Raw genomic sequence first — 562,793 nt, 5'->3', positions numbered from 1 at the left:
CAGGGGTAACTCCTGGCTGTCTGCTCAGAAATAGCTCCTGGCAGGCACAGGGGACCATATGGGACACCGGGATTCGAACCAACCACCTTTGGTCCTGGATCGACTGCTTGCAAGGCAAACACTGCTGTGCTATCTCTCCGGGCCCGCAAAATATAGATATTTTTGAGTCAAAACAGCATATTTATTTCTATTAAAAGATTTCTGACATAAATTTGAAAAGCACTATTGTCACTTTCTATCTAATTGGTTTTATTTGCTTTAAACATGCATGATCATGTAGGATTGAAAAAGGCTGAGAGAATCAGCTATAATGGGATAGACATTCAAGTGAATGAAATATAATTAAGAATCAAGAAAAAAAATCCTCATATTTAGTTCTATCCTTTTACTTTGTTGGTTTTGAACAAATAAGACAGTAGGGAAAATATATCTTTGGAACTGGAAGCTGACACCTTTCCTATGTCAGATATAAGAATTACATCACAGTGAATCAAAAAACTAAATATGAGGGGAAATTCTTTGAAGAAAAATGAAGACAGTTAGAAATAACAAAACTATGAACAAGAGGGAAGTCATTGAACTTCAACTAAAAATTTTAATGTGTACATCAAATACTAGTTTCTTAGTCATTTGGGCTTTATTTTTTTATTGAGGAAACATTGACCTACAATGTGCTTTAATTGATATGTTTGAGGGCGCGATGATACCACACCATCCCCAGCATGACATATTCATATTCTTTAACAAAATCCACTGGACCCTTTAAAACTAACCTACTTCTTCCCTTTGGTGACCTCAATTCTGTAGTCATGTCTAAGGTCTTGTTTTCTTTGGGCATTATCTCTGTAAAGGACATTATATTTTAAAAAAGTGAAAAAGCAATCCACATAATAGGATAAAACATCTGCAAGTCATCTATCTTAGAAGAAAATCTATAGACAATATTATAGGCTTAATGTTTGTCAAATAAAGAACTGCGACAGTACTATACAACAACAATCAAAGGTATAAAAGCAATGCAGTTTAAAATAGGGCCTTGGCATACAGCAATGAGGAAAAAAGTGCCTGACTTGCAAATGTGAATACCAAGGGCCAAGTGCCAGCAGCACAAATGTTTGGGATTCCCATTGCCACATCAGTGAACCTAGAACCAGTCACTACCAAGAACCACAGCAACCCCAGAAAGAATCACAATTAAAAACTGCACAAACACTGCTCTCAGTAATGCAGCCCCTGGCAGCATGAGCACCAGAGTCCCCCATAAGCATTATAGCTCAATGTACAAGAACCACCCAAAAAATTAAGTGCGATTCCACCACCAATCCCTAGCAAATACGTGTGTAAACTCAAGTATGTGACCACTAGCAAGCACCATAAATATGCACATCACAACCAAGAATGGTACAAACTCCAGTCACCCACAATAATAGCAATATGGGGAAGGAAAAGGAGAAAATAATCATAAGCTATAGTTGGGGAAAATATTTGAAAAAAGGTGTTCTTTTCTTTTTTTGTTTTTGTTTTTTTGGGGGGTTGCTCCTGGCTCTGTGCTCAGAAATAGCCCCTGGCAGGCTGGCAGGGACGGGGTGACTTTACGGGATGCCGGGATTCGAACCACCATTGGTGCTGGGTTGGCAAGGCAAACGCCCTACCACTATGCTATCTCTCTGGCCCTTGGAAAGGTGTTCTGTAATAATTTAAAAAAAAAAAAGTTGACAAGAACATATTTCAATTTTTCTATATGCCAATAAAGGATATAAAATTATACAGCCACTGTCAAAATTGCTTAGTGGTTTATGAAAATTTTATCACAGGGGCTGTGATGTGGCTCAGTTGTGAGGCCCTACACTGCCTGCCCCAAACTTCAGCCCATTGAGTGTGCCTCCCACCTTAATTTTTTAAGCTGAGGAGAATTATCTTATAATCCAATAGTTTCACTCTGAGTTAAAATAAAATAAAAAAACCTGAAAAGTATTAAAATTAATAAAATTATTATAAATAAAATAAAAAATAATTAAAAACATTTGCTCACAGTGTTAACTACAACATTATTCATAGTGGAAATACCCAAGTGCTAATAAATTAATGAACAGATTTAATCACCCCCCCAAAAAAAAAAGTTCTAACATGCTACATAATAAATATAAAAAAGCCAGACAAGAGGACAGATACTTTGATTCTACTAACATGAACTATCTAAACAAGCAAGTTCATAGAGATAGAAACTAATGATTGGGAGGGTAAAGTGTAGAGTGACAATCTTCTTGGTAGGATAGTAGTTCTAGAATTTGATTTGATGATGAACAAACACAATTATAAAACTATAAAAGTCAGGGGCCAGAGTGACAGCAAAGCGGTAGGGCCTTTGCCTTGCATGCAGCCGACCTGGGATGGACCAGGGTTCAATCCCAGGAATCCGATACGGTCCCCCAAGCCTGCCAGGAGCGATTTATGAATGCAGAGCCAGGAGTAACTCCTGAGTGCTGCTGGGTGTGGCCTAAAAACAAATCAAACAAACAAAAAAACCCTATAAAAGCCACAGTAGAGCACATAGGGTGCTTGCCTTGCATGCAATCAACCTGTTTAATCCTCAGCATCTCATATAATCCCCCATCTGTTTGGAATCCCCATTTCCAGGAAAATTCTTGAGTGCAGAGCTAGAAGTAACCCCTAAGCACCGCTGGGTGTAGCCCCAAAACCAAAATATTAAAAAAAAAAAATCAAAAGTCATCAAACGTAAACTCTTATTGGATGATTAAATTCATTTAAGTTTTATTTTTATGATTGATTTATTATGAATTTACATTATGGAATTTGCTGGGTATAGATTCAGAGGTCAATGCCATTCTATCACCAAAAAAGTTCTCTATCCATTCTTCCTACACACCCTCTTCTCTCCCTCTAAAAACCACCATATCCCATGAATGAAACGATCCTTAGTTCACTTAGCATAATCACTAATAAATCAATCTATTTTGTCCAAATGGCATTACTTCTTTTTGTGTATGTGGTTGAGTAGTATTCCATTGCATATACATATGCATCTTTATGCATTTATGTCAATGTACATTTAGGCTGGTTTCGAGGTTTGATGATTGTGAATACTTCTATGAATCTGAAGAAAAATGAAAATATTCTTCAAATTATTTTTTCCTTAATCTCTAGGCATATGCCTAAGAATATTAGCTTATATGAAAATAAATTTAAGGCTCTCCATATCATTTTCCATAGAGGCTCATTGTGTTAACTTTTCCACCAACAGTGTACCACCGTACCAGAGTTGTCTTCACTCCTCACCAACATTTATTTCCTCTTTTAGACAGACATGCCTACCAGCATGAGGTGAGGTCACACTGGGGTTTTGATTTGCATTTCCCTAATATGTAATGTCAATACCTCCTTGTGTCTATGGCTGTCTTCTGAAGTCTTTTAACTTAATCAACTGTGTTACTTGATTTATTGTGTTTATATATATTAAGTAATAACTCCTTGACAGGTAGTGTTGGATGAAATTGTTTCTTCCCAAAAGCTATGCTGAATTTTTGGCTTTTTGATAGTTTCTTTAGCTGTGTAAAGGTTTTTATACTTGTATGTACTCCCCCACCCCCTTAGTTCTCCCTTTCGTTTCCCTAGCCAGTGGATTTGCGTATCTAAATACATATCTGGTGTTAAGATCCTGTAGAGTATCATATTTTCTTCTGTGTACTTTATAATTTCATGTTTAGTACCCAAGTATTTAACCCATTTTGTTAATTTTGTATATGGTGTCATTTTTTGAAGCAGCTTTCGCCATTGTATGGTCCTTTATTGTTTTGTTCAGAGCTTTTTATTTTCTACTGACACCCCTTTTTTGGGGGGGTTCAGGATTTACTCCTAGCTGTGCTCAGGAGTGTGCTCAGTCCCCCTGCCAGGCACGAGGGACCATAGGATGATGGGATTCAAACCACCGTCCATCCTGGATTGGCTGCTTGCAAGACAAACGACCTTCTGCTGTGCTATCTCTCCGGCCCTGACACCTTTTTTCACGAGGGACCATAGGATGATGGGATTCGAACCACCATCCATCCTGGATTGGCTGCTTGCAAGACAAACGGCCTTCTGCTGTGCTATCTCTCCGGCCCTGACACCTTTTTTCAATTTTTTTATTTAAAGAAAATTCATCACATAGTTGACATAACTGATTATAATACATTTGTTTCAAGATGACAGAAAGCAAAGTTATTAAAAAAAATAGAAAGAAAAACTAAAAAAATAAAATGGAAAAAAGAAAAAGTTCAGTAGCAAGTATATTTATAAAAATTATTGTATCTCCAATAAAGACAATACAATAGCAAAAGGTTTAGTAAGCTCTTTAAAAAAAAAACCGAGATAAAAAAAAATACAATAAAAAGATGTGTGTGTGTGTGTGTGTGTGTGTGTGTGTGTGTGTGTGTGTGTGTGTCAGTTGTTTGCATAGGCACAGCAAAATAAAGGGAGAATTAGAAAGGAAAAACCTTTGGCCTAAAAACAGGGAGACCTTACTGATACCCCTTTGACTGGCATTTTTAAATGACTCCAATGTATAAAAAAATACCTGAATGAAATTTTAGAAAAAAATTTCCACAGCCCCTATCTATTTATGCAACTCTTGCCCCCCATAAGGAGTCACAACCCCAACTGAAGCAGCTGTGGATTAGATGTCCATGAGTAGATTTGTTTCTAGATTGTTCAAAACCATTAGTCTATATTTGCTTCAATATCATTTAAGTTCTCTTGCTTTGTACTAGTTTCTTTTTTTTTTTTTTTTGGTTTTTGGGCCACACCCGGTGACGCTCAGGGGTTACTCCTGGCTATGTGCTCAGAAGTTGCTCCTGGCTTGGGGGACCATATGGGACGCCCGGGGATCAAAGCGCAGTCCGTAGAGGCTAGCGCAGGCAAGGCAGGCACCTTACCTTTAGCGCCACCACCCGGCCCGCTTTGTACTAGTTTCTGGTGTCAAGTCTAGGAATATGCCTTCATCCCTGCCCCCACCCCACTTCTCTTAGAATTGCTTTGGCTTAAAATCAGGATCTTAGGTGACTCCATACATACTTTAGAATTGTTCTTTTCCTCTGTAATTCTATATTTTTGTCTCATTTTACAAAGAAAAACAGCATTGTAACTTTGATCAGTTACATTGCAGCTATAAATTGTTTTAGCTAATTCAACTACTAAATATTCCTCCACCCCCCCCCCCAAAAGGGATGATTACTTATGTCCTATTTCATGTACTCTAATTTTCAGGGTCTAGGTCCTAGACCTCTTTTGATAACTCAGATATTTAATGAAAAGAATAATTCTCTTAATTTTCCTTTTTTGGGGACACAGTGGTAGGGCATTTGCCTTGAACGTGGCTGACCCAGGACAGACCCGAGTTCGGTCTGGCATCCCACATGATCCCCAGAGCTAGCCAGAAGTGACTTCTGTGCAGAGTAGAGCCAAGAGTAACCCCCAAGCACTACCAGGTGTGGCCCCAAAACCCAAATAAATAAATGTTTAAAATTAAAGAAAAAATTTCCCCTTTTCTATGTACAGAAATCTATTAGGGGCTAGAGAAAAAGTACAAGTGTTTACCTTGCAGAGAATTTGATATCCACTGTCTCATACGGTCCCCCAAGCACCACCAGGAATAATTTCTGAGTGCGGTCAGGATCAAGCACTGCAGAGCTGTGGCCAACCCCCCAGTCCCAACAGAAAAGTAATCAACTTGTGTGTTGATTCTGGAGGGCAGCTATGCTCACCACTATACCACCAAAGCGTCCTCTGCGTTGATTCTGTATTCTGCACAATACTAAGAATATTAATAGTTTTTCTGGAGTAGTCTAAAGATTTTCTATGTCACATAATAGTCTTGTTTTCCAATTCAGATCCCTTTCCTTATAGTTTAATTGCTCTGACTAGAAATGACAAACTATGTTGAAAAGTAGTAGTGAGAGTAGACACTCTTGTCTTTTTACCAGGTGATAGAACTTTTAATGTTACACCATTAATATTATGTTCTGACCCATAAGTGTTGAGCTATTGATGTGTATTTTGATGATTCCCCCTGGATTCAATGGTGACTTTCATCTCAAATAGCTAAAAGAAGAATAAGCATGAACATAATTCCAGAATGCAAGTTCTGTTTCTGTATTTACATGTTTTGCTCTAGAGAAAAAAACAGTTGCCATTGATCTAATTTACCTTGTTTGCACAACCAGCAAGTTTATAAAATGTTACCTGACTCGTTATCCTTCTGGCATCTGAGTAAAGTTTTTTGCTTTCATACTATGAAAACTTTTTAACAGGAATAAGTATTTTCAAGTGTCTTAATTACACCAAAGTGAAATATTAAAATACTGGAATAAAAAATGTTTGATGTATAATTTGTTTTAAAAATAAATATCTGAATTAAATTCTGTTAAAATATGTATTGCATTGAGTCCTTTTATTCTCTCAGAATAGTAAGTTTTCTAAGCTGAGTGTGGTACTTTCAATAAAACTTTTAATAGTTTATACTTACAGTAGTCAACACACTATTTTTTAAATAGTTTTTTAAAAGACTATAGAAATGAATATATAGGCCCAGTCCAGTGGCTAAAGAGCTTGCCTTGTGAGCAGCCAAACCAGGTTTGATTCCCATCATCCCGTAGGATCTCCTAAACACTGCTAGGAGGAGTGATTCCTAAAAACAAAATCAGTAGTAGCGATCCATGAGTATTGGCTGGTATGGCCCCAACACAAACAAAAATGTAAAAAAAAAAAAGGAAAAAGGCCAGAGGAAGAGCCAGCATTTCATATTGTTCCCCAAGCTTGCTAAGAATGCTATGGCGCTATGAGAGCACCACCTGGTGTGCACCCCCCAAATGTATATTTTAAGTTATGTTATAAAATTTAAGGGATGGACTGGAGAGATAGCATGGAGGTAAGGTGTTTGCCTTTCATGCAGAAAGTCAGTGGTTCGAATCCCAGCATCCCATATGGTCCCCTGAACCTTCCAGGAGCAATTTCTGAGCATAGAGCCAGAAGTAACCCCTGAGCGCTGCTGGGTGTGACCCAAAAACTATAAAAAAAAAAAATTTAAGGTTTTTTTATTTGGGGGGTGGCGGGGGGGGGGGGGGAAGTGGGCCACACCTGACAGCACTCAAACCACTCCTGGCAGGCGGGGCGGGCCATATGGGACTACTGGGTGGAACCAGGATCTGGCCTGGGTCTGCCACGGGCAAGGCAGAAGCCCTACCTGCCAACCTATCACTCTAGCCCCCAAATTATAGATTTTTAAGAAGTCTTTTTGTTTTGTTTTGTTTTTTGGGCCACACCCGGTGATGCTCAGGGGTTACTCCTGGCTATGCACTCAAAAATCGCTCCTGGCTTGGGGGACCATATGGGACGCCAGGGGATTGAACCGCAGTCTGTCCTAGGCTAGCGCGGCCAAGCAAACAACAAACCTTACTACTTGCTCCACCACTCCAGCCCCTTAAGAAGTCTTAAAACTAAATATTTCCTTTACAAGAACATCTGTAAAATAAAAGCAGTAATCATAGATTGATAACCCCTTTCTACGAAAACACAACCTTTACAGGTCTTAAAAAGGTATAATTTGTAAACACAATCTGAAACTACATTTTAGCATTTAAAATACTTTCAAATGATTTTCTAGAAGCTATCTGACTTCCTGTCTTCTCATTCCACTCACTCTTCCAATATTATTGTCCCAAAAGAGTAACCAGTTGAATTTAATTCAGTAAGCAATTGCTAACATACCACAGAAGTAGCTTCAACTAACTTCAATGGAAGGTGCAAAATAAAGCACACTAAATTAACTCAGAAGTTTTACTGTTCCAAATATAACCTGTGTCCAAAACTTATGGATCCTACTCCAGATCAAATACATTAAGTAAACCCAAGGTATTTTAAAGATAGAAAATAAGGGCTTCAATTTGGGGGGTGGGCTTTTTTTTTTAAGCAGTCAAATTGAGCAGTGGGGGGGGGGTTTATATACCAACTTTTGTGATACTAACGTTAATAAGTTCTGATAAACCACTGCCATCAGACCAGCGTGGGGGAGGGGGGTTTAAAAGTTTCTAATTCACCGTGCCACTAAATAATTTCTCCCAAAGTAATTAGTGACTTTAAAAATCTAGAAACTGATAAAGTAAAAGCAAAGAGCAGGGAAATACATCTGGAATCACTGTCAAGTATTTTGCTGCTTTACAAGCAAAAAAAAAAAAAAAAAAAAAAAAAAAACAGATCCACACTAGGTAAAAGAAATACACTCTTTTTTTTTTTTTTATTAAGGTGTTTGTTCTTTCCTTGTCTAAGGAGCAAAAATTTCACTAGAAGCCTCATTTACTTCAGAGCTTTACTTTTTTAATCTAAATATTGTTACCACAATTTCCTTTACTTTCATTGTTTCACTATGTGAAAAGCAATTATTCCCAGATTTTTGTCTGTAGGCCCACTCTTTCTCCTGAATTGGTTATAAATACATACAACTTCCCACTAGAGTCCCATTTATGAAATAATCAGCACAGTGTAAATACATCAGTGTCTAAAAATCATTTATCTTTTTTACTATAATTAAAACATTTTAATAAAAATCATTAAATAATAAATACAAAGAAATGAACATTTTAAAGTTTGTAAACAGGAATTTATTTTTGTACATCTTAAAATATTACAATTTTCACAACACTTTAAAAGTTCGTTCTTATAAAAGATGAGCAACTTTTGGTTTAAGAACACATATGTGTTATGTTTTTACTTCAGAAACATAGGGACCAGATAAATATCTCAAAGGACTGAGTTCTATCTCTATGGCATGGCATGGTCCCCAGCACTGTGGGGTGTAATCGCCCTTTGTACCACAGGCCAACCATCACCAAATCTCAGGCCCATGTAATGTGGCTAAGGCCCCAACTCCAATCCCCTCTCCTGCAAAGATAAAAAAGTAAAACAAGAACTATGACATACTATGCTAAACAAATTATTCTTTGCTCATCAATTTGCCCTCCTTCATATACCCACTGTGGAATTTTAGAATAAAGTCCTATAAATTATAATATATATATATATATATATGTATATATAAACACACTCAATTTCTACAAAGTACTAAGATACCAAATAACAGATGACAAACCATACAACAAAAGGCATTGGGAAGCTTGGGGAATAGAGGAGAAGGAAAGAGACAAAGGCATCTAGGATACAGGACACACAAAATAGAAGCTCTTCAGATTAAAGTAATCTGAAAACAATCGCATCTTTTAAATTCAATGCATTAAAAACAAGATTACCTAACACAAACATGCAGAGGTTCAAAATATTAAGGCAGTAATGTTAATAAAATACTTAAACATAAGATATTAAGAAACATTTCTGCAAAAAACTAAGGTTAAAAATCAATAAGATGCATGCACTGTTTTCAGATAGAATCTCACTTTCTAAAATTCATTAACTTTTTTAGAAAACATAACAAAAGTGAAAGGGGAAAAATGTCTATTTGAAAAAAACTACAATCAAGTAAGGCAACCATTTTCCTTTGTCTTTGGGATTCTGATTAAAATGTATTTTAGAGGGCTAGCGCCCCCGCGCGTACTTCGTATATTAAGAGTATTCCTATTGTTATGTTACGTTTTACGTATCCAGAATCTTTATTTTGTATCGTGCCCTTTCCCACATCCCTACAAAGCTCTTTTTTATTCCTTTACTCTCTATCCCCCCCAAACATCTCTAATCTACATTACTCTTTTTAATCAGTAGTGTACAAGCGTTATCACAGACCAAAGCCGTGCATTGTGTGTAACAACCCCAAACTGTTTCAAGATACATAAAATGGACACGTATTTCTTTAGAATATTTTGTTTTTTTTCTCTGACAGCTATAATTCTTACTAAATGTTGTCTTTTATAGTGATGATTCTAACAGCTTTTCTCCTCTTTTTGAGCTGTTTAACAAGGAATCTTAGAGAAAGAGTCCCCCAGATTAATGCTTATGATTGAACCATAATTGTTCTTATCACCCCCTTATGGGCCAAGAACACCACGTGGCATTGCTCCTTTTTTGCATAGGCACATTAAAATGGGAAAATACTATACATATAAATAAGATCCTATCTAATAGAGATTGGTACAGACAAATCTTATAGTGCAAAGGGACCTTACACCCTGAACATTGACATAACGACCTGGCACAGACCTCAGAAGAAAGGCCATTTCCCTGAACCAGGGAAGCCATCCACAAAACATCCAGGCTGGTCTATAGCATCACCTGGAAGCAATCCTCTACCAAGGAAGACTCTACACTGCTCAGACATTGTCCTGCTCAAAAGAGACTTCCATTAACACTGAGAAGACTTAACAACAACAACGATTTGCTTACAGGACAGGGCTCCCTGCATTGCCCTTTGATTGTAAGGTGAAACCAGAGGACGCTCCACATCCTGACTTCAATGTTGGATATACAGATTCCAGGATCTTAAATACAGAAGCTTGATACCAACAACAGAGACTGTGTGAAAAATATAAGTGTGTTGGCACTACAGACAATGTCTTGGATTGGACGATCTAGCTTGCCTGGAGCCTAGAGTTGGTCTTGTGCCAGGAACCTTCAGGGATCGGGTCTTTTTGTATTTAGGCCAAGGTTATTTCTTTCCATGTCCCTCATATTTTGGTGGGCCTATGCAAATAACAATTGCCACTCTAACACCATTTTTGCTGTGCTCCTTTGACTCTAATCCTTAAAAAGAACCCAGTTAAGATTTGAGGTCAACTTAAGCTAATATGCATGAATATGGAAATGTAAAAAAAATGCTATGCCTGTAATGTTTAAGGAGTTATGTAAGTTTTATGGCTTTAGATTGCCTTGTGTGCTGTTAAGAAATATTATAGTGTGTTACAATCTTAATGTTCTTTGGATGAAATTTCAAAGTTGGGATATCAGCAAGGGGACTTCTGAGAATTATGTTATGTATTGTCCTTCCACTGTAACTTTACCTTGTCCTCTTTCTTTGCATCCTTGTTCTCATAATTAAAAATAAAAAAAATTAAAAAAAATGTATTTTAGAAAAACAATCTACAAGCTAAAATCAGGAAGAAAAAAACAGCTTTTAATATTTGTTAACAAACATGTCAACAAACATTTCATAAATGTTATATGACACAGTGCTAGGGATATGGAAGTCAGTAAGGCAAAATTATTGGTTCAAGGTTCATGGAGCTGAACCCAATAAAGGTGACCCTTAAAGTTCCCTCCCTTGGTCAATAAAATAAATGCAAACCCCAAACTTTGCCATTCTTTGGCATTTCCTTCAATAACTAGCACTGTGTGGCATTTTTAATATTAGCTACTAATAAAGTAACTTTCACAAAAAACTCTGAAAGTTTCAAATAGGTGTTATTTAAAGATAAATATTGGCCAACATAAAAAATATTGGCATTCTGCTTTCATAAAAGTGAAGTACACCAAGACTATTTTTATTCTGTGTACACAAACTACTAACAAGAGATTATCCTATAATATGGTGTGTGTGCAAATATCTTGAAGAAGTAAGAATTAGTCCACAGAGAAGTTACTTGTCAGGCTTCAAAGAATCATAGCCTTCTTTCAAGAGGTCCCGCCAGGTTTTAAGGAAACGTGCATTTTCTGTACACTTCAAGGCAAGAGCTTCCACTTGAGCTGATACTGCAGATGTGGCTTCAACAAGCTTGGTCAATGAAAATGCTGCCTGAAAAGAAAAAGGAAAAGGGGAAATCCCATTTGATAAATTTCAAACCATTATTAAACCAGAAATTAAAGAAATTATAACAGATATGTAAAGTTTATATTAAAAATAGACATATTTTTAAACACACCTTACCAATATTGACTTGAGAAATGGAAAATTTTAGTAAACTGATCACATGTCTGAAAGTGAATACATAATCGATCAAAAAACTTCTAAAATGCAAATCGTGAAACAGAAGGCCAGTTATTTTAATTTAAAGAGATAGTCCACATGTGCAGGTAGGGGGATGGTGAGGCCTTTTTGGGTCCAGATCTTGCAGCCCCTACGACCAGGCCCGGTGAGTCTGAAGGTTGCAGAGTGACTACAGAGAAATTCACAAAGCAGTCAGATGAAGTGCCAGGAGTCAGCCAGCTTTATTTCATGGTCCTAAATGCCATATGCATTTCCTCACTGGGCTCTTATGCTAAGCCTTTATAAGCAGCCACTTCTCTGCTTCTTCTCTGGCTTTCTGCCTATCTCCCTTTCAGCTGCTCTCCAAGCTTCCTTGCTGACAGACTCTAGCAGAGTCTAACTCTCCTTATCTTGTCTCCCCCAGGGCAGACTCAGGGCAGACTCCTCAACTTGCCTATTCCAGGTATGGGAGGTTCTGATCATTCAGGTGGGATAAACAAGAATTTGGGGGAGGGGATATCCACAAAGGCCTACCACTGAATTTCATTAAGTCAACTTGCCCTGGATATTAAAAGCAGGCCAGGCCATCAAAGAAAAAGAAAAAAAAAAAAAAAAAAAACCCACTATAGTCCAATATCCCTGATAAAAATAGAAACATCCTCAACAAAATACTTGCAAATCAAATTCAACAATACAGCAAAAAGATCACGCATCATCATCACCAATTCATGATGGGTTTTACTCCAAGTACTCAAGGAAATTCAACACAAATAAATGGTGTATACTTTTATCAATAAAAGGAAAAATCAAAATGCCTTAATATTAGTGAAAGTGCAAAAAGTATTTGATAAGATTCAGCAATCATTAATAATCTATTAAAAATCTATTAAATTAGGGGCTGGAGAGATAGCACAGCCATAGGGCGTTTGCCTTGCACACAGCCTACCCAGGACAGTGGGTGGTTTGAATCTCAGCAACCTATATGGTCCTGTTTCCCACTACCACCACCACCAACCCATGCCTAGCAGGGGCGATTTCTGAGCACAGAGCCAGAAGTAACCCGAGTGCCGCCAAATGTGACCCAAAAACCAAAAAAAAAAAAAAAAAAAATTATATTAAATTGGGAGAAGAAACACATCTCAATACAATCAAACATACACTATAAACACATAGTGAATATGCTCAATGGTGGAAAAACTTTATAATCTTTTCTTTAAAAATAAAGAGTTCACTATCACCACTTCTACTTAATTCAATATTAGAAGTCTGAAAGCAATTAAAATAAAAAATATATTTGACAGAAAAAAAAACAAAATTATCATTATTTGAAGATAATATACATAGGATTCCCTTAGAATTCTATTTAAAAGTTCATAAAAGGGAGCCGGAGAGATAGCATGGAGGTAGGGCATTTGCCTTTCATGCAGAAGGTTGGTGGTTCGAATCCCGGCATCCCATATGGTCCCCCGAGCCTGCCAGGAGCGATTTCTGAGCCAGAAGTGGCCCCTAAGCGCTGCTGGGTGTGATCCAAAAACCAAAAAACAAAAAAAGTTCATAAAAGAAGTTGGAGAAATAGTACAGCAAGCAGGGCACCTGCCTTATGTGCAGTGGAACTGGCACCACATATGGTCCCCCAAGCCTACCTGGAGTAAGCCCTGAGACAGAGCACACTGTACTTGATGTAGGCAAAACTGGAACAACAACAACAACAACCAAAAAAAGAGAAACAAAGAAGATAGCCAAGTGACTGATTTTAAAAATATCAATATACAAAAAAAACTTGCATTCCTATATAAAATAGTAAACCCTGGAACATGAGAGATATTACAACAGGTAAAGTTCTTGCTTTGCATGCAGGCAACCCTGAGTATATCCCAGGCACCATCAAAGGATACTTCTGAACAGAGAGACAGTAATAGTCCATGCTGAACTATTCAAAGAATCAAACACCTAGGCATAAATTTAACAAAGAAGGTAAAAGATATGTGAAACAATAACAAGAAAAGTTATAAAGATATACAAAGTTATAAAAAATGTTATATAAAATATATAAAACATGATATTAAGAGATGGGAAAGAGATACTCCATTCAAATGGATGGGGGAAATTAAGAGTCAAATATTCATTCTACCAAAGCAATGTGCAAATTAATGCAGTCCCAATCAAAATCTTAATGATTTTCATTTTATTGTTTTAGTCCACATCAGCTTTGTGCACTAAATTACTGGGCAAAAGGGAAGGTACAGACGTTAAGACACATGCCTTGCATGCAGGTGATCCCGATTTGGTCCCTGTCCAAGGGCTGGCCCCAAAGCATCACCAGCTATAGTCCTGGAGGTTCCAATGCCTCTGGGAGGCCTGGGTACCATCCTCTAATCCTTGTATTTCAGACAGCAGCCAAGAAAAGGACTACTTGGGAAGCAAGACAAACAAAAAATTAAAGAACTCCAACCAGTACTGCAATCCTGCAGAAGAAACTAAAAATATCATGTTTCTGACATCAAACTGTACTACAGAGCAATAGTAATTAATACTATGGGTCCAGAAACATAGTTCACAGAAACACTTGCCTTGCGAGCATGAAACCTTGGGTTTGTTTATTTCCTAGCATTACACAAACAAGCAAACAAAACACAAAGTATGATACTGAAATAAAAATAAACATGTAAAGTAATTGAAAGGCAATGTAAAATCCAGAAAAAAACCCCACATACTTAACAATGCATATGATATGTGATCTAAGACAGGACAACGTAGAGCCTCTAAGAAAAATGGTGGGAAAAGTGGTCAACCATAAGTAAAAAATGAAACTAGATCACACTGTAATTCCATATACAAAACACAAATTAGAAATGGATCAAAGAACTAGAGGTAAAGCAGAAACCAGAATATAGAGAATAACATCGATAAAATGTCCAATGCCATTACTGTTATGAGATTATCTGGGGGGATTCAACCAAGGGAATGAAGCAACCAACATACATGTTCCTAAGAAATTTTTTAATGTAACTAAGCTGTAAAGAAATATGCCTCCCTGAGAAATAAGAATTATATGTGAAAAGTGACCAATCAAATGGCTATTATTATTATTATTATTATTATTATTATTATTGAAAATACAGGAGTCTCATTTAGGTCAGCTGACTTAGAACACCTTGGCACTAAGTACCAGAAGTATTTGAAGTGCTTCATAACTAACTCTTACTGATACTTGGGTAAGAGGGCTGTTCTGCTTCTTAAAAAACAAAATCTGTGGGGCCAGAGAGATAGAACAGTGGTAGGGGCTTGATCTTGCACACTACAGACCCAGGACGGACCTGGGATCGATCCCAAGCATCCCATATGGTCTCCTGAGCCTGCCAAGAGCGATTTCTGAGTGCAGAGCCAGGAGTAACCCCTTAGCGCCACCGGGTCTGACCCAAAAATCAAAAGAAAAATCTGTGAATACTACGAAAATGCAGACAAAAGCTACTAGCAAATAACATCATCATCAACAACTACTACTACACAACAGTGTGGAGGAAAACACTTAACCAAATGCTTTCTTCACAAGGACCTATTTCTTCATAACGCACTGTTTTTGGATAGCACAGCAGTGTAACAGACTTACTCAGAAAAACAAAGAAACAAGAACAGCACCCCACAGTCATTTTTTAAGGAAAAAGAAAGTTCTAGGGTTAGGAGACAGTGCAAAGTGCTGGAGCAAAGCGGGGGGGTGGGGGGGGTGAAGGCGGGGGGTGGGCACTGAGTGGTCAGGTGCGCACCCCACCCGCAACCCAGGAGCAGGTCCTGAACACTCCTGGGTGTGGGAAAGGAGATTTCAGGAGAAATGAAATCAATGGGTGCACCCCCACTCAGCAAGGGAGGATCTCCTCCCCGTTTCCCTGGAAAAGTGAGCAAGTGATCGAAGGGGGGAGTGAGGAGAGGAGGAGGAGGAGAGATTGAGAAGGGCGAGAGGACAGAGAGCAGAAAGACAAAAATGCGCGTGTATGGTGGAGTTGGGAGAAAGAAGTGTTTAAGTTGGACTTGGGGGAGAAGAGATGGAGAAGAGGGAGGAGGGAGAAAGGAAGAGAAGGAAGGGGAGAAAGAGAGAAGAGGGGAGAAGGAAAGAAAGGAGAAAAGAGAAAGAGGGGGGAAAGAGGGAGAGGAGGGGAGGGGAGAGAGAGAAAAGCGCACTCAGTACCCCACCCTCCCACCCCAAAACCCGAAAAGCAGCACAAACCGCCTGGATCTGGGCTCGGAGACAGCCCCCCCCCCGGACACCCCACCTTCGCCCCGGGCCAGACTAATAGCATTTCCAGCAGCTCGGGGCCGGCGGCCAACTGGTGCAGGGGGACCCCGACGGCAGCTGGGGGCGCAGAGGGCGCTGCGGGCGTCGGGAAGGCGGGAGGAAGGCGAGGCAGGTGCAACACAGCGCGGGCCGAAGGGGTGCAGCCTGACTCGACCCCAAGAAGCCCGGGAGGAGGGAAAGGAAGTCGGGCGGACTCCGTCCCGCGACTCGGGGCCAGGGGCTGGCGGAGGCGCAGAGGCCAGAAGAGCGTGGCCGCCACTCACGTCTCCGAGCCGCAGCTCCACTTCCTCCAGGGGGTCCAGGGGCGGCACCGGCCGGGCCAGACTCGCGGCGACGCCGGGGCACGACTCCGAGGCCGAGTCCCGGCACGCCGGAGAAGACAGCGGCGACGGAGGAAGCGAACCAGTCCGCGCCTGCTCGGGGTCGGCCATGGGGCGAAGTCGGGGCGGCGGACGCGAGACCTTCGCGAGTGAAGACACCCACAGCCAGCCAGCCAGTCAGTCCAGTCAGTCTTTCAACCGCTCGCGCCCAGATTCCAGAGGCCCCGCCTCGTCCTTCTCCTTCCCCAAGTCCCGCCCCGTCTCCTTGCGGCTCTCCGGCCGCGACCTCGCAGAGAAGTACACTCTGTCGCCCGACCCGTCAGACGTCAATCATTTCGATTCGGCCCGGAAGACGCGGGGCTGGACTACAATTCCCAGAATACACCGTTGCCTCCAGCTTCCGCTTCAACCCCAGGTTCACGCGCGCAGCACTCTGGAAGATGAAGTTTTTTTGGGGGGGAAGCGCCGAAGGGGGCACGACCCGGAAGTCCTTCCTGGCCTGACGTCATGCGCGGCGCCGGCGCAGAGCGAGAAAGAGGCGGGAACGCCGTGAAGCCGGAGCGCGGAGTGGAGCCGAGGAGAAAAGTTCGGCGGAGAGTCGGGGCGCCGCGACGGACGCAGATGACGCCCCCCGCCGCCTAGAGGTGCAGCGAGCGCCCTCGGTGTCCTGACTAACTGACGAGGAGACCTGGTTGCAGAGAACATGTCGGTGCCACTAGCCAGGCTGACCAGCCCGGGTGAGAATTCTGCTCCAGACGTGGATGGGGGACCGGCGGAAGGAGGCGGGTATTGGCCCCGGGGACCCCGCCACGGCCTCTGCAAGCCTTTGCTTTCGCCCAGGGTCGCAGAGGTCACGCGTGCGCGCCTGCGTGTGTGTGTGTGTGTGTGTGTGTGTGCGTGTGACCCCTAATTCTCCTCCCGAGGTTGCCCCAGTTGGAAGAGTGAACTAGGGGAGAGGTCACGCGCGGAGCCAAAGCGTCAACACCGGTTCCCCGTGGACTCCCGACCTCGGCCGGGACGGACTCCGACCCGCACCGACTCCCCCCCCCCCACGCCCGCATCTCGCGACCCGGCTGTCGGTCTGTCTGTCTGTCAATCTGTCAATCTGTCAATCGCGCCTCGCTCCTGCCCCTGGCGAGCGTCCTTGCTTGCACCACCCTAGAGTAAAGACTTGGCTCGACGCTGCTTGCTTAACTTGCTGGTGCAGTTCAGAGACCCCCAGATTCGAGCAAGGACCAGAACTTTCTATTCGTGTCTGTGTAAAACCGTGGACGCCAAGGGATGGCCGGGATGTGGGAGCCTCTCCCCCAACCCCCAGACCTCCTAGTGACCTTCTCACTTCCTCTCCTTTCCTTGCTGTTCTTTTTTTATATATATATTTAAATAAAAGATGTGGATGCCGTTGAGTTGTGTTTTTTTTTATTTGTACAAAAACGGTTCCAATGTGATTAGAAAGTTGATGGCAGGACCTTAGCGTTTCGTTTGGCAGCTGGCTTGTTTTTGTTTTTTTTTTTTAATGTTTGTAGTGTTTTACTTGAGTTCCTTGATTTTTGTTAGCACAGAACAGACGTATCTAGCTGTTGCAGAGTCAACTGTGCATGGACTTGTATGGATTTCATGAAAAGAGGATTTTCTGATTTAGCTGCCGTATGGGAAGTCATGAGAGATGTATTCCATGTATACATGTGTGTGTGTGTGTGTGTGTGTGTGTGTGTGTGTGTGTGTGCGCGCGCGCGCGCGCATACCTCCCTGACATTCTTCCCAGCACTGTAATAGGATTCCAGTCTCACTAGAGACTACCTCTAGACCTCTGGAAACTTCTTTGTGATTTGGGTTTGCATTTCCCAGAGAGTGGTGCTCAGCATCTATTCATGGCTCTTATTGGTCACTTGCATGACTTCTTTGGAGAAGTGTTTAGTTTTTGCATGTTAGTTAATTTTTTTATCTTATTTGTGTTCTTTCTACGTTCTTTTGTCTGTTTATTTGTTTGTTTGTTTTGGGGCCACACCCAGCGATGCTCAGGGGTTACTCCTGGCTGTCTGCTCAGAAATAGCTCCTGGTAGGCACGGGGGACCATATGGGACACGGGATTCGAACCAACCACCTTTGGTCCTGGATCGGCTGCTTGCAAGGCAAACGCTGCTGTGCTATCTCTCCAGGCCCTCTTTCTATGTTCTTGTACTTATAAGTGATAGGTGTACAAATACTTGGTTCAGTTCTGTTCCATGAGCTATCATTTTACTTTCTAGACAGCTCAAAACTTTTATTTTGTTTGCTCCTCCAAAACAGTGATCTGGAGTACTTAGTTCCCAAACTGCTCCCAACAGAACTTGAACTAGGGTATTCAGTGTTAGAGCTCTTAGGGAGTTATCTGCAGCCCCACCTGCTGGACTACACCAGTGGTTTTCGGGCACTGCAGGAGTGCTTATTGGGGAGGGAAAACGGGGTGATGCGTGTTTGGAGCATGTAGTTCTAGCTTCAGTGCTTGCACATGCTTTGCATGTTTATGTCTTGACCCATGTGCTATCTTTCAGTCCCAAAAAGGTTTTGGATTTTTGAGCTACTCCGTGATGTTCAGGAGCTACTGCTGCCCAGTGTTTTAATTTTGATGAGCTACACTTGGCCTCTTTGTTTGTTTGGTTTGGGGAGGTCACAATTGGCAGTGCTCAGGAGCTACTTCCTGGCTCTTCTCTGCTCTGTTCAGGGGACCATATGGGATGCTGGGGGTCAAACTGGGGTCAGCTTCGTTCAAGGCAAACACCCTACCCAACACACTTGTCTTTTTTTTTTTTTTTTTTTGGTGCTTGCTAACTAAAATTCAGAGAGATTTACAGGTAACGTTATTAGTTTTATACTTTATTTTTCATTTATAATTTACTATATGACATCAGAACTTGTTATTTTGGAATAATTTTCAAGTAGGGAAGGATTACAAAGTTAACATGGGCCAGGAGCAATAGGACAGGCATGCAATCGGCCCAGGTTCAATCCCTGGCATCCCTTATGGTCCCCAAGCCTTCCAGGAGTGATTTCTGAGCACAGTCAGGATTAACTCCTGAGTGACACTGGGTTTGGCCCAAAAACAAAACAACAAAAAGTTAATGCAAAAAGTCTTAAACTCGGGGCAGGTGAGGTGGTGCTAGAGGTGTCTGCCTTGCAAGCGCTAGCCAAGAAACGGACCGCGGTTCAATCCCCCGGTGTCCCATATGGTCCCCCCAAGCCAGGGGCGATTTCTGAGCTCATAGCCAGGAGTAATCCCTGAGTATCAAATGGGTGTGGCCTAAAAACAAACAAACAAACAAAAAATGTCTTAAACTCTTGGGGGCGGAGGAATATAGCACAACAGTAGGTCATTTGCCTTCATGATTCTGACCCAGGACAAGCCTGGGTTCTGCTGGTTCTATACCCGGCATCCCAAATGGTCCCACAAACCTGCTAGGAGCCTTGCACATGCCCAACATCCTATATGGTCCCCTGAGTCCAACAGGAATAATTCCTGAACATAGAGCCATGAGTAACCCTTGAATACTGCCATGTGTGCCCCTCCCAAAAAATTAAAGATATTAAATATGGTATAAAGTTCGAAAGATATACATGAGGAAAGATGTTTGCCTTATGTGCAGCCATTCCTGATTCAATTTTGACACTACATATGGTCCCCCAAGCAACACAGGAGATCAGTTCAAATCATGGAGCCAATTGGGAGTAACCGCTAACACTGCTGGTGTGGCCCCAAAACCTGAAGGTATCAGGGTCAGAGCTCAAAGGCCGGAATACATACTCTACATGTGGAGGAGGCTTGAATTTAGTCCCTGGCAGAAAATGGTTCCAAGTATCAGGGCAACAAAGTGGACCTGGACCCAAGACACCCCCCCCCCCCAAATTGTCTTGTCTACTTCTAAAGAAAACTAATTGAAAAAAAATAAAAATAAAAAACAATAAACAGAAAATGGTTCCAAGTATCAGGGCAACAAAGTGGACCTGGACCCAAGACACCCTCCCCCAAATTGTCTTGTCTACTTCTAAAGAAAACTAATTGAAAAAAAAACAATAATATTCATAATTTTTGTGCAGCTTATCTGTGCCTTCATGCCTTAAAAATTAAGAAAAATTACCTACCTCTGTGTGCTACAAGATGGTCTTCAACTTCTGTTGTACCTCAAATTACAACCCACTACACTATTTATCCCCGGGATAAGGACAAGAGATGGGAAGGTAAGTAATACTTCATTTGAAATTGTTTAATTTGGGAAATATTTTATACCATTTTATGGAAGAAAATTGTTTTTTTATGTAGTATAAAATATAATACAGTTATATACAATCTATGACATGCTAGATAGACCACGTTTTATCAAATTTTTAATAGTCTCAAAGCTAAAAATTGTTAAAGATACAAAATAAAATAGGCACTGGAATAGAGCAAGCTAAAACAATATACAATTAATGTAGTATACTTAATATGATTATTATACAATCAAGAAGTTAATTTCTATAAGTAACACTCAAATTGAAAGGGTATTTGTTTTTCTTTTCGTTGTTTTTCATTTTTTGAGTCACACCAGCAATCCTAGGGTTATTCCTGGCTGTGTTCAGGGATCACTGCTCAGGGAGAACCATATGGGATATTAGGGATCAAACCAGAATTGGCCATGTACAAGGCTAACTTCCTGTCCCTATACTATCCCTCCAGCCCCGGAAATAGTATTTATAAACCCAAAACTTGATTATATTATATAATATAATATTATATTATATTATATTATATTATATTATGTTATATATATTTTATCCCAGAAATTTTATGTATATATTTTCATTTTTTAAAACTATCATTCTTTGCAGGAGTAAGCATGGAGAGGTTTGCAGAAGAAGCAGATGTCGTCATAGTAGGTGCTGGCCCTGCAGGGCTCTCTGCAGCCATTCACCTAAAGCAGTTGGCTGCCAAGCATGAGAAGGAAATTCGTGTGTGCCTGGTAGAGAAGGCTGCTCAGATTGGAGCTCATACTCTCTCAGGGGCTTGCCTCGATCCACGTGCTTTTGAAGAGTTATTCCCAGACTGGAAGGAGAAGGGAGTATGAAAACTGTTTTTAACAAAAAATTTTAACTGTATTGTATCTGTTTCCAAGTTACTGATATATGGAAACTCTTCACATAATTCTGTTTCTTAAAAGAATTATAAATGTTTCTTTCATTTTAAAAGGACCCCAAAATACTTGATCAGACCAAATATAGTTGCAGTTTTCAAGATGTTGTGAACTTATAGCTTCCACACATAGACTGGGCTTCTAAGCGGGCATTTTCTTGAGAGCGCCTTGAAATATTTGTTCCAAATAAATACAGCATTTTGGAGTTCATTTTCTAATTTATTTTGTTGATGTATTATTGTTTTCAGTAAAGTTATTTAACTTTCCTGGAACATTTGTAATATCTAAAACTGAAGAGAATAATTGATTTTCTAAAGTAATAATTTAATATAACTTCCCATGTTCTAAGTAGAAAAGTCCTTGGGATGATATCCTGAGAACCGATATTAGTTTTAGTAATATTAATTTTAATGATTTAGTTAAATACATAATTAAAACTCATTATTAAAACCCGATACTATAGGTTCCAGGATATAACTCAGAGCTAAAGCACATGCTTGTGTGCCTGAGGCCCAGGTTTGATTTCCACCCCTGAAGGCTCTCCAAGTACTACCAGGAGCCACCTCTGAGCACCAAGCTGGGAGTTAACCCCAAGCATTGCCAGGTATAGGCAAAAAAAAAAATTTTGTTTTTTTTAATCCTAGACTTTCATATCTTTTTTATTCTATAAGATGGGTTCTACCTGTTCTACCTTTAATATAGGGTATTACACATGAATAGATTAATAGGTCAGAAATGTAAGCATTCCTATATTCTTACCCTGTGGAATGAATTGAATACCATAAATTTCACCTGTGTACTATTTTTCTAAAATATAAAACTCCTTTGAATGAGAAATATTTTAATTATGCTTGGTTGATTTTCTCTTTTTTATATTACACAGAAATAGGTTTTATTGAGTCATCGCTGACATAAGTCCTAATAGAAAAGATTTTTACATAAACCCCATATAGGGTTTATGTAAAAAACCCCATAGGCAGATACCCATGACATATATGTTAATTGTCTTTAACTAAAAGAAAAATAAAACTTCTTTTATGTTTTCCTTAAGCAGGAAGTTACAGCTTGGAACAGGCACCTAGGCTAAACTCCCACAGAGACAGGGAGGCAGGAAGCCATCATCCTTGACGGTCACAGTTCAAAGATGTCTCCAAGGCCCTAAGAAAGACATTCCGGGGATGCAGAGCTGCCTTATTTAGCTTTTGTAAAGATTCCCATACATCTGAAAGACAAAAAGGATTTACAATTGCAAGTTTTCTAAAGGAAATGCTGAAAGAAAAGTGAGGAGAGTAGTTCCCTTTCCCTTTTGGCAGTTTTGGTTTGTTTTGGTTTCCTTTTTTTATTTTACTAATTGTTTTTATTGCTTAACATTTATCCTTTAAGAACTAAAAACTTTTCCTTTTTTTCCTCCTTATATCTAGGCTCCACTTAAGACTCTTGTAACAGAAGACAGATTTGGAATCTTAACAGAGAAAGGTAGAATTCCTGTGCCAATTCTTCCAGGTAAGGTATGATAAATATTTGTCAAATTATAAAATTTTGTGACTGGTAGAATTACATCTTAACTAGGAAACATCCTTTACAGATGAGAAAAGTCAGGTCTAGATATTTGAAGGATGCATTCAGAATTATGTTCCAAGACTATAACCTAGTTCTTTAGAGTTACAGGCTAAAAGAATGGTGATAGCTACCTAGGGATTTGGGGGTGTGGGATGTTGGTGTGCTCCACACCCAAAAGTGCTCAGGGCTTACTTCTATCTCTGTGCTAAGAGATCACTCCTGCTAGTGCCGAGGACCATATACAGTGCCAAAGATTGAAATAAAGTTAATGGTGTGCAAAGAAAATGCCTTAACAAACCCTGTACTATCTCTCCAGTACCTAACCAAGATTTTTTAATTCAGTTAATAGAATTCTTTGTAGACTTTTACTACAGAGTTGTAGCAAAAAGTTGAAAAAGATAAATAACTGTAGGCCAGGAATTCTACACTGATTAGACTTTTAAAACTGTGTATTTGTTTTTCAAACCAGAAAAGTCAGATTTATTAACTACGCATTTATTTGTAGGTCTCCCAATGAATAATCATGGTAATTACATTGTACGCCTGGGACATTTAGTGAGTTGGATGGGAGAGCAAGCAGAAGCCCTTGGTGTTGAAGTATACCCCGGGTATGCTGCTGCTGAGGTTTGTATGACATGGGTTACTTTTTTTAGTTTTATTTTCAATGTTTGTTGGAAAATAATCATTTTTTTGGTCCCCCCATTCACAATACAGACCAGGGAAAGGGTCTGGTTTGAGGTGTCATGGGGAGCATTTACTGTACCTCCTCTTTCTATACAGTCAGTGTAAAGAACACAGCCTGTGGTAAGCATTGGGAGGCCTATTTTTTTTTTTTTTACTTTTGGATGTAAACCAAGAATGATATAGAAGTAAAGAAACACATTTTTTTTAAAGACATAGAATTTTAGAATTTTAAGATTAAAAGGCATCTTAAAAAGATCTATTTTAGAATCTTAACTTCCTTTCATTGACAATAAAGTGATGGAGCATCATAAGACAGCTGAGGCAATTGCAGGGCATGTGGTAGTTAGTGGATATCCAAATCCCTGTACCTTTTTCATTTGTAATCTTTTAACAAAAAGGGCATATATCTAGCTAATAGGTTTACAATAGTGTTTAAGGTATTGATGTATAAAGTTACTGCACACCACTGACATCAAGTTGTGCTTTAACCATGTCCCTGTGTCACCTCTGGTTCAGCCTCCCCTCCACTCTCATTCCAGCCCCCTTCCACAATTTGTTGATTGACAGGATTTGGGCACATACTTTTTGCCTCTGTTACCTGGCGCCCATTTACTTAAAATCTTCCACCTATGATCGCATAATTCCAGTCAACCTAATCGTTCCCCTTAATCCTTTCACCCCAACCTGGTATTGAGGTCTGTAATCCAGTGTCCATACCCTTAATTGTGGACATTTTAAAAGCTTTGTCTGTCCCCCCCATTCATTCAGGGTCACTTTCTGTAGATTGCATCTTGTTTACCCTTTCTTGCCAGGGGTTGTGAAACCTATGATGGTAATTAGTATGTTTTCTTTTTAGGTTCTTTTTCATGAAGATGGTAGTGTGAAAGGAATTGCTACTAATGATGTAGGGATACAGAAGGATGGTGCTCCAAAGGTAAACATTTTCAACGATATATGCATAACAAACTGACAAATAGAAGTTCAACTTTAGAAGCCAAAGGGTTAGTACAGTGAGTAGGTGCCTTGCACATGGACAACCTGGGATTGTGCCATGTGCAACATATTATTCCCCAAGTGTCCCCAAAACAAACAAAATCGGGGGCCGGAGTGGTGTCACAAGAGTAAGGTGTTTGCCTTGCATACGGATAACTTAGGATGGACCACAGTTCGATGCCCCGGCGTCCCATATGGTCCCTCAAGCCAGGAGCGATTTCTGAGCGCATAGCCCAGAGTAACCCCTGAGCATCACCGGGTGTGTCCCAAAAAACAAAGCAAAACAAAAAAGTCAATATTGTTTTGGGGCAAAACTGAGGTTCTCAGAGGGCATTTTTTAAAAAATTGTTATTGAGGCCAGAGAGATAGCACAGCAGTAGGTCATTTACCTTGCATGCAGAAGGATGGTGGTTCAAATCCCAGCATAGCATATGGTTCCCTGAGCCTGCCAGGGGCGATTTCTGAGCATAGAGCCAGGAGGAGCCCCTGAGCTCTACCAAGTATGACCCAAAAACCAAAAAAAAAAAAAAAAAAAAAAAATTGTTATTGAGGTTATATTGGCCTGTACTGTTAGTAGTTCAAGATCACACTTCTTTATATTATCACATCTCATCTGCCACCAAAATACCATTAACCTTTCACCAGCCCATTGAATAAAATTAGATATATGATCTAGAACCTCTTCAAGGTACCTCCACTTCCTGCCAAGAAAGCATGTGGAAAAGTTCCTGAATCTTACCCACTTCGGTGATCATTCTAGTGTTTTAACTGCATGCAGTATAATCATGTGGAACTTCTTTTTTTTTTTTTTGGTTTTCGGGTCATACCCAGCAATGCTCAGGGCTTACTCCTGGCTCTAGGCTCAGAAATCGCTCCTGCCAGGCTCAGGGGACCATATAGGATGCCGGGATTCAAACCACCGTCCTTCTACATACAAGGCAAATGCCTTACCTCCAGGTTTTCTTTCCAGCCCCAAGTCATGTCTTCTTAACTCTTTGCTATGAAACATGCTTGGCTTCTTTTTTTTTCCGGCCACACCCGTTTGATGCTCAGGGGTTACTCCTGGCTAAGCGCTCAGAAATTGCCCCTGGCTTGGGGTACCATATGGGACAGTGGGAGAATCGAACTGTCGTCGAGACCTTTCCTTGGCTAGCGCTTGCAAGGCAAGACACCTTACCTCTAGCGCCACCTCGCTGGCCCCAATCATGTGGAACTTCTAAGTCTCAGCATTGGCATAAGAGGGCCCTAGAAGCTAGCTTAATTTTTAAAAGTTCCTTAAGAATTCTGCTGTAGCTCTTTAATACAGAAACATGATACCAACAACAGAGACTGTGTGAAAAATAAAAGTGTGTTGGCACTACAGACAATGACTTGGATTGGGCAAACTAGTTTGCCTGGAGCCTAGAGCTGGTCTTTTTTTGTTGTTGTTGTTTTTTGTTTTTTTTTAGAGCTGGTCTTATGCCAGGAAACTTCAGGGGTAGTCTCTTTGTATTTAGGCCAAGACTTTTCCTTTCCATGTCCCCCATATTTTTGGTGGGCGTATGCAAACAATTATTGCCACTCTAACACCGTTTTTTACTATGCTCCTTTGATGTTTATCCTTAAAAAGAAAAACCCACTTTTGAGGTTAACTTAAACTAATATGCATGTGCATGGAAATGTAAAAAAATACTAGACCTTCAATGTTTAAGGAGTTACATAAGTTTTATGGCTTTAGATTGCTTGATGTGCTGCTAAGAAATATTATGTATTACCATCTGGGGACTTGAGGGACAAAGTAATTGTACATGGGTTCTGTTTTATTTTTCTTAATGTTCTTTGGCTAAAAGTTCAAAGTTAAGATATTAGCAAGGGGACTTCTGAGAATTCTGTTTATGGGTGATTGTCCTTCCACTGTAACTTTACCTTGTCCTCTTTCTTTGCATCTTTGTTCTCATAATTAAAAATAAAAAATTAAAAAAAAAAGAATTCTGCTGTAAATAAGTATTATCCCACATTACCTTTCCTACTGATAAAGGATAGTTTCTCCTATATTCTTATATTGTGATTATCCTGTTTTATTTTGTAGTCATTTAATTATTCTTTTTAAAGGATTTGTTTTTATTTTTGAGGTTATTTTAATAGAGCCAGGTTTTTGTGTTTTTTTTTTTTTGTTTGTTTTTTGGGCTACACCTGTTTGATGCTCAGGGGTTACTCCTGGCTAAGTGCTCAGAAATTGCCCCTGGCTTGGGGGAACCATATAGGACTCCAGGGGATTGAACCACGGTCCTTCCTTGGCTAGCGCTTGCAAGGCAGACACCTTACCTCTAGCGCCACTTCGCAGGCCCCTAGAGCCAGGTATTTTATGTATTTATTTATTTTTAACTTTTGTGCCACACCCAGCATCACTAAAGGGTTTACTCTTGGTAGGCTCAGGGGACCATATGGGATGTGGGGGTTCTACCCAGGTCAGCACATACAAGTCGAATGCCCTCCCACTATGCTATTGCTCTAGCCACCCACACGGTAGTTTTTTAATTGAAACTTACTTAGAAAGATGTAGGGGAGAGAAAGAGAGAACGCTGGCTTCTATGGAGTGGAAATAAGCAACCTTGGAAACATAGAGCTGAACAAATAAATTATATCTTCAAGGAAGAACATACTTGAAGAGTAAATCTCTTTCAAAAGTTTTATATTATATTACAGTAGATTTGAGGCATAAAATGTTTCTATTCTGATACTTCATTTTTTGTTTATTTCCTTAGTTCCGATATTTATTTTTGAGTACATTGTGTCATAGTTGAAAATTTTTAATAATATTTATTTGGTATATATTGCCATTGGCAAGATATTTTGTAATAGAATGCAAAAAATAAACATTTTGTACAAATACATTTTATGTCAATTTACATACATATTGAAATGGATTAATAGGGAAATATTAGAAAAGGTAGATTTTAGGAGACTTTGACTTTTTTTATTTAGCAATATGCAAATTTAAATGCAAAATACAAAGAATAAAACACTGAAATTGAAATTTTTACCATGAAAAGAGTATTTGAATTATACAATATATCAGCAATAGAGAACAAATATAATTAAGTGCAAAAAAATTAAATAGCTCAAAGTATATTTCCTGTGATCCTGTTTGTATTAGAAAAATATAAATTTATTCTCATACCTTGAAGATTTCTGCCATGATTCTCAAGAAAGCTATTAATAGTAATTTTTTGCTTTATAGGATTAGAACTGGATCAGTAAGGAAATGACCTTTAATTTTCCACTTCATAATCATTTATAGAAAAACTTTTAGCATGAGCACAGTTTGGGTGGGACACATCAGCGCATTGCTCAGGGGTTACCTGGCAGGCGTGGGGGACCATATATTATGCCAAGAATCAAACACGGTCTATCCCGGGTTGGCCACATGCAAGACAAATGCCCTACCGCTGTGCTATCTCTTTGGCCTCATGAGCACTGAGTTGTTTCTTTTTCTTTTCTTTTGAATATCTTTAAGTACCTTGATTACAGACATGATTGTAGTTGGATTTTTGTCATATAAAGAATACCCCCTTTCACCAGTCCAACATTCCCATCACCAGTGCCCCCATCTTCCTCCTCCCCTACCACTGCCTATATTCAAGACAGGCTTTCTACTTTCCTCACTCATTGACATTGTTATAATAGTTGTCAGTGTAATTATTTCTTTAACTGCACTCACCACTCTTTGTGGTGAGCTTCATATCGTGAACTGGTCCTTCCAGTCCTCATCTCTATTGTCCCTGAGCCTTATTACAGTAATGTCTTATTTTTCTTAAAACCCATAGATGAGTGAGACTATTCTGTTTATTTCTCTCCCTCTGACTTATTTATTCAATGTAATAGATTCCATGTGCATCCATGTGTAGGATAATTTCATGACTTCAACTCTCCTGACAACTGTATATTATTCCATTCATCTGCTGAAGATGGGTTGTTTCCGGAGTCTGTCTATTGTAAATAGTACTGCAATGAATAAAGGTTTGTGGGAGGCATTTTTGTATTGTATTTTTGTGTTCATAGGGTCTATGCCTAGGAGTGGTATAACTGGATCATATGGGAGCCCAATTTTCAGTTTTTTGAGGAATCTCCATATTGTTTTCCATGAAGGCTGGACTAAATAGCATTCCCACCAGCAGCGAATGAGTTCCTTTCTCTCCACATCCCTGCCAGCACTGCTTGTTCTCATTCTTTGTGATGTGTGCCAATCTCTGTGGTGTGAGATGATTCCTCATTGTTGTTTTGATTTGCATCTTCCTGATGATTAGTGATGTGGAGCATTTTTTTCATGTGCCTGTTAGCCATTTGTATTTCTTCTTTGACAAAGTGTCTGTTCATTTCTTCTCCCTATTTTTTGATGGGGTTAGATTTTTTGTTGTTGTTAAGTTCTGTCAGTACCTTGTATGTCTTAGAATTTAGCCCTTGTCTTGATAGGTGTTGGGTAAATAGTTTCATCCATTCTGTGGGTGGGTTTTGTGTCCTAGGCACTATTTCCTTTGAGGTGCAGAAGCTTCTCAGCTTAATATAGTCCCATTTGTTTATCTCTGCTTCCATTTGTTTGGAGAGTGCTGTTTCCTCCTTGAAGATGCCTTTAGTCTCAATGTCATGGAGTGTTTTACCTAAATGTTCTTCTGTATACTTTATGGTTTTGGGTCTGACATCAAGGTCTTTAATCCATTTGTGCATGGTGTTAGATAGAGGTCTGAGTTCTTTTTTTCCAAGTGGCTGAACAGTTGTCCCAACACTGAAGAGGCTTCCCTTGCTCCATTTTGCATTGATTGCCCCTTTATCAAAAATTAATTGTTTCTCTGAGTACTCAAGTCTACTCAGTTGAGGGAGTAGAGGGTCTGTCTTTATTCCTATGCCATGCTACTTTAATGAATATAGCTTTTTCACCCGTCGGTGCTCAGGGGTTACTCCTGGCTGTCTGCTCAGAAATAGCTCCTGGCAGGCACGGGATTCGAACCAACCACCTTTGGTCCTGGATTGGCTGCTTGCAAGGCAAACGCTGCTGTGCTATCTCTCTGGGCCCATGAATACAGCTTTGTAATGCAATTTAAGGTTGGGGAAAGTGATGCTTCCTATATTCCTTTTCCCAAGGGTTTGAGCACTGTTTTTAATACTTACAAACTTATCAAGTACTTCTGAAATTTGAAAGTATTCAAAAACACAGACACTTTAGAAAGTGTATTCAGTTCTGTGTATATCAGTACTCGTACATGTATTTTAAAGTTCTATTCATTGCAGTGCCTCTTCTATACTAGATCATAGTTTAGTTCAGAACTAACCAAACTAACCAGAATGTGTATATTTTTAAATTTATTAGATGTAGGGGCTGGAGTGGTAGCACAACAATAGGGCATTTGCCTTGCATTTGGCTGACCTAGGATGGACGGACCACAGTTCGATCCCCCAACGTCCCATCTGTTCCCCCAAGCCAGGAGCGATTTCTGAGAGCAGAGCCAGGAGTAACCCCTGGGTCACGAGGTGTGGCCCAAAAAGCAAAACATAAATAAGTTTATCAGATATAATTTAATATGATTTTTTTTTAGACAACATTTGAGAGAGGACTAGAACTACATGCTAAAGTCACAGTGTTTGCAGAGGGGTGCCATGGACATCTAGCAAAGCAGCTATACAAGAGATTTGACTTAAGGGCCAACTGTGAGCCCCAAACCTATGGAATTGGACTGAAGGAGGTATTATTTTATTTTATCTGTATTTTATAATGCTGATAGTATATTTAATAGTAGTTTTTTATTTTAAAAACTTTATTATCACTGAAAATAGTTGGAATATTTTCAAGACTATTTAAATATTGTAATCAAATCCCATTAGTTGTATCTGCACATTGTAATTCATCAGTTATTGTTTGAATTGCCTTAAATATTTTGTAACCTTGTTTTTCATTATAACACAACCTGTTTTAATGATTTAACCTGTTTTCCATAATTGTTATTCATAATTACTCATGAATTAAAGATTTATTCATTACTATAATATGAAGTAATTTAGCTCATGAACTACTCTTAGCATATTTAATTATTTGCAGCCTAAAATGCAGATAATAAAATATCTTAGGTTAAATAGTATAGCTTTTACAGCTATATTCCCAACCTTAGACTTACTAGTATGTAAAATTTGATTATGACCCTTTGTTTAAAGTTTAAAAATATTTAACAATGATTTTTAAATAATAATTTTAAATAATATTAAAAATTGTAAATATTGGGGCCAGATTGCCAGCAGTAGGGCATTTGCTTTCATGCAGCTGGCCCAGAATGGACCTGGATTCGATTCCAGGCATCCCATATGGTTCCCGAGCCAAGAGCAATTTCTGAGCATATAGCCAGGAATAATCCCTGATTATCACCGGCTGTGGCCCAAAAACAAAATAAAATAAAAATTATAAATATTAAAAATATTTTTAAAATTAAATCTCAAGACTCTAATGCTGTGTCTAGATAGATGTATTATGAATAAGAACATAATTATATGGTAGGTTACACATTTAATTTTAGGTGATATTTTACATGGAAATTGTTTAGTTTTAAAATCAGGTAAACAATTTGCTTCATTAGTATATTGTAAATTTGCAGGAAGAGAAATATTTTATTGAAAATAACATTTGTGGATAGGTAGTTATTTTACTTCTAATTATCACAAGCAAGTAACATTGCCGAGTTTGATACATTGACTTATTATTATGAAATAATACTCTTCAGCGATTTTGTTGTTTTAGTTATGGATTATTGATGAAAAGAAGTGGAAACCTGGGCGAGTAGATCATACTGTTGGCTGGCCTCTGGATAGACATACTTATGGAGGTTCGTTCCTCTATCATTTAAATGAAGGTGAACCCTTGGTAGCACTTGGTTTTGTGGTAAGTTGTGTTCCTGTTAATGACAACTTTGACTGTTAGAATTAAAAGATCATCAGTGTGACAAAATGAGTGTTTTATATCTGGAGAGTATAAAGTTCCATTTAAAGCTTGCTTTACAATTTTATCACTAAAATGCTGTGGTGAGAGAGTAAGTACTTAATGCCTGCATGCTGCCAACCCTAGTTCAATTTCCAGCACTATACTTGGTTCTCTGAGCATAGTCAATGTGGCCAAAAAAAACCAACCACCAATAAAGTAGTATTTAAAGTATTTATTCTGTTAGATTCTACTGAGACTACAAAAATAAATCTTATGGTACAGGTATATCCTTATTTTTCTGTTTTGTATTGTTTTTGTTTTTGTTTTTGGTCCGTACCTGGTGGGGCTCAGGGGTTACTCCTGACTCTGCACTCAGATGAGGGACAGTGGTGGTGGGAAGGTTGCACTGGTGAAGGGGGATTGTTTTGCCTATGTTTTCTTCTATAGACCTTATAGTTTCAGTTTTGATATCAAGATCTTTGATCCTTTTTATGTTTTCTTTTGTTGTTGTTGTTGTTCTTTTGGGGCCACATCCAGTGATGCTTAGGAGTTACTCCTGACTGTGCACTCAAAAATCTCTTATAGTTTGGGGGACCATATGGGACATCGGGGAATCAAACCGTAGTTCATTCTAGGTCAGCCAGGTGTAAGTTAAATGCCCTACTGCTACGCCACCATTCTAGCCCCTCTTTAATCTGTTTTGATTTGATCTTTGTGCGTGTTGTTAGATAGAGGTCTGAGTTTGCTTTTTTGCTGACAAGTTGTCTAAACAAATCAATTAATCTTTGATAAAGGGGCAAGAAATGCAAGATGTATGTCTAGGGGTCTAAAATAGTACTTTTAATACATAAATATCAATAAACATGTGATAGAAATATTTTTCTGATTTGGCTCAGTAATACAGTGTTCTAAGTGTTTTAGGTTTTAGCAACTAGAAACACAGTTTTTGTTTACTCGCTTTCGGACATTTAATTGATTTTTATTAAATAATGCTTATCTTACATTAATGTGACTTGAAATAAAGCACTTTAGTGATTTGACATTTCAATGTAAACTTTTTTTTACACCCTCAATGTAAACTTTTAAGGTTGGTCTAGACTATGAGAATCCATACCTGAGCCCATTTAGAGAGTTCCAGAGATGGAAGCACCATCCCAGCATTCAGCCAACATTGGAAGGTGGGAAAAGAATTGCATATGGCGCCAGAGCTCTCAATGAAGGTGGTTTTCAGGTAACTGCCCACTTTTTATTTCTTGTTACTGTTTATAAATTTTACATTGAAAGTATAACAACACATTTAGATAAAAGGAAATACCTCATGGGAGAAAAAATTTAACACATGGAAGCCCCCAGTGTTTATAAAATTATCTTAGCACATTTAATTGCACATAACTTCAATTTGTAGAGTATACTAATTATAGAAATAAAATAAATAGGGGCTGGAGAGATAGCACAGGAGTAAGGCAGACCCAGGACCACTGGTGGTTCGAATCCCAGCATCCCATATGGTCCCCCGGGCTTGCCAGGAGTGACTTCTGAGCACAGGAGCAAGCCCTGAATGCTGCCAAGTGTGGCCAAAAAAAAAAAAAAAAAAAAAATAGAAAAGAAAATAAATAGATTATTATTTTATGGTTTTGTTTTTTGCGAAGGGTCTAACTCAAGGCATCTTACATGTGAAGCGTGCTCTCTACCTCGTTAGTTTGTTTGGTTTTGTGCTGTTGAGAATCTGACCAAGCATATGTACCCATAAGCTACATTACTGGTGTTCCATTGTTTTATTTTTAACTAGAAAATTAAAATTCTGTTACTCCTTACCTGCCAGGAAATAAAGGCAAATTAGTTTTCAGGAAAGATTAAAAATCATTCAAACAATTGAGGCACCTAGAATTCATAACTTTTATGTGGCTTTTTCTCTTTAACTTTCCTATTTTAATACATAGTAAAAATCATCAAATACAGTATATAAGTATATACTATTAAGTCAAAATATTAGTCTTAGAAAGCTATCATAAACATAATTGCTGTGAAAATAATACTAAGCACTAGTAAGATCTAAAATTCTAAAATGAATCAATGATTTTGAGCAAATTACTCAAGTTCTCCTACATTGAAGGATTATTTATAAAAAGAAGATTCCTGTTTTTGTTTCTAGTCTTCTAATTCAAAACTATTTTATAAATTTGACACTTATTTTAAAAATTAAATTTATAGTGATGATCTAAATATTTTATTACTGTAGCAGTAATGTTTAGTCATGTAAAATCAAAGCTTAAATATAAATATAACTTACTAGAATCTTACAAAGTAAATGTATAAGTTATGTTCCTAAATATTTTAACTGTTTTGTTCTAGAGTAGTAGTTTGCAATTGATAATTGCTGAATTATATAACTTTTCAAGTTCATTAAATCTTGAATAATGTTAATAAATACCTACTACCAGTCTAGTCTTTTTTAAAATGCATAAGATGATAATATATGTCATAGTATAAATTTCATATTTGAGAAACATCTACTTTATATTTTTTAACACCCCATATGATTTGGGGTTTCTTTTCTTAGTGGGGAGGGAGGTCATGCCCTGCAAGTATTCAGGGCTTGCTTCTCTTGGCAGAGCTCAGAGGACCATATGTGATGGCAGGGATAATACCCAGTTCAGTCCTGTACAAGACAAGTGCTCTACTCGCAACTTAGCATTTAGACTAAGAGGAATAGGTGGACACACATAATGTTATTTACATTTTCCTACTAAAGATTGTCAATCATTTCTACAGGGAGAGATGTGCACATCAGTATCTTTTTTTTTTTGGTTTTTGGCCCACATCCCATGATGCTCAGGGGTTACTCCTAGCTATGCACTCAGAAATAGCTCCTGGCTTGGGGGACCATATAGGACACGGGGGGGGGGGGGGGGGGGGGGATTGAACCAAGGTCCATCCTAGGTCAGACGCATGCAAGGCAAACACCTTACCGCTGCGCCACTGCTCCGGACCCCAGCATCAGTATCTGAAGATACTGTTCTTTGGGGCCGGAATGATGACACAGCAGTAGGGTATTTGCCTTGCACGCGGCTGACCCAGAACAGACCTCAGTTCAATCCCCCAGCATCCCATATGGTCCCCCAAGCCAGGAGTGTCACCGGGTTTGGCCCCCCAAAAAAACATAATCTTCTTTGGGACATTGAATTTTCTTTATTTTTAGCTAATCAACATGACATGTCATTTTCTCTTTTTTCTTTAGTCTATACCAAAACTCACCTTTCCAGGTGGTTTACTAATTGGTTGTAGCCCTGGTTTCATGAATGTTCCCAAAATCAAAGGGACCCACACAGCAATGAAAAGTGGAATTTTGGCAGCAGAATCTATTTTTACTCAATTGACTACTGAAAATCTCCAATCGAAAACAACAGGTAAGAATTTACCCATATATATTGATAATTTATCAGTTTCTTCTCTGAGAAAGTAAGCCTTTAAAAAGTGTAATTAAAATGGACTTTTTAAAGGTAGTTTTCAATTAACACCAAAAGATTCTTATTGTATCTATCCCTTTAAATAAAGCATTGAAATGTGCACTGTGCAAAAAAATTCCCATGCCTACTTCCAGTTGATTCTTACAGCAATATTCTGCTTTAATATATCGGTATTATCTCACCTGGTTAGAAACAATTTGGCGTTTGATAATATATACATGTACCATAAAGAACATCTTGAACTTAAGCTTTAAAGGCGAATATTTTGAAATCGTAAGTTGGCAGGACGTAGAGGTGTGTCATCTTGTTTACAGCCGACCTATGTAACCAGGTCCAAGTGAAGTTTGAGTTCAAAATATCTTTGGTGGATGACGCAATTTATTCCACAAGTAGAGTGTTTAAGGGATTGATCACAATAGTCTTTTCCTCATTTAGGTAACATAAACTTTGTATATTGACTGAATTTTGAAACTAATTTCCCATAGTACTTACAGTGTAAGAAGTGAAATGTCTTCTGCCTATTAACATGTAACATGTGCAGGGGTCTCAAACTCTCGGGCTGCAAACGGCCCTCCATACAACATTTTGTGGCCCTGCCCTAGAGGAATCTTTTTTGTTTTGTTTTGTTTTAGTTGTTTGGGTCACACACCCCAATGTTCAAGGCTTACTACTGACTTTGCACTCAAAGATCACCCCGACTTTGCCTCCTGCTACCCACAGGTAAATTGAGTTTGAGACCCCTAAGGGGTTGGAGAGATAAACAGTGATAGGGCATTTGCCTTGGACACAGCTGACCTGGGACAGAACTGGGTTTGATTCCTGCCATCCCATATGATCCCCCGAGCCTGCCAGGAGCAATTTCTGAGCACAGAGTCAGGAGTAACTCATGAGCACTGCCGGTGTGACCCAAAAACAAACCAAAAAATGTAACATGTATCTTTAGGGAAGATTTGACATTTAACTTTTATCATTGATTCAGTATGCCATGATAACCTTCATCCTATGTAGTTTGTTTGTTTATTTGTTTGTTTTCTCGTTTTTGGGTCATTCTTATTTGGTGTTTTGTAGAACAGTACTTGACATTGAATTTTGTACTTGAGTGGATGTTTCAATTTCATGTTTTTAATCAAAGGACTCCACATAACTGAGTATGAGGACAATCTGAAGAAATCATGGGTATGGAAAGAATTATATTCTGTAAGAAATATAAGACCATCCTGCCATGGAATACTGGGTGTATATGGAGGAATGATTTATACTGGAATCTTTTACTGGATATTTAGAGGAATGGAACCATGGACTCTAAAACATAAAGGTAATTCAGATATATCTGGGGATAGAAGTGTTCAAAATCATTGAAGTCATGACCATGGGTTGAAGAGATGACTATGGGCTGAAGAGATGAAGACATGCCTTGCTTAAAGGAGGCCTAGATTAGAGGCTCCACATAACCATGATCCCCAGGTCACTGCCTGTAATAACTGAGCATGGACCAAAAACCAAAAATAAAATCATGATAGTACAGTGATAGTATGATAGCCCACCTAGAGTCCTCCCTGGGTATACCACGTGGTCCTTTAGCACAACCAGAAATGATGCCTGACTACCGAGTACTGAACAGAGGCAAAAATAAGCCTTGAGCAACTTTCAGGTGTGGTCCATAAAGCAAGAACAAAAAAATCAAAAATTAAAAAGCAAATATGGAATCCATTAATTAGTAAGGCAAGTTGGTTTTATTAGAGATGGTAACCTTCCAGGTCATTAAGAATACTGCATGGTTACAGTATTTCTTTGGGGTAGTTCCAGTTTTTATTAAAATTCTTAAGGAAAATTCTATAGAGGGGGCTAAGGATTAAGTTCTTGGGCCACACTCAGCAGTATTTTAACTATCAGAGTGGGTGTGTACGAAACTGGTGCCTGCTTTACAGAAAAGCACTTTTTAAAATATATTTCTCGGGGCCAGAGATATAGCACAGCAGTGTTTGTTTGCCCTGCAAGCAGCCGATGCAGGACCTAAGGTAATCCTGGTGTCCCATATGGTCCCCCGTGCCTGCCAGGAGCTATTTCTGAGCAGATAGCCAGGAGTAACCCCTGAGCACAGCCGGGTGTGGCCCAAAAACCAAAAACAAACAAACAATATATATATATATATTTCTCATTAAAAATCTCAACACTTTTAAAGGTCGTGACTCTGATAGACTCAAGCCAGCCAAGGATTGCACACCTATTGAATATCCTAAACCTGATGGACAGATCAGTTTTGACCTCCTGTCATCTGTAGCTCTGAGTGGTACTAATCATGAACATGATCAACCAGCGCATTTAACCTTAAAGGATGATAGTGTACCTGTAAATAGGAATCTGTCCATATATGATGGACCTGAGCAGCGATTTTGCCCTGCAGGTAATGTTATTTCCTTTAATGCCTAAAATGTATTAGAAATTTCAGGAATTTTTCATAGCTCTTTCGTTGCTTGGAAATTGTAAATAAATCCTACATTCAGCTTTTAGTAAGGAATCGTTCTTACAATTGTTAAAGTTGGGAATTTTAAAACCCTAACTCAAAGAGTATTTTTTAAGCTTTTTATAAGCTTTTCCATGTCTACATGTAAAGCAATAAGATTTTCAGATACTTAGAAATTGGTACATTCTGGAGAAGAATTTAAATTCTTTTGATATTAGAAATATTAACTGGCTTTTGAAATTGCTTTATTACTATTTCTATCATCAGTGGATTATACATTCCCTGAGGGTGAAGTCTTTTCGGTACACAAAACATATGTCAATTAATTAGAAAGAGGTAAAATTCCTGTATTTACTCAGCTATACCTTCAGCTTATACTTAATTTATACTTTAGAAAGAAAAACTTTTAAGATTTCTATAGCTACTATTTCTAGAAATTTTACTTTCAGACTTAAAAATGTAAAGGTTAGGTTCTTTATATTATTGTTTGTTTTCTTACAGGAGTTTATGAATTTGTACCTCTGGAACAAGGTGAAGGATTTCGGTTACAAATAAATGCTCAAAACTGTGTCCACTGCAAAACATGTGATATTAAAGACCCAAGTCAGAATATTAACTGGGTGGTACCTGAAGGTGGTGGTGGACCTGCCTACAATGGAATGTAAACTGCAGTTAATTACTTTGCAGGCAAAATGTATGCAAGAAAACTCTAAATGCCTTAAAGAATATTGTTCAGAATGTTCATAAAATTATCATTAAAATAAAAATTTTATACTATAATTGTACCAATTGTTTTGAACCATTATGGTGAAATGGAAAAGGGTCATTGCACAGCCTACTGTAAAAATAGGCAAGATGGGGGGGGAAGGGTAAAAAAAATGTGGCAAGACAATGCTGGCTTAAATTTGATGATCAGAAATGTCTAATTCGTCTGTGAAATCTTCAGCAGCCTATATTCTCTTTTATACTTCAGAGACTACAACAATGGATAAAGCTGTTTAGATTAAGCAAGTGTTCAATTGATTTTTTTTATAGATATCTATAACAATGTTCTAATGTTTTTACCCACAAGAACAGCTGTAGTGTGCTTTGGGAAAACATGACTCCCACTACATTACTCATTATTATAATGTTTTAGCATCTTAATTTCTACTCTATTGTTTATAACCTTTTGATGGTTTTGTTCACAGTAATCCTTGGATATAGTTTGGGCACCTTAGTTTCAAATTACTACAATATATTTTGTTGGACTCCTACTATAGTGCTCATTGTGTTCATTTTTTGTTTTTGAGTCACACCCTTGGCACTGAGGAATTAGTTACTCCCAGTTCTGCACTCAGAAATCGTTCCTGGCAGGCACAGTCCTGCCAGAATTCAAACCTCAGTCCATCTTGGCTTTGCCACATGCAAGGCAAATGCCCTACCAATGTGCTATCTCTCTAGCCCTGTCTTTAATTATTTTAAATTATTCATTTTCTATTTGGTTATGCCTGCTTGTATGATCTAAGGCAGGGGTCTCAAACTCAATTTACCTGGGGGCCGCAGGAGGCAAAGTCAGGATGAGGCTGGGCTGCATAAAGGATTTCACCAAAAAAACTCCTCAAACATCATTAACAGTTTTAATTATTTCTTCTGAACATGAAGAGAACATTGAGTGAAGATCATGAACAGTTCTTCTGAACATGGCATCTTTTGCCTCTTCCTTGCTGCCAGAGACTTGACAGCGCTTCTTACAAATCTGAACCACATTTGGCTTTAGACGGAAGCAGTTGAGACCCTCAATATGCTTGAAGATGATCATCATTAAGTGTAGACCTGTACTTTGACTTATTGAAGCTCAATGTGGAGAATAACTTTTCACACAAATATGTGCTCCCAAAAAGGCACATGGTGTGCTTGAACATTCGGGAAAGCTCAGGGAAGCTGGGGGGCAATTCTCTCAAAAATTGCACATGCATGTCTTCTTTTCCACTAATCCCTGAACTTGGCTTTGAGATCAGAGTTGCATTGCAGGTCGAGTTCCATTTGAAGCACAGGAGAGGCATCTTGCACATCAAAGGAAAAGGGGTCCACAAAAATTTGGAAAGTGGCTCTGTGCTTTTTGAACTCTGCAAATCTGTGATCAAATGCCTTATCTAGCTTAAAAATAGCATCAACATAATTCTCACCACTGAATGGTGTGCCTGCATCCACAAGTTCCTTGCATGCTGGGAAATGGCAAAGGTTTGTCTGAGAGCTGGGATTTCCATAACACAAGTTTTGTGGAGAATGCTCTCACGTTGCCATAGGCAGCACTGATAAGCTGCCCCGGGCCTTGTAACATCTTGTTTAGTACATTCAGCTTATGTGTGATGTCAACAAGAAAAGCTAAGTCCATGAGCCATTTGTGATCACTCAACTCAGAAACAGCATTCCCATCCTCCATGAAGGCTTTTACTTCTCTCAACTCAAAAAATCTTTTCAGGACATTTCCCCTGCTGAGCCAATGTAGCTCGGTGAAATAGAGCACATCTCCATATTCTGACTCTATTTCTAAAAAAGCACGGAACCTCCTGTGCTTTAAGCCCCTGGATCTGATTTGGTTGATGCATTTCACAACAGACATCACATTGTCACATGGCAGGCATTTACTGCAAAGGGCCTGCTGATGGATAATGCAGTGAAGAGCAATGGCCTTCTCTACACCCTACTCTTCAGGTTTTTTTTTGAACAAGTGCCACCAGTTCATTTTTCCTCCCTGTCATCGATGGCGATCCATCGGTTATTATTTCAACAAACCTGCATTCTCAATGGCATCACACAACGCTGAAATATCTCATTAGCGGTGGTCTGGCCATGCATTGGAATTATTGTGAGCAGCTCCTCTGTCAATTCAAAATGGCAATCAACACCACGAACATAAATTGTGAGCTGTGCAGTGTCTGTTATAGCTGTGCCCTCGTCAAGAGCAACTGAGTGCATCAAAACATTTGGCTTTCTCACACAGCTGATAAATGTCACTTAACATGTCAGAAATGCACTCTGCCAGTGTTGGCAGAAAGGCTGATTTTGCTAAACTGACCTTTCTTTTTCCAGGCAGATAATACTTGCAGCCTGTAACATGCATTTTTTTAACAAACTCTCCTGTAAATGGTTTCCCTGCCTTAGAAATCATCTCACTAACCATGTAACTAAGAAGAAATCTTGTTGCCTCATTAGACATGCTTTAAGACTGGCAACCCTCTTGGCTCATTTCCTTGATATTTTGCACATTCCTCAGCATGTTTAGTTGAATAATGGCGTTTTAAGTTGTATTCCTTGTGCACTGCAACTTTCTCTGAGCAAATAAGACATGTGGGGATGCCCCTGTGCTCAACAAAGAAATACTGCGTCTCCCACTTTTCCTGAAATTGTCTGTGCTCGTCATCAAACTTTCTCTTCACTGCAGGCTTTGATGAAGTCATGATGAAGGTATGACAAAATCTAATTCTGTAATAAACTTCCCTCCCTTAGGCCTCCGATAATGCAAGGGACAGCGGGCAGGAGCAGCGGAAATGACGTCTGCACTAGGCGCAAAGTATTCGCGATTATTCGCTTATCAAATATTCACAATAAAAAATCGCACTAATGGGGCCGGCGAGGTGGCGCTAGGTGTTTGCCTTGCAAGCGCTAGCCAAGGAAAGATCGCGACCGAGGTTCGATGCCCCAGCGTCCCATATGGTCCCCCCAAGCCAGGGGCAATTTCTGAGCGCTTAGCCAGGAGTAACCCCTGAGCATCAAAAAGGTGTGGCCTGAAAAATAAAAACAAAATATCGCACTAGTAAGAAAAAAATTCGCAAAAAATCCCATTAAACATTTGCATAACCTGAATGGAACTGCCCGGGGTATGCGAATGTTTAATGCGATTTTTTTCTTACTAATGCGATTTTTATTGCGATTATTTGGTAAGCAATAATCGCGAATACTGCAATATTTGAAGGCCGGCCACGGGCCACAAATTGTACGGAGGGCTACAAATGGCCCGTGGGCCGCGCGTTTGAGACCCCTGATCTAAGGTCTCTCCACAGATGTCCTTGGATAAGGCATCTGAATGGAACTGGCTCATTCAGTTTTTGCGATTTTTTAATTCATGCCTGTTTTCTTCTAAATCATATGGCTTTGTTCTCAGTTTGCCTTCTTGAAAGGAACCTGGATGTTTGAGACATGTGATACCATACTCCAAGGTGTACTTTTTATAGTGCTCATCACCATATTAGTATTCTAGGTTGAATATTATCATTAAGAATGTTCTTGTCAGCGGCGTTTGCCTTGCAAGCAGCCGAACCAGGACCAAAGGTGGTTGGTTCGAATCCCGGTGTCCCATATGGTCCCCCGTGCCTGCCAGGAGCTATTTCTGAGCAGACAGCCAGGAGTAACCCCTGAGCACCGCCGGGTGTGGCCCAAAAAAAAAAAAAAAAAAAAAAAAAAAAAAAAAAAAAAGAATGTTCTTGAGGGCCCGGATAGCACAGCAGCGTTTGCCTTGCAAGCAGCCGATCCAGTACCTAAGGTAGTTGGTTCGAATCCCAGTGTCCCATATGGTCCCCAGTGCCTGCCAGGAGCTATTTCTAAGCAGACAGGCAGGAGTAACAACCCCTGAGCACCGCTGGGTGTGGCCCAAAAACAAAAAACAAACAAAAAGAATGTTCTTGAGGAACCCGCAGGTGGCGCTAGAGGTAAGGTGTCTGCCTTGAAAGCACTAGCCAAGGAAAGGACCATGGTTGGATCCCCCTGGCGTCCCGTATGGTCCCCCCAAGCCAGGGGCAATTTCTGTGCGCTTAGCCAGGAGTAACCCCTGAGCATCAAATGGGTGTGGCCCGAAAAACCAAAAAAAAAAAAAAAAAAGAATGTTCTTGATGTACAAAAAGACTCAAAAGTGAACATAAATCCAAACTCAAAGTCAAAGGCTGAAAAACAATCTTACAGGCGAACACTACCCTAAAAAAGTTCAAGGTGCTAATGCTAAGAAATAAAGTAACAGAATGGTCAACTAGAAACAAGAACTTGATAAACCTTCTGACTATGACTTTATCTCATTGAGATATAATTTTCACAAATTTCTTGTTCCTGTACTTTTTTAGTCTTTATTTTCACTCCCACTTACCTGTATCAACTCTGTGATACATGCTCTTTAAATAAATTTTAAAAAATGTTCTGTGGGGCCAGGCGGTGGCGCTAGAGGTAAGGTGCCTGCCTTGCCTGCGCTAGCCTTGGATGGACTGCGGTTTGATCCCCCAGCGTCCTATATGTTCCCCCAAGCCAGGAGCGACTTCTGAGCGCATAGCCAGGAGTAACCCCTGAGCGTCACTGGGTGTGGCCCAAAAACCAAAAAAAAAAAAAAAAAAAATGTTCTGTGCACATTTTAAAACATGAAGCCTTTTTCAGTGAAGTTCTCCATCAAAGATTACTCCAAGGATGTGGGACTTCTCTACTTGACATACCGGCTTTATATTTTGAAGCACTTTGACCTGTTCCACCTGGGTCAGTTTTACAAATATAATCTATGGATCAATCTTTTTGTGTCTTCTTTAATGTCCACCTGTACTGTACATACTATGTAAACATTACGTACAGCCCTTCTTGTATATAGCTATTTGTTTCTTCTGGGAAAATGATGCCACCATTGCTGCTTCGGCGTTTTTGGTGGCCCCCTTTCCCTTTCACTTTCCTGTAAGTCCATGGTGAAGAAAATCAGGCAACTGGTTTCGGCTTTTGAAAGAGGCTCAGTTCTAGGACCATTTCCTGATCCACGACCACTGCAAGCCATTTATTTAGACTCCACCATATTGGCAGCTAAAGATGTGATCCAAAATTTATTCTCTGCTGAGACTATTTCAAAAAACTTAAAAAGGGATATGAATACCTCCTCTGTATATTTTTAGGTGTATTTCCTCAATATATATAACTCTTTATTGTCTACTTTATTATATAAATGTAGTTTTCCCCCTTCTCTGTATTTGCTAGTAGTAATTCATAGTAGAGGGGTCGGAGAGAGAGCATGGAGGTAGGGTGTTTGCCTTGCATGCAGGATGGAGGTTCAAATCCCGACATCCCATATGGTCCCCCTAGCCTGCCAGGAGTGATTTCTGAGCATAGAGCCAGGAGTAACCTGAGCGCTGTGGGTGTGTGTGATCCAAAACCAAAGAGAAATTCATAGTAGATAGTATCTTTGAGGGGTTTTTCTGTTTGTTTTTGAATCAAACCCAGTGGTGCTCAGGGGTTACTCCTGGCTATGCACTCAGAAATTGCTCCTGGCAGGCCCAGGAACCATATGGAATGCTAGGAATCAAACCATTAGTCTGTACTGTTTTGGCCGCATGCAAGGCAAACACCCTACTGCTGTGCTATCACTCCAGCCCCTTGAGTTTTGTTTTTGATAGAACTAGGTTATATTGTTTGGTTTGTTATTATTTGTCCTTAGGCTCCAATTGTGTCCTGTAGCACTTTTTTTGGCATGGGCGCATTAAAATGGGAAAATATTAGATATAGAGAAGAGTTACTATCATTAGGGATGAGAACTTGGAAACTCCAAAATTTTTTGTTAGGGGCAACAGGGGGGAGGAATGGGAACTTCCATCCTGAGCATTTGCCATAGTGACCGGACTGAGGCTTCAGTCGCTAATACATCAGATCACCCCTGAACCTTGGGTCCCTTATTTGGATCCAGCATAGTTTTCTGCACTTACACCAGGAATTGACCTTCTACCAGGACAGACCCTGGAACCACTTTGGCACTGACTTGCCCCAGGGTGGATACCCTGAAAATAAGCAAGGACTTGCTTTCAAGGCAAATGATTTCGCTTCCTCACCACCCAACAGTGAGATGATACCAGGAGATGCTTCAAGACACCCTGACATAGGATCTGTGGAAACACCAGTATCTCTAATTAGTAAAGCCTGACTGCAACAACTGTGACTGAGAACCTTTCTTGGGACCATAAAGAAAGACTTTGGGGTTAAACAAATTAGTATGCCTGGAGCATGTAGTTGGTCTATGGCAGGTTAGGAACACCGTTTCTAGGCCAAAAGCTTTTTCTTTCTCTTCTTCCCAACTTTTGTGGGCCTTTGCAAAAAAAAAAAAAAAAGTCACCCCTTTTTATCTTTTAGAACCTTAGGGCACAAATTGCTGTTTGACCCTCATAATTCTGGATTTTTCCATAAAGACTGGCTACATGCCTTAAGATAATCACCTTAAACACACCCTGTTTTTTTTTGTTTTGTTTTTTAGGCCACACCCCTTGGACACTCAGGGCTATGAGCTCAGAAATCGCTCCTGGCTCAGGACACCATGAATTGAACCGAGGTCCACCCTGGGTCAGCCATATACAAGGCAAACACCCTGCCACACTGTGCTATCGCTCTGGCCCCAACACACCCTGTTTTAAAATTCAAAGTACACATCCTTGCTTTCCCTAATTCCCTCCCCTATTAACCCAAACACAGAAGCACACATACCTCATGTTGTAATCCTCTCACAACCTTCCCAATTAGATGACAAAATCCACACCGTATTCTCCCTAATATAAATATCCCTTTCCCACCTACAATAAATTGAGTTACTCTCCTGAGGTGGCTTCTTCATGAGTGCCAACCACCTGAGAACTGACCTCATTAGTATCTACATCTTGGAATTTGACCTTACTGCTGGCTTCATCTACACTACAGGGTTTGGGGTTTCTTGGCTCTGCACTTGAGGGTCACTACTAGTGGGTTTGGGACCAAAGAACCTGTGTCAGCTGCCTACAAGGCAAGTGCCCTACCTTATGTACTATAACTCTGGACCATCAGGCTTTTAAGTAATATAGAAATCTACTTGCTGAACAATTCACCAGTAATTCATAACTGACCTTAAATGTATCTGACTTATCAAACTGAAGACCTCAAAGTATATGGGCACGGTAAAATAATTTAAAAGGCTGCACCACACTTGTCAGCCTACCCTGCATGAGCATTGCTAGGGATGGCCCTGAACCATCACATCACATCACATCACATCACCTTACCATCTATGTTGCATCTCACTGGGGATAGTCGTGGGGTCAACACTTTTTGGGATGCTCTTCTCGATACCCATGCACACATATTAGTATCCGTCCACTTATCTTTATAAATGCTTTAATGGAACCTATACCCATTAGTTTACAGATTGTACATGGCTACTTTTGAGCTACAATTACAGAACTGAGCGGCTGTGACAGACCTCAAAACTACAGTCTGTATTTTATCAATCCCCAACATACATATCTAGCTATACTATAATACACCAGCACAAATAAACCAGAGATGCATCAAGAAACTGAGGGAAACAAAATACAAACTTAAATTTTAATCTGTTTATTATTCAGTAAGTGTGTCTTTCAGATTTTAAAACACAGCTAGACACATTCTTTGTGAATAATGCAGATAGCCATTTATACAAAACAATTTCACTGTATTTTGAGAACACTACTAGTAAAGTTTTCCTAAATTGTAAACAATGGAGAACTGACATTAAAGAAAACACATTACAGATCTTATAAGCAAAAATCCTTATTTTCTTATTGCCTTTATACAACCAGTTCACACTAGTTAAAGAAAAGTATTACTTGTTAAGCAAACATTTTTGCATATGCTGCTTTCTCTTTATCTTTTTGTGCCTTTATCTTTTGTTTGACTTTCAGCAACTCAGCCTGGATAGCTGCAAAATAAGTGCATAATGGATTATTTAAAGCATACAAAATACTGTTAACCCACAAACAGACAAACTAAGTGAACCAACAAACTGATGTTTTATTAAGTGAACTCAATAAAACTTTTCCTTAATAACTAAGCCCCAATTAATAGAAAATTTTAATTTAACTAACTGCAGATACAAAAATCATAACTTTAGAAGATTAAGAGAGTTCTAATTGGCTTATAAAAAAAGTACCTCCCATTTTATCAAAGATACAAGAACCCAAAAGTATTTTTTTGGTCCCCAATTCACAATACAGACCAAGGAAAGGGCCTGTGTTGAGGTATATATGGGGTGCATTACTGTACCTCCTCTATACAGTCAGTATAAAGAACTCAGCCTGTGGTAAGAATTGGGAGGCCTTTTCTTTTTTTTTTTATTTTTAATATATATATATATGTATATATATATATATATATACACAAAATAGTGGAGGACTGGCGGGCCCAGCTCCTGACATGAAGCTCACCACAGGGATCATTTAGTGCAGTCACAGAAATAATTACACTGAGAACTAGAACTATCATAACAAAATGTGACTGAATGATGGAAGTAGAAAGCCTGTCTAGAGTACAGGCCAGTATGGAGTTGGGAGGAAGGACACTTGGGATATTGGTCATGGGAATGTTGCACTGGTGAAGGATTTATATATATATATATATATATATATATATATATATATATATATATATATATATATACATACACACACACACACACACACACACACACACACACACACACACACACACATATACCAAAAGTATATTTTACTATTACACATGGTGACACTTTGTAATCAGATTATTGTAAAACAAGTTTATGGAAAACCAGTTTTCCAACAATTTCTTGTAACATATCCAATAAACAGAAGTTAATGGATTCATCAGCCACTTCCAGTTAAGGAAAAGACCTAAACATTAAACTCAAAGTCACTATTTGACCTTTTGGTGCTATTTTAATTAGTCAGAAGCCAGTTCTCAAGTAATGCAACAAATAATATCTATATATGTAAATATTTGGGTTCATACACAGCAAGGGACATTTTTTACAATCTATCTTATCTGCCTGGCCCAAGAGAATGCTTTAGCATCTGCTGAAAAACTAAAGTTTGACAAAATCACCTACATACGTAAACCGCCAACTTACCTTTATCTTCTGGTGCTATCTCCTGGGCTTTCTTAAGATCAGCCTTTTATTGGGGGGGAAAAAAATCATCAAAAGTGAAGATGTATAATTTATAAGGGTGTATTTTTAAATTAAAATTAAGAACAAAATTTTACCAGTGCTTGATCATATTCTTTTAGTCCTTGCCATCCTTGAGCTCTACGGTACAGTGCTTTAGTGTTTGAAGGGTCTATTTCAAGAGCCTATAAGCAAAATAAAATTGAAGATTTTATATATTGAGTGTTTTATATATATGCAACAGCACAATTTGCTGCTGTCATTTACAAACCTTCCCTTTACTACTATAGTGAAGATATGCAAATCTTTCTCTTCAGTCAATTCCATGTTGGCTTCATCTATCTATAAAGGATGTTAAATGGAAATGGAAGATAACGTTGGCTGACTGTACTCATCCACTCACTAGGTTTTTGCAATGAGTTTGGTCAAAGCACTAAAAGTTTCTGTATGCAACAACTTCATAAGTAATACAGGGAGTTCCACAAACATGGTACTCAAGTCTCCATCACACTCAGCAAATTAGTCTGGCCAGCCCTCTCTGCTGAGGTCAGAATCAAGAAGTCGACCACTAAAAGAAAAAAGAGGGGAGTGGTGGCGCAGAGCAGTAAGGCATCTGCCTTCCCCATGCTAGCCTAGGACTGACCGTGGTTCAATACCCCCGTGTCCCAAGCCAGGAGATATTTCTGAGCTCATAGCCAGGAGTAACCCAAGTGTCACGAGGTGTTACCCACACACACACAAAATTACAGCCTTTAAATGTGCCACCTATCTGGAGAACATGCTAACAAAAGCTTTAGTTACTGACATTTTCTAATAAAACTCTTTAATTAAAAAGTCATGTCATGGGGCCAGAGCAGTGGCGCTAGAGGTAAGGCATCTGCCTTGCAAGCGCTAGCCTAAGACAGACCACGGTTCAATCCCCTGGCATCCCATATGGTCCCCCTAAGCCAGGAGCGATTTCTGAGTGCATAGCCAGGAATAACCCCTAGCCCCTGAGCATCACCGGGTATGCCCCCCCCCCCAAAAAAACAAAAAATAAATAAGGAAAAAAGATCATGTTGTTTCCAAAATAAATATATTATCTGCTATTCCACTGATTTTTTATATTTTCTAATAATTATCCAATCATTATAATTCCCTCTTCTATTCTCATATATTCCACTAAACTTTTTCTGCTCAACCCACTATACTATTTCTTTGACTTCTTTGGTCTCTGATGAAAATAATTCCAAATAAAAATCTCTATATTTTTTACATCAAACCTATCTTCTATTTGAATCACAGAGTTAGCTCTTTGAGATAATGAATTTGACCCTCAGTACCTAGTAGCCTTCCCTGCACCCTCACCCCACCGGACTAGGAGTAGACTATCAGCCCTGCTGTACGGTAAGGTCCAAGAACAAAAATGAGCATTCAGAGGAATACAACTTAATAGATTTCCAAAAGAAAAAAATCAATTTAAAATAGTTTTGACATATTTGAAAATATGGGGCCAAGAGAGTAGCTTGGGTGATAGAACTTCACATGGTCTTAAACCCCAAAGGCCAAAAATTTATTGGGAGTTGGGGGTCAACATCTAATCATGTTCAGTGGTACTCAAGAGATTATACAGTGCCCAATGCTTCCTACATGTAGAGTTGCCACCAGGCCACATACCTAGGTACCACACTTCCTCAAGGTCAAAGAGATTTTAAGACTGTTTAAACATTTCCTTTGCTAAGTATTTTCCTCTGTGATATGCTTTTTTTTTTGTTTTGTTTTGTTTGTTTTTTTTTTGGTTTTTGGGGGGCCACACCTAGTGACACTCAGGGGTTACTCCTGGCTATGTGCTCAGAAAAAATGATGACTTCAGGTTCTATTCAAATAAAGACATAAACTGAGTTTTTCCGAGTTGGTAAATCATATTCTGTCTCATTCCTAAAGTTCAACACTAACTAGAAAAAACTCAATGTCAGACTTACCTCCAAACAACTGTCTACTGCTCCCTGCCAATTTGCCATCTTCAGTCTACAAGCCCCAATATTCAGCACACAGCTTAAAGCAACAGACTGCAACTTGTTCCCATCTGCTTTCTCAATGACAGCCTTTGAACATTCCACATATCTAGAGAACACAGGAACAAAACACAGTAACAGAAATACCATTAGTATTCAGCAGTACAAAAACTCTTGTTCAACTACACACAAAAAAGTTCACTTATGCTATAAAATGTTAATCAGTATTCTCAATCTTTCCAATTTATTTTACTTGAAAAAATTTGTTTCTTTTTGTTTGGGGCCAAACCCACACTTAGGGGTTAACTCCTGGATCTGCACTCAGTAATCACTCCTGGTGGAGCTCAGGGCTGGAATTGATCCCAAGTTAGGTAATTCCTAACAAGGAAAGTGCCCTACTACTAAACTATTGCTCTGTCCCCAGAAGAAAATATTTGTTCCAACTTCTCCCCACCCGAAGTATTCAGAGAAGTCAATTTAAGAAAAATACCCATATCTAAAGAGTATGCACTATTAACACTTATTTTTAGGCTAGCACTTCAAGCCCATGTTCTCCCTTATGTATCTTTTTTTTAATATAATTTTTATTTTAATCACAGTGGCTTACATATCGTTCACGGTAATATTCCAGGTACATATTAACATTGAGTCAAGGGAATTCCCACCACCGAATTGTCCTCCCTCCACCTCCGCTCCCATCCTGCCTCCCATATCCTCCACTCTCACCACCCGGGCTGCTAGAATGAGTGGCCTCCTCTGTGTCTAGTTTATTACTTCGTGATCTTATAACTGTTTGGTCTTGGTTACCTTGATTACTTCCCCCTCTAATTGGGAGGCGAGACTAGATAGTTCAAGTTATGTGGTTTTGTTTGAGGAAGAGGAAAGTAATAAGATGGGGTAAAAATCAACTACGCTGACTATGGGCAGAATCCTTCTAGGCTCTCCTCCTTGGTTTCAGAAACGAAGGGGAAAAAAGAAGGTGAAACACCACAACAGTTCAAAAAGAAGTATCAAATAAGATATCCAGTGAGCACTGCAGCAATAAAGATATGCACCACATAATTGCCATGGTCATGAGATAGAAAACATGACAGAGCGCAAAAAGGAAGAGAAAAGAAGAAAAAGTAAATATATAAATAAAAAATGGACAACTACTTCAATATCTACCCCAAAACAAAGAAATCGACAAAAACTAGATAAAAGAACGTGATCTACAGATGACTGGCTGATAGAACCATGACGGGGAGTATGTATTCTGGGACCGGACAAGAAAGTCCTAGTCTAGGGTTTGTTCTACAACCTGCACAACAACCATGACCTTCTAATTCCAGAGACCTGACTGAGGCAATTGCAACTGAATGGGTCTTCTGGAAACATAACAAAAGACAATATCCCTTATGTATCTTTGCTTGCTTTTTTCAAGCTCATGTTCTCTTAAAGAAGTATTCCTTTACTTCTCTTCTATTTATTTCTAAGTCTTATTCAATAAAAGCATCTTGGCTATGCGCATATACACAACAATTTTATCTTTAAAACTCAGGTAAAAATGGGGCCGGAGTGGTGGCACACAGCAGTAGTGTTTGCCTTACACACCACCAACCTAGGACAAGGCATCCCATATGGTTTCCCAAGCCAGGAGCAATTTCTGAGCACATAGCCAGGAGTAGCTCCTGAGTGATACTGGATGTGGCCCCAAAACAAACAAACAAACACACACACACACACACACACACACACACACACACAAAACCCACATCAGGTAAAAACACTATAGTGTCAACTCTTAGCCTTTTGATTTTTGGAGCAGGCTTTTTTCCCCCTTGATTTGAAGACCATATTTGGCTCTGTACTTGGGAATCATTCCTGGCAATGTTCAGGGAACCCAGGTCAACCGTATGCAAGGCAAGCACCTTATCTACTGTATTCTCTCTCCAGCCCCTGAAATTCTATTTTAATATAGCTCCTAGTAGCTCTGACCACTAAAAAGTGCCTGAAAATGAGTACACCTGGGGCCGGCGCAGTGGCACTAGAGGTAATAAGGTGTCTGCCTTGCCAGCGCTAGCCTAGGACGGACCGCGGTTTGATCCCCCAGCGTCCCATATGGTCCCCCCCAAGCCAGGAGCGATTTCTGAGCGCATAGCCAGGAGTAACCCCTGAGCGTCACAGGGTGTGGCCCAAAAACCAAAAAAAAAAAAAAAAAAAAAAGTACACCTGGCTCCAGAAGTCTGGTATTTCATATATATCCTCCAATAAACATGCTCCTAAAGAAATTACTGGTATCTGATCTAGTGGTGGGCTCTTGTTTTGGGTTTTATTTTTTGAGACGAAGGCAAAAAAACAAATAGCACTCAATCACAAAATACTAACATATCAAAAAGATCAAAAGGATTCTACCAATCAAATGTGGAATTTAGCTGAGTATCGAAACTAATATTGACTGAATTGGTTTAGATTGACTTTATACAAAACTCAGGTTTGTAGTGATACCAAATAAGGGGTGTGGAGATCTCAAACAAATATGAAAAACTAATTTTCTCAGATAACACTTGTGAGATTTATGCCAAAATTAGAGATCATAGCAACCATCGATGCAAAATATTATGGCATGGATCTTCAATAATGCTAAAACCATTAGTTGAAAGGTTAACCAGGAACTGGATATTGCACAGGATCAACTTACTGAGTATTTATTTACAAAGGGTGTATTATAGTAATACTTAGTAATTGTCATTTTAACCAAGTGTCAAAAGCTTTCCACTTGTTATATAAAAAGCAAATTAAGCTGTCTTCTGCCAAAATATTTACCTCAAACTAACCTTGAAGAAGCAAACAATTACAAAGGGTATTTTATTCTGCAAAACCACTTACAGTCCACAAATACAAATGACCAAAAAAAAAAAATGCAGGAGGAACTACTAAAGATTAGAGAAGACCTAGACAGAAATAAACAAATGTGTTTAACAATCTTGTGTTTGAACACATAAAACAATTAGTCTGGGAAATCTGATTATGATTTTGATATTAATATAACTTTGATAGTAATATAACTTTAGTAATGTTTAATAATAGTAAGGTTATCTAAAACATATTTTTTTAAAAAACTGCCTAAACTCTTATGAATGATAGTCATGAAATTTGCAACTGTCTTTCAGTATGATTCAACAAGAGCAAATATAACAAGTTAACAAAGCTCACTACTCTTAAAAGTATACTTGCAGACCTTGAAAGTAACATATTAGAAATGTTACCTTAAAACCTTCGTATATTTTTTAATGGCCATCTCCCAGTTCTGAGATTTGAAAAAAGTATTTCCAATATTCTTTAAGTCTTCTGCTATAAGTAAAATTTTATCTACCTGTATGAAAGAACACAAATACATTGAATACATTTAGTAATAAATATACCAGATTCTATCATTAGGACAGATATAAAAAGTTCAGCTTTATCACTAAATATTTTTGTTATAGAAGGAAAAAAGTACTTACATTCTTTAAATCTACATCTGCATCCTCAGGGAAATCTGGATGACAGTCACCAGAACCGTCTTTAGGAATTATTCCCCAATCATCCCCTTCCTTTAATTCTCCACATTCTGCAATAACGCACATCTATAAAGATAATACTCGGTTATATAACTGTATTATCAATTGCATTTAAAAAAATACTTGGCTTAAAAGCTTTTATTAAAAGTCATGTGTAACATTTCTGAAGTCAATATTATGTGACTTATTTCTCTAATTACAACTATGCCTGTCCTTTGTATGATTCCAAGCAACGGTATCACTAATTCATAAAAATATTTCATACCACTCAGCACTTCAGTGTACAGAATAAGGTCAAAATGCCTCAATCTATGTAATTTTCTTTAGCTAGAGCAGGGGTGGCGAACAGGATTTTTACCCTCACTCAAAATGGCAAAATATGTTTAATATATTATTGTTAAATCATATTCTTTTGTGTGTTTGTCTGTTTTAGCAGGTCACTGCGTGGTGTGGCTCTCTGACTCTCAGTTTAAAATTTTGGCTCTTTGTGTCGAAGTTGTTCGCCAACCTGAAGAGCATGTGTTTTCATTTCACCACTCTTCCCTTAATGTACTGAGGACTGTTTTATTTTCTGCAGTATTAAATTTCCAATTCTGACTCAAAATCATGCTAATTATGGCTGGGTCATAGTACAGCCAGTTGATTTGTAATTAGAACAGAAGTATCTAAAAAAAAAAAAAGATGAAATAAAGCTAGCCCATTCCTAATCCATAAGTATGTACATAGGCTAATCCATAAGTATGTACATAGGATGTGAAACTGGTCAAGAAGTTTTTTTGTTTTTTTTTTTTGGTGTGGTTTTTGGTCACACCTGGCAGCACTCAGGGGTTACTCCTGGCTCCATGCTCAGAAATTGCTCCTGGCAGGCATGGGGAACCATATGGGACACCGGAATTTGAAACGATGACCTTCTGCATGAAAGGCAAACGCTTCACCTCCATGCTATCTCTCCGGCTCCAGGTCAAGAAGTTTTACATAAAAAGATCAAGGATGGGAAAATGATTCTTTATCCACTACTGGTGACAATGCCAACTGGTTCAACCTTTTCAGTATATGTGCTGCAGAAGCAAGCACTGGTTCAACCTTTTTGGAAAATTAATTTTCTCAAACTGAGATTTCATGAGTCAGCAATTCCCCTTCTGGGCATCTAGTCCAACCAAAAGTCCAAAATCTGTATTCTGAAAAGTTATATACACTACTTATGTTCACTATACTACTATACTCAATAGCAAAAATCTGGAAAGGACTAAAATATTTAATAGAAGACTAGATAAATTATGGTATATATAAGGGCTGGAGTGGTGGCACAGCTGTAGGTCATTTGCCTTGCACACGGCTGGCCTACGACGGTCCGAGGTTCAATCCCCCAGTGTCCCATATGGTTCCCCAAGCCAGGAGTAACCCCTGAGCATCACTGGGTATGGCCCGAAAATCAAAAAAAAATAAATAAAAGGTACATATAAACAAAAAAATTCTTTTTATTTATTTTTTTGGGTGGGGAGCCACACCCTGTGGTGCAGAGATTATTCCTGGCTCTGCACTCAGAAATCGCCCCTGGCAGGCTTGGAGTACCAGATGGATGCCAGGAATCGAATCCAGGTCCGTCCCAAGCTGGCTGTGTACAAGGTAAAAGCGCTACCACTATTGTTTCGGCCCGAAACTACTGAATTCTACTCATCTATATGAAAAGATGAAATTATGCAATTGGTTGCTATATGAATAAAGATCTAGAAAGTATCATGTTGAGTGAAGTTAGAGAAATTGGGACAGATACATAAGACCTCCCTCATATGTGGGGTGAAAGGAAACACCAAATGCCTAAGGCAACAGAAAACTGGTCTTTCATAGGAAACATCAATGCAGGGAGGAACAGGACAGTGCGTGGTGGTGGTAGTGTTTCATGCATAAAACCTAGTCATATTGTAAATCAGTGCCTAAATTTAAAAAAGACAAAGACCCAGGCTAATCTTTTCTGTCTTCTTTCTACAATGTTATTATTAGTGTACTTACAGGGAGGAACAGGACAGTGAGTGGTGGTGGTAGAGTGTTTCATGCATAAAACCTAGTCATATTATAAATCAGTGCCTAAATTTAAAAAAGACAAAGACCCAGGCTAATCTTTTCTGTCTTCTTTCTACAATGTTATTATTAGTGTACTTACTGGCAAAACACTTTGTAGATACCTAAGACAGCATCCTACTAAAAATTACCAAGATTAAAGCTGAAAAAAAAAGCCTAAATCTTTCTCACTGTAAAGAATGATTTCTAGGGCCCGGAGAGATAGCACAGCGGCCGTTTGCCTTGCAAGCAGCCGATCCAGGACCAAAGGTGGCTGGTTCGAATCCCGGTGTCCCATATGGTCCCCCGTGCCTGCCAGGAGCTATTTCTGAGCAGACAGCCAGGAGGAACCCCTGAGCACTGCCGGGTGTGACCCAAAAACCAAAAAAAAAAAAAAAAAAAAGAATGATTTCTAAGAACAAGTGGCAGGTATATCCTTTACACCTAAAGATAGCCTAACATTTTTGCAGATAACTATCTGATCCTTAAACTTACATTTCTTTAATTTTTACTTACTTTCGCAGGCTTTTCATCTTTCACTTCTACATTTTCCAGAATCTTTGCCACACCCATTCCCTTAAGTACTTGGCCAAAAACCACATGTTTTCCATCCAAATGAGGAGTTGGAACTGTTGTAATAAAGAACTGTGAGCCATTGGTATTGGCACCTGCATTTGCCATGCTCAATAAACCTTCCTGATCATGCTGTAGAAAAAAATAATTACAAGAAAACAAAGATTAGAGCAGTATACTAGTCTAAATCATTTTTTACTGATCATGTACATAAAGCTAAGGAATATAACACCATTTAGATCAAACACGGTTTAAGTTAATTTTGAATCTTCATTATCACTTTTTAAACTTTAAAAACACAAAGAAAATTATATTTGTCAAATTATAATGCTATATATCTGAAATTTATCTTATAACCAAATTACCTCAATAAAAATTCACTAAAAACAAAGAAGTTTAAGAATACAAATGATGTGGGGCCCGGAGAGATAGCACAGCGGCGTTTGCCTTGCAAGCAGCCGATCCAGGAAAAGGTGGTTGGTTCGAATCCCGGTGTCCCATATGGTCCCCCGTGCCTGCCAGGAGCTATTTTTGAGCAGACAGCCAGGAGTAAACCCCTGAGCACCGCTGGGTGTGGCCCAAAAACCAAAAAAAAAAAAAAAAAAAAAATACAAATGATGTGAATACAAAGAGTGGTGAATGAAGTTAAGAGAAATGACTACACTAAGAACTTCCAGGACAATGTTAATGAGTGAAAGAAGTAGAATGCCTGTCTCGAAGACAGGCAGACGGTGGTGGAAAAGAAAAAAGGGGGAGCATTGGTGGTGGGAATTTGCACTGGTGAAGGGGGGTGTTCTTTCTATGACTGAGGCCCAACTATAAATACATTTGTAATCATGGTGCTTAAATAAAAATACTTAAAAAAAAAGAAAACAAATGATGGTCAGCCCTAAATACCCAAACCAATGTCAACAACAGTAGTCAAGAGAACAAAACTAGAGCAAGGTATATACAAGATGGACCTGTTACACTAGCAGTCTAAGAGGCTAAGACTGGAGGTATGCGGGGGAGGGGGTTGGGGGTGGCCCGGAGAAACAGCATGGAGGTAAGGCATCTGCCTTGCATGCAGAAGGTTGGTGATTCAAATCCCGGTACCCCATATGGTCCCGAGCCTGCCAGGAACGATTCCTGAGCGTAGAAGCAGGAATAACTCCTGAGCACTGCCGGATATGACTCAAAAAACAAAAAGAATGGAGGTATAGGATGCATGCTGGGAACTATGGTGGAGGGAGGTTAACATTAGTGGTGGAAATGGTCCTAATTCACTGTCACTATGTAACTGAAACACAACTGTGAAAGACTTGTAATTCACTTTGGTCTCAATAAAAAATTAAAAAGAAAAAAATTAAATACAAAATTGAGTATAGATGTGATTGTTTCTAAATAAGACCTAGAGTATATTTAACCTTCATCTTACATTAAGAAAATGTAGATTATACAGTCCTTATTTTTTTTTTTTTGGTTTTGGGCCACACCCAGTGATATTCAGGGATTACTCCTGGCTATGCACTCAGAAATTGATCCTGGCTTGGGGAACCATATGGGACGCCTGGGGATCAAACCTCGGTCTGTCCTAGGTCAGCCTAGTGCCCTATTACTGCGCCACCACTCTGGCCCCTGCAGTCTGTTTTTTTAACAGCCTTTCCATTTTTATGAATCTGTTAAGATTCTTCCTTTACACATCCATAATTCTCAGTGTAAACAGGATATCCAGTAAGATGCCTTTATAATCTCAAAAAGCCCAAATATACCTTTCATCTAGATTTGTGAATCACATCCCTCAGAACATACATCTTGATTGCAAATGTCTGCTTGGCTTCAACTTGTTCCAAGGTTTTATCTACCCACCTGATTCTAATTATCTACTCACCAAAACTCACAGGGAGTCTTTCCATTTATTTATTCCTTCCATCTAAGTCTAAGTCACCTTTCAAGGCCACCCAATTTGTAGAAAGCAAGTACTTTTTTAATAGGCACTTTTTTTATTAACATGGTAATCACATAAATTAGTTTCCATTCTTCTTCTATGTTCCCTTCCCGAAGAATATGGCGCCTTTCCAACAAAACTAAATAGAATGTTAGCTTAATGTAAGTACCTATCTCTCCCTTAAATTTATCCCAAATAATTTGAGCCATATAAATCTATCTTCCTCCAACATATACAAAAGTCTTAAATTATTTTACTCTTCAGTTATCCAATGTTTTCTAATCTTATCTGAGATTAAAAATTTGTCATTCATGAAGACTTATTTTTAAAAATATTTTTGGTGCCAGTGATATTACCATATATATATAGTAGTAGTCAATAAAAACTTCTTAAAAGACTGATGGCATTCTCCTAATCTAATTACCTTGTTCAAATTCCTCATTTCCAAATACAGCACTTTACTTTTGTACTTACATGTCAATTCTTACAACTTGAATGATGCAATATACCCCGATTACATCTTGGACAATGAAGATAAGGCACAGGCACCATTAATGTCCTTTAGGAGCTTGGACATTAACCATATCCGCTAGTTTGCAAATCCCCTGACATCCTGGATATTAGCGATGGTTTTGTTGCTCTTCAAATTCAAGCATAAACATGCACAAGTTACCATCCTTCACATTATGAGAACATTTTTCCTGGAAACAATTTTGCCATGTGGTGGAAACTTTTTAAAATCCACTGGCTTTAGTGAAGAATATCATCATACTGAAATAACTATGCTATTTTTGCTAAATAAAATCATTAACTGGATAAAAACTCTTCCATGACAAAGCATATATACAAAATGGCATCTTTCACAAGGAGCATCTAAGCTCATCCAGGCACATAGCAGCCATTATTATTAGCAAGAACATGCATTTTTGTCTACTTTACCTTGTAATGGAAATTTTCATCTTCAAATTTTTCACCATAAATACTTTCTCCACCTGTCCCATTCTGATTCGAGAAGTCTCCACCCTGAATCATAAATTTCTTAATAACTACAAAAAAGAAAATTGTTATGAGAAACAAATAATCATATCAACACTGTTAAGTTAATGAAAGTTTAGTAGATGCTAAAGACAAAATAATATCAAGTTCCTGAACAGAATAATTTAATAAACTTCCTCAAACAAGAATGTCATGAGTCTAGTCCTAATTTTCACCACACTCTTCCTCGTACTCCAAACTCTTTAAGTCTGCCTTCCTTCCTTCCTTCCTTCCTTTCCTCCCCCCCCCCCCACCTTCCTTCCATCCTTTCTGGGCCACACCCGGTGATGCTCAGGGGTTACTCCTGACTCTGAGCTCAGAAATCGCTCCTGGCAAACTCAGAGGACCATATGGGACGTGGGTCTGTCCCAGGTTGGTTGCATACAAGGCAAATGCCCTGCCTCTAGTTACTCTCCAGCCCAAAACTCTTAAGTCTTTTCAATGAATCCAAACTAAATCAACTGTCTAATTCCCCCCTCAATAATACCCAGAATTCACATAATCCCCTCTGCTATAAAACTATTATCAAGATCCTAAAGTTAGATCTCATTATTTTTCAAGTATCTTAACCTTACACCCACATATTACAACAGAATTCGTTCTCTTTAGGCAAACAAATTCTTCGATGTATGGTTTCTCATTTTTTTTGTTTTGAGAAGAACATTTATTCAAGGTCCTAATAAGTAAAAGCAGTTAACTTAAAGTGTCAAAGAATGTAAGTGCTTCATATCACAACACGGTGAGAAAACAAGTTAACAACTAAATGAAATATTTTGCTAAAATTAACATTGATATATATCCAGGGCATGAACCAAGCAAGAGCATAGACCAAAAGCAATGCTGGGATGAACAAGGAATTGCTCTACCCCTGGCTGCTCTGAGATGGGCACCACTAGCCACATGCCCCTCTATCAAGCACAGGGACCAGTATCTCATTTTTATCCTTGTATCTATATTCATGCATTACTCAATACCTACTGAATCAAGACAAGTTATTCCCAATATATCTGTTATACTCTAATGGAATTCAACAATTATGATTACCTGATGTTGGGTTTCCCAAGATGACCCTAGTGAGATTGCCTAAGCCAGTGGTCTCAAACTCGCGGCAGCCCTCTGTACAACATTTTGTGGACTGCGGCCGGCCTTCAAATATCGCAGTACTCGCGATTATTCGCTTACCCAATAATCGCAATAAAAATCGCATTAAACATTCGCATATCCCGAGCAGTTCCGTTCGGGATATGCAAATCTTTAATGCGATATTTTGCGATTTTTTTTTCTTACTAATGCGATTTTTTTGTTTTTGTTTTTGTTTTTTTTTATTTTTGGGCCACACCCGTTGACGCTCAGGGGTTACTCCTGGCTATGTGCTCAGAAGTTGCTCCTGGCTTGGGGGACCATATGGGACACCGGGGGATCGAACCGCGGTCCGTCCAAGGCTAGCGCAGGCAAGGCAGGCACCTTACCTTTAGCGCCACCGCCCGGCCCCACTAATGCGATTTTTTATTGCAAATATCCAGTAAGCAAAATCCCTTATGTGGCCCTGCCTCACCCCCAGGTAAATTGAGTTTGAGACCCCTGGCCTAAACATCACTTGGTTCGATTAAAGCAATGCAGAACATGACTAAGTATTAATGGAAAGAGACTGGAATATGCAGGAGATTAAGTAGAGAGAGAGAAATGTGGGTACTGTAACTAGCATGTATTTAGCAAAATTCCAGTCTCCCAAAAGCAGATCCTCAGTGTGTGTAAGTGATCTTGTGGGCTCTCTTGTTTAGTATTTACCAGAATTCCAGGTTCCCAAAAAGAAAGCAGACGCTCAGACAAATCAAATTGTGAAAAATAATTTCGCCACAGTAAACCACCCTTATGATTTAGTGATCGGATCAAGTGCCAAGTTCCCAGGCTACACCCAAGGACCCCCCCCCCAAGTCAGTCTTTGGTCTACGAGGTTGGCTCTTTCCTGATTATATTTTATCAGATCACTTTAGTATTTTATTAAACTAAAGGTATACAGTTCAAATACATATCTGCCAACTTCTTTTCTAAATGAATACTTGTTAAAAAAAAATAACCACTCATATACTCAATTTATTCACGATTATTTACTGAGTTCACTCAAAAAGTTTAGTAGATGCTAAAGACAAAAAGCTAGTATCAAGTTCCTTAACAGGAGTCATCTACAACCTTTTAGAAGAATCAAATCACCACTAAACTCAGTTATAACCAAAGGTTATATAAAGTGCAAAATAGCACCTTAAACTAATCACAAACCAGGGACCAGAGCAAGAGTACCATGGGTAGGGTGTTTGCCTTGCACGTGGCCAAACCGGGTTCAATCTCCAGCATCCCATATGGTCCCCCAAGCTTGCCAGGGGTAATTTCTTAGCAGAGAACCTAACAGGGGTCCTCAAACTTTTAAAACAGGGGACCAGTTCGCCGTCCCTCAGACCATTGGAGGGTCTGACTATAGTAAAAACAAAACTTATGAACGAATTCTTATGCACACTGCATATATCTTATTTTGCAATGAAGAAACAAAACAGATACAAATACAATATGTGGCCTGCTGGCCATAGTTTGAGGACCACTGAAGAATAACCAGAGCATTGCTGAGAACTAGGACTGATCCCTGACCCACCAGAAATGATCCTTGAGCATAGAGCCAGAATAAGTCCTTGAGATCTCCAGTAATGACCCAACACACACACACACACACACACACAAAACATGGGTGTGTCCAAAACACAGAGCCAGTGTAACTTTTCACATCACAGTTAAGTTACCTTAGATATACTTATAAATCATAATCACTCTCAACCTAATTATATTGGAGTAAATAGAACTGTTAAGTTAAAGAAGTTCATGTCTCAAACTTTACTATCCTCACATAATTAACTTCACCTTTCACAATCCAGTCTTTATGATACTTAGCTACAGCTTCAAATGTCAAAGCATTCTTCCTCTTGGGAAGTGGTAGTAATTTGTTTTATTTGTTTGAGGATAATTGACAAGTGTTTAAGTCATGCTGCTAATTTACCTCCAAAGGTTATTAGTTAGCACAGCAGAAATGTCTTCTTTTTCTTCACATAAAGAAACCATTAGTAATTTTTTAAAATTTTTTTCCATTAGTAATTCTAAACTTCCACCCAATGGTAATATTTAACTTTATTCCCAAATCAGTTAACTCTTCTAAAACAGGATTTAATTTTCTCTAAGAATCAAACAAGAAACTGGGCACATACTTCGATGGAAAGGGCATCCTTTGAAATGGAGCGGTTTCCCAGTGGTAGCACCAATGCCTTTTTCTCCAGTACACAAAGCACGAAAATTTTCCGCAGTTTTGGGTACAATGTCTGCAAATAATTCTAAAACAATTCGGCCAACTGAAAGAAGAAATGAAACCATGTCAGTAGATGAAACAAAGCTAGTAAAATTGTGGTGACAGTTAAGTTCTGCTTTGGGGCTAAAGTAGCCTGGCACTCCAACTTAATTATACCTGCAGGAGAGATAAATGCAAGCGTTAAGGTGCTTGTGTGCAAGTAGCTCACCAGTTCCAGTTCCATCCTCAAGGCTGCCAGCAAATGCTCCACCCCAGGCACGTACAGGAGTAGCAGCAGGTAGGTATGAAGCAAAAATGCATTCTACCTAAAATAGGCTATACCTAAATGAATTGGATTGAAGAAATTCCCCCCCCTAAACAATATTTTATAAAGGACCAGCCGTTTCATTACAGTTCGATGCTGAGTCATGCCTTCTACCTAGGCCCAGAATCCCCAATCCCGGAGTCACCAAGGTGTAAGAAAACGTGAGCATCTTCCATGGGTGGGGGGTGGGGGCCTGATCGTATTTTACTGCTGCAGCCTTTGGGCTGTTGAACCCGCAACGGGTAAGCGTAAGGCCAAAAGCTGAACAAAGTCATCTAGACAAATCGTGTGGGTGTGGGTGTGGGAGTGTTGTGGGGCTGGGCGGGCAGCATCCTTGGAATCGCGAGGTCTCGAGGCGTCCGTTCCATTCCGGCCAGATCCGAATGGGGCGACCGCCCTGCAGCGGGCCTCTCCTTTTACCTCCCTGGAGCCCACACCTGAGGGGGGGACGTGCCTCGACGGCCCGGCCCGGCGCTCGCGCTCTGCAGCCTTGGTCGGGAGGCGCGCGCGCAGCTGCAAGAAGGGGCCTGGGACCACGTGGCCTGGCTCTCCGGGCCGGGCCTACGCAGGGGCGCGACGGGGGATTCGCGGGGCCGGGGGGTGCGGCGCGGGCGAAGCGCGGCCTCCATTTCCAGAAACTTCCGCGGCACCAACGCCCTCCGCGCCGCGGGGAGCTCCCGAGGGGGCCGATCTGGGTCTCGGGTCGCCCCAAAGCCGCCCCCGCCCCCGCCCTCGGCCTCCCGCCGCCTCACACGCGGAGATCCCCGGGGAGCCGCGTACCTCGCTCGCCCCCGATGTCCACGTCCAGGAAGACTCGGGGATTCGCGGGGTTGGACGGCTTCGCCTCGGGGGAAGGGTGCGACATTGCGGCCGCAAACGTCGGCGCTGCCGGCCCGCGGGACCTCGTGCGACGGCGAGAAGCTCTTCGCGGCCTCCCTCCACGCAGAGCTCAGGCTGTACTGCCGCCCACTTCCGGCGCTCCTCCCACTTCCGGGCCAAGGCCCGGCCCCGCCCTGCTTCCGGGCTCCTGGGGCGGGACTTCCGGTGCCGCCCCTGCGGCGCTGCTTAGTGGGTGTTGCGGACGAGGCGTTGCGTTCCTTGCGAGGTCTCTTTGCCCGCTTTTACTTAAACTGCAGTCCAGGACGCCCCGCCCCCCGGTTTTATATTTCCTTTTTGTTTTTTTGGTTTTGGCGGGGGTGGAGGGGGCACACCCGGTGACGCTCAAGGGTTACTCCTGACTCTACGCTCACAAATCGCTCTTGGCTTTGAGGGACCCTGTGGGACGCCCGGGAATCGAACCGCCGTCCGTCGTAGGCTAGCGCGCGCCAGGCAGACGCTTTACCGCTTGCGCCACCGATCCGGCACCCAAAGTTTTTTTTTTTAACAACACAGTTTTAATACAACACACTTGTATTATAATTGTTAATTTTATATTAAAATTTAATACAAGTTTGTCTCAAAAGCCAGTTTTGTATCTATTATATATATATATATACTTTGAAATATGTGTGCATTAAGTTATGTTAAAACTATACAACACAATATTTTTTACCAATTATTTCTCATTAAAATAAAATTTCATTAAATTCATTCCAATCAATGACCTTTTTATACATCAATAATGATAGGGAAGAAATATATATATATATATAATAAGAAAACATGGTTTTCTTCTTATTATATATATCTGGCATTGCTTTCCCCTATCCAAACGACGATATGAGTGGGATGAATCATGTTCTGCTTACTGCTCTGTCTTAGAAAATAGATTATTTCTACTCTTCGATACCAACCTAAAGTCTCCTGATATACTACACACTGTACTTAAGTTCAAGTTCCGACTGATATATCCTAGGTATATGATCAAAGAATAGACTTAATTTCTCTGAACCTGATTCCTTTTCAGTAAAATGGGAATGGAATAAAAGAATGGAACGAGATTCTAATGTCTTTGGATTTGCTTTGTAAAAGCTAAAAGCATTATTATGCATACTATTTAAAAGCTTCCTGACAATGTTGTCAGGTATGTTGTTCCTGTTTTATGTTAATGAAATACAGGAGGAGAAATAGCTCAATGTTGTGGAGTATATCCCAGATATCAGGGGCTCTGAGTTTGACTTTTGGAATTGCATGGCACCTTGAGCACCACTGGCATTGGATCGGGTGACATAGAAAACACTGCCAAACAAGTAATACTAAAGTGGCTGTAGGTAAGATCACCTGAGCACTTTCTGAGAAAGCTACCCTCCTTCAACTGTTTTCTCTTGTGGCCACACCCGGTAATGCTCAGGGATTACTCGTGGCAGTGCTCAGTAGACCTTATAGGATGCCAGGGATTGAAGCCACGTCAACCACTTTTGTTTGGGGGGGGGGGGAGTTTGGGCCACACTCGGCGGTGCTCAGGGGTTACTCCTGGCTGTCTGCTCAGAAATAGCTCCTGGCAGGCACGAGGGACCATATGGGACACCAGGATTCGAACCAACCACCTTTGGTCCTGGATCAGCTGCTTGCAAGGCAAACGCGGCTGTGCTATCTCTCCGGGCCCCACGTCAACCACTTCTAAGGAAAGGTCCTATCCACTGTAGCTCCTCCCTTAGCATTTTTAAATTTAAAAAGTTTAGTAAATTTTTAAAAGAGTCTAAAAAAAATTTTTTTAAGAGTCTAGAATCAAGAAAGTGAGTAAAGTCGTGAATAAAACAGAATTGCTTAAGATTGAAATAGTTGAAAGTAACCGAGTGGCTACATGTGGATATATTGTGCACTTTACTTTTTCGCTGTTTCTAATTTTTCATACTAAAAATGGATTGGGGTCAGAGTGATATAATAGTAAAGTGGGTAGGGTATTTGCCTTGCACAAAGCTGATCTGTTGGTACTCAGTGTGTTGCCCATAATGCCCAGAAGCCTACCAAGCATAATGCTGTCATCAGGTGTGAACACAATAATAGATATAAATTAATTTTTTGATATAAATTAATTTAATTTTTTTCTAACTTTATTTTGTTTGGGAGCCACACCATTAGTTCTGTGTGCTCACTCCTGGTTCAGTTCTTGGGGGATCATATGTAGTTCCTAGGATCATACCAAAGTCAACTGTATGCAAGGCAGTCGCCTGCACCTTAAACACTGCTGTATTTCTGGACTGAGTTTGCTTAGAAATTTTATGGTATAGCTTATGAGGTGCGTCAATATGCCTTTATTTATTTCTTATTTTTGGGTCACACCCAGCTGCACTCATCCACTTATCCAAGCTCAGTGTTCAGAAATCAGTGCTGTCAGGCACTTGGGACCATATGGGATACCAGGAACTGAACCGGGTTAGTCCATATTGGATATGTGAAAGGCAAACATGGCCTACTGCTGTGTTGTCGCTCTGGCCTCATGAAATTCATTTGTAATGTAGATAATTAAAAAAGCAACATTCTTTTTGCAAAAAAAAAATCAGTAAAAATTCAGGATAATGTAACCAGAGTCCTATTAATACCAAAATGCATACCTACTTAGCAAAAGAGTATTCATTTATGTGGCAAAAGTTTACTGAGCTCTTATCTCCACCAGTTTACTAGTTTGAGTGCAGATCATACAATGATGAAAAAGGACTAGATCCTTATATATACAAACTTGAGAGTCCTAGAAAGAGAACTATATGTCTACGATGTAGCATGACTAAGGCTCTAATATTAGGGAAAATGCAACTTACATTCAGCATACAGCAGAGGTCCTTCTAAGATTCAGAAATCTGAGTAAGGTCAGTCGTGGAGTATATGTGGCATGAAGAGGGATAAAAGGAAGACATTTTGAAATGTTTGAACTATGGAGTTGAAAATATATGGAGTTGAAAACTCACAACAAAACAGAAAGGATTTGCGAGGCCTCTGGCTTTCAGTCTTTACCCTGTGACTTTCCATGAGAAGCCAGTTTTTCAAGTACCTCTCTTATTCCAGCATGGTGTGCATCAATTGTCTAGTACTTGTATCAGGAGCCATATTGTTGTATTTTATTTTTGGGTCACACACTGCAGCACTCAGGGATTACTATTGACTGTGCTCAGAAATAGCTTCTGGCAGGCACGAGGGACCATATCAGATGCCGGGAATTGAACCTGGGTCCCTCTTGTGTGGGCTGCATGCAAGGCAAATGTCCTACCAGTGGAGGTTGGAACTGTGCTATAGCTCCAGCCCCTGGTACTGTTTTAATTATATTTTTTCTGAGACACGAACTTTCATTACATTAAAAAAGCTACATTAGGCACTAGTTCTTGCAAAATAGGTGCTGACCAACTTGGTTAACTATGCGAAATTAAAAATGCATAACAGGGACCAAAGAGATAGCATAGCAGTAGGGTGTTTGCCTTGCAAGCAGCAGAGCCAAGAATGATGGTGATTCCAATCCCTGCATCCCATATCCCGAGCCTGCCAGGAGCCATTTCTGAGCATAGAGCCAGGAGTAATCTCTGAGCACAACCGGGTTGACCCCAAAACAAAAACAAAACAAAACAAAACAAAAAAGCATAACCATATCTGTAATATTCTCAATGAATAACCCCCAAATAAAGAGTTAAATTCAAATGTTCATATGCAAAATAGATTATTGTAGAATTGGCAACTACAAGTTGCAGTGGGGCAGCATGGTGGAGGAAGGGTAAAAGTCTGATAAACAAAAAACTTAATTTTGGCTATATATATGTATATATTTTTATTTATTTTTGGTTTTTGGCTCACATCCAGCAGCACTCAGGGGTTACTTAAGCTCTATAATCAGAAATCACCGCTTTCAGGCACAGAGGACAATATGCTATACCAGGAACTGAACTAGGGATTAGTCCATGGCATGCAAGACAAATGCCCTACCGCTGTGCTATCACTCCTGCCACATGAAATTTATTTGTAATGTAGTTAAGTAAAATATCAGCATCTCTTTTGCAAAGAAATTCAGACAACAATTCAATAAAAGTTCAGGACAATGTAACCAGAGTCCTATTATTACCAAAATGCATACCTACTTAGTAAAAATGTATTAATTTATGTGGCAAAAGTTTACTGATCTTACTCACCACTAGTTAGTCTGCAGATGGTACAATGATGAAAAAAGCTATATATACTTGTTCCATATATATACAAACCTGGGAGTTCTAGAAAGAGGACTATACAATGTGGAATGACTAAGGCTCTAATAATAGGGAAAATGCCTGATCACACCCGGGTTACCGAAAACAAAAACAAAACAAAACAAAAAATGCATAACCATATCTGCAAGATTTTCCATGAAAACCTTACAAAGTAGGTGCTGACTAACATTTAAAATTTGGAAAATTAAAATGCCTAACAGGGGCCAGAGAGATAGCACAGCAGTAGGGTGTTTACTTTGCAAGCAGCCATACTGACACTGATGGTGGTTCGAATCCCGGCTTCCCGTATGACCTCCAGCCTGCCAGGAGCCATTCCTGACCACAGAGCCAGGAAGAATGCCTGAACAAACCCGGGTTGACACCAAAGCAAAAAGAAAACAAAACAAAAAATGCATAACCATATCTGCAATATTTTCCATGAAAATCTTACAAAATAAATGCTGACCAACTTTTTAAACTTTGCTAAATTAAAAATCCATAACAGGGGCCTGAGAGCTAGCACAGCAGTAGGGCGTTTGCCTTGCAAGCAGCCATAATTGGACTGATGGTGGTTCGAATCCCGGCATCCCATACGTTCCTGAGCCTGCCAGGAGCCATTTCTGAGTATAGAGCCAAGAGTAACCTCTGAGCACAGCCTGGTTGACCTCAAAACAAAAACAAAACAAAACAAAAAATGCATAACCATATCTGTAATATTCTCAATGAACACCCTTCCCAAAAAAAAGAGTAAATTTCAAACTTTCTTTTTTTTTATTTCAAACTTTCATATGCAAAATAGATTATTGTAGAACTGGCCACTGCAAATTGCAGTGGGGCATTACAGAGGATGGCAGGTAAAAGTCTAACCATATCTGTAAGTCTAATGAACAAAAACCTTAATTCTCTCTTATTCCAGCATGGTGTGCATCAATTGTCTAGTACTTGAATCAGGAGCCATTTTATTGTATTTTATTTTGGGGTCACACCCGGCAGCAGTCAGGGGTTCCTCCTGACTCTGAGCTCAGAAATGGCTCCTGGCAGGCTTGGGACCATATGGAATGCCAGGATTCGAACCACCATCTGTCCTGGTTTGGCTGTTTGCAAAGCAAACGCCCTACTGCTGTACTATATCTCTGGCCTCTGTCATTAATTTCGCAAGATCTAGTGCTCGTGTTGCTTTTCCAATACACAAAAAGGCTGTGTCTCAAAAATAAAAAAATGAAAATGACTCCAGGGGCCAGAGCTATAGCACAGCTCCTACCTCCACTGGTAGGGCATTTGCCTTGCATGCAGCCAACATGGGAGGGAGGTTTAATTCCTAGCATCGCATATAGTCCCGAGCCTACCAGGAGCCATATCAGAGCATAGAATGAGGAGTAACTTCTGATCACACCTGGGTTGACTGAAAAACAAAAACAAAACAAAAAAAGTAAAAAAAAAAAAAAAAAAGTATAACCATATCTGTAAGTTTTTCAATAAAAACCTTACAAAATAGGTGCTGACCAACTTTATAAACTTTGCTAAATTAAAAATGCATAACAGGGGCTGGAGAGCTAGCACAGCAGTAGGGTGTTTGCCTTGCAAGCAGCCAAACTAGGACTGATTGTGGTTTGAATCCTGGGATCCCATATGGTCCCAAGCCTGCCAGAGTGATTTGTGAGCTTAGAGCCAGGACTAATGCCTAATCACACCCGAGTTGACCAAAAAACAAAAACAAAACAATACAAAATATGCATAACCATATCTGCAAGATTTCCAATGAAAACCTTACAAAATAGGTGCTGATCAACTTTTAAAAGTTTGGGAAATTGGGGCCGGCGAGGTGGCGCTAGAGGTAAGATGTCTGCTTTGCAAGCGCTAGCCAAGGAAGGACCACCGTTCGATCCCCCCGCGTCCCATATGGTCCCCCCAAGCCAGGGGCAATTTCTGAGTGCTTAGCCAGGAGTAACCCCTGAGCATCAAACGGGTGTGGTCCGAAAAACCAAAAAAAAAAAGTTTGGGAAAGTAAAAATGCATAACAGGGGCCAGAGAGATAGCACAGCAGTAGGGCATTTACCTTGCAAGCAGCCAAACCAACACTGATGGTGGTTCGAATCTCGGCATCCCATATGGTCCTGAGCTTGCCAGGTGTGATTTCTGAGCATAGAGCCTGGAGTAATGTCTGATCACACCCGGATTGACTGAAAAACAAAAGCAAAAGAAAACAAAAAATGCATAACCATATCTGCAAGGTTTTCAATGAAAACTTTACAAAATAGGTACTGGTGAAATTTAAAAGCATAACAGGGACCAAAGAGATAGCATAGCAATAGGGTGTTTACCTTGCCTTGCAAGCAGCCAAACCAGAATTGATGGTGGTTCGAATCCCGGCATCCCATATGGTCCTGAGCCTGCCAGGAGCCATTTCTGAGCATAGAGCCAGGAGTAACCCCTAATCACTCCAGGGTTGACCCCAAAACAAAAACAAAACAAAACATAATTGCATAACCATATCTGTCATGTTTTCAATGAAAATAGGTGCTTAAACTTTATAGACTTTGAGAAGTTAAAAATGCATAACAGGGGGCCAGAGAGATAGCACAGTAGTAGGGTGTTTGCCTTGCAAGCAGCTGAACCAGGACTGATTTTGGTTCAAATCCCAGCATTCTTATGGTCCCAAGCCTGCCAGGAGCCAAATCTAAGCATAGCACCAAAAGTAATCTGTGAGCACAGCTGGGTTTGATCCCAAAACAATACAAAGCATAAGCGTATCTTTTTTTTTTATTAATTTTTATTTTGAATTATGAGAACAAAAGATGCAAAGAAAGAGGACAAGGTAAAGTTACAGTGGAAGGACAATCACCCATAACATAATTCTCAGAAGAAGTCCCCTTGCTGATATCTTAACTTTGAACTTTCAGCCAAAGAACGTTAAGATAAAATAAAACAGAATCCATGTGCGATTATTTTGTCCCTCGAGTCCCCAGATTGTAGCACATTATAATATTTCTTAACAGCACACAAGGCAATCTAAAGCCATCAAACTTACGTAACTCCTTTAACATTAGAGGCATAGTATTTTTTACATTTCCATGTACATGAATATTAGCTTAAGTTAACCTCAAATTTTAAGTGGGTGCGTTTTAAGGATTAGAGTCAAAGGAGCACAGTAAAAACGTTGTTAGAGTGGCAATTGTTGTTTGCATAGGCCCACCAAAATATGAGAGGCATGGAAAGGAATAACCTTGGCCTAAATACAAAGAGATCCTACCCCTGAAGTTTCCTGGCACAAGACCAGCTCTAGGCCTCAGGCAAGTTATCGTCCGATCCAAGACATTGTCCGTAGTGCCAACACACTTTTCACACAGTCTCTGTTGTTGGTATCATGTTTCTGTATTAAAGATTCTGGAATTTGTATGTCCTACATTGAAGTCATGATGTGGAGTGTCTTCTCGTTTCGCCTCACCATGAAAGGGCAATGCAGGAAGCCCTTTCCTGTAAGCAGGTTGTTGTTGTTAAGTCTTCTCAGTGATAAGCATATCTTTAAGGTTTTCAATAAAATAAAAAAAAATTAAATTAAAACTTTTATATGCAAAATTCAATTTTGTGGAACTGGCAACTACAAATTGTAGTGAGGCAGCATAGAAGATGGAAGGTAAAAGTCTGATGAACAAAAAAGTTAATTTTGGCTTTATATATATGCATATATATTTGTGTGTATACATATATATTTGGTTTTGGGGTCACATCTGGCAGCACTCAGGTGTTACTCTGGCTCTACACTCAGAAATCAGTGCTATCAGGCATAGGGGACCATATGCAATATCAGGAACTGAACCAGGGGCTAGTCCATGTTGGTGGTGTGCAAGCCAAATGCCCTACTGCTATGCTATCGTTCCGGCCCCTGAAATCAATTTATTATGTAGTTAATTTAAAAAGCAGCATCCCCTGGGGTCAGTGAGGTGGTGCTAAAGGTAAGTTGTCTGCCTTGCAAGGGCTAGCCAAGGAAGGACCGTGGTTCGATTCCCTGGGGTCCCATATGGTCCCCCCAAGCCAGGGGCAATTTCTGAACGCTTAGCCATGACTAACCCCTGAGCATCAAATGGGTGTGGCCCAAAAATCAAAAACCAAAAAAAAAAAAAGCAGCATCTCTTTTGCAAAGAAATTCAGACAACAATTCAGTAAAAATTCAGGACAATGTAACCAGAGTCCTGTTATTACCAAAATGTGTACCTACTTAGCAAAAGTGTGTTCATTTATGTGACAAAAGTTTACTGAGCTCTTACTCACCATCAGATTACTAGTTTGTGTGCAGATGTTATAATGATGAAAAAAGCACTTGATCCTTGTATACACAAACCTGAGAGTCTTAGAAAGAGGACTATATGTCTATGATGTAGCATGATGAAGGCTCTACTGTTAGAGAAAATGCAACTTACATTCAGCCTACAGCAGAGGACCTTCCTAAGATTCAGGAATCTGTGTAAGCTCAGTGGTGGAGTATATGTGGCATGAAGAGGGGTAAACGGGGGACAGCTTGAAGTGCTTGCTCCATGGTGTTGGCTGCATGCAAAGCAAATGTTCTACCAGTGGAGGTATGAGCTGTGCTATAACTCTGCCCCCCTTAAACACTGCCCATGATGTTTTTCAAATAGTTGAGCATATAAATATATGTAAAAAGAAAAAAAAACACACACAGAACTAACCACAGAATAAATCATGCATTTCCCACATTCATGGGAATAAAATCTAAAAGATAAAGTATTAATTAGCGTTTGTTGTCATTTGGGAATAACAGTCCAAGGCTCTGAGTAGTCATAGCCTGATTTATGGTTGCTAGCAGCCCTCATGTACATTGAGTGAGATGGCCCTTTTATCCCATTGATTCCATATATTTAATAAGACACTTTTTTAGGCCTATCACCACTGAAAACTGATGACTTCATCATTTAGTGATAGTTCTTCAAGGTCCAGATAACTCCTTGAGTTATTAGTTGCATGAAAGCACTACTTACGAACTCATCCTGAGCTTCATGATCTAGTGCCTTACTTATTTTCTATTCTCTGTCTTTTATAAGTTCAAGATAATCCGTTTTTGTATCACTTTCTTTGCCTGAGCAAAGTTTTTATTTTGTCTCAAGTATTGATTTTTTTTTAAAGTATTAATCAGTGTTCTTTTGGGAGCAAAACGGTCCAAAGCTCTGAGCAGGCATAGTCTGATAAACAGGGTTGCTAGCTACCCTCATGATCTTGACAGTTCAGTATTTGGCAGAACAGAAGTGAGGCGAGGACTTCTTCATCCACAGTGCATAATTATATGGAAACATCTGTCCATGAAAGAACCACCAGTAGTACTTTGAGGGACCAAAAGACATTCTCACAGCAACTGTTGGTGAAGGATTTCCAGTACCATTTTCTTCCGGAAGAGAGGCATCTGGTGCTGAGTGAATGTGATTGGTTTGTCCCTAGAGATATAATCTGCAAATTTACAAGTAAATACTCCACAGTCATTTCCATTCCACTGTTGGGGAATCTCATGTGGTTTCATGCTAAAGTGTGTCCACTCCAGAAGATTCAGATCAGTATTCCTTTTGGTCTTACTTTCATTCTGTAAATACTGAAGGAGAATCTCACAGACCTTGTGGCCCTTTTGTCCCATTGAATCCAGATATTTAAGACACTTTTTCCTCAAGTCTATCACCACTAGGCTCCAATGTGCCTTTTGATGAATAGGCACCAAGATTATTTCCTGATCAAAGAGATTGACTTCTTTGGTCCATTTCTTCACTGCTTGGTAACCACCAGACTTTAATTTGGGGTAGAAAAAAGTACTGAAAGCATGAAGTGCTGGATAGTCTTGTTTTTTGTTTCTTTCCACTAGCAGATTCATATAAAAATTGATGACTCCATCATTGAGCCAATGGCCATTCTTCAAGGTCTGGATATCTCCTCGAGTGATACTCTGATTGAAAGCACAACTTAGGATCTGATCCCGAGGACCAGGACCTAGTGCATTACTGATTTCCTTTTCCAGGTCTGCCGTAAAGTCAAGATCATCATCCATCCTTTTATCTCTTAATTTTCCTGAGCAAAGTTTTTCTTTTCTCTCAAGTATTGGTAATTTTCTCCTAAGTGCACCTTTGCTTCCATCAGTCAGGTGAAGTGGGGGTGACAATTTTTCAGACAAATCCAGTTCTAGCCAGTGTCCTGTCCTACTCTCATTTTCTAGTATGACTCCAATGGTCTTCTCTCTATCGGAAATCTTTCCCTGTGAACAACTCTTCTCATTGATCACTGAATAGACAGGTTGACTTGTTTTAACAACTCTAGGTTGTTTTGGAACAAACTGTGTTGTTTTGAATTCACTTGGGATTCCATGTAAGCTGGTAGCATTGTAGAGACCACTTTTCACTTGATGAGTAAAGCAGTCTACTCTTTGTCTTTTACCAGGTGTTTCATCAGTGTCCACTGTAGAAAACAGTGTGTTTTTCTGCTCCATCAAGCGACCCACTGATCGCTTCAAGCTGGAGAGTGAACAAGCATCCGAAGAGGGGCATTTCAAGTCTTTTCCATAAAGTTTTTGGCAATGGGGACCGCGTTTCACTTGATGTGTAAGGCAGTCTACTCTTTGTTTTTTACCAGATGTTTCATCAGTGTCCACTGTAGAAAACAGAGTGTCTTTCTGCTCCATCAAGCGACCCTCTGATCGCTTCAAGCTGGAGAGCGGACAAGCATCCGAAGAGGGGCATTTCAAGTCTTTTCCATAAAGTCTTTGGCAATGGGGACCGCGTTTCACTTGATGTGTAAAGCAGTCTACTCTTTGTTTTTTACCAGATGTTTCATCAGTGTCCACTGTAGAAAACAGAGTGTCTTTCTGCTCCATCAAGCGACCCTCTGATCGCTTCAAGCTGGAGAGCGGACAAGCATCCGAAGAGGGGCATTTCAAGTCTTTTCCATAAAGTCTTTGGCAATGGGGACCGCGTTTCACTTGATGTGTAAAGCAGTCTACTCTTTGTTTTTTACCAGGTGTTTCATCAGTGTCCACTGTAGAAAACAGAGTGTCTTTCTGCTCCATCAAGCGACCCTCTGATCGCTTCATGCTGGATTGTGAACAAGCATCCGAAGAGGGACTTTTCAAGTCTCTTCCGTAAAATCTTTGGCAATGGGGACTGCATTTCACTTGATGAGTAAGGCAGTCTACTCTTGGTGTTTTATCAGTGTCCACTGTAGAAAATAGAGTGTCTTTCTGCTCCATCAAGCGACCCTCTGATCGCTTCAAGCTGGAAAGTGAACAAGCATCCGAAGAGGAGCATTTCAAGTCTCTTCCGTAAAGTCTTTGGCAATGGGGACTGCGTTTCACTTGATAAGTAAAGCAGTCTACTCTTGGTCTTTTATTGGGTGTTTTATCTGATCGCTTCAAGCTGGAGAGTGAACAAGCATCCGAAGAGGGACTTTTTAAGTCTCTTCCGTGAAGTCTTTGGCAATGGGGACCACTTTTCAATTGATGAGTAAGGCAGTCTACTCTTGGTGTTTTATCAGTGTCTACTGTAGAAAACAGAGTGTCTTTCTCCTCCATCAAGCGACTTTCTGTTCGCTTCATGCTGGATTGTGAAGAGGCTTCCCGATAGGCACTTCTCAAGTCTCTTCGGTAAACTCTTTGGGCTGAGGGCCGGGGTCCCTATGCCAAGTGAAGTGGGGCAGACCCAAAGGCAAGATGCTACAGCAAGGAGCACTTTCAAGCCTCCCCTTGCAACTTTAGCAACCAAGTGCTCATCAGTGAGTGGCCTTGAGCTCTCAAAGGAGGTTGTATCGATCAGTCTTTCTCCTTTGCGATTAATTCCTCTCTATCTGATCCCCTCCTTCTGTCCGCCCTAACCCCCCACCCCTCCAAAGTTAAGTCACCACCACACTCCCCTTCTCGCCTGACAGCTGTCACCTCCCGACTCGGCTCTGAAGGGCACTTGCAGCGCAGAAAGTACTCCGCTGCAACGAAGCGACGTCCACAGAGCACTAGAGGTGCGAGCACCGCGGGCTCCCCGTCCGGTCGCGTCCGCCATCGCCGTCGCCACGAACCCCGGGACGTTACAGGCGCTCTCGCGACCCGCACGTCGCACGTCGGCCCGGCCACCGTATTCTCGCTCCACCGCAGGACCTGCCCGGCTGGGTGCGCGAGGAGACATGTCTCTTCGTTCCTAGAATTTCGAGGTCAGGCTGCTCGCAGGATAGGGTGGTCTGTGGACTGGACTTAGGGTAAGGTGGTAATTTTTGAAGTCTTTTCTTTTTCTAAGTGTGTGTTTGATGAATTTGCAGAGCACCTTCTGCTTCAAACCAGAGTCTTGCTAGTGTTCGGGGTCGGAACCAAAGTGCTTAGATTTTTAAAAATGGCTCCCGTTGGGGCCGGAGAGATAGCATGAGGGCATTTGCCTTGCATGCAGAAGGACTGTGGTTTGAATCCTAGCATCCCATATGGTCCCCCGAGCCTGCCAGGAGCGATTTCTGAGCGTGGAGCCAGGAGTAACCCCTGAGCACTGCTAAGAGTGAAAATAAATTAAATAATTAAAAAAAAAGAAAGAAAGAAAAAGAAAATGGCGCCCGTAACGTGGACTCATCTGGATCTTCCTGAGCCAATTGCAGGCTTTTCTGGATGGGTTCCGTCCTGTTGGATTTGTGAGTTGGTCTCTTGTTGGTGTGCATATAAGATAGGACTAGGAACATGGTCAATAAGGATATTGTCATTTGTTGGATGGGAATGTCAATGTTGGTTTTCTTAGTTGTGTCAAGGGGTCGAGATAATATGTGGGCAGAAAACAGACTTAGCACAGAAAATGTTGGATGTTCTTTTTTTTTTTGTTTGTTTTTGTTTTTGTTTTTGGGCCACACCCAGCGGTGCTCAGGGGTTACTCCTGGCTGTCTGCTCAGAAATAGCTCCTGGCAGGCACGGGAGACCATATGGGATACCGGGATTCGAACCAACCACCTTTGGTCCTGGATCGGCTGCTTGCAAGGCAAACGCCGCTGTGCTATCTCTCCGGGCCCTGGATGTTCTTTTAAAATATTCTGATTTATCTCAGAAAATGTCTGAGGTAGTTGCAGTTTTTTCTGAATGTCAGAAAAGACTGAATACACCATTTTTTCCTTTACAAGTGGTTAAAATCGAAAGAATGAACCTGGTCCCACATCACCACCTACTGGTGTGGTAAAGGGACAGAAAACCACTTCGTTCCACTTTCCACCAGCTAGCCTGGGTCAGGCAGGACCTATGAAAAATATGGAGAACCAACCGAATTTAGCCCAATCGGCTGGGAAGAGGGCAGATCGGTACCATATCAGTCACACTTCCTTCACCACACTTACAGCCAGTGTGGAACAGATCCTATGCCTGCCCCACAGACTTCCAGGGGAAGTGGGGCAAAACCACTAAGTACCCCAAAACAGCGTGTCAAAAGAGAGATTGGTATAAATATATATTTGGAAGTAATTGTTCCTCACCAGGAAAACAATTCACCTAAGTGACTAGTTCTGAGGTTGGAATAAATATAGATTCTGAAACATACCATTGAAAAATGTCCAACCTTAGGGACCAGTTCTGCAAGGAACTGGTAATGAGATAGACTCAGGAATAAATTTTCCCAACCAAGAGGATGAAATGGCCTCAACCTAGGAAGGTTTACGTATACACAATCTCGCCAGTTTAAGAAAGCATGCACTCAGTATGGTCCTCTTGCTCTTTCTTTTATTAAACATCTTGGTATCTGGAGTAATGGTGCAATTAGACTCACAGACACTATAAATGTGTGGCGAAGATCTGTCTCGACTCATCTCGATATTTACAATGGAAAATGTATTTCCATAAGCTGCATCGAGACAAACTTAAAAAAACTAGATCACTCTGGAAAGATGGTTGCAGGAATTCAATTGAATTATGATGTACTTGTAGAAGGGTAATTCAGAGATGTGGATAAACCGGCTAGATTACCATGTACTATTTTAAGAATTATTAGGGATCTCGCTTTAGAGGCTTGGAAAAAGGTTGGCTATGAAGCTGAGTATATCGACAGTTATGCAAAGATTGTTCAGACGGCTTACAGAGCCATATGCAGATTTTCTAGGCAGATTACAAAATGCAGTTGAGAGGCAGGTGGAAAATAAAAGATGCCAGATAACGTTTAATAAAAACTTTAGCAGTTGATAATGCTAATGGTCAGTGTCAGGCAATATTACACCCTATAAGAGAAGAGGAGGATTTAATGGGATACCTACATGCTTGCAGAAATGTCAGTTATTATAATAACCCTACAACATATCCTCCACCACATCCCACTGGTTTTAATAATTATCCTTCTGGACATTCTGCCACCATACCTTAACTTCAACTTACATTTCCTCATTCTGCATAGCTGCACCTTTAACACCATATCCTATACATCTCAGGGATCTGCCCCTTGGAGACCAGAACTAATTCAACTTGTGTCGGGAAGCTGGGTAAGGGGGGCAACCTCTGGCCTCTAAAACTCTGGACTTTATCAATAATTCAGCTTCTCAGTCCAAACCAAGTGAACTCCGCAGCTTAAACATATTAAAGCCTGCCACTGCCGGAAGCTGTGGTTTTAGACATTCCATGTCCTGAAGAATTGATCATATGTCCATCTCAATGCCCTTAGAAGATTAGGTCTTAACCTAATTACTGAAGAGGCATAACAGGGCCTCTTTAGTGGGTATACCTCTTACAGTGGGTATTATTGTAGGAAGAAGCAGTTTAATGCTTAAATGAATAGTAATTTACTTGGGGATTATAGATTCTGACCATGTTGGGGAAATAATAGTTATTGTCGCAGTACCCACAATCTGGACATTTAAGAAAGGTGAAAACATAACTCAGATATTATTGCTTCCTTATGTTATGCTGGAAATCAGACTGCATTAGGGAAGGAGGTTTTGGAAGTACTAACCCTGAGGCTTCTGCTAATTCATTTATAACCTTTGCAGCTTGAAACTGAAAATTGAAAGAGGAAAATCCAATGTTAACTCTTGAAATTCAGGGCAAAAAAATTCTACAGTTAATTTGATAGCAAAGCAGTAGTATCTGTAATTTCTTTAAGAGATCGGCCTAAAAATTGGGACCTATAAGAAACCCAATACAGTTTAGAAGGGATAGGAGGTGTCTGGCCTAGAAATTTTGTTCGCCAGAGTGCTAGATACCTGAAGTGCATTGAACTGGAAACTCAACAAGCAGTTATTTTGCCATTTCTAGCTTCAGTTTTCTTGAACCTATGGGGACGTGATTTGCATAAGCAATGGGGAGCAAAATATCACATTCCTCTTCAAAACTCCCAGGATGTTAATCCAGAGGTTTCGCCTTTTGATTTAAGTGCCCAGAACCCATTCCTATTGAATGGAGATAAGCTGTTCCAAACTGGATTCCCCAGTGGTCCATTTATAGCACAAAATTAGAGGTGCTTAGAAATTTAGCTGATGAGCAGTTGAGAAAGGGACATATTGAAATCTCATTTTCTGTTGGAATTTCGCAATATTTGTCATAAAAATGTCATCAGGTAGCTGGAGACTTAACTGATTTAAGGTCTGTTAATTCTCAAATGGTTTTAATGGGCAAAATCCAAAATGGCTTACCTTCCCCAGCAGCCATTCCAAGAGATTGGCCTCTGATAGTAATTGATTTAAAAGATTTTTTATATCATTTCTATATACCCTAAAGACAGAAAAAGATTTGCCTTTTCTGTTCCTTCTCTTAATAACAATGCCCCTATGGACAGTTTTGCCTCAGGACATGGCAAATTCACCTACCATGTGTCGATATTTTATTGATGTGGTTTTACGTCCAGCTTGCAATAGCTTGCCCCAGGTACCCTATTTTTCGGCGTATAAGATGACCCCTAATTTTAGATTTCCTCTCTGATTCTGCCAATCTGCGCAGGCTTTTTATAGTGTGGATTTGGGTACAGAACATTGTATAATTTGCATGCATAAAAAGCCTTCTTGGATTGCCTGAGTTAGAGAGGTGGTCCGAGCAGCCTTGCAGTGATTGGTACAGGATCGAGTTGGAAAATTAGTTTCCTGGCAATATCCAGATGTTTTTTGTTTAGCGGCATACAGAAACGTTTTTTGGAATATACTCAGTGTATAGGACAACCCCTAATTTTTGGTTGACTTTTTGTTTCAAAAGTGGTCTTTTTTTTCGGGCCACACCCATTTGATGCTCAGGGGTTACTCCTGGCTAAGCACTTGCTCAGAAATTGCCCCTGGCTTAGGGGGACCATATGGGATGCCGGGGGATCGAACCATGGTCCTTTCTTGGCTAGCACTTGCAAGGCAGACACCTTACCTCTAGCGCCACCTCGCCGGCCCCACAAAAGTCATCTTATACTCCAGAAATAGTGGTATATTTGATCTATATACCTGGATAACATCTTAGTCTTGGCTGAGACTCACAAAGAATTGCAAGGTGTATATGAATTTGTTATTAACTGCTTGCAGAGTGCTAGGCTAACTACAGCTACAGACTCTGCCTCCCTTCCAATACTTGGGATTTGTACAGGAGCATACTTCAGTGTGCCCCAAATTGATTTCTTTTTATCAGAAAAATCCAAGGACCCTTAATGACTTTCAAAAACTTTTAGGTGATATAAATTGGGTCTGTCCATCTCTAGGGATGCCAAACTCTGAACTTAGTAACTTGTTTGGTATTTTGGAAGGTGAACCAGTCTTAAATAGTCTCAGGTGTTTAACTCAAAAGGCAGAACAGGAATTAAAATTTTTATAGACTGGCTTAAGGAGTCTTTCTTACCAGGTTTATACCCGGAGAAAAAGTATGATTTTTTTGGTTTTGTTTGTTTGTTTGTTTAGTACACACTGTGACGTTTAGGGATTACTCTTGGCTATGCTCTCAGAAATTACTCCTGGCATGGAGGACAATTTGGGATGCTGGGGGATCTAACCGTGGTCTGTCCTAGATCAGACGCGTGCAAGGCAAAAAGCCTTACCACTGAGGAAAGTATGGTTTTTAATTTTTGCTGCTATTCTTTCTCCAACAGATGCTATTGCTCAAATGTCAGGGCCTGTAGAATGGGTTTATTTGCATAACAAATAGCTTCACACATGTGTGTCTTATTTGGAGTTGATAGCTGCTCTTATAATCAAGGCTAGATGCAGAACAGTTTTCCTGTTAAGGTATGATCCAAATATAATAAATGTTGCCTATTCTTAAAAAAAGAAATAGGGTATTTAATACCTCTTAGTGAGCCTCTTTAATGGGCCTTATCTGATTTTTCAGGGGTAATTCCCACTATCCTGCTGGAAAAGTCAGGGACTTCTTTAAAAGGACTAACTTTGGGATATCATCAATTATTCGGTCCTCTCCTAGACCTGATGCCCCTGTGTTTTATGCTGATGGGTCAGCATCAGGTAAAGGGAGTATAACTGGTCCTTCTCTAACCAAAATAGTTCATACTACCATATTTTCCAGCATATAAAACAACTGGGCTATGAGACGACCCCCTAATTTTTCAGTTAAAACATAGGTTTAGGCCTATATTCGCTGTATCAGACAGAACGTTCCTGTGCTGCAACTGTATGTACCACATTGAGCCAATCACAACAAGCAAAGGTTCAAAGGTTATACTGTAATAGACTTCCTCTCTGACTCTGGCCAATCTGAGCAGGCTTTTTACAGTGTAGATTTGGGTCCAGAACATTGTCTAATTTGCATGCATAAAAAGCCTTCTTGGATTGGCTGAGTTAGAGAGGCGGTCCGAGCAGCCTGGCAGTGATTGGTGCAGGATCGAGTTGGAAAATTCGTTTTGTGGCAATATTCAGACAATTTTTGTTTAGTGGCATATTGAAACATTTTTTGGAATATACTCGGTGTTTAAGACAACCCCAATTTTCAGTTGACTTTTTTTGTTTCAAAAGTTGTCTTATATGCCGGAAAATACAGTACTTATAAATCTGCTCAGCATGTGGAGCTTGCTTTAAATCACTTAATATCATGTGTTTTGGAGTCATGTAACATAGTAAGTGATTCAGCTTACATCAGGCCCTCTGTACAATATTTTGTGGCCCGCAGTCAGCCTTCAAATATCGCAGTATTCACGATTATTTGCAATAAAAATCGCATTAGTAAGAAAAAAATCGCATTAAACATTCACATACCCCGAGCAGTTCCATTCGGGGTATGCAAATGTTTAATGCAATTTTTATTGTGAATATTCGGTAAGCTAAATCCCTTATGCGGCCCTGCCTCACCCCGACTTTGCCTCTTGCAGCCCCCAGGTAAATTGAGCTTGAGACCCCTGGCTTACATGGTAGGTTTATTCCCAGGCATAGTAATAGTGTCCTTAAATGATCATAATTAGATTGTTCAATATTTGCTGCAGCAATTAGAAGTACTTTTACAAAAATCAAAAGCCTATATTTATTGCTCACATTAGAGCTCATTCTGGTCTTCCAGGGCCAATGACTAAAGGGAATGAAATTGCTGATCGCCTAGTTATGCCAACATTTATGTCACCCAAATTCAGCATTACATACAAATGACTATCGACTGCATGTCAATTATCATATTCCATGGAAGCAGGCCATAAAAAACATGGAACCTCTGTACATGAATAAAGAACATGAATAAAGAACATGAATAAAAGAACATATGTGGCTGGGGCCAACCCCCGAGGGTTACAGACTAATTAATTGTGGCAAATGAATATCACACAAGTTGACTTTTTCCCTAAAAACACCCTATCTTCATGGGGTGGTGGATACCTACTCCCATTTTATATAGGGAGTCCAATGACTTCTGAAAGACCTAAAACAGTTTGTACCTTCAATGCTTTTCTGTTATTGGGGTTCTCCAAATCATTAAGACAAACAATGGTCCCACCTATGCAAGCAAAACTTTTCAATCATTTTGCAAGGAATGGCAAATCAAACACATTACAGGTTTACTATATAATTAGACCAGACAAGCCATAGTTGAAAGAGCTCACAGGACTATCAAAACTCAATTATTAAAATACAGAAAAGGGGCCGGAGTGATGGTGCAAGCAGTAGGGTGTCTACCTTGCATGTGCTAACCTAGGATGGGCCTAGGTTCGATCTCCGGTGTCCCATATTGTCCCCCAATCCAGGAGCAATTTCTGAGCCCATAGCCAGGAGTAAACCCCTGAGTGTCATCTGTGCCCCCCCCAAAAAAAAACAAAAAATAAAAATAGAATAAGGTAAAATAAGAAAAGGTGGCATGCCACCCACTGACATTTTGTCTTTAAAATTATTATCTTATTAATTTTTTTTTGGTTTTTGAGTCACACCAGGTGTGCTCAGGGGTTACTCCTGGCTCTACATTCAGAAATCACTCCTGGCAGGCTCAGGGGACCTTATGGGATGCTGGAATTTGAACCACCGTCATTCTGCATGCAAGGCAAATGCCCTACCTCCATGCTATCTCTCCAGCCTCTATTATTATTATTATTATTTGTATTTAACATTATTTTTACTAAACTTTTTTGTTTGTTGTTGTTGTTGTTTTCAACCTCAGAAATCACTCCTAGATTGGGGAACCATATGGTCACTGGGGGGATCGAACCACAGTCTATCCTAGGCTATTGCACACAATGCAGATGCTTATCATTTGCGCCAACTCTCTGGCCCCATTCACTAAACTTATTAAATTTACCTCAAGGAGAGACCTGTAGCGCAGCAGAAAGACACTTTAAAGAGGATGCTCATGTACAAAAAAAAAGTTGATTCACCAATATGGGAAAAAATAGACAATGAATGGTTTTCTGGTAATCTCATTCGAGGCAGAGAGTATGCTTATGTTTCAACATATGACAACTCAGGCAAGAAAATCTGGGTTCCACTTTGCCTTTTCAGAAAGATTCCCACAAATGAAAAACTTCAGACACAAATGCAAGATAAGATGGTAAATGACCCCTCAGAACCGACATCTATCACTCAAATGAACGAGAACAGAAAACAAGCTGACACTTCAACAGGTAACTGGGACAATAAATTAACGCAGGGGGCCCTTGTAACAAGCAGAGAACTTGGCTAAAAGTAGGGAGCCCTGAGAAATAATTGTAACTATTTAAAGCTTAAATAGAGATAAAGAGAGCATAGAATTTTAACCCTGGGAAACTTGAGTCTAACTTACCTGAAGTTCCCATTATTAGTGCGTTCCAGCCTGCCCGAGATGGGTCCCATTATAGTACACTCTGGCCTGCCCAAGATGGGTCCCATTATCTGTACATTTCGGCCCACTTGCCATAACCCCCGTTATCTAGGTATTTTTGTCTTCTCAATGTATCTATGCCATATCTGTATGTGTGTGTGCGCAGAATCCTGCCCTCATAAAGTATTTAAGCTAAGCCTTGTGCTTCAATGAAATGAATTCTCTCCCATTCTTGTCTGTCTCTCTGTTATTTGTTCTATGTGCACACGCTCCCTCCGAGAAAGTAACCCATATTGGATGGTGTCCTCTGTAGTTTGGGACCCTTACACTTTGGTGTGCAACGTCGGTCCTTGAGACAGGAGATGACTGCAACGAGCCCCCACAGAAGGTGACAGTGGCCACAAACAGCTGAGGAGTCGGCGCTTACGTCACTCCAGTATTGGTAAGTTGTGAATTAATCAGGACTCCCCTGCCATTAGGGAGGTGGGGAAATAGAGCCTGTATGAGTGGCTGATGTAAATAGAGCCAGTATAGGTGGCTGGTGTAATATAGCCCGTATAAGTGACTAGTGAAAAAGAAAAAATAGCCTGTAAAAATAAGGCTGGTGAAAAATCGCCTGTAGAAAAGGCTGGTGAAAAAAAGCCTGTGAATAAGGCCAGTGAATAAGCCAATAAAGCTGGCAGTATTTTAGTTGTTGAAAAGGGTCTTGAGAGACCTCCTGTTAAAAGATACGGATGAATTTTCTCCCACAAGGGTCTCAGGACACCTCCTGTTGAATGATAGGGAGGAATTCTTAGGACACCCCCTGTTGAAAGATATGGATGACTTCTCTCCCTCAGGTCCTGAATTCCACCCCCTGCTGAAAGCAGCATATAATATTCTTTGTTAATTTTACTGTCATGTCTTACAGTGTTTCTCTCTTTCTCCTTCATGTTGAAATATCTCTCTGGCTTTTTCTTCTTTTCATTCATCTTGAAACTGACTTTTCTTTTACTTTTTTCATATGGAACAAGAATTAAAAGTATGCGTATTATGGGCCTAAAATGAAGGAGTCTAATATATTGCTTTGTAACATGAAATGTTCAAGAGTATTGTCTGGATGTGTTTTGTTACTTGAGTGTATTGGTTTCTTTTTCTTGTAATTTGGGCCCTTGTGTGTCTGTCCATCTGTCTGTCTGTGGTTTTGTGTTCTATGTAGTCAAAACAGAGAAATTTTGGAGAGAATGTCACCTCTTCCTTAAAGTTGGTGAAATTTGGCTTGAGTTCAACAGAAATTGTACTAGCCTGTGTGCCTTTGTAGGTGCAAGTTTGATTGCAGAGAGCGGCATGGGTGGAGGTCATAGATTCTGACGTCTCAATGGCCATCAGGAACTAAATTTGTCCCAGAGAGAGTCTAGATTTTGTGGCTGACCACCTCAGCCAAAGGTCAGAATTAAAAAGATTTAACAACTCAGTGTTCATGAGGAATTTATGAGAATTACTGGGGCCGGCGAGATAGCATGGAGGTAAGGTGTTTGCCTTCCATGTAGAAGGACGGTGGTTCGAATCCCGGCATCCCATATGGTCCCCCGTGCCTGCCAGGGGTGATTTCTGAGCGTAGAGCCAGAAGTAACCCTTGAGTGCTGGTGGGTGTGACCCCAAAACCAAAAAAAATTAATAATAATAATAATAATAATGTCAAGTTTTTGGTGTGCGTGGTAAGAGGCCTCAGATGATTGTGAAGTTTCTGAAGTGAAGTATGTGGCATGAGTGTGCCTTTTTTGAAGGCATTTGTGCAATTTCAGGCATTTTGCTGCTTAAACTTGTGCATTGGGTGGTATAAAGTAATTATTAAGACATTAGGAATTAGGAAACTCTCTAATTTCAGGTCTGTAAGGGTTAAAGGATTATCCAGCGAGAGAACTGGCTGGAAGGGAGAGAAGAGCAATTAATTAATTTTGTCCATGTCTCTCAGGAATTTTAAAGCAAGGTCATAATTCTATTCAGTGTCCGTGTAAGAACAGACTATCAGTAAAAGAATAACTTTTGTCAGTTTAAATTCAAAAGGGCAAAAAATGTAAATTTGAGTCTTTAATATTTCCATTAGGCAATTTATTTTGATTTTAAAGGTATTTGAAAATAAAAAAATTGTTGGATGTTGTGGTTAGCCGTTTTAAAAAATAATGTTAATTTTATGAGTACTTAATATTATGATAACTAAATTCTATGTTTATTGTCAACATGTATCAAATTTAATTTTCGTCTTAACTGTGGAAATGCATTAAATGTTTTTAAATATATTTTATAATCTAAAAATTTTGTTAATCTGGGATATAAAATTTTAACATGGAATTCCTGGTAATTTACACATTATTATCTTGAGATCTTCAATATAGGAACATTTGTTTGTTTTTGAAAGTCAATTTTTTATACCTTTAATAGTCATAACATGTTCTTGAGTTTAATAATTGAAATTTTAACAATTTATCACAGCTGTATTACTGTTCTACTGTGAAAATATTTCAAAAGTGTATGTGGTAAACAGAGATGAAAAGGTGAAAAAGGAACCTGGTTATTTGAAGTGGATGATATCATACTTCAAGGTGAAAAGTCCTACAGTGCTAATTAACCATTTTACTTAATATTTAACTTCAAAATTAGCATTGTTTTGGAAATGTTTTGTTCTCAATATAAACCTTGAAGCTTTTATTTTCAGCAAAGCTCCACTCTACATTTACTTTTAGAAGCTGGAAAAGTTTTCCTACAAACAAAATTTTTCCTACAAACATGCCAGCTCTATATTGAAAAGTGTTTGTCCTGTTTTACCCGGGTCATTTTTTTCAAGGTAAGTTTTGTCTGTTTATGTGTATTTCAATATAAATGTGGTAGCCACCTAAGTGGCTTTAATTCCAGTAGTGCTGAGAGGTTTTCTCAGTCCTGTTTGGTTTTGTGTGAAATGTGTGTGTATTTGGTATCTCTACCTTTCATGATGAAATACAATTTTCAAACCCTTATTCATTTTTGGCATTTCAGTTTTAAACTCAATTAAAATGTTCTAATTTAAAAACCTTACATGATCAAGATACAACTCACCAAAATATGTGCTGGCTTATGCCTTGTTTGTCAATAAATTTTTACAACTTGATCAGTCTGGTCACTCAGCAGCTGACAGATTGTGGCATCCTTCAACTAAAAATCAGTACACTTTGACACTGTGAAAAGATTCATTAATTTGACCAATGGCAAGGCCCACACCCAGTACTTATTTGGAGCTGTGGATTTGTATGCATTTTTAACATAAAATAAGGAACTACACACTGGCTCCCAGAAATGCTGGTAAAGCAAACTAACCAAACTCTCTCCTGGGCCACAACAAACCCTGCGAGTTCCCCTTCTGCTCCTCCCACAAAATACAAAGAGACCGCCTACGCCCAAAAGAGACTTCCAGAGGATGGGTCTGCATGCAAACCATTCTAGATGACAGCACTAAGGAGTAAACATCCCCAGAGAGCACAGAATGAAGGACTACCTGGAAAGAGACTGTAAAGGACACTCTGGCCCTGAAGAGGAAAACATCAATTGTGTATTTGTCCATGATTCTGTCTATTGTAATGCTGTGAAAAAGTGAAAGGCATGTGTTGCTTTAACATTTCTGATAATGTCCAGAAAATTCAGGATAAGATTGATAAATTATATCACCTGGCTATGAATATTAAACAAGATGGAGGACAACAAAACCTGTTTAGTTGGTTAACCACCCTTTTGCCCTCCTTCCTTGGCCCCCCTCATTGACTTCTTTTGGTTATTTCGTTTGGGCATTGGGCTTTTAAAAAATTAACTGATTTTCGGCAAAAGCTGGCTCCCTGTGTGTGACACCAGGCGGGGAAAATCCGCGAAAGTACACCGGCCCAGTGGGGCTCAGCTGTGAAAGACTGTGAGTGTGACCTGTCTATGTCTGTCTACTGTCCTCTTGCGTGAAACTCTTGCGAGTGGGGCAAAAAGAGCCTCCAGAAACCTCGCTCGCTCAGACGCCATTTTCAGGGAGGGACTTCAGAGCATAAAAACCGGCTAACCTTTGCAAAAGCTGGCTCCCTGTGTGTGACACCAGGCGGGAAAATCCGCGAAAGTACACCGGCCCAGTGGGGCTCAGCTGTGAAAGACTGTGAGTGTGACCTGTCTATGTCTGTCTACTGTCCTCTTGCGTGAAACTCTTGCGAGTGGGGCAAAAAGAGGCTCAGAGGAGCACAGCCGCTCCGCTTCGCTACGCGGCCGTGCACTCTTTCTAAGGAAAGAACTCCATTGCAACAAGAAGGAAAAATCACACTAAGAACGGCGCTATATCACAGAAGCAAACATTTCTCTCTGGACTGTCTTCTCTGTTGCATGCTCGGGCCTAAGATTTGACCCAGTGTGAGGCTTCATCCACGGAGGACTCCCCTCCCTTAGAGGCAAGTCAGCCCATCCAGAAAGGGAGGAGCCAGAGGAGTGTGCTGCCTACATCATATAGACAATGAATACCACTACAACACGTAGAAAAACCCACAATACAAGTGTGACAATGGGGAAACAACGCAGGCCAGCATCAGACATAGAAAATGAAGATGACAATTCTGAGGACCAGATAATGACTGAACAACTAATCAACCTCTCAGATAAGGACTTTAGACTAGCAATATGGAAGGTGCTCAACAGACTCCAAGAAACCATGGATCGAGTTGAACAGAACACTAATAAGAACCAAGAAAATATGAAGGCAGAAATGACAAAACTCCAAACTGAAATAACATGTCAACTAACAGGACTGAAAAAGTCAGTAAACGAAGTGAATGACAAAATGGATAAGCTCTGGGACAGGGTATCAGAAGCTGAGAATAGACTTGGTGCTGTGGAAGATCAGATACATAACAATTCCATACAGCAGGAGAGATTGGACAAAAAACTTAAAGCAAATGAGCAGACAATGGAAAAATTAGTCAAAGAATGGGAACAGACGAAAATAGAAGTCTATGATAAGATCAACAGAAACAACTTAAGAATCATTGGAGTCCCAGAGACCCAGGAAGAAAATTTCCAGGAAGAATCAATGGTCAAGAACATCATTAAAGAGAAACTCCCAGAGCTAAAGAATATATGTGATCAAATCCTGCATGCCCGAAGAGTACCAACCAAAAGAGACCCCAGAAAAACCACCCCAAGACACATCCTAGTCACAATGACAAATCCCACAGATAGAGACAGAATTCTGAAAACAGCAAGATCAAAAGGGGAAATCATGTTCAAGCAAGCTTCCCTGAGATTTACAGCAGACCTGTCACCAGAAACGCTCAATGCCAGAAAGCAGTGGTGGGATATTGTGACAAGACTGAATGAAATGAATGCTTCACCCAGAATACTATACCCAGCAAAACTCACTTTCCGGTTTGATGGAAGAATACATGGTTTCACAGACAAAAAACAGCTCAGAAACTTCACAGACACAAAACCAGTCTTAAGAGAAAAACTGAAAGACCTAATCTAAGACAAGACTACCCAAAAGACACACCAAATTTTGAAATAAAGATGGCGTTAAATCCCAGGACAATTCTTTCTCTCAACGTCAATGGACTAAATGCACCAGTTAAGAGACACAGAGTGGCTAAATGGATCAAAAAACTCAATCCAACCTTCTGCTGCCTACAAGAAACGCACCTGAATAGTCAGAACAAACATAGACTCAAAATAAAAGGCTGGAGAAAAGTTATCCAAGCAAACAACACCCATAAAAAAGCTGGAGTGGCCATACTAATATCAGATAATGCAAACTTTATACTCAGGAAGGTTGTAAGGGACAAAGACGGACATTTTATATTAATCAAGGGGTACGTAGAGCAGGAAGAATTCACTCTCCTAAACATATATGCACCGAATGAGGGGCCAGCAAAATATTTAATACAACTGTTGACAAATCTGAAAAATAATATCAACAACAACACAATAATTGTGGGGGACCTTAACACGGCTTTGTCAACACTGGACAGGTCAACCAGACTGAAACCCAACAAGAATATACTAGACCTGAGGAGAGAAATGGAAGAAAGAGGCCTAGTGGATATATATAGGACACTCCATCCCCAGAAACCTGGATACACATTCTTCTCCAATGTACATGGGACATTATCCAGGATAGACTACATGCTGGCACATAAAACATACCTCCATAAGATCAAGAGGATAGAAATTTTGCAGACTACCTTCGCTGACCACAAGGCTCTGAAATTATTTGTGAACTCCAAAGGGACTCAGAAGAAACACTTTAACACCTGGAAGTTAAACAGCCTCATGCTCAATAACCAGTGGGTCCGAGATGAAATCAAGGAGGAAATAAAAAGGTTCCTGGAAACAAATGACAATAAAGACACAAACTCTCAGAACTTATGGGACACAGCAAAAGCAGTACTGAGAGGAAAATTTATAGCTTTGCAAGCACACATCAGGAAGGAAGAAGGAGCTTACCTGAGTAGCTTAATGACACAGCTAATAGAACTAGAAAATGCTCAACAAAAGGACCCAAGAATAGGAAGACAGAAGGAAATAACAAAGCTGAGAGCAGAAATCAACGAAGTGGAAACTCAAAAAACAATCCGAAAGATCAACGAAAGCAGAAGTTGGTTCTTTGAAAAAATAAACAAGATTGATAGACCACTGGCAAACCTAACAAAGAAAGAGAGAGAGAGAAACTTGATAACTCGTATCAGGAATGAAAAAGGAGAGATCACTACTGATATGACAGAGATTCAAAGGGTAATCAGAAACTACTTTGAAAAACTCTACGCCACTAAAAATGAGAACCTGGAAGAAATGGATAAATTCTTGGACTCTTATAATCTTCCACGGTTGAAGGAAGAGGATGTAGCATATCTAAACACCCCCATCACCATTGATGAAATTAAAACAGTAATCAAATGTCTGCCGAAAAACAAAAGCCCAGGTCCAGATGGATTCACTAATGAATTCTATCAAACTTTCCAAGAGGAACTACTGCCAATCTTGGCAAGACTCTTTCATGAAATTGAACAAACAGAAACACTTCCAAATAGCTTTTATGAAGCCAACATCACCTTGATACCTAAACCAGACAGAGACGCTACCAAAAAAGAAAATTACAGACCAATATCACTGATGAATGCAGATGCAAAGATCCTCAACAAAATCCTGGCAAATAGGATTCAATGCCTCGTTAAGAAGATCATCCACTACGATCAAGTAGGTTTCATCCCAGGAATGCAAGGCTGGTTTAACATCCGTAAATCTATCAACATAATACACAACATCAATAACAAGAAAAATAAAAACCACATGATCATATCAATAGATGCAGAGAAAGCATTTGATAAGGTCCAACACCCATTCTTGATCAAAACTCTCAGCAAGATGGGAATGGAGGGAACCTTTCTCAATATAGTGAAGGCCATCTACCACAAGCCAGTGGCAAATATTATCCTCAATGGAGAAAAACTGAAAGCCTTCCCTCTAAATTCTGGCACAAGACAAGGCTGTCCTCTCTCACCACTCCTATTCAACATAGCACTGGAAGTACTTGCTATAGCGATTAGGCAAGAAAAGGATATCAAGGGAATCCAGATAGGAAAGGAAGAAGTCAAGCTCTCACTGTTTGCAGATGACATGATACTCTACTTAGAAAACCCTAAAGACTCTATCAAAAAGCTTCTAGAAACAATAGACTCATATAGCAAGGTGGCAGGCTACAAAATTAACACACAAAAATCAATGGCCTTTCTATATACCAATAGTAATAAGGATGAAATGGACATTAAGAAAACAACCCCATTCACAATAGTACCACACAAACTCAAATATCTTGGAATCAACTTGACTAAATATGTGAAGGACCTATACAAAGAAAACTATAAAACTCTGCTCCAAGAAATAAGAGAGGACACACGGAAATGGAAACACATACCCTGCTCATGGATTGGCAGGATTAACATCATCAAAATGTCAATACTCCCCAAGGCATTATACAGATTTAATGCCATCCCTCTAAAGATACCCATGACATTCTTCAAAGAAGTGGATCAGACACTTTTGAAATTCATTTGGAACAATAAACACCCTCGAATAGCTAAAGCAATCATTGGGAAAAAGAATATGGGAGGAATTACTTTTCCCAACTTTAAACTGTACTACAAAGCAACAGTTATCAAAACAGCATGGTATTGGAATAAGGATAGGTCCTCAGATCAGTGGAATAGGCTTGAATACTCAGAAAATGTTCCCCAGAGATACAACCATCTAATTTTTGATAAAGGAGCAGGAAATCCTAAATGGAGCAGGGAAAGCCTCTTCAACAAGTGGTGTTGGCACAATTGGATAGCCACTTGCAAAAAATTAAACTTAGACCCCCAGCTAACATCATGTACAAAGGTAAAATCCAAATGGATTAAAGACCTCGATATCAGCCCCAAAACCATAAGATATATAGAACAGCACATAGGCAAAACACTCCAGGACATTACAGGCATCTTCAAGGAGGAAACTGCACTCTCCAAGCAAGTGAAAGCAGAGATTAACAGATGGGAATATATTAAGCTGAGAAGCTTCTGCACCTCAAAGGAAATAGTGCCCAGGATACAAGAGCCACCCACTGAGTGGGAGAAACTATTCACCCAATACCCATCAGATAAGGGGCTAATCTCCAAAATATACAAGGCACTGACAGAACTTTACAAGAAAAAAACATCTAACCCCATCAAAAAATGGGGAGAAGAAATGAACAGACACTTTGACAAAGAAGAAATACGCATGGCCAAAAGACACATGAAAAAATGTTCCACATCACTAATCATCAGGGAGATGCAAATCAAAACAACGATGAGATACCACCTCACACCCCAGAGAATGGCACACATCACAAAGAATGAGAATAAACAGTGTTGGCGGGGATGTGGAGAGAAAGGAACTCTTATCCACTGCTGGTGGGAATGCTGTCTAGTTCAACCTTTATGGAAAGCGATATGGAGATTCCTCCAAAAACTGGAAATCGAGCTCCCATACGATCCAGCTATACCACTCCTAGGAATATACCCTAGGAACACAAAAATACAATACAAAAACCCCTTCCTTACACCTATATTCATTGCAGCTCTATTTACCATAGCAAGACTCTGGAAACAACCAAGATGCCCTTCAACAGACGAATGGCTAAAGAAACTGTGGTACATATACACAATGGAATATTATGCAGCTGTCAGGAGAGATGAAGTCATGAAATTTTCCTATACATGGATGTACATGGAATCTATTATGCTGAGTGAAATAAGTCAGAGAGAGAGAGAAAAACGCAGAATGGTCTCACTCATCTATGGGTTTTAAGAAAAATGAAAGACACCCTTGTAATAATAATTTTCAGACACAAAAGAGAAAAGAGCTGGAAGTTCCAGCTCACCTCAGGAAGCTCACCACAAAGAGTGATGAGTTTAGTTAGAGAAATAACTACATTTTGAACTGTCCTAATATTGAGAATGTATGAGGGAAATGTAGAGCCTGTTTAGGGTACAGGCGGGGGTTGGGTGGGGAGGAGGGAGATTTGGGACTTGGGTGATGGGAATGTTGCACTGGTGATGGGTGGTGTTCCTTTTATGACTGAAACCCAAACACAATCATGTATGTAATCAAGGTGTTTAAATAAAAAAAATTATTCATAAAAAAAGAATAAAAAATATTTTAGTTTCCATTAAAAAAATGTATTTGTACTTACTTTATCAGCAGTTCTTTGCTTTGGGGAAAAAGACAGAGGGAAATAAAGATTGCTGTCTCATTTCTATTTGTAGTGTATATATACTTTATAGTTTTAGTGTGCGTGTGTGCTCGTGTGTGTGTGTGTGTGAGAGAGAGAGAGAGTAAGAGAGAAGCAGAAAGAGAGAGAGAGAGATGGGTGTGTGTGTGTGCAAAAAAAAAATTAACTGATTTTCTTAAGCAACAAATTTATGATTTGTGGGCAAAAGCAATTCAGGTACATTATCATCATTTAGACTTACAGGACAGAGGCTTCCCTGTGCACTCTTGTGAGACTGAACATCACTGTGTATTTTACCATAATCCTGGCATGGTATATCTTACCCCAGCTTGGGTCCTTAAAACTGCATGCCAAGGAATACTGCACGGCCTGCGGGCCAAGATTAGCAAGGGCAAGTCAGTGAGAAAGGCAATATGGAAAAATCCAAAAAACAAGATTTCTCTTTTACATTTTGCTTAACAGAGTTGTCCATCCCATCCTGAGATCTTCTGGTGGGGCCACACACTGGTTCCACTAAAATCTCAGAGCTAGAAGGCCCAACTAACTTTGGGAAGGCACAGTCAGGCCCAGAGCATTCAGGATTAGAGCACTAAACATTCATGCTTGTTAAGCCTACGCATTGGCGTGAAGTTCAGTGACATATAAGGAGACACAGGAATACAACCCCTTTGGGCTCCTTCACTGGGGACTGTCGATCACCAATGGGATTCTGTAGGCAATAAAACTTGGTGAAACTCCTTATAAACTACAAACATAGCCTGTGCACTGCCAGTGTGGTGCTATAACTAATCCAAACAGGTTAAATGGGATGATCTGGTGCTTGCCATGCAAACTGGGCTGCCCTTAAATGTTTGTTAAACAACTTATTGGCTATATTCCAATGTTTGGAAAACTTTTCCTAGTATTGCCATGGGAACATTGACTTCCTTTCTGCTCTTGTCATATACAGGTGACACCGGATTTGGGAAGCTGAGGCCTGATAGTCTTTCAGAATACTTGGACGAGATGCAGCCTGTCAATCTAGACCTCACAGATCAAAGGAAAACATTGAACCCTAAGAACATAAAATGCTCATGATCAGAATGATGACCAACTAAATAGAACTATAGAATTGGGATAGCTACTAAACAGTATAGCCTGACAATTATGGTAGGGAAATTTATATATATATATATTTGGTTTTTGGGTCACACCTGGCAGCGCTGGGGTTACTTCTGCCTCTGTGCTCAGAAATCACTCCTGGCAGGCTTGGGGAACCATATGGGATACCAGGATTCAAACCACTGACCTGCATGCAAGGCAAATGCCTCCATGCTATCTCTCCAGCCCCGGGAAATTATATTTTTTAATATTGCTTCATATTAGAAGATGGGGGAGATGCTGAGGGCTATTTAAGAAGCAGAGAACTTTGCTAAAATCAGGGAGCCCTGAGAAGTAAATATAACCATTTAAGGCTTGAATAGAGATAATGAGAGCATAGATTTTTAACCCTGGGAAACTGAGACAAACTTATATGAGGTTCCCATTATAAATACATTCCAACCTGCCCGAGATGTGGTCCCATTATCTGTACGTTCCAAACCACTTGCAGTGGGCCCTTGTTATCTAGGTATTTCTGTCTGTTCATTGTATCTATGCCGTAACTGTATGAGTACCTGCAAAATCCTGCCCACAAAAAGTAACCTAAGCCTTACGCTTCAATAAATAGGTCAAGGCAACACACCTAAACCTGATTGATGCTTAAATGTATCAATCACATCTTCATTCTCCAACCCTAGCATTTTGGGAGGGTCAAACTCATTGATAGGATGCCCATCAAAGCAGAAACAGACGTGGCATGCTAAAGTCCTCATGATCACAGTTGCGACCACCCAAACCTGCCCACAGGGATGGGTGTCGCCAGTTATTCATGGGTCACCAAGAGGACTTACTACTTAACCTGTAAAAGAATTGGGAGGGGAACAGACAGGACTCAAGACAAGATTCTGATCAAGAGCCATTTATTACAAAGTTCACAGAGCTTATATAGTACCAAGCCACAAAGAGGAAGGGGGGTGGGCCTGTGGAAAGAAATGTGTATGTGCCAGATAACATGGAGGCATTTACCGTTAAAACATTTACAATTACCCAATGTTCTTACTAAACATAAAGTTAAACCTAGATCTTAACTCATGCTTGAAAGGTCAACAGGAACAAGGCTGGCAACATAGTTTAGCAAACCTCCTCAGGCATCCTGTATGGTAGCACAATTTGTGTTAACTTTGTCTTGTTTTACTCATTTCCTAAGCCCCAGGGCGGGGGGCCTCGAGGGCAGCTATACCAGGAAGTTCTGCAAAGCAGCAGCAGAAGCAGACCAAGGGTGTGGGGCTGTCCGGTCCCTGACACACAGTAGGCTTACATGAGCTTGCCCATCTGGGTATTCATCTTCAGCTTGAAGAGCAGCACAGAGCCATCCTGACCTAACACCTTCACCGTGATGTGGATGCTGATCTTTCTGTATTCTACTAAACCACGTGGGCAAGGCAACTTCCCCCCTTTTCCTGACGCTGAAACAAATCAATCACATCCTTATACTCCATCCCAAGCTTTTCGGGGTGTCATACTTATTGATAGGATGCCCATCGAGGCACAAATAGAGGTGATATATGCTAAAGCCCTGGTGTGCCTAGTAGGCATTCATGAGCTTGCGCAGCTGGGTATTCATTTTCAGCTTGAAGAGCAACACGGAACAATCCTGTCCTTAAACATTCACATTGATGTGGATGCTGATGTTTCTGTATTCTTTTAAACCACGAGGGCACAGCTACTTAGCCCCTCCTCCCAGGTTGATGCTGAAAATTTATCATATCTTCATTGTCCATCTCTAGCTTTTTGGGGATATCAAGCTCATTAATAGGATGTCCATTGAGGCAGAAACAGAGGTGACATGCAAAAACTTTGCACTCAAAGTAGGCTTTCAAGAGCATGCCCAGCCGAATATACATCTTCAGCATGAAGAGCAGCATGTAGCCATCTTGATCTGACACCTTTATGGTAATGTGGGTGCTGATGTTTATGTATTCTATTAAACCATGAGGTCACGGCTACTTCCCCCGCCACTCCTGACTGATGCTGAAACACATTGATCACATCCTCATTCTCCATCCCTAATTTTTCAGATGTGTCTAACTCATTAATAGAATGCCCATGAAGGCTGAAACGGAGGAGACATATGCATAAGCCCTGGCACTCACAGTAGGCTTTCAGGAGCTTTCCCAGCCAGATATTCATCTTCAGCTTGAAAACAGCACGGAGCCATTCTGACCATATACATTCATGTTGATGTGGAGGTTGATATTTCTGTATTCTATTAAACCACGAGGTCATGGCTACTTCCCCCGCAACTCCTGACTGATGCTGAAACACATCGATCACATCCTCATTCTCCATCCCTAGCTTTTCAGGTGTGTCAAACTCATTGATATGAGGACCGTCAAGGCATAAACGAAGGTGACGTATGCTAAAGCCCTGGTGCTCGCAGTAGGCTTTCATGAGCTTGCCCAGCCGGGTATTCATCTTCAGCTTGAACAAAACCATCCTGACTTGACACCTTCCAGGTGATGTGGATGCTGATGTTTGTGTATTCTTTTAAACCCCGAGGGAGGGCAAGGCAATTTTCCTCCCCCCACCCCCAGACTGATGCTGAAACACATCAATCACATCCTTATTCTCAGTCCAAGCTTTTTGAGGGTGTCAAACTCATTGATAAGATGCCCATCAAGGCAGAAACGGAAGTGAAGTACTGCCAACTATTTTTTCAGGCTCCACATGACTATGTAACTGACTGAAATTATGACCCAGAATTTATTTACTTGTCGGTCATTATTTTAACATTTAGAAGAGATATATGCATATTCTTTGTATAATTATATGTCTAAATGTAATTTTTAACATGTATCTTATTGTATATTTTACTAAGTTATAGCTTTCTCCTTTTTATTTAGATTAGATAATAATAATTTAGAATTTAGTATAGTTAGTACCCTTGGAGTTGTTACATTATTTGTGTATTATCTTATGTATCCTTTATTATTTTTTATAATGTAAAATAGGGGGAGATGTGGAATTACTGGATTTGTCTCTATGTCAGTCAACTCCCATATGGTTTCTCATTGGATGTTATTTTATGAATGCAGCACCTCTAATTGGTAGGGAAACCGGATGATACCACCTTCTACGTGGGACATCTTTCCATAGATAAAAGACAAGGATTAAAAAGGAGGCATGGCCTTTTGTTCCTGGAACTTCTTGCTAGTGGGGTGGTCTGTGGACTGGAGTTAGGGTAATTTGGGAATTTTTGAAGTCTTTTCTTTCTTTAAATGTGTGCTGATTATTTTGCAGAGCGCTTTCTGGTTCAAACCCATCTCGATATTGTTCGGGGTCAGAACAGGAGTGTTTAGATTTTAGAATGTAGTAGCTGCACAAATATTTTATAATGAATGCATTATATAATAAGCTGTTGACTTTAAAAAATGTTAAATTTTACAGGAATTGAGTTTCCATATAATCCAGTAACTCCACTTATCAGTGTCTATCCCAAGAGTTCAAATAGAGTATTTTGAAAAGACAGTTGTATGTTCTTTGAAGCACTTTTCACAATAAACAAAAGATAAAATCATGCAATTGACTGCTATGTAGAGGGTTGAATGCTGAGTGACATCTGTCAGAAGAGGGACAGATTAATAATCATCTCTTGCATATGTGAGGTATAAAGAAATACTGAGGGAATGGCCGATGTCAAAGGCAAGAGAGCTGCAAAGCTGGTCTGTATAACTGAGCTCACTTAATAGGGTGATGAGAGGTTTTTATGACATTAGTAGAGTATATTGGGCACTCTGATATATATGATGTATATATATATGTATATATTCATGTATATGATACATGAAACTATAATTGACAGTATTGTAAATCATAATACCTCAATAAAAATAAGATTATTTTAAAAAGGTTAAAATTTATTTCCATGTTTTCTTTTTTTTTTTTTTTTTTTTTTTGGTTTTTGGGCCACACCCGGTAACACTCAGGGGTTACTCCTGGCTATGCGCTCAGAAGTTGCTCCTGGCTTGGGGGACCATATGGGACACCGGGGGATCGAACTGCGGTCCGTCCAAGGCTAGCGCAGGCAAGCAGGCACCTTACCTTTAGCGCCACCACCCAGCTCCATGTTTTCTTATGAATGAGCATGTGTAGGTTCTCTATCACATGTCCATACTTGTCTTTTTAAAATTCCAGTATAAAAATTAATGCACAATATTAATTTCTCATGAGCTAATTTCTTTCAATTTTACAATTCCACACTCATTGTGGTGCCCTGAAGATCTAGGACAACATAACCTTTTTATCATATAATTTTTTTAGTTAAATTACTGTGAGATACAAAATTGTTTATGGTTGAGTTTTTAGTCATACAATGTCCTGCACTCATCTCTTCACCAGTGCATATTTCCTGCCACCAATGTCCCCAGATCCCTTCTCCCAGTCCACTTCCCCCTTACTCTATGGTGGACATTTTTCTTAACTCTTACACACTCACACTCTCTCTTCTCTCTCTTTTTAGGCCCTGGTTTGCAATATTGTTATTGAAATGTATCATGCATATCACCTTACCTCCTTTCAGTACCCAATTCTGGTTCAAAGTGATTATCTCACTAAGAACTTAACCTTTATGTCCCTTGCTAAACAAGAGAAAACAAACTGTCCTTAATCTCACTCTCATGTCCTGACTGCAAAGTGGTGTTACCATGTGTCGCATATACTGAATGAGAACTTGTTCAATTTTTATTCTGATTTATTAGCTTAAAACAATAATTAGCTTCTTATTTCAGAAATTGCCTATTTTAATTCATCTGTTTTAGGGCACACCCATTGGTATTCAGGGTTAACTCCTAATTATGAACAAGGAATTGCTCTTAGTAGGCTCAGAAGACAATATGGGTTATCAGCAATAGAAAGCAGTTAGGTCTTGTGCATGGCTAGTACCGTTCCCACTGGCCAGTGATTGGCATTTTATTTTATTATTTGTTGATAGAGCCATATCTGGAAGGGCTCAGTGGTTATTTATGGCTTTACACTCAGAAAATATTCCTAGCAGGCTCAGGGAACCATATCGGATGCAGGGATTGAACCTAAGTCAGCCAGCTGCATGTAAGACCAATGCCCTGCCCACTGTGCTATTGCTCTGGTCCCTGAATTGCCATCACCTCCTAATTAATATTATGATGAATGGGATTAACTAAAAAGAATTGTTAAATTCTACTCAGTCCCAACCACAATCATTTTTGTAATCAAGGTCTTTAAGTAAAATATTATTTAAAAAATATAAACATTTTATCCCTGTAGCAGAAAAAAAAATTCTTCTCAGTCATCAGACTACTGAGCTTCAATTTCTAGTAAATACTAACTTGAGACTGTGGATTAAAAAAAAAACTTCTGTTTTACTATATTTGCAAAGCTGCTAATAATATTGTTTCAGGTATATATTGTTCTAACTCCAACTACCTTTCCCAAACCCCCAGTATCAGTTGTACATCCGGTGTTTCAAGGATCTTCTCCCATCTATTTCTTGAACAACTTTGTTAACCTTTCCTCTATTTTTCTATTTGATAATTAGGATATATATATATATATATATATATATATATATATATATATCTTAAGGTTCCTATTTTTAATTTTTAAAATTTGCTTAATTTTAACATTTATTTCTTTTTTATTTTTGGACCACATCCGGTGATACTCAGGGGTTACTCCTGACTATGCACTCAGAAATTGCTCCTAGTTTGGGGGACCATACTGGATACCATGGGATCGAACCACAGTTTGTTCTAGGCTAGTGAGGGCAAGGCAGATGCCTTACCACTTGCACCACCACTCTGCCCCCTATTTTTATATCTTTATTTAAGCACCATGATTACAAACAGTTTGTAGTTGGACCTCAATCATAGAATACTCCCCCTTCACCAGTGCAAATTCTCACCACCAATGCCCCCTAACACTTCTTCCCCCACCCTCTGCCTGTAATTAAACAGACATTCTACTTCTTTCAGTCATCAGCATTGTCATGGTAGTTCTTAGTGTAGTCATTTCTCTAACTGCATTCACCACTCTTTGTGGTGAGCTTCATATTGTGAGTCAGTCCTTTCTTTCCCATCTCTATTGTCACTGGGCATTATTACAATATTATCTTTTTTTTTTTCTTTTCTTTACTTTTTTACACCCCCCCCCCATTTCTTCCAGGATATCATGTTTCGTGGTTTTGAGTTTCTCAAAGTTGTCTGATTATCCTTTGGATCTCTGTATTATCTGTAGTGATCTCCCCCTTTTCATTTCTAATCTGGTATATTAAATTTCTCTCCCTTTGTGAGTTTTGCTAGTGGTTTATCAATTTTTTTTATTTTTTCAAAGAACCAACTTTTACTTTTGTTGATCTTCCAGAATGTTTTTTTGGGTTCCACTTTATTAACCACTGCCCTAAGATTTGTTCTTTCCTTCAACCTACTTATTTTTGGGTTCATTTTGTTGATCATTTTCTAATTTCATAAGTTGTGTCATTAAGCTATTTATGTAGGCCCCTTCTTCCTGATGTGTGCTTGCAACTTTGATTTTGAGTCTGTGTTCTGACTAAAAATTCTGATGTGTTTTTTGTGGGTAGCAGAATGTTGGATTTAGCTTTTGGATCTATTTTGACACTCTGTGTCCCTTAACTGGGCATTTAGCCCATTGTCAGGGAATTTTGAGCCTTATTTGTGTAGAAGTTTGGTGTGTCTTTTGGCCTGTCTTGTCTTACAGTAGACCTTAGAGTTTATCTTTTAAGGCTGGTTTGGAGTCTGTAAAGTTTGTGAGCTGCTGTTATACATACCGTGAAGCTATGTATATTTCCTTCAAACCTGAAAGTAATTTGCGTGAGTGCAGTATTTTAGGTGAAGCATTCATTTTTTTGACTTTTATCACTATATCCCACCTCTGCCTTCTTGTCTTGAGGGTTTCTTGGGATAGGTCTGTTATAAATCTTTTTTTAAATTATCTTTATTTAAACACTGTGATTACAAGTATGATTGTAGTTGTATGATTTCAGTCATGAACACCCCCCTTTACCAGTGCAACATTCCCACCACCAATGTCCCAGATCTCCCTCCTCCCCACCCTACCCACATCCATACTCGAGACAGGCTTTCTACTTCCCTCATTCATTCACATTGTTAGGATAGTTCTCAGTGTAGTTATTTTTCTAACTGTACTCATTACTCTTTGTGGTGAGCTTCATGTCTTGAGCTGCACCTCCCAGCCCTCATCTCTTTTGTCTCTGAGAATTATTATAAGAGAAATTAAAAATAAATCTTCAATCTATTTTCTTCTTTTTTTCCCTTCTTTTTCTTCTTCCTCTTTCTGAGATCAGACAAGATCGGACACATTCAGGGTGGTATGGCTGTAGACTCTTCTTCCTCTTTCTCTTTCTCTTACTCTTCTTCCTCCTCCTCTCCTTTCTTTTCTTCCTCCTCTTCTTTTTCCTCTTCTTTTTCTTTCTCCTCTTCTTCCTCTTATTCTTTCCCTTCTTCCTTTTTCTTGTCTTTTTTCTTCTCTTATTTTCCTTCTTCCCTTTCTCCTCTTCTTTTTCTTCTTCCTCCTACTCTTCTTCCTCTTCTTCCTCCTCTTCTTTTTTTCTTTTATTACTATTCTTTGCCCTCTTCTTACTGTCCTTCCTCCTCTTTTTCAGAAGAAAAGGATGAATCCTTTTCATCTTTCCCCTCTTCTTACTATTTTTCACAATAATCTTCTTACTCCTCTTCGCCTTATTCTTACTCTTCTTTGCCTTATTTTTCTTACTCTTCTTCTTTGCCTTCTTCTTAAAATTTTTCTTCCTCTTTTTCCTGTTCTCATTCTTCCTCCAACTCGTTTCTGGGACTTCATTGATTCCTATATTGTTTCTGTTGAGTTTCTCAAAGACTTCTATTTTCATCGGTTCATATTCGTTTAGTAGTTTAGACATTGCCTGATCATTTGCTTTAAAGTTTTCTTCCAATCTTTTCTGTTGCATGGAGTTGTTTTCCATTTCACCCTCTGGCCCACTGACCCTGTTTGCAGCTGCTGTTACTCCAGTGGAGAGGTTTTCCATAGCCGTTTTAAATTCATAAACCGAGTTTTTAGACCTGTTATTTCAGTGTGAAAATTTCTAATTTCAGTCGTCAAATCCTCTCAATGCTTATTTATGCTCCATTCAAGTCTATTGATGCTTTTTTTGAGCTCCCTGAACATCATCCATAATTCTACGCTAAACATCTTAATTGAGAGGCTACCTAACTGTTTGGTACTTTTGGATTATCAGAGCAGCCATCTTGATTCTTTAAACACGGGGATGTACTGCAAAATTTCACCATTGTTAAGGTTGTAGATTGCCTTTTACAATGTGGAGAAATGGGGTTCAGGGTTTAAAAGATAAGTGCGGCTGTGGAGTGAAGCAGAGCTGCCACGCTCTTCTGGTGTGGGTCCTGGAGAGATTATGATCCTTGATGTCTCTGGGCTGGCTTCTGCAGAAAGAAGGTAGAGAGCAGGGCCGCAGTCCTGTATAATGTCTCTGGGTGCCGAATCACATGGCAGGAATTGGCCCCACACTAGTTGAGTGGGGACATCTTATTGGGGGTGGGTCCTGGAGAGATTATGATCCTTGGTGTCTCTGGGCTGGCTCCTGCAGAAAGAAGCAGGTCTGCTATAAATCTTAAGGATGCTCCTTTGAATGTAATTTCCCTTTTTGATCTTGCTGCTCTTAGTATTCTATCCCTATCTGTGGCATTTGTCATAGTGATTAGGATGTGTCTTGGGGAGGAGCTTTTCTTTGGCTCTCTTTTAGCTGGTATTCTTCATTCATGCAAAATTTGGTTGCATGTAGTCTTTATTTAGCTCTGAGAGTTTCTCTGTAATGACGTCCTTGATTGTTAATTCTTCCTGAGGATATTCTTCCTGGGTCTCTGAGACTCTAATGATTCATATGTTGTTTCTGTTGAGTTTATCAAAGACTTCTGTTTTTATCTGTTCACATTTTTTGAGGATTTTTCTATTGTCTGATCCTATGCTTTAAGGTTTTTTTGCTGTATGAATTTGTTCTGCATCTCATCTTCTAGCTCACTGGTTCTGTCCTCAGCTTCTGTTACTCTGTTGGAGAGGCTTTCTATTGAGGTTTTCATTTCGTCTACTGAGTTTTTCAGTCTTGTTATTTCTTTTTCTTTTTTTTTTTTTTTTTTTTTTTTTTTGGTTTTTGGGCCCCACCCGTTTGATGCTCAGGGGTTACTCCTGGCTAAGCGCTCAGAAATGGCCCCTGGCTTGGGGGACCATATGGGACGCTGGGGAATCGAACCGCAGTCCGTCCTACTCAAGCGCTTGCAAGGCAGACACCTTACCTCTAGCGCCACCTTCCCGGCCCCCAGTCTTGTTATTTCAATTTGGAGTTTTCTGATTTCTATCTTTGTGGTCTGTTCAGCTTGATCTGTGCTTTCTTTGAGTTCTCTGAACATCCTCCATATTTCACTTTAAACTCCTTATCTGAGGGGTTAACAAGATGGTTGGTACTTTTTGAGTCATCAGAGCTGCCATCTTCATTCTCTATGCAAGGTGTTGTCCTGCATTGTTTTCCATTGCCATGATTGTAGTGTGGTTTTTACTACATGTTGTGGTGGGATTCATGGGCTTGAAGATGTGTGCAGTATAAAGCAGAGCAGTCTTGCTCCTTTGGCTGTGCTGGGCCCTGAGGAGATTAGTTTCATTGTGGTCTTCTTGGCTATCTCACACAGGAAAGCACAGAGCCTAAGGCCTGCATGTGCTGGTATGTCTCCAGCATCAAATCTCTGTATAACTTCCTCTAAGGGCATCCAGGCACATCTACAGCCACTCCTCCATAGAGTTTAGGGCCACTTCACTAAGGTCACCATGTCCTGGCCGAGACCCTGGAGCTCCGGGACTGTCAGAGCAGCTTCTCAGTGGATGAAGAGAAAATCATCCCTCCAGATCCCCCTAAACCAGCAAGAACCCTCTCACCAGCTCTCAGGTCAGCAGCTAAGGTGGCTGAAGGGACAAAATCATAAAATAAACCAAGGAAAAAAGAGCCTTTATTTTAAAAAATTACCAATCTTTCATTTATCTTTAAGGTACATAGTGACAGTGAATTGGGGCAATTCCCACCAGTAGTGTTGAACTCCTTTCACCACTGCTCCCAGCATGCATCCCATACTTCCACCCATAGAGCCCTAGACTGCTAGTGTAACAGATGCCTTTTGTGTTTAGCTTGTTGTAGTTTGGGTCTTTTTATTCTGTTGTCATCCCTTAATGTTATTAAACTTAAGTGAATTGTTTCCATGTTTTATTCTCTGACATAGTAAGTATTCGACAAGTTTAAGTGACTTTTGATCATCAATATATTAGATATTTCATATTTCAAAATAAAAGTTAAAATTGTAAAGGTGCCTTGAGGATACATCTGCAGTTAAAGAAAAAAAAATGAGATTTCTCCTTCTAGGCATAGACAGGCTTGTGGGTGTAAAAGAATAACTCAATGTTCCTCTCACTGTGTCGAGATATTTCACAGTAAAGTAACAGCTTTATATAAACTGTCATGTTCTTACAACCAACCTGAATAATAGAATCATACCTTTCAAAATATCTGCCAAACTGATCTCAATAAGAAATAAGTCCTTCTAGAACATCTGTCCTACTGTCTGGCCCCTTACTTAAACTGAGCTTCTGAGTTTTAAAGCCTTCTTGTCCCAATTTAGCAAGGAATGTAGCAACATTGGTGTTACATGCAGTGTTCCTGGAGGCAAAGAACACAAAATTCATCAGGGTGGAGGAAGGAATATTTATGCTAGAGCCCTTATCATCATGCTTATTATTGTCATCACTACTGTTATTTCTGTCTGCTCCTATTAAGTACTATGATATTAACAGTTCACACTCCTACCCAACATTTTCTTCACTGAAACTCTTTGGCATGGTGTAACTCCCAAACAAGAAATGAGGATTTCTCATTGCTTTAATGAAAGATGTGACAGCAAATAAAGCAGAGGGACAAGGAAAAAAAAAAGCTTCTTCCTAACCTTAGTGTTGTAATAGGTTTGGCTTTAAAGAAATAAAAAACTACTGACATATAAAAATATTTGGACAAAACATCTTTTGTAAGAGCATAAATTTCCACTTGCAGAAAAGAAAAAACCAAACCATAAGCAAACAAACATATCTCATCTCAGGGAATGAGGAAGCTGTGGAAGCCCTTGCTGAATTAAAGAGAAAACAATGGTGGGACAAATTTTGATTGTCCCAGGGACTGGAAATCTATTCCCAAGTTTCCCAGTCAAATCCGGCAGTAAGAAAATGTCCATAAATTAAAAAAAAATGAAAGTATACCATTATGATGAGAAAGTTGCACTGGTGAAGGGGGGTGTTCTTTACATGACTGAAACCTAACTACAATCATATTTGTAACCAAGGTGTTTAAATAAAGATATTAATAAAAAAAGAAAGTATACCATTGGCAATTATTCATCTCACAAAGGCAGAGTCTCCAAGTGAGTGTATAAATTTATGGTGTGAATATGTAGATGGAAAGTAGACCAATGCCCAAAGATTTGCTAGGCCTTAACTTGGATTGATAGCAAAATGATATCCTTATATATACACAATTGTTTGGTAAAAAAGGAAAAGACAGGCGCCAGCCTCATAGGAGTTTGTTGAATGGCACACTGAATTCAGTAGACACATCTGAGGATGGATAACTATCAGTTTCTAAGGAGAAGCCTGTGAAGACAGATGATATAGAAACTCAAAACTTGCCTCCATGCCCAATTATCTCAATGTTTTGTTTTGTTTGTTTGTTTTTTGGCCACACTCCAGCGGTGCCCATGGGTTTACTCCTGGCTTGGTGGCAGGCTTGGTGGACCATATGGGATGCTGGGGATTGAACCAGGTCCATCCCTTGTCAGCAGCATGCAAGGCAAATACCCTACCACTGTGTTATCGCTCTGGCCCCTGATTATCTCAAATTTAGATCTAACCCTAAAGATAGGGAATGACAGGCTGGGAGGGGGGAATCCACAAATTGCCTGAAATTATACAACCATTTGGAATGGCTCTGTCAGGATTGAATTTACAGTTGTAGAAAAATTAACTTGTGATGTGGACATAATTTGCATTTGTACTGAACACATTGGTAAGAGTTGTGGGCCATTGAAACCATCATAGGACATAGACAAGTTTGAAGTAGCAAGCAACTTCTTCGTCCAGAGCATGAAGCCAAGAAGCATACCAAATTGGAGGAGAGAATTTTAAGATCCTGTTTTTAGGGAGTCAGGCTGAGACAATATAATGGAGGTCCTAAGGGGAGCATGTAGGGAAGAAGGCTTAGGGAAATAAGGTTTCTAGTGCTTTTTTCCAAGGACTGTAGATCCTTGGCCCCTGACCCTTGAGGGTGAGATGGGGTGGTGAGAGTCACATTATTTAGAGACCAGAAGACTTATGAGGAGTCAGGAGAACATGATTCAAGATTCTGAGTCACTTCATATTAGATGTTCTATATTCAATCCCAGCACCAGAAAGGGGAGAAATGGATGAGAACTGTGGAAATTGAATCTCTACATTCTTTTTTTTTTTGGTTTTTGGGCCACACCCTGTGATGCTCAGGGGTTACTCCTGGCTATGCGCTCAGAAGTTGCTCCTGGCTTCTTGGGGGACCATATGGGACGCCGGGGGATCGAACCGCGGTCCGTCCTAGGCTAGCGCAGGCAAGGCAGGAACCTTACCTCCAGCGCCACCACCCGGCCCCGAATCTCTACATTCTTAATTTCATTGATATTGACTGGGTTTACATTTTGTTGGGTTTTGGGGGGAGGGGATATACCCTACACCCTACCTGTTCAGCAGCTACTCCAGGTTCTGTGCTCAGGGGACCATTTGTGGTTTCGAAATTCAAACCAGGGTTGTGGCTGCAGTCATGTACTATACAAACTCCTTAACCCATGTAATAGCTCCCCAGCCTTGAATATTTCATGTTTATTTGTTGTCGTTGTTTTGGTTTTTGGGCTACACCTGGCCATGCTCAGGGGTTTCTCCTGGCTCTGAGGTCAGAAACTACTTCTGGCAGTCTGAAGTAGATTGGGATGAATTTAAGTCAGCTGCATGCAAGGCAAACACCCTCTCACAGTGCTATCTCTTCAGCCCCTCAGGTTTATTATGTTAAGAGTTATCTCAAAAGCAAATTGGGTCTTGGGAAGATAGCCCAAAGGTTGGAGATTCCATCTTTATTATTGGGAAGCTACAGGTTTGACCCCCAGGGGCTGATGCTCGGGGGTGCTCACTCAAGCTCTCTGAAGGGACCCAAAGCATCAAGCTTGGCACAACCTGTTATAACCTGTGAGTGTCCCAGGTATCATCCAAAACTCCCTCTCTCCAACATACTCACACACCACACACACACACACACACACACACACACACAACCTGTTATAACCTGTGAGTGTCCCAGGTATCATCCAAAACTCCCTCTCTTCAACATACTCACACCACACACACACACACACACACACACACACACACACACACATTACATGGAATCCTGCCATAAAAGACTTGCTTTGTGCCCTGAGAGATAGTACAGCAGGTAGGATACTTGCCTGCATGTACTTTACCATAATTCAACCCTCTGCACAGAATATAATCTGAGCCGTGCCAGCCCTGTGATCCTTAAGGTGAGCCAGGAGAAAGCCCATAGCACCGCGGGGTGTGGCTCAAAAAAACAAAAGCAGGAAAACAAAAATAGAACAAAAATAAAGTCTTACTGAGTAGTCTGTCGCTCTGCTGTGTCTGTCTTTACTGGAGTGTAAACTTGCCCTTCATGTGTCACCAGGTATAGCATAATGTCTGGCACAGCAAAAAAACAAAACAAAACAAAAACTAAACTTTAATATGTGCATATCAAGGAGGCTGGCAGGGGAGGAAGGGAACAGGGTGAACATGAGGACATTGGTAGAGGGAAGTTGTCTCTGGTGGTGGAATCAGGACTGGAACATTGTCTGCCTGAAATTCAACTCTGAATAACTTTGTAAATCACAGTGACAATAGAAAAAAATTTAACAACCAAATATGTCATTGAGAAGATCAAATGATGAGATAGGAAAAGGGAGGAGGTAGGAATGGGGTGTCCACACTAAGGTCCCCGCAGAAGTGTTGCTCCTACAAATGAGTCATAACTAGAGATGAGAACAGAAAAGCAACTCACAAATTCTGTCTGCTGAAAGTGTAACTAAAGAAAATCGCCAGTTTTCTGTGCTTAATACTCAGCAGAGAAAAAGCTCAGATGCCACCAGGGGACAGCAGAGTGCCTGCCACACAGAAATCATCCCAAAGGAAGAAAGAAATGGTCTTAGGAGTTCTGTGTGAGCAGACTCTCCTAGAAGTTGGAAGTTGTGCAACTAGAAATCAAAACTCTTTACAGAACTCCAGGTAGGAGAGGGCTGATGGATATTTTTTTTCTGGCAGAGGGAGTCATGAGATTATTGTTAATTACCATAGAAGCAAAATGTACTTATCTTCTTCCATGGAGAAAACTAATGATACAAATAAATCAGCAAATCTTTGATTATGTAAGTACTCAGTTTTGAATATTTTATTTAATCCTCAAAATAACTAGCTCATTGGTTCAATATCATCTTATTTTATTTATCAGACAAATAAGTGTGTAAGAGATTAAGGAAATTGCCTAATAAGATTCCAAAAAGACTAAGCTATGTATTAAAAAGATAGAACCTAACAATGTATCTTTAGATCTATAAGGCTTAAATATTCTGTAAGAAATATAGTAATGTATAATATATAATAGATGTAATAAGTATAAAGGGCCCTGGGAGTCCTGGTGACATTAGCTCTTTACTTTTCTTAATCCTTATAATTAACTTTGATCATTAAATGGGTCTTTTTAAAGATGTTCTGTATCTATAGAACTGAAGCAAATGAACATTTTTCTTTAAAAAGAAAAAAAGAAAAAGAAACAGATTCGTAACAATAGTACAGCGGATAGGACAGACACTTGCCTTGCTTGCAGGTGACCTGAGTTTGATCCCTGGCACCCAAAGCCTACCAGAAATTATTCCTAGTGCAGAGGCAAGAGTAAGCCCTGAACATTGCTGGATGTATCCTAAACAAAGGAAAATTAAGAGAGCAGAGGCTACGGTATAGAGTAGAGTACATGACTCAAGACTGGAGCACATGCTTTCATCTGTGAGGCTCTGAGTTGGAAGACCACAAAAAGGAAGGAAGGAAGTTAGGAATGAAGGAAGGGAAGGAGGGACGAAGGAAGGAAGGAGAGGGAGGAAGGAAGGAAGGAGAGGGAGGGAGGGAGGAAAGAAAGGGAAGAATATAGGAGAAGGAAAGGAAGGAAGGATGTGAGGAGGAAAGGAGGGAGGAGGGGGTGATGGATACAGCCAGGATGCAGCATAGAGCCAAGTCAGGTGTGTGCAAGAACCAAACTTAAAATGTTAGAGCATTGTGGTTAGGAGCAAGCACATGTGTGTTCATCACAGGATCACTATAAACTAGAGTATACAACTCTGTGAGGGATGATCAAGCACCACTGGGTGAGACATTAATCCCAACACCACCCCAAAGTAATCTGAGCTCTTTTCCTGTCAACAGACCTCCAAAGTAGATATGCCTAAAATCAATTCTTGTCTACAACAACTCACACTCAGATTACATCCCTTTCTTGCTTTCTCCATGTCTGCAGAAGCTATGATGGAATTGGAGAGAATATTTAAGATTTTGTTCCACAAAAGCTAAGAGAGAATGCAGCTGGCATGGAGTAACATCTATGGAATGTTTATTAGTGCATGGTAGAACAATGCTCGTTTTTCCTGTAGAGTGTCTTTCAGTTTTTCTGCATTGAAGTGTAAAGTCTGCCATAGGTCTGCCATCTCCAGATTCTTCTTTTCTTTACAAGAGGAATTAGAAGAGTTTGGGTATTAATCTCAGTAGTACAGCAACACTTCAAGCCCTGAGTTTGACCCTTGACATCCTGCCTAAACTAAACAAAGCATGAAAAAAATATATAAAAGAACACTAAATAGCATGGTTGATGGCCTTCCTGAGAATACTTACCAAAGGCAGCTTGTACTACTCCTCAAGATCTTTTCTCATATAGACCTTCAAAAGCAAACTGCTGGGGCCCCAGAAAGAGTACAATGGGTAACATCTATTCTTCCCTAGCCTGCAGCCCACCTGGGATTGATCCCTGGCCTCCCTATACAGTCCCCTGTCAGAAGTGAGTCCTGAGTGCAGAATCAGGAGTAATCAACCCCTGAGCACTGCTGGGTATGGTCCCCAAACAAAAACAGAAGAACAAAGAGTTTAACATCTTGTCAAACCATTTTTACAAGTAACCACAATAGTATTCTCTATTTAACTGAATAGAATTCTAAAATTCAAATTTGAAGAATGGGATGTTAATGGAATCAAAGGGATTATGTCTACTATAATTTTTATGAATTTTCTGCAGATTTTAAGTGTTAATATGTTAGCATTTATCAGTCTTTATACTGTAGATCTACTGCACTCACTAGCAAAAAGTGAAGACCTGTGTTTTGGGTTGAAGTAATTTCAGCTCCCTCCATAACGAACAGTGGGCAGCAAATGAGTTTGCAGTTTTTGCTTGCAGAAAAGAAATATCTTACTTCAGTGAGTGCTCTGACTTCTCAAATTGCAACAACGAATCTATTTAAATTGAAACCCTGTTGTACCTCCAAGAATTTTTTTTTTTTACTACAAAACATTTGTCCCAAAACAGTCCACTGTGGTTATAAAAATGGATGCCAATATTATGATCCCATTTCACAGGGAAGGAATGAATATCTGGCTTTAAAAGGCTAAAAAATATACACCCTAAAAGCAAACTATAAAAGTTGTTCTTCCATTGCAGATCAACGAGCATGTTCCCTATGTCACCAGTAGTGTTCATCTATAGTAGACCTATAGCAGAGAGTATCTGCCAATCACACATTTTTTTTTTTTTTGTTTTTGGGCCACACCCAGCGTTTCTCAAGGGTTACTCCTGGCTGTCTGCTCAGAAATAGCTCCTGGCAGGCACGGGGGACCATATGAGACACTGGGATTCGAACCAACCACCTTTGGCCCTGGATCGGCTGCTTGCAAGACAAACCGCTGTGCTATCTCTCCGGGCCCAACAATTTTGTTTTTAATGATGTATGATGCAAATTATTGCTTCTAAGAAATATTCAGCAGCATATTCTATTACTCCTCAATCACATCCTTGAAATTAATCATTGGGACCCAATAGATAACCCAGTGGGCTGGAGCAGATGGCTTGCTTTCAGAAGGTCCAGGTTCAAATCCCAGCACTGCATAGTTCTTTGAGCACCACTGAGTGTTTCTACCTGAAAATAAAACAAATTCGGGGACGGAGAGATAGCATAGAGGTAAGGTGTTTGCCTTTCATGCTGAAGAATGGTGGTTCGAATCCCGGATGTGCCAGATTGGTGGAGGGGGATATAGATAAAGGGAACATTTATGTATACATCGTTTGCAAAGGAACTGGGCTGTCATAGCTCTTAACACTGAGATCCAATTAAATTAAATATATAATCTTTGAATATTGGCGGCCTCCGTGGGAAATAACAGTGTGGATTTGGACTTGTGTTGAATGTCTGTATAATCTAAGTGGATTTGTGCTTTGGAATCCTTGACTGAAGCTGCTGTGCCAGATGTAAGTCTCAGACCCTTCAGCTAGCTAAGAAATAAACTGCTTCTGCGGTTGCCTTCTCATGTTCTTATCCATGCTTACTGTTCTCTCTCGAACCCGTACCCAACAAAAGCTCTCTTATTTTTTCCCTTAAGATAGACGGAGCCTACAAGACTTATATGTCGGGGCCAGAGAGATAGCATGGAGGTAAGGCATTTGCCTTTCATGCAGAAGGACAGTGGTTCTAATCCCGGCATCCTGTATGGTTCCTTGTGCCTGCCAGGGGCAATTTCTGAGCATAGAGCCAGGAGTAACTCCTGAACGCTGCCGGGTGTGACCCCAAAACCAAAAATAAATAAAACAAACCCAAACAAGGCAACATTGCATCTAAGGCAGAAGGAACTGTGTATTTCGGTAATAAATAAAATAGGAAAATTTAGGTCACAAGTATCATGCAATTAAATTGGAATTTGATCTCAGCAAACAACTCCTCTGTAGTTGGATTTTTGCGACATGCTGAATAAGAACTCTCTGTTACATTTTTTTTAAAAAGAATTTGTATCATAAGACCATGATTTACCAAGTTATTCATAATACAGTTGTTTTCAGGCATTGAGGCATTCAGTGTTCCAGCCATCAGTGGGACCAGCTTGACCTTCCCTCCACCAATGTCCCTAGTTTCCCACCCAAACCCTAAATTTATTCTCTTAACAGGCACAAAAAAATTTACTCCACACAACGGGAAATGAAATTACAAAAAAGAAACAAACCATGGTGCAGGAATAATAGCACAGCAGTAGTGTGTTTGCTTTGCATGGTAGCTGACCAGGGATGACCTGGGTTTGATCCCTGGCATCCATATGGTTCTCTGAGCCTGTTAGGAGTAACCCCTGAGTGCCACCAGTGTGGCCCAAAAACCAAAAAATCAAACAAAAAACCACCCCATCAAAACACAAAAACAATAAAAGTCAATTTGTGATCGTTGTTATTAATAATAATAATAATAATTATTAAATCATACATTGGCCAACGTGTACTATCTCACCAGCCTCTATTAACAGTGTTGTTTTGTTGTTGGTTTTTTAATTCTGTAGAGAAGACTCAGTCAATCTAAATCTACCTTTTGTTTTTGGAGCCACACCCAGGAGCTCCCAAGGATTATTTCTGGCAGGCTCAGGGGTTTACATGGGATGTTCAGATCAAACCCAGATCAGCCACATGAAATGCAAATGTCCTATCTGCTGTGCTATAGTTCTGGACCAATCTGTCAATCTAAACCTACTTTATTGTCCAAAAATGCTTCACCAGACTAGGGATTAGTGTCTGGTGAAGGACACATATTAATACATTACAGTGTGTAACCTCTGTGGAGTTTAGCAGTTGCCACTGGGACTAGTGTGTAAATTGCCCTCCTATTATAGTAAATAAGTTAAGAAGAGTCCTTGATGGTGGTGGATGATGGTGGACGGATGGTGAGGCCTTTCTCGGCCAGATCAGGCACTTGCACCTCTTTTGGCCTGGCAGGTCTGAGGGTTCAGAATAATGGTGAGGAAATGATCCACAAGTAGTTAGTAGAAGTTAAGAGACATGAAGCTTTATTATAAGGTTCTAACCACCATATGTGGCTTCTAAGCTAACCACCCTCTGCATCCAAGGGAAGAGAAGGTGCAAGTAATAACTTGATCTTAAAAATTAAAATAAAAAATATGTTAAGATCTGGGGAGACAAAGCTCAGAACTAGCTTTGTAGGTACAGGGACCCAAGTTCAACTTGAGATTCTCCAAGCTGCAGCAGTAATGTAGCAGGGATGGTGCTTGTTTTGCATGGAGACAATACCTGGCAAGACATGCTTTCCCAAGTACTGTCAGGAGTAATTCTTGGGTGCAGAGCCAGTAGTAGGCCTTGAGCATCACTGGGCATGACCTAAAAACAAAACAAAAAACAGACACTGCATGTTTCCATCATTGTCAGGCTTAACTCTAGAGGTCTGGGATTTGAGCTGCTCAATATTTCCAGGCCCAAGTACCAAACCTTCTGACCAGTAGGTCAACTTTACCCCAGACTCTCTGAGAACTGCTTGGGATTGTCCTCTCTTCAAATTGAGCAAATATATTACAGATATCTTTATTTTATAATATCTTATGAAATATATCAGCATATAGAGTAAAGAATATATTATAGCAAATAAAATGCCATATAAAGTATGGAGAAGAGAATGCAGTAGATAAGGGATTTGTCTTGCATATTTATTGGTCCTGGATTTGATCACCACATCCTATATGTTCCCTAAAGCCCAGGAGTTAGCCCTGAACAGAGGCAGGAGTAAGTCCTGAGTATGGCCCAAAAGATAAATAAGAGCATAAAAATTCATGTTAGTAAATGTTAAGGCTTAAACCAATTTCTGTCTGCTAAATTAAAAATCAGAGCAAGCATTAAGGAAAGCCAGAGGAACAGTGATAGACTGCTTGACAAAAAGGGAAAAAGTCATTACGACCGGGAATTTAGTACAGTTGCAGAGCATCTGCCTTGTATGCCCGAGGCCCAGCATTCAGTCCCAGCATGACCTCCATATTGGTGAGAGCAATGCTAAGCAAGACAAGTGGGATTCTCCAGCACCACAATGTGAGAAAGAAATCTCCACTCTGACAGTCCAACAACAACAACAAAAAAGTGTGGAAGATGCAGATACCCAGTTTGAGAAAGTGTAACTTGACAGTCAAATAGAAAAAAAAAAGTTTCCATTTATTCTCAGTTCATTCCAATTTGATCAAAATGAGCAGCAGAATTTGACTGTGAATAAATATAAAGTATGCTCCATATTTTTATTACTTCCAAGTCTGGTCATGTTAGAAGTTTAAAAGGCTCCTATTATTAAGCCAGATAGGTGTAAATAAATTTACAAACTGTAATCCCATGGGGAAGGTGAAAGGGGGGTCAGAAGCTGGGTTGCTGCATGAATTAATAAACCAAGACAGTAATAAAGGATAAAAATGTGGAGTGAGGTAGTTTATAGCCTCATGGTCTCCAGCCAGTCAAACTTATATCTTTCTTTATTCACCAGTTCAAATCCCAGCCAGGAGGGGAAGGGTCAAGTGAGAGACAAATAGTCTCAGTGGACCTTTACATGTCATAAGGGATGGGTGAAAAGAAAAGAGGAAGCTGGGGAATGCTTTTGTTTTGGGTAAAAGCAGGCTGTCCCAATAGTAGGATATGGTGTTGGGCTGCTGGAGTTGATGCAGAAAGGGGAATCTCCATCCTCACCCATCTTCATCCCCAATCCCCTACTCTGCTTTCTGAGACTACCCAGAGGTATCAGCCTGGATATGGTTACCTTGGAAATATAGGCAGCTGTTATTCAGAACTTGGTGTAAGTAAGAGTTGAGTGAATTTTTCTACCAAGAAGATGGTCCATGAGACTTTTATCTCTCTTATGGAATTTGGTTTTACAGACTCATCAGACTCATAAATGAGACAGATTTGATAAGCAATGATAAGCTCTGGCTAGAGGAATTGTTTGTTTGGGTACACATATTCCTGCATTTTATGAGATAAAATAAGTTTTTCTTTTTGCTAAAAAATAATAGAAGGAAAGATGGTAAAAGATAATGGGAAAGAAAGGGGGTAAAGGTAAAAGAGAGAGAAAATATAGGGGAAGGAAAAGAAGGGAAAGGAAGGAAGGGAAACAAAGGAAAGGAGAGGGAAGAGAAGAAGAGAGGGAAGAAGGGCAGGGGAGGGAAGGGCACGGGATGGGAGGAGAAAGGGAATTTTTCTGTTGACCGAATATGTAGAAATTTGAAAAGAATAGACTAGAGGACTCTCTTATCTGGTTATTTTCAAAGTATAGTTTTCCATAATAAAATAATAATTCAGAGATATTAAGCTAATAAAGGAAACAGCCTAATCATCAATGCTTTAATTAAATTTCTTATAACTTTTGATAATTCAGGACTTCAAAAAGATACACCAATTCTGAACAATTTTCTCTCATGACACCAGGCAAGTGCCCTTGTCAAACCACACCTGGCTTTGCTGCCTGATAGCATAGATGGATGTTCAATGAGTTTAGACTCATTGAATTAAAATTTTCACTGAATTTGGAATTCTGATGTTGCAATAATATAGTTGAAATCTAAAAAGATATGACAATTTTTTTTCATAGTTCACATGAGTGATAAATATTCATAAGCGCATTCTTCACGGGGTAACTGCAAAGCAAATAGTGAAGCACTCCATGACTCTACCACATGTTATTGAACACAGAGTTTGAGTGGGGTTGAGTGGAGGAACTAACTAAATGGGAATCATGTGCTCCCAACATTTCCAGCTACAATTTGGAGACATGGTTTATGCATTTACTGGGTGTGGGTGTTCTGCCTGTTATATACAGGTTTGACATTTTTGCTCTTCTCAGTGGCTTGTCTGAGAGAAGGCTCTGTCAGCTTCCAAGAGAGGCCTGACAAAGGGAAGATACTCTTCCCTTAACCTAAACTTACTCCTCTAAAGCCTGTTTCAGAATTCTTCGGGTGGAATTGCATGTCTGTGATGATATCATAGAGTATTCCATAAATGCTGAACTGACAGGTGGCATGTAAAAAGCAATAAAATGGAAAGGTTAGGGGCCAGTGAGGTGGCGCTAGAGGTAAGGTGCCTGTCTTGCAAGCGCTAGCCAAGGAAGGACCGCAGTTCAATCCCCCGGTGTCTCATATGGTTCCCCCCAAGCCAGGGTCAATTTCTGAGCTCCTAGCCAGGAGTAACCCCTGAGCATCAAACGGGTTGTGGCCCAAAAAACCAAAAAGAAAAAATATTTGAAAGGATAACTCAACCCTTCTCAAATGAATTTTAGATGAACAAATAATTTAAATACTTAAAAATGTAAATAAAGTATTTTCTCAGAATAACACAGTACTTAGAACCTATAAAGAAATGATCTCAATATGACACAGTCAATATTTCACAATATGACACAGTCCTTAGAATCTATAAACAACAGTATTCAGGTCACAGAGTACAGGGGTTAAGGCACTTATCTTAAAAATGCTGACATTGGCTCAATTCCAGGCACTGTATTGATGCCAAGCATGGATCCGAGACTAGCCCTGAACACTGCTGAGTATAGCATCAAAACAATATTTTTGCAGAGAAAATCCTACCATAAAGTTAAAGACAAGCTGAGAAATTTTATTCAACTTCATATCACAGACCAAATATTTATCTCCATAGAGTGTAAAGCACTTCAACAAGTCAGTACTGAAATATGAACATCCTGAGAAAAGCAGGAGATGAAAATGTGGTTTTGAGAAATCGAAATATAAATGGCTCTTGTACTGATAATAAAATTCTCTAATCAGAAGAGCCAAGGACATAGTTCAGAAGGTGACACTTGCCTTGATTATGAACCGATTCTTGTTTGATCCTCACTACTTCATTGGTTCCCTTTGCATTGCCAGATGTCACTCCTGAGTATTACTGAAAATGACCCAAAATGAAAGCAAACAAAGGTCCCTCACAAAGAAAGAAACACAAAGAAATGGCACGTTGACTCTGGTTCAATGGTAGAGTGCATGTGTAAAGTTCTGGGTCCAATTCCTGGCACCACAGAAAAGAAAAAAAGAGAGCTTAAAGGAATAATGCCAAGGTTCAGAGAGTCAACTGTGCAAGTGTATGGTCATGTGGTAATGATTACTTGGTGTCATGTGCACCCAGTACAACCCTGGCACTTCTGTGAGAGCCTGACAGCTCTGTGGTTTATGATCCAGGTTCTCTCCATCTGTATGTAACTCTCTCTCTCTCTCTCTCTCTCTCTCTCTCTCTCTCTCTCTCTCTCACACACACACACACACACACACACACACACACATACAACACACACAAATACACAAAATAAAAGAAAAAATAAAGTGAATTAGATAGTAAAAAATGTGATATAGAAAAAGTTGGAATATTGTTCTCAACAATTGGCCAGAATATGAGAGAAACTTGCTGCTTATATTTTAGTAGCGAAAGTCATTTGCTAATATTTATCAAAATATCAGTGTTTATACTTTTTGGTACAGCAGTTCCAATTCTAAAGGAATGTAATTTGTGTGTGACATGTTTGTGGTTTGGAGGACACACTCAGCAGTGTTTAGGGTGGACTACTACTAAGTTTGTGCTAAAGGAACCATGCAGTACTGAGGACTACACTGCTGCCATGTCTGCACTCCAGCCTGCTGAGCTCTCCCTAACTCAGGTATGTGATTTCCAAGGGGGTTCTCAGCACAAGACTCACTGAAGAGGAAAAGTTGCTAGAAGGAGGGAGGAAAGGAGTGAGAGAGGGAGGGAAGCATGATGGTATGAGTGGGAAGACACCAAATATCAAGACAAGATGAAAGGATGGAGGTGTGTGTGACTGAAACATCAGGAGGGTTGTGAATGAAATTAAATAAGTGGAGGACAGAATATTGGGAAACAAGCAAGTAGGATCTTGTTCATTGTTTTAAGGTCTTCAGCATTGACTCTAAGGAAATAGGAAATTTATTGATATTCTGAGCAGAGGAGTAAGCTCTTGTGACCTGCATTTTTAAAGATCTCTCTGGCTGAATGGAAAGATACCTCAGCAACACATAGTCTCTTAGACACCACAGGGTGTGGCCCTTGTGGTCCTCAAGTAACAATGGAAGGGATAATATGAAAAAAGATAAAGGGGACCACTAAAATAGCTAAAGAACTGAAGAGTATGTTTTGCATGTAGGATCTATGAGTTTGATCCCCAGCACCTATCTGGGACTTTGAGTTATTTCAAGCACTGAACCATGAGTAGTCTCATAACACCAGTAAGAGCAGCTACTAAAACAAGTAGATATATCTATGTCTGTATCAACTATATATCATCTATATATCATTTATATCAATATTTATATATTAGCTATACATCTCTATATCTATATTTCTAGATATATCACAAGTGTATATATATAGTCATATCACAAGCATATAACAAGAACGATGTAACTCAGTGGTAAGGTGCTTGCCTTGCATGTCTAATCCTCAACCCCAATAAATAAATTGATGAAGCTAAACCCTCTGGAATCTAGCAGTCAAGGATTTACACTGACAGCAATGAGCAAGTAGTTTCTTTTGGCCAGATTTCATGATTGAGCAGGTGAGAAAGATATGGCTCTCCAGGTTGTCATTATCTCAGGTGAGTATCAGGAAAGGAGAGAGCACAGTGAGTGGAGAATTGTTCTCTTTAGAATGGAGCTAGGTCACCACAACAAAGCAATACTGCTTCTGGGACTTAAAGTGGGTTTTATTGATATTCAAATTACAGAACTGGGGGCCTGAAAAGATGATACAGTGAGTAGGGTGTTTGCCTTGCACAGATATGGCTCAGGTTTGATTCCTGGCATCTCATTTGGTCCCCTGAGCACCACCAGGAGTGATTCCCGAGCACAGTTAGGAGTAAGCCCTGAACACAGCTTGGTGTATTTAAAACAAAACAAAACAAAACAAAACAAAACAAAATAAGGTGGATATTTGGGGATCAAGTCTGGGTCATCTGAGTGAAAGGCCAGGTCCCTACCTGCTATCCTGACTCTGTAGCCTCCACCAGACATCTTTTACCAGTTAGAAGGAGGTAGAAAGTAAATAAAGCATGAGGAAAAAGCATTTGCACTGCTTTGAGAGCTTAGCCCTAGACTTGAGGGGTAGCACAGGGGTTAAGAAATGTGCCTAGGGCCCGGAGAGATAGCACAGCGGTGTTTGCTTTGCAAGCAGCCGATCCAGGACCAAAGGTGGTTGGTTCGAATCCTGGTGTCCCATATGGTCCCCCGTGCCTGCCAGGAGCTATTTCTGAGCAGACAGCCAGGAGTAACCCCTGAGCACCGCCGGATGTGGCCCAAAAACCAAAAGAAAAAAGAAAAAAAAAGAAAAGAAAAGAAATGTGCTTAGCAGAGAGTGAGCCCTATTCAATCCTCAACACCACATTTGGTCTTCAGAGTACCACCAAGAGTCATTCCTATGTACAGAGCCAGGAGTAAGTCCAGGTGTGTCCAACTCTCCCCACTCTAAAATTGAACCTATCCTTGGGACCATGGTTTCAGGGTAGAGTCCCTTATAGGTATGAGATCATGACTAATAAACATTATGCACAACTAAGTTTGTGTTTCAATTGCACTGCAACCAAGTGTGTGTATAAACCGCAACTGAAAAAAAAACAAGTGGGAGGGCCCGGAGAGATAGCACAGCGGCGTTTGCCTTGCAAGCAGCCGATCCAGGACCAAAGGTGGTTGGTTTGAATCCCAGTGTCCCATATGGTCCTCCGTGCCTGCCAGGAGCTATTTCTGAGCAGACAGCCAGGAGTAACCCCTGAGCACCGCCGGGTGTGGCCCAAAAAACAAACAAACAAACAAACAAACAAAACAAGTGGGAATCTCAAAGTCATCACAACAGCAAACAAAAATGGCAAAAAAAAAAAAAAGGGGGGGTTAACAACAGCAGCAATGAGGGGGAAGTAAGCCATACAGTACCTAGGTTTCCCTTCATCAAAAATGTCTCCCCAGCATTGCATTTTAGTGCAGGGAGCCCAAATATATTTATGGGTGCTCAGCAAGGTGCCTTGCCACAATATTTTCATTTTATAAGGAAAGTGGATGAATTTAAGTAGAGCATTATAACTGCAACAAAATTATTGTAAGAATGGATGGCAGCATTTGTATTCAGCATGAAGGATGGAAAGGATTAAGAACGGGGAGGCTGAATTGAAGGGTGCTGTAGGTGTCAGTGGGCTAGAACTTTTGGAGAAGTTTCCAGAAGGAGGAGTGTTGACATTAGAAGAATGTTTGGGATAGAGAATATAGAGTTACTATTAAAAATAATATCAAGATGTTCAGGACACCTTGCTCAACCTGGCTCAACCTTTGGAAGAAAAATATGGATACATCTCAAAAAAGCATGGAAATCTAATGGGCTTCTTTATGATCCAGCAATTCTACTTCTTGGCATATATCCCATGGGTATGAAATCTCTAGTCAGAAAAAAACAAAACAAAACAAAACCCCAGAAAAACTCAGTAGCATTGCTATGCTCATTGCACAATAGCCAAAATAAGGAAACAACCCATGTGTTCAAAACATATTTCTAGACAAAGAAACTATAATACATAGATGCAGTAGAATACTCCTCAGTCATAAGAAAACATGAAATCGGGGCCGGAGAGGTGGCGCTAGAGGTAAGGTGTCTGTCTTGCAAGTGCTAGCCAAGGAAGGACTGCGTTTCCATTCCCGGCGTCCCATATGGTCCCCCCAAGCCAGGGGCAATTTCTGAGCACTTAGCCAGGAGTAACCCCTGAGCATCAAATGGGTGTGCCTCCCCCCCCAGAAAAAAAATCATGAAACCATGCAATTTACCTCTACAGGATGGAAAGTATTTTGTGAGTAAAGTCAGTAAGAAGGAGAGGGACAGATAAAGAAAGTTCTTTCACATGTGAGATATATAAAAGTATAGGAAGGGAGTAAAAAATAGCCAAAGCAACAGAACCTATGAATGTGTCTACAGAACCAAGCTTACTATGGTGGGGAGACAGGATATAGGTTGGGCATTTGGGAAAAGGTAAGGAAAGTACCCTAAAACAATGGTGGAGGAAAAGGGATAATTTGGGTAAGATTGTTGTTGGAATGCTGTTTGCATAAAATAACTTCTTTTGAAAAATTAACATTTTTTAAAAAATGTAAAAGGAGATCGAAGAATTAACAGAATATTTGAAGGCAAAGCTAACTGATGCTGATGTTATTTAGAATCATCATCAGAAGCAGTTGGAGAGAGTGATTCCTGGCCAGCTGCCAAGACCTTTGAGAAATGAGGGCAGGTCACAATGTGGGAAGGATGGTGGGAGAATTGATGGCACCAGATGCAGAGTTAAGACTTTGTGAAAAGGAGGAGGAAGTTGAAAGTCGGAATAAGCAGGGAAGCCCTTCACTCTAGACTGAATGCCCTGCAGGGTGTGACATAGATCAAGTGACCCCTAGAGAAGGACTAAGAAAGTGGCCTGGTGACCTTCAAGGAAATCCATTTCAGCTGCAGGATTGTAAAGAGAACCAGAAACACAACAAGCATGCCCCAGGATTTGGCTGCTAAAAGACTAGAAATTAAAGTGAATTTGGGGGAAGAATTGTGAGCATAAGCAGGGGTGCAAAAAGGGAGGAGAATTAGACTAAGAGTCTCTGGAGGTTGGAGAGGAGAGGAGAGGTCTGGAGACCTGAAAGTGCACTGATTTCCTGTGGTCTGGATGTTAACAAGGATAAAGGGAAAATGTGATTAATCGTCCTGGTTTCAGGGTAGGGAACAAGGCAGTGAGTGTTGGATGTGGGATAGCATGGGGGAGGAAGAAATTTCCTTTCTATGGAAAGAAAGTCTTTCCAGAAATTCTGAGCCCACATATTAACTCTCGGCTCTGCACGTAAAAGAGCAAGGAGCAGCCTGAATGTTAGCCAAAGGAAGAAAATTTGAGGTCATTTCTCAGGATGTCTGTCTCTTGAGAAAGGGCAGGGCTCTCCTTGGACTTCTGCTATTTTTGGAGACTTCTCCCCAGCCAAGTCTCCCTTTGAAATCACACAGCAGTTCAATTCTTGTCCCACAAGCTCCAGAAGATTCTTGTCACAGTGCAAGTTCCTATAGTCTTAGAAGTCGTCTTTTACTCTCAGACTTCAGAAATAAGGGCAGCTAATAGTTCCAGAGGGTGCAAAAAATGCAACCCATGCACATAAATGCTCTCTCAGACATATACACAGACATACGCGCACTCACAAAGATACACTCCTACACACATTTATATCCTTACACACACAAACACCCACCCACCCAAAATCACACTCACACACAGAAAGGGCCCCTAGCCTTTTCCCTAGTCTTCAGTAGGATCTGTTGACCACCTTGGCTCTATCTATAGGGAGTGTGGAAAGAATAGTGGGGTGATTGTCCTCATGATACTTATCCTGATCACAGACTAAACAGGAGAGTGAAGTGATACTAAAAATGTGTGAGAGACTGACTCCATTCCAACCCCCCCCCCATCTTTTTACAAATTATGTTTTGGATTTGACACACTTATTTGGGAGGAGGGCTAAAGGATGAGAAGCACCCTGAGGTGCTCAGGAGCTTTTCAGGCTCAGTGCTCAAGAGTGATCCATGCTGGTGCAGGTGCAGGGGAGACCAGCTGAGGTGCTGGGAATTGTCTCCTGTCCTATTTCTAGCTCCAACACACATATTATTTTATTATTTTGGGGGGAGGTCACACCCGTGAATGCTCAGGAGTTACTCCTGATGCTTTTAGAAATCATTTCTGGCTTGGGGACCAGATGGGCTTCGGGAGATCAAACCGCGGTTTCTCCTAGGTCAGCTGCATGCAAAGCAAACACCCTATTGCTGCACTACTGCTCAGGCCCCTTATTAATTAATTAATTAATATATCTTTTCCCACTTTTTTTTTTAGTTTAGAGGCCACTCAACTGTACTGATAATTGTTCCTACCAGTCAGTACTCAGGGGCCATTCAATGCCATGGACAGAGTTCAGGCTTTTAGCACGCAACAGGTATTCTAGTCCTTTGAGCCATTTCTCTGTTCCCTTATGTCCTTTTTAAGGCAAAGTTTATGTCAACTTGATGTTCAGTGAAAATAATAATTCTGGAAACTTCACAGGTAAGAAAAACTGTGTTTTAAAAAAATGAGGTAATTTTAAATACATATGATTCTCCTCTGGATCTCTGATTGAATTGACAGTAATAAGAATCTGTTTAATTTTTAGTCATATTTCTCTCTTCACAGAAGAAAAGCAGCATGTCATATCTTCCCATATGATATAAACAAGCCACAATTTGTTACCCATTTTAAAGGAATTTTAAATCTTTTGAGGCTTTTCCTGGCACAGCCCTAAAATTATTCATTCCCATTTTAATTATAGTTTATGAATCAAGCCTTTCATTCATTTATTGATTCAACAAGTATTTATCTCCTTAGCAACTATTCTAGCATGGTTTTATCCTAGGCATTTACGGGGTTGTATGGGCAATTCATTCCCAACACTGCAGAGTTTATGATCTGGTAAGAAACAAAGAGGAAAGAAAGGGGAGGAGAGGAAAAAGGGGAGGAGAGGAACCAAATGGTCAAAAGATGTATTCTCTTCAATTTAAAAGAAAATATATGAAACCCACAAGAAATATATATAAAGCCATGCTTTTTTTGGTATTAATTTCGTAGCCTGTCACTTTGCTATCAAACTTAATGTTTCTAGAAACTTTTTGGGTAGTCTTTAGGATTTTCTAGTGACTGTCAACTTCTAACAGAGTTTTTCATATATCAGACAGCACTCTAATTTTCTATAATAGAACATTGTGATTTTTAAACTTCAACTTGCAAGGGAAAATATATAATTTTGGTGACAAAACTTCCATTTCCATCTATTTTCACATAAAAAGCCTTTCAACATTTGTGCTGTAAAAACAAAGCAATGATATAAATGAATGCTAAACTGTTATTAGTTATTTTTGCAATAACTAATCTTTATTGATAGGAATAGTAAATTGAGTCTAATTTCACCTGTATTTGAGAAATACACTTACATAATAATTTATATGTATATTCAATAATGACAAGCATAGGCTATCCTGATAAATTTTATACTTCTAATAATTTAGATATTTAGAACTTTATTAATGTAGGATATACATCAATTAAAAATAACATACATATGAGACCGGAGAGATAGCATGGAGGTAAGGCATTTGCCTTGCATGCAGAAGATTGGTGGTTTGAATCCCAGCATCCCATTGGTCTCTCAAGCCTGCCAGGAGCAATTTCTGAGCATAGAGCCAGGAGTGACCCCTGAGCGCTGCTGGGTGTGACCCAAAGACTAAAAAAACAACAACAACAAAAAAACAAAACAAAAACATACATGTATTTTTAGTATATAATAATTAGCTAATAAAATTTCAAGTATAAAGATTTTTCTACATAAAGATAAAATTACATGGGAGAAGTGAAGTAGAAACATTAATTTAAAATATAAAAAGCTGATATAAAATTTTTTAGTATTAAGCAAGACATATCAAATTGCTGCACAACAAGAGTTCATTTGAGAGTTGGAGAGATAGCATTGAGGTAAGGCATTTGCCTTGCATGCAGGACAGTGCAAATCTCAGCATCCCATATGGTCCCCTGAGCCTGCCAAGGGCGATTTCTGAGTGGAGAGCCAGGAGTAACTCCTGAGCACTGCTGGATCTAAACCTCCCCCCCCCCAAAAAAAAAAGTTAATTTGACATATCTTTTTGCAGTAATGCAATTCAGCTTAACAGTTGGCTTATTAAAATATAAAATATACAGAGGCTGGAAAATAGTGCAGAGAGTAGGCCACTAGGTGTTGCACAAGACCTACCTGGGTTCAAGCCCCTTCATCATACTTATTCTCCCTAATCTCACCAGGAGTAAGCCCTGAACACAGTTTGATGTGGACCTCAAACAAGAAAATTTATTCAAAAAATAAATTAAATGCATATCAGTGATGTTTATGTACACTTGGCACCATGATTATTAAGTTATTCATTAATTTGGTTCAAATAATAGCATTTGGTTGGGGCTAAGAAGGAAGAAGCACAGATTTATGAAGGAAGCCTATTGATGGCCAGGAAAATTGCTAAAAGTTGTTTCCTTAATGAATCTAGAAAGAAGCTCAAGGGAGGCAAATAAAGTAAGTAACTGTAAATAGTTCAGAAGTAACAATTCTGTGACAGTTTAGAAGTTAACTATAAAAGGAGCCATAACCAAATATTTGATAGCATTTTCTAGTAGTGATTCCTTTTTTATGAAAATATCCTTATGAGAAATTGCCATTTCTTAGGCTGCAATTGTCTGTGTGATTATTCAACACTATTTCTCTGATGAAAGTATATTATAATATAGTTTAATGTACTAGAGAAAAGGGTCCCAGACTAATGGGTTAATGGGTTGAAAGCATGACTTAGTGCCCAGCTGTTCATTAGCTTCACAGATTAGTGGACAATACAATTACCTCAGCTTCTTGTAGACCTAAATGGTGATAATATAAGAGGAATTGAAAATAAGGTATCTTGGTATGTGAATAAGGAATATTATATATGCAAATTAATAGCTTAAATAATAATAATAAATTGTGTTATATGTTATTGTTCATTTAACAAAACTTATTTTGCTAGTTACTGAATTGGCCCTTTTGGTTTTGAATTAATTTATATTCACTAAAATTAGGTAAATGATATCTGTAACTTCTAAGTGTTTCTTGTTCAACAAACATGAATCTGGATGCCAGAGAGGATGTATAGTGGGTAGAGAACTTGGCTTGCATGTGGTTGACTAAGATTCGATTCCAAACACCCCATAAAGTCCACTGAGCCCACCAGGCATTATCTCTGAGTACAGAGACAGGACCAAGCCATGAACACCACTGGACATGGCCCCCCCAAAACAGAAAATACTCCCCCAAGCAAAAGAAATATGAACAAAATATAATTCCTTTTAGCAATTAATCTGAAATAGCAGTTACTTTATCGTTTAATCCAATACTTTTTTTATGAACTCCTGAAATGCTTTATTAAGATAAACACAACATTTAAAAGTTAAAAATTGAATATATTTGGAAAGTGCTGGATTGTACCATAAAATTAATAAAATATTGAATAAAGGTATAAGATCATCAAAGTACCCTTGCTTTATTTTCTAGTTGGACTCTTGAAGTATTTAAGTGGCACTACCATGTCATTAAAGATACTGTTGAGTTGAGTTAGCACATATAAATGGTTATCTAATGGAAGGAAATCTAACTCTGGGCTTAGTCAACATTACTGGTAGGTGCCAACAGATCTACATTAACATTTTTTACATTAATATTTATAAGCCACTAGATTTGTTGTGGGTACATTGCAATAGTAAAGCATTGGTATTTTTGGTAAATTCTAAGCAATGGATTGAAAATTTAACTAGTGTTTTCTAGCTGTTGATTGATTAATTTTAGAAAATATTTAACTTACTATAAGAATAATTAGCTCTATATTTGACTTAAACAATTAACAGAATCTTAATTATGCTTGTAAGGAAGGAAGAAGCACAGACTGGTATTTTTGGTAAATTCTAAGCAATGGATTGAAAATTTAACTAGTGTTTTCTAGCTGTTGATTGATTAATTTTAGAAAATATTTAACTTACTATAAGAATAATTAGCTCTATATTTGACTTAAACAATTAACAGAATCTTAATTATGCTTGTAAGGAAGGAAGAAGCACAGACAAGGGACAGAATTTTCAAATATATAGGAGTTGGATAATAAATAGAATATGAAAATTATGGACTCTTTGTACTTCAGAGACACATTATTATTAAATTATTCTGGATATAATTTCACAGCATCTTGAATGACCCTAATCAAAGAGTCATTCATAAAGCATCTGAATTCACATTGCTATGTTTCTAGGTAAAAAATCAGATTCCTGAATTCCACTGAAGACTAAAATGAAATCACACAAGATTAAGTCTAGAAATAGATTTTAACCAGGCCCCAAAGTAAGACTATTTTATAGTAGGCTCTAATTTTCAAGCATACACATAAGTACACATAAAAACACAGTTATGTATATTCTTTAAAAATTAATCGTATTTAAATACAATAAAAACCAAGCTTCCTACCCCTGAGACAGTCTCCATCCAGGTAACGGTTTTTGGTTTGTTTGAGTTTTGTGTGTGTGTGTGTGTGTGTGTGTGTGTGTGTGTGTGTGTGTGTGTGTGTGTGTGTGTGTGTGTGTGAAAATTCTTTTCTGTGTTAGAAAGTTAAAAAAGAAGTCACGGGGCCGGGCGGTGGCGCTGGAGCTAAGGTGCCTGCCTTGCCTGCGCACGGACCGCGGTTCGATCCCCCGGCGTCCCATATGGTCCCCCAAGAAGCCAGGAGCAACTTCTGAGCGCATAGCCAGGAGTAACCCCTGAGCGTCACAGGGTGTGGCCCAAAAACCAAAAAAAAAAAAAAAAAAAAAAAAAAGAAGTCACAACGGGGCCGGAGTGGTGGTGCTAGAGGTAAGGCATCTCTGCCTTGCAAGCACTAGCCTAGGACAGACCATGGTTTGATCCCATATGGTCCCGCCAAGCCAGGAGCGATTTCTGAGCGCATAGCCAGGAGTAACCCCTGAGCGTCACCAGATGTGGCTCTAAAGAAACAAAAAACAAACAAACAAAGAAGCCACAAGGGGCAAGAGAAATAGCACAGCGGTAGGTCATTTGCCTTGCATGCAGGATGTTGGTTGGAATCCCGGCATCCCATATGGTCCCCAAGCTGCATGGGGGAGGGGGAGGAGATTTCTGAGCATAGAGCCAGAGCGCTTCCCGGTGTGACACCTCCCCCCCCCAAAGGAAGCCACAACCTCCTGAGACAGTCTCCTTCCAGGTAACAGTTTTTGGTTTCTTTGTTTTTGCATAAAATTCTTTTCTGTGTTACAAAATTAAAAAAAAAAAGCCCCAAAGAGAGGTAGGAACAAAAAAGGAGTCAGACAATGAGAAACAGATACTTATTTGAGTTTCTTTGAGATGTCATCATTTTCAAATAAAAGGTTCTTAAAATACTATCCCCTAAAGATTATCGCCTCAATTTAATGCAAGGCCTTTGTGAGCAATACTTATTCTATTTCTCACAGTTTATTTCTTTGTTTGTTTGTTTTGTTTTGGAGTCACTTAGCAGTGCTCAGGGCTTATGCCTGACTCTGCACTCAGGTCTTTGGCAAGGCTCATAGTTTAGGATGCCACGGATTGAACCTGGGCTGACTGTCTACAAAGCAGGCTCCCTACTCACTATACTATCTGCCCCTCCTCACATATATATTTTAAATATTTTGGGCCCGGAGAGATAGCACAGCGGCGTTTGCCTTGCAAGCAGCCCATCCAGGACCAAAGGTGGTTGGTTCGAATCCCGGTGTCCCATATGGTCCCCCATGCCTGCCAGGAGCTATTTCTGAGCAGACAGCCAGGAGTAACCCCTGAGCACCGCCGGGTGTGGCCCAAAACAAACAAAAAAAATTTATACCTATTTCCAGGTTTCATTTTATCCTTCAGTCTTTCCTTTCATAGTTTATATCTAGGTCTTTCTCCCTCTCCTTCTTAATATTAACATTCTTTTCACTTTAATAATATGTATATTTATTAAAAAAAAAAAAAAAAGGCCAGATCATGGGGCTGGAGAGATAGCATAGAGGTAAGGCGTTTGCCTTGCAATAAAAGGTCGGTGGTTCAAATCCCAGCATCCCATATAGTCCCCTGAGCCTGCCAGGAGCGATTTCTGAGCATAGAGCCGGGAGTAACCCCCCTGAGCGCTGCCGGGTGTGACCCCAAAAACCAAAAAAAAAAGTCAGATCATTAACTTTGGTTATTTTTTTTAAATATATCTTTCTTTAAGCCAGTGTTTCTCAATAATTTTCTGTCATGCCCCCCTAGGAAGAAGAAAATATTTTTGTGCCAGCCCCGCACGACTGTAAATAGTATTTTTATTAAAATAAACTTTAACCTGAAAAGCAAAAATATATAAAACAATTTGAGCTGATTTTTTAATCAGAGGTGATGTCTGGATTAATGGCTACAATGAGCACATTTTGCAATGCATAGCTTTTCTAAGTGGGGTTTGAAGCAGGGCACAGCAACTCTCAGCTCCAGAGACATACAGAGACATAAACATGGGGCTTAGCTTGTGATGACAGTGTTTGCCGAGGTCAAACAAGCCCCCCCCCCCTTTATGGAGCCTTGCACCCTTCCTGGGGGGCGCGCCCCACTATTTGAGAACCACTGCTTTAAGCACCATGATTACAAACATGTTTGTATGTTTGTAGTTGGGCCTCAGTCATAGAAAGAACATCCCACTTCAGCAGTGCAAATTCCCACCACCAATGCCCCCATTCTCCTACTTCCCCCACCCACAGCCTGTATTCAAGACAGGCATTCTACTTCTCTCACTCATCAACATTGTCATGGTAGTTAATTCTCAGTGTAGTCGTTTCTCTAACTGCATTCATGACTCTTTGTTGGTAAACTTCATATCGTGAGCTGGTCCTTCCGGCCCCCATCTCTATTGTCTCTGGGCATTAGTACAATAATGTGTTTTTATTTTATTTTATTTTATTTTATTTTATTTTATTTTATTTTATTATTTTCACCCCATTTCTTCCAGGATCTCATGTTTCATGGCATTGAGTTTCTCAAAGTAGTCTCTGATTATCCTTTGGATCTCTGTATTATCTGTAGTGAATCTCCCCTTTTCATTTCTAATTTTGTTCATTAAGTTTCTCTCTCTCCCTTTGTGAGTTTTGCTAGTGATTTATCAATCTGATTTTTTTTAAAGAACCAACTTTTGCTATTCAGATGTGTTTCTTCTAGGCAGCAGAATATTGGATTTACCTTGTTGTTGTTTATTTGGTTTTTGGGTCACACCAGCAGGTCTCAGGGGTTACTCCTGGATCTGCACTCAAAAATCGCTCTTGGCAGGCACAGAGGACCATATGGGATGCTGGGATTAGAACCACCGTCTGTCCGCAAGGAAAATGACCTATCGCTGTACTCTCCAGCCCCCTGGAATCAGATTTTTCATCCGTTTGCCACTCTGTGTCTCTTAACTGGTGCATTTGACCCATTGACGTTCAGAGAGATAACTGTCAGAGAATTTTGAGCCATCTTTGTGTAGAAGTTTGGTGTGTCTTTAGGCCTGTCTTGCTTACAGTAGACCTTTTCAGTTTATCTTTTAAGGCTGGTTTGGAGTCTGTAAAGTTTTTGAGCTGCTGTTTATCCATGAAGCTATATATATATTTCCTTCAAACCTGAAAGTAAGTCTGCCTGGGTGCAGTATTCTAGGTGAAGTATTCATTTGTTGCTTTTTTCTCCCCACCACTGCCTTCTGGCCATGATGGTTTTTTGTGACAGGTCTGCTGTCAATCTTTTCATTTCTTTTTTTGGTTTTTGGGTCACACCCGGTGACGCTCAGGGGTCGCTCCTGGCTATGCGCTCAGAAGTCGCTCCTGGCTTGGGGGAACCATATGGGACACCAGGGAATCGAACCACTTCTGTCCTAGTCTAGCCCTGGCAAGGCAGACACCTTACCTCTAGCGCCACCACACTGGCCCCTTCTGCTGTAAATCTTAAGGATGCTCCTTTGAATGTAATTTCTCTTTTTGATCTTGCCACTCTCAGTATTCTATCCCTATCTGTTGGATTTGTCATTGTGACTAGGATGTGTATTGGAATAGTGCTGTTCTTCAGGTCTCTTTTAGCTGGCATTCTTTGGGCATGTTGGATTTGGTTGCATTCGGTCTTTAGCTCTGAGAGTTTCTCTGTAATGATATCCTTGACTGTTGATTCTTCCTGGGGATATTCTTCCTCGGTCTCTGGGACTTCAATGATTCTTATGTTGCTTTTTGTTGAGTTTATCAAAAACTTCTGTTTTCATATGTTCACATTCTTTGAGGAATTTTCCATTGTCTGATCATTTTTGCTTTAAGGTTCTTTTCCAATCTCTTCTGCTGAATGGAGTTGTTCTGCATCCCATCTTCCAGCTCACTGATTCTGTCCTCAGCTGCTGTTACTCTGTGGGAGAGGCTTTCCACTGAGGTTTTCATTTCATCTACTGACTTTTTCAGTCCTGTTATTTCAGTTTGGAGTTTTCTGATTTCTATCTTTGTGGTCTGTTTGGTTTGATTTATGCTTTCTTTGAGTTCTCTGAACATCCTCTATATTTCTACTTCAAACTCCTTATCTGAGGGGTTAACTAGGTGGTTGGTACTTTTTAAGTAATCAGAGCTGCCATCTTCATTCTCTATGCCTGGTGTTGTCCTGCATTACTTCTCCATTGCCATGTTTCTAGTGTGGTTTTTACTACGTGTTGTGGTGGGTTTCATTTGCTGAAAGATGTGTGCAGCCAAGAGGCAAAGCAGAGCTGCTGAACTCCTCTGGCTCTACCCTTACTTGGCAGAGACTACTTACCTTGTGCTGAACCCTAAAGAGATTATGTTTGCTGTCATCTTCTTGGCTGCCTCACGCAGGAAAGCAGGAAAGCAGGCAGGGAGTGAGGCAGCAGCCTTCTTAAAATGGCTTTCTTGTGCTCAAACACATGGCAGAAATTAGCCTCCATTCTTACTGGGTGGGGACTGCTTACCCTGTGCTGGACCCTGAAGAGATTATTTTCACTCTCGTCTTTTCAGCTCATGCAGGAAAAAAAAGGAAAGCAGGCAGGGAGCGAGGGAGGCAGGGATCCTTTTTAAAATGCCCAGGTACCAGTATTTTCATCACTAGTTTTTGATTTGTTCATATTTATCCTTGACTATTGACTTTAGACTAACGTTGCAAAGAATTAGAATATTTCTGTTCATCCCAAACCCACTTTTCCCATCCATCCCTTCAGAGTTTTCAATAATTTTTATTACATCATTAGGCTATATATTGTTCATTGAACCAATAACAATCTGGTTTCCTTACAAACTTTTCTTTTTCTTGATTATGATAATTGTTTCACTTTATTATTTATTTGTTTCTATGGATAAAATTTCTTGATGTTCAATCACCTCTGCCATATATTTATTTGTTTTATTTGCTTAACGTTCACACAGATTTCATTTTCCTAAAATTCACTGCCATCTCTTTCTCTTTGACCTGATTGTTTTCTCGGTTCCCAGGGACACCCCTTCCTGCAACCTTAGGACTCTTTTTGCTTTGTGTTTTTGGGTCTTCTCTTCCTCCCTCCTTCCCTCCCTCCCTTCCTCCCTCCCTCCCTCCCTCCATCCCTCCCTCCCTCCCTCCCTCCCTCTCTCTACCTCCTTTCCTTCCTTTCGTTTTTTCTTTCTTCCTTTTTTTTCCCACTGGATTGAGGGACTATTCCCAGTTTAGAGGAAATCAGGGACCATTTGGTGCTAGGGATCAAACCCAGGATTCCTGCATGCAAATTATCTACTCCAGCACTCTGAGATAGCTCATTGTTGTCTTTTTATTTCTTTGCTGTTCTTTTAGTAGATTTTAAAGAAGTCCACTCATGAGCAATTCTCTAACTGTGCAGAGTGAATCTGGAAGAGAACCTAAGATCTAACTCTAATATGCAGAGTTACCTAGCCCTAGTGTTGTGTCTTTAAAGAATCCCTGAAAGGCACATGCTCTAATCTTACATTTAGGGTTTGAGTTATTTCTTTCAGCCTTTCATTACAATTCCTTCATTAAATAATCTCTGACTACTGAAAGATCTAATTCTTTTGCCTTTTCTCTTTGTATTTATACTTTTAAGCTAAACTTCTTTCTTTCCTTCCTTTCTTTCCTTTCTCCCTCTCTTCCTTCCTTCCTTCCTTCCTTCCTTCCTTCCTTCCTTCCTTCCTTCCTTCCTTCCTTCCTTCCTTCCTTCCTTCCTTCCTTCCTTCCTCCCTCCCTCCCTCCCTCCCTCCCTCCCTCCCTTCCTCCCTCCCTCCTTCCCTCCCTCACTGGACTGAGGGATTATTCCCAGTTTAGAGGGAATCTGGGACCAATTGGTGCTAGGGTTTCTGCATCCGGCATTCTGAGCTAGCTCATTGTTGTCTTTTTTAGTAGACTTTAAAGATGTAAGTGATAGGGAAGAACACTTGGAAGAAAAATCACAGTTTTAAGTGGAATTTCAATGTAATGATTGTACAGGCAACGCTTCAGATACTGGTTTGAATAGAATTTGTACTGAAAGACCAGATGATTAGAGATTAAACACATAAACTAGGGCTGAGGACTTAAATCAGTAGAAGATTATATAATTTACATGTATAGGTCCTTCCTAGGTTAAACCGTCCACTACACACAAGAATAAATATGTAAATAAATGATTCTATATAGAACAACTGATTTAGGAAGAACAAACTATGAACTTGCAAGTGCTGAATAATCAGAACCTAAAATGAAAATCTTTGTAAAACAAAAGGAAGCAAGATGAAAATAGTGGAAGAAAAAAAGAAAGATTACCAACACTTTAACTGTAGCTATTTTTATCAATCTCAGTTGCAGGATAGACTCATTATTATAGAAATTTTGTACTTTTCTGAATTTTCTAACCCTTAGGCACTGCGGATCATTGCTGTTTTATTGTCACAGAGTATATGGGAGAGAGTTTCTGTAACTCTCCCAACACCCCATATATAATGGTAAAATAAAGTCCATAAGGTACAAATGCATAGGTTAATTGAACAATTTCCAAAGTTATAGATGTCAAATAATTAATATGTATGCAATATTCCCTAAATGATTGCAATATTTCCTAAATGATTATATTAAAAAAAATTTTTTTGTGCACCATTCCCAGAGGTACTGCAATACCAGGTCGATGTGCGGAGTGGACGAAGCAAGCTCCTCTTCTGACTCCCAGCTCCAAAAATCCATTTAATATATTGTCCTTGGATAGAGGATGTATCAGATATTAAACTGATAAGAACAGATACTACACTTGATCTTAGCCAAAGGCCGAGAAGCGATGATTATATTAAATTCTTAAATATTATAGGGGCACCCAGCAGTACTTGTTCTGGCTCTTGGTTCAGAAATCCTCTTGGTGGGATACAAGGGAACTCTATGTGGTGCTGGAGATCAAGCTGGGGTTGATCCCAGGTACTATCTTTCAGGATTTCTAAAATTATTTTTTAATATTAAAAGAAGGAAGTATCTTGTGTCTAATTTCTTGTACTGAGATGAAGCATCTCATAAACATCTTATATTAATTTTTCATAAATGTTTATCATAATATATATATATTTTTATATATAAATTCCTATACTGCCTATCGTCTTCCAGAATCCTTGTATAGAGTTGGTGATACAAAAGGTTTATCATCCTTGTCACATTAGTCCAAGAAAGAATTCATAGTCATAGAATTTTAAGTTCTTGAAAAACACTCAGGGAAACATGGCTGCCTGCATTTACAAATGAAGACAAGTGCTTGTTTACCCAATCATCATTTTTCCCACTTCCCTGCTAACTTCCCCTCAACTTTGTTTTGGTGACTATTTCTTCTCCAAGTGATTCAGCAATATCCTCATTTGTCAAAGATGCTAGTAAAATGAATACAAGTTATTCTATTGCCTTTTTTTATTAATTTTTTTATTTTTAATTATGAGAACAAAGATGCAAAGAAAGAGGACAAGGTAAAGTTACAGTGGAAGGACAATTACCCATAAACAGAATTCTCAGTAGTCCCATTGCTGATATCTTAACTTTGAACTTTCAGCCAAAGAACATTAAGAAAAATAAAACAGAAAAAAACCCATGTACAATTACTTTGTTCCTCAAGTCCCCAGATTGTAGTACATAATATTTCTTAGCAGCACACAAAGAAATCTAAAGACATAAAACTTATGTAACTCCTTAAACATTGAAGGCAAAGTACTTTTTTACATTTCTATGCACATGCATATTAGTTTAAGTTAACCTCAAAAGTTTAACTGGGTTGTTTTTCTTAAGAATTAGAGTCAAAGGAGCACAGTTAGAGCACAGTGTTAGAGTGGCAATTATTGTTTGCATAGGCCCACCAAATATGAGGGACATGGAAAGGAAAAGCCTTGGCCTAAATACAAGAAGACCCTACCCCTGAAGTTTCCTGGCATAAGATCAACCCTAGGCTCCAGGAAAACTAGTTTGTCCAATCCAGGTCATTGTCTGTAGTGCCAATACACTTATTTTTCACACAGTCTCTGTTGTTGGTATCATGTTTCTGTATTAAAGATCCTGGAATCTGCATATCCTATATTGCAGTCAGGATGGTGCAGAGCGTCCTCTCGTTTCACCTCACAATTAAAGGGCAATGCAGAGAACACTGTCCTGTAAGCAGGTCATTGTTGTTGTCAAGTCTTCTTAGTGTTAAGGGAAGTCTCTTTTGAGCAGGTTGATGTCAAAGTCTTGGTAGGGTCTTCCCTGGTAGAGGATTGCTTCCAGATGTTGTTTTAAAAAACCTTGGATGTTTCATAGATAGCTTTCCTGGTTCAGGGGTGAATGGAGGATGCCCATTCTTCTGAGGCCTATGCCAGGTCATTATATCAATGTTCAGGGTGTAAGGCCCCATTGCACTACAAGATTTGTGTGTTTCAATCTCTATTAGCTAAGAACTTATTTGTATGTATAGTATTTTCTCATTTTAATGTGCCTGTGCAAACAAGGAACAATGCCACATGGCGTTATCAGTGCATATGAGGGCCATAAGAACAAGTCCAACCTGAACACTTGGTCCAGGAAACTGAGACCCCCCCCACATCAGACTGGTCTTCATGGCTGGCCCTGGCAACTCAGGCTCTGGGGGACAGGCGGAGGAGGGAAACCTCTCCCCTTTCAATTTTCAAACTGGAGAGGAAGCCTGCAGTTGGACCCAGCAGAGCGCACGTCCCTCTTTTTTCTGGTATGTCAGGGTCTCTGGGCAGACAGCAGGCCATAGGCCTCCTGGACTGAACACTTGGTCCAGGAGACTGAGACCCCCCACGCCAGACTGGTCTTCATGGCCAGCCCTGGCAATTCAGGCCCTGGGGGGGCGGGCGGAGGAGGAAAACCCCTCCCCTACGCATACTGGACCCCCTGTATTGTTTGTTACTAATACTAATTTTTAAATTTGCACGGGTGCAAATATACTTTTTAAGCATTATCCCAAAACGTTCCCTATCCTAGACTGTTATTAGGAATGGAATCAGGATGCCCAAGATTTGGATAAAACACTCAAATAGACCTTATTCTCTAGGCTTTTTGTGGATGTGACTTTTCATATTGACTCCAAGACTAAACCATAAACAGTCCATCTATATATTGTATATAGTCTCTATCATATATTGCTTCTCCCCTCACCCCTGTGTCTCTCCTACCCCCTCATCTCCCAACCCTGAATCATTATCTTCCCCTTATTTAACCCTCTTTATTCTCAGTTACTAACTGGGTAAACACCAAGGCTGACCTTCTGCCCCAGCAGACCACCATCCAGCTCCTCATTGAAAGATACCCTCTCGGTCCCCATCTCATGCCTCGACGAAGAACTACAACCAACACGCCCGCTGACCCATGCTTGGTGGCCCCTCTCACCCCCATCAAACTATGGACTGTTGCATGATACCGGAATCAGCTTCAGCAAAACCCCTAGTTCAAGGACAATATAGGGTTTTGTAATGCCGCAAAACATGTCTCAAACTCAACTATCACCTGTTGTCTTCAAATACCTTTGTTTTCTTTCTTTCTTTTATTTTTCTTTTCTTTTTTTTCTTTTTAAACACAGGTTTATTTATCTGTTCTATTTTAATGTATACATATTTTTGCTATCCTTACCATTTTTGGTGCTGCTTGGTACTAAAGCCTTGCCTGGGATAAAATGCAGATCAAAAATGGACCACAGAAATTGTGAGTATAACCAGTCATCCTTATCCAGAATAGCACCAGCAATCCTATATGAAACCATAAGTTTTTGTATGGGCACAGTAAATAAGGGGAAACAATAGACACAGAAATAAGATCTTATCTTCTAGGGATAAGACCTCACACTTTTTTATAACATTAGGGTGCCTCCCATCCTGGACATGTGTCATGTGGATACAACCCAGTCTTCAGGAGATTGGACAGTGGCAGTTCAACTCCAAACCCCAGATCCCAGATGTGGAACTTATACAGCTCTGGGCAACAACTCCAGGAACCAACTCCATTGGGAAAATTATAGCACAGCTCTGGCACTAACTTGTACCAGTTATGATATGACAATGAGGAAATGACAACTTGATCCAAGACCAAGTTGTCTTATCACCTCACCTAACACTGGATGGAAACCAGAAGATGTACTGTTTTTTGAACAGCGAAAAATAAGAGCACCATGTACAGAAACTGACTTTGACAGCTGCGACTGGGCAGAACTATCCTGGGGACTGATAAGGAAAACCCTGTCCTAGACTGTAGACCAGAACTCTTATTAAATAAAAAAAAGAAAAGAAAAGAAAAGAATTTCCTATTGCAGAGGCCCAACTTGGACAACAGAGACTGAGCAAAACCCTTAGATCCATAATATCCCATACTTCAGTTTGGGGACTGAATGAAAACAGGGAGCATCTGATACAGAAAACTGTACACAACAATGGTGGAACAGAACCTTTAGAACCATAAAGACTCTAATCTAGACCCTGTCCTAGGACCTTAAAAATGCCAAAACCACTGGATACAGTGGCCTCATTGTCTCACTCACAACTGAGAGAAAAGTTTCCTGGCACCACATACAAAGCCCTTGGGATGAGGTAATGAACACCTATGGAGCCAGGGGTTGATCCCATGATGGTATGCTTCAAGGATGGAGAAGCCCTGAATCTCCTAGGCCACGGGAATTCCCATTCTCCCCCAATGCTTACTGTGTCTATACAAAAAAAAAAAAAAAAGTGGAGGGAATGCCAAACCCTACCACTGCAGCACCCCTTCTTTTTCTTGTTTTGTTTTAATTTGTTAGTTTTTGACTTTATTTTCCTTCTTTCCTCCACTTTTCTCTTCCCTTTTCACTCCTGTGATTATTATTTGGTGATTTTTTTTTCTTTTCTCATTAGCCGGTGCATTTTTCTTCTTCTTCTTTTTTTGGGGGGGCCACACCCGGCGGTGCTCAGGGGTTACTCCTGGCTGTCTGCTTAGAAATAGCTCCTGGCAGGCACGGGGGACCATATGGGACACCGGGATTCGAGCCAACCACCTTTGGTCCTGGATCAGCTACTTGCAAGGCAAATGCCGCTGTGCTATCTCTCCAGGCCCCCCCCCTTTTTTTCTCCCCCCCCCCCAGGCCCCTTTTTCTCTCTCTCTCTTTTTTTTTTTGGTAGTTGCGGCCAATTTTTTTCTCTCTTCCTTTTTTTTTTCTTTTTTTCTTTCTTTTTTCTTCTTATCCTTTTTATCGCAAACGACAACAGAATAGACAGTCTACAACAAGCTATAAAGTGGAGACCAGTTGCACTAGTATTCTGGAGGGAAAGGGAGGGAGATATGAGATGCATGCTGGAAAGAGGGGTGGAGGGAGGACAGCACTGGGGTGGGAATGCCCCTCATTTGTTGTCATATGTACCATAAATAATGCTGTGAAAAATAAAAAAAATAAAAATAAAAGAACAAGTCCAACAATCCCCATGACATGGTTCAATTTTAAGCATTAAACTGAGGGACTTTTCCACCAAATTCCTTATTTAACAGCTCACAAAGAGAAGACAAGATAAAAAGTGGGTAGAATCATCATGGTAAAAGAATATTTAGGAAGATTTATAGCTGTTAAAGAAAATACACATAAAATATTCAAAAGACATATGTGTCCATTTTATGTCTTTTGAAATATTTGGGGGTTGTTAAATCCAATGCATGACTTTGGTCTGTGATTAGAACTGTGTAGTACTGAAGTTTAAAAGGGTAAATGTGAGGTACTGATGGTTGGGGGTGAGAGAGGTAAGGAGTAATAATGTGCTTTGTGGGGGTGTGCGAAAGGGCAAAATCTGTTGGGGCAGGAGGTTGGTCTTGGTGCCTAACAAATTAAAGAACTGAGGGTAAAGAGGGTTAATTAAGGGGAAGATAATGAATCTGGATTGGGAGATGAGGGAGTAGAAGGGGCTCTGGTGTGGAGGAGGGGAAATATATCAGAGGGGTTATATACAGTGTATAGATGAATTGTTTATGGATTGGCTTGGCAGTCAAAAAGGACCACTGTATAGGAAGTCATGTCTGCATATACACTGATTTTAGAGACCTATTTGAATATTACCCTCCAAATCTAGGGAATTCCATTTTTTTCCCTAGAAACAGCCGAGAATTAAGAATATTTTTGGGTGTGGTTAAAAAATATATAAGCACCCACACGCTTTTAAAAATGAATGGGCTCTAGTCTGTCGTGGGAAGATCTCAGTCCCCTGGACTAAGTGGTCAGCCCAGGGGGCCTATGGCGAGCTGTCCTACCCAGAGCCCCCAGCATACTAGCTGATGAGAAACAGAAGAACTGTCATGTGGAGTCTTCTGGGTGCAGCCCCTGCCTCTGTCATTTTATTGCCTTTGATAAAAAGCTACAGTGACTGTAGAGAGGGAATAGGATACATGGAATGAGACCATTCTCATCTTCTCTTGTACATTGTTACATTTGCATATAATCCCAGGAACTATGAGAAATGTCTAACAATAACCAGAAGACAAGTTCAACTCATGCAGGAAAGCAGATTCAGAAGGACAGAAGACTAATTGAAACCTAGAGAGGCAGAATCTGAGTTCTGATCTGTCATGCTTGGACCCTCTTTCTCCTCTGGATCTTTCATTTATAAGGGAAACATTTATTTATTATTTAAGTCAGTTGGATTTGGAATTTCTGTCACTTGTAGTAAAGGACATTTTAATTGACACAGAAAGAATACTACAGGTATGAGATTGAGAAGAGAAAATGCAGACTGAGCTATTAAATATCATGTGATTCAGAAAGAGGAAATTCATACAAGGACTCTAGTCTTAGCAGAACCAGTTTGGTGATGCTCCAGTAAAAGAACTTCAAGGCTAAGCTAGGTAGATTGAAAGGAAAAATATGAGGTCCATAAACAACCAGTTTTTCATGAGGACTTATCTATCACTAGCTAGCAGTGACCTCCTCTTTTCCCAGAGAAAACAAGCTGGTACCAGTTTTCATTTACCTGTTACTTTGGAGAATTCTTTTACAAAGATCTAGAGATTACATGTAGTAAAAATGGTATGACTCATTCATTTATTGATTTACTTATTCATTCATTCAGTCAACAAATATACATTAAATAGGACACCAGGCATATACTAGTCAACAAGACACAGTTCCCTTTTAAGATTTATCTTGCTAACTTACAATTTATTTATTGTAAATGGTGACAACTGTCTTAAGGGCCAGAAAGGGGATGGGATAGGTGTAGTTAAATAAGAATGGAGGGACCAGGAATCAGAAAGATAATATAATAAGTAAGGTTCTTGCCAAGTGTGCAACCAAATTGATTCTTAACTCTCTGTCTCTGTCTCTCTGTCTCTGTCTCTGTCTGTGTGTCTCTCTCTGTCTCTCTGTCTCTGTCTCTCTCTGTCTCTGTCTGTGTCTCTCTCTGTCTCTCTCTGTCTCTTCTCTGTCTCTCTGTCTGTCTCTCTGTCTCTGTCTCTCTCTGTCTCTGTCTCTGTCTCTCTGTCTCTCTGTCTCTGTCTCTCTGTCTCTGTCTCTGTCTCTGTCTCTCTCTCTCTCTCTCTCTCTCACCACTAGGGGTCATTCCTGAGCTCCATTAGGTATGTCCCCAAGTCATTTTCTGTCCTCCCCACCCCCAAAATGAAGGGGTTGGAGATAGCACAGGGGTATTCCTGACACTCCAGATGGTCCTTCTTGACATCCTGCCCCAGGTCTCTTGAGAGGCTTCTCCGCTTGGGAGATGGTCCACCCTGCCTTTCTGCCAGTATCCTGACCTCATGGAGATTGATGCCTGGATGCAACTTCATGGTAGAGTGCATTTTCCTGTATGAGGACTTGAGTTTTATCCTTGTCTCCTCCCAAAAGAAGATAAGGGCCAGGGATATAACTAGCAGAAAAATACTAGCTTTGCATATGTGAAGTCTTGGGTTTGATGCCTAGAACCTCTACAAAAACAACAAAGATAAAATATAAAAGGATTGGAGACAGAAAGGGTCAGGTGGTGAATAAATGACATTATAATAAACTGACAAATGAAAACTAATTAGAAGTTAATCAGAATTGTCATTGGGCGAGAATAGAATTATCCTGACAGAGAAGGCCTGACAGAAGAGATGAAAGCACATTAATATGACCAGAAGATAATCAATGAGTGGGAGGGCAATTTGAAATGGTTTTGGAGAGTGTAACCTGATTGTACAGAACTTTGCAGGCCTTGTTAAGAATTTGATTTTAGGGAGTCAGAGAACTTAGAATAGGGGTTATGGTGTTGGCTTGCAAGCAGTAAGACTGGGTTGTTACCCAGTACCACATAAGGTTCCATGAGCTCCACCAGGAGTGATCCCTAAGCACAGAGCCAGGATTAAACCCTGAACACCTTGGGGTATGCCCGCACCCCCCTAAAAAAACATCAAAACAAAACCCAGAAGAGAATGAGGGAGTAGCTGGTAATGACACCATGTAAGACATCAGTTGCTGCAATAAATTTACCATCAGGTTCACTGATTATTATTATTATTATTATTTTGTGTGATTTTGGGCCACACCCGATGATACTCAGGAGTTATTCCTGGCTATGTGCTCATAAATTGCCCCTGGCTTCGGAGACCATATGAGATGCCAGGGAAACGAACCGCAGTCCGTCCTAGGTTAGCACATGCAAGGCAAACACCCTACCACCTGCGCCACTGCTCCGGCCCCTGTGGATCTTTTTTTTTCTTTTTTTATCCTGCTCCCCCTGGATCTTATTTTTTTTTTTAAATTAATGTCTTTATTCAAACACCTTGATTACAAATGATTGTAGTTGGGTTTCAGTCATGTAAAGAACACCCCCCACCCCCATTCACCGGTGCAACATTCCCATCACCAATGTCCCAAATCTCCCTCCTCCCCACCCCACCCCCACCTGGACTTTAGACAGACTTTCTACTTCCCTAATTCATTCACATTGTTATGATAGTTCCCAATGTAGTTATTTCTATAACAGCACTCATCACTCTTTGTGGTGAGCTTCATGTCATGAGCTGGATCTCCCAGCCCTCTTCTCTTTTGTCTCTGGGAATTATTGTTAAAATGTCTCTTAGTTTTTTTAAAAACCTTAGATGAGGGGCTGGAGAGATAGCATGGAGGTAGGGTGTTTGCCTTACATGCCGAAGGACGGTGGTTCGAATCCTGGCATCCCATATTACCCCCCCCCACCCCGAGCCTGCCGGGGGCAATTTCTGAGTGTAGAACCAGGAGTAACCCTGAGTGCTGCCAGGTGTGACCCAAAAACCAAAAAAAAAAAAAAGAAAGAGGTGCTGGGGAATTGAACAAGGGTCACAGTCACTGTGGCTGTAAGCAAGGAAAGAGCCTTATCTTATCTCCCTAATTTAATAAAGCTTTTATAGTTTAGGTTACTATATTATTAATATTTATGGTTTTGATATACAAAAAAAAGTCACCGCACTTTATCCCCATGAAAATGACCAAGACTTCTCCACTGTTCTGTCACCTCTCGTCTGTTTCTTCTTTTCCCCATTCATCCTTTCACTTCTTCATAACTTTACTTTCTTGAGTTCTTATTTCAAGGGACACAAAAGTAAATGTACTCTTTAAAACATAATAGAGCTCGTGTTATCTCGCAGTTAGCACATAAGTCCACTGGACATTTTCCAATTTATGAAGTTTACTACTTTAATTTCCTCTGACTTTAAATATTTTGTTGTGTCAGCATCCTAGGAATTATTTCAACACCACTCAAAAATTATTACCAACTATGCTTGAAAAGACAAAAATAAGAAAATAGAGGAAGTGAAAAGTTTCTAGACTGAGTCCTAGATTTCTTCTGAGTAAATTCTCACTATATTACATCATCCTATATTCTTACTGTATTCTTGCCATGATAAATGGAATTAAAAATTGAGTTATTATTGCTGTAGTTTTTAAACTCAAGCTTTAGCAAATCATGGATGAGAACTCACTTGATGAGAAAATTACTTTTCTTCCAAAATGACAATGGAAATTGATAAAAACTGTTCGAACTTATCTGAAAAATCAAAAAATAAAAGCAAAATGACAAACAAAGCTGACAATAAATCTTTAGTGATGATAATCTCAGTATAAATCTTCAAACTCAAGAACTGATGATCCAAAAACACATTTTAGAAATATAAACAGAATCATGTTCTTATCCTATGAACCATTCAACAGGAAAGACTTTTCAATATTTTACAAGACAATCAATATTTTATAAGATCTTGAGCCATTCTTAGAAAACATGTGATATGTTCTGATCTCTTTTATGATGTTTTGCATAAAAATACTTGCTTTAAATTAAATGAATGCTAAAGTGAATATTCTTATAAATGTGAATGAGAGAAAATGCATGGGGGTTGAGATGAAAGACTTATTATATTGAATTTTTCAATTACTGTTCAGAACTCTGAAATGAATATATTTTGCAGTAATCAGTAAAAGTAAAGAAGATGACTATAATAATTTCAACAAAAATCTTTTGAGTTTTCAGAAGTATTGTTTTCATTGACTTCAAGGGCATGAAGCAAAAAGCAATGCTGAGTTACAGCCATCAGAGATGTTTTTGAAAACTGGAGTAAATATTTACAAGATGATTGTATTCCTGGTACTTTTATGTTGAGCAATAATCGTATCCAAAGGACATAACCCAGTTAGGCTAACAATTCTTCAAATGCAGGAAAACACATACTGAAAATCAGGTTTTCTATGTTAAAGTTTTATTACAATTGAAGATTACTTTTCATTACTTCTTTTATCTTTCCCTCCCTCTTGTCTACCTTTCCTCTCCTCATTTTCTTTCCTTTTTGTTTTTGGGCTGCACGATGCTGTGCTCAGAGCATATGCCTGGTCCTGTGCTCAGGAATCACTCCTGGTGATTTCAGGGACCATATGTGATGCAGGGATTGAACAGAAGTTAAATACATGCATGAAAAATGCCTTAATTTCTGTACCATCTCTCAGGTCCTATATATATTTATTTTTTTAAACTTCATTTATTTATTGATAGATTTTTGGGTCACACCCAGTGATGCTTAGGGGTTACTCCTGGCTGTGTACTGAGAAAATCCTGGCAGTCTGGGAGACCATATGGGGTGCTGGGAATGGAACCGGGTCCATCCTGTGTTGGCTGCATGCAAGGCAGATGCCTAACCGCTGTGCTATCTCTCTCTATATTTATATATGCTATATATTATAGTTATATATAATATATAATATGTGTTATATACTACATATAGACCCCTATATATTTATATTTATATACATATATATGTTTTGGGGCCACACCTGTTGGCACTCAGGGGTTACTTCTGGCTCTGTACTCAGAAATCACTCTTGGCAGGATTGGGGGACCATATGAGATGCTGAGGATTGAACTTGATCCACTGTGTTCCAAGTAAATGACCTATCTCCTGTGCTATTGCTCTGGCCCAAGGCCTTATTTTTTTTTTTAATTCTTGTTTCTTGTAATTGATTTATAAAACTAAGAACATGGGGGGGGGGCTGTTTTATTGGTAATGGGTTTCCCTTGGCATTCTTTTTTTGTTTGTTTGTTTCTTTTTGGTTTTTGGTAACTCTTAGGATTTGAATTAGGGTCCGTCCTGTGTTGTCCAGGTGCAAGGCAACTGCCTTACCGCTGTGCTATTGCTCTGGCCCCTTCCTTGGCATTCTAAGGGTTAAAGAAACAGGGTTGTTTATCTAACATAGGAGCAAAAGAGAAAAAAAAAACAGGACCCTTGCTTAGAAACTCACTGGGTTCAATATTGAGGATATTATCTCACTTATGGGAAGGAAAGGACATTTTAGGGGAAAGAGATTGGGACTCAGTCGTGCTATCTGGGTCACACACAGCTGGATTCTGCTTCTCTTTTCTGTCACATTCAGACCCTGCTTTCAGACCCTGGCCAGTAGCAAGAGAGCTAATTGTAGCTCTGCCTGTGGATAGACAACATTCAGGAAAGGGGGAAAAGCCCACATCTCACTTTATAAATGACACTTAGGAGAAGAAATTCCCACTATCGTTCCTTTTCCTCTAGTTCTTTTTCATATTTGTCAGGAATTGGCTCTTGTGCTCAGTCCTGAAATAAAACCTTGCCAACCAAAAGGAAGCATTGCCTTTAGACTATTAAGACTCAAAGTAGGAGATAATGCCAGAGTATTTGAGACCGTCTGATGTGGGAGGCAATAAATTCAAGACGTGGGCTCTTGTAGAAAGAAAAGGAGGGCAACTGGCTACAGTTTTACAGCCTAACTGTAAAAGCAAAACTTTAATCAATACATAGAACATAGAACATATTAAATTACTAGAATATGTACTAACCAATGGAAGAAAACTATCCAAATTCGAGTGGAACAATCGGGCCATTTCATAAGTCCCCCTTTCCCATATTAGCACTAATCGACGCCTCCGAGCATTTTATTCTCTCTTCCTCTTGACAGCTATATATAGGGATAGCCAGCTGGCATATTTCCTTTTTCCATTTTTGGGATCCCAGTGGAGGTGGGGGAACCATGTGGTCTTGGGGATAAAGTGGGGTCAACTGCATGGGAGGCAAATGGATTAGCCCCCATACTAGCTCTCTAGTTCCTGGCATATTCTTTTTTAAAGCAGTATTAGTTGAAGGAGGTGAAGGAGAGGGATGGAGCTTGGAGACCAGTATGGGGCACAGGGGACAGTAACAAGCCCCAGGGATGAGGCACTGACAGTGGATATCAGGAGGAAACAGTCTTTTTTTTTTTACCCCACAACTGGTAATACTTCTGATTCTGTACTCAGGAGTGGCATGTGGCAGTGCTTGGGCGTGAAGGGGGTGTGTGTGGGATGGAGATCATGTGTTGCCAGGGATAGAACTGTATTTGTTTGTATTGCAAGGCAAATGCTTTAATTTATTACTATCTCTCTAGCTCCTAAAGTGTTTGTTTGAAAAGACTTTGAACACCTAGAAAGTACTGTGACTGAACCATATGGAGAGTCTACCAAAAATGAAGTTAGGATTTTGACACACTATTTAAATTCTAAGTAAAAGGAGTGAGCAGATCAGTACAGGAATAATGTTTTGAGGAACCAAAGGGAAAATGGGAGTGAGGGGAGCCCTTTCAGTTCCCTTTACCTCCCTGAACAGAAATAGTGATTTTAAATGCTCACTCTCCTTTTATAGTCGTCCAGTCAGGAACTAATTTTTTGGGCTTAGTTTTGTATTTCTGGTTTCTGTATTTCATACTTGTTGGTTCTAAGCAGACCAAATGGAGTGCAGAATCTAACCTGGTCTCCCACTGCATGAATTTCTTTCTTGTCTTCTCCCCTCTCCCTCTTTCCCCATCTCTCCCTTTTTCCAGAAATTGAGTAGTGTGAGAGAAAAGAGGAAGAGTGCTTAAGAGAGAATATGGATGACTCTGATTTCTTGGCTGACTCTGGCTGGGCTGAATGATCCTGCAGACTAGGCTGGGTCTGAAAAGTCTCTGAAGGTGAGGGACAAGGGACAACACCCCAGAATTCTCTTCAGTTATAAAAACCAGACATATGGAGAGTACATACTTGTTAAATGGGAGAATAAAGGATGTTTTTCTGACCCAGGATGAGGTATTGGAGGGAAGAAGGTTGCGGCATAGTTTTTTGATTTCAGACTTGGTTTTAAAGTCCTGTCAGCAAAGATCAGTTCTATCTGCTCTCTAGTTCTATTTGCTCTATAGTTCTCTCTCTCTCTCTCTCTCTCTCTCTCTCTCTCTCTCTCTCTCTCTCTCTCTCTCTCTCTCTCTCTCTCTCTCTCTCTCTCTCTCTCTCTCTCTCTCTCTCTCTCTCTCTCACCATCATGGCCATCTTTGTCCAACATGTTCCCGGGAAGGCATAGAAAGAGCCAAGCTGCAAATCAGGGCTCTAGGTAGGATCCCTTTTGCAAGAGGGATGATGGCTAGCTGTACCATGCAGACTTAATGCACCTGTCAGCATTGAAAACAGGAAGGAAACAAGTACAGGGTTGCAGTTGCTGGCATCTTTCCCTTAGTTTTGTGAAATTTCGTCATTTCCAGTTTCCTAGGCCTGAAATCCACACACTGAAATTGGTAGGGTAAATTAAAATGACCTAGAACAGATATTTTTAATACTTGAATTTATGGAAATATATTTGTTTTTTAATCTCCCAAAGTCCTTCTTTCAGACGCCAAATGATTCCTTCTTTGTTGCACCCCCCCCCTCTCTTTTCATTGTGGGAGGAGAAATAGTTAACTCGGGTCTTACATATAAAAGGCAATTAATGGCTCTGCCGCTGAGCCACATCCCCCTGCACCAGGAGATACTTTTTAATTATTTATATGTTTAGAAATTCATTGGCTTTTGTTCCTTGGAACACACCTAAGAGAAGCTAGCTAAGTCGCTGTCCACTGCTCTTAAAGGAATTAAAAGAGGCAGGATAGGGGCTTAACGCTTCCTAATTTTACTTCTATGCAACATCCGAAAAAACAAAGCAAAACAAAACAAACAAACAAAAAAAATAACAAACAAACCGGGAGTGCTAACATGCTAAAACAAACCCCAAAGCTGCGTTGACTCGGGAAAGAGCTTCCAAAGGGTGTTTGGAAAATTCTGCACCAGAGACTAAAGTCCTGAGCCGGGCAGCGCATGGAGTTGTAAAGTGAACCCAAATAATATGACTGATTCCATCCCTTCCTAGAGCAATATAAAGGCCCTTGATAACACACGACGTGTCTCGGTTGCTCGAAATTTATACCGGGCACGTAACTCTTGCTTCCAAAGGAATCAAAACTCGAAGTCTCGGTAGTGATCCCTTCCCCTGTGTTGTGCCATTTCAGGTGCAACTTTTCACCTAACTCTGGTCTGCCGACCCGAAACCCCAGGCCTCCCCGATCCTTTCCCACACCGTTCGCGTGACCTCCCAAAACCAACCCAGGCGGGCTCCCCCGAAATCGAGCCCGCTTCTCTTAGGACGATCGAGTCCCCCCAGCCCCGCGGAACAGCCGGCTCGCGGCTCCCCCTGCGCGCACGCTTTGCTCCGAGCGAGCCTTCGCACCCGCGCAGAGCGCAGCCCGGGTTGGGGGCTTTTGTCTAGCTCGCAGAACAGAGATCGGGGCGGCCGCTCTCCCCGTCCCCCGCTCCGAGAGCACCAGCCCAGCCCTGCCCAGCCGAGCCGAGCCCCGCTGCCGCCCGCAGGGCCCTTTAAGCGCCGCGCCGCCCGCTCGGGCCGCGCCTCCCGCCAGGCTACGTGCGCTCGGGGCGGGCGGCCGCCGGGCCAATGGCCTCCGCCGCGCCGTGGGGTGCGGGCTCCTCCCGCAGGAGGCAACTGTCAGCGCGCGCGGGCGGGCGGGCGGGCGGCTCCGTCCTCGGCCCGCGGCCCCGGCAGCGATCCCGGCGGCACCGGCCGGCTCCGCGCTCCCGCCAGGCTGGCCGCAAGGCCGCGCCGCCCCCGCGATGGCCCCGCCGCCCCGGGCTGCGCGCTGAGCTGCGGGCGGCCTCCCGGAGAGCCCGGGCCGGAGCGGCGGCGGCAGCATCATGGCCCCGACGCTGCTCCAGAAGCTCTTCCACAAGAAGGGGAGCGGCGGCGGCGGCGGCGGCGGCGAGGGCCCCGCGGCGGCCACTGCCCAGAGCCGGGCGCCCCGGGAAGGACCCGCGCTTAGGTGAGGGGGCGCCGAGGGGCGATCTGGCGCGGGGCCGCCGAGAAGGGGAGTGGGCTCCCCACGTCTCGTGCTCCGGGACCGGGCTGCACCCCGCGGAGGGACCCCGGGCGCCTCCGTCGGGCCGATCCGCTGCAACCCCGGGGGGTCCCCTTCCTCCGCCTCGCCTCCCTCGCTGTCCCCCGCAAGGCCGGGCTCCGTTCCCCCTTGCCAAGAGTTCCCTCGCGGCGCTGTCGCTGGCTGGCGAGGCTGATGCATGTGAAGCGGGCGGGGGGTTCGGAACCCCTGCCCGGCCGGGCCGCCTCTGGGGCGCGGCAGAGCTGGGCAGAGCTGTCATTTTTCTTTTTTCCTGGGCTGATGCGACCTATTGTGGACGTGACCGTGCTGGGAAGTTGGGGAGGCGCAACAGCCCGGGGAGGGAAGAGAAGGGAAGGGAAGGAAAAGGAAGGAAATAGGAAGGGAAGGGAAGGGAAGGGAAGGGAAGGGAAGAAGGCATCTTTCTTTCTGCTTCTGGCTGCAACACCCAGCTCTCACCCACATGGGCCATGCGAGTCAGTGGTTTTCACATCAGTGGCAAGGTGGATGCCGCATGATGCATGGTGTGTGTGTGTGTGTGTGTGTGTGTGTGTGTGTGTGTGTGTGTGTGTGTGTGTCTGTCTGTCTGTCTGTCTGTGCGTGTGTGTGTCCCTGCGCAGCAAAATGCCTTTATGAAATGGCTGGAATTTCAATTTAATCACGGTAACAGATCCCACTGGAATCCTTACCTTTGCAGAGGAAGAGTGTTTATTGCGCGTGTGTGATCTTCTGAACTGCTTTTACGTTGATGTCTCCTGTTTGCGACGGCGTGCTGCTATAATTCCCATTTTACAGACTGGGAAACAAAACCACCTCACACTTGGGCGGTTTGAGTGATCTCCCCAACTCTGCCAGGCACTGCTTATTTGGACCCAAGCGGTTTGACCGCAGAATCCAGTCTTTAAACTATGCCATCCTGCTTCCCGGCGCTGACTTTTAAAAGATGCTTTAAAATGTCATATATTGACTTTCAGCACACTTATGTTGTAGAATTCATATATTTATCTTTAAGTAGGCTCCTTCCCCCTTGTCATTAAGAACAAATCTACCCCTAATATTTTTTCCTTTTGGCTAAAATGTCTTGAAAAAAAAAAAAACGGTTTATTATGAACCAAGTTGAGACCCAGTATAATAAACTTTTTAAAACTTTGGGTGAAACTTTGAATGAATTGTGGCTCAAAGGTTTTATGTTCTAGATTTTACTTTTCTTGAAATCTATTCATTTATTTATTTAATTTTTTATTTTCTTGGGTCAACACCTTTAGGGGTTACTCCTGGCTCTACCATCAGAAATGACTCCTGGCAGGCTCGGGGAACCATATGGGACCCCGGGATTTGAATAATCTGCATGCAAGGCAAACGCCCTACCGCCATGCTGTCTCTCTGGCCTGAAATCTGTTCATTTAACACAAACACACACACACACACACACACACACACACACACACACACAAATCCCCTCATTGAGCATGTGAATTACCAGTAACTTGTGTTTAGGGGCTTGAGGATATTTGTGTAGGGTTTGGCTGTGCTTGGAAGGTAAGTTCTGAGGACTTTCAACTACCACTGTTAAATTCTTAGGTTTCCTAAGTTTAGACTCTTGGAATCCACATAGTTTTTGTAGAGAATTCTCTTCCTCTCACAACTTTGAGGCCCAGAGTATGCAGTTTCTTCTCTTTCATCTCAGACTGGAGGAGGGGAACTGAACCTGGAGAAAAAAGAAAAGGCACATGGGTTATAGGTGTTTTACCTATGGCCCTTCTTGTCAATTGTATTGAAAGCTATGCTATTGTTGGTGAAGATAGTGGAGTCACACTATTGCTGTTTCTGCTTCTGTCTGCCCAGTTGCCCACCACCATTTTCCTCATCTGCAAATTTAATTGAGTGCCTGTTGAACAACAGGAAAAAAATAGTAGCTATATTTAGGGTCTGGCCATATTAGGACAATTCCTTCCGACTTGGAACATTTTCAGGATAGTGTTCTGACTTCCCATTGGTGTGCAATGATGAGCCACATGCCAAAGACTATTTTTTTGGTTTGGTTTTGTTTTCCTTGATGGTGTTTTTAAAGATCATCATTAGGATTTTTTGACATGTTTTCTAGGCACTGTAGATGCCCTCAGACTGATTGGAGATCAGTTGAACATCTTACCTAAGGGAATCCTTCAGAAGCTTGCCAGCTAGGGATAGCTCTGGAAAAAGAGAAACATTAGATGTTACAAAGAGCTAAGCAGATGGGGCAAAAGCCAGGACACAGCTGCCAGAGCTGAAGTACCTACAAATCTTCCCTTTGGTCCTCTTTACCTGGCCTGAAACTAAGATGTTTTGTCGCCCTCCTGAAAAGCTTATTGGGAAAATGCTTTTCTAGTGGCCTTGGGCCTTTTTATCCACATTTTACTAAACAGGAGGATAGAAGGATACTTCATACAAGAAGCCCACTCTAGCTGAATAGTTTCTGAGAAGTTAAGGTACAAACTTTAGGTTAAAAACCGAGTCTGCTAAAAAAAAAAAAAAAACAAAACCGAGTCTGCTTGCCATAAATTTTTACTATTTTGCACATTTCAATACAGGATATAATTTGTAGGTTGAAAGCTCCTCTGAGATTTCAGGTATAGTGAATTGGGGGTATTTTGACGCTGCAGGGGTGGGGGACACTAAGTGGTAACAGTAAAAATAAGACCCAAGTTTTATTTGTGTCTATTTTGGGGCCACATCAAGTGGTGCTCAGAGCTTCTGACTTGGCTCAGGGATCACTCCTTTTGGCCTGAGAGGACCATAAGAGGTTCTGGGGATCAAAATCAGGTCTGTCATGTGCAAGGAAAGTACCCTCCCCTCTGTAGTAATATACTAATATCTTCAGTCCCCAGTATCCTATCTTTTATTTGTTTATATTGATAAATGTATATATGTAATCATTTGTGTTTGAGTTTGTAGGTGCTTTTTTGTATCTTTTCTCTTTCCAAGATGGACTTAACTAGTTATTTGAAACTTCTCTGAAGTTTTGCCTTTCTTCATAAAGCCCTGGATCTTATTTATTTATATATATTTTTTTGGTTTTTCGGACCACACCCATTTGATGCTCAGGGGTTACTCCTGGCTAAGTGCTCAGAAATTGCCCGTGGCTTGGGGGGACCATATGGGACGCCGGGGGATCAAACCGCGGTCCTTCCTTGGCTAGCGCTTGCAAGGCAGACACCTTACCTCTAGCTCCACCTCGCCAGCCCCTGGATCTTATTCTTTCTACTGTGCTTTCTTAATCCTCTGTTTTCACATACTATAATTGATAGAGAAAATCTAGCTAATTTAAGTAGTTTGTAACACAGGTTGTTTTTAGATCTTCCTGTTTTCTGACATCCAGTCTTAAAAAGAGTGGATTATTATGGCCAGAGAAGTAGTGCAGGGGTTAAGATGTTTGCCTTCCATGCAGTTGACCCAGGTTCAATCCCTGGCAGCACATAGGGTTCCCAGAGCACTGCCAGGAGTGTTCCCTGAGCACAGGGCCAGGAATAAGTCCTGAGCACAACTGGTTGAGCACTCCCTAGACCCTCACCCCTCACTGTTCTCATTGTGATGAGACTGAGGACAAGACTCTGACTTAATTCCTCCTTCACACAGAGAAATGACACTGCCTTCTCCCATCCCACCGCCAGCTCCCAGAACACTAGCTCTTTTAAGTAGATTTTTTTTCTAAAGGAGGATGAGACATTGTTGCACTACACGCAGGTTTTTAATTTATGTAACACAACACATGTGCCTATATGCAAATAGTAGCTTTGATTTTCTTTAACTACTTGGCAAAAAAAAAAAAAAAAAAAGCCTCTATTTCCCTTCCTTCCCTCCACTTGTTCCTTCTTTTGGATGAATTGGTCCACTCCTGACATACTATCTTCTTATCCTGAAACATGGAGTAATTAAATATCTTTGACAGAGGTAAAGAAGGGCCTTTACCATTTAGGTCAGCAGAGTCTGTTAAATGCCAGTGGGGGAGGGAGGCGTGAAGCAATAGCACAGTGGGGTGTTGGCCTTGCACATGACCAACCCAAAGCATCCCATATGGTGCCCAGAGCCTGCCAGGAGTAATTTCTGAGCACAGAGCCAAGAGTAACCTCTGAACACTATGGGTGTACACCCCCCAGAAAAATAAAAAAAAGAAAAAATACCAGAGGGGCAGGATGTAGCTTAGGGGTTGAACTACGCCTAACATCTATCATGCCCTGGGTTTGATCCGGAGCACTGAAAAACAAAACAAAACAAAAATCAATTGGAAGACAAACATAGGAAACTCTTGATGTAGTCTTGCCTAATGCACTATGGCACTGTGTTACCATGTTAACATGACACTGAACCAGTTTCTTTATCTCTACTTCTCAGCAACCAGTTGGATAGGATAGACTTGTAAGGAGGCGGTAATAGGGGTTTGAAGAGCCTTTGAGATGTCACAAATGCAGTACAAAATGATTTCAAATACTATTGAGAGCTTGGAGGTTATGGACTTAATCTCCATATGTGAGCCATTTTTTCAGAGGGGACCCCTTTCCTACCTTCTGGACCCCCCCATCCCCCACTCTCAGCAGTGCTGCTGGCCGTGCTGGGCTTTGGCTCCATGGTGCTAGAATGGAACCCAGGAAGGGATGTGGGCCTCGTTTAGGTCACTTGAGCCACATTCTCTGCCATCTGATTAGGGTTTTCTTCCTGTAGAGGAGGAGGCATAACTGTGTGTGTGTGTGTGTGTGTGTGTGTGTGTGTGTGTGTGTGTAGACCATGTGGTTCTGGGGGCTGGAACTTGGCCCTTTTCTGTGCTAGTTCTGTGTTCCAGCCTTGTCTCCCAGCCCATGTTCTGCTATTTTCACTTGGATAGTGTTGGCAATGAAACAGACCCTATATTTCAGAGGAATGTAGATGTGCTCAGCAGATCTAGCCCAGGCCTAGAGGGAGGTTAGCCTATGGAGCAGTGCTGCCTGGAAATCATTGTTGAGTTTTTCTTATCAAGTTATAGAATCATTTAAGCAGGGCCAGAATGATAGTATAGAAAATAGGACACTTGCCTTGCACATGGCGACCCAGGTTTGATCCCTGGTGTCTCGTAAACCTCCAGAAGGGATTCCCGAGTGCTAAGCTAGAAATAAACCTTGAGCATTACTAAACCTAAAACCTAAACAAACAAAAAACCAAAGTTGTCTCCCCAAAATTGCATATAAACAAAGGGGGTAATTGTTAAAATCATTCAGCCATGTGATGAATGATATTTTATAGTCTGAAATCTTTTTATGTGTAGGTATAAAAGTGTGAATGTATATTAAACATGTGTAGACACATCTAGGTATATTCACACAGATGTATGTGTATACACCAAATCTCAATAGGAAGTGTGGAAACAAAATATAAGCTTATATGGCTAATTTTAAAAATGGATTTGTGCTTGATAATATGTTTGTGGGAGAGAGTAGACTGAGAGTTAATAGCACCTCATGCCTGTGTATTTGCTGCGGTTGCCAGGGGCTAGGTGAATATTTTACAAGGGGAATTTTGCTTTTTGTTGATATGTTGGATTTTGCTCTAGTGATGTTTGCTGCTTTGCTGATTTATTTTAAATAGTAGACAGACTTTGAAGCATTTTATAGGATGAGGGAGGTGGTAAGGCTGACACTTGAATAGCAACTTGAACTTTTTCTCTTTGTTTTTATAACTGGTAATTTTGATGATTAAATTTAGTATGTTGTGCATTTTAATGTACTTCAAGCCTAAGCTCATTACAAGCCCCAGCAGGTCTATTTAACTGAAAATTTTGATAATTGTAGGCAGTATATATGGTCAAGAATTTTTACATGTCACTGCTCACCTTGTACCCCATTTGTACCCCCCCCCATAATTCAGTATACTCTTTGCCCTGCCATTTAGGGGACATATATACTGTTTCCTACATGCACCTTGGAGCGATCTAATTCAGATTTATTTGAAATATGTGTAGAAAAAGCAACATAATCTTTAGATTTGGGTCTGCTTGGATAAGTTCAGGAGCTTGGTTGGACTGGGTGGATTTAAACTAAGTTTGGGAATGTTAATTGGTCACACTGCTTATTGTCCTTTGGCTTAAGAGATGGTCTGGAGAGATGGGTCAGGGTTTGCAGACTTTTAATGCACAGAATACAGGCGGAAAGAGATCACTGGCTTTTGTTGTTAGGTTTCAGGTTTTATTTCTTGGGGCTTACTTGTGAGGTCAGTTGAAGGAAGCCACTTACCCGTTGTATTTCTTTGGCAAAGGAAGTTGTAAACGTCCTGGTACTTATGAAATCCACTGCCTGCCAGCGTGAAGTCCTGGTGGGCGAATCTGATTAGGGAGCCGTAGTGTGCTTATTTCTTCAGCCACTGTTTTTCTTGGTGTGGGCGCCAAGGAGCCAGTGTTTTACTCTGATTATACAAGTCTCCTGCCTTAGTGTGAACTGTCAGGCCTGCCCTGTGAGATTATGTCCTCGGAGATAAAAAGGCAGTTTTGCCCTGTGCATGTGAGTGTGCTGAAATACTCAGCGAGTCCCTCCTTACCGAGTGTTCTTTATCTCAGGTTGATGAAAAAATGGTTATTATGTTAAAGAGGAAAAAACAGGATGGACTTTTCCAGTTAACTGGGCATGTAATAGTGATTTCCCTCCACCCCACCCTGCCTGTAAATGGAACATCCATGACTCACTTCACAGGGTACACAGGCACTTTTGTAACCATGCTTGAATGGGGAGGGTGGGATGTGATGGAAGGAGATGGGCTGGCATGCCCCTTGTGTTTAGCCCAGTCTGTCCAGCTGCCTTTATAATGGACTTCTGAGAAGCACAATACTCCTTTTCAGGCTTCGTGCTACATGTAATTTTTTTTCTTATTGCACTTTCTGTTTGTGCCCAAAGAATACATGATATTAAAACCAATAAATGCAGCCATTAATACTGAAAAGTTGTGGGTAAGTGTTGGAGGGCAGTGTGCTCATTCTCTTACATAAGATTTGAATATTAGCTTGAGTCCAGATCCCTGGCTCTTGGATTCTTCTCTCTGGCTGTGTGCCTTTCATTTCTGTATATGTTTAATTTTCTAGCTTTTTATCCCTTTAAGCTTGTCCAGCTTATAAATGAATTTGCAGATTCCTCTAGCATGTGTGCTCTTAGCCTGTTGCCCAGAAAAGATAGCTGCATGTTGGAAGTTAATAGTTGCACAGCGTAGGTGAACAGTCTCAATTCTGCACTTATGGAAGTACTTTGCTAAGAAAATAAAGGCTGAAGAGAAAGTACATCAGGAAAGGCACTTGACTTGTCTTTGGCTAACTGCTTTTGATCCTTGGCATTGCATGTGGTCTCCTATCTCTGCTGATCGTGATACTTGAGTGATAGTGGGTATGGATCCATACAGTGTGTGCACACAGAGAGAAAGTCTAGAGTTCTCTTATTTAAAATATCCTAGGTAACAGTGTATGGTAAGGACTAGTAGAAATTCAACATTTAACATGACTTAAGAAATTATGCTACTTTTAAATATTTTATTTGATTTAATTATGCTTGGGACTTTTTACTACTAAATGCAGCAATGTCAGGATTTAATGGTTCATTTCTGCTCGATGTTATTTATGGTTTTATCTATCAAAATAGTGTGTATGTGTGTGTTTTAAAAAGTATTTTACCCGGGCCCGGAGAGATAGCACAGCAGCGTTTGCCTTGCAAGCAGCCGATCCAGGACCAAAGGTGGTTGGTTCGAATCCCGGTGTCCCATATGGTCCCCCGCGCCTGCCAGGAGCTATTTCTGAGCAGACAGCCAGGAGTAACCCCTGAGCATCGCCGGGTGTGGCCCAAAAACCAAAAACCAAAAAAAAAAATATTTTACCCAGGATCACAAAAAACACAATGTGCACTCCTATGTTCATAGCAACACTATTTACAATAGCCAAAATCTGGAAACAACCCAGATGCCTGACAGCAGATGAATGGTTAAAGAAACTGTGGTATATCTACAAATTGAATACTATACAGCTGCTAGAAAAAATGAAGTCATGAAATTTGCCTATATGTGTATGGATATGGAAATTATTATGCTGAGTGAAATAGGTCAGAGGGAGAGAGATAAGCATATGTGGGATTTAAGAAAAATAAAAGACAGTATAGTAATAATACCCAGAGACAATAAAGATGAGGGCTGGAAGGACCAGCCCATGATATGAAGCTTACCATTAAGAGTGATAAGTGCAGTTAGAGAAATAACTACACTAACAACTACCATGACAATGATAGAGAGAGAAATGTAATGTCTGTCTTAAAGATTGGCAGGGGATGAGGGAGGAGGAAAATGGGGGACATTGGTGGTGGGAAAGTTACACTGGTGAAGAGGGGTAGGCATTTTACAATTGAAACCCAATTACGAACAAGTTTGTAATCGAGTGCTTAGAGAAATTACTTTCATCAAAATAAACAAAAAGTATTTTATCCACAAAAGTTTTTACAGGACAAATTAACATTTGACAGTGTAACAAACAAGAATCTGCTTAGCAGCTGACATGTCAGTCAGTTAAACAGTGTTGAGTGGATTTTTGCCTTATTAGATAAATTCTGCTACCTAAACTTTTTAGTCAGTTGTCATGGCAACTTGCACTTCTTCACAAGTGAGACAGTTAGATGTTAACCTGTATATTCCTCAAAAGATGAAGCAGATTCTGATTTAGGATGTGTGAGGACGAAGAAACAAAATCTAATCTGTTCTGCTTTTAACTCTTTATAAATACACTTTAAGCTGCCAACTCTCTGTTGTGCCCAGAAAATTAAATTACACATTTTCTTTCTTAGAGTTGATACCTTTGTAGTTATGTGGTGGTGGGGGATGGGGAGGTGATTAGTACATTTATTATTATTTAGCTTTTGATTGATTGTCCTTGCTTCAAGTTTTTTTGTTGTTTTTGTTTGTTTTGGGCCATACCCAGTGGTGTCCAGGGGGACCATATGAAATGCCGGGGAATCAAATCTAGGTAGGCAGCCTGCAAGGCAAACACCCTACTTGCTGTACTATTGCTCAATTCTCACTTTAAGCTCTTTTTTTAAAATAATACATTATTGAGAAATGTTAACTGGAATATATTTTATATTTATACCTCTTTAATGCAGTTGAATGATACAAATATATCTGGTTATGGGCCAGAGAGAGATAACAAGGCACTTGTCTTCCACAGGACCAACCTAGATTCTCTTCCTAATACTACATAAGGTCCCACAAACACCACCAGTAGTGCTTCCTGAGCACAGAACCAGGAGTATACCCTGTTCACCTCAAGGTGTACCTCCAAACCCAAAAACCATGGAAGAATATACAGTTATGATTAGAAGACAGATCTTTGAGTTCTTCTGAACCTTCATGCTGTCATTTTATATGTAAATCTTTCATTTTTTTTGTAGTGTCAAAGGTTGAACCCAGGACCCCACACATGCAGCACATGTGCTTTCCTGCTGAGTGACACCCCAGCCCATGTATGTGCTTGGCAGCAAGCTACATTTAATGCATTCCCATTCAAGGAATGAATTTTACATTTTTAAAAACTAACGATCTTTAAAGATATTTCTGGTATTTAGTGTTTCTGAATCTAATCTGTTTGTTTGTTTTTTTTTAAATAGGGAATTTCTTTAGGGGGCACATCCAGCTCAGGTGCTCAGGGGTTACTCCTGGCTCTGTACTCAGAAATCATTCTGGGGGGTGGGGCACGAGTGGTGGCGCAGCAGAAGGACATTTGCCTTGCACGCAGCTGACCCAGGATGGACCTCGGTTCAAGCCCTTGGCGTTCCATATGGTCCCCCAAGCCATTTCTGATTTCTGATTTCTGAGTGGATAGCCAGGAGTAACTGCTGAGTGTCAATGGGTGTGGCCCAATTTCCCCCCCAAAATAAAAAAATCACTCTAGGGAGGCTTGGGGGAACACATGGGATGCTGGGAATAGAACCTGGGTTGCTTCCAGGTCAGCAGCATGCAAGGCAAATGCCTTACCCTCTGTGCTATTGCTCTAGCCCCTAAATAGGGATTTTTAAAAAATTTTTGTTGGGGGCCATACTTAGAGGTGCTGGAACCTGGGGACCCCTCTCAGTATTTCTGTGGGGAGCATACAGGGCTAAATGGGGAGGGCGCCCAGTGTTGGTTGGTGAGGGGGTGTTATACAATACTGGGGCACAACCTTGGAAATTGTTTTATCCACATTTTAAAAAAGGAACTTGGTTATAATTTCAAAGAACCTTTTTTCATTAACATTAATGAATAAATTTTTCTGGCACCAAGATCAGAGGGCAAATACTCGAATGCCCCCTCCAAAAGTAAACTCTTCAAAACAGCACTAAGGGTCTGAGATCAGTTACAAAGTCTCACAGCTATTGAAAGCAACTTATTGAGATGGTGATTCATTTATTTATTTATTTATTTTACTTCTTTTACTTACAGAATGGAATGAATGGGTTGGTTCTTGCAAATGTAAGATATTGCACATTTAATTATAGAAAGAATCTTAGGTATTCTGAGACTTGCGAGATCCTATTGGTTCATTCCAAGAAAGAAGTGCTTTAGGGAAAAGATGAAATCATCTTCACTCTCCAGCTCTGATTTTTTTTCATTTGAAACACTAGTTTAAGATGGAATTTGTGGAACTGAGTTCTTTAGGCGTGTTCCCCAGGCCAGCATATACTTTATGAGGGTTTGCACTGTGTGAGGAAGTGAACTCTGAGTAAACATTTCCCCCAGCATATCAGGCGGCAACTGTTTGTTTTAGAATGGTACATTGATTAATAAGCCTGTTGCTAGGGCAGAAACAGGTAGCTAAATTATTAGCTCTGCCCAAAGAGGGAACATGAACCCCTAGTAGCTGTTTGACTCTTTCTCAGTATGTAGGACCCCATACAAACCCCATAAACTTGGATATTTGACTCCTTCTCTGGGATATACATTGCCTTGTGTTATATGTTCCTGAAATATTGTTTACAGATTAGAATTTGATTTGGCTTTTTATCAAGATCGCTGATTTAAAAAAAGTTCCTTATTCAAAACCAAATGAGATCAAGCGATACATGAACTATATAGTCACATCCCTCATTGTCTCATTTCCCAAAGGTTACCTTATTTATACCGGGTTCTTTTTATAATTTTTTTCAGAAATAGTCTGTGTGATTCGAGGGGGAAAAATAACCCAAAAGCAACCAAACTCTTTTGCTTCACCCAAAAAAAATTTACCATTCTCTGTGTTTTGCTAATAGTTGCCTGATGTTCTTTTGATTAAATGCATAATATACCAGGTTGCTCTCAAGTCTGGCTGGACATTAAGGTGATGAGATTTACCTGCCCGGCTGCCTTCTCAGAGATCCTGACTGACTTCACCCAGGCTGGGCCTCTACCTTCTTTCTGCCTTGTGGCTATACAAATTCAGGAGACCATTAAAAAAAAAAAAAGCACAGCCCTTTTATTTGGGATCAGAGAATTTGATGCAGTTTGGGGCATGGACTCTTCAGGTTAGCATCTCAAACTTCCAAAGAAGGACAAAGTTTGGTTGGAGGATTGTTCAAGGGAGGTAAAGCAGGATGGGGTCATGGAGGCTTAGGTAATGGTGATCAAGGGAAGGAGTCACAAGGCAGAGTTGCTCAGAGAAAGGTGCCTCGATGTAAAAGTAGGTAAAAGTTTTCTTTCTCAATCTTTTTAGACAGGATATTCTTCCTGTTGCTGTCATCTTGGAATGTTGGTGGTTTGGCCTCTTCTGTAAAAGCATTCTAAAATAGTTGTTCTTGCTTCACTGAAAATGACTGAGCTTTTCACAGTCTGTTTGAAAATCTAGGAAATTCAGAGCACAATCAATCCAGTGATTCTCACCAGACCCCCTGAAGATTTGGATGATTTGTAAACTTTCTTTGTTATAGATGGGGAACTTTTGGTTAGAAACTTCTAGATAAAGATCCAGAGTAGAATTATTTTTTCCCAAATAGCCCTTCAGAGACCTCAGAGGTGCTTATATTCTGTTTCTTATTTCTCCTTTCCTTTCCTTTCCTTTTCTTTCTCCTTCTCTCCCAACCTCTCTCTCCATTCAGTGCCCAGGCATACACCCGAGGCTGCTAGTTTTTTGAACTCTATCCCAGCCCTGATGTTTTTACTCCTCTAATGCTTCTGCCACTTGGATATGACTGTGTTGGCTTAGTGGAGCTGCTTTAAAACTCCTTCAAAGAAACTTGTCTTTGTAGCTATGATTGAACTTAGAACATAGGTCACTCTTGGTAGTTGAGGCTCACTTATCTGCAGAATGTGACTTAAAGAAAAAGCATTTCTATATCCATGGTGTTGGGGGGCAGACACACAAACTTTGATGTGTAAGGGTGTTCCCTCTCACTCATCCTTGGGGTTCAGCTTGCCTCAGCAGTACAACTGTTAAGATTGCCTTGACGTGAGCAGGAATACCTGGGTTTGGACTCCCAGCCAGACTTCTGAGCAAGCTTTTTTTGAGTGACAGAACCATCTTCCGGGTCCTGTGAAACTACTCTTTAGGAATTATCTGAAAAATAGGGTGATGGGTTAAATACGTGAAAAGAATCTTACTGGTTTCCTAACAGTTGGAGAGGCTAGACTGTGGTGCTGACTTCACAGGATAGTGTGTGCTGGTTAAAGGTTTGTAAAAATGTTTGCTAGAGAATGTTATTTCATATGTCAGATGGATGTAAAATTGCTTTTCTGGCAAGGTTGCTGTGAAGGCCGGAGAGAATACATGTCAGTTGCACTGCTTGATGCTTGGTGCTCGATGCTAATAGGTGTTTATAACTGATGGCCATTCTCTTTCAGAGGCTTGGTTATTATTATCCATCTTTTCCTCTCATTCCTCCAGTCCCTTTGCTATATTAACCCCATCTCTGTAGTCTCGAGATTATAGGTGAATGGCAAGCAGTTCACCTTTATCTAAAGGTTGCGTTCCTTCCTGCAGGTTCTGGGGACCACTGTGGTATAGCATCACGGACTGGTGGAGTGGCCAGCTCAGCACAGACACTTGACTTGGCTCTTGGCACTAAAATTCAAGTGGAGGCAGTTTTACTATGTGTGGTTATCAGCAAGTAGGAAAATGCCTGTGTTTCTTCTTCTTCTTCCCTCTCTCCCCTTCCTAGACCTCTCACCTAAGGGAGAAAATAAAATTGATGCAGGCCTGTAGCATCACCACTGCCTCCCTTCAAACTACCTCCCCCACTCCTGTTTGTGTTAAAAACCCATACTTATTATGCCTTACAGAGCGTTTTCTTTCTTTCTTTCTTTCTTTCTTTCTTTCTTTCTTTCTTTCTTTCTTTCTTTCTTTCTTTCTTTCTTTCTTTCTTTCTTTCTTTCTTTCTTTCTTTCTTTCTTTCTTTCTTTCTTTCTTTCTTTCTTTCTTTCTTTCTCTCTTTCTTTCTCTCTTTCTTTCTCTCTCTCTCTCTCTCTCTCTCTCTCTCTCCCTCCCTCCCTCCCTCCCTCCCTCCCTCCCTCTTTCTTTTCTTTTCTTTTCTTTTCTTTTCTTTTCTTTTCTTTTCTTTTCTTTTTTTTTCTTTTCTTTTCTTTTCTTTATTCTTTCTCATTTCAAATGACTTTGGGGTCAGGGAGAGCACTCAGAGTCCTGGAGCACATACTTAGCATGCTGCTGGCCCAGTCTGATTCTGCACATTCTGTGGTGTCCCAAGTGTTTCCAGGAATGACTGCTGAGCTCTTCCAGGTGTGACCCAAAAACAAGAACAACAGCCCCCATGATACTCTTCCCTGCCAAATACATAAAAATACTTTATTTACAGCAATTTTAGGTTTATCAAAAATTGTACAGGAAGGTACAGAGATTTCCTCTATTCCATCTGCTCTCATACACACATAGCTTCTCCATTATAGTATCACTTGCTCGAATAGTAATTTTTTCTTTTTGGGGGAGACCATCAGTACTCAGGGGTTACTCCTGGTTCTGTGCTCAGAATCACTCCTGGCAGACTCAGGGGCTATATGGGATACTGGAGATTGAACCTAGTCAGCTGCATGCAACGCAAATGTTCTAACCATTATGCTATTGCTCCAGCCTCAGAATGCTCATTCTTTTTTAAATTAGGGAATAACTGACAGTGGCACCTCATAATTTTGGGGTTCACACTCATGGTATTATATATTCTATGAGTTTGGACCAATGTATAATGATATGGCCATCATTATATAAAGAATATTTTCACTGTCCTGAAAATCCTTTCCGCTTGACTGATCTGTCTCTCTCCACTCCCAGATAATCTCTTTTTTATTTTTAATATATAAATATATTTCTTAGCTCTCCACACTGTGTTTTGACAGCTCCATTTCTAAGAATTTCAGAAAATGTAAAAGCTTGGAAAATATCACTTCTCTGCTAATTGCATGGATTTGGGTGCTGCCCAGATAACATACCAACCTCTGCCTTCTTGGAAGCCACAAAAAGGCAGCTCAATTCCTCTACATGCGTCTCCCTTGCTTTATCATCTGTTCATCATCACATCTTACTTTATTTAACTTTTCTTCCTATTATTGAGATGTATTGTTACTATCCAGTACCATGCTGTGATGTTCTTCAGGTCTTTAAAGTGAGCATTGTACTTTACAGGTTTCACCGTCAAAGTTAATATAATGCTTAATACAGCGAACATTGGTGTGTTTATATATACACATACATGCATTTTTGAACATGTATCTTGAAAATAATGTTTTTATGTTTGGGGGCTAGATACCTAGGAATGGGATGGCAGGTGAAATGGGAGGTCCGCTCTGCCACAGAGGCTGGATCAAACAACGTTCCCACAAGCAGTGAGTAAGGGTTCCTTTTTCATCACCTTCCCACCAATATGGTTTTTTGTAGGATTTTAAATATCTGCCATTCTTTTTTTTTTTTTTTGGTTTTTGGGCCACACCCGGCGGTGCTCAGGGATTACTCCTGGCTGTCTGCTCAGAAATAGCTCCTGGCAGGCACGGGGGACCATATGGGACTCCGGGATTTAAACCAACCACCTTTGGTCCTGGATTGGCTGCTTGCAAGGCAAACGTCACTGTGCTATCTCTCCGGGCCCCAAATATCTGCCATTCTTACTCATGTGAGGTGATACCTAGTTGTCCTTTTGACTTGTGTTTCTTTGATACTAAGTGATATTGAGCACTTTTTCACTTGCTTACCAACCATCTGTATGTCTTTATGTAAGTGCCTATTCCTCTTCACCCCATTTTCTGGTTGGGTTATTGGTTTTTTGGTTGCTCATCTTATTGTGTGCTTTATAGATTTTTGGATGTTAGTCTTTTATCTGAAGTAGTATGAGCAGATATCTTCTCTCAGTCAGTGGGGTGTCTTTTCATTTCAGTGCAGTATATGAAACCGACCCCAGTGTCCAACAACAGATGAAGCGATAAGGAAGTTGTGGTACATATACACAATGGGATACTCTGCAGCCACTAGAAAAAAATCAAGTTATGCAGTTTATGGCAATTTGACATTTTTGTTTGTTTCTTTGGTGTTTGGGTTACATCCAGAGGTTCTCAGGGATTACTCCTGGTTGTGTACTCAGAAATCTTTCATGACAGTGCTTGAAGGACTAGCTGGCATAGTGAGGATGGAATCCAGGTCAGCCATGTGCTAGACAAGTGCCTTACCAACTGTATTATTGCTCAGGCCAAAGTTCATGGCAACTAGGATGGAATTGGAGGCTGTCAGGTGAAAGAAATAAGCCAGAGCAGAAGCACAAATGCAGATGAGCTCATTATGATATTATATAGAAAACAAGAGTTTGGGGCCAGAGCAGTGGTACAAGTGGTAAGGTGTCTGTCTTGCGTGCGCTAGCCTAGGATGGACCATGGTTCGATCCCTCAGCATCCCATATGGTCTCCCAAGCCAGGAGCGAATTCTGAGCACATAGCTCAGGAGTAACTCCTGAGTGTCAAAAAACAAAACAAAACAACCCAAATAACAAGAGTATGAACAGTGTCGATTAGTAATAAACTCTGAGAGTGTTAAGTTTGTGGGGGAGAGAAGAGGGGAATAAATAGGCTTTCAGGAAGGACCCCAGGAACAGAATTAGAACATCTTGAACAGATGGTTGGTGCTACAGGAGGTAACATTTAGCACCAAAGCCATAAGTTTATTGACAAGGCATGGGGTAGGACTGGAAGGGAAGGTACATTGAGTTGGAGTGGGCTGAGGGATGGGTTGTAAGGTCCTGGACAATTTTTCTGGTGGGGTAGGCCAGTATTGTTGTACATCAATACCAGAAACTTGAACATTAGTAGAACCCTATTACCTAAACTATAATTAGAATTAAAATTTAATTAAAAATTTATAATTATAATTAACATATTGCTAGCACAGTGGTAACAGTGAGAATAGTCTTGAGTTAGGTTGATCTGCTAGTGTGTTAAGTAGCAGTTGAAAAGGAAGATTCTGTTATAGGGGTCTCAAACTCATGGCCCGCGGGCCATTTGCAGTCCTCCGTACAACATTTTGTGGCCCTGCCCAGAGGAATCTTATTTTGTTTTGTTTTGTTTTAGTTGTTTGGGTCACACCCCCCAATGTTCACGGCTTACTACTGACTTTGCACTCAAGGATCACCCTGACTTTGCCCCCAGGTAAATTGAGTTTGAGACCTTTAGAATGATGTTAAAATCCATTAGCTCTGGGTTGTCAAAATTGTGATCTCCATTAGTGCACCTCTCTCTTATCTCTCTATCTCTCTCCTCTCTCTCAGGCTTTTTCCTCCTAATAAAAATGTAGGACTAGAGATAGATACTGTAGGGCTCTTGTCTTGCATGCTGCAGCAGATCCTGATTCGATCCCTGCTATTACCCAGAGCACCAGCAGGAGTCATTCAAGAGCACAAAGTTGAGTAAGCCCTGATCACTGCTGGGTGTGGCTCAAACACTAACAAAGGCAAAAATCATAAAACAAAACTGATTCACCCCCTGTATAGACTTTGGTATAGAGCAGGCAGTCAATTGACCTCATTGGTTCAGGCTCTATCTAAAATCTCAGGCTATCTAAAATCTCACAGCTGGAATTATTTATCTGGTCTGTTCAGTTGCCGTGTTTAGTCTACTTAACAAGGTAGGATTCGAGGTTGGAATTTGGCATTGGAGCTTCGATGATAATTAAGGGGATAAATGTCTTTGATTACTTACTCTACATTTTCTTGGACCATGGCCTGCATGGGGAAATGGATATGAGGCATAACTGAAAGGAAATACAGGACGAGATGTGAAAGCGAGGAAGGAGAAATTATTGTAGCCAAAAAGATTTTTTCAAAAAGTAAAATAATTCGCAAAAAGTGATAGTGTATAATATAACTTCTAGGTTTTCAGCATGAAACAACCTAGGGGAGTGGCACAAGCATGGAAATAGGGAAGCTTTAAGAAGAAATCATTTTCAAAAAGGGTCAGATAAAAGAGCCCAAGAGATAGTGTAGAGGCTAAAGATGGTTTTCTTGCAGTGTCCAACCCTGGTTTTGGTAGCCCCCACGAATCAGTGGGGGTGTCCCTTAGAGATCCCTAATCACTTGGCAGAGCGGCCCTGGCCACGCCTGGCACTGCCATGTCTGGCACTGCAGGGCCTGAGCAGCACTCAGGTCTTTGCATTTAACCACTGGTTTGATTGGGACTGATCAGAAGGGACACACAATTCCCCCCCCCCCATCAATGCTTGTAAGACTCCCCCCACCAATGGAAATGTAAATTCATTTGATCTTGCACATGCCAGATTCAGGTGCACTTGAACACACTCTTGTGGTTCAGGAGACATTAATTGCCAGTATTTGTCAGAAGGCCTAGGAAATCCAGAGTTTGCCCAGATGGCTTCTGTTTTGGTCCCTGCCCCAACATTACTTTTGTCAGGATCCGCACTGGGCTCAGAAGCCACCTCTTATTATCTTTGCTGATTGGTCCTTGTGGGCATGTTGGCCTGTTTGAACTCCCAAACTTAGTTATTTATCTTCATTTGTAGCACTTAACACTTTCTGCCTGCTGGTTTTCTAATCCTTCAAACACTTGCAAGTTATATTTTGAGTGCCAGGAACATTGGCTCTCTGTTGCCCAGCACAGCATTTAGTATATTAATAGGAGTTCAGTAAATCTTGGAATACATTTGATTTCAGCTAGTATCATGACTTAGGGAAATCTACATTTACTAGCCATTGTGTAAAGTTCTGTATTCCTCCTTTTCTTAAACTTTGTACATCATATGGCCTAATGCTCTTAAGAACATCTCCATACTGTTTATTTCAGAACTTTATAAATAAGTGTAATTTTATTCATGCCTCTATGTTTTTATTTCATTTTGGTTCCTTCCAGTTACAGGGTTATCCAAACTTATTTTTAACCCCAGAAAAGCTTTTCTGTAGTTCATTTTATTATTTACCAGTTCCATAGTAGGTTTCTGAAGTTCAATATCAAGAAATGGATGATAGACTTCATTTTTATTTTTTGGTAAGAGCTTTGGTTTGTCTTAGAAAAGGTTGTGCACTAGCTCAGCTGAAACTGATCAGCTCTTTACCCAAATGGGCATCAGCTGGCTGCTCTCCTGTTTGCTCACAGACTAAGCTCTATTACAGGTAGCCCCTTCAGTTGGGCCTTTTTCTGATCAATGTTCAGCTCTGGCCCTGACTGGCATCAGTCCTCACACACATTCTTTCTAAGCCTCTGTGTTTATGCTTCTCCTCGCAGGGAAGATTTGCTTAGCCCTTCTTTTTTTCCTTGTCCCTAATCTAGTCTAAGAGAAGTAATCCACTGGAATTGATATCACGAGGCGTTTATCTTCATAAGAACAAGAGATCAGAAACTTGTACTAATGGGTTTTAATCTAGTGAAGGTGTTAATAGCATTGAGATTAGGTGAATAAAAGTCCACTTGTTTTGGTTCTCATGGTTGAGAAAAAAACAAAACAAAACAAAACAACATCCTGGGGACAAGCCTGCCAGGAGTAATTTTTGAGTGCAGAGCCAGGAGTAACCTCTGAGTGCTGCGAGGTGTGGCCCCCAAACCAGCCAATCAACCAACCAAACAAAACCAAACCCGAGTCTGTGATTTATATTTTGCACAGAAGCAACCTCGACTCCAGATGCTGACTGCTGCTGTGTCCCAGCTGTCCAGGACAGGGGACATTGTGCTTATATCTTAAGAAATTCCTTCCCTGGGCCGGGCGGTGGCGCTAGAGGTAAGGTGTCTGCCTTGCCAGCGCTACCCTAGGACGGACCGCGGTTCGATCCCCCGGTGTCCCATATGGTCCCCCAAGCCAGGAGCGACTTCTGAGCACATAGCCAGGAGTAACCCCTGAGCGTCACCGGGTGTGGCCCAAAAACCAAAAAAAAAAAAAAAAAAAAAAAAAAGAAATTCCTTCCCATCCCCTTCGAGAGTGCAGTTACCCAGTGGGCCTCATGGATAGTATCATTCATTCAATCTTAGATAATTTCAGATTTCTTTAATCTTGGTGGTGTCTAAACCAAAGCAAGCCAACCTAGAGGTTTAGGATGCTGAAGTCAGGAATTATGAATTGACTCAGTTCCTCCCCATACCCCATCCTGGCATTGTGAGAAAGAGGAACATATGGTTAAATGTGCTGCTGGATGTCAAAAACTAGCTAGATTTCAGAGACCCCCCTCCAGTTGATAAATGCCTTTTAAAGTGTGAAGCACTCATATTTGTATGGCTTTTCATTTTCAAGGCAGTTATGTTCTAGAATAGGAGGCCGTCTCTCTGGCTGAGAACACATGTTGACCCAGGCACACGTGTTCCCCTGAGCACTAGGCTTGGAGTAGCCCCTAAGCATCACTGTGTGGTTCAGATCAACCTTTGAAAACTTCCACCATTAACAGAGCAGGTCACAGGTGCGGACCTGCTCAGTTCCAGAAGGGGGGGGCCTCTTGATCACTCTGTCATACTTCAGCCATTTTTTAGTTCTAAAACAAGAATTCCTAGTTCCCTTGGTTTGCATCTGTTAAAAAACTATTGTGAACTTGTAACTAAAATAAATTTTCTTGTTTCTTAATGCCTGCAAATCTGTTCTGTTGTTGTTGAACCTGTGTGTGGTTTTCATTGGCTATGTGCTTTTTTCTTTTGTACAAATAACTTTTTTTGTTTATTGTGTTGGGCTATATCTGGTGGTAGTGCTCTTCCTCTTGGCTCTGAGCTTAGTGGTCGTCGACAGCAGGTTTGTGGGACTAGTAGCACCTGGAACTGACCCCAAGCTCCTAGCATGCAAAAATCTCTGTGCAGCCCATTCAAGCTCTCTCTCTAGACCTAATCTCTTTGCTAAAATCCTAGATTTATATACTTTATTCCTCCCCTGCAAGGGCTATGGATCATTTCCGTCACCTCATGGTTGCAATGCATGTGCCCTAGCACTGAACACCCTGCCCCTAGCATGTAACTTTTTCCCTCTTCTTCCTCTTCCTTCTTTTGACATCATGATGTCTGGGGGCTTGCATACTTGCTTGCTTATATGCTCGCTCCACTTTCTAGTTGCAGAACTGAATCAGGTTTGCACCCTTTAGTTGCAGTGCTTGAACTCCTTAACTGCAGTGGGGCCAGGAATCCTATTCTGCTCTTGGGATCTTAGATCTGCTTACTCCCAGAACATGCAGTGGCACCACACTTGTACCTCGAAGCCACACACTTGCAAGGTGGGTGCTATCTCGGGTCCACACCAACACGTCACTCCGAAAAGATTGAGCCAAGCACCTCGGGTGTAGCTCCGTGCAGAGTGCTGGCCTGGCCTATGCGAGGTCACGAGTTTAATCGCTGGCCCTGCTCCCACACTGTTGAGTAAGGTTCCTGGCACTGCCTTTGTGACCTCAGGTGCCACACAAACGTGCTGCCCTTTCCCACTGCAGTCAGGCATGCTGTCCTGGGTGAGCACGTGTGTTTTTGCACACTGCACAGCAGTGACCTCGGAAGGGAAGCGGGGCCACCTGGCGTCTTTACTCTTTGACATGGCTGAACCTCATTCCCTAGCCTCGTTCCTCTTTGTTCTTCTTACACTCCTCACATGAAAGGGAACTTATTAGAGTTCCTCAGCGTTGAGTTTTCCCCATATAAAAATTTATGGAGGGAACTGGCCCTCTCCATCCTTCCACATCTAACCCACCAATTCCTACTTGTTCAGGAACTGAGGATGTCCTAAGACTCTGGGTCCAGACTGCAGATTTCACACCTTGACAGTTGCACCTGATATTTGTGCGATCTACACCAGGTGGGCTGAGCTGCTCCCTGCTGCATCCTTGCTGGTAGTTCCATTGTGGTATGATTATGAGCTTGTTCTTGCAAAGCTCATGCTTCTGGGCTTGTTCTTGCAAACATCCATGTAGGCTGCTTATAAGTCTCTCTTCCACACCCCTGCTGTTCTGGCTAGACCTGCTCTTCTCAGTGGCATCAATTATACTTAGCCACCTGCCCTGCCAGGTTATTCTTGCCTGTTTGTGACTTGACCTCTTCTCGGCTAGGACAGGGGTCAGCAGACATGTGCGTATTCTTCACTGTAGGGTACAGTACCTGGAACATCTAAGCACCCGCCTTAGCTCACTTTATGTGTTTAATATTTTTGATCTTGCCTTCTTTTTCATTAATAAAGATCTTTGCTTTGCAGATTTTACCTGAGACTTTTGATGTAGGCAGTTTTATAAGGCAGGAGTTGATCAGGATCATCTTGTTCCCTCAGTTTCTTTGCAGAATCTCTTGGCATTGCAACAGACTCTTGCCTCCAGGACAGCTCATTGCCTGAAGGAAGAGCTGGTACATCCAGGCTTCTTAACAAGCTGCTGTGTTCTTTAAGAAAAGGCTACAGCAGGTTGCTTCCATACACTCTCTGGACTCAGAGGGCACACCCGTTGCTATTGACCACAGTTTGCATTTAACCTAGTAACTCTCTCAGCCTCCCACCCCCAACTCTCTAAACACACACTCACAGGATTTCCCGGAATTCATCTTTTGTTAGCAGTCAGGTGTACCATGGTCGTCATGCAGCAGTAGAGAAGCCTCTGGACTCTTTCCCTTTGTATCCACTGCCATCTTTAGTCAAGAGCAAAAATAATGTGAAAGGAAAAACTTCTGTTGAGAGCAGAGGGGTAGTTTTTTTCCCCCTCATTTCTTGGGAAAGCATTGATCTGGCTGAGTTCTGAGTGGTGGGACTGTTTTGGCAGGGGTGCCATGCCTTAATTTGAGGGCAAGGGAAGGGGGCAGGAATTTCTGTACTGTTGTGATTCCTTTGTTGAAAGCCACTCAAGATCGTGTGAACATCTTGGACAGAAGCAATTCAGTGCTGTAGAATCTTTTGAATTTTCAAGCAGAGAAACACCAAGGTGAATTGAAACTAGACTTTAGAACATGATCCCTTTCAAAATAAGTTTCAATTCTTGGTCTTGCTTGCTCCAACCTTACTATATCAAATCTGATCTAATAAGACAATGATAATAGTACAGTTTAGTGAGCATTAACACTGTTCTAATTACATCCCATCTAGAGACATTGTACATACGTTCATACTTATACTTATGTATAGAGTCTTGTTTGTTTAACTGTTTGTCTGGGGCCACACCCAGTGGTGCTCAAAGGGCTTACTCCTGGCTTTGCACTCAGTTATCACTTCTTGTGGTGCTTGCAGGCCACTATGGGGTGCTGGGGATTTGAACTGGGATCACGGGATGCTAAACAAAAGCACCTTAACCTGCTTACTATCTATCCAGGCCCAGCCATTATTTTCTTCCCAAGAAAACAAGGAAGGATTCATACCAGCAAAGAATAAATATGGACACCAGGGATTAGGGGCATGCTTTGCACATAAGAGGCCCAGTTCTGTGATCCCCTAGCTCCTGAGTTCCAGTAGGTATGACCCCAAGCAAATGAAAATATGCGTTTTTTCCTCATATCATTTCATTCAATGTCATTTCATCCTAATGTTGATGAAAAAACTCCAGCTGTTCTCTGATGGTCCTTTCTGTGTGTCATTTGCCCAGCTTCCCATGAGCTTGCTTTAGGTGTTCGGGTCTCCCAAGATGCTCTGTATTCATTGGTGGAGCCCATTCTAAGGCTGAGTGTGCCCTGTCCAGGCTTAAACTTCGAATAGGCTAGTTGGAGAACAAATGAATAGCTATAGGAAAGTAGATGATTGTTTAATACTCAAAGTACCAGGGACTTTACTTAGTAGTGGGATGATGCATTAGATACCAGAGATGCACAGTAGGAACAGAGCTCTTGGTCCTCTCAATTAGCCTAAAGTCTACTTGATTTTGTTTATTTGTTGTTGGATTTGCAAGAAGCTGTCAACTGAAGGGATGATTTACTGTACCTGAGGGATTTGAGCTTCACCTCACGTTAGCTGAATTATTTCAGGCAAAATTCCTGTCCATCTCAGCTTGCCTATTTGTTGTGGAGATAGAGTCTGTTAGAAGAGATTATGGAGGTGTATCCTAAGCTGCTTGCACGTAATTAGTTGAGCCAGCAGATTAACCATTGGTTTTGTGTCTTCTACACGTGTGACCTTTTGATTGTGTTACCAATCACAGTTGGGAATTTGGGAAAAATTTCAGAACTTTACCACTGTTATTCTTCAGTTTTCAGAACTACCCTGACAAGGGAAGTTAGTTAGGCACGTCCTAAGAACTTAAGTTTTGACAGATGAGATGTTAGACGAGGGCTCTCTAACTTCTGCCTTTCCTGAGTTCCACCTACATACTCCTGGCCATCAATTATGTATATTTTTTAAAGACAGAAAAATGGAAGTGGTGTTTTTCACCCTCACCATAGGGTGAGGGTGTCTCGTTGAACTATTTTTATTTACCAATGCCAAAGGGGGTCTGCTGTGTCCATGCTATGATATCTTAACTACTTCCTGTCTTCTGAAAGCTATGCTTTCCCCTAGCACCTGCACTTCATCCCCTTAGCTTTTGAGAAGTTTCTTATGATGCTCTCAGCAGGAACAATGTATTTATCAGAGTAATAAATAAATCTTACAGATTTGCCTGCTTTTTATTTTTTTAATTGTATAGCCAGGATCTCTTGACTGGCCTTTATAACAATGTCTCTGATGTGTGTTTTGAATTTGAAATTCTCGAGTAAACTAACGGTGTGGGGATGTGGCTCACTAGTAGATCACCTGCTGGGGGGCATAAGGCTTTGAGTTGGATTCCATGCACTGGCCCACATGCCCAGCGCCATCTGGCAGCTCTGTTGTTTGGGATCTCCAGCAACCTCTGTCATTTTGAGAACAACAGCAAAAGGAAGAAAAGTGTGTTGTGTGTGTGTGTGTGTGTGTGTGGGTAATAATAATAAAGTGAATAAACATAAATTACAGAATTTATGAATTACAGAACATCTGTTAAATGCCTTCAGTATTCTGGGTTTGATAAATTGGTATAATACAAAAATGAATCAGATGCATCTTGCCTTGGAGGAGTTTGATTTTACTTCTTTTTTTTTTTTTTTTTTTGGTTTTTGGGTTTTTTGCTCAGGGGTTACATCTGGCTCTCGGCTCAGAAATCGCCCCTGGCAGGCACAGGGGACTATATGGGATACCGGGATTCGAACCACCCACCATCCTTCTGCATGAAAGGCAAACGCTTTACCTCCATGCTATCTCTCCGGCCCCTAATTTTATTTCTTATGGGAAGCTGAGAGGAGGTCCATAGCCAGTGGTATTTGAGAATCTAGGAACTATTCTCAGAGGTGCTAAGGGATCAAATTGTGGGTCAGCATTGTACTCTACACATGAACTATTGCTCTATCTTTCATTTTTAGTTTTTTCCCCGTTTGTTTTCTTTTTCTTTTGGACCCACCCTGCTCAGGGATCACTCCTGGCAGGGCTTGGGGAACCATATGCTGTCCTGGGGATTGAACCCAGGTTGGCCATTTTGCAGGCAAATGCCTTACAAAATGTACTGTCATTCCCCTCATCTTTTTAACTTTTAATGCCAGAAAATATTGTAGGCTTTAGGCTTTAGATGTTTCTTCTGCATTCAGATTACTTACGGCCTTTTCATGTGCTTGCTTGTGATTCTACAAAGTTAACAGTTCCATGTAGCCACTATTCAAATGTGGATGTTCTTGCTTCCTTACACTTGCAGAGTGGCAAGCTTCCTTACTCATTGTAAATGTGACCCCTAATACCTGCCTTTTTCATTTTCTACACAGCAGCATGAAAAATTGAGGGTTCTATAGAGCTCTCTTCTTGGTGACACTATAATGAATGATGCTCATTGTTTCACTGAGTGGAATGTTCCATCTCCCATAAATTATTTATTTCATGTCCCGGGGTCCCAGAGAGTAGACCTGTCTAGTGTATTCTTTGGACATGAAGTACAACTTTTTCCCTTAGAAGGATGCAAATGTGAGTGTAGTAAATGTACATAAAATGCTGGGTGGTGTACATTGATATACTTAGCTTTGTTTTAGTTTCTGGGAACAAATGGAGGACCAAGACTTGACCTACTTCTGGGGCGATCACTGTTTCACAGGGGAAATAGACACATACACACACACTCATACAGCAGATACTACTGTTTGTGGATTCTGAATTTTAGATTTGCTTGCACACTGAAACTTATTTTCGACCGTGAGATGCTTTTATGCCCACTCAGGGGCATGCACAGAACTTCAAGATATTAGTGACCAATACCAAGATACCAGATGAGGTCAGCAAGATAGCTGGCTATCTCTTAGATCTGCTCTCATACCACAAAACTGTCTTATTTACTGTCTGTTTAGTTTGAGGCTTTTTCTTCCTTACTTTTTTTTTTTTTGGTTTTATTTTATTTTTGGGTCACATCTGGCTGTGCTAGGGCTTGCTTCTGGCTCTGTGCTTGGGGTAACATCTATGATCCTGGTTGGCTGTGTTCAGGGCAAATACCCTACCCTCTGTACTACCACTCTTGTCCCTAGTAAATTATTTTTATTTCTGTGCTCTTTGTTGGTGATTTTGCTATTTAAAAATGGCTTCCTTAGTAGGACACCTTGAAGATCAAGTCTCATATGTTAAAAGAGGAAAAGTGATGGATGGAAAGAGGAAGGGACCACCACATGAAATGTATATAAATAAAAATTATTAACTTTAAATAATATAGCCTATTATACACAATAAGGGTCAGGGCACTTGTCTTACATAAAGCCAAACTTAGATTCAGTCTCCTGCATCCCATATGGTTCCAGAGTACCTCCAGGAGTGATCCCTGAGCAGAGAACTAAGAGTTGGCCCTGAGCACCACTGACTATGGCCCCTAAACAAAACAAAACAAAATTAAAATAAAACCAAAAATTCCTTAAGCTTTAACAAAAATAAGCAAGTAAATACATAAATAAAATGGCTTCCAACCAGAGCTTGAAATGTTGCAAATAGAGAATTGCTGTGGAGGAAGAGTCACATTGGTGGTAGAACATTGCAAGCCTGAAACACCTCTGTTATTGACAACTTTCTTTTTTTGGAGGGGCCACACCCATTTAACACTCAGGGGTTACTCCTGGCTATACGCTCAGAAATCGCCCCTGGCTTGGGGGGGACCATATGGGATGCCGGGGGATCAAACCGAAGTCCGTCATATGCTAGCGCTTGCAAGGCAGACACCTTACCTCTAGTGCCACCTTCCTGGCCCCTATTGACAACTTTCTAAACCATCCTGTCTTAATAAAAATAAAAAATAGAAAAAGAATGCTGTGATGTACATTATAGAAAAAATGTGTATTAGGTAAGCTTGTCCAGGCACGAGTTAAGATGCAGTTGATCTTGCTTGTAATAATAAGGAAGAGACACTGTATATTAAATACAGTGTCCTAAAATAGAAATGTACTTTCTGTTTTAGTAAGGTTAAGAGTTAATTTAGAAATTAATAAAATTAATAGAAAGGTTAAGGATTAATATTTTCTGTTTTAGTAAGGTTAAGGTTCAATCATTTGATCCCAGTTATTATAGCCACAGACTTACAGGAAACTAGCACTGCATTTCCCCTAAAAGGAATGGTTCATTATTCACTAATTCAGTTTTTACAGACCATGTAGAGTGCTAATGTGAATAAGAAGTATCAATTGTACAGTGGTAGTACTGAACCGCACTCAGCAGACTAAGAGTGGAAAATATAATTGGGCAGCTGAACCTGGAGTGAATTCTGGAGCTGTTCCAACTACGGAACCAATGGGTCAGAGAATCAAAGACTTTCAGGCTTGTCTTGCCTGAAGGATCTGGTAGTCAGGGCTGGGAGAGAGTGCAAAGGGCTGGAGTGCATTCAGGAGACCAGGTTTAGTTCTTGTCACCTCATGACCCCCCTCCCCAGGCATCCAAAACAGAAAGTAGGTGGGGGCCAGAGTGATAGAACAGTGGTAGGGAATTTGCCTTGCACGAGGCCCACCCTGGACAGACTCAGGTTCCATCTCTGGTATCCCATATGGTCCCTCAAGTCTGCCAGGAGTGATTTCTGAGCATAGAGCCAGGAGTAACCCCTGAGCGCTGCTGGGTATGGCCTAAAAAAAAAAACAAAAACAAAATGGATAGTAGGAAAGAAAGATAATGGAGTAAAAAAAATTGATACTGGGAGGAACCAAAAGAGCATGTCATTAGGTTCGGAGTAAAGAGTGAAGATACTCATCTAGGATAGGAAATTGTAGTTGTTCTGGAAAACGAGTAGGCATAGAAATGGAGGTTATTCAGAAGGCAGGACATGGCGCAGTGGTTGTTGGATGGACCTTTCACAGATACCTTGAAGACTGGGGAAATGGGGCCTGAGTGATGCTCAGATCCCAGGTCCAGAGAGCTAACTGAAACCATCTGAGTGCCCACTGATTGTGGTCGTGTGCCTGCTTCCAGAAGCTGCAAAATTCCAGGAATCTTAACCTAGCAATCTTGGATGTTCGGGGGGGGGGGGCATGGTTAAAAAGTCTACACAATATCTAAAGGGTGACAAAGTTCATTACCACACGGAATATATTTTACAGGGGTCTTCAAACTATGGCCCGCAGGCCACATATTGTATTTATTCCCATTTTGTTTCTTCACTTCTAAATAAGATATATGCAGTGTGCATAGAAATTTGTTTATAATTTTTGTTTTTACTATAATCTGGTCCTCCAACAGTCTGAAGAACAGTGAACTGGCCCCCTGTTTAAAAAGTTTGAGGACCCCTTTAGGAGCTTACAAGTCCCACCCACTTTGTCCCTGGTGGAGGACTCTGAGGAAGATTCCAAAGTCCGGTTTAGGAAGAGGAGGGCAGGAGGAGATAGATGGGTCAAAGTGTTGATTAATTCCATGCAAACCTTTTCCTTCTATAGTTAGTTACTTACAGAGTTTTGCTTTTTCTCAGTGCCCATAGTTCTTTGGTTTTCAGTTCCCCTGTCATGGGATTTTCATTTTTAATTGGTGAATCTGCACACATAGGGCTGGGTAAATAGAGGTAATGGTTCCTCTCACTTCCGTTTGCCTTAGGCTGGAGAGAGCAGACCACTTCCTCCTGCCTGTCTGTATGTTTTCTGGACAACTCTAAGCACTGATTGATTCTTACCCCCCCCCCCCCCACCAACACCCTGCTGCCCCTTGACCTCCCACCATCTTCCCCACAGACTCCAGTTAGTTTCTTTTCTTTCCTTACTGGCTTTTGAGATGAGGTTTGAAAATAGAGGCAAGACAAATTCATTTGCTGTGTCTCTTTCATTCTTTTTTTTGGGGGGGTGGGGGGAGGGAAGGCACAGAGACCACAGAGGATGCCAGAGATTGAGCCTAGATTGACCATATGCAAGGCAAATGCCCTACCTTCTCTTCCATCGCTCCAGCCCCCACTTTTGCCATTTTTACAAGCTTTCCCGAGTTGTGTTACTCAGTTAGTTTGCTGACAGCCATGTGTAGCTGGGGGCTCTGGAAATGTGGCTAGTGTAAATTGGTATGTTCTCAAAATATAAAGATTTCAAAGATGCAGTGGAGAAAAAAGTGTAAAATCTTTAAATTTCCTTTTGATTGCCTGTTGAAATGAGATTTTGTATATGTTGGGCTAAGTAAAATACATTGTTAAAATTCATCTTACTTTTTTTAAATAATGTATTAGTAAGTTTCTCCCTGTGACTCACAATAGGTTTCAATTGCTGTATTGAATTTCCAGGGAGTAAATAAAAATGATACGATTAGAGAGTTCTACGTCTGATGATCAGTTATTAATAATTTGGTTTGGAGGTCATAGCTGGCAGTATTGACCTAGTTCGGGTGGGTGTTAGGCCAGGAAGTTATTCCTGGGCCCTCCATCCCTTTGAGCTATCTGCCTGGCCCCTAAAGACCAGCAGCTGTGCTTTGTCTGCCTCCTCTTCCTCTACCCCTCCTCCAGGGACAGCCTATGTCACTCCTGGACATTTGCAACCAGTCAGGCCTGCTGTTGAGTACCAGTGCCCAAGATGCAATGTGGCGTAGACTCTGCGGTACCAGAGAGTTTACTTGTGGTATACTCAAGTACCCTCTGGTACTGGAGGGACCATGTGATGCTGGGGATCTCAAGTCGGTCTTAATTTCTTTACTTTCTCTTACCTTTAGACCAAATTCTTAATCCCACTTGTGTTTGGTTGTGTTCAAATTTGGGGCATCACACATGACTATGCACAGGGTTTACTCCTGGCCCTGTGCTCAAAGATTACTCCTTGTGTTGCTTGTGGGACCCTATGTAGTGCTGGGGACCGAACTTCAGTCAGCTGTGTGCAAGGCAAGTGCCCTCCCCACTCTCAGAGCTATTGTTCGGGCCTTGCCCACTTGTATTTGTAATGCTTTTGAAATTGCTGGTGGACCTGAATGTAGTCAATGCTCATGACAGTATTACTGGATGGGTAATGACCTTTAAGAATTGATACTGGGGGTCAGAGAGACGGTGCAGGAGGCTGGAACTCAGGAGGCCAGTGCATGCAGGTCTGGGTTTGGTCCTTTGTATTGCATGGCCCCCACTGAGCATAGCTGAGATGATCCCTGAGCACTGAGCTGGGGGTAGCCCCAGAGTACTTCTGGGTGTGCCTCCTTCCTTCCCAAAATAGAATAGATATCAGGATTAGCATTAACCTGTGTTAATACACACACACACACACACACACACACTAGCCACACACACACACACACACACACACACACACACACACACCAAGATACAGTATCTGGTATTTGATTCCTCAAGGGAGAGGGTTGTCACTGAGTTTGTCAGTGAGCTCCTAACAGTCATGCAAACATTCAGATGTATATGATGATGTGTGAAGAGAGGGTGTTATCTTACAGTGGTTGGTAATGCATTCAAATAAGAAAATTATTTACTATAGAAATGTAGACTCAGTGTCACCTCCAGTGTGAACCACTTCTACACATATTCCTTTGTGGGAACTGTGTGTGGTCTGCAGCAGTTCTGCCTGGCACTGGGACACCAGGGCCATCTGTCTGACCCAGAATAGTGCTCTGAAGGGTATGTTTAACTATGCTTGTTGGAGAAATGTTGCCCTTTTTAAGAAACAGGTGGAATGTTCTTCAGAGGAACTGTGTGTAGAAGTCTATTCCTGTTTACCTGTCAAAGGCACCAAAGCATCTTTAGAAAAGGGGGAAGATATCATGACATCTGTCTTGGGTTTGGCTCTTGAAAGGGGAGAATTTAGTTTGGAGAGGTATTTTATGAGGAGAAATTGATATGATTGAAGTAATGGGGTACAAAAGGACTTTGTCAGGGAAGGGAGAATGCTTATATTAATTGGAAAGTTAATTATTTCATAGACAAAACTGTCTAGCTTTTGTACTAACTTGTTCTGGTTTATTGTTCCCAAAGGGCATTGCAATGCGTTTATTTTAGAGAACTTAATTGCTTGATCCAGAAAATTGACTATATTTTAGGATGAGGAGTGGGGGGAGGTGATTGACTTTATATAAAATTACAGTTTGCCAGATGACATTGTGGCCCCATGATATTTATCTTGCCTTTATGTCATATATAAATTGAGTGCTGTTATTTGAATTTAGGACTCAAATAGAACAATGAATACTTTGGGGCTTAAATATGTAAAAAAAAAAACCCACATTTGTCTTGATGTATATAGTTTTTAGCAGAACTCTCCTATTTTTCTTGTGTGTGTGTGGTGCTGGGGATTGAACCATATGCATGCAAGGAATGAGACTTACCATTGAGCCACATCCCCACCCTCACATTTATCATTTTTAGTAACTTGCTTTGTAAGCAAGTGTCATCATCACCCACTTATTTCCAGCAAGGAAACTGAGGCCCTGAGACCCTAGGCAGGTGCTTCCCCAGTCCTGTGGCTGGAGCTCAGAGGAGCCCTTGCCTCCAGTCTTGAGACTCTCTTTCTCAGCAGAGGCTATTGGGGTTACGCTGGCCCCGTGGCTTCTATGGTCCAAATTCCTGGTACTAGGCTCCGTCATGAGGAACTGACTCAGAAGCAAGTCTGCTGATTCAGAGCCCAGGAGCCCTTTTCCACTCTCTCATTTCCCAGCTTTCTCTTCTCATAAAAGCATTTCTATCATCTCCCAAGTAGCTCTCTTGGTCTTTATAACCAGCTATTAAAACTCTTAAAACACTTTTAAGAGTCTTTCTCATTTAATTTTCCCATGATAAACTTACTATATAAGAAGCCTTTAATTTTAGTTCTATTTGGACACTATCAGTCGTTGCCGTTTAATTTTAGTAATATTTTGACATTATAAGTTGTTGCCTTTTAGCCCAAATGAAGAGAGGAGAGAGCATCTCTCATTTATCTCTTTTAGGGGGTGGCTGTGGAATTTCCCAGAGGTGTTTGGGGGGTTCTGTAAGCGGAGAGGAGGGAACCCAGTGCATTCCAGGCACATGCTCTACTTACTCCTTTGATCTATCTTCCCAGCTAATTTCTCTTTCTCTCTTCTTCTTCTTCTTCTTCTTCTTCTTCTTCTTCTTCTTCTTCTTCTTCTTCTTCTTCTTCTTCTTCTTCTTCTTCTTCTTCTTCTTCTTCTTCCTTCTTCTTCTTCTTCTTCTTCTTCTTCTTCTTCTTCTTCTTCTTCTTCTTCTTCTTCTTCTTCTTCTTCTTCTTCTTCTTCTTCTTCTTCTTCAGAAAATGGTTTTTGTACACTGGGTGACACTCAGGACTTACCATAGTTATGTGCTCAGAGATTACTTTGGGTGGGGCTCAGGGGGCCATGTGTGGTGCTGAGGATTGTACAGACACCTTTTCCTGCTAGTCTCTTTCTCTGGTCCTAATTCATCTCTTTCTTTCTTTTTTCCTTTTAAAAATAACTAATTTTGTTCATAGTAGTGCCAATATAATTGTTTTATACTTGCAGAACTTTTACCCCAGGGCCACCTCTAGAGTGCCAGGGTCCCTCCACCACCATCTTCCCTTCTATCCCCACTTTGCACCCTGAGATTGCAATTCTATTTACAGTATTTCAGGGTTTAACTTATTTTTTTCTATCCTAACTTCTGCATAAAATTCCTTGAATAATTGTCACTAACTTTATTATTCTGTGTATCCTGACTGTTTCACCACATGGATTTGTAGCAGACTAGGAAGAAGACTGTTAAAACCATCTGATGGATTAAAAGCCTTGAATTTGGGTGGTTACTCATGGAGGTTATGGCATTGCCCATCATATTTTTATGAGTGGGATGAAATGTTTTCCCATTTTTCCTATCGGTGGTGAGAGAGCTTAGTGCCTTGGGTTCTTCTAGCAAGATCCTCTTCCAGCCCTACAACACTGACAGCCCCACACTGTCACCACATCTGCCCTGACACTTTCACACTGTTGGACATTGAACCCAGAGGCTCACATGTTTATGGCAAGTGCATGACCACTGAGCTACAGCCCCAGCTTTTTAAAGGTAGTTTCATAAGTTGCCTGGCAAATGTGACAAGATTTCCTCAGAAACAGGAGAAAAAGTGTCAGTTTCTTTTTATTTTTGTTTAATCCCATTGGAACTTATTTATTTGCACTGCGGATGAGTGACCCCATATCCTAGTAGTTCTAGAATTACCCAATGGCTGTCCAAGTTATAGTAATGTTGTAGGTATGATATCATTGCAGTAGGCTTGATGGTCTTCCCTACACAGTAATTGTATCCCCATGTCATAAAGGTGGGCAAAAAAGGACAACTCCTCAACTTTATATGTCTACACTTGTTTCCAAAAGTTATAAACAAGGTGGTGGCCTTTTTCTAGAACTCTCTTCTTAAGGGGAAGATCAGTCTAGTGAGAGACTGCAGTGTGAAGAGTGATGGGACAAGAGCTATGAGGAGGGCTGGAACAATGCTGTGTTTTGCTGCAGAGAAGGCCTGTTGCTCGGGAAGGGAACTAGAGATACCTACAGCATCCTAAGACTTGACTTAGCTGGTATAGCTCCATTTTTCACTCTAGAATCACCTAGGCAGCTTGTGGCTCAGAGGCCACAACAGGAAGGTGTGAACATGAACATCCAAATGGAAAGGAGAGCAGTGACTGCGGGCACACACTTGTCATTTCATTTAGGCGTACTTCGCCTGAATTCAACAATAGGGTAAGAACAATGGTGGTTTTCACTGGGGAGCCCTGGAAACTAACTGTATCACAAAGCACTTTTCATTGAACTCGGGGTGGCAGGCACATGTGGTAACTTGGAGCATCTTCAAGGCAAGCTCTGGGTTGCATGTAACCACTGTACCTGGATCATAGGCTTTTCAGAGAATGAGAATGAGTATGAATGAGTTGCACTCACCAAGAATTGATGACCTGAACCCAGCACTGTTCATTTTCCAGATCTGGACTTCTGATATTTTCTTTGTCAATTAAAAAAATGTTTCCCAGGGACCAGAGCAATGGTGCGGTAGTAGGGCATTTGCCTTGCATACAGCTGATCTAGGATGGACCGCAGTTCAACCCCCCAGCATCCCATATGGTCCCCCAAGTCAGGGCAATTTTTAGCGCATAGCCAGGAGTAGCCCTTGAGTGTCACCGGGTGTGCCCAAAAAACAAAAACAAAAACAAAACACAAAAAACCTCAAAAATGTTTTCTATTATAATAAGGTAATACTTTTACTGTGGCTGTTGATATTTAACCATGTCTTAGTGTACACAATTTCCACCACAGTGCCCAAGATTGACTTCTGATACTTTTGCTAAGGTCCAAAAGCTAGTGACAGCCAGATTGTCTCAAAGTAGCTGTTAAACTTTAAAAGTTGTGTAATATGTTGTCCCTCATTCATTCCCAGCTTGTGGAAGTTTTAAGAATGTTCTTATAGTTTTAATTTTAATGAAACATGAGAACGACTTGTAAAAATCATACATAGGGAAAAAGAAGGGTAGATTGAGGTTTAATATGGGACATTAAAGTGGCAAAGTCTTTATCTAAATTGTTGGCTTAACTGGCTGATTCCAGAATGATGAATCATTTTACAGAGACAAAAAAATAAAATGAAAATTAAACAGTGCCCCTTCTCATGGGGGGAGAGTTACAGGGCAGAGCTTGGCAACCTTAAATTAGACCTGACTTGGCAGTCTCCTTTTCATGTTAAATTTTAGATATGAACTACAATTTAATACTAACTCTTTTTCTCAGACCATTATTTCATTTATTAGGTTGCTGATCTCACGGAGTCCCATCTTTCTTTTTCTTATTTGCCTCACTAGAGAGCTAGTATCTGCTCAGATAACCTTTGAATAACATTATAAAACAAAACTAAGAACATGCCCTTTTAATTTTTCATTTAATTGACATTTGTGGGTTTTTGTCATACTCAGGCATGCTCAGGTATCACTTCTGGTGGGGCTTGGGTAACCATATACAGTCCCAGGGATCAATCATGGATCGGCTTCATCTGAAGCAAGTTCTTACCTGCTGTACTGTCTCTCTAGCCCAAGAATAATACTTTTTTCCTTTGGGCTACATCCAACTGTTCTTAGGGATCTCTCTTCCTAGGATTTGGGGGACTATATGTGGTGCCAACAATCAAACCTGGGTTGCCCACTGTACTATCTCCCTGGCACATGCTTTTCTTATCTTTTACAAATTCTCATTTTTAGATAACTTGCTTTGCTGCCAGGTATTAAACAGTTTAGTTAAAGGGATCTTGTGAAGTTTTGTTTATAGTGAGATGTTTTATAGCTGCCACTTTATACTTTATCTGGCTTCTATTAATATTAATGATATCAATTGTGTTGAAGGAAAAATAGCAATAGAAAGATTGCAAGGGAGGATTTTGCTTTTTCTTTCAGCTGTCTGAAAATGTTTTGACTCTGAAAATGATCCTAAAATAAAGTTCTCAGAATTGTTGTAAAATAAAGAAATCAATTGAGCATTATTGATTTGTAAGGAAGAATTTTTTAAATATTAGGCAGTCTTACCCATATCTATTAGTGGAAATTGGAAAATGAATGAGGCAAAGCACAGTGCATTCTTAGCCTCACTACTTAGAGATAATACAGTATTTTTTTCTAGTTCTGTTTTCTATCTTTGGCTTTAAGATGATGTGCTTTTTGGGCCCAAACAGATAGCATAGTAGATAGGGCTCTTGCCTTGACCAACCTGTGTTCAATCTCTGATATCCTATATGTTCCTGAGCGAGGAATAGCCCCTGAGCTCTGCCATATATGGTTCCAGGATGGAAAAAATAAAGGGGGAAATACAGTTTTCTATTTTTTCACTGATTCATAATTCATCGATTTATTGTTTCATTATTGAGTGCCTTCTCTGTATTAGGTATTGAGTACTTTGTTCCTCAGCATGTAGGAATCTGGTAGGACAGTTGTCTGGATTATAATTAGGAGTAAATGATCATCCTGATTATTCTGTTTTGAGGCCACACCTGGCACAACTGGGGCACAGGGGAACAACTGTACTTGGAATGCAGGGGCCTTCCTGGCAGTTCCAAGGGGTATCATGCAGTGCTGAGAATTAAACCTAGGTTCCCCACAGGCTAAGTACATGCTCCAGCCTGTTGAATTGGCTCCTTGGCCTGTAACTTGCAGTCACTTACAGATGAATCTGAAAATCAAATCTTCGGGGGGAGTTCTTCACTTGCAGTTAAAGCAGGAATTCAGGTTAATTTCTTTGTGTGGGTTTTTTTTTTCCAGATTTAGAAACAAAAACAAAAACAAAAAAACAACCCTCTGTTTAGGAGTCAGGGCCACACCAGGGCAGGGTCAAGAGAGAAGGGCAGAGCGGGCATCCTGTGCAGTGTGCATGTGGCTCACGCCACATGAGCTGTTTACCAGAGAGTGGAGCAGGGTTCATGGCAAGGTGTCCGACAAGACTGAGTCACTCACAGGGCACATGACTGGAGCCCTGTCAGTGCAGAGGCCCGAGCTGGTGTGGATCTAAACACCGCAAGAAGGCTTGGAGCTGGAGACGCTGGTGAAGGAATGTGACTTAGTTTATCAGGCAGTGATAGCCTACCACCTCTGCCTTTGCTCTTCTCCACCTCTGTCCTCAGATGGCCAGGCACAGAGGTGTGTGTCTGGGCAGAACCAAGTAACAAGAGTTTCTGGGCTCACTTATGAGTAATAATGCCTGGCCTTAAGTCCTGCTTCTGCCGCAGAAAAGCTGCATGACTTGGCGCTAATTCATGAAGCTTTTCTCTGCTGCAGTTTCCTCCCTTATTAAAACAAGGGATCAGGGCTGGAGTGATGGCGCAAGCAGTAGGGCATCTGCCTTGCATGTGCTAGCCTCAGATGGACCACAGTTTGATCCCATAGCATCCCATATAATCCCCCGAACCAGGAGCGATTTCTGAACGCATAGCCACATGTAACGTCAGTCATCGGGTGTGGCCCACAAAGAAACAAACAAAAAAAAAGAACAACATTTCCTCTGTGAGGAAATGAACCTCGGGCAGAACAGGGCCTGGCACGCAGAGCAAGTGCCTGACCAAACTGGCCAGTGATTCTCTGCTGGGAGGCCCAAGTTTGTACATGTTCTACACTTTCTGAGCGCTAAGCTCAGCAGACCGTCTCAGATGGCATTAGGGAGGGTGTGTTGGTTTCTAGCTGAACCCTGAACTGGTCCTGGGAGGGTAGCCACTGCTCATGCTTTACGAGCTATTTGTGAGCATGTTTTTGTACAGAGTCAGGTTATTGGGAAGCACCTGCTTCATCCTGACTCAGACATGTTCCCCAAGACCCACTGCTCCTAGATGGCTTTCTTGTTCCCATCCCTTAGTTCCCTTGTTCTAGTCTAGCATGAGGCCCTTTATCTCCACCAACTCCTTACTGAACTATAACAGGTGGAGAGAAAAGTGTCTGCACTCTGCTTACTACCCGTTCATGGTGTCATCAAGGAGCATGAGCAGCAGCCTGTAACCTTTGTGTCCCAGTGGCAACATGGCTTGAAAACCACCGATTGGCAGGCTTGCGGTCTATTGTTGATGGAGGGGAAAAGGCACGTGGAGCAGAAGCACTTTCCTTGTAAGAAGAGAGTCAGTCTGTCATAGTGGCTGTGGCCCGTGACCCTCTCTGAACTCTCCCTCTGTTCTTTATTCTTGTGAAGATAACAGGAACAGGCAGGGGAAGTTTCTCTGTAGTAAGACTAGGTAATGGTTGGGGTGTAACACAGTGGCAGTGTGCATGATTAGCTTGTATGAGCTCTTGGTTTGGTCACAGCACCGCAAAAAAAAAAAAAAAAAAAAAAGAATGATTAAACTTAAGGGGTAACTAGTCTGTTTCATTGCTGCCTCTCTCAGTTGAATTAAATTTTTAAATGTATTGCCAAGTATTTTTCAAAATAACTTTTTAAAATGGAATCACAATGAAATGAACAATGACAAAGTTGTTCATGATTGAGTTTCAGTTATATAATGTTCGAACACCCTTCACCAGTGTACATTTCCTGTCACCCATGTCCCCAGTTTTCCTCCCGCCCTGCCCCATACCTGCCTCCAGGGCAGACATTTTTCTTCCTGCTCTGTTTTTCACTTTTAGGCATTATGGTCTGCTGTATTGTTACTGGAGGGGAATCATGCATATCAGTTTGCCTCCTTTCAGTACCCAGTTCTTGTCCAGAGTGAGCATTTGCAACTATCATTGTCTTAGTGATCCTTCTCTAGCCTAAATGCACTTCCTCGCTATTTGTGCTAAGCTTACTACCATGAGCTGGTCTTCCCAGCTTTTATCTCTATTGTCTTTGGGTATTATTACCATACTATGATAGACAGTGATGGAAGCTATTGTTCTTTGTTTTTACCCTAAAGAGTGGTAAGGGAGTAAAGTATAAGGATGTCAAGGAAATATGGAGGTATTCACCTTGAACTTTCTTGACTTATACTCTCCCAGCTCAGAACAAGTGATGGGAATGAAGTCTTCTTCAAGTGCTAGCTCTCGCAGTACTGAGGGCGAGTCCCTGAGACAGTACATTGGAAGGTTAGGGAGAGAAGTTGGGCTCAGTAGAGACCAAGTTCTGATCGCTTGGAGAGAATGGACTAGTGTTGTGCGTAAAGGTATTTGCTGTATATGATCCACATGTTTTTTTTTTTTTTTTCCAAATCACTCAATTCCTATGCTTCTTTATCATTTTAAAACCTGGTGATGGAGGTCTGGGGCCACATCCAGCATTGCTGGAGATTAGACTCATTCATGTATGCCAGGCCTGTACTCTACTATTTGGACCATCTCCTTGGACCCCTTATGCCACATTTTGGCGGAAGGGGACACACCGAGTGGCGCTTAGGGGTTATTCCTGGCACTGCATTCAGAAATTGCCCCTGGCAGGCTCAAGGGAACATATGGGATGCCAGGAGTTGAACCTGGGTCTGTCCTGGGTTGGCCTCGTGCAAGGCAAATGCCCTACTGCTGTACTATCACTCTGGCCCCTATGCCACTTCTTTTTAATTTTTTTTTAAAAATTGAATCACTCTGAGATAATTGTTCATGATTGTTTCAGTTATACATTGTTCCAACACCCATCTCTTCACTAGCTTGTGCCACTTTTTGACTTTTCAGTTTAGCACTCTGTTGGAGGAATGCGAGATTAGCAAGAGCACAGCTTCTTCCCCTTCCCGTACTGTGAAAGCATCAGTCAACTTGTACTATAGGCCTAATGGGTGGTGCTGCCTCTCCAGTCATATGCATGAAGGTGACAGAACTGAGACGGAGCACTGGGAGAACTTGGCCATGACTGGGGTCACAAATTCCGCTCATGATCAATGTTAGTATTTGTTATTTCATATGCAAACAGAGGGAACTAGGCACTCAGCATGATACCAAGTGACCAGAGGGAGCTGGGCACCTCTGCAAGGAGGAGTATTCCATTTCCAGAAAGAGAAGGTTTGGGGTGAAAGAGGAGATTGGCTTGAAGGAGAGAACAGACTTTTGGGCGTTAAAGGTCTAAACATGGTTTTCTCTTATCTACTCTGCAAACTGATTTAAAGTTTTCAAAGAGTACTTTGTTAGAGAATATAATTGTGACTTGTTTTTGTCCCTCTACTGGAAAATTTTATTTAGATCCCATATAATTATAAGGAAATGTGAAGCTCTAGGGGCATTCATTGCCTTTAAGTATGAAGAGTGCGGTTTTGAGTTGTGTGTCTCTGTGTTATCAATACTTTTGTGGATTTCAAGCTGCAAAATTGTGGGTTTTAAGGTCAGGCAATAGGAAACAGCATTTTTAATTTTCAAAGCCATAAAGTCCTTTCTCTTGAGATACCGCAGTAGGGGCCAGGAATGTGTGTACCTTACTAGTGGGGTACAAGGATTGTCCAGCAGGAGACCCAGGTTTGATGCCCAGAACAAAGAATTAATAAAATAGATACCACATCAGTACCATATTTCTTGGAGAAAATGCAGCATGTAAGCTTCTGTAGGAACTCTGCTTGTAGTAAAACCTGAGCATGAGAATGAGTTTAGTTGTATTTGAACACTAGCACCTACATCAGACTGCTAAGCACACTTCTTGTTGGTATGTTGACATTATCATTTTAATGTAAGTATTTGGTATAAATGTATTTATAATTTATATAATATGTCATTGAATACATTATTTTTATAAGTCATATGAATTTATATTTATATTAAATATAAATCCATCATAAGGTTATGGGCATCTGCCATGTTGTAAGACCTGGATGAAGTTTGAAATGGTCATCAGGATCCAGTTTTCACAAATAGCAAGCATAGTGATCTACAATGTGCCCTCTAACTCACTGAGAAGCAGTGACATAAGTGTTCAAAATATGATTTAAGAAAAATGCAGAGGAATTTGACAAAGGTAAAGATCTGTCCTCTAGCTGAGACGCCTTCATAGGGAAGATGGAATTTATATGAAGGAAGTGACTCTTAAGACATCTGGTTCCCAAACCGCTAAGGAGCAGCAGAGGCAGCAGTCAACGGTAGCCTTTAGGGAACTTGTCAGAAATGTAAATTCTCAAACTCCTCCCAGAATTGTCAAATCCAAAACTTTGGGGTTGACACAGAAATCTGTGAATGCAAACATGGTGAACTCCGCGTTGACACTGAATCAAGGAAATGGCAGAAAATTGCGTTGACTGAATTTAAGGAAAAACAATGAATGCCTAGTGCATAAGGGTTAGCTATTGGCAAATGACACCATATGGAGGAGACAGGAAGGAGGACTTGGACTGAAGTGTTCTGTTCTTTTTGCTGGTTTCTGTTTAAAAGGAATCCTCACCAGTGTTGTTTGGTCAGTTCACCCAAATTTCCAAATTGTTCTTTTCATCTCTTCTCATTCTTATCATTTAAAACGTTTGATTCAGGATTGAGAGAGTTTGCTTTTGCTCCATGGGTGGCCTGGGTTTGATCCCTGGCATGTTGTATGGTCCCCTAAGCCTGCCAGGAATGATCCCTAAGCACAGAGTCAGGAGTAATTCTTAAGCACTGCCAGGTGTGGCCCCCAAACAAATATTGCCCCACCCCCCACCAGTAGGGAGGATAAAGATCTTTGTTTTGATTTTTGGTGCCAGGGTTCAACCCAGGTCTCATGATTTAAGGTGTGTGCTTTGCAGTAGAACCACACCCTTGGTTCATATTTTTTATTTTTGTAAGTATTTGAATCTGTTCTTTGGAGTAAGTGCTCAGGGCCTCTGGTGATACTCAGGGGCCATATCTGGCATTGCTCATGGGACCATATTCAGTAGTGGGGTTGACTAGGGATTGACCATGTGCAAAGCAAATACCTAATCTTCTGTACTATCTCTTCATCCCCTTTCTCAGTGTTTGAAACCTTAGGTAAATGTAGAGTATCAGAATGATTGAACACCTTTTCTTTAAAACTTTATTTATTTATTTATTGGTTGGTTTTTGGGCCACACTCAGCAGTGCTTAGGGTTACTCCTGGCTCTGCACTCAGAAATCATCCCTGGCAAGTTGGGGGACCATATGAAATACCCAGAATCGAACCAGGTTCCCCCACTGGCTGGCCACATTCTAGGCAAATGCCCTACCACTCCAGTCCCCGGAGACACTGATTTTTAAATGTTCTTTTTGACATAACATGATGTGGTTCAGAGAGACTATGACTAAGAATCATACTTGAGCTTGGAATAATTGAAAGTTAGATTTAACTCTCTGCCAGAGAGCTGAGCCTCAATGGACAACTAGTCAGGTGAATGGCAAAAAAGAGAATTAGCTCAGCTGCTTTTGATGTCCCTCAATTATTCTCTCTCTTTTTTTATTGTGATGTCAAAATCATGTCTCACGGCCACACAGGTTCAGCAAAACATGTCCATTCTTTTTTTTTTATATATTTTATTTAAACACCTTGATTACATACATGATTGTGTTTGGGTTTCAGTCATGTAAAGAACACCACCCATCACCAGTGCAACATTCCCATCACCAATGTCCCAAATCTCCCTCCTCCCCACCCGACCCCCGCCTGTACTCTAGACAGGCTTTCCATTTCCCTCATACTTCTCATTATTAGGACAGTTCAAAATGTAGTTATTTCTCTAACTAAACATCACTCTTTGTGGTGAGCTTCCTGAGGTGAGCTGTAACTTCCAGCTCTTTTCTCTTTTGTGTCTGAAACTTTTTATTGCAAGAATGTCTTTCATTTTTCTTAAAACATATAGATGAGTGAGACCATTCTGCATTTTTCTCTCTCTCTCTCTGACTTATTTCACTCAGCATAATAGATTCCGTGTACATCCATGTATAGGAAAATTTTATGACTTCATCTCTCTTGACAGCTGCATAATATTCCATTGTGTATATATACCACAGTTTCTTTAGCCATTCGTCTGTTGAAGGGCATCTTGGTTGTTTCCAGAGTCTTGCTATGGTAAATAGTGCTGCAATGAATATAGGTGTAAGGAAGGGGTTTTTGTATTGTATTCTTGTGTTCTTAGGGTATATTCCTAGGAGTGGTATAGCTGGATCGTATGGGAGCTCGATTTCCAGTTTTTGGAGGAATCTCCATATCACTTTCCATAAAGGTTGAACTAGATGGCATTCCCACCAGCAGTGGATAAGAGTTCCTTTCTCTCCACATCCCCGCCAACACTGTTTATTCTCATTCTTTGTGATGTGTGCCATTCTCTGTGGTGTGAGGTGGTACCTCATAATTATTCTCTTAACACTCTTCAGACAAAGCATTAAATTACCTGTGCATCTCTTGAGTTAATTTAGTGATCACTTTATTTTGGAAATATGGCATTTTTTATCCTTATTTTACATGATAAAAACATGTAGATAAATGTATTTGTCTTGTTAATGTTTTTATTGTGGTGGTGGTGGTTAAGGTAATTTATTTAAGATAATGTCGACATTATTGGTCTTGGTAGACAGTTAACTGAACCATCACAGTGCCCAAAATGGTCCACCACTGTCCAAATGTTATATCGAGTCAACTACTTCATTCCTCTTGGTAAAGTTAGGTTTTGAAGTCAGGACCAATAATTTGTCAGGTTGTATTATTTTCTATTTCCTAGTTTTGCTTCTCAACAGATGACAGAGTGAGATCATACTGCAATGACCCCAAAAGAGCCTTTCCTTCTTTCTTTTCTTTCATGCTTTCGTTCTTTCTTTTTCTTTCTTTCCTTCCTTCCTTTTTTTCTTTTTCTTTTTTTTCAAGTGATAAAAATGCTTTCTTCTGTTTTTTTTTTTTTTTTTTTTTTTTTTTTTTTTTGTGGTTTTTGGGTCACACCTGGCAGTGCTCAGGGGTTTCTCCTGGCTCCGTGCTCAGAAATTGCTCCTGGCAGGCACAGGGGACCATATGGGACACCGGGATTCAAACCGATGACCTTCTGCATGAAAGGTAAATGCCTTACCTCCATGCTATCTCTCCGGCCCTCTTCTGTTTTTTTTTTAATATAATTTTTATTTTAATCATAGTGGCCTACATATCATTGACAATAATATTTTAGGTACATATTAACATAAAATACGGGGAATTCCCATCCCAAATTGTCCTCCCTCTACCTCTGCTCCCGTCCTACCTCTTATATCCTCCTCCCTCACCCCTGGGGCTGCCAGAATAAGTGGTCCCCTTTGTGCCTAGCTAACTACTTAGTGGTCCTACACCTGTTTGGTCTTGGTACCTCCCTTATTTCCCGCTCTAGTTGGGACGTGGGACTAGATAGTTCCAGTTATGTGGTTTTGTTCGAAGAAGAGAAAAGTAATAAACTGGGGAAAAAATCAAATACACCGAAAATGGGCGGAGTCCTTCTGGAAGCTCTCATCCTAGTTTTGAGAGACGAAGGGGAAAAAGGAGGTGGAACACCACAACAGTATAAAAAGAAGTGCCAAATAAAACATCTAGTGAGCACTCCAACAATAAAGATAAGCACCACGAACACCTTTGTGTTTTACTACCAGGTAAATGCATTTGTTGGATTTATGTTTAAAAATGGGGTTTAGGGGCCAGGCAGGAGTGATAGCACAGCTGGTAGGGCACTTGCCTTGCATGCAACTGGTCTGGGTATGATTCCTTGCATCCCATATGCTCCCCTGAACCCACTAGGAGTGATTTTCTGAATGCAGAGCCAAGAGTAATCCCTGAGAATTGTCCAAACCCCTCACCCCTAGTGGTGGGAGGTTATGACCCTTTATTGATTGGCTCCTGGATGAAGACCTTTCCTAGGTGAGAGATTGAAATTTTAAAACTAATTTTTCTAACAATAAAGGTAGAATTTGTATGTTTCCCAATGTTACTACTGTATATTTTGTAAAATTCAGGCTTTTTGACATCTTACCAGGCCCCACCCTCTTGACAACGAACACTTTTAAGTCTTGAATGAATCTGCCTCACCTGGGTCACTAGTGTTCAGTGAATCTGATTATATCTAAAGAGTGATTTTTTGTTGTTGTTTATGTTTGTTTTTTGGCCACACCCAGTGATGCTCAGGGGTTACTCCTGGCTCTTCTCAGAAATCGCTCCTGGCTTGGGGACCATATGGGGCTCCAGAGGATCAAACCGTGGTCTATCCTATGTCAGCTGTGTGCATAGCAAACGCTTTATCACTGTGCCACCGCTCCAGGCCCTAAAGAGTGATTTTTGATTTGAAGCCTCTGGGAGGGAGGAAAGAGGAAAGAAAGGGAGGGAAGGGGGGAAAGAAGGGACAAAGGAAGGGAGGGAAGAGAGACAGAGACAAAGAGAAGAATAAGGGAAGAGGGGGGAGAGAAGATAGGAGAGAGAGAGAAAGAGAGAGAGAGGAGTTTTTTTTTATAAGATTGTTTAAATTAAAAAAGAATCTAAGATTGGGGCTTTGAATCATAGCGTAGTGGGTAGGGCCTTTGCCTTGCATGCACCTGACCGAGGTTCAATCCCTGGCATCCCTTATGGCCCCCTAAGCCTGCCTGGAGTAATTTCTGAGCACAGGCCAGGAGTAACTCCTGAGTGCCTCAGGGTGTGGCCTAAAAACAAAACAAAGTAAAATTTTCTGTGATCATACTATGGTTATGCTTTGACCTCAAAATATGTTCTCTTTCTGGAAACATGAATTCTTTCCTATTTGGCTTTGTCTCTGCAACATCAATGTAGCATGTGCTACAAGGGAGTAATGATGGTAGGAGTTGTATTGTGATTTGTGTTTTAGGGTAGGCGTATATAAGGTATTTGGAGGGTCTGTTATAGAGGAACTTTAAGGCTATATGTATAATAATGTTTTTCTTAAAGATATATTGAAACCATCCCAAAACTAAATAAACAGGAAAGAAGCATTCACTAGGTTTCAGGGATCTATTAATATTTCCGTGTGCCAGATTTACAGATGAGGAAGAAGAAAAGAAATTGGGATAGGTGTGTGTGTGTGTGTGTGTGTGTGTGTGTGTGTGTGTGTGTGTGTAGACTTGACCTGTCTCTAGAGACCTGTGTTTTTATTTCTTCCAAGTGAAAAATTAATTTTTTCATGAATTCGTACTATAGAAAATAAGATTCTACAGCATTGTTTCTTTTTACAGATGAAGTATGTTAGTGACAGAAATTTAATTGAACTTTCCTTGTCTTAGATTCTGACAGTTCAGGATTTTCTCTGCTCAACTATGCTCAGAAATTCAGTGCAAGAGTTTGAAGGGTTTTTGGCTTCTTTCATTTATTGCTATTATACATACATAGGTGGGTGTGTTGTATGTGAATACTCAAGCAAATATGCATCCCTGTTCTTCCTCTCCTGCCTCACCTCCTAGACTTTAAGTCCTGCATATGCTTGTCTGGAGTAACTATCTCACTTACTCAGTAGAATTTTGCAAGGTTGCAGAGTAAAGACCAGTCAGCTGACATTTGCTCACATGAGAGCCATTAACAGGGTGATGTGGCCAATGTCAGAGCAACCTTGCAGCTGAAGGCAAGTCACCGCATTTGCCCAGAGCCATATGAATAAGTCTTGTGACCAATTACATGACAACTGCACAGCCTCCAACAGAGGAGCACAGATGGAGTGAGTCGGTTCAAGCTGTTCAACCTGAGGAGTGTTTGTCTTTTGCTAACTGGAGCACAAGTTTAGGAACGAAAGTAGGAAGTAGTATTTGGACTGGGCTGTGTTTATAATGGACTTGCTGAGAGCATGTTTTATCACCTGATGGATGCATTTGACTTCCTAAATTATTGATGGGCTTAATCAGCCTAACAAATCAGTGTTCCTTTTTTTTTTTTTCTTTTCTTTTCCCTTTTAAACCTTTGAAAGAGGAACTCAGTAGGCTGTTGCCAAATGGCTTTCTCACCTAGGAGAGAAGTGATCATTGAGGACAGTTTGCTGTGAAAGATTTTTTTTTTTAGCAACAGAGGATCATCAGCATTTGTTGTCCAAGTCCATGTTGGTAAGAGAAGCGAGGAGAAGGTTAAATCACTTAGAAGATGTGTGGCGGCTCAGCGAAGACCACGACCACGACCAACCCATCGGGGGGCTGGCAGGATTCTGTCCAATGCACGAGTGATGCTGCTTGCAGAGTTCGGAGGACTTATAAGAAACTTTTATTATGCACAAAGATTCGCAAGCGTGTCAGGGTAGGAAGGGTCACAGACCACGTGGAGCTGGACCACAGGTTTGAAACTTTACTTGTATTATATAAAATCTCAGTTTGAGGTTGCTGTATGCCAAGCAGGTGAAATTGTATGGCTTTGAAAGTTATTTTTTTTCCCCAGAGTGCTTCCAAGTGCAAGATGTGGGGTGGCTGGGGTGAGGTGGGGGTGCCATTCTCTTATGGGAAAAGTGTAGCACAAGTGTGTTTTTATTGATTGTTCTGATCCTGCTTCCTTCTGCTTGCTTATCGATCTAACCTGAGCCAGCCTGCAAAGCTGTGGAAGTGTCTGCTTCTGGTGGAGCTTGACCAGTGCCGAGCATTATGAGGTTGGGGCAGGAGTCAGGGTCCTGCAGTCCCCACACAGTGCATAGAGCGGCCAGGACTTCTCACTTCTTGGTTGGATGGTGGAACAAAGTGGAGGTGGGGGTTCTGTGCTTGTCAGCTAGAGGCGGGTTGGTAGCACTCTAATCTTATGGAAAGTGTGATATTATGACTAGAAGTTTTAAAATGGGACTTACCTAAAACAAATAATTTGGTAGACTTGTTACATTCCCCTTAGGTGGGATGTTTAGTTCATTTTGGAAGAACTCAAGACCTGAGAGATAGTACAGCAATAAGGAATTTGCCTTGCCTGTGGCTGACTTAGATTCTTTCTCTTGCACTGAATATGATGCCCTGAGTCTGCCAGGAGTGATTTCTGAACACAGAACCAGGTAGGTCCGGAGAACACTGGGAAAATTAGCGGGGGGAAAGATATTTTTGGAATAACTCACTCTCATCAACAGTAATTTATCTTAACAGAAAATTAAATTAAAATTTAATTAAAATTAAAATTCTTTGTAAAGAATTTTACTGCATAGCAATGAAAAGGAAAAAGCTAGTGAAAATTGCCTCTTCTAAAATCTTATATATATAGATGCATAGTTGTGGGCAGTCAAAAGGTTCAACTAGTATAAAATTAAATTTCAAAGTTTGCTTAAAATGTGTTCTTTTTATTTGTTTGTTTGGGGGCCACACCCAACAGCGCTCACGGGGTTACTCCTGGCTCTGCGCTCAGAAATCACTCCTGGCAGGCTTGGGGGACCATATGGGATGCCAGGGATTGAAGCAGGGTCCGTCCCAGTTCAGCCGCATGAAAGGCAATGCCCTAACGCTGAGCTATCAGTGCAGCCTCTGCTTAAAATGTTTTAATTCACCTTGCAAATACTAGTTAATTGCAAATTTCAAAATTTGCTTAAACGGTTTTAATTTATCTTGCAAATACTATTATGCTGTTTACTATATTATATATATATGTGTGTGTGTTTGTATATATATGTAATCTTGGAGAGGCACACCTGGTGGTGCTCAGGGGTTACTTCTGTCTCTGTGCTCAGGAATCACTCCTGGCAGAGCTTGGGGAACAGGTGAGGTACTAGACATGGACTGTTGTATGACGTAAGCCCTATCCGCTATAATACTGCTCCAGCCCCTAAATATTTTTATTGAGTAGTTAAAAGTCACTACTATGTAGTTTCTGATAATATATATATACATATATATACATACACACACATATATATTTTTGTTTTTGACTTTTAAGCTTCTACTACAGAAATATATATATTTATATAATATATATAATATATATAATATATATATAATATATATAATATATATAATATATATATATTTCTGTAGTAGAAGCTTAAAAGTCAAAAACAAAAATAGAGCTGTCTAGTCCACTTCAGTGGCAGAACCCAATAGACTAGAGAGTTAGGAAGAAGTATAAAGTCTTTTGTTTTAGGACCACACCTGACTATGCTCAAGTGTTACTCCCAGTAGGAATCCCTCCTGGTGGGGTCTGGGGGACCAGATAGATGGCAGGGATCACACTCAGATTGGCCAAACTTTAGGCAAGCTCCCTATACGCTGCACTATCTCTGGCCCTGTGAAAACTGCTTTATGAGTATTTGATTACATGCTGTCCATTCACTTAGCATGGGAGTAGTAATAAATGATGTAACTTGGAAGAGCACACATGAGCGCTCAGATAAGAACTTCACTTTTATAATACCTGTTTTTATCTGTTTCTTATCAAGAAGAGGGCAGAAGAGCGATAGTAGAAGGTAACGGGTAACGGGTTAGCAGTGTGGAGCCCAAGCCTGGCCCTCTGTTATAGGAGAGCCTGTGGCCTAGGTGCGTTTCCTGGCACGCTGGTCTCACTGTCAGCGCTTCAATTATGTAGTTGGTTCAAATTATCTAAAAGATTCCTCTCTCCTTTTAGACTCTCTGTTATGCACCAGGAACTTCTGTATTCCCTGTTTATGTTATTTAGGGAGATCTAGATTCTTAAAACAGGTTTTGGAGGTGAGGAGAAAGAGCGTGTTCTAATATTAAAAAAAAAAAAAACGCTATAGGACCATAGCAGTTAACTTTTTTTAAAATTTTAAAATTACCTTTTTTAAAAAATGTTGTACAAGTTGGGAGGGGACTTGCCTTGCCTGCAGTGGATCTGGATTCATTCCCCCCCATTCCATATTCAGGGGCCATTTCTGTCATTGATCATGGGACCATATTCAGTAGCGGGGGTTAACTAGGGGTTGGCCATGTGCAAAGCAAATACCTAATTTCCTGTACTGTCTCTTCAACCCCTTTCTCAGTGTTTGAAACCTTAGGTAAATGTAGAGTGTCAGAATGATTGAATGCCTTTGTGTTTTATTACCAATAAATGCCTTTCTGAATATATGTTTAAAATAAAAATAAAAATAGGGCACTTGCTTGCATGCGACTGGCTTGGGTATGATTCCTTGCATCCCACCTGGTTCCCTGAGCCCACCATGAATGACTCCTGAGTGCAGAGCCAGGAGGAACTCTGAGTACTACCAGGTATGCCCATAAAACAAAAAAATAAAAAGAACAAAAAAGATTTTTTAGTAGGATCTTCTCTTTCAGAGAATTTACTATTTGTTGAGGGAATTTCAGAATGTAGACTTTATTTCATGTAAACATTTGAAAGCAAACAAGTGATTTTCATAGCTGAGATCTCCTGATTATTGCCTCTTCAAGGATGACTTTTCTATGAGACTGATGTTTTTTTATTAGTTTTTTTTCAGAACTCTTCACAGTGTTGATATTCAGACTTGTTCATTCACTGGTATTCACCTCCAATGTGAACCTGTTGTCTTAGTAAATTTTGCTCACCTACTCTTCCCCTTTTTATTTGAAAGCTTATTTGTTGCTTGCTGTGTTGTGCTTAGTTTCCTGAGTTTCTTTGGGATCTAGGCCAGGCTCGTAGGTGAAGTAAATTATTGACAGGTGCTCTTTCTGTCTGGGATCTGGCTCCAGCACGCTCACGAGTTGTCTGTGCAAGTCAGGTGGCCATGATCAGTTTGCGCTTGGGTATCTTAAATACAAGGTAAAAAGAAATATTCCACAAATACATTGGAGTCATGGAGGCCATTTAATAGAGATCACCATGTAAAGTGGCACTGTCAGTGCAGAAGGAAATGGCTTAATCTTCTTGTCACAGATATAGAATGGCCCATTTTTAAGGTAGACATTTGTTCTCCGTGTCTTCTCTTCCATTTTCTTTATATCTTTGACAGTGGTGCATTTTATCTATTTATTGACCATACCTGGTTATATTCAGTTCTTACTCCTATCTCTCTGCTCAGATTGTTCCTGGTGGGCTTGGAGACCATATGGAATGCTGGGATCCAATGTGGGTCAGCTGTACGCACTTTACTATCACACTAGCCTCCGTTCAGTGACACATTTTAGGGTTCAGTTTATTTAATAGCAAAAGCCAGGGGAGGGAATGCAGCTCAGTGGGAGAGCTCAAACCTTAAAAATAACTCAGGGTTTGAACTTTAAAAAATTGGGGAGAGACTGCTCCCATCAGTTTTTGGGGGGGTCATTAGTGCTAACCCTAGCAATACTCAGAAGGGCTGTGTGGTGCCAGGGATGACACCCAGGACTTCTACATGTGACATGTATGCAACTGTTTGAATTACATCCTAGCCCCTCAGAAAATATATATATTTTAACATTAAAATCAACGAGAGCTTAAGAGTTTTGATGAGGCCTATTTAACAGATTGTTTAGGTTAAATCTCTTAACTCTAAAGTATGATGATGGATGCGTGCTGTGATCTTCAAATTATTGCTTTCCACCTTTCTTAAAATAGCAACCAGAGCAAAGCCATAGTAGCTTAATCTTTTAGACTTTCTCAGCACTTTAGGTGAGTCCATACAGCGATTTCAAGAAGGAATCTGACTGTATTTGCCAAACTTCTTCATGCGTTTTTGTATCTCTGATGGCAAAAGAAAATTTGAGAGTATGCTCTGTGCCCCCTAAAGAGGAATGGAAACAAAGCACTTCAGAATCAATTGTGCTTTAAGTTTCATATCTTGAAATTTGAATTGAGAAGAGATTCTTTGTCCTGCTCTAGTATCACCTGGGTAAGAAAAGAACTGTTGAAAATAGATTGTTGACATGACAATGTGTATACCCTACTTCCATTAAGAAAGAAAGAGCAGGGGCCTGAGCAATAATGCTCAGTAGGGTGCTTGTCTTGCACACAGCTAATCCAGGATGGATCACGGTTCGATCCCCCAGAGTCCCATATGGTCCCCCAAGCCAGGAGTGATTTGTGAGTACATAGCCAGGACTAACCCCTGAGTGTCACCAGGTGTGGCCCCCAAACCAAAAACAAACAAATAAACAAAAAGAAAGAGCAGTAGTAGATTGTTGGTGTAACTTCCCCACAAAATAAGAACAGAGGCCAGGGTGCATTTTCCCCAGTGAGCTGTTTCACACAGACAGGCTGACCAGGCTTTTACTACCAGGCATTATTTATAGTAGCTAGGATTACTGACTAGGAAACACAAAAATAGTCGCAGATTTAGAGAAAGAGTGAGATACTAAGGTAACAGACCAAAGAATGCTGAAGATTTTATAGTAATGTGCTATTAAAAGAAAGTCAGGGCAGATTGTAGGGGTGTGGAGAGTGTTTCATAGAAACCCTGTGAAAATCATGTTGCTTTGATACTAAGAAAATGTGGCTGAATGAAGTGGATAGAGAAAAACAAAACCAAACCCAAACCCTAGTCAGATGATAGTCTTGTGCTTTGTGACAAGTTTCACAGGGAGCTTGTAAATTGCTGGGTGTGCCTCTTGCAGAAGCATTGGGTATTACTGCTGTCACAAGTTCCTCTGCCCTTCCCGCATTCCTTCCCTTTTCACTGATTTCATGTGCAGTCAGGTATTTCTCTGACTCTAGAGACTTTTTTGTCTGATTCACTGGTGGTTGGGATTCAGAGCTGTGTCTAGGGAATGAGTGACTGAAGGAAGGAACTCAGTGGTCACTGCTGCAAAATCAGATCAGATTTTGTGAATATTCATCTTTGTGCTTAGACCATCTTTGGGGATAAGTCAGAGTCTAGAGAGCCCAAAGGGTTTATGAACTCACTTCAGAGTAGCTGACAATTGGCAGAAACTATCATCAGGTTTGATTTGTCAGTATTGATGACCTAAGAAAGAAAAACCCTTGTCAGTTACTTGAACTTTCAATCCAGTGGTTTAGGGCTTTTCCCTCTGCAGTGAGTGGACACTCACCCACTGGCCCAAGATTCCTGGAACCCTGTTCTAACTCCTGCAGTGAGTCAGGCACTGGTGTAGCCTCATCTTTATGTGGTTGCAATAACACATGCTGACTAACTGCTGAATAACGATATCACAAGCTCTGGTGGGAATTGGTGAGACCTTTGACATATCTATGATTATGATGTTGAACTCACCGAAGGGAACCCAACTTGTGTACTCTAGATACACTGAAGTTCTTGGCTGTTCTCTCTTCCTTCTAAATGAGGTCACAAGTCTGTACTTGGTATCTGGAACTAAGCACTCAGTCAGCTTTTAGATGATACTGAAGGATGGACTCTCCTACCAGTTCAGAAAGAGCACTGGAAAAATCTTGCTTCTGTGCAAAAGATGTCTACTAAAATTTTGTTGTTTTACCCCTTTACTATATCATATATTTTACTGTACTTTTAAATAAACAAAAAAAAACATAAAACAACAACAAAGCAACCAATAACCAAAAATAAATTACTCCAAATAGAACAACAACAAAAACCCAGGCCAAAAATGAACCAAAAAATAACCACAATTTAGTCTAGTCAAGCTAGTTTTTCCACTTACTTTTTAATTAAGCTCAAATGTGTACAAGGGCCTAGATTGCAGTCTCAGATAGAGAGAAAGCTGATTGGATCTGTGGCCTCGGTTCTTCTCTCATCTCTTACCCTGAGGACTTATATCTATTCCCTATGTCTGTGCACACCTTTGGGAGTGTTCTCTCATCTCAGCCCCTGAACCAGATTTCTAGAAATGGAGCCCAAGAAACTTTGGTTTTATTTTTTCAGACCAAGTATAAGAGCTTGGAGAGGGGAGTGAAACATGGAATGCCCCCAAATTGTTGCTGTAGGAAGTTCCTTTTTTCTTACTTTATTTTTTTTAGGTATTTAATCACCATGAGATATAACATTGCTCCAGCACCACTTCCTTCACCTTCACCAGTGTCCACTCCTTTCCATCAGTGTATCCAGTTTCTCTGTCATCTCTGCCTGCCCCTATGGCATATACTTTTCTTTTTCCCTGTGTTTTGCAAGGTTCCTTTTAGCTCTGCTCTTCTGAGTGTGCTGTCAGTGACTGACGAGGCTCAGAGATATTAGAGAATGCAAAGAACTGGGGCTCAGGAGAGGGGATTTAGAACTGTTGCAAGGACGATCTCTTTGGAGGGAACAAGTCACGAGTCTATTTGAGGAAGTATAGTGCTCCACAAAGGGAATAGCAAATCTGGAGACCTCAAGGCCAGTGCATGCCTAATGTGCATGCTAGCAAAAAATGTGTAGCCTAGAGGTAAAGGATTAATATAGATTCTGAGACAAAAATCGCTCCTTCTTGAAACATGAAGAAGGTGGAGATGCGGTCTGAGTGGCGGCCACACATCTGAAGGATGAAGAGTTGTCCACCCCCTATCTCTCTAGTTGCTGCCCCCCTCACCCCCAAGTCCTGGTTTTAGAGCCCTATTTCTTAACATTTCAGCATAGTTCTTTAGAATAGCAGTTGATACAACAGTGTGAATTACTTTCATGAGTACTGTTCTCTCCATCTAGAGCACAGACATAGAAGAGAACTAGGGAAGATCTTGGAGATCTGGGGAATAGTGAATGACCAACACAATCTGCCTTTTTGGTGATATAAAAGCAAAGCAACAGGGACTTTCACTATTATTTCCATCAAGAGATTTATATTTGGCTGCCAAGAACAGTGCCTACAAAATCTGCAATATAGAGCATATGTGGCCTGTTTGGTTGCATATGTGGCCATGTGACAATTCCAGATATTTTTCAATAATGTCATGCCAGTTGGAATACACCAATTTAAACATCAATGTGGATTCAAAACCAATATTCAGAAACAAACAATTAACAGAAAATCAACTTGTAACAAATCCCTTAGCAAACCTTCTGACAATGACTTAATGACCTCATTGTGAAATATAGTACTTTTCACTACTTTTCTTATCACTGTACTTTAAAAAAAATAATTTCATTTTCAGTTACCTGCAAACAAGCAATATAGATTATTTTGTTTCTGCCAAGTGGATAGACTTAAGAATGGGTGGGAATTGGGGTGTGGACAGTGGTAAAAGGAATTTTATATTGGTGGTAGGATTGGTCTTGGAACAAATGTATTATAAGCAACTATGAAATAAAATAATTTATTAAAAAAAAAGAAATGTGTTTTGTGGTTGTACTGTCACTAGGAATTCTCCAACATATGGCAATAAATCAAAATGATTGACTAGGGGCCAGAGAGATAATACAGTAGGAAGGATGTTTGCATTGCACAGAGCAGACCCAGGTTCAATTCCTTGCACCCCAGACCCCTAAGCACCACCAGGACGTAAGTAAGCCCTGTGCACTGCTGAGTATAGCCCCCAAACAAAAAGTGATAGAAATATAAGCTTATCACTACTAATTCACTGTTATAGAAAGTACCTCTGTTTCAAACATCGCCCTTGGTGAGTTAAAGTATTTAAATTTTAGATAGACATCCTTTTGGGGGTTGAGGGGACACTCTTGGAAGATTAAACAAAAGGTCTGTGAGGTAAGACATGTATTGAGCCATATCCCTGGCTTGGATATTTTTTTTATTCTTTTAAACAGACTTTTCTTTTTTTAAATTAAAGTACCATGACTTGCAAAGTTATTTATAGTTGAGCTTTAGCTATACATTGTTCTAACACCAATCCTACTACCTTTTCTCCACCAATGTTCCCAGGTTCCTTCCCATACCTCCCCCTCTCACCCTGCCATCTTGACAGGCACATTTTTAGATTTAGTTATTAAAGCCTTGGTCTCATGATTTCAGTATTGTTGACTGTGGCTTGGATTTTTAGTTATGTCCTTTCTTAGTGCCACTATTACTCTCTTCTCCTGTCCCTGTAATTTTGCATCTGTCTTCTTCCCCCTCTTCCACTCTTTCTTTCCTTCTCATCCCCATTCTCTGGGGTTTAGGATGTTCTAGGCATCTCTCCTTTCAAACCATTGCATCATTCTCTCATACAGTTATTCTAAATACCACACATAGAGATATCACCAGGTATTTATTCTTGTGACTAATTTCATTTATACATATATTTTTGGGGGTTTTTGGGTCGCAACCGGCAGCGCTCAGTCATTTATATATTTAAATAATATATATTTTCATTTATATAAAATTTCATAATATATTTCAGTTTCATCCATGTCACAGCAAATTGCATTACTTTCTTAGAGTTGTATAGTACTCTCCATTCACATATACATATATATATACATATATATATGTAATATCTTCATGATTCACTCACCTGCCATTAGATGTCTAGATTATTTTCAAATCTTAGCTGTTGTATAGAATGTTGCAGTGATATAATGGTATGCATATGTCCTTCTTGAATTAATGATATTTTTATCCTGGAGATAGATACCCAGAAGTGGAATTTCTGGGTCATTACAGTAGCTCAATTCTGAGTTTACTGAGAACCCTCCATACTGTTTTCCATAAGGGGTTGATCAGAGTACATTCCCGACTAGCAGTATAATGAGAGTCCTTTCTCATCATTATCCCATGCCAACACAGATTATTTCCTGTATTTCTCAGTGGTGTAGAATGATCTTTCATCGTCTTCTTAATTTGGATTTTCCCTAATGATAAGTGTTGATGAACATCTTTTTCTTGAGTTTGCTGGCCATCTGTTTGGTTTACTCAGACAAATGTCTGTTCATCAAACAGACAAAGAAAAGAATTTTTTTTTTCATTTTGGGCACACCTGGCAGCACTCAGGGGTTATTCCTGACTCTGTGCTCAGAAATTGTTTCTAGCAGGCTTGGGAGACCATATGAGATGCCAGGGATCTAAGGTGGGTTCTTCCTTAGGCCAGCTGCGTGCAACGGCCAAATGCCTTACTGATGTGCTGTCTACTCCAGGACTCCTCATCAAACATTTTTTACAATGTTTAAAGAACAGTTTCAGGTTTATAGTTTTAGGTTCTATGGAGCAGGAAGTGGAAAAGTTCCATCTCCTGAACCCTTGCACCCCCAAACAGGGCCTTCTCCCCTGCTGCCAGCATTTAGCATCTAAAATAGTCTCTGAGTTTTCAGCCCCAACCCTACACTGACAGCATAGGGTCAAGGCTGGGTCATAACCTAAAATTCTCACACCACACTCGGTAGTGTATGATTGCGCTCATTTCGTGGGTGTTTGTAGCTTGCTGCTTTTACTGTTTTATTGTTTCTAAAGTGTTATCATCATTACTTATCATCAAAGAAATCCAAAATTCAGGCTGACAGTGAGATACTCCATCACATCGGTGAGAATGGCATATGTCCAAAGGGATAAGAACAGTCTGTGAGCATCATTCTTGGTGGTGTACAGTTGATGGGTTCAGGCAGATACATAATGAAATGTTCTATCACTATTGTTATCACACATTTGGTTTCACCTGCCCTGTAATCTGTCTGTGCTCTGCTGCTTATTCATTTCTCATGAACTCCTGATAACTCGTTGGTCTCTATGCTGTCTCCAGGGTTTTGTCTTCTCTGGTGTTTCTTTGGTTGGCATTGTATCATGTGTGGGCCTTTTGAGATTGACTTTTTTTTAAATTTAGAATCACATTCCATGGTCTAGATAGCACACCTTATCCTCTTTGCCAGCTGAAGGGACAATCTTGGTTTTTAGTTTTGAAGTAAGTGGCTAGAAAAATTGTTATGTGCAGGCCTTTGGGTGGTCTTAAGTCTTTAAGGTCTTTGGGTAGTGATCAAAAAAGTGATTACTGGGTTGAAGGTAAGTATTTACTTAATTATGTAAGAAAATGCTAATTATAAATGGTGTATCATGGCACATCCTCCCTAGTACTGAATGTGAGTTCATATCACTTCACATCCTTGGCAGGTTTTGGTCTGATCAGGTATTTTGGATTTTAACCATTCTCCCAGTGCTACAGTGCAGGGAGTTAAACTCAAGGATTTTGACTACTTTAAGAGATGAATAGTAGAATTTCCTTGTCTGAATTTATCTTTCTCCATGAGAAATGTTAGGAAAGTACATTCTTGTTTTTTTTTTTCTTTTTGGTTACAGTATTTTATGATGCTCAGGGCTTGCTCCTGACTCCCTGTGTTCAGGGATCATTCCTAGTAGACTTAGGCAGTGCTGAGGATTAAACCCCATTGTTGTGTACAATGCAAGAGTCTTGCCCACTGTTCTTTCTCTCCATCTCACCATTAGAGCATCTTTAATGTATCTGCATGTCATGAAATTTATTTATCACTGAGTTATGTTCCCAAACAGTAGTTTCTGAGCTCAGGGATCATCCCACTTGGTTTCAGGAGTCATATGTGCTGCTGGAAATTTTACCTTGGTCAGCTGCATGTAAAACAAGCATCTTAACCCCTGCACTGTTATATACTCTCTCCACTCTCATTCTTAGCTGCTGTGTGCTGCTCAGATTCTATAGAGTTCCCTAAAGATCTTGTAGCAGAAGGGCTGTGATTCCCTTTTTATGTATTTTTTGTTCCAGATGTGGTACATTTGGATATGGAGGGTTGTGATTATAATACTTTTGCCAACACCCCTTTCTATTGGAGGGCAAGTCATACTGTTTTGTGCTTCAGCTTCTATTTCTCTTCAGAGGGCCTTTTCTTTCCTTTCCTTTTCTTTCTTTCTTTCTTTCTTTCTTTCTTTCTTTCTTTCTTTCTTTCTTTCTTTCTTTCTTTCTTTCTTTCTTTCTTTCTTTCTTTCTTTCTTTGTTTCTTTTTCTCTTTCTTTTCTTCCTTCCTTCTCCTTCCTTCCTTCCTTCCTTTCCTTCCTTCTTCTTCCTTCCTTCCTTCCTTCCTTCCTTCCTTCCCTCCTCTCTCTCTTCCCTCCCTCCCTCCCTCCTCTCTCTCTCTCTCTCTCTCTCCTCTCTTCTCTCTCCCTCCCTCCCTCCCTTCCTTCCTTCCTCTTCCTTCCTTCCTTCTTCCTTCCTTCCTTCCTTCCTTCCTTCCTTCCTTCCTTCCTTCCTTCCTTCCTTCCTTCCTTCCTTCCTTCCTTCCTTCCTTCCTTCCTTTCTTTCTTTCTTTTTTCTGGGCCACACCAGTGACACTCAGGAATTACTCCTGGCTCTGCGCTCAGAAATCGCTCCTGGTTTGGGGGACCATATGGGATGCCGGGGATCAAATCGCAGTCTGTCCGAGATTAGTGCATACAAGGCAAACACCCTACCGCTTGCACCACAGCTCCGTCCCCCAAAGGACCGTTCATAACTTCTGCATTTTACCAGTTTATTAGGAGCATGATTTCAATTTGTATCTCTAAGAGTGAGGTTTATGTCTTTGTTTGGAGAGACTCAGTGTTTTCAACTTCTAACTGCCTATACCTAGAACCCTACTTTTTTTTTTTAAGAGATATTTTACGGGCCCGGAGAGATAGCACAGCGGCGTTTGCCTTGCAAGCAGCCGATCCAGGACCAAAGGTGGTTGGTTCGAATCCCGGTGTCCCATATGGTCCCCCGTGCCTGCCAGGAGCTATTTCTGAGCAGACAGCCAGGAGTAACCCCTGAGCACTGCCGGGTGTGACCCAAAAACCAAAAAAAAAAAAAAAAAAAAAAAGAGATATTTTACTTTAAAGACAATTTTTTTTTGGTGGTTTTTGGGTCACACCTGGCAGTGCTCAGGGGTTATTCCTGGCTCCAGGCTCAGAAATTGCTCCTGGCAGGCACGGGAGACCATATGGGACGCCGGGATTTGAACCGATGACCTCCTGCATGAAAGGCAAACGCCTTACCTCCATGCTATCTCTCCGGCCCCTAGAACCCTACTTTTAAAAAAAAATTATTTCTAAGTTCTTTATTTATTTTTGATTTTTGGACCACACCCAGTGACTCTCAGGGGTTACTCCTAGATCTATGCACTCAGAAATTGCTCCTGACTTGGGGACCATTTGGGATGCTGGGGAATCGAACCACGGTCCATCCTAGGCTAGCGTGGGCTAGGTCTTACCACGTGTGCCACCACTTTGGCCCCTCCAAGTCCTTTTTCTTATCAATTTGGAACTGTTCCTAGTTTTCATGGGATGAGTGGCTGCTTGTGAACTTTGTTAAAGAAAAAGCCCTGGATAACCATTATATGAAATCTGTGAGCTCATTTCACACAGAGCTGTGTTTTGCCTTCAGTCTTAAAACCACATCAGCTTTTGTGAGTTTTCCAATGTAGCCTGTTTCTAGGCCCCAGAGAGGAATGAAGAAGGGAACCCTGATGGTGGAGGACAGAAGACTCTCCCTTCACTTGTTTGCTGCAGTCCAAGTGGCAGTGGCAGTGGGAGAGCATGTAGCCTGGAGTCAGGAGACAGAGGAGCTAATCTTTATAGAGCTACTTTGCTCAAGCCCTCTAACCTCTCTATAAAACAGATTATATAATCGTAGGTGCTCACCTGGCATTTGGGAAAGCCAGCTCAGGTGAATGCTTGAAAGGGTTTGGCATACTTGGAACTATTAGGTAATCATTTATGTGAATGTGTAGAGGCTGTGATCACCTGTCTTCTTCTACCTTCGACTTGGGACTTGGAATCATGTCTTCTAGGCTCTTTGGAGTTATGCAGTTAAAAAAAAAAGTTAATGTGATGATAAAATCAACGTGGTAGGGTATGAGAGCAGCAATAATATTTAGCACCATGAATACATTTAATACATGAGAAATGTGATTGCTTTTTCAAGAGAGAAACCTTGTCTGATCCTTTGGGAAAGCAGGGAATGAAGAACAGGAAAAAGTGGTATATTACTTCTGAGAAGCAAGTTCAAAAAATCTCATTATCTAAGGCCAATTGTCATATTTATAACACAATCTGAATGTCTTGAATTCATTAAGGTGATTTCCCTGTCGGAGCTCACCCATTGCTTCATACCACAGCTACCAAGAAGTCTCTTAAAGCAAAGAGTTATTAAGATGTGTTATCTTAAGGCAACAATAGAGTCTGTATGGATTTTTTTTTTGACAAGAGGGGTGTTCCTGTCGTATTCATCAGATTTCATCATTTATTTTTATTTTTTCGAGAGGGTCACAGGGTTTAATACTCACGAGGCACAAAGTTTTTCTTATGAACATACAGTACGCTTACTACCACCTACTTTACTCAGTACAGGGTCAGTACTGTTGCAGGTCAGGGTACTGTGGGCCAAGCAGGTCAAGGTAGCTTGCCTAGCTCACATAGTAGAGAGGGACTGGATACAATTCCAGATACTTGACTGGGATTGACTTTCCTTGCAGTGTTTTTGTTTTTTATTTTTTTTTTGCTTTCTGCAATGCTAGAAATTGAACCCAGAACCTCATACATGCAAGGCAAGCACTCCACTTACAGAGGCACTTTTCTTTCCTTCCCTCCCTCCCTCCCTCTCTCCCCTCCCTTCTCTCCCTCTCCTTCTTTCCCTCCCTGCCTCCTTTCCCCTTTCCCTTCCCTCCATTCCTCTCCTCCATCCCTCCATCCCTTCCTTCCTTACCTCCCCCTCCCTTTTATCCTTCCTTCCTTTTTCTTTCGCCCTCCCTCCCTTCCTCCTTCACTTTCTTCCTCCCTCCCTCTCTCCCTCCTTCCGTCCCTTCCTTCGTTCCTTCCTTCCCTTCCTCCTCCCTCCCATCCTCTCTCCTTTCTTTTCTTTCTTTCTTTTTTTAGATTTTTATTGTGGTAAAGGTGAATTACAAATTTTTCACAGCAATATTTAAGGCACATAGTGACAATGAATAAGGGTCTCCTTCCTTTTCTTTCTTCTTCCCTCCCTCTCCCTCCTTCCTTTGTTTTCTCCTTTCCTCCCTTCCTTTTCCTCCCTTCCCTTTCCTCTGCTGGGCAATTGCTCCATCACATTTAGACAGATTTGTATTAAATAGCAGAAGGAAGGTCTTTTCTTGTACTTTCAAGAGAGTATGTGTCACTTCACATAATTTTATGTTTTAAGAAATGGGCCATCAAGGAATTTTGTCCTTGTGCAGACACAGTGTCTATAATTACTAAAACCTATATGTGTAGGCTGTAAGGTATTTAGGTCATATGCTGTGGCCATTTGGAACCAGCAATGTGGATAGTCTATTAGCGAGAGAAATCTAATGTGAGTCCTTTTCGCAGATGAAAGATCTTACATAAATATGGCCATGCTTTTGACTTTTAAAAACTTGTAGGAAAAGAGAAAAATTATTTCATTTGTGTATAACTTAAGTAGGTCTCAAGTTAATATATAATGCATTTCCTTGAATATTTACCTCAAAATTCATCCATTTATCTCTTAAGTTGTATCTCTCTCCTCCCTGGGGAAGAGGATGAGGAAATCTTGTCTTCTGGTAAAGATCTGAAATATTACTGCTGCAAGCTAACTTTGATCAAAGTGAACACATCTTGATAACCCTAGCCTAGGACATATTAATATGTGTGTGTGCTATCCAGTTATATTGGCAATAATATAAGCTCAGTGAATAGTAAATTAAAGCATGAATGGGAATTAACACTGAAGCTCCTTTTTGTTCTTATATATACAGGTAGTTTCTAGTTTATAGATATAGGAAAATAAAAAATAGTGCTTTTATAATAATTAAAAGAAGCATCTTTGCTACTAGCAATATTTTGAAACTCAAAAAAATTTTCAGACAAAAGGAAGAAACTATTAATAACAAAAATCTGAGAATCCTAGATAGGGGTAGAATCTTGTTTGTCACAGTAGTATCCTTTTTTGCCTCAAAAGAATTTGCTCTTTTTTCTTCAGACTATGTTAGATATTTAGAAAGTTCTACTAAGGAGAAATCTGCATGACTGGCAAAGCCAGCCCCTGTTTGAGCAGCGGTGGTGGAGAAGCAGTGATGGCAGGGACCACTGAGAAGGGCAAAGGAATGGAGGCAGTTCTGAAGTCATTCATTCATATTTCTTGCCTCATGGTTCCCGAGGTTATCTAGTCTGACATTTCCTGCACATCTAAGATCTCATTTGGGATTGTAGTGTGCTACAGTTGGAAGGGTGAAAGCCTGAGAGATCATTCTCTAGAATCCACCATTCTCAGAAGAGTACCTGTTGCACTCTGGAGTGCAGGAATTTGACTTGATCAGATCAGTTCTTGCTGGGAAACCTTTAGCCCTCGGACACAAGGCAGTTGGCCTGGATGGTATGGAGTGACTGTCAGACACTTTGCCTCTTAGAGTTTTACCTGACCTGACCCCGGACACATGAAAAAAGGAATTCCTGTTTTCCTCCTTTTTTCCATGTTGTACAGTGACTCAGTCTGTTACCCTGGCTGTGATTATATTGTCTAAAGATGTAGGTGGTTTCAGCGTGTAGTCCCAGAAGCCTTTTATAACATGGTTCTTGTGGCTGCAGAAACAAGCTGTGAGATAGGCACTTCCTGACATCAAACCTTAGGGTCATCTGGGTGGAAATTGGTTCTATTCAGAAAACTGGGGAGATGGACTTGAATGTTCATCAGTCCAGGCCTTTGACCTTCCTGTGTTTGATATGGGAAACATTGCAAATCGTTCAGTAACCTCTCACCCTAAATCCCCTAAATCTTATCCCAAATAAATCCCCTAAATTTTATCCCAAATCCCCAAGTCTCTGAAAACATTTCAGAATGGAACTGAGCTGATGTGAAGCTATTTATAGTTTTTGTCTAACCAACTTAGTGTAAATATTAATAACTGGGGCCGGAGAAAAATTAGTTTGTTTGATATGGGGGTTGATTATATCTCATAATGCCCGGAAGAGGTATTTATAATGTAATGTGAGCTTTGTTCTACTGGAAAATTCAGAGCTTTAGAACTTCTGGTGTTCTGAATTTCAGTTCAAGGTGTGGGTAACTTGACTTTCTCTTAGATTTCTCTTTAGTTTAAAAAGTACTTTTATTCGTGCCCTGTTCCTCTTGACCTTCTTGTGCAATAAGGCAGGCACACTCTGGAAGCTAGACCCTGGAATCAGTGCTTTCCTGATGCGTGTCTGGATTGCAAATGGCAGCGCTGGCTTGAGCATCTCTGTCTGCCCTGGTAAATACTCATCTGTGTTCCCAGTGTCACGCCTCCATAGTCACTCACCCCAGCTCTGTGTGCACTTGACCTTTTCAGGCTTTAAGTTTTTCCTAAGTCATGTAGACATTTATCTCAGAGCCTATAATAACAGGAGAGTTCCCTATTTGGCCTTTGTTGGCTTCCTTTCTCTGATGGTGAACATTTAAAGCTAGAGCTGAATCTAATTCCCTTCGTGTTATTAGGTCAGGCAAGATGCGAGCGAACATGTGGCAGGAATAAAGAAGAGTCCGGTTTTGTTTTCTTGTTTTGTTTAGTTTTGGGGCCAAACTCTGCAGTACTCAGGGCTTACTGCTCAGCACACAGTGATCAGTCCTGGTGGGACTTTGGGGAATATATGGGATATTGGAGATCGAATCCAGCTGGATTGTGTGTAAAGCAAATGCCTTACTGTTCTACCTCTCTGGCCTTGGGAGTGTATTTTTTGGATTACAATACTTTTTACCACCATGTTTATGATTATAGGAACTTACTTTTTTATTACATATGTTTTTTAATAAAAGGAATAACTGACTTAAATTACATAGTACCTTTCCTAAAAAAAATGTCACTTGCATCCAAGGTTTGATCCTTTAATTATATTCTTGAGTTGGAATCATTTAAAACTTATTATTTTAGCTTAGTATAAAAGCTTTTGATGAGAATTAATATTCTTATGTACTATTTTAAAACTATACCCTTGAGCCTAGCATAGCAGTTCATGAATTATGTACTATGAGGCAAAACCTGGCAGTTTGTGTAGTTAAGGCTATATCATGAAATACAGGAAGAAAGAAAAGTCCACTAATTAGCAATTACATTTCCTGCAAGGTTTGCTAGGTCAGTAAATCTAGCAAAAAAGTAAGTGAATGCAAAATCTGTCACTGGCACCTATTTACATAATCCTTTTCTTGGAATAAGTAACTGTTGCTGGTGGGAACTTAGATTTTTGTTGACAGCGTGAACTCTGATTGCCATCTAAGGCATATTTTTCCCTTTCCCTCCACCCCCGGTTTTCTTTTATTTTTCAGGCTATAGTCAAAAAGGCCTCCTCACTTACTGAGCAAATCTTTTGAGAGGAATTTAGTCTTTGGAAACGTTTTTGAGACAGGGAAGAGAAGTGGTTGGAGTTGGCAGAAAACAGAATAGAGCTGAAGAGCAGCTGGGAAAAACATAATAAATACAGTAAATCTCATAGAAGCAGAAATTATAATTTGTTCATTGCTTCATCCTAGTATCTGGAAGAATGCTTAACATGGGGAAGTATGCAAGAGCTACTTGCAAAATGAATAGTTTGATGAATAGAGCAGATCAGTTATTTCATGTTACCTTTTCTGGGGCCATGAAAGTTCTAAATCATACCTGACTTCAGCACTCATATTCCTGGATCACAGACAAGTCTTTTTTTTTTTTTTTTTTTTGGTTTTGGTTTTTGGGTTACACCCAGCAGCACTCAGAGGTTACTCCTGGCTCAACGCTCAAAAATCGCTCCTGGCAGGCTCGGGGGACCATATGGGATGCTGGAATCTGAACCACTGTCCTTCTGCATGCAAAGCAAACACCCTACCTCCATACTATCTTTCTGGCTCTTCATGTGAGCTAACTTTTTTTGTTTGAATAGGGCCACACCCAACTATTACTCCTGCCTCTGCACTCAGGAATCACTCCTGGCATGCTACTATGTGGTACCAGGGATTAAACACAGGTGGGCCTGCATGCAAGAAAAACGATTTCACTATTGTACTATTGATCTGACCCCAGTGAGCTTACTTTTCAACTGAAGTTTACTTTTCAACTGTGTAAGAATAAGAGGTCAAACATTTTTGAAGTGTCCCTCTCACAGATGCTGCTTAACACAGGCATCATTAGCCCACTTTTAGCTGATGCCTCTACAAGTTCAAGGAAGGAGTTAAACACCAGAAACTTGAGCAGGTCTTTGAGGACCAAGTGACATCACCCAGACACCAAATTAAACACTACCTGCTCTCTTCCTTGTTGGCCAGGACTACGGAAACCCTGGGTGTACAAGTCACTTCCACCACTTTATCCTGAAAATGTTTTTCTCAAACCACTTTATTTCTGAAGCATAGGTCAGTCATGCCATTTCCTTTCTCAGAAAGTGAGGATTGACACCACTGCTCATTAAAGAACAAACATGTCTTACTTGGCACATCAGGCAAGGTCCCCTTCCAGCTATTCCAGCCTCATTACCTCTGGAATTCCTCTGTAGTCAATATACTCCAAGCATTCAAGACTGAGAATCTGTCACTTGACATTTGTGTTTGGAGAATGACTCTCTCTCTACCATTCCTCATCACATGCTTATTAAACCTCACTGTTCTTCATATTCATAGCTTCATTAGTTCAAATATTACCTCTTTCAGGAATGTATGATCGCTCTCTATATTCTGCCTCATCCTTTTGTTTCCTTGTTATTACCTATTAACAGAGAATAGGCATTCATAGTTTTCTTATTTATTGTATCTCCCTAAGTGCAGGCAATTCTTGACTTCGTGTAGTTTGTAGCAACATAACTCATATCTCCATCATCACTATCTTTTCTGTGTGTGTCCACAGATTTCTTCCTTTTATAACAATACCAGCTTTTGAAGTCTATTATGACTTTATTTTTTTTTTTTTTTTGGTTTTTGGGTCACACCTGGCAGCGCTCAGGGGTTATTCCTGGCTCTATGCTCAGAAATCGCCCCTGAAAGGTAAATGTCTTGCCTCCATGCTATCTCTCTGGCCCCAAAACAGTCATTCTTTTTTTTTTTTTTTAGCATGACTTTATTTTAACTTGATTATATCTGTAAAGTCCATTTCCAAATAAGTTTGTATTTCTCTTTATTGACAGGTACTGGAAGTTTACTACTAGAGCATAAATTGGGGGCTGGGAAATGTGATTCAGCCCACAGACATTCTTATGCACGCTTTAAAGCAAATTCTGTATTGTGCACTTAAGACCACTTGAACTACTGCTTGTCAGTCTTTCAGATAATTTTGACATTGTTACTTGTTTCCCACAATTGCTGAGTACTTTAAGAAATGAGATCCAACTTTAATTCCAATCACACAAATCTAGGCAGTATAAGATGTGAAAACTAAAAAGGAAGGCCGCAGATATGGAACGCAGTGTACAGCAGTTGTCTTGCTTGTGTAGTTCCTGGGTTCCATCCCTGGCACAAAACAGATCAAACAGGCACAAAACACACTAAAAAGAGCTCATGTAAGTGATTTGGTTTACATCCATAATGAGAAAAGATGAACCAATTGTATTTTCTTCTACTTCAGCTGTAGCCATAAAGGGCACAAATGAGATCGTGTCTTTTGATGTCCCCTTGCAACTGAAGCAATGAAATGAATGATCATCATACATTTCTCTAAGGAGTCAGACATCTTTTTTTTTTTTTTTGGTTTTTCGGGTCACACTAGTTTGATGCTCAGAGGTTACTCCTGGCTAAGCGCTCAGAAATCGCCCCTGGCTTGGAGGGACCATATGGGACACCAGGGGATCGAACCGCAGTCCTTCCTTGGCTAGTACTTGCAAGGCAGACACCTTACCTCTAGTGCCACCTCGCCGGCCCCTGAGAGTCAGACATCTTAAGGTCAAACTCCAAGGCTTATTTTTCATATGTCTTTGAATCATTGTAGTTGAAGCAAGTAGCAGGAACTGTTATAAAAGCACCACAGTAATTGTGAATTAAATATCAAAGTGTATGTGAACATGAAGAAAATATCTGGGTTGAGAGTAGGAAGTGGAGAAAAAGAGTTAATAGTGTCCTGGAAGATTTCCACAAATCATCTTTAATCTTTTTTTGTTTTTTGTTTTTTGTTCTTTGGGCCACACCCGGTGGTGCTCAGGGGTTACTCCTGGCTGTCTGCTCAGAAATAGCTCCTGGCAGGCACGGGGGACCATATGGGACACCGGGGTTCGAACCAACCACCTTAGGTCCTGGATCGGTTGCTTGTAAGGCAAACACCACCGTGCTATCTCTCCGGGCCCTCATCTTTAATCTTTATAATGGGCCCTACCAGTGCTCTGCTGGGGACATTTCCCAGGACTGTAAAATCGCTGGGAGGCAGAGCTGAGATGTGATCTCACTTTTGCCTCATTCTGAAGCACTCATTTAATCTTTGTCCTGCCCACATTAACTTTGCTAAACTTTTACACTGTAATTTCCTTTAATATTAGTGACGACAAGTGTCAAACATATTCATATGAAAGGAGAATAGCATTTTGTCATATTTCATAAAATATGTCAAGTGTTTGGGTAAAAATAATTAGACAATCTGACATATATATCCTCCCTCTGTCTTTTTGTTCTTGTTAGTTATTGGGGGCTCATGCTTCTGGTACATGGGGATTAGGTGATGTCAAGGCTTCTCACATACAAGGCATGTGAGGCAAAAGATTGAGCATGAACACAGGGGATGAAAAATTTGTTGCCTTTTGACTTTTAGTAACATCAGACTATACTAGCTTTTTGGGTCATTCAGAGGACTTTCAATGGGCTCTGTGTGGTGTACTCCTCATGCTTCAGGGGTTGCTTCTGGTGTGATCAGCAGAAAACTGAATTTCAGAGCTAGTGCTCATGTAGAACTGCTGGCTTTGCTGGCCCTCGGAAATTGGTCTTATTCAGTTTCCTGCCTCAGCCTTCCTCCACATTGATTTTCTTTTCACGCTGGCTCTCAAAAAAAAAAATAAATAAAATAAAATAAATAAAAGTCACCAGGGTTCTTCTGGCCAGCCATTAAGAAAACCTGGCTCTCAGCATTGTTGTGGGTCATGTACTGTGTCTGTGACCTGGCATGGAGCGTGGACGAGTCCTATGGCTAAGAGGAGAGGAAACATGATCTCCAAAATAAACTCAACTCGTCGTTATCAAAATCGGAGGGACGGATGCGGGTCCTGATGGCTTAGAACAGTTTGTTAAGAGAAAGTACAATGAGAACTTTTTTATGTTCTGGCACTGGAATTGAAGAAAACAAATCTGTTACCCTAAAAGAGCATGTTCATTATTAACTACCACTTCCTGAAAAGGGAAAGAGCCCATATTCCATGTTTGGTTGTTGGATATCAGCGGTAGGTAAAAAAAAGTTTCATAAATAGTTTTCTCTAAAATATCATGTTGGAAGTGTAACAACCTCTGTGTAAGTCACTGGATGTATTTAAACTCTATGTTGTTGTTGTTGTTGTTGTTGTGTGTGTGTGTCTTTGGTGGGGTTTGCATTAACATTTTTATTGTGTGGGTTAAATAAAGGGAAAAGAAAACTTAAGAGACTTTGGATTTGAATCCTGAAGTGTCTGATTTCACTTTGGTTATATTGTCACTATTAGTCTGACTTGCCATCCCTTCAGCCCCATATTTCCCCAAATGTTCTTGGAGTTATTGGTTCCCCTTTTGCTTCAAGTTATGCCTGAAGTCTGTGTCCTCAAAGTCTCATGAATTCTGTCTCTGGAATGAACCTCCAACCTCTGCCTTTCCTCCATCCTACGTCTACCCAGTCTGCCTCTATTGCTGTCACTTTACCTTCATTGTGGACTTTGAAATCACACTGGGTTGGTTTGAGGGTCGTATCCTGTAGTGCTCTGGATGCTAGTTTAGTATTTGCTCAGTGTGATATTGGAGTCAGGAGGGGGCATATTGGGGCGGTGCCTGTATGAGGTGGTGGTACAGGGACCTTACCTGATGCTCTTGTCTATGGGTTTCCATGTTCTGTGCCATCTCGAGGGTTGAACTTTTATAATAAACTTATTAGGTCTTTCTGCCATCAGATGCCATGTGTTTCATTCTGATTTTCCTTACAGGGCAGCCAGAGGTTTGTTTTTTTAATGTTATTTTTTAAAATCTGTTTTTGTTTTCATTCTGTCTCTGTGTTGCTCTTCTCCAAGTAGGGGTGGAGACACTCATTCTCTGTTGTACTGTGCTAGAGGTCAAAGCTGGCAATGCCAGTTGATGGCACTCAAGTTTGGGGGTCCTTGGCAGAGATCAGACTCCTTCTTTCAGGAGTTACTCTGGCACTGAGCTGCCCTAGGGTCCCATCTACCTTCCCTGCCTGCCACACGCTCTCTGCCTCACACTCTGTAGTCTCACTTTTGGATATAATTATTGGCTTAAAAATCCCTATTAAATTACATAGTCACAAGGGTAGAGATCAAGTCCCCTTGATGGATTAACTGCTGAACCTCTGGCCTTCACTTTGGAGCCTGGAACTTAGTGGGCTCTCAAAATAAGGACTGAATGAATTCAAATGCTAATAACTGCCTGTGCCCAAGACAGTGTGTTGGAAGGAAGGGATGCCTTTCTGCTCCTTCTGAGAGCCAGGTTTCATTTCCTATTTAGGAACAAATTTCTCCTCTCTTTTAGTGAGCATTTTATTGGCTTCTTGGTTTGCAATACACTAAATTTAGGGAGTCCCTTTTCCCTCATCCCTGTACTCACATCCCTTTCCTCACTGCACCCTCCATCTAGTGCTATTCCTGTTACCTTTATGCCCTTTCCAGACCCTCTTCTGAGACTTTAGTTTAGTGGCAATTTTTTTTTGGTAGTCTTAAGCTTGATTTTTGTTGTGATCTTAGTTTATTAAGAACAGATCTGGGGCTGGGGAGATAGTACCATGGATAGGGCATTTTCCTTGAATGCAGCCAGGAGTGATCCCTGAGCTCAGAGTCAGAAGTAAGCTCCGAGTACCACTAGGTGATACCCCTTAACTCCCCAGAAAAGAATAGATCTATGTTTATAACCATTTGATCCCAATAGCTTTTGGTTTGCTGAGGAATAAGATCCTTTGTCTTAGATATCTTAAGCAAATGCATAGACATCTTAAGCATCAACGACTTAGATGTCTTACTTAGATGTCTTAAGCAGTTGGTTGTCAAAAGCTTCTCTGTCAGAGGAAAGAAGTGAGGCAAATAGAGTCATTGGACTCAGATGTCTTATCTTTGGCTGTGGGCAAGTAGATGAGGAGAGAGGGTGCTGACTGACTTCTAGATTCTTCTCTGCTCTAGAGGCTCAAACCCTGGGCACTTCTGCTTATCTTTGCTCTTTCTGTGGCTGCCTTTGCCCACTGACTTTGCAAGGAGGAACATTCTCACCAGTGACACACTGTTGAAAGCAGCCACCCCAGCTGTGCTCTCAGACCCTGGCCTTGCTTCCTGAACATCAACACCACAAACCAACTGTTGTTACCAGCCCTGAGTCTAAGAGGCCTTGTCTCTGCACAGCCATGGCTTTCTCCCCACCATCAGGCACACTGGCTGGGAAACCACTTCCTAGCACCGCTGAAGTCATCACACCTTCTTTCTCCTTTTCTGGCCCACAGTTGGTCCTGTTCGGAGTTTGACCTGGATGAGATTCGCCTGATCATTTACCAGGACTGTGAAAGGAGAGGAAGACAAGTCTTGTTTGATTCCAAAGCTGTACACAAGCTCGAAGAGGTGGTAACTCAGGTATGAAATGCAGCTTATACTTTTGTCTGTGCTTTTCACCACCTCTCTCATCAGTGAATCATCAGTTCTCCAGAATCTTCATCTTGGACTATTTCATACAGTGCTATGAATAGTTCAGAAGAAACGTAAGCAAAGGCTGTCCCCTGGCTTCCACCATTCATTTGTATTTTTACTAATATATTTCACACACACACACACATATATATATATATATATATATATATATATATATATATATATATATATATATTTCACATAGGTGAAACTGTAGCGAGTAGTAATGCCAGGTACTAAGCAGTCTATTTTGACAAGAGGTGAGTGCATGTGGGCCAGTTTTGAAGCTCTGGATTTTTTTTTATTTGTTTGTTTTTGTTTTGGGGCCACTCCTAGTAGCACATGGATTGTGTACTCAGAAATTACCCTGGTAGGCCCTGCTGACCATATGGGATGCCAGGATTGAACCCAAGTTGGCCTCATGAAAGGTAAATGCCCTGACTACTGTGCTATTTATTCAGACTCCTGATGTTCTGGATTTTGATGCCACATAGTGGGAGAATTGAGGACCATAAAATTTATAAAGTAAGACTTGTAAAAATTTATAAAATTTATTAATATGAAGAGAGGTTAATAGATTATTCTGCCCTGTGTTCCTCAGGAACAGTAAAAAAATAATGATGTAACACCCGGTTACGCAGGTGTTAAATAGCTTTTTTTATTTATAGATAGAATTTTTATATGTTATCACAATTTGTTATCTTCAAAGGGAGTGTTTCTCAGGCTGGACAGATAATACAGGGTCAGGTGCTTGCCGTGACCTTATTTTTTATTATAAATAAAATATTTTTATTAATAAGGGGACAGTCTGTTGTCCTCATTTTGAATCCCTGGCACTACATATGGTTTCTCCAACAACTACCATGGGTCACCGCCAAGCTCAGAGCCATGAATAGACCCTGTGTGCTGTAGGGTGTGGCCCAAAAGGGTTTTTTCTCAAACACTGTCAGATCAAGGAAGCGGCTATTTTTGTTCTTGGTGGAAGGTAAAAACTACTGGTGGGTTGTGGGCATGGGGACTGAAAAGGATAGAGCTGATGGGATGAATAAGGAGGCCAGAATGGGAAAGACCAGAGGACATGGCCAGGTAAGGTGTTGGGTCTGATCCTTCCATAGTCTTCTGGGCATCCACCAATCCAGGTACTTCTATATTGTAGCCTCTACTTTTCAGACTTTTGTTAGTAATTTAGCTGTCTCCAAATCAGAGAGTACCAATCATATTCATTTTCCTATTTGATAACTTGCTGCCTCCATTGACTAAATCTTGGCAGTTAATGTCATATGCAGCTGTGTGAGTGAATTCTTTATATGGTCTTTGTCTTGAAGGACCAAGGAGTTCTTTCCCTTTATTTGATAAGGATAATCTCTGCAGGAAGGAACCGTTCGGTTAAAGGCAGTTTAGCTGGGTGGATTTCCCAGGGCCTAGACTGGAATTCTGCCAAGTAGCTAATTATTACAATAGTTGTTGGGCTTGTATAGTGTGAGGGGGGAAATGGGTGGATTTCTCAGGTACTTCATCTGTGGAGTTTTATCATAGATTTATAGCAGACCTTAGGTGAGCCTGTGTTTGACCCTTTGCTCATTGGACAGGAAGTGGCTCTTCCTTGATCCCCAACATCATTTTCTGTTTCTTTCCAAGCCTGTACATATGGTTGCATTGAGCTCTCACAATCTAGCCCTGGGCTTTTCAGGGTAGCAACAGGTGGAGGGGAGGAAAATTCTCCTAGGTTTTTCAGAAGAAAGGAACAGGAATGGGATTCTTCAGAGTCTTAGAGTAGTGGTGATGCTGGCGGTGGCCAGGACATGATCATCTGCTAAAGCCTTTTGTTCAACAGAAAGGCCATCCAGATGCTGGGAGTTTGGGAACTTGTCAAGACTCTGTCTGTTTCCAGGTCCTGTCCCAGGACCTGGGAACACAATTCACATCATTACCTAGTACAACCCTGCTTGCCATCTTGGGTGTGGTGACCTTGTGTGCCAGCATGCTTGTCTTAAATGTTTGGGTTCGTACCCTGCAATGTTCAGGGGTTACTCCTGGCTCTTCAATCAGGGATCACTCTTGATAGGGCTACAGGAACTACAAGGGATGCCAGGGATTGAACTCAGATTGGCCACATGCAAGGCAAGTACCCTTCCTGCTGTACTTTCACTTTAGTCCTTTCCTGTGTTTTTGAAAACATTTTTAATCCTTTCCCCTCTTAGCAAAAAGGGAACATGGGGCACCATCTTCACCTGCAGATTCATATCTCTAGGTCTGAGCACTAAACCCACAATCCCACATGTACCATGGGACCTGCTTTGCTCTATGATCTGCCACATCCTACCCCTTGCCAGAGAAAGGGCAAATTCATTTCTTCCAAATTAATAGTTTTGCATTTTTAGTTCAAATTACTAGGTAAAAAATATTTGAATTTTAGGGCTAGGGAGAAAACTCAAAGGCTAGAGAACATATTCTGTGTGTAGGAGCCCTAGAACCACATAGTCAGCTGAGCACAGAGCTGAGAATTACACCTGAGCACTGCCTGGTATGCTCCACCTTAATAGCTTGAACTTAATAGCTTGAACATCCACTTGAACCTTAATAGCAACACATTTAAACTTGGTGCTCTGTTTTTATTTATTTTATTATTTTATTTATTTACTTATTTTATTTATTATAAAGCTCTTATTGCTTTTATAGATTATTAAAAATTATGTAATAATCCAGAAGCTCACCACAAAGAGTGATGAGTTTAGTTAGAGAAATAACTACATTTTGAACTGTCCTAATAATGAGAATGTATGAGGGAAATGGAGAGCCTGTCTAGAGTACAGGCGGGGGTCGGGTGGGGAGGAGGGAGACTTGGGACATTGGTGATGGGAATGTTGCACTGGTGATGGGTGGTGTTCTTTCATGACTGAAACCCAAACACAATCATGTATGTAATCAAGGTGTTTAAATAAAAAAAAAGACATAAAAATTATGTAATAATCCTAACAGAATAGATCTCACTGAAGATAATGTAACATGAAGTGAAAATTAAATGGGAAGAATAAAATCTAGAATAGAAACTACCAACTTCTGTCTAATCTCTTTGTCTAATGTTATAGAATCTCAGAGACCACATTTTTGGTGACCTTTGAAAAGTGTGAGAGCCATAGCACAACAAGTAGGGCATTTGCCTTGCATGTTACTTTTCCGGGTTTGATCACTGGTATCCCATATGGTCCCCTAAACCTTCCAGGAATGATTCTTTTTTGTTTGTTTGTTTGTTTGTTTTGGGACACACCCGTTGACACTCAGAAGTTACTCCTGGCTATGCACTCAGAAATTATTCCTGGCTTGAAGGACTATATTGGACACCAGGGATCGAACCCTGGTCTGTCCTGGGTTAGCCGAATACAAGGTAAACGCCCTAGTGCTGCACCATCACTCCAGCTCTCAGGAATGATTCTTGAGCACAGAGCCAAGAATAATCCCTAAAACACTCCTAGTGTAGCCCCAAGACTCACACACACACACACACACACACACACACACACACACACACACACACACACACACACACACACAATGCAGAGGTAGCAAAGGAGGAATCTTTGGGTGAGGATGCAGTGTAGGCACAATCCATCAAGAAATTCTCAAAGAAAGAAGTGTGTCGCGAGATTTACTGCCTTCACCTGGCTGTCGTCCTTTCAGAAAACAGAGGATGTCCCCATCAAGGTGTCAGCCACATGCTGTCCAGGTGGCAGCGGCAGCCTCGGGAGCAGCAGCAGCCTTTCCTCCCATGGGTCCTCTGGGGGCTCTTTACCGCACACTCAGGAGCAGCTTCCCAAGTACCAGGTAAGGCGCCTCTTGAAGCTGACTGATTGTAGGGGTGACCCTGTTCCCCAGGAAGATTGCCCACCAGAGACTGTGATGCTCCAGGCTAAGAGGATTAGCATTAGCCTGCAGGTCCCCCAGGCAGAACACATGCCTGCAGGGACAGAGTTTGCTCTGCAGCACTACAAGAGCCCAGTATCATAGAGTATGGCCCTGCTCTGGTGGCCTTCGAGCATTGTTGAATGTGGCTCAGGTGGCAACCCCCAATTCTCCTTCCTCTTCCTCTGTCATCACTAGCAGTGAACCCAGGTCTCAGTGCCACTGGGTTCATCTATTTGGAAAAGAAAAACAAAACACGTGCTTTTAAGTGTTTTCACACTTTGGGTCACTTATATACAGGAGTTAAGGTGGTCACTTAGTGTCCTGCCAATAGTGGTTCAAATCCTCAGCTCCAGATATGGTCCCCTGACCATTGCCAGGGATCAGCCCTGAGCACAGAGCCAGGAATAACCCTTGAGCATCTCTGGGTTGTACCCCATTCATCATCAGCTTTTACATCTTGATCTTTATCTCTTAATAAAAACTGCAGTCAAATAGCAATAATCTAATTGTGGAAATACTGCGATGAGGTAAATTATCATGTCTTGTTTCTTTTGTTGTCAGAACCAAATGAATAAACATGTATTTTCCAGGTTTGCTTTACAAGCACTGAGGACTTGGGGAAGGTGAAGATGTGTATGGGCATTCTAGGAAAATTAAAAATAGAAGGAAGAAAATATTGTCTAGGAGAGGAAAGAAATAGCATGACCTAATTGAGTGTGTGATGGGGAGAAAACTTCCGTGTGTGTGTGTGTGTGTGTGTGTGTGTGTGTGTGTGTGTGTGTGTGTGTCTAAAAGGTACAGAGAGGGTGTGGATGTGGATTAGGGTTATTGAGAAATATTGGCTATTTAAATAATAAGGGAAGAAAGGCTTCACAGGTTTGTAATAGAAGAATTTTAATATAGGGAGGTCATCTCAATTTTCTGGGCCCATCTATAATTTCCTATAGTGTGTTGCTACAAATGGAAATAGAGGAAACAACCAGCAGACACTGATTTATAGCAATGGGTTAATTCAGTCAAAATTTGTACGAGGATGGTGCCAGAAAAAATAGCACCAGAGTAAGGCACTTGTGCATGTGACCAACCTGGATACAATCCCTGACACCGCATATGTTCTCTAGAGCCTTGCCAAAAGTGATCTCTAAACAAAGAACCATGAGGAAGCTCTGAACAATGAATAGTACAAAAAAAACAAAACAAAACAAACAAACAAAAAAAACCCACACACAAAACAAAAAACAAAACAAAATAAATAAACAAAATATTTGTTCCATGAGTTTACCCCTATTTTATAGTATTTCTGAGTCTCAAACAAGCTTATAGTTAAAGTATGAAATGGAATTTTCGCCACTTGGAAATCACAGTTGGTGTGTGGACCTTGTGCTCCCAAAGAAAAGCAAAACCAGATGCCAGAGTGGAGGTGGTGGGTGGGAGCTGTTGATAAATGTGAGAGTCACACGGTTTCCGTCTTCCTGGACTGAGGATCGTGTGAGCCTGAATCACAGAGGAACCTTGTAAAGCATGGCGAAGAGTTTCAGGTATCTCTTTCCACCACTCAAACATGGCTGTGCTTGTTCTACATGAAAATGTGCACGTGTGTTAGCGTGTCCTTGCATGTATGTATTTGCAATTGAAACAATTGAGAAAAGAATGTGGAGGACAAGTCCCATGATTTGCTTGTGTGGAAAGCAGGCGGGCTCAGTCAGAGAGGATTGTTGTTTTGATCAGGCCCTGCTGAGGGGCTGGACATACTGGTTGACTGGATATTCACATCTGTTCTGCTCTTCCTCAGTGTGTCATCAGCATGTAGAGTGGGTACTGAGTATTCTATAGTCGGGGGTGGGGATGGGACGACTCAGAGATGGAGCACTTGGCTTGTATGTGTGAGACCCTGAGGTCTGTTTCTGGTATGGCAAAAATATTAAAACCCCCCCCAAACAAAATCACAAACCCTATACTTAAATGCATTCATTCACTTAGAATATTTGAAAGTTATGAACATGCTTTGGTGAGTGCATGGATTCCAGAGCTTAAGTAGATAGATATGACCTAGAGGTGAAATGTGCTTGTGACTTTTACTCTAGTGTAAAGAAGAGCCAGAGTGTGGGAGGAACTTGGACTTCATTCTCCTACCACTTAAGTCCTGAACATCATTTAGAGTGACCCCTCAAGCACTAAGCTGCAAAAAGTCCCTGAACAACCCCAGTGTGGCCCAACCTCTCTCCTTGTCCCATAGGATCATCATAACTAAGAAGAAAGTAAAAAAAAAAAATAAAGGCTGAGGGCCAGGGGCCAAGTGGTCCAGGTGCATTGATGGAAAAAAAACAACAACACAGAATTAAATATTTAAGCCAAAGTCAACAACAGTAGAATCAAGAGACCTAAATTTTAACAATCTAAACTTAAATGGGCCTGTTATACTGGCAGAACAGAGGATAAAGGGTGGTGGTATAGGATACACACTGGATTCATTGGTGGAGTGAGGTTGACACTGGTGGTGGGAATGGCCCTGATTCACTATACATCTGAAATTCAACTATGAAGGATTTTGTAGAAAACAGTGGTTTCAATAAAATTAAAATTAAAAAAAGAAGAACGAGTGGTTGAGAATAGAGCTGAGGTTCCTTCTAAGGGACAGCCAAGCTCTATGGATGATCTGGACTAGAAGAATCTTTGAACAAGAAAGTAGGTAGGGCTGGAGCTATAATATAGTGGGAAATATGTTAGCTGTGGACACTGCTAGTCTAGGTCAATCCTCAGCACCCCATATGCCTATCAAGTGTGATCCCTCAGCTTATGACCTAGAGTGAGCTCTAAGCACCACCGGGCCTGTAAGAGAAAGAGAAGAAAGTGAAAGTAAGAAAGAAAGAAAGAGAAAGACAACAAGAGACAGCCTAGGGCCTGGAGTGAGCTCTGAGCACTACTGGATGGGGGGACAGAGAGAGAAAGAAAGAGAGAGAGAGAAGAGAGAAGAGAGAGGGGAGGGGAGTGAAGGGGAAAGGAGGGGAGAGAAAGAGGAGAGAGAGAGCCAGAGAGAGCCAGAGACAGAGTGAGATGGAGAATCAGCCACCATTCCCAGAAGTGAGAAATGTATAATAAAGCAAACTGTACAGTGTCTTTTCTCAGATTTGCCTGTTCAGTTCAAAGTGGCTGCAGAAATTAACATACAAGTGGAAGTTGCAGGAAGTGGAGCCCATGCAGTCCACCTGTCTGCATGACCGAAGGAATATTAAAGACAAGTAGGAAGCTAGAGAATATTTGAGGGGCAAATGTGGAGGTCTGGGTATGGAATCCGGGCTGCATACAGGCAAAGGACATATATATAGGTATTCAGGCCTCACACAGGCAAATCAGATCTCTCTTCCTAGCTCTGGAAATATGGTTGCAAAGCTTTCAAAGTATCAGACCATCTGTTATCTTTTGGATATTCACTGAATCTTGCCCACAACAACGAGCATTTCTGTCCAACAAAATTATCTGGTTGATTGTCTGCTTGGATAATTCAGAACCAGATTTCTTCCTGGGTATATTCATAGTATAAGAGAAAAGTCACCTTATTTCTCCCATAACCTAATCTGTAGAGTTTATAAATGGAGCTATTGAGAATCTGTACATTAAAAATGAACTCTGCTAACACTTGGCTCCTGTGTATTATACATGAGGATGGATCCATTAGTAATAATTTGGTTAAAAAGGCCATTATCATAGTTGATTAAGATTATAATAAGATTAATCACTACTTTGAGAAATGGTTTTAATTCTCTGCTCACATAAATCTGATATATGTGAGCAGGGAATTAAATACATTTGATTTACTATAAGTCAAATAAATCTCTGGGGCCAGAGTGAATAAATGGGATTGTTCTGTTGCATCATTGCTTGGGGTAGGGAACACACTCATTTTGATTTTGGTTTCTCTCATACGGCCAGTACACAAGACCAGCCTCAGATGTCAACATGCTCGGAGAAATGATGTTCGGTTCTGTCGCTATGAGTTACAAAGGCTCTACGTTAAAGATACATTATATACGGTGAGTGTGATTTTTTTTCTGCTATTTGTGGGAAGTCAAATGGGATATAGACGTCTTGATCCAAAAATGCATCTCTTCCTTTTTTTTCTTTCCCAGTTCTCCTCCACAGCTGATGATTAGTAAAGTCTTCTCTGCTAGAATGGGCAGCTTCTGTGGGAGTACAAATAAGTAAGTGTGGGATTTGGTTTCTGTGGGGACCCCCCCTCAATTTTTAAAGTGGCTATTACTGAATAAAGTAATGCTTTCGGGGTGGGGCATAAGAGTTTGCTGAATTAAGACAGGATCAGTCCATTAAATGGATTTTTAAAGTGGCCATTTTTCCCATCTAGAATAAGCTTATGGGCTGGATCTGATAGTACAGCAGAAAGGGCATTTGCCTTGCATGCGTCTGACCTGAATTCAATCCCGGCATTCCATATGGTTCCTCAAGCAGTAATTCCTGAGTTCAGAGCCAGGTAACCCCTGAGCATTGCATTGGTGTGGCCCCTAAAATAAACAAAAAAACAAATAAACAAAACAAATATAATGGGCATGAGAGAGAATTTTGACTTTGTCATGTGACCTCAAGACTACTTTATGGATTTTCATAGTTCCCCTCATTTTCCTATGACCAGTCACCAAATTTTCATTCTCTAGTAAATTAAAAATAAAGGGGTTGATAAGAAGGGACCACACTTGATGAATTTATAGTATTTACCAGCATTATTTTATCTTTTTTGTTATAAAAGAAACTTCTTGGCATTTGTGCTTATTTCTAAAGAAACAATGTAGCGTGATTTTGCAGGCTAGTCTGGCAGATGGGTTATCAATGCTTTTTTTTTTTTCGGCCCCCCCTTCAATGCTTTTTAACTCTTGAATTTTTAAATAGTTTCTATAGTTGGTTGATACTTGGACCATTGGGCATGGAATACTTTTATTTTTCACACCTGAGCTTTCTCTCCTGATTTTACATTTCTTTGTAGATTAAGAATACTGATGTGGGCCCGGAGAGATAGCACAGCGGTGCTTGCCTTGCAAGCAGCCGATCCAGAACCTAAGGTGGTTGGTTCGAATCCCGGTCCCCCGTGCCTGCCAAGAGTTATTTCTGAGCAGATAGCCAGAAGTAACCCCTGAGCACCACCGGGTATGACCCCAAAACAAACAAACAAACAAACAAAAAAGAATACTGATGTATTTACCTTTAAATCTCATTCTACCATATTTATATATTTTGATTCTTTTATTTATTTGGGGGGGGCGTATACCAGCAGTGCTCAGTAACCATATATCAGGAGTCTCAAACGTGTGGCCCACAGGCTGTTTGCGGCCCTCCGTACATTTTGTGGCCCGCGGCCAGCCTTCAAATATCGCAGTATTCGCGATTATTTGCTTACCAAATAATCACAGTAAAAATTGCATTAGTAAGAAAAAAATCACATTAAACATTCACATACCCTGAGCAGTTCCGTTCGGGGTATGCAAATGTTTAATGCGATTTTTTGCGATTTTTTTCTTACTAATGCGATTTTTATTGCAAATATTCGGTAAGTGAATCATTGCGAATACTTTGCTCCTTGTGCAGACGTCATTTCCGCTGCTCCTGCCCACTGTCCCTTGTATTATCGGAGGCCTAAGGGAGAGAAGGGAGAAAAGTTTATTAAAGAGTTAGATTTTGTCATACCTTCATCATGACTTCATCAAAGCCTGCAGTGAAGAGAAAGATTGATGATGAGCACAGACAATTTCAGGAAAAGTGGGAGACGCAGTATTTCTTTGTTGAGCACAGGGGCATCCCCACATGTCTTATTTGCTCAGAGAAAGTTGCAGTGCACAAGGAATACAACTTGAAACGCCATTATTCAACTAAACATGCTGAGGAATGTGCAAAATATCAAGGAAATGAGAGAGCCAAGCGGGTTGCCAGTCTTAAAGCATGTCTAATGAGGCAACAAGATTTCTTCAAGAAAGCAACCAAAGAGAATGTTACATCAGTCAAAGCTAGTTACATGGTTAGTGAGATGATTGCTAAGGCAAGGAAACCATTCATAGGAGAGTTTGTTTAAAAAAATGCATTTTACAGGCTGCAAGTATTATTTGTCCAGAAAAGAAAGGTCAGTTTAGCAAAATCAGCCTTTCTGCCAACACTGTGGCAGAGCGCATTTCTGACACATCAAGTGACATTTATCATTAACTGTGTGAGAAAGCCAAATATTTTGATGCATACTCAGTTGCTCTTGACGAGGGCACAGATATAACAGACACTACATAGCTCACAATTTATGTCCGTGGTGTTAATTGCAATTTAGAATTGACAGAGGGGCTGCTCACAATAATTCTAATGCATGGCCAGACCACCGCTAATGAGATATTTCGGCATCTGTGTGATGCCATTGAGAATGCAGGTTTGCCATGGAAGAGGTTTGTTGGAATAATAACCGATGGAGCGCCATCGATGACAGGCAGGAAAAATGGACTGGTGGCACTTGTTCAAAAAAAAACTTTAAGAGTAGGGTGTAGAGAAGGCCATTGCTCTTCACTGCATTATCCATCAGCAGGCAGTAAATGCCTGCCATGTGACAATGTGATGTCTGTTGTTGTGAAATGCATCAACCAAATCAGATCCAGGGGCTTAAAGCACAGGAGGTTCTGTGCTTTTTTTAGAGGAAATGGAGTCAGAATATGGAGATGTGCTCTATTTCAGTGAGGTACATTGGCTCAGCAGAGGAAATGTCCTGAAAAGATTTTTTGAGTTGAGAGAAGAAGTGAAAGGCTTCATGGAGAAGGATGGGAATGCTGTTTCTGAGTTGAGTGATCACAAATGGCTCAGGGACTTAGCTTTTCTTGTTGACATCACACATAAGCTGAATGTACTAAACAAGATGTTACAAGGCCCGGGGCAACTTATCAGTGCTGCGTATGACAACGTGAGAGCATTCTCCACAAAACTTGTGTGATGAAAATCCCAGCTCTCTCAGACAAACCTTTGCCATTTCCCAGCATGCAAGGAACTTGTGGATGCAGGCATACCATTCAGTGGTGAGAAATATGTTGATGCTATTTTTAAGCTAGAGAAGGAATTTGATCACAGATTTTTAGATTTCAAAAAGCACAGAGCCACTTTCCAAATTTTTGTGGACCCCTTTTCCTTTAATGTGCAAGATGCCCCTCCTGTGCTTCAAATGGAGCTCATTGACCTGCAATGCAACTCTGATCTCAAAGCCAAGTTCAGGGAGATTAGTGGAAAAGCAAACATGCATGGGCAATTTTTGAGGGAATTGCCCCCCAGCTTCCCTGAGCTATCCCGAATGTTCAAGCACACCATGTGCCTTTTTGGGAGCACATATTTGTGTGAAAAGTAAGTCAAAGTACAGGTCTAGACTTAATGATGATCATCTTCAAGCCATACCGAGGGTCTCAACTGCTTCCTCTCTAAGGCCAAATGTGGTTCAGATTTGTGAGAAAAAGCACTGTCAAGTCTCTGTCAGCAAGGAATAGGCAAAAGATGCCATGTTCAGAAGAACTGTTCATGATCTTCACTCAATGTTCTATTCATGTTCAGAAGAAATAATTAAAACTGTTAATAATGACGTTTGAGGACTTTTTTTTTGTGAAATCCCTTATGCGGCCCTGCATCACCCCGACTTTGCCTCCTGTGGCCCCCAGGTAAATTGAGTTTGAGACCCCTGCCATATATAGTGTAAAGGATCAAATCAGGGGGCCAGAGAGATAGCACAGCAGAAGGGAGTTTGCCTTGTATGCAGCTGATCCAGGACAGAAGGTGGTTTGAGTCTCTGGATTCCATATGGTCCCCCATGCCTGCCAGGAGAGATTTTTGAGCACAGAGCCAGAGCACAGAGCCAGGAGTAACCCCTAAGCGCTGGCAGGTGTGATCCAAAAACAAACAAATGAAAAGCAAAACAAAAAAGGATCAACCAGGATTGACCTCATACAAGGAAAGCACCTTAACCCCTATACTATCTTCGCAGTTTGTGTGCTTTAAATTTTACTTCTTATGTGGAGGGGGACACTCCTGGCAGTGCTTCAGGGTTAATCCTGGCTCTGCACTCAAGATCATTCCTGATGTGCTGGGGTAACCTTATGGAATGCTGGGGATCACACCCAGCCATATGCGAGGCAAGAGCCCTAACCTCTGTATAATTATTTCAGGCCTGTATTTTCCTGATTACATGCTGTATTATCCTCAAAGTCTTGGCATTTAATTTTCATGTTGTTAAGCAAAAAATGCGTAAGATTTGATTTCCTGCCATTTGTGTTTGACATTTGCGCTTGCCTACTTTATTTGAAATTGTGAAATCAAGAGTCCTATAGGGATGATCATTTGTTGTTCTTTCTTCTGAAAAAAGTATGCTGAATTTTTTTACAGATGTTAATTGAGAGCTAATTTCATTTTGAAAAGTTCTGTAAAATTCCCCTCAAAATGAATAGAAGCATCATGTCTATGACATTTGCCTAAGCAAAATTTATAGTGTGGTGTTCCATTATGTAATGTGAAACTGTTAGGGAATAGTTGTTTAAAGATTGTTTTATTTTTTATTTTATTTTTTTCCACTGGAGTCAGCTCAGTTTATTCCATGGCCCTATACACCATGTGCAGACTTTGTGCCTTGTCTAACTCTTCTCTTTCTCCCCGGGGCTTTCTCTCTTTCCTTTCCTGCTCTTCCCTCTTCTAAAAATTGTTTTAAAATACCCACAAGAGTGAAAAAGAAAGAAAAAAGTGGAAGAAAAAAGAGAAGGAAAATAATGTCAAAAAAACATACAAAAAACAAAACAAAACAAAACAAAAGTAGAAAAAGTGCTGGAGTGGCAGGGTTTGGTGTTACCCCACCTTCTTTCTTTTTTTTTTTGTATAGGCACAGTAAGTATAGGGGAAGGAAGAAAATTCCCATGGCCTAAGAGATTCAGGGTTTCTCTATTCTTGAAGTATATTGTCATGGGAACAACTACTGGCTCCATACCTTCTCATTGCCATATCCCAGGTTTTTTTTTTTTTGTTGTTGTTGTTGTTGTTTTGTGGTGTCAGGAACCTTTCCTCTCAGTTGTGGATGAGAAAATCAGGCCACTGTAGCAAGCAATCTTGGTATTTGTAAAGGTCCTAGGACAAGGCCTAGGATAGAGTCTTTAAGGTTCTAGAGGTTCTGTTCCAACATTGTTCATATGTTCAGTTTTCTGTATCATGTGCTCCATGTTTTTGCTTGTTCCCTAAGTCTAGGAAATTATGGTTCCAAAGGTTCTCCTCAGTCTCTGTTGTCAGAATTGGGATTCTGTACTAAGAAATCTTGATTTTTGTAAGAGACCTGGGCTATAGCCTAGGATAGGGTTATGGCTTCAAGGTATGTTCTACCCAGTCATGGTTGTCAAAGTCAGTTTTCTGTAGTTAGTGCTCTTACTTTTTATAAAGGTTATATAACCTCCCTGAAACTTTGCTTGTCTTTTCCAGTGCCCAGTTTCCTTAAAGTCCTTTAGGCAGGTGTGGTTTTAGTCACAGTATTTATTTATTCACATTTATTTATTTGGTTTATTTATTACAAACCAAAATTAAGTCAATTTACTGATGAATTGGGCATATATTGGCATGAATATATGATATATATTATATATATAATTTATGATGAATATATGATAAATAGGGGCACCTATTGGCAAACAGCTTTATTCACTTCTTGACCTTTTTTTTGTCCTCTTCCTTCCTACCCTTTCTGAATTTAGCTTGCAAGACAGCTTTGAGTACATTAACCAAGAACCTAATGCTGGAAAACCAAGCTCAACTCAGAATAATTTGGGTCCTTACCGGACTGGAAGTAACCTAGGTAACAATCAGTCACCCAAAAGTGGCTTCTTTCTTTCTGAAGACCATGTTTCATTGGGTGTGTGTTTGGCTGTATTTGAGTTTGTGCAGTGTTTTGGTTTTTTTGTTTTGCATTCTCTTTAATCGATATTTATTTTTGTGTGTGTACTTTTGTCTGCCCCCCTGTGTGTCTGTCTCTAGGTCTGCTGCAGGCTTGCAGTAGCAAACTGCTGCAGGGGGTGGCTGAAGGAGGATCTCTCCGGCTCACCCGGAGCGCTTCTTTCTTTGCAGGTTTGTGTGGAATGCCGTGCACAGTGTGACCCACACACTTTTTCAAACATCCCACACTGATTCTTAGGGGGGAAAAATCCGATTTGTGCCTTTTTAGAAATCCAAGGGGCTCTTGTGATATTGGTTACAAATGCAGCCAAGTACATGGTATTTTGAAAATTCCACCAGTAAAACCTCTATTGTAAATGTCTTGGATAATAATAACCCAGGCTAAGCTGATTTTGATCTCAAATGAGCCCCTAGTGTTTCTAAGAGGCTTTTCTTTTCTTTTCCTGGGCCTTTTCTGCTGCTGTAAACTGCATGACTTTGCTCTGGAACCTTTCATCCTTTTGTGCACCCATATGTTTCCTTCAGAAGTCACCCTAATAAAAGCATGGAAGCTCTCACTCCTCCTCTCTCTCCCCTTTCCCCCATCACCCCTCGCATGTAAGTTCTTGAAGCGTACTTTTTTGGTCCCACTGGGCAGGTACATTCTGAGATCTTCTTGGTCTTGCCAGACTGCTACATGTGGTAGTCTTGGCATGATTAACAAGAATGGGGAAATTCCTTTGCTAACATTAAAGGTCGTATCTATGATAAATGGTTTTCTTCAGTCCATTGTCTATGGACTCAGCATATGTGCTGAGCACTCGAGTTAACTGAAACACTCATGACATCAATACCCTCCTCCCTATTTGAAAAAGGAGAGCATGTTTAGAGATGCTGTGAAATTGTGAAAAGAAACCTCATTCTTTAGGAGAGAGCTGGAGGCAAGGTATTGGGTCTTTTGCAGATTATAAAGCCTTTATAGTGATACTTGTCTTCTTATTTGGTCCGAGTATACTTTAGACCGATCTAAAGTATTCCTAGAAGTCTATTTTACTTCAGAGTACTTTCTAAAATTTATTTCACCCTGGAAATTTTCTCATTAACTTTACAATTTACAATGAAATTGCACATTGATATATTTGGAGAAGAAGCAGAGAAAGAATTATTTGGCAATGAATATAATAGGCTTATAAGCGGAGAAACTTTGCTTATGAAGTTTTCAAGTATTTCTCTTCCCTAAGTCACCTGTAGTTTCTACTGAAAGTGATTCCAACACATTTTGAAAATACAGTGCAATTTAAGTACAAAGTATTACTGAAATACCTTCCTGTGATTATTTTGTTAGCATGATTGCTTATTATTCATTTTTAAAAGAGGTGAGCAACATTCAAAAACTATTTTTTGATATAATAGACAAATTAAAGGGAGATGTTGGCTTGATTCAGGTTTTTTTTCTTACTGTCACCCACTATCCTTTTATGTTTTTAATTTTGTTTTCTGATTAATTTCTCTGAAAATGTATGAAATCATCACTAGCGGTTACAGATTTCGAAAGCATTTTTAAGCAGCTGCTTTTAACAGTTTCTTCTTGGCATTCTCTCAGCACATAGCACTCCAGTTGACATGCCCAGCAGAGGACAGAACGAAGACAGGGACAGCGGCATCGCTCGATCAGGTACTGGGCCCTTTCCTTGGTGGAGCCACTGGAGTGACCAATCAGAATGATGCAGGGGTTGGAGAGCAGAGAATATATCAGCTTCGTCGCTTGAGTTTTGGGGGTTGTTTCTCCGTGTTTAGTGGCATATCACATGTCTGAGCTGCTTAGCATCCCAGAGTAACTGAGCATAGTGCAGTAAGATCCTTTTTCTGATACCCAGGCTCATGTGAGACTGTCATACCAAGAAAATTTCTATTGAGAAGGAAGGTTCTTTGAGTGGATTCTATTGGGAATGTTTGCTGCGTACTGAGTAGAAAAAAATGGAAAAGAAAGGGAAATAGAGGACGGGGGTGGGGTGTGGTGGGAAAACTCAAGTGACAGAGGCACATATGTCTTTTTGAGGTCCTGCATTTGATTCTGGGGTGATGTGTGCCCCTAACCCCCCAGAACTGCCGGGCCTGGCCGTATTGGCTCCCTGATTGTTGCTAGATGCAAACAGAACATATTGCAGGACCTGAGCACCAACCACACCACACTCCAGAGCTGAGTAGCACCTAGTGAACCCCCACAGCCACCCAGCATCCCTTGCTGTTTGTGGACCTTAGGGGAAAAAACACTTCAGTGAAAGGAGGCAAGAAGTGGATGAGGCACACTCTTAGAGCATGTTTCACAATAATTAGGCCCACAGAAAAGAATCAGAAAACTAACTTCAAACTACACACCAAAGAAAGAGGCTGGAAAGATCATACAGTGGGTAGGTTGCTTTCCTTGCACATAGCCGGCCTGAATTCAACTAGTACCATATATGGTTCCCAAGCACCACCAGGAGTGATACCTGAGCACAGAGCCCGGATTAAGCCCTGAGTACAGCTGGCTGTGGTCCCCAAGCAAGTAAAACATATCAGTGAAAGGAAAGTGTTCATGGAAATAAATCTACCCTTGGCTGCAGGAGGGCCTGCCAGCTGACCTGGTCACCGCTCTTCTTTCCTAGAGACAAGCGAGTCTAGATAGTATCTCAGGCAACCTCTTTTCTTACTGCAGGCCCTACACTTTTAAGCTCTCCCTCTCCGCTTTTGTACCTGACTCTGCTGTGGGTTTTGACTGGTGGTTGTGATCTGAAGAAGATTCTGTGACATAGAAGTAGTGTCCTAAATGGAGAATCTGGAATTTGAGGACCTGAAGGGCTTAAGTAGCCCTGCCTGGTGAACACACTCTGTGCAGGTCACCTCTGCCCTCCTCTGAAGTCTTGCAGCACCTTATCGGTGTTTCCTGTGATAGGTGGCACTTACTCCAAATAGGTCGGCCAGTAGGAGCTCAGATGGGCAAGGACTTGAGCCAGGCCATCGTGCCCTTTCTTCTGGCTCTTTACTCATTTTTCCTCCCAGCTCTTTTACTTGACACAATTGGAAGGGGCCTGTGTTCCTTCTGTATAATACTAGGTCCCCCCACCCCCTTTTATATAATTCCTTTTTAAAAAAAAATTTTTTTTGGGGGGGTCACACCCAGCGGCACTCAGGGTTACTCCTGGTTCTGCGCTCAGAAATCACTGGCAGGCTCGGGGAAACCATATGGATGCCGGGAATCGACCCAGAGCCCATCCAGGGTTGGTGCGTGCAAGACAAACACCCTACCGCTGGGCTATCTCTTTGGCTCCATAATTCCACTTTATTAAAAATGGAATGTAACTTGTATGATTCCACATTTGGCATATACATGTCACACAATGTAAAGTATACAGCATTGTATTTATGGTTAAATAAATTTGGGGCTTCATAATATTTCTGTCAGGTTGGGCACTGAACCCTTAACCTGAATCTTTAACTCCTGTTGCATACATCTGTGTTATTTTCACTTAATAGCAATTGTGGAAAGAAACCTAGAATCTGAGATGGAGACTAGCCATTTATAAAGGAAGGGCCCACCACTGTCACAGCTGTTGGTGCTGATGTTTTTGTTCTGTGGTGCTGAAGATACTTTCCCCTTCCTTCAGAAGCGCCCCTCTATGCTGTCAGCCAGCAGAAGAGGCTGCTGTACTCTTGAGTCAGGTCAGTGCATCAGTTACGTAAAGGTCCTAATCAGCCCCAGAAGTTCAGGCCTGACAAGGGGACTGACTTTATGTGGCTGAATTTCTAGGTCTGGCTAGTAATTCCACAACACTCCATCAGCATTGTAGAAAGCACTACCAGAGCTCGGTCATACTCAGCTATCATTAATGTCTTGAGTGGCTGACAGTGCTTATGTGTGTGTGCCATTGTGTAGTGTGAGCTCTTGACTTCTCAGGAAAGGAAGATTGATGATATTCTACTGGGGCTTATTCTGAGCAAGAGTAGCACATAGTTCCTGCAATTAAATATCTCACATAGGGGCTGGAGCAATAGCACAGTGATACGGCATTTGCCTTGCATGCGGTTGACCTGGCACAGACCCGGGTTTGATTCCCAGCATACCATATGGCCCCCCAAGCTTGCCAGGAGCAATTTCTGAGTGCAGAGCCAAGATAAAACCCTGAGCGCTGCGAGGTGTGACCCAAAGCCAAAAAAAAATCATATAAATGATTATATATATATATATATATATATATATATATGTATTTGATATGTACCCCTTCCAGAAAAAGGTGGAGACAAAGAGTGAATTAATAATACCAACAAAGATATCAGGTGAAAGTGTGTATTTTACTTGTTTGGATCTTCAGTTTATCCTGTAATTGGTATAAATTGTTCACTTGTACATGTGACTCTTTTTTGATTTTTCTGATCCTACAATGCCCCATTAGTTTCCCTGGTCTTTTGAGAATTAGGCATGCTGAGGGGCTAAACTGAATGGAAGGGAGATTACACAGAGCAGCCAGATCAGAATTTTTGTGCAGACCTACATGACAGTGATCTTATTGAACCAAGTTTGACCCCGAGTGTCAGGTAGTTTATCTTTCAGGCAGCCCTCACAGCCAGGATGATGAAGAAGGGAGGGCTGCAAGTATCTTTGAAGAATAATTTGGTCATCCTTTTCCCCGCTGTCACATGCCATCTGTTGATATCTAGGAGCAGTCTTGAAGCTGCTTAGCCCAGTTGAAGACTAGTGGAGCTTAGTGATCTATCTGATCAGGGCTTCGCTGTGCTTGTCCTGCAGTTCACTCTCAAAGATCTTGTCTCTTTATCTCTCACTCTGAAAGGGACTTCATATTTTTAAATGACAGACATTGTTTCATCCTTTTCTTTCTTTCACCTTTAACTTCCTCTATAGAGAGTTAGGAGATGGGGAGCTGCAGTAATAGCATAGTGGGTAGGGCATTTGTCTTGCATGCAGTTGACCTGGGTTCAATCCTCATCATTCCATATGGTCCACCAAGCCTGTCAGGAGCAATTTCTGAGTGCAGCACAAGGATAAACCCTGAGCACTGCTAGGTGTGGGCCACAACCCAAAAATAAAAGCAAAAAAATAGTTAAAAGATGAGGAATTTTTTTGTAAGTATCAAGTTATTAAAGCAGTTTAAGTTTTGCCCAAAAAAAATTTGAGACAATGATTCAATACGGATGGAAAGATAATACAGTGGGTGTATCACCAATCCCAATTTGGTCCTTGGTACAGCAAATGACCCCTGAAGTGATCTTTGAGAATTCAGGGAGTAAGCCCTGAGTACTGCTGGATGTGACCTTAAAACCCACCGCCCAAAAAAGTAATGTTTCCATGTACTTGTACCCAGCTTGTAATATTATTATGTTAGTCTACTGCATTTAATGTTTTTATCTAAATATTCATATGCATTGACACATTTGTTACTGACACATTATTATCTAATGTCTTTAGTCTATTTACTTTCTTAGACATCCTCTTTTTACTCTGGGGCCATATTGCATTCAGTTTTCATGTCTCCTGAGTCTCTTAATCACTCTGGAAGTTTCTCTGACTTTGTGCTCGGGCGATTTGTAGACTTCCCACTATTCAAATCTTTTGTTTTTCACATGATTATGAAAAAGTTCTATGAAATCTAGGGGTTATGGAGTGTGGAAAGGTGCCATTTTCATTATATTATATCAAGAGACCACTATCATGCCAACATGATACATGACCATTGAATTGGACCCTGTGCCGGGATTCAAACCACCATTCTTCTGCCTGGCTAGGATGGTGTCTTCTGGCTTCTGCACCCTGATGTTTCTCTACCTTCACCCCTCCTCTCAACTGTAGCTTGCACAGAAGGCAGAGAGACTTGTGCAGAGTTCCCCAGTAGTGTGTCTATACAAATTACTTGGAATTCTCTGTTCAGGAGATTCTTTCATTCATTCACTCACATCAATTTAGATATTGACTACTTTAGATGTTTTAGGATCTTTTATGATTCTGTGTTTTATATACATATATTTTATATATTTACATAATTTTATATACACGTATTTTATACGTTATATATTTTTGTTTTAAATATAGGGAAGTTATATGCTGTTTCTGCACCAATCTATGTGTGTTCGTGTGCATAGCATTTGTTACTTACTAAAACTGCAAGATGTTCTAGACTAATAGTTTTCAACCTTCTTATATGGCTTAATGTTAATGAGAAATAACTTCTTTTGCCAATTTGCAAAATTTGTGTGTACCACACTGCTTTGGACTCTATCCTGTGTATGTGTATAAATATATTTTTTCCACCCCAATCCCAGGATTGGTTTGGAGATCTGTCTTTTTAATGTCAAATGGTACTAAATTCCACAATCTTAAGGCTTTAGGGCATATTAATGATATAGTGGTGTATGTAACTTCTTTCCAAGATCCTGAGACTAGAGTTGCTTGATATTGGGCTGTTTTTCCTTAGAGACCCTCTTGTTTAATAATTTTTTAGAAAGTGTTTATACTAGCTTTATATATACATAAAAGCATAGGTTTTATAATAGCTACCTCTGAATTCATATTAAGTTATTATGTTAAATAACTAAATCATATTTAATAGCTATTTTTATTTTATTTTTATTTATTTATTTATTTATTTTATTTTTGGTTTTTGGGCCACACCTGGTGACACTCAGAGGTTACTCCCAGTGGCTATGCACTCAAAAATCGCTCCTGGCTTGGGGTGCCATATGGGATGCCAGGGGATCGAACTGTGGTCCATCCTAGGCTAGCACGCACAAGGCAGACACCTTACTGCTTGCGCCACCGCTGCGGCCCCCTAAATAACTATTTTAATATGGTAGTAAATATCCTTGATATTCTGTCTTCCTGGGATCCAAAGGAAGGCTCTCAGGATGATGCTGATCCCTTGGGGACAAATGGAGACAATACAGCCTTTGCCAGTACAGGGAGAGCAGGAAGTCAGTTTATAGGACAGTTATTTAGCCATTTTCTTAGAAATGATTGAGAATAGAAACAGGTAACCAGCTTCAAGGGGCTCATTAGCACTGAATCTGGCCTTTAGAAGCACAGGGACATGAGTAAGGTTTAGAGAGTCATCCTCAATCTATGGCCCATAGGCCATATGCAGCTGACCAAGGACTTTTATCTGGCCTACCAAGAGATTTTGCCACTACTCTTTTGTTTACTTCAAAATAAGATATATGCAGTGTGCATAAGAATTTGTTCATGAATTTTTTTTGTTTGTTTGTTTTTGGGTCATACTCGGCAGCGCTCAGGGGTTACTCCTGGCTCTATGCTCAGAAATCACACGTGGCAGGCTTGAGGGACCATATGAGATGCCAGGATTTGAACCACCAACCTTTTGCATGCAAGGCAAATGCCTTACCTCCATACTATCTCTCTGGCCGCAGGGTTTTATTTTCTAAAGCTGTAGTCTGGCCCTGCAATAGTCTGAAGAACAATGACCCCCTGTTTAAAAAATTTGAGGGAGGCTGGAGCATTGGGTAGGACATTCATTCCCTGGCATGCTTTATGGTCCTCTGAGCTTGCCAGGAGCAATTTCTTAGTGCAGAGCCAGGAGTAACCCCTGAGTACCAACGGATGTAGCCCAAAATTCAAAATAAAAATAAAAGGTTTGAGGACCCCTGGTTTAGAGGAACAGGCCTGAGACCAAGGTCACGGAACTTTGTTGTCACAGTCACACAAGTTTAACATTCACCTTCAGGGAAACATAGAGCTAGGGTAAGGTTCATTTTTCTAGCAGGAAGAATAGACTCCCCTCATGTGTGTCCCTGAGCCCCTTCCCAGCTTGGTAGATATAGTGCTTTGCAGAGAGGTCATGCATCAAGAAGCACACCAGGCAGAGAGAGAGGCTGTGGCAGCCTATTGACCTTGTGTATAGCCCATTGGCAAAGGCTTGGACTGGCTTATCAAACTCTTGGCAGTACAACTTGTGCCTCTGAGAGCCTGTGAGAATGGGAGTCCTGCAGGGAACAAGGCCGAGGTCAGCCCCACTCACTTCTCTGTTACTGCTGGGAAGTTGTCATGAGGGTCGTCCTTGTCACTACCAGCATTTTGCTGAAATACAGAGCTTCCACCCTGATTGCTCAGAGGCAATGCTGGAGAGCAGAAAACTGCTGAACTAGGCAAGCAGCCAGGGCTACCCTCTAACAGGGCTGTATGCAACTTGCCCCATTCATTGAGTCACTGTTGTCTTATTTGGGATGTGGAACAAGGATCAATAGTTGCTGGCACATGTGTGTCTTTTGAGGCCAGACCTATTGGTGATTCCTCCTGTTGGTGTTTAGGGAAGACATGTGGAGCTGGGAATCAAACTGGAGTCAGTAGTATGCAAGGCTTACCTCTGTATTGTCTCTCCAACTACCTTTATTTTCTATGTAAGTAATAGTCTAAATCTAAAAATGCCCTTTATCTTTATGATCAACCCCTTTCCTGGGTCTTTGCCTAGTCTTAAGTAGGTGACCTTGGCAGCCAGTACTAGAAACTGAGCCAGGCTCTGCTTACACTTGCTCTGGCCTTCTCCTGGTTCAGGTTGGGTCTTTGAATTTTCTTGAAATGGAGATTCATTTTCTTCACATTTACTAGTTTTGTTTTGTTTTTTTCTCTAGTGATCACTCTGAGCTGATTTTTGTGTCGTGGTGGCTAGATATTATGCATTTGTTCAACTCCATAGATGATATAGCACCAAGAATGAACCCTGATATGATCTGTGAACTCTGGGTTATAATGGTGATGAACAGTGTAAGTTCTATGACCTAAACCTGCTCTAAAAATTGAGGTCAGTTTGAAGTAGTTTTAAGCGTTTAAAAACCAAAGGAGACCATTTTCTTTGTCTTTCTATTCTTCAGACTTTATTAGGAATTCTATGAAAATGAGAAGTATCTTCAGTGTTTTTGAGGACCCTTTCTGGCTCTAAAAATCACTTGTTTGTGATTTGAGAATTAAAATTTGTAAACAAACATTTGATTTGCCTTTTATCATACTTGACTTGCTAAACATGACCATTTCCTATCAAAAATAGGACTCTACACATTGAGCTTGAAAAAACTTCTCTTGTGATCAGAAATACAACTGCCAAACATTGGGGAGTCTTCTGTAATTTCTAAGCATTTGCATAAGCAGAAGCTGCAAGAGAGAAGGGCTGTCAGGGCGAGAGTGAACAAAGGTCATGATTGTGTTTCAATGTGTCACATATGAGCTGTGTTCACACCACTAGCATGAAACAGCCAAGTGTTTCCAAAGAAAATCCAAATGCCAACTTTGAAACTTGGACGGCAGGAAATTTTATTTATTTATTTATTTTATTTTATTTTATTTTTTGTTTTTTTGTTTTTTTGTTTTTGGGCCACACCCGGTGGTGCTCAGGGGTTACTCCTGGCTGTCTGCTCAGAAATAGCTCCTGGCAGGCACGGGGGACCATATGGGACACCGGGATTCGAACCAACCACCTTTGGTCCTGGATCGGCTGCTTGCAAGGCAAACACCGCTGTGCTATCTCTCCGGGCCCTTATTTATTTATTTTAACAAATGATGGTTTTGATTCTCTCAAGAAAGTTGTTTCTCCAATGCTTTTTGTCTGTCCTAATTATTGAGTGAAATAAGACATCACCATCCTTCACATAATCATTTGCTCATTCTTTGTGCACCCACAGTTCTTGAGCATCTTCAGTACAGGATGTTTTTCTAGGTTTGGAGGAGAGATCAGGAACATATGACATGATTCCTGATCTTCTGGAGTTTATAGTAAACAAAGGAAGGAAACACAGGTAATAGCATCATGTAGGCAAGCATTTGCCACGGGGAAAATGAAAGTGTAGAGGGCTGAGGGAAAGAAGACCTCTCTGAGAAGGTGAAAAGCTAGTGAAATGCCAGTGGCTTCCTGGCGTTTTTTGGTGGAGCTGCTACAGAGTCTGAAGGTGGGAATTGGAAGGCACTCAGAATGTGGTGAGGGGTGAAGGGTGCAAGGTGAGTTTGGAGAGGAAATAAGGAAATAAGGGGCTGCCCCTACTGGTTTTTCATCTTGATGGGAAAGTTTCCAATAGCACCCAGTCCAGTGTCTGCCTGTGCTACCGAAGAGAGAAGAGAAAGGATCACACTGTCCTTCCCCAGGTTGTTCCTGGCAAGTGAGATGCATTTGGCAGAGACTAAGCCTGGTGTTCTGGGCCCAAATGTGAACTTGCTGTAAGCATTGGCCATAGTCCTGCTGCTGATCCAAGGCTACAAGTTTACTAGAATAATCACATTAATTTTTTTTATTGGGGCCAGAGCAATAGCACAGTGGGTAGGGCATTTGCCTTGTGAGGTTGACCTAGGTTCTATCTCTCAGCATCCCATATGGCCCTCTGAGCCTTCCAGGAGTAATTTTTTGTTTTTTTGTTTTTTCCGGCCACACCTGTTTGATGCCTAGGGGTTACTCCTGGCTAAGCGCTCAGAAATTGCCCCTGGCTTGGGGGGACGCAGGGGGGGGGGGGATTGAACTGCCGTCCTTCCTTGGCTAGTGCTTGCAAGGCAGACATCTTATCTCTAGCGCCACCTCACCAGCTCCAATTAATCTTTTTTTTTTTTTTTTTTTTTTTTTTTTTTTTGGTTTTTGGGCACATCTGGTCAGGAGTAATTTTTGAGTACAAAGCCAGGAGTAATTCCTAAAAGCACCACCTCCCATTTTTTTAAAATTTAAAACATGTGATTTACAAAATTATTTATAGTTTGTTTACACATTTTAATTCTCGATGTCTCAGCCACCAATGTCAACCTTCCCCCACCAATATTCCCAGAGTCCATCCCATGCTACCACTACCCACCCCAGCCTGCCATTATAACAGGCCCATATTTAAGCTTGATTGTTAAAGTTTGGGACTGATGATTTCATTGCTATTGACTCTGTGGCTTGAATATTTAGTTCTTTTTTTTTCTTAACATACCAGTGCACCTGAGTTTCCTTGACCCTTGTCTTCTTTTATTTCACATTTGTCTTTCTTCATCTCCACTCAATTGCTTTCATTCTCCTCACTATACTTGGGCCAAGAGTGTTCTTTTTTTTTTTTAGTAGTTTATTGATTGATTGATTGATTGATTGATTGGCTTTTGGGGCACACCCAGTGATGCCCAAGGGTTACTCCTGGCACTGTGCTCAGAATCACTCCTGGCAGGCTCTGGGAACCATATGGGATGTTAGGAATCAAACCCGGGTCTGTCCCAGGTTGGCCATATCCAAGGCAAATGTCCTACTGCTGTGCTATCTCTCTGGCTCCCCAATAGTGTTCTTGTTGACCCCATTTAAACCATTGAACTTCTTCATGCAGTTTAGAATAATCACAGTTTTTAGCAGCCTCAGTAAACCAATCTCAAATCTCTTTCCACTGAAGATATTATTGCTTTCCACTTCTGACTTTTGCTTCCCCCCATTATTTTTCCCCAGCATTCAATTTTGTCCTTGTGCCTGTCAAAACGTTGCAGTTCCTTGAGGGATTAAGGGAACCCCAGGAGGCAGAGACCCAACTATGCTACCATGTTGGTAGTTGTCTTCTCAGTTGCTTGAGTTTTGACTAACACATAGATGATTTATAGTTGGTATCTGAGTGAGGAGAGCAAACGTCTCCCAATTCACGTTCACAAGAACAATTCCCAGTAGATATTAAAACTAATTCTTGATGATCACCTTATCAATTATATTAATAATTAATTATAAACTCACAATTATTAATGACCAGATTACTTTTGATTAATTCTTTTCATGTTGAAGATGACTGTTTTTTGTTGGATTTGACATTTCAGTTGAGATGTTCCATCACTACATGTTTTCTAGTAATCCCAAAAGAGCAAGCCTATTTTTTAAGAAAAAACTAGACATCAGACCAGCAGCAATCAGCATTTTGGTAGCTTTGGATTCTCTCTTTCTTTTGAATATCTGCATAATAAATGGGTATGCCTGAGCCAGGAAGGATGATAAGGGATGAAAGCACAGCCTTTTGTTTTATGTGTTTTGGTGGGGGGGGGGGACATTACCTGGCAGTACCAGCGGTTACTCATGCCTTTACACTCAGGAATCACTTCTGGTGGTGCTTGGGGGACTGTATGGGATGCCAGGAATTGAGCCTAGGTTAGTCACTATACTATTGCTCTAGCCCCACCCCCAAAGCACAGACTTTAAATGGAGGGGGTTAACCATATAGATAAATGTTTGCAGTGATCTAGTAACTTGATTTAGCCAAATTTAATTTCCTTATTAATATTCAAAATTGGAAAAAAAGGCTTTGCAATCTATATATGTTAGCATTTTATTCTCATTGTAAAAGTATTTTTAAAATAAAAATGATGCTAAAAATATTAAGGAGCGTTAGACATAGCAGATTGAAAACAGAAATGGAGCCAATAATAACTACAATAAAGCCTCAGGCTGGAGATGCTGCCCAGTGCATGGAGTGAATTGGAGGCAGAGTTGGAGCTGGGATCCTACCCCACCTCACACCCAGGCAAAAGCTTTTTTTTCCCTCCTTGTCAGCATCCTGTGGGTGCCACCCCTTTGCAGCTATGGTTTTAATCAGGTTCCTCAGGTTACTCGGATGCATCATATTATATGGTGCTGTCTTACAGACTGTGGCCCTAACCAACTGTCAGAAGGACTTGCTGTGACGGATCCAAGGTCTGAATCCCACCCTTTTCTCATAAACTCGACTGAGTTGCAAACCAAAATTAAACTTATTTGAGAGGTGTCCCTGTATTGTTTCCTAATGTAAGAGATTATGTCTACTAAACTTCCCAAGTATTTCTGAGGTAGTACTAGCTAGCAGCAAACCATCACTTTAATATTTTAATTTAATTATGTATCATGTAATACTTTAATTATAAGTCACAAAACCACTATCCAGTATTTTGTGAGGAAAATATGTACTTTCAAAAATTATTTTTATTTTTTACCTTCCCTTTTTCATGCTGCTATTACAAGGCCTATTACTATTAACTGGTCAAAACTAGTTACCATTTAGTATGTTGAAATAGCTTACTTAGGTTTTCTTGGGAATTTTCCAAAGGTATAATAACCATTTATTGTCTAGGCACTGGCTTAAGAGTTTTATGAATCAATTTATTTGATCCTCAGAAACCTTACGAAACAGGCTAGTGTTTTTAAAGTTTTGCTTTTATCTCCAACCCATCATGACCCAATAAGATCCTTATAAAAAATACAAGTTTCATCAATTACAATTGATCCTATAAATACTCTTATTTTTTCCCTTTAAAAATGATAGTTTTTGGGCCCAGAGAGATAGCACAGCAGTGTTTGCCTTGCAAGCAGCCGATCCAGGACCAAAGGTGGTTGGTTCAAATCCCGGTGTCCCATATGGTCCCCCGTGCCTGCCAGGAGCTATTTCTGAGCAGACAGCCAGGAGTAACTCCCGAGCACCGTCGGGTGTGGCCCAAAAACCAAAAAAAAAAAAAAAAAGATAGTTTTTGATACACTAGGTAGTGATCAACTATCAATGTTGTCATGAGACAGACGGAGATGAAGTACCTTCCTGCTCCCATCTCACAGGTGGTGTCACTGGAGGCTTAGTACAATGGCCATGTGACACCAGGTGGGCTGCAGAGCTAGGATTGTAACCAGGAGTCTCTCACTGAACTCCATTTCCTGCACAGAACCATACAGTGATACTGATAGGTCCCAGAATACACTAATGCAAGGTCATCTCTGCCTTGCTTCTGCCCACAAGGGGAAATGTTTCTCTGACACAGCTGCCACCTCCGCACCCTGTCCTCCGCCCCTTATGAAATTGGTTTGTGAGCTTAAGCAGGGAAGGAGATAGGAATCTAGATTTAGAGTTAGGGAATGATGATCTTCCTGACCTTATAAAGAGGCTTCGAGAACTTAAGGTACATTCAATTTTTTTTTTTGGGGGGGGTCACATCCAGCAGTGCTCAGGGACTACTCCTGGCTCTATGCTCAGAAATCGTGGCAGGGTCAGGGGACCATATGGGATGCCGGGATCGGAACCACTGTCCTTCTGCATGCAAGGCAAACGCTTTATCTCTATGCTATCTCTCTGACCCCACATTGAAATTTTCTTAATTTTCATGTGGCTTTGAGGACAAGTTCTTTCGTCTCCCTTCAGAATAGTTAGCAAAGATCAGGGAGATGGCTCAGTGGGGGTGGAACACTGGACTTGCCCTACAGGTTTTCTAGTTTTGGAAAATCTTGATTCGCGATTCGTCTAAATTTTGTCCCATGGGTTATTCCTTGCTGTTCTTGTCGACTGGATCCCCATGAAGACGGACAGGGACTGTTTTGTTCATTTCTGGATTTCAGTTGCTTAGCAGAGTGCCTGGGCTGTTCTCTTGCTTATCAACTACTCACTGATTGCCACATAACTCCTGTGAGGACTTAAAGCACTCAGGTCAGAGTCAGGTTATCTCTGCATATTCAAGTATAAATTAAAAAATAGAATAGTTTGGGCTGGAGAGATTGCATGGAGGGAAGGCGTTTGCCTTGCATGCAGAAGGACGGCAGTTGGAATCCCGGCATCCCATATGGTCCCCCAAGCCTGCCAGGAGCGATTTCTGAGCGGAGAGCCAGAAGTAACTCCTGAGCGCTGCCGGGTATGACCCAAAAACAAACAAACAAACAAACAAAAACAAAACAAAACAAAAAATAGAATAGTTCATGTGGTGAATCTGCCTGACCTGAGGATACCCGGGAGCACAGTGCACTGTTTATTTATTTATTTTTCTTTTTTTGGAAGGGCCACACCAGTGGCCACACCAGGGATTACTCCTATCTCTGTGCTCACAAATCACTCCGGGCAGGTTCAAGAGACATTATGAGATGCCGGGGAGCAAACCTGAGTCACTAGAGTGCAAGGCAAATGCCCAACTGCTGTGCTATTATTCCAGCTCCACAGTGCTTTCTATTAACATTGGTTTCCTTTGTTAAGAGATTTGCTTCTGAAAATGGTAACCAGCCAGCATCACTAACACTCCCTTTCCTTTCCACTATGTGGAGTTCCATGTCAGTGTGAATTGCTTTGGCAAGAGAACAACCCTTTCTCCTTCCATGTTTTGAAAACAAAAAAGACTGATTTGGAGGTTTGGGGGCAGAGGAGCCCTTTACCTATCTCAAGACAGGCTGGTCCTTCTTTTCCTGCCTGCTAGAATTCTGGGCTGATGTGTCAGCTCCCACCAGCACCCACATGCAGGCATCTTGTATTAGGTAGCAGGAAGAAGCCAAGAGAGACTCAGAGGCAAATAAGTAATCCAAGCAGAAAATATATTTAAGACGAAAGGTTGCGCTATAAAAATGACCAAGAGAGTGTGGTGTGGGGCAGGGAGGAAGAATGGGTAAGTGTTGTGTAGTTGGAGATGGGGTTTGGAGGGTCCATATAGTGCAGAGGAAATACTTATTTCTAGATCTTACCGGCAAGGAAGCAATCCAAAGGAGGAAATCTGTGATTAAACCTTGTGTGTGACCTTAGTTACCAGGTAGCAATGTAAACAGAAAGGCCACTTCATCAGAAATCTCTAACATATACTCTGATTAAATAAGCAAGAATTACTTTACCATTGAAACTTGTCTCCCTGTAATCAGTATGTTTGCTATGTCTGAAATGCCAGCTTCTTGTAATGCAGCTCCCTTGGAAGGGATCTTTGCTTTGCCCTGTGAACTGGCATCATCCTTCAGAACAGGGTAGTCCGTCTCCCTCTGCTGGATCGGACTGGTACAGTCTGAGCACTTAGGTTACTTGGTGGGTGTTTTATGGAGCTGTGAGAGAGAACTCCTGGGTCTCATCTTACAACTCTCTTCCCTGCAGCCTCCCTGAGCAGCCTTTTGATTACACCTTTCCCATCTCCAAGCTCCTCCACATCCTCTTCCAGCAGCTACCAGCGCCGCTGGCTTCGAAGTCAGACCACGAGTTTGGAAAATGGCATCTTTCCAAGGAGGTGAGTCTGACTTTTGTCTCATGTGGAAAAAAGTTCTGGTGTGGCAGCTTGATTACACTGCAGGACACTCACTGCTCACCTGCTGTCTATAGAAGCGTAGACTAATGTTTGGGGTTTGCTTTGACCTTGCTTGAAAGATGTAAATTGGAAGTTTTATGGAAAGCACACAGAAACATAAAAAGAAATTCTAGCTTAGACGTGTATGGGGAATTGTGCTGTGCATACATTAGATTTTGGTGCTAATTTAGAATGAAAGCATTCTGTCTGCTTCTTAATGTCTCTTACAAGCAACAAGGTGAGAAGTGGTGTCTTTTCTTTGGCATGTAATGAAAACTGTGTTGACTTTGAAAATATGTTAATTCAAGGTCTGTGGCATACTTTTTTTTGGGTCAAATTTTAATCCTGATATCAGTCTGATCATAGAAACAGATCTGACTAGGTAAATTATATTTTCATGTGTTTTTAGATCTAAACTGTTGTTGGATGCCAGTTGTACATTTTTAACTTCTTATATGTGGTGTATCATTAGTAGCTTCCAGTTTCTCTTGTTAACACACCCCCACTACTCAAAGGGAATTAAGGTTGTTGTTCTTATTAATTGTTGTCCCTTATTAAGGCAATTAAGATTGTCCTTATTAAAAAAATTAGATGTACATTGGTTGATGTAGCCACCTTACCAGTAATTACCTTGTGTGAGAAAGATCTGTGAAGGTATAAAGATGATTCAATAGGACACTTATGGGGCTGGATCAATAGCAGAGTATGTATGGCATTTGCCTTGCATGCAGCCCACCTGGGTTCGATCCCCAGCATCGTATATCATCCCCCAAGCCTGCCAGGAATGATTTCTGAGTGCAGAGACAGGAGTAGCCCCTGAGCACTGTCAGATGTAGCCAAAAAACCAAAAAAAAAATTATTTTCTGAAACACTTGTTTTTAGCAGTTTATGGAGTGGGGGGGGGAGATAATTTGCAGATAACTGATAAAGTAAAACATGGGGCCTGAGAGATAGCACAGTGGTAAGGCATATGCCTTTCATTCGGCTGACCCAGTTAGATTCCTGGCATCCCATATGGTCCTCGAGCTTGCCAAGAGCGGTTTCCCAGCACAGAGCCAGGAGTAACCCCTGAGCATCACTGGGTGTGGCCCCAAAACCAATCAATTAATAAATAATAAACTGCTAAAAATTTTTTTAAAAAGGAAGTAAAACAAAGCCAGTGTGGTGGCTCAGTGGCAGAAAACTTGTCTTACATGTGAGAGGCCCTGAGTTTAGTTCCTGGCACAGGAGAGGGAGAGAGAGATTCATGATATGCCATTAAAGAGGTATAAAGTACTTAGGGACTTGGAGATGGGTGAGCAAGTTGTTGGCAGTAGCGGGTGACTCTGGGGCCTTTTGTGGGAAGAAAGGAGAATAAGCTAAGAAGTGACAGCCCTTGGGGCTGGCGTGATAACATAGTGGTAGGGTATTTACCTTGCTCGCGGCTGATCCAGGACGGACTTTGGTTTGATCCCTGGTATCTCATATGGTCCCCCAAGCCAGGAGCCATTTCTGAGTGCATAGCCAGGAGTAACCCCTGAGTGTCAACGGGTATGGCCCAAAAAGCAAAATAAAGAAAGGAAAAAAAGAAGCGAAGGCCCATGGTATATATGGAGCACATGCCAGCCCTTGCTTCTTCAGTTGTTCTCACCAGCCTAGGGAACTAGACAACAAGGAAAAGGGCAAAGCTGTACCTGACAAGGAGCTGCCCCTGGGAAGTGCTCATTAGTGGTGGAATTCAAGTGGAATGACTAGGGTTTGGGATTTGGAATGAATACTCTCTTAGCTCTGCTGCTTGCTGAGTGTCTATGCAAAAAACTACCTTGGCCAAGTGTTGCCCTCAGATGCTTGAGGTTATGGCTGAGCCAGTAAGTATCCTGCTCCCCCAGAATGATTGGGAGAGCTTCATAAGATGAGTAACTTAAATCAGCACAGAATGAGATACAACTCAAAGCAGGACAAGTGCCACCTTAGCCCCTGTACTATCTCTTTGACCAAAAAAGGAGATTATTTTTTGTTTTGTTTTGTTTGGTTTCTGGGCTACACTTGGTGTCTCTCAGGGAATCCTTCTGGCTCTGCACTTAGAAATTTTTCCTGGAAGGTTCAGGGGACCATATGGGATGCCAGGGATCGAACCAGGGTCGGCTTTGTGCAAAGAAAATGCCCTACCTGCTGTACTATCACTCCAGCCCCCAAAATGAAGATTTCTTAAGGTCAATATAATAGATTCTGTATAAATTCAAAGCTGGTGTAAAAACCTGATATCAGTTATAGATCATTAAGATATTTAAGTAATCATGATCTTGAATGACATATAATCATAACATGTTTATTTCAAACTGGCCACAAAATTCTATTTTTATAATTTAAATATATAGCAGAAGGCCCCCTGACACTTTGAAGTGAGTTCCTTGCTCTCCCCCTCAGCTGATGTGATGGTTCCAGGTGTCATCATGCACTGATGGCAGAAATTCCTGTAGATGGGTCAGGCACAGGGACACACACTCTGCTTATTTTAAATGGAGATTCTTTTAGTTCATTTATTTTAATTTAGTAACCATGGAATGACAAGGTTATTTATGACAATGTTTCAGCACCAATTCCTTCATTAGTGTCCATTTCCCTCTACCAATGTCCTCCACTCACTAGTCTACCTCTTTAATGGTGCTTTTCGTTTGTTTTCAAGTAAGATTCTGCATTATGATTTGCAGTCATATTACCAATAGGGTTTCCACATAACTCTTGACCACTTTTTAGCACCTCCTTCCCTTCCCAATTAAACACTTCTGTTCACAGTCATTGCCCCTCCCTGTCTTACCCTCCAGCACCCCTCCAGCCAAGTAGCCTCTTTCCTATGAAGATCAGATCTCATGTTCTTTGTTCCTCTTGTCTTTGGGCTTTTGTTACTCCACTATTATGTTTCTTTTTATCTTTCATATGAAAACATTTATTTGTTTGTGCAAATAGGGGCCACACCTAGTTATGTTCAGGTGGCTGCTCAGTTCTAGGGCTCAAACTTGGCCTTGCACATGCTAGGCACTTGCACCACTCAGTCATTTCTAATGTCTTAGAAATAAGCTAGACTTGTAGGCAGGAATTCAAAGGACTGGCCACAGTATTGTTACTAGGAACTTTCTGATTCTGAAGCAAGTAGATTAATTAATCACTCTGCTTTTAAGTGCAATTGACAGATCTGTAGGGTGATCTATGACCTGGGGACTGGAGCATGAAGCTAGGACAACAGTACTTAAATGCATAATAATATTTTAACATTCTGAGTCAGCCTTTCAGTGTGTGAAATTTTTTAAAATTACAACTCAAAGATGCCCAGAGAGATAGTACAGTGGGTACTGCACTTGCCTTGCATGCAGTGGACTAGGGTATGATCTTCAGCACTATATATGGTCCTCTAAGCCCCTTCAGGATGAATCCCGGGACCTCAAAATATAAAAAGTCTAATACCACCAGACCAATTTTATTCCAGTTTATATGATTGATTATATGAATAAGGCTCGATTGCTTTAGAATTCTACAGTTGAGAAGAGCTGACACTATGCTATATGGTAGTTGTTCAGAACTTCGGTAGGTGGCGCACTCTGCTATGTTAAAGCAGTGTTGGATATTGTTCATAGGTCATGTATAAGGTCATCCTGCAGATGGTTAATATGTGTTTAATTTGATTATTAAATACTGCATGTGCTGACACAGTTATTTTACATTTTTAAAAATAATGCATATAGAAAGTACCAAACAAAGACAAAAGGATTGTAGGAAAGTCTGTACTTTAGATAGGATATAACTATAGATATGATATAACTCAGAATATCCTGTCCCCGATAGAAATGAACTCATGCAAAGGAACGTCATAGGACAGGTGACTTGGGGGGAAAAGAGAGCATTTCTGAAATTAAGTAAACTAGTAAGAAATGAGCTTTATTCCCAACGGGCAGATGATTAAGATCTGGGTTTTCTTAAAGAAAACCCTGTTGTCTTATTATAGTGCAAATGATGCAGAATGTCTATGGCAGAGCCCAATGCCCTGTCCTGCCAGTGCAACCTAGTAGGTGTTTCCTGGATTTCCTGATTTCTCAGCCATATCCACATCTCTGTCATCTTACTTGCAGCAGAGAGAAACAACATTCCTCTGATCTTAGAACAAGATGTCTGTCTGCCTCCTTGCCTTTAAAAATCTAATTGTTTTTCTGAATTGGAGAGAGAATACCAGAATAAAGGCACTTACTTTGACTGTGCCTATCTCCAGTACCACCCCCAGCAAAGTACATGGTCCCCTAAGCACCACTCTGAGCATAGAGCTGGGAGCAGCTCTCTAATACTCTCCTGTGTGGCCCCAAACCTTCCTTTCCTACCAATTGTTTTTTGTTTTGTTTTGTTTTGTTTTAACGAATAAAATCACTCTAGGGGTCAAAGCAATAGCACAGCGGTAGAACATTTGCCTTGTAAACGACCAATCCAGGATGGACCTAGTTCAGTCCTCAGCATCCCATATGTTCCCGCTAGCCAGGAGCGATTTCTGAGTGTATAGACAGGAGTAACCTCTCAGCATCACCCAAAACCCAAAATAAAATAAAATAAAAATAAAATATAAAATAAAATAAAATAAATAAAATCTCTAGGGCCAGATAGATGTACAATAGGTAGGGTGTTTGCTTTGCATGTGGCTATCCTTGGTTTGATTTTCATCACCCTATATGGCTCCCCAAACATCATAAGGAATGATCATTGAGCACAGAACCAAGAATAAGCGTTGAGCACTGCTGGGTGTGCCCCAAAACAAAAAGAAAAAACTAAACTAGCTTCTCTGGCCATAAATATTTGATGTGTAGGTATTTTGTGGATATGTTTGTAACCACAGGAACAACATCGATGGTGAGAAGAGCAAAAAAAAAAAAATAATTTTAGGAACAAAAATTCTGCCAGGTGTAAGTAATTATGTCTTTGTTTATAATTTTAAAAGATCAAGGAAGTATTGCTCTCCCATATTTGGCAGAGACATGAGGCATCTACATGAAGAGAAAATGGGGGCCATAGAGATAGTACAGGTGTTAAATACTTGCCTAGCATGGACCAACCCGGATTGTTTCATCTCCAAAACCCAATATGGTCCTTCAGGCATTGCCAGAAGTGATCTTTGAGCACAGAGCCAAGCCAAGAATAAACCCTGAGCACAGCCAGGTGTGGCCCAAAAGCCAAAGAAAAAGAAAGGAAAATATTGCATATCTATCTTATACTTTGATTTGCAATATGTTATATCATTTGCTTTTGGGTCATTGAATTAACCCCCCCAAAAAACTTTCTATTACAAGTTTTAAGGTAGTGAGGCTGGCTTTTCAGAATAAATGACATACATGGCTTAGATATACGTGTGAGGTTTACCCCTTAAGACAATTGAAAATTGCGGCCGAAGCAATAGCACACCTAATATATATGTGTGTGTGTGTGTGTGTGTGTGTGTGTACTGGAGGTGATGCCTGGGACTTATACAGGTCCCCTTCTTTTCTTATTCATTGGCACCTGGTAACATTTAAAATTTCTTTTTCTTCTAGGTCAATAGATGAAACATTCAGCTTGGCTGAAGAGACGTGTAGTTCTAATCCAGCCATAGTTCGGAGGAAGAAAATTGCAATTAGCATCATCTTTTCCCTGTGTGAGAAAGAGGAAGCACAAAGGAATTTTCAGGACTTCTTTTTCTCTCATTTCCCCCTGTTTGAATCTCACATGAACAGGCTGAAGAGTGCAATTGAAAAGGTAATTTTAAAAATGTAATTAAGTGCCAGAGAAGCAGGCATGGGACTTTATGAGTAGTAATATCTTGGGGCTGGGGCAATAGGACAGTGGGTACGGTGCTTTTCCTCCATAAAGTTGATTCAGGTTCAATCCCCAGCTCATCATATGGTCCCTCAAGCCTATCAGGAGTGATGCCTGGGCACAGCATCAGGTGTAAGCCCTGATGAGGCCCCAAAACCAAACCAAAATGAATGGCAGTAGTGTCTCTTTATTTTATGTGTTACCCCACTTTCCTAGATAAGGTAAATTGCTCTACATTACTGATTGCTTTTGAGACAGGTGTGTTGGTAGTAAATAGATGGTGGTTTAGGAGAGATTGATTTCTGCTGATTCAAGTTAGAGCTATCTTGAGGGTTTTAGCTTTATAATACTGTTTCTTAAAGATGAAACCTCAGAAGTAGTTATCATGGAATTTCAACGAATGATTTGGCTTGTTTTCTCATTAATGAAGGCCATGATCTCCTGTAGGAAGATAGCAGAATCAAGCCTCCGTGTCCAGTTTTATGTCAGCCGTCTAATGGAAGCTCTGGGAGAATTCAGGTAAATGCAGTTTGGCAAATCCCACCAGGGACATTGATGAGCAGCCATGCCCATGACAGCCACGACTCTGAGCTTTGGAGACCACAGCGTGGAAGAACCAGGAAGCTGGCAGCTGCTCTCTCTTCATGGAAGTTGAGCCCAGACAGATCCAGAAGCTGAAATCACTCTCCACTGCTTTGTGACAATCTTTGCTATGATTATTTTCAGCAGAGTGACTGGAGAAAACCAACCAGAGTCTGGAGTTCTGGAGAGGTGTTTCTATCTCTCTCTCTCTCCTCTCCCCTCTCCTTCCCTCTCCTCTCTCCTCTCCCATCTCCCCTGTCTCCTCTCCTCTCTCCCTTCTCTCCTCTTCTCTCTCCCCTCTCCTCTCCTCCCTCCTTTCCCCTCTCCCATCCTCTCCTCTCTCCCCTCCCTCCTCTCCTCTCTCCCCTCTCTCCTCTCCTCTCTCCTCTTCTCTCTCCCCTCTCCTCTCCTCCCTCCTTTCCCCTCTCTCATCCTCTCCCCTCTCCCCTGTCTCCTCTCCTCTCTCCCCTCTCTCCTCTTCTCTCTCCCCTCTCCTCTCCTCCCTCCTTTCCCCTCTCTCATCCTCTCCCCTCTCCCCTGTCTCCTCTCCCCTCTCCCCTGTCTCCTCTCCTTTCTCCCCTCTCTCCTCTTCTCTCTCCCCTCTCCTCTCCTCTTCTCTCTCCCCTCTCCTCTCCTCCCTCCTTTCCCCTCTCCCATCCTCTCCCCTCTCCCCTCTCTCCTCTCCTCTCTGCCCTCTCCCATCCTCTCCCCTCTCCCCTCTCTCCTCTCCTCTCTCCCCTCTCCCATCCTCTCCCCTCTTCCCTCTCTCCTCTCCTCTCTCCTCTTATCTCTCCCCTCTCCTCTCCTCCCTCCTTTCCCCTCTCCCATCCTCTCCCCTCTCCCCTCTCTCCTCTCCTCTCTCCCCTCTCCTCTCCTCCCTCCTTTCCCCTCTCCCATCCTCTCCCCTCTCCCCTCTCTCCTCTCCTCTCTCCCCTCTCCTCTCCTCCCTCCTTTCCCCTCTCCCATCCTCTCCCCTCTCCCCTCTCTCTTCTCCTCTCTCCCCTCTCTCCTCTCCTCTCTCCCCTCTCCCTCTCCTCTCTCCCCCTCTCCCTCCCTCTCTCCCCTCTCTCCCCTCTCTCCTCTCCTCTCTCCTTTCCCCTCTCTCATCCTCTCCCCTCTCCCCTGTCTCCTCTCCTCTCTCCCCTCTCTCCTCTTCTCTCTCCCCTCTCCTCTCCTCCCTCCTTTCCCCTCTCTCATCCTCTCCCCTCTCCCCTGTCTCCTCTCCTCTCTCCCCTCTCTCCTCTTCTCTCTCCCCTCTCCTCTCCTCCCTCCTTTCCCCTCTCCCATCCTCTCCCCTCTCTCCTCTCCCCCTCCCCTCTCTCTCCTCTCCTTTCTCCCCTCTCCCATCCTCTCCCCCTCTCCCCTCTCCTCTTCTCCTCTCTCCTCCCCCCAACACACACGCACACTGTGAGGTGGTCATGAGGTCCTGAATCAGGTTGAGGCCTTGTTTCTTTTGTTTGTTTTTTGTTTGTTTTTTGGGAGGCCACACCCAGAGGTGCTCAGGGATTGAACTAGTTGACCACATGCAAGTCAGGTACTGTAACTCTTGTGCTCTCTCTCTTACTCCTCTTTTTGTTTGCGTTTTCACAAACTGGGTGTTGGATCCCATTCATTTGAGGCATGCATTTACCATTGAGCCATATCTTCATATCCTTTGCTCCTTTATTTCTTTACTATTAAAGTCAATTTATGTTCTGATACAAGGCATTGTGAAAATTTATGTTAACATACCAGGAGGCCAGAGAGATAGAGTAGCAGATAGGGTGCTAACCTTGGATATAGCCAACCTAGATTTAATCTCCAGCATCCCATATGGTCCCCTGAGGATCTGGAGTAATCTTTGAGCACAGAACCAGCAGTAAGTCCTGAGCACTGCTGAGTATATCCCAAGAACAAGTAAGTAACATCCTTTATTATTTTAAAGGGTCTCTGTCACAATTTTGCCATTGTTATAAAAACTGATATGCACAATGTAAATGAGCTTGGCTCATTTACCAAAAAAGAAAGGTAGCCTTTTCAGATGTGCTTAGGGTGTGAGATCCACTTCTGGCAATATTTGATGGTTCGGTGATTGGGTCACCCCAGATGTACTGAGGGCCACCATTTGGTGTTTGAGGAATTGAATTCAGAGCCTTGAATATGCATGGCATATACTCCAGCCCTTTTGAAGTATCTTCCTGGCTCATTCTGTAAAACTTAATTTACAAAAACTGTGGTAGATTTGACCAAAAAATGATAGTTTGCTATTCTGTGTTTTATATATTGCATGGATCCAAGGACTGCTACATTACTGTTTTTATTATTATTCCTTTGTACAAAGAATATCCAATAATACTTGTCACATTTTGTGAATCCTTATTTTTCTCTTTTGTAGAGGAACTATCTGGAACTTATACTCTGTTCCAAGGATAGCTGAACCAGTGTGGCTTACCATGATGTCTAGCACTTTGGAAAAAACTCAGCTCTGCCAGCGATTCCTCAAGGAGTTTACTCTTCTGATAGAACAGATCAACAAAAACCAGTAAGCTCCAGCTTTCAGGAGCCCTGTAGGCAAATCCTATGATCAGGGGCTGTGTGCAGCTGTCTGGCCTCTTCCTGCATGGACGCCTGTGTTCTTTTCCTTTCCTTCAGGTTTTTTGCTGCCTTACTGACTGCAGTGTTGACCTACCACCTGGCCTGGGTCCCGACTGTCATGCCCGTCGATCATGTGCCTATCAAAGCTTTCTCCGAGAAGCGCACCTCTCACTCGGTCAACACGCTTGCCAAAACACACCCATATAATCCTCTCTGGGCACAGCTGGGTTAGTACCTTATTGGACTGTTCAGAAGCTGTCTTAGGTAGAGCAAGGAAAATGCTAGAATCTTTGGTTGGTGTTAGCCAAACTGTAGGCTGTACAAATGGCTGGAAATGAGAGGTTGACTTGTGGATTCTGGTTGCATGTCTTCCACTTCCTCCAACCTCTGAGTAACAGCTTTCTTCTTTCTGCACTTGAAGCAGTGATACTAGAAGTATTAGAAATGGTACTAGTAATATTAGAAGTAATACTCTCTTCCTATAGTAGCAGTTCTGCATGTGAACTTTTTTTTCTAATATGGAGCATGACCTCTGCTCTTTTGGCGGGGTGTAGGTGGGTAGTTTGGTGTGATACCTGGGTATGGTCTGGAGCTGTTTCTGGCTGTCAGGGACCATAGGGTGTGAGGGATTAAGCTGAGGTCAGTTCCATGATACAATCACTTTAACGCCTGCATATTCTCTCTCCTTTCTCTTTCTCTCTCATCATGTTACATGTCCCAAGTGGGAGAGAAAGAAATACTCCTAACCAAGGACCCAGCAGAATAACTTTGTAATAGAAGAAAATTAAAAAAAAAAAAGAAAGAAAAGAAAAGAAAGGAAAGACTATTATTTCGCCACCTTTTATTTTATTTTTTTGTTTTTTGTTTTTGGGTCACATCCGGCAGCACTCGGGGGTTACTCCTGGCTCTATGCTCAGAAATCGCTCCTGGGATGCCGGGATTTGAACCACCGTCATTCTAGGTCTAAGGCAAACACGCTTTACTGCTGTGCTATTTCTCCAGCCCCATTTTGTCACCTTTTAAAATTAAGTTAATTTAAATCTGAAAACTTTGCCTCTTTTGACACTACTTTCTTGCATTTAGTCGGTGATGTTTATTTCCAAAGCTTGGTGCGTTGGCATAGTCAAAGAATGTGATGTTTTGGCATTGTTGGTTCTAGAGTTTAGGACTGAAGTTGGGTGCTTGTATTTTGGGTTAATATGCAGGAAGGATGAGTCTCAGTCACTAGACATTTAAAGTGACAGTTCATCACTGAGACAGCCTGTGTGTGTGTGTGTGTGTGTGTGTGTGTGTGTGTGTGTGTGTGTGTGTGTGTGTGTGAAAGAGGTGGGGTGGGGGAGAGACAGATACAGAGAGGGAAACAGAGAGAGACAGCATAAGCAACTGGTATCAGGCAGCTTAGTCCTAGGAGCTGCCTACTGGAGGAGGCTGATTTGTCTGTTCATAGTTTGGGGACATCTCTGTTGCTCCTTTGAAGTATATCCAAGACATTGCAGCACAAAGGCCAAGGGCACCAGATCCAGTTCTAATCTCCATAAACAAGTGCCTTTATCTCTCTCTGTCTCTTCTCATAAAAATGAGGGGTGATAAATAGTTCATAGTTGCTATGGGAATTAGATCACTTCTTACGAATACATTTGTTATTTATGTTGCAGATGAAAATACCATTGGGGCAGCCCTGGGAGATAGAGGGAGGGAAAGAGAGGAAATTTCAGGGAATGCTTACATGAGGAAAGGTGAAAATGGTATTTTCCAAGGGGAACAAGTGTTAACCGAGGAAAGCACTCTGATCTTGGGAAGCCCCATTATTAGTCACAGCAGTAAAAGCTGACACTGAGCCAAGTGAGCTGTGCTCTTGAGTGCTTGTCATGCCAAACCGTTCACCTTATGTTGTGGACGATATAGGTGTCTTGCCCTGGCACCCTGGATTGTGACAAGTGTAAGAAAGAGAACCCATATTTAATGGCTAAAGGGATAATAGGTGTGTGTTAATGAATCAACCAAAGAACTTTATGGGTTTTATAAATGGGTTTAATGTAACCAATCAATATTGGATGAGGAAAAATTCAGAGCATACCTAACTCACTTTGGGTCACACTATCCTTCCCAGGGAAAGAGCATTATTGCTCTTGTTATGGAACAGTATCTGATATCTGTGGTTAAGTGGCAAGGGGGACAGATATTGAGGAAATATGCTATAGCGTATTACTGCATTGTTCGCTCACAAACAATGCTAAGTAAGCAATGTGTACTGCATGAGATAAATGTATTCATCTTCAGGCACCTTACTTGAAATCCAGCTAATGTGTCCTGTATAGGGTAACAGGGCAGAGTCCCTCCTGGGGTTGTCAGTTCTGTATCAGAGGTGATCACATGCTGTAGAAAGGCTCCCATCCTCTCCTTCTCCACATAGTCCAGACTGACAGTTGACCAGAGTAGTGAGGAGTCCAAGTATGGGTATTGAGTCGAAAGCTTTGGAAAGCCAAGTATGAAAGATAGTTGTTTTACCATTCTTAGGGAAAAATTATGCAGCTTAAAACATTTGACAGGAGATACAATAGTAGTATTAGCAGTCAGCAGCAGCCATAGAAGGTAAGTATGTTTCAGTCAACAGGAAAATAGAAGTTGACTGGGAATATACTATAATGTGAGCGCATTTTTAATCCAGGCTCGTATGTAATGGAAAAGAGCCTCGAGTTATTTTAAAGACAGTTACTGAGAGCTTGCTAGGACAGAGGCCACTGCCAAAGCCTCTTCTGCTGGCTTCTCAGGATTCCTGGGACAAGAGCAGAGTGGAAGCAGTAGCTTCCCCCATAGGCCCTTCATCCTCTCATACACTAGTCTGGGTTCCTGAAGGGGAAGCACAGAAGAGAGTCATGAGCTCCAGGGCCAATCACTGAAAGCCTGGTCGAGGTTATGGAAGCCACTTAGTGGGTCAGAAGTACAATTGAATGGGAGATATCAGAAGCTACATACCTATTTTTGTCAAATGTTGACCTCAGGGCACAGAGGGTTGAGTAAGAATGTGGGATGTTCACATGAAGTGCGTCTCTCCCATGTATCCTGTGCAAGGGGTTCTCTAGGACTTTTGGCTCTGATGACCTCAAGGATTTGTTTGGTCATGAAACCAGAAAAGACTTTGTTCACGAAAAGTCCAGAGAAAAGCACCTTAACTAAGGTGCTCACAGGCTCTTCCTCCTTCCCTGTGTTTCCTGGCTTGTTTCCTTGACTGAACATAACTTTTTAACCCCTTTTTAGGATTTTTATTTGTATTTTTGGGTTTGGGATTCACACTTGGCAATGCTCAGGGCTTAATTCTTGACTCCATACACAGAAGCACTCCTGACTGTACTCAGGGGACCATATGGGATGCTGGAAATTGAACCTGGATTTGCTGTGTGCAAGACAAACACCTTATTCACTGTCCTATTGCTCCAGCATTCCCCCCTTTTACTCCCATCAAAGTACTTTGTATTTTTTATGAAACATATAACATTACATTTATCTTAACCACCTAAGCCTACTCTTTCTTTTCCTTTTTCCCACGTGTTTAATTATTAAAATGCTTTTCTCAAAAGCTAAAAAGGGAATATTGTTATTTTTGGTGCCAGATTTGGATATATGATGCCTATCTTTATTAACTTGAAATTGGGTTAAAGTCATGAATTTCACCCAATAAATTCCTAAAGTGACCTTGATATCCTGTCACAACAGGCAGATGTAATCACAGCGAAATAACCGTAATAACTTGCGGCCAAGAAACTTTTCTCAAGCAGAAATACTGGTCCTGGCATCAGTAATAACTCAGTTATTCTTTTGCATGTAGATAGTTTCTCAATCAATTGTTAAAGCCTAAAAGATAATGCCCTGTTAGTCCAGGCTCTAGTCTTATTCTAGAGCTGGTGTTTCTGGCCTGTCCTTACATGTTCTAAGGAGTAGAGATTGCCCTAAGGGAATACTGTAGACTAGGAACTTCCTGACAGCTCCCAGGGGAAGGGCGTTGTAATAGTTCTCAGAACCTTTTCCTCAGTCTTGACTCACCACTTTAATTATTCTTTTTTTTTCTTTTTCTTTTCTTTTCTTTTCTTTTCTTTTCTTTTTTTTTTTTTTTTTTGTCTTTGGGTCACACCCAGCATTGTTCAGGGGCTACTCCTGCTCTACACTCAAAAATTGCTTCTGGCCGGCTCCAGAGACCATATGGGATGCCAGGATTTCAACCACTATTCTTCTGCATGAAAGAAAAATGCCCTACTTCCATGCTATCTCTCTGGCCCCAATAATTATTCTTATCTATCTCTGTTGCTTCAGTGTCTCTTCACCTCCCTCTCCCTCCATTCCTAAGTAAGTTCTAACTTTCTGAGTTCTTTATTTTTAAAACTATTGTCATGTACCACCTCTCCTTTCTTGGGTGTTTTTGTAGGTCTTGACTTGTTGCTGCAACATTTTCTTCATTCCCTTAAGGGGACCTGAGGGCCACTCCCCATGATCCAGTTCTATGCGTAAGCTCCAGCGACCTGGTGCTGCTTGGGGAGTGGCTCACACCCTGTAATGTTGGGGAGACTCACAGTATCAGAGGTCAACTTTGCTCCCACAGTGCAGGATGCAGGATGTATACAAACCTTGCTGCTGCCACCACTATCACCACCACAACCAACATCCCACCCCACCTCGTCCCCACTCCTACAGTGTGCTCTCTTCAGCCCTAAATATGGTCATTTTAATAGTTTACCATTTGATAGACACTGTTGATGAAACGCTTCAGACTATGGGATAATTAACACATTTGTCCTTTTTTCACATTGAAACCAAAGGCCCATAGTGTGTTAGCCAGTTTCTTTTCTTTTCTTTCCTTCCTTCCTTCCTTCCTTCCTTCCTTCCTTCCTTCCTTCCTTCCTTCCTTCCTTCCTTCCTTCCTTCCTTCCTTCCTTCCTTCCTTCCTTCCTTCTTTTCTTTTCTTCCTTCCTTCCTTCTTTCCTTCCTTCCTTCCTTCCTTCCTTCTTCCTTCCTTCTTTTCTTTTCTTTCCTTCCTTCCTTCCTTCCTTCCTTCCTTCCTTCCTTCCTTCCTTCCTTCCTTCCTTCCTTCCTTCATTCCTTCCTTCCTTCCTTCCTTTCTACATTCATTCCTTCCTTCCTCCATCCCTCCTTCCTTCCTTCTTTCTTTTCTTTTCTTTTCTTTTCTTTTCTTTTGGTGTGGGGGGGATTTGGGGCCACACCCGGTGATGGTCAGGGGTTACTCCTGGCTTTGTGCTCAGAAATCACTCCTGGCCTGGGGGACCATATAGGATGCCAGGGGATCAAACCGCAGTCTGTCCTTGGTCAGCCACGTGCCAGGCAAATGCCCTACCACTGTGCCATCGTTTCCGGCCCTTTTAGCCAATTTCTAACATTCTTGTCAGGATGTATCTTTTTTTTTTTTTTTTTTTTTTGGTTTTTGGGTCACACCCGGCATTGCTCAGGGGTTACTCCTGGCTGTCTGCTCAGAAATAGCTCCTGGCAGGCACGGGGGACCATATGGGACACCGGGATTCGAACCAACCACCTTTGGTCCTGGATCAGCCGTTTGCAAGGCAAACGCCGCTGTGCTATCTCTCCGGGCCCGTCAGGATGTATCTTAAGGAACGTACATTTCTTTTCTCAGTAGAAATTTCATGTGAAGCCATATAAAGAAGATACTCAGATTCATCATTCATGTGGGTGCTTTTCTTTTTGTTCAGTGAGTCATTGCTTGTTGGTACGTGTATGTGTAGGGAGAATTGCCCTCAAGACTTGTTATTTCAGGATTCTTTTTGAAAAGTCTTAACGATTCTATGTTCCAAGTCACTGCATTTGACTTTGACTGGGTTTGGCATACAGAGTTCTGGCTTTAGTCTGTTCCACATTCAGGGAGGTGGACGCTGGCCAGGCCAGGGAACTCTATTGGGGAGCCTAAGGAGTGCAACACGAAGCAGTGTCCTTTCACCCTGGACCCCAGCATTTGTGGGCTATGGTGTGAAGCATTTCCAGATGGATTTTCTTCTTATAGAGGCAGGTCCAGAGCATAGTTATGGCAGGTGATTCCCTCTTTGTTCTTATAAGGCATGTGAAGAAGTAGCCTTGCATGGGGCCAGGTCCTCTGTTTCTCTCTTGCACCAGCCACACTCACATTGTCTGTGGTGCTCTTCCTTGGCAGGTGATCTTTATGGGGCCATTGGCTCTCCGGTGAGGCTGACACGCACTGTGGTGGTGGGCAAGCAGAAGGACCTGGTGCAGCGCATCCTCTACGTCCTGACCTACTTTCTCCGTTGTTCTGAGCTGCAAGAAAACCAGCTGACCTGGAGTGGGCCTCACAGCGATGGCGACCCTGTGCTGAATGGGAGCAAGATCACAACTGCCCTGGAGAGAGGTGAGGTAGAAGAGTCAGAGTATGTGGTAGTGACGGTCAGAAGCGAGCCTGCTCTCCTACCTCCCATCCTGCCCCACATCGAGGCCCTAGAGAGAAGGAGCCCTGGGCCTGACGGGTCGCCCAGGACCCCAGAAGGCACTGACACTAGAGATCTGTGCCCCAGGCCTGACCTAGAAGAAAACCACAGGCCAGAGCGAGATGCTGAGGCCTGCAGCCCAGGATTTCAAGGGCCAGAACTGGGCCACTCTTGGAAACATGGGGACGTGTTATGTGGAAATGGGGAGAGAACAGAAGATGTATGCCCGGGGTCCTCTGTGGAGTTCCCCAGCTCTGAATCCCCAGGGGCAGGACGGACTGTCCCCCTGCAGTCTGGGAGTGAGATTCTAATAGAAGGCCTGCCCAAGAAAGTCCCAGAGCGCTCAGCAGCCTGGCCTTGCCCAGATAGGCGTCCTCAGGAAATGCTGCCCTCGGAAAAGGTTACCTTTCAGATTGGAAGCTCCATCTCCCCAGAGTCAGACCTGGAAAGTCGCACCAAGAAGATGGAGGCACTGCTGCAGGCCTGGGAACAGGGACCTGCGTCCACCCATCCCGCGGCTGGGTGTGGGACCCTGGGCCAGCAGGAGTCTAGTTGCTCTGTCACATCCAGCATTAGAACACACCACGATTCTCTACAGGACACATCTGCTGATGGGGACCTTGGTGAACCTGAGAGGGCTTTTCCCAAGGACAGGGGCAGTAGAATTGAGGCTGATGCAGGTGCTGTGAAGCCACTCAGTAAGCCAGCCCTTAGGGAGCAAGTGGCAGGAGCAGGCCCCAGGGTCCTGGAGAGTAGAGGTTTGTATGAGCAGGAGGCAGGGGGACCCTCGGTGGGTGCTCTGAGAGGGTGTGCCCAACGGGATATACACATCCCCTGTGGGGACGCCACCAGGACAACTGGCTTCAGAGCTGTCAGAGACATTCCCCGGAATGAGAGTTCGGACAGCGCCCTGGGAGACAGTGACAACGATGAAGCCTCCACCATGCTCAACCGTAGACTCAGCAGTGACCATGCAGATGGGACTACAGAAGTGGAGCTGCCTTTGCCCAGGTAATGCTGGCTAGCCTGGAAGTGAAGCAGTGAGGGCAAACTGAGAAGCAGAGGGTCTGGGTTCCAAGTCTGTTTCCATGATCAAGTCAGGGGCTGCTAGCAGCTTTCTACACCGGTAATTTGCCACTCCCCAGAGTGTCATTAAGCCTAGTTTAGAGGTATCCATCCAACTAAAGGATGAAGGCCTCTCTGTTCAAAAAGACAAGTAGGTGCCTTTGCAGTCCCTGTGTTTTTTGGGGATCTTGATTTTCTGCCATTTCCAGTGTGAATGGTGCCTATCCAGCATCAGCCCCATCTTCAGCAGTGGTGACTTATGCTGCCATGCAACTTCTCTCTAGCCAGTTGGACCATGGGGTTGGTGGAAACAAACAATCTTGTTTAGTAGCCATCAGGTCAATGACTTGTTTGGGTGATGATAGAGAGCAGTAATTTGAGATCTCAGCTCTTCCCACTGGCCTGGCCACCACCCTCTGAAGCTGCATGGAGTCCCAAAGGCCACAAGTTTGGCACAATCTGTATCTTTCTTCCTCCTTAAGACATGGCCTGTCTACTGGATGCTGGAGAGGACACACAAGAACAAGCTTGTTACCCTCCATGAGAATATTTTCCCCTTCGCTGTGTTTCTCTTCTCTCCCTGCAATTGTTCCTATACCCATGGCTCCTTTGCCAGATGATTGCTGAAATAGACCACCCAGAATCTTATTTTCTTAATTCTAATAATTGGAGAATTTTATCCCAGTTTTATATTAATTCTGAATAACTGGATGATTTTGTCCCAGTTTGTCTGCAGGAGAGGTAAACATTTGTCATCTGGCATGCTAAAATATTAATGCTGTTTTAGGTCTCAGAGCATCAGCAACCCAAATGTGAGAAACTTCGGCCGCTCTCTGCTGGCTGGGTACTGCCCCTCCTACATGCCTGACTTGGTGCTTCACGGGACCAGCAGCGACGAGAAGCTGAGGCAATGCTTGGTGGCTGATCTGCTCCACACTGTGCACGTAAGTGATCCCAGTTGGGGCCCTTCTGGCTACTGAGGAAGTGCCAGTCTGCAGAGTTTGGCCTTTGACAGCATGGTGACAGGCATTTCTGCTGAGGAGCATGAGGAAGGGATTGTTGATAGGGAGGCATGGGGAGGGACTGGATCCAACAAGGTCCACTGGGACACCCGTGGATTAGCAAGTGCTGGAAGCCAGGACTGCACCTGGCAGGGCAGGCAGCAGTCGCCCAGGGCTGGAAAAGGTGGACATGGAAGGGCGCACTCTGGCTGAAGGGCAGGGGTAGGTTGAGGGCCTCCCCAATCCCTCTCCTCATCTATGCTCTCATACTTCATATTGGCTGAGCGCAGCTGGAAGCCAGACAGCAAGGTCACAGCTAATGTAGTTAACAGGCCAGTGGCCCACAGGGGTCAACCTCCTGGTGCCCCAATAGTGCAGAGAATGGATGGGGGCAGGTGGGGGCCACACAGAGGGCCTGGGCATGCGGCACCGCACAGATGGTGCGACAGTTCCATGCTGTCACGGGAGGACTGCAGAGATGTTACATATGGTTCACTTTTTAGCCTTCCCTTGCTTGTTCCAAAAAGTGATTTAGGAAACTGATTTGTCATGAGGTTCACTTTGATGGCCTGTGTGAGGACTCCTGAAGAAAGATTTAACAAGTCTTACTGGAAAATTGCCTTGAGGCCGCCCCCAAGTGCTTCCCTGCTATCTGCGTTTGACAGCAACTGAGCAGTTAAGGAAACAGTGTCAATCTCATGAGCCTGTTTTTAATTGAGCTGCTAGGGGCAAGTGAACAACAACAACAAAAAAGAAAATAGATGGTTTGCCTTGGAAAATCGCACATCTTGTGCAGTAGGGAAAGTCTTCTTGACTTTCTGTCTCGCTGCTTATCTCCTCACTCAATGAGTATTTTTAAGGAGGTGGAACAGAAGGCTGTGATGTTGTCTTTGGCCTTGAGCATCCTCTTTGTCAAGACTAAACATTTATACCATGCAGGCTAAACAGTCAGTGGAGGGTGTTTGTGTGAAATGGGAAGAAAGGCTCAGTAGTGTGACAAATGTCTTCGGAAGCTCCCTTCCAGGGGGAGAGAGCAGAGATGAGGAGCAGGGCTTTTCCCCAGCATTCCGGGTTTCACCCTGCTGTGTGGGGAATACCACTGCTCACCAGGATGGTCTGGGAATGAACCTGGGAGGCTGCTTTTGCTGTTAGAAGGATGCCCTCGCAGTGTGTTTGCAGACTTCTGAACTCAGACTGTGTGTTGTGAACACACTGTGCTTGTTTTTCACGGTCCCTACAGCAGTGACCTTAGCCCTAAGAACAATGGCCTCCTTGTCTGAACTATCTTCAGTCCTGCATGTGCCTCAGATTTTCAAGACAGCTGCACACTTAGCCGATATATAGAGTTAAGAATTAAGGAATTAAGAGACCCTCATTTCCTTCTTTGGTTGCACCTCAGGTTTTATACAGATAAGCATAACTCAGGCAACATTTTTCTTCCTCACCTGCTGTCAGTCTGATTTCTTTTTTTAATTCATCGTCTTAATTTGGGGGAATACTTATGCCAAGTCCTACTCCTGGCTCTTTGCTCAGGGATCACTCTTGTTGGGCTCTGGGGACTGTACAGGATCTTGGAATTGAACCAGGGTCTGCTGCATGCAAAGCAAGTGCCTTACATACTTCTATGGGCTCGGAGCTCTTGTTTCTAAGAACATGGTGCTGCTCACTAGATTCATGAAAATTCACTGCTGTGAAGCCCAGTGTTATGCAGCTAACAAGTGGTAGTAGGTCATCTCTCTTACCAGCCAGCCTACTATCCCCAAGTACCCTCCTCTCCCTTGGCTCTGTGTGGAAACGTGGTCTGATTACCTATTTTAATCTGCAAACATGCTCATGATATTTTAAAGAAAGTAACTAATAGGTTGTAATTTTTATATATTTGGTTTTTCACAGTCACCAATTTTTTTTAAATATTATTGATTGATTGATTGGTTTCTGGGCCACACCCAGTGGTTCTTAGGGGCTACTCCTGGCTCTGCACTCAGAAATCACCCCTGGCAGGCTGGGGACCCTAGGGGATGTCAGTAATTAAACCGGGTCCCTCCCAGGTTGGCTGTATGCAAGGCAAATGTCCTACCTCTGTGCTATCTCCAGCCCCGAAAATTTCTATTATTTAAAAAAAAAACCACAATCCTTCTCTTTATACTTGTAAAGAGTTCCTCATACATCATTTAACCTTCCTTTCTAAGTGTTTACTGACTGTAACTCCACCTTTCCTTGCATCCTCCAATCTTCCCAATAGATTCAAAGTTATTAAGCATAATAACCTACATCATGTCAAAATGTGGGTACATCCAAAGTGCAGCCATGCATAGGTGTTAATGTGGAATTAGGAAAGGCTCATAAGAGTATCTTCAGAAGTTTAATACACTCAAAATGTATCCAATTAGCATTATGGATTTCTAATTTCAATTGACACATTCATCATCATGAATTTTGCTTTTGAAGTTCTATTTAAACTGCCTCTCAGCCTGCTACTCTGGTCTGTGGCACTATGTAATCAAAAAATTTTAAAGTCTTACTTTCAGTTGCCATGTACAAATGTTTGTTGAAAAATAAATTAGAAGGTTTTTTTTTTATAAAAAAAAAACACATTGAATTTAGTGTTCCAGAAATAAATTTTTGCGTATATTGCCAGAGAAAAAAGCAAAAATCCAAGAGCCACAGCTAGACCTGAAATAGTAGTTTGTTGAGGAAGAAAAGATGGAGACCAATTATCCTAACTTGCTTTTGAAATACTATTTCTTCGTGTTTGTTCATTTTCAGTGTTCATGGAGAGTCTTCTTTGGGCTTTGATAATTCTAATTGTTTTTAGAGAAGGGCTTTTAATAACTGCTTTAAAGCAACTGATTTAAATTATTGATCTATTTTCTAGTCAATAAAGTATGGTTGTTTTGTAAAATCTGTCTTATGTAAATGTGATTCTTATAGCCCTGGTAACATTTATGGAGTTTATCTTCTCATAGAGTTATTGTATTCTAGAGCTTCCAACACAAGGAATCTCTTTGAGGGGGATAGGGAGTTGGATTTACTTTGTGTGTGTGTGTGTTGGGATTTCTTTTTTTTTTTTTTTTTTTTTTTGGTTTTTGGGCCACACCTGGCGTTGCTCAGGGTTACTCCTGGCTGTCTGCTCAGAAATAGCTCCTGGCAGGCACGGGGGACCATATGGGACACCGGGATTCGAACCAACCACCTTTGGTCCTGGATCGGCTGCTTGCCAGGCAAACACCGCTGTGCTATCTCTCCGGGCCCGTGTTGGGATTTCTTATCTCAGACTCTTAAGGAAAATTGCTATATTAAATTTATCATTTATTTTCATTTTATTATTGCCTTACACATGTCAGTTAAGATATCCATGGCCTTTAAATATTTAAACACGTGTTCTTATTTATTCTATCTACTACCTCTTCTCTGTCATTTAAGCTATTTCTCTGTTTTCTTAATATACAGATTATACAACTGCCTTAAATGAAGCTAAAGTAATATTTAGTTCCACTTTGTTTCAGTCACATCTAAATATTCATTCTTTCCTGTTTTCCTTTTGACTTTAAATGGTAAAAGAAAGTAGGGATGGGGCCAGAGAGATAGCATGGAGATTAAGGTGTTTGCCTTTCATGCAGAAGGTCATCGGTTCGAATCCCAGCGTCCCATATGGTCCCCGGTGCCTGCCAGGAGCAATTTCTGAGCATGGAGCCAGGAGTAACCCCTTAGCACTTCCGGGTCTGACCCAAAAACCACAAAAAAAAAAAAAAAAAAGAAGAAGAAGAAGGGATATGATTTTTCCTGTTTCTTCTCTTCTGTGGGTTTGTTGCTTGTGGATTTTGACCAGGATGATAAAACTGTGGGGGGGGGGGGAGACTTGGGGATGATGGTAATTAAAGCTGGTGGAGGAGAACTGATAATATTGGTGGCTTGAATTTAAGCTTTCACGTTACCTACTCATTTGTTAATAGACTAAAGTGAAACAATTGGCATCACTAAGCCTCAGGGAAAAAGTTGTATTTAGAAGAACCGATGGAATCTGATCCAGTGGTTAACGGTTCATACAAACTTGAATTTTAATCATGGCTCATCCATAGCTTTGTGGCCTTGGGCAAGTTTCTTTAATTCTCTAAGCACTAATTTCCTCTGTGAAATGTGCAGTACTTCTTCTCTAAGTCTGATTTTAAAACTCTGTGATGACAAATAATTCAGAGCCAGTTTTAACACAGTGTTTGGCATGTCATTAAATGCCCAATAATATTAAAATACTGTGTGTAAGACTGAGTGATAGCTGGTAAGGCATTTGCCTTGCATGTATCTGACCCAAGCTCAATCCCTGGCATCCCATATGGTCCACCAAGCACCATCAGTAATGAACCCCAAGTACAGAACCTGGCATAAACCCTGAGTAGCCCCAGATATGACCCCTAAACAAAAACAAATAAATAAAATTGTATGCAGAAGTGCTTTGGAAACACCCATTGGAGATGAGGACAGAAGAGTTTCCCCAAACATTTCAGAGCAGCAAAAGTGAGTGACTATTTGGCTTATTAGATGACAGGAAACAGGCAAGATCTTAAATGTCAAGGAGGGTCATCAAGACTGAAATTAATTTTTCATTTTAGCAATGTATGTTTTTTTTAAACTAATGTTCTAGGCCTTTAGGCAGTTTACAGATTAATCTATAAAAAGAAAAAACAAAAAACAAAACAAACAAAAAAAAAAAACGAAGTTAGCAGTTGGCTGGAACAGCCTCTGTCATTTAATTTTAAGAGTAGCAACAGATTGACTCCAGAAATATCACGCGGAAATCAGTAGCACAGATAAGGAGCTTTGCTAAAAGCTTGGCTGTGATATATGTTCATGAATACCTAATTAAGCCAGGCAGTGTAATCAACCGGGAAGGCTACGAAAGAACAGCAAGTCACATCAAATGGTAACTCATTACTTAGTAATGCAGACAGCATTTAGTACCTCAAGTCAGCACCCTTAAAACCAATGGTGTTGCAAAGGAAACATTTGGAAAGGGCAGATATCCTGCTTGAATATATTTTTTGCCATTTTTATTTCCTTGTGTTTGGGTACTATGGTACTGTGACCACACACACAGAGACACACACACAAACGTGTGTGTGTCTCTGTGTGTGTGCATGTTTGAGGGCCGGTGTACCCAGTAGTGCTGAGGTTTTTGGCTCATTGCTCAAGAGTCAACCCTGGCTTTGTTTGCAAGGCAATCCCCTTACCTCTTATGCTTCTTCAGCCATCTGACACACATGTTCTTATGAACAGACATTTGTTCACACACAAGTGTACATGCTGGGTTTTGATACACACGTGTATTTCTTATTGGGAATTGTTTAAAAAAGGAATTGTTTTATTTCTTGAAAACTACTAACTAGTAGTTAGTAACTAGCTACTAAGTAGCCTGACATCTCCATGATCCTGTCCTCTTGCCCTGTATGCCCTCACCCTCCACCTGGCACAGTACTACACAAGTGGTGCTTTCTGCAACACAGATATGGTCCATCATTTAATATTAGAGCTGAAGAGTAGAAATGCTCTTGTTTCTTTAGCGTGTTATTACCCCCAATTTGCTGCTCTTCGGGGATGTGCCTTTGCTCACACCTGTATTTATTCCCTTTGCCTATGGCACAGAGTTTGAGCAAACATCTTGTTGAAGACCCAGTTCAACTGTTCCTTCTTGTTGGAGACCATTCCAAGTGCCTCCAGCTAGAATCATCTTGCCCCGGCAGACTCCCATCCCACTGTTCTCTCCAGCATCTCCTCCTACGCAGCCTGCAGGCACCTGGGAACCAAGTGGGGACTTTCCTGGGGCTTGGCAGTGAATAAATCCCCAGAGAACGGGATAGAGGCATGTGCATTCATTTCCGCACTAAGACTGATGATTATTTGTCTCTGTATCCTGAAGTAGAAAGAGCAGATGGTCCCCCTCCCCCCAAGTAAAGGGGAAGAGTAATGTGTTTATCCCAGTGTTCATGATGCTGTTCGTTTTTTTTTTTTTCTTTTATAACCCAGAGAACAAAAAATCTTACTGTAGATTTCACACTTGTCTTGCATGTTGTAAGCATCAGGTACATCACATTTTGATTTTTCAACTATTTTCTTTTTTTTTTTTTTTTTTTTTTTTTTTTTTTTTTTTTTTTTGGTTTTTGGGCCACACCCGTTTGACGCTCAGGGGTTACTCCTGGCTATGTGCTCAGAAATCGCCCCTGGCTTGGGGGGACCATATGGGACGCCGGGGGATCGAACCGCGGTCCGTTCCTTGGCTAGCGCTTGCAAGGCAGACACCTTACCTCCAGCGCCACCTACCCGGCCCCTTTTCAACTATTTTCACCCTTTGCAAAATGTTTGACACTCTACCACGCTCTGCAGAGTAATTAAATAAATAAATACAGCCTCCAGCTTGCCCCCACAGTGGTTTATTTTATTTTATTTTTTGAGTCAGACAGACCCTCATATGACTGTATTCGATGTTTTTGCCTGTGAACACCTTTTCGTCCTTTTCTTTGTTTGACTAGAGGCCACTCCCAGCAGTGCTCAAAGCTCAAAGCTTATTCCTGACTCTACATTCCTGGCAAGGTTCAGGGGTCAATATGGGGTCCCAAGAATTGAATCTGGATTGGTGGTTTTCCTCCGCTTCTTTTCCTCATTTTTAAGTCATATCTTTTAGCAGCAAGTGATTGGCCTGCAGAGAAACTATTCCCAGTGTTGTATCCCATGTCTGGTCTGGATTCAGGAGTCAGACCAGAGGACTTGGGGTTCACAGTCCCAGCTCAGGTACCCAGGTCTGACATTTTCTTGGTAATCCCACCTCACCAGACCCTCAGGTTCCTCTGCTTCCTTGATATTTTTGCACTTCTAGGAGGCCCCATCTTGGCATAGCTGCCAGGGTCCTTTCACAGTGTGCATGGTGCAAACTGCATTTCTCCTCTTCTTCACTGGAGTGTTATGCTGAAGCCTGTGTCCTCAAGGAAACATTCCTAAAACATTCTTAAAACTTACAGAGTTGTGATAGGATCATGTTGCTGTTACCCACCCCCTTTGGGGTGGGAGAGCAGGAGCTTACCTTTCCTTCTCATGGCTCCACAGAGGTTTGTCTACAGGAGACAACATGTAATATGATGTTTCCACCTCTTCCCTTTTGTAGAATGAAGCAATAGCACAGTAGTAGGGCGTTTGCCTTGCACATAGATTTCTTTTCTTGATGAGTTTGGAATCTTGGTGGTGGTGGCTTTCCAGGTGGCTGGCTGCTGTTTTTGATCAGTGGTGCAGCTGGAAGGCTGGAGATGACTTTTGCAGAGAAGGAGGAAAGTGAAACCCAGGACATTTCTTTAACTGCTGGAAAATACCTTCTGAATGCCTGTTATATTCTTGGAGCTGTATTAGCAGCTGTGTTCAGATATTGGGTGGAGAGATGGATCTAAAAGACATGATGCTAAGTTCAATAGATCTTGTGAGAAAGACAAATACTATTTGACCTCACCCATTCGTAGACTCAAACCCTCAAATTACTCCATAAAACTCTTAGAGAAAAGCATTGTGGCTACCAGGTGAAGAGAGGTGATCGGAAGAAATAGTTGAATGTACCAACTTGCAATTGCAAATAAGCACAAGGGATGTAACAGAACGAGGAGTAAGTGATGCTTCTGGGTAATAGGAACAGAAGTTAAGAGCCATGCTGAGGTTCTAATCGCAGAAAGAACTTGCTTTCCTTCTCCTCTTTTCTTTTGTTCTAGCTATATGAAAGAATGGATATTGGCTGAAGTAATAATTTCATCGTCTCTATAGAGCAGGCCTTCATGCTCTATATATGTGCAATCTCTCTCTCCATATATACACATATCTCCCGTGTGTGTGTGTGTGTGTGTGTGTGTGTGTGTGCTTTATTTTTTTTTATTTTCTCACTGAAACTGGGGGAAATATAGTTCTGCACTCAGGGATTTTTTTTTTTTATTTTAGGCTCATATCCATTGATGCTCAGGGTTTACTCCTGGCTCTGCACTCAGGAATCACTTCTTGTAGGCTCAAAGAACCATATAGAGTGCTAGGAATTGAACCCGGGTGGCTGTGTGCAAGGCAAGTGCCCTGCCTCTTGTACTGTCGCTCAGGCCTCTGGGGAAAATACTGCTGTTATTGGGTTTTTTCAGTCACATTTGGCCATGCTCAGGGGTTACTCCTGGTTTTATGCTCAGAAATCACTCTGGCAGGCTCAGGGGACCATATGGAATATTGAAGTTACAACCTGGGTCCATCCTGTGTGTCCGTCCTGGGTCGGCTGTGTGCAAGGCAAATGCCCTACTACTGTGCTATTGCTCCAGTCTAAAAAAAGGAAGACGTGGAAACATCGTATTACATGTTGTCTCCTGTAGACACACCTCTGTGGAGCTATGAGAAGGAAAGGTAAGCCCCTGCTCTCCCAACCCAGCCCCATAGTCATTCTGCATCTGTGTGGAAAGCAGTGAATATCTTTTTGTGCCAGAAACAAGCAGACATCAGCACTGGAAATGCAGTGTAGCTGGTGAAGCAGTCCCCCTTCTCCAATTCCCATCCCAGTGTATCTCCTATGAACTGGATGCTGTTTCTGCACAGTAGAGACACTAATTCCCAAGTAGGGTAAATTATCAATAAACCACACTCAGGACAATGAAAGGCAAATTGAAGAAGGCACCCTCTTCTCCAGGGAGAAGACATGGGACCAGTTCTCAAAGAGATAGGAAAGACCAACAAATAAGCAATAAATAAGTCTGGCAGAGACTGTTAAGGTGGAAGGACTTCCTGTAGGATGATGGCTATATGAGGGAGCTAGGAGGAACAGCAAAGGGAAGCGGGAGGAGAGGGCAGCATCCTCCCTCTGGAGGGGGGCATTGAAGAGTCTTCAGGCTTCTTAATTGACTTCTCTTTGTTGTTGTTTTTTTTGTTTTGTTTTAGGGCCACATCCATTTGATGCTCAAATGGGCGTGGCCCTAGTGCTCCCTACCTTACCTCTAGCGCCACCTTGCCAGCCCCCTTAATCGACTTCTTTTTTTTTTTTTTTTTTTTTTTTTTGGTTTTTCAGGCCACATCCAGTTTGATGCTCAGGGGTTACTCCTGGCTAAGCGCTCAGAAATTGCCCCTGGCTTGGGGGGACCTTATGGGATGCTGGGGGATCTAACCGAAGTCACGATCTTTCCTTGGCTAGCACTTGCAAGGTAGACACCTTACCTCTAGCGCCACCTCGCCAGCCCCAATTGACTTCTTAACTCAAGACTTAGCTTTACTGCAGGAGAGGTTCTGTCTGGTTGGTTTTTTGTTTTTGTTTTTGTTTTTTTCTTTTTTTCTTTTTTTCTTTGTTTTGGGGCCACATCTGGTGGCACTCAGGGGTAACTCCTGGTTCTGCACTCAGAAGTCACTCCTGACAGACTCAGGGGACAATATGGAATGCCAGGCATTAAACCTATCTGCATGCAAGGCATGCCCTACTGCTATGTCTGACTCTGCTTTAACTTGCTGTCAGAAAATCTGGATGGTCAGCATTTGAGTTTTCCAGGACAATATTTGGCATAGCGGGTGATAGTTGGGCGTCTTTTCTGAGAATGGTTGTGAGATGAGAGTTTTTACTTTGGGTATATGACCTGCAGGCACTCACCCCAAAATTGGGCAGGGTTGGCCATAAGGCTCTCTTAAGCTGCTTCCTTTGTGCACAAGAATTTTCTCTCTGTGGAGGCAGAAGAGTAAACCCAGCAGGCCTGCTGAGAAGGTGAACTTCACAGCGTGAAGCATCCAATTCTCTTTGTGTGGCTAATGAAGGGTCTTACTTAAAAGCTATGTGAGGGCTGACATTAAGCTTTAACACTTAGTGAGAAATCCTGGTGAGAGACAGCATTCTGTCATGAAGTTTAGCTTCATTGAAGTGATAAAACTTACCAGACACCCTGAATAGCAAATGGACTAATTAGCAAATTGACACTCAAAGCCAAAGAATGAACAATTTTTTTCCCATCCAGAATATTTCAGAGATGAAAGGAGGGGCTTCCAGTCACCTGAGCCTTTAGTCACTGTCCCTTTGTGTGGGGAAGAAGTGCCCAGATAGTTACCTCTGCACTATTTCCATGTAGGCTCCTTGGTTTAAGGGTACATGGTTTCATCACCACTGATGCTCTCTATGCTTCATGTGTGGGTAGCACATCTTTGAAGACAGTGGAGAGAAATGGGTATTCAGCTGTCAATTAACACTGGAGAGAATCTGCAGAAATTTCCCACTGCTCCTTAAAATAGTTACTGCTCCATCTGTGCTGTGAGATGCCAGCAATGAGGTGATGGGAACCTACCAAGGTTGGCTTCTCCTGCCTCTGTTCTGTTGAGACATTTACTGACCCTTCGCCTAGTTTCCCAGGAATTTCCATCATGACAAGGTCCTAGAATTTAAAAGTAGAAGGCTTGGCAGATGTAGTGAGTCCATACCAAAACAGTTGAATGAACACTGACATTCTATTTCTGACATGCCAAGATTCTGTATGTTTTGTCCTCAGTGTTCTTCTCTGGAGAGCAGGAAAAAAAAATGGTAGGTGGGTAGACTAATAAGTACTTATCAGAAGTACATATGTACAAATAGAATTTTCTTGCCCTTTAGTTAAAAATAGATAATCATGTGAACTGTTAGTCATTGTAATGTTGTAGGGGCAAGGAAATATATTAGTAATTGTGCAGATGACTTAATAAGAACTGGATTGAATCCAAAAATGAAGAAACCTGAGTAGAGAATTGTTCAATAGCCAGCATGAATTAGATATTTCAGCGCATACCTAACATTTTGTTATGCGCATGTCAGAGACCACAGAAGAAAAATAAAATGTAATTTCTCTCGAACTTCTTATGCAACTACACAGACATGCACTTGAGAACAGGTTAACATGGCAACAGATCAAATGCGTAATAGGCCAGTAAAGGCTCTAAGAAGTCCGAGCTAGAAGGGTGGATGAAGGAAACCTTGTAGTGGGCTAAGGAGTGGCCCAGGCTGAATCCTTAAAGGTTGGAGCATTTAAGATTGCAAAGCAGGGCAGGAAGAAATCAAGCTCACATTGTTTGCAGATGACATGATACTATATTTAGAAAATCCTAAAGACTACCAAAAAGCTTCTAGAAACAATAGGTTAATATAGCAAAGTTGCAGGCTACAAAATTAACATGCAAAAATCAATGGCTTTTTATACAATAATAATGATAAAGAAGAAATGGACATTTAAAAAAAACATTTATGGGCCCAGAGAGATAGCACAGCGGCGTTTGCCTTGCAAGCAGCAGATCCAGGACCAAAGGTGGTTGGTTCTAATCCCGGTGTCCCATATGGTCCCCCCCCCCCCCCCCGCCTGCCAGGAGCTATTTCTGAGCAGACAGCCAGGAACAACCCCTGAGCATCACCGGATGTGGCCCCAAAAAAAAAAACAAACAAACAAAAAAACCATTTATATTGTATCACACAAACTCAAATACCTTGAGTGAACTTAACCTAAGAAGTGAAGGACCTATACAAAGAAAACTACTAAACCCTGCTTCAAGAAATAAGAGGACACATGAAAATAAAGACACATACCCTGCTCATGGATTGGCGGGATTAGCATCATTAAAATGGCAATACTCCCCAAAACATTATACAGATTTAATGCAATCCCTCTAAGAATACCCATGAAATTCTTCAAAGAAGTGGAACAAACACTCCTAAAATTGATTTGGAACAATAAACACCCGTGAATAGCTAGAGCAATTCTTTTAAAAGAAATATTTGAGACATCACTTTTCCCCAACTTTAAATTGTATTACAAAGCTATAGTCATTAAAATAGCATGGTACTGGAATAAATACAGACCCTCAGATCAGTGGAATAGACTTGAATATTCAGAGAATGTACCCCAATCAATTAATCTTTGATAAAGGGACAATAAATGCAAAATGAAGCAAGGAAAGCCTCTTTAACAAGTGGTGTTGGGACAACTGGTCAACCACCTGCAAAAAAGTGAACTCAGATCTCCATCTATCACCATGCACAAAGGTCAAATCCAAATGGATTAAAGACCTTGATATCAGACCTGAAACTATAAGGTATATAGAACAACATTTAGGTATGACACTCCATGACACTGAGACTAAAGGCATCAACAAGGAGGAAACAGCACTCTCCAAACAAGTGGAAGCAGAGATAAACAGATGGGACTATATTAAGCTAAGAAGCTTCTGCACTGCAAAGGAAATAGTGCCTAGAATACAAAACCCACCCACAGAATGGGAGAAACTATTCATTCAATACCCATCAGATAAGGGGTTAATATCAAAGATATACAAGGTACTGACAGAACTTAAGAAGAAAAAAAATCTAACCTCATCAAAAAATGGGGAGAAGAAATGAACAGACACTTTATCAAAGAAGAATAGCCAAAAGGCACATGAAAAAATGCTTCACATTGCATCAGGAAGATGCAAATCAAAACAACAATGAGGTACCATCTCACACCACAGAGATGGGCACATATCACAAAGAACAAGAACAATTGGTGCTGAAGGGATGTGGAGAGAAAGGAAGTCTCATTCACTGCTGGTGGGAATGCTGTCTAGTCCAGCCTTTTTGGAAAACAATATGGAGATTCCTCAAAAAACTGGAAATTGGGCTTCCATATGATCCAGTTATACCACTCCTAGGGATATGCCCTAGAAATACAAAAATACAATTCAAAAATCTCTTCCTCACATCTATATTCATTGCAGCACTATTTACAATAGCCAGATTCTGGAAACAACCAATATGCCCTTCAACAGATGAATGGCTAAAGAAAATGTGGTACATATACACAGTGGAATATTATGCAGCTGTCAGAAGAGATAAAGTCATGAAATTTTTCTGTACAAGGATGTACATGGAATCTATTATGCTTAGTGAAATAAGTCAAAGGGAGAGAGATAGACACAGAATAGTATCATTCATCTATGGGTTTTAGGAAAAATGAAAGACATTTTTGTAATAATTCTCTGAGACAATAGAGATGAGGGCTAGAAGGTCCAGCATACGATATGAAGCTCACCATAAAGAGTGGTGAGTGCAGTTAGAGAAATACCTACATTGACAACTATCATAACAATATGAATGAATGAGGGAAGTAGAAAGTCTGTCTCAAATACAGGCCAGGGGGGGTTAGGAGGAGGGAGATTTGGGGCATTGGTGATGGGAACATCAGCAATGCACTAGTGAAGATTGGTATTCTTTATATGACTGAAACCCAACTACAATCATGTTTGTAATCAAAGTGTTTAAATAAAGATATATAAAAATTTCAAAAAAAAAGAAAAGAAGGCCTTAACTATTTCATCTCTCTAAACATAATAAGTGAATAAACATTCCTTCCTTTATTATTATTAAAAAAATAAGATTGCAAAGCAGAGGTTCTGAGCAGGGTTTGGTGGAAAGGCAAGAGACCCTTTCCTGAGGTAGGCAGGCTGTGTCTTATAAGACACACCAGGGGTCAGATCTGTATAAATGACAGTGGACCTAGAATATGAGCTCTAATCAGGGAAAGAGGAAAAGGCTGAACCAAAGTGTTGGTGTGATGTGTGCTAATCAACTTTTGAATTTATGAGGCCAGTGATCTTTTACTTTAAAAGTTGGACATTTTATTTTATTTTTTGGGGGGGCCACACCCGTTTGCTGCTCAGGGGTTACTCCTGGCTAAGCGCTCAGAAATTGCCCCTGGCTTGAGGGGACCAAATGGGACGCTGGGGGATTGAACCGCGATCCTTCCTTAGCTAGCGCTTGCAAGGCAGACACCTTACATCTAGTGCCACCTCACCGGCCCCAAAAGTCGGACATTTTAAATGAAGGTCATCAGAACCAGCAATGCCCACCATCTGTCTATCCACTGTCTGAAGGTTGCTGGGATTTAGGTTTGAGATAAGGGTGGACATCTTTGAAACTGAGAGAGGTTGGTGTACAAGAACTTGCCTAATGTTTGAATTCTTAATAAACCTGAATTACTAAACTGCATGATTGGCACATATTTTACACAGAAAGTCTCTGTGAGTTAAATCTTAGAGAAACTCTGCAGATTAAGTGAAACATGTTTTACAGATGTAGAAATTGAGGAGCAGACACATGAGTCGCTAAGTTTGCACAGCTAATAAGTGGCTGCATTTAAGGCAGACTCCATCTGCTTTTAGCGCCAATGTTGCTTGCTCATAGTCCTTTGTTGCAATCTCAGAACCACAGCTCCACTAAGGATACAAACCTTGGATGCATTTCTTGTTCCTGGAGGTGTAAATTAAGTACAAGTCATATCTGTGGGAGTCTATGCAGCCTGGTTTTAACATCCAGCTCTCTCTGGTGTAGAATCTTGAATTGTGCCAAACATGTAAGATTCCCAGGAAACAGACCTTTAGTAGGTCATGAACTTATCAAATTGATAAGTGATATTCTTTTTTTTTTTTTTTTGGTTTTTGAGCCACACCCAGTGGTGCTCAGGGGTTACTCCTGACTGTCTGCTCAGAAATAGCTCCTGGTAGGCACGGGGGACCATATGGGACACCGGGATTTGAACCAACCACCTTTGGTCCTGGATCAGCTGCTTGCAAGGCAAACACCGTTGTGCTATCTCTCCGGGCCTGATAAGTGATACTCTTGATGGTATTCTTTCATCAAGATGTAATAGCCAAAGAATACTGAGGAACCTTTAAAGTTATAAGACAAACAATCTCATGTATTATTAAGAATCTCATGTATGCGTTAAGAAATGTTCTCTGGGGAGGCCTGAGCACAGAAAATGTTTGCCTTGCATGAGGTTGACCCAGGTTCAATCCCTAGCATCCCATAAGGTCCCGTGCCTGCCAGGAGTGGTTCTCTAGGACCAGACAGATCACACAGGATAAGGCAAGGCACTCAGCCCTGCCACAACTGTCCCTGAACAGCACTGTTAAGGTGTGCTGCCTCCTGCCCTCAAAGAGAAATCTGCACTGGACAGTAGTTTGGACAAATCATACATACATAAATGATTCTAACTTCTCATAGAGTAGAGCAAGGCAGAAACTGCTAGCACAGGCTGCTTCTTGGTCCTCTGATGAAAACTGCCCGTACATCTCTCTCTGGTTCTCCAGTGTTGCTTCACCTCTGTCTCTCAGTTGTTTTGAGTTGTCTAACGAAATTTCTTGGGACATCTTGGAAGCAGCAACCTGGAAGAGATGGTGGGAAGATGTGGGGCCTGGGGAATTGTGTTCTGTGGTGCTCCCTGTATTAAAAGCAGGTGCTTCAGGGTGCTGGGTATGAGCAAGAGGCGCAGTACACTAGCACTTTGCATTTCTCCAAATCTACAATTTTCTGTTGCACACAAAGTGGAGACTATATTGCAGGCACATTCTGAGAGGAGAACTCGACCAACTCTACAGATGAGAAACTTACTTTGAAGTCGTTTCCCCTCAGCTCAAGAGAGAGAAGGAACAATGATAAATAGCAGCATCTGTTCAGTTCTAAAATTTTCAGACAAGCATTTAAAGTGAAAATGACAGTTTTAATATTTCAGATTTTTATTCAGAATTTTCACAGCAAGAGGGTATGTGTAGCGGCAACAGTAACATTTGGGAGAAACTTAAGACTAAATATATGGTGTGGTTTATCTTTTACTAATGATATTTTGTCGAAACTTTAAAAGCCTTTGAAAATGTTTAGCTTGGGGGTGAAGGATCCTTCTATGAGCTGAGTACATGGTCTTCCCAGAACCCCAGAGCAACCCCCCAGTCTCAGTCCTGAGCTCTCTATCTCTCCTCTCTTTCTTCTCTCTCTCTCTCTCTCTCCTCCCTCCCTCCCTCTCTCTCTCTCTTCTCTCTCTCCTCCCTCCCTACCTCTCTCTCTCTTTCTCTCTCTCTCTCTCCTCTCTCTTTCCCTCTCTCTCCCTCCCTCCTCCCTTTCTATGAGTGTGTGTGTGTTTCCTAAGAGGAATTTCATGTTGAATACCAAGGACTAGGGTGTGGGTGTGGGTGTGTGTTTCTATGACAAATGCAAACATGGCTTTTGGGATCCTCGAGTTCTTTAAATTCTAAAAGCTCAGAGATTGGCTGATAAAACAAATCATAATATGTTTAATCTGCTCTCTTCAGGGAGGGAGGTTGTGTTTGCTTTGAGAGAAATCTGCAAATCACGGAGAGTTAAAAAGCCTTAGGAAAAATGGAGACCAGATCTGGGACTGTATAAAGCACCCCAGTAGCCCTTGAACTGTAACCAATTATTTGCTGATTGTATTTTTATCCTACCCCCTTTATGCATTTCCTTTCTCTTTCTCCTCCTTTCTCTACTCTTTCCCTCTCTCTTTCAGCTCTCTACCTGTCTCTCTCTGTAAAGCTATTTACATTTCCTTTGTGTCCTCTTTAAAAAATGTTTATTCAATAAATTATTAGCCAACAGTTATTGAGTGATTTGTTAGTGGCCATTGGATGCTCTTCTGAACATTTTCAGGGATTTTGGTTTGAGTTTTTGGTATTTGAGTCTCTTAAAATGTCATTCTTGGGGCCAGAGAGATATCATAGAGGTAAGGCATTTGCCTTGCATGCAGAAGGACGGCAATTAGAATCAAGGCATCCCATATGGTCCCCTGTGCCTGCCAGGGGCGATTTCTGAGTGCAGAGCCAACAGTAACCCCTGAGCGCTGCCAGGTGTGACCCCCCCCCCAAAAAAAAAAAGTTGTTCTTGGAGATTTTTTTTAAAAGTATCATTTGGTGAGAAAATTGGTTTATCCTTGGGGCTAGAGTACAATGAGTAGGGTGATTGTCTTGCACACAGCTGATTAGTTCCTATTGGATCCCGTATTAGATTCCCACTGCCACACATGGTCAGTCTTTTGAGTCTAGGTCAGCTGTGTTTAGAGGAATACCTGTGAGCATTGCTTGAAAGGACCTCTGAGTAATGCCAGAAACAAATACATAAAAGGAAAATAGGTTTGTTCCTGAGGGGTCCTTTGAGTGGTGAATGAAGGATTTGCATCCGAAACTTCAGATACTTATGAAATCATCATTATAACTGTTTTCAGGAGCTTAGGGTTCCCCCATGTTCTCTGGCCAGGCCTCAAGCTAGTTCCCCACTAGTTTTGAGGATTCTGTTCTTGGTCTCTGCCTGGCTCTTTCTACTTCTGGCTCTCAGTCCATACTGGCCTCTCTGATTCTTCCTGACCAACCCACCCCTGTTCCCAGGCCTTTTTGCTGATGCTTTGTAGAGTGTCATGGGCTTGTGTTTACCTCTCAGGCTCATAGCCTTGTCTCCCATCACTTCAGCTTTTCTATGGTCTGTCTCTGACCCCATGCCCTCTGTGGGTGAGAGCTCGCTGTCTCCCTCTATCCACAGGGAAGTTGTCTTGCTGAAGCCTCACACCCCCTTGACACCTCGTCATTTCTTTGTCTGTTTTGATTGGTGGTTTTTTGTTTGTTTGTTTTGTTTTATTTTTTGTTCTTTGGGCCACACCTGATAGTGCCCTGCAGTCAGAAATTATTCCTGAGAGGCTCAAGGGATCATATGGGATGCTGGGGATTGAACTGGGTTGGCTATGTGCAAGGCAAATGCCTTATCTGCTGTGCTCTTGCCCAGGCCCACAGGATGAGATTTTTTTAAAGGATCAATTGAACTAACTAGATTTCCTGGCCACCTCCAAACCCCTTCCCCCCGCACTTTTACCTTTTTACCATGCCAGCACTGTCATTGAGCATATTTTCATCTGTTCCTGGAGCTTAAAATAACATAATCCTGTGTGCTCTTGGGGAATGCGGGATGTTGCTCATGAGCTCTGTCATTGCAGCTTAACCTATTTCATCATAATTTAGCAGCTTTTCCTAGTTGGTTGTAATTTCTGAGTAGTAACATATTTCAGATGCTGGTTTCTGTGCTAGGGGTGAATGCTGGGAGAAGCGATTTTGTCCCAAAGGATGGGCCATGAGGGTCTTGTCTGTCTATACCAGCCCTCGGGTATTTGTCTTGAATTTTCTTCCAGTTTCCATTTTTGTGGAGGGACAGTCAACTTGATCAAGCTTCCTGGGTTTTATTTTCTCCCAGATAGGAGTTTTCCCCTTGGAAAAAATGTTCCTACAAAGTTTTCACACACCTTATCTATCCTTCCATTGCCTCTGTGAGGAACAATGCCAAGCAGTGTGTCAACCCTTTATCCACCAGGCAGTGTTTTTGAGTGTCAGGCTTCTGTCTGCCGCCTTCCTGAGTTGTCTTATTTTTTTCAAACTCTTGGACAGCCATTGCTCCGTGACAAGATAGTGTGTCTGAGCTTTTCCATTGCAGACAGCAAAAACCCATTCTGCTGGTAGGCAGGAGGTGCTTGCAGGGGGTAAGGATATTATTATGAATCTGTCAAGTTGGCACTTAAGACAGAAGACTGGAAACAGTAAAGACAGGCAGCACTACAGATGCAGGGACCAAGGACTTCCTGCAGGTATTGGTATTCTCCAAGGCCACCACCACCATTTTCAGCCTCTTATTCTGTTGCTCCTGGGGAAATCCCAGGAAAGAGCATTGAGTTGGCCTCACTGAGACAAGTCAGTTCATCTGGGTAGAAGTAGGTGTACCTGCCCCAGTGTGGGAGAAAGGATTGAATCAGAGAAGGTGCTTTGTTCTCTTTTTCCTGTGACAATAAAGGATTAGAAAAACATTCTCAGGTACACTGAGTCTCTGTTCTGTTCTGTGTCAGACCCCTCACTGTGAGGTCATGTGTGCAAATGATGGATACCGCATGGGTGGCAGAAATTTCTGGTAAAGTTACACTTCAATTTAAGAAGGAAGTACTGTACTCTAGGGCAAGGATTGAGTCCTATTTGGTTTATTTGGTTTTGAGCTTATACCTTGTGGTCCTCAGGGATTACTTCAGACTCTGTGCTAAGTGATCACTCCTGGCAGTACTCTGGGGAGACTACATAGGGTTCTGGGGATCAGACCCAGATCAGCCATGTGCAAGGCAAAAGTGCCTTTTCCACTATACTATTCTCTGGTTCCAGCTTTTTTGTTTCTTCTTCTTTTGAGGCACTGTTATATAAGGATTTATGCATTTTTAGTATTTTCATCAGTCATCATACTTTTGACTTTTTGAACATTTAGATAAATTATCACCCCCATGTCTGATGACAGTTTTTTTTTTTTTTTTTTTTTTTTTGGTTTTTGGGCCACACCCGGCGGTGCTCAGGGGTTACTCCTGGCTGTCTGCTCAGAAATAGCTCCTGGCAGGCACGGGGGACCATATGGGACACCGGGATTCGAACCAACCAACTTTGGTCCAGGATTGGCTGTTTGCAAGGCAAACGCCGCTGTGCTATCTCTCCGGGCCCTGATGACAGTTTTGAAGTTGATTTATGTATGTGTAGTTGCTAACTAAACATTGCTTGTAATTCCAGCTATAACTAAAATAGTTAATTATTCAACCTAACTTTGTTATAGGAGAAAAGGCAATAGAATTTGACTCCATATTCTAATGCCTGTAGTCTTTTAAAAGACAGTGAAAGGAAGGGGCCAGAGTGATAGCACAGTCATAGGCATTTGCCTTGCATGCGGCTGACCCAGGATAGACCTCGGTTCAATCCCCGGCATCCCATATAGTCCCCCAAGCTAGGAGCAATTTTTGAGCGGATTTCTGAGTTCTCAGGAGTAACCCTTGAGTGTCACTGGGTATGGCACCCCCCCAAAAAAAAAAAGATGGTGAAGGGAAGAGCATGTGTCTTATTTATCTGTGATCATTCACATTTAGAGACCTCTCTTCTCCTCTCCTAAGTGAAAAGGGAAATGGTTCAATGTACTTATCAATCACATTATTTTTTATTATTTTGGTGGGGCCACAGCCAACAATCTTTAGGGGTCTCTGCACTCAGGACTCACTCCTGGCAAGCTAAGAAAACCATATGGGATGCCAGGAATCTAACCCAAGTCAGCAGCATACAAGGCAAAACAAACAAACACATTGTTTTTAAATGATTATTTTGGATTCCCTTATTTTAGTCTATTATTATTTGTTTATTTTGGATTTGGGGTCAGACCTGGTGATGCTATGCCCTGCTCCACACTCTGAAGTATTCCAAGTAGTGTTCAGGGACTTTATGGTGTGCCAGGGATCAAATCCAGTTTGGCTGCCTACAAGACAGTTGACCTACCCTCTGCACTACTGCTCTAGCCTCAGTTTCTCCAGCTCTCACAGTCACCTTCTGAGCTATTCCTCTGATGTTAAGGAGGAAAATTCTGGGTGTGAAGGAAGTTGAGCCATTGTGCTTCTCTTTCAGCATCCAGTGCTGGATGAGCCGATCGCCGAGGCCGTCTGTATCATTGCAGACACAGATAAGTGGAGTGTGCAGGTCGCCACGAGCCAGAGGAAGGTGATGGATACCATGAAACTGGGTCAGGATGTACTGGTCTCTAGTCAGGTGTCCAGTTTACTTCAGTCCATTCTACAACTGTACAAGCTTCACCTCCCTGCTGATTTTGTGAGTATCTGTTCTAAGATCACCAAGCAAATGCAGTTCAAAGGACTACTTTATTTTTTAACAGTATTTCAATGATTAAATCAGATTCCAGGGCTTTATTTGGTTGTAGTATAATTGGGTGTTGGCAGAAGTAGAGAGAAAAATGCAATATGAGACTAGCAGAGTATAGATTTCAGTAGCGGTCACCCTTCCGTGAGACACAGCGTGACTCAAAACAGGATCTGTGAAAAAGCCAAGCCTGTGGAGGGCTCCCACATGAAAGGCTGTTGAAAATCCTCCTTTGAAAAAAATCTGTTCCTCCTTTTATTATTAGATCCTTATCAAGCAAACCAGATTCTGACAGCTGTGCCGTTTCTGGGGTCCAGGGGCCATTGTGTCAGCCTGTTTTCCCCTCTGATCTTCATGAAGGATGGAGAGTGTGCCACATTCCTTATAGGGAGTTGAGGTTTTTATAGCCCAAAAGGGGGCCCTGACTTGCTGTCTGGGTGAGGACCACATAGTGGCAGAGAGAATGATGGGCAGAGCCCTGAGCCACACTGGGTTCAAGTCCAGGCATTGGGGCTGGAGAGAGAGGACATAGTTTAAGGCCCTTGCTTGCAGTGGCAGGTGGCCAACCCTGGTTTGAATCCTCAGCACTTCATATAAGCACCGCCAGGGGTCACTGCAGAGCGCAAAGCCAGGAATGTAGCCCTGAATACCAGTGGGTGCAGCTCAAATATCACCCACCCCCTCACACAAACACACACCACATGTCCAGGTTTTTCCAGTGCTGAGTAGTGTGATGCCCTAAGTATCTCTCTGCACCTCTCGTTCGTAAACTGATGGCGATGAGAAGAAACACTGAGCTAGTCTGAGCCGCAGCTTAGCTCTGGAGTCCATGTTCTGCTATTTTTACTTGCTTCTCAGTCTCTGCTATCCTTAATTGTAAAAACAAGGGAATCCACAGAATCTGTGTCCCAAGGTTATGAAAAACTTTCACTTATTCATGCACACCACTGGCAATAGTGTTAGAAGTTGTGAACACACAGTAAGCAGCTACTGTCAAAATGGGTCTTTTCTGAAACAAGGGTTGTAAAGACTGACAACATTTTCCCAAAAGACTTTATTGGGCTTTAAATGGAAGTACACTTGTTGAATGACTGTTCCAGAGGAAAGAGGAGATGCAGTGGGGGTTAGAAGGATCATTTCTGTTCTGCACGTCAACGCAGTTTTTCTTCTTAGAAAATAGTTGCATCTTACCAGCAGGCCTAAGTTGTCGTTTTTGTAAAAAAAAAAAAAAAGACATATAAAGATTTTATATACTTTTTTCTATTATTCTATATAGACTTATTACAAGTTTTTGTTCCTATGATATGTAGCCCTTACTATATTTGATGTCTTAATTATCCTATCAGTAAATTGTGGCTTAAAACCATTTTTTACTTCATTTGGACAAAAGTACATTTAACCATTTAATATGAATAACTTATTTAACAAAACCAAGTTCAAAGGGGAAATTTTATCTGCAGTTTATAATTTCCTTAAAAATAACTCAACTGGGAAATGGAGAGATAGCATGGAGGTAGGGTGTTTGACTTGCATGCAGAAGGACAGTGGTTTGAATCCTGGCATCCCATATGGTCTTCCAGCTTGCCAAGAGTGAATCCTGAGCACAGAGCCAGGAGTAACCCCTGAGTGCTGCTGGGTGTGACCCCTCCCCTTCCCCCCAAAAAAACAACTGGTGATAGTGAAGTGTGCAGGACTTGGGCCTTGCACTTGGCTAATCTAGGTTTGATCCCTGACACCTCATTATACTCCCCTGAGCCCACTAGAAAAGTAAGTTATATGGGGCTAAATAGATAGTACAGTGGGTATGGAACCTGCTTTGTGTGTGGCAGACCTAGTTTCATTCCCAATACCCCATATGGTCCTGTAAGCTTGCCAGTAGTGATTACAGGGCACAAAAACAAGGATAAACCCTGAGCACCAAGGCCCAAAAATAAAAATAAAATAACTGAATGAACCACATGATTTAATAATTATTGGGGCCTCTGTAGGGAAAAAAAAGTAGCTCTCTAAAATATGAGAAATGAGGTGGGAGTGATAGTGGGTAAGATGCATGCCTTGTATATGACCAATCCAGTTTCAATCCTAGCATTCCATATGGTCGCCAAGCACTACCGGGAGTGATTCTTGAGTACAGAGCCAGGAGTAATGCCTGAGCATTCCTGGGTGTGATCCAACCCATCTTTTTCTCCAATAAAAAAAATATATCATAAGTTAAGTACTTTTTAAATTCATCTTGGGAACAAAACACCATTAAAGGGTAGGGAACCCCAGAGCAATTGAAGAGAAAAATAATTCTTAATGCTTTGATTTTAAGTTTGTGTACATTCCTTAGAGTTCACTGCTTTCTGTTTCTACATTGCAGTAACTACAAAAACCTAAAAGATGAGGAATTTGAGTTAAAAAATATTTTATAGCATTTATTAAAAATATTTGCCTACTCCATAGAACACTGAAACTTGAGATAATTACACCGCTTAACTCTTTATTTGGAGAAATAGTTCATTTAAGATTTGAAGCCAATGAGAAACCAAAAAGATTGTATCTCTAATAGATACTTTTTCCATGTCACTGAGCAACCCATATGGTCAAGATCAACATTTTAAAATGCGTCTGTCAGTCATTTTATCTTGAAAATAACTGGCATAATGGTCTAGAAGAAAATTATGTATGATGGAATCACCCTTGCCAAAGACATCAGGTGTCTTACTGAAGGTGCTTGGAGAATTCTACCTGCCAAAGACAAAAGCATTTGCTTTTGGTGAAAGACACAGATGACTGCTGTTTTCTAAAAATAAAATTAAGTTAGACTTAAGTCCAAGGATAGAGATGTCCTGAAAATAGCTTCTTTCTTTATTGTTGTTAAAGACCTGGTTAAAAAGACATAATTGAGAGCAAAAAAAAAATTTTGTTTTTTGAGGGGGGGTCGCACTCGGTAGCGCTCAGGGGTTACTCCTGGATCTGGCAGGCTCAGGGGACCATATAAGATGCCGGGATTCGAACCACCATTCGTCCTGGGTCGGCTGCCTGCAAGTCAAATGCTCTACTACTGTGCTATCTCTCTGCCCCCCCCCATTTTTTTTGAGATAACCTTTCACAGTATTTCTACTTCTATTATTGTCCAAGATAATCAGATTAAGGGAAAGAATAGTCACAAAAGCTATTTTCTGTATTATTATTTTAGTAATAAAAATGCATATTGAAATGGGCTTCAGAAAACAGTAGGTCAATATCAAAAACTATTTGACCATAAGAATTATAGCGACAAAAAAATGATAATTATAAAAATTTTCAGAAGCAAAAAATACTTGTATTTTAAGAACCATTTGAGGGCCAGAGACATAGTATAGCAGGTCTATTGCTTGCCTTGCACACAGCTGGCCTGAATTTGACCCCTATGTGGTTTCCCCAAGCTCTGCCAGGAGTGATCCTTGAGCACAGAACCAGGAATAAGCTAGATGTGGCTAAAGCAAACAAAAGACAAGCAAAACACGGAACTTGAAACTGTATGAATAACTTCTTTATAACTAGATGATATAGATGAAACACTTAGTCACTAGAAAAGGTAAATTTGTTTTTACCAAAAGCTAGTGTTATAGCTCCAAATGGTAAGATGTGAGTAAATGTGTATTTGAAAGAGCTTAGATGATAACTGTGTATTTAGAAATGTATTCATAGAACTGAAAGTTCCTGCCCTCACTGTGAATGTTGCTGGCTTTGCAGTGCATCATGCATCTTGAAGACAGACTCCAGGAGATGTACCTTAAAAGCAAGATGCTGTCTGAGTATCTCCGAGGACACACACGGGTCCACGTGAAAGAATTAGGTGTCGTGCTGGGGTGAGTTTCATCGAGTGACATTGTTGTTCCCTATGAGCCTACCCCTAGCACTATTATACCCACTGCTCCATTTAGTCTGTGCACCCTAACTTTGGGGTCCATCAGTGGGGGCCTCTGCTACTTCCTTACAGCAGATGGTGTAGCTCAGCATCTACAACTGAAGCAGAACTTTGGTATGACCAAGTCAGTGTGTAACAGTGGCGCTCTCCTTGGCTCTGACTCAGTTAGCACAGATTACAATTGCTGGCAGTGTTATGTTGAGCCCATGAGTGACTCCTTTCCTCCCTTTTGTTAAAAGCCCACAGGAGAGCAGCTGGGCTTCTGTTCCAAAAAATGCAAAGCAGCTGCCTTTGCCTTACTTCTCTCAAGAAGGAAATCTGACTTTTTGTTTTACTACTTAAATTTTGCAAACAGAACTAAAAAAGGTATTCTGTGGAGGGTGGGGGTGGCCGGGCGGGGGGAGGTGAGATAGCCTTATGATGACAATTCCTCTAGTTTGGGGGGCAAGAAAATAAAGTACAAAGGCTGGAGTGATAGTACGGATAGTAGGGAGCTTGCCATAAACTCACCTGACTGGGCTTCGATCCCCAGCACCCTATGTTGTCCCCAAGCCATCCAGGAATGACCTTGGAGTACAGAGCCAGAAGTAAGCTAAGTTCAGCCAGGTGTGGCCTCAAAAATAATAATAAAAACAAACCCCAAAAGAAAATATGTATACAATGTCAACCTTGAAATTTTCTTTTAAGGTTGCTAAGCATGGTATTATCTCCAGATGCAGCATCTCGCATTCTTGACAGACATTTTAACTCTCACATCCAGAATCTGACTTACTGTACTATTTAACCCTTAGCATTTTCTGTCTTATTTGTCTTGCAGACTTCACTTTAGATGGCATTTTTTTCTCCTTTGAGGCATTTTCTCTTGTAGATAACATGCAGCCTGTCTCTCTGTCAGGTTTCTGACTCAGTTTGGTATGGTTCTCTCTATTACCTGTAGGCAGGCCTCACTACTTCTGATTGCCCGAGTGGCCCTTAAATTTCCAGGATGTTTCCCAAGCCCTGACTCTGACAGATGCCTATTTGAAAGAGCCTAAGAAGGAGTTTTCCCCTCGTCAGCTCTGTGCCCTCTTTCTTAGCACATTCTTAGCAGGAATCCAGGCCGCCAGCTCAAGCCCTCCCTGTACTTGGGGCAGCTACAGACTGGCCTCCCAAAAGTGAGCTCCAGCACTCTCGAGTAAAGCCAGCTCCCTTTTCAGCTTTATGCTTCTCATTCTTTTTTTTTTTTTTTTTTTGGTTTTTTGGGCCACACCCGTTTGACGCTCAGGGGTTACTCCTGGCTATGTGCTCAGAAATCGCCCCTGGCTTGGGTGGACCATATGGGACGCCGGGGGATCGAACCGAGGTCCTTCCTTGGCTAGCGCTTGCAAGGCAGACACCTTACCTCCAGCGCCACCTACCCGGCCCCAATGCTTCTCATTCTTAATGTTAAGGGTGTCTTCTTGAAGCTGAAGTAGTCCTGGTTTTTTCTGAACAATTAGCAGCATCTCTGCTGTTCCTTGGCTGAGCCTGCCTAAGGGAGGCAGCCAGTGCAGAGTGTATCAATTTTCTGTTAGCAGCACAGCCCTACGCTGTGTCTCTGGCTACTTGAAAAATGTCCCTGGGGTTCTGAAGAGATCGCCACCAGTGTGATTTTCCTGAAACTGCTTTGCACACAGTTGCAGATTTATTTTGACAGGGGGCATGAGGAGAGACATGGAATACTGAGAAGGGGTGCACTTACAGCCAGGTGTCCCTGTTTTGGGGTGAAGCACTTTGTGTCCACATGCCTACATGGGACACTTCCAGTTTCTGTCCGGGTCCAGCGGGACCAAGCCTGTGGAGAGATGAAAGGATTGAGTTTATTATCTTCCCGTCTCTTTTGCTTTTGTAAAGTGTAAGCACAACTCTAGCAAGCCGAGAACTAAGCAATACTATTTTCTGTAAAAATCACACTATATTTGAAAGTAATATTCTTTCTTCTATTGATTTTTTTTTTCATTTTCAGGATTGAATCGAATGACCTGCCTCTGCTGACAGCTATTGCAAGTACTCATTCTCCTTACGTTGCTCAAATACTCTTATAAGCTAAAGCTCAGGACAGTTCTTGCTTGGAAGAAAAAATAAATAAAATGAGTTCCTCGGCTGAAAGAGAAAAGAATAACCTCTCTGTGACCTGTGACATCAAAAGCATGAAAGGGCAAAGAGTCATTCCACTACTTTGTTTTGCTTTATTGCTTTTTCAACTGGATGCTCCTTTGGAAAGCTTAGATTTACCTGACAATGGCATTTGTGTCTCTCCCCAACCCTGAGGACTTCTGTTACCCGTGAATCCAGAGATTCAGTGATGGAGGAAGAAACATTGGCACTACACAAAACACTAAGGTGTGGGTCTGGGCTGGTGTGGGAGAAAATTGGGTAGAAATCCTCCCAAGTGGCTTTGGAGCAGAGGCTGAGCAATGAACATACCATGCCATTAAGAAAAGATGCCAGTCTTTGAAGCATGAGCTTTTCCAAACCAGAAAATTTGCTTTGCTAATTAGAAGAAAACAGGATAAAGACATGATTCTGGGTCAGACTTTGTTTTTTTATTTTCTTTTTTTCAATAAAAGGTGAATTGAAAGAAGCCCCATTGTGCCATCTCCAGCTCTGGTGGCTTTAGGAGTTGCTCTCTGGCCTGTGACTGGAGAAAAGCCTGAATACTGGGCAGAGAACCCAGGTCTAGGGACCCCTGGTATCCATATCTTTGTAGAGTTTACTTTGTTTCAGATGCAGCCACAGATAAGCTAGAGATGGAATATGAGTGCAATAAATCCAAGAACCATTGTACCTTCTTAACCCACTCAAGATGTAGTTTTCTAGAATGTGCACTCCAATAACCTATGTTTCATCCTTATGCTTTAGAGTTCTCAACAGCCTTTTATTTGAGAGGCCAGTTACCAAAGTTGTTTCTGTTGCTATATTGCTATATTATTCCAACCGAAGCCACTTCCCTTCTGTAGCCACTAATACAAGAAATGATGCTTCAGAAGGCACAACTGTCCTGGTAGCAGATGAAACGTTACAGCAATTTGGGGTGATGAGTGCAGGTTATTCATTTGAATATTGACAAAACAACCCATATGTAACCTAAATTTGTACATATCATCTCTGTGCCTTCAATGTACTTTTGTAAACACCCTTCCAGAACTTTGCTGTTTTCCTGGTATAAAAGCTGCCAAAACAAGGGTTGTTTATTGATGTAGTTCACTTTTAAAAAGCACTTTTAATTTTCTATTAATATAAAAGAAAAACCTAGCTTTCTAACCACAAAACAGATTAGGTATTCACATCCAGGGACAAGGAGCAAGACTTTAAGCAGTTGATCATGAAAAGGCAGGAGCCAGTTGAGTATAAAGCAAAACATTTTGAGCACCTGCCCATTAGTGAACTATTCTAACCTGGCCAATTTCCTTCCACCGTTTCACTCACTTAATTCCAGCCCTTCCCACATATCCTTTGTATCTAAGAATATAAATCAACTTCCCTACTAGGATTGAGAATGACTTCACATTTCCTATTTGATAAAAATTCTGATCCTGAACTGAACACCAAGTCACATAAGTCTGGCTCTTTCTTCTTTAGCAACTACAAGTCAGCTTGAAAGTGAATAGCCGAGTCAGTACCAATGAGGAGAGTGGGTATGATCTGAGAACTTCCCCCGACTCTCTTTTGTTCACCATGTGGAATGTAGAGGGGAGTATCCAAGCTCTTAAGATCTTGAATTTTTAGTTTATGTCTTTCATAAAATGAAAGTTTTGAAGTATTTTATTCTTCCTATTTGCCTAATAAGCCCCACGTTTGGTATTTGAACTGCACTGGTCCCCACCCCAGATGTTGTTCTGTCTCAGAGAATTGACCCAGCCTGCAGCTTAGCTCTCGTCCAGTTCTTCATTCCATGGAAACGAGTGGTCATGGCTGGTGTCACAGTGGCTAAGGTAGCCCCATGTCTTTAGTCCCCTGCTCCTTGTTTACAAGTTTCAGGCACTTTCCCGCATTCGCCGCCTTCCAGGGTTGCACAGACAACGAAAGCCAGAATCACTTCCATGCTAACATGCTGACGGCAAACTGAAAACTAGCCCATTCCGGGGATTCATAGCTTGAAACAACTGATTCTTAACACCCTTCCAGAAAGATGTAGCCCTGCAAAGTGGATGTTGCCTCTTAATCAATCCGATGTTCCAAAAACAGTCTTTTGGAACTACCCGCAGGTGGAGGGCATGTGGAGGTTGTCACAGCAGCCCTCAGGATTCCCGTCACGACCCCAATCTCCCGTCTGTTGCCTACAAAAACAGACCAAGAATGTTGCTGCTCTTTCTAAAGCCCTCCTTGAACTAACAGTCAAGTTTTGCTTGTCTTAAATCCAACCTCTTCCCGAGAGTAGAAAAAAGAGAATTCATGAAATTGCACTGCAAAATTCCCACTCAGTGGCTTCATGCTTGGTTAGCTGGAGAGACAAGAAAGGCTTCTCACCCTCTTCCATGCTCACCTTAAGGGGGAAAAAAAATTAAAATTTAAAAAAAAGAGAACGAGAGAAAACTACCTCAGTTGACAGGAGATTCCACCTTTAGGGTTTCTTCAACTTTTAAGTCTTACCTGTTGCGTGTAACTTTTGTAGCATCTTGCTTTATTGGTTTGGGGGTTTTGTTTGTTTATGTTTTAGTTTTTGTTTTTGAAACCAGCTAGGGAGGCTTGAGAGAGCAGACCATGTGAGGGTTCCTGTGATAGACCTCTTTCTAGCAGGCTGCAGTTTGTATTTGTAATAGATTGATGAGGGATATGAATGTAAAGCTCATTGTGTATGTTTCAACGTGACAATGGAAAAAGTTGAAAACATAGCTTCCATACTTGTGCATAATTCCAAAGTTTTATTTTTATCAGTGTTAAATAGCTTTTTGTACAGGCTTCAGTCCATTTTTCTGAAGTGTGCTGTTTTCTAATGAAACTATAATCTTTTTTCACAGACTCATGGAGCCACCGTTTACATACACATCACAACTTTTAAAAACCTACCATATTTTTCAAAGTTAACTTTTTTGGAGGGAGGAAAATCCTGATTGCTAAATGCTACTAAACTGTTTAAGCTCTTAATAAATTAGGTCCTGAGATTTTATAAAAATTTAGTCTGTAGCTTTTTAGGTTCTTCACTAGTGTTGGTTGTATATAGAAATAAAGACAAAGCGACCCCAAAATTCTTTTAAGTGTTTGGATTTTTCCACTAATATATACTTTAGAGAGAACTTTTGTTCATGCATATTTTCACCATTAAATTGAAAAGGCTTTAGCTTCTCTTGGTAAATGTGAACCATTTGTTTTCTTTTATTATGTTTGGGAAAGGGGGATATGTTAATGTAATATTTGTCTAAATCAGACAGCTCCTTCAGCAACTTTGAAATGTCAAAATTTGGCAAACTACATATCTTGGAAGCAAAATTCAAACATAAGTGGTATTTCAATAAAGGGGAAATGGGATTTTTGTTATGATTGAAGCACCTATTCAAATTGATAGAACTTTGTATTTTTGATCAGTTATATAGGTATCAATGTCAATATGGGAAATTTTCTTAAAACTTGTATTACTTTGATCCATTTTTTTCTGTGGCATTTTGGTGCAATAAACCTTTTGAATTTATCTTAAACATTCCTGGTATTGTGCATGATTTTGTTACATTTAATTAAATTTAGAGGTCTTGGTATCATAATCTATGCTCAAACAAGTTCAATCTGTATGTCATGGAAGGGACTTTGGAAATGGGGCCTCAATCTTGGTTGCCATAAAGGGTGAGAATGCCTGGCACATGTTGATTGGGGCAGAGGATGACAGGAAGAAAGATGTGTGTGAGTGTGTAGTGTGTGCATATGCATTCTATTGGACATTCATGTGGTTAAAAGCCTGTAGATACAGGAATTATCTCAGATTTTATTCTGTCTTAAGTTAAAGCATGGTATATTTTTGACACTTTATGCTAGATTTTTCAGGAATGCCACAGTTGTATAAAGCAGTGAGTGATTTTCAATCATTTTATAACCTATAGACCAGCACTGGTTCACAGTTCAGTGGCCCAAAATTACTGGTCTAAACTAAAGAAAGGGACTGGAGCAATAGTGAGTAGTTGCACATAGCCAACCAAGTTTAATTTCTAGTATCCTATGATGTTCTCTAAGCATTACCAAGTATGATTCCTGAGCACTGAGCCAAAAGTAAGTCCTGAGCACCAACAGGTGCTGCCCAAAAAACAAGGAGAAAAGAAGACAAAAAAAGAACCAAGGGTTTTACTTACTAAGTTATTGCATTTTAATAAGAGTTGTCATAATAAACAACTCTGGTACTTGTACAATTTGAATCACCAATATAGTCTTTATTTGCTTTTGCATTTGTAAAGAATACTTTTTTTGTTGTCAAGCATAGTAATTTTTATTTTTATTTTTTATTATAAATATCTTTTAAGTGCCATGATTGCAAAAGCGTTTGTGGCTGGGTTGTATTTATAAAAAAGAACACCCCCCTTCACCAGTGCAACATTCCCACCACCAATGCCACCCAGCTCCCTCCTCCCTACTTTGTCTGTATTTGAAACTGGCATTCTATTTCTCTCACAAAAATATAAAGCACATCATGAATTTCCGTGTCATTCTTGCATGGGAGCCATGCTAATTTTCTTTGTATCATTCCAATTTTAGTATATGTGCTTCTGAAGCAGCACAAGAATGCTTTTTTTTTTTTTTCTCTATTTAAGCACTATGATTACATACATGATTGTAGTTGGGTTTCAATCATAAAAAGAACACTCCTCTTCACCAGTTCAATCTTCCCACCACCAATGATCCCCATCTCCCTCCTTCCCCCCCCCCCCCGCCTGTATTCGAGACAGGCATTCTACTTCTCTCACTCATTAACATTGTCAATACATTGTTAGTGTAGTTATCTCTCTAACTAAACTCACCACTCTATGTAGTGAGCCAGCTCTTCCAGCCCTCATCTCTGTTGTCTTTGGGCATTATTACAACAATGTCTTTTGTTTTTCTTAAAACCCATAGATGAGTGAAACTATTCTGTGTCTATCTCTCTCCCTCTGACTTACTTCACTCAATATAATAGAGTCGATGCCCATGCATGTATAGGAAAATTTCATGACTTCATCTCTCCTGACAGCTACATAATATTCCATTGTGTCTATGTACCACAGTTTCTTTAGCCATTCATCTGTTGAAGGGCATCTCGGTTGTTTCCAGAGTTTGATTATTGTAAATAGCACTGCAATGAATGTAGGTGTGAAGAAGGCATTTTTGTATTCCTAGGGTATATTCTTAGGAGTGGTATAGCTGGATCATATAGGAGCTCAATTTCCAGTCTTAAGGAATCTCCATATTGTTTTCCATAAAGACTGGATGAGACGTCATTCTCACCTGCAGTGAATGAGTGTTTCTTTCTCTCCACATTTCCACCAGCACATAAGAATACATTTAAGAATACACAAATTTGGTGATGGAAATTACCCTGGTTCAATGTTAATATGTACCTAAAATACTACTGTGAAAGATATGTAAGCCAATATGGTCAAAATAAAATTACAAAAAAAAGAAAAAAAAGAGAAAAAATAATACATTTTTAAAATTTTTTTTTTGCTGTCTTTAGTTTTAACACTGTCTATTTCTTTTTTTTAATTTTATTTAAACACCTTGATTACATACATGATTGTATTTGGGTTTCAGTCATGTAAAGAACACCACCCATCACCAGTGCAACATTCCCATCACCAATGTCCCAAAACTCCCTCCTCCCCACCCGACCTCCGCCTGTACTCTAGACAGGCTTTCCATTTCCCTCATACATTCTCATTATTAGAATACATTTTTTTAATCACATGAAAACTTCATTTGTTTTCCTTTTTTTCTCAAGCTCATTTTGTTTTGTTTGGAGGCTACACTTGTGGTACTCAAGTACACTTGAGTACACTCAGTCACTCCTAGTGGTGTGTGGGAACCTATGGAGGTGCTGCATATTAAATCCAACCAATCCCAGGCAAAACAAATGCCTTTCCTGCTCTACCTTCTCCAGGCATGATAAAAAACTTCAATACACATATATGCCACATTGCTTCCTGTGTCAGACTCTTTTGTCAGTGCTTTATGTAGACTGCTTCATTTATGCCATACAACTGGATGAAGCTGGTGCTATGATAACTGTGTACCACTTAATTAGGTCACAGTACAACAACATACTAATCTGAGTGCTGTTGTAGAGTTACTTTCCTGGTTCTGACATGAGTATCTCTGAGGAAAGCAGGTTACCACCTCCAGCAATGGACTATTCGTGTGTTGGTGGACCTCATCCAGTCATAATTGAAGGATTGGAAAAAAAAATTGCATCTTGGGAAACAGGATCCTAATGTTCTCCTAGATTTGAAAGCCTAGCTGATAAAATTCAATTTGTTTAAATGACACAGTATTTGGTTCATCTCTGGAAAGGAAGTGGTGTGAAAAGTGGTCAATCTTGATTCACTCAATAATGAGTTAAAGCAATATCCTTTGATGAGAGGTGCTGAGGAAAGCATACTATCACTTATCTTTAATTCCTAACTTATAAAAACAAACTCTGAATTTTCTCAGAAAAAAGATATTTATTTAGAAGTATTCCTCAGAACTTGTCCATATCCTTCAAAAATGTATTATAAAAGGCCAAGAGTGAGAAAACTTCATTCCAAACTAAAACTAGAGACTTGAGAACAAAAGTAATTCACCATCCTAGATTGAGTCCTGGATCAGGGATAAAAAATGTAAGCCTTTTTGATTGGTGAGTGGAAAAGTGGGCATCCTGTTCATTGCTCGGAGTATATTAGGGCCACTCCCTGCAATACTTGGCCTATCAGAATGCCACTTGAATATTACAGTCAGTTACCAGGGTTACCCCAGCAATGTTTAGGAGATCACATCTGGTGAAGCTCAGGGGATCATGTGGTATCAAGAATTGAATTTAGGGGTCAGAGAGATAGTATGGAGGTAGGGTGTTTGCCTTGCATGCAGAAGGACAGTGGTTCGAATCCCAGCATTCCGTATGGTCCCCTGAGCCTGCCAGGAGCAATTTCTGAGAGCCAGGAGTAACCCCTGAGTGCTGCTGTGTGTGACCCAAAAACCAAAAACCAGATCAGGCACATGGACCATAACCTCTGTACTATCTCCTAACCTCAGGAATTTAAAAAAACAATTAATTAAAAACCAATTATTTAAAAAAATAAAGACAAATTAGATACTATAGCATTAAAGTTGTCCTAAGATTATGTGAAACAGTATCTTTATTATTATGAAATAGATATTTAAGCACAAATGAACATCATGTCTACAACTAAGAAGAAAATATTAGGGTGAAAAAATGTATACACACTAGTCTCACAAGAGACAACATGTAAACACTAAGTAAATTAACAACAGATAATTCTGGGTGAAAGTTTGTTGTGTACTGTTCTTGAAACTCTTCTATGGTTGAACATTTCCAAATAAATTCAAGATTTTCTTAATGCACAAAAGTATTGCTATTATAAGAGGCTGGTGCACTTGTACTTGCCCTGCAGGCAGCATATCCAGATATGATACTATATGGTCCCTTGAACCTGCCAGGAATGATCTCTAAACACAGAGTCAGGTTTAAGCCCTAAGAACCATGGGGTGTGTTCCTAAAAACTTTAAATAAAGATATAATATGTGCATATATATTGACATTGTTCCTATTAATTACAAACTTTTGGGCTTAAAAAATCCATGATGACTGTACATCCAAGAAAAAATTCATTGAATGATAGACAGTCACTACTCCAGTATTCCTTCATATAAGCAATCATCTCATGATGACCCCAAATATAAAACTCAGCATCAGAATATTAGTAGCTGAATGGCTTCCTTTTTCAGTACAGTGTTTCTGAGATCAAACCAAAAAGGATTCCTCTGACTTCGTTAATAGACTGTTTTATATTGACATAAATAACCATTGATGAATCAAATCTCTGGTGACATAGGCAATATTCTACGAAGTTAGCAAGATTTCTTGAATCTAGGAATGGGTCTCCAATGGAGTAAAGCTTAGAAATCTTTGAGTCTACCCACATGTTCCTATTCTGTCATAGAAATTTGTATCATGCTCATTAGTGAAATCTGGACAACCTCAAAATGCATTTTGCCTAAGTAAATGGTTATAGAATTGAATATATAATTAAGAATTCTTTGCTTGAGTCACAATAGCTACAAAATGTTTAGAATATACACTATTATTTCTATTTTATGAATTAAAAACCCAATGCAGAAATTATGTCACTTTGCTTTAGATAAGACAACAATCGTGAAAAAACTTGAATGTAAACTGATTGGTTCTTCCTCTGTTAAATTGTCTGGCAGGATTTTGAGGGGGTCATAAATTTAACCAGTCCACAGACTGGGAGTTTTCTCAGGTTTAAGATATCTGGTTATTTTCACAGATTAAACAGTACAAAAAGTAACCATTTTCTAATAGGTGAACCCCACAACCTCTTATTATGGTCATTAGAGAGTAACTAACCTACCCACTGTCTGAGCATATCTGTGGAAATCCAATATAAACTACAAAGTGCCCACACAAATGAAAAGAAGATATAAAACATTGTTCTGCTGCTAGTAAGCAACATTCTCAAATTCCTGTTAAAAGAGCTTGATCGTATTTTTGATAATTCAGATACTTATATGATCATACCTTCTTTTTTTTGGACTTGCTTGAGCAGTTTAGGTGGTCTGGAAAGTCTTGGCAAGGTCTCTTTCTCGTTTTTAACGAGGAGTGCATATTTGGAATCTCTTTCATTGTCGTTCTCAATTTCACCCATATGCCAGGCGAAAGAACCACGACTGAATTTTCCTTGCATATCCATAATAGCAGGCTTGGGTTGCCTGCAATAGGAACAAATGGGACCAATTTAGTAACATCCATTTTCAGATACTAGAAATATGTTCGTGTCTCTCGTAATTCAAAATGGTTTCAAGGCAAGTGATTTAAGACCCAAAAAAGGCCGAGAATTTTCCGGATCCTTTCCCTTGCACTGACTAGATCCTTGCTTCAGTCCTTCCCATCCACCCAAGCATGATGCTGGGCAAGTGGCATATGAAGTACTCTGAGTTTTCCTGCAGGACTTGGAGACCAGTTTTGAGTTCTCAGGGAAATTTAGGAAAACATTAGCTTTGTGAATAAAGGTTTTATTTTTGAACAGTGTCCAAAATGGAAGATAGAAGTGGCATTATCTTTTTTTTGAGGAACTTGGTCTAGGTTCCAACAACCTTAAATTCAATTCTTAGGCGTCCTGCATTCCCATTATAAAGGTGGGGGTAAACAGGGATTTTTAGGATAAGTATTTGCCATCTGATTTAAAAAAAACTTGAGCCCCAGAAGATAGTGGTGCCAGGCAAGGTTTGATTCCCAGAACCACACAGCTTGGAGGTCCCTGAATATTGTGGGGTAGCACTGTTGGTCCCCAACACCTCAAGGCCCATCCAGCTGGGCATCTTCAGGCTCTTTCACTGAATTCAGGCCAGTTGATGTTCCATGATATGAGCTGAGAGTCTCTCGAGCACTGCTTGAGAGAACTTCCCACAAGCTGCTCTAGAACCTCGTACCCCTCTCGACCCTCTCCATTTCGACAGCCAGAATCTCTTTGCTATCCCAAGGCCTTTTTCTCAGAATTTTAGATTTATGAGTTCCTAAGTTCTTTAAATAATTTTTTTCTCCTTCCAATCCCATTGCTAGGGATCAAAGGTCCTGGCAAGCAGGTGTACGTTTTATTGCTATGACACATCTTGGCTCAAGGATCAAGTTTCTGTCTCATCTGCATTGTTTTTCATTTGTCTTAGAAAATACATGTGCTTCTCCATGGGCACAGTACAGATACTCCTCGCTTAACGACCTACTGTTTAGTGACCACTCGCACTTACGACCATCTCTCTCTCTTTTTTTTTTATTTTAAATATTCTTTTTCCATCTTGTACACTCTACAGTACAGCACTGTGGTTTTTGGTGTTTTAATGTACTTACTTTACTAACTTTATGTTCTGTAATACATTGCAGTATTGTGTGTAAATTACACAATCGATGCAAATTAAAACAAGTGGAAGTTTTCAGTGTGATCTTTCTCGTTATTTTACTTATTCAGAATATTGTATTGTCAAGTACTATGCATCTATTGTACTACTATATACAGTACATGCAATTCCTCACTTAACGACCAATTCGCTTAATGATCAAATCTTTGAAACGGAATTTGGTCGTTAAGCAAGGAGTATCTGCATAGGGGTCTTGGAAAACAGCATTCATGAGAGTCTCTGGGCCTCGAGAGGGAGGCCTGATATAAGGCTCCTCCTGCCTGGCATGTGATAGCTGTGGCTGCAACCTTGGTTCAAACCCCTTGCACCACATGGTTCTCTGAACACTGCTGAGATGTAGCCACTCCCCACCCTTGCCTTTCTTACACACACACACACACACACACACACACACACACACACAATTCTGGTTCTCAGGGATTTTGTATGCCAGCGAGATATCAAATAAATAAGTTAAATATTTGGAAAATACGCAGAGGAAAAAGGCAAGGACTGAGTGGTGTGTATTATATGAAAGGTGACTTCCTGTCCTTTCAGGCCAGCCACACACCTGCTGCAGTTTCTTATTCTCTCCTGCCCACGGGCAGACCCTACAGTTGGTCTTGTCTCAGTAGTTATTTACAAGTTAAGATTAATAGCTTTTCATTTCAAGGTAGTTTACAAGGTGAGATAACTACTGGAAAGAATATAGGAAATAGGTATTGATTATAACTCATATTAACTTGGTTAATGGTTCAGAGGAAAATCATTTTATGCAAATTTGCCCTCATTTTCTTCCAAATCTATCAGAAATTTAATTATACCAATGGTTTAGAATAAATAAAAAATCCTTCCACCTAGTCTCTGTGTGTTATACCTTTCATAATCTTGTTTTAAATTTAACAGACTGTCTAATATTCCTGATATTCCTGAATCTTTTTTTTTTTTTTTTTTTTGGTTTTTGGGCCACACCCAGCGGTGGTCAGGGGTTACTCCTAGCTATCTGCTCAGAAATAGCTCCTGGTAGGCACGGGGGACCATATGAGATGCTGGGATTCGAACCAACCACCTTAGGTCCTGGATAGGCTGCTTGCAAGGCAAACGCCACTGTGCTATCTCTTCAGCCCTCATATTCCTGAATCTTGAATCACCAAGGGTTACAGAAAGTTAAACACTGGTTATAACGACAAGATTTTCTTTTTCTATTTGTTTTGTTTGTTTGTTTGTTTGTTTGTTTATTTTTGGGCCACACCCGGTAGCACTCAGGAGTTACTCGTGGCTCTGTGCTCAGAAATCACTCCTAGCAGGCTCAGGGGAGACCATATGGGATGCCAGGAACCGATCCTAGGTTCATCCCAGTTTGACGCATACAAGGCAAAAGCCTTACCACTGTGCTATTGCTCCAGCTGCAATGACAAGATTTTCAAGGTCTTGGGGCATACTAGCACAGCAACTTTGAATACTGAGGTGCATAACAGTGAAATTACAAATGAGTTGCAAAAGTGCAAAGAGAGAAAAGAAGGGGCAGAAAGTTAGTTTTAGAATGTTGATGATAGGTGATGGTTTGTAGTAATCAACATCTACAGTAATAGGTATAGACATTCATAACCCCAACTCAGAACACAGCCATATGATTTCAGCATAACATTCTTACAACTAGTTACTATGTTAAGTAGACCCTGAAAGATCAGGTTTTTCTCATTTTGAAATCCAAACTTTTAAAAGCAAATCTGCTTTTCCCAAGTAATTTGGAAATACAAGGCCCATAGAGGTAGTGCAGACCCAACTTAGATTCCCTCAACACATATGGTCTCCCCAAAGCACCACCAGGAATGACCCTTTAAGCACAGAGCCAGGAGTAGAAACCAAGCAAGGTAGCAACAAATGTCCAAAGGCAATATAAAAGGAGAAATGATCCACACAACTGAGTTGGATGTGGGGTGAAAGGAGAGAAGTAAGGGCCCTTGAGAAAGGGGGAGTGGGACATTGGTGCTGGTGTGGTATAATTATGTGCATGAGAAACCATCATTAATAGTATTGTTAACTATAAAATCTCAATCAATAAAAATAATGAATTTCTTTAAAGTAAAGGAGTTGGAAAGATAATCCAGTGAGTATGGCATGTTCCTTGACATGGTCAACCAGGGTTGTTCCCAGAATCCCACAGGGTCCCCCAAGCACAAAGTCAAGAGCAAGCCCTGAGCATCACCAAATATGGCTAATATAAATATAAAAGAGCAGACGTTTTGAACAAAACTGAACTGTATAGAGAGGAAGTCTGAATACTTCTAAAACATTTCCCAATATCTAAGAGTCCTAGTATATATCAACTACTTGAATAAGTGGGGTTTTTTTTCACCACTCTAGATCTTCAGTGCAATAATTAATCTTTATATGATTTTTTAAAGAATATGCACTTCACATTTCATAAAATCCACAGTCAAGGATCAAATGGAGGGTTTTGGAGTCATAATCCCAGCTGTAGAACCACTGCCACCAATTGTAGACACTCTCATCTCTACATAATGGAAGCCGGTGCACAAGCAATCACTCCCAGTTCCCTGTCCTCCAGCTTCCGCCAGTCTGGAACCTACTTCTTATCTCTGTGTAGCTTCCTTTCCATGGTACTTTCTATAAGCAGAATGAAACATTATGTGTCTTTGGTGTGTTATTAGCCTCTTTAGCATATCTTCAAGATGTATCTATTTTATTTTATATTATAGTCAACATTACATTTTATCAGCTTTTTTGTTTATTCATCAGTTAATTGATATTTGGGTTGTGTCTACATTCTGTTTATTATGAATATACTATTGTTATTATACCCATAGATCTGTTTTTGTGTGATCATGAACATCCTTTTTTTTTTTTTTAGTTTTAGGTTTTTGGGTCACACCTGGCAGCGCTCAGGGGTTACTCCTGGCTCTACACTCAGAAATTGCTCCTGGCATGCTTGGGGGACCATATGGTATGCTGGGATTCGAACCACCGACCTTCTGCATTAAAGGCAAACAAATGCTTTACCACCATACTATCTCCATGAACATGAACATTCTTTTATGTAAAATTCGGCACCATGAACATTCTTTTATGTAAAATTCTGGGGTCATATGAGAGCTCTACTAGTTTTGGGGAAAATACTCATAAACATGAGAGCTCTACTAGTTTTGGGGAAAATACTCATAAATTTTCTCCATATTTTAATTGAGTAATTTGTCTTTTATTATTATACTTTTTATCTATTCTAGGCACATGTCTTCTATAAGAAATATGTATATATTGAAAGTATTTTCTCTCTGTATACTGTCTTTTTTATTTTCTTGTGATAACCTTTGAAAGATAAAGATTGAAAGATAAAATGCAACACTATACTTTCATATTTAAATTATTTACTTTTATCTCTATATTTAAAACATGAACTCCAAACTTCTTTATGTGTGTATGTGTCTTTGTGCATGTATATGTGTTTGTGAGTTGCCAGGGATCAAACTCAGGGCATCACAAAGGCAAGACAGGATGTCAACCTTGCAGCCACATCTTCATCCCTAATTTTTTAATTTATTGAAATAGAAACCTTGCCTACAGCTATACCTGATTTGATTCCCCAAGCCATACAAGGAGTGATCCCTGAGCACAGAGCCAGGAGTAAGTCCAGAGCACCCTTTGTGTAACCAAAACAAGTTTTAAAAAAAGAAGAAAGATATAGAGACTGGAACGGTGGTGCAAGTGGTAGAGCATTTGCCTTGCACGTGCTAACCTAGGACAGACCTTGGTTTGATCCCCTGGCATCCCATATGGTCCCCAAGCCAGGGGCTATTTCTGAGCACATAGCCAGGAGTAACCCCTGAGTGTCACCGGTGTGGCCCAAAAAAAAAGGAGTAAGAGGAGGAGGATAAGGAGGAGGAGGTGGAAGAGGAGGAGGAGGAGGAAAAAGAGGAGAAGAAAAGAGAAGAAGAAGAAAAGAAGGAGAAGAAGAAAAGAGAAGAAGAGAAGAAGAAAAGAAGAAACTGAAGAAGAAGGAGGAGAAGGAAGAAGGAGGAGGAGAAGAAGGAAGAAGAAGAAGAAGAAGAAGAAGAAGAAGAAGAAGAAGAAGAAGAAGAAGAAGAAGAAGAAGAAGAAGAAGAAGAAGAAGAAGAAGAAGAAGGAAGAAGAAAGGAAGAAGAAGGAAGAAGAAGAAAGAAGGAAGAAAAAGAAGAAGGAGGAGGAGGAGGAGGAAGAAGGAGGAGGAGGAGGAGGAGGAGGAAGAAGGAGGAGGAGGAGGATATTGTTAAATTTGTATTCTTTGAGATAAGAGTTTGTAGACAATAGAGATGAGTGTCAGGACCAGTCTATACAGTCTATAGTAGAAAGCACGTTACAAATAGTCAGTGGATCAGTGCAGTAAGGGTAGAGAAGGGACCACAACGACAAGGAAAGTTGGAAAAGATCATTCTGAACAAAAACAGAGTTCTAAAAAGGGATAATGTAATATGCATGATTAACAGTAGTACAAATCAGTTTCCATGAGGGGGTACTAAAACGAAAAGAGAGAGAGAGAGTGAGAGAGAGAGAGAGAGAGAGAGAGAGAGAGAGAGAGAGAGAGAGAGAGAGAGAGAGAGAGATGCCTGCCAAGAGGCAGACAATGAGGAGGGGAGGAGGGAAACTGGGGTGAAGGGAAATATGCACTGATGAAGGGTGGTGTACATTGTATGACTGAAACTCAATCATAAAAAATTTGTAAACATAGTGCTTAAATAAGTAATTATTATTTTAAACTTAAATTAAAATTTACATTCTATGTGTATCTGGATTCTTAAAAATATGCTTATATTATTATTTGGAGGGAGGAGGTTGGGACCACATCCAGTAATGCACAGGTTCTACTCCTGGTTCTGTGTTCTGAGGTTACTCCTGGCAGAGCTCAGGAAACAAAAGGCAAAGCTAGAGAACAAACTGGAAGTGGTCCCTGAAGAGCAAAACCTTAGCCCTGTGTTATTCTCTGGTCCCAGCATATCTTATTTTTTTAATTCATTATTTTAGTTTCAAAGCTTTTCATGATTGGTTGAGACATACACTGTTTCAACACCAATCTTTTTACAGTGTCTTCCCTTGCCCTGTTTGCCTTTCACACACCATCTGCCTCTATGAGAGGTGCTTGTTTATAACTTTTGGAAACAAGCTTATACATTTTTCTTTTGAATGATTGTTTGAGAATTGAATGACATTTTCCTAGCAGTTTGCTCAGAAGATAAGTGAGGTGAGAAGGTAAAAGTGATTCCACACCTTTAGGGTATATAGCTGGGCCTTGCTTATATAACTGAAGGGGTTGCACCAACTTGCCTTTCATTCTGACACTCGCACCAGGTGAAATGCTCTGAAGAGGTGACTATGCTGGTGGCTCTTCTGGGTCCCACCTTTTTTGTGACATAGGCAGGGCCAGCAAGAGATTCTGTCTGCCACTTTGCCTCACAACCAAACAAACTCTAATTTTGTTGGTGAAATAACCAGCTCGAACTAATGTGTTTGCTCAAATTGACCAAAGTATTTGGTTATTCTGGAGACTAACTACCCAATACCAGTCTTGCCCAGGCAAGAATTTTTTCTGTTTTTTGACATCTTCTGGGTTCTCTCTGGTTGACTAAAAATAGTCCTAATAAGTGGCACAATTACTGCCTTTTTGAGTCCAAAGTTAAACAAATTGCTAACTGTTGAAGTTCCAGTGAGTCAGTCAGGTTGCCTAATATAGACCCCAGACACAGTTCTTCAATTTAGTAGCAAAGAGAGAAATATATGGAAACTTCCCTTTGGGCTTTCAGCTTTTTCTTATGTCAGTATAAAATGGTTAACTCTATGTACTTCAAGTTTCTGAAGGGCTCCGGTACCTTTTCTATATAGGGTTACAATATACTAATGGCCTGTTGTCCACAACAGTATTCTCTGAAATACTTCTCTTTCTCAGCCTTTGACTTCTGCTCTCTCTATGTCCAGAAGCACTCACAGCCATCTGATGGCACAAGGAAATTTTTGAGAAACATATTTAGAAGCCATTTGGCAGGAACCATACTTTCTGAGAACCCTGTTCTTTTTCTTTTTGGAACATTTGCAAGCAAACGGGGCTCCCTGTTTTGTTGCTTTTCTCCTTGTCTTTTTTATTTTTTTCAATGTCAGCCTTTAGAGTCTACACCTAAAGTTATGTGTGGCCAAAGAAGTACAATAAGAGCTTTGGTCAGATTGTCCCTTTTTGGAAATACTTTCCACATAGATGAGAAGTGGGCATTAGCTGCAGACACAAGTGTCACCCATCTGACAAGGCCCGAGACAACTGCTGCTCAAGAAAATCCTCCCTAAAACCCACAGTGTTGCTTTCCTTTATCCCACAGCTCAATCTCTGGCCTGCAGAGTACAGTAAACCCTCTTCTCCAGCTCCATTTCCCATTCCCTTGGTTGTTGTTTTAGAAAGAACAGGGGTTGCTGGCACTTGGTTGTGGTGCTCTCCAGGGGTCCCAGTTATGGTTCCCCTGCAATCCTCTGTGCTGCAGAGCTTGTGCACTAGGTTGCCAGGAGTGACAGCAGAGCAACAGGGATAGTATGAGGCGCATGCAGGTGTCAGCAAGGATCAAATTCAGGGTGTCAGACTTACAAGGCAAGTACTTTAGCCACAAGGCACTTTTCTACCCTTCCCCCACTTTTTTTTTTTCAAGTGAAAAACATGGGACTGGATAGACAGTACAGAGATTAAGGTACTTGTCTTACACATGGCAAACTCTAGTTTGATCCTCAGCATCACACAGGGTCACCAAAACACCACTAGGTTTTGTTCCTGAGCACAGTGCCAGGAATAACCCCCGAACATGGTTAAGTGTGGCTAAAAACTCAAAAAGGAGAAAGACTGAGAGGAGAAGAAAGAGGGAAGGGAAGGAGGCCTTGAAGAGAAACGTCTTAGAGGACTGGGGAACCTGGCCCCAGGTCAGTGTTGCCTCATCCTCATCTAGCAAGTACAGCCTTGTTTCTTTGTCCTTACACACTGATCTTCCTTTTCCTGAAACTCTTCCAGAATCATCAAGGATCATGCAGTGTCTTGTTTTCAGTATAATCCTAGCACTTTGAGCTAACACTTAATGTTATTCTGGATTAAAAAAAAGTCATGCAGATAATTTTAAGCATTAAATTATCAATTTAAGTTCCTATTGATGCAATAATTTTTATCAACATTTACTAGAGAAAGTGTTCATATTAATGTGATAGAGCCTATTGTCATGCAGGAGATTTTTTGGAATTGAGAAGTGTTTTTTTAATGTGGGAATCCATTCCATTCAGGGCTTAAGGGGCCCAGGGGACAATCCTAGTGATACTTAGCCTAAAGGGAAGGGCAGTTCAATGCTTGGATGCAGAACTGTGACAGGGACCGCTAGGATCGCCTTGATGGAGCTTGGGTGACCAGGGTTTGAATTTGAGTCTCAGTGCATTGTAAAGCACATGACTGCTAGCAATCTCCCCAAACCCTGGCAAGAACTCCTTAAAGAAAACAAGCTGAGGTATTCATATCCATAGCACATATAAATATTTATCTAAGAGGCATGTGCTATGTTTGTTTACTGACTTTCAGGGGCCTAGAGAAATAGCAGAAGGGTTAATCCTGGTACACCTGGTATCAACATTAGTTTGATCCCAAGTGTCACATGTATGCCCCCAAGCAATGCCAAGAGTAATCCCTGAACACAGACATCCTTATCTCTCTTTTTATTTTTTTCAGACCACACCCGTTTGATGCTCAGGGGTTACTCCTGGCTAAGCGCTCAGAAATTGCCCCTGGCTTGGGGGGACCATATGGGATGCCAGGGGATCAAACTGCGGTCCTTTCTTGGCTAGCGCTTGCAAGGCAGACACCTTACCTCTAGCGCCACCTCGCCGGCCCCATCCCTGAGCACAGAACTAGAAGGTACACCCTGAGAATGTGTGTGTGTATGTGTAGTCCAAGAACCTGCTCAAGTAAAAAAGAGACTTCTGGTAAAAATATTGTAATATTATTGTTTGTGCAAACAATTGGTTATTTACTGCTGTGCCTATTAGTGAATGAAATGACTATTTAGGTTCTTTGATTACAATCATCTCCCAAGTTAATCATTCATGACAAAATACAGAAAATATTTTATACTTGCTTGCGTATTTTATTACTTATTAGTTCCCTCTCCCTGCTAACAATGCCTAGGGTCAGTTTTGCATTCTTAACAATTGCAAAGCAGATACATTGAATGGATCTGGCTGTATCTACAGGCACACACTTTTTGCCCAAGTAGATGAGATTATATATATTCATTAAAAAAAATCCTTGTAAGTCCACTTTCATAAGAAACATATACTTTCCTCATGGTCAAAAAAAATTGCTTTCTAAAAAAATGTCTTGGAAAACATAGGCAACGCCCTTGGAAATTTTAAGAGCAACTATCTTAGATAGTAGAACTTTGCTAAGATGCTAGTTCTAAAATCTTTAACTTAATTTGGTTGATGTTATTAACATGTTCTAAGAGCATGCAACCTTCATGGCTTTGATGTGCAAAATGACTGCACCACTCTCCAAAGTGCCTAAGAACCTCCACCATGTTTGTCACTTTCAATATTTCTCCTCTTACCTCCACCATTCTTCTGCTTCTCCCCCAAATGCTTGGTAATATGAGTTCTGTAATCCAAGGCCAATGGCTTGTTATCATTTAATACTGTTTATTCCTGTCTTGTCTCTATCCCACAAACAAGTGAAATCATCTGCTTAAAGGCTGTTTTTATAAAGATACTATACAGAGGTACATTTTTTTTTTCCCTGCAGAAGGCCTACTCTTAGATTTCTTCAAGTAGAGCGACTAAAGTGTGTGTAGGTCTGCAAAATTATTTATACCATATGCTTCAAACCTCAGATTGTTATTATCTTGGTTTGATTTATTGCTTTGACTTCATAGAAAACATAACCACTTTATTGGAAAGGCTTGTTAAATATTCCACCACTATGTTGAAGTAAGAATTAATTGAAACAAGAATGATCTCACTTTACCCTAAGTGAACACTTCTTCAGTACTTGCCAGATTACTGCAGAATGTGAAAAATGCTGTCCTTGCCACAGTGATGTCATCAGCATGTGGCTATTATCCTTATGGGCACCAGTTGGGGCTAAGCAATGTAAGCCCAGCATACTGTCTTTCTGTGCAGAATAGGTCCCTTGGCAAGAGTTTGACTGTGGTATATGTTTATTGACTTTAATTCAACATTGAAGAAAGATTTCTACAAAAGAGCTATTGCTCGTGCTGTTTCCAAATTCTTACCAGAGTTGCAGCATATTGGATTGCCAAAAACCATCTCCTAGGGAAGGTGACTGTAATTCCTGATTTTGCAAGATATATGGTAGTTTTTCTAAGAGACATCCCAAAAGACACCTGGCCAATTTAGCAGTTCAGTGTTCCTGAAATAGCAAGTATAAAGTCCCTAGGATGCTGGGATTCCCTGCTAGGCATTGCTTGTTTGTAAGGTGATTCAAAAACAAGCAAGAGAAAGAAGAGCTGCATTGCTTTCAGGCTGCTTGGAATCCAGGTGAGAAAGCTTCAACAGTTTGGACAAGTTTTTCTATCCAGATGGTGAATCTTGACCATTGAACTAAGTTGATACAATCTATTTTTCATTAGTTTGGAATTTTAAAAACTATACACACACACTAAGTAATGTAATAAAGATCCTCAAAAGTTCCTATTTTGTTTCCTTCTGATGTTCATATCTCATCTTTTGTAATTATTTTAAAAAATACATCACATAGTTGACATAATTGATCATAATACATTTTTTCCAGATAAGTGAAAGCAAAGTTATTGAAAATAAAATAAAGGGGCCAGACCAGTGGCACAAAAAGTAAGGTGTCTGCCTTGCCCCTGCTAGCCTAAGACTGACTGTGTTTCAATCCCCCAACATCCCATATGGTCCCCCAAGCCAGGAGGGATTTCTGAGTGCATAGCCAGGAGTGGCCGCTGAGCATCACTGGGTGTGGCCCAAAAGCCAAAAAAGAAAAGAAAAAGAAAGTGGAAGATAAAAAATAAGAAAGAAAAGGATGAACAAAAGACAAAAGAAAGAGAAAGAACGAAGAAAAAGGAAGAAAGAAAGACAGTAGCAGTACATTTGTGAAAATTATTGTATCTCCAATGAGGTCATTAATACAATGGTAGAAAGTTTAGTAAGCTTTTGTAAGTAAGCTTTTGTTGTTAGCTGTCCATTCTGTTAAAATATGGTGTTTCTTTAAGGATGACAGGTCAAACAAATAAAGTTGTCCAAAATTTGAAGCACTATTCCTGATACTAAAGTTTTTGAAGTATGTACTCAGCTACCAGCCTCCTGGAAGAAACATATGCAGGGAGGGTGCCCATACTTGCTCCAAGAAAACTCTGGCTATATCAGCCCCCAAACTGGCATATCTGAAGTGTGGTCAGATCAGTATTCCCAAAGGGAAATGTAGAGGGTCAATGATGAGGCAGGGCCATTAGGAAATGATGATTCTGGGTATTGGAGGCAGCAAATGTGGCTTTGGCAGTACGAGACTTGGCCCACCCTTTCCTCCTGAAATGGTGTGGGCTGGTGTAGCCATAATCTTTCAAGGCTCAGTTTACACCTCGTTTGAAGAGAGTGAGTCTATGGAGCTGTCCTGGTTCTAACATCCATAACTCATATCTTTAAAATTGGGTTACTAAGACTATCCATTACCCAGTACCAGAGTTCTGGTAGCTTTAGAAACCAAAATGTATTTTCCCACAATTCTAGAGGTTAGAAGTCCAAGATGAAAGTGTTGTCATGTCTGTTTTCTTCTGAGGCTTCTGTCCTTGTTTTGTAGATGAGTATCTTCTCCCTAGGTCTTTAGGAGGGTGTTCCTTTATTTACATATTTAAACAGGTGGAAGAGCCCTCGCTGGTATTTAGGAGGTTTGGGGTCCCACCAGCCATTCTATGCTAATTGGGCATCAGTTTAAAGCAAGGACTGAGGATACATTGCTCACTGGGCCCTGCAGTGCCAGGGATTCCTGGGTCATCTCAGAGGTGCTAGGGACCTCCAGGGTTGTACCTACCATGCTCAAGGGACCATGTGGTTCTCAGAATGGAACCCAAGTAAGGTGCATTATGATCTAATAGCTTTACTAGTGCTCTACACCAAATTTTCTCTTTTTTATTTCATTTTGATAACACCCATTGATGTTCAGAAGTCAGAAATTACTTCTAGAGGTGCACAGGAAACCATATAAGTGGCCAAAAATCAAACAAGCCATGCGTGCTACTACTGTATTATCTCCCCAGCTCCCAAATCGCTTCCAAAACCTCATCATATTGAACTAAGGGCTATCCTAATAACCTCATTTTAATTTAATTACTTCTTTGAAGACCCTATTTTCAAATACAATCACAGCTTGCAGTACTGAGATCAGGATTAGAACATATTGTTGGGAAGGACACATTTCAGCCAGAATAACTGCTTTCTAGGGATAGGGAGCTCTTTCATCAAAGAGGTACAGAATACTGAGTCATTCTCATTTTGTGGCTAGGGTAGCCATCAATGATTTATGCCTAAATTCTAGAATTTATTAGGGTTCCTAAAGTAAAAAAAAAATGTCCTACTTCTGCTCTTCCTTCTTTACTAAGTAATTATTTTGATTTTAAGATCACTTGGTTTACATAGAAAAGAAAAATGTATTAATTTTTTAAATAATATATTTAAGCACCATGATTACAAGAATGTTTGTAGTTGGTTTTCAGTCATAAAAAACACCCCCCTTCACCAGTGCAACATTCTCATCAACAATGCCCCCCAGTCCCTCCTAGCCCACCCCTACCTGTATTCAAGACAAGTAATCTATTTCTCTCACTCACTACCATTGTCATGATAGTTGTTAGTGTAGTTATTTATCTAACTGCACTCACCACTCTTTATGGTGAGCTTCATATTGTGGGCCAGTTCTTCCAGCTCTCATTTCTATTGTTTCTGGGTATTATTGCAATAATGTCTTTTACTTTTCTTAAATCTCATAGACAAGTAAGACAATTTTGTGTCTATCTCTCTCCCTCTGTCTTATTTCATTCAGCATAATAGTTTCCATGTCCATCCATGTATAGGAAAATTTCATGACTTCCTATCTCCTCACAGATGCACAGTATTCCATTGTGTATACGTACCATAGTTTCTTTAGCTATTCATCTGTTGAAGGGCATCTGGATTGTTGAGTCTGGCTATTGTAAATAGCACTGCAATGAATAAAGGTGTGAGAAAGGCATTTCTGTATTGTGTTTTTGTGTTCTTATGGTATATCCCTAGGAGTGGTATAGCTGGATCATATGAGAGTTCAATTTTCAGTTTTTTAAGAAATATCCATATTGTTTTTCATAAAGGCTAGATGAGATGGCATTCCCACCAGCAGTGAATGAGAGTTCCTTTCTTTCCTCATCCCCACCAGCCTGATTGTTCTTGTTCTTTGTGATATGTACCAGTCTCTGTAGCATGAGATGGTACCTCATTATTGTTTTGATTTGCTTCTCCCTGATAATTAGTAATGCGAGCATTGTTTCATGTGCTTTTGGCTATTTGTATTTCTTCTTTGAGGAAGTGTCTGTTCATTTCTTCTCCTTATTTTTTGATGGGGTTAGATGTTTTTTTCTTGTTAAATTCTGTCAGTACCTTGTATATCTTAGATATTAGTCCCTTATCTGATGGGTATCGGTAAATAGTTTCTCCCATTCTGTGGGTGGCTTTTGTATTCTAGACACTATTTTTTAAGGTGCAGAAGCTTCTCAGCTTTAGCTTAATATATGTTTATCTATTTATCTCTGCTTCTACTTATTTGGACAGTGATGTTTCCTCCTTAAAGATGCCTTTAGTCTCAATGTCATGGAGTGTTTTAACTACATGTTGTTCTACATATCTTGTGGTTTTGTGTCTGATACTAAGGTCTTTAATTCATTTGGATTTGACTTTTGTGCATGGTGTTAGATGGAGGTCTGAGTTCACTTTTCTATATGTGGCTGACCAGTTGTCCCAACACCACTTGTTGAAGAGGCTTTCCTTTGCTCCATTTTAGATTTCTTGCCCCTTTATCAAAGCTTAATTGATTGTATGTCTGAGGAACATTCTCTGAATACTCAAATCTATTCCATTGTTCTGAGGGTCTGTCTTTATTCCAGTGCCATGCTGTTTTAATGACTATTTCTTTGTAACGCAATTTGAAGTTGGGGAAAGTGATGCCTCCCATATTATTTTTCCTAAGGGTTGTTCTAACTATTTGTGGGTGTTTATTGTTCCAAATAAATTACAGGAGTTCTTGTTCCACTTCTTTGAAGAATGTCATGGGTATTCTTTGAAGGATTGCATTAAATCTGAACAATGCTTTTGGGAGGATTGCCATTTTAATAATGTTAATTTTCCCAATTCATGAATAAGGTATGTGTTTCCATTTCCTGTGTCCTCTTTTATTTCTTTAAGAAGGATGGCCTGGAGAGATAGCACAGTGGCGTTTGCCTTGCAAGCAGCCGATCCAGGACCTAAGGTGGTTGGTTCAAATCCCGGTGACCCATCTGGTCCCCCGTGCCTGCCAGGAGCTATTTCTGAGCAGACAGCCAGGAGTAACCCCTGAGCATCGCTGGGTGTGGCCCAAAAACCAAAAACCAAAAAAAAATAAATAAATAAAGGATTTTGTAGTTTTCTTTGTATAGGTCCTTCACCTCTTTAGTTAAGTTTACTCCAAAATATTTGAGTTTGTGTGGCACAAATTGTAATGGGATTGGTATTTTGATGTCCATTTCTTATTTGGGTATAAGGCAGCCATTGATTTTTGCGTGTTAATTTTGTAACCTGCCAGTTTGCTATATGAATCTACTATTTCTAGAAGTTTTTTGGTAGAGTCTTTAGGGTATTCTAAATATAGTAGCATGTCATCTGCAAACAGTGAGAGCTTGACTTCTTTCGGAAAAGAAAATTTAATATTTCATTTCTTCTTTCTATTTACTTATCTTCAAAATATGTGACCTTTTATGGTAGCTATTTTAGAGGGCAATAGTAGGGTCTCCCAAATGATGCTCAGGAGAACCAAAACTCCTCATGGCAATTCTCAGGCACCTAGTCAGGGGTTCAATGCAAGAGCCTAATGATATGTTGTTGCTCAAGCCCTGTGGTGCTGTGGTTTTCTCAGATCATGCCACAGTACTTGGGGGTCTCCACAACCATACTCAACAGTGTTCATGGGACCATATATCTCTGCTCCCCTATTTTTAGGATTCTGAACCACATCCAGTGGTATTCAGGGACTATACCTGACTTGGCACTCAGAAACTATTCCTGACAGAGCTCAAGGATGATATGGGATGCCAGGGATCAAACCCAGGTCAGCCCAGGTTGGTTGCATGCAAAGCAAGCACCCTGTACTATCACTTTGGTTCCATTTTTGTGTGTGTTTTAAGTGGCATTATGAATTTATGAATGCAACTATATTTGTATTTACTTGTATATGTATGGAATTTATTAAAGTTGTCCCTTTTGCCTTTTCTTGGACCACACCCAACAGTGATTAGGGGTCACTCCCAACTCAGTGCTTGGGCTTGCTCTCAGCAGTGCTCCAGCCCCTTTAGCTCTTTCCTCTACCTGTTACTCTTCCTTTAAAAAAAATTTTTTTGGGCCAGTGGGAATCTTCTTAAATTGAACTCCTAAGCATCTTGGCTAGGAATATAGTAGTCTTGGAAAGCATCTCTGTCTGTTATGACATGATGTATCAGGCTCATGTTTTCAATTTCCTTCTCCAGATATAGAATCTGCCATTTCTCCATGAAGCCTCAGTTCTTTTTTGTGGTAAAAGCCTCATAGAATTGGAATGAATTGATTCCTATGCCAAGGTCTTTCTAATAACTAGAGCCATGAAGACGATGTATATAAAAATATACAATCACACATATATATTAACACATATCTATCTTCTAATTAAATTCAGGGTCTTCCCACTCTTTAATCTTAACATCTTTATTTCCTGTCTCCCATTCCAAGGACCCTGACACTCAACCAAACCATTTAACTCAGAACATTCATGTTACTCATTTGCTTTTCCCCAACAAGAGCATCTGGGCAAGTCTAATAATGCAACAAGCTTTGAGCAGTTGTTTTGATTTTAGAGTTGCCCTCCCAACTAGAGACTCACATTACTGCACCCTGACATCCTTTGTGCATTACATTTCTCATTGTGAGTTAAAGACACATATTTTTCTCCTCGTATATTTTTATGAATTTATAAGGGGAAGGTATAAGCATATCTAACACATAGTTTAGACAGGTTCCAAAGTCAAACCAAAGGTGGAAGCAGTTTGCTTTTCTATTTCTTTTCTTGTCATTATATATGTGACCATCCACGGCAAAGGGCTAGATGGGGACATGATATTTGAGGAGGAGGTGATGTCTGAATCATGTCTTACTCAACAGCTGCAAAATGACTTCAATTAGGGGAAAAACTGTCTTGAAGGCCTTAGTTCTGCTCAGTGAAGAAAACATTTGTTCTGCCACCCACCATGTAATTCATCTTTGAATTTTAATGAGTTAGCCTTGAGACTGGTAGACAGGAAACAAACCACAGTACTTTCTATAAACCCTACCATCTTTATAAATTGCTTTAGAGACTAAACAAAAACACTTGTCAAATATGTGATCAGGTGTTCCAAGGTAATATATCTTAACATATGTGGGCCTGGAGAGATAGCACAGCGGTGTTTGCCTTGCAAGCAGCCGATCCAGGACCTAAGCTGGTGGTTTGAATCCCGGTGTCCCATATGGTCCCCCGTGCCTGCCAGGAGCTATTTCTGAGCAGACAGCCAGGAGTAACCCCTGAGCACCGCCAGGTGTGGCCCCAAAAAAAAAAAACCCAAAACAACAACAACAACAACAACAACAACAACAACAAAGCAAAAACATCTTAACATGTGTTATGTCCCATGCCTAAAAGTCTAAAAGTAGAAGATAATTGATTCACAGCAGAGGGCCGGAAATAGTACTGGAGCTAAGTCACTTACCTAGCATGCAGCTGGCCCTGATTTGAACCTCAGCATTACATATGCTTCCCAGAGCCCCACCTGGAGTGATACCTGAACAGAGAGCCAGCAGTAAGCCCCATGTATAGCTGGATGTGGCCACTCTCTAAAAAGGTGCCAAAACCAAACCAAACCAAACCAAAAAGCCCTAAATACAGTAGCTCTAGCTCAGAGAGACCTTAAGGATTTTTCCTGATTTACATCTCATTTAGCTGCTGAGGAGGCAGGGAAATCCTCAAAAGGCTGGAGCACATACTTTGCATGCAGAAACCCTGATTCCTATCCCCACCCCTGCATGATCTCCTGAGCAATACTGGGAAAGATGCTAGAATACTGTTTTATATGTCCCCTGAGCAATGCCAGTTGTGTCCTTATGCCTAAAAAGATTTAGATTCTTGGGTATGTTTTCCATTGCACCCCCTGAAATATTCCATATTGTAATAGGCAATTCAGTTACTTGTTTTGCTTAAAAGTTCAACACTGAGTGATGTCAGGCACCAAGAGTGAAGTTTGGTTGATAGGCTATTTTTATCTCTGCAGCCTAACATACACTAGGGAAGTGTTTATCTTCATTTTTCTGATTCCATTTTGGTTTCCTGTCCTTTTAATTGGCTCCCTAATCTCGGCACCATGGTGCCTATTTTATATTAATTTTACCTATGACCCCTTGGAATATCCAGGGGTTCCACCAAGGATCATATGGGCCCCAGTTAAGAAAAGTTCTGCTATATAGTCTGTGTTTATGTGCTTTAATCCCCCGCACCTAGGTGATAGGCTTTTTGAGGGTAGACTTTGGGTATTATTTACCTGGTGTTATGCTAGTAGAATAAGGAATTGAATGTATACTACTGTTAATTGAGTTATAAAGGATCCACACAAGATGGTCTTGAGGATCATTATGTGTACAAAGCAACATTACAAGAGAAAGAAGCTCAACCTTAATCATAGCTTCATGCTACAATTTTACTGCTTTGATCAGAGATGAATATAGAATAATACCAATGTTCCTGGGTATTTTTATTTGTGGAGGGGGACTGGGGGATACTCCTGTTTGTGCTCAAGAGTGACTCTTGATGATGCTGGGGGACCATATCTGGTGTCAAGGATCAAAGTGGGGTCAGCTACATGCAAGGCCATACCTTCTGATATATCTGAGATTGGTGCCTATTTTACTTTTGAAGTGGCTAATTAGTCCATCCAGAATTAATCTTATTGCACATTATGAGGTATAGCTATAATTTTACTTTTTTTTTTTTTCAGAAAGGTTAGTCAGTTGCCTCAGCTACCACATTTTCTGAGATTCTATGTCATATGATCTTATATACTGTATCTCTTCCATAGGACAATTAGATAACCTTGCTGATATAAACCTGTAGATGATATAAACCTTCCACCTTCTATTATAAATAGCCTTTTCACTCTTCCTCACATATATGCCTCCATGGCCTTCAGTGGCTGTCCCAAGTCTTCCTTCTACCTCCAGACTCCTACTCATATTATCTCATTCCAATATTATCAATACTTTATGCAACACAGTATGCATCATTGCACTATCCATTGGCAAATAATTAAAGGAGGGCTGGAAAAAATAGTTCAAAGGGCTGGAACTTGGGCTTTGAAAGCTGGGGGACAAGTCCGATCCCAGGCATTGCTTGGTCTTTGGAACACTGCCAAGAACAGCACCTGTGTAGAAGGCTCTTGCAGGTCCTAAGCACACTAGATGTGGTCAAAAACAAAAAGAGAAGATTAAACCAGGTATGAGAAGCTAACTCAGAATGCCAGAGTGCATGCTTTGGATGTTGAAGCCCCAGGAAAATAGCATACTACTCCATATATCTCTGGAAGTACTACTTGGTCCCTAAATAAATAAAAAGGTAAAAGTGATACATATTATTTTACATATTATGTTTATTATGTTAAGTACCACTATAGCCCACTCTGCCCTCACCCACCACCACATACACACATTCAAAAAAAATCCAACATTTTTTGGAGGCCTTACCTTCTAAGCTCTTTCAGCCATGACCCTCAGTTCCATTGGCTACACATCAAATTCCATTCCACCCACAAATACAAAGCAATCCTACACCTCCTGTAAATCTCCTCTTTTAACCGTTCTCTCCATTTAGTCCTATATGTCTCTCTATGGCCTTGAACCTCCTACCTCAGGACATTGCACTATCAATAGTTAATCCTTCTTTAAAACTTCTTTTTTTATTAATAATTTTTATTTTGACCAAAGTAGATTACAAATCAGTCTCAGTAGTATTTTAGGTACATAGTGACATTGAATCAGGGAAATTCCCACCACCAATGTTGTCCTCCCTCCACCCATATTCCCAGCATGCATCCCATATATCCCTTCCTTTGCTCCCTTGGGCTGCTAGTGTAGGTGGTCCCTTCTGTGTTCAGTTTGTTGTAGATTGGGTATCGATTCTGTTGTAGCTGGTGTTTAAGTCTGATCATTTTTTATTTCTACTCAATGTTCATGCTACTGTTTGTCTTGGTGCCCTCCATTATTTCCCCCCTCAATTTGTGAGACAGAACAAGATGGTTCAAGTTATGTGGTTCTGTTTGAAGGTAAGAAAAAGAAAGAGGGCCTGGAGAGATAGCACAGCGGCGTTTGCCTTGCAAGCACCCGATCCAGGACCAAAGGTGGTTGGTTCAAATCCCGGTGTCCCATATGGTCCCCCATGCCTGCCAGGAGCTATTTTTGAGCAGACAGCCAGGAGTAACCCCTGAGCATTGCCGGGTGTGGTCCAAAAACCAAAAAAAAAAGGGGGGGGGGCAAAAATTTAAACAAGCAAAAAACAGGAGGAGTCCTTCTAGAGACTATAAAAATCAGTTTAAGGCATTACCTTTAAATTTAGCTGCTGTCCAAGAACCCCAAGCAACCCGCCCCAGGGACCTCAACTGAGCGGAGAGCAGACTGGGTGAGTCCCTTCCCCCCACATGGGTGCCCTACCCCGCGGTTGCCTAGGCACCCTAAGCAACCCGCCCCAGGGACCCCAAGCCCAAGCGAAGAGCGGACTGGGTAAGTCCCTTCCCCCCATGTGGGCGCCCTACCCTGCAGCTGCCCCAGGGACCCCAAGCCCCAGCGGAGAGTGCACTGGGTGAATTCCTTCCCCCCACATGGGAGCCCTACCCCACGGCTGCCCTGACACCCCAAGAAACCTGCCCTAGGGACCCCAAGCCCGAGTGGAATGTAGGAGGGGTGAGGAGAACCCTTCACCTGACCCACTCTGCACCGCTGGGACAGGCTAGGACCAATAGACTGGGTGAGATTGGGCTGGCCTCCTGGACTTTTGGGTGACCTAGAGCAGCCTACCCCCCTGAGCCCCGGAGTGGACCTGGGACTGCCCAAGGGCTGAGTGCAGCAGCCGGCAGGGTTTGGCTGAGGGAATTTCTTCTGCTAAAGCTGGGAGGGGGCAGAGCTCCATTGACTTCCAGAGAGAACAGGGAGAATAGAGAGCTAGGCTCAACAGCGCCCGCAACCATTCTGGCCAGGAGCAGAACTGCACCGGCTGACAGGAATAAGGAGAAGGAAATTAACAGGACCCACTGAAGGAAGGCTGACCTCCAGGTAGCAAAGGGGGTGGGGGGGGAGAAAGAGCAAGGCTCAACAGTGTCCTCCACCATTGTGGCCAGAAAAGGACCTGCACTAGACAACAAAAGGGAAAAGCAACTGATTAGGCCACATAAAGAGCACAGGAGGAGCCAAACCTCAGCCAGCTCACCCAACAGCCCCCTCTAGAACCACCCTCAGGGAGGGGACCCATCTCCACGCTACAGGGGACCAAAGCAGGCTGAATATAGAAGGCACAGCACTCAAAAGCACACCAATAACTGCAAAGAAATATGGGTAAATCAAGGAGAACCCTAATATCTGGAGATACGGAGACAAACCCTAGCAAGTTTCCAAATCCACCAAAACGCACAGACAGATGGGAAGAAGACCTAAAAGCAGCCATGAGGAAGAAAATGCAAGAATTGATAAAAGAAATGAAAGAAATGCTAGCTACCAAGTATAAGAAATCTATGGATAAACAAATCAGCCAAATTAAAGAAGAAATATTAAAGAACACGAGAGATTCCATACAAAAAGAATTGAAGGAATTAAAAGACAAAGTAACAAGCCTTATGAATAGAAACACAGAGTTGGAGAAGCACATTGAGGAACTCAAGGGAAAACTGCAAACAAAAAATGATCAAGAAACCAACAACAACAACAAAAAAGGCAAAGCACTGGAAAAAATCCAGTATCTAATGAACAAGGACAAAAGAAACAATCTAAGAATTGTGGGTATACCAAAAGGGGAAGAAATAGGGAAAGGGTATGAACAAGTAGTCAGGGAGATAATAGCAGAGAACTTTCCCACCCTGTGGAAAGAAACATCAGTACAAATCCAGGAAGTGAAGAGAGTCCCTAATAAAATAGACCCTAATATACCAACACCAAGACATATAGTAATCCAAATGGCAAAAATCAAAGAGAAAGAGGAACTCCTTAAAGCAATAAGGGAGGAAAATAAAAACCTCAAGTACAAAGGAAGGGACATAAGAATCAAACCAGATCTCCCATTTGAAATAATTCAAGCAACAAGACAGTGGAATGACATATTTAAACGACTGAATGAAAGAAATTTCCAACCTAGGGTCCAATACCCAGCAAAACTATCATTCATATGGGAGGGCAGACTAAAAACATTCTCAAACAAGAATGAACTAGAACTATTTGTGCAAACAAAGCTGATCCTAAATGTCCTACTCAGAGACGAATTACACAATCCAAACTCCCGATTGTAACAACAACCACTCCACACAACACAACTGCACAACAGTCCTCTCTCTCAATAATCTCCCTAAGTGTTAACAGACTACACTCTCCAATTAAAAGACACATTGTAGATAACTGGATTAGGAAAAATAAACCGGACGTCTGCTGTCTGCAAGAAACACACCTACAACTACAGGATAAGCACAGGCTTAGAATAAAAGGATGGAAAGTAATTATTCAGGCCAATGGAAAAAAAGAACAGGGTCAGCCATTCTTATATCAGACCAAATTGCATTCAAAGTCAAGAAAGTGATCAGAGACAAAGAGGGTCACTACTTACTGATCAGGGGAACATTAGATCAAAAAGTACTAACCCTGGACAATATCTATGCACCTAATGTAGAGCCAGCAAAATATGTGAGGCAACTGCTTGCAAACCTGGAGAAACACATGAAGGGAAATGTGATAATAGTAGGGGACCTCAATACTCCACTATCACCACTGGGCAGATCCACCAAACAGAAAAATAGCAAAGAAATAAGAGCTCTAAATGAAAAATTAGAAGATCTAGGGCTAATAGACTTATATAGAGCCCCCCATCCCCAGAAAGCAGAATACATATTCTTCTCAAGCCCACATGGAACCTTCTCCAGAATAGACCATGTCTTAGGATACAAAGCCAACCTATATAAGACCACAAATGTAAGGATCATTAGAAGTACCCTATTAGATCACTATGCAACAGAGGTTAAAATTGACTTCAAGAAGAAGCAATGGAGAAAAATGAATACCTGGAGATTAAACAACATGCTGCTCAACACCAGCTGGATCAAAGAACAACTCAAGGAAGAAATAAAAAGATCCTTGAGGCAAATGATAATTAAAAGACAACTTGTCAAAATTTGTGGGACACAGCAAAAGCAGTAATTAGGGGGAAACTCATAGCAATACAGGCCTATGTCAAGAAACAGGAAAATGCCAAAATCAACAGTTTAAACGATCACCTCAAGGAATTGGAAAAACAGCAGCAGAGAAATCCAACCACAACCAAAAGACAAGAAATAATAAAAACCAGAGCAGAAATAAACAACATAGAAACTAAGAAAACAATACAAAAAATTCAATGAGACCAGGAGTTGGTTTTTCGAAAAAGAAAACAAGATAGACAAACCACTGGCAAAACTCACCAAAAAAAAAAAAAAAAAAAGAGGGAAAACACCCAAATCAGCAGGATCATAAATGAAAGGGCAGAGATTACAACAGAACCCCAAGAAATACAACATATCATGAGATCATACTATGAACAATAATACTCAGCTAGGATAGAGAACCCAGTAGAAATCGACAGATTCTTGGAAAAATACCATCTTCCGAGACTGGAAAAGGAAGAACTAAAAAGCCTAAACAGACCAATCACCTCAGAGGAAATTGAAGACGTAATTAAGAAAATCCCTAAGAACAAAAGCCCAGCCCAGATGGATTTACAGGTGAATTCTACCAAACATTCCGAGAAGACCTACAACCACTTTTCCATAGGCTCTTCCAAACCATAGAAAAAACAGAAATCCTCCCCAATTTCTTTTATGAGGTTAATATCACACTCATTCCCAAAGATGACAAAGACACCACCAAGAAAGAAAACTACAGACCAATCTCACTAATGAACATAGATGCAAAGATACTCAACAAAATCTTAGCAAGCCGAATCCAGCACTTCATCAAAAAGATCATACATTACGACCAAATGGGTTTTATACCAGGAATGCAAGGTTGGTTCAACATACGCAAATCAATCAACATTATGCATCACATCAACAACAAGAAAGACAAAAACCACATGATCATATCAATCGATGCAGAGAAAGCGTTTGACAAAATCCAACACCTTTTCATGTTAAAGACACTCAGCAAAATAGGACTAGAAGGAACCTTCCTCAAGCTATCTATGAAAAGCCTACAGCCAACATTATACTTAATGGAGAGAAGCTAGAAGCATTCCCACTAAGGTCAGGAACTAGGCAAGGCTGTCCACTCTCTCCACTCTTATTCAATATAACCTTAGAAGTCCTAGCAATAGCTATCCAACAAGAGAAGGGAATCAAAGGAATCCAAATTGGGAAAGAGGAACTCAAACTATATTTGCAGATGATATGATGATATACATTGAAAACCCTAAAGCGTCCACAGTAAAACTCTTAGAAACAATCAACCAATACAGCAATGTGGCTGGATACAAAGTCAATACACAAACAATGAAGTCAAGGAGAGAGATTAAAAATACAATTCCATTCAAAATAGTATCAAAAAATATCAGGTACCTAGGAATCAGCCTTACAAAGGAAGTGAAAGACCTATAACAGGGAAACTTCAAAACACTTCTGAAAGAAATTGAAGAGGATCTAAAGAAATGGAAGAACATCCCATATTCATGGATAGGTAGAATTAACATAGTCAAAATGACTATCCTACCCAAACTACTATATAGATTTAATGCAATCCCTATCCAAATTCAGACATCAATCTTTAAAGAATTAGAACAATCAATCACAAAATTTATCTGGAACCACAAAAGACCTAGGATAGCCAAACACATACTGAAAAACAAAAAGCTGGGTGGCATCTCCTTACCTAACTTGAAACTATGCTATAAAGCCATAGTGATCAAAACAGCATGGTACTGGAACAGAGACAGGACCTCAGACCAGTGGGTCAGAACAGAATTCTCAGACATAAACCCCAAGATATACAGCCAACTAATATTTGATAAAAGAGGCAAGAACTTGAAATGGAACAAAGAAAGTCTATTCAACAAATGGTGTTGGTACAACTGGAAAACCACATGTACGAAAGTGAAAATCGACCCATACCTCACTCCTTATACAAAAGTCAACTCAAAATGGATCAAAGACCTTGAAATCAGACCCGAATATATAAAGTTTATCGAGAATAAAATAGGCAGAACACTCGAAGACCTATATATCAAAAAGATCTTCGAAGATGGAGCACCAATGGCAAGAATTTTAGCGTCAAACATAAACAAATGGGACTACAGTAAATTAAAAAGCTTCTGCATGGCAAAAGAAACCCTACTTAACACAAGAAGACAGTTAACAGAATGGGAAAAAATCTTTTCACTCGACATATCAGATAAAGGGCTGATATCTAAAACATACAAAGCACTCAGAAAGCTGAGCCCCCCAAAATCAAACAAAGCCATAAAAAATGGGGAGATGAAATGAATAGACACTTCTTGGAGGAAGACAGAAGGCTGGCCAACAAACACATGAAAACATGCTCACCTTCACTCATCATCAGGGAGATCCATATCAAGACAACAATGAGATACCACCTTACACCAGTGAGGATGGCTCACATCAAAAATAATGGGAACAACCTCTGTTGGCGGGGATGTGGTATGAAAGGCACTCTCATCCAATGCTGGTGGGAATGCCCCCTAGTCCAACACCTATGGAGAACAGTCTGGAGAGTGCTCAAAGAACTCAGAATTGAGCTGCCATTTGACCCAGCAATCACTCTTCTAGGTATATACCCCCAAGTTGGAAGGACATTAATTTCAAATTATATGTGCACCCCACTATTTACCGCAGCACTCAGTATAATAGCCGAGTCTTGGAAACAACCTAGATGTCCAACAACAGATGAATGGATCATTAAGATGTGGTATTTATACACAATGGAATAATACATGGCAGTCAGAAATGATACAATCACAGACTTTGCAGCAACATGGATGGACCTAGAACATATTATGTTAAATGAAGTAAGTCAGAAAACAAAAGATAAACACAGAATGATAGCACTATTCTGAAGCACCTAGAACTTACACCTTATATACAACTAATACTCAACTATCAAATAACAGGGTATAACAGGGTAGAAACTCCAAACACGGTAATACTCAACGTATACTCCGGAGCAGTGCCCAAAACACATGAAAAAGGAACACAAACTCTTTTTTTTATTTAACCAACTTTATTACATACATGATTGTATTTGGGTTTCAGTCATGTAAAGAACACCACCCATCACCAGTGCAACATTCCTGTCACCAATGTCCAAAATTTTCCTCCTCCTCACCCAACCCCCACCTGTACTCTAGACAGGCTTTCTATTTCCCTCGTACATTCTCATTATTAGGATAGTTCAAAACGTAGTTATTTCTCTAACTAAACTCATCCCTGTTTGCGGTGAGCTTCATGAGGCGAGCTGTAACTTCCAGCTTTTTTTCTCTTTTGTGCCTGAAAATTATTATTGCAAAAATGTCTTTCACTTTTCTTAAAACCCACAGATGAGTGAGACAATTCTGCGTTTTTCTCTCTCTCTCTCTGACTTATTTCACTCAGCATAATAGATTCCATGTACATCCATGTATAGGAAAATTTCATGACTTCATCTCTCCTGACAGCTGCATAATATTCCATTGTGTATATGTACCACAGTTTCTTTAGCCATTCATCTGCTGAAGGGTATCTTGGCTGTTTCCAGATTCTTGCTATGGTAAATAGTGCTGCAATGAATATAAGTGTAAGGAAGGGATTTTTGTATTGTATTTTTGTGTTCCTAGGGTATATTCCTAGGAGTGGTATAGCTGGGTCGTATGGGAGCTCGATTTCCAGTTTTTGGAGGAATCTCCATATTGCTTTCCATAAAGGTTGAACTAGATGGCATTCCCACCAGCAGTGAATAAGACTTCCTTTCTCTCCACATCCCTGACAACACTGCTTGTTCTCATTCTTTGTGATGTGTGCCAATCTCTGGGGTGTGAGATGGTACCTCATAGATGTTTTGATTTGCATCTCCCTGATGATTAGTGATGTGGAGCATTTTTTCATGTGTCTTTTGGCCATATGTATTTCTTCTTTGTCAAAGTGTCTGTCCATTTCTTCTCCCCATTTTTTGTTTTTATATACCTATCTACTTTTTGTCGATTTCTTTGTTTTGCTGTGGTTATTGAAGTTGTTGTCCCCATTTATATTTCTTTTTTTTTTTTTTTTTTTTTTGGTTTTTGGGCCACACCCTGTGACGCTCAGGGGTTACTCCTGGCTATGCGCTCAGAAGTTGCTCCTGGCTTCTTGGGGGACCATATGGGACGCCGGGGGATCGAACCGCGGTCCGTCCTAGGCTAGCGCAGGCAAGGCAGGCACCTTACCTCCAGCGCCACCGCCCGGCCCCAGTCCATTTATATTTCTATTGGGTTTTTTTTTTCTTCTTTTCTTTTCTTTCTTTAGGTGCTCTGCCATGTTTTTAACTCAAGACCATGGCTTTTTTGTGGTGTCTATCATTAACACTGGAGTGCTCACTGGATATTTGACACTTCTTTTTGTACTGTTGGGGGTGTTTCACCTTCTTTTTCTCCTTCATCTCTCAAACCGATGATGAGAGCCTTTAGAAAGATTCCGCCCATTTTCGGCTATTACACTTTTACCCCCAGTTTATTACTTTTCTCTTCTTCAAATAAAACCACATAACTTGAACTATGTAGTCCCTCCTTCCACTTAGAGGGGGAAATAAGGGAGGCACCAAGACCAAGACTACTAAGTAGTAAGCTAGGTACAGAGGGGACCACATATTCTCGCAGCCCCGGGGGTGAGGGAGGAGGATATGGGAGGTAGGACGAACTCGGAGGTGTAGGGAGGACAAATCGGTGATGGGAACCCCCCTGATTTTATGTAACTATGTACCTATAATATTATTGTCAACAATAGGTAAACTACTATGATAAAAATAAAAATTATATTAAAAATTTAATTAAAAATCAGTTTAAGAAAAGAAAGGGAAAAAGGAAGGAAAACGTGAAAATAATACAAAAAATCAACCCCCCCCAAAAAACAAAAACAAACTAACAAAACACCCTAAAAAATCACCACAGCAATAAAGACAACAACCAAACACTAACCACAGTCCTGAAATAAAGACAAATCAAAGCATGGGGGTGGGGGGGAAGCAAAGAAAAGAAAGAAAAAAAAAGCATCAACAGTTACAAAAAAATTAATTTGTGCTTTTTTTTTTTTTTTTGCGTAGACACAGTAAAAATTGGGGAGATTAGAAAGGGAATTCCTCTGACCTAAGAGATACAGGGTTTCTCTGCCCTTGAAGTATACTGTCATGGGTTTAACTACAGGCTCAGTACATGCTCTTTTACTCTCCCCTAGGTCCTTTTGTAATGTCTGGAAGTTTTCTGCTCCATCGTGGATGATAAAATCAGTCCTCTCTAGCTAGTGATCTTAGTATTTGCACATGTCATAGGATGGAGTCTTTCTTTACAGTTCCAGAAATTCTGTTCTATCACTGTTGTTTTCATAAGTCTTCTGTACTTGGTGGTCTTGATTTTTGCACCCATCCTAGGACGAAACCTAGGACAGACTCTTTCATTATGTTTCCAGAAGTTCTGCTCAGTTGCAGTTGTCTCAGTCAGAACTCTGGAATTAGAGATCTTGGTAGTTGTACTTCTTATACCTTAAAAAGTGTCCTATACCTAGCCTTTCACCTATACCTAGTTATTGTTTGTATTCTCTTTCTACTTCAAACTTGTAATTTGAGGGAATAGAAAGGAAGCTTTGGAGGTCATGTTTTGGGGTTACTTCAGGGGTTTCTCATGGCTCTGTGACTGCTAGAAGCTGCTCCAAGAAATAACTACAAGTGGCATCAGAAATTAAATTGTGGGTTGACTTCATGTAAGGCAAGTACATTAGCTCCTATATCTCTCTGATCTCATCATCCAAAATCTTAAAAATTAGCAATAGCACTTATGTACCACAATTTACCTACTATTCAGACCTCAACCTTCTATCTATTTGTATTTCCATCCCTCTTTTCTCAGACCTTTTTTGTTGTCTTTACACCAAGATCTCCAATGACTTCCTGTCTACTTTCTTAAGTGACATTGTTCTCTAAAATACTGAGAAATCACAGAGCAAGGCCAGTGAGTATATGGCACCCTTTTCTTACATACAGTAGGCATCAATCTTCTGTAAACTTACACAAAGCAAATATATATATTGTGGTTTTTGGGTCACACCCGGCAGTGCTCAGAGGTTACTCCTGGCTCCATGCTCAGAAATTGCTCCTGGCAGGCACGGGGGACCATATGGGAAGCCGGGATTCGAACCAATGACCTTCTGCCTGAAAGACAAATGCCTTACCTCCATGCTATCTCTCCAGTCCCGCAAATCTATATATTAAATGAACATGGCCTACAATTAAGTGAATTTTCCCCAACCTGAGCATCAAAGGATCCTTGATTCTTTTCTTATACAGCTCATGAGTACAAGGGGTTAAATGCTTGCCTTGGACACAGTTGGCCTTGGTTCAACTTTTGGTTCCATATATGGTCCCTTTAGTACAGTAAGCCCTGAGCACAAATGAATGTAGCCCTATTTTTTCTCCTCAAGCATCCCAAAAGAATAACAGATTAGAGGTCAGGGGTACAAGTTGTGTATGCACCTGGAATGAGATTAAAGCCTGGCACTACATGGGTCCCTGAGCACCACCAGGTATTGCTGGCCCCAACAATTTGGGGGTGGCTCTGGTGATCCTCAACACTGGAAGGCTGAGCAGTTCTGCTGAATCACCTGAGCAGTTCTGCTGAATCACCTGGTCTGCTAGTCAGATTAGTGCAGAAAGTGACCTCTGAATGCCCTGAGCACTATTTGGACAGAATCCTTCCTCACAGCAACAACAAAATAATAGAATAACAGTTCAACTTTCTTTTCAAAGACATAAGTTTTTTTTGATTTAATTTTATTTTGCTGCTGGCAATAGAACTGAGGTGCTCATAACTAAGGGCAACCTTACAACCTCACAACCAAGCCATGGGACCACATCCTCTGACTCCAAAACAGTGACTTCTCTTGCTCATCCTCTGAATGAGGACTATTCACTCATTTACTAGACCTTCCATTTCTCCCTGTAGTACCTCACTCAATAAAATTATCAATCAGTCTGGTCTTGTCCTGACTCCCCCGAGAACCTACAAGGAAGGCACGCATGATACCTGCCTTGATCTTGGCTCAGTCCCAGAAAGCCTGGCACACAGCAATAAGACATTCACCCAGTGAACATGTGAACCTGGGCTCTCAAGGATCAACTCAACAGCTAAGCCCACTGAGACTCTCCCTGTCTCCTCAGCATTGAGAGCCCAGGGTGGGTGGTGGCTTGAGGAGAAAGTTTAAAGAGCTTCTAGGTGATGAAACTGCAGCCAGTGATGAAATAGAAATGGGAGCTGATGAGCTCGATAATTACAGAACTTAGCCACTTCAGACTCACACAATCCCCTTCAGTGTACCAGGCGCTGACAGCCTTAAAAATAGAAAGCCAATAAGATTTATGGAGGAAAACAACTCCAAGGAAAGAGGCATTCAATAATGTACCAACATATTTTTAAATAGTGGCTGTCATTAAATCTATGCAAGTTTAGCAACTTGTTTTGGCACTATTTCATTATGGAATAAAACAGACAACTTTCAACTTTGAGAAAAGTATTGCTAAATACAGGCCCACCTTATACCTTTCTAAATCAACAGAAAGCTCTGTTGATTTTAGTCAGTTGAATATTTCTTTAGGACTCAAAGTCCTTAGTGTTAGGAAGTTTTTTCAATTTAGGAAGACTAACTGCTTAAACTCATCCTACTGGATGAGGGCAATTTTTTTGATTTTTAACAGTTTGTGGTTTTTATCACTATAGGATGCTTTCACACGTACACCACAAAGTGTTACTTTTCTTTTGTCACCAAGCACACTTAGATACACGTTCACATGTTTACATATAAATAGTCACCAAATACTTATAATAGAAAAACACTCTCATCCTTATTTCAGTTTCCTTGCTTCAAAAGCAGCCACATTTAGTTCATTTGGTTTCTGTGGAACTTGACCTTCTGTCTACACCAGGCTCCCTCTGGACTCCCACTTGTCACTGTCTGAATGGATTTTTCCAGGGATTTTACATAACCTCAGCTGGAACTTTCCTTCAGCAGTGCTTTAGAACCCCTTTTGTCTGTCATCTTTGTTGGGTCTCTAGTTTCTTTTCTTCATTCCTTTCTCTTTTCTTAATTTACCTGTTTATCTTGCCAGAAACTATTTGCCAATTGTTTCTCTGGAGAACATTCTCGAAGGCACATTTCTACTTAGCAAATGCATGCCTGAAGAAATGTCCTTTTTTCTTCCCTTCATCCTCAAATGTTTGGCTCAATGTAGAATACTCATGAACCCAAGGGTCACTCCTGGGGGTTCTTGACCTCCAGATCCTAATGGCTCAAAGTGAAGGCCTGAGGCCAGAGAGATAGCATGGAGGTAGGGCGTTTGCCTTGCATGCAGAAGGATGGTGGTTTAAATCCTGTCATCCCATATGGTCCCCTGAGCCTGCCAGGAGTGACTTCTGAGCGTAGAGCCAGGAGTAACCCCTAAGTGCTGCCAGGTGAGACCCCCAAAAATAAAAAAAATGATTTTATTGATTTGCCATTGGCTTACAGCCTATAAAATTTGGGGGGGGGGCAGCTTCACTGTCTTACATGTTTAAGACTCAGCTCACATCCCCAGTGCTATTGACCTATCACTGTCACTGACACCCTTCCTTGCTCCTTCATCTTCCACAGCACTTTCTGTCACATATGGATGCAATTGGCTTATCTTCTCCAATCCAATAATGCTAGTAGGAGCATGATACAGGATTAATTCGAATTCTTGGTCATATCTAGATGATCTCTGGAGCAGCCAAAAATGGTGTCTGCCCCATTCTAACAATGTTTTATAATGTGTCCCTTGATATGGCTTTTATTTGTTGAAGTTTTTTAGTCTGGAAATAAATGTTCCTTTCTTTAGAAAATTAAACTAGTATTACTAATTTTTTTTCTTTTTTCTTTAGGGGGCACACCCTTTCGGACCATGTACAGTGCCAGGGATCAAACCTGTATTGGCTGCATGCAAAGTAGGTGCCTTACCCCCTGTACTAGCTCTCTGGACCCTTCATTTCTTCTTTTTCGTTTGCTTTCTTTCTGTATCTCTTATTAGTCAGATATTATTAGGCTAATTAAACTTTAACCAATAACTTTAAAAAATTTTTATCCTTTATTTGATGTCTTGTTTCTTAGGGGTGTTACCTCAACTAAATATATGAATTTTTTTAACCTATACTGAAAATATTTTGTGGGGGGTTTGGGTCACACCCGTCAGCGCTCAGGGAGTACTCCTGGCTCTGCACTCAGAAATCACTCCTGGCAAGCATGAGGGACTATATAAGATGCCAGGATTCCAACCACTCTTCCATCTGAGTCATCTGCATGCAAGGCAAATGCCCTACTACTGTGCTATCTCTCCCTCCGGTCCTATACTGAAAATCTTTGTTTAGTTTTTGTTTTGGGGTCACACCTGGTGGCAGTGCTCAGGAGTTACTCCTGGCCCTGTGCTCAGAAGTCGCTCCTGGCAGGCTCCGGGGACCATATGGGATGCTGGAATTTGAATGGGGTCCGTCCTGTGTTGGCTACATGCAAGCCTATCATGAAAACCTTAATGTTCATTTTTAACATATGACTTTTCTGTTTCATCAACATGCTTAATTTTTCAAATTGTTAGGTAACACTTGTTAATAGAATTACCTGGCCTAGTGTCAGTTTAGTCTGTTGTCTTAGTGACACACTTGATTAACTTTTTCTTTTGCTCTCAAAAGTTTACTATTTGAGGTGATAAATGACATGTGGTCACTCTATTTACTGAGCACTTAGAATTGAGAGCTGTTCCAAGAGCTGTATGTAATAACATCTATAAAATAAGCTTGTTGAATAAATTCTGTTCTCTTCACCTGAAATATTGGAGAAGTTAGACAAATTTTAAATAAATAGTGCAGAGAGAGAGAGAGAGAGAGAGAGAGAGAGAGAGAATATGGGGGTTAGCTGACCCTGGTTCCTGACACTACATATGATCTGGGTATCTCCATGAGTAAACCCTAAGCACAGAGTCAAAAGTAAAGCATAAAGTACTGCTGGGTGTCACCCAAAATTCAGAAAAAGAAATCCATTCACTTGAGATATAGTACAGCATGTAAGACACTTGCCTTGCACATGACCAACTCAGATTTGATTCCTGACACATAGTCCCTTGAGCACCACCAAGAGTCATCTATGAGCACAGAGCCAGGAATAGAAAGAAGCCCTGAACACAATTGGATGTGACCTCCTCCAATAAATAAAACTATGCAAGTTGTTAGTTACATAGTGAACTTTAAATACCTTCAGATTGCTACTGCGTCAGAACTGCTTATAGCCCTCATATTTGAGGAATGTTTATTTACTTCTGAACTTGTACTACTTTGAACAATGTTAGACTACAAATCTCTAAGCCTCTCTAAATCTTTATTATCTCCTGGGAAGGGATTAAGTACTAGTGACATCAGTTGTCTGTGTTCTCAGTGTGTCTCTTTCAACCATGCTCTGCAAAGTACCTCATACGGTTCACTTAAGAATCATTTGGCTGAAGGGCAGAGCGATAGCACAGCGGTAGGAAGTTTACCTTGCACAAGGCTGATCCAAGACAGACTGTAGCTCGATCCCCTTGCGTCCCATATGGTCCTCCAAGCCAGGAGCAATTTCTGAGCACATAGCCAGGAGTAATCCCCGAGTGTCATGGGGTGTGACCCCCCCAAACCCCAAGAACAAACAAATAAACAAAAAAGAATCATTTGACTGAGAAGGCAAATGGGAAGGAACCCTGAAGAGGACCAGCACTGACTGTCCCATGATGCACAAAGGTTAAGGAAAAGTGCAGTGAAGTTGCAGTGAATTCTGCTTCTTTAAAACTCATGCCTCTCTGCTCTGCCTGGCTCACATCCAGACTTCATGTCCTTACTTGGAAACTTGCAGTCTCCTAACTCTCCTCCCAAAGGGCTCACAGTGGTGATTTGCAGGAAACGGAAGCATTCCTTAAGATATTATTCCCAAGACAAATCCATAAATCAAAAAAAAAAAAAAAGTAGCTGATATCACTAACCCACAGTTGTCCATGAAGCAATCCTGTAAGGACATTAAATCAGAAACATGCCCCAACTTCCTTTGCAAAATGGTATTTGCTTGGGGTGGGGGAGAAAGAACGGAACTCAATTTCATGATCTCAGCAAATCTTTCATCTGCATGGATAAAGTTATCCGAAGTATTGAGGCAGAGAGATAGCACAGTAGATTTGGAGTTAACCTTGTATGTGGCCAACTGGAGTAGAGTCCCCCAGCATTCTATATGGTCAAGAGTGATTCTGAGAGCAGAGACAATTTTATAATAGCATTATTAGGTGTAGTCTCTAAACAATTAACAAGTACATAAAGATCTCACAGGCAGAGCCAATGGTTTTCCTTAAAAATATTCTTTTGAAAGCCAGTTTAAATTTATCTATATGGGGCTGGAGCAATAGTATAGTGGGTAGGTCATTTGCCTTTCTTGCAGCTAACCCAGGTGTGATTCCAGGCATCCCATATGGTCCTACAAGTCTACCAAGAATGAACTCTGAGCACAAAACCAGAATTAAGCCCTGAGCACCGTAGAGAGTTCAAAAACCATAGAGGCCCCCAAACAATAATTTCATCTCACTTAGAAAGTTCCCATGACTTGAATTCATTTACTTTCTCCAGCCTAAACTATTCTAATTGTGCCTTTCTGAGTACAAAGAGACCTGGGTTTTATCTCACTGCAAACATGTACTGAGTAGTCCTAGAGGTCACTCTAGTGATTCTCGGCTTGCTGGATCCAAGATTCAATGCAAGAGCCTGAGGACACAATGTTGTTCAGGCCCTTCAATGCTGGTGCCACAATTACTCAGGAACACTTAACAGAAGACTTAGAAGCTTTGAGGCTTCCCAAGGCTGTACTCAGCAATGCTGGAACAGCACAAGATGCCCAGAATAGAACCTGGGAGTAGCACCTCCAGAATAGAACCTGGGAGTAGCACCTCCAATGCTGGACCACCTTCCAGCCCTGACACTGTCTTTTTTAAAAAACAATTAAAACACTGAAAGCACAGTGGTTAGGGTGCTTATTTTGGACAAGACAAACCAGATTCAATCTCCATAATCCCATATGGTCCCCCAATTGCAGATCCAGGAGTAACTCCTGAGCACCAAAGGAATGGCACGTACACACACACACACACACACACACACACACACACACACACACTAACAATTCACTTTTTCCATATTTTCTCCTATGACCTCTTCTAACTGATCTGTAAACTCTTTTTCCATTTCCTCTATGTGCTTCTTACACTCCTTATTGAAATTAAAACTATTGTTTATATATAAATTGGAAAATATCCCATTGCAAGCAAACAGAAAAGACCATATGAAAATGAGTTAATCCTTGAGTCACATACAAGAATGCTGCCTTTAATTCAAGAGGAAATAAAGGTCAGTCCACTCCTAGTTACAGCAATTGTTCTTCATCAATCTCCCTCCTGCTAAAATCTTTGCTTCATATTGATGTGTTCTGAATGTCTGTGAGCCACTGGAAAGTTAGACCCTGCTTCAGGGGCATGGAGGGATAGTAGGGGGTTACTACTTATGCTTTGCATATGATCAACCTGGTTTCATCCCCAGCGCCATGTGTCTCCACTGCCTCATCTCTATGCAACTGGGTTCAGCCTTGGAATCCCCCAAGTACCTCCTGGATTTTCTGGTGTCCTGGGATGATTCCTGGAATACTGCTGGACAGTATTCTTGGAAAAATCCAAGCAGTATTTGTCCTTGGGTGCTTGCACTAAATCCCTGGCTGTGTAAATTAAGGGGCCCAGGGCTTCCTGGGTACTACCTTAGGCCTTTCACCACCCCAAAATGAAAAAAGACTCTTGGAAAAAGCAGTTTTCATTTTATATTTGTTGAAGTATTTTTTTTATGAATCTTTAGGATGCAATAAGCTCTTGCATGTTTATACACTGTGTTTGTAAATAACTATTACATCCTGTTGTCAAGAAAACCAAACATTTTAAAGCCTCCTGTAGAATAGAGGAAATCCTGTAATTGTCCTATACTGGATTTCTAGTCTCAGAAACACAGTGGACTTTTGCCTCCATGATGTCAGCAGACAAAAATTCTTCAGTATTGGTTACATTAACTCAAATCGTCTTGTGCCTACAGTGCTTTTTCTGAGATGAGTGATAACTTCCATGTTACAGAAGTTATTTCCCTTAGATTTTCATTTCTTTGTATTAAAACCCTCTTTGAATTTTTTTCCTGGCTTTTAGACAACTTTCTGATGTGGTTACCAAGTTTGCTTTCTTCAGTGGCTCTTCACCATTTTGTTCTTGAGGTGACCCCATGGCTTAGTTCATTTCTTTCCTTCCTTTTCCTAGTGATTTTCAATCCTGACTGCATAGCAGAACCACTTGTAACCACTTTCAAAATGTCCAACCCTAGGGCCAGGAAGAGGTTCAAAGAACTGGAACCCATGTTTTGTATGCAGAAGCCCTGAGTTCAATCCTTGGTATCACAAGGTCCCCTGAGCACCACCACTGGATTCAACTCCAGCACTTCAGGATAGAGTTCAAACACCAGTAAACAAAATACCCAAGCCCAGATCCAGAACCAGACTAAAGAATTTAGTCAACTTGGATTATAATATTTGCTTTGTACTCTTTGACATTGTTATTTTGTCTCTGAAATTTAATGAAATTCTTCACCTGCAAAATAAAGATAATGTTCAAATTACTAAATGCTGCCCCCATACCCACTCCTCAGCATTGCAGCAAATATTGTCTCCTATTCTCCTCCAGTTACTATGGCCTTTCTTCTTTGAAAGCCCAACTAAAAACCCTCCTTCTAACAGGCCCCTAAAACACAATTTATTTTGGCTTCTTTGAAAAGCACACTGAAAACTCAAGACAACCTATTAAATATGAAATGAACTTGGAGCTGATTTCCCAGCAACTATATTTGTCACCTTTCAATTATTTTTCCAAACAGAACTCCAACATTCCAGAGTGATCTTTTGTTTGTTCCTGTTGCCTCTGATTGAACCTAAGGACTTCTTCATGCTGTGTGTGAGCCATCATTGAGCCTTAAAAAAAAATAAAAAAGAAGAGGCCATATCCCACAGCTACTATATAAACAGCCCAGCTTCACAACTTCATGACTAATCACAGAAGACACCAAGCTGACAGCATTCCCAGGTACACTGGTCTTTGGGCTGAAAACTCTGGGCCCTCCTTACAGTAGGAGGGCAAGAATCAGTCCAGTTCTACAGATCCTGAAGCTCCTGGAGTATGCAGCCACATATATGGCTGTATGAGACCTCCAAAATCACAATCCTGACAGCCCAATAGGATCACAGATGGGAAAGTAGCAAAGAAGCTAACTAACCTCAGTAAGCAAAAAAAGAATGCAGATGGCTCAATTAGCACCAATCAACACACTAAATCCTCAGACAGTGACTTTCATAACCATATTGTAAGATACAAGAATTTTCACTATTTTTACTGAACAATTTTTTTTTTACCCTTTTGTTATATTAAGCAATGTAAAATAAAGCATTTACTGCCTGTAAGGGGGCAAAGTTGGACTGGAAAACAGGACAATAGGGGATCAAAGGTCACACTGGTAAAGGAATTGGTGCTACAACATTGAATATCAAAGCAATTGTATCATGAACACATTTGTAAAAACCATGGTGATTTTTTGTTTGTTTGTTGGTTGGTTTTGGTTTTGGTTTTGGTTTTTGGGCCACACCTGGTGACGCTCAGGGTTTACTCCTGGCTATGTGTTCAGAAATCCCTCCTGGCTTGGGGGACCATATGGGGCTCTGGGGGATGGAATTGCAGTCTGTCTTAGGCTAGTGTGTGCCACCACTCCGGCTCCTGTAAAACATGGTGTTTAAATAAAGTATAAAAAATCTTTTAAGGGCCCGGAGAGATAGCACAGTGGTGTTTGCCTTGCAAGCAGCCGATCCAGGATCAAAGGTGGTTGGTTCGAATCCCGGTGTCCCATATGCCAGGAGCTATTTCTGAGCAGACAGCCAGGAGTAACCCCTGAGCACCACTGGGTATGGCCCAAAAACCAAAAAAAAAAAATCTTTTAAGACCATCCTTCTGCCTATTTTAAGTCTTCCAATGACTTACCTTAGTCTTAGATTAAAATCAAAATTTAAATTCTTTCATAAAGTTTAGTGAAATCTGACTAATCTGGTTGTCTATTGCTTTCTGTAGTCTAACTGCACTAGTCCTAACTGGGTCTATTTTGCTCAACTTGTTTCCCCTGCCAAGAATAATCTTATATGTACCTTTTCAAATTCAGATTAATAATGACTTCCTCCAAAAACCTTTCTGACCCTCCCTCTAGGTAGCTTCTAGAGAAACCTCTCTCTCCACAATGCATGAAAGCCCTTTGTCATGAAATGTTTTATCATGATCTGGATAGAATTGGGAAGGATATTAACTTTTTCTTAACATATCTTTATCTTATGTGCTTTGTTGCCACAAGCATGAGTGCATGAATTATACTTGTTTGTGCAGTGTAGGGGATCAAACCCAGAGCCTTTGGCATGTGAGGCGTGTACTTGATTAGTGAGCCATATTTTCAGCCCTATATCTGTCATTTAAATATATATACATATATATGTATATATGTATATATATATGCTAAAAGCTTTTAAAATGAAGGCCGCAGACATATCAGTGGCATAGACGTGTGGTATTTGTATATATCTAAATTAGAGTCAACAGTACTGTGAGTATGAGACCAAACTTTAAAACATGCCTATCAAGAAGGCAGGCTAAGGGATGGGGGAAACCAGGGCATGGAGGGAGGGAAGTGGGCACTGGTGGTGGGACTGTCTGCCTGAAACAACCATGAATAACTTTGTCAATCACCATGCCTTAAAGAAAAAGAATAAAGAATAGAAAAAATCAACAGTGTTTTTTAAAAAGTCACACTTTGCTTATTGTGTCTCCTCCCTTAGAATATTAACTTAAAGGGGGCCGGAACAATGGCACAACAGTAAAGCATTTGCTTTGTACGTGGCCAACACAGGACAGACCCTAGTTCAAATCCCGGAATCTCATATGGTCCTCTGAGCCTGCCAGGAGTGACTTCTAAGTGTAGAGCCAGGAATAACCCCTTAGCACTGAGCTGCAGAGTGTGACCCAAAAAAAACAAACAAAACAAACAAACAAAAGAATAATAATTTAAAGAAGAGAACATTCTGGGTTTGTCTTGATAACTATTGTGGTCACAGAAGCTATGCTTTCAACATAGGGTATGTTGAATTAATTGAGTGAACACCATTGACTGAGAACAGATGTGAAAACAGACTGGGAGTTAAGCATAAATTTTTCTAGGAGCAAGATACAAGCTCTATTTAGCAACCTCTTCAAGAGCATCTTCCCATATCAAATCAAAAGTGATCTAGAAAAGTCTATATACAAAAGAGAAAAGAGCTGGGAGTTACAGCTCACCTCAGGAAGCTCACCACAAAGAGTGATGAGTTTAGTTAGAAAAATAACTACATTTTGAACTGTCCTGATAATGAGAATGTATGAGGAAAATGGAGAGCCTGTCTAGAGTACAGGCGGGGGTCGGGTGAGAGGAGGGAGATTTGGGACATTGGTGATGGGAACGTTGCACTGGTGATGGGTGGTGTTCTTTACATGACTGAAACCCAAACACAATCATGTATGTAATCAAGGTGTTTAAATAAAATATATAAAAAAGAAAAGTCTATAAACTTGGATATGACTAGAATCACGAGAAGAGAAATTTAGGGGATTGTCTTCTCATTAGTTAGAGATAGTACAGGGGTAGCATGCTTGCATGCTTTCAACCCTGGCCTGATCCCAGTTACCATATAAGGTCCCTCAGCACCACCAGGAGTGATGCCCGAGCAAACAGAAGTAAATCCTGAACACATTTGGGTGTAGTCCAGCCCACTTTTTCCATTACAACTCAATAGAACTAGAGGCAGAGGGGCCGGAGAGATAGCATGGAGGTAAGGCGTTTGCCTTGCATGCAGAAGGACAGTAGTTCGAATCCCGGCATCACATATGGTCCCCCGAGCCTTCCAGGAGCGATTTCTGAGCATAAAGCCAGGAGTAACCCCTGAGCGCTGCTGGGTGTGATCAAAAAACCAAAACCCAAAAAAATAGAACTAGAGGCAGAAACTACAGCTAAGGGGTTGGAGAGATATCAGAGCAGGTAGTGTTGCTAATATAGCCTATCCAGATTCGATTCACAGCATCCCATATGCTCCCCAGGAGTGATTTCTGAGACCAAAGCCAGGAGTAACACTGAGTACCAAGGGTGTGGCCCCAAAATAAAAACAACAACAAAAAACAACAACATAGAAACTACAAATACAGGTAAGCTCATAAAATTACCAATAGATTTTTAAATTAAAATTTTGGTTATAATTGCCTTCACTCAGAATTTGTCACTCAATATAGAAAAAATGGTTTTGTTATTTTTCTTCTTATACACATTAAATTAATTTCCATAATCATGTAGGTGAAAGATGATTTTTTTTGTTTTGTTTTTGGGCCACACCCGGCGGTGCTCAGGGGTTACTCCTGGCTGTCTGCTCAGAAATAGCTCCTGGCAGGCACGGGGGACCATATGGGACACCGGGATTCGAACCAACTACCTTTGGTCCTGGATCGGCTGCTTACAAGGCAAACACCGCTGTGCTATTTCTCCGGGCCCGAAAGATGATTTTATATATGTTTTTCATACTCATTTTGTAATACAATTCATATTATATTTCCTAAAACTGAATAACACCAACATTCTTTTATCCAAGAAAATGTTTAAGTGCTGGGGCCGGAGAGATAGCATGGAGGTAAGGCATTTGCCTTGCATGCAGAAGGACGGTGGTTCGGATTCCGGCATCCCATATGGTTCCCCGAGCCTGCCAGGAGCGATTTCTGAGCATAGAGCCAGGAGTAACCCCTGAGCATTGCCGGGTGTGACCCAAAAGCCCAAAAAAAAAAAAAAAAATGTTTAAGTGCCAATGTTTCTCAGATACTTTCTCTATGAACCTTTGTTAATGTTTAAATAAATATAGTAAAATTTCACACTCATCATCCATACTTGTGGGAGATACTTTGATTTTCAGTGGCTCTCAATGTATTTATTTGTCTGGAAGTAATTGAATGGGTATTTGCAGATAGATATCTGCAACATTAGCTTTGAAAAGTAAGTATAATATTCTAATGAGAACATACATTTTTGCATATAGCAAATTATGACTTTTTCTATGATTTAAAATGTAAGGCATGCCTTGTAAATTAATACTATTTCCCAAAGACACCTCTCACTGCCCTTGATTGTTTTGTAGTCACTTGATGCTTTATAGTGTTGGAGGGCTTGTCTCTCTTTGATGCAGTTGACTCTAATGGTGTAGCAGAAAAAGACTAGAATTTGTTAATTTTGTACATATGAATATCTATATCTTTCAACCATTCAGAACAATTTAAAATGATCTTAAGTGGGCATTAGAAAACCTTGCCTCAGATATCTAAGGATAAAAAGGTCATAATTGAATCTGTTGTCTCAAAAGAGCAATGCTGATTGATTTCTGCCTATTAGAAATCAGAAGTACATGAGACCTCTAGATGACAAGCCCAGATTTTGTTTATTTTCCCCATAATTTTGCATACCTTGAGCTAGACAGGTTTAATTTAGGTTTAGATGCCTTCTTAAGATAGCATGGATTCAAACAATTATGTGACTTCAGTTGAACTGCATTTATTAACCAAGATTACTCATTATGAAGGTTTCTAGGCCAACAGCATGAAGTGAGTTATCTTTATAACAACAACAAAAAATTATATTGCATTGTTGGTTATTTTCCACAGAGAGAATTATTTATGTAGTTAAAGCCAACCTACTTGTCCAGTTGTTATTCTTAATAGCAGGCTTGGTTCTATTTTTATGTTAACAGTTGCTTACTCTGTGTACTTTAATTTATTATCCCTTAATTAAAATTTAAAAGATAAAATTTTATATGTTTATTCAGAATAAAAATTATTAATTCTACAGACAAACTATATGAGATTAAAAAGAAAGAGACTGGAGCCAGAGAAATAGTACAGTGGTAAGACATTTGCCTTGCACACAGCTGACCTGGCTTTGATGCTTGGTACCCCGTTTGGACCCATGAGCCCTGACAGGAGTGACCTCTGAGTACAGAGCTATCAGTAAGCCCTAATCACTGCCAGATGTGGGGCCTAAACAAATTAAAAAGGAAAAATTCTGGGAGATAATTCAAGGACTGGAGTACATGCCTGTGCAGAAAGCCCTTGTCTCTCACTCTACAGGACCCTTCCAAGTTCAGTTGTAGCAGCTTTAGTGGGCCAGTATGGCTGGGCCTGAACAATGTTGCTCCACTGGCCTGAGCATTAAACTTACTGGCCCACAAAGCCCAGTATCAATAGTAGTAGCTCCTGATCCCTTGAGAATAATAAAATAAAAGGAATAAAGAAGTGGAGAGGAACACTCGACAACTCAGAAGGTTTGTGAATGTATTTTATATGCTGGAGGTCTGCATAATCTTCAGAGTACTTACAAGAATCAAACTGGGAGAAATAATAAGCCACATGAAATGCTGCCCCCCACTCAGAAAATAAAAAAATAAAGAGGCAATGCCTTAAAGTTTTAAAAGTTGAACCCTGGGGCCAGTGTTTAGGGCACTTGCCTTGCATGTGGTTGACAGGGGATTAATCCCCAGCACCCCATATGGTGCCCTGATCCTATCAAGAATAATCCATAAATGCAGAACCAGGAATAAAGCACTGCTAGGTGGAGTCAAAAAATAAAATAAGGTATATTAGTATATACTTACCATGGATTTTGATATCGATGACTTAATTTCTCAATAGCACCGTGACTTGGTTCTTTATACTGTAAAAGGAAGAAAATTAATGTCTCCAAGGTAAATATGCATTGCCAGGTCTAAGAGTCTGTGTTCCAAATCAAAAAAATTAAAGTTTGGAGTTTAAATAGAAAACATATATTTAGTTAATCCTGGTGGCTTTGGGAGACAGAGAGAGAGCATAGATGTTCAGGCACTTGTCTTGCAAAGGGTCAACTTAATTTGACCTTGAGCATCACAGTATAGTCACCAAAGCCCTTCCAGATCCCTGACCACAGAGCCAGGAGGAAACCCGTAGTATAGTCTAGTGTGACCCAAAAACGCTCAGAATAAAAATACAAAATGTAAAACCAGCACATCCTTACATGCTCAATTGTCCCTCTTCATAAGAAAGCACTTGGATGAGAAAGTGTAATCTGTCATCTCTAAACTCCATTGTGGTTTTTATAGGTTTTTTCCTTTATAATCATGCATTCTCAACTATGATTTATCATTTAAACTTAAATACTTTTATAGATAAACTACATGGAATCAAAAGAAAAACACTGAAACCTCTCCCACCCCTTTACCTGTTCCTTCAGATTCAGAAAATGTGAAAATAACTTGAGAAGCAGTTACATTACAGATGACAGCCCAGAGTACAGAGTAATTTTGAAAACTTCTGTAGGTAGGATAGTACATATAAGAGGCATGGCGCTTGCCTTGCATGACCCTAGTTCTATCTCCTGAATGGCATGTCACTCCCAAAGCATCTCCAGTGACCACTCAAAGAGTAAAAAATAGCTCCTGAGCACCAATCAAGCATAACCCAATCCCCCCTTCTCCCTCCTGTTAAAAGATAAAATAAGTATAATAGAACATAGGAAAAATATAAAATATCTGATAGCTTAAAATAAATTTCATATTAACTTAAAATTTCACTCATTCTCTCATTTGCATTAAAATGGTGTATTATTACTGAATAAATGGTCCTTTCTATATTACTCCTTTACCCCAAAAGATTAATCAGTGAATAGCATGGTGTAAGGATGTCAAATTTATCTTAAAAAGAAATTTAAGTCTATCATCATTTCTCAAAATTTCATACTTGTTTAGACAGTGATGTGGGCTATGGAAAGGGCTTCGCATCACACTTCAGGTTTGAAATACAATTTTTTTTTTTTTGCTGACTTTATCATTAGAAGTTGTATTTAAATATCTCAAAAATCAGCACAATTATATTAAATTTAACATCAGAGGAACTTTTCATTTTTTAGCAGGGGCCTTCTCATTGATACTCTAATCCCCAACACTACACACATTCCCCAGTAATGCTAGCAATAATTTCTGAATACAGAATTAGGAATAACCCTACCATCAAGGTGTGGCCCCAAAACAAACACACAAATTGTTTTTTAACTCCCTCCCTTTTCCTCAAGTTGTGGTTTGGAATCACTTTCCTAATCAGATATTTTAGTGCTAAAATTCACTTATTTGTTTTGAGAAAGCAGATTTATTTAATCAAGTCATTTTTGTCAAGAATAAAGACCGAAAGACCTGGGTCACTACTGGTTCTAGAGTTCCCATATGGAAAAAAAAATAATAAAGGAAAGGTAAAGGATAAAGCAGAGTTAAAGACTAGATTTCCAGTCAATCACTGGAAAAAACTAAAAAGTATTCATCTGTACATAGTGGGAAGGTTGTCGTTCTATGAGCTTTGGTTTTTGATATGTGATGCTCTTGAAATTAATCCTACCAACTGCCATAATTTTAATGGTGAATTGTTTTAGTTTTCTAGCCACATCTGGCAGTGTCCAAGGACCACTCCTGGTGGTGCTTTGAGCATGTGGTGGCAGAGATCAAACCTGGATCAGCCTGATACAAGACAAGTATCTTCCCCTTTCTCTCTCTCCAATATAATGACAGTATTGAACACATTTTCTCCTTGTTGGAAATCTTTCTTGACCCGTGCTCTGATTTTCTAACCAAAAAGTGCATCTTCTCAATCTAAAAAACTATTCTTTGAAACCAAATTGAAAATTCTTTGGTGCCCCTCCCCATTTTCTATAGATCTTTAGTACATAATGTCAAAATTTTGTTCCCTAAAGTTAGCTGCCTATTCTCTATTTTAATTTCTTCATGAAATATATCATGATTTGTTTGGACTTCATTACTATTCTGATGCTAATTTAAATAAAATTCAGAATTAACAAAACTTTTGTTTTACTGGTCATTTGTTCATAAGAGTAAAGAAAAGTATGATTCAAAGCTAATTGAATTCTTTTTTTTTTTTGGGGGGGGGGGTTACACCTGGCAGCACTCAGGGGTTACTCTTGGCTTTATGCTCAGAAATTGCTCTTGGCAGGCTTGAGAAACCACATGATATGCGGGGATTCAAACCACTGTCTTTCTGCATGCAAGGCAAACCCCCTACTTTCATGCTATCTCTCCAGCCCCTAATTTGATTCTTAATAAAAACTGCAATAACTGATTTGTGTCTATTTTTTATACTAGAAAATTTTATACTAGAAAATTAGTGTGAATTCTTTACTGTGTTTTGAATGTTTTCAAATTGGGGAAACAAAGCAAATACACTGTTTTCAAACCATTTTCAACTGGTGAAAGCAGTTGACAATTATTAGAAAACAATAGTAGCTCCAAATTGGATATTTTGTTTTGGGGCCATACCTGGTTGTACTTATGAGTGATTCCTGGCAGTTCTTGGGGGAACATGTGTGGTGCTGGAGATGAAACCATGGTCTACTTCATGCAAGGCCAGTGCCTTACCTCCTGTACATTCTCTCCACCAAATTAGATATTTGGTGTTAATAATTAAGCATTTTAAAAATAATTAAGCATGTTTACTTCTGTTTCTATTTGTGTAGTTTCATGATGCTGGTGATGAATTCATCCCCTGTATTTGGGACATGTACTCTACTACTGAGTCACTTCTTGGGTTCCCAGTTTGTATCTCTAATAATCTGAGGCACTAAGAAAAGGGAAATACTTACTACTTACATTTGACTGAATTAGATACAATTTCTAAAATGAGTTAGAAACTGTTCAATTGGAGATTTTAATCACGACATGTGGGACCTATTCTAGCCTACAATGAAAATCATTGTTTAGTACTTTCCCTTTTAAGCTCAAATCATCTTGTGTCTTGTCCTGATATACTTAGAAAGTCTTTTTGGGATTGATCTCTGGGAAGTCCTTTTATTCTGTCATTAGAGTTGACTCAAGATGCTTTTCTTAAAATCGAACCTCGACTTTTTCTTCCAGAAAGAATCACATGACAGATCTGTTACTATGAGGTCTTACTCACCAGTAGAATGAACAGTGGCATTGCATTTCAAGAATGCAAGGAAACTAGGCTTTCTCTCCTCTTACCTCCTTCTAGCTAAATGAGAGCTTTTAGCATTTGAGTGGAAAATTCCTTAAGGCTCCCTTTTCTTATGCTAATGTACTTTTTTATTCACTTGCCTCAATTTGCAAAATATTATTGTTAACCCCTTAGGTGTCTTTCTTCCCACAGCCACTAAGAAGCAATCTCATTGTAGCTGAATTCCAGAATTCATAATGTTGCCTATTGACTAGAACGATTGAAGGGAGAAAAGGGACATAAAGGCCTTTGTGTGAATGAAGCATTTGAAGTATTCATTATATATTCAGAGCATGAGTAGAAATAAAACAATTCTTTCTGAAAATATGTTTAGGGCATGGATTCTGTGATGCATTTCTCTTATTAAAAAGCAAAAAATGAATAATGCAAAGACTCATACTTTAATTTATGCCACATTCCATAAGGGTTTGATTACCAACATAAATTATATTCTGATATTTTTCCTTAAAACAGTAGTGTTTTTTGATCATTTGAATTAGCAAATCTACTTTCAGCAAATACACTAAATGTGAGTTTATTTATGAACCAGGATCTATATTTTCTGTGGAATATCTAGTAAACAACACATTCCACTATGTTTTGGTTGTGCTTATATTAATAAAGTTCAAAGACTCATGTAAGCAGGAAATATAGTGTATGTGTGTATAGATATTCATATTTTAGATCCCACTTCCTGAAACATTATACTAGATAAAATAATGCTATGTGTTTTATGTGTAAATCTTAATATATTAATAACTTCTGTGAGGAATTGTTATTATTGCTGTAGTAAAAACTCCTGCACCATTCTAATCTCACCTTTAAGATTCTGAAACCTTAGCACACACACCTTTTGTCAGGTATTTTACCAAATGCCTAGGTATTGTGAAGAGATTTGTTTTGTCTAGTTGGTCTTGGGGCCAAACCTGGCAATGCACTGTATTCAGGGATCACTCCTGGCACTATATGTGATACCAAGTATAAAAAGCAAGGCAAGTACCTTAGCCACTGTACTATCTTTTTTATCTCTGTGCTGAAAATACATGTTTTTTTTGTTTGTTTGTTTGTTTTTGTAGACGCCATCAAGGTCAGGGTCAAAGAAATAGTATGTAGGGTAATGTGCTTGCCTTGCATGTGGCTGACCCAATTTACATCCCCAGTGCCACATATGAGCCTTGTTAGGAGTGATCCCTGAGTACGGAACCAATAGTAAGCACTGAGCAATCAGAGTCTGGTTCAAGAAGCAAAAACCAAGAATCCCAAATTCATAGAACTTATAAAAATAATCAGATTGTAGGGTTCCAGAGTAAAAGGACGAGACCACACAACACTTTAATCCATCTGCCAACAAGAGTCCCCTGTCTGGCCAGTCAGGGGCCATCCCCCAAGGAGATGAGCCCCGCCCAAGGTCATGATGAAGATTATATAGGGAAGGGATATAGGGAGGTTCCAGCTTTCTGATGATCCTTAAAATAATTGGCTCTTGTCTAGGGGTTCTATCCTACTGCTCCCTTGTCCTTCCCTGATAGGCTACCTGGTATGGCCAGGTAGATTGGGGGGGGGGTCTATGGAAATAAGCTTGTGAAACCCCAGCAGGTGGCTCAGACCATGTGGTCCTTACAAAATGATGTCTCTCAGTGCTCAGAACCTAAGAAGAAGCCTGCCATGTGACTTAAAAAATGCCGTCCCTCCTTGTTCAGAATTTAGATCCCAACAAGATAAACTCTAAAAGAACTAGGCCCTCTCTAGCAAGGGGAATTAAATAAACAAAAGGAAAAATACCTACCTGGGATCAGTGGAGGAGACCACAGGGAGAGAACATGGAAAGATTCTAAGGGCTGAAAATGATCCCTGACTAGAAGCCAATAAGAAAATCAAACCTCAGTTTAAGTGCGAAAAGAAACTAAAATTTGCCACAAAATGAACTTGGAAGAAAGTTTCATTGATGTCACAATCATAGCGAACATGGTGAACATTGTCAACTGGACTTCTGACATAAAGAAATGTGAATAAGTACCTGGGTGGTTCTTTAAACTCCTTGACTGTGATAATTTTCTGTGTGAAATAGAAATCTAGCTAACTTTTAAAAAAAATGGGATATTACCCATAACATTCTTCAAAAAAGTGGATCAAACACTTCTGAAGTTCATCTGGAACAATAAACAACCTCGAATAGCTAAAGCACTCCTAGGGAAAAGAAAAATGGGAGGCATTATTTTTCCCAACTTTAAACTGTACTACAAAGCAATCGTGATCAAAACAGCATGGTATTGGAATAAAGACAGACTCTCAGATCAGTGGAATAGGCTTGAGTTCTCAGACAATGTTCCCCAGACATCCAATCACCTATCTTTGACAAAGGAGAAAGAAATCCTAAGTGGAGCAGGGAAAACCTCTTCAACAAGTGGTGTTGGCAGAACTGGTTAGCCACTTGCAAAAAAGCGAACATAGACCCCCAGTTAACATCATGTACGAAGGTAAAATTCAAATGAATTGAAGACCTTTATATCAGACCTGATACCATAAGGTATATAGAACAACACATAGGTAAAACACTCCATGACATTGAGACTAAAGGCATCTTCAAGGAGGAAACTGCACTTTCCAAACAAGTGGAAGCAGAGATCAACAGATGGGAATACATTAAGCTGAGAAGCTTCTGCACCTCAAAAGAAATAGTGCCCAGGATATAAGAGCCACCCACCATGTGGGAGAAACTGTTCACCCAATACCCATCAGATAAGGGGCTAATATCCAAAATATACAGGGCACTGACAGAACTTTACAAGAAAAAAACATCTAATCCCATCAAAAAATGGGGAGAAGAAATGGACAGACACTTTGATCAAAAAGAAATACAAATGGCCAAAAGGCACATGAAAAAAATGCTCCTCATCACTGATCATCAGGGCGATGCAAATCAAAATGATGAGATACCATCTCACACCACTGAGATTGGCACACATCACAAAGAATGAGAACAATCAGTGCTTGCGAGGATGTGGAGAGAAAGGAACTCTTATCCACTGCTGATGGGAATGCCGTGTAGTCCAACCTCTATGGAAAGCAATATGGAGATTCCTCCAAAAACTGGAAATTGAGCTCTCATTTAACCCAACTTTTCCACTCCTAAGGATATACCCTAGGAACACATGAATACAACACAAAAACCCCTTCGTCACACCTATATTTATTGCAGCACTATTCACAATAGCCAGGCTCTGGAAACAACCAAGATGCCCTTCAACAGACGAATGGCTGAAGAAACTGTGGTACATATACACAATGGAATATTATGCAGCCGTCAGGAGAGATGAAGTCATGAAATTTTCCTATACATGGATGTACATGGAGTCTATCATGCTGAATGAAATAAGTCAGAGGGAGAGAGAGAGATGCAGAATAGTCTCACTTATCTATGGGTTTTAAGAAAAATAAAAGTCATTTTTGCAACAATCCTTAGAGACAGTGAGAGGAGGGCTGGAACTTCCAGCTCACTTCATGAAGTTCACCACAAAGAGTGGTGAGTGCAGTTATAGAAATAACTACACTGGGCCCGGAGAGATAGCACAGCGGTGTTTGCCTTGCAAGCAGCCGATCCAGGACCAAAGGTGGTTGGTTCGAATCCCGGTGTCCCATATGGTCTCCCGTGCCTGCCAGGAGCTATTTCTGAGCAGATAGCCAGGAGTAACCCCTGAGCATCGCCGGGTGTGTCCCAAAAACCAAAAAAAAAAAAAAAAAAAGAAATAACTACACTGAGAACTACCATAATCATGTGAATGAATGAGGGAATTGGAAAGCCTTTCTAGAGTACAGATGGGGGTGGGGTGGGATGGAGGGAGATTTGAGACATTGGTGGTGGGAATGTTGCACTGGTGAAGGGGGGTGTTCTTTACATGACTGAAACCTAATAACAATCATATTTGTAATCAAGATGTTTAAATAAAGAAAAAAAAGAAAAGGGATATTATTTTACTTTTTAATTAATTAAAAAAAAAAAGAAAATAGGGGCTAAAACAATAGCACAGCAGATAGGGAGTTTGCCTTGCACATGGCCAACCAGGGTTTGATTCCCAGCATCCTACACCCCGAGCCTACCAGGAGTAATTTCTGAGTGCAGAACTAGGAGTAATCCCTGAGCACCATCCTCAAACCAAAAATTAAAAAAAGAATTTTTTAAAATAGATTAACATGCAAAGAAAGAAAATGGATAAAATAAAAACTGTTTTTTTTTTAAAGCCAGTCAAATTGAGCAGTGGAGGGGGTTATATACCAACTTTTGTGATCTAACATTAATAAGTTCTGATAAACCATTGCCATCGGACCAGCCAAAACTGTTTTTTTAAAAAAAATATGAACATATGGGCCGAAGTGATAGCGCAGTGGTAGGCATCTGCCTTGCACGTGGCTGACCCAGGACGGATCTGGGTTTGAACCCCAGCATCCCATATGGTTTCCGAAGCCAGGAGAGATTTCTTGTGTGTGTGTGTGTGTGTGTGTGTGTGTGTGTGTGTGTGTGTGTGTGTGTGTATGTGTGTGTGTGTGTGTGTGTGTGTGTGTGTGTGGTTTTTGGGTCACATCCGGCAGTGCTCAGGGGTTATTCCTGGCTCCAGGGGAATTATATGGGGCATCGGGATTCGAACCGATGACCTCCTGCATGAAAGGCAAACGCCTTACCTCCATGCTATCTCTCCGGCCCCATGGAGAGATTTCTAAGTGCAGAGTCAGGAGTAATCCCTGAGTGTCCCCGGGTGTGCCCCCCCCACTAAAAACAAAAACAAAAACATATAAAACACCTAGAAAAAATAAGCCAACATAAGTAAAGTAGCAGAATACAAAATCAATGCACAAAAACAAGTTGTAAAAACACTAAAGAGAAAGAAATAAAAAGACAATCTCATTAATGTCCCAAACACATCAAATTCCAAGGAATCAATTTAACAAAGGATATGAAAGCCTTTACATTGATAGGCACAAGTTACTATTGAAATAGGACACCAAGAAATGGAAAAATATCTCATTTTTATGCCTTAGAAGAATTCTTATGTCAGAAAGAATATCCTTCCCTAAGCATTATATAGTCAGGGTACACCAATCTTGAAGCTAAAAACTAGGACAATCTCAGGAGGAGGGTTAGTCAAGTCCCTTCAAAGCCTTGGCAGTTACACCACAATCCATAATTGCTGCCATACCAATGGTCCAACGTCACTACTTTACTGCTGACCCAGGTTCAATCTCTGGCACCCTGAACCTGCCAAGAATGATCCCTGAGCACTGCTAAGTGTGACTCAAGGGGGGGGGAGGACAACCAGTATTTGTGGGATTATGATGAGAAAGGAGCTCTCACTAAATGCCCATACTGTTGGAGAAAATGTCACCTGGTTTAGCCTCTGGGGAAAAACAGCATGGAAATTTCTCAAAAAATAATAATAGAACTACCACATGAAATATAGATTCTGCTTCTTGGCAGAATTAATTCAAATCATTTATAAGTATCAGTTATGAAACTTAGAACAATAAGATATGGAGACAACTCAAATACCCAACATTGGACAAACATATATATATATATATATATATATATATATATATATTTTAATGTCTTGATATAGACACACAGTAGACTACTGGGCAGCTGGGAAAAAGGATACTGCAGTTTGCAGCAATTTAGAGAATAAAGTGAAATAAGCCATAGAAAGAAGAACAAATACCAGCTGATTTCCCCAAGCTATGATATATGGTAAAAAAAAAAGGGGGGGGGAACAAACAGTATTTAACTATGACAAAGGCTTGACTTGGATCACAAAAGTCAGATTCCTATACCGAGGCAGGAAAGAAAGAAACGGGGGAATGAAGAGGAGACCCTAGGACCTGTCTGGTCTCTCTGTGGTAGAGGCCGAGGGTTTTGGGCACTTTGGTGCTGGTGGGTGAGTAACTTTTACATCACCATAAATGTCTACACTACTGTTTGTTTACACTTTACCTGAGGTATAATTTTTTTAAAAAAATTAAAAAAATAGGTGCTATATCTGGCAAGATTGGTGAGGGGTGAGGGGCAGGCAGGATCTCATGGATGCAAGGCATGTGCTCTGCCCCTTGAGTCACCCCGCTGACCCCCCAAATGAAGAGATTTTAAATGGCTAACAGTTGCTTGTAAATTACAGTTTTTCATTATGTCACAAACAGATTTGTCCTAGAAAGTATTATGAATGTTAGTTGCCCTCATTTATTCTCAGAGAGAAGGCAATTATTTGCTATTTTCTCCTAAACTTCAAGGGAGAAAAATGTTTTCCTATTGAATCTGTAACTCAAGATGTATTAGGAATTTATTTGAAGCAAGACTAGAATTTATTCTGTTGGGAATTGATAGATTTGTAATGAATAGCCAATCAGTTAGTTAGATATTAGCCTCTTATCCAGAATTGGGTGATAATCACTAATAAGGTCTGAAATCTAAGTTGATTCAACTATTCAAGCTGAAAAAAAAATTAAAAAAAAGGTCTTACATAATACCTTCCCAAGCCTTTCCTGTACAGTTACTTTTTTTTTTCTTAATAATACCTTTATTTAAGCACCTGGATTACAGACATGATTGTAGTTGGGTTTCAGTCATATAAAGAACACCCCCCTTCACCAGTGCAACATTCCCATCATCAATGCCCCCCATTTTCCTCCTCCCTACCCACCCCTGCCTGTATTCGAGACAGGCATTCTACTTCTTTCACTCATTAATGTTGTTATGATAGTTGTCAGTGTAGTTATTTCTCTAACTGCACTCACCACTCTTTGTGTGAGCTTCGTATCATGAGCCGGTCCTTCCAGCCTTCATCTCTATTGTCTCTAGACATTATTATAATAATGTAATTTATTTCCATAAATAAATGTATTTAATTTTTATTTTTCTTTACATCCATAGATGAGTAAGACTATCCTGTGTCTATCTATCTCTCTCCCTTTGACTTATTTCACTCAACATAATAGATTTCATGTACATCTAAGCTTAGGAAAATTTCATGACTTCATCTCTCCTGTTGGCTGCATAAATTTCATTGTGTATATGTACCACAGTTTATTTAGCCAATCAGCTGTTGAAGGGCATTTTGATTGTTTCCAGAGTGTGGCTATTGTAAATAGTGCTTCAATGAATATAGGTGTGAGGAAAGCATATGTATATATGTATTTATGTATGTATATTGGTTTTTGGTGACGCTCAGAGGTTACTCCTGGTTATGTTACTCCTGGCTTGGGGGACTATATGGAATTTCAGGGATTGAACCCAGGTCCGTCCTGGGTCAGCTGCATGCAAAGTAAATGCCCTACCTTTATGCTATCATCCAGCCCCGAAATAGCTCAATTTCTGAAATAAAGTCAAGAGCCTGTTTTGTAACAGTTCTCACCATTGGAGTTTTTGTTTTTTTTTTTTTGTTTTTGGTTTTTCAGGCCACACCCGTTTGACGCTCAGGGGTTACTCCTGGCTAAGCACTCAGAAATTGCCCCTGGCTTGGGGGTACTATATGGAATGCCGGGGGATTGAACCACGGTCCTTTCTTGGCTAGCGCTTGCAAGGCAGAAACCTTACCTCTAGCGCCACCTCACTGGCCCCACCATTGGAGTTTTCTAATGTGTTTGGCACTGCTGTTAATTTGAAGGTTAAAAAATGTGCTTCTCCCAAGTTAATGGTCCAATTAGCTTTACAACACAAAATTACACAAGGGTGGTAACTCAGGCTCTGTAAATAGTGACAATTCAATTAAATTTAAAAATGTTGTTTTGGTTTTTTTTTTAGGTTTATGGGCCACACCTTATTTCTGGCTCTGTGCTTAGGGATCACTCTGGCGGTGCTCGGGAGACCACATGGGGTGGCATGGATTAGAACTTGGGTTGGCAGCATGTGAGGAAAGTACTCTATCTGCTGTAGTATCGCTCCAACCCAAGTTTCTTTAAAATAATTTTAAAGTGATTTTATTGAATAACCTGGAAGTAGAACAATTCTCAATTTAATGCACACTTAATTTCTTTCTATTCTATAGCTTTATTTCTCAACAGAAAGCACGTGAGAAAAGGCAGTGTCAGCCTTCATTGTCCATTCTTTATAGACAACCATCTACCCCATGTTAGGCACTAGGAATAGTGTCACTGCTATTTATATAGTCAGTTAAAACAGGGATCAGGCCTCAAAAATTACTTAAAATAGTTTGGAATGTGGCTGGGGCCAATCAAACTACAGCAAAAGGCCAAAAAAATGTCTCAGAGAGATAGTACATAGTTTAAAGCATTTGCTTTGCACACAGCCAACCTGGTTTGTTCTTCATGTCTCTAATGGTTCTGGGGATATGAAATTATTCAGAAGTAATTTCTGAGTGCAAATCTTGGAGTAGGCTCTGAGCACCACCTCTTGTAGCCCCCCCCAAAACAAAATAAATGGTCAAAAAGTAGTACAGTAGACAGGGTGATTGCCTTGCATGTGGCCTACCCAGGTTTGATCCCTGGTTCCCAAAATGGTTTCCTGAGCTCTTTTCAAGAGTCAACCCAAAGTGCAGAGCCAGGAATAAGCCTTAAATATGGGCAAATGTGGTTCCAAAACAAAGAATAGAAAAGAGATTAAAAAAGAAAAGGGAGAAAAGAGAAGAAGAAAAAAGGAAAAAAGAGAAGGGAAGGGAAAGGGAAGATGGAGCTATAATAGTACAGTGGGTAGGGTGTTTGCCTTGCACACAGTTGACCAGGGTTAAATCTCAGGCATCCCATATGATTCCCCCAAGCCTGCCAGGAGCTTTTCCTAAACACAGAGCCAGGATTAATCCCTGAGTCCTGATGAGTATGCAAAAGAAAAAGAAAGAAAGAAAGAAAGAAAGAAAGAAAGAAAGAAAGAAAGAAAGAAAGAAAGAAAGAAAGAAAGAAAGAAAGAAAGAAAGAAAGAAAGAAAGAAAGAAAGAAAGAAAGAAAGAAAGAAAGAAAGAAAGAAAGAAAGAAAGAAAGAAAGAAAGAAAGAAAGAAAGAAAGAAAGAAAGAAAGAAAGAAAGAAAGAGAGAGAGAGAGAAAGAGAGAGAGAGAGAAAGAGAGAGAGAGAGAAAGAAAGAGAGAGAGAAAGAAAAAGAGAGAGAGAAAGAAAGAGAGAGAGAGAAAGAAAGAGAGAGAGAAAGAAAGGAAGGAAGGAAGGAAGGAAGGAAGAGAAAGAAAGAAAGAAAATGAAAGAAAAGAACAGAAAAAAGAAAAGAAAGCAAAAGAAAAGAAATTGATAGTAATTTAATTATCTGTGCCTGAGATATTAGACTATGAGCAAGTTTTAAAATTTTTTTGACAATACCCTTCACAGAAGTTAAACCTCAGGTTCACGATAACTTAGTCTAATTTATGCAATTATTTCTATTTTGTTTGTTTTTACTTTGGGGGCACATCCAGCAATCCTCAGTGTTTATACATAGTGCTATGTGAGGGACAGACTCCTGCCTCTGTGCTCAAGAATCACTCTTGGCAAGTTTCAGGGGACCATATGGGGTGTGAGGTTAAATCCTGGCCAGCCATATGCAAGGTAAGAGCATTATTGTCTCTTTGATGAAATCTTTTCTTTTTAAAAAAGGTTATATTGAATTTTGCGGGGAGGTTAGTGGGTTTCCTTAGCACTGTTCAAGGTCTGGAGGTCACTGTTGGAGATGCTTGGCCTTGGATGGATGGTCCTGATGGTTCAGTTTTTTGGGTTCATGCCAGCAGCCCAGTAATATGACCAAGAGAGCACATAGCAATGCAAGTTACAAAGCGGGGTTTTATTTGCTTAGGTAGCTAAGGGTCCAAGACTTCCACCTGGGAATGGGCTTCCAGTCAAGGACCTCGAGACTGTAGGAGTGAGAATATATATATAGCCATCACATGCGTCATAGCTGAATGTACAGTCCCAGGAAACAGATAAAAAGGATACACAATTCAAATGCCACAAGATACATAATTCAGACGTTACAAGGCTGATCTGTTAAGGCTTATCCTGAGTGCACGGATGTGGGTGCTGTATTCCGGACATGGGTGTCCGATTCTAGTGTCTCCCTTTGCCTCCAGCTCTTATCTGAAGGCCATCTTAACAAGCTAACAAAGAGAGTATACAGAAGCAGTTTTAGCAAAAGCAAAAACTTTCATGGGGAAAGCAGAAACCTCAGGGTCCTATAAGTTTTAGCGCATAAAAATACAGTGTGCTGGGACCGGAGAGATAGCACGGAGGTGAACCATTTGCCTTGCATGCAGAAGATCGGTGGTTCAAATCCCAGCATCCCATATGGTCCCCTGAGCCTGCCAGGAACAATTTCTGAGCATAGAGCCAGAAGTAACCCCTGAACGCTGCCGGGTGTGACCCAAAAACCAAAAGAAAATATAAAAGAAATACAGTGTGCTTCGGTGCATTGGACTAGGGATCAGCTGGGCTATATCTAGCAGTGCTTGGAGGGGTGTGTATGTATGGTACCATAGGTTAGGCTTGGGGCTGTGTGGACTCCAACTCTTTAAATGATCTCACTGGCACAATACAATTCTTTCCCTTAGTTTTGTATCATCTTATCATCTTATCATGAATAATATTTCTTTAAAACTTGTTGCATAAACCAAATTAGTTTCTGAGAGCCCAAGAAAAGATGTCACCTGCCAGCTTCTTAGGTTCTGGGAAAACAGGATGGGGTTCATCTGAGCTCCCAGGTATCAAGGTCTGTTTTCATGACCATTGCACTGAGAAGTGCAATTGGAACTAGAACTGGCTGTTGTCTTTTTTTTTTTTTTTTTGCTGCGGGAGACCCCCAAGCCTGAAGTGGGCCCTGCCTGTCTGAAGCCTTTAGCTCAGCAAACTCAGAGCTGACACATATTCAGCCAGACCAACACTCAGTCTTGCTCAGTCCATATTTGGATGCTAGCAATCAAACCAGCCCATCCAAAGTGTAAGTCCCTGGTAACTGGTAGCCTATGCAGATATTCAGTGCCCAAAGGCAAGTACAGTGATCTGGACAATAGTAGTCTAGTAAGTCTGGGTCACCATCCAGATTACTATCCAATCACATGCCTGTGCATACAGTTTGCTAGCTCTGGTGATGAGAGCCCGCACCTACCACAGCATCAACCATCCCAATATAAGTGCTCAGGCACTGTGGAACATATGTTACCTGAAGCCTTCCCATCCTCCAGATTTGAACAATCTGGCTCATTCACTGAAATTCTTGAATTCAGGACCATTAAAATTGGCAAAAAAAAAAAAAAGTCGTGGCTGCCAGAAATCAAATATGCTAAGCAGCCCAACAGACCTATTTAAATTGTGGACTTATTACAAGGCAGCAGTGACTACAACTCTGTTCATATTTCCAAACTGCTTAAAAGTAGCACTCTGACACACTCAGTCACACATGAATCAGTTTTTTGGTAGCAGGAAAGGCACCCTCCAACTGAGTGCTATAGGCTGACCCAACAATTGCATCCTCATCCATTAGACAGACTGCTACCAAGGGCTATAATCAATTGGCTCAATAATTATAGGTTGGTGCTGGCAAACTCAAATCCTCTAGTAATGAGTATCAGCTCACTGAAAAGCTGTGATTGGGTCCACGTGACCATGATCCCAGGCATTGCTCATATGGACATTACCTTCATTTCTGCCACTCTGAACCTAGGATTAGAGCCAGACCTCTACATAAAGCTGCTAACAGGCTCTCAATAGGCATCCAGGTTCACCCAAATTCAGAGCCATATATAGATACTGACTCAATTTCATGAGCATAAACCCCTGGCTGTAGTTCACTTCAACTTTTATATGGTACAATCTCACCACTATGCCTCACATAGCACCAGGTATAATGAAGAAATGAAGTTCTTCAGCCTCAAGGTTATAAAGCCTATAACATCTTCAAATACACTAGATTAAAATTATTTTTCCTTTTTTTATTTAAAGAAAATGCATCACATACTTCACATAACTGATCATAATACATTTATTTCAAGATGATGGAAAGCAAAGTTATAAAATAGAAAGAAAAACTAAAAAATAAAATGAAAGAGAATAAAAAAGAAAAAGTCCAGTAGCAAGTATATTTGTGAAAAATTATTGTATCTCCAATAGTCACTAATACAATAGCAGAAGGTTTAGTAAGGCTCTTATTTTTTTAGGATAAAAGATTTTAAAAATACAATTAAAAAAAAAAGGTGTATGTGTATGGCAGTTGTTGTTGTTTACATAGGCACAGCAAAATATAGGATAAGTAGAAAGGAAAAACCTTTGGCCTAAAAACAGGGAAACCTTATTTATGAAGTATTCTGGCATAAAACCAACTCCAGGCTCCAGGCATACTAGGTTGTCCAACCCCAAATTCTTTATCTGTGGTCCTTGTAAAAGTTCTTCACAATCACAGTTGTTGCTGTCAGGTTTCTGTAGTTGGAGATCCTGGTTTCTGTACAGATCATACGTTGAAGTCAGGGTGACATTGGAGCATCTTCTGGTTCCATCTCATCATTAGGTGTAATGCAAAGAACCCTGCTCTGAAAGCAGGTTGCTACTGTTACCAAGTTGTCAGGGTGTCATATGAACTCTCTCTGGAGTAAGTCAATGCCAGGGCAGCAGTAGGGCCTTCCCTCATAGAAGTTCGATTCCTAGTGATGGTTTAGAAAACTGTGGTTGTTTCCATAGATGATATCTAAGGTTCAGGGGTGAATGGTCAATGTCCGATCTTCTGAAGCCTAAGCCAAGTCACTATGATAAGTGTTCAGAGTGTAAGGCCCTGCTGCAGTATAAAATTTATGTGTTCCCATATCTATTAGATAAGAACTTGTATGTACATGTAAGATTTCCCCATTTTTATGTGCCCATGTAAAAAGAAACAATGCTACAAGTTATTACTGGTGTGTATGGGAGCAGAGGTAACAAGCCCAACAATCCCCATAAACTGGTTCTAACATGAACTCTATACACTAGAGAAACTTATCTACTAGAATTCCCTACTACACAGATCCAAAAAAAAATATGGGGGAAATTGCTGCTACATAAGAAGATATTCAATAAGGGTTATACCTATTAAGGAAACACATATAAAGAAATATTCAAAGGAGATATACATGTCCCCCTCAAGTCCTTTGAAACAGTCTGTGGGGAGTTAAAATCCAGAGCAAGCTTCAGCCCATGATTTGGTTTTGTACAGTCAAAAAAGTGGTACCCAGCAGTCTCTTAACAGAAAATGTTCTTGAGCTGGGGGCTTCTCAGAAACCAAATCTGGTAGCAAGCAAAAGTTCACAGTGAAGGGAGATGGGGAGGTGGGATGGAAAGGGGACACCAAGAGCAAATCAGTAGCAGCATAGGACCAGCTTATTCTCAGGCAGAAAAGCTATCTTTTCACTTTGAGAGCTGGTTAACAGCTGGCTGGGGTGGGGGAAATGCTCCACCTCATGGAGTCAAGAACTAAGGGAAAGAAAGGGTCAAATGGGTGCAAACAACTGATGAGGTGTGAGAGAGTGAAGGGCCAGAAAAGAATCTTCAAGGTGGCAAGCAAAGGGGGGCCACATACAACAGGGGGAAGGACAACACACAACATAGACATTATATATATTTCAGATGGACATTAGACATTGAGATGGCCAACACATACACTCATAGCACACATAGACAGACACTGAGGATCGATCCATGGGTTATAGTTGAAAAGCTGACCCAGGTGAAATGGGACAGAACGCTTAAAAAAATATAAAGCCAGCAATTCAGATGGAAAGGTGTTTCATTTTCTAGGCCAATCATGATTGGTGAGGATAAACTTTACTAAAGAAAGTCTTCGTGGAATATTTTAAAATTTCTTAAAGAAAACATTCAAGAAATAGTTATATCATTGTTTAATAAAACAAAAAATCAATAGAAGAGAACATTAAAGAAAGTATAAAAGAAAGTATTGAAACCTTCAAAATAAATGAATGACTTAGAGTGTCTAGTAACTGAACTTAGAAAACACATTAGACTCAACAGCAGAAAAGAAAGTAAAAAATCAAGTAAGGACATTGGGTATAACGGTGTGTGTACACATGTGTATGTGTGAGGGAGTGAGGGGAGAGAGAGACAGAAAGACAAAGAGAAAGAGAAAAGAGACAGAGAGACAGTCAAAGAGAAAAGATCTAAGATATTTATGAGACAGCACTAAGAAGAATAATATTCATTTCTTAGGTATTCCAGGAGAGGGAAGAATAGCTGCTGCAAAAAATGGTAGTCGATAATTTCCCAATCTGAGGAGAGATAAAACTTCTGATACAGGAAGCACAAAGAGTTCAGAACAAAGCAAAAAACAGCAGAAGGACACTAAGACATATTGCAATTAAAATGTCAAGAACCAAATAGAAAGATTCCAAAAGCAACAAGAGAAAAGCAAATATACATATAAAGAAATTTTCCCAACCTCTTCCCCATTTCCCCCATTAAAATAGCAGATTTCTCAATTGAAACTCTACAGGCCACAAAGAAATGGCATATGTCCAAAGTCTTAAATTTAAAAAACAACTTTAATGAAGAATTCTCTATCTTGTCAGTTATTACTCAATTTGAAGGAATGATAAAATCCTTTTCAGACAAACAGTTAAACAATCTTTATCTGTGAGAACTACAAAGTGGTCTTCTATGAGACAAGGAAACCTCTAAGGTATGAAAAAAAATACAGACTTTAAGAAAATAAAAGTAAAAAGAAAAAAACAAAATGTACTAAAATTGCTTTTTATTTAAAAGAGGAAATAAATTTAGAATTAATGTAAACTATGGAACCAGAAAGATAGTATAGCTGGTAAAGGATTTACCATGCAAGTGGCTGACCTGGGTTCAATCCCTGGCACCACATATAGTCTCCCAAGTATGCCAGGTATGATTCCTGAGCACAGAACTGGAAGTAAGCCCTGAGCACAAGTTGGTTTAAAGCCTACCCCACACAAAATACATGTAAAGTACATATAAAATACTTGGTAATGTAACATAATTAAGCTAACATAATTAGAAGAAACTAATATAAAGTGGTGAATGGAAGCTTATAATTATTTATATCAAAATGAAAGCAAAGAAAATAAAGGAAAGCCAAAACAAACAAATACTTAACTGCAAATATACTCATAGAAGGGACTGGAGAGATAGCATGGAGGTAAGGTGTTTGCCTTTCATGCAGGAGGTAATCAGTTCGAATCCCAGCGTCCCATATGGTCCCCCGTGCCTGCCAGGAGCAATTTCTGAGCTGAAGCCAGAAATAACCCCTGAGCACTGCGGGGTGTGACCCAAAAAAAACACACAAAAAAAAAATATATGTATACTCATAGAAAAACAATCTCATACAAAATGACAATACATTCCTATAAGTCAATAACTTTTCTAAATCTGAATATATTAAACTTCCTATTCCAAAGGAAGCTGAAAGGATCAAGAAACAAATTCAACATTTTGCTCCTTACAGGAAGGTGATATATTCAGGGCCAGAGCAATAGTACAGCAATAGTACAGCAAGCATTCACTCTGCATGCAGCCAACCCAGGTTCAATTCTGGGCAGCCTATATAGTCCTCAGAGCATGACCAGGAGTAATTCTTGAGGATAGAGCCAGATATAATCTGATTATCAACAAGTGTGGCCCATAAACCAAAAATGACTTTGAAAGAAAGTGTTATATTCGAAGTATCATAATAAACATAATTTAAATAAAAGGTTGAAAACAGTCATGCAATCAAATAGTAAACTGGAAGATAAACAGAAAGAGTAGAATTGCTATCAAATAAGACAGAATTCAAACTAAAAAGTGCATTAAAAGATAGGATGGGGCATTTACTGTAGATTCAACTAAAAATACATAAAAAGAACTTGATGTTTAATAACATATATGCACTGGGCTGTAGTGGTATAGTGGTAGCACAGTGGTATGGCATTTGCCTTGCATGCAGCTGACCCAGGATAGACCCAGATGTGGCTCCAAAACAAACAAACAAAATAACAAATAAAAATCATATATGCACCAAAACATATATATGGGCAACAAAGTTTGTTTTTTTTCCTTTGGTTTTTAGGCCACACCTGGTGACTCTGAGGGGTTACTCCTGGCTTGGGGGACCATATGGGATGCAGGGGGATTCAACCGCAATCTGCCCTAGGCTAGTGCCACCTCTCCAGCCCCAAAGAAGTTCTTTTATAAATATGTATTTTATTTTATTTGGAGTGGAAGAATTTGCTTCCAAGATAGTGCTCCAGAAACCTAGAATTCCTCCTGAGATTTCAGCCAGTAGGTCCAACAGTTCAAAGTGAGGACCCAAGGATACTTGGTGCTCAGGCCCTACAGTGCTAGGTATACTACTGGATCACTCTGTGTTGCTTGAGAAACTCCAGACCATGCCTAGTATTGCTTAGAGGACTACAGCGCTTCATAGTTCTTAGGATCAAACAAGGACAGATACAAGCAAGGTATGAGCCTTAAGTCCTATACTACCGTATTTGCCAGCGTATAAGACAACTGGGCCTATAAGACGACCCCCTAATTTTGCAGTTAAAACATAGGTTTAGGCCTATATTTGCTGTATCAGACAGAACGTTCCTGTGCTGCATGTGTTCCTGTGCTCATGTACCACAGTGAGCCAATCACAACAAGCAAAGGTTTAAAGGTTATACTGTAATAGACTTCCTCTCTGACTCTGGCCAATCTAAGCAGGCTTTTGACAGTGTAGATTCAGGTCCAGAACACTGTCTAATTTGCATGCATAAAAAGCCTGCTTGGATTGGCTGAGTTAGAGAGGTGGTCCGAGCAGCCTTGCAGGGATTGGTGCAGGATCGAGTTTGAAAATTCATTTTGTGGCAATATTCAGACAATTTTCGTTTAGTGGCATATTGAAACATTTTTCGGGATATACTCGGCGTATAAGACGACCCCCGATTTTCGGTTGACTTTTTTGTTTCAAAAGTCGTCTTATACGCCGGAAAATATGGTACTTCTTTAGTCATAGAAGCAAAGTTCTGAAAGCAACTTCTAATAGACCTGAGAGAGAAAATGACAGTAACCAATAACAGTAGGAGACTTTAACTCCCCACTTCCATCACTGAACAGATAAATCAGGCAGAAAAATCAACAAGGATACAATATGAAAAGTAAAAAGAATTGGGCTTTCCAGATATGTACAAGGCTCTCCACCCCCCAAAATTGAATACATTCTCATCTCTAGTGCAAATGGAACATACTCTAGTATAGACTATATTTTGAGACACAAAACAAATGTCCATGGAGTAATGAAATTAGACATTTATCAAGTTTCTTTTAGAGAAAGATTGGGGAAATCTCCAGCATTTGGAAACAACATTCTATGGGTCAAAAAGAAAACCAAAGAAGACATAAAAAGAGTGTTGGGGAAAAATACTCATGACATTTTGAGTTGAAGAGATAATACAGCAGGAAGAGTGCTAGTCTTGCACATGGCCAACCCAGGTTTGATCCCTGGCATCACATGTGGTGAGTACCACCAGAAGTGAACAGAGCCAGGAGTAAGCAAGCCTAAGCACCTACCTGGGTGTGTGACCCAAAAACAAACAAAAATATTGTTGGAAACAAGTAAGAATAAAAACACAAGCTATCAGATGTAAACTTGCAGGCAAGAAGTAAAAGGAGAATGAAAGTTAATAAAATGGATCAGAAATGGTCTGGAATCAAAGCAAGAGTACAACTAATATAGCACTTACCTTACAAGTGGTCAATCAGAGTTAGATCCCTTACACCACATATGGTCTCTCAACCACAGCCAAGAGTGATCCCTAAATGCAGTCCCAGGAGTAAGCCCTAAGCATCACTGATGTAATTCAAAATAACAAACCGAAAAGAAAAAAAAGGAAGATGTATCATTAATTAGCACCAAAATACAAATGATCAAGAAATTAATATGAATGACCTTAAGCTACGAAATTAAAGACTGGGTTAAACACATTACATTTTAGAATCTTACAAACTTCTAAGATTGAATCAGAAAGAAACATAAAGCATAAATAGGATTGAAATAATAACTAAAATCTCGGGTTCAACAGAATGGGGATAAAGATAGAACTTACTTTAATATAATTAAAACCATATACAACAAAATCACAGCCACACTCAATATTAAGCTCAATGATGAAAAATAAAAAGCCTTTCTCTAAGATCAAACACAAGGCAATGATGTCTACTTTCAACACGATTGATCAGCATAGTATTGGGATCCTTGCTATAGCAATCAAAGAAAAGAAGTTAAAAGGATTCAAGTTAGAAAAATTATCACTATTTTTGAATGACATCATATTAAAAAAAAACTCTAAGACTTCACTAAAAATCTTTTTAGATTTAGTAGAACAATACAGCTTAGTATCTAAAGAAACCAATGCACAAAATCTTTTGTATAATATGTAACAATTAAGTAGAAGAGAAAAACATCTGATACGATTATGTCCAAAAGAATTAAGTACTTAGGAATCAACAACAAAGGGGATGAAACATATATCAAAAGTTGTAAGTCGCTATTAGAAGAAATAAAAAATTTTGAAATGGAAAAATATCCCATGATTGTGGTGTATTGGAAAAATTAAAATTGTTAAAATGATCATTCTACTCAAAGCATTATATGGTTTTTTCCCCCCAGTTTTTGGGCCACAACTGCTGATGCTCAGTGGTTACTCCTGGCTATGTGCTCAGAACTTGCTCCTGACTTGGGGGACATATGGGATGCTGAGGGATCGAACCGTGGTTCGTCCTAGGGTTAGCATGTGCAAGGCAAACACCTTACAGCTTGCACCATTGCTCCGGCCCGATTAAACAGATTTGGTGTAATCCCTATTGAATTCAAATGGCATGCAGGACATTGAAAATACTGCAAAAGTTTGAACAAAATCATAAAACTCCCCAAATATACAAAAAATCTGAGAAAAAATGAATTTGGAAATATTGCATTCTTCTATGCTGCAATATACTATTGTAATAAAATATAAATTAGAGATACTGAAATAAGGCAAGTATCTAACCCTTTGTGCCATCTTTCCCACCCAGAAATTGTGTGGAAATAAAATTGGAATAGAATTGAGAGCCCAAAATAAACCTTCATATGTAAGAATAATTACTGTACAATAAAGGAGTAGATGTATTAAAGAAATCCTTTTCTTTTATTGTTATTTTAATTGTTGTAACATAGTTTACAATAGTATTACAATTATCATTGTATCACAGTAGAGAATTACAAAACTCAGCACCAAAAACAAAAATTAAACAATCTCATAAAAAAAAAAAAAAGACAGGAAGAGTAATGAAGAGACTTGGTAAAAAAAAGACCTTAAAGATGGACAACAGGTATTTAAATGTTTATCTCAGGATAGAATTATAGCATAGCAGATAGGGCATTTACCTTGCATGCAGATGACCCAGATTTGATGCCTGGCATCCCATATGGTCTCCCTAGCCTGCCAGGAGTAATTTCTGAGCACAGAGTCAGAAGTAACCCCTGAGTACCACCAGGTGTGACCCCAAAACCAAAATATGCTCATCTAACTGACTATCAAGAAAATGCAAATAAAAATGACAACAACATATCAGAGAGAATGGTGTATATAAAGAAGTCCCGAAGCATGTGCAAGGGTTGTGGTTTGGTGGTAGAGCTTTGCATGTGCAAAGACCTGATTTGATTTCTGATTCACTGAACACTTTCAAGAGCAACACTCAAGCACTGAACTGGAAGTAACCCTAAGCACTGCCAAAACAACTAAAAAACAAAACAAAACAAAAACAAACACAAAAACTAGAATCTAGAAAAAAACCACTACTGGCAGAGATGTAGTGAGAAATCTTCTCACTCTCACTCAGAGTTGGTGAGAATGTCATTTGGTTCGATTACTATAAGAAACAGAATAGGTGCTTCTCAAAAAATTAAAAAAGAAATTTCACAAGACCCAGTGATTACACTCCTTGTCATTCATGCCAAGACCACAAAAGCTTAATTCAAAGCATATGAACACAGCTAGGTTCATTGCAGCACTATTTATAATAGCCAAGATCTGGAAGCAATCCAACCATCCCATAAATGAGTGGATAAGGAATTTGTGGTATACGGGCCAACAAGATAGCTCAAAGGGCTGAGTACATGCTTTGCATGCAAGAGACCCACACTTGATCCCCAGTATAAAGGGGTCCCTCAAACACCAGCCAGAGCAATCACTGGAGTAGTTTCTGCCAAATATAAACCTCCAAAAAAGAAATTGTAATATACATACCTCAAGGGGAAAATAGTTATAAAAAATCTTGTCTTTTGAAACAGCTTGGATGGGACTTATAGGTGTCAGGGTAAGTTAGGAAGAAAGACAAACTCTGGATGATCTCACTCCTTTGTGGTATACAGAGAAAGCAAGTGAATAGAAAGTGTTCAATAAAAACAAACTCTTAAACTCCACACAGATCTTAGGTTACCAAACAAGGGATGGGAAGTGGCAGTGAGAAGTTACGTAGAATACTGGAAAAGTCAGAGGGATATTAATAAAGAGTTTGGGCATTGGGAAGTGGTTATGTACAGTAACTTTATACTTCAAAAGCATGAATACTAAAGTAAGTCATGTTTCCTCAATAGTAAAAAATAATAAAAGCAATTAATTTTAATAATAAAATATAAATAAGTATATTTATATAAACATTTATAAAAACAATATAATATATAAACTATACATAATAAATTATATATAATTTACATAAATATACATAATGTAAATAAAATAATAATAAAAATATATCTGGAGAAATAGTGCAGTGGGTAGGGCATTTGCCTTGCACACAGTCAACATGAGTTTGATATTTGGTATTTCATAGGGTCTTCTGAGTCCTGCCAGGAGTGATCCCTGAGTACAGATACAAGAGTAATCTCTAAGCACTGTAGGGTGTGGTCTCAAAACAAAAACAAACAAAATATTATAATTTGGGGCTGGACAGGTAGCTCAAGTGCTGAATCATATGACTGAATGTAAAGGCCCAAATTTAATCCCCAGAACACCCTTGGATGTACTTTTGACGCCAGGCATTATTGGGTTCAAGGGCTGAATATACAGGTGACCAAGTCAGGCCTGAGTAGCACAAGGAATGGCTGTAGGTCTCATGAGCACTACTGGGAGACCCCCTCCTCCAAAAAATAAGCAGATGTGGGGTATAGAGTAAGAGTACCCTTGTTTTATCCTGATATTCCATATGAGCTCACCAGGATTAATTCCTTTTTTTTTTTTTTTTTTTTTTTTTTTGGTCTTTGGGTCACACCCAGCGGTGCTCAGGGGTTACTCCTGGCTATCTGCTCAGAAATAGCTCCTGGCAGGCACGGGGGACCATATGGGACACCGGGATTCGAACCAACCACCTTTGGTCCTGGATTAGCTGCTTGCAAGTCAAACGCCGCTGTGCTATCTCTCCGGGCCCCAGGATTAATTCCTAAGCCCAAAGCTAATATGTATGCCCTGTGCATTTCAAGGTCTGGCCCCAAAACAAAACAAACAAAATGTCACACAAAAAAGGTAAGTGTAAAAGTTTTAAGAAATGTTTAAGTTTAGGAACTGTTTGTATTTAGACATATATTCAAGATTAAGTTGAGTTGTATAAATGTTAGTAATTATTATAGAATATTTTTAGTCTTTGGGCCGGAGAGATAGCATGGAGGTAAGGTGTTGGCCTTACATGCAGAAGGTCAGTGGTTTGAATCCCGGCATCCCATATGGTTCCCTGAGCCTGCCAGGAATGATTTCTCAACATAGAGCCAGGAGTAACCCCTGAGCGCTGCCGGATGTGACCCAAAAACAAAAAAAAAAAAAGAATATTTTTTAGTCTTCCCCAATTACACTGAGTCCTTCTCCTTCCCAACATTTTCTTTTTCTAACAAAATGCGAAAACTAAAATGTATCTCCCAGTCCCTACCCACCCTGCCACCTGCCAAAGTTTCCATTATTGTCTTTAAAGTCACCCCATGAGCAAGAACACCCTGTGTTTACTTGGAGACCAGGTCAATGAAAGTATGCAGCATATAGGGATTGGCAGAGTTGCTAGAAATGGAATGAGATGCTCCCATTCCACACACATTACTCTGAATTGTGCTGCTTTCCACACAATTCAGTAAGCAGAAGTCAACGCTATGTGCCTCCTTGCTTATTTTTATGTCAGGAAACATTTAAACAACAAATTGTGTTTTGTAGGGGATACAGAGATAGTACAGAGGGGTAGGGCATTTTTTTTTTTTGCACCTGACCAACCTAGTTTTGATCTCTACTATCCTATATGGTATGCATCACCCTAAATCCTACTAAGAGTGACCCCTGAGTTCTGGTGGATGTGATCTCAAACTAAAAAATTTAAATAGAAACTTTTCTTTTGTAATACGGGAGGTTAAGGCATTTATGCATCACTTTGGCTGATCCTGATTGGCACTTCGGCACATTTGGTTACCTGAGCACCACCACTCCCAAGCACAGAGCCAGAAATAGGCCCTATACACTACCACACATGTAGTGTTATAAATTCTATCAAATGGGGGAAATATGGCATTGTTGTTTGTGGGTGTTAATGGTTCTAATGTTTGATACTGAAGAACAAAAGCGTTTCTTGGCCTCACTTAGCCCACGTCTTGCTTACCTCACAGATGGTCAACATTTGGCTCCTTTTCAGTATCAGAAATACATTGCTTTAGACAGTTCTTACAAATGAAGGGTGTTAATGTAATTACTTTTATATTAAACCAAACTGTTAGGGTGCAAGTATCCTTCAGAAATATAAAGCGAGAACAAAACATGCATCCATCTGGGAGAAAAAAACAACAACACTAAGACGTACCTAATTTTAGAAAAACCGTTTTCTCTTTTGATTTCAGAACTTGGTTGGTAAAAGAAGGTTTATAACTTCAAATCTGTATTAATAGTATCTAGAGATTAAGAGTGTGACATCCTTGAACCTTTTATGAGACCCCAAATTGATAATATAATTTGTCCATATGAATGCAAAGGAACAGGAGAAAATTAGAATAAAAAATAAAAACCAAGAGCAGAGAGATAGGGCAGTTGCTCTGCAGGATTCAATCTATTTTCAGTCATGTAGTTCACATGCCGTCCACATGTAGACCACAGATAGTCTTCTGAACTGCCACGGGGGTGATCCCCGAGCACAGAGACAGGAGTAAGGTGTGAGCACAGCCATGTGTGGTTTAAAGAAAAAAAGAAAAATAGAAAGGTTAGAAAGAATTAGTAGGGCATTTGCCCAGAGTGGTTGCATGCAGTCAACCAGGACCGACCTGGTTTCAATCCTCAACATTCCATATGGTCCCCAGCGCCTGCTAGGAGCGATTTCTGAGCACAGAGACAGGAGTAACCCCTGAGCATCGCCAGATGTGCCCCCTCTTCACCCCCCCCAAAAAAATAACGAAAAAAAGAAAAAGAAAATGGTTTGATATTTGGAGCCAGAGCAATAGCACAGCAGGGAGGGTGTTTGCATTGCATTCTGACTGGGTTTGAGCCTAGCATCCCATATAGTCCCCCAAGCCTGCCAGGAGTGATTCCTGAGTGCTGCTGGGTGTGGCCCCAAACCAAAACAAAAACGAAAAAAGGAAGAACAATAAAAAACAGAAATTCTGAAACATGTTACCGTTGTCGTGGGTATTCCACAATATTTTTTCTCCACGTGGATTTGCAGACAGTTCTCAGACACAGTTGTGAGGGAGCAGACTGTCTAAAAGAATGTGATGTGCAGGGCAGGCCAGGTCAAAAAAGAGCTGCTGCTTGGTGGGACTTTGTTTTGGTCTCTGCTTTTCAACAGAAAGCTAGAGGAAGTCAGACTGGGTTTGCAACATGTTCCATGCTCGTTAAATAAAAATCCCAAAGGGCTATTAAGATTTCTTAGTATGCCATTTATCAAATGTGTGGGTAAGAGCTACAAGTAATTCATTTGAATGTTATTCATTGCTACCCATCTTGTGTGCACATGAAGCAAAATGAGAAGATGAGAGAAAAGCGAGGGGACCACTGAGAGAGGAAGCCTGCTTTTAAAGAGAGCTACTTGACACTGACTTCACAGCCCAGGTAGCAGGCAAGTGAGAGCCCAGACGTGGACTGTCTCCAGTTTGTGTTGGAACTTCATTTCAGAGGCCTTAAGTTTGTATAGCCTGACTTGACAGCCTGACTGCCTCCTATATTGTGTAGTATATATTTGGTTTTCTCATCTGTAAAAGTTAATCACAGTATTCTCTCTATATAGTGTAACAGGTCAGCCCCTGAAGAGGTTGACTGATGGAGGGATGGAGAATGAGGCCCTTTTCTTCCAGCTCGGAGCACGCGTCTGCTGCCCTGTCTAGCCCACGGTTCTGAGGTGAAACGGCGGGTAAACAGCTCGCAGACAATCAGGCTCGTGGAAATATTTGCTTTATTCGGATGGACAAAACTGAAGTCCAAAGACTCAGATTCAGTTCCAGCCAGCCAAAGGCCCTCGCCTTCCACAGACCCTTGCTCTTATAGTCCAGAGTCAGGTCCCACCCAATGGTGGGATCAGATACCAACCAATGATGGAAGCAGAATCAGGTCCTACCCTAGGGTGGGGGCAGAATGCCAGGTCACACCCTAGGGTAGGGCACAGATTAGGGTGAGCAACATAGTAATCCCCCAAAATATTTACATACACAACATATAGTAAATATTTTGGTTCTTTTTATGTTGACATTTTCTAAATAAGTTCATAGTAAGGAAAATGTCTAATAAAGCAATTAACCTTGAATCAGATTTTTCAGTGACCATCAAGAAACTCTGTAACCTGGACTGAAGGAATAATATAGGGGTTGAAGCATAATTCTTGGATGTGGTTCACCCAAGTGTGAGCTTGTCACACTGCTTGGACTTCTGAACCTCACTGGGTGTAGCCCTACAGGCTCTCTGGCACAGCTGGGGTACCCTGGGGGGAAATCCCAGCCTAAGAGAGTTCAAGCAGCAGCACATCCTTGAACTTCACACTGAACCCTGGATGCAGTTTGCTAAGAATCATCTGTAAGGGAACCTGGGCCTCCTGAGCACTGCATGAGAGTCATCTTCCCACCCCAAAAACATAATACAAGAAAAAAGTCTACAAAAGGGGCAGAATGCAGCCTATGTATTTCATGATTGGAATTTATGGCAGTTAAAAATGAGATGAAAATTTCAAAGCATTAAAGATTGTAATTTTACATAGGTTGTATTGCCTAGAAAATATTGCCATGTCACATCATGTTGTTGTTCTACCTTCGATAGTATTTCTGAGTTGCTGGGGCTGGCGAGATAGCATGGAGGTAGGGCATTTGCCTTGCACACACAAGGATGTGGTTCGAATCCCAGCATCCCATATGGTCCTCAAGCCTGCCAGGAGCAATTTCTGAACATAGAGCCAGTAGTAACCCCTGAGCACTGCCAGGAGTGACCCAAAACCCAAATAATAATAATAATAATAATAATAATAATAATAATAAATTAATTTCTGAGTTGCTAATCAGTTGTGATAAGCTATGATTTATCAGCTTATATCTTGCAGTTTAGGCCTTCATAAAGTGTAGTTTAACACAATTGTTGTAGGAAAAAGCAAATATCCTTGGATGATGAGGAAAGAGCAAGAGCAGAAAGTGGCAGCAGGAAGCACCCAATAAGACTGTGACTTGGAGAAAGAATAAAGAGGAGGGCCTTATTAAAAAGTCAGACTATATTTATTGCAGCACTGTTTACCATAGCAAGACTCTGGAAACAACCAATATGTCCTTCAACAGATGAATGGCTAAAGAAACTGTGGTACATATACACAGTGGAATATTATGCAGCCATCAGGAGAGATGAAGTCATAAAATTTTCCTATACATGGATGTACATGGAATCTATTATGCTGAGTGAAATAAGTCAGAGAGAGAGAAAGATCAGAATGGTCTCACTCATCTATGGGTTTTAAGAAAAATAAAAGATATTTCTCAACAATTTTCAGAGACAAAAGAGAGGAGGGCTGGACGTTACAGCCCACATCAAGGACCTCACCACAAAGAGTGATGAGTTTAGTTAGAGAAATAACTACATTGAGAACTACCCTAACAATGAGAATGTATGAGGGAAATAGAAAGCCTGTCTAGAGTACAGGTGGGGGCGGGAAGGGGAGAAGGGATATTTGGGACATTGGTGGTGAGAATGTTGCATCGTTGGTGGTGAGAATGCGTGTCATCTTACATGACTGAAACCCAACCACAATCATGTTTGTAACCAAGGTGTTTAAATAAACAATAGTATTAAAAAAAGTCAGACATCTAAAACCAAAGAGTCAGGGCCTAAGAGAGAATGGAGTAAGGAAGGTGGTTGGTTTCTTGACAACTCAATCCCTGGGACCATATACAGTTCCCAAAGCCCCACCAGGAGTCCTCTCTGAGCATACTCACATGGTTCCATCTTGAGCACATTGGTGTGTGGCTGCAAGCAACAAACACCAAACAAATGGCTGCCACAATGATGCCCCTGTGCTCCTGCTTTTGCTGTTCCTCCTCTCTGTCCTTGCTGTGGTTGACTGGTAGTGACACACACACACACTTGGTAGTTGTGTTCTCAGGGGCCACAAACATCTACTTGCTCACCAGAGTGGAGAGTGGCCAGGTTCCAGGCTGCACTGTAAAGCCTCACCATCTTTTTTTTCAGTTGTGGGACTCACCAGAACTCATGCCCTCTAGTTGGGCACTCCTGCGGTAATACAGAGGGAAATGCCCTCTAGTTGGACACTCCTGCGGTAATACAGAGGGAAATTGCCTGCAGCCCCAGGAGCTTCAAAAGCACAGCTAACAGACCCCAAGAATAGAGCCTCCAGGATCGCACTCAATTTAGGGAGCAATACAAGTGTTCTCCTGTTCTCTCCATAGAGCTTAGCAGAGACTAAATCCCTTAGAAAAGAATGCACAGGGTTGAAATGATAGTAGAAGGATAAGGTGCTTGCCTTGCATATGATCAAGCTGAGTTCAATCCCCAGTACTACATATGAATGACTCTGAGCACACCGCCAGGAGTGTGCCCTGAAAGCTGTTAATGTGGTCCCCCATCCAGAAAGGAATGCCAGGCCTTAAATGTGAAATAATACAAGAGCAGTGATCTTGATTGATTTACATGCATATTGTATTTCACATAAATGTCTATAGGAAATAGTTAAATATCCAAAAACCCAGAAGAGAAAGCTGAAACTGTGAAATTTTTACTGCCATCTATAACGAGGGATACTTTTTCAGGTGTCACCAGCCTGCAAGTTATCATCTTTTAACTAGAATTTGGATGATCCATGGACCCCCTCCTAGTGCCCCAACTGAGAGAGACCATTCACAGCTTCTCCAGGCACGTTCCTAAGAGGTGCCTGTGCTTGCTTTACTGCTTGTCTTAAATAAGTAAGGAAGGAAGAATTATTATGCAGGCTATAAAAATCCAGGAGATAATGATTTGCACTATAAAATCCGGCTGAGTAACTGTAGTGAGAGTAAACAAGGGGTCTCTGAAGTTAGACTAGACAAGAGGTACCATCTTGATTTGAACTCTTATGGACCAGAGATGGGGAGGGGTGCTAAAGAGTCCACTAAAGACAAGAAAGCAGAAAAAGAACAGGACATAGAGGGCAACATTTTTTGAGTCACATCAGACTGAGGAATTTATCAACTCACCAGTGAAGAGGGGCATAAATTTATCCCACAGACACTCATGTTCTTATTTGTCATGAGGATATTGTCTTTATATGTGGGTCCCTGTGTATTCATCAGCTTATAGTTTGAGTCATGCTATGTGTTACTGATCAAAAGTAGCTACTGAAAGCATAGATGATAAGAAATCAAAGTCTGAGACTAGACTCAAAAGCTGATATTCCATCCAGTCTCAAATACAGAGAGAAAGCTGTGACTGAGGGCAGTGAGAAAGATTAGAGGTTCTAATAGTAAAGCTTAGGCTTTATTACAGGGCTACATTATATGTGGTTCTTTACAGTCTGTACAGTCACTCTCATTTAATCTTCTATCCACATTACAAACTTTAAAGTCTAGGACTGTAGAGATAGTTTAAAGAATAAGGAAATTGCCTTGCATGCAACAAACCCCAGTTTGATCTTTGAACCTATCTATAGTCTCCTAAACTCCACTAGGCATCACACCTAAGCACAGCGCAAAGAGTAGTGTCCAAGCACAATTGTATGTGGTCCACTCTGACCTCCTCAAAAGAGAGTTCATTCTAAGTCCAAGAAATCCTTTAAAGTATTGTTTAACATGATTTCTGAGGAGCAGGAGAGATAGTACAATGGGCACTTGCCTTGCATGCCAGGCTAACTTGGGTTGAATCCCAAGTACCCCATATAAGGCTGCAAACCTAACATGAGTGATACCTGAGTTCAGAATCAGAAGTAAGCCATGAATATAGAAAGGTGTGGCCCTAAATCTTAGACATATTGGTCCTTAGAACAATTGCTTTCAAAATGGCAAGACCAAGAAAGTGCACAGATGGTCAACATTTGTCAAACAATAGCAGTATTTGAGTGGACCACAAGATAGGAAAGAAAAGTATTATGTGATATTCAGTGCTGCACTTAGTACAATAGCCAGGAGATGAAAATAACCTAAATGCTCACTGGCAGATGAGTGGATAAAAGAAGCTGTGATTATACACAGTCAATGGAATACAATTCAGTTCTAAGAAAAGATCATTCTTGCAAGTTTGACAGACCTGGAGAGTATTAAGTTAAGCTAAATAAACCAAAGGGAGAAGGACACCTAATATCAGACAATCTCATTTATCTAGGGTATATAGAAAAATAAAACAAGGAAACAATATCAAATGGTGGTAAACTCTTGGCGTTAATTACAAAACTCAGATTGCCAACCAGTCATGGAGGTGGGGACAAGGAGATAATGAAGGGAATGAAGAAGTGAATGACAAGAAAATTCAAAGAAGAGAATGACAAAAAGACAATGGTGGGGGACTTGGGTGTTAGTGAGGTACAGTAACTATATGCATCAGTAATTTTTCAACTCTACGTATCTCACACTCAATACCACAGAAGTCAGGAGAACAGTGCTGTGAAACAGAGTAGCAATTCTGACTTAATTGAATTATGAACAAAAGAAACAGAACAAATACTTTCTTGGAAGGCCAACTTGCAATTGGCACATCTTGTAGACTCACAGCTTCCTGTTCCAAAAATCAAGAAATGCCTGAATGTACTTCATCTGAGCAAGACAAATGTGTTGTTGAGTTAAAGATGAAGAAGAGAAAGTGTTACACACTCAAGATGGGCAGACAGATTGAGGTTATGTACGAGGACAGACAGATTGGGTCTATCTACAAAAGCAAAGTGAACCCCCAAAGAGAAGCAAAATGGCAACATAAGTGTTGGACTTGATTCAGATCAGCTGATTTTGAGGCTGTGTTTATCTTGCTGGTAGCTAGTATTGATATTTTATCAAATTTATTATCATTTTATTGTCTATATGGATGAGATTCTGAGTAGTCATTGTACTCATAGTTTCAGATCCTGAGTAGTCATTGTACTTAACAAAAATCAAATTACATTCAATGCTACCACCACAGAACTAAGAGCTAAAACTTGAAAGTCAGCCATGGGCCAGGCATGATGCTTACTTTATTCTTCATATCCTCATATTTAATCCTCACAGCCCGATAATAATACTACTATTAAGCACACAAAGAACTTGACCTGTATCAGTCACTATTCCTAAAATCTGAGAAACAATCATTGTTAATATTTACAACAGCCCAACAAGGTAAATACAAATATGCACAATGAAGAAGTGAATTGCAAAGACAGTAATACATGCTCATGAGCATCCACAGCTACTAGCAACAGAGCTCTTATAGAGTTCAGGGAGTTATGAAGTGTGCACTGGGGGCCAGAGAGATAGGCAAAAGAATGGAGCATGTGCTTGGCATTACTTGTCCTTGAGCATTGCACAGCCTCCTGATTAACTGTATAACCCTGCATATCCTCTTCTGTATAACCTCCCAGAATTGAAATACAGAGAGAAAAAGCCAGAATGAAAAAGAAAGAAGGGGAGAAGAAAGAAGATGGCAAAAAAAAAGAGGATGGAAGGCAAGATGAAGGGAGGGAGGAAGGGATCGAGGAAAAGATGAAGGAAGGAAGGGAGGAAGGAGCAGGCACTGGAAATACTGTGAGTCAGAAATACTATAGCTAGTAGGGCATTTGCTTTACATGCACCTAACCTGAAATTGGTGTTCTTTTTTAATAATTTCTTTATTTAAACACCGTGATTACAAACATAATTGTAGTTGGGTTATATCATAACAAGAACACCCTCCTTCACTGTGCAATCTTCTCATCACCAATGCCCCCATCTCTTCCCTCCTCAACCTCCGAATGTATTTGAGACAGGCTTTCTACATCCCTCACTCACTGACATTGTTATTATATTTCTCAGTGTAGTTATTTCTCTAACTGCACTCACCATTCTTTGTGATGAGCTTCATATCTTGAGCTGGTCCTTCCAGCCCTCAACTCTGGGAATTCTTTCAATGTCTTTAATTTTTCTTAAAATGTATAGATGAGTAAGACTATTCTGTGTGTCTCTCTCCCTCTGACTAATTTTACTACGCATAATAGATTCCATGTGCATCCATGTATAGAAAAATTTCATGACTTCATCTCTCCTGATGGCTGCATAATATTCCATTGTGTATATGTACCACAGTTTCTTTAGCCATTCATCTGTTGAAGGGCATCTTGCTAACCTGAGTGTGAACCCGAGGACACCATATAATCTCCCAAGCACTGACAGGAGTGGTCCCTGACAGATCCAGGAGTAAGCCCTGAGCATTGTTGGTTTGACCCCAAACCCAAAATAATTTGGAGGAGGTATTGGGCCATACCTAGCAGCACAGTAGGGATTACTTCCACTCTACACTCAGAAATTACTCCTAGAAGGTTCTAGAATGCTGGTATTGATCCCAGGTCAGCCAAGTGATCAAAGAATTTTTAATTAAAAAAAAGAAAGGAAAAGAAAAATAGGGGCTGAAGCGATAGCACAGAGAATAGGGCATTTGCCTCGCATGTGGCTGATCCAGGTTTTTGATCCAAGCATCTCATATGATCCCCTGAGTCTTGAAGTACACACAGACTTTTATGTCCCTTGGTCAGCCATAAGAAGGGTCTCCCCATTAGGAGTGTCCCTTATAACGGTCATTTAGGGGAAGTTGCCTGCCAGGTATATAAGCCCCAAGCTCTGTATATAAGCCCCAGGCTCAAAGTTGGTGGTGGTAGTGCTGGCTGCCTCTCCTGGACTGCTCTATTGGATGTTCTGGAAAAGTCTGGACTGCTCTGTTGGATCTTCTGTTCTGGAAAAGTCTCTCTTGCTCTTTGTTTTCTCTGTTCCTCTCCCTGGCTAACCTTTTACCTTGGTTCCAACCTTAGACCTCTCTTGGCTTATAGAGGGTTAGCTGTAAGCCCCTGGATTCCCTTCCTTACCTATCCCCCAATTAAACCTATTTCCAAAATATTTCTTGTTGGGGTCATAACTTGACCCTGACACCTGAGTACTGCCAGGAGTAATTCATGAGTGCTGAGCCAGGAGCACCACCGGGTATTCCCAACTGAACCCCCCCCCCCAAAAAAAAAGAAAAAGAAATCTTATGTGAAAAAGAAGAGCAGAGGATTCTGATGAATGGGTAATTGACTTAAGTTTGAAGGCTTTCTCACCATTTGGTTAAGAATAAGATTTGTTAAAACCGGCTAAGCTTTGCAAAAGCCAGCTCCCTGTGTGTGACACCAGGCGGGGAAAATCTGCGAAAGTACACCGGCCCAGTGGGGCCCAACTGTGAAAGACTGTGAGTGTGACCTGTATATGTCTGTCTACTGTCCTCTTGCGTGAAATTCTTGCGAGTGGGGCAAAAAGAGGCTCCAGAAACCTCGCTCGCCCAGACGCCATTTTCAGGGAGGGACTACAGAGCATGAAAACCGGCTAAGCTTTGCAAAAGCCAGCTCCCTGTGTGTGACACCAGGCGGGGAAAATCCGCGAAAGTACACCGGCCCAGTGGGGCCCAACTGTGAAAGACTATGAGTGTGACCTGTCTATGTCTGTCTACTGTCCTCTTGCGTGAAACTCTTGTGAGTGGGGCAAAAAGAGGCTCCAGCGGAACTATATCACAGAAGCAAACATTTCTCTCCGGACTGTCTTCTCTGTTGCATGCTCGGGCCTAAGATTTGACCCAGTGTGAGGCTTCATCCACAGAGGACTCCCCTCCCTTAGAGGCAAGTCAGCCCATCCAGAAAGGGAGGAGCCAGAGGAGTGTGCTGCCTGCATCATATAGACAATGAATACCACCACAACACGTAGAAAAAACCCACAATACAAGTGTGACAATGGGGAAACAACGCAGGCCAGCATCAGACATAGAGAATGAAGATGACAATTCTGAGGACCAGATAATGACCAACCAACTAATTAACCTCTCAGATAAGGACTTTAGACTAGCAATATGGAAGATGCTCAACGGACTCCAAGAAACCATGGATCGAGTTGAACAGAACACTAATAAGAACCAAGAAAATATGAAGACAGAAATCACAAAACTCCAAACTGAAATAACATGTCAACTAACAGGACTGAAAAAGTCAGTAAACGAAGTGAATGACAAAATGGATAAGCTCTGGGACAGGGTATCAGAAGCTGAGAATAGACTTGGTGCTGTGGAAGATGAGATACATAACAATTCCATACAGCAGGAGAGATTGGACAAAAAACTTAAAGCAAATGAGCAGACAATGGAAAAATTAGTCAAAGAATGGGAACAGATGAAAATAGAAGTCTATGATAAGATCAACAGAAACAACTTAAGAATCATTGGAGTCCCAGAGACCCAGGAAGAAAATTTCCAGGAAGAATCAACGGTCAAGAACATCATTAAAGAGAAACTTCCAGAGCTAAAGAATATATGTGATCAAATCCTGCATGCCCGAAGAGTACCAACCAAAAGAGACCCCAGAAAAAACACCCCAAGACACATCCTAGTCACAATGACAAATCCCACAGATAGGGACAGAATTCTGAAAACAGCAAGATCAAAAGGGGAAATCACGTTCAAGCAAGCTTCCCTGAGATTTACAGCAGACCTCTCACCAGAAACACTCAATGCCAGAAAGCAGTGGTGGGATATTGTGACAAGACTGAATGAAATGAATGCTTCACCCAGAATACTATACCCAGAAAAACTCACTTTCCGGTTTGACAGAAGAATACATGGCTTCACAGACAAAAAAACAGCTCAGAAACTTCACAGACACAAAACCAGTCTTAAGAGAAAAACTGAAAGACCTAATCTAAGACAAGACTACCCAAAAGACACACCAAATTTTGAAATAAAGATGGCGTTAAATCCCAGGACAATTCTTTCTCTCAATGTCAATGGACTAAATGCACCAGTTAAGAGACACAGAGTGGCTAAATGGATCAAAAAACTCAATCCAACCTTCTGCTGCCTACAAGAAACGCACCTGAATAGTCAGAACAAACATAGACTCAAAATAAAAGGCTGGAGAAAAATTATCCAAGCAAACAACACCCATAAAAAAGCTGGAGTGGCCATACTAATATCAGATAATGCAAACTTTATACTCAGGAAGGTTGTAAGGGACAAAGATGGACATTTTATATTAATCAAGGGGTACATAGAGCAGGAAGAATTCACTCTCCTAAACATATATGCACCGAATGAGGGGCCAGCAAAATATTTAATACAACTGTTGACAAATCTGAAAAATAATATCAACAACAACACAATAATTGTGGGGGACCTTAACACGGCTTTGTCAACACTGAATAGGTCAACCAGACTGAAACCCAACAAGAATAAACAAGACCTGAGGAGAGAAATGGAAGAAAGAGGCCTAGCGGATATATATAGGACACTCCATCCCCAGAAACCTGGATACACATTCTTCTCCAATGTACATGGGACATTCTCCAGGATAGACTACATGCTGGCACATAAAACATACCTCCATAATATCAAGAGGATAGAAATTTTGCAGACTACCTTCGCTGACCACAAGGGTCTGAAATTATTTGTGAACTCCAAAGGGACTCAGAAGAAACACTTTAACACCTGGAAGTTAAACAGCCTCATGCTCAATAACCAGTGGGTCCGAGATGAAATCAAGGAGGAAATCAAAAGGTTCCTGGAAACAAATGACAATAAAGACACAAACTATCAGACCTTATGGGACACAGCAAAAGCAGTACTGAGAGGAAAATTTATAGCTTTGCAAGCACACATCAGGAAGGAAGAAGGAGCTTACCTGAGTAGCTTAATGACACAGCTAATAGAACTAGAAAATGCTCAACAAAAGGACCCAAGAATAGGAAGACAGAAGGAAATAACAAAGCTGAGAGCAGAAATCAATGAAGTGGAAACTCAAAAAACAATCCGAAAGATCAATGAAAGCAGAAGTTGGTTCTTTGAAAAAATAAACAAGATTGATAGACCACTGGCAAACCTAACAAAGAAAGAGAGAGAGAGAGAAACTTGATAACTCGTATCAGGAATGAAAAAGGAGAGATCACTACTGATATGACAGAGATTCAAAGGGTAATCAGAAACTACTTTGAAAAACTCTACGCCACTAAAAATGAGAACCTGGAAGAAATGGATAAATTCTTGGACTCTTATAATCTTCCACGGTTGAAGGAAGAGGATGTAGCATATCTAAACACCCCCCATCACCATTGATGAAATTAAAACAGTAATCAAATGTCTGCCGAAAAACAAAAGCCCAGGTCCAGATGGATTCACTAATGAATTCTATCAAACTTTCCAAGAGGAACTACTGCCAATCTTGGCAAGACTCTTTCATGAAATTGAACAAACAGAAACACTTCCAAATAGCTTTTATGAAGCCAACATCACCTTGATACCTAAACCAGACAGAGATGCTACCAAAAAAGAAAATTACAGACCAATATCACTGATGAATGCAGATGCAAAGATCCTCAACAAAATCCTGGCAAATAGGATTCAATGCCTCGTTAAAAAGATCATCCACTACGATCAAGTAGGTTTCATCCCAGGAATGCAAGGCTGGTTTAACATCCGTAAATCTATCAACATAATACACAACATCAATAACAAGAAAAATAAAAACCACATGATCATATCAATAGATGCAGAGAAAGCATTTGATAAGGTCCAACACCCATTCTTGATCAAAACTCTCAGCAAGATGGGAATGGAGGGAACCTTTCTCAATATAGTGAAGGCCATCTACCACAAGCCAGTGGCAAATATTATCCTCAATGGAGAAAAACTGAAAGCCTTCCCTCTAAATTCTGGCACAAGACAAGGCTGTCCTCTCTCACCACTCCTATTCAACATAGCACTGGAAGTACTTGCTATAGCAATTAGGCAAGAAAAGGATATCAAGGGAATCCAGATAGGAAAGGAAGAAGTCAAGCTCTCACTGTTTGCAGATGACATGATACTCTACTTAGAAAACCCTAAAGACTCTATCAAAAAGCTTCTAGAAACAATAGACTCATATAGCAAGGTGGCAGGCTACAAAATTAACACACAAAAATCAATGGCCTTTCTATACACCAATAGTAATAAGGATGAAATGGACATTAAGAAAACAACCCCATTCACAATAGTGCCACACAAACTCAAATACCTTGGAATCAACTTGACTAAATATGTGAAGGACCTATACAAAGAAAACTATAAAACTCTGCTCCAAGAAATAAGAGAGGACACACGGAAATGGAAACGCATACCCTGCTCATGGATTGGCAGGATTAACATCATCAAAATGGCAATACTCCCCAAGGCATTATACAGATTTAATGCCATCCCTCTAAAGATACCCATGACATTCTTCAAAGAAGTGGATCAGACACTTTTGAAATTCATTTGGAACAATAAACACCCTCGAATAGCTAAAGCAATCATTGGGAAAAAGAATATGGGAGGAATTACTTTCCCCAACTTTAAACTGTACTACAAAGCAACAGTTATCAAAACAGCATGGTATTGGAATAAGGATAGGTCCTCAGATCAGTGGAATAGGCTTGAATACTCAGAAAATGTTCCCCAGGCATACAACCACCTAATTTTTGATAAAGGAGCAGGAAATCCTAAATGGAGCAGGGAAAGCCTCTTCAACAAGTGGTGTTGGCACAATTGGATAGCCACTTGCAAAAAATTGAACTTAGACCCCCAGCTAACATCATGTACGAAGGTAAAATCCAAATGGATTAAAGACCTCGATATCAGCCCCAAAACCATAAGATATATAGAACAGCACATAGGCAAAACACTCCAGGACATTACAGGCATCTTCCAGGAGGAAACTGCACTCTCCAAGCAAGTGAATGCAGAGATTAACAGATGGGAATATATTAAGCTGAGAAGCTTCTGCACCTCAAAGGAAATAGTGCCCAGGATACAAGAGCCACCCACTGAGTGGGAGAAACTATTCACCCAATACCCATCAGATAAGGGGCTAATCTCCAAAATATACAAGGCACTGACAGAACTTTACAAGAAAAAAACATCTAACCCCATCAAAAAACGGGGAGAAGAAATGAACAGACACTTTGACAAAGAAGAAATACGCATGGCCAAAAGACACATGAAAAAATGTTCCACATCACTAATCATCAGGGAGATGCAAATCAAAACAACGATGAGATACCACCTCACACCCCAGAGAATGGCACATATCACAAAGAATGAGAATAAACAGTGTTGGCGGGGATGTGGAGAGAAAGGAACTCTTATCCACTGCTGGTGGGAATGCCGTCTAGTTCAACCTTTATGGAAAGCGATATGGAGATTCCTCCAAAAACTGGAAATCGAGCTCCCATACGATCCAGCTATACCACTCCTAGGAATATACCCTAGGAACACAAAAATACAATACAAAAACCCCTTCCTTACACCTATATTCATTGCAGCTCTATTTACCATAGCAAGACTCTGGAAACAACCAAGATGCCCTTCAACAGACAAATGGCTAAAGAAACTGTGGTACATATACACAATGGAATATTATGCAGCTGTCAGGAGAGATGAAGTCATGAAATTTTCCTATACATGGATGTACACGGAATCTATTATGCTGAGTGAAATAAGTCAGAGACAGAGAGAAAAACGCAGAATGGTCTCACTCATCTATGGGTTTTAAGAAAATTGAAAGACACCCTTGTAATAATAATTTTCAGACACAAAAGAGAAAAGAGCTGGAAGTTCCAGCTCACCTCAGGAAGCTCACCACAAAAAGTGATGAGTTTAGTTAGGGAAATAACTACATTTTGAACTGTCCTAATAATGAGAATGTATGAGGAAAATGGAGAGCCTGTCTAGAGTACAGGCGGGGGTCGGGTGGGGCGAAGGGAGACTTGGGACATTGGTGATGGGAATGTTGCACTGGTGATGGGTGGTGTTCTTTACATGACTGAAACCCAAACACAATCATGTATGTAATTAAGGTGTTTAAATAAATTAAAAAAAAAAGAAAAAGAAGAGCAGAAATACAAGAGGTAAAGTACCTATCTTAGAGTCAACTCTAACTTAGAATTGGGATTTGAAGCCTGGTGGATCTATCTTCAAACATTAAGCTACCTGTTTATACATAAAGGAATACTATACAAATCTTTCATCTCACTGCAGTATAGATGGAACTAGGTAGTATCTGTCATGTTAAATGAAGTAAGTCAGAGAAGAAAAAATATTGGATGATCTCATTCATCTGTGAGTATAAAGAGAAGCAAACCAAAGAGATAAACAGTATTGAATAAGGACAAGCTCTTGGTCCAAGATTATTAAACTGAGTTTACCAACTGGGCGAGATGGTTGAGGAATGAAGACATTGTGACGTAAGGGTGACATAAGGCCAACAGAGGAAGTGGACACTTTGATGGTGGTGAAGGTTTAGTATATCAGGTACCATAAATGTTAGCACTGTTGCAAATGCATTACCTTAAGTATAACTGAATTTAAAACAAAGGCACATCTAAGTTGCCAGTCACTTTTCCTAGGTTTGGATCAGAAAAAAGTAGTTGGTATTTTTGTTTTTGTTTTTAACTTTGCTAAATAAACCTGAACAATACTGCTTTAGGGGGTCGGAGAGATAGCACAGCAGTGTGGCGTTTGCCTTGCAAGCAGCCAATCCAGGACGAATAGTGGTTCAAACCCTGTGCCTGCAAGGAGAGATTTCTGAGTGCAGATCCAAAAGTAACCCCTGAGCACCACCAGGTATGACTCACCCCCCAAAAAATACTGCTTTAGGATTTAACAAAATTGGACTGTTGCATAAATAATATGTTGAATTTTTATATAATGAAAATTAGTCTAAATTTTGAGATTTATTTCTACTATTTGCAGTGTTTTTTCTTATACTGAACACTATACGGGCCCATTCATGCCTGCAGTCACATCCCTGAGAAGAGTTAAAACCAAGCTTTTAAGAAGCCTCTGACTATAATAACTTGGATGACTTTATTCAATGGTAACGTCACAAAAGTGGATTTTAATGCTCTGAGAGTCATTTGCTAATGCGGTGGATTATGTCTTGCACACGTTGGTTCTTCTACATCTTGTGCTCATCAGGAGAGCTAACCTGATATATAAGATGGGGACCTTGGAACACAGATAATTTTGGATTATCATTTTGGGTCTCATTTCCACCACATCACTCCTCTCAGATTAAAGGGACTAAAAGGGAGTGAAGTAGCATTAGTGTACAACAATGTAGCAAATATGTTTATTCACACATTTATCTTTCTGTAAAATGGAAATCCTACTATCTCTCAATGACACAAACAGAACACAGTGTTCTGCGGATGAAATTCGGAGTTTCAAGGCAGACATCCATCTACTATGAAGAGCATAGAGGGAAGCACTTAGACCAATTTGGCTACAGAATACAGAGACAGAAATTAAATGGAACATACTCAGAAACATTAAAGGTGCCAGGAAATTATTTTCAAGTTCAATACCTTGATGTGAAAACCATTTTGCAGCCTTGTTTTGTTGATAAAATTGTACTTTGGTATTCCCCAGCCAATTTCACCAACATATTCATGCTTATATTTGGCTGGCAAGCTTTGTTTGGAGGACGGTCTCCATAAATATTTGACATCTCTAGTTTTCTCCAATGCTGGACGCTTTTCTCCTATGTAGGAAGTGTATTGGCAGACTTTAGGTAGATGATCTGTTATGTAATTTGGTCCTTAAGAGAAAGAAAAAAATACTTAGAATTAAAAACTACATAATTTAATGCCTTTATTATTTTAAATGATAGAGATGAAAATCACTAGTGTTTCAGTTTATATTGCATTAACTATGCCCAATGTAGTATTTCAAGACTTTAGATATGTTAATTCAACTAATTCTTACAATAACCAAATGGGATAGGAAACATAATTTCTCCCTCTTAAAAGATGGCAAAAGAAACTAGCATTCACTGCTGGTGGGAATGTCACCTGTTCCAGCTTTGACAGCAAATAATATGAAGATTTCTTCAGAAAAAGTAGGAATGAAGCTCCCATTTGACTCAGCTATTCCATCTCTAGGTATCTCTTTCCCAAACACAAAAATATTAATGCAAGGAGATAATGCATAACTATGTTCATTATAGTTCTTAGTCCAATAATGGGGATATGGAAGCAACCCAAATATCTAACAACAGATGGTCAGATAAAGTTGTGGTACATTTACACAATGGGATAGTAGCCATTAGGAAAAACAAAATCTTGCAGTAGCAGCAACTTGGATGGAATTGGAGGGTATCACTGGAGTGAAATAAGCCAGAGGCAAAAGGACAAATACAGGGTGACATCACTCACCTATGGTACACAGAGATAATCAAGGATATGGGCAATATCAATAACAAATCTCAGAGACAGGAATACAGACCTAGAGTGATAGGTTAGAGGCATGCAGGAAGGGAAACAAATAGATTTTGAAGAAATAACACAGGAACATAAGAGAAAGGTTTACAAGTGCTGATAAGGGAGGTGATCATCTGTTCTAAAACCCTGTCAATTAACAAATTGTGAAGGCAGGGATGGAAAACAAAAACAATTGGAGCAGAGAGGACAAAGGGATGAGAAAAGAGTCTTGGGCACTTCAGTGGCAGGGGTGTGCATTAATTTCAGGCACCAATACCTCAATATTGTAATTCCAAACTATAAAAATATTAAATCAGGGACCAGAGAGATAGTACAGTGGTAGGGCATTTGCCTTGCATGTGGCCAATGCAAGATGGACCCTGATTTGATTCCCGGCATCCCATATGGTTTCCCAAGGCTGCCGGAGTAACTCCTGAGCACCACCGGTGTAACCCAAAAACCAATATAGATATATTGGTATATAATATATATATTAAAGTAAAAATAGGGAGAAAACCCAGGAATAACTCAGCAGTATAAAACCTGCCTTGCGAGCCTGAGACCATGAATTTGATCCCTGGCACTACCCAACATCTCTGAGTTGGGTCCCAAGAAGCTATATAATTCAAGATTTCCATCTGTAGGGTACCACAACCAAGTACGTGAGCACAGAGGAAAGTGCATTTTCTAAGCAAACCAGCTAGGGATTCATGGTTTAATTCTAGTCCCTGGACTTGACTAAGGCTGTCTCCTCTGTGCTTTGTAAATAGCATGACTGGGTGTATGTAGTACAGAAGAGGCCTGGAAAGATCCTGTCCTGAATCCACAGCTGTCTCAGGCACCTGCCCAAGAGAATGCCACAGACAGAGCTGCGTTCCACAGTAACCCGAGCTCTCTTTAGCCAGACCCATATTCCCACCACAAGCAACTTCATATCCCTCCCATCAAAACTCACGGACCAGGTTTCCTCTTGAGAAGACATGCTCTCAAGCATATTTGGCATCTGATGATCCATTTTATCCCCCTCTCCCTAGCCTCAGCCTCCACAGCTCTGCTGGACTATTCCCTGCTGCTAAGTCTTGCATTTTCCTCTTTGCTCAATACTGTTGTTATCGCCCTTATATGTTTTTAGTTTGACTTTCTTTGTTTTGTTGTTTCCTTTCTGGTTTCCCCCTGAACATCAGCCCGTTTGCCAGAAATGAAGTTGGCAGCTCCAGGTTAATAAAATCCTCACTTGCTTACATGCTTGAAAAGAGTTTCCAGCACCTTGAGACCAATTCTAAGTCTCTGGGTGTGGTACCCTAGGGAAGGAGATATCTTTCTAATAAAATCTGTTCATATTTCTCTCTCCCCCTGCTCTGGAAAAATTGGGAATTTAAGTGATGTCACTTCCTATCTCATCTCCTTTTTCTCAACATGGCTGGCTCACTGTGTCTGAAATTCTCAAGTCACAATGAAGGGTGTATGACTTTTTTGTTGGTTGGTTGGTTTTGGTTTTCAGCTCACCTCTAGCACTGCTGAAGGAGGAGGGTACCCCTGACTTGGTGGTCAAGGGTCACTCCTGGTGGTACTCTGGGACCATGAAGTGCCAGCCTCACACATGCAAGGCAAGTGCTCTATCACCAAAGTACATCCTGGTCCAAGAATAGAGTTGTTTTTCTGCTGTTATGTTTTCAGGCACAATAGTTTACAATACGGCTATGGCAGGGTTTGATGCAGACAATGCTCCAACACTACACTCTCCAGTGAATGTTTCCTCATCTGCCTTAAATCCCCTACTCCAGTAAAGGTCAATTCTGTAGACCAGTTCTCCAGTTCTGTTGCCTATGAATACTTCTGATTCCTTTACTATATTTTTTTTATCTCACATAAGAGAAAGGCCATCCTGTATCTGACTGACTTTATTCAGGATGATCACATTTAATTCCATCCACAAAGCAGAAAACTACATAATTTCATCTTTTCTTAGAGCCAAGTAGTATTTCACTGCATATACATACATATATATGTTACTGCATATATTTATTATATATACACATATATTACATACAACACATGTATCCACACACGCACATTTATATACATATATGTACACTCATGTGTACACATGTGTGTATATATACCACCATTTATGCAGACACCTTCTTTTTTTATAATTTTTATTTTGACCAAAGTGGCTTACATATCTTTCATAGTAATATTTTAGGTACATATTAACATTAAATCAGGGGCATTCCCATCACCAAAGTTGTCCTTCCTCCACCCCTGTTCCTATCTTGCATTCTATATCCCCCACCTACACCTCCCGGGCTACTAGTATAGGTGTCTCCTCTGTGTCTAGCTTGCTACTTAGTGATCATACAACTGTTTGGTCTTGGTACTCTCCATTATTTCCCCCTCTATTTGAGAGGCGGAACTAGATAGTTCAAGTTGTGTGGTTTTGTTTGAAGAAAAGAAAACCAATAAAATGGGGTAAAAATCAAGTAAGCCGAATATGAACGAAGTCCTTCTAGAGACTCTCAGCCTCAGTTTGAGAGCAGAAAGAGAAAAAGAAAGTGAAACACCACAGCAATACTAAAGGAAGTATAAAAAAAGTCCAGTGAGCACTACAGTAATAAAGACAAGCACCACTTAATAACCACGGCCATGAAATAAAAACATAACAAAGTGCAAAAAGGAGAAAAAAAATTGGAGACAACTTCAATATTCAAACCAAAACAAAGAAATGAAAAAAAATAGATAAATAAATAAAAAAAGATTATTTTGTGCTTTTTTTTTCTGCATAGGCACAGTAAATATTGGGGACATTAGAAAGGAAATTCCTCGGGGTTGGAAAGATAGCATGGAGGTAAGGCGTTTGGCTTTCATGCAGAAGATCATTTGGTTCAAATCCCGGCATCCCGTATGGTCCCCTGAGCCTGCCAGGAGCAATTTCTGAGTGTAGAGCCAGGAGTAAACCCTGAGCACTGCTGGGTATGACCCAAAACCAAAAAAAAAAAAAAAAAGAGAAAGGAAATTCCCTTGGCCTTAGAGACACAGGGTTTCTCCACCTTGAAGTATACTGTCATGGGAATAACTATAGACTCCTTACATATTCATTTACTCTCCCCTCGGTGCCTTTGTGGTATATGGAAGACTTCTGCTCCATCATGGGTGATAAAATCAGACCTCTGCATCTAGAGATCTTGGTATCTAATGCAGACACTTTTTTAAAAAAAGACAACATATACAAAAGGTCATATAAAGGTATATGAAAATGTATATAAGAAAATGTTCTCCATCACTTATCATCAGGGAAATGTATAACAAAACAATGAGATACCACTATACAAAACCAGTGCTGACATGCATTACTAGTGAAAATATCTACTTGTTCAGCTTCTTTAAAAATGATATAAACACTTATCAAAAAGAATTTCTATGTGACCTAACTGTTTACTCCTCAGCATCTACTCCAAGATCCCAAAAACTATTCCAAAAAGATACTTGGGCTCTTAAATTCATTGCAACACTATTCACAACAACCAAAATCTGAAAACCTCCTGAATGTCCAGAAAAAATTGCCTACACTATTCTAGGTTCAAATCCTGTCTTTATGTTGTGCTGACTCTGTTAACTTATAGTGACTCAGCATCTGAGATTTGAGTTTGTCAGGTGTAACATGTGGAAAGAGATGCCTGTCTTACAACTTAGTTGAGAGAAGACAATCTTTTTTTCTGGTAAAGAAGTGCTTAACTTAGAACCTGGCACATAATATAATTTTCATATTGATTTCCCCACTATTCAAAAATAAAGTGTCCTTATGAAAACTTTTAAAGTGTGGAATATTGTGAAGAAAACAATTGCCATCTTTATAAAAAACTTTTTTAGTATATCCAAACCCAAACATTAGCCTACTACATCACACTAAATAAAACATAAAACCTAAAATAACACTCCCATCTAGGAAAAACAGGAACACCTTGACAAATACACAGCTGGGGGAGGCGTATAGAGGTGCCTCTCCCACTGCGCACAGGGCTGAACAGCTGCTGCAAAATCTGTGCTGAAGGTCACGCTTTTCACCTTTGGTTGCAAAGATTCTCTTTGGCTTTTTTCCCTTAGCAAATACAGGTATTAAGGCAGGTCCTTTGTAAAAGAGAAGTGGTGGACTGTGAACTTTCAAAATGCAAGAATATTAATCTTTTTTTCTTTCAGATATTTGCTTTTTGTTCTGTTTTGAAGCTTTATCTTCTCTACTGTATTAAGAAATATTTTAGGAGAGCTGAAAGAGAATATAGGGGTTAGAACTTACTCTTATTTCTATGCTCAGAGATTCATCTTGGTACACTAAACTCAGAGTGGATCCCTGAATGCAGAATCAGACATAGCCTCTGAGCACTGACAAGTGTGACCCCACACCCCCTCCTTCACCAAAAAGGAAGGGGCTGAAGGTAAAGTACTTGCTTTGCACAAGGCCAACCCCAGTTCGATCCTTGGCATCCCATATGATCCTCCAAATCTGCCAAGAGTGATTCCTGAGCACAGAGCCACCAATGGGTGTTGCCCCAAAATAAATAAATAAAACAAAGAAAGAGAACAAAAAAAATTCTATTGCTGAGGAAAAGGTCTCTTTCTCTACCTTCTTGTCAGCATTTATATTGACAATAGATGAGTGGCTTAAAAAATTGTGGTACATATACACAATGGAATACAACAGCTATTAGAAAAAATGAAGTCTCCCCTCTGTCCACCCCCAAATACACCGACAATATAATGTAGCACCATTTCTCCCTGCAAAGGCACACTAAATAAAGGGGAAATCTTACATATAGAAAAGAGCTCTTATCTAATAGAGATAGGAACTCACAGTTGTTAATAATCCAGGGTATCTCCTGGAAAATATGTCATGTGGAATCAACTTAGACCTCAGGTGATTAGATACCATTCATCCAGCCTTGAACCCTGGATCCCAGACATAGAAACGGCACAGCTCTTCACACAGCTGCAGGAAACAAATCCCATCCAGGACAGCCTTAATACTGCGGGGTCAACAACAAGGGCCAGCTCTAACATGATATCCTGACAACGAGGAAAATGTGAACAACTTGACCTTAGAGCTGATTAGCCTACCTTACCAGCTAACGACAAGACAAAACCAGAAGACTTGGCACCCTTTGGTAGGTCCAAAAGCCAAGATCGCGATTTACAGATGACTGGCTGATAGAACCACGGCCAGACTGTACACATCTTGGGACCAATAAAAAAGCCCTAGTTTAGGGTTTGAACTATGACCTGCACAATAAGCATGATCCCCAGTCCCAAAGGTCCTGCAGAGACAATTGTAACGGAATGGAGCTTCTGGAAGCACAAAGAAAGACGCTAACCTAGGTGCCATCCTAGGCTCAGTGCAAAGCCCAAGACCACCAACCACAGAAGGTGGATTAAAATGACACTGAGGTAACAGAACCTCTAGAATCACGAAGACTGACTTCATCATAAATCCCATCTCAGGATCTGTGCAGATACTGAGACCTCTAAACACAGAGCTCTGATTGTATCACCCTGGACAGAGCAGAAGTCTATCAACCACAAAAACGCCACCGGGAGAGTAAATGATCCTGAGCAAAATCTAGAGTTGATCCCCATGACAGTATACTCCAAGGACGGAGAAACCCCATATTTTTTTAGGCCAAGTGAATTTCTTTTCAAATGACCCCAATATTTACTGTGCCAGGGCAGGAGGGAAAAAACAAAAACACAAAAAGCACAAAACCTTGGTTATTTATATATATATTTTTTTACCTTCATTTGTTATTATTATTATTTTCATTTACCTATCTATTTTGGTCGATTTCTCTCCTTGGGTGTGATTATTGAAATTGTTGTCCCCAGTTATACTTATTTTTTCTCTTCCTCTCTTTTCTTTCGTTATGTGCTATGCCATGTTTTTTATTTCAAGACCATGGTGTGTTTTTTTGTTTGTGTGCTTGTTTTTGTTGTGTTTTTGTTTGTGTTGTTTTGTTTTTTTGTTTGTTTTTTGTGGTGCTTATCGATAAAGCTGGAGTCCTCAATGGATATTTAACACTTCTTTTGGTACTGGTGGAGTGTTTCACCTTCTCTTTCTTTTCACCTCCCAAATCGATGATGAGAGCCACTAGAAGGATTCCGCCCATTTTCGGGGTATTAGACTCTTACCCCAATTTATTACTTTTTTCTTTTTCAGGCAAAACCACATAACTTGAAATAGCTGGTCTTGCCTCCAGTTAGAGGGGTAAATAAGGGAGGCCTCAAGACCAAACAGGTGCAAGACTACTAAGTAATAGGTTAGATACAGAGGGGACCACATATTCTAGCCACCCGGGGGGTGAGGGAAGAAGAAATGGGAGGGAAGACAAAAATGGATGGGTAGGGAGAACAATTTGGTGATGGATGGGAATCCCTCCTGATTTTATGTGAATATGTACCTAAAATATTATTGTCACCAATATGTAAGCCACTATGATCAAAATAAAATTATATTATAATAAAAAAAAAAAGAAAAAATGAAGTCATGAAATTTGCCTATATATGGATGGACATGGACTATCATGCTGAGCAAAATGAGTCAGAAGGAGAGAGATAGACATTAAATAGTCTCACTTGGGGCCGAAGAGATAGCATGGAGATAGGGCGTTTGCCTTGCATGCAGAGGACAGTGGTTCTAATCCTGGCATCCCATATGGTCCCCCGAGCCTGCCAGGAGCGATTTCTGAGTGTAAAGCCAGGAGTAACCCCTGATGTCTGCCAGGTGTGACGCAAAAACCAATTTATAAATATATATAACACCCAATTTCTGTATTTACTTTGAGTTTGGTTCCCAAGACTTAGACCACCAGGTGTGACCCAAAAATCAAAACATAAATAAAAATGAAAAAAATAGTCTCACTCATCTGTGGGATTTAAGAAAGATAATATGATATTATCCAGAGACAATAGAGATGAAGGCCGGAAAGACCAGCACATGATATGCTTATCACAAAAAGTAATAAATTAGAGAAATAACTGCACTAACAACTATCATGACAATAATAGAATAGAAATAGAATGCCTGTCCTGAAGACAGGTATGGGTTGAGGAGCAGGAAAATTGGAAACATTCTTAGCTGCAATTTGCACTGGTGAAGGGTGGTGTACATTCAGTGACTGAAAACCAACTATGAACATTTTTGTAACCATAATGCTTACATAAAGAAATTATTATAAAAAAGAAAATACATTTGCAGTTGAAAATATTAAAATTTAATAAAAAATTAACATTTTAAATAAAAAAGTACAAGTCCCATTCCCTTAAGCTGTCTCCCTGTTTCCTGAAAAAAATTAAATGATTCTTGGAGCCAGAAAGGTGGCATAAGTGGCAGAGCATTTGCCTTGCACGTGCTAACCTAAGACGGACATACATATGACTATACACACAATATAACCTCTCTATGCCCATGCCTCTGTAAAATATATTGAACTACACAGAGACACAGACACACACAGGGGAACAAATATTATCAACTGAGGTAGATCACTAGAAATTCCTTCAGACCCTAAAAGATGAAGTGTTTGTGCCTACACAAAACAAAGACCATTGGTCTTTGGAGTTTCCTATAAACCCAATCTTGAAAATTCTAGAGTAATCAGGGGCCAGAGTGATGGCGCTGAGCGGTAAGGAGTCTGCCTAGTGTATGCTAGCCTTGGACAGACCGCGGTTCAATCCCCTGGAGTCCCAAGCCAGGAGCCATTTCAGAGTGCATAGCCAGGAGTAACCCCTGAGTGTCACTGGGTATAGCCCAACCCCCCCAAAATCAAATGATTCTTAAATTGTTTACTGACTAAATGAGAGAATCTAATCTAGTTTGATTAAACTAGAAATATATATGCCATATTTACCTTTCTCTAAAAAGAAATCAAGAGCAGAGCTACCTATTTCAGACTTTGACTCAGGGGTAAAGTCAGAGAAAGAAGTGCTCTGCACATTTAGCTTTCACAGAGGCAAAGAGAAAGACCTCATGATAACACTAGTCCATTACATAAGTCTCCCAAGGCCAATTCTTCACTTCAGTGGTCAAACTGAAATATACCAAAGAAATAAATCAAATGGAACAGAGAAATGAATGTTTTAATAAGTATATTTGAAAATCTGTTGACAATATGGGCAAAATATGGCTATTGGAAGATGTACCATGTGGAAAAGCTGGGCTTGTTGGGAAAAATCAAGTGAAGGCCAAAGTCCGAGGCTGATGCTGGGAATGTGAAAGTAGGAAATCAACTCTCATGGACACATCTGACATCTGCCTATGCAGGGAGCAGAGAGGATTGTTAGGATGTTACAGATGAGTCACTACAACTACTAATGTGAGTAGGACTCTGCACTTCTGAAAGAGGCCACCGAACTGACTCATGAACTGGAAAAATTTTTAAATGCCACATTTTAATCCAGTTGGCACAATTTTTATAATGGGTTCAACTACTGAACCAACAGAAAGGCTGGTTGTCAAGTGTCTAAAGAGCTAAATAAGAGCCAGACAGCCATTTCTGCAATATGCATTTATTCTTTCTCTAGCAATTAACCTCCAATAGACAGTCTGTAGACATCAAAGTTTACTCCAATTATCTCATGGGATTAGTATGTTATTAAGATAACTTATATAATTATGCATAGAATTATAAAGTAGAATTCAGAGCTATGACACATTAGAGAATTCACTTGATCTTTAGACACAGTTTGGCCATTAACTCAACTAACAGAGATGGCGCTTTCCCTGCATGCTGGGTATTAGGTCAGTGTGAGCAAGAATGAATGGCCTCTGCTTTCTGATTTCTCATCTGCTATAGATTGTCTGTGTCCTCTCTAATTCATCTTAATTCCTACAACTCAATATAAGGGCTATAGAAAGTATAGCCATTTAGAGGTGATTAGGCCATGTGGATGGAATTCATATGAATGAGATTAGTGTCCTTATAAAATAAAAAATCTGCCCTGTGATGTTATATGGAAAAACTTTCACCTGTCTATCCAAGCCAGAGTCAACAATACTAAAATCATGAGACTCAAACTTAGCATCTGTACTTAAAAAGGTGCTTGTCAAGATGGCAGGCTAGAGAAAGGGGGAATAGGAGGGAACCTGAGAACACTGGTGATGGGAAGCTGACACTGGTGGCAGAATCAGTGCTGAAACACTGTATATTTAAAACTCAACTATGAATAATTTTGTTCTTAAAAAGAGAAGAGGGGAGTTGGGAAGAGGGAAAGAAAAAGGGAAGAAAAGAAAAAGAGAGTGGAGGTAAGTGGGGGGAGGAAAGACATTTTATCTGTGACTAGGAAGTGGGCTTTTACTAGACACTGAATCTGCCTCTACAGAGTTCTTGGTTATGGACACATTCCTGTCTCCAGAACTGTGAGAAATAAATTTCTGTTGTTTCTAGGTCACCTCACACAATTCAAATAGGCCAGGTTCACTTTCTTCGGAAAACTTGGCTACTCACAATGAAGTGGGGTCACTTACTGACACTTTCAAGCACAGTTTGATTCATGTTTCAAGTGTGTGCTTTAACTTCCTGACTACTTCATGACTGTCTTGTCTCTGCTTGTCAACAACAACTCTGTGAGTTCACTTTAGAGATTTGAACTGTCTTCTATTTGTTTTCCTAACATGCTGGGTGGTTTAATATACTAAGGAAGTGCTTTGAAATATTTGTCAGAAAATGATGATTGAATCATAAAAACTGCTGATGTGATAAAGATATAGAGGAATAATCTTTTTCTGGTGAGCACAAATAGAGACTAGATGAAAGTTTAGTAAACTGCTTGGCATTGTTACTTGGAACATAAAACTGACAGCCTCATCTTGACAAAACTGCAGGACACCTTCTCAGAAATGACAGGAGATATATTCCCTTAAGGGAACCAGAAATAAGCTCATTTCACAAAAAAATAAAAACCTCACTCACTCACAACCCAATTCGCCTGAAAAGAATATGCATCCAGATATTTAAAAAGATTTATCTTAGATAACTTCTCAATTACTCCATTCTCACTGCAGATCAGACAATAACTAAAATAATGTCTGCAAATTACAAACTATCTTCAAGTTAGTTTGCTCCTCTGCCACCAAAAATCAAAGATCATATTTATAACCAAGCTATTCCTTATTGAATCATCTCTCTTGCAACACAACTCTAAGTAGATAAGCATAAATAAATTTCTATGAGGCTTGAATTTTTCCCAGATAAATTTGCATGAAACCATCAATTGTATATTAAGGAACTCCTGACTAGATATGGAAACAGATTCTACAGATAATGAGGAGATATAGAACCAATAAAATAAATCAATAGAGTTGTACAAATAGCAAGAAATTCTTCTTGCTGAATTAAATAGTGAGGACAATGATGGTACACAAATTCTTTCCATCAATGTACTCTGTATTCTTTAAGAACCAGGGGGTCTACAGGCTAGAGCACAATTACAGTTCCAGATTTCATATGAAAACACCATAGTTCCCAGGAGGAAGCTCTGTGCACATTTCTTCACTGGAGAAACCTTTCCTGGAAAACCACAGGTGAATTCCTCTCTTGTTTTATAGCCAGGACTGAGTCATTCATCTCTCCTGACTCCAAGCACTGCCATTTGGGTTGGGATTTCAGTGACCAGCCTGGATGAATCAAGGCTTAATTATGAGTCATGTAGGGCCAGGGTAGACACCCAAATAAAACGGAGGACTTCAGAAAAAAAGGAGGAGTAGTCAGGCCTCTGACGTAGCTGCTGGAACTTGAAGAAAATCATTCATCACAGAAAAAAACAAACATCACACGTCAACATTTACAGCTTTTAGGATATTTTTAAGGCCACGTGAAATGATATAAAGCCACTGTTATTCATCTAACTCACAGATAAGTCATGAATGACAATGTGCTTTGTGTTTATGCTGCCACACTTGAGGACATGACTTGGCAGCCAAACAGTCCAAGCAATAGAGATCAACCAGGCCTCCAACAGAATTCACCTTTGCAAAATACCAGGGAGAGGGCAAGCAGTGGTTAGGATTTCTCTTTATTCATAGATTTCGGTGGAGAGAAAAGATAGGCAGACTTTTCTGGGAAAATGCAGAGCAAATGTTTCACAGGCTTACCACAATATTGTACTCTTTAACCATGTCAGAGAAATTGCAAAAGCAGCCATAGATGACATAAATGATTGCGTGGTTACAATTGAAGGCTCTAAGAATTTTTAAGAAGAAATTTCGCAGTCACTAAACATAATTCTTTGAATTTTCTTTCAATCACTGCAAATTTAAAGATATGTTTTAGCTGCACAAAACCAGCAGAATCAGATTTGACCCCTGGGCAACCATGAAAAAGCCTCTGACCTAGAGATCTTGCACAATGCCTTAGGAGGAAGGGCAAGAGGACAGGTCATTCTTGGCAATGCTAATGGATTATCCCTAGCTTTGTGCTCAGGCGTGATACTTGGCAGTGCTTGGGGACCATATGTGGTATTAGAAATTCAAACTGAGGGGCTGGAGAGATAGCATAAAAGTAGTGCGTTTGCCTTGCATGGAAAAGTATGGTGGTTCGAATCCCGGCATCCCATATGGTTCCCCGAGCCTGCCAGGAGCGATTTCTGAGCATGGAGCCAGGAGTAACCCCTGAGCGCTGCTGGGTGTAACCCAAAAACCAAAAAAGAAAAAGAAATTTAAACTGGGCTCAGCAGCATGCAAGCCAAGCACCTTACCTCTCATACTACCTCTCTGGCTTTGTTTCTGTTCTTTTGTTTTGGGGAGCTCACATCCTGTGATACACATCCTAGCTCTGCACTCAAGGATCATTCACCATGGGTTTGGAGGACCATTGGAGTTTCCAAGGATTGAATCTGTGTAGGCTACATGTAAGGTACGGGCACTCACTATAATATCACTGTCTCCACACAATGGCTTTTTAATCTTACACCACCTCCACGTATAGTTTAAATTCTCTTTTTATTAGAGGCAAGCCATTGAATATAACAAAGCAAGAATACTTAAATTTAACTTCACTTAAATGCACTATTTTGCATCTTCAGAGAAGAGTAATTTTTTATTGGAACAATAATTTTGCGGGAAGAGTATTTTGCTAGATTGATGCTAAATCACCCCTATCCTATTCCTGGCATAGTGAAAATTTGTTTTCTTCTGATAGATGCCTCAAATGGGGGAGTACAAGGATGCACATATGTTAACCTGAGGGTGAAAATATAAAAAAATAAAAACTAGTGTGGGCAGAGAAGTAAATGCACAGATTAGAAATAATAACATGCAGTGAGATTGCACTAGTTGTAGCCACACTGGAGGGAGCCGAGAGGAAGCTTTGCTCCATTAGTGCTCTGAGTAATGATGGTAATTACCATCTAATCCTGAAAGAAGAGCACAGCGAACATTGGACTGGAGCAAATAGCTACTCCAGCTACAGTGCAATGGGTTGTCAAATGTCCCATCGACTTCATTTCAGCATTGCTTCAAAAAGAGAAAATACATTTACAGTCTAAATGTAGATATTGTTAGCCAAGGCTTATCACAATTATAAGAGAAAATGTAATTTATTAAAATAATACTTTATAATGTATGTAAAATAGAGCAATTTTCCTCTCTACTCCTTCGGTAAACCATGGATTGAGAAAGGATTATTGGTGGCATGTAGGGCATAGGAGAGGGCGTCCACTGGGACAGTGGTGGAAGACGCACACTCTGATAGAAGGTGCTGGAATGTTTTATGCATGAGACCCTGCCACTAGCAGTATTGTAAATCATAGTGCCTAAAATAAAAAAAAAAAATTAGGGGCCGGAGAGATAGCATGGAGGTAAGGTGTTTGCCTTTCATGCAGAAGGTCATCGGTTTGAATCCCGGCATCCCATATGGTCCCCTGTGCCTGCCAGGAGCAATTTCTGAGCATGGAGCCAGGAGTAACCCCTGAGCACTGCCGGGTGTGACCCAAAAACCACAAAAAAAAAAAAATTAAAGAAAAGTAGGGGAAAAATACAAGATTCTGCTCCAATTTAAAATGATTGAAGACTAAATTCAGATTCCAAACACCAAGCACATCATTTGTTACTGAAAGTCAAGACTATGCAATTCTAATTATCATTAGTGGTGAATATTTCAAAAATAGATTCAATACAGGAGAAACAAATGATAGCTTTACTTACTAGAATGAATATGAGTTTGGGTTAAGTGTTTTTATTATTTCCTGATAAGAGGTAATGTTGACAAGAATTAAATTTTATTTATTCAAATACAGAAGTTCTGAATTATTTTTTTAAAGAAAGAGGGTGACTTTTTCCACTCTGAAGAAACCTGTATTCTCTCTTGAATGTGTATTCATTTTTATTTTTCTCACATTTTTCTAATTTCTTTTAATAAAAACTTTTACTTCACTAAAAAGAATAAAAGACTTGGGGGGCACACCGGTGACTCTCAGGGGTTACTCCTGGCTCTGAGCTCAGAAATCGCTCCTGGCTTGGGGGGACCATATGGGATGCTGGGGGTCAAAGTGAGGTTTGTCCTGGGTCAGCCGCATGCAAGGCAAGGGACCTACTGCTCCACTATCGCTCTGGCCCAAATCACCAAGTATGGCTCAAAAACAAAACAAAACAAAAAAGAAAACAAAAAAAAAAAAAAAAAGAAAGAATTATTTACTTCTAAGTGACAGAAAGTGACTTCAATCTAAACCAAAGCAAATTAGGTCAATAGGTGGTATTTTCAAACTTGTTAGTTAAGTCATAGACAAAACTGGCTAAAAGAAAGAAAATATGTTAATAAACACCAACACACTTATTTTCTTAAGTGGGCCAATGTTTTGATATTGAATCTAAAAGGTGTTGGAACTGAACCTAAAAATCTTTGCATAATCCAAGGTAATAAAGTTTTTTTGTTTGTTTGTTTAGTTTGAAGTGTTACTATTGTGGGTTTTGCATTTAGGTTTTTTTTGTTTTTGTTTTTTTGCATTTAGGTTTGTGGTAATTCCAAATCAATTTTTATATATGAGTAATGATAGTGTTTCAAGTTCTGTTTTTGTGAAAAAGAACACTTTTTCTTTGTAGAGTTGCATGTGCCCTTTCTTCTTGGGATATATGCGTGTATTCATACATGCAAACACACATGGGCTTAGTTAACAGGGTCATGTGGAAAAGGCTTTTCTAACTGTAGGCTATAGGCAGAAAACTTTGAAAGTCACCGATAGAGTTAATGGTAGCAGAATTCCTTTCTTCTCTCCAGCTGTTCTCTAAATTATACTTATCAATTTACATTCAGTCCTTCCTACTTCTACAATTTCCACTGATCCTCTCAAACTTTATTTTCTGTGCGAGTGTATATATGATCACCTCAGGAAAACATGTTTTCACTGCCACTTCCATCTTCCCTCTCTCTTCAGTACCAGGAAATGATGAAATGCTGTTTGTCTCCCCACCAAGTTTATTGCAATCTCTCTGTGTAATTTACACTCTGCCCTGTCATTCAATATTTCTTGTGGCTTGCAATTACTTTACAGCAAACCATTTCCTTTTTCATTTGTTTTTCTTTATTGAGAGGCATTGTGGTATGGGTGGAAAAGAGAATGAACCCTACTTCATAACTATTTCATCAGAGGTTTATAACCTTATCCCAAATAATTTTTCTCAGGTTCAGTTTATCTGAAAAATAAAATTACATCTAACCACCTTATACAGTTGTTGGAATTTTAGAGCTGTTGTCTGTAGCATATGTGTGTCATATCTAGGCATGACCCTAGCACACAACAGACTGAAGGGAACTATTACCTTAGTTTAAAGCTTCTTATCATTGCTATGACGTGTGTCACCTTCCACCAGTTACCTTTTTCTATGCTAATGATATTGTGGCTGATACAAGATTAGGCCTTTCATGATTAAATTCAATGCCTGTAATGATTTTAGTAGAACATGTTTAATGACATTACACAGGCAGTGTCATGGTACCAAACAGATAGAAACCAAATTTTATTTTATTATATTTTATTCTAAAGGAGATCCTTCTTCCACAACGAAGAACTAAAAATCTCCCTATCATTGTCGAGGTGGATGGGAAAAGAAATGCTTCTCTATAATAAGGAGACCACAGTCGCTAGAAATGCTAATTGATCAGTTAATTGTACTTTTAGGTAAACTGGAGTTTTAGGTTCAATTCCTTAGAACTTAAAAGCCAAAAATATATACATTTGTAGCTACTTCGGAGAGGGGAAAGGCAATAACTTGTTTATTTTTATCAGATTTTTTTTTAAAATGTTGTATCTCGTCCTACATTAATCCAGCAGAAGTCTAGTACCAGCCATAAAAGGGATCCGCCCTTTTAAGAAATACCTTTCTCAGGAACTATCATTCACTGCTGATGGGAATGCTGTCTAGTCCAGCCTTTATGAAAAAAAATATGGAGATCCCTCAAAAAACTAGAAATTGACTGGGCCAGAGCCCCGAGGCTGATATAGGACAGACACAGGTTCGATCCCCTGCGTCCCATATGGTCCCCAGAGCCAGGAGCGATTTCTGAGTGCTTATACAGGAGTAACCCCTGAGCGTCACTGAGGTGGCCCCCCAAAACAAACAAACAGACAAACTGGAAATTGAGCTCCCATATAATCCAGCTATACTACTCCTAGGGATATACCCTAGGGAAACACAAAACACAATACAAAAATGCCTTCTTGGGGCCTGAACAGTGGTGCGGAGCGCTAAAGTGTCTGTCTTGTCAGCACTAGCATAGGATGAACCGCAGTTTGATCCCCGGTATCCCATATCCCCCAAGACAGAAGCAATTTCTGAGCGCATAGCCAGGAGTAACCGCTGAGCGTCACCAAGTGTGCCCTCCCCCCAAAAGAAAACACCAAAGAAAGAAAAATGCCTTCCTCATACCTGTATTTATTGCAGCACTATTTACAATAGCCAGACTCTGGAAACAACCAAGATACCCTTCAACAAATGAATGTCTAAAGAAACTGTGGTACATAGACACAATGCAGCGGTCAGGAGAGATAAAGTCATGAAATTTTCTTATACAGGGATGTACGTGGAGACTATTACGCTCAGTGAAATAAGTCAGAGGGAAAGAGAGACACAAAATATTATTGTAATAATGCCCACAGACAATAGAAATGAGAGCTGGAAGGACCGGCCATGATATGAAGCTCACCACAAAGAGTGGTGAGTGCATTTAGAGAAATAACTAAATTAACTATCATGACAATGTTAATGAGTGAAAGAAGTAGAATGCCTGTCTTGAATGCAGGTGAGGGTGGGGGAGGAGATTGGGGCATTGGTAGTGAGAATGATACACTGGTGAAGGAGGTGTTCTGTTATGACTGAAATCCACTACAGTCATGTTTATAATCACAGTACTGAAATTAAGATACCATTAAAAAATTAAAAAACGATTTAAAAGATTTTAAAAATAAATAAAAGAAAGACCTTTCTCGATTATTGGCTGGATGGGACTATAAAAGCTCCCTCTCCCCATTGAGGTGGAGTGAAGAGTCAGTGTAGCAAGTCCCTGGCAGTTTGAAGAGGCAGCTAGAGCAGCAATCTGACCAAACTATTTCTACTCTGGCTATGGCTTTTCTCTCTGATCTTGAACCTTGAACACCCTTTTGAACACTTGTTTCCCCTTTACCTTGCCTTCAATCTGATCTTACCCTGGTCCCAAGCCCAGCTTTCCCTCTCTTTCTTTCTCTTTCCCTTTCCCAACCTATAGGCCGCTGGCTTCTCCACTAAAAAACAAAACAAAACAAAACAAAAAACCTTGGGGCTGGAGTGGTGGTCAGTATGTAGCTGACCTAGGACAGACCTCGGTTCAAGACTCCTCCAAGCCAGGAGCGATTTCTGAGCGCATAGCCAGGAGTAACCCCTGGGCATCAGCAGGTATGGCCCAAAAACCAAAAATAAATAAAATAAATAAGTAAATAAAAAACTTGAAGTATTTTGTCAGACTCCCAGCAGCATGGGTCCATCTCTGGTAGTTGTGGGCTAAAGAGATAGTACAGTGAACCTGAGAGATAGCACAGCGATAGGGCATTTGCCTTACAAGGGGACAACCTAGTGGTTTGATTTTAGGCATCTCATATGGTGTCCCTAGCCTGCCAGGGGAGATTTCTGAGCCCAGAACCAGGAGTAACCCTTGAGTGCTGCCGGGTGTGACACCCCCCCCAAAAAATATAGTACAGGAGTTAAAATGCTTGACTTGCATGCTGCTACCCAGTTAGATCCCCAAAACTGCATGTAATCCCCACCTCTGAACAGAGCCAAGAATAAGCTGTGAACAGGATGAGTGTAAACTAAAACCCCAAAATAAAATAAAATGCAAAATAAATTTGAAAATATTTGGCTACATAAAAAAGAGATTCAGACTGGAACACTCTACTTAAAAGTTAATAACTGTTTGGAACCATGGAACTAGGTCAAAGAGCAGAAGAATGGACTTCGCTAGATCCCCCAGTTAGGTCTGTGGTACCTCAGGCTCCCTCCAGGCATGGTCTGAGTTAGGGAGTAGCTCCTAAGCATCACTGAGCTGGGACCAAAAAGTCAAAACAGCACACACACACACACACACACACACACACACACACACACACACACACACAAGTATTATCTGTTGAGTCTATCAGGTACCAGAAAACTGTCTAAACTTATTCTATATATTTTTGTCTATATATTTTAACAATAAGTGTTAAAAATAGAACAGAGGGACCGGAGAGATAGCATGGAGGTAAGACATTTGCTTTTATGCAGAAGGTCATTGGTTTGAATCCTGGCATCCCATATGGTCCCCTGAGCCTGCCAGGAGCAATTTCTGAGCGTCGAGCCAGGAGTAACCCATTAGTGCTGCTGGATGTGACCCAAAAACAACAACAACAACAATAAATTAGAACAAAGACATGGTGCAGAATTTAGGGTACTTGACTTGCATGCTACTGGCTTCGGTTCAGTCCTCAGCCCTGCATGTTCCCTGAGCATCTTCAGGAGCAACCCCCAAGCATAGAGCTGGAAGTAGCCTCCAAGCATCACCAGGTGTAACTCAAAAACTAAATAGTGAAATAGTGAAAATAATCAAGAAGTTAATCTGTGAATGTTCAGATTCCTCCACTCAGATTCCTCCCTACCCAATTATACATAATTGATATTTTGGCCTCAAGTATGGTGGTTCTATTTGTGAATGGAGACTCCCAAGTGGTTAGGTGACTGGGACGCCTCCTGATAATTTTTAGCCAACTACGCTGGTGGTTCAATGCAAAGACATGGGGGTAAAATACAGCACAAATCCTGCAGTGCCAGGAATAGTACCTGCGATGTTGGGAGCATTCAGAGCCATATTTAGTACTGCTCTAGGCATCTCTGGCACTGCACCCTCTAATGCCCAGGCTATAAATAATGCCAGGGAATGAGCCATAGTCAGCTGTGTGCAAGCAATGGACCCTAACCATTTTACTATTTCCCAGGCCTTCCTTCCGTTCTACCTTTGTACTATATCACAACTTAAATACGTGTCCTCATCAATATTTATGCACAGTAACTTTTTAGCCGTTCTACACTAGACAATCATTATTTTTTTCTACTTATCAGCAAAGACCTGGTCAGAGTTCCCATGCCATGTGGTCACCAGAACTCTCAGCATGCCATCCCCATCACTATTTGCTTTCCTGATTTATCCTCACAGTACCCCCAAATGAAGGCTTGTCAAAAATTTCCATAATTATTACTTCTGACAGCCTTCAAGAAAGTGGGCCTAAGTGGTCATGGGACATTCAGTTTGTGACAGAGGAAATGACTAAATCACAGGACCCTCCCAGGAGGAATAAGCATTCTTCAGGCATCAGTATCACTCAAGGATGATGCTGAAGTTCAGAGAGATGACTCAACGGGCTGAGCTGAGCACATGCTGTGCATGCAAGAGGTCTGGGTTTGATCCTCAGCACCACCAGAGTGACATCCCCTTTCCTGCATAAAGCACTAAGCCAGAAATAGTCCCTCAGTACTGAAGCATGTGTGACTGAAACAAAAATCAAGGACACGACTGTGGAGTTCACCCAAGATGACTGGTCTTATGTGTTTCTCAGAGTCTCTATACAGAGATGCAATGCTGTGAAACTATGGTACTTTGTTTTTTGTTTTGTTTTGAGAGGGGTGTCACACCCAGCAGTGCTGAAGGGTACTCCTGCTCTACACTCAGAAATTGCCCCTGGCAGGCTCGGGGGACCATATGGGATGTCAGGATTTGAACCACCGTCCTTCTGCATGCAAGGCAAACGCCCTACCACTGTGCTATCTCTCCGGCCCCTTCTTTTCCCTCTTCATGTGCTCTGCCATGGTGCCTATCTCAAGACCACGGCGTTTTTTTGGTTGGTTGTTTGTTTGTTTTGTTCTGTTTTTATGGTGCTTAGCGTTATTGTTGGAACTCTTAATAGATATCTGACACTTCATTTCGTAGGGGTGGAGTGTTTCACCTTCTTTTTCTCCTTCGTCTCTCAAACCGATGACGAGAGCCTCTAGAAGAATTCTGCTTATTTCCGGCGTATTAGACTTTTACCCCAATTTATTACTTTTCTCCTCTTCAAACAAAACCACATAACTTGAACTACCTACTCCTGCCTCCCAATTAGAGGGGGAAATAAAGGAGGCATCAGGACCAAACAGGTGTAAGACTACGAAGTAATAGGATAGGTACAGAGGGGACCACATATTCTAGCAGCCCTGGGGATGAGGGAAGAGGATATGGGAGGGAGGACAAAAACGGAAGAGTAGGGAAGACAAACCGGTGATGGGAATCCCCTCTGATTTTATGTAAATATGTACCTAAAATATTATTGTCAACAATATGTAAGCCACTATGATCAAAATAAAAATTATGTTAAAAAAAAGAAATTTAACTGCATAGAACTAGCAGTGATGTTGAAGTTGGAGCAAGAGAAAAGTCCATACTTAATTGAAGAAGAATTTCACAACAGGATTTATCCAAACATTCACACGAGGAGCATTACTTTGAATTTTAGGAAAATTAGATGGATTAATTTCCATTATCTTAATTCAACTTCAGAGAATTGACCCAGGAGAAGGAACTGAGGGTATCAAAAAGCTCTCACAAGAATGGAACTTCCTGGGTTTGGGCAAACCCTTGGGGACAATCTAAGGCAGCATTTATGGGGTCAGAGAACTAGCTCAGTGGATTGAGTGCATGATTTGCATGCAGGAGACCTGGGTTCAGTATCTGGCTCTGCATGGTCCCAGAGACTGAGCTGGTCCCAGCACTATTGAGTATGACCCCAAAAGCTGCCCCCAAAAGTTTTTAAAATACAATGAAGAATGTAAATGGAAAATGCAGGACTTAAGGCACTTGCTTTATCCTAGCAGACTCCTATTTGATCTCCAGTGCAAGATATAGTCCCCCAAACTCTGCCAGCAGTGATCCCTGAGTACAGAGCCTAGAAGAGTAAGCCCTAAGTACTACTGGGTGTGGCCTCAAAACAAAACAAAATTACAGGACAGAATGTTTTACTGATACTTCATTCCAACCCCTTAGTTAAAAACCATCAATTGGGCTGTTTGAATATTTGGATGTTTCAAGCTGTTATTAGTCTGCATTTTAGCAAGTCGAGAGCTGCTTTTGCAATAGCCTCTCACTCATCACAAGAGGTTATTGTTCAAGGCCTCTACCAGCTTGAACACTGCAATAAAACACACTACATTTCAAAGAAATAGGACAAAAAAGAGAATGAAAACCACTTCACCAATAGCTTTTGATACTATTTCCATAATAAAATTGTAGCAACCTTGATACACTCTAGTAAATAAAATATCAACCTGATTTTAAGTTTTTTTTAATGTGACCAATAAAAAATTTTAATTATATCTAGGGTTTCTATTATCTTCCTATTGAACCATGCTGATCTAGAGTTGAGAAACCTGTGAAAGTCTAACATGCTTAATTGCTGCTTAATTATAATGATGGCTCATTAAAATTAGTAAAAACTTGCTACTATATTTGCTAGGGAGGGTGAGGTCTCTAGGTACATAACTCACCAAAAACTCAAACAGAAGCACCCTAGAAGGAGCCATTCAAAAACCCCAGATGAAACTAATTTGAGCACCTGCCTTTGTGCAGGGGTAAAGTAGAGACCTGAGCATGTGACTAAGTGCTCCCGCCCAGTCAATACAATACCATATTCAGCTTGTTACTCACCCCTGAAACCTACCCCCCAGGTTTCTGTAGTTAATTGCTCACAGTTGGTTCCCTTTCAAAGTGAGATCACACTCTCCAAAGGATATGTGGCACAAACTGACATCTTGAGCATTTCTAAGCTTTTACTCTACATAATACTCATTTTAGGCTATATTATGGCTTTCTGTGAAACACTGGGCATGAAAAATGAATTATTGACAATGCTAAGTGGTGGCATATCGAACCCCCCACACCGGCTCAATCTATACTAGAATCTATGATCTCATAGATACAGAAGAAATCATTAAAAGGCAGAAGATTTTGAATCAGAATAAGCACAGACCAATAATAATCTAATAATATATCAATAGAAAAATGTCAATCATGGGTGCATCTACCTCATGAAAGCACTTTAACTGGGAGGTCAAAATAGAAATAAAAGTCTCTTTTTGGGAAGTATAGCATGGAAGAGGACCAATTCGAGTTTTAGGTCATTGAACAAAGTTTAACATTGCTTTTCCCTAGAAAGCTGGTGTTCTAGTATTTAGTTTGTAAAAAAAAATTAATGCTAGTACTATTTCTTCTAATAGTAAAACATTGACTTTTATTTTTTACACATATACTATCTTCCTAGGTTCTGATCTTTATCTGAAAATGCAGATAACAATATCTCTGTGACAAATTTTTAAAATAATTTTAAATAATTGCATTATTTCATGTGTGCATAATTATAAATCAACATGATATACTAACAAAAAAGATCAGGTCCTTGATTTATTGATTGATTTTTTTATTTGGGGGCCATACAGGCTGTGCTCAGGGTTTACATTCTGTCTTTGAGTTTTAGAATCACTCTCAGTGGTTTTCAGGGAACCATATGAAGATTGACTTCAGGCTAGTTATATGCAAACAAGTGGGTAAGAACACTTTACTTTTTCTTAGGATAAGATATCTATTTTTTTTTTCCTTGAGGCACACCCAGCAATGCTTAGGGGTTATTGCTGATTCTTTGCTCAGGAATTACTTTTAGTAGTTTCAGGAAACCATATGTAATGCCATGATTGGCTGTGTGTAAGACAAGAACCACTTCCCTGTACTATCTTTTTAAGCCTTTCAATTATTATTTTTAATTGGTAAAGTCAAACAATATATTTTTCTATATTAACACACAAAAAACAAGATTTTATTTTAAATTAAAATCTCACCGTAAATAATTCTGTGAAAGATTTGTAATGCACGTTGGTCACAATAAAAATTTATTTAAAAAAATAATCTCTACTGGCTGGGCAGGAAAGATAGTACAGCAGGTAAGGCACTTAAGACACTTAACCTGCTATATGGCTCAATGTGGGTTTGATCCCCAGAACCACATATGGCTCCCCAAATATAGCCAGGAATGACCCCCTTAAAATAGCCAGGAGTAATCTCTGAGCACACCTGGGTGTGACTCCAAACGCAAAAATAAAATAAAACAAAATTGTATTTGGATTTTTTCTAGAGCTATATCTAGAGCAACAATAATAAAAATATAATTTATCAAAAGCATGACAGCAGACATATCACAGCAAGAACGATGTGGATATTAGTCATTTTTCTAATAGGGTGGTGATATTTAAAATTTTTGCATACTATATGGCACCATTTTTTTGTTGTTGTTTTTTGGGTCACACCCAGCAGCGTTCAGGGTTTACTCCTGGCTCTACACTCAGTAATCGCTCCTGGCAGGCTCGGGGGACCATATGGGATGCCAGGATTCAAACCATCGTCCTTCAGCATGCTATCACCTGCCTCCATGCTATCTCTCCAGCCATATGACACCGATTTTTATAAGAATTAAATGAGATGGCTGGAAAGATAACCCAAAAGGCTACAGTGCATACTCTGTGTGTAGGAGCCCTGTACTGATCCCCACACTGCCTGGACCCCAAGCATCATTCATTAGTAATGACCCCCAAGCAACACACTGAGAGTAACCCATAAATAAGTGTAACCCAAAACAACCATTTTGTTGTTGATTTTGGGCCACACTCGGTGGCACTCAGAGGTTATTCCTGGCTCTGCTCTCAGAAATTGCTCCTGGCAGACTTAGGGGACCATATGGGATGTCAGGAATTGAACCTGGATTTGTTCCGAGTCAGCTGCATGCAAGGCAAATGCCTTACCATTGTGCTATCACTACGGTCCAAAACAATTATTTTTAGCAGAGTTAAATTATTTTGCAGAGTTAAATTAGACCATTTATCTGAAAAACTGAGGACAATGCCTGCATTTTTTAAGCAGTCACAGAATGATGATGATGAATTAATACATACATTCATTTGACGATCACAGTCTATGTTCCTTGTCACATTTTAATTTCAATATACATATATAAACTGGAGCAAATGTTTACTATTTCCTAGAGCAAATAATGTGTAAGATGTATTTATGGTCTGCTTTAATCCAAAAGTACGCTTAATTCATGAAATAGCATGAACTTCATTCTTGTTAAATTCTCCCAGCACAATATAATTCAAAAAGAAATAGTTATTAAATCTATGAATTTAAGTAATGCTGCTTTAGAATTGATCATCCAATATTTTTATTTTGGCTGTAAGTTTACAGCACTGCTTTCCTGGTAAATGATTAACAACTGACTCTCAGAGGAGAATGTTATGTTTGTAGAATTTACTGTTTTCTGTAGATTAAGTCTTCTGGCTCTGTCTAATTTCAATGTCATTGAAAGGAGAGAGATAGTACAGCAGTTAGGATGCTTGCCTTGCATGCAGCTGAGCAAGGTTCAATCCCTTGCATCCCATAATATTCCCTGAGCCCCTCCAAGGATGATCCCTGAATTCAGAACCAGGAATAACCCCCTGATTACAGCCAGGTGTAGCTTCCTCTTCCACCCTTCATTCTCTTCTTATTCCTCTTCCTTCTCATCCTCTATCTTCTTCCTGTTCCCACACCCCACAGTGCTTAGGGAACCATATGTGGTGCCTGAGATTTGAACTAGAGTCAACTGCATATAAAGCAAGCACATTAAATTTTGTACTATATCTCTGGCCTCAGGATTTTCTTCAAATAAAGTCTAAGTATGGCTTTTCAAACAATTAAAAAAAAACTCATATAATAGTGAAGGAGGAGCCAGAAAGACTTGTGCCAAGCCCAAATTTAGAGGCCTAGAATGACATGGTCATTCCATTACATTACACCCCTCACCTCCAGCACTGCTGAGTGTGAACTTCACTACCAGGCCAAATATCACAGAAATAGAAAAGAAAATCTGTGATAGTTGTTGTGTCGTATCATCACATCCCTAAGACATAATAAATATGTACATTCTTGGAAACCAATGCTAACTAAATTTTTTTAATTTAAAAACTCTAAAGATGGGCCCGGAGAGATAGCACAGCAGCATTTGCCTTGCAAGCAGCCGATCCAGGACCAAAGGTGGTTGGTTCGAATCCCGGTGTCCCATATGGTCCCCCATGCCTGCCAGGAGTAACCCCTGAGCACCGCCGGGTGTGACCCAAAAACCAAAAAAAAAAAAAAAAAAAAAAAACTCTAAAGATACCAAGTTGCTATCTCCTGGGGTGGTGGTATTGCAGAAAGATAGAAAGAGTGCCCTGGGCAATGTAATTTTTTTTAAATAATAACAATTGTTATTTATCATTTTATTATGCCAAGCCTGAACACTCTGCGCTCTTTGGAGAGAAGAAACTGAGGAACCACTCTGATATAAAAATCTAAACCTTGCTGCCCCCAGAAAAGGTTGAACCCCTCAAAAGAAGTTACAATAGGTGTTGGAGCTATAGCACAGTACATGAGACATTTGCCTTGCACACAGCTGACTCAATTCAATCCCAGGCATCCCATATGGTCCTCTAAGCCTTCCAGAAGTAATTTCTGAGTACAGATCCAGGAGTAACCCAAGTTCCTCTTGGTGTGGTCCAAAATACCAAAAGAAATGTGAAAGAAAAAAACCTAAGATTATGAATAGACCATAAAAAGTTCAAGGGATGAAAATCTGATACCATCAGCAGTGCAAGGCTGATGTGCTATGTCAACATTTGGAAATACAAAAATTTTACATATGCAGAAAACTCCAGGAAAAAAATAAACAGAAAATCCTTGGAAGAATTATATAACCTTCCAATAGCCATTCACAATTTTCAAACCCATTTTCACTTGAACATGTATCTTTTATTAATATCTTTAAAGCTCAATAGTTACAAACATGTTTGTAGTAGGGTGTGTCATAAAGAGTACACCCTTTCTCCAATGCAACCTTCCCACCACCAATGCCTCCCATCTTTCTCCCTCATTCCTTCCTGTCTTTGAGACAGCCATTCTATTTCTCTCACTACCATAATCATGATAGTTGTGGGTGTAGATATTTCTCTAACTGCACACACCAACCTTTGTGCTAAGCTTTATATTATGGGCTGGTCCTTTCAAACTTCATCTCTATTGTCTCCGTGTATTATTACCAAACTATCTTTTATTTTTCTTAAATCCAGAGATGAGTGAGACTATTCTGTGTCTCTCTCACTCCCCCTGACTCTGCACAATAGTTTCCATGACCATCCTTGTGTAGGAAAATTTCACGACTTCATTTTTCCTGACAGCTGCATAGTATTCCATTGTGAATATGTACTACAGTTTTTTTAGCCACTCATAAGTTGTTGGGCATCTGGGTTGTTTCCAGATTCTGGCTATTGTAAACAGAGCTGCAATGACATAGGTGCCCAGAGGGCATTTTCTCAGGTGGTCTAGCAGAGAGATTGACACACTCTTTCCTCAAGTCTTCCTCTCTCATTTCCCAATTTTCTGAATCACAGTCAATAGTAGTTAAGTCATTTAATCATCTAATATTTCCACATTTCAGCAGTTATTCAGAAGCTTTGAATATGGGGTAAGTGCTGCCACTGTGATCTCTGATGAATTCTGCAGTAGACAACATGTGGAAAATTCCTACACTAAAATAAATCGATGTCTTGTATTACTGGACAAATTAAGACACTTGGGTTGCCAGTTGGTTGTTTGAAAATCATGTTAATGCAACACTTAATGCATTTATACTAGCCACAATACTGGCAGAGAAGACATACATGCTTTCAGAATATTCTGAGGGACTTCAATGAGTTCCTCTAGAAGGCAGAAAGTATTACCTCATGTCTTGGGTAAGATTCCCATTCCATAGATGATATTTGTCCAACTCTCAAATTGTTTCCAGAAATAGAAGCCCATTTTATTTTTGGACAAGTCTAGTTATTCTTCCATATATTGAACTGAAATCTGCATTTCAGTTATATATGAGAACTTGGAATTTGAATCCAAATTAATAATGTGGCAGAGTGCTGTCTCCATTGAGTCAAAAAATTATGCAGCATTTTTCATTTTCTCAACAAAGAATTGACGATGAGTACTATATTGATACTTTAGTGGTAGGTGTGAAATAGTAACATTGATGCCTAAAAGATAAACATGAACAGTATCATAAACCATGTCACCTCAACAATTTTCAGATACATTTTAAAAGATTTAAAATCCCTCTCTCATTGAACAGCTGCCTTTTTTACTGGGGAAAACTACACAAGGACTTTTTGGAAATACTGCTTTCCCACTTCCTTCTGAAGTTTTTCTTGTAAGACGATTCTTGGACTTTCAATACCCTGCATCTTAATGCTCTTTAATGTGTCAACAGCTCCTTTAAACACTGGTATGCACAACCTAAAGTAATGTCATGATATGGTTTAAATAAGGGCAGAATCATGATTTGAACAGGAAACTTTGATCATGTTGGCTTGTTGGTAAACTAAGGTTTACCTTAAATATACAGATTCTAGTCCAGTTACACATGTCTGACTATCCCTGACTGAGTACTGTTTTCCAACCAATATGCAAGATTCATATCAAACTAGACTCTTGTTTCATATTTTAATCTTTTCTGTTGTTTGTTTGGGGCCATGCCTAGAGATGTACTCAGGGATTCCTCTTGGCAATGCTCAGGGAATTAACTATATAGAGTAGCAAGGATTGAACTGGGGTGGCCTTGTGTTAGAAAAGTGCCTTAACTCCTCAGTTATTTCTTCAAATCTTTAGACTCTACTGTGAATATACTGTATTTTAAATAAAAATTGCCATGTAATGTTTATTCTTTCTCCTTGGTTTATTCCTCCTGTTGACTGATAGCAAGTTTTCCATGTAGCTATTCAGATACTAGAAAACCTTGAATCAAAAAGAACCATTATGACAATGGTAGTTGGAAATTTCACTCTGGACAAGAATTGGATGCTGAAAGGAGGTAAAGTATATGCATGGTATTCTTTTAGTAAGAGTATTACAAACGGCTGGTCCGATGGCAGTGGTTTATCAGAAGTTATTAATGTTGGGGCCGGGTAGGTGGCGCTGGAGGTAAGGTGTCTGCCTTGCAAGCGCTAGCCAAGGAAGGACCGCGGTTCGATCCCCCAGCGTCCCATATGGTCCCCCCAAGCCAGGGGCGATTTCTGAGCACATAGCCAGGAGTAACCCCTGAGCGTCAAACGGGTGTGACCCAAAAACCAAAAAAAAAAAAAAAAAAGAAGTTATTAATGTTAGTATCACAATAGTTGGTATGTAACCGCTCCCACTGCTCAATTAGACTGGCTTAAAAAAAAAAAAGAGTATTGCAAACCACAGTGCCTAAAAGGAAATGGGGGAACTGTGTGTGTGTGTGTGTGTGTGTGTGTGTGTGTGTGTGTGTGTGTGTGTATGAGAAACAGAGAGAGAGAGAGAGAGAGAGAGAGAGAGAGAGAGAGAGAGAGAGAGAGAGAGAGAGAGAGAGAGAGAGGTTTTTGTTTTAAATATCTACCATAGAGTCAGGCTTGGGGGAGGAAGCTGGGGACATTGGTAGCAGGAAATGTAAATGGTGAAAAGATGGATGTTTTACATTGTATGACTGGAACCCAACCATTCATAACTTTATAACTGTTTATTTCACAAGGATTCAGTTTTCCTAAAAAAGCATTAAGAAAAAAAGACTTGCTCTCCTGTAATTATTAACCTTGAAACTTTGATACTAGAATAAAATGCCCAAATGAAGTAGCAGTTAAATACTGGCTTTCACTTTATTCTTTTTTTTTTTTTTTTTTTTTTTTTTTTTTGGTTTTTGGGCCACACCTGGCGGTGCTCAGGAGTTACTCCTGGCTGTCTGCTCAGAAATAGCTCCTGGCAGGTATGGGGGACCATATGGGACACCGGGATTCGAACCAACCACCTTTGGTCCTGGATCGGCTGCTTGCAAGGCAAACACCGCTGTGCTATTTCTCCGGCCCTTTTTTTTTTTTTTTTTGTCTTTTTTTAACCACACCCTGCGATGCTCAGTGGCTACTCCTAGCTTTGCTCAGGACGCCTTCCTGGCATGCTCAGGAGGCCATGTGGGATGCTGGTGACCGAACTCAGGTCAAGAGCGTGCAAGGCAAGCGCCCTGCCCGCTGTTCTATTGCTCTGCCCCCCCCCCCCACTTTTCTTGTCTTTTTTGTTTTTCATCTAAAATATCTAAAAAAATTTATTGTTTTTTGGGGGGATTTTGGGGCCACACCGGGTGATGTTCAGGGGTTACTTCTGGCTATGCGCTCAGAAATCGCTCCTGGCTTGGGGACCATATGGGACACCAGGGGTTTGAACCAAGGTCCATCCTAGGTCAGCCATGTGCAAGGCAAATGCCCTACCACTGTGCCACTACTCTGGCCCCCTAAAATTTTTTTAAATGTTATAATCAGGGAAGAAGTGGTGGTGCATGTGGTAAGGCATCTGTTTTGCTGGTGCTAGCCTAGGACGGACCCCCCCCCAAAAAAAGTTATAATCACTGTAAAGGGAGGAAGAAAAGAAAGGAAAGAGGGAAAGAAGGAAGGCAAAGAAGAAAAGAAAGGGAGAAAGGGAGGAAGGAAGGAATGAAGAAAAGAAGGAAAGAATGATTTTTGGCTTTAGTTTGCAGCCCCAAGCAACATTCGCTTTTGGGGACCATTTCTCCTGAAACAGTTAAACACATATATGTAGTCCCCATATGGCCATAATGAGCCTTCAATTCATCATTCAGGGTCTACTTCTGTTTAGTTTTTCTTTTTTACTTTTTTTTTTTCAAATATACCAGATGGAATTTTATCATTTTCATCTATATCTCCATAGATAAATCATCCCTTATTTTTTTCTCATGTATTCTCATTACTGTAATAGTAATCAAATTATTTATGGAATTATAGGGAAATCAGCTTGGGAAACTCCAAGTCCTGAAGGATGATCATAAACTAAACAATTTTGTTTGATGACTGTTGACTCTAAATGAGCAGAATTGGAACATCCCGGGCTTATTTGGCCTTTGGTATCTTTCCTCTTCTCAACTAAGATACAAAGACATAGAGTTCTGAATTTTAATACACTATAAGGTTCTATCTGTACAAAAAAAGCTAAATAATTGTTATCTTTAGTTTATGGAAAGAATTTTCTTACATCAGCTAGAGAGATAGTACAGTGGGTAGTGTGCTTACTTCAGTGGGTAGGCTGACCTGTTTTTGATTCCCAGTTCCCAATATGACTTGCAAAGTCATACTAAGAGAAAAATCTGAGCACCACTAGATGTGTCTACAAAGTTTTAAAAAATAATTTCTTACCAAAGAAAGTAAGAAAAATCTAGTAGCTTATACAAACCAGTAAGGTATTGATCTCTAAAAGACACTTCAAAAAATGATCACACTATTACAGAAACAATTGTTTTTAAAAAGATAATTTTCTTGGGGCCTGAGAGATAGCATAGCAATGGGGCGTTTGCCTTGCAAGCAGCTGTCCAACGGTGGTTCAAATCCTGACATTCCATATGGTCCCCCTTGCCTGCCAGGAGCGATTCTGAACAGAGAGCCAGGAGTAACCCTTGAGCGCCACTGGGTGTGACCCAAAAACCAACATATATAATTGTCCACTTAAAAAATATTTGAAAAGACTGGGTTTGCTCTCCAATATTATATGATCCCCCAAGCATTGTCAGGGAACCATTGTCCTGAGCATCACCAAGTGTGACCCAAAACCCAACCAAAGCAAAACTATTTTCAAGTTTATCAAATAATTCAGAAAGAAAAATTTAATTCCTGGCAAATAGTTTCTTTTACATAGCAAATGCTATGTAATGATACAATTTTTGGATATCCTAATGCTTTTGCAAATATTTAATTTAATATAAGATATTTACATATATAAATATATATTTATATGTTATAAATTATATTATTTAATTTAACATTTAACTATTAATATTTAATATTTAATTAAGCTTTAATATTTTTTTGTAGTTTTTGGGTCATACCCGGCAATACTCAGGGGTTATTCCTTGCTCCAGGCTCAGAAATTGCTCCTGCAGGCACGGGAGACCATATGGGACGCCGGGATTCGAACTGATGACCTCCGCATGAAAGGCAAATGCCTTACCTCCATGCTATCTCTCCGGCCCCAGCTTTAATATTTTCTATTTGAAGGAAAAAATAGTTTCAAAAGAAGAAAGTTGGACCAAGAAATTTTAATCTCACCTAGTTTCTTTTATAAAACAAAAGCTAGGAACATTGGTGCAATTTCTGGGTATCTTAATGTTTTTTGCAAATATTGTAATACAGAATTTTTGGTTTTCTAGAAGAGGGGAAAGAATTGGAACAAAGATGTTCAGTTTTCTGACATTTCTCTTTGTAATTTATGGATAAATATAAATGATGCACTAAAATGCTGACAGTGAATAAAACCAGGAAGTTAGTGCAGTTAGACTGATTGATTATAGCTGCTTAAAAATATATTAAGTGCTTACATGTGCAATGTTATGTTGATAGATGAGGAGGAGCAAAAGGATAAAGCTGGGCTCAGCCCACAAAGGATTTATAATCTAGCTTAGAAACTAGTCTAATAAAATAAACACATAAAGAAGGTTGAGTGATATAATTGTTCAGAGAAAAGAAATGAAGAGAAAGGCATGTTTAGTGAGAAGTCAAGGAAAGGCTGAGTCTGAACAGGATTTGAATAAATAGATCAAACAAGCATACAGGTTTGAAAATTTAGAATATGTGACTTAAAAGAAATATACTGGAGCAGTAGGAGAGAGTATAGGAGGTAAGGCACTTGCCTTGCCTGTGACTGAGCCTGGTTCTATCCCTGTGTAAGGCCCGAACTCTGCCTGAAATAAGGCCTGAACATTTCCAGAAGTGGCCCAAACCTCCTCTTCCCATACAAATGTATATAATAAAAGTATATAATAAAAGACACAGGAAATGTTCATATGGGGATGTTAAATCTCCACTGTTTAAGAGAGATGGAATGTAAAACAGATTCCCAAAGCACTGCCAGTTTTTATTAAAGAAACCATCATGACGTGCTTTGAATTTATATGAAAAACTCTCACTGGAACTACCAGTAGATAGGTGGTAGCGCCTGTCTTGCAAGCATGAGGCCGTACACCACACTCATAAACCCAAGTGCAATCCTGGCACCACAGTCAAGTGTGTTCAAACACCATCACTGGAAAGTGTATGACTTCTATGACCAGTTAACGTTAAGCTTCAGATATAAGTTTTGATGTAAGCTCCAAAACCATCAATATGACTTAGTTGTGGTGTTATATCTTCTCCTTTTCACAACTGAAAGGAGAAAAAATAAAAGTAAACAAAATCCTGGATTTTCTACCCTCTTCAAACGATGACTATTCTTTTCGGGGTATTGGGGGACCCACATCCAGCAATGCCCGGAGTTACTTCCAGTTCATTGCGTGGGGTCACTCAGAGCAGTGCTCAGGAGACCAGGTGATGTCAAATATGGAACCCAGGCTTCTACATACCAAGTGCGCCCTCCAGCCTATTGCATTGTCTCCTCGGCCCCACAATACTGTCTATTCATCTTTTTAAATCTTTTATTTAATTCAAGAATGGTGACTTACAAAGTATTGATAGTTGAGTTTTAAGCATATACTATTTCAACACCAACCCTTTGTCAACTTCCATCCACTTGAGTACCCATCGCCCATCTTCCCTCAGCCTCCTGCCAGACCCACTGCCTGCCACCTTGATCCGCATGTTACAAACTTCAGTTATTACAGCTTAGCTCTCATGTTTTGTTGTTGTTGTTGTTGTTTTGGTTTTTGGGTCACACCCAGCAGCACTCAGGAGTTACTCCTGGCTTTACGCTCAGAAATCGCTCCTGGCAGGCTCAGGGGACCATATGGGATGCCGGGATTCGAACCACCATCCTATGGATGCAAGGCAAACGCCCTGCCTCCATCCTATCTCTCCGGCCCCAACTCTCATGTTTTTAGTGTTGTTGAGTCTGTGTTTTTGGTGTACTGCTCTACCACTTTCCCACCTCACCAATGTAAACCCAAGATCCAAGCCCTTGTTCCCCCATTACTTCCCTTTCTCATTTTCTTCCTTCCTCCCTTGATTTATTTTCTTCACTATCCTCCTTCCTAAACACTGGGGTCACAAATGATCTAGGCATTTCTCCCTTACATTTCCTTATCTAGTTATTTTATATAACACTGATGATTCTTTAGAGCAGATGTAGAAATTAAAATGATTAACATAGGGGCTAAGGATGTGGTTCAGTGGTCAAGCACATGCCTGTTATATGTGAGATTCCATGTTTGATCCCCAGAACAACAAAATTTTCTGAAATAACTAAACGAATGAGCCTACATTGTTGAATTGAACTCTTTTTAGCCCATTTATTTGCAGTGCTCCCGAATTTTAAAATACTATTGTTTTTTGTTTTGTTTTGTTTTGAGTGCTACTTAAAATATTTTATTGGAAAAAAGAAAACCATCAAAAACAATAGATTTGAAAGGGCCAGAGCAGTTAGGTACAGCGGATTAGGCATTTCTTCTGTAGATGACCTGCAGCAGTACTTCATGACCGTCAGACTGTCAGAGCAGTGAAATCCTACCTAATTGGGGCTAGAGAACTTGTACAGAGTTAAGCTCTTGCCCTGCATGATACCATCCCCAGTTCAACTGCTGACACCGTGTATGATCCCCTGAACATCATCATAAGTTATTCCTGAGCACAGTGCTTCCTGTTTGCTATTTACATAATTCATTTGACTCTGAGGCAATATGTATCACTTTATAATAGAAATTGAGATGGTTCGTAGATAGATAATCATTGACTAATATAAAATAAAAACAAAAAAGCTATACAAAGCATGAAAAGGTAAAGAGGTGGGGCCGGCAAGATAGTATGGAGGTAAGGCATTTGCCTTTCACACAGAAGGACAGTGGTTTGAATCCCGGCATCCTAAATGGTCCCCCGAGCCTGCCAGGTGTGATTTCTGAGCGTGGAGCCAGGAGTAACCCCTGAGCACTGCTGGGTGTGACCCAAAAACCAAAAAAAAAAAAAAAAAAAGAAAAGAAAAGAAAAAAAGAAAAAGAAAAGAAAAGAAAAGGAAAGAAAAAAGAAAAGGTAAAGAGGATTTTAGTGGTCATCCCTAAGTAAGTATGATGGTATAGAATGCTAGTCCCTCCCCTGCCCTCATTCATTTGCAAAATATGAAAAAACTTAAGTTATGAAAAGTTTTAGAGTCTACTTCTGTTCCAACAAACTCAACAAATGGACTGATACCAATGATATTTTTGTGTGGGGGAAAATGAGGGTGTCGAAAAGAAACCAGTGATACTCAGGAGTTGCTCCTGACTCAGAGTGGTTCTGGAGATTGAACCAGGCTCAACTGCATACAAGGTAAATGTTTTAATTCTGTACAATCACTCTAGTCCTGTGGCCTAATTATCTTTAGTCAAAGAGGGAGTGGTCCCAAATCTGACAGATACTAAATATCACCTACCTATAACTTAACAACATTTAAATCAAGGTAAACATATACTAATGATATATGTGGGATAGACAGAACCTTTTAAACTTCCTTTGATTTCAAGACAGATGTTAGTCATATTCCACATGTGAGAACTCTTGGAACTAAGTGACCTGACATCACTTACATTCCCCCATTGAATTAGGGTCATTCTGCTTGTACTCAAGTGAATGTCTTGGGAGAGGTTGGCCTGGCTCGGCAGAAACTAGGTTCAGAATTTTACTCTAGTTTTAGAAATGAAAAAAAAAAAGGCATTATTCCAGGAAAATGGCTCACCCTGAATAAACTCTGAGAATTGTTTTTTTCTAAGAAAATGTGTGTAGTTGGAACAAGATGGTCTCGGTCTTGGGCCAGAGCAATAGCATAGTAGTAGGGCATTTGCCTTGCAAGAGGCCAACCCAAGTTCGATCGAAGGCATCCTGTATGGTCCCCTGAGCCTGCCAGGAGTGATTCTGAATGCAGAGCCAGGAGTAACCTTTGAGCTTCACCGGGTGTGACCCAAAAACAAAACAAACAAAACAAAACAAAAAGACAAAAAGGATGGCTTAGGGGCCAGAGCAGTGGTGCAAGTGGGTAGGGCATTTGCCTTGCACACGCTAACCTAGGACAGACCACGGTTCAATCTCTCAGTGTCCATTGTCATTCCCCCAACCCAGGAGCAATTTCTGAGCACATAGCTAGAAGTAACCGCTGAGTGAATAGCCAGGAGTAACCCCTGTGCATCACTAGGTGTGGCCCCAAAACCAACCCAAACAAGCAAACAAACAAACAAAAATATGGTCTTGCATTGGTGGTATAGTGGTGAGCATAACTGCCTTCCAAAAATATGGCTTAGTCTGAACAACAAAAAAAATTAAGTCAGAAGAAAAAGCCAAAGCCAGCCTTTAAGAACTGGATTACATTGGGCCGGAGTGATAGCACAGTGGTAGGGCATTTGCCTTCCAGGCATCTAACCCAGGACAAATCTGGGATCTATCCCAGTGTCCAAAGCCAGGAGTAACTACTGAGAATCACTGAGTTTGGCAAAAACAAACAAACAAACAAACAAATAAACAAAAAAGAACTGGGTTACCAGCCTTTTCTTTGTGAGATCTGCTTGCTGAATGTAGAACTATAGTAAATGAGCTCTGTGTTAACACCTGAATTTCAAAGTTTCAATAAAAATGCTCTAAATGTCCTTTGACAGCAGCTTTTGAAACTGTAAATAGAAATGGTCTGACTTTTTAAGATTATCTCATGCAGATTTTTATTATTGTTTTTCATTCTTCTTCTATCTAATATACCAGATAAGAGATTATAGAGTGAAGGTGGGGAATAGACACAGAGCTGAAGGGTAGGACAGTGATATGGTAGAGGTCTGAGATAGAGGACCCAAATTCTTATGATTCCTTGGATAACAGATCAGTGGAATTACCATGATGGGAGATTTGTCAGGGAAGCTGCCTCTTAACAATGTTCCTCCCTCTAAATTTCACCTAGTCAGTTTGTGTCAAGAATAGATGGGAGGAAGAGAATGCCAGCAAATTAAAGGATCTCTTACCTACATTTAGACTAGGAAAGGTGGGCGGGCAGTCGCTGTCTTTTCATTTATCTGGGGCAGTGGAGTGATTCCATCCTGAGTTCTGGGAACTCTCTACTTAAAGCAAACACAAACAAAATATGCTAGCTTTTGGAATAATGCATATTCTTCCTTTGCAGAGATGACCCCAGATGTATGTATCAGTTTCAAAGCCTTTTAAACCAAGATATTCTGTCACTATCACAGCTGATTCACAGTGGTGGACAAATGTTTCTCTACAAAGTTTTTACTACTGTGTAGAAAATACCACTTCCGTCACCACACAAAAATGGCTGAAAAATTCCTAAACAAATCTGAAAATGATGTTTAGGGACAGTTTGACTTAAATGAAAGGATGCCAGTTGTGCTCTCCCCCTTCAAAAAAAGCTGCACTTTTTGGAAAACTATATGAATGTTCCTCACAAAACTAGAAATTGAACTTCCATATAACCCAGTAATACCATTCCTAGGAATATACCCTAGGAACACAAAAATACAACGTAGAAAAGCCCTCTGCACTTCTATGCTAATCAAAACACTATTTACCATAGCCAGAATCTGGGAACAACACAAGTGCCCAAGAACAGAGGAGTGGCTAAAGAAACTGTGGTACATCTATATAATGGATATTATAAAAAATGAAGTCATAAAATTTGCTTATACATGGATGTATATGAAGTGCATTATGCTGAATGAAATGAGTCAGAAGGAGATGGATAGGTAAAGAATAATCACACTCATTTGTGAAATATATAAAAATAATAGTATGAAAATATCAAAAGACAATAGAGAAAAGGTCCAGGAAAACCAGTCCATGGTAGGAAGCTTGCCACAAATAAGTGAAAATGAAGGAGTACATTAAAGCAGAGAAGGGACCATTATGACAATGATAGTTGGAAATGAGCACTCTAACAAGACTTGGGTACTAAAAGGACATAAAGGGATAGGCATGATATATCTTCAATAATAATATTATAAATCAATGTTTAAAAAGGGAAAGAGAGAGGGGCAGCAGGGGAAGGGATGGAGGGAAACTGGGGATATGGTCGCAAAAAAAATGTGCACTTATGAAGGGTGTTTTACTTTATATGACTAAAACCCAATCATGAACATCTTTGTATCTGTAAAACACACACACACACACACAAACAACAATATTATGATCAACCTTATAATCATTGTGCTTAAATAAAGAAAAAAGAAAGTCTGGAGATACCACATTTTGCCATCTTACCCCAGACAGATTTTTTTCCTTTTCTAAAGGAAAAAAGTTTGAACAAATATATATACATCTGCAATGAGAATAGGTTATATGGTCACTGTAATATTTAGTACATGGCCAGGATATGGAAATACTCCAAATGACCCAACACAGATAAATAGATATGCTATGTTCACACAATGAATACTATGCAGATATAAGAAAAGATGAGGGGCCGGGCGGTGGCGCTGGAGGTAAGGTGCCTGCCTTACCTGCGCTAGCCTAGGAGACGGACCGCGGTTCGATCCCCCGGCGTCCCATATGGTCCCCCAAGCCAGGAGCGACTTCTGAGCACATAGCCAGGAGTAACCCCTGAGCGTTACCGGGTGTGGCCCAAAAAACCAAAAAAAAAAAAAAAAAAAAAAAGAAAAGATGAAATCATGCACTGCTACATGTATAAAACTAGGGGGTATCATACTTGGTAAAGTTAGAGGAAGAGGATCAGATGCAGAATAACCTCTCACATGTGTGATACAGAGGAGAAAGGAGTCTGAGTCATTGGCAGAAGGAAAAAGGTACTATGGGGCTGTGTATGGTATTAGAACACTACAGGCATGAATAATGTGTGTATGAAGCTATCATTAACAGTATATTATAAGTCAGAGTAACCTCAATACAAATGGGGAAAATTTTTTGTGCACTTTTTTCTTGGGGGTGAATGGTTTGGACCACACCTGGTGGTGCTCAGGTCATACTTCTGGTTCTGTGCTCAGGGATCACTCCTGGAAGAGTTCAAGGGATTGTATGTTATCAGGGATGAAACCCATGTAGGTCACATGCAAGGCAAGAGCCCTACCCACTGTGCATCTCTATGTCCCAGGGAAAAAAAATTTTTTTAAGGATGAATGTTGGGGGCCAGAATGATAACACATAAAGTAGGGCACTTGCCTGGCACTTAGCAGTCCCAGATTCAATCCCCATATGGTCCCCTGAGCCCCTCTGGGAGTGAATCTGAGCATAGAGCCAGGAGTGAGCCTGAGCACTACTAGGTGTGGCCCAAAAATGCCAAAATAAATAATTCTTTAAAGACAGTATGTTGAATGTAAATACCTTTCTGGCAAGGTCATCCTCCAAGGCCATAAAACCAATGTACAATACAAGTGGATAAATGACTGAAAATGCTGCGGGCATGATGATCATAGACCTTAAACCCAAGTCACAAAGGTAGAGTTAGAGACGCCCTTGCTGATGGCTCAGCCTATGCTGCTCAGTTTCTGGGAAAGAAGCAACAGGAAACTGCTTATTCCTCACAACGAGCCCGGGAAGAGGGATGTGTAAAACTCTCTACTTTGTGCCACTTACACCAGAGCAGCTTCACTTACAGCGTTTCCCACAGTGCTTCATTTTCCTCTGGGAAGCAAGGCTGAGAGCTGAGGCTTTCCTGCAAACTCTTTTCCCTGTCTCATTTCTGAGTAATTATAGACTGAGGTCAATGAGAAACTACTTTTTATTTTCTCTTGGAGCCATTTTGAAGTAGTCTGGCCTGTTTAGTTTTAAAAACAAAACAACAAGAAAAGTCTCTGCAAAGTGATAGGATAGGTGCTTGGTAGTTAATGTGTGTGAGCTGGTTCATTGCTTTTTGTCTTTTGTATCCCCGCTCAGAGGGTGTTTGGGAAACCTATGTGTGCATCCACCTGGAGGACTGAGATGGGAAAGGGGTGTGTGCTTTGTCTGGATCTGGGGATCTAAGTGGAGACACTACCCCCAAAAAATAAATGAGTGAGCTCTCCATGGTAGTTCCTACCACTGGAATACTGGGGCTTTCTTTGCTGATTTTATTTTATTTTTTTATTTAGCTCACATGTTTACATTGTTCTGTTTCCGTTTTGTGAAATGGGTGGTAATGATGACTTAGCTTGCAAATTGAAATTTGAAAGAGTCTGGAAATCCCTCAAAGAAAAAGATGTGGGAGGTTTGATTTCCTTGCTAGGAACAAAAGAATGTATCTAACCTGATTGCTCTGAGCATGTCTTCACTAATCTCCCCTCAACTTCAGATAGCTTTGTTTGCTTAAGTTTTGACTACATAGATTCCTAATTATCCTGTCATCAGCCCATAATTCATTGAGCTGGAAAACATATTTTTATATAATCATCTACAAGATGATATAGTTCTTTGAATTACACAACTGTTTCCATCTCCAGCCCTCACTCCCCCCCTTTTTTTTTCAAAGTGTGGACTTTTAAAATTACTTGAAAGGGGCCTGGAGAGATAGTTCAGGGGTTAAGGCCTTTGCATGGCTTTGACTCCAGTTCCATCTTCAGCATTACATATGAGGAGAAAAATGGAACACAACATCAGGAGTAAGCTAGCTTTGAGCACTCAGATGTGGCCCAAACCCCCCAACAAATTTTCAAATAATGGGCCCGGAGAGCTAGCACAGCGGCGTTTGCCTTGCAAGCAACCAATCCAGGACCAAAGGTGGTTGGTTTGAATCCCGGTGTCCCATATGGTCCCCTGTGCCTGCCAGGAGCTATTTCTGAGCAGACAGCCAGGAGTAACCCCTGAGCACCGCTGAGTGTGGCCCAAAAAAAAAAAAAAAAAAAAAAGTTCAAATAATTACTTTTAAAAAAAGGAGATGAAGTCCACAGATAAAGACATTTGTCTTGTATCACTGTTATCCAGCTTCAAATCTCTAAGGCCTCTCCTGAGAATAGAGGCAGGCTGGCTCCTAAGCAACATAAAATAGGCCTCAAAGCAAATAAAAGAATCAGGAGGGAAGAGCTGAAAGCCAGAAATATAATTAGTGAATAAGGCACTAGTCTTACTCCCAAACCACCAGAATTCAATCCCCAAAATCATATATGGTCCCCAGAGCACAGAACCAAGAGCAAACTGAGAATACCACGGGGTGTGCCCCTGCTACCACACCAACAGAAAAGGAGTGGTATGCTAAGACTCTGACTTGAGTAAAGGAAGTTTGAAAAGAAAGAATGGGGTGAGAGTGTGCCACTGTGCCATGTAAAGGACCTGGGTAGCAATCTCCCAGAGCACCTGTTTTCATGCAGGTTGGTTCCAAGAAAACTAACTCAGAATTTGAGGAATTTATCACTCTTAAAGAAATTCTTGGGCTGGAGAGAGAGCACAGCAGGTCAAACTCTTGCCATGCACACAACAAACCTGGGTTCAATTCCTGGTAGCGTACACAGTTCCTCAGCAAGGCCAGGAATAGACCCTGAGCACAGAGCCAAAGTAAAGCACTAGACACTGACCAGTGTAACTCCGTAACACAAACAAACAAAACACAACCCTAAAAATCACTGAATACTTCTGATGTGGATAGAATTTTGAGAATCAATGCCTTAGCTTTGAGGGTGTGGTTAGCTCAACATCTTCCTTCAGTGAAGTTTAGTTTTACTGACAGTAGAATTTTGTTTGTTTGTGGGCCACACCCAGCACTGCTCTGCCCTCAGAAATTGCTCCTGGTGGGCTCAGGGGACCATATGGGATGCTGGAAACCCAATCCGGGTCTGTCCCAGGTCAGCCAAGTGCAAGGCAAATGCCCTGAGTTGTGCTGTTGCTAGGCCCTTGACAATGGAATCTGACAAAGCTTAACTGGCTTTTCCTCAGACTTCACAGCAAACTTTCTCCTCTATATCTGCCTCTCAGCTAAATTATGTGATGGGTTGATAATTGTGGAGTCAATTTGAGAGCTGTTATTAACACACACAAACACACACACACACACACACACACTTACTTTAATCATAGGGGTTTTACTTATAATTTTCTTTTACAAAAGTATTCCACTCATCTATTCAATAAAGCAATGTTCAAGAGACTCCAGGGCCAATCTTAGAGATACTCAGTCTATCTGACTGATAATGCAAATTCAACCCTGCAGTGCTGCTCCGGGGGGGGGGGGGGGGTGTCACCAAAGCTAGCCTAGTCATGATGAAGAGGCAGAAGGTATGTGGCAAAGGGAATAAATTTGGAACCTCAAGTATGCAAAGCATGTGCTCTCCTGCCCTTTGAGTTATATCCCACCCTCTAATCTCATTCTTTTTGGGTTTTTTTTGTTTGTTTGTTTGTTTTGGGGCCAAACTGGGCAGTGCTCCAGGCTTGTTCCTGCTTCAGTTCAGGGAACAATCTTGCAGAGCTATGGGGTGCTGGGAATTGAACCTGGGTTGGCAACCTGCAAGGCAAGCACCTAACCCACTATACTAGCTCACCTACTCCTCTGATTCTCTTCAAATATTCACAAATATAAGACAGGCATGAGGAATTTTCCTACTTATTCTAAGTCCTGGCTCTGCTCTCAAATCCTGCCACTTTTATATCCTGGGCAGTTCATGCTGCCCAGAACAAAGCTTAGAAATAAACCAGGTGGTCTCCTCTTCTTTTTGTTTTGGTTTTGTTTGTTTGCTGTTTGTTCTGTTTGTTTTTTATTTCTGGCTTTTGGGTCACAGCCAGCTGTGTTCAAGGATCACACCTGGCAGATTTGGGGAGCATATGTGTTTCGAGGATTAAACCTATGTCAGCCGCTTGCTAGGCAAACACCATGCCCACTTTGCTATTGCCCCTGGGAAGATTTCCTATGTCTGTTCTAGGTCCTGTCAGAGAAACATAGGTTTCTTTGCATAGCTCCTGCCTGAAAATGACTAGTGGGACCCATTGTGATATCTGTTGAATTCAGTCATTAAAACAAAAAAGCTGTGAATCAGTCTGTGGCTTTCTTTCCCTCAAATCACCTCTACGTCTGCTATACTTGTTTCTGAAAATAATTTCCTGCCATTTAGTGTGCAACACTAAATAAATGTTCCGACCATTGAAATGACTCAAGGCCTCTTTCCGTGCTATTATTCTTAGAGGCGTGGATAATCTTCTATCCTGCTCAGACTTTTCCCTCGAGTGTATTTTTCTAAAGAAAGTTATCAGTGGTCAAAGGGGCCTTTTAATAGGCACTGTGAAAGATTCTACCTTTTCTGAGATAATTGCTGGCAACTGGGGTTAGCAAGACACTGAGGCATTTTATCCTTTAGCACTTGCTGTGAATGAAATTGACTCGGATCACACACAGCGGGAGTCCAGGTAAGTGCTCCCTTGCTTGGAGTTCAGAAGGCTGGGGAGGAGGAAAGGGAAGGAAAACAGACCTCAGGTAAAGAAACAAAGATGATACCGATAGGGAAGGACTTCTCACCCAGAGAACCCTATGGGAACTTTTTCTATTCATATGACATTGACACATCGTTTTCATCAACCCAGATTATGAAATTTAAGAGGTTAGTAGATGGTATTCCAGCATCTGCCATTCTATCCTAACATCCTTTTAATGAACGAAACTTGATTACTCTAGAACTTTTTTCTTTTTCATTTTTTATTGGGTCACATCCAGTGATGCTCAGGGGTTACTCCTGGCTATGCACTCAGAAATTGCTCCTGGCTTGGGAGACTATATGGGACACAGGGGGATTGAACCTCTGTCTGTCCTAGGCTAACACACACAAGGCAGACTCCTTACCACTTAACTCCACCGCTCTGGCCCCTGCTTACTCTAGAATTTTAAAGCTCGGGTTTATAGGAAACTCCAAAGACCAATGGTCTTTGTTTTTTCATCTTTTAGGGTCTGAAAGAGGTTCTAGTGATCTACCTCAGTTGATAATATTTGTTCCCCTGTGTGTGTGTGTCTGTGTCTCTGTGTAGTTCAATATATTTTACAGAGGCATGGAAAAAGAGAGGTTATATTGTGTGTATAGTCATATGTACACAAAATCTACATTTTAGCAAGACCCCCAGGTGATTGATCTGCACATTAAAATTTTAAAAACCATGATTTAGATAATCGGATTTTTTTCACTTTGTGCCCCTATAAAATCCTGCATACAAGAATCAGAAAGATTGGTAATGAGCTTCTGACACAACATGGTGTCTCCCGAGTCTTCCAGGAGTGATCCCTGAACACAGAACTAGCAATAAGCACTGAGCAGAGCTAGGTGTGGCCCCAAACAAAAACAAAATACAAAATAAGAAATAAAATCAGTTCAGAGAATCTAACTATGGGAAATAAAAGCTACTTGTTTAGCTTATTATTTAATTTTTTGGCCACACTCATCAGTACTCAAGGGGCCCACCTGGCTATGTACTGGGAGGAATCATTCCTGGTGGTCCTCAAGATCACATTTGGCGCCAGGATTTGAATTATTGTGGCAGCTACGCCACATACAAGGCAAGTACATTAATCTCTGTACTCTCACTCCAGCCCTTTCTATATGGGCTTTTTGGGTCACACCTGGTGACGTTCAAGGGTTACTCCTGGCTATGTGCTCAGAAGTCGCTCCTAGCTTGGGGAACCATATGGGAAGCCAGAGGATTGACCCACAGTCCATCCTAGGTTAGCGCATGCAAGGCAAACTCCCTACCACTTGCACCACTGCTCCGGCCACGAAAGAAAAAATTTTAGGATGTTTTTATGTACTGTCCCCAGCATCTCCCTCTAAATAATCAGCTTCTCAAGACATAAAATGGCATGGTTCCTCCTTTATTTTCCCTGCAGTGCTGAGTTGAGACAGGAGGTATAGCCAGGTCTTGGGCACACAAAACATGTGCTTTATCACTTACACATATTCCTGGTCCCTACTATTGCTTCTTAATGGAAAAGAGCCTTAAAATTCATATTATGTCATAGGCACCTTCAACCATGAAATCATGATAGAAAACCACACAACACAAGCTCTATTATCCTTAAATTATAGAAGCTAAAACTGAGATCAGCAAGGCTAAGTAGGAAAGGTATGATGTCTAACTTTAAGCAAAGAGTTCTGGGAGTCTCAGATCCATTTTGCTTGGCTAACCAGGTGGGTGGTTTGATGCTCCACCCTGAGTCTGAGGTGCTGTGTAGGGCCATGAAAGCCACTAGCAGTGACCAATGATCATTTCTTTTTGGGTGTAGGAGCATGGAATCCACTGGAATCCACTCCTAACAGTACTTGGATTAGGTGCTTGGCCTGGTGATGAAATGCTGTTCAGTTCCATTGATGCTGGGGACCACCAGACCTGTGCATGGTGGTAGGTGGGTGGCCAGGTAGTGCTGGGTTTGAACTTAGGACTTACTGTATGTGCTTCAACTCTTTGAGCTATTGCCACAACCTGTTCTTGATTCATTTTATTTCTTCCTTCCTTCCTCCCTTCCTTCCTTTCTTTTTTCTTTTTCCTTCCTTTCTTTCACTGTTACTTTGTTTGGTTGTTTTCTTTCTTTCTTTCTTTCTTTCTTTCTTTCTTTCTTTCTTTCTTCCTTTTCTAACTTTTTATCTTCCTTCCTTCCTTCCTTTCTTTCTTTCTTTCTTTCTTTCTTTCTTTCTTTCTTTCTTTCTTTCCTTCTTCCTTCCTACCTTCCTTCCTTCCTTCCTTTCTTTCTTTTTCTTTCTTTCTTTCTTTCTTTCTTTCTTTCTTTCTTTCTTTCTTTCTTTCTTTCTTTCTTTTTCTTTCTTTCTTTCTTTCTTTTTCTTTCTTTATTTCATTTTATTTTTCTTTCTTTTTTTTCCACACCCAGAAGTTTTCAAGACTTACTCCTGAATCTACACCAGGTATCACTCATGGAGGAACTCAGGGGACCATATGGAATTCCGGAAATTCTGTCTGCTGTGTGCAAAACAAGTGCTTTACATGTTCCTGCCCCTACTTAAAAAAAAAAACTGTACATTTCTTTTATTTAATTTTGGGAGGTTTGAGGCCACACATGGCAATATTCAGGGGTTACGCCTGGCTCTGCACTCAGGAATTGCTCCTGCAGTGCTCAGGGACCATGTGAGTTACTGGGAATTGAATCTAAGTTGGCGATGTACAAGGAAAATGCTGTACTATCCATACTATCTCTCTAGCACTATTTTTGTTTCATAAAGGTTGACCCTCATGCTTATGTCTAATCCTTAGGCGGCTACACAATGCCTGACATAGAATTAAAAAAATAACATTATTTTGGCAAAAGAATGTAGGCTTTCAAATGCTGTTTCAATGAAAAAAACTAGACTTTAGGGGCTGGAGATATAGCACAGCGGCGTTTGCCTTGCAAGCAGCCGATCCAGGACCTAAGGTGGTTGGTTCGAATCCTGGCCTCCCATATGGTCCCCCGTGCCTGCCAGGAGCTATTTCTGAGCAGACAGCCAGGAGTAACCCCTGATCACAGCTGGGTGTGACTCAACAAACAAACAAACAAAAAACAAAACAAAACAAAACAAACTAGACTTTATAAAAGAATTAATTTTCCCACCACTACTCTGACAGGTTAATATCAAAGATATAAGGCATTGATAGGACATTCTAAGTAGAGAGATCCTACCCCATCAAAAACTGGTGAGAAAAAATGAACAGAAACTTTATCAAAGAAGAAATACAAATGACCAAAAGGCACATGAAAACAGGTTCTGCATCATTAACCATCAGAGAGATACAAATCAAAACCACAATGAGCTATCATCTTACACCATAATGACTGGCACACATAAAAATGAACAGGAGCAATCAATTCTGCTGTGTATGCTGGAAGAAATGCTCATTCATTAAGAAATGTTCATTCATGAAGAATGCCTGGTAGGAATATTGACTACTCCAGCCTTTCTGGAAAACAATATGGACATTCTTTTAAAAAAAAAATCTAGAAATTGACCCAACAATTCCACTTCTAAGAATATAATCCGAGCCCAAAACCAAAATGGAAAAAAGACATTTTCACTGCTATTTTCCTCACAGCACTATTCCTAATAGCCCGAATCTGGAAAGAACTCAAGTAAATATTCAAGAATAGATTACTGGATAAAGAAACTATGCTACATCTACACAATGGAATGTCACTTGGCCATAAAAAAAAAAAAGATAAAGTCATGCAGTTTGTCACTACATGAAGGATACTGGACAGTATGTTGGGTGAAGCTAGTCAGAGGAAAAGGGACAGACACACATGATTGCTCATATGTGGAATACAAAGAAACATAATGGTGGAATAACGAAGGCCCAAAGACAATGGGAACAAAGAGGATGAGAACTGGGATTCAGCAGGAAACATGTCACTTGAGTGGATTGTAAAATAGGAGAGGGAGGGGACAATGTTTATGGTAGAGAGAAGTGTTCAACTGGGAGGAGGAAATGATGATGAAGAGTATGTAATTTCACAGTGACCAAATAATAAAAATGAAAAGATCCAAACTGAAGATTTTGTCTACAGAACAGAGCTTTCATGGGAGGGCAGAGACTCCTAGGACATGGAGGGAGGGAGGCAGGCAGGCACTCTGGTGATGGTCACTGGAATGATGTATGCATGAACAGGATAATGAGCTGTGTTGTACATTCTCAAAAAATGGCAAAGCAAAAGTTATAGAAATATTTTGATAAGCTATGCTATATCAACATGTAAAGTTACTACATATTAAAATGTTAAGCTCTCCATCTTAAAAATCAGAGCAGGGAACATAAGGTGGGAAGTTGAGAAAGGAACACAGGTGGCAGGTATAGTGTTGGGGCATTGTATGCATGTAACCCTGTAATGAGCAGTATTGTAAATCACAGCATCTACAAGTTTTTAAATTGATTTTAAAATGCTGTTTAATGCTAAACATTTCAGCAATTAAAAATGTATGCATTTTTTATAGATAATAGAAATCATACAGGGGTTAAGACACTTGCCTTGAGTAATATTTATAATATCTATGAAGGATCAAAATTTGAAAAATTAAATCAACACTTTAGAAACAAATCTTATTCTCACCCACTAACTACTATAACAACAACAACAACAACAAATCAGAAATGAGATCAAGTTTATCCTTTGAAGCCCTTTTTATATTACCTGGCTTGTGCGGGATGGGGGGGGGGGTTGTGTTTGGGGCACACTGGGAGGTATTCAGAAGCTATTCCTGACTGTGTTCAGGTGTGATTTGAACCAGCATTCGTGGATGCCAGGCAAATGCCTCCTCCCATACAATTTCACCAGCTGCTTCAGAAGCCCTTTTGAAGTGCTCAAGTTTTTGTTTGTTTTTGTTTTTTGAGTGACACTCAATAATGCTCAGGAGTTACTCCTAGCTCTGCACTCAGAATCACTCCTGATAGTGCTCATGGGACTATGTAGGACAGGGGTCTCAAACTCACTGCCCACGGGCCGTTTGCGGCCCTCCATACAACATTTTGTGGCCCGCGGCTGGCCTTCAAATATCGCAGTATTCGCGATTATTCGCTTACCGAATAATCGCAATAAAAATCGCATTAAACATTCGCATACCCCGAGCAGTTCCATTCGGGGTATGCAAATGTTTAATGCGATTTTTTGCGATTTTTTCTTACTAATGTGATTTTTTTATTGCAAATATACGGTAAGCGAAATCCCTTATGCGGCCCTGCTTCACCTCGACTTTGCCTCCTGCGGCCCCCAGGTAAATTGAGTTTGAGACCCCTGATGTAGGATGTTGTAGATCAAATGCTGTGTTATCTCTTTGACCTGTGAAGGGCCTGATTTAGATGCTTTCCAACTGAAGACAGTCATGAATTCATTTTACATGCAAATCACACTAGTGATTTAGCGTCCCAAGATATTCCAAGGATATTTACATAATATTCCAACCATGTAAATGGTGCCCTGACACAAGACTTAAGGGACCAACTAGGAGGGGAAGAAGGATGGCACACAGAGAGGAAACAAGTTTGGACAAGGGCCATGGTTGGAAGAAGGTTGAGAAACTGTTTTAAATGACCAACAATTGAAAGCAAGATTGATTTGGAACTGCTGTCACTTGTAGATAAATTGTGACAGAGTAAATCACTTGCTAGAATTACAGAATAAAATGCAGATTCATCACCCAAATGTGTCCCTGTCATCTAAACAGCTAAGCTCTTAGCTTGAATCATTTTTTTAAATCTAAAATATTTGCTTCATGAATTACTGTGATGAGACTTAGCTGGATTTGCAGTTGGACTATTTCATTCTTCAAATGGAAAACTGCTGGCAGTTCAGTATGAAGTCATTTTCTATTTTTAAAATAATTGAGTTTGAGACATAACTATTAGTGTGACAGTTTCACAGGGCAAAAAGGAGGGGGGGAGAAAGATGAATAAATGGGCCTGAAATCCAAGCTAATGGAGCCACACTTTCCAAAATTACATATACATTATGTACTTCCCCTGCCACTTAGAGTTTCATTCATATTTGTTTTTGATCATTTCTTATAGCAGATTCCTAATTCTAAAGAATTTTTCTAATGGCGACTCCATTATATGGGCACTACTTTCTAAGGAAGAATCTACAATATTTCTGGCTTGTATGACAATATTTCTGATTTATATATCTAGTCAATGAATGACAGATAATGAAATAAAAATTTTAAGTCAGTTATAATCTATATAATGCACATAAGTATGTATATTCTAAATTAAATAAATGAAGTGGGCAAAGGCTTTTCATTATCCTGAGCATGCTGAGTAACGCTGAATATTCTTTTGACACTCTGAACCTCAATATTCCATCCAAAAAAAGTCAGTGAAATGATCTGCTAAGGTAGCTAAACTCAGATACTTTTTCTTTTTTTTTTAATTTTATTTTGTGTTTTGGGGGGGCCATACCTGGTGACTCTCAGGGGTTACTCCTGGCTCTTCTCTTAGAAATTGCTTCTAGCTCCGGGGACCATAAGGGATGCAGGGGATGGGACCCAGGTCCGTCCTGGGTCAGCCACATGCAAGGCAAATGCACTACCACTGTGCTATCACTCCGGCCCCTAAATTCAGATACTTTTTAATTTTAGGAACCCAAGGTCTAGAGAGAATTCAAGTGGTAAGGTGCTTGCCTTACACAAAGATAACCCTCTTTTGAATCCCTAGCATCACATCGTCTCCCAAACGTCTTCAAGAATGAGCCCTGAGTGCAGAGCCAGGAGGAAACCCTGAGCACCCACCAAAGTGGCCCATATGACCCACACCCAAAAATAATAAAATTAACAACCTACACTAATTTTTACACAAATAACTCTGCAACTCAAAACAAATGGAAATTCATAAAAAGATCTAAATAAGGATTGTATTATTATTATTATTATTATTATTATTATTATTATTATTAGTTTTGGGAACACAGTATTACTAAGAGTTTATTTTTGGGTCTGTGCTCTAGGATCACTCCAGGTGGGGCTCAAGGGACTATATGGAATGCTGTGGATCAAACACAGGTCAGCCACATGCAAGGTAAACACTTTACTCCTTGTACTATCTCACTAGCCCTGGAATGTATTAATATGCATTTTAATAATGCTTTCTTTCCGAAAGAAACAAGATTTGCAAAGTTATTGATAGGCATATTCTCTGTGAACACCAAACCCACCACCAAGATCCACTCCCACAACCAGTGTTTCCATGTTCCATCACTCCCTATCCGCTCCCCAACTTCCACTTGCTGTCTGCCACTTTGACAGGCACATTGCATAGTTCCATGGTTACAACTTAGATTTCACGTTTTCAATGGTGTAAGTCTGTACTTTGGCTATATAGCTAGACAACTTCTCCACATCAGTATAACCAAAGTCCTGACCCCTGTTTTTCATTACTTTCCTTTCTCTTCATCTTCTTTTTCACCTAGGAATACGTTTTTGAATAAATATATTTTTGTAACTCTAAAATTGGCAGAGAGCCTGGAGCTGGGTTAAAAAAATGTTATAATTTATATGTAAAGAGGTTTTTAAATACCCAGGAATGAAGAGATAGTCCGAGGATTAAGATTTGCCTTGCACGGGGCCAATTCTGGCTCAGTCCCTGGCATTAGAAGTTTCCCCAAGTACAAACAGGGACAACTTCTGAGTACAGAACCTAGAACAGTCTCCAGCACCACCGGGTATGGTCTCTGTTTTATACAACCATGTTCTAGAATATTTTAAAACCATTTTTTAATTTGGTTTACAATATTCATTTTTCTAGGAAAATCTTTGCAAAGCAAAAATACCTATCGCTGTCTCGGGATGCAGCTGTGTGTTCCAGCATGTTCCTTGCATGTGTAAGGCCCTACACTCAATCCTAGTAGCACTGAAAAACAAATGAAAACAAAACTCCAGAAAACAAAACAATGACTGTTCATAAAATTGCCTCACTGGAGATAAGGTAGGTAGTTCAAAGGGCTGGATGTGCTTGGTATCCCTGGTATTTCAAAGCCCTCAAGGAATCCCAGATGTAACCCTGGTGACGCCATTCCTGAAATGCCTGAGACTAAACCTTTCAGATCTATAGGACCCGGACAAATATAAACAAGTATGGAGCCAAGTGCCTGAGCACTGCTTAGGAGTCCCCCACCAATTTTTTTTTTTTTTTTTTTTTTTTTTTTTTGGTTTTTGGGCCACACCCAGTGACGCTCAGGGGTTACTCCTGGCTATGCGCTCAGAAGTCGCTCCTGGCTTGGGGGACCATATGGGATGCCGGGGGATCGAACCGCGGTCCGTCCTAGGCTAGCGCAGGTAAGGCAGGCACCTTACCTTTAGCGCCACCGCCCGGCCCCTCCCCACCAATTTTCTAACTGTGTAACAATCAGGAAACTGTCATCAAAGCTTATGTGGAAGATTAAGTCTTCAAGTAAACTATGTTCAATATAGAAACAATTACCTACCATAACATATCTGAGAGTTAAATAAATTTACAAATTGGGGACGAAAGAGAGAGCTCAATTAGAAGAGAAGCCTAACATTTACTAGATGTCTTAAGTTTGATCCTGGGTTCCCACTGCCCACTCCCCTCTCTTTCGAACCCAGTACTGCCTGGTACAGCCTTGGTGGCCCCCAAAGCACCACAGCCTGAACATGACTGCTCTGCAATGGGCTGAGCAGCCTCAAAGAATTACTGGGCATGGTCATGATGATGAAAATACAAGGTCTGGGCCGGAAAGATAGCATGGAGATAGGGCGTTTGCCTTGCATGCAGAACGGTGGTTCGAATCCCAGCATCCCATATGGTTCCCCCGAGCCTGCCAGAAGCAATTTCTGAGCATAGAGCAAGGAGGAACCCCTGAGTGTTGCTGGGTGTGATCCAAAAACCAAAAAATAAAAAAAATAAAAATAAACATTAAGAAGAAAATTTTTTATCACATCCGGCAGCGCTCAGGGGTTCCTCCTGGCTCCACACTCAGAAATCGCTCCTGGCAGGCTCAGGGGACCATATGGGATGTCGGGATTCAAACCACAGTCCTCTGCATGCAAGGCGAACGTCCTACCCCCATGCTATCTTTCCGGCCCCCATTAAGAAACTTTTTAAGGGCTGGAGCTATAGCACAGCGGTTAGGGCGTTTGACTTGTGTGCTGCCAATCCAGGACTGACCTTGATTCGATCCCGGCGTCACATATGGTCCCCGAATCAGGAACGATTTCTGAGCGCATAGCAGGAGTAACCCCTGAGCGTCACAGTGATTGGCCCCAAAAGAAAAAAATAAATAAATTAAAGCAAAAAGAAAAAGAAAAGAAAAGAATTTTAAGGTGATGAACACGTTCCGTTTCTTGATCTATCTTGATGCCTAGATGTCTTTACTTTTTTTGGGGAAGGAGGGGAATTGGACCACACCAGGTGGCTCTTAGGAGTTAATCCTGTCTGCATGAGGAACCATATGGGATGCCAAGACTGAACCCGGTCAGCCATGTACAAGGCTGTACATGTGCATGTACAATGCCCAACCCTCTGTCCCTCTGTGCTCTTGCTTCAGCCCCAAGATGGGTTCACTTATATGTTGGCAAATTGAACTCTAGATTATGTCCTTAATAAAGTTTTATTACACATCAATCTTGTTAGTTTTATTTCTCTCTCTCTCTCTCTCTCTCTCTCTCTCTCTCTCTCTCTCTTTTCTTTCTTCTTTTCAGGAGTGGAGCACACATCTCTCTGTGCTCAGGGTTTATTACTGGTACCATCTCTAGGATCACTCCTTGTGGCGCTCAGGGAACTAACTATATGAGGTGCTGAGGATCAAACCTAGTTGGCTGAGGGCAAGCCAAGTGCTCTGCTGCTGTTCTATCTCTCCAGCTCCCCTTTTGCTTTTGTTTCTTTTTAGTGTTTGGAGCCACAGTGGGTGGTCCTCAGGGCTTACACAGCAAGCACCATGGAGGTAAGTCGTTTGCCTTGCATGCAGAAGGACGGTGGTTCAAATCCCGGCGGTTCGAATCCCGGCATCCCATATAGTCCACCGAACCCGCCAGGATCTATTTCTGAGCATAGAGGCAGGAGTAACCCCTGAGCACTGCCAGGTGTGACCCCCCCCCAAAAAAAAAAAAACGAAAAACAAAACAAAAACCTATTCTATTTGACCCTCAGTTTTTAAAGTTGGATTCACTGATACTTCAAAAGAAATCTCTACCCTTTATTAATTGTAAAGTAAATGAATTATATGTCAATGTATAATTTAGGACATCACTTCTAACATACTCTACTCCTCATATTCAAGAAGAAATGAGAAGAAAAATAATAAGACCAAAACCATACGACTTTGTTTTGTGCTCTGTGAGGAACTGTCCTCTTTTTCCATTTCTTTTTTTTAATATATTTTTTAAACACCTTGATTACATACATGATCGTGTTGTTTGGGTTTCAGTCATATAAAGAACACCAACCATCACCAGTGCAACATTCCCATCACCAATGTCCCAAGTCTCCCTGCTCCCTAATCAACCCCCACCTGTACTCTAGACAGGCTTTCTATTTCCTTCATACATTCTCATTATTAGGATAGCTCAAAATGTAGTTATTTCTCTAACTAAACTCATCACTCTTTGTGGTGAGCTTCATGAAGTGAGCTGTAACTTCCAGCCCTTCTCTATTTGTGTCTGAAAATTGTTATTGCAAGAAAGTCTTTCATTTTTCCTAAAACCCATAGATGAGTGAGACCATTCTGTGTCTCTTTCTCTCTCTCTCTCTCTCTCTCTCTCTCTCTCTCTCTCTCTCTCTCTCTCTCTCTGTCTCTCTCTCTCTCTCTCTGTCTCTCTGTCTCTCTCTGACTTATTTCACTCAGCATAATAGATTTCATGTACATCCATGTATAGGAAAATTTCATGACTTCATCTCTCCTGACAGCTGCATAATATTCCATTCTGTATATGTACCACAGTTTCTTTAGCCATTCGTCTGTTGAAGGGCATCTTGGTTGTTTCCAGAGTCTTGCTATGGTAAATAGTGCTGCAATGAATATAGGTGTAAGGAAGGGATTTTTGTATCGTATTTTTGTGTTCCTAGGGTATATTCCTAGGAGTGGTATAGCTGGATCATATAGAAGCTCGATTTCCAGTTTTTGGAGGAATCTCCATATCGCTTTCTATAAAGGTTGAACTAGACGGCATTCCCACCAGCAGTGGATAAGAGTTCCTTTCACTCCACATCTCCGCCAACACTGCTTGTTCTCATTCTTTGTGATGTGTGCCAATCTCTATGGTGTGTGGTGGTACCTCATAGTTGTTTTGATTTGCATCTCCCTGAGGATTAGTGATGTGGAGCACTTTTTCATGTGTCTTTTGGCCATTTGTATTTCTTCATTGTTAAAGTGTCCATTTATTCTCTCCATTTTTTGATGGGATTAGATTTTTTTTTTCTTGTAAAGTTCTGTCTGTGCCTTGTATATTTTGGAGATTAGCCCCTTATCTGATGGGTATTGGGTGGTGAATAGTTTCTCCCAGTCAGTGGGTGGCTCTTGTATCCTGGGCGTTATTTCCTTTGAGGAGCAGAAGCTTCTCAGCGTAATATATTCCCATCTGTTAATCTCTGCATTCACTTGTTTGGAGAGTGCAGTTTACTCCTTGAAGATGCCTGTAGTCTCAATGTCCTGGAGTGTTTTGCCTACATGTTGTTCTATATATCTTATGGTATGGGGTCTGATATCAAGGTCTTTAATCCAACTGGATTTTATATGAGGTTAACTGGGGGTCTAAGTTCAATTTTTTGCAAGTGGCTAGCCAGTTATGCCAACACCACTTGTTGAAGAGGCTTTCTTTGCTCCATTTAGCAAAGAAATGTCTGGGGAACATTCTCAGAGTATTCAAGCCTATGCCACTGATCTGAGGTCCTGTCTTTATTCCAATACCATGCTGTTTTGATAACTATCACTTTGTAGTAAAGTTTAAAGTTGGGGAAAGTAATTCCTCTCATATTCTTTTTCTCAATGATTGCTTTAGCTATTATAGGGCGTTTATTGTTCCTGATCCACTTCTTTGAAGAATGTCATGGGTATCGTTAGAGGAATCGCATTAAATCTGTACAATGCTTTGGGGAGTATTGCCATTTTAATGATGTTAATCCTGCCAATCCATGAGCAGGGTGTGTGTTTCCATTTCCGCATGTCCTCTCTTATTTCTTGGAGCAGAGTTTTATAGTTTTCTTTGTATAGGTCCTTCACATTTTTAGTCAAGTTGATTCCAAGATATTTGAGTTTGTGTGGCACTATTGTGAATGGGGTTGTTTTCTTAATGTCCATTTCTTCCTTATTACTATTGGTATATAGAAAGGCCATTGATTTTTGTGTGTTAATTTTGTAGCCTGCCACCTTGCTATATGAGTCTATTGTTTCTAGAAGCTTTTTGGTAGAGTCTTTAGGGTTTTCTAAGTAGAGTATCATGTCATCTGCAAACAGTGAGAGCTTGACTTCTTCCTTTCCTATCTGGATTCCCTCGATATCTTTTTCTTGCCTAATCGCTATAGCAAGTACTTCCAGTACTATGTTGACTAGGAGTGGTGAGAGAGGAATCCTTGTCTTGTGCCAGAATTTAGAGGGAAAGCTTTTAGTTTTTCTCCATTCAAGATGATATTTGCCACTGGCTTGTCATAGATGGCCTTAACTATATTCAGAAAGGTTCCTTTCATTCCCATCTTGTGAGAGTTTTGCTCAAGAATGGGTGTTGGACCTTATCAAATGCTTTCTCTGCATCTACTGATATGATCATGTGATTTTTATTTTTCTTGTTGTTGATGTTGTGTATTATGTTGATAGATTTATGGATGTTAAACCATCCTTGCATTCCTGGGATGAAACCTACTTGGTCATAGTGGATGATCTTCTTAATGAGGCATTGAATCCTATTTGCCAGGATTTTATTGAGTATCTTTGCATCTGTGTTCATCAGCGATATTGGTCTGTAATTTTCTTTTTTGGTAGCATCTCTGTCTGGTTTAGGTATCAAGGTGATGTTGGCTTCATAAAAGCTATTTGGAAGTGTTCCCGTTTCTTCGATTTCATGAAAGAGTCTTGCCAGAGTGGTAGTAGTTCCTCTTAAAATGTTTGAAAGAATTCATTAGTGAATCCACCTGGGCCTGGGCTTTTGTTTTTGGGCAGACATTTGATTACTGTCTTAATTTCCTCAATAGTGATGGGGGTGTTTAGATATGGTACATCCTCTTCCTTCAATCGTGGAAGATTATAAGAGTCCAAGTATTTATCCATTTCTTCCAGGTTCTCATTTTTAGTGGCATAGAGTTTCTCAAAGTAGTTTCTAATTACCCTTTGAATTTCTGCCATATCAGTAGTGATCTCTCCTTTTTTATTCCTGATACGAGTTATCAAGTTTCTCTCTCTCTCTTTCTTTGTTATTTTTGCCAGTTGTCTATCAATCTTGTTTATTTTTTCAAAGAACCAACTTCTGCTTTATATTGATCTTTCAGATTGTTTTTTGGGTTTCCACCTCATTGATTTCTGCTCTCAGCTTTGTTATTTCCTTCTGTCTCACTATTTTTGGTTCCTTTTGTTGAGCACTTTCCAATTCTATGAGTTGCGTCATTAAGCTATGATGTGTTCTTGCAAAGCTATAAATTTTCCTCTCAGTACCGCTTTTGCTGTGTCCCATAAGTTCTGATAGTTTGTGTCTCTATTGTCATTTGTTTCCAGGAAGGTTTTGATTTTCTCTTTGATTTCATCTTGGACCCATTGTATTCAGTATTAGGCTGTTTAACTTCCAGGTATTAAAGTTTTTCTTCGGTGTCTCTTTGTAGTTCACATATAATTTCAGGGCCTTGTGGTCAGCGAAGGTAGCCTGCAAAATTTCTATCCTCTTGATATTATGGAGGTATGTTTATGTGCTAGCATGTAGTCTATTCTGGAGAATGTCCCATGTACATTAGAGAAGAATGTGTATCCAGGTTTCTGGGGGTGGAGTGTCCTATATATATCTACTAGGCCTCTTTCTTCCATTTCTCTTTTCAGGTCTAGTACATTCTTGTTGGGTTTCAGTCTGATTGACCTATCAAGTGTTGACAATGCCGTGTTAAGGTCTCCCACAATTATTGTGTTGTTATTGATACTATTTTTCAAATTTGTCAATAATTGTATTAAATATTTTGCTGGCCCATTATTTGGTGCATATATGTTTAGGAGAGTGATTTCTTCCTGCTGTACAAATCCCTTGATTAATACAAAATGTCCATCTTTGTCCTTTATAACTTTCCTGAGTATAAAGTTTGCATCATCTGATATTAGTATGGCCACTCCAGCTTTTTTATGGGTGTTGTTTGCTTGGATGATTTTTCTCTAGCGTTTTATTTTGAGTCTATGCTTGTTCTGACTATTCAAGTGTGTTTCTTGTAGGCAGCAGAAGGTTGGGTTGAGTTTTTTGATCTATTTAGCCACTCTGTGTCTCTTAACTGGTGCATTTAGTCCAGTGACATTGAGAGAAAGAATTGTCCTGGGATTTAGTGTCATTTTTCTATCGAAGTTTGGTGTCTCTGTTGGTCAGTCTTGTCTTAAAGTAGGTCTTTCAGTTTTTCTTTTAAGACTGGTTTTGAGTCTGTAAAGTTTCTGAGCTGTTGTTTGTCTGTGAAACCATGTATCGTTCCTTCAAACCTGAAAGTGAGTTTTGCTGGATGCAGTATTCTAGGCAAAGCATTTATTTCATTGAGTTTTGTCACTATGTCCCACCACTGCCTTCTGGTCTTGAGTGTTTCTTGTGACAGGTCTGCGGTAAATCTCAAGGATGTTCCCTTGAATGTAATTTCTTTTTTCAATCTTGCTGCTTTCAGAATTCTGTCTCTATCTGTGGGGTTCGTCATTGTGACTAGGATGTGTCTTGGGGTGTTTTTCTGGGGTCTCTTTTAGTTGGTACTCTTTGGGCATGCAGGATTTGATCACATGTATTCTTTAGCTCTGGTAGTTTCTCTTTAACGTTGTTCTTGACCATTGATTCTTCCTGGAGATGTTCTTCCTGGGTCTCTGGGACTCCAATGATTCTTAAGTTGTTTCTGTTGAGCTTATCATAGACTTCTATTTTTATCTGTTCCCATTCTTTGACTAATTTTTCCATTGTTTGATCATTTGCTTTAAGGCTTTTTTCTAATCTCTTCTGCTGTATGGAGTTGTTATTCATCTCATCTTCCAGTGTACTAATTCTATCCTCAGCTGCTGTTAATTTGTGGGAAAACTCACCCATTTTTTTCTTCAATTCATCTACTGGGTTTTTCAGACTTGTTATTTGACCTGAAATTTCAGTTTGGAGTTTTCTGATTTCTATCTTCATATTCTCTTGATTCTTATTAGTGTTCTCTTCTATACTTTTTGAGTTCTGTGAATGTCTTCCATATTGCATCTCTAAACACCTTATCTGAGAGACTGACTAGTTGGTTGGTCATGTTCTGGTCATCTGAGTTGCCGTTTTCATTCTCTATGTCTGGTGCTGGCCTGCTCTTTTTCCATTTCTTTTCCATTATATCTCAATTCCTTTTTAATTGGATTAGTGTTTCCTTTCAATGCCAAGCTTCTCTGTGATAATTAGTTGAATTAAACAAATGAAACCATGGAATAACCTATAATGTCCTAATCAGCACAATAGAATATAAAGTCTAGAACCAAAATAACATCTTATTCAGACTCATTTTTATGTTTCCCCAAACATGTGGCTGATTTTTTACTATTATATAGGAATTGAATGCATATTTGTGAAATGGGTTTCAAACATATAGGATAAAAATTTAATATAAAAATATTTTAAAAGAAAAAGTAATAAAATTTGATTGAGAATGAGTCTAATTAACTAAGTAGTAAAATACACTAACTATATACTGCATCATCCTATAGACTAATTATCAATTCAAAAATGAAAATTTTAAAACCATAGTTTTTATATTACCAGCATAACATTACATCTAAAGCAATATTTTATGATAAAACTGGGGCAAAGGAATCCCAAGGTTTGGAGCCAGAAAGATAGCAGTGTGGGTAAGGTACTTATTGACCTAGCACACAGCTGACTTCAGTTCAATCCACAGAACTGTATATGAACCTCTGAGCATCACCAAGAATGACACCTGAGCACAGAGACAGGATTAAGTCCTGGCCATCATGAGATGTAGCCCTAACAACCCCCCCAAATAAAATAGACAATTTCCAAAAATTATTTTCTATGACACTTGATTGTTTTTACATTACTGTCAAATCTCTTGTTTTATATTGCTATATATTTGATATGCATATGGATTAAATCAGCTTTTATTTTTTTGCCTAACATATAGCCATTACTTTTAACATTTTAATGAGAACATAGATTTTTCTTTTAAAGCAGTCCCACATTTGGAAGGAAGGTGTTCAAATTAAGTTAGAAAGAACTATGTGCCTACAAGAAGTGACATCATTATGTTTGAATTACTTAAATGTCAGAATGGTGTGTGTTGACCACTACAGCATCTGAGGCATGAGCTTTCCTGTAGAGCTGAACACAACTGTAAGGAAAATTCTATAAGTCACATTTACTTATAGAAGAAAATAGAAAGAATTGAGGGCCAAGGAACAGATTAAATTACATGACAAAGTAAGCAATAGTTGGTTCAGAACATTGGGCATTCTGTTAAATAAGCAAAGCAAGTAAGTAGCAAAATGAAAAGGAAGAAAATCATACCATCTCCAAAGAAACCTAAAGGCACAGTTCAGCCAAGCACAATTTGTGGAACTTGTTTGGTGTCATATTCTAACAATTACCCATAAAAATATATCTTATATCATTATGAACTAGACAGGCACCATACCATTGAGCTTTATCCCTACTCTAAAATTATATCTCATATTAGTATCAAATTATTTCACCTTTTTTTTTTTTTTTTTTTTTTTTGGTTTTTGGGCCACACCCGGTAACGCTCAGGGGTTACTCCTGGCTATGTGCTCAGAAGTTGCTCCTGGCTTGGGGGACCATATGGGACACCGGGGGATCGAACCGAGGTCCGTCCAAGGCTAGCGCAGGCAAGGCAGGCACCTTACCTTTAGCGCCACCGCCCGGCCCCAAATTATTTCACCTTAATAACAATATACTCCTATGTGAAAGTTAGCTCAGATCACATGAGAACTGTTTCTAGTATCAAAGGGTCAAGGGCCAACTGAAGGTTCATAATACAATTAGCCAGGTCCTATAGAATTGACGTAGATGATGGGAATATTGTGATATGTCCATAATGAGTATTACATAGGTGAAGGAAAAAGAAAGTTCATGTCCCCTTGTGAAAATAAACACAGAAACTCTACCTGTAAAATCCATGTGTTTTCCCACTGTCTCTGAGATTGATTCTCGATATGCTACACATGCCATGGTAGCTTTTCTTCTACTGTGCTACTGGATTTTCTTCCTCAGCTTCCCAAGAAAACCAGTTTTTTGGTACGAGAGTCAGAGACTGTCTGGCCTTTACTCCACACCGTGACCTGAAGCAGGCTGTTGCTAAGGGTTCTTTATAACAGAGAGCCAGAGTTTTTGTGTTCTAGAATACCAGTATTCTAGCATCTAACAGGATATGAGCATAGTGTTCCCAGGATGTGCATCCAACCCTATCTTATCCTTCTGTGTTTATATATAGTCTAAACAGACCTATTTGTTACTGCATCTTGAACAGGTTTATGCCACAGATGATGGGAAACATTCATTCATCTGTATCTCAACAGTTCCCAAGGAACTGACACCTAGATGGGTTGTCATTGAAAATAATAAAGCCACAGAAAGATAGCCCAGGAATTAGGGAGCTTGTCTTACATGTCTGATCCCACTTCAATTCTCAGCCCTGTATGCTCCCCTGAGTACCACCAGAAGTGATTCTCAAGCATATATTTCTTTTGGGCTCTAATCCTCAAACATAAACTATATTTTGGTCAAATCAATCTAACTCGGTTCCCATAAGGTAACATGACCTTTCATTCTTCTAAACCCTTCACATGTAATGCACTATCCCAGTGTACATAGATCTTGCCCTCTGAAGAGACAAGTCACTTCTCTCCCAGGAAGATGCTGCATACAAAGCTTCTTTCCTTCCTTTCCTCCTTCATGCCCCTCCAACTGCTATCACTCATTCCCAACTCCCTTCTAATACCTATCACTTTTGTTCCCACTAGAGTCTACATCTCAGGAGTTTATGGGGAAAGCATTTTGATTCATATTTCTATTCCCAGAAACTGTCATGCAGTAGATACATAAAAGATGTTTGTAGTTTGAATTAATGAATGAAAGGTTTATTTCAGACAGCCTAGAAATACATTATTGACCATACTATCAGCCATGGAACATAAATCCTAATAGTAATTTCAAGTTACAAGCTGAATGTATGGAATTATTTACTGACAATGTAATACCTTTTGTTTGCTGAGAGAATAATAAATAAAATAAAATAAAATAAAAGCATTCTATATTAAGCATAGTAAGGGAGCAACAAATGGCCAAAGGTGACAGAACCAGGGAGTTGGTCTGTAAGTTGAGCTCACCTGGGGGAGGCAGTGGGAAGGGTCCTTGGGGACATTGGTACTGGAAAGCAGGCTTTCTGAGAGTGAGTTTGGTGTTGAAGTTTTGATGCATACATTAAACTATCATCCATTGTTAAAATAAAATAAAAATAAAAATGAAAAGAAAAAATTTTCTGTATTACCTAGGAAGCATTTTGCAGAGAAAGGCCAGCAGAGAGAGATACTAACTATGACTTCCCTTTCAGAAATGGCTGTGTGGGCCTGGGGGATTACTTATCAGGCCTTGCATGGAAAAGAAAATTCTGGTATGGCAACTATGGAGGCTCCAGTTGGTACATGATTTTCATGGTGGGCTCCTTCACAGAATACATTGGCCTACATTTGGGTTCACATAACTCTGCTTCAGTGGCAGAGAGCCATTTCCACTCACAAGTTCCCAGGGCAGCCAGGCTCTGGTGACAGGTTGGATGGGGTGTCAAGCCAATTTTTCTGCTGGCCACAGGACAACTTTTTACCTGATGACCAAGGCTGTGTTGTGCCTCATGACAATGTCTTCCTTTGCCTCATTCCTTTTAAAGGTGTAGAGTCTAAATTACTATTTTGTAAGCCCCCCAATGTCCATGGCTCCTGACTTGTGACAACGAGAGAGGCTATTGGGGAACTTAAATGTATTCTCCAGGGAAGTGCCTCATTTCACCAACCACCGGATCCATCTTTGTTTTGTTATTGGTCTTCAGCGCCATTTTTTCTTGCCTTGCCCTGCCTGGACTCTTCTCGTGGCAAAAGGTTTGAGGGAGAAGAAAACTAGGCTTCTTTATATGATGTATTTTTCTAACTAAATACATATTTTGACTATTTTGTTTTGCTTTACCCACTTTGGTGGGTTTTGTTATTTATTAATTTTTGTTTGGGGGCCACATTTAACAGTGCTCAGGGGACCAGATGAAATGCCAAGGATTAAACCAAGATCAAGTGTTGTCAAAGTAAACACCATACTCTCTGTACTATCCCCTTTTGGTTATTTGGGGGGAGAGGACACACTAGCTATGCTCAGGTTTTACTCCTGGCTCTGTGCTCAGAAATTACTCCTGGCAGGCTCAGAGGACCATGAGGGATGCTGAGGATCGAACCCAGGTTGGCCAGGTAGTACAAGGCAAATGCCCTCCCTGCTGTGCTTTCTTTTTGGCCCTTTTTGGTTTTTGGATCACACCTGGCAGCGCTCAGGGGTTACTGCTGGCTCTGCGCTCAGAAATTGCTCCTGGCAGGCATGAGGGACCATGTGGGATGCTGGGATTTGAACCACTGTCAATCCTGGATCTGTTATGTGCAAGCAAATACCCTACCACAGTGCTACCTCTCTGGCCCATCTTTTAGGTAATTTTTAAAGTTACTTTCTAGAGCTAGGAATAGAGCCAAAGTGGTAAATACATGCCCAATATGTATGAATCTGGGGGTTAAATTCCAAGTATTATTGAGACCCCTAAGCACTGCTGGTTGTGACTACCAGAAAAACTAAAAATCTTTACTTTAGGTTAGAAAGATAATACTAGAAGTAACACATTAATTGGCTTTGCATCCTGCAGAGCTTGGCTTAAATATATGTCACCACATTAGGTTCCTCCAAACACCCTTAAAAGTTGGTCCTGAGCATCAGTTACTGTGATTCAAACATTCCCTCAAGTCTCCCCCCAAAATAATTTCCAATTATTTTATTATTTAATAAAATATATACAACATTTTAAAGTAAAATAAGGCCAGAGAAATTTACAGTGGGTAGGATGCTTGCCTTGCATGTGGCGAAACTGGAGTTTGATCCTCAGTACAACATATGGTATCCCAAGCACCACAAGGAGTAATCCTTAAGTGCAGAGTCAGGAGTAAGCCCTGGCACAGCTGGGTATGACTCCCAAAGTGTATATTTTATTCTTTTTTTTTCTTTTATGGGGGGTAACCCCCATAACCCCCATAACCCCGGCAGCGCTCAGGGGTTACTCCTGACTCTATGCTCAGAATTCACTCCTGGTAGGCTCGAGGGTCCATATGGGATGCCAGGATTTAAACCATCATCCTTCTGTATGCAAAGTAAATGCCCTCCCTCCATGCTGTTTCTCCGGACCCCATTTTTTTTATTCTTAAAATATAAAAATTTGAGTGCTGGAGTGATAACACAGTGGGTGGGGTCTTGTACGTGTTGACCTGGTTTGATCCCTGGCATACCATATGATCCCCCAAACACTGCCAGGAGTGACCTCTGAGCACAAAATAAGGATTAACCACTGGGTACCACCAAGTATGGCCACCCAAACCAAAAATTGATTGATTAATTAATCATGAAAATTGAGAGTTATTTAACTTGGGGGTAGTGGAGGTAGGCCACCTATTGTGGTACTGCTGGCTCTGTGCTCAGAGATATTCCTAGTGGGGCAAGGGGATCAGTTGGGGTGCCAAAGATGGGATCTGGGTTAGCTATGTGAAAGGTAAGTGCCCTACCAGTTAGTTGTACTATCACTCCAGTTCCAAAATATCAAACTTTTGGGCCCGGAGAGATAGCACAGCGGCGTTTGCCTTGCAAGCAGCCAATCCAGGACCAAAGGTGCTTGGTTCAAATCCTGGTGTCCTATATGGTCCCCCGTGCCTGCCAGGAGCTATTTCTGAGCAGACTGCCAGGAGTAACCCCTGAGCACCACCGGGTGTGACCCAAAAACCAAAATATCAAACTTTTATCCATATTTTTATCCTACTCCTCTTTTTTCTTTTTTTAATTAAAATTTTTTGTTGTTAGGGCCATTCCTAGCAATTCTGGGGGTTACAACTGACTCTGCACTCAGGAATTACTCCCAGAAGTGTTTGGGGATCATATTGGGATTCTAGGGATCAAACCCAGGACATTGTCATGCAAGGCAAATACCCTACCTGCTGTACTATATCTTCAGACCCTTCTCCTTTTTCTTATAGAAAAAATTATAAAATTTGTATATAATTACAAGCTCACTATGTTTTAGAAAAACAGTAACAAAGTACACATATCTTTTTATCTTTTTATCACTTAACAATAGCATTATACTATGGAATTATATAAAAAATATTTCTCATTTATTGAAATATTTCAAAATATCTATATGTGTACTTACTATAATTTATTCTGTATGTCCTCTACCAATGCACATATGATTTATGTCCAGTTTTTTTGCTGTTTCAAAGACTTGTAAAATTTAACATTCTGCACACAAGTTGTTATACAGGTAAACATGCTTGATGCTGAGTTTTCACCCCCAAAATGTTGCACCACTTTGAGATGCAGTTAGCAATGTCTGAGAATGCCTACTTTCTTTCTTTCTTTCTTTCTTTCTTTCTTTCTTTCTTTCTTTCTTCCTTCCTTTCTTCCTTTCTTTCTTTCTTTCTTTCTTTCTTTCTTTCTTTCTTTTCTTTCTATTTTCCTTCCTTTCTTCTTTTCTTTCCTTTCTTTCTTTCTTATCTTCTTTCTTTCTTTCTTTCTTTCTTCTTCTTTCTTTCTTTCTTTCCTTTCTTTTCTTTCTTTCCTTTCTTTCTTTCTTTCTTTTTTCTTTCTTTCTTTTCTTTTCTTTCTTTCTTTCTTTTTTTTTTTGGTTTTTGGGCCACACCCGGCAGTGCTCAGGGGTCACTCCTGGCTGTCTGCTCAGAAATAGCTCCTGGCAGGCACGGGGAACCATATGGGACGCCGGGATTCGAACCAACCACCTTTGGTCCTGGATCGGCTGCTTGCAAGGCAAACGCCGCTGTGCTATCTCTCTGGGCCCGAATGCCTACTTTCATACAACCTTATCCACAGACTATATTGTTTTATATTTGGGTTTACATCAATTTGACAAATAGAAGTTTTAATTTAATAACTTACATTCCTGTTATTATTAGCAGTTAAAGATATTTTTAATATATCTCAGGATCATCTGTTTTATTTTTATGATCCTCTTAGTTATACTCATATATTCTTCCACCATGTGTTAATCATTTTTCTATCCTAATTTCTAAAGAATGCAGGGCCAGAGAGATATAGTACAGCAAACAGGGCACTTGTCTTGCATGCAACTGGACCATGCTTTGATCCCCAGAATCGCATATGCTCTCTTGAACCCCACCAAGAGTGATCCCCTAGAACAGAATAATCCCTGAGCACAGCCAGTTGTGTCCCCAAAACAAAACAAAAAGAATAAGATAACAGCATTTTAAGAAACAACAAACATAACAGAGATCTATAATAAAACTTAGTAAGGGGCATGATGCTACAAGTGATACATTTAATAATTTGCTCCTGGAGAAATGAGGACAGACAGGAGGATCACCTGGAACAGAAAGTAAAAGCACATAATGCTGTGAATCAAAGGTTTCTGGAGAAAATCATTTGTGAACTGTATCTTAAAGAATGATCAAGGTAGAGGCACGAAATGAAGAGTTGAAGATAGAGTTGTCAGAAAGATTTTATGTAGCAAGACCTAGGGTTGAAAGAAAAAGTCAACAGAACTGTGCTGAGAAAATTATAAGAAAATTATGGACCAGAGAGATAAAATGACTTGCATGTAAATGACCCCACTTCGAGGAATGATGCTTGAGCTCAGTCAGAAGTAATCAATCCCTGAGCACAGTAAGTCTTTTTCTTCTTTCTTTTCTTTCTTTCTTCTTTCTTTCTTTCTTTCTTTCTTTCTTCTTTCTTTTTTCTTTCTTTCTTTCTTTCTTTCTTTCTTTCTTTCTTTCTTTCTTTCTTTCTTTCTTTCTTTCTTTCTTTCTTCTTTCTTTCTTTCTTTCTTTCTTTCTTTCTTCTTTCTTTCTTTCTTTCTTTCTTTCTCTTTCTTTCTTTCTCTCTTTCTTTCTTTCTTTCTTTCTTTCTTTCTTTCTTTCTTTCTTTCTTTCTCTCTCTCTCTCTTTCTTTTTTTTTTTTTTTTTTTTTTGGTTTTTGGGTCACACCCGGCAGTGCTCAGGGGTTTTTCCTGGCTCCATGCTCAGAAATTGCTCCTGGCATGCACAGGGGACCATATGGGACGCCGGGATTCGAACCGATGACCTTCTGCATGAAAGGTAAATGCCTTACCTCCATGCTATCTCTCCAGCCCCTCTCTCTCTCTCTCTCTCTCTTTCTTTCTCTCTTTCTCTTTCTTTCTTCTTTCTTTCTTTCTTTCTCTTTCTTTCTTTCTTCTTTCTTTGTTTCTTTCTTCTTTCTTTCTTCCTTCTTTCTTCTTTCTTTCTTTCTTCTTTCTTCCTTCTTTCTTTCTTCTTTCTTTTCTTCCTTCCTTTCTTCCTTTCTTTTTTCTTTCTTTCTTTCTTTCTTTCTTTTCTCTTTCTTTTTCTTTATTTCTTCTTTCTCTTTTTTCTTTTCTTTCTCTTTTTTCTTTCTTTCTCTTTTTTCTCTCTTTCTTTTATTTCTTTCTTCTCTTTCTTTCGTTTGAAAAAGAAAAAAAGAAAAAATGACCCCAGTTCAAGCCATATGAGCATCATAGAGTGTAGTGACATTGAGTTGGTGTAAAAGGCAGACCAGGAATAGCCATCAGACCTTCTGAGAACCAAACAAGAGACCGTCCTCAAAAACAATACAAGAAGTTTAGTATTTCAGGATCATGGCTAAGAAAGTAGAATGGGAGGTAGGGCTGAAAATGTTCTGAAAATTATGCCAGAACCTTGGACTTTATTCTTTATGCAATGAAGATCCCAAAGTTTATGAGATTGGTCAATCCTAGGGTTAAACATACTTGGCTGGATGAAAAATAGGCTTGTAGAGAAAAGTCAGGGGTAAGTTTTCCTGTTGCATTGAGGAAGTGGTCCAGAGAAGTGAGGTGGGTTCTGAACTAAATCAGAGGCAACGAGAATCAAAAAGAGATGCATTCAGGATATGTGTGGAGTAGAATCAAATAACCCCAATTTTCAAGCTTGGCTAACTTATGAATTAAAATACTCACAACAATTAACATTTTTAAAAGCAAACTAAAGAAAGGAAACCAGAGACATAGTATGAGGATTAAGTGATATTATGGGGTTTATGCCTTTCATAAAGCACACCACATACTTGGATCTCAGCACTGCATATGGCACATCACTGGGAGTGACTCCTGAGTAAGGAGCGAGAAATAAGCACTGAGCACTGTGAACTATGGCTCAAACCAAGAAAAAGAGAAAAAAAGATATGTAGAGATAAAATGATAAAGAGAAAGAGAAAAAGAAAAAAGAGAGAAAGAAAGACAAAGAAAGACAGATGATGGAAGGAAGGAAGGAAGGAAGGAAGGAAGGAAGGAAGGAAGGAAGGAAGGAAGGAAGGAAGGAAGGAAGGAAGGAAGGAAGGAAGGAAGACAGACCCCAAGACAATAAATAAGTGGTGGTACAATTAACCCTTGAATAATATAGATCTGATTTGCGAAATTCCACTTTCACTTGGATTTTTGTTTGTTTTTTTTGGGCCAGTGATGCTCAGGGATTACTCCTGGCTATGTGATCAGAAATCGTTCCTGGCTTAGGGGACCATATGGGACACCAAGGGATAGAAACACAGTCTGTCTGGGTCAGCCATGTGCAAGACTAACACCCTATGGCTGTGCTATCCCTCCGACCCCTTACTTGGATTTTATTTTTCTATCCAAGTATTCCATAATCACTGATACAACAATGGATTCAATTCATGGATTCAAATTGGTTGACTGCGTACACAAAATGCATCGCTATCTGGCGCTAACTATAATTTATATTTTCTTCTGCATGATGGCCTGCATTCCTAACTCCCAGGTTGTACAAAGCACTAAATTAACTATATGTGGGCTTGTATATGCTGTGCATTAGGCTAGCATTGTCATTAAAATTGAAACCAAGTTGTCATAAAATGTTGTGACAGGTACTGGACTCATTATACGGATTAAAGATGACCTCCCATGGTGACCAGCTGCATTCCTATTTCAGAAAATCCTTATTGTTTATGAATTAGTAGCAGCCTCCTTTGATAAAACTCAAAGTTTACTGCATGGCACAAACAAAATTTGGGTTATTGTCTTGTTCCACTAATTTAACAGTGATTTTTTTTAAGCTGAAAACCACTTCAACATACAACTGGGAGGCCAAGGCATTGACCCTTCAAAAATGTCTCATTTTAACACTTGAGGAAAGGTCAAATCTTACATTTTAATAACATAAAGTAATATGAACTAGAAATGTTTAAAATTTAGAGTAGTAATAGTAATTGTTAGAATTACGTGAAATCCAATTCAAATCTTCTTTAAGAAGCATATTTTTCAATGTGAGGAGGTTGGCAACTTGTACCACTTTATCTTTATACTTTTAAGTTTGGGGGGTAGGTTGTGGGACCACACTTGCTATGCTCCTGACTTACTCCAGGGTCTGTGCTCAGGGACCACTCCTAGCAAGGCACAGAGGAGCATATAGATTGAATGCTAAGGATCAAATCCTGATCAGCTACAAGCAAGGCAAATATCTACTATACTATCTCTCCAGTCCCTCTTTATCCTTTTAAACATGAAATGTTTGGGCTCCTTCCCTCTAGTCCTGTTATTCAGAAGTAATTTGTAAGCACATTGTATGGACTTGGTTTCAAATCACCACAAGTCTTTTGTGTAAAAATATAAATTTGACTTTCTGTATAATGAGAACTACTGTGCCTTGCTACAGGGCAGAGGGGGTAATGTATTACAGTTTGAGTCATAGTACATGGCATATTAGAATATTCTTTTTTTTTTTTTTTTTTTTTTTGGTTTTTGGGCCACACCCGGTGACGCTCAGGGGTTACTTCTGGCTATGCGCTCAGAAGTCGCTCCTGGCTTGGGGGACCATATGGGACGCCGGGGGATCGAACCGCGGTCCGTCCTAGGCTAGCACAGGTAAGGCAGGCACCTTACCTCCAGCGCCACCGCCCGGCCCCTAGAATATTCTTAATAAATATCCTTATCAACTCCCATTCTTCCCTTGGAAAATGCACACAAGCAGGTTAGATGTAAAATATGGTCAACATAATCTTAGATTTTTATATTTGTTTTGACAAAGTCAACTCATGAAAGGTCTCTATTTTTATTCCTACTCAGTTAGAATTCAGTTAAGTTCGAATTAAGAATACAGAGTGCCTTTTCCCTGTGCATCCAATAAACTCAATTTCCCAGAGTTGCAGTTCATTTAATTGGGGATTAGAATGCATCCTGACTTTTTATCTAACAGTTGTGAAAAATTAAATTCACAAAGATTATAAATGTTACACCCTAATTGCTATGCTATACATTAAGAAACAATAAACAATTAAAGCATTTATTTTAGGCACATTAATAGTTATATCTTACAAATGTGTGAATTATTATTAAAAGGAATCTCGGCCAAGACTGAGTTCAAGCCCCCATAAGCTGTAACCTAAGGTAAGGAAAACTGGAAGCAGAAGCAGGAAAAAGACCCAACCTCCAAGGTCTCACTCAGTTCAGGGATCTTTTCTTCCTAACAAAAGAATCTGTGATCTCCTTTTCTCCTGCATGGTGCAGAGGATGTTAAAGCCCTTGGGATTTGCTCTAATGGTCTGTGTGGTCTTTCTTTCACCACCAGCTTAATTTTCTGATGCAGCCTTCTTTATCGAGCAATAAGCACATATAATTGAATTTTCTCTATGTGCCAGACACTACACTAAATACTTTCCTCAAAGTTTTCTCATTACCTACACGGTAATACCACAACACAGAATTATTATCTCTGATTTGTTGAAAACGGTAAATTCTAGCAAGTTTAATGTCAGGATTTTGTCCTCTGTTCTATGACAAAGGATGTAGGTCCTCAAATTGAGCAAATGAAATCTGAATTGTTAAAACTGATAGCCAAACTTGATCTTCAACAAATGTATTTGTAAAAATGCTTTCTTAAGATGAATGAATATCTCCCTCATGCAGAAAACAATCATGGGTAGACAACCATTCTTTCTATTGCAAAGCCCTAGCCTATACATAAATGCAAAGGACATGAGAATAATATTCAGTCTTAAATGTTCCTTGTACACTATCCCTTGGTAATCAAAGTCACCCCCCTTCCAAACCTCTTTTCTCCTTCCACAAATATAAATTTTTGAAGGTCCCAAATATCCATACTTCATTCTCTTGCCAATAGTCTCTTTCCAATTTAGTTCCCATTTGGCTCTTGTTCAAACACATTTTGTTTAAACCAGTAGAGTGTCTCTCTATACTGGCCACTGGCCAAAGTGAGGTTCTATTCATCTCTGCTCCCCAGCTCAGCTCCCAGCCATCTTTCCATCATCTCTACTACTATTCCTTCCTCTAGGACATATTTTCCCATAGTGTGTGTGCAGAGAGGATTTCAGGGAAGGGGATAATAGATTCAGATAAAATTAGGGAGTGCTTTCTTTTTTTTTTTTTTTTTTTTGATTTTTGGGTCGCACCTGGCGGTGCTCAGAGGTTACTCCTGGCTGTCTGCTCAGAAATAGCTCCTGGCAGGCACGGGGGACCATATGGGACACCGGGATTCGAACCAACCACCTTTGGTCCTGGATTGGCTGCTTGCAAGGCAAACGCCACTGTGCTATCTCTCCGGGCCCAGGGAGTGCTTTCTTCTTGCTTAAGAAGAAGGTGGTGGTTAGGTTCAGAGAGATAGTACAGTGAGTAGGGTGTGCATGCCTTGCATGCACCTGGTCTGGATTTGATCCTGGGCATCCTATATGGTCCCTCAAGCCTACCAGGAGTAATTTCTGAGCTCAGAACCAGAAGTAACCTCTGAGCACTACTGGATGTGGCCCAAAAGCCAAAAAGAAAAAAGAATGGTGGACTTCCAGAAGGCAGCTGAGTGACACCTTTGTCAGAAAAGAAGACCATAGGGGCCAGAGAAATAGCGTGGAGGTAGGGAGTTTGCCTTGCATGCAGAAGGACAGTGGTTCGAATCCCAGCATTCCATATAGTCCCCCGAGCCTGCCGAGAGCATTTTCTGAGAGTAGAGCCAGAAGTAACCCATGAGCACTGCTAGGTGTGACCTAGAAAGAAAGAAAGAAAGAAAGAAAGAAAGAAAGAAAGAAAGAAAGAAAGAAAGAAAGAAAGAAAGAAAGAAAGAAAGAAAGAAAGAAAGAAAGAAAAAGAAAAGAAGAGATGAAAAGAAAAAAAGGAAGGGAGAAAAAGAAAGAGAAAGAAAAAAAGAAAGAAAGAAAGAAAGAAAAGAAAGAAAGAAAGAAAGAAAGAAAAGAAAGAAAAGAAAGAAAGAAAGAAAGAAAGAAAGAAAGAAAAGAAAGAGAAAGAAAGAAAGAAAGAAAGAAGAAAAAAAGAAAGAAAGAAAGAAAGAAAGAGAAAGAAGAAAGAAAGAAAGAAAGAAAGAGAAAGAAAGAAAGAAAAGAAAGAAAGAAAGAAAGAAAAAGAAAGAAAGAAAGAAAGAAAGAAAAAAGAAAGAAAAGAAAGAAAGAAAGAAGAAAGGAAGAAGAAGAAGAAGAAAGAAAGAAAGAAAGAAAGAAAGAAAGAAAAAGAAGAAAAGAAAGAAAGAAAGAAAGAAAGAAAGAAAGAAAGAAAGAAAGAAAGAAAGAAAGAAAGAAAGAAAAGAAAGAAAAAAGAAAGAAGAAAGAAGAAAAAAGAAAGAAAGAAAGAAGAAAGAAAGAAAGAAAGAAAGAAAGAAAGAAAGAAAGAAAGTAAGAAAGAAAGAAAGAAAGAAAGAAAGAAAGAAAGAAAGAAAGAAAGAAAGAAAGAAAGAAAGAAAGAAAGAAAGAAAGAAGAGAAGGAAAGAAGGAAAGAAAGAAGAGAAGAAAAGAAGGAAAGAAAGAAAGAAAGAAAAAGAAAAGAAGGCCATAGATCACAGTGTTTGGAACCTCTACTTTAGATTATCCTATGAAAAACTAGGCAAAAGTGAGACTCAAAAAGTCTGAGGGAAGAGATGGCACAGGGCATTTGCTTAATATTTTTTCATCTAAGACAAGATTTATTTATTTATTTATTTATTTATTTATTTATTTATTTATTGGTTTTTGGGTCACACCCAGCAGCTCTCAGGAGTTCTTCCTAGATCTGTGCTCAGAAATTGCCCTTGAAAGGCTCAGGGGACCATATGGGATGCCAGGATTCAAACAACTGTCCGTCCTGGATTGGTTGCATACAAGGCAAATGCCCTACCACTGTTCTATCTCTCCTACCCAAGATTTCTTTTTTTTTAAAAAACAATTATGTATTTATGTATTTATTTATTTATTTAGGTTTTTGGGCCATACCCAGTCAGGAGTCACTCCTGGCTTTGTGCTCAGAAATTGCTCCTGGCAGACTCGGAACAATGTAGGATGCCAGGAACCAAACCCTGGTCTGTCCCAGGTCAGCCACATGCAAGGCAAAGACCCTACCACTATGCTATCACTCTGGCTCCTAAGACAAGATTTCTAAAGCATGCAAACTCAGAGCAAATTCAGCAGTCCTGGGGACCCCAGGTGGGAGATTAAACTTGAGGCCTCATCAAAGCAAGTGGTCTACCACTTGCAGTATCTCCCTGACACTGGTGTAGATTATTTTACACTAACAACAGGCAATATGCAAATCACATGGTTGGACATAAATAATCAAAACACTTGAAAACCATTTGTTTTCTTATTATAAAAAGTTGATCTGGGGGCCGGGCGGTGGCGCTAAAGGTAAGGTGCCTGCCTTGCCTGCGCTAGCCTTGGACGGACCGTGGTTCTATCCCCCGGTGTCCCATATGGTCCCCCAAGCCAGGAGCAACTTCTGAGCACATAGCCAGGAATAACCCCTGAGCGTTACCGGGTGTGGCCCAAAAACCAAAAACCCAAAAAAAAAAAAAAAAAAAAAAAAGTTGATCTGGGACTGGAGACAGCATAGAGGTTAAGATTTGCATATGGTTGATCCATGTTTAGTCCTACACATTCATATGGTTCCTTGAGCCCTGTCAGCACAGAGCCAGGATCCAAGCCTGAGTATAGTCAATGTTGATGTCCACCATCCCACCAAAGGAAACAAGATGTTTAAGGTATCAGAATTTGTGGCTGGAGTGATAATACAAACTGGTAGGGTGCTTGCCTTTCACAAGGCTGACTGGATTCAATCCCTAACATTCCATATGATCCTTTGAAGAAGTAATCCCTGAACACAGAGTTGGGTGTGACTCTAAAGCATACCCAAATAAAAAGATATTGAAATAAGCTCCATGATTTTGTGTCCAAAGGCTATTTCTTTTTTTAATAATATCTTTATTTATACACCTTGATTACAAACATGATTGTGATTAGGTTTCAGTCGTGTAAAGAACACCCCCTTTACCAGTGCAACATTCCCACCACCAATGTCCCAAATCTCCCTCCATCCCACCCCACCCCCACCTGTACTCCATACAGGCCCTCCAGTTCCCTCATTCATTCACATACTTATGATAGTTCTCAGTGTAGTTATCTCTCCAACTGCACTCACCACTCTTTGTGGTGAACTTCATGGAGTAAGCTGGAAGTTCCAGCTCTCCTACCTTTGTCTCTGAGGATTGTTGCAAAAATGTCTTTCATTTTTCTTAAAACCCATAGATGAGTGAGACTGTGCTGCATCTATCTCTCTCCCTCTGACTTATTTCACTCAGCACGATAGATTCCATGAACATCCATGTATAGGAAGATTTCATGACTTCATCTCTCCTGACAGCTGCATAATATTCCATTGTGTATATGTACCACAGTCTCTCTAGCCATTCATCTGTTGAAGGACATCTTGGTTGTTTCCAGAGTCTGGCTATTGTGAATAGTGCTGCAATAAATATAGGTGTGAGATGGGCCCGGAGAGATAGCACAGCGGTGTTTGCCTTGCAAGGACCAAAGGTGATTGGTTCGAATCCCGGTGTCCCATATGGTCCCCCGTGCCTGCCAGGAGCTATTTCTGAGCAGACAGCCAGGAGTAACCCCTGAGCACCGCCGGGTGTGACCCAAAAACCAAAAGAAAAAAAAATATAGGTGTGAGGAAGGGATTTTTGTATTGTATTCTTGTGTTCCCAGGGTATATCCCTAGGAGTGGTATAGCTGGTCGAATGGGAGCTCAATTTTCAGTTTTGGAGGAATCTCCATATCACTTTCCATAAAGGTTGGGCTAGATGGCATTCCCACCAGCAGTGGATAAGAATTCCTTTCTCGGGCCCGGAGAGATAGCACAGTGGTATTTGCCTTGCAAGCAGCCGATCCAGGACCAAAGGTGGTTGGTTCGAATCCCGGTGTCCCATATGGTCCCCCGTGCCTGCCAGGAGCTATTTCTGAGCAGACAGCCAGGAGTAACCCCTGAGCAACACTGGGTGTGGCCCAAAAACAAAAAAAAAAAAAAAAAAAAGAATTCCTTTCTCTCCACATCCCCGCCAGCACTGATTGATCTCATTCTTTGTGATATGTGCCAATCTCTGTGGTTGAGATGGTATCTCATAGTTGTTTTGATTTGCATCTCCCTGATGATGATTAGTGATGAAGAGCATTTTTTCATGTGCCTTTTGGCCATTTTTTTTCTTTTTTATCAAATTGTCTGTCCATTTCTTCTCCCCATTTTTTGATGGGATTAGATTTTTTTTCTTGTAAAGTTCTGTCAGTGCCCTGTATATTTTGGATATTAGCCCCTTATCTGATGGGTATAGGGAGAATAATTTCTCCCACACGATGGGTGGCTCTTTTATCCTGGGCACTATTTCCTTTGAGGCGTAGAAGCTTCTCAGCTTAATGTATTTCCATCTGATTATTTCTGCTTCCACTTGTTTGGAAAGTGTAGTTTCCTCCTTGAAGATGCCTTTAGTCTCAATGTCATAGAGTGTTTTATCTACATGTTGTTCTATATACCTTATGGTATCAGGTCTGATATCAAGGTCTTTTTGCTCAATCTATGGGGGGGAGGGTCAATCCTAGTTTGGGGTGGGAAATGGTCAATCCTGACTATGCTGAGTTCTCCATAAGGTGCCCACGACTAATCCCAGCCTCATGTAAGCAAATTATACAATGCAACCCATTGAGATCTGCAACAGAATTATCTAAAATCAGTATTTTACATCAACTTTATAAATTATACCAAAACTCTGAGTATTTCTAAGCTAATGAAATTATAGGCACATTATATTTATTCTAGATGACCGACATTTTCTCAGAGTTTAAGTGAAATATTGTTCTCATACTAGAGTTTCTCTTGGATTGAGAACTTGCTTTACTGAAGAAGCCCAGAAGGTATGACCTTAAGGGACCTAGGAAGTGATGACAGTTTTAAATTGTGTCTTGAAAGACATGGAAGGAATGTGGGGTTGAGGGGTGGGAGTGGCCATGATAGAAAAAGACAGGAAGTAGGAAGTGAGAAGCTGACAGAAGACAGGAGGAAAGAACTGGACCTAGAAGGTACGTTAGTTATTCTAGCACCAAGTAACAAAGTATCCCAAAGCTCAGAACTTAAGGCAAATATGTATTACTTTACAGACTGTCAGGAATGTAGGTGCTGCTTTGCCTGTATTTCAAGATTTCTGAGAGGCTGCTATAGTGCTGTCAATGATAGCTCATGGACAACCCTGATGGGACAAGATTCTAGTCCATGTTCTTTCACACCATTGACTGGAGACACTGGTGTGCTGGATGCTTCTCCACAGGCAGCTCCCAGTAGGCTGCAAACTTCTTTCTAAAATGGAGCAACCCCTCAGCATAGACTTGCAGTCATTTTGTAATTGTCTAAGTGACTGCCCATCACACTGCTTTTACTAGAAGAAGTCACTAAACCTTGTTACAAAAGGAAAACTGCATCACAGCATGTGCATACACCAGGAGATAGTGGACACGGTGGCATTGAGGGAATGTGGTAGCCAATGAGAAATTCTCAGAGGCATCGTGGTGGCACCTGTTCCAAGAGCCGGCTAATTGACTATTGACCATTCAGTTGCTTCAGCTGTAGTTGCAAAACTACATCAGCTTCTTAAACGTCAAAGTGGACTCTTTCACCATACATCAAATATTGGGTCTAGAGATACCTGTGGGGCCTGGAGAGTAAGTAGCACAGCGGTGTTTGCCTTGCAAGCAGCCGATCCAGGACCTAAGGTTCAAATCCTGGTGTCCCATATGGTCCCCCGTGCCTGCCAAGAGCTATTTCTGAACAATAGCCAGGAGTAACCCCTGAGCACTGCCGGGTGTGCCCCCCCCCCAAAAATAGAGATACCTGTGAAGAAAAGAATATCATAGCCAGAGCTATGATATAGTAGGTAAGGATTTTTTCTCTGCATACCACCAACCTAGCTCAATTTTCAGTACCACATATAATCCCTCAAACCTACCAGGAATGATTGATTTCTAAGTACAGAGACAGGAGCAAGCCCTGAATACTGCCAGGAGTGCTCACTCTGCACCCCAAAAAGAGGTAAGGTTTAGGAGGTTGGAGTCAGAGTACAGTTGGTTGTTTTGTTTTGGGGGTACTTGGTTGTGCTTATGGCTTACTCCTGGGTCTATGCTCAAGGATCATTCCTGAGGACCATTTGCCATGCTGGGTATTGACTCTGAGCAGCTGTAGTGTCAAGCAAGTGTCTTGACTGATGTGCTATCTCTCCAGCCCAGTGTACAGAATTGTAAGTTAGCCAGATGCTGATTTTTTTCCCCCTTATATCTTCATTCCTGTTTTCTCCAAGGCCTTTGGCACATTCTGCTTTAATGATTCTTCTGGTTCTATCAGTTCCTGTAGGCCACTAGTGTCTGCAACTGTAGCACTTAGAAAAGATAAAAACATACTCAATGATATTTTTTATTAAAGATCTCTCTCTCTTTTTTTTTTTATAGATGTTTAAAAGACCTTATATAAAAAGGGGCTTTTCCAGGGAGACAGCTCAAAAGCTGGGGCACCAGCCTTGCTGACACAAACTAGGCCACAGGCCTTATTACCCTTTCCCAGATTTAGGGCTTTCATGATTCCCCCCCTCCCTTGCACTGCTAGATCTGAGCACTAAAGCACCTCAAACACCAGGAGAGTGTTGCCAGGAAGAGCCCTGAGGCCCCCAAAGAACTCTATGAAGTACTTCGTTATTGACAAATCTAATAACCAACTCCTAAATGCATTTATTCAGTAAAGTTACTTAATCCTAACAAAGAACAATCCTAAACATTCATATAATCATTTATTTATGTCTAAAACCATTTACTTACCAGTGTAAGCAATACTAAAGTAATTTTCTTTAAAAGTTATACTGCGTGTGTGTGTGTGTGTGTGTGTGTGTGTGTGTGTGTATGTGTGTGTGTGTGTGTGTGTGTGTGTGTGTGTGTGTGTAATTCCCTGACATCCTTTACATTTTCTCTGATTTGTGTTAAGGGAAATTCATACTAAATTATAAACTAGAAACATTCCTCCCATTCCTGCTCATTTCATTACTTGATTGATTACATTTTTTATGTACTAATGCTTATCATCCATTCTCAGAGAATACTGAGTCTGTCACAGCAGTCTGTGTCTGTCTTGATCTCTTTATCTGCTGTCACATTACAACAGATTCTTGGTAAGAATGTTCTGAGATAACTATCCCACCTAAAATAACAACAGCAGCAACAACCCACTGTGTAGCGTTTCCTGCTGGCTACCAAACAAGCACTGCACCAAAGTAACCAAAAGACAAGAAACTCATTGGCAAGGTGGCGGTCAGCACAGAGCACTACTACCTGGGCCTTCTGGGACCTTGTCCTTGGTTTTCTGACTTTCTGTATTATCTGAAATAAAGTTTAAATAAATAAATAAATAAATAAATAAATAAATAAATAAATAAATAAATGCTTAGGAAAGCAGTGTTTCCAACTGCTTGGAATGGCATTTGGAGTGGCTGTTGGAGAACAGCGATGGAATGGCAAGGAACAGAATAATAAACGTCCCAAAGAGAAAAACACACAAAGAAAAGTAACCCAGAGCTGATACAAAGTGTAGAGCGGGTGAGACTCCCCCTCACCAAACCCCCACACTCCCTGCCAACCACTGATCGTGGCTCAGTGCAGATCAGGACTTGTGCCCTGGACCCCTGCGCAAAGGTACTGTTCTGCCTATCTCAGGGCCCTGCTAGCGTAGCTCAAGAAATTAATCCTCGAGTCATCTATGCCTGCTGGGAAGATGATGCTCGAGAAGCACACCTTGGTACTTGGTACTTGGAACTTGGTACTAGCCCATCCGGGAAGCCACACAGGGAACAGAGAAGGAAAGCTGTCTTTAATCAGCAGGCCCCAGCTCCTGCAGAATTTGTTTTCTAGCCCTGAGTGCCAGGCCGCCAGCGAGCCCAACAGTGAAGTCTGCAGCAGCACAGGGTTCCCATGCTGACCAGTCTCGAGGTTCAGTTCCCTGGAAAGTTCCGAAGAACTTTCACCCTATTGGGCTTTGTCTTTGCATCTTTCAGCCAGGCAGTCTAGTCTGCCTCGTTCGGAGCGAGCCTTTCCATAGCATTTCTGCTGGCACGCAGCCACAAGGAGCCTGTGAATGGCTGCGCGGAGCCATTGAGGAGGCGAGAGGTGGGGAGGGGGTTCCCTTTGGGGAGGGGTCCCCCTCCCTCTGCACACAGGCTCACACAGGCAGAAGGACGCTGCCTTGTAGATGCCTCAGAATGCTGCCTCGCTTTGCTTTAGACATTTTGTAACAACCATTCCTTTTTTTTTTTTAAATGAGATGTATCAAGGATTACAGTGCCTAAATTACTAAATGATGTTAAATCAGAAAGCAAAGCCTGAACCCTTAGGTTGAAAGAGGCGATTTGAAGGACTTAAACTACTACGGAAATCAAATGTTTAACATTTAAAATGTTCTTGTTACTTAACCCCCAAATCACCGCATTACAGAAAGAAAGTTTTTTCTGACTATTGCAAGTTTTCACAAGTGTCAGGAATTTCTGAGAAATCAGTGTTCAGGAAGAAAACACAGTACCATTTGGTCACATTTCACTGGAGTCTACATTAAACACAGAGTAGCTTGTAGCTTTTTAGGTTTTTATTTCATCAAATAAGGAGGAACAACCAGACCAATTAAGCTTTTTGGAGTTGGGTTTTACTACACCTGAATGTCCAAAAAATCATTAAACACCACAACAAATACGTTTGTAAATTGTTGAGCAGAAAGAAGCTTGAAATACATAAATGAACTTTAAGGTTCACAGATTCTGATTAAAAGATGAAATGCAAACCAAGTATTTTAAAGAGTCACTTGTTTGATCTCTCTTAGAAGATTTTCAATCAAAATTTCTTGAAGCTATTTATACTCTATGTCCTGGATTTTTGTGATTCCTTGGGAATATTGATCATCTGTTTTAAATTTTTTTATATTAGGTAAAGATCTACTTTAAAATGAACTAAAAAGTAGTGAATTTCATGTGTGTCTACAACAGGGTTCTATTTCTGCAGAAGTCTGGTGTTTACATGCATTACATCACTAATAATTCTAGCTATTACAAAAAAGACAGAAAGCAAATTTGATGTTGAAGCCTTGGTAGGAAATAAATCTGGAGGTGAAAGTTCCTTTGGTTTCCCAGAATCAGGAGCTACTGATAGCCAGGAGGCAATCTTTTGATAGAAGCAAGCTACCTAAACATCATTTAAAATTCTGTGGGTATTGGAGCTGCCCTACAGTGTCAACACATTACTCTGGTCCTGTACTGCCTTTTCTATACCCCAGGGAAACAAGGAAAGAAAGTTAACAATGGCATTAATCACGCCTCTCAACTTTGACAGCATTTATATTTAGTCTTCTCACTGGGTGAAACAACCACTCTGGTTGTTATTATTATTATTACTATTATTATTATTATTATTATTGTATTTGGGTTGACTAATAGCCCTGTCAAGTCTGAAAAAGCAGAAAGACAGGTGAGAGCACCTATTTTGAGGTTAACAGGCTATATTGAAGCATTAGCATTTTTCATAAATATGCATAAAATCTATGGTAATGTAATGGTCAAAAGAAAGGAAATTAGAAGAAAGGATCACTGAATACAGACTTGATCTCCACAGAAATGAAAAACATAAAAAGGTGGGGACATTGCAAACCATAGTACCTAAAGGGAAAAGGGGGAGGGGGAAGAAAAAACACATCACCCCTGGAGACAAACTGAGGGGGAGGAGAGGGAAACTGGGGACATTGGTAGCAGGGAATGTGAACTGAATGGATGAAGGGGTCGTTATTGGATGAACACAGCACAACTGAAACTCAATCATGAACAACTTTTAAACTGTATTCCTGATGGTGATTCAATTAAAAACAATGTTTTAAAGGTGGGGACAGAGAGATAGCACAGCAAATAAGGTAAGGCTTCTTTGCACGTAGCCAACCTAAATTTAATTCCTGCCACCAGGAGTGGTCCATATATCTATATATATATCTTATATATATATATATATATATATATATATATATATATATATATATATATATAAGATACCCATATATCTTTAGCACAGAGCCAAAGGTAAACCCCGAGTACCACTAGGTGTGGGCCCAAAATAATAAAACAAACATAAACCAAAATTGAACCTCCAGCCTGGATACAGATATGCTTAAAAGTAAAATAGATAAACTGCTTTGTTGCTTAAAATTGCCATCCTAAAAAACAGAAATAGAAAGTGACTATATAGCAGGGTAACAGTTTTTGTAAATATGGTTTGAATTATGTGCAGATGAATTGAAAGTGGTGTTTTCTTGGTGAAATGTCTAGTACATGGATTTATTTTTATTGTTTGAAACTGTTGAAGAATTGGTATAGGGTTGTGGGGAGAGGGGGGCTCTGTGTTTCTTCCACATCTAATACCACTGGACTGTAAGTGGCTTAGAAGAAAGGATTATATCACCATCTCTCCCACCCTCATCCTCCCCACAGAGCCAGCAACTTCCTACACAATAGGAGCTGAGACAGATTGTTGCCTGAATTACTAACATACCACATTCAAAAGCACTTTCCTTAGCAAGGCAAAGCAAAGACCATTTATACTGCTATTGTTCCCAAAACATTTGAGCTAATTAATGAAATCTTATCTGCCACAAATTGGAACATCTATAGGAAAGGATAGAAAAGGAAATACTTTCTTTTGGGCTGTCATTTTTGTTCCTTCATCTACTTGTTTCCATAATGGCAACAAAATAAAAACACAAAACACATTGGCCTTGTAATGATACTCAGATTTTTTGCTCGCAGCAGAATAGAACTGTCTGTGATGTCAGAAGAGATGGGTTAAGTTCTAGTACCCAGCTGTGTGCAGAAATGCCGCGACCTATTGGCATGCTTAGAGCATTTCTTTGTGGACTCTTACCATTTCATTACTGTTTAATATTTACTAAGTCGTGGTCAGTTCCCAGCCTTTCATTTCCTCTCCTTCCCAGAAGGGGCCTGTGCATGGCATTTTCCCATCCTTCCTGTTCTTGCCTTCCCTGCCCCCACACCCTCCAGCTACCTGCAGTCTAGCTCACTCTAGCTCAGGATGCTAAAACAAACAAACAAACAAAAAAGCTTTCTTTGCAGACGTTTGATTTCCACAAATCGTACAGAAAAACAAACAAAAAAGACTCAGGAGGGAAATAGAAAAGATCACAAGGGAATTGAGAGTCAGTGATCAGACCAGGTGAGAGTCCAGGAAAAGTAGGAGCATGAGAAGGCCTCACCTTTCTGGGAAGGCATCACCTTAATTCCTGCCCTGGGACTGACCTCGGAGGAGAACTGCCTTAAAACAGATTTCAAGTCTACATTGTCTTCCCAGGTTTGTGCCTTCATTTCACCCAAAGTGTTGATCTTTTGTTCCATTCCTCTTCAAAGGAAACAACATTCCAATATCAGACTTTGTAGCCAAGAATCAAGTGCAGCTTCTCTTAAAAAAAAAAAAAAAATTGGAGTTCTGGAACCCCACATTCCTGCATGATAATCATTAGCTCCAGCAGAGCCCCTCTTGCAGCACCTCATGATTTAAGGAAACCCTGAAAAACAGAAAAACCACACATCTTTTCACACACACAAAGACTCCCAGATGTCACAGATGCATCTACCCAATTCTACCCAATTCAGGATAAAGCAGACAGAAAATGGTGCACAGTTTGGGTTAAATCAAATTCAATTTTCCAATGATCTGTGGATTAGGGGACTGAGACCCCAGGAAAGAGGTGGAAGGCCTTGGATGCTTTGGTGGTGGTGTGGTGTGTGGTACTTCAAAGCATGAATACAAAAATCTACAATAATTAATAATTCATAAACTATAAGAGGAAATTGAGTAATCCCCAATATGCTACACGTTTCTATGTAAGGAAAATATCTAATAAAATAGTATGACAAAAAATCACACAAAATTCAGCTTTCCTCTAATGGCAGCCTTAATCCTCTCTTCTGTAGATGGGGCATGCATTATTATCAGTCCTCAGAAGGCTGTCATGAGATTTTTTTTTGTAAATGATTTGATTCAGCAGCCAGGGGATGTAGCACAGTGGTAAAGCACATATTTTGCATGCATGAGACCTGAACTCAATCGTCAGTTCTGCAGAAACAAACAAATCCAAAGAAAACAAAGACAAATAAGTAATTGGAGTGAAAGTACCAAGTACACACTGAACTGCAGTGTACCAATTTTTGTGAGGTTATCTCCTTTCTGCTGCCTCTTTTAAAATCAAGCCAACTACAACAACAAAAAATCAAGTCAATAGAGGTGGTTGCTATGCTAATTTAGAAATGATAAGCACTTCTGGGAGAACAGGAGGATGACATTTAACATGTGAGGGACTCTTAGGCTGGGCCCCAGCATCTGACATTCAGAGTTCATGCCCATTCTTCCTCTCTCAGGTTTCTCCCAGTGATCTTGCTTGGCTCCTACAAGTTGGACGTGTGTTTGGTTCTGAGGTGTCCCTCATCACTCAGTCATTTCTGGAAGACACAGACCCCATTGCTCCCTCCCCCAACATTTACTTTCAGCAGCTTAAGGCCAGGGCTGCATAGGAATATGTCATCAAAGATCTTTCCTTCTTCAGTTCTTTCCTTCCCCCTCCTTTCTTTCTTTTTTCTAGTTTTTCTATCTTCTTTTCTCCTATTAGAAATTAAGTCTTGGGTCCGGAGTAGTAGCACAATAGTAAGGCGTTTGCCTTGCACACTGCTAATCCAGGATGAACCTGGGTTTGGTTCCTGGCATCCCATATGGTCCCCCAAGCCTGCCAGGAGTGATTTCTGAGAGCAGAGCCAGGAGTAACCCGTGAGCACCGCTGGGTGTGCCCCCCCCCCCCAGAAAACAAAACAAAGAAAACTAACTTATACTTGAGTCATATTTATTCCAATTTATCATCATCCATCCCAACTCTCCCTTTATTTTATTTTATTTTTCAGTGTGGGGGGCTACACTCAGTAGTTATGGTTTGAAGCATACTATACTATACTCAGTAGGCCTCCTCCTGGCTCTTGGTTTGGGGAATCACTCCTGGTGGTGTTCAAGAGGACATATGTGGTGCCTGAGATCTCACCTGTCTTGACTCTAAGCAAGGCAAGCAACCCCACTGAACTATCTCTCCAGCACCTCACTTTCTCCTTTACAATTCATATACTAATCATCTCTTCTGCCATTGCTATCCATGTAACCTTCATTCAGGATTTCAGGAGTGAGAAATTGCAGATATTTATTTATTTATTTATTTATTTATTTATTTTGAATTTAGGAGGGCACATCCGGAGGTGGTCGGGGCTTACTCCTGTCTCTGTGCTCAGGGATTACTCTTGGTGCTGCTCAGGAACCACATGAGGTGCCAGGGGATCAAATCTGGGCCTGTTGCTTGCAAGTGAAGCACCCTACCCACTGTACTTGGCCCCAGCAGCTCTAACTTTGGATCATTCCAGAGACTAGAGATAACAATTTGTCCCTGTTCCACCAGCATTCTTGTCCTTTTCACTCCAGAGTATCCCAGATTTTTTCGGTCACTTCTTAAGCTACCCCTACACACACTCCCTCCAAAACACACACATTCTTTCTCCTCATGTTTTTCAGTGCATTGTTAACAGAAAACTATTGTTTCACATTCTTTTTATGGGAGGAAGTGAAAAGTGGGTGAGGGATGGTGAGGTTGTTTTGGGTTTCCGTGCAGGGGTTTCCGTGCAGGTGCCTGGGATAACTTCAGATGCCAGGGGATCAAACTGGAGTCAGCTTTATACAAGGCAAGTGCCTTCGCCCCTGAACTAAAGACTCTGGTCCACAGAATGGGAAGCAGATTGAGACTTAATCTTGCTTATAGCAGACAGTGTTCACCTCCTTTCCAGCCCCCAAAGTCTGCCTGTCTGTCCTGCTCATTTGAGCTGGGCTTCCTGGCTTGCTGACTTCCTCCCTAGGAGCTGACATCTCTGGATCTTCCTCCTTCCTCCTCCCAACCTGTCTTCACCACTCAGACAAAAAATGCTTCAAACCATAATAACCTCTACAGCCCAGGCTCTGCTCCCACTGGGGTCAGCAGTTTTAATTATCAGAGAGGATATTGAACACTCCAGGCTGAGGTCTATCTGCTTTAACTTATTCCCAGGTGCAAGGCTGGCCTACGGAATGTGCATGACTAAAAAGGCTTATCAGTGACTCCTCCCAGCCCACCCTCCCAATAGAGTTGGTGTTTGATAAAGGAGCCCACCAGCCATCAGATAGCACAGAGTCTGTGTGCAAGCACTTCATGACTTTTTAATTTCTAGGATCTTAGAGGAGAAGCCTCCCTAGGAAGGGCATATTTTTAGGAAGAAGGAAGGAAGGAAGGAAGGAAGGAAGGAAGGAAGGAAGGAAGGAAGGAAGGAAGGAAGGAAGGAAGGAAGGAAGGAAGGAAGGAAGGAAGGAAGGAAGGAAGGAAGGAAGGAAGGAAGGAAGGAAGGAAGGAAGGAAGGAAGGAAGGAAGGAAGGAAGGGAAGAAGGGAGGAAGGAAGGAAGAAAGAAAGATGCTATTGACACCTATATGTATCAATGGCATTATCTATTATCCTTTTGATGATTTACAAACACGATAGGAAATTGAACCATCTGAATGAAATTCCAAACTCAGAAGCTTTATCATTTGAAGTCTTGCCATTCCTTGCCATAAGGAATCCAGAAAGAACAAATTCTTACAGAGTGAAGTTTATATGGTGAGCATCAAGATCAATTGATGTAGAAAAATGTTCAGGCCTGAATTCTGGGTAGCTAGCAGAGGAGAGGGTCCTCTTCACTGAAAACTGTGTGCTTCCTAGAAGCTTTTATTTCCTTGCAGAGGTGACTTCTATCTCCCAGTGTGAGCTTAAGCTGCTGCTATGGGACATTATTTTACTCACACCTGTGTCAGACGAGGGAGGACCCTGCCACCTTAGACCTCCCCATCCTCATCCTCCCAGTGATAACTGGCAGCCAGCACCGCCCCCTCCTCCCGTCCTCATTTCCTTTTCCACTCCCAGAGGTATGTTGTATTTCATTTTAAAGTGCTTAGAGACTACAGCAATATGCACTATATAAATAATAAATGGAATGCAATCAAATTGGAATCATCTTGCACCCCTGACATTGGCTTACATCCCCAAACAGACAGATTTAGACATGCAAAAGCTGCTTCTTTGACAGCCTAGAGGGTGGAGAGATTTTTTTTCCCCTCTCTTTCTTAAAATTGTCATTTTCTTTACATATTGGGATTTTTGTGTGCCTGTTTGGAGGTTAGGGGAAGTTCACAGCCTTCTACCTCTTTTGTTCTCTATGGATAAGAAAAAGAAAGAATGAAAGAGAACTAGAGAAAAGCTGCTCAGAGCCTAATAGGCTAGAATTAAATAAACCAACAATATACAGGTGCTTATTTTATGTAGGCATTGTGCCAAGTTGCTACACAATGACAAAGAACTTTAGGGAAAAGGTTTCATTTTCCAAAGACAAGGGGCTCCCCACTCTTTCTTACAGAAAGCTATAGTGAGTGCTGGTAGGAAGGTGAGGGCACAGGAAAGTAAGTGCGTTTCAGTGGAGAAGAGCAATCTAGAATGACTTTGTATCTGGTTTTAGATGGGATTTGTAGATTTGATTGAGAAAATAAAAGAGCAGAGACATGGGGGCCAAAGAGACAGCATGGAGGTAAGGTGTTTGCCTTGCATGCAAAAGGTCTGTGGTTCGAATCCCGGCATCCCATATGGTCCCCCAAGCCTACCAGGAGCGATTTCTAAGCATAGAGCCAGGGGTAACCCCTGAGTGATGCCAGGTGTGACCCAAAAAACAAAACAAAAAAAAAAAAAAAAGAAAAGAAAAAAAGAAAAAAAAAGAGCAGAGACATGGAAACAGAAAGGTAACTGGTGGCTATGTGGCTTCATGGTTGGTGTGGTAAAGAAGGTAGAACCCGGATTTGAGAGAAAAGAAAGAGGAATGAATGTACCTCAGACGTGCTTATTTTTAGGCTCTTTCAACAATGTTTACTGGTCGAAACTGTCTGCAAAACAGAATTCTCACTGTGCAGATAACCAAAGCGGAGGCTAAGCACGGACGCAGGTAAGAAGGTGAACTTGGCTAGACTGGATCGGTGCTCCTTTTATGGTATTGCTCTTCATCTATCTTTACAAAGGCCTGGGAATCTAGATTGGGGATTTTGGAATTTATGTCTGGATAGTTTTTTCATTGAAGAATCTATCACCACGGGAGAAATCTTATGGGATCATTAAAGAAAACCATCTGTACACTTAATCTTCAGTTTAGTTCTTACATTTTATCCAGGTTCAGATGAAGTTGTTAGCCAGCAAGAAATAGTAACTTTCATTCTCAAATCATGCTTTGACAACACTTGATAACTGATTATCTGAAATAAAATTTTAGATCTTTTTCTAATAACCTGAAATTAATTGAAGTACTTTTATTATATATCTGTTCAGCAGCTGAACTTTTCCCTCTTTCACTTAGTTCCCAGAAGATAAGGAGGTCCTAGCCTTGCATGAAACCTATCCAGGCTCAGGCCCTGGTACCACATCTGGTCTTCCAAACCCTATCTGAAGTGATCCCTGAGCGCAGAGCTAGGAGTAAGTCCTGAGTACTATGGGGATGGCTCTCAAACAAACAAACAAAAGAACAAATCCTTAAAATTACTAGAGCACTCATGCAAGATAGAGAAATTAGAAGAATCTCTAACAGACGCAATTTAAAATTATAAATTGTGAAAATTATTAAGCTTTAGAAATTTAGATTAAAACAGTACTTCAAGTGCCAGAGAAACTGCTCAGAGGGTAGGGTGCTTGCCTTACATACAGCCAACCTGGCTTGAATCCACAGCACCACATATGGTCCCACAAATTCTCCCGGAGTGATTCCTAAACTTAGTGGCAGAAGCAAGCCCTGAAGACTAACAGATTTGGCACCCCAAACAAAAAAATACAGAAAAAAATTACAGTACTTCAATGGAAGAAAACTGTAACAAAAAACAATGTACTATTTTACTATCTAAGAAAATAATGTATTTAAATGTAATGCATTTATGAAAGTGAAAGTTGTCAGTCCCATATCGTTACATTAATATTCATAACATAAAGTTATGTGGGAAGAGCTGAGAAAAGAATTATAATTGGAGGTTGATGCTATGACTGGCACTATGAGCAATATCTATTACTACCAAGAAAAGTCACCCCTGGCTCTTTTCTTAGAAGTGATTACTGGTGATGCTTAGGGGACCATATGCATTGCCAGGAATCAAACTGAGGTGAACTGCATGCAAAGCAAGTGTCTCACCTCCTCTATAACTTCCTTAGCTCACAATTATAATTCTTTTTTTTTTTCCAGCTTTTGAGTCACACCTAGCTGCACTCAGGGCTTATGACTGGCTCTCAGTTCAGAGATCACACCTGGCAGACTAAGGGAACCATAAGGGATGCCAGGGATTGAACCCGATTGGCCGCAAACAAGGTAAATGCCCTACCTGCTGTGCTATTGCTTTGGCCCCTTGTGATTATAATTCTTTTAAGTCAGTACATGGGGACTGAGTACAAGGGTTAAGATGCTTGCCTTGCACCCAGCAGACCCTGTTTGAGTCCCCAACATTGCCAAGAGAAAGCCCTGAGCAGTACCCCTCTCATAGCCAAAAATCAGTTTATGCATTGAAAAACTACAGAAGAGTTATTTGGGAAATAGTCATTTTAAAATACTTGGGATATGTTTTTAATACTTTGCATTTTATTTATTTATTTATTACAAGGACCAAATTTAGAAAAATTAGCATGCCAGAGCCACTCCCTATCGTACTCGGGCCCAACAGACCTCAGGGACCATCAGGATCTCAGTGTGTGGGGCAAGGGTGGGAGGTGTGGTGGTTCTAGGGATTAAGTTCAGGGTCTCATACAAACTAGACATGTGCTCAATCCCTTGCAAAATGTCTTGGCCCTAGTTTTGCTGCTTAAGTGATTTTCTAGTGGTTCTATTTTCTAAGTGTCATGACTCTAGACAGAAAGATCCAAAGTCAAAGGAGTCTCCCTCCAAATAAAAACATCTCTAAGAACACAGGAATATCAAATCGTGAATGACACTTTATATGCTGAGTACTAGGAAAGGAAATAGAGTTTTTGTTTGTTTTGTTTTGCCCTTGATCACTGTGTGCTAAATGAGAAGTATTTGATATTGAATAAAGGGAAGATATAGACTCTCTTTTTAAAAATGTATGACTTAGATTTTCAATCAGGAAAACATTCACTTGATATTTTTTCCATTGTGTTTGTCTTCATCTAGGAGAACAAGTTTAAAGGCAAAGAAATGGATAAGCACTTTAAGGTTCTTTTAGGTATACAATTCTATGACTATCATTCTAGAAATTCACTGCTATTATAGAATAAAGAAAATAAATAGTTATAAAAGAAATAATGGATACATGTTAAGAGTAGCTTATTTCTAGTTGAAAGCATAATTATGATACAGAGAACAATATACCTTTTCATTGTATAAGGCATATTCATGAAATGTAATCATACAGATAACTGAAACACCTGAATAGTAATTTTAAAATCAGTTTTATATGCATTATCTTTACATTTTTATAGAAAGTAACAATCCAATTCACAGATAGCCAATAATAGCATCAATTTTCCTTCCCACATTAATTTAGGATAATAATTATAACAAAAACGCTCTAGCTAAGAAAATATCTAAGTGCAAATGTCATTATGATAGATCCTGTACAAAATAATACATCTTGAACATGAACCTTCATCTGTGAGATTTTTATGTTCTCTGTAGGATATCAGGAAAGCAGCTATAGATGAAGGAACAACTGAGTAAAATGAACAAAGAGAAAAGACAAATACAGGCATTGAAAATAGCTTTCAGGAGGCACAAATATGTTCCAGTCACACCAGTGACTCTTCATTGGGGGTTATGTTTTATTCCACAAAAGTCAGGGGTCTCCTCTGTCACAAGTCCCAGAGACAAGACATCCTAAGCTCCAGATATTGAACTATAAATGTGACTCTAGGCACATAAAATAGGGAGCCAGGGGCCAGAGAGACAAAACAGAAGTTAAGATGCTTGTGCTACATGAAGCTGACTGCAGTTCAGTCTCCAGCATCACCTGGTACCCAGAACAATGCCAGGAGCAGCCCCAGCACAGAGCCAGGAGTAACCCCCCTGAACACCACTGAATGCAGTCACCCCCTCCAAACAGATATCTATCTATCTATCTATCTATCTATCTATCTATCTATCTATCTATCTATCTATCTATCTATCTATCTGTAGAGTGTTGCAGCATTTATAGGAATTTCTATATTTCTATTAGGGGGACTGACAGAAGGCCCACTAGAATGTCATATTCTTAGCATAAATGGCTATTCACATTATCCCCAAGGAATTTTTTTATTTTTGTTGGGGGGGGTTCACACCCAGCAGTGCTCAGGGCTCTGTGCCCAGGAATTTTTCCTGGTGGTGTTAGGAGCCATAGGAGATATACCAGGGATCCATCCAAGGTCAGTTGCAGGCAAGATAAAAGCCTGACCCCTGTACTTCTATCCTGTGACCTTAAAGTTCTTAATCTATGCTAATCTTAAAGCTTCAGCTATGTTAGTTATTGTAATAGGACAGGGTACTTCCACAAATCAGAGTTATTTAATGATCCCTTTTGAGGCAAGGAAACTGACACTCAGTTGCACCTCAAACTTAGGTCTGGTGTCTAGTCTCTAAACTCCGGCTTTCCTCATATTTTTCTACCCTTTCTTTTTCCTCTTTTTCTTTCTTTCTTTTTTTTTTTTTAATTACTCCTGGTTCTGCATTCAGAAACCACTTCTGTCAGGTTGGGGGGCTTATGGAATGATGAGGATTGAACCTAGGTTGGCCGCATGCAAGGCAAATGTCCAACCTGCTGTGCTATCGCTCCCAGACCGTTTTTGTAATGTAAATACCCTTTATTTACATTCCAGTTATAACAAACTACAGTCATATTCAAGTGTCCATACAGCATGTATTTTAAAAACACTACATTTAAATGAGAACTTTAAGATAGACACCAGCGGGGCCAGAGAGATAGCATGGAGGTAAGGCATTTGCCTTTCATGCAGAAGGTCATCGGTTGGAATCCCGGCATCCCATATGGTCCCCGAGCCTGCCAGGAGCAATTTCTGAGCGTGGAGCCAGGAGTAACCCCTGAGTGCTGCCGGGTGTGACCCAAAAAACAAAAAACAAACAAACAAAAAATAGACACCAGCCTGTTGCATTGGCTGAGGATGCTGGGGTATGGGAATGTGTGTGGAGAAGTGGGGTGTGGGAGGGGTGAGGGGTGGGAATGATTCAATTAATGCCCTGAAACTTAACATCAAAAAAATTTTTTTATAAATACGTAAGGAGGGACCAGAACGGTTGCGCAAGTGGTAGGGCATTAGCCTTGCATGCAGCTGACCTAGGACAGACTGTGGTTTGATCCCCCGCGTCCCATATGGTTCCCCAAGCCAGGCGCGATTTCTGAGCGCATAGCAAGAGTAACCCCTGAGAGTCACTGGGTGTGGCCCAAAAAGCAGGAAAAACAATACGAAAGGAAAGTGTAAATTACTCCAAAAAAAACCAAGGGGAACATTTTTAATGGAAACTAAGGAGATACAGTAACGAATGAAATGAGTGAGTTTTGATTAAATTTTGTTTCTAAAACATCTAAACACATTAGCACTATATATGTATATATATACATATATATGCATATATATACATATATATGTGTAAATATATATATATATATATATATATATAGCCTCATGGAAGTGCTATTAACAATTAGGATTATAACTTAATTTGACTTGGATTCTTTTAAGAAAAAATTATTGCAACGATTTAAGTTTCAACTTGAACTTGAGCTCTAGAAATGATCCAGCTATGGTTGTATATGTTCATTTTAGAAGTAATGGTTCATTTCTGGATGCCTTTGAAAACTGACTTCATGTGTATTTGGGGGTGGGGGGCAGGCATTTTCTCTGACAGTTTTATCTAACTGAGACAGTGAAGGAAAGGAAAGAACGATGACATTGCAACAGGCAGAGTATAAATTTCTGTCCTTTGTATGACAGCAGACTCCTCCAGAGCTCTGTTCACTTGCAGGTATTTTTTTCCCTTGGTAAAGTGGAGTCTTGACTCGTATCACCTCACTTGACTCTCTGGACTAGTCTTAATAAGTGCCTGTGATTCATTGTCGACTTGGTTGCTGATCCATTTATCTTAATTTGTTCAGGCTGATTGCATTTTTAAATGGTCTATCTCCCAAATGAGTTGATAAGAGTCTGAAGGCATTACCATTTCGGTTTAGGTTCATCTATGACTCAGCCCCACAAAGATAGCTGCAGAATAATATGGGTTACAGTGGCTATGCAAAGTAGTTTCAATGCTTTTGTCTTAAAGATCAAAAAACGTGAAGACTGAGCAAAATTAGATTTTACAATGTGTACTGAAAGCTGGACTGACTCAGTAGGTTATTTCACGTCATTGTTTCTAAAAATAAATAAACTTGTCTTTAAAGAGGGTGATATTTTCCTTGTCTTTTTCTTTGAACTTTTATTCCTTCAGCTTTCATCTTTATTTGTTTAAATACTTGCAGCAGTAATGTTGAAATAGACAGCTTTAAGAGTATTATCTTTGATATTTGTAATTCTGACTATATATATATTATTCATAAGAGTGATGAATAAACCATGACTAGAAAGCTAAACTATGAACATTTTTTAATCAATAAAATTGGTTTAAGTAGTAGGTGGGACAGAGAATTAAAACTAAGTGTCTATAGGTTTTCATTTTTCAAATTTTTGGTCATTTCTATTTATTTTTTTTCTTTTAAAAATTGATTTGTGGCTGGAAAGAGTATGATTAATAAAGAATTTACCTTGCATGTAGCTGACCGGGTTCAATCCCATGTACTACTTATGGTCCCCCAAGCTGAAAGTGATCCCTGAGCACCAACTCTTGGTAAGCTCTGAACACAGCTGAATGTGGCCAAACAAAACAACCTAAAAATTGATTTGTTATTGATTCATAATGGTAATATAAGGGACTCTCATGAGAAAGAGGAGCACCATTTTGAGAGCTGAATTTTGAGAGCTGAATTAGGAGTCTTCATTACAGAAACCAGTGACAATGAGCAGACTAGCATCCAAAGAACTAGGGCTCCTAAGAACAGTCAGATGAGTTTATGAAGGCAAAAAAATCACACCCTAGTCAGACAATGTATACAATGAGTAAGGGACTGCAGAATTTGTGATTAGCAGAGCAAATTACAGAAGAAAAAATAAGCTAGTTAATGGTTAAATTGACTTACAGTTTTGGAGAACAATTGGTTTGGGGTTAATAGGGACAATCACCATTTGGGGTGGGGGTAATTCTTGGAGCTGAATAGTTTGTTTATGAGCTATATTTGTTACTGGGTGACATCTAACCCTTGGAACAACAGAGAAGAGTTCCCTTCCTGCTGACAGGCTAGGAGGCAATAAAGATGGAGTCCTTATGTCAGGAGCTCCTTAGCTCAAGAGAGTTCCAGGGACTATTAATGGCTCAACAGTGTAGGATTCAAGGCACTTAGCACCACAGTTCCCTTGCCTGTTGGTGAGTTCCCCTCAACAAATTTTGGATAATTTGATTCATATGTGCCAAGTTTAAATTTTTTTATATTGGGGGCTTAAGCAATAGTACAGCAAGTAGGTTGTTTGCCTTGCATGCGGCTGACATGGGTCCGATCCTTGGCCTCCCCAAACACTCCCAGTAGTATTGTCAAAAAGCAAAACAAAAAATGTTGGTACAATAATAATGACTATTATTTATTTTGATGTTTGAAATAGAATCCAGAGTCTCATACATCAGGGCATACATCCTACCACTAAGTTATATTCCTGTCTTGGCATTTTTTCAGATTTAATCAAAACAAAATGATTATGCAGAGCCAGAAGAATAGATTAGGAAAAATTTGGGGAAGGAGTTTGACCCACACCTGTCAGTGCTCTGGGATTTCTCCTGACAGTGCTCAAGACACCACATGTGGTATGAGTGACTGAACTGTTTGGATCACCTGTAATTAAGGTCTTACCTTACTTATCTCTTTGACCCTGAATTAAGACATTTTAAATACTTTTTTAAAAAATTGTTTTATTTTATTTTATTTTATTTATACCATTGTGATTTACGGGATTCTTTATAAATGGATTTCAGACATATAATGAATCAAGAACAATACCACCACCAGTGTTGACCTCCCTCCACCAAGATCCCAGAGTGCATCCTATACCACCACCCTTTGCCCCTAGTCTGCCAGTATAACAGGCCAATTTTAAGTTTAAATGGATAAAGTTTAAGTCTCTTGATTTCATTGTTGTTGACTTTGGCTTGGGTATTTGGTTTTGTCTTTTTTTCATCTCCACCAATGCATCTAAGACCACTTGGCACAAGACATTTTAAATACTTAAATACTCACTTCAAAAATCTTTCTAAAAAATAAAATTATGGGGGACCAAAACTTTCCTATTGGGAACTTTGCTGTTATTTCTTCACTGCTCCTTTTTGTTTCTATTTATCTACTTATTTATTTGTTATTTTTGGGTTTTGGACCACATCTGGCAACTTTCAGAGTTCCACACTCTTGGTGATGCTTGGGAGACCAATGTGGTGGCAGGATCAAACCCAGTGTGGGTCATGTGTAAGACAAGTGCCCTGGGCATATACAATCTCACTGGTCCTCATTTCAGTGTTTAAAATTATTTTTTCCATGCAGCTTTCATATTTTTGGGCTTTTTTTATTTTTATTTTTATTGATGGGGGTGGTGTGTCATAGCTCTTGGTGCTCAGGGGCTAATTCCTTGCTTTATGGTCAGAGATCGCTCTTGGTGGTACTCACAGGTTTATATGTAGTGTTAGGGATTCAAACCTGAGTCAGCTTTGCACAAGAAAGGAACTTTTTTTGGTTTGGGTGAAGTGGGGATTTGGGGCACACCAGAGGTATTCAGGGCTTACTCCTGGCTCTGCACTCAGCTCTCTAGCAAATTTTGTTTTTAGAACTATCTTTCAAATTATTTTTCCTGACAGCCTGGAGTACAGTAGTGCATCCTATATGTCTTCCACATGACTTAACCAGATTCAATCCCCAGATCACAAATGGTCTCCTGAGTCCCACCGGGAGTGATTCCTGAGCATCAACAAATGTGGTGCTACAAACCAAAACAAGAAATAACCAGAAAACCTGTTAAGTGTGAACATTACTATAAACATGTAAATCAGATTATAATAATTAATCAAAACAATGAGTTTGCTAAGCCTGTGGGGGGAATGGTAGAAGGTAACTGGGGATATTGATAGAGAAACCTGACATTGGTGGTGGTTTAGTTAAAATTAAACATGTTTTTTGGTTTTTGAGCCATACTCAGTGGTGCTCAGGGGTTTCTCCTGGCTCTACTTTCAGAAATTACTCCTGGCAGCTCAGGGGAGCACATGGGATGCCAAAGATCAAACCTGGGTCAGTTGCATGCAATATTCTAGTCCTAAGATCTTTTTTTAATATGTCCCAAATACAAAGCAGCTCTGGCTACCAACCCCAGCATCAAGCCAGGAGCTTTGCCCTTTATTGTTTTAAGATCAACTCCTTAGTGAGGATCTCTTTATCCATTGCCAGGGTGCTAGTCCCATTCATGAGACTTATTTTTTATGACTTATTTTATGACATAGTCATCTTCCAAAAGAATGTATACAATAATCTTTGGGTAATTTTATTTAAATATATAATTAAATACATAATTTTTGAATGGCAAAACACAAACATTCAGCCTATAAAAAAAATGACAACTAATTTTAGAGAACTTCAGGGCCAGAGAAATAGTAGAACGGGGAAGGAATTTGGCTTGCATGAGGCCAATCTCTGCATAGCTAATGGTTCCCCAACCACTGTCAGGAGTGATCCCTAGCAGAGTCAAGAATAGTTCTGAGTACAACCGAGTGAAGCCCCAAAATAAAAACAAAGCAATTTTCGGGGAAAATTTAGTTATGAATAAAAATGGCAGCACATATTTTGGTGGAATAAAATCTATCTTCCACATTTTGAAAAAAAAAATCCTAAATTATCTAGTTACAGTCATCATAATGTAGGTTCCCTACCCTGAGAAAGAATGTCTTTTAATCAGTTTTTTAAATGTAAATAGAGCAGACATTTTTTATAATTATCTTTATTTAAACACTGTGATTACAAATATGATTATAGTTGTATGATTACAGTCATGTAAAGAACACCCCCTTCACCAGTGCAACGTTCCCACCACGAATTTCCCAGATCTCCCTCCTCCCCACCTCCCCATACCGGTACTCAAGACAGGCTTTCTACTTCCCTCATTCATTCACATTGTTATGATAGTTTTCAGTGTAGTCATCTCTCCAACTGCACTCATCACTCTATGTGATGAGCTTCATGTCATGAGCTGCACCTACCAGCTTTCATCTCTCTTGTCTCTGAGATACTGTTAAAAAATGTCTTTCATTTTTCTTAAAGCCCATAGATGAGTGAAGCCATTCTGCGTCTTTCTCTCTCCTCTGACTTACTTCACTCAGCATAATAAATTCCATGTACATCCATGTATAGGAAAATTTCATGACTTCATCTCTCCTGACGACTGCATAGTATTCCATTGTGTATATGTACCACAGTTTCTTTAGCCACTCATCTGTTGAAGGGCATCTTGGTTATTTCCAGAGTCTGGCTATTGTAAATAGCGCTGCAGTGAATATAGGTGTAAGGAAGGGATTTTTGTATTGTATTTTTGTGTTCCTCAGGTGTATTCCTAGGAGTGGTATAGCTGGATCATATGGAAGCTCAATTTCCAGTTTGTGAAGGAATCTCCATATTGCTTTCCCTAAAGGTTGTACTAGATGGCATTCCCACCAGCAGTGAAAAAGAATTCCTTTCTCTCCACATCCCCACCAGCACTGCTTGTTTTTCTTTTTTGTGATGTGTGCCAATCTCAGTAGTAGTTTTGATTTGCAGCTCCCTGACGATTAGTGATGTTGGGCATCTTTTCATGTGCCTTTTGGCCATTTGCCTTTCTTCTTTTTCAAAGTGTCTAGAACAGATATTTTTATGTGTATATTAAAGTTAATGTTTTCTTCACAGATTATAAATTTCACAATGATTGAGAGTATTTGTATTTTAAAGACTTAAAGTATTCAAGCACTATTTTTCTTTCTCTGTGGCATGGTTGGAAGCAAAATTAATTTTAATTAATTTTAATTAATGTAGAAATGTTAATTGTATTTAAAAATTATATAAAATAGATAACTAAGGGAGATTTGTCTGTCTATTCATTAGAATTAAATAGGTCTCAAATTGTAAGGAATAAAACTGTTAACTAAATTGTTGATTAAAACACAATAAGATACAGAAAATTTATTTGAGAAATTGATTTGTATTATTGTCTATGAGTTCCCTCAGACAGTGAAAAATCATATAAGATTGCTTGCGAATGAAACTGATCAAAAGAATTTGCGAGAGAAATGAGTTGCTGCTATTCTCCGTGTGAAACAATGCTACTTCTGCATAAATCACTGCATCCTGCAGTGAATGATCAGAATAACATTAAGTTTTATTATTCCCTAACAGTTTTTCTCTCCACCCACTTCCAGCAATGTGGCTAATGTCTGGCCACATTTCCAGGACCCACACTCAGAACCAACCTCCTGACTACTTTTTCAAACCTGACTGTTTTCGTGTTCCTTTTTTCCCTTGTTACTGTCTACTTAATGAGTACAATCTTACAAATTACTCATACCAATTTAATAACCTTCTAGTACAGTGGTTTAAAATGAGGCCAGATTATTAAGCAATGAAAAATGGCTCCAAAATAGTTTCTCAAGGGAAACAGTTGATCACTACTTTGAGTTTTTATGACCACATGTTTGTGACAACTCCTTCCCTCATAACCTTGAGAGTTATGAAGATCATTCCAAATAAGTGACTATAAATCTTTTATAGCATCTTTACGTGTTATGCCCTTCTTCACAGAGTAAGGTAGTTGCCTTGGAAACAATGACAATGGCTAAATACAGGCAGAAATACTTGCCGTTCTATATGCCACATGTTAAATACAGCTCTTGGCTTCCTTTAGAGCAGAAAAGAGGAAAGTTGAGGAACCCCATGCTAAAAATAATGCTGAAAAATACTCAGATTACCTGAGCATGATTGTGGGTTAGGTCTATACATCTCCTCCTCCCACCCCAGCATCTCTGAAATGGCCTTTATTTACTTATTTCTTAAGAACACCTTTTTTAAAAAAATTATCTTTATTTAAAACACCGTGATTACAAATATGATTGTAGTTGTATGATTACAGTCATGTAAAGAACACCCCCCTTCACCAGTGCAAGATTCCCACCACCAATTGCTCGGCTCTCCCTCCTCCCCACCCCACCCCACCCACACCTGTACTTGAGACAGGCTTTCTATTTCCCTCATTCATTCACATTGTTATGATAGTTTTCAGTGTAGTTATTTCTCTAACTGCACTCATCACTCTATGTGGTTAGCTTCATGTCATGACCTGCACCTACATGGGGAAATGGGGGGAAATAATGGTTGGGACTGAGGCAGTAAAAGATTAGAAATGAGCTTTGTAGGGCAGTATCAAGGTCACAATACAAGATGAATATTATGCATATATAAGCTATATGCATATAATACTATCAATATATATTGTACACATTGGAGCACTAGCCCTAGCATTAAGAACATCTTCTATGTGAGTGTTCCTTCTTGAAATTTTGCCTTATTATCTCTATTTGAAAAAGGTGCTATTGCAGCAATAAAAAAAAGAAGTTTTTCCAGATTTAGTTATGGATTCAAATGCCTCCTAGATTATGAGACCTTGGGTTCTGGCCTCCTATAACAGAGAGATTTAGAATTCATGTATCTGCATGGATTCAGAACCCCCCAAAATCAATGTCCTTAATACAAAAGATATAACTCATTGACTCAAGCACGATTTACATGTATGGAACCAGGTTGCAATTTTGAAGGAGTGAACCAAAGCACTTCTAGTGTGGCCTCAAAAAACAAAATCAAAGCCAAACTAACAAACAAAACCAAACAAAAAAGCTATGAATTTAGAGAATGTTGAATCATGAAAATAAAAAGTAGGGGCCGGAGCGATAGCACAGCGGTAGGGCATTTGCCTTGCACACGGCTGACCCAGGACAGACCTGGGTTTGATCCCCGGCATCCTATATGGTCCCCCGAGCCAGGAGTGATTTCTGAGGGCAGAGTCAGGAGTAACCCCTGAGCATCACTGGGTGTGCAGAAAGAAAGAAAGCAAGAAAGAAAGAAAGAAAGAAAGAAAGAAAGAAAGGAAGGAAGGAAGGAAGGAAGGAAGGAAGGAAGGAAGGAAGGAAGGAAGGAAGGAAGGAAGGAAGGAAGGAAGGAAGGAAGGAAGGAAGGAAGGAAGGAAGGAAGGAAGGAAGGAAGGAAGGAAGGACGGAAAGAAAGAAAGGAATGAAAAGAAAGAAAAGAAAGAAAGAAAGAAAGAAAGAAAGAAAGAAAGAAAGAAAGAAAGAAAGAAAGAAAGAAAGAAAGAAAGAAACTACAGAACAGACGGAATGAAGAATAGAAAGAAAGAAAGAAAGAAAGAGAGAAAGAGAGAAAGAGAGAGAGAAAGAGAGAAAGAGAGAAAGAGAGAGAGAAAGAGAGAAAGAGAGAAAGAGAGAAAGAGAGAGAGAGAGAAAGAGAGAGAGAGAGAAAGAGAGAAAGAGAGAAGAAAGAAAGAAAGAAAGAAAGAAAGAAAGAAAGAAAGAAAGAAAGAAAGAAAGAAAGAAAGAAAGAAAGAAAGAAAGAAAGAAAGAAAGAAAGAAAGAAAGAAAGAAAGAAAGAAAGAAAGAAAGAAAGAAAGAAAGAAAGAAAGAAAGAAAGAAAGAAAGAGAGAGAAAGAAAAGGTGGAGCCTGGAGATAATATAGGACTTAGGTCATGTGTCTAGCATGCATCGAACCTTGGTTCTTTTCTCAACATCAATGGAATTCTTGAGACCATGTGGTATTACCCGGTGCGACTTTGGAGGCCTCCAGCATCACTGGAGTGGCCCAGGATACTCCTATATGGCAAGACCTTAGTAGCACCACTCTAAGCTCCTAAGCTCAACTGTCTAAGAATCACCAATGAGGCCCCAGGTACTAACCTTCCCTTCCCCTAAATAAAGAAAAAAAAGAAAAAGAAACTTCCCTCTAGTATGGGGAGTCAACAAAGGAAACTTGTCAGTTTGCTCTGAGTGAAGGACATAGGGCCACTCTTGATCATCTATTACCAGCTTCCTGGTTTGAGATTTGGATGTATACTGAACTTGGTAAACATCACCCACTAAGGAATAGATAGCAAATGTTATCAGGTCTGTGAAAACAATCCTTCTGTCTTATAGAACAAAAGCAGTTGCAACGGAAACAAATAAGCTTGTGTTTCAATAAAACTTTATTTACAAAACTCATTCCTGAATACAAAGGATCCTAGGGCACACTTTTCAAGTTCTACTGATAACATTTAATAGGATTCCTTCTCCTTAGATCCCTTATAAGATAAAAATTATTAGATAGGAACTAAAAAATGATGTGATTCAAGCAGTAAAGAGTGATTTTGGAAAAGAAGAAAATAAGAGAGACCAGTGTATAGATTTGAAGAAATTAAATGATTTCTATAAATAAAAACTAAAAGTAACTAAAATAAAATGTCAGTGAAAATTATATAATAAGAAAATAACATATAAGTTATCATTAAAATGATGTATTAGTAGAAAAGTTAAAGAACAGGAACAAGAGCTGAGAAATTGTTTATTAGGTCTTAATAAATTACCCAGGGGCCGGGCGGTGGCGCTGGAGGTAAGGTGCCTGCCTTGCCTGCGCTAACCTAGGACGGACCGCGGTTCGATCCCCCGGCGTCCCATATGGTCCCCCAAGAAGCCAGGAGCAACTTCTGAGCGCATAGCCAGGAGTAACCCCTGAGCCTCACAGGGTGTGGCCCAAAAACCAAAAAAAAATAAAAAATAAAAAAAAAATAAATTACCCAGACTCAAGTATTGCTTATGAGGGCTAATGTAGAAAAACCTTTATAATTTATATTGTGGAAATAAATGTACATATCTGATTAAAAAAACAAAGTCACCCAGTCCTGGTTCAGAAGGCAATAGAAAAATAAATCCAGAAACTGAATAACTAAATGTGTTTAAGGTAATATTTATCAGTTTCCCTCTCTGTCCATGCTGCCATCACTAGTATAATAATGTCTTTTCTCTCATACTTTCAAAGCCATCACCAATTTCCTGATGCCTAACATTAAAACTTGGGCATTGTCACCCTCTTTTTCCTCAACACTCAGAACCAGTTTATTGTGATTGTTTATATATTTTCAAAAAAATGTATTCTTTTGGGGGGTAGAAGAGCATTGGGGGCCACACCTGGTGGTGTTCAGGTGCTAGTTCTGACAGCATTATTATATTAGCATTGAAGTACACCTACATAATGAAGCTGTAGTTTTTACTCATTAGTCTCATAAATTTCCTTATATAATTCTGGGTCCTCTTAATAGAGATATAAATATATACATTTATTTCTTTTTTTATTTTTATTTTTTTACATTTATTTCTTTAGATAGTTTTAGATAGTAAGGTTTCTTGGTGGATGTGGGTGTGACTAAGAAGAAAAGCCTTGAGGCCCTCAGGCATGCAGGGCCCAATATATGTCAGGGATCAGGGATCTATTTGACTCCACAGATATATGAGATTGTCATATTGTATATTGTTAGCTAGCATGTTTCAAATTCATCGGCATGAAACTCGGTGAAGCCCCAGTTCTTGGAGATATATGTCTTCAAATGGCCAGGGATCATGAACTTGAGCCTGTGTAGTGATCCAATCACACGCAATTTTGTGTGAATAGCCACAAGAGCTGACGGTTTTGGACACTGGCCACTATGTCTTGAGTGAAGCCTAAGCTAGGAATGAGGGCATGAGATAATAATTTCCACCAGGCAGGGACCAAGGTCCCTTAGAGCATGCATACAAGCATCAGGCTGCATATAATGACGTTTTCAGCCATTGCCCCCCAGCTCCCATGGGAGGTGAAGAGCACAGGCAGCTTAATTGGCTGCAGAATTTTTTCATGTCTTATGCTTCATTACAGCAGAACCTAGTCTGACATTATGCTAAGACTGAGATGTTATTTCATAGCAACACGAGCCTCCTAAAAGACATTTATATCACAACAGGGATTTTACAGGGAGGGAGGGAGGGAGAGAGAGAGAGAGAGAGAGAGAGAGAGAGAGAGAGAGAGAGAGAGAGAGAGAGAGAGAGAGAGAGAGAGAGAGAGAGAGAGAGAATTATAGCCTTACCTAGAGAGAAAGCCTGAATTTGTAGAAAAATTAAATAAGGACTACAGACAAAAACTTGACAGACTAAGGTTAAAATTTAAAAGAAAAAGGCAGAATAATTCCTATCATTTGAGATAGGATATTCTGAGAGCAAGAGAGCTCTTGAGGACCCTTAAATCACATCCCTAGAGACTATTCCTCTATTGTTTTGGTCTTCTCTGTTTAACTAGATTCAAGAACCTTGATTGAAAGATATGAGCATAGATATCCTCCATTACTTTTGGGTCTTTGTCCTGCCTTTTAGAGCCCATTCTGGATTCACAAAAGGTGTCAAATCCATGCTGGTTAATGACATAATTGGGCAAATATGTCTATATAGTAGCATGACTCTTGAACTGAAGCACATCATGGTACAATGCTACTTCCATCTTCCAGGTTACTTCCCATAGAGCCCCCTCCTGTAAAACATTTCCTCCCAAGAAAAAAGTCATAGTCTGTGCTGGGAATGTAGCTCAGTATATAGCCTGGTCAGTCTAAATGAGGCCATGGAGTCAATTCCTAGCACTTAATTAGTTAACTAATTAAAATTAAATCCTAGGGCAATAGTAAAGGTATTGGGGCACTTGTCTTGCAGACAGTTGACCTTGGTTCGATCCCTGGCACTGCTTTGGTTCCCTGAACTCTGCTAGAAGTGAACGCTGAGCACAGAAACAAGAGTAAATTCTGAGCACCACTGGATTTGGCTCAAACCACTTCCCCTGGCCAAAAAAAAAAAAAAAAAAAAAACACCAAAAATCTGGTTTTGGGGATGTTTTTGAATATAAGCAAATCAAAAGTATTTAGTCAATATAAATGGGTGGATTTTATTTCCTTTGAAATATTGACCTGTCTTGATGCATATCAGAATGTGGCAGAGACTCAAACCAAGGCTTCACCTCTTTCAGATAAACACTCTAACATTGAGCTCCTGTACTGGCCTATAAGCTCATTTTCATCATTGTAAACAGGACAAGCATTTGTTTCTTTCCATAATTTTTTTTGGCTTTTTGAGCCACACCCATTTGATGCTCAGGGGTTACTCCTGGCTAAGCGCTCAGAAATTGCCCCTGGCTCGGGGGGACCGTAGGGGACGCCGGGGGGATCTAACGGCAGTCCTTTCTTGTCTAGTGCTTGCAAAGCAGACAGACACCTTACCTCTAGCACCACCTCACAGGCCCCTCTTTCCATATTTTTCATTTTCTATAATGGTTACACCTAAGATGTGTGGTACAAAAAGAATCAAGCTTGACTACTCATTTAAATTTTGTCTCCAATATTTAGACTCTGACTTTTACACAGGAGGTTTCCATTTGTTTCTGGCAGGTTGTTGGAAGGTTTTGGAATCATAATAGTAGAGATTGTGCATGAAGTGCCACAGAGAACAAAGCAGGTAGTATTTTAAGCCAAATTACTTTAAAAGAAAGCCATGATGGCTAACTTCTTTCAAAGCAGCAACAAAAATGGGTACACTTTAAAAAGCATAACCAGTAATCCTTACAGAATTGTTGCTATAATCAGACGAGGCAAAAGTACAGATAGTTCTTATAACCTCACCCAACCTGAATCACCATGAACTGCCATAAGTAGAGAGTGCCAAACTGTGAGATCAATAGAGATTAAAAACAAACAGAAAGCAGAAACTATGATATCACATAGTTTAAAAATCACCAGGTGATCACCCAGTCAGAAGAGACCCCTTAGTGCAAGTCTAGGAGTGAACCATGAGCACCACTGGGTATGGCCCCCCCAAAGGAAAACAAAAAACAAAAATACTTGGGGCACCAGAGATTGTGCCTCAATAAAATACTTACCTTTTTTAAAAATGCTTATCTTGAATATGTCGGGTCCTTCTTCAATTGCCAAGACTACAGGAAAGAAAAATCTTTAGAAATCACAATCAAGGGTCATTAAATAGAGACTTAGTAGGATAGTACAGTGGGGTAGATGCTTCCATTGTTTGCAACTGACCAAGATTTAATATTCATCCTCATAAATTGTCCCCAGAACATTGTCAGGAGTGATCTTGAGCTCAGAGCCAGAAGTAAGCCATGAGAACAGTCATGGCTCCAAAATAAAACAAAAAATTTATCAAGTGTATAATTGACTTTAAGGTAATGTAAGACACTATAAATGATAACACTAAAATATGATTTACAAAGCCAGAGAGATGGTATAAAGGTTAAGGTACTTGTCTTGTATGCAGCTGCCTCTGATTGGACTAAATGACCTATGTATGCTCTACATATGGTCAGGGAACCACACATGATCTCCAGTACTTCCATAAGGGATCCCTGAGTACAGGTGTTCCTGAACACCACCAGGCCTGGCCCCCAAGATCCCTAAAATAAAAAGTAAGTAAATAATAAATCACAAAATTAAAAATATGCCTTAAGAGTTTCATTTATTTTTACAGTGCCAGGAATGTAATTATAGTCTTACAAAAGCAAAACACGAGCTCCTCCACTGAGTCGTACCTCTGAGGCAGCATGTTTTTTATTATTTTATTTAATTGGTTTTGTGGCCACACCCAACAGTGCTCTGGACTTTATATCTAGCTCTATCCTCCAGGATCATTTCTGGCAAACCATATTTGAGATGCCAGAGATCGAGCCAAGCTTTGCTTCATGCAAGGCAAATACCTTATTCATTGTACTGTCTCTCCAAACTTCTTTTAGTCATTTTGATTAAAGGTTCACTTTAATATCACCATCACATCATCTGATATAATCTTGACAATTTCATTCTCAATCTGTGTTGCTTTCTAAGTTCACGAAGTGTTGATTTACATATAGAAAACTCATCTGAATGTTAAGTTTGAATGCTGATGATCTTGCACCTTCTAAAAATCTGAACGCATGCATGATTTGGAAGAACCTTAAAATATCAGCTTCAACCAAGTGATAACCTCTGTGAATATTTTGCTAACTTTGTAGATCTTTCTTAGCTTCCTTAAACATGTTTTATTAGAGAATCTTCCATTTGGCAATCTGTGATGGAAAAACTGGATAGGATTCTCTAAAATGGAGAGACGTTTTATCACTTAAATATGTATTTACCCCAGAATCAGAACTTCAGTGTTCTAAAAGTTAAGAGTTATAGTTCTGTGTGTCAAAGGGGTGTGTGTCATTTAGGCTCGCCAGTGATGGCTAACCTTTTTGAGCCCGAGTGCCCAAACTGCCGCACAATGCCCGGTCCTCCCAATGGCCAGTCCGGCCCTATTGCCAGGTGAGCTGCAAAGCAGACACAGGCACACTCGCCTACCGCCGCGCTACATATCTTAATTGCGGACTTTCCCGCGTGCCAGCTGCAAGGCCTTCGCGTGCCACTGCTGGCTCACGTGCCATAGTTCACCATCGAGGATAGGAAGTGATTGCTTTTGTTTTGTATGGATTTGGGTTTGGGGGTCACACCTGGCTGTGCTCAGGCTTACTCCTGGCTCTATGCTCAGGGATCATTGCAGTGCCAAGGATGGAACTAAGGTTAGCTGTGTACAAGGCAAATGCTTTATCTGCTATACTATTGCTTTAGCCCCCGTTGACTGTTTTCATGAATGTTTTAGGAGGAAGTGTTGCCAAATGAGGTCTCATAGTCTAAGAACACTTTAGGGTGCACTGGAACCATTTGTTCTGGATCAGGGCCAAGTCTTAGTGGTCAGTGATGTTGATGAGCAACTCCTGGCAACAGAGTTTTCAGAAAGAACAATCCAAATAGACTGTTGGCTGCCCTGTGGATTCGTTCCAAGGCACATTTTTGTCTCTGGATGATCAAAGCCTGGTCTGATAGGCTCCAAAAGCAATAATTGGCATAATTAGCCAATAATTTTGCAGCAGAGTTATTAGCAACTGCTAGCTAACTCGTTTGCATGCTAATGTTTGGGTGGGGAGATAAAAGGTTTTTTGAGACTGACATTTTTTTAGAAATGGACTTGAGGTCTTGCTAGCATTGGCTGTTGGAATCATGTATAGGAAATGGTGCTTAGATTGTGTCCCTGGAGAAACCTTTGAAGGAGCTGGTGCAAGATGGAGATGGTTTCTAAGTCTTCGTGGTCCACAGTGACCTTCCCTACATAATGCTGTAAGGAGGACAAAGAACAAAGAGAAGTGAATTAGCTGAGGTTTACAGTTCTAGTATTTGGCCACAAGAAAGAAGAGCCAAATCACCTGCCACCTCTCAAGATAGAAAAGCAACACAGCTACTGCAGAGAGAGTCAGGTAAACAAAAGGCCACAGTGCCACACTCAGCTGTGAAAGAAAATATAGCCAATGTCTGGTCCAGGCCCTTCCCAAGCATAGAAACAAAATTAGGAGCATCCCTAAATGGGAAGCGTCACATCCTTCAGGCTCACATTGGCTACCTAAGGATTCTTTTGTTTTGTTTTGTTTTGGTTTTGGTTTTTTTTTTTTTTTTACCCTTAAGGAAAGCATTCTTTCTCTTTTGGAAGGAAGCTGGACACACCCTTTGGTACTCAGGGACAATTCCTGGCCCTATGAAAGGATTTGGCAGTGCTCAGATGGGCATACATAGTGCTAAGATTGTGTCTGGGTGACAGACACTTCTGCCATTTGTAAGGTACGTTATCTTACCTCCTAAAACCCACGTCTCTGGGCTGAAGGCTAGAAAATTTTCCTCTTTGTTTTTTGTTTGTTTTATCTTTATTTTGAATTTTGGCTTTTGAACACACTTGGCGATACAAGGCATACTCCTAGTGGTGCTCTGGTGATTATATGGAAGTGCCCAGGATTGAACTAAAGTCAGCCGCTTGCAAGGCAAGGCCTAAACCCCTGCATTATCTCACTGGTCCCATGAATTCTTTCTCTCTGTTGACTAGCAGCAGAGAAACCAGACACTTTTACTCCTACTTTCCAAATTGTGGAGTTGTAGATGGTGATGTGGGAGATAGTCCAATTCCTGGGAGCAGGATAAATATATTATCTCTATTTTTTCTTAGGAACAATAGAGAATTAAGGATTGTTTGCTGCAGCAACCTGGGGTCTGTTTAAAACCTAACTGCCTTTTGGAATATTCTTTTCCTAGGACTCATTTCTGAGAGTAAAAGTGGCAGTTGGTAGGTGGGGAATGTCCTTTAATGTTCTACAACCCTCCTTGGTGATTATTTCTTTGTCTCTTGAATATTTTAATAGTGTTCACTATAAATCTTATAAATTAGAATTTTAGTGTTCTAAGATTTATGAAAATTACTAAACCAGAAATAATTGAAATGCTCTAAAACTAAACTTAGAATTTTAGTGAAAAGTTGTGTTTTAATCAATACCCAAAAAAATGGTAAACTGTAATAACTTATAATTTCTGAATATACAAAGGCAAACTCTTACTATATATATATATATATATATATATATATATATATATATATATATATATATATCATGGTATTGCCAGGAAAGTGGGTGATACATACTGTTAATAAGTACACAATGGAGTAAAATTACTTCATTATTGCAACGAAGTAAAAGATCCATTTGTTTGGTGTTCTGCCTTTGTTCTTTCTTTGAATTTACACAATGCCATACCTATGGAGGGAGGGTGTTCTATTTAGAAAATACTTTGGGGCTGGAGAGATAGCACAGCAGTGTTTGCCTTGCAAGCAGCTGATCCGGTACCTAAGGTGGTTATTTCGAATCCCGGCATCCCATATGGTCCCCAGTGCCTGCCAGGAGCTATTTCTGAGCAGATAGCCAGGATAACCCCTGAGCACCACCGGGTATGGCCCAAAAATAAACAAAAAAAAAAGGAAAATAAAATATTTTTCTCTATTCTTCTACCTAATATTCATTTAACCTTTCTTCATGACAATAGTAAAAATATGTACTATTACAAAGTGAATAGTAAAATCAAAACACTTCTCTCAGTGATTGATGCCTATGCATCTTGTAATTTTAAAATGAGATAACAGTTCTCTTCTCTTTACATATCCCACTCTCACCCTTCTTCAAAGCTGAATATTTCCTCTCTGCCTCCTCACCCTCCACCTGGGAAGTTACTTGGACTAGGAATATGTCCAAAAATATGTCCAGAAACAAATTTAATATCAGTAGAGACTTTCTGAAGTCTCCTGGTAATAAAAAGTCCCATTGATTTAAATACATTGATCAATCAAGAATTTTCTAAGTGCATTTCTGAACACTGAATTTAAAAAAAACAAACAATTGTATTTAAATATTAAAAATCACATCTGCCTGCAAAGCTTTTGCCATTGTTTAGATTAGAAATTTTATTTTGTTGCATGTGACAGAAACATCAATTTGTTCAAGTGAGAAGATAAGGCAATGCATTTGGTCACACAATGGTGAAAGCAAATGGTCAGAGAGCTGCAGGGGCCTGAAGCCTGGGTCTGGAACAGGGCTCTGGTCTCCAGGAAACTATTTCTATGACTATCTGTCTGTTTTTACTGAGCTCTGGTCTTCTGAAAGTTCCACTGGAGAGTAAAGACGGTGACCAAAGAAACCCAAAGTTTGATCTGAAGAAGGCAGCTCTCACCTCTCACTTGAGAAGTTCTGGGTAAAGAATTTCTGCCATGTTTCTTCACCATAGGAATGCCTGAGGAGGGTGGACTAATGAAGTCCTTCCAGTCCTGGCCCAATCCTGGGGGGTGATGACTGTAGTGAAGCAGTGTGGAATGGGCATGTTTCCCAGCAGAAGGAAAAGTACTAAACCAAACCAGAAAGATGATATTAGAACTGGGAGACATTAAAATTTTTACTATAAAGTATGACTCTATCATTTTTATTAAGAATTTGTATTCAGCAGAAGATAAACTGAGGCATCTATGTTGAGTAATCTGAAGCAAACTTAACATAGGTAAAAAGTGTGAAAACTACAATGATTTCACTGAAAATCAAGAGGTTACCACTCTGAGGTCTGGTGAAGGGTGCAGACTATTTCCTGCATAGGAAGGGAAATGGGGAATAATTACTCCAATCTCCTGCTAGCTCTTCTCTTCTATATTGGACTCATGCTCTATTGGTTGGATCTGTATAGAAGACAGTGGACAAGGGCACCCACTGATACAGCCCATCAGTGGACCATAATGGAGAAGTAAGAGTGGAAAAAGGTGGGGCCGGAGAGATAGCACAGCGGTGTTTGCCTTGCAAGCAACGCATCCAGGACCCAAGATCGTTGGTTTGAATTCCGGCGTCCCATATGGTCCCCCTCGCCTGCCAGGAGCTATTTCTGAGCAGATAGCCAGAAGTAGCCTCTGAGCACCGCCGGGTGTGCCCCCCTGCCCCCCCCAAAAAAAGAGTGAAAAAGGCAGAGATCTTGGAGCACTTGTGTTTTCAAAACAAGTTTTTGTTTGTTTGTTTTGTGCAATTCCCTCAGTTGGTGCTCAGAAAGCCTAAGATCCCTCCCAAAGATTCTCAGACAACTGGGCCAGTGGTTCAAGGCAAGAGCCTAAGGACGTAGTGCTGCTCAGGCCTGCAGTGCTGAGGATCGATCACTCAGACCATCCCAGGGATGATGGGGGGCCTCCAGATCCACACCCAGAAATGCTCATGAGACCTGTGGTGCTGGCAAGTGCCTGTACTGTGCCTCAACACAGTCTTAGATACAAAAACATGTAAGTATATACATTTAATGTGATGGGAAAGGCCATGCAATTAAATAGCCAATATATTTTATATTGTATGGGTACCACATGTTTATCATTATAGTTTATTATAAAATATTCAGTCTATATCATTATAAAGATATTTATACAAGCATGGAAGAAATTCAAAGCAATAGAGTGGTTTAATAAAAAGCTTTTAGAGACTAACTTGGATTTGATACTATGCTCCAATATTGATCACTTCAACTTCATATGTGCCAATATTGGGTAGAGTAGATAAATTCTCTCTCTAGACTAATTGCATCACAAATGAAGATTTGTGAAGAGCTCAAATATTCAAATAGTTAACTCCAATTTGAAGTGATGTAATTACTGACCATTGATCATAGCATAATTGGTTTTTTACTGGTTTCTTGTTTGGGGGCCACACCTGGAAATACCCAGGGCAGATTTCTAGCTCTGTACTCAGGATCACTCCTGGCAGAGCTTGGGGACCCATATGGGGTGCCAGCAATCAAACCCCAAGTTGGTCAATCTTAGTAAGGCAAGATCTCCTGCTTGCTATACACTCTCTCTCCATCCCTTTACATATTTTAAACATTCTATATGCTTTTTGGTATTTTGTAGTGTATGCTTTGAGTTTGCTGTTAAGGACATCTATGAGCATTGGATAATGCTACAATTTCTGTTTTAACAGCTGGTAGTAGGGTGAAAAAACACCACCATCTGGTCAGGGAGACTTTTTTTTTTATGTCACTCAGAATTTTTCCACTAAGTTGACCAACATTTAGCTCTCTAGGGCAGGCAGGATGATGATGCTGATTGTGCAAGTGATGCTGCATTTACAGAACACTGTTCTACAGGCTTCACATAGATGGATTTTCTCAATAACTATGACTATTATCTTCATCACACAGGTGAATGAACTGTCATTTAATGTGTATTATAAAAATAAAATCACTGGCCTGGAATGACAGTCCTGTATGGGATCAAGCCCTATTCCGTGCACACCACCACAGTTGGACACCTGAGCACTTCGAGGAGTGACTGTTGAGCAAAGAGCTAGGAGTAGTCACAATACAGGATTGGGTTTGGCTCTAAAACCTCAAATAAAATAAAAAATAAGGTCACACCACTAATTAAGTGTTTAGAACCCTATCTGAGTTTGAGTGATATAGCACAATGGATTAGGTGTTGCTTTGCATGAAGCTGACCTGGGTTTGATCCGTGGCATTCCATTCTGAGTTTGCCAGGAGTAATTCTTGAGCACCACCAGTAATGGTCCAAATCCACCCCTTCCAAAAAAAATCCCTATTTATATTCTAGTATGTCTGGTTCTCAATCCTGCCCTCATAATTATGAAATAATGACTTTAATAGACATTTTTCTCACCTATTATTTTAATTTTGTTTAAATGTGCTTATTTTATTTATTATTTGCAATATTCAATAGGCATAATTAATTTCATAGTCATTTCTCATTATTTTGTAATTGTCCAAAATTCTATTAGTTGAAATAATACATGCACAAATATCATGGGCTTTTTTTGAGGGGGGGGTCATACCTGGAGATACTCGGAGGTTACTCCTGGCTCTGCACTCAGAAATTGTTCCTGGCAGGCATGGGGACCATATGGGATGCCAGGATTTGAACCACCATCTGTCATGGATCTGCTGCATGCAAGGCAAACCCCCTACCGCTGTTCTATCTCTCCAGCCCCACAAATATCATGATTAATTATTATCAATGAATATTTAAAAAAAAGTTCCTGTTTAGACTGGGGAGAAGGTTCAAAGACTGGAGTGTGAGCTTTGCATGCAAGAGTCCTGGGTTCAGTGACCAATACAGCCTGGTCCTAGAGCACCTCTGAGTCACCCCTTAGCACAGCACTAGGAATAGCTATCCCCTGAACACCTGAGCATGGCCCAAAAATAAATCTCAACAGGGGAAGCTAAGTGGCTGGAGAGAGAGTACAATGGGTAAAGCTCTTTCCTGGCTTCAACACAGCTGGCCTGAGTTCTATCTACCGCACCACATATGGTTCTCTTATCCCTGCCAGGAGTGATCCCTAAGCACAGAAACAGGAGTAAGCTCTGAGCACCACAGGATGCGACCCCCAAACAAAAATAAATAAATAAACCATAATAAACAGAATTTGCTCTCTCTCTCTCTCTCTCTCGCTCTCTCTCTCTCTCGCTCTCGCTCTCTCTCTCTCTCTCTTTCACATTTTGTTTTTGGGACAAAGCCTAAGCATTTTTTGTGGACTTTGCCCTGCATTCACGAACAAGCTGGCTGGCCCTTTAAACAAGTTCCCTGACCCCAATATTTTTATTTAATGACCTCTCTTAGGAGAATATGTTTATATTTGTTAGTGGCAGAATAGGGTTTCTTTTTTGTTTTTAATCAAAAGTTTGAGCTTGGGGCCCCCAAACAATAGCACAGCGGGAGGGCGTTTGCCTTGCATGCAGCTGACCCAGGACAGACATGGGTTAGATTCCCCGTGCCCCATATAGGTAGTTCCCTGAGCCAGAAGTGATTTCTGAGCACAGAGCCAGGAGTAATCCCTGACCATCACTGTGTGCCCTCCCCAAACAAACAAAAACAAAAAACAGTTTGAGCTTTGTAATCATTTCTATAAATTATTATGGTATAATAATCTTTCTCTAAATAAAATGTAAATAGACTGTTTAAATCCAGTTGTATCTGAAATTGAATATAAACTTTTTCTCTACAATTTAAAAATCTTACAAAAATAATTTCCTTTACTAAGGCAGACTACATTATAAGCAGAAGATCAAAGTGTACTGCATGATTCATGTAAGACTTTATAGTCAAGCATGATATGAAGAGCTCTTTAATTACCTAGATGAAAAACTCTTAAGTAACAGAAATGATGGTGATTAACAGTTGGGGGGAGGACAACCAGAGGCTGCAACGAAATGAAACAGAGCAGCATCCTCTCCAGCTACTGAAACATATATGCAAAATAGTGCTAGTGTAGCAAGCAGGTGGCACTTTCGTTATCTTGTTCCATTGCCAAAGGAGTCTATGATCAATGCATAAAGGACAAAGAGTCAAACAATCAAGGTATCCGAAAACTAGTATTTGAATAGTAAAGAAAAGTGGAGGCCTCGGAAGAAGTTAAAGTTAAATCTCACTTTTTGTTTTGCCTTTGCTTTAAAATTTAAGAACATAATATACTTGGATTTTTAATACCTATTCTCTTATAATTGTATAAGATGAGATACCTCTGGGGAGAAGTACTTTATGAAGATGGTCAGTGGTTTGTTTGTTTGTTTGGGGGCCACACACAGCTGTGCTCAAGGGTTACTCCTGGCTCTGTACTTAGGAATTACAGTACTCCTGGCAGGTCGAGGACCTTATGGGATGGCAGGGATTGAACCTGGGTTGGCTGCATGTAAGGCAAATGCCCTATGAACTGTACTATCACTCCAGCCCCTATGACTTTTCGTTTTTTTTGGGTATTTTTGTTTTTCTGGGGTCACACCTGGCAACGCTCAGGGGTTACTCCTGGCTCTATGCTCAGAAATCTCTCCTGGCAGGCTCAAGGGACCATATGGGATGCCGGGATTTGAACCATCGACCTTCTGCATGAAAGGCAAACGCCTTACCTCCATGCTATTTCTCCGGTCCCCACCCTATGACTTTTCACAGGATCTTTTAGAAGTTTTGAGAAGCTATCCTAAGCCTGGTATTATTTAGTGGGAATGAAGAGGAAAGATAAAGAAAACTTGAGGATTTATGTACGTGAAATAAAGAAAAATAAAGGGTGGAAGTAAAATGACAACTTTGCCGGCCCTATGAAGACAAGCTGGTCAGAACACCCTCAAACATGACTTAGTTGCTGGAACCATGCTGCAATTGATAAAGCTATTTGTCAAGAAAATCCACCTAGACACATTAGACCATACATATTGATCTTTTAGTTTGTTTTATTTTTCTGCCACACCCAGCAGTGCTCAGGGCTTATTCCTGGCTCTGTGTGTAGGCATCAATCACTCCTGGTGGTGCTCAGGGAATTGTATGGGATGCCAGGGATCTGAACTGCAGTCAACTATAAGCAAGGTAAGGGACTTAGCAACCTTATGTGATCTCAAATAGTTACTCAAATAGTTACTTTTTGTTATATTGTGGTATTTTTTTTATTTTGTGGTATTCAAGATTTACTCCTGACCATGCTTAGGGATCACTCCTGGCTTAGCTCAGGGAACCTAATAGAGTATTGAGGAATAAGCCCACGTCAACTGCATGGAAACAAATTCTAGCCATTGTATTATGTCTCCAGCCCCGAACATATTGATTTTTATCTAGAATTTTTATGATTTATTTGGGATTTTTGTGATTGCTATCTGATGGGAAATTGTTTTAAACCATGCATGTAAAACACAATTTAGGAATACTAAATTTTATTATAACTTCTGCTTGAAATTGTATTCTATGAAGATGAGAAAATCACCACAGGGTACAAGTTTGCTCCTTTAATTTAAATTATTTTATTCTATTTTGGCTTGGGGATCACATCCGGCAGTACTCGGGTTCTGTTTCAGGCTTATTGTTCAAGGATGTGAACTGGTAGTATGATCTGGTAGTGTGCCCTAGCAATGCGAAGTGGACTGTAAGTTATGTTTTTTTGTTTTTTGTTTTTGGGTCACACCGGCAGCGCTCGGGGTTACTCCTAGCTCTACGCTCAGAAATCACTCCTGGCAGGCTCGGGGGACTATATGGGATGCCGGGATTTGAACCACCGTCTTTCTGCATGCAAGGCAAACACCCTACCTTCATGCTATCTCTCCGGCCCCGTAAGTTATGTTTTATCTCTGAATCTATTTCATTTTTAGTTTGATTTTTGATAATAGAATAAAAATAGGTTTCAAAGGAGTGTTTTCTTTTCCTTTTTCTTCTTCTTTTTTTTTTTTTTTTTTTTTTGGTTTTTGGGCCACACATGGCGATGCTCAGGGGTTACTCCTGGCTGTCTGCTCAGAAATAGCTCCTGGCAGGCACGGGGGACCATATGGGACATTCGAACCAACCACCTTTGGTCCTGGATTGGCTGCTTGCAAGGCAAACACCGCTGTGCTATCTCTCCGGGTCCTTATTTATTCAATAATATAGCAGTACCTTTTATTTCTACTAATTCTCTTCAAGAAACCCTCCTATAGTATCTAAGTCAGTACAGGGATTACAACACTTGTTTGGTATTTGTGGAGCCTGGGTTCAGTTCACAGGACTGCAGAGGATACCATGAGCACCACCTGGAGTGATCCCTAAACACAGAGCTATGAGTAAATCCTGAGGACCTTCAGGTGAGGCTCAAACCCTCCACTACTTCCAAAGAAACTTTTTCTGTAATATTTAAACCCACTTAACAGTTTAACAACTTGAGTTCACTTAGTTCCATCATATCCCATCATATTGCAGGCAATCACCTTCTGTCATTTTAACACATCTTGAGCCTGTAAACTAGTTCAACTGCTGGAGCACATGTCCAGCATGCATGTTTCTCCAGCACTGCACAACTGAGAAGAATCACTAAGTTTAGTCCCTTCACATAGAAAAAATAGTGTTCATATTCGCAAATTGATATATAAGGACTCTATAATTTTACAATATAGACCAGCTATATCTGTCTATTTTAACCATTGACAACATCTAATTGAGCTTTCAACTAGTTCCTAAGGGAAAGCAAATTCTTTTGGCATATCTAATAACCATAATAGATTAGAGTTGAAAGACAATAGCTGTAAAAGCAACAGGGCAATTTCACCTGACTTGTAAGTTTTTTTTTCAGGTGGGTTTGAGATAGGGTTCAATTAATATCTGACTGAAAAGCTGTAGACACATATTTACATATGCACATAGAATTTTATGGTCTTTTCTTTGTATTTGTTTTTTTTTGGGTTTTTTTTTTTTTTTTTTTTTTTTTGGTTTTTTTGGGTGCTCAGAAATCACTCCTGGCTTGGGGGACCATATGGGACCTGGGGGATTGAACCGAAGTCCATCCTAGGTTAGCCAGGTGCGAGGCAAATGCCCTACCATTGCACTACCGCCCCAGCCCAAACTTTTGTGTTTTTATAAATCCATTTTTCCCTATTTATAAAACTAATTTTGTTTTGTTTTGTTTTTGCGTCACACCCAGCAGTGATCAGGGGTTCCTCCTGGCTCAGAAATCGCTCCTGGCAGGCTCGGGGGACCATAGGGGATGCCAAGATTTGAACCAATGACCTTCTACATGAAAAGCAAACGCCTTACCTCCATGCTATCTTTCCGGCCCCTTATAAAGCTAATTTGCCTTTAAAATACTGAAAAGGAGCTGGGACAGTGCTCCAAATATTAGTCTATATGGCTTGTTTGAGAGACCTTGGTTTCAATCTCTGAGCTACCTGGGTGACTCCTGAGTATCTCTCTGAGCACTGTTGGGTGTGGCCCCAAAACAAGTACATTAATAATAAATAAATAAAATTGCAGTTAATCAAAGAATGATCCCCCACCAGCCTCATCCATGCCCTTCAAAAAGAAAAGTTTTTGTTTTTTTAATGGGAGAAATCAGGCAGAATTAGTTTTTACCATTTTGGATAGTGTCTTCATGTTTGCTCTAATCCCTGTCTATTCACAATTCCTTATCTGTAACTGTATTCCAAAAATTGAAATATCATTATAAATTCAGGTTTGGGATCTACTTTTTTTCATAAATATGTGGGCACACGCAAGTTACCAAATAATATTGAAATGTGATTTTACTTTACAACCAGACTACTCAGAATGTGCTGATCTCATCTGAAAATGTGATTTTACAATAATAGCACAGTATTTTGTTCTATTGCATTATCTATTTAATGCATGCTTTATCATTTGATATATATATATATTTTTTTTGGTTTTTGGTTTTTGGGTCACACCCGGCAATGTTCAGGGGTTACTCCTGGCTCTATGCTCAGAAATCACTCCTGGCAGGTACGGGGGACCAAATGGGATGCCGGGGTTCAACCCATCGACCTTCTGCAAGCAAGGCAAACACCTTACCTCCATGCTCTCTCTCCGGTCCCATCATTGGATATTTAAGTTATTTTATACACTTTTTAAGTTATTATATACATTAATGCAAATAACTTGATTATTTACCTATAACAAATTCTGGAAATAAAATGAGTTAAAAAAGTTCTAGATGGCTTGAGCAATGGAGGTGCTTGCCTTGCATACATCTAACCTGAGCCCCACTAGGGGTATTCCTAAAAATAATAATAATAATAATAAAAATAAAAAGAGTAGTCCTGAGTGCAGAGCTAGGTGTAACACCTGATTATCACCTGTGTGGTCTCAAAAATAATTATAATAATAATAAACAGAAAGCTTCCAGTATTCTAAGTGTATGTTGTACCCTTGAGACTCAACACTGTCACCTAATGCATTATTTTTAAAAGTTGTTCTTTGGGGCTGGAGCAGTGGTGCAGAGCGGTAAAGTGTCTACCTTGCTGGCACTAGCCTAGGACAGACTGCTGTTGGATCCCCCAGCGACCCATATGGTCCCTCAAGCCAGGAGTGATTTCTTTTTCTTTCTTTTTCTCTCTTTCTTTCTTTCTTTCTCTCTTTCTTTCTTTCTTTCTTTCTTTCTTTCTTTCTTTCTTTCTTTCTTTCTTTCTTTCTTTCTTTCTTTCTTTCTTTCTTCCTTTCTTCCTTCCTTCCTTCCTTCCTTCCTTCCTTCCTTCCTTCCTTCCTTCCTTCCTTCCTTCCTTCCTTCCTTCCTTCCTTCCTTCCTTCCTTCCTTCCTTCTTTCTTTCTTTCTTTCTTTCTTTCTTTCTTTCTTTCTTTCTTTCTTTCTTTCTTTCTTTCTTTCTTTCTTTCTTCCTTTCTTCTTTCTTTTTTATCAAAATGGATTACATATCTTTCATAGTAATATTTTAGGTACATATTAACATCGAATCAGGGGAATTCCCACCACTGAAGTTGACCTCCTTCCCCTCCCCATACCCAGCATGCATCTCATACCCCCTTCCCTTACCCCCCCGGGCTGCTAGTATAAGCAATCCCCTCTGTATCTAGCTTGTTGTAGATTGGGTATTGATTCAGAAATCGCCAGGAGCGATTTCTGAGTGCATAGCCTGGAGTAACTCCTGACTGTCACGGGTTGTGGCCGAAACCCCTCACCCAAAAGAGTTGTTCTTTGGGAGCAGTGAGTGCAGATAAAGTAGAGAAAGATCTACTATGAAAGTGATACTTGGGGGGCTGGAGAGATAGCATGGAAGTAAGGTGTTTGCCTTTCATGCAGAAGGTCATCGGTTCGAATCCCGGCACCCATATGGTCCCCCGAGCCTGCCAGGAGTGATTTCTGAGTGTAGAGCCAGGAGTAACCCCTGAGTGCTGCCGGGTGTGACACAAAAACAAAACAAAACAAAAAAAAAGTGATACTTGGAACTGATCACTCTGGACAAGAACTGGGTACTGAAAGGTGATAAAGTGACATGCATGATACCCTTTCATTAACAATAGTAAAAACCAAAGTGTCAAGAAAGGAGAGAGAGAAAGGGAGAGAGAGATAAGATTCCTGCTTAAGGGAGGGTGAGAGGGAAACTGGGGACCTTGGTGGTGGGAAATGCACACTGGTGAAGGTTGTTATATATTGTATGACTAACTCAATCATGAACAACTTTATCTGTAGGGAAAATAAACTATTATGAACAACCTAGTAACCACGTGTTCAAATAAAAAGTTAAATAAAAATAAAAGTTAAAAAGGTTAATAAAGGGGGCCGGAGAGATAGCATGGAGGTAAGGTGTTTGCCTTTCATGCAGGAGGTCATCGGTTTGAATCCCAGAGTCCCATATGGTCCCCTGTGCCTGCCAGGAGCAATTTCTGAGCCTGGAGCCAGGAATAACCCCTGAGCACTGCCAGGTGTGACCCAAAAACCACAAAAAAAAAAAAAAAAAAAAAAAAAAAAAAAAAGGTTAATAAAGGGCCCGGAGTGATAGCACAGCCACGTTTGCCTTGCAAGCAGCCGATCCAGGACCAAAGGTGGTTGGTTCAAATCCCCGTGTCCCATATGGTCCCCCATGCCTGCCAGGAGCTATTTCTGAGCAGACAGCCAGGAGTAACCCCTGAGCACCGCCGGGTGTGGCCAAAAAAAAAAAAGTTAATAAAAATAGTTAAATAGTTGTACTTTGGAGGTAGGAGTGATAGTACAGTGGCTAGGGTGTGGGTTCAATCCATGAGCCCCATATGGTTCCCTAGCCTGCAGAACTCATCCGTGAGTGCAGAGCCAGGGGTAAGCTCTGAACACCCCACCCTCCCCAAATAAAGTGTGATTTTACAAAGACAAGACTAAGTAGAGTATACCAGACTCTCCAAATTATAAAACAAAAACAAGGGGCCAGAGAGATAGCATGGAGGTAGGGTGTTTGCCTTGCGTGCAGAAGGACGGTGGTTCGAATCCTGGCATCCCATATGGTCCCCCGAGCCTACCAGGAGTGATTTCTGAGCGTAGAACCAGGAGTAACCCCTGAGCGCTGCCGGGTGTGACCCAAAAAACAAAAACAAAAACGAACCTCTAAAAGATAAAAGTTGTGGTTCTACCCTGATGAAAGAGAAAAGTATCTTTTTGGGGAAAGGAGGCTCACCCCATAGTGTTTCAGGCTGATTCCTATGGGTTTGTTTTACTGTTAATTTTTAAAATTAATTTATTAAATCACCTTAAATAACAATGTTTCAAAGTTATTCATGATGAGTTGAAGTTTCAGAGGGGAAAAATTACAGAGCAAACATCCCTTCACCAGTGTCCCTTTTCTTCCTCCAAAGTCCCTAGTTTCTTCACTATCTCCTGGCCTTTTTTCCCCTAGTGAAGCAAGATTTCAATTGAATAAAATTTATTTGTATGACATGAAGGGAGAGAAATACAAACATTTTCATGTGAACATGCACTTCTCTAGAGTGGAAACAAGCAGAAGAGAAATAAATGTTCAAAGGAGAACATGGGCTTGAAAGAGCAAAAGTGTGTTACTGTTCTCTTCTCTGTCATTGGTGCCAGAGAAATAGTACAGAGAGAGGATAAGGTGTTGGCCTTGCAAGCAGCTGGTCTAGTTCCATCCCAGCACCCTAATAGTCCCCAGAGCCCTGAGCAAAGAACTAAGAGCTCTGAGCACCTTGGGTGTAGCCCCAAATAAGACAAAACACACATGAATACTCACAGATAAACAGAAGGGAAAATTTGGGAGGAGGGAGGGAGGAAGTAAGAAAAGAGGAAGGAAGGGTAGAAGGAGAGAGGGAGGGAGAAATATCAAAAAAAAGGACTGACTTTTTTAGATCTTGCTATTTTATTTGTTTTTGGTTGGGAGTGTCACACCTGGCAATGCTGGATTTACTCCTAATTCTGCACTCAGGAATTACTTCTGGTGAGCTGCCTGGGATCAGGCAAGGCAAGTGCCCTACCTGCTGTACTATCTCTCCAGGCCTAAGAACCTGGCATTTTAAATAAGATTTATATCTCTATTTAAATATAATTTGGGTGCATTTATTAATCATTTAGGAGATAGACTCAAAATGGTTCAATTTTCTCTTTTAAATTGTGTGCACAATTCTTGTCAATATTAAATGTGTTATGTATGCACAACAAAATAAAAGTATGAATAGGCCATACCTTGGGAGATAAAAAGCTACAAATTTCTTAGATGCTGTCAGAAATTGCCTTATTTCTTTTAGATTTCATTAATTCAGCAGACAGCCTCATGTATCTTAAGTATAAATTATTGTGTAAATTTTGAGGTTAAAAATGTTACTTTCTGTGAGAAATCATCTTTTCTGAAGATTGATTAGACTTTGTTTAAATCCAGAGCATTGAAGAGCAGTCATATTTTGAAAACATGTCAGTTTGTCATCCTTGTCATCCATATCAATTCTAGGGAAACTATAAAAACTAGGACAAGTTGACTTTAATTAATATTCTCATAAATCTCTCTGGAGTGCATTGTAATTTCCATTACTTTTAAAGTGCTTCTGGAACCACAGGGGACCACAACATTCTCTCACTTTAACACAGAGTTACAAGTATGTGTAGTATACTATGGTTTTTGTATTTTAGAAAATGGCTCAAGTTACTCAAAGATGCTTGGTTGAAAAACAAAGGATTAAGCTCTTTGGTATATGTTTTATTATTTGGTAAACTAATGACATATTTTAGAATACAAATGATGAATGAATTATTCTTTTGTATGATGTTTTTTTTTTGTTTGTTTGTTTGTTTTGTGGTTTTTGGGTCACACCCGGCAGTGCTCAGGGGTTTTTCCTGGCTCCGTGCTCAGAAATTGCTCCTGGCAGGCATGGGGGACCATATGGGACGCCGGGATTCCAACCAATGACCTTCTGCATGAAAGGTAAACGCCTTACCTCCATGCTATCTCTCCGGTGAAGGGGGCATATTTAGAAGAGACAATTACAAAAGTTGATGAACCATATATTTCTAGAGATTGCAAAAAAGCCATTTAGGTTGCATCTATGTAGAGCAAGTCTATCAAATATATTTTGTGTTATAGAAATACCTCATAGAGGAGCCGGAGAGATAGCATGGAGGTAAGGCATTTGCCTTGCATGCAGAAGGATGGTGGTTTGAATCCTGGCATCCCATATGGTCCCCCGAACCTTCCAGGAGTGATTTCTGAGCGTAGAGCCAGGAGTAACCCCTAAGCACTGCTGGGTGTGACTTGCTGTCAAAAAAACAAAACAAACAAAAAAATTTCTCATAGAAACTAGAACAATGACTAGCTCTCAAATGTGAAATAAACTTATGATCACTTAGCCTTGACAAAAAGACTATCCACCATCCATGTTGTTATGTAAAAGTCACTACCATATGTGTAGTCAGGGCTTGAAACAGGGTTTGTGTCATGAAAGACAAGTACCTTCCCTTCTCATTGTAATATCCCCACCCCTACCCCCCATTCCCACCCCCCCACCCCCCACCCCCTATCCACCCTCCATACTATCTTTCAACTTTTCCATAGCAGAAAAACTACATAAACACTAAAGCTAAAATGCCAGTTTTGAGAGAAAAAGCTGAGTATATGGAGTACACTTTAAATTTTTGATATTTGCTTCACTAAAGTATTGGTATATTAGATTCATCAACAAAATAGAAGTTTCAGTAGATTGTTTTAATCACATATTTTTGATGAATGGAGTTCCAGACACACATAAACACAAAGGGCTGAATTTAGGCATTGCCAGAAATATTGGCCAAATGCTGATTGCTTTCTTAGGAAGTCCGGCTCTTTAAAACCAACTCTCTGGGTTCTTTTGATAAATTTCTTCCATGACATCAGCTTCCTAGCTCAGAAATTGTTTGGAAACAATAAAGTGATATTTTATATACTATCTTAATCAATAAAGCTCTTCCTTTATTGTGCTCAGAAAGATATCTCAGAGGTTAAGGTGATTGCCTAGGGTGTAACTGACCTTGGTTCAATCTGCTTAGAGTCCTCTGGGCATCAGCAGAAGTGATCCCGAGCACAAAGCCAGAAATAAATTCTGAATACTGCTAGGTGTGGCCAAGCCCTTACCCTCCAAAAAGAATTCTATCTTTATTCATCTAATTACAAAAAGGAAAAAAATGTAGTGACTATATACACTGAACCAGGGCCAGTGTTAGGTTTGGAATGTGCACAAACAAAAATACATGGGCTTGGCCCTTGATGAGTACAGAGTCAATTGGAAAGGCATGAATAGAGTGCAATGTAAAAAGTGTTATAATAACAGTCCAGAGAAGCTTCAATACAAGCATGGAGCAAGAAGCTTTAATTGACTTGCTAGAGGAAGGAGGAGGTAAGGAATCAAAAATAATACTTAATATTTTAATGATAACAACAATATCAATAATGATCACATATCAAGCACGTGTTAAATAGTCACTATATTTATAGAAGGGTGGAAAAGGATAGGCCTTTGATAGAGCCTAACAGATTAACTGAAGGTGAGCTACCCAAGAATATCAATACAATAATTGTTTCAAAACGTTTCTGCAGATATGCCTAGCTAGTTTTTGCCATCTCCAAAAACGATTGCAACTATGTCTCCATTTTAAAAGGCACCAATAGGGGCCAGAAAGATAACACAGCAGTAGGACGTTTGCGTTGCAAGCAGCTGATTCAGGACAGAAGGTGGTTCAAATCTGGGCATCCCATATGGTCCCCCATGCCTGCCAGGACCAATTTCTGAGTGCAGAGCCAGAGTGCTGAGCCAGACCCTGAGTGCTGCTGGGTGTGGCCCAAAAATCAAATAAATAAATAAATAAATAAATAAATAAATAAATGGCACCAAGACTCATAGAAAGTAGGTGAGTTACTTGAGAACAAAAGGCTTGTGTGTGGCAAGGCAGAATCTAGGTTAGAACTCAGTTAGTTGTCTTGGACTCTTGTTTCATCTTGTATATAGTATCACTTGTCTACAGAATTTGTTTATGAAGGCCTTAAAGGAAGAGAGGGAATTTCACAGGTGAACCTGTGAGAAAAGAGAGTTTGAAGCATGAGGTATGTCTGCAAAACATTAAGAAATTCAAGTGCTTGGCAAATTCTCACAGGCCCAGCTGTTAGGCAAGATTGGAGTAGAAAATATATAAGTGGAAATTGGTGGGAGAGAAAGCTAAACAGGCAAACCAAGTCAGAATATTTAGGGTTTTTGAATATTTTGCAATTGAGCTTGGACTTCATGAAGTGAGTTTTTAAAAGCACAAAGAGAACTTTAAACTTTGGAATGACATGATAGATTTGTTTAAAAGACAATTCTGAAGGTCAGAGATATAATATAGCAGGTAAAGGGCATATATTTGCATGCAGTCAACCAGGGTTAGATCCCTGGGACCATCAAGAGTGATTCTTGAGCATAAAGCCAGGAGTAAGCTCTCAGCACATTTGGGTTGTCTCAGACTAGCTTTTCGGGTCCAGTTGAGTTTGAGAACTTCTTTGAGTTTCCTTGAGGAGTGTGGATGCATGGGAGGCAAAATATGAAGAAATGAGGCCACACAATGTATATGTGGAAGAAACAGCATTCTAAAATGTCTGGGACATGTATATATGAGGTAAATTGTCAGTCACACAGATTAACAATAAAATAATACACCTGGGGCCCGGAGAGATAGCACAGCGGTGTTTGCCTTGCAAGCAGCCGATCCAGGACCAAAGGTGGTTGGTTCGAATCCCGGTGTCCCATATGGTCCCCCGTGCCTGCCAGGAGCTATTTCTGAGCAGACAGCCAGGAGGAACCCCTGAGCACCGCCGGGTGTGGCCCAAAAAAAAACCAAAAACAAACAGATGTAGTCCCCCTTCAAAAAAAAAAAATAACAATACACCTGGCTAGAGTGGTATGCAGACCTGAATAAACCTAATATTAAGTAAAGGTCTTAAGGAAAAGTTTAATTTAAACATCTCAAAGCAGTTCCTGGCAAGTTAGCCTCAGATATAAAATAAGGAATTATTGAGAAGCTGGAATTATGTGTCAAGTTCCTGTTGTCAAGGGGAGAGGTTCAATTGTTTAAAGGTCAAAGTGAAGGAGAGAGCTATATCTAAAAAGATGGAATTCTTATTTCTGGGAAAAGTTCAACAGCCCAAATCTGCATCCTGGCCAAATCCCTTTTGATTCTCAGAAGAAGAAGCTGCGAGGGTAATTTGAAGACAAAGAGAGAAAAATATATTGTTTGAGTGTCTTTAATTTGGTGCTGAAATTATCCAGGGATAAAAAGGGAATTTTATTAAGGCTATATTTGCTTGTAATACACACAGCAAAAGGGAGATTAATTATAGGTCAATTAGATGTGAAGGAAATATAATGTCAGTACCATAACACAAATCTCAAAAATATTTCCAGTGATTGGCACAAGGAAGAAACATCCCAGTGGGACTGCTGGTAAAATATTTTTTGGGAATATTCAAGACAATGATCCACGCAGGGGGAAACATCCCAGCAGGCCTTCTGGTGAAATATTCCTTGGGAAATATTAAAATTTCTTTTGTCATGATGCAATACTGGGTGTGATCTAAAAACAAAATAAAACAAAACAAAAATAACAGCATCAACAATAAAAATAACAATAAAAGATCGTTCTGTTCAAAATTCCAAGCAGTTTCTAACAAAAAGGGATTCAACAGAACAAAGAGCCTTTTTACAGAAAATACCTGTAGAATAAAGCATAGTCCTTGAACCAGCCTGACTAAATAGGACATCTTTTCAGCAAAAGTATAAAAACATCATGTTCTTTTTTTTTGCCTTTTTTTTTTTTTTTTTTTTTTTTTTGGTTTTTTGGGCCACACCCGGTGACGCTCAGGAGTTACTCCTGGCTATGCACTCAGAAGTCACTCCTGGCTTGGGGGACCATATGGGATACCGGGGATCGAACCGCGGTCCATCCTAGGCTAGCGCAGGCAAGGCAGGCACCTTACCTCTAGCGCCACCGCCCGGCCCCAAAAGATCTTTTTTTTTTTGATTTTTGGGCCACACCCGGTAATGCTCAGGGGTTACTCCTGGCTATGTGCTCAGAAGTTGCTCCTGGCTTGGGGGACCATATGGGACACCGGGGGATCGAACCGCGGTCCGTCCAAGGCTAGCGCAGGCAAGGCAGGCACCTTACCTTTAGCGCCACCGCCCGGCCCCTTTTTTTTTGCCTTTTTTTGGTCACACTCCACAGTTCTTAAATTCTGCACTATACTCAAGCCCCCAACATGCTCTTTTTATTTTTTTTTTATTTTTTATTTTATTTATTTATTTATTTTTGGTGGATCATAGGAGCTATTTTTGAGCAGATGGCCAGGAGTAACCCCTGAGCGCCACCGGGTGTGTCTCAAAATACAAAAAAAAGAAAAAATATTTCTTTTGAAAGGGTCTATGGAGATTGGAGACCCTCAACAGTTTAAGGAGAAGAATGTTGGGACTAGGTCAATGTGTTAAGGGGATGGAAGGATTGGATATGTAAACTGTTGGTATTTAATAAGTAAGCAAATTCAGGTTGGAAGAGAAAGTGAATTAAAGATCACTCCTGCTTGTGCCAAGCAACCAGGTAGACAGTGTTGTTATCTTCTAAGATACAGGGACACTTGGCCAGAAGATTTTGGAAGAATAATTTTGAGTTAAATTTGATAATGTAGGGGTCAGAGAGATAGCATAATAGTAGGGTGTTTGCCTTGCACGTAGCCGATCCAGGACAGATGGTGGTTCGAATTCTGGCACCCATATAGTCCTCCATGCCTGCCAAGAACAATGTCTGAGTGCAGAGTCAGGAGTAACTCTTGAGTGCCGCCGGGTGTGACCCCCCCCCAAATTTTTTTGATAATGTTCATTTTACATTTAAATGTCAAATTATTCCAATACCTTTTGTTTAAAAGACTACTTTACTCGTTAACTCACCTTTGTCCCTTCATAAAAATCAGTTGATTGTTTTTGTTAGTCTGTTTTTTGGCCTTTCCATTCTATGTGTCTATGTGTCTATGTGTCCAGAAAATTGATTTACCATTGGTGGGTGGAGCATACTGTCAATAAATTGAACAGTATGTAAATCTTGAAGTGGGATTATGCGAGTGCTTTTGCTTTTATTTCTTTTCTTTTTCCTTTTTCTTTTTTTTTTTTTTTTTGGTGGGGGCACATCCAGTGGTGCTCAGGGTTTTTTTTTCTGGCTCTCTGCTCTGGCTCTCTGGTAGTACTCAGGGACTACATGGGGGATGATGGAGAGCAAACTTGGGTCAGCTGCACTCAAGGCAAGTGCCCTGCTTGCTGTGCTATAACTCTGTCTCTCTCTCTCTCTCTTTTTTTTTATTTTCTTTAATCTCAAGTGCTTTCTTTTTTCATACAGATTTTAAAATCAGATTCTCAGTAACTCTAAAAACTTTGCTAGTTTTTTTAATTGGGATTTTTTTAATTCAGTAAATGAAATTGGGGAAAAATGATATTGTAATAATATCATCTTCTGATTTATAAAAGCTGATTCTTGTTTTACTTAAAAACTTTAATTTCTGGGGGCTGGAGCAGTGGCACAAGTGGTAAGGCATCTGCCTTGCCCGCACTAACCTAGGACGGACCTTGTATGGTCTACCAAGCCAGAAGCGATCTCTGAGTACATAACCAGGAGTAACCCTTGAGCATCACAGAATGTGGCCCAAGAACCAAAAAAACCCAAAACAAAACAAACAAAAAACCTTTTAATTTCTGGCTGGAGAGATAAAACATGGGTTTAGGAGCTTAGTGACTGACTGGTACAACTTACATCATCACATATAGGGCCCTGAACATCACCAGAAATGATCCCTGAGTACACCTGGATGTGGCCCCTAAACAACAACAAAAGAAACTTTCGGGACCAGAGAGATAGCGTGGAGATAAGGCGTTTGCCTTTCATGCAGAAGGACGATGGTTTGAATCCCGGCATCCCATGTGGTCCCACTGTGCCTGCCAGGGGCGATTTCTGAAAATAGAGCCAGGAGGAACTCCTGAGCGCTGCCAGGTGTGACCCAAAAACCAAAAAGCAAAAAAAAAAAAAAAAAGAAATTTTCAAAAATTTCTTTTGGAGGATCAATATATATATGCATTTATATAAATATGTACATGTATATATATATTTATATAATACAGTGGGTAGAGAACTTCAAGAGCTTAATTCCCAAGTTCAATCCCCTGCATCCCATATGGTCACTCGATCCCCATCAGAGTGATTCCTGAGTAGAGAGCTAGGAAAAGTACTGCAGAGTATAGTCCCCCTAAAAAACAAAAATCAAACCTTTTCTTCTTTTTTTGGCCTCCTAAATGGTCATCAGAAGTTCCAGGGCCCGGAGAGATAGCACAGCGGCGTTTGCCTTGCAAGCAGCCCATCCAGGACCAGAGGTGGTTGGTTCGAATCCCGGTGTCCCATATGGTCCCCCGTGCCTGCCAGGAGCTATTTCTGAGCAGACAACTAGGAGTAACCCCTGAGCACCTCCGGGTGTGACCCAAAAACAAAAAAAAAAAAAAAAAGTTCCAGAAAATTCCCTCTTAAGTAATTCTCAGTCAACCAGGCTGATGGTTTAATACGATAACCAAACAATGTGGTGCTGATTAAAAAATATATATATATATATTATTTTTTGTATTAGGGGATAAATCCATAATAAAGCAGAGGCCTAATATGCACAAAGAACTAAGTTTGATCCCTGGCACTGTATGGCCTCCTAAGCACTGATGCCAGGAGTCACCCTGGAGACCCTGAGCTCCTCTGGGAATGGTGCATCTCTTGGAAGCGAATGTCAAAGTAGTCTGCAAAAAGCTCATTCACATATTCTTTCAGATGAGCCATGCTGAATTGGCCGTATCTGTGTATAGCTATGAGCAGGTAGAGTTTGGTCTATACTAATATTTAATATAATACTACTACTACTACTAATAAATACTAATATTTAATATAGTCACATTTCTTAGGGAGGAAATAGCAGAAAAATATGGCTGTAAATGAAAAGTTATTTAATTACCAACAGATAGTTATTTATAATCTTTTACGGTGTAAGTCACAGTGATGGGCAACCTTTTTTTTCAACTGAGCCAAATCTCACCAAAACCATGTTTGAAATTTATTTTGAGAGCCACATTTTTAAAACCGAAAATACATAGGATAGTACAGAGGAAAGTCATACAGAAAGTCACGCCCCCCCCCCCATACCACATGACCCAACTGGAGCTGTGTGCAGCCAGCAGGGCGTGCACTGACAGAGGCTAGGAGCAGAGTCCTGACTCTTGGATGGGCCACCCAGGAACACAGAAGAGCCGCATTAAAAAGTGTAAAGAGCCGCATGTGGCTCGAGAACTGAGGCTTGCCGACCACTGGATTAAAAGTCAAGGAAAATCTGAGAACTTCTGTGATTGTATTTCCTTATTTTTTGTTGGGGAGTAGTGGCCTGGGGTCATACTTATTGGTGCTAATGGGCTACTCTTGGCTCTGTTCTTAGAGATGGCTTCCAAATAAAATCCACGAAGTGTAGGGATCAAATGCAGGCCTACTGAGAGCAAAGTATGAATGAGAGCTGATGACATGTATTTTGGCCACAAAGAGCATGTTTATATGTTGGAAACTCTAATCTCCTAATTGTAAGATATAGCTAGTAACAGCACCTACTGTATTTTCCGGCGTATAAGACGACTTTTGAAACAAAAAAAAGTCAACCGAAAATCGGGGGTCATCTTATACGCTGAGTATATCCCGAAAATGTTTCAATATGCCGCTAAACGAAAATTGTCTGAATATTGCCACAAAACGAATTTTCCAACTCGATCCTGCACCAATCACTGCAAGGCTGCTCGGACCGCCTCTCTAACTCAGCCAATCCAAGCAGGCTTTGTGTGTGTGTGTGTGTGTGTGTGTGTGTGTGTGTGTGTGTGTGTGTGTGTGTGTGTGTGTGTGTGTGTGTGTGTGTGTGTGTGTGGTTTTTGGGATGCTGGGATTCGAACCGATGACCTCCTGCATGAAAGGCAAACGCCTTACCTCCATGCTATCTCTCCGGCCCCTCAAGCAGGCTTTTTATGCATGCAAATTAGACAATGTTCTGGACCCGAATCTACACTGTAAAAAGCCTGCTCAGATTGGCCAGAATCAGAGAGAAAGTCTATTACAGTATAACCTTTGAACCTTTGCTTGTTGTGATTGGCTCACTGTGGTACATACAGTTGCAGCACAGGAACGTTCTGTGATACAGCGAATATAGGCCTAAAACTATATTTTAACTGCAAAATTAGGGGGTCATCTTATATGCCCAGTCATCTTATATGCCGCAAATACGGTACCTCAAAAGTAGATGTAATTGGAAGGTAATATGACAATGTACTCAGAGGACAGAGCCCTGTGAGTGACATAAAGTGAGCACCCAATAGGAGTACCTATCTCCAACTATTACAGAAATAAATGGTTTTTGTTTTTGTTATTGTTGTTTGTTTCTAAAAGTTCTGGTATTGATTTGCTTCAGAAAAGAAGAGCTTCAACAACTGTGATACAATTTCTTGCAAACATTCTCCTCAGTGCTCCCCTTTATGATTTTAAATTGTACTTTGGGGGCCCTCTCCAATGGTGATAGGGACTACCCTGAATATACCCATCAGTGCTTAGAAGGGTCTGCATGAGGCAGCTGCCCTAGTCTTTTGAGCTTTCTCCCTGTGTGTTCACCCTTCTTTTTAAAGATAAACTGCATGAGACCATAGAAATAGTACAGGGTGCTTGTCTTGCATACTGCCAACTCCAATTTGATCCCCAGCATTGACTATGGTCCCCTGAGCTCTACCGAAAATAACTCATGAGCACAAAGCCTAGAATAATCCCTGAGCATAGCCAGGTATGATCCAAACACCAAAATAAGAACGAGAATAGAAAAGAAAAACTTCATGTCAGAAAGAATATGTTTGAAGAGGTGTGAAACTACTTCTAAAATAAATACAACTTTATAAACCAACATTGCAATAAAAAAAATAAAGCAACAAGCAACAGACGAGATTCCCTGCTGGAGGGTTTCATTTTGGAACCTGGCCTGCTTGCCATTTTTTCCTATGTGTCTTAAACATCTTCCTAATAAGACATAAAAGCTGTGACTTGATGTCACCATGGACTCACAATTTTCCGAAGGGAAAAAAAGAGAAGTGGTAAGAACTCACAGGCTTCTTCCCCATCATATCCTGCTGCTGATGGATGGTCTTCTGCATCTCTGAACATAGAAATCGCTCCCTGAATTTAGTTGCCTCCAACTCTCCATGAACAGGCCCAGAGTCCTTCAGAAGAAAAGCACTGAGGGACAGAGACAGAAACCATGCAATGACAGCTGAAGGTTCTAGACATTGTTTGGAACTTTGATGGGAAACATGGGGTGGGGTGAGGGGTTAAAACCCTTCAGAGTCTTTATTTTCTTCAGTTCTCAATATGTAACCAGGTTAAGGCTCTTACTCTAGCATGCAGCTGACCTGACTCAACCCCTGGTCCCACATGGTCCCTGAACACCACTATGAATGATCCCTAAGAACAGAGCTATAAGAACCCCACCCCCCAAAGGTACCTTCAAAACACAAATAAAAAGAAAAGTAAAATGAGAGCACAGTTTTGCGAAAAAGAGAAGTGTGCTCTAATATTCACAAAATACCAGGGAATAGACCTTCAACTAACTTTTTTTTTTTTTTTTTACACAGTAACATGAACTGCAGATACCTAAACAGGTAAAGTGACTTCTTGGTGATCTTATTATGTTAGGGATCCTTTAAAATCTCTGATAATGGGGGGGGGGGTAGAGTGGGGGAGACAGGGAGGAAAAAAATAAAAATAAAACCTCTGATAAGATAATGGAGGAAGGCAGCAAATGGATCCATTGCTAATGTTGCAATTATTTATTCTGGAATTTCTGTGTTAATAAATTTTGTTATTTTTCTTATTGTTATTGGCTATTTTAAAAATCAGGGAACAGAGCAAGACATAGTATAGCAGATAAGGTGTTCATCTTGTACATAGACCACCAAGGTTCAATTTCTGGTAACCCATGTATTCCCCAGGGCCCTAAGCACAAACCTGGAGAAAGTCTTTAGCATCCCCAGATGCACCTATCCTCCTCCAAATAGATAAAGAGGGACCTTAAAGACCATACCTGATAGCAATGGGTAGAGAGGCTTGTAGTGCTGGGGACCAAACTCACAGCCTCCTATATACCAGGCATATGCTCTACTGTTTGAGCTCTCTCCTTGGCTCAAGTTTCCAGTTTTATTTATTTTTTAATTGAAATTTTGTGATTGAAGTTCTTCATAGTTGGGTTTCAGACATCCAATGAATCAGGGTCTATGCCAACACCAGTGTCCACCTCCCTCCACCAACGTTCCCCAAATGTATCCCATATCACCCCCCTTCTCCCCCAGACTGCAAGTATGTCAGGCCCATTTTAAGTTTGGATTGTTAAATTTTGAATCTCTTGATTCCACTGTCATTACCTTTGATTTGAATATTTAGTTCTGCCCTTTTTGACATCACCAATGCATCTGAGACCACTTGGTCCCTAACCCAAATCTTTTCATATTTGTGTTTCTTCTCTTCCACTCAGTTGTGTTCCTTCTCCTCACTATATTCTGAGACCAAGGCAACGACCATTTGTGTTTCTTCATGCAGTTATTCTAAATACCACATATAAGTGATATTCTGTATTTATCCTTCTTCTGGCTTACTTTATTTAACATAATATCTTCCAATTCCATCTTTGTAGCTACAAATTGCATGATTGTATCATTTCTTATAGTTATGTAATATTCCATTGGATATATGTACCGCATCTTCATAATCCACTCATCTGTTATTAGACATATAGGTTTATTCCAAGTCTTGACTACTACACTGAATACTGCAATAAATAGCCGTGTACATACATCCTTTTTGTCCATTAGTCTCTTCCCTTTGCTGCTGTTGCATTGACTGGATGTTACACAAGCTTAGCAATAGTGCTGCCACACTTGGTCACGGTGCTCCTTGGAGAATTTTAGTTGTTGTGCTTGCATAGTATTCACCAGGGGCAGCACAAGTCATTCTAGTGATCAAATTGTCACCACTGGGGATTGCAGATTGTGCTCTGTGGTGATAGGGAACCTAGGCAGCAGAGCTGCCAGGATAATGCTCAGTATGTAACATGAATGATTTTGGGGGGGGGGGTTTGAGTTACACCCAGCAGCACTCACGAGTTACTCCTGGCTCTATGCTCAGAAATCGCTCCTGGCAGGCCCAGGGGACCATATGGGATGCCGGGACTGGAACCACCATCCTTCTGTATGCAAGGCAAACACCTTACCTCCATGCTAACTCTCTGGCTCATAACATGGATTTATTAAAACTATTTTTGTCTTGGGACCATACTCAGTGGTGGTCAGGTTCTACCCCGGCTCTGTATCCAAGATAATTTCTTAGTGAGCTCAGGGGACCCTATGCAGTGTCAAGGATCTAACTGGGATGGGGCATATTAAAGACAAACACCTAACACCTTGTATTATCTCTCTAATGTTAGGTTTGTTTGTTTTGATTTGGGGTCATACCTGGTAGTGTTCAGGATGTTCTCCTGGCTCCTTGCTCAGGGATCTCTCTTGGCAGGGCCCAGGGGACAGAGTATAACCAGAGTCAGCTGTATGCAAGGCAAGCACCTTCCCTGCTATGCTATCTCTTCAACCCACATAATGTATTTAACCTAAACTCTTTCTCTCCTAGAAAGTCAAATGAGCCCATAAAGACTATTTGACTAAATGCAATAATTTTAAGTGGAATAAGAAATAAATGAAAAAGTTTATTTTTATTCATATAGCCATTTGATGAGAGGGAATTGTTATTCAGAAGTGCTCAGAGATTACTTTTGGCTCTGCACTTGAAGATCACTCCTGGTGGGCCTCAGGAGTCCATCTGTATTGCTAGCAATAGAGTCCTGATTAGACATGAGCAAGGCAAGCATTTTATTTGCTGTACTATGTCCCAGGCTCCATACACTCAATTTTGAGGCACTATTATCAAGCAAGGAAAGTATTAATGGCTAACTGTAATTTACAACTGTGGAAACTAAGAGTCAGGGAAGCTGGGTTCCTTCCTCAAAGTCAGAATTTAAAATTCAGGGTTGTTTTATATGTGATTTAAAGTTTTTTCCATTATAATTCTTAAATTCCACTGTGTCTTTAGAAGCTACATTTGCCAATTTCATTGAAAAGGCATAGTATCTATTGTGTGTGTGTGTGTGTGTGTGTGTGTGTGTGTGCGCGCGCGCGCGCCTGTGCTGCTTAAATGTGATAATATTCTATCAATCCAAATCACCCACACTGCTTCTGTTGTGTTGATTGATCTGTTTGTGTAGTGCCTGGCCAAGTTGGGGTGGAGTCTTGTGGGCTCATGTTGCTCTTTACCTTGATTTAATTATCTCTGGATTTTCACAGACACCTATGATAACACAGGTGAGATAAGCATAGGTGGAAATGAAATGTGGTTTCCATGTCTTACCAGCATTTATCACTGGTCATATTTACATTGTGTGGTAAGTAAAAGGCTGATGCAAGAAAAGCACAACAGATGGACAAATCTTCCCCTCAAGACCACCTGGATGGTTCCAATTTCTTTTGAGCTATAGCTCATATTAACCGTACCTGGCTTTGGATCGCACTGCATACAATGTTCAGCATGTCTCTCTTTCTGCCTTCTCTTGAGGCTTGTTTCCATAAGGACTTTCATTCAACACATTTCACCATTTTCTATTTCCTGCTTCAATTTCCATACAGGCAATGCCTTTTCTTTGACTCCCCTCCTTTCTATTTTTGTGTTGAAACATAATGAACCTTCTGAAAGTTAAAACTAGCATAACAATACAACCAAATAGCCTCATTTTCTTAACAGGCCCTTAGTGTGAGTTTCCCACGCCCTTGTTTGCCCTTCACTTCCTTTGACTAATTTAGATCTGTAAGCTGAACACACAAGCACTTTTGTCTTTGTTTATGTACATATGGTGCCTAGCACTAGTCTTGAATTTAACAAATATTAAATAATCATGACTTCAGAGTGATTATCAGTGCTGGCATTTGAAAGTCACAGCTGGCCAAGAGGACAGCTTTTTATTTTTTTTCCACAAATGACCTTGTCTTATTATGACACTCCATTCAGAGACAACTACCACCACACTTGTGTTTACCCTTGGATGCCCTGGGAGACCAGAGCTGGCAATAATTGTAGCTCTTTTCTCCTTTGGAACAGTTTACAATTTCTGCACTGCCCACTAGCTTGTTTGTGGATATAATTTTATTTGTGTGTTCATCTTTACATAATTAAAATAGCTCAGACACAATTTTATACAATGCTTCATTATAACAGAGCTAGCTTCCTGGGTTAATTTTGCATGTTTGAAATGGAAGGGTTGGTTGCTATTAACATGAGTATTTGATATTCTATGCAGGTTGTATGTTTTATAGTGGCCTTTACATGGTGAGACTTTATTTTTATTTACTTACTTATTTTTGTTTTTTGGGCCATGCCTGGGGTGCTCAGGAACTACTGATGGCTGGTTTCTGACTGACTTCCTGACAGTGTTGCTCAGGACAGCGTTCATGATTCCAGAAATTAAACCAGGTCTTCAGCATGCAAAGCTTGTGCTTTAAACTACTGAGCTATCTCTCTCTAATTCTATTACTAAGTTTGAAAATGAAATCTTTAATTTTAATTACATTAAGGCATATTAAGCCCCCCATTAATCTGTATATCTTAATCTTTTTTTTGTTTTGTTTTTTGTTTGTTTTTATGGGGGGTCACACCCAGCAGCGCTCAGGGATTACTCCGGCTCTATGCTCAGAATCGCTCCTGGCAGGCTCAGGGGACCATATGGGATGCAGGGATTCGAACCACTTGTCCTTCTGCATGCAAGGCAAATACCTTACCTCCATGCTATCTCTCCAGCCCCTTAATTAATCTTTATATCTGTATAATTCTGTATATCTGTCTGTATAACTATATCTCTATCTGTATGTCTGTCTAATCTGTATATTTGTATAACTAAGTCTCTCTAGAGGTTTCTTTAAAATCAGGGACTGGAGAGATAGTACAAGGGTTAAGGTGCTTGTATTGAATATCGTCAGCCCCAGTTCCATTTCTGGCATTGCAATGATTCCCTGAGCACAAAGTAAGGAGTAAGTAAACACTGAATACTGTCACATATGACCTCCAAAGTAAAAAATAAACAAAATGAGCAGAACGTACTTCATTCTGGAATTGCTTGTCTCCTGACTGGCGACTTTATTTTATGAGCTTTTCTGGCTCTCCTCTTTTATACTTTCCAAATAAAATGATTTATTTCATTAAAATAAGAGAAAAATCAGCATTCTGATTTTGAATGACAGTTCCAGAGGGCAATTCATAAAAATAAATACCAAGATACTAGGTAACAATAAAAGAAATTGATGACCAATCAAAAGTTAAACAGCACACTTCCTTGCAGAAAGGTCAGCATTAGCATCTCACAATCAGGAAACAAGAAGGTGGTTCTCTCACACTAGCAATATTTCAGTGCAAACAAATCGGTGGTCAACAATAGTTCTGTCCATAGAAAGAGAGCATAGCATACCTGGAGAGGAGCATTTTATTATGTTGACTTTTTGTTTTGTTTTGCTTTGGCTCTGCACTCAGGAATTGTGCCTGGCTGTGCTTGGGGGACCCTATAGAATGCTGGGGATCGAATCTGGATAGGCTGTGTGCAAAACAAATGCTTTACCCCCGCGCCCCCCCCCCCGCCCCCCGTACTATTTCCTTGCCCCAGGTTGACCATTTTTTATTTGCAGATTTATTTGTTGTCCAAGGCAGAATTCAGGTAGTAAATATTATTGATAAATTGGAGGGGAGAGAATGGATTTCTTGATTTAGAATCAGTTCAACATGCCTGACTATGTCTATGACGTCTGCTTTAGTATGTTTCACCCATGGGGCAGCATCCTCAAAGCTGCATTTAACGATGCCTGTAACATCAAACCTCAGTCTGATTCTAATCGTGCTTTTGATACACTTCAATAACTTGTCTCTAGAGCTTTGGCCTGTGAACACGCTGTCTCTCTTCTTGGCTAGCTGTACCCATATTCTCCACCAGGGATTCTCTGGTATGCTATTTTCAGGTGAATACATTATTTCCTTGCAGAGTGTGCTTGCTGAGAATGATATGGTGTCTAAACTACAGCCTTGCGCTCCCTCGAGATTCAAGTAAACTTGACTACAGGGTAAAAATAACTGCAAAACAATGTGCAAAAAATGCTGGGGGAGGGGAAGTATATGAAGAATGGCTTAAACTGAATTCAACCTCTCTTTGCTCTAAACCTTACCTTCAGAGGGTTGTGAGAACCAGAGGAAATGATAACCAGAAGAATCCTTTAAACCTCTTGTCTTTACCAGCCAAGACTGCTTTCAGGATCCTTTCTATTATTCTCATCTTTTCTTTGTGAGGTGAATAAACTGAGCACTTTCCTAGCATATGATGAAACTCCACTGGCCAGATGTAGGACAAATCTTTCCTATTTCCCATTGGGACTCCAGGTATTGAGTCCTGTTGCTAACACAGAGCACACAATAAATATTTGTTGACTGATTGAACAACAGGAATGCAAAGTACTTTAAAAAAAGTGTAATATTGTTTACTTATTTTGGCTTTGGGGCCATACTAGGCAGTGCTCAGGGGTTACTCTGTACTCAGAAATTACTCCTGGTAGGCTCTGAGGATCATATGGGATGCTTAGGATCAAACCTGGGTCTGTGTGTGCAAGGCAAAAGTCCTACTCATGGTGCCATCACTCTGGCCTTCTTTTATTATTTTGTTGGGTTGTTTTTTGCAATATCACAACAGGGTGTGCGATATCACAGCACACCTTGTGATATTGAGGGGTTATTACTGGCTCTGTGTCAGGAATCACTTTGGGCAGGGCTTGGTGGAACATAGAGGCATAGGGGCTGCTTGGAATCTAACCAGGGTTGGTCATGTGCAAGGCAAGTGCCCTCCCTGCTATTTTATTATTCTGGCCCCTTCCTGTACATTTGAGAAAAAGAACTTTTCTCTATCTTTCTATCAATTTAGTCGCTCTGAATCCCTAAGTAAGACTTCTAGGAATTTTTTTTTTTGAGCCACAGCCTGTGACAATCAGGGGTTACTCCTGGCTATGCGCTCAGAAATCGCTCCTGGCTTGGGGACCATATGAGATGCCAGGGATCCGTCCTGGGTCAGCTGCATGCAAAGCAAACACCCTACTGCTGTGCTATCGCTCTGGCCCCTAGTAATTTCTTTTTAATTTTTAATTTTATTTATTTGTTTATTTTGAGGGGGAATTTTTATTTTTTTTGGACCACATTCACTGCTGCTCAGAGGTTACTCTTGGCTCTGCACTCAGGAATCACCCCTGGTAGGCTTGGGTAATAAATGGGATGTTGGAGTTCAAACCTGGATTGTCTGTGTGCAAACAATCTCCTTACCCCACTGTACTATCTCTCTGACACATGAATTTGTTTATAAGTGATTTAACACACTTAAAAATAAACAACTTTAAACACTTAACCTACACAATATATTTATGAATGTTTTAGAATTTATAATAGGAAATATCACAGCTTTTCAATTACTAGTGGAATGACATTAAAAGGTCAGAAGCGGAAATATATTTCTCTACTTAAAACAGAACATTCTCACTATTTATCCTGTGTTTTATTTTTTTAAGGTAATATGATGGTAGTAGAGTCAGAACAAATAACTTTTCTTTTTTTAACTTTATGAGGCAGCATAATGATGGTTTACTTTGACTATGGCTTGTTGATACAGTTTGGTTTAGGATCACTGAAAAATTGGCAAAACTGTGGAGAATTCTGTCATTTGTTTGTACCTAGCAAACCATTAGTGCTTAAATGTTAATACTACAGCAAGCCATGCCAAATATCAGATGTCCTAGATGTTAAATGGTGATAAGAATTATTGGCATACATAGATAAGTAGACTATTAATAGTGAGAACATTAACTTTAATTGAGGTTAAATGATAGTTTAGAAGTTGTCGTTGAGTTAGTCATTTTGTTGTTGGTTAAGACATACTATTATGCTTTACCTGAGGTCACTGATGCAATTCAGTATCACAGTAGAGTGCTTAGAGGAAAAAATAAAACAAGCTGGGTTTGTACTTAGAATTTAAGACTTTCTGGAGATCTATCTGGAGTTACCATTGCTCACTGCCCATGTTTTGAAGATCTTTTACATGGTATAAACAATTCCTGGCTTGTTGAGTAGCCAGAATCATCAAATTACTGTCTCACTGTTTCCAATCTAGTTTTCCAAGGCTTTACAATGGCTCCAGGAATTGCCCAGAGGTGGCTTGTGTGAGGTGCATGTCGCATGATGCAGTTTGTATGTGCAGGCTAGTGGGAGGGGGGGTGTCTCCTATGTGTGATGGAATTGAGATGGGAAGGAAAAGAGTTGCATGTTTCAGACAGGAAGCTAGTTGTCCCCATGACAACACATTCCAGTTAATTTATAGCTTTAAGTATTTATGTTATGCTACCTAGATCACTTGTTAGCTAGTCCAAAGCCCTCTGAAAGTTAAAGGCAGGTCTGGAACTAGGGCAAGTATTTATGCCTTAGTTTCCTCATCTGTAAACAGTATGGTAATAATCATCTACAATTCTCAAAGGAATAGGATGAAGAGAATGACTTTAAAAAAATAATGTTTTGTTAGTGCATGGCTTAAGTACTATTTAAGGAACTATGCACTGGTGCATAATTGGTCATTTATTTAGTTTTTTTTTTTGGGGCCACACCTTGTAATACTCAGGGACTTTGGGGGTTGTGCCCTGAGGTTGCTTCTGGAGATGCTCAGAAGACCATGAAGTGCTGGAGATAAAATTGGATTTGGCTGCATGGAATCTCTGTCGTTTAATGGATAATTTAATGTTATTTTATGTTTTGGGGCCAGAGTGATAGCACAGTGAGGGTGTTTGCCTTGCTGACCTAAGTTCGATCTCAGGAATCTCATATGATCCCTCAGCCTTCCAGAGGGATTTCTGAGCACAGAACCAGGAGTAACCCCTGAGTACCACTGGGTGTGTCCCCACAACAAACAAAACAAAACAAAAAAACCCCAATGAAAAACCAAAACTGTTATTTTGTATTTCTGGCAACACTTAGTTGTGCTCAAGAGCTATTCCTAGTTCTGTGCTCAGGAGTAATTGCTGATTGTGCTCCGAGGACCATATGTAGGGCATGGATATGAATCTGGGTGAACAGGATGCAAGGCAAGCAAGTTCTTGCGATCCCTGTGCTGTCCCTTTGGCCCCTCTGCAGGGGAATCACTTGAGCGGAAGTGAAAAGATTTACTGTGGTTGCTACATTCAGAGCTGACTGCTGGAGACAGGCAAATAGGGGAAGACAGGGTAAGAGATTATTACAAAGGTCAACAGCAAAAGTTGCTGCTGATGCAGCTTAGGGTGAGAGCAGGGGAGGCCATGGTACAAGCTAAAGTCCAGATCTGGTTCTCTGAAAGGTAAACGGACAGATTTACTGTTATTTGAAGAAGAAAGGAGTATAGGAAGATTCCAAAGCTTTTTTACCCTGGGAGCTGGAAGGTGTTGATGGCATTCTCTGGAAAGGGGAATATAGCAGAAAGGACACATTTAAGAGCTGGAGTCTTCTTTGCACATGCTAATTTTGAAATGTCTATTAGACACCAGATGGAGGTGTCAGGTATATTTTTTCACTTCATTGAATGTGATTTCCACCCCCTCCCCTTTCTTTCCCCTCTTCCTTTACTGTAGAGCTGAAGTGGCATTATTTGTGTTCCTTTGCATAGGAGGTGGTGGTATATGACACAAGAAAGGATGCTGGGGTTTCAGAATGGGCCAATGGGAAATAAGAGGAGTTTCAGCAGGAATATAAGAAAGGGTCCAGTATCACAAGGGTAGGTCGAGCTCCATCTCTAGGCTAACTACATCATTTAATGCCACACTAGGGACTTAAGGAACCCAGAATGATTGCTCACCACCTACTACAAACACTTAAAATAAAGTAGGTGTGAAAAGGCATGTGTGAATGTTGGGAAAAGTTCAGTGTAGTAGGTCATACAAGGACCTTTTCCTATTCTAAGTATAGTCTCCATCTAGACATCAAAACATGAATTTGTTGGGAAGGGGTAAAAATGCGGAGGCAGATAAAAATAAAATCTTAGGAGCAGAATGGCAGAGTTCTGCTCAGTGCTGGGCTGACCTTCCACAGATATCTCCTCCAGCTTCGGAGTGGGGGAGGGAGACAAATCTGCAGGAGCACTGACATCTTAAAGGGCCACATCCTCTGCGGTACATCCTCTGCACCAAATACGCCGAGGCTTGGAAATGTGGGGTTGGGAGAAGGTTTGCTTCGCATACCGCAGTCAGCCCTGCCACTGTTTCTAATTACGTCGCAGAACTTTCTGTCTGGGTCTCTAAAGGCCCATCACCTTTAAATCTGGCATGTTGGGGCAAGCGCTGCAGCTCAGTGGTTGAGCACTAGTCTTGGAGGTTAGAGGCCCAGGTTAGATCCTTTGGGCAGCTCAAAAGGGGGGAAAAAAAAGTCTGGCGTGTTTGTCAATCTAGGGGTGGTCTTGGACTGTTGCAATGGACACATTTCAATGTCGCTGGCAGGTAAGTGGTGGAAAGCAGGTGTGTGTGAGTGTGTGTGTGTGTGTGTGTGTGTGTGCAAGGCAGGTAAGTGCAAAGCAGCAGTGTGTGTGTGTGCATGCAAGGCAGGTAAATAGTGGAAAGCAGCAGAGTGTATATGTGTGCATGCAAGACAGGTAAGTGGTGGAAAGCATGTGTGTGTGTGGGTATGCAAGGCACGTCAGGTAAGTGGTGGAAAACAAGTGTGTGTGTGTGTGTGTGTGTGTGTGTGTGTGTGTGTGCGTGTGTGCGTGTGCATGCAAGGTAGGTCACCGGAGCTGGGTTTCCAACTGCATGCAGCACGTTACAAAACAGGACCCGTCTGCGCTCCGAGAAGAACGCGGGGTTCAGCAGGAATGTCCGGGGATGCCGGCCAGACTTCTGCGGCGGGTCAACTTCACTTCCAGGAGCCCCTAGGGCCTCGGAGCGGCGCCAGGCGGAGTCGCGACTGCCTGGGAGCAGACGACGATCCGACGCGGCTGGGTCTCCGGGTCGTCTAGGAGCCGGGTGGGCTGGGTGGGGGGGGGGGAAGTCGCGGGTGGGTCGCGCGCCGAGACGGGAGGGAGGGGCGGGGCGGGGAGCCTGGGGCGGGCAGAGAGCCCGCGCCTCCTCGCCGGGGCTCCGCGATCGGCGCAGGCGCGTCTCCGGGCCGCGTCGAGGTGCGCGAGGTACCTGAGGGGTGGGTGCCTCGGGGGAGGGAGGGAGGGAGGCAGGGAAAGAGGGAGGGCGCGGCCGGCGGGGCGGGGCGGGCAAAAGGGGCGGGACCCGGCGCCCCGAGAAGCCCCGCCCCCGACGACGAGGCGCTCGCTGATTCGCCCGGGCCCCGTCACTCACTCTTCACCATGGTTGCAGCACAAAGCAACAAGCCCGGGAGGCCGCTTCCTCCCTGAGGAGCGGCGGTGGCGGCCGGAGAAGGCGCAGGAGGAGGAAGAGGCGGAGGAAGAGGAGGGGAATCGCCGCTTCCCAAACACACTGCGGGGGGGCCGCGCGCGGCTCTGTCTCGGCTCTCGCCTCTCGGAAGCCCGCCCGTCCGCCCGCCCGCCCGCCGGGAGTCCCGGCCTGAGGTGCCCGCGGCCCTCCACTTCCCGCTCCCGCCCGGCGCGCGCGGAGAACAAAGTTGCCGAGAGCGCCCGGGCCGAGCGAGGAAGCCGCGCCAGCCCGGCGGATCGGGGCGCGCCGATGGGGGGAGGCGGCGGCGGCGGCGGCGGCCCGAGCGCTAGCTACTGCGGCGGCGGCGGCGGCGGCGGGGCGGCCCGTGGGGATGCAGCAGCAGTCGGGAGGCTGAGGCTCGGCCGAGCGCAGTAGACGGACGCCAGGCGCAGCCGCGACGGCCCCGGGGCTCCGCAGCGCCCGGACCTGAGCCCGGCGCGACAGCCCGATCACCCCCAGGCACGACCCTCTCTCTCTGCGCCGCGGGTGGAGAGCCGAGGCCCGGCCCGCCTGACGCTTCTCCCCTCGCGGCACCTCCCTCCTTGAACTCAGGCCCGCCCAGGGCCAGGACCAGGACCGGGAGCCGAGCCCGCCGGCGTCTCCGGAGCGCAGCCTCCCCGGGGGAGGCGTGTCGAGTCCCGGCCCGCGGGGAAAGCCAGCGCGGCGGAGTTGCGGGGCGCCCAGCGCGCCGCGGGGACCCTCCCGGACGCCCATCTTGCCGCGGATCCTTGCAGCGGCGGCCTCTCGCGCGCGCCCAGCCCGGCCCAGCCCAGCCCGCCCTTGGGGGCCCCCGCGCCTCCGCGGCTTGGCATCTGAGCCCCGGGCGGGCGGGCGGCGGAGCGCGCGGGGCGGTGGCAGTGGCCGTGGCCGTGGCCGCGGCAGCCGCGGCGCTGGGCCGGGAGGAGGCCGACCAGGGTGCGGAGCGGCCCCGACCGGGCCCGCGGGGGGAGATGGCGTCCTACGTGGATAACAGTTTCCGCCAGGCGGTGATGAAGAACCCCGCCGAGAGGACCCCCCAGGTGAGACCCGCCAGGGCTCGGGGACCCCGACTCTGCTGGGCAGGCTTGGAAGCCTGCCTCGCAGGCTGCGTCCTCCCTCGCTCGCTTGCTCGCCCTCCCCTCCTTCCCTGTTGACCGCGCACACCCCCCGATGGATGGCCTTCGACCCCTGTCGTCCCCCCAGCCCGCCCCAACTTGCACTGGCATCACTCCTGGGAGACTGACTTCTCACCGTGGCCACCTTGGTTTGGATCCCACTACCGACCCTCTTTATTTTGGCTGCCCTCTGCACACTGACCTTCTTTCCTTCTCCCTTTGGCCCGCGGGGGAGGGAATTCTGTCTCTTTCAACCCCTCTTCCCAGCTGTACCCCGAGTCCCCCCCCCACGTCCGAAGAGGCTCCCTAAGTTGTTCGCCCCACTCTTGGTTGTGCCCACCCCCCCCCCCCCCAGCAATGCGCGTGGCCCTTGGACCTTTAGAATACCGTGGTGTCGGTCAAGCAGAGGAAACTTCTGGACTCTGCGGAAGACAGATTCGCTTAACTGTGGGCCTCTTGAGATTCTGCTAGGACTCCTAAGCGATTGTTTTATCTTTGTAAAGTGGGGTGCTGCTTTTCCCATGGAGGGGCGGGGGGTTTTTGAATAACTTGGCTAGTGGCTTTTTCGTTGACCCAACTGCAGAGCGGGCCCATTCAGATCCAACCCCGGGCCGGGCTCCCCTGCGGATTCTTGGGGTGTTATTTTGCACTATCTTGTCCACACGACATAAGTTCACCTTCCTCTTCTTACCTTCTTTACCGTCAGGCGTATTGTTTTCCCTCTCTCAAAGTGGAGAGCGTTGATGTATTGGAGCTGGTTCTTTCAAGTTGGAACAGAAAAGGGACATTTTTATAAAAATGTGGCCGTTTGGTTTTTCGGGTTTGTTTTAAAGGTGGGTTCGCTGACTTGGTAACGACTCATATTTGTATGTGTTGGGGTGATGATCACCGGAGAATCTTATGCTCAGCCCTTTTAAGATAAACTCTTCCTGATTCTTGGGTCTCCTTAGCCAGTTAGGATCTACAGCTTGAAAAACGTGGCTTTTCATGTCAGGTGTTGGAGACCATCTGTTCAGGACCAAATGCTCTCTTTTCTCCGACGTTTATTATTTAATGTGCAGAGGGGCAGGATAAACTAGAATCTTCCATTGGCTGCTTTGTTGGACAACGCACCAGTGAAGCGCGCCTGATACCATTTTTGATTTTTTAAAATTTTTCTTCTAGGAGCCTTTTTTCCTGGGGATTCATAGATTCATAGAGTTTGAATATTTCCCAAAAGGCACGGAAGATGGGTTTTATAAGAAAAACCATTTCACAGTGTCTTCAGAAAGTTCCTACTGTGAAGAGTTTCTCATTTCTTTCTCAGAAACACGGAATAGCCTACTTTCCTGCTTTGATATCTTCCCTGGGCATTGCCATGCCTCTTCATCTGAGTTGTTTGAAATTGTCAACTGAGCTTTTCTGAAAATGCTGTTACCTCTGCAGAGTGGTGATAGAACAAATGTCTGATATATTTCAGTTCCTTTCAGTGTTTGAAGTGTCAAGTGAAATCACACATGCTGAGAGTATTAGAGCCTCGCAGACAGGTCAGAAAATGATGTCAGCTATTTAGTGGAAATCAGAGAAGGGAAAAGTAGTAGTACCTTCGGTTGATTAATTAAAATAGCAATGACCTGAAACCTATACTATCAGGCTGCGTGTGTTGTGTTGTGTTGTGTGTATATGAGTGCGTTCGCCACTAAACTAGACTGTGAGAAACAAAAGTGTGTGTGTGTGAGTGCATGCGCCACCAAACTAGACTGTGAGAAACAAAACCTCCACTGTGACAGAGTGTGGATTGTGTCAAATAAATGAACTGTTAAACTTGCCTGTTCCTGGGCCAGCATTGTACAATAGAATAAAACACTGACCCAGCATAGAATTTAGCCTGAGGCAGAAGTGGGCCAGTTTCCCCCCTTCTTTTGTGGGCCAGTTTTTAAGGGCCATGATATGCAACTTTATTAACAAGAGCCCACCTCCAAACCTTATAGAAAAAGGAAACAGAGAATGCCACCAAGGATTTTTCATCTTTTTTTTTTTTTTTTTTGGTTTTTGGGTCACACCCGGCATTGCTCAGGGGTTACTCCTGGCTGTCTGCTCAGAAATAGCTCCTGGCAGGCACGGGGGACCATATGGGACACCGGGATTCGAACCAACCACCTTTGGTCCTGGATCAGCCGTTTGCAAGGCAAATGCCGCTGTGCTATCTCTCCGGGCCCGGATTTTTCATCTTTTAAGGTGTGAACCCTGTCAACTTTGATGTTCATTTAGTTGTAACTAATTCAACCACTCACATTTATTTGTCATTTTAAAGATAAAGTGGCTTCAGGTGAATATTTTCCAATTTTACTTATTTTATGTAGCAAAAAATGATCTAAAATTTGAGGAGGATAGTTTTATTCAGTGTTAAATCTTTCCATAGATTGTGCTTGCTCGCCTTTTTTTTTTTTTTTCGGGCCACACCCGTTTGATGCTCAGGGGTTACTCCTGGCTGCCACACCCCACTCAGTAAGTGCCCAGAAATTGCCCCTGGCTTGGAGGGACCATATGGGACGCCAGGGATCGAACCTTGGCTAGCACTTGCAAGGCAGACACCTTACCTCTAGCGCCACCTCGCCGGCCCCATGCTTGCTTGCCTTTTTAAATTTTTTTAATTTCAATGCTTTGTGAATGAACTGGTGGGCAAAACCCCCCCCCCCCCCTTATTTTTTTCTACTTTGGTGGTCCTGGACCTTGATCCCAGGGCCCTCCAATGCAAGGCAAGTGCGATCTCTGCCTCCAGACTACATTGCTTCTTTATGTATTCTTTTTTTCCCATGAAAGAATGTGAATTTTGTTACAGAACAACAAAATTATTAAATAAGCTTGATATCACAAACAGGAGGATATGAATTAGGAAAGTTTTGCTGTCATGCTTCCTTCTGTTTTACAGAATAGACTTACTAAATAAGTTTGCATGAGTCTTATTACAGGCTAAGGAAGGTGCTTCGAAGGAAAAAACTAGATGAAAATACACACAGGCCCAGGATGTGACTCAGTGGTAAAGCTTTGCATGTCTGAGACTGGTTTCATCTGTAACACTGAAAACATTAACAAAAAAAGTACTTTTTGTGTGTATTATATCTGTTTTTGGGCTATATGTATACGAGCTGTGCACAAGTACATTTAGTTCTATGCTCAAGCATCATTTCTGGAAGTAGTTGGGAGGAACCATATGGGATGCCGGGATGGAAGCAGGTGAGCTGCGTGCAAGTAAGGGCCCCAACTAACCCCTGTATTATCTCTCCAGTTTGCAGAAAAGGGTACTTTTTAATTAAACTCAATAGTATTTTTGTTTTTAGGCCACACCTGGATAGGTTCAGAGGTGTTACTCCTTGCTCTGTTCTCAGAAATTAACTCCTGTTAGGCTGGGGGACCATATGGAATGGCAGGGATTGAACCTGGGTCTGTTGTATGCAAGGCAAATGTTCTACCTGCTATGCTATCTCTCAGGCCTCAGAATTCATGAGTGTTTTTTAGGTCTTCTGGCACAATTTCTCATCCAAATTCTATGGAAACAGTTTTCTTTTTAGGGCAACCTTTTACTTCAAAGTAATGTTAGTAGTGTAACTTAAGAAATCATCTAAAAAAGAATTAACCAGGGGGTGGGGAGGGCCCCTATGTAAATACCGAAGCTTTGAACATTAGGGAGATTTTCTTGTCCATCTGAGAAATGAAACCTCATATACTTAGGTATGTAGCGTTATAGAATGGAAATGGTAAGGCGAAGCAAAAGGTTTTTCACCTGTATTGTAGACCAGGTCACACATAAACCGGTGGAAAACTCTGTCATTGTTTCACCTGAGATTCCTAGAGTAGGAACAGAATATCATTTTTAATCTTGTATGTTCATTGTGTCTATAAACCTGGCAAAGTCTTGTCAATGGGAGTATTGTGTTCTGAAGAATATACTCCCTTGAAAATAATAAATGCTAAACATTCTATTGGTATTTTTCAGTACACCTCTGTTGAAAACAGGACTCTTAATGTAATTGCTTTATTAAACTATTTGAGTTTATGTCTTTAATCACAAAAGCGGGGAGTTTGGTCACCAAAGCAATTTAGTGAAGTAAAACACGTAAATAAATTACAAACAGCTTTATCCCTCAAGGCTTGAAACTATAAAATGATTTTTCTAAGCCATTTTATTAACTTGTTGAGTTCAGATCCTCTGAAATTGCTTTAGTGGAGTGTTTAAATGCAGTTTGTTTTTTTTTTTTTTTTTTTTTAGTGTTCAGGTGATACATGCCAGAATTGCTTAAAGACTTACCTAATTTGATGTTTTCAACTGTAAACTTACTTAGTATTTCATTCCCTCCTAGGTAAAGATGTCTTTTATTAGTGAGCGTTTGTTTGGGCAATTGGATCTTTTGAATTACTGGCTAATTCTTGAATTTGTCAACTGAGAGTTGGTAGCAGTATACAACTTAATTCTTTGCAAAGTTCCCCAATAGTTCACTTATGCTTTGAGTCCATTAGAAGGCTGGAAAAAATACCTTTATTCTTTAGCTCAAGAACTGTCTGCCCAAAAGACTATCTCTGGTAAATATTTAACTTCTAAATATGATGGAAGAAATGTGTCTATTAAAGTTAAAAATAATTTTAAATGGAAATTTTATCAGTTCATAAGCAGTCTCATTTCCATTTGACAAATTATGCTTTGATTATATTTTAGCTTTTCTTGGGCTCTAGTAATAAACACTTGTTCTTAAGTAATTCTTGTTTATAGAACACAGCTAAGTAAGTAAGTACTTGTCTCACTGAATAATGCTGGTTTGTCAACAAGCCTTTTAGCATTTATAATATTGGTGCTTGGACTTGTAGATAAAAAAATCATATTTGGAGTATGGGAGCGTCCAATGGTTACAGTCTTGGCACCCCTAGTACGCCCAGTACTGCTGCAGTGGTTGGCTTCGGTGCTGCAGGGCTGGATCAAGATGGCATCTTGGGGCCCTGATGTTGAATTCTGGTCTGTTTGGCCAAGGATAGCTGATAAGGTCCTTGGATATTCTGAATACCACTTGGGAGGCAGATGCACAAAATCATTTGTAACCGAAGTGCTAATTTCATGGGTTAGAGAGATAGTACAGTGGATAGGCTCTGGCCTTGCATGTGGCTGACCAGGTTCCATCCTCCAAGCCCACTAGGAGTGGAGTTATCTGGAGCACAGAACCAGAAGTAAGCCCTGGGCACTTGTCAGGTGTGCTCTGATCTTCAAATGGTGCTTATTTCACAATATGTTAGTTTGTGACTTTGAACAGAAAAGACTTAACTTTATAGTAAAAGTTAATAACCTTTTGCAATATTGGTGGAAACAGTTGCCTTCAAATGACCTCTTAAACATTTAGTAATTAACAATTCTGTAATTAGTTTTGAATATTTTGGCTGCGCTTCACAGTGAGTCTTTCCAACTATATTGCTGTTGCGGTTGAATGTAAAAAGTCAAATTTTCTTTTTCCATCCCAGCCTGATACATTTTTTAAATGAAAGGGGACAAGGTTCCGGAGAGGTAGTATAGCAGGTAGGGTGCTTGCTTTGCATGTGGCTGACCTGGGTTTGAACTCGGACATTCTGGGCACCCCATAAGGTCCTATTCCCTGGCACAGAACCAAGAGTACCTTAGCACAGCAGGTGGCACCCCTACTCCCAAAGAAAGATAGTAGATACTAACTGTTAATACTAACTTGTCTTGTTCCTTCAGGGAGGACATAAATTTATCACTGCTATAATCCCTTATCATTACCATGTTATTAATGGTCGTGCCATTTAATAAGGGAGAATACATTATCACACCAAAACTCTGTCCTTGAAGTAATTTTTTGCTTTGTAAGAAATCTCGGGCCAGAGAGATAATACAGTGGTTAAGGTGCCTGTCTTATATCCTTCCCACGCTGGTTCAAATCCTCCATACCCACTTAGAGTTTCCTGAGCCCCTTCAGGTCCAGTCTGCTGGGTATGACCCAAATCTCCCTAAAAACAAACAAAAAACCCCAGAGAAAATCTTTTTTCCTCTCTACCCTCACTGTCTTAAAATTTTTTATTTTGGTGGAAAGAGGGTCACTCCTGGTGATGCTGTGGGTGAACAGTGGAGTGCGGGGATTGAACCTGCGCCTCCTGCATGCACACAGACAATTGGACTAATACTCTGGCACCGTAAAAATGTTTCTTTAATGAATCATATGGCTCTAAAAATCAGACCACTTTTGATGGTGAAATTTGGGAGGAAATTAAATGATTAGAAGTCTGTCTTTGTTGATATTTGAAATTCAAGTTATACTAAATATACTTGAAAGTAATGCCTCTACTACAAATGGTCTGAAGTAAAGATATAATAATTAAAAAAAACTTTAGGAAGACTTAAGTTTTTTAACTCAAGGGAACTTTTGTTTTGCTACTTTAGAGGTTTCATAGTATAGGTATTCAAAAGGATGCTTGCAATAATTTGGAAAAAAATATGTAAGTATGGGTCCTGGTAATAATCGTATCATGATCTCTGTGTGTTATGTACTATTACCTCTCTTTAGCCCCTTTTTAAATAAATTTCCTTATCTGTAAAGTGAAGATAATAGCTTTCTGATGTTGTTTGCATATTAAGGAAACTTTTGTGAGCTGTCTGATGTTAGCTCTTTTTTTTGGGGGGGGGGGTAACACCAGGTGGGGTTTAGCTGTTACTCCTGGCTCTGCACTCAGAAATTGCTCCACAGGCTTTGGGGAGCATGTGGGATGCTGGGGATTGAACCTGGGTTAGTACTATTACTCCAGCCCAGCCCCTAATGTTAGTTTCTTTCTTTTTTTTTTTTTTGTTTTTTGTTTTTGGTTACACCTGACTTTATGTTCAGAAATCACTCCTGGCAGGCTCGGGGGACCATATGGGATGCCGGGATTTGAACCATAGTCTTCTGCACACAGGCAAACACCCTACCTCCATGCTATCTCTCCGACTCCCCTAATGTTCTTAATGTATCGCATTTAATGAAGTAACTATTTACCTTGCTGTGGGAATTCAGAGATGAAATGAATTATCTACTCTTAAGTAACTCACCAATTTGTTTCATCCATTGGATGTGATTAATTTGTTCTATAAGTGCTGTCCTGTGGTAACAGTGAGAGGATGTGGACTTGCTTAGAAGATTGTGCATTCAGTTTCATTGAAGGAGAAATTCACCTACTGGTGGACTAGGGGGACAGGAAGAAATTCCAGAGTGACTCACTGTCATTTATGTATAGCACACGTGGTTGTCAGAAAATACATGTAGACCTTTGTTCAGTGTACTGGGAGGCCAGGGTGTGAGTCAGGGACAGGGAGGGACTGTTAGAGTACAGAAGCTTGTCTTGGGGAGGGGAGAATGACAGGAGACCAAGAATTCTGTTAGGTGCTGATGCCTGTTCTTTAGGCTGGAGATGGATCCAGGGACAAATTACACTGGGATGGACTAGCAGAGTAGAAACTGTTGGAAAGTTTCACTGGATATGCTGATGTTTAAATTAGCAACTTGTGTCAAACTGTGCTCTTGTGCCAGTGAGTCTATGATGGATTGTTTCACAGGGATGCAAGGTGGTGCATGCCATTTTTTTCTTTAGTTTTAAGATATTTTTATTTTTTTAAACTTGGATTGGCACTATAGAATCTAATATAAATTATCTAGTGTATCTTATTATCATGCAAAGTAGGGGCGGGGCCAATAGCATAGCAGTATGGCATTTGCCTTGCACTGTGGAGCCCAGGTGACCCATATAGTCTCCGGAGCCAGGAGCAATTTTTGAGTGCATAGCCCGGAGTAACTCCTGCGCATCAGGGGGTGTGGCCCCCAAACCAACAACAGCAACAACAACAACAACAACAACAACAACAAAAGCATGCAAAATATATTAGTATTTCTTAAATTATAATGATAATGTGATTTGCAAGTTTTTTTGTTTTTTGTTTTTTTGGTTTTTGGGTCACATCTGGCTGCGCTCAGGGGTTACTCCTGGCTCCACGCTCAGAAATCACTCCTGGCTCCACGTTCAGAAATCACTCTTGGCAGGCTTGGGGGACCACATGGGATGCCGGGATTCAAACCAATGACCTTCTGCATGAAAGGCAAACGCCTTACTTCAATGCTATCTCTCCGGCCCGTGATTTGCAAGTTTTAATTCTGTTGAACAAGTTGAATATCTAAATTTAAGGTGACAAGACCAATGGGACCACACACAATGGTACTAAAGGCTATTCCTGACATTATGCTTGTTGAGAATGTCTCTCCTGGTATGCCTCAGGGAACATAGGTGCTAGGGATTGAATCTTGCTGTGTCTCCTGCATGCAAAACAAATGCTCTAGCCCCCCAAACTGTTTTCTGTGACCCCAAAATAATTAAAAAAAACATGGAGTGATCAGTACAGCAGGGAAGGCATTTATTTCCCTTGCACAAGGCCAACCTGGATTCAATCCCCCTGTTCAATGGTCCCCTCAGTGTGCGAGGAGTGATTTCTGAACACACAGCCATGTGTATCCCCTGAGCACAGATGGGTCTGGCCTCAAAACTAACCAACCAACCAACCAATCAACCACCAGTCAGCCAGCGAACTAGCCAACCAGCCAACCAGCCAGCCAGCCAGCCAGCCAGCCAGCCAACCAACCAACCAACCAACCAACCAACCAACCAACCAACCAACCAACCAACCAACCAAACAAACAAACAAACAAAAGAAAAACACTGTTGGAACTAGTGAGATAATATAGGTTTAGTTAAGGAAATAAATTGCCTTGCATGTGGCTTGCCCTGGGTTAATACCTGGTTAATACAGGTTTTGAGCACTGCCAGGAGTTGCTCCTGAGCATTGAGTCAGGAGTAGTTCCTTAGCACTGCTGGAGTATCTCCTCACCCTCCAAAATACTCACCCCAAACCCTACACTTGACCTTAATTGTGGCATAATGTAATGATTGTAATGAGTCTGAGACAGTTCCTTATTCCCTTAGATTATTTTCTTGTTTAGATAATTAATGTTGATTAATTAGGAAGGAGAAACAATTTGTAGTACATATAATTTTTTTTTTGTAGCATTGTCAGAATTTGAATACTTCAGTAAGAGTAAAATATTTTCTGTGTTGCAGTGTCAGCCTTTTGTGGGGAGAAAATCAGCTGATTGCCACGTTATTTTAACTGTTAGGATTTTATCTTTTCAGGAAAAAATCCTGTAGTTTTACATGCTAATTAACCACGGCATTCTAATCTGTATGAAGTAGATTTACTGTTCTTCCTCATCTGTTAAAGTAGTGGTCTTTGATGTGGTGGAGTGGTTACTTTCTTTGGAGCAAAACTTTAGTTCTTAAATTTTAAATTCTCTTGGCCTCATCATTTTTTGTACTTTTTTAATCCATTAAATGTAAAAAATATTTTAGAAGAATTGGTGTCAGTGACTTAACAGGTAATTGGCATAAGACCTCTTAATTCTTCCTATAATTTATAATTTGCGTGACTGCTACAAATTGAAAATCAGTTTATGGAAATGAAAATTTCAAATATTTAAGATGAGGAAAATTACTTTACATCTCAAGCTGTTAATTATTGTTGATTTAATTGACAAACCAACTTTCCCCTTGACCCCTTACAAGCTTTGTTTTCAGCTCATGGTATTTATTCCACCGTAGCTACCTAGCTCCCATAAAAAAATTAGCCAGTAGCTGATTATTCCAGAGAAACCTGATAGTAACTTTTTCAGGCCCTTGCTTTTCAGAGCCTGGGAGATGGTGCAGAGGGCTTGAGGGAGGGCTTGAGTTATGCTTTGTGCGGGGAAGCCCTGGCTTAGTCCCCAGCACTCAGAAGTACTAAAGATCACTGGGTATGACCTCTGAGCATCAAGAGGAAAGTACCCTCTCCCCCCACTCCCATTCTCCAAGCACTTCTATACTAATTGGGGATGGGGTGGGCTTGAGCGATAGTACAGTGGATAGGTCATTTGTCTTGCACATGGCCCACCTGGGTTCCATCCCTTACATTCCATATGGTCCCCTGAGCCTGTCTGAAGTAATTTCTGAGCCAGAAGCAACCCCTGAGCACTGCAAGGTATGGCCCCAAAACCAATTTATCTTTTATATACTAATCAAGTAGGAAAATAGAATGAAGATTCAAAAGAAGAAAGGGAAAGAAAAAAAGCTGGAAGCAGTTAATGAGGCATTGTGGTGATCACTAATCACTTTTGAGCATTCCTGGTAGCATTTTTTTTTTTTTTTTTGGTTTTTGGGCCACACCCGGTGACGCTCAGGGGTTACTCCTGGCTATGCGCTCAGAAGTCGCTCCTGGCTTGGGGGACCATATGGGACGCCGGGGGATCGAACCGCGGTCCGTCTCCTAGGCTAGCGCAGGTAAGGCTTACCTTACCTCCAGCGCCACCGCCCGGCCCCGTGGTAGCATTCTTTTGGAGTCCTATTTCAGTGGTGCTTGAGGGTGCAGTCTGCTTCTGGCTCATGCTTAGAAGACTGTGCTGGGGATAGATTAGAGTTAGCTACATGCAAGACAAGCTGTACTTTCCATCTGGCACCCGAATTCATTGTTTTATCAAAATTCATTGTTTTTTCTACCTCACTTGTTGAAGGAGCTATATCTGGTGGTACAGGACTACTTCAGGCAACAAATACCCCAATCCTGGGGTTCCTCAGGGGCCATGTGGGACAGGATCCAAACCAGTGTCTCGTATGTGGAAGGCATGTCTGGGCTTTACTACTTGAGCCTCATTCCTGGTCATGTTTTAATTTTTATTAAGAAAAAGTAACTGGACTTGGTTCTATACCAAGTTTCTCCACATGGAGCATTCCTTTTCCTTTCTCCTCTACTTTCTAATAAATATTTCTACCTTCTTAAACAACCAACAACTTTTTAATTTGAGATAGTTAATATATTCAGTTGTAAAAAGTGAAACATGAAACTAGGTCCATTCCAGGTTGGCTGCTTAAGGCAAACACCCTACTGCTGGGCTATCTCTCCGGCCCCAAGTTCAGTTCTTTTTAACTAGATATTTGGTAGGTATTGAACCAATTGTTCCATGGTTGAAGGAACATTAGGTGGAAAAAAATTTCACATTTATATATAGGAGTGGTTAAAAGCTCCTGCCTTGCTAGCTTGTGGCTACAAGTTCTCTCCTTTTGGTGCTCTCATGTACCAGCTAGTGGCACAATAGTGCACCCCCTCCCCCCAAACGACATTTACTCCATGACTAGGTAAGAATTGAAGTAATAATAACTGGGTTTTTTATTCATCTTTATTTCTACCCTCTTTTTTCTAGGTATTCACAAGATGCAGTGCAGTTTATCAGTTTGGAATGTTTCTTGACCCTGAATTTTAGCAAATTAAAGTACTTGGCATACGAATCTGGATAGTTGGGCCCGGAGAGATAGCACAGTGGCGTTTGCCTTGCAAGCAGCCGATCCAGGACCAAACGTGGTTGGTTCGAATCCTGGTGTCCCATATGGTTCCCTGTGCCTGCCAGGAGCTATTTCTGAGCAGACAGCCAGGAGTAATCCCTGAGCACTGCCGGGTGTGGCCCAAAAACCAAAAACCAAAAAAAAAAAAAAAAAAAAAGAATCTGGATATGGGCCGGAGAGGTGGCGCTAGAGGTAAGGTGTCTGCCTTGCAAGCGCTAGCATTGTATGGATTGCTGTTCGATCCCCCGGCGTCCCAAATGGTCCCCCCAAGCCAGGAGCGATTTCTGAGTGCATAGCCAGGAGTAACCCCTGAGCGTCAAACTGGTGTGGCCCAAAAAAACCAAAAAAAAAAAAAAAGAATATGGATATATGCTGGGAGTTTGAGCTGGTGGTAGAGTATTTCCCTTGTGTGTGTGAGTTCTTGGATTTGATTTGCAGCATTGCCTGGGGTTTCTTGCATTCTTTTGAACCACACCTACCTATGCTCAGTCTCTGACAAGGCAGGCGTGGTCAATCCCTGTGTGAGGTGGGTGTGGTCCACCCTTAAGCACAGATGGATGTGGTCAATCCCTGAGTGCATGTAGGTATGGTAAGTTCCTGAGCATAAGTGAGTGTTCAAAAGCAAAAATAAGAGAATATTAGAAAAGGGATATTTTACTTAACACCAAGCATTATAAAATAACTTGTAGTAACTAAATGAAATCAGTACAGGTGAAATTAAGGTTGTTGGTTTTTTACAATTTCTCTTGCGGATTTAAAGAATTGTGGGTTTAAACAGTCCAAGAATCATTAACTGGCAGAAGGAGCTCCTAAAAGGAGGAAAGGGGCTGCAGGGGTGTGTGTGTTTACAGTGTCTATTAAGAGGCTCTGTTCTAAAGATGATAACATTTAAGATGATTAGATTCAGTTTTTTTCAGGACATTTTCTATTATTATTATTATTATTATTATTATTATTATTATCTACAAAGGAAAGTAAAGAACTTTCTTTTAAAATTAGTTCAAAGTGGACATTATTCTATAAATTTCCTGTGTATATATACCCATTCATTCTTTTTGGCAGATATTTTTCATGGAGACCATTTCACCATCAGTGCATACTGTTTTCACAGACTGTGCTTAAATTCTATAACTGTAATTGGTGGTGGGAAATTAAAATAAAATGTTCAAACTTAATATGTGAAATTAAGTACAAATAAAATATAAGCCAGCAAAGTTTACACATCATTTTCAGTAATAAAGATGTTTCTCTCACTATGCATTGCTGTTTTCTTTAGTTTGTTTTGATCCACATCTGACTATTCGGGGGCTACTCACTGTTCTGCTTGGGGATGATTAGGGGACCTTGCAGTTATGAGGGTTATACCCAGGTAGAGTCTACCACATGAAAAAGCATGTACTTAGTTTGAGGTATCTCCACCATTTCTTAAATTTCACATTGATTTTGTTCGATGTCTTCATAGCTTTTTGCATTTTGGGAAAATATACTGGACAGCTTTGAAGTAATAAACCTTATAAACTAAAAAGTACAAATATGATGTTCATTCACTGCTGGTGGGAATGACACTGGCCCATCCTTTCTGAAAAACAAAATGGACCTTCCTAAAATATCTAGGGATTGAGCATCCATTTGACCTAGCAACTCCACTTCTTGGTATATAATCTAGAGAGCCAAAAATAAGTGGGAGAAAAGACATTTGACCCCCCCACCCCATGTTTCTTTCAACACTATCCACAACAGCCATAATCTGGAAACAACCCAAGTTGCATACAACTCAAGAAAAAATGATGGATAAAGAAAGAAACTATGACACATACACACAGTGGAATATTACTCAGCCATAAGAGAAGATAAAGTCATGCTACATGGAGGGTACTGGAGATTATCATGCTGAGTGAAATTAGTCAGAGGAAGAGGGACAGACATAGCATGATTGAATATCCAAAGGTGTGGAAGCAAAGAGCATGAGAACTGGCATTAAATAGGAAACATGTCACTTGAGTGGGGCTGGGAGATAGGAAAGGAAGGAATGTCTGGAGGAGGAGAAAGCATTCAATCCAGAAGAGGAGGAGATGCTGAAAATTGTTAAGGTATTATGTATTAAATTCTTTCAGCAACAGTACTGTAATTACAGTGCAAAAATATATATGCAATATATAATGTATATTATATATAGAGAGAGAGGAGGGAGGGAGAGAAGGAAAGAAAGAAAGAGTATTAGGTCCCAGCACTACTGGGTGCTTTGGATTGGGGTGCCCTCCCAATCCAAAGTGGTGCTTATTGAGGGAATCACACCTATGCTTAAATATATCTGACTATGGTTGGGTCGAAATAATTTTTTTGGGGAGGTGGGGAATCCCTACAATGCTCAGGGTTCACTCCTTACTCTGCTCAGGGATCGCTCTGGCAGGCTTTGAGATCATGTATGGTGCTGGGGATTGAACTCATGTGGGCAGCCTGCCTGGTAAGTGCTTTTTCCTTTGTATTCTTTCTAGCCCTAGTCCAGAATTGGTCAGTGGTGGTGTACAGCTGTCATGGCCATATGCTTAGCAGGTGTTCTAAGTCTCTCTGCTGCTTCTGGGTTCTGGCTGTTACATGTTTTAGTTACTGTATTAAGTGACTGATGAAATTTCTTTGCAAAGAATTAATGAAGAGGTAGAAATTTACAAGAAATACAGTGGCCCATGGAAAGCTCAGTGGCAGCTTGCTCAACATGCCTTGCAAACTTGAGATGGAGAGTTTGAACACTGGCACTCCTTTGCTTGTTCCAAATGTGATGCTGGTGGCGTTGTTTTGGGGAATCTCCAGTTGCTGGCACTTCACATCCCTAGTGAATAGTGCAACTAAAAAAGTATTATTAGTACTGCAACTAAAGACCCTGATGCCTGGTGAAAATACTTGTAAGTACCATGAGCAGGAGTAGGGATACTGCAGCCGAGCCTGTCACTGCAAAAACTGCAAAAAGAGGTGGGAAAGACGGGGCTGGAGCGATAGCACAGTGGTAGGGTGTTTGCCTTGCACACAGCTGACCCAGGAGGGACCTTGGTTCCATCCCCGGAGTCCCATATGGTCCCCCAAGCCAGGAGCAATTTCTGAGCGCATAGCTAGGAGTAACACCCTGAGAGCTGTCGGTTGTGACCCAAAAACCAAAAAAAAAAAAAAAGTTAAAGAGAATAAATAACATAGAAAATTGATATGGTGGTATGAATATGGTAGTATGAAACTTCCAAATAGAAGTTCCCTCTTTGTATAGAACCAGAGAAACCAAGAACCTGAGGTTATCTTTGTGCTTGTTTTTTGTTTGTTTGTTTGTTTTAATTTGGGAACTCCTAAACTTTTTTACACACAGAAAAATGAATCCTCTTTTTTGATACTTCCTTTGGAATAGTGGGAATTCTTTGATTTCCTTTTCTCTGGTGTGGCTTAAATATCAACATCACACTGATAACCTCTGGGAGAGATAGCAAGGTAAAATCATTTTGTTTGAAAATATCTTGTTCCCATTTTATCATACTGAGTTGCCTCTTCACTTTTGTAGTTATATCTGTATAGACTTATTCACAGTTTTTTTGATTTTTTTTTTTCCATCTAAAACCTACCGAATAGGATCCTGGGCTTTGGTATTTAACAGCTGCTTTGTGGTTCTGAAAATTACATTGTTTTGTTTTGCTGATCCTTTGAGATTTCATGAACTGTTAAAATTTTATAAAACATTGGGGCACAGATATTGACTTCTTAAATAATTGTTTTTGAGGCTGAGGATTTTGGCCCACAGTGGTGGGAACACCTACCTTGCCTGTATGAAGCCCTGGGTTTCAGCCCTTGACTTACAAAAATTGTTATTCTAGGGGCCGGAGCAGTGGTGCATGGTAGGATGTTTTCCTTGCACGCAGCTGACCTAGGGGGGACAGTGCTATTCACCCCTCCCCCCAGTCCCATATGGTCCTGCAAGCCAGGAGCAATTTCTGAGCGAATAGCCAGGAGTAACTCCTGAGGGTCACTGGGTGTGGCCCAAAAAACCAAAAAAAAAGAAATTATTATTCTAATCATTGTTTATTCTTAAACCATATTTATAATTATATTTATTTATAACATTTAATAGTTAAATTATTATTTTTTATTTTTTTGGATTTTGGGTCACACCCGGCAGTGCTCAGGGGTCACTCCTGGCTCCTCGCTCAGAAGTCGCTCCTGGCAGGCATGGGGGACCATATGTGATTCAGGGATTCAAACCACCATCTTTCTGCTTGAAAGGCAATGCCCTACCTTTATGCTGTCTCTCCGGCCCCAGTTAAATTATTTTTTATCATTAATATGTCTTATGACTGGTTTGACAAAGTCATTTATTATCTAATTCAAGTTGATAGACTGGATTCATACTATCTCTTGTACTCAGACTGCATTAGTCTGCAAGTCACAAAAGCACACACAGCTAGTGGGGTTATTTTTTTTACAGGGTAAGAAATCGGAACGGGGGGGGCAGTGGAAGGTGGGCAGTGTAGGGCTAGTGTAGATGCTTGGGTATATACCATTGAGGAAATGGGATCTGGTATCTAGTGAAGAGGTGATTTTTAGCTTTGAAAGTCAGAGAATGATTAGTTGGATCACCAAGAAGAAAGATGGATGTTGAAAATTCTTCTTCGTATAAGCATTTGTAATTTCTTTGTTTGCTTTTGGGCCACACCTGGCAGCAGTCAAGGATGAATCCTGGCTCTGCACTCAGAAATCATTCCTGATAGGCTCAAGTGACCATTTGGGATGTCTGGATTTGAGTCCCTGTCAGCTGCTTGCAAGACATACCCTACCTGCTGTGCTATAACTTTGGTCCCATTGTCTGTTATTTTGAAGGGAAACCTACAGGTACTTGTCTTTTGGTCAGAGCTGTGTCACATTCTTGCCTATAATTGCAAAAGAGCTGATCATTTGAATATTGCTTTTAAGCTTTTATTTTATAAAAAGGCAGTAAAGAATGAGATTAAAGACTGATATTGCTACAAGCTCATAGTATTTGTCCAACTCACTTTGCATGAGAAACATAGTAAGTCCATGGAATAATTCTTAGGTGTTCTCTGATAGTCTTGCTGAATTATAGAGCTGTATTGCTATAGCTGCAGTTGCGGTTTTGTATAGATAAGCTTAACTTCTTGATTCACACCTTGATTCACTTGAGTTGGGTGTTTACTAATTTTCTGAACCAAATCCCTTACTTGATTTAGGTAAAAATAGTAGCGTGTGGTGCCAAAGATGTGACTAGTGGTAGAGCATATTCTTTGCACATAGAACACATTCCCTGGTATTGGACTTCTGTGATAGTTTTGTTTCAAGAAGTGCATTTAAAAAAACTAGCTTTAGTTGTGAAAGGTAATAGACCTAATGTATAAAATTTAAATTTAATTCCTTTTATCTGGAACTGATGTGCTGATTTAACAGTTGCTAAGAAGAGAAATTTCCTTGATTTTTCTTTAAGTTGTAGGAAGTGTAACATGCAAATAGTTTACATTTTTAAGGGTAAGGTCAGAAATAGATTATACTATATTGAAATTTATTAATGTACATAAAAAGTTTTATATAAAAGTAAGCTGTAATAAAACTTATTCCAGGTAAGTTTTAAACTTATAAAAATAAACTACATAAAATATGTGTATAGAGAAACAGTTTTTAGCACATATTTTATTATATTTGGTTTGGGAGTCACACTTAATGGTGATTGGGCCTTATTCTGTCTCGGTGCTCTGGAGTGAGCTCTGGTTATGTGTGGGGATCACATGTGGTGCCTGGGATTTGAAACAGTGTTCATGGGATATTAGACAAGCACCTTTACTCCTGTACTGATTATTTGGCCTTGAAATTTTATTTGAAATTTTGAAAGCTAATTCTCTTTGACTTGAAGGAGTGCCAGAAATATTACAGATTAAAACAGATATGGTCATGTTGGACTTGGTTTAGGATAGAACCTTGGATATCACATACCCGTGGCTTTTCACAGTATTTTACATCATTTGACGTTTTTTATTGACATGTAGATGGTCCTAAAGGCTTCTCAGGAGCCTTTGTAGAGCCTGGTAAATTTAGCTTGGCCTCCTCACTGTATTTTTATTAGAAAAGAACTTAGCACTAAAAATCATTGAAAGTTTCTTATCTAATGTGGACTCCTGAGTTGAGGAAATAAATTCCAAATACCAAATAAATACCAAAAATTTCCCCATGTGGGGTTATTTAAATTTCCACAGGGCCAGAGCTTACAAACTGCTTAACATTTAATCATCTGGTTGAGGAGTGCTGTAGGGCCAGATTTGGTCCCTTTCCTATTTTTGTATGTGAGGTTTTACTGTAATGTGACCAAGCAGTTTCTTTCACTGTCAGTGCAGTGGCTGCTTTCCTGTTAGAGCTGAGGAGGTGACGGTCTGTCTGACCTGAGAAACATTGCGTTTTTACTCCAATTACATAAAACCTTTGTACTTTGCCCTTGGATTCTCAGTCTCGGGGAAAATGCAAATGCCTTTGGTATGGGTGTGGGGTGGTTATTCTATGCTTGATAACATGGAGAAGTAAGTGGAAATTTCTTTAATACTTGATACAGCAAGGAGTGGAACAAACTTTGCTATGAAAAGCATTTTTTTTAGCTTCAAGAGATTGATTCTGTTAATCATAGAATATTATCTTGAATTTGCATTTTATCTTTTAAGTTATTTTTCTTATATTTTAGTGTGCTTTCTCAGTTAAAAAGTAGATAACTGTAGAGCCTTTTGGAATTGCTTATAATGTAGTGCTGAGAATCAAGGTTCTTTTTTGGGGGGGGCGGGCAGGGGACTTATTCTTGGCTCTGGCTCTGCTTAGGGATCACTTGGTGGCAGGTGCTTAACCATATGTGGTGCTGGGGATCGAACCCAGGTCAGTTACTGTTGTGTATGTAAACATTTTAATGGGATTATTATGTTACTGACCCTACCCTGATCGGTGATTGTGCCCTACCCTAGGAGTGACCTGGCATTCTGCTCCCACCATTGGGTGGTACCTGATCCCACCATTGGGTGGTATCTGATTCTGGGGCATAAAAACAAGGGTCTGTGGAAGGTGAGAGGCTTTTTGTCCTGGACCTATTCTTAGGCCTTTTGGCTTCGGCCTCTTCACGGAAGCCTCTTCACGGAATAAAGAGCTGTTTTCTTCGGAAGCCTGACTGCCTGTTGGCTTTCTTCCTGCCGCATTCACCTCAGAACCGTTGACTGAACAGGGTAACAGATGTGTGGTCCGAACTGGAGGAGAAAGGCCTCATCCTCCATCCCTCCATCAGTCAACCTCTTCAGGGGCTGACTTGCAACAAGTTACATGCTAGACAAATACCATTTTGCCCAGGATTGAGTCAAACAGTTTTGTTCTCAGGAAGAGCATAGTATTGATTAGGTGACTCTTTAGTTTTCAGCTTATATTTTGAAACCAGGTGGTATTTTTTTAGTTTTTTTTGAAAAAGCTAAAGTAAGATGAGAAATTTCCATAAAAATGTTCTTCCCTAATTAGTCTTGTATTATGAAAAACAAACTAGTTCGTTAAGCCCATCAGATATACCCGGTCCTATTACTGGGCAATGCTGAGTACTTTCTTCACTTAATTAACCATATAATTTTTCCCTTTCATTATTTTTAATTGTGTTATTTAAACATTGTAGTTACAAGGTTGTTTATAATATAGTTGGTTTTTTATTTCACTGAAAAGCATTTGTTAATATCTACATCACCAAAACCCTGCTCAGAGGCATTAGGAAATTTTTATAACCATGTATTTTTTTTAAAAAACAAAATAGAACACTAATTTCTATTTAGTAATTTTCTGCAAGTTACTTTATTGGTACTTTATTTTACATAAGATGCTTATTTAAAAGTATTATTTAAATCTTGAAAAGGTTTTCAGAGATAAAACTGCTAACCTTTGATTAAGTTGCTTATCTTTCTCTAGTTTGTTTCTAAATAGAAACTTAGGGGAGTTTAGAATTTTCCCTGACTGGATCCAGAGCAAGCTTTTGGCTAGAGTTTGTGATTTGCAAGAAGACCTGGCTTTGATCTCTAACCCCCACTGGGAGCAAGCACTGAACTGAGCTGGGGATAGACCTGAGACTATCTGTGTGGCCCTACACCAAAATGAAACATGGGTTCACAGGGTGCCTTGTTTATAAGTATATCAGTTTACATCATGAAAAGAGATTTCAGTGGGATTTTTGGAATTTGTAGTGAATTTGCTTAGTTAAAGCTTTTGCTCTTAAGACACTGACTGGGCCCGGAGAGATAGCACAGCGGCGTTTGCCTTGCAAGCAGCCCATCCAGGACCAAAGGTGGTTGGTTCCAATCCCGGTGTCCCATATGGTCCCCCGTGCCTGCCAGAAGCCAGGAGTAACCCCTGAACACTGCCGGGCGTGGCCCAAAAACCAAAAACCAAAAAAAAAAAAAAAAAAAAAAAAAGACACTATTAATGTGCCAATTAAAATTTAGTCCAGTGTATATAGTATCACACTCACAATCTCTTTCCACATATAGAAATCTAAATGTTTTTCTTCAGCTATGCAACCTTAGAGGTTATTCTATTTTTGTATTTTGAGATGTCACCTCAGATATTTATGAAAACAGTTAATGTCTTTTGGAAAAGATAGAAAACTGCGTAAAACTGCGTAAAACTTCAAGGAGATGGGGCCGGCGTGGTGGTGGTGGTGCTAGAGGTAAGGTGCCTGCTTTGCCAGCGCTAGCCTTGCACGGACCGCGGTTTGATTCCCCGGTGTCCCATATGGTCCCCCAAGCCAGGAGCGACTTCTGAACGCAGAGCCAGGAGTAACCCCTGAGCGTCACCGGGTGTGGCCCAAAAACCATAAAAAAAAAAAAACTTCAAGGAGATAGAACAGTGTAGGAAAGTAGATTAAACACATTGAATCAATTTTCAGGAACATTGTCTTCAGATTGATTGAAACAGAATACCATAGACAAAAGAGGAAAAAGAAAGTATTTCCTAGATAGAAAATCTTTGAATTCTGGTATAAAGAAAATTCTCATTAAATTGGGTAAATTTTTTTGTTTTGTACCACTAAAGTATGGCTTACTCCTTCCTCAGGGATCACTCCTGTTGAAGTTTGAGGACCATATGTGGTATTGGGGATCAAACTGTGTCTGCCCTGTGCAAGGAAAGCGTCCTACCTGCTGAACTATGGCCCCTGCCCATGGGTGAAATATTTTTAGTGAAATAGGTTACATACATTAAAGAGGGAAAAAATAGGTTACATAATTTTGATCGTAAAATATTCTGTCTTGAGGTCGGAGAGATAGCATAGCTTGTAGGGGGTTTGCTTTGCACACTGCTGACCCCGGACTGATGGAGATTTGATTCCCGGCATCCCATATAGTCCACCAAACCTGCCAAGAGCGGTTTCTGAGCACAGAGCCAGAGTAACCCCTGTGTGAGCCAAAAACCAACTCCCCACCCCCTCAAAAAAATCTATCTTGTCCAAGAGGAGTGGCAGGGGGAGGCTCTTTCTCTTTTTATCTCCTTTAAATATATCTCAAGTTTCTATTTTTATTTGATAAACACTTGTGATGATGTGAAAAACTGCATTAAGATTATTTAAAGGAGCTCATGCTTACCCCTCTTTCTTTTTACTTTTATAATTCAGCCCTAAATTTAATTTTCCTTAATTGTTCTCAGTGGATTATAAAATCAAAGCTACAAGAAGTGAAATATTGTGAACTTACTTGGAATAGTATTTTAGAGATTAAAATTTCTCATTGTCAAGTTGAACCTGTTTTTGTGAATGGGGTTTGTCAAGAATCATATTGGAACCACAAAGAACAATAAGCCTATATTTTCTCCTTGGTCAACTGCACCTGTCTTCTGATTAATTTTTAAGAACCAAAAGATGAATTTTAATTTATCCTCCTTTTCATCATATTGTGTTGTGATGACCAGGGATTGCATGCATACCTGGCTGCAGTACTCATACATTTTCCTTTATTTGCTTTATTTGCTTTATTTGGGACCGGAGAGATAACATGGAGGTAGGGCATTTGCCTTGCATGTAGAAAGATGGTGGTTTGAATTCTGGCATCCCATATGGTCCCCTGAGCCTGCCAGGAGCAATTTCTGAGCATAGAGCCAGGAGTAACCCCTGAGCGCTGCCGGGTGTGACCCAAAAAAAACAAAGAAAAAAATTTACTTTATTTAAACACTGTGGTTGACAAGAGTTATTCATAATATAGTTGCTTCTGGCCTTCAGTGTTGCAAAATTCCACCACCAGTATAACATTCCCTCCACCATTATTCCCAGTTCCCCACTCGTCAATAAGTGTCCCCTTGGCAGGCATGAACTAATTTAATTAATTTACTTACATCTAATTGGTAATGGAATTATCAAAAAACCTCAGTAACAAAATTTTTAAAAATTGTCCTATATCACAATGGGATCATTTATTCATTATCTGAAGGTTTACTAAACTGGTTCTAGTTGTACATTCTATGTTGTTGTTCTGTTTTATTTTATTTGTGACACTCTGTAATGTCTGTGGGGGATCATAGATGCTCACACAGGTGCTCATGTAAAATCACACTTTTCATTTCTGGGTCACCTGTGGTGCTCAGAGCTTATCCTGCCTTTATCCTCCGGGACATACCTGAGGAATCATTTGTGGTACCAGGGATTCGAATTGAGATCTGTCATACACAAGACAAATGCCTTACCTCTTGTACTATTCCCCCCCTCCCCAAATTTTACTGTACGAAGTGTGTATGTGTGTTTGGTACATTCTCATATTCAGTGACTGGTATTTATGGGGTATGAGCTATTGGTAAAGTTTTAAAATTTAACTCTTAGAAAATTATTTTTATTAAAATATCACATAATTTAGATTTGTGATTATTTTAATGCTGGAACCAAAATTGATTCTTGTTAGGCGATTGTGATTCAAATTTTGAGTAATCACCATGACTCATATCAATCACAGAAGTAATTTAGGCATGGCGTTATGGGTTCCTAAGCTTTGGACTTCATTTTGTAGCCTTGGATTATATTTGGGTATGTGTGTATTCACTTTTCTTGGATTCAGGGTTTTTGTTGGATAGATTTACATTCTACCCTTTCCTAAATTAGATCAGCTGGAATTTAAATGAGATATTTATCTCCTATAAGACCCAGGAAGAAAAAAATGAGACTGATTACCCAAGAGTCTATCTCATCACTCCGATAGGGTCATTTTGGGGATTACGATTCAAGTGAGGAAGACTAATTGGAAACAGGGGACTTAAATTCCTTATTTTCTCTAACTTTGGCAACTTTTAATGAATGTTATTTTCTGGGTTTGTGAAACAGGACATGCTTTGTGTCTTACTTATTTTCCAGGGTGGTTATAGGGTTTAAATGAGCATAATATATAAAAGTGTACATTACAAATGGAAAGGCATTACTTGAACACAATAGAAGTATTTGTGCCCATAGAAATAGTGAGCTGTTTATAAAGATAGTAGTTGAAGTTTGAATATGTGGCCAGTAGCATTTATAGACAAAATGCATGCTGCTTTTTGGTGTGTTTAAAGATATTGAAATTTATTATCTAGGTTAATGCTTTTTTAAATCATTATATTTTTATTTAATCAGTGCTGGATTGGTTGAACCTAGGGCTTCACACATACAAGGCGAATGTTTTACCACTGAGCCATATCCCTAGGTCCTGTCTGGATCATTTGAGAAGTACAGGCTTCATGCTGTTTTCTAAAGAAGCATTTTATATGTCTAAGTATTTTTAGATTTCAAAAAACTGTCTGTGAAAAGCTGACATATACCAATGTATAGCAAGTACTGTATTTTTCGCACTATAAGACACACCTGACCATAAGACACACATAGTTTTTAGACAAGGAAAACGAGACATCAGGAGACGGCAGCTGGGAAAAACCAGCCTGCAAAGCCAAGGTATATTTACAGTACGCTTGTCCACAGCTGGTTAAACACATTTACCTAACTCTTTTTTTTTTTTTTGTTTTATGTCAGAAAATTAAAAAATATTTTTTAAATACTTTTTGGTTAATATAAAAAAAAAAAAGTCCCCTGTATTCAGGCTTCAGCTCCAGGCAGCATTCACTTCATAAGACATGCAGACATTTCCCTCCATCTTTTGGGAGGAGGGGTACAAAGAATATGGTAGTTGATCTTATTTATGGTATTTGATCAGTTTATTATTTGGGGGACTGCTTAGGAGATTGGGTGCCCATTGGTCAACTTGGTCATCGGTTCTGCCCAGGGGCCTGAGGAAGCAATGCTGCTCAGGCCCTAGAGCGCTGGAATCCTCTGGCCACCCTTCAGATGCTGAGGGATCCTATTGCCTTCCTGTAGATTCTGAAGGATCCTTTGGCCACTCTGCAGGCGTTGAAGTACTCTATGGCCACTCTAGACATTTGGGGCCTCCAGGATCACAACTGGTGGAGCTTGGGGATCATGTGGTGCTGTCAAGTATATATGCCCTAACTGCTTGTACTACCTTCTGTTTCTTGACCATTTAATTTTGACTTAAAACGGCCAAATCAGACATTCTTCATTTCAGGAAAGCTGGAGTCACAGAGTTAGTACAACCCAGTTCAGAACCCTGCACTACACATGGTCCCCCGAGCCAGGAGTGACTGCTAAGCAGAGCCCAGTGGCTCCCAAACAAACAGAGATACAACAAAAGGGAAGAGACCTAAAATCAACAGAATCTTTCCATATGTGTAATGTATGTACTACACATAGCTATATCCCATGTACACACACATACATGCTTTTTCTTTATGTGTGGTGCCAGGGAATCAATCCTGTGTCTGCTGGGTCCTTCTAAGTGGATCCAACCTATGGATCCTTCTAAGTGCCTGCTGGCTTACTATTGCTCTAGCCATATGTAATACATTTAAGTTGTGTTTTCTATTATGTTTAGGGAGAACATAAGTGAAAGAAAATCTGGAAAAAGTTATGGAAAAGCAACTGATAGTTTGTATTACAGGCCAAAATAACCAACAAGGTATTTTCTCATTCTTGCTACCCTGGTAAATTTTTGATTTTGGGCCATACTTTGCCCTGCTCAGGACTTATTTCTAGCTCTTATTTCAGGGGCCTCCTGGGACCATATTTATTGCCAGGGATCGAACCCAGTTCTGCCATGTGTGAGGCAAGCTCCCTACCCATTATACTATCTCTGGTGCAAACTCTGGTAATGACTTTTGCCAGTTGAGGAGGAATGTGACAAATGTGCTCAAGGGTTACTCCTGACTCTACGCTCATAAATCACTCCTGCCAGGCTTGGGGGACCAAATGGGATGCCAGGGATTGAATCCTGGTTGACTGTGTGCAAGGCCCTACCTGTTATGCTATTGCTCAGGCCCCCAACAACTAGTTCTTTAGAATAGTCTGTCTACTCGATGCCCCTCATTCTCTTTTGTACTGTGGAAAATACTAGCTTTTTTTTTCTTTTCTTTTTGTTTTTTGGGTCACACCCGGCAGCACTTAATGCTCAGAAATCACCCCTGGCAGGCTCCAGGGACCATATGGGATGCTGGGATTCGAACCACCATCCTTCTGCATGCAAGGCAAACGCCTTGCTGTTGTGCTATCTCTCCGGCCCCAGTACTAGCTTTCCTTAGCCTTAATACAACACTGGTTTATTAGAAACCCAGAATTGACATTTGTCTTATTTTTATTACTTACAAACTTTCCATATGAAATTACTTTACTATTTAGCCTTTCCATGGAAGAGCATACTGGAGAGCCTTGGTTTTCAGTTCTAAGAAAGCTAGGGAAAAGATTTGGAAGATTATCAATTGGGGAGGGACCATATCTGAATGGGTTTTAATCTTTGAAACTCGAAGAGTGTGTGTGGGTGGGATGAGGGGAGGGGAGGTGTGGAAAATATTTCTGGCACTTCTGCTTCTTTAACTGTTGCCAGTAGGATAAAGTCAGTTTGTAAAGTGAACTTTATCATGTGTACAGAAAGGGCAGATCAGGCAAAATTTGGGTAGTAGTGAGAAGTATTTATTCAGCCATACCACAATGAATTCATAAGCCTAATAACAAGCCTATATCTTGTTTTTATTATTATTACTATTATTATTATTATTATTTAGTTTTAATGCTATTTTAAAGACTTTGTGGTTTTATTTACTTATGGAAGAAAACTGCTGGATTTGGGAATGTTACATCTTTGAGTCATTTAGTTGCAGAGGATGTGTGTCACATTGCGTCTGTGACAGGAAGTTCTATTTGTTACCCTTTGGCCTCTTGAGTCAGAAAAAAAAAGTCATCTTTTCCCTGGAGTAAGAGGATTAGAGCACTCCAGGACCAGAGAGGGAGGGTTTCCAAGGCAGAGCAAGTTCGTGGTTTGTTTCTTAATCTGAGTTTTCTGATTTGTGCCTCCTTTAAAAATTATACCTTTCCCTTCCAAAACATTCTTTGTTTTGTGTTCCTGATAGGCTTTACTTTCTTCTATTTTTGTGGAGTGCTGGGGTCAGAAAGAAAGGTTAAGTACACAGTCTTCTACGTGGATTGCTCATTTTCTTCTGGTAATTGAATGTTAACTTGCATTTAAGTGTACATGATAATGTTTCCAGTCTCTGGAAGGTTTTCAGTGCTCCAAAAATATTCGTAATTTGTACTTCGACTATATATTTTTAACACAACTATTTTAAATATTATTTACTTAGTTTTTTTTTTTTTTAACATGGTTCATATGTCAGAAAGTATTAGGAAGTCCATAGTGGAGAGTCTTCTTTCTGTTTCATGTCTGCCTGATTCCCAAGTCCTTAATGATAGAGGATGATTCTATTTGTTTTTTTTTTCCCCAAAGGCTAAAAAAAAACAAAAAACAATATGCAGACCTATTTTAAATAGTCTTCACCTCTCATCCAAATTATACCTATATATCTATCTCATTTCTTCTAAAGAAAATATTATTTGTGAATCCTAGGTTAGTATGTAGAGAATACCCGTGTATGTGTCTGTATATCTGCCTGTTCATGCATGTGTAATTTTATAGAATTTATAGTGTCGCAGTGACTAGCCCTTATTTTGTAGATTTCTTACTTGCCTTTTTTTTTTATTGGGGGGCCATTTGTTTTAATGGGGTTTTCAGGGATCTGCATGACCATGGGGTTCACTCCCACCAATGTTTCAGTGCCTTGCCCAGGATCCAAACCACAGCCTTATGATTCACTGCTCTGGGTGCCTCATATTTCTAATTTCGTTAGTTTTTGTAGCAGTTTATACTACTGAATTTTTTTATATTAGGTTGCTATTTAGATGTATTTTATTCAGAAGTCATATATAATTTATGTTAAAATAAAACAGTTTAAAATATAAAATTTTGAGTTTTATAGACATATAACTCAGTGAAAACGGACATATCCATGGGACAAATGGAAAAGTTCCCCTTCTTTGTCAAGTCCCCACCCCTTGCCTCTGGAAACTGTTTCTCTAATTTCTATTTATATCATTCTACAGAATAACATAGATATGGCATAACATGCTATATGATACATTTTTATGAATATTTTCATTTTGCAGAGTATTTTGAGTTAGTCATGTGCTATTTCAGTTTTTTTTTTTTTTATATTTTTGGGCCAGACCTGGTGACATTCAGGGGTTACTCCTGGCTGTGCGCTTGGAAATTGGTCCTGGCTTAGGGGACCATATGGAACGCTGGGAGATCGAACCACAGTCCTTCTTAGACTAATCCAGGCAAGGCAGATGCCTTATCGCTTGTGCCATCACTCTGGCTTTGTAATATCAGCTGGCAGGCTTGGGGAGGCCATCTGGGATGCTGGGATTTGAACCACCGTCCTTCTCCATGCAGGGCAAACACCATACCTCCATGCTATCTCTCCGGCCTATATCAGCTTTTTAAAAATAAATAAACAAGTACTACTTCATTGTATAGATATACTAACATTTTTCTGTTGATGGATATTTGAATTGCAATGAAATTTGGAGGTATTGCATAGCCATAAAATTCAGGAGCTATAGGTCTTTGTGACTTTGCATTTTGATAAGGTTCATTTTTGGAGCTGGGCTGTTTATTTCTATGTTGAAGGGTGTCAGATGTAGGCTGTTGTGTCTTTAGAGGGGATCTGCCCTCTCCCATTTCCATTTTGAGAAGACTCCAGAGTTCTAGCCTGGACCAGTCTACCTGGAAAGATTGGGTGACATCATGGTTTTTTTTTTTTTTTTTTTTTTTTTTTGAGATTTGGGCCATTTGCCTGCCAGCTAGATGGTGGGTCAGCTGTATTTTTTTGAGTGGAAGAGTTTGTTGTATATTTAGTATATAGGTTCTTTTTCAAACTGATTGTCATTTTTTAACTTTGCAAAGCTCTACAGAATAATTTTATCTGTAGCAGAATTATAATGTCATGTTTTGGTTAAATGGAAACATGTACTTTTCTAAAATGCTGCATAATTTACATAACAATTTTTAGATGTAGCATCCCTTATATAACAAATGGGGTTGATCTAAAAATAGTATTTGTTTTTTTAGAGAAAATGTATTTCCAAGATTCTACTATAGTTTTATATATGCATATACATGCATATATACTTACACACATATAATAAAAATGCATTGCTGAAATATTCTTGGTGTGACATGAGTAATTTTGTTGACTACCACAGTGAAAGACCTATTGCAAAAATGAGGATGTAGCTGCATAGAAAAACCTCTCAGATCAGTGGTGCTGGCCTAGGGATATTTTATGTTGAAAGTTGATGTTTTACTTTTTTTCCTTGACAGTGGATGTCAGTGCAGAATTATTTTACCTTTGTAAAGAAAGATAAACAGTCACTTCTTCTATGAGTCTTTGTAATAGAAGTGACTTAGCAAATACTTGCTAAGAGGGTTGTACTGAGTGCCAGTCTCTGGTTAGGATACAACCGTGAACAACCTATTTAGTACATGGTGCTTTCATTCTATCAAGGAGATAAGTGCAGACAAAATAAATGGCATGTTAGGTGTTGATATAGAAAGAAATTAAGTTGAGGAAGACCACATTCTCAACTGTATTGTAGTGGTATTGGAGGACAGATTTAATTAATCTATGGAACCACATTTCCATTGAATGGAGCAGACAACATCAGAAAAAAAATTTTTTTGATCCCACTCGGCAGCGCTTAAGGGTTACTCCTGGCTCTATGCTTAGAAATCGCTCCTGGCAGACTCGGGACCATATGGGATGCTGGGATTCGAACCACAGTCTTTCTGCATGCAAGGCAAATGCCTTACCTCCATGCTATCTCTCCAGACCCAACATCAGAAACTTCTTAGGTAGAATCTTGATTACAGTGAAGAATGAACTAGAACCTTAGGGTTAGGATGTTTAGGTAGTGACAAATGGAAGGTGTTCACATGCATTATAGTGTTAGCAGGGAATGCTGGCTAGATTAGGCAATGCACTTATTCTGTGTTGGAGTGCTTTTGAACACTGACTATTATGACATATTTTCTTATAATAAGAATAGTAAGGTGAGGTAATAGATACTTAGGGACGAACAATACAAATTTAGATGTTCAAGAGAACTCAATTTTTTCCAGTGTTCCTGGAAAGAGAAAAGTGAACTTTGGCAAGAAAAGATTTCATTGAAGAGGGGTGGGTAGGATGATGTTGCTGGTCATGATAACAAGGACGGCTTTTAGAAAGGTAAAATTTGGAATGCCATTGGTGATTCAAAGAGAGATTCTAAAGTTAATTGAAATTTATTAAATGTTCGTGAACACAAGGTCTCAACTGCCAAGCAAGAGATCTGCCATTGAGCTGAATCCTTGGTCCAAGGTTACAATGTGTTTTAACTCAGGCGTGACATCTCTATTGATTGGTCTTAATCTTTTTCTACAACATAAATGCCTGGCACAGTCCTTGATATGTAGGAGGTGTTTTACCAATATCTGTCAAAGTCTTGAAATATTGTTTGCCGCAATGATATATTTCACTCTTGCTAGTTTCTGGTTTCTTTTATTAGTTTCTTTTAATTTTTTGTTTTTGTTTTTGGGTCATACCTGGCAGCGCTCAGGGGTTACTCCTGGCCCTATGCTCAGAAATCGCTCCTGGCAGGCTCAGGGGACCATATGGGATGCCAGGATTCAAACCATCGACCTTCTGCATGAAAGGCAAACACCTTACCTCCATGCTATCTCTCTGGTCCCTTAGTTTCTTTTAAATGGACTTTTAAAAAGTTGTAATTTGATAAAGTTATAAGAAAGTTTGGCATCATTCTAAGCAGTAATTTCTGGGAATATTGTACACATTAAATGGCTGAGCTGAGCTCTTCATGCTCCTCCCATAACCCTCATTTCTGACCACCATTTATTGTGCTTTGTGAACCAGGCTTCTTGTCTCTAATGGCCATTGATTTCTAATGTTTAGATTTGTTAGTAGTCAAACTTGTATACATTAGAGGTTATCCAAAAATATGAAGATTTGATAATAATTATGTTGGATCTGCTCAGTGGGCCTAGATTTTTATTTACATTTATTATTGAATGTGCTTTTGAAACTTGTTTAGGCTTTACAGAACTGGGTTTGGTTTAGTCTGCTTAGGCTGTCATAATAAGATAACATGTCCTGATTAGCTTGGCTAACAGGGATTTATTTTCGCACAGTTCTGCAGGAGAGAGATTTAAAACCGATTACGATTTGATGAGGAATACAGTCCTGATTTTGTGATTTGCTGATGGTTCCCTTTTTGTGTTCATTCATGAACAGAGGCAAAGAAAGTTCAGGTTTTCCCATGTTTTTTTCTTATATTGGGGAGGAGGTTAGGGGCAAACCATGGTGTTTCCAGGCTTATTTCTGACTTTGTGCTCAGAAAGTTGCTCTGGCTCAGTTGCTCCTGTCTTTTCTCAAGAGATTGAACTGGGATTGGCTTTTATAAAGAAAGCACCTTGGTACTTTCTATTGGACCAAGATCCTACCATCATGACTCCCCTACTTGTGCTACTTTCTAAAGACCATTTTTTCAAACACTGCAGTGCAATTTTTTTTGTAATTCCATAGGCTACTATGGAATTTATCTTTCGATACTGGGATTGTTTGGGGACTGGAGAGAAAGTATGCAAGTAAGGTTCTTTACTTGCATACAGTTAACCCAGATTCAGTTCCTTTCACACATGTGATTCTGTGAACGCTGCCAGAAGTAATCCATGAGCACCGGCCAAGTAAGCCCTGAGCACCTGTGGGTGTAATATCAACTAATAAATCCTGGCAGTATCTTACATTTCTCTTATGAGAAATATATTCAGAGAAAACTTCTTTTCAGATACTTATATGTAACACATTATTGCTGGAAAGGAAGAGTCTGTGAAAAATAAATACAAATATAATGTAAAGATATGTTTACTGAAAAGAGTGGCTTAAATTTCTGAAAGACTTACACTATAGAATATTAAGGTACGTGCAGATCATTACTTATAAGCTCAAAGACAGACTAACAGTTATTCTTTTTTTGGGGAGGGGTTCACACCTGGTAGTGCTCAGGGTTTATTCTTGGCTCTGTGCTCAGAAATCGCTCCTGGCAGGCTTGGGGGACCATATGGGATACCAGTGACCTCCTGCATGCAACGCCTTACCTCCATGCTATCTCTCTGGCCCCAACAGTTATTCTTATGTATTTCTTTAGTTAGGTAAAATGATTTAATGAGTTAAAATTGTTCATTTATAATTAGCATTCATCTGATGCACGAAGATTCTTAAATTCTCTTCTGTAATGTGCCTTCATACAGATTCTTAAGTGCATTATTAATTTGCTTAGCATTTACATGGTATAATCTACTTTTATAGGGACTGCATTACTAATTAGTGGGGACTTAATGAATATGGGTTAATTTTGCCATATAATGTGGCCTGATATTTCAACCACAAACTTTCTCTAGGGAGGTATTTTAGTAAGAGACATATACATAGAGGTTTTACACTTTACATCTATTCTGAAACTGCTTAAAGGGTTTTATCTGGGGTAGGTGAGGTAGTTTCTTTTTTCTCTCTCTTACACACATTGTTGTATTCACACAACAACTAAAGTTGTTGAAATGGAATATATATCTTTTTTATAAAAAGTAAAAGAAATTGGGCTGCAGTGTTGCATGTATCCAACTCAGGTTCTATACCTGGCCCCTTATTTGATCCATAGCCCACCAGGAATGATCCTTGAGCTCAGCATCAAGATTAAGCCTGAGCCCTGCCAGGTGTGGCCTGAAGATTATAAACAATCTGTAGATTTTTAAGACTTTTATCTACCACATTGAATAGATGCTTTGAAGTTCAGGCAGTTAGGGGAGAAGTAATAATAAGTTAGTATCTTTGGTGGTGAGCAAAAAATTGTTAAAAATTCCAAATCTTGAGGTTGGAGCGATAGTACAGTGGGGAAGGCACTTGTTTTGCATGCAGCTGATCTGGGTTCCATCTCCAGCATCCCATATGGTCCCCTGAGCCAGCAAAAAGTGATTCCTGAGTGCAGAGCACCATTGGGAATGTCTCCCCCCAAAAAAGATCCAAAATCTTGTTGATTAAATGCACTTTAGTATACCAGTCAAAGTCACGTGATTTTGGTG

At 40.5% G+C, this 562,793-nt stretch overlaps 7 protein-coding genes, 5 non-coding genes and 1 pseudogene across 13 annotated transcripts in view; 3 read left to right on the top strand and 10 right to left on the bottom strand.

The window, feature by feature from the left end:
• Window positions 1-11,301: 11,301 nt before the first annotated feature.
• Window positions 11,302-16,720, bottom strand: C3H4orf46 (chromosome 3 C4orf46 homolog). The gene is made up of 2 exons (XM_049770232.1): window positions 16,451-16,720; window positions 11,302-11,725 (listed from the first exon to the last, which is right to left on the bottom strand). Exons 1-2 carry the CDS (start codon window positions 16,616-16,618, stop codon window positions 11,570-11,572), a joined length of 324 nt encoding a protein of 107 aa, XP_049626189.1. The 5' UTR covers window positions 16,619-16,720; the 3' UTR covers window positions 11,302-11,569.
• Window positions 16,721-17,208: 488 nt separating this feature from the next.
• Window positions 17,209-38,542, top strand: ETFDH (electron transfer flavoprotein dehydrogenase). Its single transcript, XM_049770228.1, has 13 exons — window positions 17,209-17,244; window positions 20,582-20,722; window positions 21,353-21,582; window positions 23,076-23,157; window positions 23,720-23,838; window positions 24,755-24,832; window positions 30,462-30,608; window positions 31,652-31,792; window positions 32,919-33,062; window positions 35,070-35,238; window positions 36,431-36,613; window positions 37,481-37,702; window positions 38,264-38,542. Exons 1-13 carry the CDS (start codon window positions 17,211-17,213, stop codon window positions 38,425-38,427), a joined length of 1,854 nt encoding a protein of 617 aa, XP_049626185.1. The 5' UTR covers window positions 17,209-17,210; the 3' UTR covers window positions 38,428-38,542.
• Window positions 23,904-24,035, bottom strand: LOC126005218 (small nucleolar RNA SNORA51). Its single transcript, XR_007494387.1, has one exon. It is a non-coding gene; the product is annotated as a small nucleolar RNA SNORA51 (small nucleolar RNA).
• A 7,553-nt stretch (window positions 38,543-46,095) lies between the features above and the next one.
• On the bottom strand, window positions 46,096-63,331 carry PPID (peptidylprolyl isomerase D). Its single transcript, XM_049770230.1, has 10 exons — window positions 63,235-63,331; window positions 62,053-62,193; window positions 58,709-58,815; window positions 55,786-55,974; window positions 53,155-53,277; window positions 52,918-53,024; window positions 49,637-49,778; window positions 47,774-47,860; window positions 47,640-47,682; window positions 46,096-46,454 (listed from the first exon to the last, which is right to left on the bottom strand). Exons 1-10 carry the CDS (start codon window positions 63,317-63,319, stop codon window positions 46,366-46,368), a joined length of 1,113 nt encoding a protein of 370 aa, XP_049626187.1. The 5' UTR covers window positions 63,320-63,331; the 3' UTR covers window positions 46,096-46,365.
• Window positions 46,725-46,852, bottom strand: LOC126005272 (small nucleolar RNA SNORA51). Its single transcript, XR_007494431.1, has one exon. It is a non-coding gene; the product is annotated as a small nucleolar RNA SNORA51 (small nucleolar RNA).
• On the bottom strand, window positions 59,596-59,730 carry LOC126005307 (small nucleolar RNA SNORA48). The gene has a single exon (XR_007494447.1). It is a non-coding gene; the product is annotated as a small nucleolar RNA SNORA48 (small nucleolar RNA).
• Window positions 63,332-72,911: 9,580 nt separating the features above from the next.
• LOC126004424 (sentrin-specific protease 2-like) lies at window positions 72,912-75,138 on the bottom strand. Its single transcript, XM_049770860.1, has one exon. It carries the CDS (start codon window positions 75,136-75,138, stop codon window positions 72,916-72,918), a length of 2,223 nt encoding a protein of 740 aa, XP_049626817.1. The 3' UTR covers window positions 72,912-72,915.
• Window positions 75,139-134,562: 59,424 nt separating this feature from the next.
• On the bottom strand, window positions 134,563-134,752 carry LOC126005400 (U2 spliceosomal RNA). Its single transcript, XR_007494506.1, has one exon. It is a non-coding gene; the product is annotated as a U2 spliceosomal RNA (small nuclear RNA).
• A 14,672-nt stretch (window positions 134,753-149,424) lies between these two features.
• On the top strand, window positions 149,425-294,116 carry FNIP2 (folliculin interacting protein 2). Of its 2 annotated transcripts, XM_049770226.1 has the most exons (18): window positions 149,425-149,558; window positions 219,899-220,025; window positions 223,758-223,901; window positions 227,913-228,013; window positions 228,110-228,181; window positions 233,720-233,820; window positions 234,000-234,089; window positions 235,501-235,572; window positions 249,723-249,852; window positions 255,453-255,654; window positions 256,145-256,233; window positions 258,671-258,817; window positions 258,928-259,097; window positions 265,040-266,339; window positions 267,181-267,337; window positions 287,657-287,857; window positions 291,626-291,741; window positions 293,785-294,116. In XM_049770226.1, exons 1-18 carry the CDS (start codon window positions 149,434-149,436, stop codon window positions 293,861-293,863), a joined length of 3,423 nt encoding a protein of 1,140 aa, XP_049626183.1. In that variant the 5' UTR covers window positions 149,425-149,433; the 3' UTR covers window positions 293,864-294,116. The 2 variants fall into 2 exon arrangements, with proteins under 2 accessions (XP_049626183.1, XP_049626184.1); XM_049770227.1 differs by lacking the exon at window positions 234,000-234,089.
• Window positions 294,117-295,979: 1,863 nt separating this feature from the next.
• On the bottom strand, window positions 295,980-448,162 carry C3H4orf45 (chromosome 3 C4orf45 homolog). Its single transcript, XM_049770858.1, has 5 exons — window positions 448,099-448,162; window positions 387,932-388,164; window positions 345,554-345,612; window positions 302,533-302,723; window positions 295,980-296,098 (listed from the first exon to the last, which is right to left on the bottom strand). Exons 1-5 carry the CDS (start codon window positions 448,160-448,162, stop codon window positions 295,980-295,982), a joined length of 666 nt encoding a protein of 221 aa, XP_049626815.1.
• LOC126004797 (U6 spliceosomal RNA) lies at window positions 298,414-298,519 on the bottom strand. Its single transcript, XR_007494047.1, has one exon. It is a non-coding gene; the product is annotated as a U6 spliceosomal RNA (small nuclear RNA).
• Window positions 448,163-489,659: 41,497 nt separating the features above from the next.
• LOC126004970 (uncharacterized) lies at window positions 489,660-489,782 on the bottom strand (annotated as a pseudogene).
• A 40,792-nt stretch (window positions 489,783-530,574) lies between these two features.
• The window catches only part of RAPGEF2 (Rap guanine nucleotide exchange factor 2), a 273,060-nt gene continuing 240,841 nt past the window's right edge, over window positions 530,575-562,793 (top strand). The window contains exon 1 of the mRNA XM_049770221.1: window positions 530,575-530,721. Coding sequence (XP_049626178.1) covers window positions 530,653-530,721 — 69 coding nt within the window. The 5' untranslated portion in view covers window positions 530,575-530,652. The remainder of the gene's footprint in view (window positions 530,722-562,793) is intronic.

This window comes from Suncus etruscus, chromosome 3 (assembly GCF_024139225.1).
Source record: "Suncus etruscus isolate mSunEtr1 chromosome 3, mSunEtr1.pri.cur, whole genome shotgun sequence".
Taxonomy (NCBI): Eukaryota; Metazoa; Chordata; class Mammalia; order Eulipotyphla; family Soricidae; genus Suncus; species Suncus etruscus.
Note: the sequence above shows the minus strand (reverse complement) of the source record. Positions and strands in the feature narration are given on the sequence as shown.

What these genes read in the sequence shown, in the direction of transcription:
- C3H4orf46 (XM_049770232.1), bottom strand. Translation starts at nt 16,618, where the DNA reads ATGGCCGACCCCGAGCAGGCGCGGACTGGTTCGCTTCCTCCGTCGCCG. An exon ending in TGGAGCTGCGGCTCGGAGAC is followed by an intron (nt 11,726 to 16,450) that starts GTGAGTGGCGGC and finishes TTTTCTTTTCAG; the next exon opens with GCAGCATTTTCATTGACCAA.
- ETFDH (XM_049770228.1), top strand. Translation starts at nt 17,211, where the DNA reads ATGTCGGTGCCACTAGCCAGGCTGACCAGCCCGG. An exon ending in ATGGAATTGGACTGAAGGAG is followed by an intron (nt 30,609 to 31,651) that starts GTATTATTTTAT and finishes TTGTTGTTTTAG; the next exon opens with TTATGGATTATTGATGAAAA. An exon ending in TCTCCAATCGAAAACAACAG is followed by an intron (nt 35,239 to 36,430) that starts GTAAGAATTTAC and finishes TTTTAATCAAAG; the next exon opens with GACTCCACATAACTGAGTAT.
- PPID (XM_049770230.1), bottom strand. Translation starts at nt 63,319, where the DNA reads ATGTCGCACCCTTCCCCCGAGGCGAAGCCGTCCAACCCCGCGAATCCC. An exon ending in ATGAAAATTTCCATTACAAG is followed by an intron (nt 55,975 to 58,708) that starts GTAAAGTAGACA and finishes TTTTTTCTACAG; the next exon opens with CATGATCAGGAAGGTTTATT. An exon ending in CAGATGTAGATTTAAAGAAT is followed by an intron (nt 53,025 to 53,154) that starts GTAAGTACTTTT and finishes TCTTTCATACAG; the next exon opens with GTAGATAAAATTTTACTTAT.
- LOC126004424 (XM_049770860.1), bottom strand. Translation starts at nt 75,138, where the DNA reads ATGAAGCGAACAGAAAGTCGCTTGATGGAGGAGAAAGACACTCTGTTT.
- FNIP2 (XM_049770226.1), top strand. Translation starts at nt 149,434, where the DNA reads ATGGCCCCGACGCTGCTCCAGAAGCTCTTCCACAAGAAGGGGAGCGGC. An exon ending in CCGGACTGGAAGTAACCTAG is followed by an intron (nt 233,821 to 233,999) that starts GTAACAATCAGT and finishes GTCTGTCTCTAG; the next exon opens with GTCTGCTGCAGGCTTGCAGT. An exon ending in TTCACCTCCCTGCTGATTTT is followed by an intron (nt 287,858 to 291,625) that starts GTGAGTATCTGT and finishes CTGGCTTTGCAG; the next exon opens with TGCATCATGCATCTTGAAGA.
- C3H4orf45 (XM_049770858.1), bottom strand. Translation starts at nt 448,162, where the DNA reads ATGGCATGTGTAGCATATCGAGAATCAATCTCAGAGACAGTGGGAAAA. An exon ending in AAAACACATGGATTTTACAG is followed by an intron (nt 388,165 to 448,098) that starts GTAGAGTTTCTG and finishes CTTTCTCTTAAG; the next exon opens with GACCAAATTACATAACAGAT. An exon ending in AAAATGGTTTTCACATCAAG is followed by an intron (nt 345,613 to 387,931) that starts GTATTGAACTTG and finishes TTCCTTTTACAG; the next exon opens with TATAAAGAACCAAGTCACGG.